At 49.2% G+C, this 464,006-nt stretch overlaps 3 protein-coding genes and 1 pseudogene across 29 annotated transcripts; 2 read left to right on the forward strand and 2 right to left on the reverse strand.

Moving 5' to 3' along the window:
- NEURL1 (neuralized E3 ubiquitin protein ligase 1) lies at nucleotides 7,333-86,159 on the forward strand. Of its 9 annotated transcripts, XM_013983704.2 has the most exons (8): nucleotides 50,194-50,519; nucleotides 62,525-62,651; nucleotides 64,570-64,811; nucleotides 65,241-65,562; nucleotides 65,914-65,997; nucleotides 77,546-78,241; nucleotides 81,871-82,017; nucleotides 82,527-84,908. In XM_013983704.2, exons 3-8 carry the CDS (start codon nucleotides 64,710-64,712, stop codon nucleotides 82,763-82,765), a joined length of 1,590 nt encoding a protein of 529 aa, XP_013839158.1. In that variant the 5' UTR covers nucleotides 50,194-50,519; nucleotides 62,525-62,651; nucleotides 64,570-64,709; the 3' UTR covers nucleotides 82,766-84,908. The 9 variants fall into 9 exon arrangements, with proteins under 9 accessions (XP_001926912.2, XP_020928431.1, XP_020928429.1 ...); XM_021072772.1 differs by lacking the exons at nucleotides 50,194-50,519; nucleotides 62,525-62,651 and adding an exon at nucleotides 36,317-36,708; XM_021072770.1 differs by lacking the exons at nucleotides 50,194-50,519; nucleotides 62,525-62,651 and adding an exon at nucleotides 37,952-38,102.
- On the reverse strand, nucleotides 85,905-347,697 carry SH3PXD2A (SH3 and PX domains 2A). 9 transcript variants are annotated; one of them, XM_021072762.1, is made up of 15 exons: nucleotides 347,135-347,697; nucleotides 291,086-291,166; nucleotides 247,000-247,075; nucleotides 210,816-210,892; nucleotides 199,815-199,906; nucleotides 173,243-173,271; nucleotides 152,324-152,368; nucleotides 145,723-145,854; nucleotides 115,739-115,852; nucleotides 111,897-111,980; nucleotides 106,014-106,131; nucleotides 102,164-102,501; nucleotides 100,832-100,881; nucleotides 97,921-98,040; nucleotides 85,905-95,288 (listed from the first exon to the last, which is right to left on the reverse strand). In XM_021072762.1, exons 1-15 carry the CDS (start codon nucleotides 347,204-347,206, stop codon nucleotides 93,315-93,317), a joined length of 3,402 nt encoding a protein of 1,133 aa, XP_020928421.1. In that variant the 5' UTR covers nucleotides 347,207-347,697; the 3' UTR covers nucleotides 85,905-93,314. The 9 variants fall into 9 exon arrangements, with proteins under 9 accessions (XP_020928421.1, XP_020928423.1, XP_020928422.1 ...); XM_021072764.1 differs by lacking the exon at nucleotides 111,897-111,980 and having other exon boundaries at nucleotides 347,135-347,691; XM_021072763.1 differs by lacking the exon at nucleotides 152,324-152,368 and having other exon boundaries at nucleotides 347,135-347,689.
- Nucleotides 378,663-421,576, reverse strand: STN1 (STN1, CST complex subunit). 11 transcript variants are annotated; one of them, XM_013983705.2, is made up of 10 exons: nucleotides 421,044-421,575; nucleotides 420,727-420,900; nucleotides 413,228-413,323; nucleotides 407,902-407,970; nucleotides 402,714-402,878; nucleotides 401,591-401,714; nucleotides 399,723-399,897; nucleotides 395,227-395,349; nucleotides 391,162-391,234; nucleotides 378,663-379,482 (listed from the first exon to the last, which is right to left on the reverse strand). In XM_013983705.2, the coding sequence occupies exons 1-10, from the start codon at nucleotides 421,201-421,203 to the stop codon at nucleotides 379,364-379,366; spliced, it is 1,278 nt and encodes a 425-aa protein (XP_013839159.1). In that variant the 5' UTR covers nucleotides 421,204-421,575; the 3' UTR covers nucleotides 378,663-379,363.
- On the forward strand, nucleotides 382,816-384,502 carry LOC106506115 (annotated as a pseudogene).

A 464,006-nucleotide genomic window follows, 5' to 3' on the forward strand; every position in this document is an offset into this window, starting at 1 on the left:
CCTGTATGGACACATCGTGATACCCTAGAGTCCAGAACTGTACATTAGGTTCATTCTTGGTGGTGTACACTTCATGAGCTTGGACAAATGTATAACATCATAGAGCCACATTATAGCATCATACAGAGTATTTTCATGACCCTAAGAATCCTTTACGTTCCGCCTAGTCATCCTCCCCCTGACTCTAAACCACTGATCTTTTTCCTGCCATAGTTCTGCTTGTCATACAGTATACAGCCTTTTCAGACTAACTTCTTCCACTTGGTAATAGGCATTTAACACTCCTCGTGTCTTTCCATGGTTTGATAGCTCAATTTCTTTTTAGCCCTGAATGATATTCCACTGTCTGGATGTAGCATATTTTATTTATCCGCTCACCTACAGGAGGTCCTCTTGGCAGTTATGAATAAAGTGGCCATAAACATCCACCTGCAGGTTTTTGTGTGGATCTAAGTTTTCAGCTCCTTTGAGTAAGTACCAAGGAGCACAATTGCTGGATCGTATGGTAAGAGAATGTTTCGTTTTGTGAGAAACCAGCCAACTGTCTTCCAACGTGGCTGTGCTGTTTTGTATTCCCATCAGCAATGAACGAGGGTCCCCGTTGCTCCACATCCTCGCTGCCACTTGGTGTTGTCAGTGTTCCGGATTTTGGCCATTCTAATAGTTGTGCAGTGGCACCATTGCGTTTTTTTTGTTTTGTTTTGTTTTTTTGTCTTTTTGCCATTTCTTGGGCCGCTCCAGCGGCATATGGAGGTTCCCAGGCTAGGGGTCCAATCGGAGCTGTAGCCGCCGGCCTACGCCAGAGCCACAGCAACGCAAGATCTGAGCCGTGTCTGCAACCTACACCACAGCTCACGGCAATGCCAGATCGTTAACCCACTAAGCAAGGGCAGGGATCGAACCTGCAACCTCATGGTTCCTAGTCAGATTCATTAACCACTGCGCCACGACGGGAACTCCCGGCACCATTGTTTTGATTTGCGCTTTTCTGGTAACATGAGGAATGGAACCTCCGATGCTTATTTGCCACCTGTATATTTTTTCCTTTGGTGAGGTGTCTGTTAGTCTTTGGCTCATTTTCAAAATTGGAGTTCCCGTGGCTCAGCAGAAACAAATCTGACTGGCATTCATGAGGATATGAGTTCGATCCCTGGCCTCACTCAGCGGGTTGAGGATCCGGTGTTGCCTTGGGATGTGGTGTAGGTTTCAGACGCAGCTTAGATCTGATACTGATGTGGCTGTGGCATAGGCCCGGGGCTACAGCTCTGATGTGACCCCTAGTCTGGGAACCTCCATATGCCATGGGTGCAGCCCTAAAGAGAAAAAAAATGTTTTTTTTCCCCCTTATTGTTGAGTTTTTAAATGTTCCTTGTATATTTTGGATAACTGTCTTTTTTTTGGGGGGAGGGTGAGTATCTTGTTTCAGGTATGTCTTTTGCAAATGTTTTCTCACAGTCTGTGGTTTGTCTTTTTATTCTTTTAACAGTGTCTTTCACAGAGGAGAAAATGTAATTTATTTATTTATTTTTGTCTTTTTGCCTTTTCTAGGGTCACTCCTGTGGCATATGGAGGTTCCCAGGCTAGGGGTCTAATCCGAGCTGTAGCCACTGGCCTACACCAGAGCCAAAGCAATGCAGGATCCGAGCCCTGTCTGCGACCTACACCACAGCTCACAGCAACACCGGATCCTTAACCCAGGATTGAACCTGAAACCTCATGGTTCCTAGTTGGATTTGTTAACCACCGAGCCACAACGGGAACTCCAGAAAATTTAATTTTAATGAAGTGCGGTTTATCAGTTATTTCTTTCATGGTTCGTGCCTTTGGTGTTGTACCTAAAAACTCATTACCATACCTAAGACCACTGAGATTTTCTCACATGTTGTCTTCTGGGCGTTTGACAGTTTTGCATTTTACATTTTGGTTTGTGATCCATTTTGAGTTAACTCTTGTGAGTGGGGGTGTAAGGTGTGCGTCTAGATTCACTTTTTTTGCATGTGGATGTCCAGTTGTTCATGTATCATTTATTGAAAAGACTACCTTTGCTCATTGTATTACCATTGCTCCTTTGTCATGGGGGAGTTCCTGTCATGGCTCAGTGGTTAATGAATCTGACTAGCATCCATGAGGATGCAGGTTCAATCCCTGGTCTTGCTCAGTGGGTTAAGGATCTGGCATTGCTGTGAGCTCTGGTGTAGGTCACAGACTCAGCTTGGATTCCACGTTGCTGTGGCTGTGGTGTAGGCTGGCAGCTACAGCTCTGATTCAGCCCCTAGGCTGAGAACCTCCATATGCTGCAGGTGTGGCCCTAAAGCGTGAAAAACAGCAACAGCAACAACAACAACAAGATAGTTAACTAGGTTTATGTGAGTCCATTTCTGGCCTGTCTATTCTGTTTCATTGATTTATTTTTGTCTAGTCTTTCACCAATACCATACTGTCTTTTTTTGGGAGGGGTGTGAAAAGAAAGATAAGTTTATTGAGATAATAGATGCTGCTAGCACAGCTGGGCGACTTCTGATGAACAGGGAGAGCCGACCCCGAGTGCCATACTGTCTTGGTTACTATAGCTCTGTAGTACATTTTGAAGTTGGGTAGTGTTAGTCTTTCAACTTTGTTCTTCTCTTTCAATATTCTGTTGGTTTTTCTGGGTCTTTTACCTCTCCATAGACACTTTAGAATCAGTTTGTTGATAGCCACAAAATAGCTTGCTGGGATTTGGATTGGGATGCATTGAATCTAGAGCTTAAGTTGAGAAGAACTGCCATCTTGACACTATTGAGACCCTAAAGTGTGTTTAGCCCTAAACTTAGCCTTGGGAGGTAGGAAACTGGACTGGAGTACTCAATAGCACAGGACAGGCTCCCACATGGTGTTGGCCAGGAAACTGCCCCTCACTCAGTGCTGGGCATACAGTTCGTGCTCAGTGTGGTCGCTGGAGCAATGAATGAAGCTGAATCCCAAAGTGTCTTGGAACAGGGCAGTATGGTGCCCATTCCATGCGAAGATGGTCAGCCTAGACTCCCTCTTTCAGAGAAAGCTTTGTGGGAAAGGAACTGTTGAGAAGGGACCTGACCAGAAAAGCTGGTCTGAGCAAGGCATACTAGGTGACTGTGTTGCTAGGTTAATTCACTGATTTATTTATTCATTGCTTCATTGGATAAATATTCACTGAGAATCTATGTTGCAGGCACTCAGGGATCTCCCCTTCTAACACATCCAGCTGTCCACGGCAGTCCAGGCAGGACGACTTCTGTACATGTATGAGGGCCTGATAACTCCGGGCTGGGCCTTGGAGGATGGTAGAAGGGCCTGTATCCTAGCCAGGGATGGTGGTGGCTGCTATTTTAAGCCTGGTTTCTCAACAAGGAGAGACATGCATGTCATGTTGTTGATGAAGGGGGTCTCAAGTTGAGCAGAGCCTGGCTGCCTGCATGAATCCACTCTTGCCTGCCTGGTGGGGAGACCATCTGTGTGGCTCACTCTGGGTTCACTACCCAGGGGCTCAGGGAAGGAAAGAAGGAGGTTCTCAGTCAAATATTTTATTATTTTATCAACATGGAGACGCTTAAAGACTTGAACTAATCTGCGAGCTGTGGCGAGTGAGAAAGAAGGGGCGGAGACTGGGCAGGAAGCAACGTGGGTGGAGAGAAGCAGAGAAAGGGAGGAAGACAAAAGGAGGGAGGAAGAGAGGGAGGGGGAGAGGAAGAGGGAGAGAAAGGAGCCATCCAGAAGGGAGAGAAACGGGGGAGAAAGAAGAGTGGACTGGGGGGCCAGAGCTGCTGCTGAGGGAGCCTCAGTTCTGCCCTGGGTCCCTGGCTGGGAGCCCCCTCTCCTGTGCTTTAGTGTGAGCGCTCAGAATGCACATGGACACACGTGTGCACACAGGCGAACCCTTGAGCACTGATGCCACCCGCTTGGGCACTGCCTTCAGAAGCTACACTGCTGGGGAGGCGGGGTTGCCACGGTGACAGGTGCTGGAGTGCCACCTTATGGGTATTAATAGCTTCCATTGAAGCCACCAAAACAGTGACTTCATCCTGCCTGTCTCCCTGGCAGATTCCTTCTCCCTTCTCCCTTCCTGATTAGGGCTGGGAAGGGCCCTCGGGCCTGCACAGGCCACTTTCTGCCTCCTGGCAGCCGCCTTGGTGAAGGATGGCTTGAAGACCTCGGAGACTCCACCCAGCATCCAGAGGGAGGCAGGTGCTGTGGCTCTTTGATCCTCTGAGCCGGGTCTAAGCACTGCTCCTGCCAAGAAAGGGTTTCCGAGGCACAGGGCCTCTCAGAGGGGTCACTCTCAGCTTCTCTGGGTCCCATGCAGCCACACCCACCTCCTCTGGGTCCCTGCCTGGCCAGAGACTTACAGCGAGTTGACACTTGATGGTGGTGTCCCCTCTCACAGCACAGAACCCCCCAGAAAAGCTCGGGTCAGGCTAAGGAGGTGACGTAGGGTACCAGATTTCCAAGGCGCTTCCTCCTAGGCTCGAGCAGGTGCTGGTTGGCCTTTCATGAGAGTGAGGGCCTCTTTATCTTTCACACCAGGGAGGCCTCCCTGATCTTGGCTCTGCTGATACTCCCGTGGTCTCCTCAACCCTCAAGGATCAGAGGAAGTTTCTGCCCAACCTCAGTTCCCCCCCTTGGTCCCAGATGCCTCTCCCCTTCCTGTGGGGCTCCCTGGATCCCCACATTTCTCCTCCCCTTGGATCTTCTCCATCTCTCCCTGGCTTTGTCCACAGCCCAGGTTTAGATCACATGGGGCCTGTGACATTCCCACCATCCTCTACCTCTGGGACCTTGCCCCTGACTCCCGTATCCCCTCCTCCTGGAAACTCTAGGACGCTGATCCTCTCCCCAGCCACTGTCCGCAAATCCTACCCTTAAATTTCACACACACTCCAGGGGAATTAGTCTCGTCTATACAGAGTCTTCAGATTTACTCCGGTGCCAGCAGCAGCTCACAGTGACCTCATTCCTTTGGACTTCAGGGGGTCTATGAGTGTATGTGAATATGTGTGTGCTTGTGTAGAAGTGAGTGCAAGAGATGTAAGGTAGGCAGGCAAATGTGTGCGTGTGCTGCTGTTCAGAGCTCATGGATTTCTGATGCATGAGTCATTGGTTGGAGTGAGCCTGGGGGGATACGCCCACAAATAAGACGGCACCCCTGACCTGCCATGGCCATTCTGCAGCTGGCTAGGCACGTGATCCTGGGCATCTAAGAGGCTGGAGGTGGGGGTGGGGGCTGTCTTTCCCTCCAGACCCCAGAGAGCAGCTGTCAAGGATATTTCTAGCTCGCCTGGAGTCCCAGACATTTAAGGATGTGATGCCTGCAAAGGGGTGGAGGGTGGGGAGGGGGAGGGCAAAAGGGCAGCTCAGAGGCTTTTCTCCCAGGGCTCTTGGTAGAGTTCTTCTGCTGGTAGGCAGGGGGATTCATCCATTCCATAAGCATTTTTGGACAGTCTGTCATGTGCCAGGCACCCTCCTGGGGACTGGGGGCATCATGGTAGATGGAGTTGACCTGCTCTCTCCCCTCACAGAGCTTAAGTTCTGGTGGGGGAGGCAGAACATAAGCAAGGGGGAAAGCTACTTTCCAACGAATTCCAGAAGATAACACAGAGTGATCCTATGGAAAGGGACTGAGAGTGGTGGGGGTTCTCTAGTTGGGGCGGTCAGGGACGGTCAGGAGGTGACACATGACCTGTGCCTGAATCATGAGGAGCCATCCCATGGAGACTTGAGGAAAGAACCTGGATGGATGAGCTGCCTGATGCCAGCCCACGTTCTCATTGGATTCTGGATCAGAGCTGCTGAAGCCAGTCAGGAAGCTAGAAGTGATCCTAGAGCAGGATGGATGGCAGATTCTCTCTGTCATGTGCCAGGCACCCTCCTGGGGACTGGGGGCATCATGGTAGATGGAGTTGACGTGCCTGGCTCATTTCTAGCCCTGATAAGACAGGGAGGAGCTGCCCCCATGTCCAGGTGGGAGAATGACTCCCTTTCCCTTCCTGCAGGTCCTAGTAGCAGTGCCGAGTTACAGATAGATGTGCTGTCATGTGAACGGGTGACTTGCTGAAGGCCCCTTCTTCCAGGAAGCCTTCTTTGACTGCTGTAGGGCACAGAGGGCCCAGCCTCTTACAGCTGACAGAACTACCCAGTTCAGAGTTGTTGATGGTTTGTCCTTGAGATGTTTCCCCAGCCTGGCTCGTAGGTCCAATCCGTGTTAATCCACAGCCCCCTGCCCCCCCCCCCCCATGCTATGTGTTCAGTAACTGGAGAGCCTGGGATTCTTTTTTTTTGGGCTTTTTAGGGCCTCGTGCCATATATGGAGGTTCCCAGGCTGGGGATTGAATTGGAGCTACAGCTGCCGGCCCAAGCCACAGGCACAGCAACCGCAGGATCCGAGCAGCCAGCAGCGTCTGCGACGTACACCACAGCTCTCTGCAATGCCGGATCCTTAACCCACTAAGTGAGGCCAGGGATCGAACCCGCAACCTCATGGTTACTAGTGGGATTCGCTTCCCCTGTGCCACCATGGGACCTCCGAGCCTGGAATTCTTGTTCTGAGCCCTTACCCCAGTGCCCCTTGAACTGACTGAGAGCAAAGGCTCAAGTGCTGGTGTTCCTGATCTCATTTATTTCTTCATCCATTCACTATTAAACTTTTTTGTTTGTTTGTTTTTTTCCTCCTGGAGCTTTTACTATGTGCTGAGTGCTGAGTCTGGAGCTACGGAAATTTTAACAGAGCTCCCTCGCCCCGAGCCTGGCACCCAGGGAGGTCGCCGTTCTTGTGGAACCGTTTCTTTTGTTTTCAGGACCAGTTCCTCTGTGCGTGAGAGGAATAAACCCAACTCCTACAGCCCGCGTCTCTGATATTTGACCCCCACCTGGGCCGGGCCCCCTCCATCCCACCCGCGTGCCTCGGAGAACTAGTGGCAGCTGGGAACGCGGCGCGCCCGGGGCCACATCTGGCTGAGCGGGCGCGCACGTGTCACTAAGACGCTCATTCACCGGCGCAGCTGTCACCATAACAACCGGAGCGAGGGAATCCTGGCCAAGGCTGGGGGCGGGAGTGGCGGTCGTGCGAGGGACCCGGAGAGGGCGGGAGCGCAGCGGCCGGGGGAGACCCACCACCGCAGGAGCACCCAGCCCGCCCTGCGCTCCTCGGAGCCCCGCTCCATGCCCAGCCGCGGGAGGGAAGGCGCCACGCACGTCGCCGCCGCGGCCGTCCCCGCAGGCGGGGACGGAGCCGGCCGCCGAGCCGCCGAGCCACCGGGCAGGCCGAGCAGCTGAGCGCCAGCGCCGGGAGCCCTGACTCTATGGCCCCGGGGGAGCGCGCCGGAACCACTGCGCCGACCGTCACCAACCAGGACCCACGCGCCAGCCTGAGGAAGAGGAGAGCCCCGGGCGCCGCCAGCCCCCGCCCAGGGGCGCGTCCGCCGCGGAAAATGGCAGGCAGGTAGCCGGCTCACGCGAGGACCCCCGCGGCGGGCAGGAACCGCCGAGGACGGCGGAGCCCAGAGAGAGGGAGGAGAGGAGCTGCCCGCCCGCCCCGAGCCGCAACCCCACCAGGGCCCTCCCCCGGCGGCGCGCGCCCGCGCGCGCACACACACTTGCACACCGTACCTCTGCTCCTGCCCAGCCTCGCCTGCCCCCAGCGCTTGCCGAACCCCCTGGGGACGGATGCCATGGGTAACAACTTCTCCAGTATCCCCTCTTTGCCCCGAGGAAACGCGAGCCGGGCTCCGCGGGGCCACCCCCCAAACCTCAAAGGTAAGGCTCCATCAGGGCCGGGCGCAGGTGGAAGACTGGGGCGCAAGTGGAGGGGCAGGGAGAGGTGGAGAGGTGTGATTGGGGAGGCCAGGCAGGTGCCACCTGTTGTGCGTATTTGGAGACTAGAGACGCATCTCTGGCCGAGGAGGTGGGCTGGAAGTGGGGGACTGCCGGTGATGGTGATGAAAATCAGGGAGGATGGCGTTCAATGGGGTCTACGCATCTCTGCCAGCCAGCGCTGGTAACGTCACTGGAGTCCCTCAGGCCGTGATGCTAGGTGAGCGTACAGGGGTGAGAAAGGGCGTTTGGCGGGTGGATAGGGGAGTGTGGCAGGATGCTCAGGCCGGCTAGCTGTGCTTCCGGCACCATGGTTTTCTTTTTCATCTGCCCATGGCTGGAGAACTGATGCTGGAAGCACTAGTTGCGTTTCTGATTGGAGAGTCTTACAAACCCAGGACTGATTTATAACAGCCTGGAAGAAGGAGCCAGAGGCAATGGCCTCTGAAGTCCTCTGTAGCTATTGACTTTTTGCGTCCATTGAATTAGCTTGGTTTCTGTTTTCCTGAAGGCCAGATGTTTGGTTGGAACTCTAGAAAGAAGGGGCTGGGAGCCTTGAGACAGAGGGACATTAACCAGCAAGGTCTTTGCCAAGTCCCCCAACTCACCCAGCACCCTAGGCCGGGTTCTCAGCTTTACTTCTTCCAGTGTTGTCTCTGATCTTTGGAAAACACACCTGGACCCTCCCAGGCCCTCAGAGCCCACTGATTCCCTTCAGGAAGCTCCTTTTCAACCACCCTCAAAACCGGCCAGCTCTGGCTGGGCCTTCTGATGGCTAAGGATGGGGAAGGGAAGTCCTCAGGCTTTCACGGAGAACAGTCTACTTCCTGAGCCCTGGGTATGGAAAGGATACAGTAATGCCCTTTGCCGAAGCCCTGAAATTTACAAAGAACGTTCACAAACACCTTTTCAAGTGAGCAAAGAAATTGCTCTGGGCAGTTCTCAGAGCTCATCAGAACCATTTTACAGTTGAGGAGAACTAATGCTTGTTTCAGGTTCCCAAAGCCAGAGAGGAAGAGCTAGTCTGCAGACCTTTTTCTTCTGACCTAGAATTCTGTCCTCTCTTTTGCTGGACAGTTAATCTTCAAGACTGAGGGAGAGGAGGAGAGACGGGACCACCATCCTGCATTCTAACTCCAGCCCTTTCAGAACTTCACATGTCACGCGGCTGGGGAAAAGCAATGGATTTGTTGTGTCTTTCTGGAAACTAACATGGTGGTACATGTCAAGACTTTTAAAAACATATTCATTGGGAAGTTCCCATTGTGGCTCAGCGGTTAACGAACCGGACTAGCATCCATGAGGACATGGGTTCCATCCCTGGCCTTGCTCGGTGGGTTAAGGATCTGGCATGGCCATGAGCTGTGGTGTAGGTTGAAGACTTGGCTCGGATCCCATGTTGCTGTGTCTATGGTGTAGGCCAGCAGCTTCAGGTCCGATTCGACCCCTAGCCTGGGAATTTCCATGCACCATGGGTGCAGCCCTAAAAAAAGACAAAAGAAAAAAATTCATTGGCCTTGTGTTTCCACCTGAAGAATTGATTCTGCAGAAAGGAAGATGCAGGCAAATACTTAGGCACCAGGCTAGGGTGCTCATGACAGTTGTTTATACTAGGAAAACAACCTAAATGCCCTGTAATCATGGTGGAGCCTCCTGGTGGAATATTAGGCACTCTTTAAAATAGTATTTCAGAGGGATATTTGATCACTTGGGTATAATGCTCGCAGCAGCATAATGACTGCTGTAAAAAGCAGAATACAAAGTTTTATGGACTGTAAGATCCAAATTTCTTTTAAAAAATGTTATGAATGCAAAAAAAAAAAAAAAAAGAGAGAGAGAGAGAGAGAGAGAGAGAGAGAGAAAGAAAAATCAACCCTGGAAAGAAAGTTTCCAAAAGGTTAATCACAGTTTCTTCTGGGTAGTGAGATCCCATAAGAGTTTTTTTCTTTTCTTGCTTATATTTTGCTCTTTTCTAAAATTTCTACAGTAAGCAAGTATTATTTTTTATAATCAGAAATAAGCTGAAGTATTAGATGCATGGAGACTGCTTCCGAGTGTTGAAAACAAATTCCTAATGATGAATGGATCCTGGGGTTGTCATCCAATTCTGCTCCCTTACAAGTGGGAAGAATGCTGGACAGGGAGAGTGATTTGCCCAGTTACTCAGTGGGTCAGTCAAAAGAAGTGGCAAATCCAGACTGAGTCCCTCAGGGGCAGGGGTTAGCTGGGGGCCAGTGACTTGGAGCCTGATGTTTACCAACTGCCCCGAGAAGGCCATGCTAGGGAAGCCCAGAGGAGGCCTCCATGATTGCACCCCTTTTGGCCTGAAATTTGGGATTGTGGGGCTATGACATCTCTGTGGCCGGGGTCTCTGGCAGGGGAGGGAGTGGGCAGGAGAGGATCTGAGGCCTTCCCATCTCCCTGCCCCCACCCTAGCTCCCTCCTCTGCCTGTCTCCTGTCTATCTGGCCTGTAAGAGCCCCCTTTTGCTGCCTCGCTCATCAACAGGGATCCATTCTTATTCAGCTGCAGTAAACACTGGAGAAATTTTCCCCTCAGCTGTCTCCCTCCTCCTGCCCATCTCCCTTCAGGCTTGATTTAACAGAATCCACTCTCCACTGTCCCTAACCACCCACCTCCAGGAGGTGACCGTGAGAATTTTGGTTCTGCTCCTTCCAAGCCTGGGATGAAGGATAGAGCATGCCCTGAAGGCCACCTGTCGGCTCCTTTTGTCCTTCATCTGGGGCACACTGATCCTCCTTCTCAGCCTGACTTTTCCCCATCCTAACAAAGCCATCACCTTTATTCTGTGATTGTTTTAGTGATCACTCCAAATTTCCTTCTAATGGTATCAGCATTGACCCAGGAGTCTTTTCAGATACATCATTGGTCACTGAGAATTCTATCCCTTTTGTACTGGAATGACCTTGGTATTGGTTGGGATTCTAAGACTGTCCACCTGAGTTCTGCTGGGATAGCTTTTGTCCTCACCCAGAATTCAGCTCAGATTCTTATCAGTGTCCATCCAGAAATTTGCTGAGGGCAGGGAACTCTGGATTTTTTTTCCCCTTCCATAATTGCAATCTCTATTGATTTCTCACCGTTTTAATTAAAACAACTGGAAGGGACCTGATGTAACAGGGGCTCTGGGACTCACTAGAGAACTAAGATTGGTCTGTCTGTCAGGCTGACGTAAAATGAGGCTCGCCCACCATCTGTCGGGTGGTAGACTTTGCTTTTCTTCCTGAGACATGGTGATCTCATTCCGCTGCTGGTGATGCCCACCAGGGTCTGAACAGTATTGGTGTGGGAGTGCCCAGGGGAGAGATCCAAGCTATGGCTCTGGGATAAGGACCAAAAGACAGTTATGAGGAGCTGCCGTGTGCCTGGCTCAGAGGTGAGGGCTCATGATATCCCTGTACATTTACAGGCTGAGGATCTACTTGAAAAGGTGAAGCCGAAGGGAGGGAATGGAGTCAAATGCTTGGATTGTTGAAATCCCAGATACGTGGGGCAGAGGTCAGAAATGGAGAAGCAAGGAAGACTTTGAGCTGGACATTGAAGGAACTATCAAAATTGCATGGTTGGCTCGGGGTGCAGTGGGGGTCCTAGGGTGTGGACAAGAGGGTAAGGCAAGGGACGGGCAGCAGAGGCTTGGAGGTGGGATGAGTAAGTGTGCGTATATGTTCTCAGTGATGGGCCCAGGCTGACCAGGGCTGGGCGTTCATGCTTTAAGGGGAAGAACATGGAGAATGAAGGTCTTCCTCCTTCCCCATCTCTCTGTAGTGCCTGCTGCTTGGCGCTGAGCACTGAGGGAAAGATAACCTTTGGGGAGGGCAGCTCAGTCTCTGTGGTCACCCATGGATGAGGATGGGATGGGCCACCTCCTCCCATTTTGTAATATGAATTTTATTGGAGTATAGTTGACCCACAAAGTTGCATTCTTTTTTTTTTTTTTTTTTTGTCTTTTTGCCTTTTCTAGGGCTGCTCCCGTGACACATGGAGATTTCCAGGCTAGGGGTCTAATCAGAGCTGTAGCCGCTGGCCTACGCCACGGCCACAGCAGCGCCAGATCCGAGCCACATCTGCAATCTACACCGCAGCTCATGGCAACGCCGGATCGTTAACCCACTGAGCAAGGGCAGGAATCGAACCTGCAACCTCATGGTCCCTAGTCAGATTCGCTAACCACTGCGCCACGACGGGAACTCCCGCCTTCTTTTTTTTAACGTGGTAAAATTCACATAACATAAAGCTCATCGTTTTAACACTTTAAAGTGTAGAATTAAGTGGCATTTAGAACATTCGCAATGTTGTGCAACCACCACGTCTAATTCCAGAACATTTTCATCACCTCCCAAGGAAAGCCAATACCCGTTAGGCAGTCACTCCTCAGGACTGCCCACCCCCCGAATTCCTGGCAGCCACTCACCTGCTCTCTGTCTCTATGCATTTGCCTATGTTGGACATTTCATGTCAATGGAATCATACTATATTTGTCCTTTGTGTTGGCTTCTTTCATTCAGCACAGTGTTTACAAGATTCATCCACGTTGCAACATGTATCTTCTTTCCTTTTTGTGGCTGAATAATATTCCATTGTATAGATATGCCACATTTTATTTATCCATGTGTCATTTTGTTATCCACTTGATGGGTAGTTGGGTTGTTTCTACCTTTTCGGTTATTGTGGATTTTGCCGCTGTAAAGATTTGCGTATAAGTTTTTGTTTGCACACCTGTGTTCAGTTCCTGGGGCTATAGACCTAGGAGTGAGCTTTCCATCTTTTCAAAGCTGGGGCCTTTGAATTAGACATTTCACAAAGCCACTAGTTGTGACAGCTGTAGGGAGATTGTCCCTCTCTCCAGCTTTGGCTGGGTGTGACACCAACCGGACACCTGTTATATTCAAAGTCTCTTTTTCATGGTGGCTAAGGCTCTCAGCTGGCCAAGGGAGGAGCTTCTAAGGTGGGCCGGGGAGCCTTGATTCTTTGAGGTGGCCAGAGTGTGGTGTAGGAACTTGTTTACAGACCTTGAACTTGCTCACTGCTCTTTGGAGGGGGGGTGGGTAGGGGGGGCATCTCCTAGGAAAAGGTCCTAGCCATTTTCTAGCCTTTACATCCTTTCTGCCACTCTGCTGATCTGGGCCCTCATCCCGGATATTGCACTAGCTGGCCTCTCTGCTTCCTATTCCTCCTTTGATGCTGCCAGAGGGGTCCTTCTAAAGTACTCCTTTCATCTTGCCCCGCCCTTGTCAACAGCTTTCAATGTCATGACCCAGACTGCCATCACCAAAAATTCAAGGCCTCCATTCTTTGGCCAACCCACAGATAGTCCCACAGCCTTTATCTGGGCTCCTTCTTGGGTTGTCATGACCCTTGCAGGTTAGGTGAGCTTCACCCTCAGCGGTGCAGCAGACAGACCTGGCAGGGTGAAGAGGTAGGGGCTGGTGGCCTCCTCTGGAAACCCGAGACTGCAGAGAGGCTGGGCTGAGACAGCCCCTGTGTTGGACCTGGAGAATCTGCGCTCTCCACCCTGTTGGTTTTCAGTTCAGTCTGACCTTTGAACTCAGTATTATTAATCATAACATTAATGTTTATAGTAGCTACTGGGTGGTGGGTAGTTGCTGTGTGCCAGTACTTCCATGTAGGTTATTTCCATTAATCTTCTCCAGATATCATACTGAGGGAGTCATTGTAACCATTTTATTTTATTATTATTTTTTGTCCTTTTAGGGCCGCATCCACGGCATATGGAGGTTCCCAGGCTAGGGGTCTAATCCGAGCCATAGCTACCGGCCTACACCATAGCCACAGCAACGCCAGATCCAAGCCATGTCTGTGACCCACACCACAGCTCACAACAACACTGGATCCCTAACCCACTGAGCCAGGCTGGAGATCGAACCCGCAACCTCATGGTTCCCATCGTAACCATTTTATAGACGGAGAAGGAAGGCTCAGCGAGCTGAAGTAACCAATCCCAGACCATACAGTAACTGATGGAGCTGGGATTCAAACCCAGGTCTCTCTGACTTTAGAGTTCACTCTTGTGATCGCTCCACATCTTGCCCCCGTAGAACTCACTCTTGCTGGGCTCTGGCTTCCACTGTAGGAAAGAAACTGGGGAGCAATCTTCTGGTTTCTGGACAGAGCCCCAGAGGAGAGAAAGGGAGTAGCGTGGGGTTCCTGGTGCTCTCTCCCAGCGCCCTGCCCCTTCCACCTCCTCCGGAAGGTTATTAGCCATGTAGACCCATCAGCCAGTCCTCAGACACTTTAAGGGAACTTTCTGTTCGTTTGGGCTGGTATTTCTCAAAGCGAGGTTTTCTACTGCCTGTGTCAACATCAGCCTCAGCCTCAGCTGAAAGCACATCTAAAAGGCAGGTTCCCAGCCCCCAGGCCAGGCCTGCTGTCTCAGAATATCTGGGGGACAGGGCCCCCAAACCCACATGTTTAATAAGATCCCCAGGTCATTCTGATATACCCCAAGATCTGAGATCTGTCAAGGCCTCAGAACATACCCACTCTGGTACTCTTGGAGTTGGTGAGGGAGAGGAACCCGAAGCTGGATGAAGATTTGGAATGGACCTGTTCAAGGGCATCTAGTGAGGGCATGGCAGCAAAGGCGCGGAGGCAGGAAAATGCAAGGCGTGGGCAGAGATGGTGAGCAATTGCTCCCACCTGGGATGTGAGACCTCACTGGGAAAATGAACAGGTCAATCTTGGAAGAAAGACTGGGGCCAGATCTTACAGGGTCTCAAATGCCAGGAGGAATTTAGATCGATCCTGTAGGCAGGGGAAGCTTTGGGAGGCATTCGAGCAGAAGAGTTTAGTGGTTTCCTTTAAACAGTGGCAACAGCTGCTGGGAAGTTAATGGAGCTACAGGGCTTCTGTCCTTGTCCAAGCTGAAAGGACTGGGTGGGACGGCCAAGCTGACGGTCTCTTCTAAGCCTCCTATGGGTGAATCTGGAAGCATTTCTTACGCTGGCTATGATCAGCAGGGCTACTGTTCATCAGTAAAGAAAAAAAAGGGGGATTTTTAAGAAGTGCAAGTCCTGACACTGGGCACTATGCTAATTGCATTCATGTAGGTTAATTCATTTACTCTCTCAATAAGTGTGAAGTAGGTGTTATTATCCCCATTTTATAGGTGAGAAAACTGAGACTCGTAGATTAAGATTGCTGTCCAGAAACACTGAAGCAGGACATGGCAGAGCTGTGATTTCTATCCAGGACCCCAAGGCCCTTGAAGGAGAAAATTGGCCCTGAGGAGAATTTCTGCATATTGGGACTTTCTTTTCCCTGACCCTCTGGGATGGCCTGTGCCCACTTCCAAGATGTGCACATGGAGGCCCAGGCATTGGCTCTAAACCACTGAACCCAGGAGGGTGGCGGGATGGGTAAGGGCAGTAACAGAAGGAGGGAGAGGCGGGAAAGGAAGACAGGAGCGGGCACTGGCCAGGGAATGTTCCCCCCCCTCGGAGTGCCAGCTGCCCGGGCCTATTTCCTGTTGGTCTGTGACTCTCTCACTTCTGGTCCTGCACACCCGGGGGCTAGAGGGCTGAGGGGCTGCTTCTCACTGAGCTGGTTGCTTTGGCAACCCCGGGCAGGATGTGAGTGGTCTCCTTGGTAACGCCTGGGAAAACTGCCCACAGGGATGGAGGGAAGTGGACTGGCCAGCGGTCAGACTGGGTGGCACAGGCAGAGCCAGGTCAGGCCCCTGAGACTGCAGGCTCGTGGGGAGGGTGAGGCTTCTGGAACAGCCTAGGCAGCCTGTTGGCCATTCCCCAGCAATCCAGAGTCCAGAGGCCCTTGGGGTCTGGGGGCCTGCCTGGTAAGACCAGAGGCACCAATGGGCCAGCCCAGGAAGTGGGAGGAGATGAAAGTGAGCATGGGCAGGGAGGAGAATACAGCTTCTGGATGACAGATCCAGCTACAGGGTTTATTAAAAGATGTTTATCAGAGGTCATTACCCGGATCCTGCTGCTTTGGGAAATGAGCAGGTGCTGATGCCTGTGGGGGGTGGGGCGAAGAGAGAAGCAGGGCTAGGAGAGGAGGAGGAGGAGTCACAGCGAGGCAGGTGGGAGGCTTTGGCTTTCTCTGTGCTCTAGCTGCAATTCAGAGGTAGGCTGGGCTCTGTGCTGAGCTCTGGAACTGAAGTTCTCCCAGGGTGAGAGTTGGGGTTCTAGGGATGCTCTGATGGGGAGGGCTCATTCTGTTGTTTGACAAGTGCAAACTAAGCATCAGCAATGAGCCAGCCATTCTCCTAGGTCTGAGGCTACGGTGGTACACAGCAAGATGAGGGCTCGCTGCCATGGTGGGAGAGGCAGCTGGGAACAAAAATGGCAAATGAACAAGTGAATCAGGATATGATAATAATTGCTAACATGTTATGTGCTAGATAGAGACTGTGCTAAGGCTCGTTACACCTATGATCTCATTTAACCTTTAAAACAATCACGTCAAGTAGGTATGATTATTAACTCCATTTATGGATGGGATCAATAAACTGAGGCTTAGAGAGGTTAGGCAACTTACCCAAGGTCACATGGCTGGTACGAGGTGGAGCTGAGATTGTAGCCAAGAGCTCTCTGACTTCAGTGCTACCACTTTAAAAAAAACCCAACAAAACCTTTTCATTTAGAACAGTGTTAGATTTACAGAATTATTGCAAAATAGTAGAGAGTTTCCATATTCCCCTACCCAATTTCCTCCATGATTAGCATCTTACATTAGTATGGAACATTTGTGACAATTAATGTACAGGTTTATTAACTAAGGTCTATACTTGACTCCTGTTTCCTCAGTTTTCCCTCATGTTCTTTGTCTATACTAGGATCCCACTGAGGATAGATACCACATTATATTTTTAGCTACCACATTATATATATATATATAGACAGAGTTATCATATTTTCTTAGGCTCCCTGTTGGTTGTGACAGTTTCTCACGCCTTCCTTGTCTTTGATGACCTTGACAACTTTGAGGCGTGTCGGTTAGGTATTTTGTAGACTGTCCTTTCACTGGGATTTATCTAACATTCTCATCAGACTGTGGTTCTAGGTTGTGGAGAGGTGGCATGCCATTTTCATTGCATCATATCAGCGGTGCATGCTCTCCACGTGACTTCTCACCCTGTGGGTGCTGACCTTGATCTCATGGCTGAGGTAGTGCTTGTCAGCATCCTCCATTGTCAAGTTAAAGGTGCACTTTCTCCCCTTGCCATGCTGTGTGCTTTGAAAGGAAGTCCTATGCGCAGCCCACGTGTTGAGGGCAGGGAGCTATGCTCCACCTCCTTGAGGCTGGGTCACGACTTTAACAGTGTTGTCACTTTTTTTTTTTTTTTTTTTGACCATGTCCATGATATGTGAAAGCTCCTGGGCCAGGGATCAAACCTGTGCCACAGCAGTGACCCAAGCCGCTGCAGTGACAACGCTGGATCCTTAACTCACTGCGCCACCAGAGAATTCCTGTTACATATTTCTTTAGTTCCTTATCTAAGCATTTATGTATTTATGTATGTATGTATGTATGTATTTTAGGGCTACATCCGCAGCATATGGAAGATCCCAGGCTAGGGGTAGAATCAGAGCTATAGCCAATAGCCTACACCACAGCCATAGCAACTCGGGATCCCCCTGAGCGAGGCAAGGGATCAAACCCATGTCCTCATGGATACTAGTCAGATTCATTGCCACTGAGTCACAATGGGAACTCCTAAGCAGTTATATTTTGAGGAGGGCTGTAAAGGAAAACTGGAGAACTTGGGGAACTTGACTTGGTCTGGGGGTCTTGGAAGTGAAATGACCAGAGAACTCATCAGAAAATGAGTAGGGGTTGGCTTTGTGTTCCTGGGGGTGCTCCTGCTATGTTGGATGTGAAACTGTTCAGTTAGCATTCCTGACCCCTGCCTATTAAATGTCACTGGCCACATTAAATGTCATTTGGATGTTAAAAAAATAGCTCTGCCATATTTTTTTGAAAGCACCCCAGAGGGGGCAGTAGCACCCTCAGTTGAGAGCACTGAGCTGGGTGTGGAGGGCGGCAGTGAAGGGTATTCCTGGAAGGGGCCTGGCACAAGCCTCTGCTGAGGATGGACCTTGGTATTGGATTGATGCTGAGCACTGAGGGGCTGAGTCCAGGCTGGTGTCATCCCAGCCGCCCAGGCCAAGGGACTTTCAGCAGAAATTCATTAAGTGGCCGCTCCCTTGTCTCCCTGTCTGTGGAAGCAAGTTGCTGGTCCCAAAGGCCATCTGTGTGGAGGTGGGACAGGAGGAGGAGGGAGGACCCTCTTGGGATGATGGGAGAGAGGAGGGACGTGTGTCTGCTGGCTTTCCTGGATGGCCTTCTTTGCCTCTCTTGCCCCACAATGTCTTGTGGCTGGTCCATAGGTTCGGGTGGGGACAAGAAAGGGAGAACATTGCCATGGGAAGCTACTGTCTTATGATTAGGGTGGTGGCAGTTCTACATGCTCTTGGCTTTTACCTATATCTTTCCCCTTGACTTGCCCCCACCTCTGCCTGCATCTGCTGAAAAGCTGATCTTCTCTGGGGGATGGGACAGCATGTGTCCAGGTGCCCTGAGAGGGAGGGGAGGAGGCACTCTGCCCTGGTCAGGTACAAGTGAGAGTGTGAGGATGTGTCTGCTGACTCATTTGCATCAGTGCCTTCTGTGCCAGTCCTGATGCTGGGCATGGAGATTTGGAGGTGAGTACTGGGCATTGTCTCTGCCCTTGAGGTGCTCCTGGGCCAGCCTCATCCAATTTGGTGCATGTTGGCAGAAGGGTCCTGGAGTCCTTTTCGTCCTCTGTTTCTGCTTTCCTTGTCTCTGCTTTCTCTGATCTTCTCAGCAAATGCTCCTTTGAATACATTCCCGCTGAAGGGAAAGGACTGGCAGATGGTCAGGCCTGCACGTGGAGCTGGTGGGAGACCCATTAGAACCCCAGTACACCCTGGAGATCATTTTGTCCTTCCTTCTTTCTCAGCCTAGGCCTGGAGTTCTCAGCCCCGGGGAGGGGAAGTGGCTTGGCCAAGGTCATACAGCTGGATTGGACCAGGTGCTAATGAGGTGTAAGGCTCTGACCATGCTGGGTGATACTCTCAGGAGCTGGGTGATACTCCAGAGGGACTCAGAGAGGGGGTAACAAATGCTCATGTCAACTGTGATATGTGCTGTCCCCAGGGGAACTACGGAAGGGCTTAAACAGAAGAGTGGCAAGATCTCTCAGATGCCTTAGAAAGCCTTGGGTCAGGAGTTCCCGTCTCTTGTCACTCTTCTGTGGCTCAGTGGTTAACGAATCCGAGTAGGAGCCATGAGGTTGCAGGTTCGATCCCTGGCCTTGCTCAGTGGGTTGAGGATCCAGCGTTGCCGTGAGCTGTGGTGTAGGTCGCAGAAGTGACTTGGATCCCTGTTGCGTGGCTCTGGCATAGGCCGGCAGCTACAGCTCCAATTAGACCCCTAGCCTGGGAACCTCCATATGCTGCAGGTGCGGCCCTAGACAAGACAAAAAAAAAAAAAAAAAAAAGAAAAGAAAGAAAGAAAAAGAAAGCCCTGGGGCAGGAGAGGGGAAGGGGAGGACCAGGCAGAGGCTCCTGCAGTCCTCCAGGGGAGGAGGGGGTTGGCTTCTCCCTGGCAGGGAGACTGATAGGGGAGATCCTTTAGAAGGTCGACTTGAAGGCCTGGAGGTGGGGAGAGATGCAAAGAAACAGCTTGTGCTGATGTGTCTCAGAGGATTCTGACTTCTGAGGCCATGGTCAGTGAGGTATCTGGGTGGCTAGTCTTGGAGGAGCTTGGCCACCCTGGGAGGGTGGGCGTGCTGATGTGTGAGTGTCCCCTTGAGTTCCACCTGAGGCCTTGAGGTCTGAGAGCCAGGAGGAGCCCCAGGTGAGCAGGGCAGGGCTGGCCCTGAGTTCTTGGCTCCATCCCTACCCCCGGGACATCATCAATAATTAATGTCCCCTCCGCCTGTCACAGGTGGTTCCCGGGTGGGCAGAGACAGGGCCCTGGCACCTGTGCTGTGCTGTGCATCTGGCTTCTGCTGGGCTTTCAGTTCCCAACCCAGCTAGGCTTTCTCAGGTGGCTTCTTGCTCCCCGTGGGTGCTAGTTCCCCCAGCATACACACATAAGCCATAAAAGGTGGCCATAAATCAGCCCAGACAGGCCAAGGCTGCTCTGGTTTTCCCAGAGTGACATCAAAGCCCCAGACCCTCACCCTGGGGCTCAGTACTTATTAAATTATTAAACTGTCAAGGGAAGGGAAAGCAGGAAAGACTGGGTGGATGGCCATATAGTGAAAGAGAATGCGGAAACACGGCTGGGAAAGGAGGCAGCAGGTGGGAAAGGGGAAGAGGAGAGAATAAAGCTCTTTGTCTCTGCCCTGAGCTTGGAGACTTCCCAGGGCCGTGTCCCTTGCATTTGAATAGCCTCAGTCAGTTTCCCTCCTGCTTCCTCCTTCAGGATCTCATGGGGTTCCCATGACCAGGATGTACAGCCCCACTTTACAGAGGAGAAACTGAGGCCCAGATTGTCACAGGACTATGAGAGTCTGTATTTCTGAGTCCTGTTCCAGACCCTTTCTGGGCTGCTTCATGGGGCCTCTTTGAATCATCATTAGGTTAATACCCATTCTGGACCCTTGCTTTCAGGCTAGACTGGAGAGCATGATGAACCCCATCTTCATCCCAGTAGGACCAGCCAGGACCCCCTCTTCTCTCTGAGCCCCCTGGACTCTCCTTTAACTTCTAGGCATGAAGGCACAGCTTGGACCCAAGAGAGTGCCTGTGCCTGCATGAAGCAATAGAATTCTCTCCCTGGCCCTCTAGATGTTTGCCGGAAACAGCCTCTTTCCCCTGCCCCCAGTTTTATTGTGGTATGATGACAAAGAAAATTATAAGGCACTTAAAGTGTACAATGTGATGATTTGGTACATATATAGTGAAATGTCTCCTGCATCAGGTTAACACAGCCATCACTTCATCTAGTTAATTTTTTTTTTGGCTGAGCCCACAGCATGCAGAAGTTGCTGGGCTGGGGATTGAACCCGTGCCACAGCAGCAACCAGAGCTACACCAGTGACAATGCTGGATCCTTAACTTCTGGGCTACCAGGGAACTCCCATAGTTACTCTGTGTGTGTGTGTGTGTGAGAGAGAGAGAGAGAGAGAATGTTTAAAATCTACTAGCACATTTCAAGTATACAAGTTTTTATGACCCTTCCTCACCATGCTCAACACTAGATACTCAGAGCTTACTTATCATATGACTGAAAGTTTGTATCCTTTGACTAACATTTCCCCATTTCTCCCACCCCCAGCCTTTGGCAGCCAACATTCTCCTTTCTGTTTCTTTGAATTCAACCCCCATCCTTTTTTTTTTTTTTTTTTTTTTTTTTTTTGGTAAGATTCCACATATAAGTGGCACTCCATGGAATTTATCTTTCTATACCTTTTCTTTGGCTTATTTCATGTTGTATAAGGCCCTCTATGTTCACCCAACAGCAGACACTTAGGTTGCTGCCATATCTTGGCTATGGTGACTAATGCAGCAGTGAACATGCGTGTATAAATATCTCCTCAAGATAATGATTTCATTTCCTTTGGACATATACCCAGAAGTGAGACTGCTCAGTCCGTTGGTAGTTCTATTTTTAATTGTTTGAGGAACCTCCAAACTGTTTTCCAAAATGACTGTACCAATTTACATTCTCTCCTAGAGTGTACAAGCATTCTCTTTTCTCTACATCTTTATCAATACTCATTATCTTTTGCCCGTGGCATGTGAAAGTTCCCAGGCCAGGGATTGAATCCATGCCACAGCAGCAACCCGAGCCACTGCAGTGACAATGCTGGATCCTTAACCTGTTAACCACGTGGGAACTTCTATCTCTCTCTCTCTCTCTTTTTTTTTTTTTTTTTTTTTTTGGTCTTTTTGCCCATTTCTTGGGACGCTCCCACGGCATATGGGGGTTCCTAGGCTAGGGGTGAATCAGAGCTGTAGCTGTCAGCCTACACCACAGCCAGAGCAACACAGGATCCAAGCCACATTTGCAACCTACAGCACAGCTCATGGCAACGCCAGATCCTTAACCCACTGAGCAAAGCCAGGGATCGAACCCACAACCCCATGGTTCCTAGTCGGGTCTGTTAACCACTGAGCCATGACAGAAACTTCTCTCTCCTGTCTTTTTGATAATAGACATACTGACAGATGTGAGGTGATTTGCATTTCCCTGATGGTTAGTGATATTGAGCACCTTTTCACGTACCTGCGGCCATTTGTATGTCTTCTTTGGAAAAAATGACTATTTAATTCCCTTGCCCATTTTTCCGTTGTGTTATTTATTATTATTTTTCGCTATTGAGTTGTAAGAATTCCTTATATTTTTTTGGAAATTAGCCCCTTATCAGATATATGGCTTACAATTTTTTTTTCCCCATTCCACAGGGTGCCTTTTAATTTTGTGATTTTTCACTTTTACTGTGCAAAATCTTTTTAGTTTAATGTCATTTCACTTCTTTATTTCTTCTTTTGATGCTTCTGCTTTGGGTGTCAAACCCCAAAAATCTTTGCCAAGATCAGTGTCAAAGAGTTTTCCTGTTATGTTTTCTTCTAGGAGTTTTATGGTTTCAGGTCTTACATTTAGATCTTTAATTAATTTTGAGTTGATTTTTGTATATGGTGGAGATAAGGGCAGTTTAGTTCTTTTGTGTGTACACATCCAGTTTTCCTGGCACCTTTTATTGAAGATTCTATCCTTTTCCCACTGTATGTTCTTGGCCCCTTTGTTGAAAACTAGTTGACCATATAAATATGGGTTTATTTCTGTGTTGTCTATTATATTCCATTGATCTATATGTCTGTTTTTTATGCTAATATCATATTGTTTCAATTACTATAGCTTTGTAGTGTGATTTGAAATTAGGAATTATGGTGTCTCCAGCTCTATTCTTCTTGCTCAAGATTGCTTTAGCCATTCAGGGTATTTGTGGTTTCATACACATTTTAAGTTTTTAAAAAAAATATGTGAAAAATACCATTATAATTTTGATAGGGATTGCATTGAACCTTTAGATTGCTTTGGGTGGTATGAACATTTTAACAATATTAATTATTATATTGATATTAATTATTTCAATTCATGGACATGAGATGTCTTTGTATGTATGTATGTATGCATTTATTTATTTATTTAAATGAGACTTGCAACGTTTATTTCAGGTTCTCTCTCTCTCTCTCTTTTTTTGCTTTTCAGGGCTGCACCTGTGACATATGGAAGTTCCTAGGCTAGGGGTTGAATTGGATCTGCTGCTGCTGGCCACAGCCACAGCCACAGCAATGCAGGATCTGAGCCATGTCTGAAACCTAAACCACAGCCACAGCTACTCTAGATTCAAGCTGTGTCTGTGATCTACATCACAGCTTACGGCAATGCTGGATCCTTAACCCACTGAGCAAGGCCAGGGATTGAACCTTGATCCTTGTGGATACTAGATGGGTTTGTAACTCGCTGAGCCGCAGTGGGAACTCCCCCCTCCTCTATTTTTTTTTTTTTTCTCTTTTGCCACACCTGTGGCATGTGGAAGTTTCCAGGCCAGGGAACGAGCCTGCAACATAGCAGTGGCCTGAGCCATAGCAGTGAAAATACCAGAACCTTAACCTGCTTAAAAAAAAAAATACAGGGAGCCACCAGAGAACTACCTGTGTTTATTTTTATCTTCTGCAATTTCTTTCTTCAATGGATTATAGTTTTCCATGTACAGATGGAAAGATTTTGTTAATTTTTTCCCTAAGAATTTCATTCTTTTTGATGCTCTTATAAATGGATTTGGTTTCTTAATTTCTTTTTCAGATCATTTGTTACTAGTGTATAGAAACACAACTGACTTTTGTATATTGATTTTTGTATCCTGCAACTTTACTGAATTCATTTATCAATTCTAGCAGTTTTTTGATGGAGTCTTCCTTTCTTATTTGGATGCATTTTATTTCTTTTTCTTACCTAATTGCTTGGCAAGGACTTCCAGTACTATGCTGAATTTGTTGAAGTGGCAATAGAGGGCATCCTTCTCTTGTTTCTGATCACCATTAGTATGATGTTAGCTGTGGGCTTGTTATATACAACCTTTATTATGTTGAGGTACATTCCATCTATACCTAATTTGTTGAGAGTGTTTATCATGAAAGGATATTGCATTTATCAAATGCTCTTTATGCATCTGTGATTGATGATCATATGATATTTATCCTTTATTTTATTTTGTTATGTTATATTACATTTATTAATTTGCATATACTGAATCATCCTTGCATCCGAGGGATACATCTCACTTGATCGTGGTGTATGATCTTTTTAATGTGCTGTTGATTTTGGTTTGCTACTACTTTGTGGAGGATCTATGCTCATCAGGGATATTGGCCTGTAATTTTCTTTTCATGTAGTATCCTTGTATGGCCTTAGTAACAGGGTAATGCTGGCCTTATAAAATAAGTTTGGAACTATTCCGTCTTCCTCATTTTTGGGGAGGAGTTTGGGAAGGATTGGTATTCATTCATTAAATGTTTGATAGAATTCACCAGTGAAGCTATCTTGTCCCAGAGTTTTCTTATGGGGAGATTTAAGAATACTTTACCCAGCAAAGCTGTCCTTCAGAATTGAAGGTGCGATACAGACATTCCCAGATAAACAAAAGCTGAAGGAGTTCATAACCACTAAACCTGCTTCACAAGAAATGCTAAAGAAACTATTTAAGCTGAAAAGATAGGACACTAACTAGGAACATGAAAACATATGAAAGTGTAAAACTCTCTGGTAAAAGTAAATACTTGGCCTATTCCAGGATACACTAATATTGCAGTGATGGTGTGTAAATTACTTACAACTCTAATATAAAGGTTAAAAGATAAAAGAATTAAAAATAGTTATAACTACAATAATTGGTTAGTAGATTATATAACATAAATTGTGACATCAAAAATGTAAAATGTTGAAGGGGAGAGTAAAAGTGTTGAGCTTTCATTGATTAACAAAGTTAAGTTGTTATAAGCTTAAAACAGATGGCTAAACTATATTTTATGTAAACCTCGTTGTAACCACAAAGCAAAAACCAGTAATAGATATACAAAAGAAAAAGGGAAAAGGATCAAAGCATACCACTTTGTCGTCCAATCACAAAGGAAGGTAATAATGGAGGAAGAAAGGAACAAAGGATGTGCAAAATACCCAGAAAACAGGGAGTTCCTGTTATGGCTCAGTGGCTTAAGAACCTGATGTTGTCTTTGTGAAGATGCAGGTTTGATCCATGGCCTCACTCAGTGGGTTGAGGCTTTGGTGTTGCTGCAAGCTGTGGGGTAGGTCTTGGATGTGGCTCGGATCCAGTGCTGTGGCTATGGCATAGGCCTGCAGCTGCAGTTCTGATTTGACCACCCCCGCTCCCACTGCCCCGAGCAAGGAACGTCCATATGCCACAGGTATGGTCATAAAAAAGAAAAACAATGCCCAGAAAACAATTAATAAATTGGTGATAAGTCCTTATCTATCTTTAAATATAAATAGTCTAGGAGTTCCCATCGTGGCGCAGTGGTTAACGAATCCGACTAGGAACCATGAGGTTGCGGGTTCGGTCCCTGCCCTTGCTCAGTGGGTTAACGATCCGGCGTTGCCGTGAGCTGTGGTGTAGGTTGCAGACGCGGCTCGGATCCCACGTTGCTGTGGCTCTGGCGTAGGCTGGTGGCTACAGCTCCGATTCAACCTCTAGCCTGGGAACCTCCATATGCCGCAGGAGCGGCCCAAGAAATAGCAACAACAACAACAACAAAAAGACAAAAGACAAAAGACCAAAAAAAAAATAAATAAATAAATAAATAAATAGTCTAAATTATCAATCAAAAGATAGAGAGTGACTGAATGGATTAAAAAAAAAAAAGAAAGAAAAAACAAACAAAAAAAACCAAAAACCAGGGGCCAACAAATTACCCAACTATAAGAGACTTGCCTCAGCTTTAAGGACACACATAAGCTGAAAGTGAAGAAATGGAAAAAGATATTTCAGGCAATAGAAACCAAAAGAGCAGGGATAGTTATATCAGCAATATGGACTTTAAGTAAAATACAGTAATAAGAGAAAAAGAAGGTCATTATATAATGACAAAGGGATCAATTCATCAAGAGGAAATAACTATAGTAAATATATATGCACCCAACATCAGAGCACATATATATATAAAGCAAATATTAACAGATCTGAAGGAAGAAATAGATAGAAGTACTATAATAATAGGAGACTTCAATTTTCCACTTTCAGCAGTGAGTAGATCATCCAGACAGAAAATCAATATGGAAATATTGAGCCTGAACTACCCTTTAGACAAAGTGGACCTAACAGACATATAGAACATTTCATCGTAGCAAAATGCATTCTTCTTAAGCACACAGGGATAGAGCATATGTTATCCACAAAACAAGTCTTAACATATCAAAGAAGATTGAAATTGTATCAAGTATATTTTCTGACTACAATGGTGCAAAACTAGAAATCAATTACAGAAGGAAAAGGGGAGAATGCACAAATATGTGGAGACTGGACAATGTGCTCCTAAGCAATCAAAAGGGAAATTTAAGAAATTTTGAGACAAAAGAAAGTGAAGACACAACATGGCGATGGAATATTATGGAATGCAGCAAAAGCAGTTCTAAGAGGGAAGTTTATAGTGATAAATGCTTACATTAAGAAAAATAATCTCAAAAAACAACCTAATTTTAGACCTCAAGGAACTAGAAAAAGAAGAACAAACTAAGCCCAAAGTTGGTAGAAGGAAGGAAATAAATGAATAAAGACTAGAATGACAATGGAAAAGATCAACAAAACTGAGTTAAAAAAAAATATATATATATATATAAAGTTGACAAACCATTAGCTAGACTAAGAGAAAAAGAAAGAAGCCTTAAATAAATAAAATCATTAATGAAAGAGGAGACATTGCAGCTAATACCACATAAATACAAAGAATCTTCAGAGATTACCAACAAGTTGGACAACCTAGAAGAAATGGATAAATTCACTGAAACATGCAACCTAACCGTACCGAATCATGAAGAAATAGAAAAATCTGAACAGATTAGCAATGAATGAAACCCCCTCTCTTCAGGACAGAGAGAACCTAGCCAGTGCCCAAGAGATGCAGAGGGGGTTTCCCTTCTCCTGGGCTGAGGCTGGCAGATCCTCTGGGGCTGAGGAGACCAGCCAGACACCCAGACTCTGGTTTGGAGCCAAGAGGATGGAGGAAGTGACGGGACAAGGCTGTGAGTAACCAGGAGGCCACTTGAAACGTGGAAGTTTCTGCATTAAAGTGCAGCCCTTCTGGAAACTAGGGCTCTTGTTGCAGGAGAATCCTCTGGTTCTTCTACTCTAAGATATGAAGAAGACGGTTTTAGGGAGTTTGGGTTTCCTCATCTGTTCCCCAGGTTGATGTTGTGTTAAAGAAATAAAATATAAGAAGAGTCTAGATCAGCTTTGAGAATAGACTTTCCCAAGATTCAGGGCTTGTTCTGAAAGTAGGGGTTTGCTGTCTGGTGCTAAGCGCTGGTTCCCAGGATGCAAGTTTCAATTTGGGGGCGGGGTGGGGTGGTGAAGGTGCTATTTCTGCAGGTGAGATTTTGGCTTGGTATTGAGACATTTGTTTGGGGGGGGGTCCTGAGTTCCAAGCTGGAGTGATGATTTTATTCCTGGGAATTTTCACTTCAGGGTCCAGGGTTCATGATTGCAGTTGATCATTGAGTCTTGGGGCCAAGAGTCCATCTAGGGGCTCCAGTTCTTGGACTGGGCTGAGTTTCCCCTCTTGGGCTTGGGGTTTGATGATCAGAGGGGAGGTCTTGTGCCCTGGGAGGAAGGGAGGAGCTAGAAGCCACTTTTGCTTCCAGGAAAGACTATCTAGGAAGGATACACCAGCAGAGAAACGGGCCCATAGACTTATGAGCTGATGTTTAGGAGGCTGGGTTCCAGCCCTTGCTTGGATGTGAGAGTGAGAATAAAGCACTTGTAAGCTCGAGGTCTCTAGCTGAAAGCTTGGCCGGTCAGTGGTGTTGACTCAGAGAGTGCCATCCAAGTTTGCTTGATCCTCCCAAGATGACACTAATGGTGGGCTCCACAGGCACCGACAGCCATTACTCGGTGAGTCAAATCCGTGTTGACAGCATTCAAGCCGCCCTGGGCACTGCCAGCTTGGTCCAATTAGTGCCAATCGGATCTTAACGTGTGCTGAGAGGACCCTGGGGAGAGGGAGCACACACGGAGTAGGTTATGTTAAATCTGGGTCCCTGGGGCTTGGTGTGTGGCTCTGGCAGGCGGGAGCTAGGCTGGGCTGGGCCAACGGCTTCACTCCCTGGTGAAGTGGGCTGGTGGGCCAGCTCTCGCCTAGCCCAGGCGGTGGGTAGAGACAGGGTGTAACTGCGATCTGAGGGGGCCTGGCTCCCTCCCCTGTGCTCCGTGGGGCAGCTGGGATGCAGAGGGGTGTTGCATTCTCTCTGTCTCGTGACCTCCGAGCTGCCATCCACCCCTGTTGCAGGTGGACTTTGCAGCCTTAGAGGTCCTCCTTTCTGTTCAAGTGGGGGCCAGCAGTGAAGGGTGCAGAGCTGTCATAGTGAGGCCATGCAGGGAGTTTCCAGCTTGGGGGGGTTTCTCTAATGTTCCCAAAGAACTTCTCCTTTGGGAGGGAGCCCCCTCCCGTGTGGCCCAGGAGACTCAGGAAACTTGAGAAGATAGGGCGGTTTTCTCCTCCACCGGCTCTTCCTGTGGGTGTGGGCTGGCTCTGTCCGGGTGAGCAGGGGTCCTCGAGCTCCCCTCTCTGGGCCTGGCCAAAGTATGTGAAAGACCGAGAGGCCTGGGGGTCCCTCTGGGCTGTAGAATCCCACCCTAGACACTGAACTGGTGCCATCCAGCAGGCCTCTGGAGTTTCCTGAGGGCATCTGCGGGGGCCTGGGCTGGTTGATCATACCTCGGATGTGAGCAGGGAGGAGAGGCAGGCAGGGTGGTGGAGGCTAGGGCTCTGGAGTTGGACCTTGTCATTGCTGCCTGAGCCATCTGAGGCCAGATGCTTGCCTTCTTCACATCCTAGTTCTTTATTGACTAGTAATAAATACATAATAAACACTAGTTATCATGGCTGTCATTAGGCTCAATCATCAGGTCCTGGCTTAGACTCACTTCTACCAGGAAGCCTTCCCTGACCGCTCTGGTGAAGTTAGATGGCCTCTGTCCTCTCCCACTGCTGCCCTGTGTTCCCCTCTTAGCACTGTCCACACCTGCTGGCAGGGCCTGTTGACTTGTTAATATCTTTTATTTTATTTTTATTATTTTTTTGTTTGTCTTTTTAGGGCCATGGCATATGGAGGTTCCCAGGCTAGGGGTCCAATCGGAACTGTAGCTGCCAGCCTGCATCACAGCCATGCCAGATTTGAGCCATGTCTGCGGTCCACACTGCAGTTCACGGCAACACCGGATCCTTAACTCACTGAGCGAGGTCAGGGATCGAACCTGCAATTTCATGGTTTCTAGTCAGATTCATGTCCGCTGAGCCACAACAGGAGCTCCCAGGGCTATCTCTTGGGTGGTGGGTGGGGACCGGATAGAGAAGATGGAGCTGCCCCTGTCTGAGCAATAAGGCAAGGCTGGCCAATGACAGTGTGGCCTGTGGGTGCAGGGGCCTTGACTGTCAGACTGAAGATGTGTTCAGAAGCTCTGGGTACCACAGAGCCTACCTCTGCCATCCACAGATTGAGGACCTCAAGCAGGACACGTGGCTCCTGGAGTGTGGTTCTAAGATGGGCACTGTGATGCCTGCCACTGGGGGTTGCCAGCCGGCTGTGGCTAAGCACTTTGCCTAAGGAGCTGACTCTGGCAGTGGATGGAGGGGCAGGCCCTGCAGGGTTAGGCTGAAAGGCCCGTGTGTCTGGAGGGAGCCTGTGTGGGGAAACAGGAGGGCAGTTCCGCTTCAGGCTTGTCTGTTGTGTAAATAATTAAATTCTTATCTCAGGTTTGTGGTGTCCACACGGCAGGACGCAGGTGGGGTGGCTGGGAGCAGGTGCTGTATTATCCAGCAAGTGGGAGGGAGTCCCTTCCCTCCCCCCAGGGGAAGCCAGTGCGGGGAGGGAGACTAGGTTGGGGGGAGGAGGAGTCTTCCAGGGTCTTCGTGTCCCTTGCTGCCTCACTCCTCCCCTGCATTTCTCTTTCTCTCTCCCACTCTCCGCGTTCTCATGGTCTGGTTCCCCTCTACAATCCACCTCTGCAGACACAAAGGGCCACCTGCTCCTGCTACCCCAGGCCCCAGGCCCCTGGGCACCATTCTCCTGCGCCTGCCTCACAATGCTGCCCTTTGAAATGCTGCTCCTCCCCAGTGCCCCTCCTCAGACACCCCCATCTCCATGAGTCCAGCAGCCCCAGGTCTGCAGAGCCTCTTGGGGGGCCTTAGGGGAGCACCGACCTCTCCCTCACCCCAGGATCCAGAGACAAACAGCCATTTTTTTCACTTTTAGTGCTTAATACTAAGACTGTGAAGGTCTGTTTAGTCTTGTCCAGTTAACATAAACCAGCCTGAACTGGGCCGTGGCAGGGAACTTTGCTGCGAGTTCCCTTATTTGGAATGAAATTCATTGTTTTTCATTGGGAGGCATTGGGGTTTGGGGAGGCCTCGCTGCATCCCCCTCCCCAGGGTGTGGCCTGAGGGCCCCTCCAAAGGTCACCAGGTAACCAGCCACACCCATTGTCTCAGGGATGGAGAGGGTTTGGGGTCATATGGTTCAATCCTGCCCTGTTGCAGGGGAGAGACTGAGGCTCAGCTAGGAGAGGGGACCTGCCCAGAGCCACAGAGCAGATCGAAGCAGATGGAGGCCTAGAAGGCAGGGCTCCTGGTTTCTGGCTCTCAGACCTCTCTGCTGTGCCAGGGCGCCTCGGGCCTCGGGGCTGCTGGGAGAGGGGCTGTGGGGTGGGGTCGGGCTGATGAATCTGGCTGGAAGTGGCTTACACAGGCTGGGACTCTCCTAAGGTGTCTGGGGAAGCAGCTAAGCACAGAGGCCTGGGTGGTGAGCTGAGGGGAGGGGGCGTGGAGAAGAGGAGGCAGGAAGAAAGGAAGGGGTGGCGAGAGGAGAGGAAGTGGCTGAGGGGTCGGGGAGCACTGGGTTCTTTTCCTGGCTCTGCCACCGTCACTCTGTGACCTTATGTCCCACCTGCCCTGGAGACTCAGCCTTTTTTTGTGCATCTCCCAGGGTGTGCCCTGGATGAACAGAGGTCAGGGAGCATTCCTTACCTGTGCTGGGCTGTGGGAACCAGCTCACCGGGCAGGTTTCTGTCCCTCCCTATGCACAGGGCCCCTCCCATGTGAGAAGGTGCAGCCTCTTTATGATTTCTCTGCAAGAGCATGCACTTTAGAGGCAGAACTTGGATTCCAGACTTGACTCTGACTCTTATTAGTGGGGTTGCTAATTACGGACAGAGGTTTCAATACCTAGGGCTCTAGAGGGAGCAGCAAGACTCTTTGCAAGGATAATGTGACCTCATGTTTGCACCATGTCTATACCAGCACCCAATAACCAGAGCGGGGAGCAGCCCTGGCCTCTGTGCTGCACAGCGTAACCAGGCCGGCCTCGGGCTCTTGGTGGCCCTGCTTCCTTTGCTTGATCCCAGGTTCTTACTTGAAAATCAGCAAGTGCATGTTTAGATACTCTTTCTAGAGGAAGCCCCTGCATTTACCTCCTTTAAAAAGAACTTCTTGGGATTTCCCATTGTGGCTCAGCGGTAACGATCCCGACTAGTATCCATGAGGACCTAAGTTCAATCCCTGGCCTCGCTCAGTGGGTTAAGGATCTGGCATTGCCGTTAGCTGTGGTGTAGGTCACAGATGCGACTCAGATCTGGGGTTGCTGTGGCTGTGGCGTAGGTCTGCAGCTGTAGCTCTGAGTCAACCCCTAGCCTGGGAACTTCTGTAGGCTGCAGGTGCGGCCCTAAAAAGACCAAAAAAAAAAAAAAAAAAAAAAAAGAAAAAGAAAGAAAGAAAGAGAGAGTGATATAAGAAAGTGCAGCAGAAACCCTGGGGGCCAGGGAATGGAGGGTGGGAGACCTGCGTTGTTTACTATGAACATTCCATTCAGTGCTCTCTTAGCAGTAATGCTGGTACCCAAGGCTGTTTATAAAGGTACAGTGAACATCTGCTCCTGCACAGTGAGTGAGGCACTCGTTTACAAAAGGTCATCTCATTGCCAAGAGCAAACCATCGTCTAGGGAAACATTAAACTCAGCATTAAAAGTAAAAGGAGATGATATATGGACCAACATCCACGCAGGCCTGGGGCATCTCTGGGCAGTGGGAGCCAATGAAGGTTTTAGATTTGCTCTCCGGATAGCTAGTGGCCCCATGGAGGGTGGATTTTGCAGGGACAAGATGGGAGCAGGGAGACGGGTTATGATGGAGGTGTAGCTGTCTGGGAGAAGGATGCCAAAACCTCACAGCAATGCCATATCCTTAACCCACTAAGTGAGGCCAGGAGTCAGACCTGCATCTTCACGGATGCTAGTCAGATTCATTGCCACTGAGCCACGACAGGAACTCCTGATGGTGGCCTTTGTAACAGGTGTGAAGTGATATCTCATGGTTTTGATTTGCATTTCCCTGATGATTAGTGATGTTGAGCACATTTTCATATACCTGCTGACCATTTGTATGTTTTCTTTGGGAAAGTGTGTATTCAGGTCCTTTGCTCATTTTTTCAAAAATCGGACTTTTTTTGTTTCTGAGTTGAGTTCCTTATATATTTTGGATATTAACCTCTTATCAGATGTGTGGCTTGCAAATATTTTCTCCCATGCTGTAGGTTGTCTCTTTACTCTGTTGATGTGCAGAAATTTTTTGGTTTGATACAATCCTACTTGTTCATTTTTGCTTTTGTTGCCTGAGCTTTTGGATCACATCCAAAAAACATTGTCAAGACCAATGTCAAGCTTTTCCCCTGTATTTTCTTCCAGTAGCTTTGTAGTTTCAGATCTTACATTTAAGTCTTTAACCCATTTTTGAGATGATCTTTGTATATGGTGTGAGATAGAGTTCCAATTTCATAATTCTTCATGCGGATATCCAATTTTCCCAATACCATTTTATTGAAGAGACTATCCTTTCTCCATGTGTGTTCTTGGCACTCTTTTCAGAGATCAGTTGGTCATAAATGCTTGGTTTTATCTGTGAGCTTTCTATTCTGTTCCATTGGTTTATGTTTGTGCTTTTATTCCAGTACCATACTGTTTTGATTATTTTAGCATTGTTTGAGTTTAAAATCAGGAACTGTGATGCTTCCAGCTTTGCTCTTCTTCCTCAAGACTACTTTGGCTCTTTGGGATCTTTTGTGGTTTTAGGAAAAATTCCATTAGAATTTTGATAGGGATTGCTTCACGTAGTATGGACATTTTACAATATTAATTCTTCCACTTTATGAACACTAGATATCTTTCCATTTATTTGCATCTCATTAATTTCTTTCATCAATGTTTACAGTTTTCAATATACAGATCTTTTACCTTTTTAACCTCCTTGGTTAAATTTATCCCTGAGTATTTTATTCTTTTTGATGCCATTGTACACAGGATTGCTTTCATTTTTGGAGAGAATTTGCAGTTGTCTCACACTTTTTTTTTTTTGTAAGGGCTGCACCTGCAGCATATGAAAGTTCCCAGGCTAGGGGTCGAAATGGAGCTGCAGCTGCCAGCCTATGCCACAGCCGAAGCAACACAGGATCAGAGCCACTTCCTCAGCAATGCCGGATCCTTAACCCATTGAGCGAGGCCAGGAATCAAACTTACGTCCTCATGGATACTAGTCAGGTTTGTAACCTCTGAACCACAATAGGAACTCCCAGTTGTCTTGCCTATATATAATTTGATGGCATTTTTTCGGGGGGTGAGGTGGGTCCAGCCTTTAGAGAACCCTTTTATTTTTTTATTTTATTTTTTTGACTTTTTGCCTTTTTTTTTCTAGGGCCGCTCCTGCGGCATATGGAAGTTCCCAGGCTAGGGGTCTGATCGGAGCTGTAGCCGCTGGTCTTCGCCAAAACCACAGCAACACGGGATCCAAGCCGTGTCTGCGACCTACACCACAGCTCACGGCAGCGCCAGATCCTTAACCCACTGAGCAAGGCCGGGGACCGAACCCGCCACCTCATGGTTCCTAGTCAGATTCGTTAACCACTGTACCACGACGGGAACTCCTAGAGAACCCTTTTAAAGTATTCAACTTACTTGGATTTTTTAGTATATATTTTAAAAATAATTGTAATAAAATACATGAAACATAAAATACCCAAACTTGTTAATCTTATAACTGGAATTTTGTACCCTTTGAACCACATCTTCCGACTTCCATTACCTCTAGCCTCTGGTAACCACCACTCTATTCTCTATTTTTCTGAGTTTGACCATTTTAGATTACACACTTATGTGAGGTCATATGGTATTTGTCTTTCTCTTTCTGACTTATTTCACTTAGCGCAATGCCTTCAAGTGTCATCCAACTTGTCACAAATGGCAGGATTTCCTTCTTTCTCATTGGCCTATTATTTTTTAACATGTTGTCTGCTTTGGGGTTCTTTATATATTCTAGGTTCTATATTAGATATGTACTTTGTAATAATTGTCCCCCCCCCGTGGCTGTCTTTTCATTCTCTCTCTTTTCTTTCTTTTTTTTTTTTCATCTTTCTGTCTTTTCTAGGGCCGCACTTGTGGCATATGGAGGTTCCCAGGCTAGGGGTCTAATTGGAGCTGTAGCCACTGGCCTATGCTAGAGCCACAGCAACATGGGATCCAAGCCGCGTCTGCAATAGAGCCACAGCAACACGGGATCCAAGCCGCGTCTGCAAGCTACACCATAGCTCGTGGTAACGCCAGATCCTTAACCCACTGAGCAAGGCCAGGGATCGAACCCGCATCCTCATGGTTCCTAGTTGGATTCGTTAGCCACTGAGCCATGACGGGAACTCCAGTCTTTTCATTCTCTTAAAAGAGACTTTGATCATTTTACATAGCATTGAAGTACATTACATAGCTTCCTGGCATCCCAGCCTGTCATAAACAAGCCCAGGGGCCACACAATTTCTTGCATTGAGCATACAGTTCAGCTGGAGGGAGTGGCAGGTGCACAGGGTCACCAGGGAAGACCCCACCAGTTTTGAAGTCCATGTGCATCAGTCATAATGCATTCTAGAGGGAATTGAGCTCATCATTATGGCTAAGGACCCTGTTTTTATTTGGGGCGGCAGTGTGTGCAGTGAAAAGACTACCTGTTCCAGCTTCCCTTGCAGCTTGGTTTAATGATATGACTACATTCTGATCAATGAAATGTAAACTAGGATTGTTGGGAGGATAAGAATAAATTAGAATTGTTGGGAGGGTAAGGCTCATTTCAAGGGGAGCAGATAGCTGGTGTAGGTCTTTTGATTTTGTTCTTTTGTTTTTTGTTTTTGTCTTTTTAGGGCTATACCCACAGCACATGGATGTTCCCAGGCTAGGGGTCAAATTGGAGCTGTAGCTGCTGGCCTACACTGGCCATAGCAATGCAGGATCTGAGCTGCACCTGCAGCCTACATGCATATCTGGCAGTGCCAGATCCTTAACCCACTGAGCGAGGCCAGCAGGGGTCAAACTAGCATCCTCATGAATTCAAGTTTGGGTTCATTAACCACTGAGCCATGATGGGAACTCCAGTCCTTTGATTTTGGTTTCCTGTGTTCCTCTTGCTTTCTGCTGGAAATATGGACAAAGTGGCTGGAGCTTCAGCAGCTGTCTTGGACCATGAAGCAACCTTGAAGTGTCATGTGGAACAGAGGTGTTTTCTGATGATTAATAAAAAAGGCCTGGTCCCTGATGACTACAGAGCTGCCACACTAGCCTTGAACCACATGCTACAAACTCCTGTGTCAGAGGAAACACCTTATGTGTTTAAATATCTGTATTATCTTAAATTTCTAAAGGAATTGGGTTAAAATACGATGGATCAAGGGAAAGTCGGTTCTACTGCATTTATATTATTGAGTGCAAACTGTTAGAATATTTTTTATCCCCGGTGTTCATATTTTATCACTGCTATTGTTTTCTTCATCACAACCATCTTTACCTCTTTCATCCTTCTCATCCTATTGCTATTTTGAATAACAATCATTTCCATTATTGTAACAGTCTTTAAAGGGATTTGCTTCTTGTTGGTGGATTGTTTGTATGAAAAAGGTATTTCTCTGGTGAATTGTTTCCTTGGGGGCTAAAGAAAAGGCAGGGAGTCTGAGGGAGACTTTGCTATTGAGAACATCTGCGGAAATGAATGGAGTTGGTACTCAGCTCTAGGGCAGCTTTGGTGTTCATTGGGAATGGGCTGTGTCAATCATTTCTGCCCTGCAAATAGCCAGCATTGCTCCCACATGGGCAAGCCCTCCAGGCCTATAAGTGACGCAGCAGAATGGGCTGGTGGGGTAGGTCTGAGTCAGCAGTTGCCTGTGGAGAAAGGCAGAGGAATGATTGAAGGTCTTTGAGTGGGGCAGTAGCACGCTTTGTGTAGGAAGGATTGGGAATGGGGTGGAGGGGACTCAGAGGTGAGCAGGCCACTTAGGAGGCTGTCACGGTGGTCTAGGCATGAGGTGGTGAAGGTCCATTGTTAGGAGGGTATTATTAAGCAGACATCAACCGAGGAGCAAATATGCAAAAATAATTTTAAAAATTATCAGAGGAATTGACACACCATTGTAAATCAACCATAATAAATTTAAAACAATTATCAGAGGCACCTCCTGCATCTTCACGTCGGTAGGAAGTGAGGAGAAACTGGATGAGCCATCAGACCTCAAAGCAAGTGGGCCTGCGTGAAGGAGAGAGGTAAGGAGGGAGGTTTGGGGGAGCATATTAGGCTGCAGTGCAATTCTAAGGAAAGTTCGGCAAGGTCCTTGGGGAGCTCTCAAGCCCAAGCCCCATGGTCACTGGTCAGAGGGGTCCCACATCCCCTGGGAGTGGGCCCACCTTACTTTCCCTGTTCCCCTCCATCATCGGCTGGGAGCTGCTGTGGAAGCATGGCCTTGGAGCAAACTCTGGGATGGATATCAGCTGGAGCCCCCAGTCAATTATGCTTCCTGTGGTGGATGATCTAAGAGGATGACGGGGGTGGGGGTATGGGGAAGGTGGTTGCAGCTGTCTTGTGGCTGTGGGTCCAGGTAAGAAATGAGGACCTGGACTGTCTCAGATCCCAGGAAGACCCAGGGGTGGTTGGATTTCAGGGTTGGTGGAGTCAGGGCTCTAAGGTGAGGTCGAGGATGAGGTGCTTTCCATCTCTCTGCTCTGCCATGCATGGGTTGTCTTCTTTCTGGGCTGGTAGCGATGTGGCCATGGCAGTCCCAGAAATCACAGCCAGACCCAGCGGTATCTAGAGTCTCTCCCACAGTATCTAGAGTGAGAACAACCCCTCTTGTGCTTCTTCCTGAGGAGCAAGCAAACCTTTCTCAGAGGAGTTTTGCAGATTTCCCATTATGCCTCATTGGCCAGAAGTGAGTCACCTGCCCACACTTGACTCCATCATTGGCAACAAGAATGGAACCATTGTGATTGGTTTATACCAGCAGATTGCAGCCCTGGCTTCACCTTAGGACCACCTGGAGAGCTTTCAGACCCACCCATGCCTGGGTCTCACCCTCAGAGTTTCAGTATTAATGGGTCAGGAATGGGGAACTGGGCGCCCCTAGTTTATAACCTCCTTAGGTGATGCTAATTGTGTAGTCAGGGTGGAGAACCCCTGTCATCTTGGAGTAGGATAGATGCTGGGGAGTCAGCCAGTGACACATTAGTTTTGTGTTGCTTGGGCACGTCGGCCTCTTTGAACCTTAGTTTCCTCATCTGTAAATTGGGGGCTGGCAAGAATAGCCTCCTGCAGTTACTGAGAAGACTGAAGGAGCTCACGGATACTCGTAGACTTTGCAAACTCTAAGTCGGCAACACCTGAGGGATTTTGCTCATTCCCCCTCCTTCAGTTGAGAGGGAAAATTCAGTTCCTTTGCTGCCAGGAGCAGCCAGGGTAGAGATTTCTCCTGAGCACAGCTTCCTGCCATTAAAGTAGAAAATAAAAGAGCAGGGAAGACAGACGGGAAAGTCACAGGCAATTGCAGTGGGCTTTTTTCTTCTGGACAGCGTGGGTTTGAATGCACTGTAAATGGTTGATGCAAATGAGCTGGAGGGGCTCACTCCCTGCCACCTGCTTCCCAGAGAGGCTGGGAAGGAGCCAGGTATGTGGTTTTCAGCATCTTCTCCTTGTAGTCCTGCAGTGGGTGGTTAGGGGCTGGTGGATACCCCCCTGCTGCCTCCAGGGAAGATGGTGAGATAAGGCTCTGGTTCCTCGGTGTTCTAGGACACACCTGGCTGCTTGACTTCTTGGCTGTTTCTACCTAAGTGAGCACTGGCTCGTGCAGCCAGTAGTACTCAGGAAATGAGGAGGGCCACCGCGGCGATGATAGGTCATGGGTCAGGCAGTGGTTGCCTATACCACCGGGTCCACGGGGGGCATTAAGGCTGGGAGGGTGGCCTCAAGGCTGGGAGGGTGGCCTCAGGGGTGAGGCCTGGAGAAAGATCAGATAGGGCTCAGTAAAGACCACTTGTCATTAGCCCTGGCCTATCTTCCTCCCTTCTTCCAATCCCTCTCCTTTTCTTGCTTCCTTCATAAAATGTACTTTGAGTATAGCCAGTGTCCACCATGTAAGGTGCTGGGGATCCAGAGCTGAAACACCTGTCTGCTCTCAGGTTGTTCCCCGTATGGGAGGGGGACCTGGGGCTGCACAGAGGGACGGCTATGTCCTGGAGGTGGAAGGCCTAGTCTGCCTGGGGCTTTGGGATGACCTCAGAGGAAGGAGTCCTCTATGCTGAAAGATAAAGTTGAGGTAGGCGCTGTTGAGTGCCTGGTGTCGCTTGGGGCATTCCAGGTAGAGGAACTGCATTCAGGGAGCCATGGACATGTGTGATGCACACCTGTAGTTCAAGTGCATAGAGTGTACGCACTCGGGGTTAGGGGACGTCACAGGAGGTGAGGTCAGGCACATGAGCTGGGGCCAGTTGACAGAGGACCCTGAGTGCTCCACAAAGGAGGGTTGAGCTCATCCACTGTGGGCTCTGAGCTGGGTCGTGACCCAGCCAGACTAGTCAGGCAGAAAGGTCAGCCTGGCAGCCCTGAGGTGGGGAAGGGAGGCCAAAGGCTCTTAGAATGATCCAGATCAGGATGATGCTGGTGGCCTGAGCTGAAGGAGTAGCAGGGGATGGATTATAGAAGGACCCAGTGACAGCTCAGATGGGGGATTCCAGGCTGACACTAGACTTGTGGCCTGGAGAGTAGAACGCAAGGGGTAAACCAAGTCGTGGACCCTTGGGGACATGCCTCAGAAGGGGACTGAGAAGCAGTAAGTTAAAGCAGGCTGGCGCATCCTTGATTTTCCACCAGACTTTGGTGAAAAGTGGGGGTGGCGGTGTGGGGGGAGAATTCTTGATTGCTTCTCCTCAGATGATACCCTGCCCACATCCCTGGTTCGGGGAACTACTGGTTCAGAGCTGAAGACACATGAGTCCAGTGCCTCCATTTTACAGATGGGAAAACTGAGGAGAGGCTCAGAGGAGTCCCTGGTCATGCAGTGGACTGTGGAAGTGGCATTAGGATTAGTAAAAACAAACCCCATACAAAGGCCAGTGTAGCCCACTTCCCTTAGCTGGTGCTGAAAAAAAGCCTCTCTTCTGTTCTTTGGGTGGGAGAAGTGGTTTGGCTAAGTAGGGTTGAGGTCGAGGTGTGAGAGGTGGGGCATTGCTTTAGAGAGGGGACGGGGCTGTCCGGGGAGAGATCCGTGCTCCCGATTTGCCTCGTAGTGGGACCCAGCACAGGGGCTGCATTTGCCCATTTCTTGGAGCCCTTACCCCAGCCAGGAGGAAGGAATTTATGCAGACACGAAATGAGGCTGCCCTCCCCAAGTCTCCTCAAACCCGAGCAGCCTTCTGTAGACCTCCTTAAGCCTTGGTCAAGTTTTCCCATGGGCCGAAGGAGTCCAAGTTCCCAGGGGAGGCTTTGTTTTCTGAGCTTTGATGCTGGCGAGTCTGCCCTGTGCGTTGCCGTTGCTGGGGTTGCTGGTGGATTGTCTGACCCCAGGCTCCTGCAGCTGGAGGGAGGGTGTGGCACCTTAGGGGAGGAGCCTGAATATGGTACTGGAGAGAGAGGAAAGGAAGGTGGCACAATGGATGAAGGTGCCAACTGGGAGATGCGGCAGCTGCAGGAAATGCTACAGGGAGGAAAATGGGTTTTCTGTCATTGCATTAGCCCTGTGGTGGCTGCCCTTCTTGGGCTGTCCTTTAGGCAAGAAGACCAGTCCTGACACATGCCTTCCACCAGCCACACCTGAGCTCTGGCTCTGGTGGGAGGAGCGGCCAGCACTGAGCCAGGCACACGCCTGATTGTCCCCAGGCCTTAGGGACAAGAAGCCCTGTTTGTGGGGCTGACCGATGATGCGATGTGAGATTGTCTGGGGTTGGGCTAAGGGCCTCGGGCTAGAGGTGTGGCAGGAAATAGAGGCCCTTTGTGGGCTCCGTGGGCATGAAAGCAGCAGGCCTCTCTTGACAGGCCCTAGATAGACCCTGGCACTCACAGGTGCCTCTGTGCCTGGATGCCCTGCCCTTGGCTCTTCAGCCAGCATGGCTAAAGTCCATGTGTTCTAGGTCATGGCCCTGGACGGTGGGCCCCAGAGCTGGCATAGTTCAACAGTTGGACCTCAGGTCAGCCACTCATGTTTGCTCTGTGATAACAGAAGCCCCTGTTTTCAGAGCCAGTCTGAGTCCCCTGCTCCTGAAAGGACCTGCCTCTTCCTCTCTCTTTTTAGAGCATTTTCAGGTTTGTGTGTCAGCCCTGTGATGGCAAGTGCCCTTCTGCATTAGTCTCCACTTCCCCTTATGTGCGTGGTGGAAAGCGCTAGTCACCAAATGCAGAGCCCCGTTCACCCCCCAGCATGAGAGTGGGCCCAGAACCCGGCAGGGGCAAGGTCTGCGGGTGGTCAGGGATCCAGGTGGGGTAGGACAACGACTGTGGGTACCGAGGTCCAGAGCCAGCTAAGCCTGGATGAGCAAGTTTTACATTTGCATCTGTCCCCACCCTAGGCCCCTCTGACCAAAGCTATGTTTATTTCACTGAAGGTGGCTTTTCTAGGGCAGCATAGTAGACAAAGCCCAGGACCTGGACTCTTGAGTCTGAGATCTGTGTTCTGGACCTGGCTCCAGTACTTTATAGCTTTGTAATTCATTTCTGTCTCCCTGAGCTTCTGTTTCTCTCATTTGTCGAAAAAGATGAGCACCTGCCCTGTGTTACCTACTAGGGGCTTTTGCATCCATTAAGATTTTTGTGAAAGTGGTGTGTAGCTCTGAAGAGCTGGGCTGTTATTCCAAGAGGCCACATGGCAGAGAGGCCGGCACCTGTACCCTGGTATCTGATACATGTGTGTCCAAACCCCAGTGTAGCCATGTATTAGCTATGTGACCTGAACACAGTATGCCAGCATTTACAGTATCCGGAGCCTGTTTCCCCACCTAGGGGCCATGTTCTTGGGCTGCCCTTTCTTTCTGTGGGCCCAGAGCGGGTGTTTCAATGGCCGGCCACAGATATAATTTTCTTAATAGATCTGGATACTTATTTTTTTTTTTTTCAGTTTCTGTGCAAGTTTTGCAGGAGAAGGAGGTGCTGGGCCTCCCACTGATGGGTAATGGGGAGCCAGGGAGACCATGGTGGCTCCCAGGAGCCACCATGGGACTAAGGCAGCCAGAGCCAGGGGGACTAAGGAACTCTTAGGGGCAGAAGCCCCCCTGAGAGCTCTGAGAAGAGGCCTCTCCTTTGGGCTGGGGGTTCTGGGACTTCCGGACCCACCTGCCCTTCAACAGCCCCTGGGACTCTCAGCTCAGCCTCTTTGCAGCAGAGAGTGGTAGCAATGAGTAGTATTTGGTATTGTTGGGTCCTTGGAGCCTGGCCATCAATGGCCCTTTTGGAAGTGCCCCATCCCAAGAGCCTGGCCCCTTAGCGTCCTGTGCCATCACCCTCTTATGCCCACTAATGCTCCGTGGCTGAGCCTGAGTGTTGGAGTGTGATGCCCCAGTAGGGAGCAGAACCTCAGCACAGGAATCAAGGTGGTGGCCACGGCAGCTGGTTCTGGGCTTTGCCTTCCCTTAGTAGGCTGGACCTTTGAGGAGCAGGAAGCAGGAGCAAGGCAGGAGGGTGAAGCCAAGGAGGCTGGGGGTGGGGCAGAGGCACCTCACAGCCTGGGAGTGGCTTGAGGGGTTGGGGCTGAGACCAGAAAAAGGGTGGGTGCCTGGAGTCCTTGGCTGAGCCATGGGGCCTGGAGGAGCATGTGTGGTGGGGGGAGGGGGAGGAGATGGAGTGGGGGAGGGTGGTCTCTGCCTGCCGAGGAGGGATTTAACCTCCTGCTATCAGCTGCCAGCTTCCCTCATAATCCGGCAGGATCAGTCGAGTGTGTTTATGCATCTCCAGTGGACGAGGCTCTTGTCTTGCTGCAGTGCATGTATTCTGTCACCTGTGTCACCTTGGGTCTCCCCACCTCCCCCTTCACCTTCTCACTGTCTGCCCTTCCCCACCTTCCTCAGCAAGGTTATTATTTAGGGGGCAAATCATGTGTATTCAGACCTGGTATTTTATCACTTGTGATCAAAGGAACAGGGTTGGCTTCGAGTTTAAAATTTATTCTACCTGAACAAAAATAGAGCACTAAGCAGATGACAAAGAATGATGTTTATTCTGCTTATTTAGAAGAACTCACTCTTTTTAAAATAAATTTTATTGAAGAATAGTTGACTTACAATGTTGTGTTAATTTCTGATGTATAGCAAAGTGACTCAGTTTTACATGTATGTATTCTCTCTCATATTCTTTTGTGGTTTATCACAGGATATCTGATATAGTTCCCTGTGCTATAGTAGGACCCTGTTGTTTATCCATCCTGTATATATACTAGTTTGCATTTGCTATTCTCAAACTCCCAATTCGTCCCTCCCCTTCCTCTCCTCTCCCTTGGCAACCACAAATCTGTTCTCTATGTCTGTGATTCTGTTTCATAGATAGGATCATTTGCGTCCCATTTATTTATTTATTTATTTATTATTTTTGGTCTTTTTAGGGCCACACCTGAAGCATATGGAGGTTTCCAGGCTAGGGGTCGAATTGGACCTGTAGCTGCCAGCCTACGCCACAGCCACAGCCACACCAGATGTGAGATGCATCTTCGATCTACACAACAGCTCATGGCAATGCTGGATCCTTAACCCACTGAATGGGGCGAGGTAATGAGCCTGCGTCCTCATGGATGCTAGTCAGATTTGTTTCTGCTGAGACATGACAGGAACGCCTGCGTCCTGTTTTAGATTGCATGTCTAAGTGGTATATGATATTCATCTTCCTCTCTCTGACTGACTGTGCTTAGTATGATAATCTCTAGGTCCATCCATGTTGCTGCAAATGGCATTATTTTTTATGGCTGAGTAATATTCCATTATATATATAATATATTCCTATTATATGTTAATAATATATATATATATATATATCTCCACAGCATCTTTATCCATTCATCTGTTGATGGACATTTAGGTTGTTTCCATGTCTTGGCTATTGTGAATAGTGCTGCGTGAACATAGGGGTGCATATATCTTTTCAAATTACAGTTTTGTCTGGATATATGCCCAGGAGTGGAATTGCTGAATCATATGGCAACTCTATTTTTAGTTTTTCAGGGAACCTTCATACTGTTTTTCATAGTGGATGTACTAATTTACATTCCCTCCAACAGTGTGAAAGAGTTCCCTTTTCTTCATGCCCTCTCCAGCATTTATTATTTGTAGACTTTTTGATGATGGCCATTCTGATTGATGTGAGGTGATACTTCATTGCAGTTTTTTTTTTTTTTTTTCTGCACCTGAGCATGTAGTAGTTCCCGAGTCAGGGATGGAATCCTTGCCACTGCAGTGACAACACAGGATCCTTCACCCGCTGCACCACAAGAGAACTCTGATCTCATTTTAGTTTTTTTGGGTTTTTTTTTTTTGCTTTTTTAGGGCCGCACCCATGGCATACAGAGGTTCCCAGGCCAGAGGTCTAATCGGAACTACAGCTGCCAGCCTGCACCATAGCCACAGCAATGCCAGATCCAAGCCACATCTGCAACCTACACCACAGCTCACGGCAACGCTGGATCCTTAACTCCCTGAGCAAGGCCAGGGATCAAACTCGCAACCTCATGGTTCCTAGTCAGATTTATTTCTGCTGCGCCACGATGGGAACTCCTCATTGTGGTTTTGATTTGCATTTCTCTAATACTTAGCGATGATGAGCATCTTTTCATGTGCCTGTTGGCCATCTGTGCATTAGAAGAACCCAGTCTTACCTAACCCTCTGTGCTGGCATTTGCACGCAAGGCATGTGTGACTGGGCAAGCAGAGTGGTGCTAAGTAAATGAGTGAATGGTACACGATGCTGTTGCTGGAGGTTGGTACCTATGGAGGCGGGCCCTCCCTTTTCTCCTTAGTGCAACATATATACTCGGTGCTAAACTCATGTTCTGCATCCTCAGTCACTCCTCTCTGAGGTTGGGTGGAGATCTTAGCCTCTCCAGGTTCTACCTGGATTCCTGAGCTCCCTGGGTCTCTGAACAACTCTATCAACAGCAGTAGTTACTATTGCTTGTTGAGCCGGGCACCAGGCCTTGGAAGAGCTCTGGGGCTTGCCAAATCATGCGGCAGTGGAGCTTCCCTGTCTGACCTCTAGACCAGAGCTCCCAGCCTCCACAAGGCTGGGGTGGCGCATCATCCACCCTTCCTGGCCGGGCATAGATCTTATCACAGGTAAATGTTTGCTTCCAGCTGGGGGCTCTGGGCGCTCCGTCTGGCACACTCTGTCCTGGGAATTGAAACCTTGTTCTTCCTTGTTCTGTTCTTTCTGCCTGACATGGACTGTGAGGGACCCTCTGTCTTGTCCAGGTGGGCCACGATGGCCCTGAGGCCCAGACCTGGGGAGCAGGAGCAGGAGGAGGTGTGTTTGGGTCTCAGGGGGTCTGAGAAAGGGTTGCTTGGTGCTGGGCCCAGGGCCTGGGAGGCGCACCCAACTCGAGGCTGTTTTCTCAGATTCCCTTTTGGTCTCCACCCCCGCCTCTGCACCTGTTGTGTTCCCATCATCCTGGGCGGCTGGCAGCTGTCACTGCTGGGGCACCTGTCCCAGCCCCTGAGGACACCCTGTGAGCTCCCTGGCTTGAGTTGCCCTATAGCTACAGCCTGAACTCAGCTCTCTGTCCCTGAGCCCCTCTGTCCTCATCTCCATGTGTGCTCTGGCTCTGGCTCTCCCGAACTCTAGGGAGCAGCCTCCACTCTCATCTTGGTGTGGGAGGAAGCTTTGGGTGGGAGGGGTTCCCTGCTCCCCATTCTCCAGCAGCAGGCGCAATCTAATCGGGCACGGCGCTGGCCCTGGCAGGTCAGCCTCAAACCCCGAATGCCAGGTGACTCATCGGCTCAATCAAATTATCCATTGATATTGATAAAAAAGACACTGTAGCAACCAGGGTCTGCCTCCCAGCCCCTCCCGGCAGGGCCGCCTCCCCTCCCTGACCTCTGTCTGTACCAGGCCCCTCTGCCCACCTCCTAAAGAGAAGTTATCCCCTGTCATTGTCCAGTCTTGTCCTTAACCGCCACATTTGTCACATTAAACGCCAAAAGACATGAAACCTGAGTTCATATCCTCCTTATCCTCTACCCACTGCGTAACCACAGGAGAGTCTGCAATTCACTAGGTTTCCTTTGCTACATTGAAAGCAGTGGCTGGACCCCATGCACCCTGGAGGCTCCTCCCGCTCGGAGGTCTTGGCGTCTGTGATTTCCCTGGTTGCAGGTTTTATTCTGCAGTTGCTGGGTCTGCTGTAGACTTTACACTCCGAGACGTGCCAGGTCTTGAGGGATGTGGATGAGAAAGGATGTGGTGGGGAGAGGGCCGAGGTGGGGAGCTCACTGGAGACCAAGATGGCACCCAGGAGGGAAGAGGGGCAGGCGGAAAGGGGTCAGGAGACAGGTTGATGGCGGGGTGGGGGTGGTAGGGGGCTGCTGGGGGAGGGTCTCAGGAGCTGAATGAGTTCAGAGAGCCGGGGTTGGGGTGGGAGCAGAGTTTCCCTGGATGGTGACACAAGGTGCTGGCTAGGGGGCTGGCCAGGAGGGGAGGGGTTCTTTCTAGAGCCTGGGCAGGGTTTCTGCTTTGCCAGGGCTTTGAGGGACTACAGCCCCCACCCAGGTCACAGATGGGTCTGCTTTCTGCAAGATTTCCAGGATGGGCTCTCCTGTTGGCAGGTAGAAAGTCCGGTCTAATGCGAGTCCACAATCTCCTGGCCTTCTTTTAGGATCCATCCTGGATGTCATCTTCCATCTACTGGAAAATTCCTAGCCTCTGCTTCTACCCAGAACATGTCTGATTCCTTAAGGAGAAGGTCGCTGTCCCCTTGTCTTGTCTCCTTGTCTTCTCTTCCCCAAGCAAGAGAAGCACTGCTCTCTGACCTGTCCTGGAAAGAGCGTGAATTTTGATGGCTGGCAGATGTGGTTTTGAACTCGGGCTTGAGTGTAACCCAGTTGAAGTCCACGTCAGTGCAGCCTCTCTGAGTCTCTGTTTTATATTCTGCAAGATGCGGATGATTATAATCCTGCAGGGATGTGTGGGGTTAGGTGCGATGATGTGTGTGAAATACTTAGGAGCCCAGGGCCTGGCTTGCAGGAAGTGTTCTCTAATTCGTGGCACTTGTAGTCACTTCTGTAGATTTGCTGGTAGATTCCCCATTCACAGCCCCTTTTCACATCCTTTCTGGCTACAGAACAAAGCACTGCCAACATTCAGCCAGAGCCAAAGGAACCTCACTCCTTGATCTCAGCGTGGCTTCTGCCTGGCTTCAGAAGGGCAGTCGCTGGGTCTTGCTCACTGGTGGGTCCCTCGTTGGCATTCAGTGAATGCTAGAGGAATAAATGTGATGTAGGCCAGTGGTTCTCTCTTTTGGTAACAGAATCCTTTGGCCAAGTGAAATTTTATGTGATACCCCAATGAATAAAACAGAGGAGGGGAGCAGCACTGGCTGCCATGTCAACTGTAAAGGCTGGACAGTGCCCTGTGGAGGTGGGGACCAGGGTGAACCCCAGACACAGGACATTGTCACTTCCTATTGAGATTGAGGAAGTGGATTTGTAGGAAATGGGCCCCAGGGAAGTCTGCTGGAAAACCCCTCAGATAGTGGTGCCTCGAAGGCCTGGGGGGCGGTGTCCCAATTTTCAACTGCATTCTCCCTCCTGTGGCCAGGGTGTGGGCTGTGCCCACTCGAAAGGCTCACCCTGTCCCCATCTGTTCCTGACTCCAAAGCATTGCATGAATTCTGTTTCATGGGTGAGATATTTTCTGAGCCAGCTCTGTGCAGCCACAATGCTAGGCCCAAGGGGTGAGGGTGAATCAGGGACAGGCCCGACCCTGTGGACGCTGCTGCTTCCTTCCCTGGTGCCTTCTGCCTCCTCCCAAGCATCCTACACACCAGATGGCAGAGTGACCTTTTAGCATTGCAGGCCTGGCCTTGTTGCCTGCCTGCTTAAAACCTGTCAGATGTTCCCTGTTGCTCTCAGGAAAAAAAAAGGCCAGATTTTTCACCCTGCTCTTTGAGGCCCTCCTGGTTGTCCCCAGCCCACTGTGGTTTGCCACCAGAAATTTTTTCCCCAAGCTCCTCCTGCTGTCTCTGCTCCAGCCACACCAACCTTACTTCTCAAATGGGCTGGGCTCCCTCTAGCCACAGGGCCTTTGCACATGCTATGCTCATTTCCCGGAGCGTTCTCTCCCTTCACCTACCTCTGTAACACAGGGGCGTGCCTACTTATCCTTCACTGTGGCTGTTCAGGAAAGTCTGTCCTGAGCCCCCTGGAACCTTGCTCCTGTCGTCCAGAACACTTTTCTAGGACTACGATTGTATCTTCCTCACCAGACTACTTGATAAATGTCTGTTTCCCTCTGGACTGTGACGGCCTGTCTACTGTTGATCGCCATGGCCCCCTCCCCGAGCATGCCTTAGTGTGGCATACAGTAGGTGCTCAGTAAATGCGGGTCATGTTGAATTGCTGAGATATATCCAGGAAGCCAGGGCGAGCAGACAAGGCCCCTGCTAGGCCATGGCTGTCTCTGTGTAGGCTAGAGTAAGACCAGGGCTTAGGAAAGGCATTGCATGGGCTCAGAGGAGAGACATGCTCTGAGAAATGGGACTCAGTCTGCACGGGGGCCCTAGCAGGACTTTCCAGAAGAGGTGGTCCCACCTCTGGAGGTGGGAGGGATGACCAGGCTGGCCAAGTGGGAGGGGTTGGTGGGAAAGGGCCTAGTCAATGCATTAAAAGGCAGGCTGGTTGAGGGGGGTTGACTCTGCTGCTGTAGGAACAGCCTCCAGAGCAGCCTCTTTGCCTCAGTTGCCTTATCTGTAAAATGGGCATAAGAATGCGACTGAACTCTTAGGTTGCTGTGCAGATTGAATGAGTTAATATGTGTAATGTACTTAGAACTGTCTGGCACACAGTGAGGCCTTGTGCCTGTGATTTCTGTGATTATTTATCCCACAAAAAGTGGGTTATTTCCTTCTGGCCAGATTTTGACTTAGCCTTCCTCTCCCAGAGGAGCCATGCCACGGAGCGTGTGTGTGCATGCACACGTGGCCGTGCACAGCCACAAGCAAGCACGTGTCTGTAGAGAGAAGCAGCCCTGTGTGGAATTGGGTGTCGCGGCTTCTCCAGAGGGGTCTCAGGCAGCCTCTGGTCTGGAGGAGGGGGGCTTATGGGCTCTCCCAGCCTGGGCCTGCCCAGCCCTCTGGCTGGTGATCCTAGGTCAGGCCTGAATGCCCCTCCCCAAGACCACTCAGAATGACAGCAGCAGGGTCCTGAGCTGAGGGCACAGGGCCCAGAGTTCCATCTGATATGTGGCAGCCCCTGCCTTTCCCACAGCTCCTTCTCCAGCCCCCTACCCCAGCCCTCTGCCCACAGGCCTTCCCTCCCCACCCAGATCTTTCCCCAGATCTGAGCCGGGGAGGAGGGAGCTGTTCTGTTATCCTGGGAGAGCCACTGATGGGCGCTGTCTGGGAGCTTGTCTGCTTGAGTCCTGTCTCTGCCTCTCACCTGCTAGGTCACTGGAGCCTCTCTGAGCCTCCATGTTCTTTTCTGTAAAATGGACGTAAGACAAGCCCCTGGCCCCCGAATAAATATCCAATAGTGCACACGGTACCTGCTGTACCCTAAGCTCTCACACGCAGTGGCCACTGCTTTGATGCTGCTATGGGATGATGGCATGCTTGCCTAGGGCTGGGGGGGCTGCCCTCCCACCACCCTCTGCCCTCTCTGCACCTCTCCCTCTCCCCTGGACAGTGGGGTGCCAGGTTCTGCATCTCAGGATTTTCCCAGAGACTTTGTGAGTCTACGGGAGTGAGGGTGCGCTGTGTGTGTACATTGCAAGGTGTGTGTGGGGAGGTGTATGTACTGGCGGGCAGTAGGTGGCTAAGTGTGCACAGTGGTGAATGCTTTCCAGTGCTCGTGAGCCCATATTTGTGCATACACCTGTGACGTGGTATAGATGGGTAGGGCAGTCCGTATCTATGGGTGTGTGTTTTGTGTGTCTGTGATTGAAGGGATGGTTTGATGTGGGGGTGAAAGGGTGGATTCCAGGACCAGACTGCTGGGTTTGCATGTCAGCCCTGCCACTTCCTAGGTAGGTAACCTCTTTGCCTCAGTTTTCTCATCTGTAAGGTAACAATAATGGTACCTATTAATAATAACCATATACTGACCTCATCATTCAGTCTGGGAGGACCAACGGCATTAACACTTGTAAAGCACTTGCAGTAGAGCCTGAAAGAAGAGAGGTGTGATGTCAGCTCTTTGTAGGATATTGCCCTAGTCAGATTTTAAGCCCCTTGAGGGCAGAGACAATGTCTGTCTTGTTCAGCAAGGTATCCAGGTGCCTTGCCCAATGTCTGCATGGAGCAGGGGCGTAACGGCAGGTGAATGACTCACCTGGGCGAATGGCGAGGTTGTGTGCTTGTGTGTGTGGGTGATGAGGTGTGTGCTGGGGAATATGCGTGTGTGCATGTGTACGCGTGCGTGTGTCTGCCTGCTCAGGCTGGGGCATCTCCAGTGCTTTCTGGAGCTCTGCTATTTCAGGAAGCCTCCAGTCTCCTCCTCCTTATGTAAATAAACATGACAGATCCCATTGCCTGTACCAGCGCAGGGGGGTGGGGGGAGGCTCCGGAGTGGGTGGGAGCTGGAAGGCCGCCGCCCTGAGCTGGGGCCAGAGGGGCGTGTGTGTGTGTGTGTGTGTGTGTGTGTGTGTGTGTGTGTGCGCGCGCGCGCGTGTGTGGCCAGCCTCGTGGGCGGCGGCGCCCTGTGCGGGAGGGAGTGCGTGGGGCGCGGGAGGGGCGGGTTCGGCCCTGCCATGCCGGCTGCTGCTGGCCACGGAGGAGGAGGGGGGGGGGCGGGAGGAGGGGAGCTGGCCGCCAGGGCGGCTCGGTGACGAGGCCAGCCGGCCAAACAGAGGTGGCCGTGCTACCCGCTGCCCGCGATGGGGGGACAGATCACCCGGAGCACCCTCCACGGTAAGGCGCCAGCTGATACCCAAGGCTCTGCCCATCCCCAGCCTGGGGACCACCTGGGGAGGCTGGGGCCGAAGGGCACTGGGACTGAGGGCATGGCCATCCCCCTGCCTCTTCGCTCCTTGGTGGGCTCCGGGCTGTGAGAGGGCTGCCTTTGGGTGACAGGCACTGGGGTGGGGGGAAGGCAGGGGAGGCTGGGAGAAACAGGAAGAGGGGTCTTTGCTTGGCAGCCGGCAGGAGGTCAGACAGCTGAGTCTCCCCATAAAGTCTCCTTGTCCTCTTACCTCCCCAGGGTGCTGACTGGCCCCCAGGTAGGATGGGAGGTCCTGGGCGTCCATACTCCCCTCACTTAGAACCACAGCTAGACAGCTGGGGGGCCCTGTTTGTGGGTCCTGGGATGTGGGCCATGGAGGTCAGCGCTGTGCTCTGTAATGGAGCCATAGAGAGATGTGTGGGCACACGCGTGTGTGCATGAATGTGTGTGTGTCTGTGCTTACAAGTATGCATTGGAGGTATCTGTGGGTGTGTACCTGTGCCAGCTTGTGCCTAAGCACACAGGGGTGCAAGTGACACCCCACATTGCCTGACCTGTCAAAGCGTGTGCTCTGCTGGGGAGGTCAATGAACTTGTGACCCCTGGGGTTCACGTCCATAGTCAGAAATACCCCAGATGGACAGGCAGGCGGGTGAAGGGGTGGAAGGGAGGGAGGAGCCCTGGGTGGCTCCTGGGTGCCCCTCCTGTCCCCTCACCTGCCTGACTCCTGTGCTGTGGTCTTGAGAGCAACATGGCCGATGTGGTACCAGACCCAGAAGAGGAAGCTTTCCCAGGGACTTGTTTTGTCATCCCTGGGCTCGAGGAGTTGGGGTTCCTGTGCCGACTGGCTGGCGCCAGAACAGTGTGGGCTGACCTTGGGGAGTCCCTGCCACACTCCCCTGTGTGCCTCCTCCCCCCTCGGACAGGGCGGTAGGAAGTGGGGCAGCCTCCACCTGCTGGGTTCAGTGGGCACCGAAGACCTGGGAGAGGCCCGCGAGGAAGGAGGGTGGTGGCAGGAGCCAGTGGGAAGCCGTGGCCGGGCCTGGCAAGCAGGTAACTTCCCTTTTCCAGGCTCTGGACTTTGAGAGAGTAATTTCTAATTAAAAGAAAGAAAGAAAAAGGCAGGAAAGGAGATGTGAGAAAAGCAAGTCTTTGGCTCTCTTAAAAGGAAATGAATTTTGTCCTGAGCCCAGAGGGCTAAGTGACAGATGGAAGGCCCTGGAAGACACTTAATCCGGAGGCGGCCAGAGGCAGTGCCAGTGGCCTGGGCCTTGGCCTGGGACTCGGACTGAGCCGACCCGGGCCTGGCCCTGCCAGTCTGAGGGGCGGGGGCTCCTCTCTGGACTCATTAGCTGCAGTGGGGCCTATTGGCAGAGGGGCTGGAACCAACTGGCATTTTCTACTGGAGTCAGACTTGGGCAAGCCTGTGGCCTGGGAAGGACAGAGAGGCTTCAGCACAGGCTCAGGATGCAGCAGACCACCCTCTGGCTGCCCTGGAGCACAGGCTTAAGGGGGCAGTGAGGACCCCAAGACTGCCCAAGATGGCATATGGCCGTCAAGAGCTCATGCTCTAAGTAGATGCGTAGAAAGGGCAGTGTCACCTGGAGCCTTGCTTTTCTCATCTGTCAGTGGGGCTTATCCTAGTAGCTGCCTCATAGGAGCACTGGGAGGATTCCAGGAGACAGTGTGAATAAGGACCTAGCATGCGGGAAGCCAGAAGGGCTTGGAGAGGCATTCTGAGGCCAGGGTCCTCTTCCTCCCCCTCCCACTGGGGCCAGGAGGATAGCCTGTGGTGCACTGGTTACCATGGGAGCTGGGCTGCTGGGTGAGTGCCAGTCAAATGCCCCCCCGCCCCAGCCCCGGCCTTGGCCTCCTCCCTCTTGCCAGGACCACCCTCCTAGGGCTAGGTGCCGGCTAAGCTGGCCCTGACCCCTGCCTCAGCCTGGCATCAACATGAATAGGCCACAGGAGTTGGGGGTTTGCCTGTGTCCTTATCCAGGACCCCTGCATGCATGTGCTCACCTGTTCTCACCTGTAATTGTACCTACACATCCCCACCCCTGTGCACTGGCTGCCCCTGTGGCTCTGGCTTCACCCCCTTCTGGGAGGTGAGTTGGGGAAAATGGGAGATGCAGGGTGGTTGCCCCTTCCCAGGGGTGCTCTCAGCCCCCCAGCCTCACTCCTAAGTTACCTAGTTACCTAGTTCCTGATTGGGGGTTTGGTTTGGTTCAAACTGAAGAGTTTGACTTGCTGGGTTACAGTGAGCGGTGGGGGGTTGTGTGTGCATTTATCTAGTTGCGTGTTTGTGGACATGGCCTGGCTGTTTGTTTCTGGTGTCTGCAGATCATGTATCCGTGTTAGGCCTGTGTGTATGTACCAGGTAGTGTGTACCTGCCTGTGCCACAATAGAGACTGAGTGTTTCATGTCTGCGTTTCCACGCATGAGCAGCTACATTTGTGGACTCTGTTATTCTGTAGATGTTGGTGTTTCTGCAGTAGGTGTGTGTGTGTGTGTGTGTGTGTGTCTACATGTGCTTGCGTTGGGGCTGGTGGTGAGGAGACAGGCTCCTCTGGGACCAGCCTGGCAAGGGACCCTTGGGAGAGATTAATTCTCATTTGGAAGATGGTTTCGGCAGTTACATGCTTGATCTCTTTCATCAGGCAGATTTCCAGAGCTGCTCCCTGTCTTGAGGGCAGGATCGGGGTGGGAGAGAGCACAGAGGGTGCCGTGCAACGCCAGGAGGCTCCCTCCCCTCCCGTTCCCCCCCACTTCCTCTCCCCACCTCCTTCACCACTCTCACCCCCACCCCCCAGGGCAAGGGATGGGCCTGTTGCTGATGGGCTTTGTGCAGATGACACATACATATGTCCCCAGACATGCATGGCAGCCCTAGGTCCGTCTCTGGACCAGCAAACCCTGGATGCTGGGGCGTAGGGACCTGAGAGATTGGCTCCCACTGTCCCTTTCACAGAGCGGGATGCTGTGGCTCAGAAAGGGAGATGGCTGACTGAGGTCATGTAGCTAGTGGCTCAGAGGGAACAGACACTACCCCTCCCGCAGCTAACTCCCTGCTTCTCCTTGGGCTCCTTAATTCTCACTCAGGCAGCAGGATAGAGACCATCACTCGGATTTAGGAGATCTGGGATTAGCACAGAAGGAACTGCCTGTCTTTGGGCAGCCGCTCTGGAGGCTTAGTTCCAAGGTGAGCTCCCCAGAGCCTGGCAGGTGTGTCTGTGAATACATGGGACACACACACTCACATAGCACTCATGCCCATGGGCTCTGGGGCGAGGGGCAGGTTGATTCATTTCTGTATTCCCTTCACCCAGCCCCGGTCTGGCGCACAGGGGCACCCCGCAGATGCCTGGTCACTGAGTAAGAAGGAAGAGCCTGGGGTATGGGCCCTGGGCTGCTGGACCATGTGGCAGCTAGAGCTGCAAGTGGCCTGGCGGGTGGGGGGCACATAGGATGGAAGACGTGAGCCCTGAGCTGGGCAACAGGCCAGCCAAGGGTGGAGAGGGAGTGGGCAGGTGTTCTTGGTGAGAGTTTGAGTCCTGTTCCGATTGGACTGGCTGTGTGACTATGGGTCTCTGCCTTTATTTGTCTGAGTCTTGGTGTCCACTTTTATAAGTTGTGGGTGGTAAGGTTTACCCTGAAGGGTAGCAGAGAGAGGAAGAGAGTGATAGGCATAAAGGGCAGACAGCTGGTGCGCAGTAAGCGCTCTGCAAGTGAAGGCTTTCTGGGCCCCCGAGGGTTCTTCAGTGTACACACGTATATGCACCTGGCTGCCTCCAAGGACCAAGATTGCATCTGCCGCCTCCAGCCCTGGCAGACCCCCGGGACAGGATTCCCTGGGCGCTGTGTCTGCCACTAGGCACCCTCACTGGCTATGCGTGGATGCACACTTGTGCACACGAGAGTGAGTGTATGCTTGTGTTGGGGGGCAACGGGGGCTGATGGTCTGTGTGTGTTGTGTGAATTTCTGTGACTGAGCCGTGCTCCACCTCATTCTCTCAGGTCTGGCTTGGGGGCTTTGGGGAGGTGCCGGGAAGACAGCGACAGGGAGTTGAACTCGGAATAGTTGCCATCTGGAATCCCCTTCTGAAATCTGGGGAGGGGAGGGGGAGAAGGGCTGGTTTTCTCCATGCAGTGAGGAGAGTGGGAGACACATATGTCTGTACGCACATCTGGCTGCTGGAGATGCACACGCAGATGCCTACAGAGACTGGGATGTCAGAGCAAACGAGAGCAGGAGGCTCCGTGTGGAGAGGAACCTGGCTCTGAAGGTGCCATTCCCTGCTACTCTCCTTTACCTACCTTGTCATTGCAGCTTTAGTTGGCCTTCCAGGGAGCAGCAGGACCTGCCGCTGACATAGTCAGGTGCCCTGGGGCAGATGATCAAGTGCTGACACAGCCCCTAACCCTAAACCACATGCATAAGCATGGGGGCCGCAGAGGTCATGGAGCAGCTGATCAGGGCGGAATGGACGGTTCGTGGAGGTCCCCAGCTAGAGGGGACCTGGCCTGCTAGCTGGCTAGCTGGGGCTCACAGAGGATGAACAGATGTGAGTTCAGAGCCCAGCTCCACTTCTTACTAGCTGTGTGCCCCTGAGTAAGTTATTACCACTCAGAGCCTCTGTTTCCTTATCCAGAAAATGGAACTAAGGGGTACTCTATTGCTACATAACTAATTATCCCAAAAGGTAGTAGCTTAAAACAACAAACAACCAACCGTGTAATTATCTCCCATTTACTCTGGGTCAGGAATCTTGACACAGTTTAGCTAGGTGCCTCCAGCTTAATGTCTCTTGTGAGGGTACCGTCCAGTTGTTGGCTGGGGCTGCAGGCTCATCTGAAGGTTTGCCCGGAGGGGGATCCAAGTGTACATGGTGAGTGGTGGTTCCCACTCCCTCCTCCGAGGGCTTCTCCATGGGGCTGGCTTCCCTAGAGGGAGGGGCCCCAGAGAGGCAAGAGAAAGTAAGCAAGACACAGGCGGAAGGCTTTCCATAACCCAGCCTTGGGAGGCCCATCCATTAGTTCATCTGTATTCAGTTTGATAGAAGCTAGTTGCTAGGTCAACTCCATACACAAGGGAAGAGGATTACAGAAGAGCATGACTGCCAGGCTGTGGATGAGGGGGATCCCTGGGGCCATGTCAGAGGCTGCTTCCCACAGACACTAACTTGCAGGGGCTGGGAGAATGAGATGAGGTGGCACATGAGAGGCATCTAGTGCCAGTGCCTGACACAGAAGAAGGCGAGTGGGAAGTGCTTGAAGGTTCTTGAGCAGGTGGGGCCATGGTCAGCTGTGGAGTCTAGGATCTCAGTGCTGGGCATTTAAGGAAGCTGTCCCCTCTTTCTCTAATTTCTCCATAGGGCTCCAAAAAGGACAAGGCACCAAGTGGGTGCTCCTTGGACATTTGGGCTGAAGAAATGAACAGTGGCAGTTCATTCAGTGGCTTTTATTGAGCACCTGCTGAATGCTCTGGGCTAGGTACTGGGAAAACAGCAGTGAAAAAGACAATGATCTCTGCCCTCAGGAGGCTCCTAGTCCATCAGGGAGATGCACAGACAACTCTGCAGCCTTCCCTAGTCAGAAAGTTGCACTGTGGAACACAGGAAGTGATCTAGGTGACTTTTTACTTGCCTCTGCCAAGGATGGCACATGCCCAGAACCATTCTTGGGTGTGAAGACAAGTCAGTGCATTGCATGCAGTGGGTACCTCAAGGCACTGGAGCTTAATTCTGTGGAGGATCCAGAGTTGAGAAAGGCTGCTTGGGCGATGGATGCACTGTTAGGGGCACTTGGGGTCCCTGGGCCTGGTCTGGAGATCAGAGAGACTTGGGAGAAAGTGGGCTCCCAACTCAAGGTCTGGAACTCCAGGTCTGGAGTTCCCATTGTGGCTCAGCAGGTTAAGGACCCAACACAGTGTCCATGAGGATGCAGGTTTGATCCCTGGCCTCACTCAGTGGATTAAGAATCAGCATTGCCTCAAGTTGCAGCATAGGCTTGGATCCGGTGTTGCTGTGGTGTAGCCTGGCAGCTGCAGTTCTGATTTGACCCCTAGCCTGGGAACTTCCATATGCCGCAGGTGCAGCCATAAAAATAAAAAATAAATAAAATAAAATCAAGGTCTGAAGGATGAGAAAAAACAACAATAACACAGGTTTATAGTTGGGAGGCAGGAAGGAATGGTTCCCAGCAGAGAAATGGGCTTGGGCCAGGCCTCGAGGCAAGAGACAGGTAAGGGAGGTGGCCCCTTGAAGGAACCCAGAGAAGTGCACATCTGCCCAGTTTTACCATCATCTCACTCAAGACCCCTCCCCACCTGCTCTCCCATATCGCCCAAGTCTTTTCCCCAGAGGGAGCCCCATTCAGTGAATTTGGGTAAACTAGTCCAAATCAGGACCACCCTGGCCATGTAGGGTTCAGGTGTCTGGGGTAAAATACAAGCCCTCCCCCTGGGCTGAAATGAAGCGATCATTTCCTGTGGTGGTGGTGGCTTGCTTTTAGAAGAAATGATAAGACCTTATGTTGGAAGCAGGTGTTAAAGTTTGAAAAATTCTTTCATATCTCTGAACTCACTGGGTTCTCGCAATGGCCTGGAGAGAGAGAGCAGTTATGATGGCCCCGTTTTATAAAGAAAGAAATTAAGGTCCAGAGAGGTGAAGCGACTTGCCCAAAGTCACACAGCACGTCTGTGGCATGCCCGGGTTTTGAACTTAGGAGTTCCTGCCTCCAGGGCTTGTGCTGTCTGCCCTGGCCTGTCTGGAAAGTGAGACAAGCTTCCCTCATTGGAGATGCAGATGATCATGCCAGCACGGGTATTGAGGTCCACAGGTTCAGATCAAGGTGCTGCTGACTATGGTGGGATCCAACTGGGCCTTGGAAGATGGATAGGATTTGGAGTGGTGTGGGTGGGGCAGGGAGAGAAGATACACAGGGCTGGAAAATAGCTGGAGCCAAGGTGTAGCAGAGAATCAGATTGATGCCGATTGCAACAGTAATATAATTGTTATTAACAACTGTTCATCAGTCATAGAATTATTAATAACCATTATTATTATTATAGCAACTACTTACTGGGTTAGTGTTAAATACAGCATTTCTTTAAGCCTTGCTAGAATATCATGAAGGTCTGTCATGGCCTCCAATTTATAGATGAGAAAAATGAGATCTCAGCTTTGGGTTCGGAGACAGCAGGCCTGAGTTCAGATTTGGGCTCTTTCCTCTGGCTGGGTGACCTTAATGAGTCACTTCATTTCTGAGGACCTGTGTCACTGGGGGCATAATGAAGACACTGCCTGGTGAGCCATGTAGAGGTTGGTTATTGTCAGTAGTGTCGCTTCCACCCTGTCTCTCCGTGGCAGCCCAGGTCAACCCAGCCTGGGCACCAAGGCCTCTGCCAGGATGGTTCTCAGGCAGAGTTGGGTGGGGGCAGTGGATGGTCACTCCAGATGTTACGCTCTTTCTTGGCATCTCTGCCTGGGACCCCACCAAGGGTCAGGAATGTGGTCCAGAGCTGGCCAAGGGTCACTCAGAGGGCTGGCCAGGCTTGTGTCTGGCAGCTCATAAATGCCCAGGAGGAATGGGCCAGGGAGGGTGCGGGGAGTTTCCATTGTGTCAGCAGCAGCCTCGCCTGACGGGGTGCTCCCGCTGTGGCTCCTGAGAAGCTTGTAAAGCTGTCACTAAGGAGGGCCTCCAGGGGAGCTCTGCTGAGAGCAGATGGAGAGATTGGGGCTCCACCCAGGACCATTGGCCTTGGGAGAGCAGTTGGCGCAGCTCACAGGCCCGGCATCTTTCAGCCCTTTGCTTGGCTGCTCCTCTGGCTGGGACTGGCCAACACCTCCTCCATGAAGCCTTCCTCCACCATGCCTGCCATCTTGGACTCCTGGGGGAAATGAGCTCTAGTGTTAGGTGCTGAGTAAAGTAAAGGACCTTCGACACGGTATTGAAAGATCCAGGCTTGGGCCCCAGCTCTGCCACTTTAATTGCTGTGTGACCTTAAGAAAATTGGTTAGGTGTTCCCGTCATGGTGCAACAGAAACGAATCCAACTAGGAACCATGAGATTTGCGGGTTCAATCCCTGGCCTTGCTCAATGGGTTAAGGATCTGGCATTGCCACAAGCTGTAGTGTACGTTGCAGACGTGGCTCGGATCCCGCATTGCTGTGGCTGTGGCGTAGGCCAGCAGCTGTGGCTCCAATTTGACCTCTAGCCTGGGAACCTCCATATGGCTCAGGGTACGGCCCTAAAAAGACAAAAACCAAACAAAAAAACCCAAAAAATCCCACAAACAAAGAAAAACAAATTTTCTTTTCTTTCTCTTTAAGGGACCTGAATTGCAACTCACTCATCCATAGACTGGGGATTTTAAGAGTTCGCTGTGTATGTCAGAGTGTGGGGAGGGGGCCCTTTTGGATGGTAGAGGAAGAGGCCCTGCCCCCAGCTGCCTCTCTGGCTCTTGGCATCAGAGCTGCGCTCAGGGTTAATTCTCATTCTGCTTTCTCTCCTTGCTCCCCCTTGGATCGTAATGCCAGCTGAGATGGAGGAGGGAGACAGCAGAAGCAGGGACAGCAGGAATTGGCAAGGTGGTGGTTGCCCTGGTCAGGGCCGCCCCATTGGATTCCTCGTTATTGTAGTCCATGAGAATGGCGCCCCCTGGAGGCGCTGTATGTGGAGGCCCTGGCTCTTGTTCAAAGAAGTGATGAGGCCTGGGCTAGGGCCGCGGCAGTGGGGCAGGCAGGAGGGCATGGAGCCCAAGGATGCTTACTTCTGAGTGAGACTGGCAAGTTGTGTGTAGGGTGCTCAGAGACTCCACCGGCGCCTGGGCACGGTGGGGCTGGTGGGTTAGTGACAAGGGTTCAACTGGGGCCTGCCAAGCAGCAGGTGACCTTGGTTCATGGGCAGGAGATGCTCAGCAAGTCAGCTCCTGCAGAGGTGGCTCAGTGGGCAAGAAGTGGTTGGCACGGGCCTTCACAGGCCCAGGAATCCGTGAAGGTGCTTGGTGGCTGTCAAAGTGCTCTCCTCAAACTCCCACAGGGCAGGGGATGACGTGCCCATTTCACAGAACCAGGCTTTGGGGTCTTCTATCAGATGGTCCAGATCCTAGGCACTGCCTGTGGTGGGGTGATGGGGGCTGTGATAGTCAAAGATTCCAGCCTCCCTTTCATGAAGATAGCCTTTATTGTCGCTAAATTTCACCCTTTTAGGTACATAGCGTGGTGAGTTTTGACAGATGTAAAAGTTGTGTGACCACTATAATTAAGATATGGAACATTGCTGTTACCATAAAAACCTCCTTTGTGTTGCTATGTAATCGTCTTTCCTCTTCCCCAAACTCTGATCCCTGCTGATCTCTCCAGGTCTACTCTTTTGCCTTTTCTGTAATGCCATACGCATGGAATCAGACCATGTGTGGCCTTTCAAATTTGGCTTCTTTTGCTTAGCCTGCTTTTGAGGTTCCTTCTTGTTGTTTCATAGTTGTGTGTGTTTTGATTGCAGGGTACTCTTGATTGTGTGGATGGATATGCTGTGTTTTATTTATCCACTCACCAGCTGGAGGGCGTTTGAGTCGTTTCCAGTTTGAGGTTATTATGACTAACGCTGCTGTATGTTTGCGTACAGGTCATTGTGCAGGTGTTTTTTTTCTCTTGGGTAGGTGCCCACGAGTGGAATTGCTGGGTTGTACGGTGGGTGTTTAATTTATAAGAAACTGCCAAGCCATTTTCCACATTGGCCGTGCCATTTTGCCTCCCATGGGTAACAGATGAGGGCACGGTTCGCATTTCTGTGTTCCAGGGGCGTGCATGTGTGTTGTGGAAACTGCATAACAGAAAGCTAGGATCCTCCTGTGTGCTACATGAGACAATTTTCAGTGGGACACGGATGAATATTTTTTCATATTTTATCAGTTATGACCATAATTTTTTTCTTGTTAGGGCCGTATCTTCGGCATATAGAAGTTCCTGGGCTAGGGCTTGAGTTGGAGCTGCAGCTGCCGGCCTACGCCACAGCCACAGCCACACCAAATCCAAACCACATCTGCAACCTATGCCACAGCTTGTGGTAACACCAGATCCTTAACCACTGAATGAGGTCAGGGATTGAACCCACATTATTCTGGAGACGGTGTCAGGTCTTTAACCTGCTGAGTCATAAGGGGAACTCCAATTAGGAGTTTGAAAATGCCTTTAAAAAAAATGTATCCAGCCCACCAAACCCATGCTTTCTTGGCTGTTAATGCTGAATGGCTAAGACAGGTCCAGTTAGATGATCTGGATTTGGCTCTGAGAGCCCCATCCTGCTGGCTGGGTGACCACGGGCAAATACTCAGTCTCTCTGAGGCTGATTCATCATCAGTGAAATGGCTTATACTGTCTCTCCTGCCTCATCAGTTTGCTGTGAGGGTGAAACCAGTAAGTATATGTAACCTCTCAGTTCAGAGCCTGGCACGTGTTAGCACCTGATGAACGGCTGCCGTTGTCATTAGATGGATGTGGCCCGTGTGTAGTAGATGTGTGCTCTGTGTGGTCATCTTGTACATCCATGCGTACATGTGTGTGCACAGTGTGTGTGTACATGTGTGATTCCTGGTCTGATGGATAAGGGCAGGGTTAAGTCCCTCTCTCTCCTATGCCTCCTAAGGTCCAGGTTACCCTTGTGATCTCACAGGTACATGTGTGTAAAGGCCCGTGAATGTGCCTTTTTGAGGGCACACATCTGGGTGCCCACTTCGTTCCTAGGGACCGAGTCTCCCTCATCCTCATTCTCCATCTCTTCTGCTATCATCCAGGGAGCATGGGCCTGTGCTGCCTTCACCCACCCAACATCCTGCTTGTAGACGACAGGGCCTGGGGAATGGTCCTCCCAGGGCCTGGGGCTCTGGTCCCTGGGGGTCTCCATCATATTTGCCCCGAGCCAGGGTTTCCTGGATCTTTACCCAGTGCCCCAGGACCGCACCTGGGATAGGTGGGAAGGAGAGGAAGCGTTTTGAAAGATGTTGAAGCCTTATAGTTGGTCCATGGATTCTGAACAGAGGCTGCAGCAGGGGGCCCCATAGGAGAGGCTCTCCTTGGCTGCTGGGCTCAGAAGTTTTAAAAAACTGCTTTATTGGAATATAACTGATACACACTAAACCACAGATGTTTAAGGTGCATGATTGGATAGGTTTTGACGTAGGCACACATCCGTGAAGCCATTACCACAGTCAAAAGTGTGAACACTTCTATTGCTTGTCACTCCAAGTGTTCCCTTGTATCCTTCTCCTAACCACCAGTCTTCTTGTTATCACTCTAGCTTAGTTTGTGTTTCATAGATTTGGTACCAGTGGGGCAGGATGGAAGGAGAGAAAGGGTTTTGAAAGGCGTGGAGGCCCCACAGTTGCTCCATGGATTGTTTACATTTTAAAAACTGGCTTATTTCACTCAGAGCAATTAGTTTGTAATTCCCCCATGCTGCTGCTCCTGTCAGCAGTTCATTCCTTTTTCATAGCCTAGTAGTATTCTGCTGTATAGTCATACCACATTTATTATCCATGCATCTAGCAGGTACTTCTTTTTTTTTTTTTTTTGGCCATACCCACAATACATGGAAATTCCTGGGCCAGGGATTGAATCTAAACTGCAGCTGTGACCTAAACCATAGCTGTGGCAATGATAAATCCTTAACCCACTGTGCTGGGCCAGGGATCCAACCCGTGTCTCCACAGAGACAAAGCCGGATCCTTAACCCGCTGTGTCACAGCAGGAACTCCTGGTACTTCTTTTATGCTTTCATTTCTGTGTTGTATACAGCCCTGAACAGGCCATAGTCTTCCTTTCACTGGTGGTATTTTTTGAAAGCAAGGATCAAGTTGTGTCTGAGATTGGCCTGAGCCTGTGGGTACCTCGTTTAGGCAGGGCACCTATAGCCAATGCCACCCTTTGCTCAGCTGTCCCTTTCCTTGGAATGACCTCTGCTCTATTCTCTTCAGGGGCCACTCAGCTTCTTTGGGTGGACTTCCCAGACTGTCTGGGTCTCCTCTGAGCAATTCCAGCCTTCACTGCTTGGCAGCCTTCAAAGCCCTGGAGCACCATTCTTGATTCCTTAGTGAGAGCAAGGTGAGCCCCACCTTGTGGACCTGGCCTGCAGGAAGCTACTCCAGAGAGGCCAGGAAGCTGTTGCTCAGGGTGTCTCTTTGGCTCTGGATTGTGGATGCTGGTGCCTGGGGCCCTCCGGGAAGGAGGAAGCAAAAATGCAAAATGATGCAAAGTGATGCAGACCAGTACAAACACAGTCTGGAGCAAAGTCTGGGCTTTCCTGGGTCCTGGGATCTCTCCCTCCTTCTCTCCTCCCTCTCTGTCTTCCATCCCCTTCCTAGAAACCCCTCCTCTCCCTTTAGGGAGGGGAAGGCCTCTGGGCAGGCCTCATGCTGACAGAGCTTTCTGTATTATTAAATTCCTGCCTTGGAGGGACCAAAATTTGAAATATCTTGGAAGGCCTCCGTCACATTCTGTGGCTTTCTGCTTCCCCACCCCCAGCTTCCCCATCTACTGTGTCTCTTCTCAAGATGACAGGATGGGCAGAGGCTAGTCTTCCTGACGGATGGGACACAGATCTTGGGGAAGAAATGAGCCCCCAGCTGCCAAGACTATGCATTAATGCTGCCAGTGCTATGGATACATGTCTTGGAGCCTCAGGGCGGGGCCACTTATTGTGCCAGAGAGGGGAAGTGGCTTCCCCAAGGTCACATGGCATGACAGACACAAGCCACCTGGCACTGCATCTCATGTTCTTTCCTCTCTCTGTCCTGTCTGCTGGATGCCAGCCTCACGTGCATGTAAAGTGCTTTCTGCACCAAGTCTTCTTTATGGAAGGAAGCACTGTACCTGCCTGGGCAGGGGTTCTTGAGGCAGATCTAAGTTCCTAGGAAGCCTGGGTGAAGAAACCTGCCTGTGTTCAGGATGTGGGCACAGGCAGTGTAAGGCAGGAAGGCAGCCTGGGGAGGAGGGAGGTGGCCCTGAAGGAGGGAAGAGAGTGATCCTGGAGCTGATGCTGCAGAGACCCCCCACCCCCACCCCTGGCCCCTGCTTCCTGGTCTCCAATCACAGCCCCATGGTCATGTGTTCACTGCAGCTTATCACTATCTGCCATTTGTCTTGCAATTTCTATCTTTGTTTTATCTCCCTTCTTGGACTGTTGGCTTCTTGAGGATGTGATCCATGTATATTTCATGCCTTATCTTCAGTGCCTAAGATAGGGTTTAGTATTCAGATACATAATGAATATTTGTTGAATAAAACAAATGGTGGTGGATGTTGGTTGTAAATGGTGTCTTATCACAGTGGTGGTGGAAAGTAAATGGTGTAAATACTGGTGAGGAGAGTTGATAGTAGTTGGTGGTGGTGGGTGAAGGATGGGGTAGATGGTGGTGGTGATGATGGGTGAGGGGTGGGGTAGGTGGTGGTGGTAGGAGGTGATGGGTGAAGGATGGGGGGTAGATGGTGGTGGTAGGAGGTGATAAGTGAAGGATGGGGTAGATAGTGGTGGTGATGATGGGTGAGGGGTGGGGTAGGTGGTGGTGGGAGGTGATGGGTGAAGGATGGGGGTAGATGGTGGTGGTGATGATGGGTGAGGGGTGGGGTAGGTGGTGGTGGGAGGTGATGGGTGAAGGATGGGGGTAGATGGTGGTGGTGATGATGGGTGAAGGGTGGGGTAGGTGGTGGTGGTAGGAGGTGATGGGTGAAGGATGGGGGTAGATGGTGGTGGTGATGATGGGTGAAGGGTGGGGTAGGTGGTGGTGGTAGGAGGTGATGGGTGAAGGATGGAGGCAGATAGTGGTGGATAGCAAATGGCAGTAGATGGTAGCAGGGGAAGGATGGTGGCAAAAGTGGCAGGGGTGGAAGGGGCAATGATGGTGGAAATCCTGGGCAGTGGATGACTTCTGCTTAAGCCCCAGCCCTCTGCCTTTCCCTAGGGGCACCTGGTCCAGCTATTGGACTGTCAAATTCTCTGACACTGTGACTTGTTTCTTTGCAGACTCCACTGGGGGCCCCTTCCCTGTCACCTCTCACCGATGCCACCACAAGCAAAAGCACTGCCCGCCAGTGCTGCCCGGCGGGGGGCTCCCGGCCACGCCGCTGCTCTTCCACCCACACACCAAGGGCTCCCAGATCCTCATGGACCTCAGCCACAAGGCCGTCAAGAGGCAGGCCAGCTTCTGCAATGCCATCACCTTCAGTAACCGCCCAGTCCTCATCTATGAGCAAGTCAGGCTGAAGGTGGGGCCTCCCTCCCTTCTCCTGTCACTGTGTCCCCTGGGGCACCCCCCATCCCCCCCGCCCCAGTCACTACCTTCTTCTCATGGTCATTACTATGCCCTTTCCTCTTAATAGCTGCTTCCGCTCTTCCTCACCCCTTCTCTTCCTCCTCCCTGCTCCCTCCTCCTTTCCCAGCCTTCCCTGCTTGACAGAGAAGGAACAGGAGAGGAGAGTGGCAATGGGACCCCTGACTCTCACTTGACCTATGGGAGGCTCCTGGGAGAGGGAATGGAGCCCGAATGACCAGTGAGCTGGGCGGTATGACTCCCACGGGAGTCTGGCTGGGGTGGGGAGCCGAGACAGGCACAGTCCCTCCCCCTGGGTGCTGTGATGGTGGGGGAGAAGCTGCACTGGGCTGGGGGCTGTCTGAGGCCAACCCCCTGCTTCCAGATCACCAAGAAGCAGTGCTGCTGGAGCGGGGCGCTGAGGCTGGGCTTCACCAGCAAGGACCCATCCCGCATCCACCCTGACTCGCTGCCCAAGTACGCCTGCCCCGACCTGGTGTCCCAGAGTGGCTTCTGGGCCAAGGCGCTGCCCGAGGAGTTTGCCAACGAGGGCAACATCATCGCCTTCTGGGTGGACAAGAAGGGCCGTGTCTTTTACCGCATCAACGACTCAGCTGCCATGCTCTTCTTCAATGGGGTCCGCACGGCCGACCCGCTCTGGGCCTTGGTGGACGTCTACGGCCTCACGCGGGGTGTCCAGCTGCTTGGTGAGTGCCTCACCCACCCCCCGCCGCCTCCGGTCCTTATGTGCAGGGCTTATCTCTAGGTGCTGTGGTCTGATGTGGCTTGGTTCCATCAGGCAGGGGGATGCTGCCCCCATGGTAGGAGCTCTGGGGCCGAGCAGGCACAGGGACAGTTCTGGGGACCTTCATGTGAACGGCAGAATGTCCCCTTCCTCCTGGCACACCGGTGCGGCATGTGCAGCCTGGCAAGAGTTCTGTCCTCCGTGGCCCTTCAGGTTGCACCTTTGAGCAGTGTATGACCTTCGTTGTCATATATGGAAGACCCTCCCCCCTCAGGAAGAGATTAATATTCATCATCATAACCATATCTTATAGAGCCCTTCCTGCGTGCCAGGCACTTTGTTGTTGCCGTTCTCGTAGCAGCCCCAGGAGACAGACTCCATCACTGGGTCCATGGAGGTGAGGCTCAAGCTCAGAGAGGTTGTCATTGGCCCCGGGAGGCACCACAGGTGAATGGTAGAGCCAGAACTGGTCCCAAGTCAGTCCTGGATCCTGGGCTCTGCAGCCTTCCAGGAAGTCCAACCCCACCCTAGTGCTTTTTGCAAGGACATGGGTGAGAGAGGAGAGCAGGAGGCTCTGGATGGGGTAAGACGCTTCTGGCTGCTTCCAGGACCGCCAGCATGAGTAAGGCCGCTTCAGGGCAGTGAGAGGGCAGATATTCTGTGGGAGGCATTAGAAGGCATTCTGGAGCTATGAAAGTATCAGGCTCCCTGGCAAAGGCACACACAGACCCTAAATGCCATGGCTGGCAGGGGCCTCAGCGTCTCAGACTTCCTTGGGTCCCACAGTGAGTTGATGGCTGAGATGAGACCAGAATCCAGGCCACCTGATTCCTAGTCCAGGAATCCCACCTTGCTATGCTTGAGCGTGTGTAGGCAAGTGTGTGCACGTGTGTCTGTAGGAGCATAGCCTGGGTACACATCAGCCCATGGGCAAATAGGCTGTGTGTACAGGAGGAGCCTGGATGAACCTCAGCTTTCCCTTCTATGAAATGGGTTGGTAGGAAGATGAAATTCAACCAAAGAGGCTGTGAGTAAAGTGCCCAGCTGAGTCCTGGGTACCACGTTGATGCTGAGTCAACACTTGCTCTTCCTAGTTCCCTTCCCTGCCTCCTCGCCAAAAAAAAAAAAAAAAAACTGCCACGGAGGTGGTGGAAAAGTGTTTTTTTCTTTTTGTCCTTTCTGACGTCAGAGCCTAGAAACAGTGAAGCTCTTCTTTTCAAAACACTTTTATTTGAGAAAAAAAGAGAGTTTAAAAAAAAAAAAAGACACTGAATGTAAAAACAAAGACATGAGTAATCGTCAGTAGCCTTTCTGCATGAGGGAGGGATCCATGTCTTATCTGGCCAGGTTCCTCTCTGGAGAGGAATCTTGTGCCTGGCGTGTGAAAGATGCTGAGTATTTATAGGGTGGGTAGGGGAGTGTGATGGGATGGACGGGTAGCTTGTTAGATGAAGGAAAGGGTCGGGGTGCTGAGGTAGACCCAGCCCTGCTCACAGAGCCCCAGGCTCGATAGGAATCAGGGAGACAAAGCAAACATTCCTGAGACAATCGGGGCATAACCCGAGAGGACAGTAAATCGCCGAACGCTGTGGTCATCGGATCCCGTCCATCTGCCGAGATGGGTTCCATCCAGTTATCTCTCAACCTCACAGCAGCCAGCCCTGGAGGGAGTGTTTTTTTTTTTTGTTTTTTTTTTAATCTCCATTTGGCAGGGAGAAAATTGAGGCTTATGTAGGCCCGGCTTGTGTAGGGATGTGGCAGAGCTGGGACTCGAACTGGGTGTTCTGATGCCAAAACCCTTATCTTTCATATTACCCGTGCCTCAGCGGGTTTAAACAGGAAAGTCAGAGGCGGCTGAGGTCAGTGAGGGAAGATGGAATCCAGGAAGGCTTCTTGGCAGAGGAGGCTTAGGCTGGGTCTACAAATTCCAGGAGGCTCAGCAGGAGGATGAAGGGGACACTCCAGCTGAGATGGGACTTCCAAATCTCAGCAGCCGAACGAGGGGCCTGGAGAAAAACCTTGAAGGGCCCCATCCTGGGGCAGAGCCCAGGCGGCCGGCCTCCTTCCCCCTTTGACTATAAATGGGTTTTCACGCAGCATTTTCACTTGCCTTTGGATTGCCCGTCAGGCTGCTCTCTGTACAGCCGGTAAGGCCGAGGCCCCAGCTGATTCTGATCACAGCCATAAATCACCGTAATCCCTGGACACTTTCAAACACAGATTATGGCCCCTAAAGTGAATTTGCAGATTAAAATATCTCCTCATTTTGTTCTTTCTGATTTAAAAAAAAAAAAAGTTTCACTCAAGATATCTTTGGAGGAGTTCCCTTCGTGGCTCAGTGGTTAATGAACCTGACTAGGATCCATGAGGTTGCAGGTTCGATCCCTGAGCTCGCTCAGTGGGTAAAGGATCCGGCATTGTTGTGAGCTGTGGTGTAGGTCACAGATGTGGCTTGGATCCTGTGTTGCTGTGGCTGTGGTGTAGGCTAGCGGCTGTAGCTCCAATTTGACCCCTAGCCTGGAAACTTCCATATGCCGCAGGTGCAGCCCTAAAAAGCAAAAAAAAAAAGACCTCTTTGGAGGTGGGCGGGCTGCTCTATGCCCCCACCCCCGGGACACGCCCACTGCCCCTGTGCAGCCTCAGGGTCCGTCTCCCTCCCCATCCTCATTGCTGTCGTCCCCCCTGCCCATCTCCCCCCTCTCCTGCCCACCATGTCACTGCATGAGCTCGTCTGGGCCTCTCTCCCTCCACCCAGATCCCACCAGCTCCTCTGCTTTCCCGGGTCTCCCCCCTTAGCTGCTGCCTTTGTGTTTCTCCTCTGAAGTAGTTGCTCTCTGTCTTGGTGGCTCTGAGGATGGGCCTGTCTTTCCTGGAGTGATTGTCCCCCAAACCAGTGTCTCATCTTTAGAGACTTCCTACCAGGCCTGCCCCCTTGCCTTCATGCTTCTGTCTGGAACCTGTGGCCACAGCCCTCCAAACCCCACTTGGCCAGTATCAGCTTCTCAGACCAGAGACAGCCTGGCATCCCTGGCACATAGTAGGTCTGCAAGTCAGGCCATGGACAGATTGGCCCTCTTCCTAGACAGAGTGGAGGCAAGGGCTAGTGTCTCTCTCGGATTGACACCTCCAGGTCGGGGCCCCATCCACCCCCACGGCCCTGACCATCACCTAGGCCCGCCAGTGCCCACCCCCCGGCCCCAGCAGACCTGCTTTGGGCCTTCCCCAGTTATGCTGGAGTTGACAGCAGATCATCCTCTTCCCTCCGGGCACCCTGGCCCAAGCCTGGGCTGGCCTCTCTAAGAAAAACAGCTTCCTACCTCCAGGAAGAAGGACCTGCCAGCAACTAAGTAAATAGAAGTCTTATGGAGTAATTAATACTTGGAGAGATAAGTTCCTATCCTAGTTTTCAAGGTCTCCCTGCTCCTCTCAGAAATACTGGCTCAGGGAGAGTAGCTGTGGGTCCTGGCTGAAAGCTAGTGGGCCAGGATTCCACTTACAGGGTGCTCGGAGCACCCCCAGTACCCACCACAGCTAGGTGCTATGCAGGGGTCGTGGGGAGACCCTTAAATTAAAAATCCAGGAGTGCCCATCATGGCTCAGTGGTTAATGAGTCCTACTGGGAACCATGAGGTTGTGGGTTCCATTCCTGGCCTCTCTCAGTGGGTTAAGGATCCAGTGTTGCCGTGAGCCATTGTGTAGGTCACAGATGAGGCTCAGATCTGGCATTGCTATGGCTGTGTCATAAGCCAGCAGCTGTAGCTCTGATTGGACCCGTAGCCTGGGAACCTCCATATGCCAGGGGTTCAGCCCTAAAAAGCAAAAAACAACAACAACAACAACGAAAAAACCCCAGCCCCTTTCATTGAAAAGTGTTTACATCGGGTGCATACCATATGGCTGCTCTGAGGTGACCTAAATCCAATTCTGCAAAAAACTGGCTGTAGAATAAAACTGTGGGCATGCAGCCCAGGAGCAATTCAGGAGGACTTCCTGTAGGAGGGGAGTTTCAAATCAGGAACCAAGGCAGGTGAAGTGAATGGACTGGTTAAGGTAGAGCAGTTTAGGCCAGACAAGAGCGGTGTGCACTGAGAGAGGTGGGGAATGGGCGGTGAGTTGGGGAGCAGATCCTTCAGGGGAGGAGGTGAAGCAGGAAGGTAGGGAATGGCTTGTGCAGAGCAGCTATGCACCAGTGTGTATGTGCACACACCCCAGGGGAGAGAACAGAAAGAGTAGAAGGTTTCTGGCAGCTTCTTGCAGTTGAGTTTTTTAAATAAGAGGAAATGTGGCCCAGAGATGGGGAGGGACCTGCCCAAATTCTCCCAACTAGTCAGAAGCCTGTCTGTGCCTGGAAGTCAGATCTCCCAGTGAGAAGACTTATTACCACATCAGAATGTTTGTGGCTGAGCCCAGGAGGGCGTTAGGAGGGTGTTAGGTGGGGGCTCTCAAGGACTCAGGGTGTCATCCCACCTCACTGCCCACCAAGGGACTATCAGGGTAGCTTTCTCAGGGTCAGGCTGCTGCTGCTGCACCAGTTTCCAGAGTGGCAGGCCAGCCTGGCTGCCCAACACTCTGTAGATAAGGCCCGGGGTCAGGTCCCCATCCAGGATGCGCCTCAGCTCATGGTACAGAGTGTGAGGCATCCCAGCCGGCTGAGGACCACACTGCCATCTGGGGCTCCTTCCGCTTCCCAGGCTAAACCAATATTTACCTTCATCTGTGGCTGCCAGGGGCTGAGAGGCAAATATTAGCTTAAGGAGCCTGAGCCAAGCCCTTGGGATGGAGAAAGAGCTGAGAATGCTGATTCTTCCTCATTGATAGTTTTCATTTCTTCTTAGTTAAAAAAAAAAATAAAAATCTTGCTGTTCCTTCTGCTTCAGAGACTCTTCCAAGCACTCCTTTTCTGCTCACCCCAAATTTTGTCAATTATATCATGGCCCAATACCAAACACTCCCCTCCACCAGGGAGCCTTCCCTGACCGCCTCTGTCCTTCATGGACCCTTCCTGACCACCTGAAGTGCGTGGAGGTCTAAGCGTGTATTGGCCGTTCTGCATCATGTATTGTCCTGCTTTTGAAGAAGGCAGCAGAAGTCCTCTTTGCCTATTTATTTTATTTTATTTATTTATTCATTTTTGTCTTTTTGCTGTTTCTTTGGGCCGCTTCTGCGGCATATGGAGGTTCCCAGGCTAGGGGTCTAATCGGAGCTGTAGCCACTGGCCTACGCCAGAGCCACAGCAATGCGGGATCCGAGCCGCATCTGCAACCTACACCACAGCTCACGGCAACGCCGGATCGTTAACCCACTGAGCAAGGGCAGGGACCGAACCCGCAACCTCATGGTTCCTAGTCGGATTCGTTAACCACTGCGCCACGACGGGAACTTCAGCCTATTTATTTTAAAAGTTACTCTTGTACTCATTTTGCAGGTAAGGAAAGAGAGGCTCAGAGAGGTCTGATAACTTGCCCACAGCCCCACAGCTTGGCGGAGCTGGGGCTTGAGCCTAGGAGCGTGGGCTTCCCAGCTTCTCTAAATACGAGTCTATCTGGTTTCCCCCTTAAGTCTAGATACCCCCCAAGGGTGGAGACTTCGGCCCTCCTGTGTTTTCCAAAATAGAGATGACGAGAGCTCAAGGCATCAGGGGCCGGCCGCATATGTGGGGCACAGGCAGGCCACCAGGACCCTAGGAGGGTCGAAGTGGGGCAGTGGGTGCCCAGCATCCTATATCCGTGGTGAGGGTGGCTCGGCTTGGCTTGTAGTTCCCCAGAGGCTTTTGAGGGCTTTGTTAGGTTCTGCTATTGCCAGCACACTCTAATTTTCTACCAGAATGAATACATATATAAAGTGCAACCATGTGTAATTGCCAATATTGGAATGTCCAAAAATGGCAGTTTTAGGTGTTTCCATCTAGTATCTCTTTGGCCCAAGACAGAGTTTTGGGGACCTTAACGAGATCCCGGGCGGGACCCAGGGTGGGGTGTGTGGAGGGGAAGAGCTGGGGCCTTGTGGTGTTGGGGACAGAGCCTTCACTGCAGAAGCATAAGCCCTGAGCGAGTCAAGCCTCAACTCGGGCACTCACTAGCTCTGGGCAGGTGTTAGCTTTTCTGTGCCTATACCCACCTCATCTGTTTTTTGGACATAATTATGCATGAACCGTTTCCCTCACAGAAAAACTGTGAGGCTCGAGGTTCTACAAAAATGTTTGCACAAATGGGAAGGGCTGTTGTTTTTAGGTTAAAAAGGAATATCTAATTTTAAAACATCACCAAAATAGACAGTCCCCGGCCAGTTCTCTCATCAGGAGAGGGAGCCTTAAAACCAAGTCCTTGTCTCTGAGTGAGAGTCAAGCCATGTGATCTAAAACCACATCTCTGGTTTTCCATCTGGTTCCTTGGAGCACTGGGGTTTCACAGAGGCATCTCTGGGGTGACCAAGTGGCAGGGCCCTGTGGTCACCTCTTAGACATCAACCAGAGCTTTCAGGTTCTATTGGAGCAAGAGGATTCCACTGCTTTTAAAAAAAACGTTTGGGAACCACCAGACCAGATGATTCTGAGTATCTGTACCTCTCAGATCCTGTGGCTTGCAGGATCTAAAAACCGAAGAGTCTGTGACTCTGAGTGATTCTGGGACATTCTGTCCTTCGTCCTGTGAGCCTCAGCAAGTGTCTTAGCTTTCCGGCAGTTGGGTTTATATGGAGAGGGTGGAGGTGGTGTGGGTTTCAGGGCACTGACCAGAAGGGTGGAGAAACCCCTCGCCCGTTCAAGCTGCCCTCCTGGCTCCTTCCCCTTCCCCGTGCCAGCTGGGGACCAGCAGGAGGATGTTTAGGGACATAGTAAAAGAGCTGGCTTGCTTTCCAAATGGGGGCTGGCAGAGGCCGGCTGGGTGGCTGGGCGGCTGCAGGCTGCCCCGTGGTTAAAGATTATCCAGTGCTGCGGATGTGAGAATCTAAACAAACAAGACTCAGGCTGATAGCAGGCCTGCTTCAAAGGGGCCTCTTGCCTGCCTCTCAGGCTCCCTGCTCCAATGCCCAGGCCCTGCCTTGGTTGCCCAGCAGTGGCTGAGAAGGTGGTGGGAGGGGACAGGCGAGGGGGGTCTCTGGGCAGGAGCTGGTCCCCCCACCCTTGGCCTGGCGCCGCCTCCTCCCCATTCCTTCCTCCTCAGGGTCTTCCCTCAGATGGTTCTTCCCAAGCATTTGCTAACGCAGTTTTCCCGCCCGAGTGCCTCTCGCTTCTGTCTGTTGATCCAAACCGTCTTGTCCTTCAGGGCCTGGGTCAAATCTTGTTTCTTCTGAGATGCTGTCTCTGACTCATTCTGAAACAGGAGTTCTCTGCCATATTTGGAGAGCGTTACCCTCAAAAGGATGTTTATCCTAAGGAAGAGAAGGCATGGGACCCCAGGAATGGATGTAGGCCATGTGGATCCAGGCAAAGAGAGTGTTTCTAACAGTCATGGTTATTCCAAGGTCGGGGCTAGGTGGCTTTGGGAAGTGGTGAGCTGCTTGTCCCCAGGGGCATTCTAGCCAAGCTGGGTGAGAACTTGGCAACGATAGATTTCTTCATTCTCCTCTCAGGTCCTGTCTAACCTGAGACACTAAGAACTTTGTCACAAAATTGTATTCAAATATTTTCATGCCTCGAAGTTTTGATTCTCTCAAGGGCTGCTGGTTCCCCAGGGCCCAGGTCCTGGCTCTCCCTTTTCCTTTAACCCCGGCCCAGGGCGGGCACACAGTGGCAATGAGTAGGTGAACTGAGTGCCACCCCAAGGGGAGGAAACTCTGGCCCAGGCCTCCCTGCCCTTTGCAGGGCCTGACTCTTTCTGCCCTGGCCCAGGGGAGCTTCGAGCCAGCACCAGGAGCCAGATTAGTCAGGAGCTGAAAACTGACAAGTTCTTTCCTAAAAGAGGGGACACAGGAGGGGAGCTGGCTTTGCAGCTCCCAATTGGCCATAGGGCGTGACCCTGGGCTGACGCTGGGCCCTTGAGGTTCTCCCTTGGCTTTGGGGGCTGGGACCCTTCCCTGACCTTCAATTTGATGTGGGCTTACTCTGCTGTGACCTTGGCCGTCCCCTCTGCCGAGGGTGCTCTGACCAGTTCCTCATCTTGGGTTTCATCTATTTCAGGACCCCAGCACAGCCGGGCACACGGATGGGATGGTTATTTTGGAGCTTGCTGGCGGCCGGCAGCTGTTGCTGACCCCGAGGCAGGGAGGGGATAGGTTGAGAAGGCATACTTGGGCTGGGCACTGGCCCCAGGGATTCTGTTTTTAGCTGTTTCCCAGCATCTCCTGTACCTACTCTCCCAATTCCTGTGATATTTCAAGCAAGGCCAAAGGGGTCACTTTTCTACTCCTTTTCCTCTCTTTTATTCTCCCACTGTTTCTCCTCCTTTCTCTTCTTTTTTTCCCCCTCTAATCTCTGCTTCTAGCTTCTGGCTGGTCTTTAGTCAGCGATGTCACGCAGTGATTCCGTCCTGGGTGTCCATCATGACTGATGGAAAGTCTTAGGTTCAAAAAGTTAGTTGCTTGGAGTGTGCAGGTGGATCTGACTTGGGTTGGCAAACTCAGCCTGAGCAAATGCTAATAACTGAGGTTATCAGGTATCCAGGGGCCTGGGGCTTCCCACTCTACCTCTGATCCCTGCAACAACATTGCAAAGCAGGTGTTACCCCTGTTCCCCAGGGCAGTGATCTGGGGCTGGCGGAAAGTTGTTTACCCACAGGCCACCAGCCAAGTGCTGGATCAGGCATTTAAACCCAGGCCTGTATCACCTCAAAGCCCATGCATATTCTTCTGAGCCATGTAGCATGGAAACAATAACAATGGCTCATAGTAATCCTAGGTGCCTTATTCCACTTCATCGTCACAGCATCCCTTCTGAAGGGAGTATTAGAAGCCAGATTTTATACCAATAAATAATGCTGATTTCATGGCTGGAGAGGCCCAGAGGGGTTGAACTATTTTTCTGAGGTCACACAACTAGGAAATGGCAGAGCCAGGATTTGAACCCAAGCTGTTCACTTCAATGTCCTTGTACATAACTATGCTCCTATCCTACCAGTATAGGGATTTTGGTGACAAAAAACCTGAAATACTGTTAGGTTACATTATTAGAGGTAGAATGGATGTATCAGGGGAGGTGTGGTGGCCAAACCTGTGCCTTGAGCTGGTCAGGGTGCATCTGGGATCCTGAGTCTGGTTCTGCTCGTTGTCTCAGAGGTGGGCAGGGTATGCGGGGAATCTGAGTGTCCCCCGGGGAGAGCTGTCCTCAGTGTGGGGCTGAGAGGCAGCCCCAGAGGTAGTGGGTCTAAATACAGGGAGGTGGATTTCGATTTAAGAGAAGGAAACGCTTTCTTCAGGATGGAATGGCTCAACAGTGGCTCGGGTTGTAGGGGGTGGCGGTGAGGTAGGAGATAGTGGGCGTATTCAGTATCCGAGGACTCTTGAAAGGGCAGAGGCCAGGAGAGCTCCTATCCAGCCTCCTCCAGGGATCAGTTCTGAGGGTCTGCCCAGCTCCTCAGGCCCTGGCCTGACTATCCTGAGTGTGTGTGGTTGCAGGTATGTGTGGGTCCCTCTGACAGCCTTGTTCCTCGAGGACTTGGCCCCATCCCGGAGCCTCTTGTTTCTGCCTCACCCTGTTTCCCCATCCCTTTGGCTCTCTGTACTCCAAGCCTCTGGAGTCCTCAAGGGCCAGTGCCCGGAATGGTTGAGGGGTGAGGGGGCAGAGAGGCTGCACCCTGGGTGGGGTCCAGGCCAGCCCACAGCCCTCCCCAGCCCCCCAGTGCTGTCTCTCGGGTCTTGCCCTCCTCGCTTCTGCCTCTCTGCAGCCCCCTAGCCTCCCTGCACTACTGCTGTCACAGAGTCAATTCCCTGGAATAATCACATTTTCCAGTCGGCTCCCTCCTTGCCAAACGCGATGCTGGGAAACCCTGACCAGCCAGGCCCCAAGAGGCTTCTCCAGAGAAGCAGGAGTCCTGGGAGGAGGGCCCAGCACCTCTCCTTGCTGGGGCCCAAACAATACTGTTCCTTAAAGGGACAGGCTTGAGGGCCGTCTCTAGATTCGGCAGGGGCTGGATCCTGGCTTTGCTCTCACACCAAGCACTCCACTCCATCCTTCCTTGGGGAGGCTCAGATAAAAGGCTTCTGGGAAGGGATTGGCCCATGATGTGGCCTGCAGTGGCATTAGCCAAATCTGGGGACTCCCATGGAAAGGGTTTAATAAATAAGGAAGGCCTGAAAGTGGAGAATGTGGTGTCAGGAGTTGGGTAGATTTTGCTGCAATCCTGGATCTGCCACTTGGTTACTGTCATGTAACATCTCTGAGCTTTTACCTGGACAATGGGAACATCTCCATGGGATGCTTTAAAGATGAAATGCATGGGGTAATTCATTGCGCCTGATGACTTTTATTATAAATTATATAGGACTCCATAAAGCAGACAAAACCAGTCAAAAAGTATGGTATTAGAAACATGATTATTGGTATAGAAAGGTTCTTAGGACATAGTGAATGGAAAAGCTAGTTATGAAAAGAGAATTTGCTTGTTTGCTTTTTAGGGCCGCACCCCCAGCATATGGAAGTTCCCAGGCTAGGGGTCCAATCAGAGCTACAGCTGCCAGCCTGCACCACAGCTCATGGCAACGCCAGATCCTTAACCCACTGAGCAAGGCCAGAGATGGAACCTGCAACCTCATGGTTCCTAGTTGGATTCTTTTCCACTGTACCACGATGGGAACTCCTGAAAAGGGAATTTGTATAGCAGGGTTCTTAGCCTGGAGTCCATGCCCATGGATGGCTTTATGCAATTCATGGATGCCCTCAAGTTAACTGCAGAACTTAGGGATAATGTGCATTTTTCTGGGGAGATAGATAAAAGTTACATTTTCAAAGGGATTTGTTACCCATAAAAGTTAATTAAAAACTACTGGCATCTATATAGCATGATTCAATTTTTGTAGTAAAAGAAGTAACCAAAAAATACTGAAAAAGGCTGTAAGGTCATATGTCCAAACATTAATAGTATTTTTCTCAGATGGCAGGCTGAGAGATTACTTTTTCTCTTTGCTGAACTGTCTTTTTATATCAAATAAAATCTGTGTTACTTGTATGATTAAAAAGAAGAAAGGGGAGTTCCTGTCGTGGCGCAGTGGTTAACGAATCCGACTAGGAACCATGAGGTTGCGGGTTCGGTCCCTGCCCTTGCTCAGTGGGTTAATGATCCGGCATTGCCGTGAGCTGTAGTGTAGGTCGCAGATACGGCTCAGATCCCGCGTTGCTGTGCCTCTGGCGTAGGCCAGTGGCAACAGCTCCGATTAGACTCCTAGCCTGAGAACCTCCATATGCCGCGAGAGCGGCTCAAGAAATAGCAAAAAAAAAAAAAAAAAAAAAAAGAAAGAAAGAAAAAAAAAGAAAGGGTTTGAGTTCCAGTTGTCACTTTCAAAAGCTTGGATAAATTCACTTTTCTCTCAGCCTCAGAGTCCTTTCTTGGCGACAACCTCAAACAGTAATGGTTAGGATAAGATGAGACAATTTGTGCAGAGAGGCGGTCTAGGGAGCGGGGTTCCCTCTGACTCCCAGAGGGGCAGAATGTCAGCATGCATTCAACAAATACTGCTGTCTTCTAAGGGCCGGGTGCTGTTCTGGCTGCTGGAGATAAAGAGGGAAAGCCCTAGAAGTGAGATTTTTTTCTTTTTAAAATCCGACTTTTATAATTGTACCATTTAGAAGTAAGCATGTGCTCAGTTTTGGTGTCCTTCCCGAGCCAGCCTTGATCCTTTGCTTACATAGTTAGGTAAGTGTCTTGCATGACGTTATGTGCTAGCATTTTCTATACCCTTAGAGACCAGGTGCATCTTACTGGTGCTTGCTTTAAAGACTAGTGGGAGGAGGAGTGCAGGCGAGTGATGGGGACCGGGAGAGTGACGGTCTCCTGTCTCTCCCTCCCTGGACGCAGACAGCGAGCTGGTGCTCCCAGACTGCCTGCGGCCGCGCTCCTTCACCGCCCTGCGGCGGCCCTCGCTGCGGCGCGAGGCCGACGAGGCGCGCCTCTCCGTGAGCCTGTGCGATCTCAACGTGCCGGGCGCCAACAGCGACAGCGAGGACGCTCCGCCAGCCGCCGGCTGCCCCATCCCGCAGAACTCGCTCAACTCACAGCACAGCCGCGCGCTGCCCGCTCAGCTCGACGGCGACCTGCGCTTCCACGCGCTGCGCGCCGGCGCGCACGTCCGCATCCTGGATGAGCAGACGGTGGCACGCCTGGAGCATGGGCGTGATGAGCGCGCGCTCGTCTTTACCAGCCGGCCCGTGCACGTGGCTGAGACCATCTTCGTCAAGGTCACGCGCTCAGGTGGTTCCCGGCCAGGAGCACTCTCCCTCGGTGTCACCACGTGCGACCCCAGCACGCTGCGGCCCGCTGACCTGCCCTTCAGCCCCGAGGCCCTGGTGGACCGCAAGGAGTTCTGGGCCGTGTGCCGTGTGCCCGGGCCCCTGCACAGCGGTGACATCCTGGGCCTAGTGGTCAACGCTGATGGCGAGCTGCACCTCAGTCACAATGGGGCCCCGGCAGGCATGCAGCTGTGCGTGGACGCCTCACAGCCACTCTGGATGCTCTTCGGCCTGCATGGGGCCATCACGCAGATCCGCATCCTCGGTGAGTGCCCCTGGCCACGTGCTCATCTCCTTTGATCCACTCTCCTCCAGACCCAGCATGGTACTTTCTCTGGAGAGATCCGGTTTACACGGGGAAGAGCGCCCATCCCACCCCCTCAGGCAGTCTAGCCAAGGAGTCATAGACACCAAAGATGAGTTCTGGGTAGGACTCAATCTCATAGTTTGTGGTCCTCAGATCTCTCCACATAAACCATGGGGAGGGGAAGAAAAGCGTGGAACATTGAGTTACACACTCAGAATCTGATTAACCCACATTCCCACAGATATACAAACACCCTCATACACATTCCCCAGTGGCCACTTAAAAATGAGGGGGAAAAAATGTTTCCACCAGCAAAGAACTTTTTGAGGCTTAGTTTCCATTTCTCCAAAAATGGGAATAAAGACCTCTGCCTTGAAGGATGGTTGTGTGTCTAAATAAGAAAAAGAGTTAGCATGGCAGTAACCAGGTATCTCTGCAAGGTGGTGCCTGGGTTGGGGCCTGTGGGCAGTCCCTGAACAGAGGGCCTGGAGGAAATGGGTTTACAGATGTCTGGGCCTTCCTGGGCTTGAATAGACCGAGTTTGAAGGGACTGGGTGACATGGAGTTGCATAAGTCATGTTTCCCAGAGTGTTCTGCAGGATAGGTGTCCATTGAAAAGGGGTCCTTGGGTCAAAAAAGCTTGGGAAGTACTGAGTTTTTAAAAAGCAGGGAATTCTTTTCTATGGAACTTCTCAGAGCCTTTAAAATGCAGTGCAAGGAGTTCCGGTTGTGGTGCAGTGGAAGCGAATCTGACTAGGAACCATGAGGTTGCAGGTTCTATCCCTGGCCTCGCTCAGTGGGTTAAGGATCTGGCGTTGCCATGAGCTGTGGTGTAGGTTGCAGACGCAGCTTGGATCTGATGTTGCTGTGGCTCTGGTGTAGGCGGGCGGCTACAGCTTCAATTAGACCCCTAGCCTGAGAACCTCCATATGCCTTGGGTGCAGCCCTAAAAGGACAAAAGACAATATATATAATGCAAATCTGTAAGAAGAGGGTAGTGATTATGCTGTCCCAGCTTTTCCAAACTGACTTGACCAGGATTTTTTTTTTTTTTTCACGTGTACCTTCTGGAACCTCTGTTATCTCAGAGTGTATTCATTCTCTCTAGTGACAGTCTGCTCTCCTGCAGCAGTAGGCTGGGCTACTTTCGTTAGACTCACTTGGAGAAGCTACTGACATGCAGATTCTTGAATCCCACTTCCAGAGATTTTGTAGATCTTGGATTAGATCCTGGGCGTGTGATTTTTTTTTTTTTTTAAAGCAAATTTGTTTAGACAAGTTTGGGCCTCACAGCCCCCACCCTAGACCCAGGAGGCTTCACAGACAAGATGACATGTATATGTGAGTGAGCATGAGTTGACACTGTATGATTGACGTACTATATCTAGGCAGGTGTGAATAACTAATGTATGCATATAAGCATTGTACGTAATTCTCTTGGTGATTGTGAGAGTGTGGGAGAGTTTTGTGAAACCAGATAAAATCAGTGAGGACCTCCTCCTCTTGAAAGAGACCAAATGTAGATGGAGTGTAAAATTTAAAAAGGAATGAAAAAAAAATGAGGCTAGGGGTGCTAAGAAGTTAGGATTGAGGGAAGATAAATCAGAAAAGGACAAAATCAGGCTAGGTGAAAAGACATCAGGAAGGAAAGAAATTGGGGTGAAAATTTAAGATGGAATAAAAAGAAACTGGACTAGGGTGCAGGAAAAAAAAATCAGGCTAAGGTACTAAGATATTTGGCTACACTTACCATGAGACACTGCTCCTCAGATGAAGGAAATTACATAAGGGCAAGGTACTGTCTTGCTTCAGCACCATCTAATAATAGATAAGTAGCTTTCCAGTGAGGCTTCTGTTGCCCAAAGAGGCTTACTAGACTGGAGCAAAGGAGAAGCTTAAAAAACAAATAAACAAAAAACCTAGGACTTAAATGTCCCTAAAAGGAAATAGGCCAAGGTGGGTGTTGAAGAATAATCATTCAGAATTTAATATTTGTTAAACAGAATGTTCCCAAGATATTTGGAGAATTGGACATTTCAACTAGCAAATTGGTATTGAGGGATCCTGACTCCAAAGGAAGAACAAATCAGTAACAGTGTAAGAAGGGTGATTTTTTTTTTTTTAACCTTGTAGAGGAATGCTTTGGTTTGTTGAAGGCTTAAGTAAACTGAGAATGGAAAGAGATTTCTCTCACTTCAAAATTATAGCCAATTTCATACTTAATGGTGAAGCACTAGAAACATTAAAGTCATGAATATGGTAGAGGTGCTTTATAGTATTGTTCTGAAAATGCTAGCCAGTGCAATAAGGCAAGAAAAGCACATAAGAGAGATGACTTTCTGAAAGGAGATGAGAATTGAAACCTGTTACCACTAATATGAGAAATCCTGTGGACATCTAATGAGTATTCTTAGAAACTATTTAATGAATTAGAATGAATAATAATAAAAATACCTCCTTGCGGAGTTCCGTCATGGCTCAGTGATTAACAAACCCTACAAGTGTCCATGAGGGTTTGATCCTTGGCCTTGCTCAGTGGGTTAAGGACCTGGTGTTGCCATGGGCTGGGTGTAGGTTGCAGACACAGCTGGGATCCCATGTTGCTGTGGCTGTGGCATAGGACAGCAACTGAAGCTCTGATTTGACCCGTAGCCTGGAAACCTTCATATACCACGAGCGTGGCCTTAAAAAGACAAAAGACCAAAAAAAAAAAAAAAAAAAAAAGTCCCCTTGAGCACTTATCTTAGGGCCCTGTAAGAAGGTCACAGGTGAATCAGACTTCCTGTTCTCAGAAGGCTCATGGTTTAACTAGGGAAACAAAGCTTCATTCTTGGGGCAAAGAACAAATGATATCCTAGGCTCTGTAGTTGCTTGCTTCATGCATGGTGTGTGTGGCTGGTCAGTGCTAGAGAGAGATGTGGTTGGGAGGGGTCAAGGCTGCCCAGAGGAGGGGATTCAGGGTAGCGCTCTGAGTCTCCCTGGATAGTTAGCTCTTTGAGGGCAAAGGCTCTATCTGTCTCATTCCCAGGTTTATGTATACACAGTGCTTGGTGCCTGGTAGGCTCTCAGCAAGGGGGGAGGAAGGAAGGGAGCAAAGAGGAAAGTGAATGAAGAAAAGGAATGTTGGACAGAGTAAGTGTGGGAGATGGTGTGGGCATCTCAAAGGTGCCAATACTGAGGAGAAGGGGGTGATATCTGGGGACAGGGATGGAGAGCACAGGGCTCTGGATACAGTGGTGAGGCTGGGGCTAGAAGGGCCAGCCTGGGCAGGAGGAAGGCTTTGTTCTCTGGCATGGGAAACCTTGAAGGTGAAGGGAACATGGGGAAGGGTGGGGGTGGGATTCTAGGCAGGGGGCTTGTTTAGAGATGGCTGATGTGGTAACACCAGAGCATGTTGGGGTGGTTCTCCAGTTTGTAGGCGGGAACAGAAAGCTGGGGCAGGGTACCCTGAGCCTAGTGGCTGGGCTGTGGGGTCAGTCTGCACCATCCAGTTCTCTCCTGGGAAACCAATGGAGGGATGGAGACACGAGTTTTCTCCCAGTGAGCCTGAGTAACGAGCTGGTCCTTCCCTCTCTCCCTTTCTGTAGGCTCCACCATCCTGGCAGAGCGGGGTGTCCCATCACTTCCCTGCTCCCCTGCCTCCACACCAACGTCGCCCAGCACGCTGGGCATCCGCCTCTCTGACCCCTTGCTAAGCACGTGCAGCTCTGGACCTCTGGGTAGCTCTGCAGGTGGTAAGTACGTCCTTCCAGTTCCGTGGTGACTGTGCAGACCTCCCACCGTGAGAACCCCACTCCCACCGCGGCTGAGGCAGGCATGCAGCCTCTGCATCAGGACTGGGTCCAGGAGGAGCTGGAGAAGGGCCCAGGGAACCCTAGTTGAGTAGTGACTTCCGGGGTGTGTCCCATCCTGTCCCCTGGCTGGGCAGCTCTCTCCAGAGGACTTCGTTAGCATGGGAACACCAAAGGGTAGCTCAGGAGGGGTCTCTGGCCCCCTTCTTTCCTCCACCCTTCCCTCCTCTTCCGTCTCATGGACGCCCTGGCCCCTGGCCTGGGCACTGAGGCGCCAGAAGTGGGGCTGCCCAGAGTGCATCCTTTTCCCTCCGTGTCCAGGAAGTTGGTTGTAGGGTAAACAGGCCAGTCCTGATAAGGGCAGGGAGAGGGGCCAGGGGGCTCTCTTCATGAACCTGGGACCAGGTTGGGCCATGTCGCCTCCTGACTGGTGGGCATCCCCTTGTCCCCAGGGACAGCCCCCAACTCCCCGGTGAGCCTGCCCGAGTCGCCAGTGACTCCAGGCGCGGGCCCGTGGAGCGACGAATGCACCATCTGCTACGAGCACGCGGTGGACACAGTCATCTACACGTGTGGCCACATGTGCCTCTGCTACGCCTGCGGCCTGCGCCTCAAGAAGGCGCTCCACGCCTGCTGCCCCATCTGCCGCCGCCCCATCAAAGACATCATCAAGACCTACCGCAGCTCCTAGCCCGTCACGGTGCCCGGCCCGCAGGCACAGCTCCAGCTGAGGGGCAAGTCAACAGGGTCCCTTCTCTTCTTCCTCATTTTGGAAACTCTTCTCCCTTCTCATTAAACTTGGGAAACTGAGCCCCTAAAGGTGTGGGGAGGAAGTGGGTATCAGGCAGAGAGGCAGGGCAGAAGCAAATTGCCTGCTTTCCCCTGCACGCTGAGGGGCTAACCTGGTCCTGGTCCTTCCCCATCTGGGGTTGATTCCCAGGAGGTCTCCCTAGCCCATGTGGCACCTTTGTGAGAATTGGAAAGTGCATCCCTTCCTCGGAGCAGATGTGGCCCTGAGCACGGACATGTGGCTTGGCTAGTAGAGTGTGGACTTTGTCGTCAGCCTCCGTTTTCTCCCTTAGCCAACTGCCCTTGAGCAGTGCACAACCTGCTCAACAGCTGCCCTAGGCAGGCAGCTCCCAAGCTGCTGCCTTACTGTCTGACCTCTACCTACCTTCTCTTTCCTTTCTTCCCTGCCCTTTGGGTCTGGCAGCCAGGGGTAAGAAGGCCAGTGGGTACCTCTCATCCTGGGCAGGTTGCAGCATCCATACTGTATGTCTCCCATTTACCTGGGATGGATGTACAAACAGGCACAGAAGCCTCCAGGTTCTGGGTCCCTAGCCCTCGGCCTGGTTGAGATGGGGAGGGCCCTTTCCTGGTCATAGCCTTTCTGCCCAATGGTGTCGCTGGATGCTGCTGCCCTGGGGCCACCCCGGGTATGGGCTGGAAAGCAGGGTCTGCCCTCTGTCAGGCTCTCTAAAGAACAGGTGTGCAGCTACATCTGTGGCCCCTCCTTCCCCATTTCAGTGCTGTTCTGGGCCTGGCTGGTACTCAGAGGCTGCAGCATCCCAGGATGGGGCAGGATCCTGGGGTGGGGGTGGGGGTTCCCTGGAGTACGAGTAGCCTTTTTCCTTTATTTATTTATTTATTGGGTTGGTAGGGGTTATTTGGCAGGAGGGTGAATTCCCATCCCTCAGTCCCCTAGAAATGCTGCCCTGGTGAGCGGGGTGCCTGGTTTGAGGGGCCAGCAGAGGTAGTCATCACTCAAGATCTTCCCCAGATTCCAGCCCAGAAGTCCACAGCCAACTGTTTACCATGAAATAGATCTCCTTAAAAAGGGACTGAATTAGAAGGCCTTCTGGCAAATTGCGTCCATTTTATAGAAAAAGGCAACAGAACCCCTGCAGCACCCCAGACAGGTGGATCCCCCAGAGTCATAAAATGCCCTTCCTTTTCGGGCTGGAGTGAGGTCCTCCTCATTGGCTCATATACATCAGGAGGCCCAGGAGCACCCCCCGCTTCCGTAAGAACATAAGTTCTGGGCAGCCTGAGGGAGGGAAGCCCTGCTGGCCACGGCACTGGAAGGGCAGGGAGCCTGTTCCTAGGAAAAGCTCTCCACTCCCAGGAAGGATGAGAAGGGAAGGGGATAGGTCTCAGCATCTCTGAAGTTCTTATTCCCGAGTCTGGGGTGAGGGAGCCCCCCCCCCCCCAGCTTCTCTTAGGTTGTAGTCATCTCAGCCCTGCAGGCCCTGTCCTGCTAGTCCATGGGCTGGGGCCAGCTCACCCCCAAGCCTCCCAGCCCTCTGCCCCCTAAAATGGCTTTTTTACACCCCTCAGAGACCGCTTTGCCATAGGGCTGGCAGGGCATGGGATTCTAGACCTGGCCGCTGACCCGTTGCATGGCCCTGGCTGGGTCACAGCCTCTCTGAGCCTCAGCTGCCGCCTCTGTAAAATGATTGTTTTGAGGGAGCAGACTTTCTGACTTTCGAGAGTTCTTTGGTGGTGGCTGCCATGGGGTGGTGTGGTCAGGATGCCAGGCCGCCCCTGTCTGTACCTGCCTTGCAGCGGGACTCTGGGGAGTCACAGTTCTCCCCAGTCACTGACCTCATGGACCCCTTCTGCCGGCGTGGAGTGAGGCGGGCGGGCAGTGGCCCCATCCCATCTGGGGTCTCATCTTGGAGGCAAGGCAAGTTCTTACACGCAGGGGCTGTGTGGCCTGAGGGTCAGGGAGAGGAAGCCATCCGTCCCATTGTCTCTGTTAGTACGAGGGTAGTTGCTGCCTCCTTGTGAACCTGGGTCACCGTGATTGTGAATAAAGGTGATTTCGTACCAGCCTGAGAATTGTGCTGTGCAGTGTGGGGGGCAGTCAACCACCAGAAAAGACCCAGGAGAGAACAGGGGAGGCGGCTGGAGGTTACCTGGAGCTTGGGCAGCAGGGCCAGGATGCCAAGTGAGCTGAAAGGGAGAAGCCATTGCCCTGCGGTGGCCTCAGGTTGCTGGGTCTGTGAGGCCTGCTCAGGCTACTATTAGGGCTGAGCTGGGCCCACACCTGATGTGCAACCTTTGTGGAGGAGCAACGCCACCTAGGGGCTAAAGGGAGGATAGCGGGTCTCCCACTCAGACAACAGGGTGGGTCTATCCCTCACCCCAGGCCCAGACGCGTGCCTCAGGCTGGAAGCTCAGTTGCACCACCGGCTCCCCCACTTCGGTGGGTGCAGGCAGCTATATAAAATGGGTGGCAGAGCTGGGCAGAAAAGGGAGGCCTCTGGCTAAGGGCCTTTGGAAAGACCTAGGTGGAGCTGAGTACGTCTGGGTGGCTTCAGAAACTGGGGGTGGCGGAGGTGGTGCAGGTGCAGCGTGGGAATTGAGCTCATTTGGCAGACTGGACCTCCCGAGGCACAGGGATGCCTGTCTTCCTGCCCTCTCTCCTGGGAGGATGCTCAAGCTACCCAGCCTCCGCCTGGCCTTGAACAGCCATAGGCCCCTCCCTACACCCAGACTGTCCATCAAAAGGAGGGGAGGGTCAGGGGGCTCCAAGCTGAGGGGCCCTCTTGGCCCGCTGGGTGGGGTCTTTGGCCCCAAGTTCTGCATCTCTCTCTCAAAGCCTTGGCCATTGCCCAGAAAGCCTCCCGAAGGTGGGGAAGGGGAGGAGCTTCAGCACACTTCTTACCAGCAAGGGTGGGAACTTACCTGCTTCCCCCCACCCCTCCAGGGTCCTGAGAGGGCCTGAAATCCGGCTGTTCAGGCCGCATTTGATATAGGATGGCTTTTGCCATTCAGCTGCCTGGGTGTTCTGGTGGCAGGGAGAAGCAGAAGGTGATTCTGTTCCGTTAAAAAGGCCAAAAACTTTATTTAGTTTTCAAGGAAATACAAGATGCATGTAAACATAAACAAAATACAAAACAACCCAAATTTTACAGTCTAGAAGCATGCCAAGACAGTTATTTTCTGCAGACCAAAGAGTCCCGTCAAAATGATAAAGGACACCTGGAAAGTGGCAGGTCAAGGGGTGGGGTCTCTTCCCTAAGGACGCTGCGTGTTTGTGATGAGAACAATTAAAAAAAAAAACACAATTAAAAATCTTAGAAACATGGAGACAGTATAGCACCACCATTGATTCTGGAAATTTTCTAGCACTCAAATTGACTGCACTGAATTCAAAGTCCTTTTCTTCGGTTTCTCTGTTGAGGGAGGAAGAGGGAACAGCCTCCTTCAGACCCTGCAGAGCCCACCAGGAGCTGGGAGGGGTCGAGGGGACACCGTGAAGAACGCCCCAGAGACATCTAGCAGTTTACGTGCAACCACGCGGCCCACAAACCCAGGCTCACGAACCTGCCCCTCACATTTGCCTTCTCTAAAGTCACTTTCCTGCAGAGCTCCTGTAACCAGAGTGAAACCCTTTTCCCATCCTGTGTCAAGGACTTAAAGGAAACCTGTTGCCAAGAACATGCTGCAGATTCAAGAATGGTGGCTTTGTTTACCCATCTTTCTCTGAAAGACTTAAGAGCAGTATGCCTTGGTCATAGGCCACTAAAAATGATGTGTACCTCGCATCCCATCTTCTGAGTCACACCAGGCAGGCTGGCTCGGCACACTGAATCATTAGAAGAGCAAGTGAGGGTGCCTTCCTCCCAGATACCCATGATGGTGTCTGGGCCCTGGGACTCCAGTTTGGGGTGGTGGGTCCCTAGTGCATGACCCATTACGGTTACTGGTCTCAGATTCAAGCAGTTAGAGAGGCCAGCTCTGGACTGGACAAAGAAAGGAAGGTGGGCACAACAGCCTGGAACCTGGGAAACGGATGAAGGCTCTGGAGCCAGGGCCTCCAGACTCAGAGATGGGTCTGTTGCTGGCAACTTCCCCTCTCCGCTAAGCAAATCAGTGGCCATTAAGAACCTGCTGAGAACCCAGCTTGTAGCCTAGCATGTGGCTATTTCCTCAGGCCATCTTCTTCTACAGCCAAATCTTGGGGCTTTTCCAACCTGTTCTGGCTGGATCCTTGGATGCTGAACCATTAAATTCCCTACCTGCTCTCTTCCTCCTGAAAACATTCAGAAACTTTTTCCTTCTAATAAAGACAAAACTCCAGACTCTCTCAGGCTTCTCACACTCTTCCCTTTCTGCCTAGAAGGCACTTTCTTCTGGAAGCCACCTTCCCAGGGAAGGGACGGTAAGCTGCAGCCTCCCCGAACACGCACACTCATCTCACCAACGTGCCTCTCACTTGCCTCCAACATGCTCCATCCATATTTCTGCTTTAAAATGATAATTCTTCCTCTTTCTCTCCTGCCTCCTGTGGTCCAGCCCATTTGCTAGGATGGAAATGGGAGCAAAGGAGAGATCTTCATTGCAGGGACCTGTTCTCAAAGGCCACTACATTCTGGGATGGGGGGGCTGATTGTCAAGGTCAAGAGCAAACTCAAGATTGAAAAGATGGGACTGGGGAAGGGGGATCGCATCATAAAACCAATGCTACAGGCAGGCTGGGACCAAGGCCTAGGGAGGCAGAGTCCTCTATGCCTTCTATAGGCACCAGTGTGCCCGCTGCTGGCCTGGGGACCAGGTGCATGGGACACAACAGGAGGGAAGCCAACATCAGTGGGGCTGTTCTTTCTGAAACGAAGCTATAGGTCACTCACCCTTTTGTCACTGGCTCTGATCACTGAGCTTGAGAACCAGAGGCTGACTCAAACAGAGACCAAGATTTAGGCCAACAACTCAGTAACGTCCAAAGGGGAGCTCTCCACATGATTCCCATGAAGTGTCTGGGGACCTGCAGTCTAGACCAGAACTGCTGATGGACAGGCAGGTCTGCTGAGCTCATGGTGACCAAGTTGTCTCCCTGAACACAAGAACCGAGGGCCAGCAGCTCTCACAACGCAGGGATTCCTACAGTGGTGACATGCACGGCAAAGGCTGGCAGTCAGCCCATTAGACATGAGTGCAGGTGGTGGCACTTCCGCACCCAGTGGCATCTCCTTCCCACATCCTCACTTTGGAGCCTGGGACAGTGGCCTAGGATGCTTCTGCTAGATCTGTTAATGCCAGTGTGAAGTTTCCAACTAAATACTTAATAAAATAATTACAAAAAAAAAAAAAAGACACATTGCACTCTCCAGCCAGAATTAACGTGTGTGAATAACACATACACTTGCTGCCAGAAGCTGTGAGTCCCGTGGGGCCTGCCCAATGCCAAGGACTTGTTCAATGGAGACAGCTTGCCCAGTAATTTTTTCCTCGAACCCCATGGTATTTAGTTCAAGTGGGAAATGACCAACACTTGCACACATGCACTCACACGTGCACACACACAAACACGCACACCATAGACACACTCCTCATTGACACAGACACACATACACACGCACTCCTGACAACACACAGCCCTCAAAAAAGTGAGGGAATCTTAATTCTTGAGCGATGTGGGTGGTTCTCTTTCCTGGGAGCTCTGCATTTGAGACTCTTGACGATGGGACATACAGATGCATATGCTCCAAGGACAGACACCCACACGCGGGGGCACAGGCCCACTCTGGGCGCCAGATCCGTATTTGTACAGAAATTCACCAGACGGGCTGGAGCAGCAAGCATACAGTACTGGAGGTGGTGGAGGGGACGAGCCAGCAAGGATGTCCCTGTCACCGGGAGGGGCAGAGCTCCAAGGGCTTGGACCCAGAGCCTTCCTGTTCTCTTGCTCTCTCTACCAGCACCCACTTGGGGGCTGGCAGCTCGGTACCTGTTGTGGGAAGTTCTGTCTGCAGAGACCTCAGCAGGCTCCTCCGACGCTTCTCCGAGACCTTGTCGGGGTGTTGAGCAGAAGCAGGGCTCACGCCTCCGGCTGAAGTCATTGAGATGAATGGGTAGCCCCGGCTCAGCACCAGGCCCGGCTGCAGGCTCGTGGGAACTGGTGTGTCACAGCGGGTGTCGGGCTCGAGGCACCCACATCCCCCCAGAAGGATTTGGTTACATCTAGGGTTCCTGCCCATAAACTGAACTTGAGGTTACATAGTGTTAGAAAGATTCAAACATACGTCAAAAGGATCATGGCCCAAACGTAGGCGACTGGGGTGAGAGGGGACCGCGGACGGTGATTTCTAAGACAGGTCTTTCTGAGCAGCTGGCTGAAAAACAACGGAAATGAAAACAAAGAGCAGTTCCTGGAGGTCCCTGCTCTGCGCCGAGGGCTGGCGCCCCGGGAAGCTGGGCGCCCCATACCACTTCCCTGAATCCCTTTCTTCCCGGTGGGTGACCCCCAGCAGAAGGGGCTGCCCTCTGGCGGGGACCCCTGCCCTCCTGTCAGAGAAGTGGGGGGAGGGGGGGGAAGCAAGACCCAGGTCACCTGTTGGCTCCAAAGCATGACTCCCTCCAGGAGCCTCGCCTCCCCCTAGCAACACTCGGGGCCGCTCGGCCTCCCGCCACCGTTCCAACAAGCCCTGGCATCCCTCTCAATAATATTGCACTTTTCCTGTCTCTCAGATTGTTTTCATTTTCGATTGAGAATGCAAAGTATTTGGAGCGGGTAGGGGAAGTGAGTAACCTGAAAGAAATAATATATTAGTTAAATACAAAAACAGGAAAAATAGGGGTTACGTTGTCTTTTTTTCCTTAAAAAAACAAACTACCAAACGAAGGTCTAAACTTAAATAGTTCTACACCTACTCTGCAAATACTAGTAATATGAAAATAATGCTTGACCGAAATTCCCTTGACTTTTTGCCTTAGATGATAAAAGTAGTAACATGCCTCGCCGAGGAAAGCCATGGCTATAAATGCCAGTAAAATATGCTGCTCTAACATCTGAAAGTGATTAAAACGATGCTATATAATGCCTTCGTCAAGATGGAGACGGGAGGAAGAAAGAGGAGCCTGCGGGGCCAGGCTGGGGGTGAATGAGGCCAAGGGCTGGCCAGAGGGCCTGGTCACAGCAGGGGCAGGTGGCACACCTGCTGTTCGGGTTGCCCCTCTGCCTCCCTCTTGCTGCCCTGGTGTCCCTTGGCCTTGTGGGAACAGCACGACGGGGCCGGGGAGTCCAGCCAGGCCCCTGTTACAAAGTGGGAGAGAGATGAAGACATCTTTTTCCCTTGTAATAAAAGAAAAAAAGTCTTTAAACTGAAAGAAAAAGCACCGGATGATGCATCTTCGGGCATTATATAAACCTCAATAATGACCTCAGAAGGGCTCATTTATGATTAAAGTTGCAGTATACAGCAATACAACGTCATTTCACATTTTTCAATCGCAACTAATGGAAAACTAGGTTTGGACACGGCTGAGATTTTTCTTTTTTTCTTTTTTTTGTCTGATCTGGTCTTCCTCCAGATGGGTCAGAGCCACAGGCCCCTCCCTCCTCTACCTGCTGCCGGCAGTACCCTCCAACGTCACAAAGCAGCTCAGTAGCTCTAGGAAAAAGCCCTCCTGTCCTGGGCAGGGCCAGGAGTCCAGGGGTCCAAGGCCTGGCATCCCCTGGCCATGTCTGAGAGGGACTGGCGTGCACCCTTCTTGCTTCAAGTATTAATCATCGTTTTGGGTTTGCAGGGTTTGTGCTGTGCTGTGAGTCAGGGTGATGGTGAGGGGGCGAGGGGTGAAGAGGGGTACGGCAATCCCTGTTCACTATCCACATATCCAGCTGTCACCAGGTGGCAGCATCTCCCACTTTTCTTGGACGCCTGAGCAACCCCCAGCCAACCTTAGGGCTGGCTGGCACGCTGTAAACATGATGACCATACGATAAACTCTAACGGGGGTGGGGAGGAGTACAGGGGCGGAGGCAGTGGGGTCTGCTCCTAATTAGCTGTGTCATTTGGGGGAAGCTAATTTCTGACTTTGGGCTGCACTAACAGGAGGGGATGGGATGGAGTGAGTGACCTTGGAGCTCACGTGTAATGACTTAGTGCTTAGGGCACTGGGAATGAAGGAGAGAGGATCCTTGCAGGGTGGGGAGAATGTGAGCCTCGTGGGTGGTGGAGAGCCCCGGGGGGTAGTACAGTGAGGAAGGGCAGGGAAAGGCAGGCTCTGGGGAGTGCTGTGGTCCAGTCCGACTGAGATGCTCTGTGCTTGGCAGGTGCATCCTGCACTCCTTCTTGGCCTGGCTGGCGCGTTATTGACTGAACTGGCTCAGTGCAGACTTTGAGGAGTGAGGCCGCTGGGGCTCTCCCCCTGGAAGATAGCTACATGGAAGGTCCTTCAACCTGACAGTCACTCTACTTTTAAATTTTATTTTAAATAATCATAAATTACTTTTTTTTCTTTTAATAAATATGTGCTGCTTAAAAATGAGAAGAGTATATACTGCATCTTTAAGTAATGCACTTTGCTCTCTGGGGTTCTTTCCATTCCACCTTTATTAAAGTGCATTAATTAAAAAGTAATGAACCACTTCTTTATCATTATTGTTCAAATAAGTCCAAATAATATTAATATGAAGACACTACACCTCTACCATTAGTACTGCAATCTAGCAGATTAACTCAACATCCTGCTCTATTTAATACTGTCCAGCAGAAGAAAATAACTAATTTCCATTTAAACAAACAAAACCAAAAGGAAGCAAAAATCTCACCACGGCCCTTTCAACCAAGAATGGGAACAGTTTGCTAGAGCTGCCGGGCATCAGTATACGGTGAGGGAAGAGGGTGGGGGTGCGTGGGGGCTGGGGGCACGAGGTGCGGATCCCGTGCTGTTCTCGGGACGACATACACCGCCCGGGTGGGGAGCAGGGTGGAGGGCGGGCCTCTCCTCCTCAGTCCGGGATCGGCAGCTCAGTGGGTGGCTGTGAACCCCGATCTGTCCACAATCAAAGGCACGTGCGGAAATCCACTCCCCGCGAAGAGTGAGTCCTTGGGGAAGCCGGTCTGGCCTCGGAAGCGTCAGCGACCGGAAGACATCACCCGGAATTGACAGGGACTTTATTTTCTCCCTTCTCTCTTCACAGGGGCACTGCCCCTCGGGAAGACCAGCTTGGCTTCTGGCCCAGGGATCTTTGGGCCCGCGGTGGCGGTGGTGAGGTCTGCTTCTCCATGGCCTACCCATAAGGCTTCAGATCCTGCCTGGACAGGAGAACGTACACCGCCTCCCCCACCCCCGAACGCCGCCCTCCTCCCCGGGGAGGGCTCTGCCCGACCGCGACCAGGCAGGAACCAGGAGAGCAGTGGCTCTGCTTTGCCACGACCGGGACCAGAGCTTCTCCAGCCTGCAATCCCTGTGGCCAAGCTCCAGTACTGTCCACACAGCGGAAACCAAATGAAGTGACTTTGGCTTGTGGAGGGGAGGAAGGCGAAGCACATACCAAACCACCTCCCACAAGAGTACGACGGAAAGGCCATCCATTCCCCATCCTGTCCCGTGAGGCTGATCGCCTTTGGGCCCCCAAACAACCCCTAAAATAAGACGAAAACCCAAGGCCCGACATCGAAGCCCCAAAGCAACACACCTCTTCTGAAACATGCAAAAGAACTGCCCACCCAGAAATATTCAACATCGAGTCTGTGCAGACAGAAGAGACCGACGGCCCCACCCACTCCCTCTGTAAACTCTGGGGCTGGCGGTCCTCCAGGGGGAGCCCCGGGCAGGGTGGGCTCTCTCCTCAAGGCCAGCGGCAGTGATGGCTAAGAAAGGTGGTCCTTGCTGGCACCCGGGGAAGTGCGTTTTCTTCGACTAACAGACATGGACAGTGGCCTGGCCCTGGGACAGCCTAAGCTTCCAGAAGATGCCTCCAAGCCCCGGCAGTGTCTCCTACCACCCTCACCGGTGGCAGCAATCCCTGGGAACCAGGCTAATTCACAAACACAGATTAAAATGATACAAGGGCTATATCTCTGGGGGAGGGGGCTGGGGAGGGGCAACTGAAACCAGGCTAGGCAGGGGCAGGGCACGGGAGGCCCCCACAACCACATCTTTTCCAGATTTGCAGCCAAGGCACAAATTGGATTTTCCCACATGGCCTGTCCCAAATGGCACGGAGTCTATCGTCAAAGTCCCCAAGGTGCTCACGTGGGGCTCAGCTTTCTCGCCCCGGCCCCAGGCCCAGGGCGCCCCTGCCCACTACCTTCTGTGCTTAGTGTGGGCCCCTGCCAGACCCTACCTTCCAGCTGGGGGACAGCCTGGAGGGGAGTGTCTTCAAGGTGGCACGCTCTGCAGGTTTAGTTTCCTCCCCCACCCCTCCCACCTCCCACATCCCTTTTGTCTTATCCCACCGCTCACCCACACGAAGGCTGGAAGGACCCACGCCCGCCCACCTCTCGCTAGTTCTTTTTCTCCAGGTAGTTGGAGGGCACCCAGCCTTTGAAGGGTTTCACCCCATCCAGGATCTGGCAGTACCACCAGCCGTTGGGGTTCCTCTCCAGGACCTCCATGGACACGCCCTCCTGGAAGCCCGCCGTCTCCTCGTCCCCCTCGTAGTCTGCGATCGAGACGTACACATCTTTGAGGTTGTTGTGGATGAACTGCGATTTCTCAATGGGCTTGGGGCGCACAGGGGACACAGGGATGCCGTTGCGTTGGGTGGGCAGAAGAGGGGGGTCCGAGCCCTGGCTGGCGGCCCGTTCGGCCAGGCGGCCCTTGGCCTCTGCAGCCGCTGAGCGGGCAGTGCTGAAGGAGGAGTTCCGGCGGACGCCTCGGAGGCCGTCGGTGGCCGTCAGCGACTCGTTCCTCCGCAGGGCGCAGGACAGGTTGCTGTCCTTGGGTGGTGGGGACACGAACACCGACTGGGGCCTCACTGCCACCTGGCGCACGCCGTTCCTCATCTTCACGGCCCCAGCACCTGAGGTCTTGACGAAGGCCCCAGGAGGCTTAGAGGGGATGGGCGGCGTGGCCCTCTTGTTCTGGTTGACGGTGTTCAGCGCTTGGACCCGCTTCTCGATCTTCTCCAGGCTGTCTGACTTGCCTTCGTTCTGCTTGCTCTTGGCCGCCACTGTGTCCGGCTCTTTGCCTGGGTGGTCGGGTGGCTCATCCTCACTGAGCACCAGATAGTGGGAGGGGGCCCAGCCCTCCAGCTCCCCAAACCTCACATACCACCAGCCGCTTTCCAGCTTCTCGAGCACTTGCACCTCCACGCCTGCGGGGAAGCTGATCTCCGAGTCCTGGACCTTCTGGTAGGCACTGCATGTCATGTAGGAGGTGGCCTGCCCTTCCCGCCCCTTCTTGGTGGGACACGGGGGTGTGGAGGCGGGGAGGGTGATGAGGTCAGCTGAGCCCCTCCTGGACCCCTCACTGGGACCCTCGAAGGCTGTCTGGGGGGGCAGCTCGGAATCCTCGCTCCGGGAGCCCTTGAGGCCGCCCCGGAGCTGGCCCGTGGGCCTCAGCTGGCGCCGTAAAGTGCTGATGTCCATCTTCTCTTGACTCTGGGACTCTGCGCGGTTCAGGAACGGCTTGGGCCGAACGGATGGCTTGGCCCGGGCACAGGAGGTCAGCCCAGCCTTCAGGTCGGGGTCCTTCTTCACCCCAACCTTGGGAGTGCCACGGATGCCCGCGTCCGAGGCAGAACGGGGCTTCAGGTCCCCACTGTTCTTGGACAAGGAGGAAGAGGAAGAGGAGGAGGAGGAGGAGCAGGTGGTGTTGATGGTGATGGACGAGGAGAAGGAGGCTGAGGAGTGGTTCTTCCCCAGTTCTGCCTGGGCGTTCTTCTCTGCCTTGAGCTTCAGGAGTGACGACGATGTGGGGGAACCCGATTTGGGGGAGTTTTTCCTGGCAAGGGACAGTGGGGAGCCACCCGGGGAGTCACTGTCCCGGGAAGAGCGTCTGGCCGACAGGCTGTCCTCTGCACACGGCCGGAAACCCTCGTTCTCGTAGATGGTCTCCTCCTCGAGGGCCACATCCTCAGCAGACCCACCCACCTTGAAGCGGGCGCGCTGCAACGAGGAGGCGGGCGAGGGCCGGTGCGGCTGGGCGGGCCTCCTGTCTCCAGAGCCGCTGTCTTCCGCAGGCTCCTCGCTCAGCTCCGGCTCCGAGTCGAAGCCAAAGGCGGGGATGTCATACTCGGGTTCCTCGTACTTGAGCTTCAGCGGGGAGTCCTGGTTCTCGCCAGTGCCTGCTGGACCTTCCTCGGCTTCCTTGGGCTTGCTGGGAGGTGCTGGCGGGGGCACCTTGGGCCGCGTCAGGGTGCTCGTCCGGCGGCTCAGGTTGGGCTTCTTGCGCTTATCAATATACGACGCGGGGGCCCAGCCCTCCTTCTCACCGATCTGCACGTACCACCAGCCACCCGAGTTCTTGTCAATGACCTAGGGGGAAGGGGCAGACAGGCCAGTGAGCTGGGAGGATCACTGGAGCCCTACTATGTGCCGGCCTAGGAGCTTCACAATGGCTCTAGGAGACATTATCCCCATTTCACAGATGAGCCCCTCAGCAGGTTGTCCAGGATCCAGCATAGTAACGATGGGCCAGAATTCACACCCAGCCCTCCATCACCTCCTGGATGGGGGCTCCCACTCGCCATCGAAGGCCCCCTCTCCTGCTCCTCCCGAGTCCCCATAAAGTTTTCCCAGAACTTAGAAGATACACTGTTTCCTGTCCCCACAAAACCCAATTCACTACGGGCCCATTCTATCACTTCCACCCTCCTCACAACCCCACACTGCTAGGCCCTCCCTTGGTGACCCTGGGAAGGGTCTCTCGGCACAAGGGAATAGAAGGGTGCAGGTGAGTGGAACTGGGGGGCAAGGCCCGAGGCCAGAGCCTCCAAGGTTTCGCCACTGCCATGGGCGTTTCACCACCTGGGGAATCCCAGTGAAATCCCGCTAGCTGGGAGATTTCTTTGGCTTGAATACGCTTCCTGTGGGAGGGTGACGGGCTTTCAGTCATCTCCATGTTAGTATAAACTAGTGTGAACTCCTTGAGGAGCTTTCTCTTTAAAAAAATTTTTTTTCTTCTATTTTATTTAAAGTATAACTTAGATACAGCAAAATTCCACCCCTTTTCATGTTAGTTTCTGCCAATTTTGACAAATGTATGCAGTTGTGTAACCACCATCAAAACCAAGACACAGGACAGTGTGGTCAACTGCCCCCAAATTTCCTCCTACTCCTTTACAGCCAACCCCATCCCGACCCTGGCAGCCACTGATCTGTTTTCAGTCTCTACAGTTTTGTCTTAAAGAGCTTCCCCTTTAACTGCTCTTTGAGACTGGTGAAAGGCCAGGAATGTGGTTGCTGCTGTCCTGAGGTCCATTCAGATTGGGGACCATAAATGGAAGATGCAGGTGGCCCTCCACTGCTGCAGGTTCTGCATCCATGGATACAGAGGCCCGACTGCACTAAGCCATTTCACATAAGGGCTTTGAGCATCCCAGGATGTCGGTATCCCCTGGAGGCTGTGGGACCAATCCCGTACGCATACAGGGGGACACCTGTAATTTTGAATTGTGGGACACTGCTGAGGGAAGAGGTCCCAGGGAGGGGAAGGGAAGCTTGAGAACACTGGCACGGGGGAAGAGGGGTGAGAAGGAAGGGAGGACAGAGACCACCAAAGGCAAGCTCTGCCTGAGGCCGCCCTCTGCAGCCCCCGACCTTCCTTAGGTCCTGTATTCCAGCCTTTGTTCGCTCTGCCCACGCCATACGCAAAATTCATGCTCGGCTAGATCCTAAGCACGTCCATTCTCTTCCACTGTGAGTGTGTAGGCTTTTCCAGACACATAAGCACCCCTGAGAGAATGATGTCTCTTGGAGGCTTAGTTCTAAGTTCCGGCCATGTGATTTCCGACCTTTGCAAGGAGGACATCACCTCTTCAGCAGGCAGAGGCAGCCCGATTACTCTTCCGAGGGTTTTACAGGAATCGACTGGAGTTAACTCCATTACTCCCCAGAGCCACTCAAGAGGTCTGAGCCATGGATCGTCTCTGGCCCCTGGAATGCCACAGTGCTGGCCACAAAGTAGCACTTTGTAAGTGCTGAGACAGGTGGGGGTGGGGGGAGCATGACAGGGCCTGTTATCCTGTCTTCAGAGAGAAATCATCAAAGCCTGGGGGAGAAGGGACTGCATCAAACGTCAAAGGTGCCTGTGGTGTGGATGTGGCCAGAGTCGGGGTCCTCCGTACCTTACTTTGGCTCCCTGCACCACATTCTCTCAAGAACAGCTTCCTAATGTGGGTTGTGCAGAATCCCGGCCCCCAGGTGCTCCCAGGAGAGGAAGTCTAGGCAATGCTGCCGATTCTAATCACGTCTTAGAGACACACAGTACCACCCCCATATCAAAGGCTCTAAGAAGTTTTGCAATCAAAACAACAAAGCTGGAGTTCTCGTTGCGGCTCAGTGGTTAACGAGTCCAACTAGGAGCCATAAGGTTGTGGGTTCGATCCCTGGCCTTGCTCAGTGGGTTAACGATCTGGTGTTGCTGTGAGCTGTGGTGTAGGTCACAGACGTGGCTCGGATCTGGTGTTGCTGTGGCTGTGGTATAGGCCAGCAGCTGCAGCTCTGATTGGACCCCTGGCCTGGGAACCTCCATATGCTGCAGGTGCAGCCCTAAAAAGACAAAAGACAAAAGACAAAAACAAAACAAAACAAAAAAACACGACCAACCAACCAAACAAAAACCCCCAAAAACAAAGCTGGCTGGGTTTTGTTTAATGTACTGTCCTCCAAACTCATCTGATCCCAGAAGCCCTTTAATTCCCCCTCACAAGCTCCTGTAATATGCTCTGGGGAATGCTGCTGTGAGGGGAGCTGGGTGGAGGCATGAGGCGGGGGTTCTAGTCCTGGCTGTGACACTTACTGGCTTTAGGCAAATTCTCATCCCTGTGGGTCTTATTTCTGCACCTTTCCTGCCCAACACCCCCCCACACCCTGCCACCTGCTTCAGGAACATTGCCAGCAGGACATAAATGGGGAACTCTTAACCTTGTGGGGGCCCCAGGCTCACCTCTGCCTTTTGTCCACCTCGAAAACTGATCCCATCAGAAATGCACGACTGGAATTCGGCAATGGTGTAGTACTCCACCTCAACAGAAGGGGGCTCTGGCGGCTTCGGCAGCTGGAATCCCTAAGGCAGAGAAAGACTCAGTGAGGGAGACCCACTTGATCAGAACCTCAACAGTGGTGAGTTACACCAGCTGGAAAGCAGCTGACCTGAGGATTATCTATCACCTGAGTCTCAGGGTGTCTCTCCAAGAGATCACTCCCCTGACCATGCTAAGAATCCCTAGGATTCAGTTGAGACTCGTCTAAGCCATGTAAATGATCATCTAGTTACAAAGTAAATTTCCATCCTTACATCTTTGGAATCCAGCTTTCAGAAGCCTCAGCGGCTAGGTCCCAAAATGAAAGTTAAGAAGCAGAGAAACCTGTAAGAAAGCCTGTCTGTGCACATTGCTCCCGGCAGAGGAGTCTCAGGTGAAGGGTGACGCCCGGCTGCACGGGCTGGGATGTGAGGAGAGACCTTGGCTGGCCATCGGGATGATGCCAACTGGTCAGGCAAGCACAGAGCATAGAATCCTTGGCTCTGGGGTGGGGAGGAACACGCTCGGCAGCCTCAATGTTTCCAAGATGTTGGCACTTTGAATTCTAGGCCTGACAGGCAGGGAGATTTAGACTGTGGCCACAGCCCACGGCTTGTGAACCTCATCCATTCATTTTACAAATGTTTGCTGTGTGTCTACTGGGTGCCAGACACTGGTCCAAGGCACCAGACATCCAAGAGTGAATCAAAGGGACACCCCCCTGCCCTCGTGGAGAGGACATTCCAGCTTTGGCTGGTCTCTACTCTGGCCAATTTTGGTGCCTCCCTGTGACTCCCAGTATGTCCTGGTGTCATACAAAGGGGTTAAAATAAAACAATTTTATTAAAAAAGGTACTTGTTTGCTAGGCTAGGGGGAGGAAGTGGCTACAGTGTAGCAGAAAGACTTCAAAGAACCTTTGCCTTGCAGCTGGACACTCAGCAATTCACCAGCTGCAGGGCCCTGGGCAAGGCCCTTGACCTCCCTGAGCCTTAGCTTCCTCATCTGCAAAATGGAACTAGGGTCATGAGATCACAAACACAGGTTTTTTTGTCTTTTTAGGGCTGTACCTGCGGCATATGGAGGTTCCCAGGCTAGGGGTTGAATCAGAGCTGTAGCCACCGGCCTACACCACAGCCATAGCAACACCAGATCCAAGCCGCATCTGTGATCTACACCTCAGCTCACGGCAATGCTGGATGCTTAACCCACTGAGCGAGGCCAGGGATCGAACCCGAGTACTCATGGCTACTAGTGGGGTTCATTAACCACTGAGCCACAAAGGGAACCCAAGATCATGAACACATTTCTGGTCCATCTATGGGGCACAGGAAGCGCTCCATAGACAGCAGCCCAGGCTGGACCCTCTTCATGAAACACCATCCTAGTCCTCTTAACCTGCCTTGTCCTTCAAGGCTCAGCAGGTTCTAATCCTGCCACTTGCAACTGAGCTGCCTTGGGTCAGAGTGAGGGAATGGTGGGGGAAGGCTGGTTTTGAGGGGCCAGATATGATCTGGTCAACCTTCCCTGCCCTGGTGCCTGGCCCTGCAGCCAGGCATGTGTGCAGGGGTGGCCTGGACCCCCCGCCAGGTGGGAGTCAGCCGGGCCTTGGCAGAATGAGCAGCATTGACTCAGCAAACTCTGCTTTTGGTAAGTGTGCAAGGAATCGCCCCATTCTTGCCAAAATCAAGTCTGCCTGAAAGTAATCACCAGAGGGATGGGAGGAGAGGAGACAGAACTTGCTGTTCAACTGCGTAAAATGAGCTAGACTCTCCACTGGGGCTCATGGCCAGGGCAAAGATGGTCTCATCTCTAGGGGCCAAATGACTCTTCAAAAGTCTTGTTTAAGGAAGGTCCAATCTGACTGCTGTTGTCTGCCTCCCTGGGACAGATGTCACTGATCACAGTAAGTCTCCCTGCAAAGCTCAGATGTGACTTCAGAATCCTTGTCTACACACAGTGCACAGAGAGCTGACACAGGACATGGAAAGCTGATGGCCAGCTCTCTGCACACACAACCTCATCTCATCCTTACAGTAGCCCTAGGAGGTGGCTGCCATTGTCCCTGTCTTGTAAGGAAGGAGACTGAGGCCTGTAGAGGGCATGCAACTTGCCCAGGGGCTCGCTGTTTCTAAGCATCAGAAGTGGAATGTGAATCTATGCCTGGTAGGTTCAAAGCCCCATTCTTTCCACTGCATCCCATCACCCAGATAATAGTTCTCTGCTCTAGGGCTCTCGGCCCCAGCATCTTGAGAGTACATCTGCCTCCCTGATGGTCTGGAGGCCAAGAAACCTCGCCCACAGGCGCCAGGGACCCAGGCAGCACCGAGTCTCTTTGAGCTTCGGCCTGAGCCAATCCCTGCCACTTACTACCCTCCTTCCCCGAGGATGCTCACTGGACTGCCCTCTGCCCACCCTCCCAACCCCACATCCATCAGGCACTTCCGAGCAAGGAAGGCAAAGCTGAACAGCTTCCAGGCTCACATGGACAGCAGCCCCATTTCCAGCCCCTGGCAATGCCCTGGCCGGACACTCTCGCCAGCCAGTCTAAATGTTTATGTCTGCCAGTGCAGTGGCTGGGGTGGATTTATTTAGCTTTGGAATGCAGAGCGTTTTTTATTATAAACTGTCCAGTGAGACCCCAGGAAGGCTGGGATCCCCAGGCTTCCCTCCCTGCCCCCGGCATCATGAGGCTGGAAGCCCTGGCCCAGCCCTGGCACAGCCCTGGCGAAGTGCTGGACCAATGGACTCTGCATAGAGACAGCCAAGTGACGGGGGCTGCTAGAGTGCGCCCCAGAAAAGGGACAGGAAAGGGAGAAGAAATTCAGCATACATACCAGGCTGGACTCTCTGCGAGGTGGAGGCCTTGTCCTTAAGTTTGGGGAGCCTAGAAGAAGGAAGCAGAGCTTCAGAAATCCCAGCCAGACAACAGTGCTTTCCCTGGCCGTGACCACCTCCTGGTCCTGGGAAGTTCCTGCCTTTGTCCTGCATTTACAAAGAACGCACGCTCTCAGTCGCTGCAGGCACTAGAGCTGAACTTCAGTGCAAAGTCAAAGAACCTTAAGCATCCTTGACTATGTTCTAAGGGATCCGTGAACATGCTAAAATGTTCAAACATAGGGGCATTTTTCAGGGCCAAGGGTAAATAACTTTATCAGATTTTCAGGGTTAGAAAGAGAGACCAGGTCTCTTTTTTGCTCACTACCAAATCCTTAGGGGCTGACACAGTGCCAGGCAAGAGGGGGCACCCTCAAAATATTTCCCAATGGACTGTGCCAAAGGTTTCAGGCACAGAGCTAACTTAACCAAGCTCACAACCAGACTAGAAAACAGCTTTCCTCCAGATTTGAAGAACGGTTGGACACAAACAGAAGCTGGTCTCTCATAACATAGAATAGTTTAACCCTCAACCACAGGCACCCCTGCACCAGGCTTCTCTGGTAGGAAAGAAGGTGATTCTGGAAGAAAATGCCACTGAAAATGTGTGGAGAGATACAGCCGCCCTTCCAAGTGTCCCAGGTTCCCAGTAAGGTGACAGGGAAGGAGGAGTAGGGCGAGATGTTCTTCTCTTGCTGTCACTCAGAAAGCAGCCCTGCCTAAGGGCTCCCATCTCACGGCCTGGGTGACTGCACTTATCTGAGTGGCCACTCCTGGCTCTCTACCAGTGGCAGAGGGAACACTGCCGGCTCATATACTCATGCAGTTTATCTTCAGTGGAGGACATGGAAGGAATTGCCTTGTCCAGGCTTTTTTTTTTTTTTTTTTGCTTTTTAGGGCCATATCTGAGGCATAGGAAGGTTCCCAGGCTAGGGGTCAAATCGGAGCTGTAGCTGCTGGCCTACACCGCAGCCACAGCAATGCCAGATCCAAGATGCGTCTGCAACTTACACCACAGCTCATGGCCACACCAGATCCTTAGCCCATTGAGCAGGGCCAGGGATTGAACCTGCATCCTCATGGATACTAGTCTGGTTCATAACCCACGGAGCCACAATGGGAATTCCTCACGCTTGAGATTAGCATGAGACAAGCTGGCAAAGCGAGGCTGGGGTCAGGGGTCAGCCTGCATCTCTGGGAGGGAATGACAGGGGGAACCACGCACACCTGTCCAGCTCCCCTTGCACCTCATGCCCCTTCCCTAAAGGCTCCGGGGTCAGTGGGGCTCTTACTGATCTGGGCCCTCTGAGGAGCAATCCTGGCCACAGCCGGGGAGCCCTGGGCCAGCTTCGAGACGGTTCTCTCCGGGACGCCCAGGGCGCTGCCGTTGGAGGCGTTGCAGAGGATGGGCAGGCTGATCTCCTTCTTGGCGATGGGGGCCTCTGGGCCCTCGCCTTCAGCTGGGGGGGTCTCCTTGTCCCCAGACGCCTTCTTGTTCAGCAGGTTGCTGATCTCCATGATGTTCCCGATGATCTCCACGGGGCCTGCCAGGTTCTTCTTCCGTGCTGGCAGGTCATCCTTGATTTTCTTCAGGTAGGAAGCGGGCGCCCAGCCCTCTTTGCCCAGGTATCTGCGGGGAGGAGTGGGACAAGGTGTCACAAGAGCCCCATTGCCGGGCCCCAGGCTCCATCTGGCCTTGCCCAGCTGTGCTCCACAAGACACTGGGCAAAGCCTCTATTCTGGAGAGAATGAGAACTGAGGGCAGGTGGAAAGGCACCTAGAACAGCACGTCTTCCTCTCTCTTGCTCTTTGCCTGATCCCTCTTGGTGTGGACTCTCCTAGTTTGCAAAGTCAGGCAAACATGGGACCTTGAGATGAGAAGATGCCTCAAATTTTGGGTTGCCCAAAAAAGTAGGCTTTGCAATGGCCTCAACACAGCAGAGGGCAGTTCTTGGAGCTAAGACATGAGAAGGTGTATAGAGTTAAATGACCAATTGGAGAGGGAAATAAGGATCAGAGAGGTGAAAGGGCAGGACGGGTGGGAGCTAGGAAACCCGAGGTCTGGTCTATGGTACCTTGGACCAGTGCCTATCCTGAAGCTCCATTATTTCTCTTCTGCAAAATGCTGGGAGAGAGTAGCTGCAGACATTTATCCAGATGGGCAGACACATTGAGACCAACTGGGAAGATGTCTATAAAGAGTGACCGCATGAGGGGACGAACTGGCATCACTGCAGGAGATGCAGACAAACCAACTTCACAGAATAAGCCCACAAACAGAACAACGCGCAAGGTGACATTTCAAAGCAGTGGGGTCAATGAGTGATTTGGGACGACCGACGATCCAGTGAGAAGAAAAAACAAGTGAGACTCTGGCCTCATGACTGTACAACAAAATTAAAAATACAAGTCACGAATATTGGCTTCATCTTGGGGGTTGAGAAATTCTTTCTAAGTGGAACTCCCAAAGCAGAAACCATAAATGAAAAGACTAAATAAAGCACATGACTGGATAAAATTAAAGACTTTGGTATGGCAAAACAAAAACAAAAGGAAACAAAACAAAAACAAAACCAAAAACCCATAAACAAGAGCGAAAAGCAAATGACAGGGCTGACTTAATTTTAGGGGATTTGCTGACTTCTGAAAACAAGCTTTTCCCTTTCCCCCCCATGATGCTGAGCTTCTACCCAAACCCACCGGGAGCTTACTGCCTGGTCTAGCCATAGCTGGCCAATGCCCCGGAGTCTGGGGTGCCATGTCCTCGCCTGCTCCCTGGGACACGGCTGGCTCTCTGGAACGGCTCCTCCATGCCAGATGTCTGACAATCCCTCCACCCCCCTGCCTCCCATCTGACCTTGTTCTGGGGGGTTCATTGTGGGGAGAAAAAGGTAAAAGTTAAAGTTTCTAAGGTGTTGAGCTTTGCAGGAAAACTCAGGCAGGAGGTGGTCTCTCATGTTCACGTCACACAAATGGCAGGCTGACCCTCGCTTGTCCGTCTGGTCCCCCGTTTTGGAGCTCAGAAGGCAGACCTCAGTGAACAAACGGATAGAAGTCAGGGAGCCAGCAGGGCAGACAGAAGCACAGAATTTCAGAGGTGGGCAAGAGCAACTCGTGATGATGCCTCATCTTACATACGAGCCGACAATCAAGGCTCAGAGAAGCAAAGCGAGAAGCAGAGGGTCACACAGCTAGCTGTTGGCAGCATCTGGCCCAGAACTTGGAGCAAAGACGAAGACGACTCTGGCGGCCACGGAGCACAGCGTGCAGAGATGGGGAGCAAAGTCTCAGGGGAGTGACGGCCAGGACTGCTCACTGTCCTGAGTGCTCCTGTTACAGGCCCTGATGTGCCCCTTCAGTGTTACGCGGATAAAATTAGATTCCAGGCGGGGAGGCGCAAGGGAATCAGGAGCGGCTGTGTGTGTTCGGGTCCAACTCTGCTCGCATCTGCTTTCCAGCTCCGGAGCACGGAATGACTCCAGAGGGAAGCCAACTGGAAAGGGAGGAGGATGGGGAGAGAGGGAGGCTGTGTATGTGGGGGGTGGGGGTGGAGGAGAACGACAGGAAATGAGGATCAACACAGAGCCTGGGATGCTGGGAAACGGCATAGTTAAGGGGGTGTCTGGAAGCCTTCTTAAGGTGGAACCTTTTCAGCAGGGTTTTGTCAGCTGAAGCTTCCGCTGGCAGAAGGGCTAAGCCACAGGGACGAGGGCTGACTGGATGAAGCAGCTCAGAGTGGTTTTATTGGTCCTTTCAGAAAACTAAAAAAAACCCCTCACCGCCCTGTAGATAACCTTTGGGCGAGTGGTTTAGGTTAGAAGCCCGCCTTTTCGCTAGCGTCCACATGCAGACTTGTGGTGGCTGCTTTGAGGGGCTTGGCTCCAGTTTCCATTGCTCAGAGACCATCAAAGTCTAGAGGCAGAGAATCTGGGCAAACACGTCCAGGCACACAGTCCTGTCTGACCTAACAAGACAGAAAGGGAGAGCTCAGCCCCCTGACTGGTGTGCAGGGGGCGGGGGCGGCTCTGTCCTGTCAGGCCACATGAAGGTTCAAGTCTATGTGGCCAATGACCTTCATCCTACCCTCAGCAGAGACCAATCTTCACCCTACCATGTGCTGCCTTCTGAGCAACTGTCTTATGAGCGCCTGGCTACCCCAGTCAATCCCCTTGGTGGAGACAGCTCAGAACACACCTCCTGCCCATAGTGGGTCTGGGGCTACGAGGTGTGGGAGGCTGGGGAGGTGGTCCCTACAGCCCACAGCCCAACAGGGGACCATCTCTTGTCTTCAGGGTTACAGGCAGAGAAGAGAAACTGGACCACATTATCACAGCTGAGCTGCTTCTGAAGGACCCAGAAATATTTCCTAGGAGCAAAGCCCCCTGGGGGTGCTGGCTGGCCTGGGAGCCCAGGGCCAGAGGAACCTTAGAGCCTGGGGGCAGGGCCTGGGAAGGGAGAGATGAGTGAGGCCCATCCGGTTTAGTTTGCTTCCAGGAGTGTCAGGAAGCTCCCCCCTCCCCTACCGTACCCTCAAATGGGTTTCTCAGCTGGGAAGTGTGACTAGGTCCAAGGAGAGGGAAGGGCAGAGCGAGAGGCCTCTGAACGAGGTCTGGGCTCAGGCCTCACTTCTGCCCCAGCTCTCACACCCAGGGGAAGCAGCCCTGCAGAGAGGAGCAGCCCAGTCCAGAGCCTGCATCTGAGGCTGGGCCGGGGGCAGCAGGGGCTGCCTGCTGGGACCTCAGCAAAGGCTGGGGACACCAGTGCTCCAGGCGGCCAGAGTTGCAGAGCCCGCCAAGCAGCCAAGGTCGGACGCAGAAAACCAAATTCAGATGTGCCGGACCCTCTTGGCAGATGCTCGCGAAGGGATTGCACCACTGCCTGCAAGCTGAGCCGAGGCCCCTGTGCCTCGCTGGCTGCAGCTCAGGCTCTGCTTTGTGTGTGCTGAGAGGGGGTCTGCAAGACGAGCTTTGTTAGAGCTGCTCTGCTGCGCAGTGCTGGAGCACCCAGGCCAGGCCGTGGGCGCGAAGCTGCTATCAGGATGGACCTGCCGGCTGGGGTCCGCAGCCACTGTGCTGCCCAGGGCTGGCCTGCGGCCGGAGTGGCCGGAAAGCACCTCGCTCCTTCCTCTGCGGGGGCTCCTACCTGATGTACCACCAGCCCTCCAAATTCTTCCGGATCACCTCCACAGTGACGCCCTTCTCAAAGCCAATCTCGTCCTTGCTTTGGCTGGCATAAGGCTGCACGGTGACGTACTTCTCTTCTGTGGGTGTGGGCCAAGCAAGAAAGCACAATTAGTTGAGGTCAGGGTGCGGGTCGTTTTTCCTGCCACCTCCTCCCCCTGGTTGGCCTCACTTAAATGGGGGCCAGGGTACGCTGGGTCAGCCTCTGGGAATAGAAGCGACCAGGCCCCACAGCTACTTCCCACATATGCCAAAGCCAACCTGGGCCTCAGGTGGCCCTGCAAGCCCCAGGCAGCAGAGAGCTGCCTTTCCCTGGCCCTGTAACATCAGACAGGCTGCTGGAATCTGGAGTCCTCAGGGCCCCGGAAACCCCCTCTGGGCAGAGGAAAGGGCTACAGATAACCTGGCACTCATGAGACCTGAGTCAGGAACCCTGAGAACAGGAGTTCCCACTGTGGCACAATGAGATCAGTGATATCTTGGGAGTGCTGCGACGAGGGTTCAATCCCCAGCCTGGCGCGGTTGGGGATCCAGTGTTGCCACAGCTGCGCCTGGGTCATGACTGTAGCTTGGATCTGGTCCTTGGCCCAGGAACTCCATGTGCCTCAGGGCAGCCAAAAAAGGATGTCTGAGAACAGACCTGGTGTCTCCTGGATGTCTGGTGGCACATCCCCTTTTTCCCTGAAGGTGCTATATTTCTGTGCCTCAAACCTGCTCTCCTGGCCCTTCTCCCACTCCAACCCTTAATCCCCTGCTCTGTCTGGCCTTCCAGTGAGCAGGCCACCATGCCCAGGTGCCTTCAGAGGCCGGCATGCTGAGCTGACAACACAGCTCAGTGGAACCTCTGCTCTGGTCTCACGATAGGACCATAAACCCTAGTTCAAGGTCCCAGGCACCTTGTGGGGGCTGAGGAGGAGCTTGGGGAGCTAGTGTGTGGGGGTGGCACTGGGCAATTGGTGGATCCCTCTGCCTCTCTCCTGGCAGGGACCTTGTACCTCCACTGGATTCTTTGCTCAGGCTTCCAGGGAGGTTGAACCTGTGCTGTCCTCTCTGACCTGGATCCTCCCTGGGGGCTGAGGGCCTGGAATGCAGCAGGACCTCCAAAGGGACTAGAAAGCATTGATAGGGGAAAGGGGCTGAGCTGGGGCACTTAGTGGGAGATTCTCTGAGATCAAAAGAGCAGAAATTGACAGAACATTGTAAATCAACTATAACAAAAATTTTTTAGGAGTTCCTGTTGTGGTGCAGTGGAAACGAATCTGACTAGGAACCATGAGGTTGTGGGTTTGATCCCTGGCCCTGCTCAGTAGGTTAAGGATCCGGCATTGCCATGAGCTGTAGTGTAGGTTGCAGACTTGGCTTGGATCCTGAGTTGCTGTGGCTGTGACTGGCAGCTGTAGCTGCACCTCCATATGGTATGGGTGCAGTCCTAAAAAAGCAAAACAAACAACCCCCCCCAAAAAAAACCAAAAAATTTAAATTAAAAAAGGGAAAATAGAAAAACAGGCAATCAAAGTAAATTTTTTTTGGGGGGGGGTCTTTTTAGGGCTGCACCTGCAGCATATGAAGGTTCCCAGGCTAGGGGTTGAATCGAAGCTGCAGCTGCCAGCCTACGGTGCAGCCATAGCAACTCGGGAGCCATAGACTCTGACAACCTACACCACAGCTCATGGCAATGCTGGACCCTTAACTCAATGAGTGAGGCCAGGAATTGAACCTGTATTCTCATGGATACTGCTTGGGTTCGTAACCCACTGAGCCACAATGGGAACTCTAATAAAAGTAATGCTAAAAAAAAAAAAAAAAAAAAAAAAAAAAAAAAAGGGCAGATGCTGATACAGAAAGCCTGAATCTAAGACGTCTGCTCCCTACTTCCTGGCTCCAGCTGCCTGATCACCCCCGACTCAGCTGGACCCTGACTGGCAGCCTGCCTGAGCCTCTGGCAGCAGTGGGGCAGAGGCAGCTGCCACCCCAAGCCCTGCTCAGAGGGCCATGTGTTCGTTCTTCCCCAGATTATCAGGGTCCTGTTTAGAGCCCTGTGCTGGGCGGAGAGAGCAGCTCCCTTTGGGCAGGAGGCAGATGCCCACCAGGCTGCAAGGGCAGAGCCGGCGGGCTGCGGGCCGAATGGCAAAGGCTGCCAACAAGCAAAAGTAGGTGATCCCCCGCGGAAGCCTCTGCAGTTTAGCATGCTCTTCTCAACCACGAGCTTTCTCAGCATCAACTCACTCTGGGAAGCCTTCAGATTCCAACCCAGCCATGCTGGGGAGAGCCGCCAAGACCGCCTGAGAACCTGGTCCAGCCAGATTCTGACTCGTGGGCCTGTGAGAAGTTCTGTGTTCTACAGTCTCCCGCCCCTTGCACTCCTGCCTATTCCTGGTCTCACTCCATTTTCCAGCAGGCTTGGTAAATCCTGGCCCTGGCGGTGGCCAGAGGGGCAAGCGCCAGGTCCCAGGGTTCCAGGGTTCTGAGGCTGGGGTGAGCTGAGGCCTGGGCTCCACATTTTGCCTTTGCTCAGTTGGGCTATTTTTAAAAGCTTGTGGTTCCTGCAGGAAGCCATCGTGAAAGTATCCCTAGGCAGGGCTGCTTTTGCAGAGAAAAATTACAGCCTTTCTCTTGGGAAGATCAGAGGAGCCAAGCAAGCCCTGCCGTGTGGCAGAGGACAGGGTCCGGGCTCTGGAGCTGCCAGACCCAAGCACCAGCCTCTGCAGCCCCCAGGGCTCCTGGACAGAGCCCCAAGGGCCATGGAAGGGTCTTGCCCCCCTCTGGCCCTCTTGGGGTGGGCAGGGCCAACGATGTCAGTTCTACCCAGGAAAGCTGAGCTGCTCCTCCTGCACAAAGCCCTCTTCCTGGTGGCCCTCGGGGCTGACATGAACACAGATGTCTGGGGGTTCATGCTCCCAGGAAGGGGTCTGTCTGGCCCAGGGGCACATCCTGCCCTGTCACTGCAGGTTCCAGCCCTAGTCCCAGGCAACTGGTCTCTATGGGGGCTTGGTTTGCTGCCACGTTTGGCTCAGATGATGGAGGTGTGGGTTACCTCTGTGTGGATACAAGCCACGTGGGTCTCAGCCCCCTACTTAGAGGTCTCCTTGAGGGAAAGGCAGAGCCAGCCTCTCTACTGTAAGGGGCCACAAACCCCACCTTGGAGAGGCAGATACAAGGATGCCTGGCCTGATGGAAGTGGCCCGGGGTGGGGGGCAGGGAGAGGAGGCACTGAGTCATTTGCACTGGTTGGGGTCTCTAGAAGAGATGCCCCTGGAGTTCCCATTGCGGCTCAGTAGTAACGAACCCGACTAGTATCCATGAGGACTCGGGTTCGATCCCTGGCCTCACTCAGTGGGTTAAGGATCTGGTGTTGCCATGAGCTGCGGTGTGGGTCACAGACATGGCTTGGATCCTGCGTGGCTGTGGCGGTGGCGTAGGCTGGCAGCGGCAGCTCCAACTCGACCTCTAGCCTGGGAACTTCCACATGCTGCAAGTGCCGCCCTCAAAAACAGAAAACAAAAAGATGCTCCTCAGGAATCGGAGCTGAGGGAAAGGGCCTGGGAGTTCTGGGGTGGAGGCACCTCTGGGTTTCTGAGAAGCGCTGAGGCCCTGGTCACTCTGAGGTGCCATCAAAGGGTGGTGGCCACATGGCCCCTGGGCAGGCTGGCTGGGTAGGTGGCTCCGGGGAGGTGGACAGGCCTGTTCTGATTTTGGAGGCAGGGGCTGAAGAGCCCTGCAGTTTCCAAACCACAGACGCCTCCTCTTTCCAAACACTTTCCCCTCCGTCAGCAGTCTCCCTGGCTCCCCTCCCGGCCCCCACAACTTACCCAACCCCACTGCAAGAGGCCTTTTGATTCCAAAGGCCTGGCTGGCTGAGGGAGTGGGGGAGCGGAGGCCCTGGGGAAGCAGTGCTTTTCTCTTGTCTAGTTATACATGACCCACTGCCTGATTCCCCATCAGCACGGCTGTTTGCAGTGGGGTTTCTCCCAGCCAACTTTCTGCACATTTTTCTTGGCTGCCTGATTTAACTTAGCCCTAATTTAACTTAGGGCTGAGACTGGGAAATGATGTTGTTTAGGTCTCTTACATAAGAGACAAGTTGTGGGCCTATATTTGCTTACATATTTGCATATGCACAGGTGGCCACAGAATGACGCACTTAACTTGGCTATTTGTGTCTACGTATTGGTGTGTGTTTATAATTGTGAATGCACTGCCTATATGCACATGGCGTAAGAGTTAGTATACTACATGAGACTGCATGTGAAGCCATATGTGTACTTGTGGGGTAGCCGCAGAGGTGTACTTATGTTGTGGTTGTGTAGATAATCCATCTGTGACGATGTAAATAGTGCAAAGGTGAAGGTGGAATTACACGTGTGTATGTGTGAGTGGCTGTGCGCACAGGACTGCGGATGTGCAGCTGTGTGTATGGGGGCTGGATGGGACTGGGCAGTGCAGCCATGCCCCTGGCCTGCAGGGCTGTGTGCTGGTGGGAATGCTTTGCTGACCGAAGCATCCATGGGTCCACGTGGTTGCAGAATCAGTTGTGTTTGGGGTTTGGTGTGTGATGCTGTTTGGAGCCGATGCGGGAGGGGATGGGGGCAGGCCAAACCTTCCTCCCTGCTGTTTTTCCAGGCCAGTGTCCCATTCTCCTTTGCTGCCAAGGCCCAGGGCCGCGTCCCAGCCTGGCCCCCAGCAACGCTGGCCCACCCCTCCTACCTCTAGGGTAGCCTGTTCTGTTTCCATGACTTGGTTCCCTGCCCTGTGCCAACACCCAGGGACCAAGGCATGCTCCACCCTCAGGACAGGCTGGGCACCTCACGGCCAGTGCTCGGAGCCTGAAGCTGAGCCGGCCATAGCTGATGGCCACCCCAGCATCCAGCATCCAGGCCTGCTGCCACCCAGGCCTGGGGGCAGACACTAGAACAGGGTCTCACAGTGTGGGAACAAGCTTTGGAGGTGGAGTAAGCCCTGGGGCATCCCTGCTATTCTAGAAGAGCCAGTGCGGCTTACACGCCCTTTCAGCTGTGCTGTCACTGTCCGGGGCACACGCCCTCCACTCTCCCCAGGCAGGAGAAACGGGCCACCCACTGGCCTTGGGGCTCTGGAACTGTTTAGAGGTTTGTTCGGTGGTCCGCCCCTCATTTCCCTACCTCCCAGGCTCCTGGATGTTGCAAAGGCCCTGGACCGCCAACCAGTCTTGGTTCCCAATCGGCCTGTGTGGCAGGCCAGGGGCCTCCCAGAAATCATCTTGATCAGGCTCCTCCTGCAGTCCCAACTGCTAGTGCTGGGGGTGCTGGATCCCCTGGCTGGACCAACCTCCACCACGAAAGACTGTTGGGACTGTGCCCTGGGGCCAGGCTGGGTCTGGGTTTTGGTCCCTCTCCAGTTTTTCTGGTGCTGGCTGAAGGAGGAGATTGTGAGCTGGTCCTTCTTCCTACTCTGTCCCTAAGGAACTGCTAGAACAGCTTTGGCAGAGGGAGCCCCTTTTTCAGAGGAAGGAGGCAATAAAGGGCGGGGCCGAGTGGGACGGCCCAGCAGAGAATCGAAAAAGCTCGGCGCTCTTAGCCTGCAGCTTCAGGGCAAAGGCGGCCTTTCTGAGAGTCCAGCTGCCCCCGCAATCCTGTCCTATTTTCCATGACCCCTGCCTCCAGGATGCTGGCTGAAGCCAGAGCCACCCCAGTGTCCGCCCCTCCCCAGCCCCCCGGTCCCCTGCAGCTGCAGTAGGTGAGAGCAAAGTCTGGCTGGTGAATCTGGGTAAGGAAGGGGCAGAGGAGCAGAGCCGGAAAGGAAGGGAGGTGTTAGTGAGAGAGCAAGAGGCGGCAGCTGTGGGTGAGGAGAAGCTGGCTCCCACTGTCACCTCGGCTGTGCTGCCTGTTGACCATCCCGCCCAGGGTCCACCGGCGATCCAGGCGCCGCAGATGGGCCTTGCGTCTCTTGGACACTGTCGTGGGAGATGGCGATGGAACACGCGGCCGACAGGAACCGGCGGAGAGAATGGAGATGAGGATGAGATGGGATGGGTGGGGAAGGGATGGAGGGGAGGGGAGGGGAGGTTCGCACGCCCAGGTCTTTACCGCCTGGACCGAGCCCCAGTGGCACGCGCCTGCTGATGGGTGCAGATGTGGCCCGTGACATCACCAGAGGTGAGAAATAACTCAACCAAAGCCAAACCCCTGGATTATGCCCCTGAGCCTGGGAGGGTCTAAGAATTTAGAATCTGAGCTCCTGAGAGGGAAAGAGGGTCCTTGGCTCCAGCGCAGCACAAAATGGCAACCCCAGGGTAGGGGGTGGTGGGGGGGTGGGCATTGCTCCTGCCATCGCTGGGCAGTGAGGGTTCCAAGGAGGTGCACGTCTGTCTGCCCACCCCCACTCACTCAGCAAGTCCTGCTTGTGAATCCACCACCACAAGCCAGATACCACATGCCCACGAGAGACCTGAGGTCCCTTCCGTGTGGGGCTTATAGCTCTCACCATCCAGGATCTGTCTATGTCTTTGCTTTTCCACTTGTCCCCAATGGATCGAGTCTGATGAGGGCTAAGCCTCTGTGTCTGTGTTCCCAGGGCCAGACTCAGGGCCTGGCAAGTGGCTTATCCCTCAGAAATGTGGCCAAGGGAAGCATACACAGGAGGATGTCATGGACTTAGTCTGTTCCTTCCCCGCACACCACCCACTGGATTTCTGACAGCAGAGCACCTGCCTCCTGGCTTCTCACTGCTCCACACCCCTTTCATCTGCACAGGGCCTCTGGCTGCTGTGGACCAGTCCCAAGAACCCACTGCCTTCCTATGGGATGTCCAGGAGGAACTGTGGCCCCCACCTCCTGGCACCACAGAAGGAAGGTGCCAGGCTTCCCAGGTAGGGGATGGGAGGCTGGCGGTTAAGAGACAAATGGTACAGACACCCCTGAACCAAACTCACCAAGGCCTCCTAGAAGGGTCTCGCTTTTTTGGAGGAAGGAATGTAGCCTGTCTGCCCTGCCTCTTGTAAGCAGGAGGCCTGGACAAGAGCTTAGCGGTATGGATTCAGTCCGGGCGGCACTGCCAGGTTACTATGCCACCCTGTGCAGGCTGCCACCCCTTCCTAAGCCTCTGTTTCCTCATCTGTCTTTGGGGTTGACACCACCTGCCCTGGCATGAAATGAGACAGGGACTGATGGGGCTCAGAGATGAGGTCCTGTGGGTGAGGCCAGACTGGGAGGCTCTCAGACAGCTGGCCTCCTCGGGGGTGTGGCCCCCTGGTGTCTCTGTGAGCAGGAGGTGTGGCTGATGCCCAGCCTGGGGCCACCCTGGCAATAAGTGACATTTACCTGGTTTAAACCAGGCACCAAGACCATCTCACTAGAGCCTCACAGGAGCTCTCCCTATTTTAGAAATGGGGAGCCTGAGGCACAGGGCTGTTCAGGACCCATCTGAGCCACACACCCAAGCATGAGGCAGCACACGAATCCAGGCGGTCTACTCCGGAGACTGGATTCTAGACCCTGCGATGTGGTTCTTCCTCATCGACCACCTGCCAGTAGCGGGGAAGGCTTGCACAGGGGCTGGGGGTGCCAATGCCAGCCACCAGGAGGAAGGCAGGTCTTCACTGGTGGCTGCAGGGCATGAAGGCACAGACAGAGACCTCAGGTTCTAGTCTTGGCTCTGCCACTAACTGACCTGGTAACACCACTCCAGGCCTCCATTTCTTTACCTCCGAGCAGCAGTAGATCTGATGGTTCACTAGAGTCACCTGCCAACGTCAGGCCTGGACCCTCTTCCTCATCAGCGGACAACAGGGTCTCAGCCTCCACCTCATCCCCCCTACCCCAGTTTTGAATTCTGCACAGCACACCTGGCTTTGGGAGAAACACAAACGTATGCTAGACTGTCTGATAACAGAAATACAGCAGAACAGCCAACTGGAACATGAGCTGTTAAGGAAGCTTTGATGGGATGAAGGCTTCTAGTTTTTGTCCGCAGGGCTCGAGGGACCTACAATGGGATGGCAAGAGGGCTGTGGTAGAGATGGCCAGAGAAGGGACCAGGTGGGCTGCTCTCTTAGCCACAGGGCCACCAGGGCAGAGATTAGTGGACCCACCACAGTGACTGGGCCTCGGGCTGGGGTGCTGAGCTCTGAGCAGAGATGCCCATGATGTGACGATGGAATTCACAGCTGCCCAAAGGTTGCCAGGGGTACTGGCACAAGGTCCTATCAAAGTGTAAGAGAAACCCGGGCACACCTGCATATGTGTGTGTGCACGCGAGTGTGCGCACACATACACACACACCCCTTCTAGATGCAGAACCTTCATCAGCTTCCTGATTTACTCCATTGAGGTTAAAATTCTCTACAACCTGCTGCTACCTATTCTGTGCCAAGTACCTAATCTCTCTTCAAACCCGGCTGGCATCCGTGCGCACATACTTCTCAGGCTCTTTTCTGCCCACTTGGTGTCCTGGTCCTTCATCACCTGCCCAACTCTCTTGGTGTTGCCTTTTTAGGTGGGGCTCCAATGCCACACACACAGTCGTACCCCTGCCCCCTGAACTGCTTTCAAGAGAAATGCTTCACGGAGAGGTATGCAGCATGGTGGAAGACCACTGGCAGAGAAGACTGACCAGGACTCAAACCTTAAGAGGACGAACGCATTGCTAAGTATCTCAAAGCCTCAGTTCCTGCATCTGGAAAACAGAGCAGAAAGAGGGCCCTTCCCAGGGTAGTGGCGAGGGCATTTAAAGCTCCAGGCTGGACACCTGGGAGTGAGTGAGACCTCAGCACACGCTAGGGACTGTTATTTCTGAAAAGCCCTGGGCTTCTTCCTGCAAATGTGGAACCGGATAGGATGCCTGGTGACTGCAGACAAACAGACCAGAACCCGCCTGGGGGCCATGGCCCTCCACCGCCACAGAGGTGAGATGGCTGTGGGCTCAGCCTCGGGACTCGGGGAGCAGCCAGGAGGGACCAAGCACCCGGCCTGAACGTGCGGGCCCTTCCTGATGGGGCCCCATCCCTGGAAACCCGTCATAAGGCAGACATGCACTGCAGGGGCCACAGTGCTGATCAAGGGACTGAAATACAGCAGTTACACGGGAGGAAGGGTGGGGCTCCAACTGCCTGCCGAGTAACCGACATTTAGGGGAAGGATGAATAAGAAGCTGGCACTTGGAGGGCTGCTTATTTTGGCCTGGGCAGCATGGAATGGGGTGGGTGAGGGGGCAGGCCTGGAGGTGGCCTGAGCCCTGGGGGTGGGCATCAAGTCTCCTGGCTCTCACATGTGCCCAACTGGATAGTCCCCATTGACTGTAAGGGCAAGCATTCCTGCTGCAGGAATAAGGAGCTTTGGAATTAGGGGCAGGCGGCCGGGAACAGGGTGGCTCAAACTCGCCGCACTCCAACGGCCTGCTCTGGGGAATAGCCAAGTCCACGGATAGGCTGACCAGGTCACCTCGGGCTGGAGGGTGGAGGAGGGGTGGACTCTTGGAAACTCAACAGAGAAAAACCGAGAAAACCCTCACTAGCCCGAGCTAATCAGAGAGGCTGATGGAGGAGGGGCCGGAGCCACCCCTGGCTTCCTGCCTCATAGTCCCACCCTCTGCATCTCTGCCCTGGGCCGGGATAACAGTCACTCTGGGGACGCAGAGGCAGCTACCTCCCTGCACCAGTCTCAGCACGCCCCCCAGCTCCCCACCCCCGCCGCCCTTGAACTTGCAGGTCCTTACCTTCCCCAGTCTTGGAGGTATTGATGTCTGAGTCGTCTCGAGTACCATTCTGGGCTTCCAGGTAGGTGGCAGGGACCCAGCCCTGCTCCTCAGAGGTGCTCACGAACCACCAGCCTGCAGCAGGGACAAGAGAGAATGCAGTCAGGAGGGTCTGGCAGCGGATGGCAGCCGTGATGTGGGGGCTAGGATGCGGCGGGAAAGAGAAGTTTGGAGGGGAGGGCACAGAGCCACCCAGCCTGGGCGCCCAGCAGACACCTGGCCCATATCCGGATTCCAGGTTCCTCCCTGAGGAAGGAGAGACCCATGCACTCCCTGAGGAGAGGGCCTGAGGGGCCACAAGCCACTCACACAAGTGACACTAAGGTATATGGAATGACGGGCCAACGGGGACTTGCTGTGTAGCACAGAGAACTCTACCCAACATTCTGTGATAACCTACGTGGGAAAGGGATCTAAAAGAGAAAGGACGTGTGCACATGTATGACTGAATCTCTGCTGTACAGCGAAAATTATCACCACATTGTCAATCAACTATACGTTAACCAAACTTTAAAAAAAAATGAAGAAAAAAACTGCACATGAAACTGACACAATGATATGCTCAGTGTGGGAAAGTCACCTTGTAGGAAAGGCCAAGGGTGCTCCAGCCAAACCCAGGGACCGCACAGGGTGCATCTTTCCAGCCCACTAGGACCGCCAGTGTGATCTGGACCTCGACCACTTTTTCTGCTTCTAAAGGCACCTGGGTGTAAAGGTCGCGCAGAGCCCTTCTAATGGTCACGGCTCCCGCTTCTGACCGCGGGCCAGGGGTGTTTACACACCATGCTACTCGGTGTGTTGACAGTGCAATCACAGTAAGTGGGCACTGCACCCTCGAGTGACCCTAGACAACCACGGCCAAGTGATAATGGCATGTTCATTTTCTTTCTCATTTGTTGGCTCATTCGTTCCTCACTCAAACACTGAGCAAATACTCCAGACTCTGCAGGCCTGACCCTCCACCAACTGCCTTCACTTCCCTCCTAGCAGGTGCTCGTCACAGGGCCCCATCTCTGCCCCCCTCCCATTCTGATCCCTCTCTGCCTCCAGAGCGATTTGGCACCAACTCTTTTCTGCCTCGACAGAGCTCACCATTCCCAAACCTGGACTGTAGCCTGTTCAGAGACCCCAGGGCTCCCCCATGGGTAGCACTGGCCCCAACACAGCCCGAGGAGGGGGCCCGTGGGGGCCTCCAGAAGCTCCCAGGGGACTTCTGTGACAATAATGAAGAGGCACAGAGGACAACGGTCCCACCAACTGCCCAGGCCCTCAGAACCCAGGGTCACCACCTGGGTCCTCGACTTCCAATGCCCTGCGTCACAGGTCTGGGAGAGCAAATAGCCTGTGGTCTAGTCTTGAATGCCCACTGTACCCCGCCCTTTCCAGGGAGTTCCAGAACACTCTGTGCGCAGCTCTGCAAAGCCTGCGGAACGCCATGACATCTGTATGATACCACAATGTCAGATACACGTCCTTTTATGTTTGTCCACACCCCTAGACTGTCCAGCACCAGCACGGAGCCCTAAGGTAAACTAGGGACTGAGCGGTTAGGATGTGTCCACGTAGGCTCATCAGCTGTAACAAATGTATCTCTCGCTCTGCTGGGGGAGGCTGGTTGTTGAGGGGGTTATGTGTGTAGGGGCAGGGGGCATACATGAAACCTCTGTGCTTTCTATTCAATTTTTTTTTTTTTTTTGGCTGCTTGGAGACATCCAGAGATCCAGGGCCAGGGATTAGAACTGAGCTGCAGTTGTGACCTGTGCTGCAGCTGTGGCAACGACGGATCTTTTAACCTACTCTGTTAGGCTGGGGTTTGAACCTGCGTCCTGGCACTGCAGAAATGCAGCCAATCCTGTTGTACCACAGTCAGAACTCCGCTTCTACTCAATTTTGCTGTGAACCTAAAACTACTCTTAAAAAACAAAACACAGTTGGGAGTTCCCTTCCTGGCTTAGTGGTTAACGAACCCAACTAGGATCCATGAGATGCAGGTTCCATCCCTGGCCTCGCTCAGTGGGTTAAGGATCCGGCACTGCTGTGAGCTGTGGTGTAGGTCATGGACTTGGCTCAGATCCTGAGTTGCTGTGGCTGTGGTGTAGGCTGGCGGCTGCAGCTTTGATTCGACCCCCCAGCCTGGGAACTTCCACATGCCGTGGGTTTGGCCCTAAAAAGCAAAAAACAGTCTTGAAAAGATAAGGAAAGGAAAGAAAAGGAAAGGAAAATAGAGTCTCAGATAAGAGTCTGGAACTTCTGAGGCCCAGCCCTTGCTGGGCCACTGCCCCTCTGGAACTTGAGCAAGATGCCTCCTTTCCCTCCCTCTGCCAGAATCAGGTCACTGCCCTTGTCCTTGCCCCAGGTGGGGTAGGTGTGAGCCACCTTCCTGAACCCCAGAGCCACATGCGCATTCTGGGTCTGCCGTGCAGAAGGCCACTGAGCAGGCTGCCTGGGGGTGGCACTGCCATCCTCCCCAAAGCTCAGACCACAGTGGTGTGGCTGCTTGGGACACTGTGGCTGAGACCTCCAAAGAAGCCAGAAGGCATGGACATACAGGGGTCTCTGCCTGCGCTGTCTTCTCTTAGCTCTGAGGAACACTCTCAGGAACCCCAACAGTCCCCGCCAAGAGGCCCTAAGACAGTGTTTGTCCATCGAGCCTGATGGGAGGTCAGGCAACAGGGCTCCCATCTCAAAGAGGTCTCCGCTGTCTGGCTCTGCCTCCTTGACCACTGGAGTGGGCACACGTGGCCAAGCGTGTTCTGACTGGTCTTTCATTTCCCCAGACACCGGATGGTTCAGGGGCTTTTCCAGGAACTGACATGGGTGCTCTGGAGATCTGTCCCCTAAGTCCCACGTGAATACTAGAGGAGAATGTTAGTACTAGGGAAGAGATGTCATGAGATTTAAGTCAATAGAGTCAAGTCAAGAGATGGAGAAAGTCCGGATTAACATCATTTGACTCTGGGAAGTGGTACGCTAAAGCTAGACCGCCCTGCTGGACTTTCTAATCACAGCGAGCCAGTGACCCTCCTGTGCAGTTTTACTGCCAGAGCAGGTTTCATTCACGCACGAATGCCATCCCTACCCAGCAATCCTCAAGGTTCAGAATCCAAAGTCTACCACCATGAGTTAAGTCCGGAGAACAAAACCCAAAGCCCACTGGGCAGCCACTACCACAGACCTTGGCTGGTGAGCACGGAGCTTTCCGAGCCACTCTGGGTAAGTGATTCCCCACCCCTACAAATGCCTATTCACCAGGATAACCTCCAAGAGCCCCAAAGAGCAGTCACCACAAGTCCCAACTTGAAGTCACTTTGGGGAGGGTCTGAAAGGCTGAGGCTCTCACACGATCCCCCAGGTCCAAGTCCCAGCGTCAAAAGCTCACAGGTTTTGGTTCTCACGTCCTCTCCAGACCCTCACCAAACTGATCACCCCAGGCCCACCCCCCGAAGCCACGAAGGTTTCCCCGGGATGGGTCTTGGCCAGGACCAGGGATCTTACTGTGGTCCTGCCACCCTTGCCCAAGACCATTGGCTGGACTTCCACTCCACCCTGACACTGCAGAGCTGGGCTGTGTGGCTTCAACTCTCGGTTTTTCCCTGCACCAGGCCCTGCAAAGAACTTGCCACTGGCTTGGCTGTGGGCACCTCCAGGGAGCAAAGATGGACAGGCTCAACCACTGCCCACCCGGCATGGCTGAACCTGGGCAGAAGTGCCCTTCCCCCCTCCTCCCCCCTCCGCTCTGTTCCCAGCTCCAGCAGACCTCCCTGGATCCCTGGCACGAGTCACAAGGTTGGGCCCCTGGAGGAGATTCCCCGGGCTTGTGCCCATTCACGGCTGCCGACAGGCCTCTCCCAGAGGCCAGCAGCTCAGACGTCAAATGCTGCAACCAGGGCTCCTGATCAAAGTCACAGGTGCTCCACCAAGGAGCAATTACAGCCTGAACCACCCATGGGTGCAGTCCAGCTGGCCAAGAGGGGTCAGGTGTCAGCCAGCCCATGGGGCTCCCAGAGTCCCCTCCCACATACACTGTGCCCTCTTTCTTGCAGAGACACAGAGTGTGGGGCTGTGTGTGGGGATAGGTGTGGGTGCCTGGAACAGAGGTGTGTCTGTACATATCATACGTGATGATAACGGCCTGCTGCTGAGAACACTCCCTGTCAGGCACTGATGTTGCACACTGTACTTGATAAAATCTTTGAGAACCTCGTGAAATGTTGTCATCATCATTCCCACTTTTCAGATGTGGAAACCGGAGGCAAAGACGGATTACAACTAGGAAGAGGCAGAGCTGGATTCCAAAACCAGGCAATCCAGCTTCAGGACCCACATTCTTCACCATCACAGAAGTGGATGCAGGAGGGGAGAGGCGGCTCCAAATACTGGTGCTTGATGTGCGTGCCGGTGAGTGTGTCTGTGTTGCTGAATGTTTGCTCTGTGTATGCACACGGTCAGTAGAGATGCAGGCCGTGTGTACTTGTGTGTTCACAGGTGAGGATTCTTTGCGGGCAGATGGTAATAATTAGGAGACTGGGGTGAGAAAAACTCAAATTCAGGTCCTGGCTTGCTACTTCCTAGCTGTGTGATCTTGGGAAAATGACTACCTTTCTGAGCCTCACTTGGCCCTCTCTGACATGGGAGTAATTAATGGAATCTACCTTCCAAGGTTGCTGAAATGAACACATGACACATAAGTAGCATAGCGTGAGGCCTAGCATAGAGGAGGAGCTGAAAGCCTTGTGCTATTACCAGCTTGGTGGTGTGTGGGTGGTATTTTAGCTTAACAGAATCAGCTCCCATGGGTGGCCAGGTGGAATGTGTGCCCGAGGAGCACGTCAGAAGGTACTCAGTGTGGCTAGGTGAACTGATTTGGGGGTGTGTGTGTGTGTGGGCGCGCGCACGTATGCGTACAGGCAAATACCATGCATTAACTGTGATCCATGGAGTTGAGGGGCTGCCATCTTTTGCAATATGGCCTACTCTTACTGCAGCTGATACAACTCATGATAACAAGCATGGTGAGAAAGGAGGATGGGGGAGATGAGGTTTTCCTCCTTGCCCAACATGTCTCAGGGCCCTCCTCAACCTGGCTCTCATCCTTCAGCCCACCGTTCCCAGGACAGAGGTCCTACAGCCTTCCTCTCTTGTTCTACACCTCCTCCAAGAAGCCCTCCCTGATGGCTCCCCAAGTTCCAATGTGTCCAAAGTATTCACAGGAGCCTGTGCGCTCTGGGAAGAAGTCTTGTGGAGTATTTTGTCTATTTTGTCTCTAGGGCAGAGCTGAGCAAGCTGACTAGTAGAAGAAACAGGCCCAGAGCCTAAATGCTGAAGCCAAAGATCTGAATCCCATCCATGCCCCATGGCCTCAGGAAAGTGCCTTAACCTTTCAAACCTTGGTTTCTTCATTAGTAAAATGGTAAGACTACCATCTACAATGCAGGCTAGTTGAGAACTGGATAGATCAAGAACAATGCATGGGCCTGGCAGACAGCGGGTGCCCACTAGACGGAAGCTACGAGCTTTACTGATGAGGGACTAAAGCCGCAGGACGTGGGAGGTAAGGTGGCCGGCACTTATGGATGCCCAGGGACCAGCCTGAGCCACCTCTCCCATTCCTCATGTCCCCATGAAGGTGGATCCAAACTCCTCCTTTTCCACCCTCCTATCCTCTGCTCTTGGGAAAGGAAATTCAGCAACGTTTTATTAATGGACTGAGCTTTGGACTGATGAAGTGGCCACCCCTGTGCCCAGGTGGGGCGACTGTGCCAGACTGGCTGCCAGACCTGGCCTTTTCCTGAGAAGTCAACCCTGGTAGAAGAGGAACAGGCTCTTGTCTGTGGCGGAGGGCAGAGGACTTAGTGGAATGGGGAGGGTGGGGAACCTCCAGAGGGCCTGGGCTGGCTTGGAGGCCGCCAAGCACACCCCTGTGCCCCAACTGGGCCTTCCTAGCTGGAGTGCCTCAGGCTGAGATGCACCAGCCAGGGCAAGAAGAGATTACCGTGCCCAGTCTTTGAATTGGAAAACTGCACACTGATATCCAGTAACCCCAAAGAGAAGCCCTCAGATGCCGGACGTGCAGGAGAAGCCTTCCTTCTGGGTCTCCAGGCTAAGCCCTAGGCTGACGAAGTCTGCCAGAATGCTGAACTGGCCAAGCCCCTGACTGCCGCCTTACCCTGGCCTCTCCTTTCATCCACAGTGCCAGAGAAGAATGTCATTGAGCAGGGCTGGCTGACAGGCCAGGGCCCAGCCCACTCCAGGGGGCAAAGGCTAGGAAGAGCCATGTTACTTGTCACAGCAGCTGACCGTGCTCAGTGGGGCCTCCGTAAAACCCACTTCACGATGGCTCAGGGCCAAGGGCGGGAGAAGACAGCACCTCCAGTTCAGGGCAGGGCAAGGGCCTACCCACCCAGGTGGGGCAGGGAGAACCTCGGCCCCAGAGGCCAGACCCTCCCTCTTCCCAGGGTGAGCATAAACTTTTGGCCAATTTCAAAGCCCTTTCAAAGTGACTCCATCCAGGGCTTCCCCGTGCTGGCAGTGGGGGTGGATGGACAGGATGGGTGAGAAACTGAGATTTCTCAGAGGCACAGGTGGACACACACAGAGACACAGAGAGAGGGGGACTCAGAGGGAGACAGAGAAATAGACAGAGGGGATGGGCGGACCTGGGGGCCTTGGCCTCCCTCGAAGGGGGCTGAGCCTGGCCAAGGGTGACGGGAAGTGACGGGCCAGTGCTGTCCCCAGAGTGACCAGGTCACAATGGCCTCCTTAATGAGAGTGGATAATGAGCTCATTAGGGCCAGAGGAGGCCAGCTGCACACAATTAGGATGTTAACAATAAAGTCTTCTGAGGTCACCTCTCAGCCTAGGACAAAGCAGCTGGTGGGGGAGGGAGACCTGGTCCCTCCTCTCCCTCTGAAGCGCCCCTGGCCTTTGAGGTGCTGTCCTCCAGGAGGTCTCGCTACTCCCCCTGCCCTGTTCCCCCCAGAATTCAGCCCATGGGCACCTCTTAGCCCCATTTCCAAGAGAGATCTCAGTTTGGATCCTGGCTTCACCACGTGCTCGCTGGTGACCTGGAAGGGGTCTGACCTCCTTGAACCTCATTATACCAGGGTAGTATGACCTGCCCAGAGGGTTGCCTGGCATCCTGTGCTGTACCTGGACTGGTGTACTGAGGACACACGCTGTACTCAAGGACAAAGTCTTTACCGAGCACCTGCTATGTGCCTGCCAGGCCCTGTTCCAGCCATGGGGATGCAGCCTCTCCTTCCCACCCACCCCACTGCCCAGCACCCAGCATGGGTGCAGATACAACCTGGGCCAGCCCTGGGGCCCACCCAGAGAATACTGGGCAGGATGAGACCGATCAGGCAGAGTCTGGAGTCTGGGAGAACACAGCAGCCTTTAGGTGACCTCTGAGCCTTGCTTTCTCTTTCTCTGCCAGTCGTTCACATGGTCTAACACCAGCTACCCCAGGGCTGCAAATGGGCAGTGCTACTGTATGCCCAGGTCTAGGCAAGGGTTTCAGTGACCAAGTGGGGAAGGGGGTGATGGAGCTAGAAGGAAGGGCACAGTGCCAGGCCTCAGACACCTGCCTCCATTCTCCATGGACGCCCTGGCTCAGGTTCTGGCCCCTCTGGGAGGATGTGTCGTCCAGGCATCCCATGTTCTCTCCTGGGTGCGGTGTGGAGAAGCAGCTGGAAAACTGGGGGGGGGGGGGGGGGCACCCGATGGCGGACAGGGGCAGATACTGAGGAGAAAGGGGGCTGAAAGGGGCCTGGCCAGGCACATGTCACCAGCCCTGCCCACATCACACCTGGCACAAGGCTGAGCCCTAAGGGACCACTTCCCCTGACCTTGGAGCATATGTGAGGCTCCTGCCGAGAGGGACCAGAGACATGGGAGATGCAGGCTGCCCATGGCACACTGTGCCTTTAAGAACAACGAAAGGCGGCCCACCCTGGGCCAGGCCCCCCCTGGTCAGAAGGCTCTGTCACTGCGGCCTCTTGCCAAGACACACTCCAGCTCACAGCACGTGTCCGCCACGGGCCAAAGCAAACAGGAGCGGCTGAGAGGCTCCCCCAGGCCCTCCCAACGTACCCCCACACCCCCTGCCTTACCCATTCTTCTGGTCCCACCTCTGGCACCTACCCCCCCTTCTCTGGTGCCCACAGCCTCCTCTTCCCTAGACGGGGCTCTCAGGCCACCGGGGCCTCAGGATCTTCCCTGGGTGCCTGAAGCCGGAATTCCAAGAACATTAGCACAAGCTGCTACGTCATGGTTTGGAAGGCTCTGTGGAGTCTGTGGCAAGAGGACAGCAGGGACTGGGCTGCTGCCATCCCTCCCCCACCCCCTCCAGCCTGCCCACCACACCGAATGAGCCCAGAAGCCCAGCGCTGGGTCTGGGCCGGCGGAGGCCCCAGGTGAGGCACCCAGGAGAAGACAGGGAGGGGGCTCTTGCTAAAACGACAGGCTGAGGAGAATCATGGCTGTAAGCAAGGGCTCCAGAGCCAGGTTGCTGGGCTCACAACTCAGCTCTGCTACCTACTAGCTGCATGATTTTGAACAGGCACCTCAATTTCCTCATCTGTAAAATGGACCAATGATACACGGACATCTCACAGTGTTGGTGAATAAGTTAATCTACGAAAAGCGTTCAGAATGGTGCCTAGTTCCTAGCAAGGTGCCCTAAAGAGCTATCACTAAAGTTTAAGTGCAGACTACGGCGAATTTTCAAGACTGCTGTCAGGGCCCGGCAGGGAGGCAGGTGGTCTTAGGTGTCTAGAGTCTTGTGGCGAGAGAGCCTCTTGGTGTCACTGTCATTTGGCCTTGACCTTGGAAAGTCTCTATGGAAGGCCTGGTTCTGAGCCTGGCAGGAGTTGAGGGCGGAGGTGGTTAGGGGGATACAAGATGGCATGGGACCCCTGCAGTAACTGCAGAGCAGGGAGACCCTGACAGTCCCGTGCCTTGCACACAGTGGTTACTGACGCGACATCTAAACAAACTGCAGACATCAGGGGTGAAACTGAGTAGTCAGGGAAGAAGTCTTAGAGGAGAGGAAACCTGAACTGAACCTCAGATCAAATCTGGAGGGGAGGCGGGAGGCACAGGACAGGCAGCGTGATGGGAGTCCATGCAGGCCAAACTAGCAACGCTCACCAGGCTTCATGGTCATGGTCAGGAGTCTTCCAGGTGACAGTGGGAGGGGCACTCACTGTCCTCCATCCACCCCAGTGTAAGGCAGGGCACGGGTGTGTGAGCTGTGGCCAAAGGTTCCTAAAGAAAAGGCAGCTAGGGGGAAATAGGAGATGCACAGAGGTATCTTCTTTTCCTTTTTTTTTTTTTTTTTTTGTATTTTGTCTTTTTAGGGCTGCATCCACAATATATGGAGGTTCCCAGGCTAGGGATCTAATCGGAGCTGCAGCCACAACAAGGCTGGATCTGAGCCATGTCTGTGACCTCCACCACAGCTCATAGCAATGCTGGATCCTTAATCCGCTGAGCGAGGTCAGGGATCGAACCCACAACCTCATGTTACTAGTTGGATTTGTTAACCAACCAACTGAGCCATGATAGGAACGCCAACAAAGAGGTATCTTCCGACATGCTTGTAAAGGATACAAACGATCCCTGCGAGATCTGCAGGGTGAGTGGGGCGTTCACAGATGCGGAGGGCAGAGCGGGCGGGGGGAGCGCGGCAGAGAGAAAAACTGAAGGGAGGTGGGAACCTCTCAGAATCACAACAGGAAGGTTCAAGTCTCCCAAGGGGATCCCTGAAAAAATGCTCAGGGTACCTACCCCAAGGGCATTTCCCTTGATGTTCTAGGCAAGAGAGAGAGGAGGAAGGAAGCTGAAAAGAGACTGCGCAGTGGTACCTGCAGGCACCTGACCTAAGACTCAGCACTTCCCCTCAGGAGTCAGGGGCTCATACCAGAAGGTGCTGTCGGGGAGGGTGGGGGGTGGGGGGGCAAGTGCGCCCATGACAGAGATGGAGGTGGCTCGGCCAGGATGGGCTCTTGTCAGCTGCGGTGAGAAAAGGCCATAGGGTACTTGACAGAGTCTGCCAAGCCACCGTGAACAAGGAGACAGCCTAGAAGACACAGAGGAGGGAGTGAGGCCAGAGGCTGCAGAATGGCCACAGTCCCAGCTTCCAAAGAAGGTAGATTCCAGAGTAGAAGCGGGCAACCTCACTGCGGGTCCTGATCGGGGTACATGGGTTCCCTGCAGGATGGTTGGAGGAGCTGGAGAGCAGGTCTGAGTGTGACCACGGCAGTGCTGAGCAGAGACAACACAGGAAGAAAGAGGGCCAGACGAAGAGGGACTCTGATAAGATGTGAACAGCTGGCCCTGTGCGTCTGGGACATGTCACAGCTGAGCCATCTGGAACCTGGAGCTCTCGTGAGCCCGCTGAGGACTGCAGGGCTGCGCCGATAGATCGGCAGCTGATGGCCAACACGAGAGGCCACATCCAAAGATGTGTTGATTCACTGGTTACCACCACTGGGAACCTGGGCGGCTGGAGGTGATCATCAGCCCGAGGATGAGGACAGAGACTGTGTTGGCTACACTATCTCAGCAAAAGCTGTGCCAAGATCAGGAGCCAGACAAAAAATCTGAACAGATGGTAATGACAGGTCATATCTGACAAGATGAAAAGTAGTAAATGAAGAGATGAAAGGACATGGCTTAGGACAGGGGATCTTAGAATTCACGGTCCAGACATTCTGGAGTACGGGGGGGGGGGGTGCTCTTCATAATTATGCCAAAATATGAGGTGCCAACTGGGACTGTCTGGGGGCATTCGGGTTGTATGGGCCACCCCACTTGGCAGCGAGGATGAGAAAGGTCCTGGAGTTTGGAGGACTGTAAGCCTGTGAAATCTTAGGCTGTGCCAGGAAGCACCTGACTGGGCGACTTCCCCCAGGTACCTGGCTAAAAAGGAGCAGTGCCAGGACTGGTACCCAGGCCTCACTCCTGGTACAGCATCCACTGGGCTCTCCTTAAAAACAACTCCAGCTGTTACTGTCTTTGCAGAAAGAGATCAACACTGCCTGCTTGCTTTTTTTTTTTTTTTTTTTTTTGGCTGCACCTGAGGCATATGGAAGTTGCTGGAGCAAGGATTGAATCCGAGCACAGCTGCAACCTACACCACAGCTGTGGCAATGCCAGATGCTTAACCCACTGTGCAGGGCCGGGGGTTGAACTCGTGCCGCCCCAGAGACAACACTGGGTACTTAACCCACTGCACCACAGGGAACTCCAACACCACCTGCTCCTTCTGTTGGTTTCCTGAGTTTCCATCTGACAGATGCGCTAGGAAACCCAACCCCCTCAACTGCTTCTCCTCCGCTCCACCTGCGTCCACAGCAGACCCAACATGCAGGAGAGCCAAGGAGTGGCTTTCCCCCCTCACACCAGGCGGGGGAAAACCTGTCATTTCTGCCCCCATCTCCAACCCTCTCCAACCCTCTCTGATCCCACATGGCAGGGCAAGGCAGGGGCACCCTGTCTCACAGAGTTTTCCGGCACAAGAGCTGACCCAAAGGTTTTGCCGGGAGAGAGTGACTTTGGCTCAGCATTTCTCAAACCTCAGATATTTCCACACCACGGATGACTTTTGCCACATCCTTGAACTACGTATACTGTGGTTCACATGGTAAATATATATTTAAAGCAAGCCACCATTTTTTTTTTTTAACTTCAAGAAAATAATTTGTCTAGGAAACTGCAGATTGCCATCATGAATCAACAGTTAGGACCACCGGCCCCAGCCATAAAGTTACAGAGAACAAAGCAAAAGAGTCAATTGGAGCGGTGCTGTGACTGAAGAGGCTGCGCCTGTAGTAGCCTGCTTCCTTTTTGTTACCGAAGGAGATTTATTAGAGAGGGGTCAGAGAGTCAACCATCAAGCAGAGATAAATCGGAAGGCTTGGAAGAGAACTGCAAGAGGACAGGACCAAGTTTTTTCACTGTGTGCTGCAGAAATATTTAACGCTGCCTCTCTGCACCATGTGAAAGCATCCCATGTACCACGGTGTTGCATGGGCAATGTTTTGAGGAAACCAACTTTGGGTTAGAAGGATGCTTGGGCATCCAAGATGGCTGATGAAAGAGGATGACGTGTCCTCATTAGTGAGATGAGAATAACATGTAGTTACCAGGGATGTACCGAGAAATCAAAAAGAAAAGAATGGGAGCCACCTGGCAATGTGTCTGGTGTCTTATATGTATATATCCGATCTGGAGAAGGGAGCTGAGGGATTCCTCTGTAGCTGTCACCAGTCATTTGGAACAAATATAAAGGGCTATCCTTATTCTTTATCTAGTTTACTCCAGTGCCTAAAAAGTATACATGGATGAGTTTGTATATTTTCCCGCTTTTCTCTCTTTGCTAAAAGTGGAGTCTTCTTGGCCCCAGAATTGAGGTGGTTTCAACTAAAAGCCTTAGGCTGACAACTATCCTCTCCCTTCTAGCTGAGTTCAGCCCCTCTTCAATTGGTGCAAAAATAAAATAGGGGCAATTTCAACTTTAAAGACCATGTCCATAAACAAGACAAACCCACTCCGCAATTTGTCTAGGGCATTCCTCCCTCCAAACCCTCCTTCTTTAATTTCTGGGGAATTTTAAATAGAGGTCTTGCAAAAACCTGCACTGTCTGACGTCAACAGATCTCTGACAATGTGGATTCTTCCACCCGGTGTGGGGAGCAGCCACCACGAAGCCTGATGCTTTTCCAGGCTTCTTTCCCAGCTGGAATTTGGGAGCCACTGGTGTCACCCTAGGAGACTGTGGGAGAAGAATGGTACCCACGAGTGTCCTGCTTGGGGTCCTGTGACTGTGTTTCCCAAACCTCAGGCATCATAGAAGACCAAGCATGGAACTAAACAATCTGAGTTGCACCTGTACTAGCATTTTATTTAAAAAAAAAAAATACGCGTTTCAAAAACCCATTTTCCTATGTTACACTAGATGGAAAACTAGTATTCCTTGGCATAAATAGAAGATAACTGGAAAAAATACATACGACACAACAACAATGCTATGGAGTTCTACCAAGATACTAAGGCACATTCTAGCCAAGACATGAAAACTGGGGCTGGATTTTCTCTTGGTCAAACAGCATCAGCAAGTTTCAACAACCTAGGAGCCCAAAATGGAAACTTCCCTCAAAGTGGAGTGAAATGACAATGGAAATAACCATCTCATGATGAGATTCAATGCCATTTAATGCTGAGGCCACCACTCATTTATATAAGCCACTCTCTCGGAGACACTGATCTTTTTTTTTTTTTTTTTTTTTTTTTTTTTTTTAAGGGCCGCACTCTCGGCACATGAAGGCTCCCAGACTAGGGGTCCAGTTGGAGTTATAGCTGCCAGCCCATGCCACAGCCACAGCAAGGTGGGATCCGAGCTGTGTCTGTGACCTACACCACAGCTCACAACAATGCTGGATCCTTAACCCACTAAGCAAGGACAGGGATCGAACCTGAATTCTCATGGATACTTCTCACAGTCTGCTCCCTGGTGAGCCATGATGGGAACTCCTGGAAGACACTAATCTTGCAGAAAGAACCCTGAATTGACAATATGCAGCCACTCCTGCCACCCCCTCACCGCTGATTTAAATCCAAGCTCAGCCACTAGCAAGCTTTGAGGCCTTGTGCAAGCCACTTACCCTTTAGAAACTTGGTTTCCTCTTCTAAAATATGGAAACAAAGCCCCCTGCCCCACTTAACTCCTGTAGAGCTACACCAAGGGAGAGAGAGAAAAAAATGCTTTGAAAAGTCTCCAGATTGTAGGTGGATGGGGTCATTATTCTGAGCAAGTGGAAGAATCCAACAGACTCCTCACTTCCCCCCAGATACAACTTACTGCCCAGACTGGATGGTGGCCCACCCCTGTCTGTTAGAGAAAAAACAAAATGAAAATGCTGTCTGACAATCTTTCACAGTCGACCTTCCCAACAGCCCCATGGGTTTCAAAATATTATCCTCATTTTATAGATGTGAACATTGAAAAGCAAAGTGGCCACATACTAGCTATTTGATGACAGAGTAGGATCTGAACACAAGCCTTTCATGTGGCCCACAGGGCCCTCTGTCTTGCTCTTTTGTGCACAACACACCGGGCTCGGAAGCCCCCAAAGGCGCTGGTCTTTCTGATCCTTCCCTGTGCCCGGGCCTCATCTTTCAAAGCCACCACCTTGCACAGATCCTGTGATTTCTTGTTAGCTGCCCTTCTGCTCTCATGCCCTTATATTCCCCCAGCATCCTGACCTTACGCTGGGGTTGGCTGTCTCCCCAGCTGGACCGAGAGCTCTTTGAGGACAAAGGCCAAGTCTTGTTCATCTTGGCATCCCTGTCGAGCCCCTGCCTGGCTCAGTGATGACAAAGAAGGGCTGAGTGAGCAGTTGTTAGACATGAAGTGCAATGCCAGATGGGCACAAGACTTCTTCCATCTCCCCCGGCCTCTCCATCCACACCACAGTCCCTCCTTCCCTTGGCCTCAGGATCTCTGAGCCCCTCCTGGGGTCAGTGTGGGGCACCTGCTCTAGAGCTCCCGGCTGGCCCTCTTGCCAGCTAGAATCCAGGGCAGCCCTTCAGCCCCTGGCCAGGGTTTCTTCCTCCGGTCCCCTAATGTGGGGAGGAGGTCCCTCTGACTCACAGCACCCTCAGCTCTCCTGGAAGGATCTGCCCACAGGGACCTGAGGCCTGGAGACATCTGTCATAACATGCCCAAGATCACCCAGTAAGCGGACGCTCCCACTGGGAATTCTCACAGTCTCCTCCCACACCTGATGGGGCCATTTTCACTGGGGCCTCTCCCCTCGCAGGAATGGAAAAGCCAAGCTCAGGGAGGTCCCACAGGCCAAGCACCAGGGACAAGGCCACGCCCTGGGTGAGTCTCCTGGAAGAAGGCAAAGGAATTCTCAGCACTCCTGGCTCCTCCCCAAGCCCATTCAAAGCAGCCTTGGGTGCCTACTGGAGCCAAGGGTCCCCCCTGCAGGGAACCCAGCAAACAAAGCCCTCCTCCAGGGTGGATGCGGAGCTGGAAGGAGCAGCCCAGAGCCTCCAACCCCCAGGGCGTTGGCAGGGAAAAACTGCACAGAGGAAATAGCTTCACCAACCACAGTGCCTCTATCCTAGGGAGCCGCAGAGATTAACCAAGAGGCACAGAGTGGGGAAGAAGCAAGTTACAAATTGCCTGAACTCTCTGCGCCTTAGCTTTCTCACCTGTGAAAGCGAAGCCATGCTGCCTGGGCAGGGGTGGTTACAGGACAGAAGGTACTGGCCCACGGTGTGATATACAGGAGGTGCTTCAACAGCCCCTTTCCTCCATAGTTTCTGATGTTAACAGTCTCCACAAAGAAGCAGATGGGTTTAGGTTGGGGTGAAAATACCTTGGGCCTAGGATGACTACCCTGGAGCCTGGAATGTGTTAGTGTGACTTAGAAAGGTTCTCTCCCTGAGCCTCTCCTGCTCCATTTCCCTTCCTGTCTCCTGACCCCTGGGCAACAATGTGGTCTAGTACAGATCCTACCCCAATCCAAGGAGAAGAGGCCACACCCCTAGTTCAGATGCCTCAGAAACTGCCTGGGACCTAGTGTCTCCTTCTAGCCTTACAACAGTTACAGTGATTGGTCAGGCAGTGGTGACTGACAGCCACAGGTACCAGTCGGGAAGCTCTTGAGCTTCCCACCCCTGCCCTGTCAATCTCTGGTGTCTCCTCCTCCCCAAACCCCAAAAGGGAGGGGTCTGCAGAGTCACCACCCTGCCTCCCAGCATACCAGCCATCACAGTCCCCTCAGCTGGGTCAGTGGGTAACTGCCTGGGTCCCAACTGGGAGACTGTAGGCTCCTTGACACAGGGATCAAGTCTTCCTTGATCTGCTTGTGCCTGGCTCACAGCAAGAGATAAAGGCTGAGGAATGAATGAATGTCCCTGACTACATGCTCGCTTCATTGCTTGGTTTGGTTTTCTCCCCTCTGAATGAGCCAGCCTATGATCAACACCTCACCACGGCAGGAAGATCCTGGTACATGATGGCAGAGAGACAGGGCAGGAAGCCGGGAAGTCACTGACCTAGCCTGCCCTCCAGACCCTGTCTCCTGGCCTCTGTGGAGTCATCTCATCACCACAGGGCCCTGGAGGAGAAACTCTGTTCCAGAAGTGGTTCTAAGGTGGGGATGCCTGGATGGAAGAAGATAACAGATGTCTGAGGGTCGAGGTGGGCCATGAATATCCCACCCTCTTAAACATGCCTTTGCAGTGAGCAGCCCAGCACACCCCAGCTGAGTCCCAGCCCTCAGCCACGGCACCTTCTAACTGCACCCCTCGGGGAATTAGGGGTATCTCCCTAACCCTGGCTCGTCCCTTAGCCTGGAAAGTAGAGGTCTCCGTCCCCTCTCCTTGTCCTAGGCCCTGACTCAATCCAGGCCCTAAGGTGGTGGGACGGCCCCATGGGGGCTGAGAGATGCAGGTGTGGAGGGCAGGCCAGAATCTACCTCCTAGCTGCCACATCAGCACTGACAAGATGCCCTGGCCCCACCAAAAGTGGGAGCCTTTTAAGTCCAAGGAGGCAAGTTTGTGTCAGCAGTGCGGTGAGGTCTGGGACACAGTGAGGGCTGGCTGGGAAACCAGAGGATGGGGTGCAGCCTTGGTGTTCCCTCCCCCTGTGCAAAGATCAGCTCCCTCTCTCTCCTCCGAGGAATGGTCAGTTACAAGCTGGCTCTGCTGGCAATGAGGTCCAGGCGTTTGCATTCCTGGTTCTCCTCCCATTACCAACGCCCAGGGGAAGCAGGCCCCTCACAATGTCAATACTCCAGGGAGCACTATTACTTATACCCAAGTGTGAAGGAGGTGACCTGATGCTTGCCTAGGAGATGCTGGTTGAGACCAGGGGAGGGAGATGGGAAGCAGCCCCGACCCCACCCCCACCCACCCAGGTCTGGGTTGGGACTAGGAGGGGTGAGAATGCCCATCATTTTGTTATCTTTACAGGTGGGTCAGGGGCTGTTCCAATGTGCTAAGCCTTTTCCACCCCACCCATGAAACCGTGTACAAGGCAGGTACAAGGCAAACATGCAGCAAATGCCCACATAGTGTGCAAAAGGGTCAGGACACTTGGCTGCCAGGCAGGATGGCGCTAAGGGTGTCCCAGGCAGACAAGACAGACTCAGGGGAAAATGGGCTTCTCCAGTTCACCTCCAGGAGGAACAGGGGCAGCAAATGGGCCCGGAAAACCCCTGCCCCCAAAGCAGTGGAAGTTGGTGTAACCCTCCTAACGCTGGGCCTTCAGGACCCTGTGCTGGCTTGAATACTGGCCTCGCTTTAAGTCCCAGAGCGATTGCTTTCACAGATCTTGTTTAACTTGAGAAGGATGGGGAGGAGGGGCAAGAAAAACTGCATTCTTCTCCATCAAAGCCAAGAGTCCAAAGTAATACTTTGGGTTGTAACTGATCCCGGCCTGTTTGTGATTACGGGCCCCTCGCTTGCTTTCTGGCAGAAGGGCCCTGGAACCCCGCAGCACGGCGGACGGAGAGAGACACCCCTGCTCACTTGGATAATCTTGTCCTCGTCTGACATGACCAAAAACGTCTGTCGGCCTCTCTGCTTTTAGCAGTTCTCCAGGGCAACTCTTCAAAACATTACTTTATTTTTAAAGGGGGGGGGGAGCTACCCCCCAACCCCTACCATGAAATTCCACAACACTAATCATATTCCTTCTGTTACCAGCACCAGCCTGGAAAACACAGCAGCGCCAGCCCTCCCATTGGCTGATGCAAATTAAAGGAGAGAGGGAGGCTCAGGATTGGACAATCTTCCTCTTTTGCCTGCCCGCTCCCTTTCATTAGGGGAGGGGACACACACACACACACACACACACCACCACACACACACCACACACACACACACACACACACACACACACACACACACCCCTTTCACAGCCATAGCACAGAAGTGGCTTAGCAAAGCTCAAGACTATTTCTCAGCTGTTCTTTCTCCAGAAATTTAATCTGCAGAGCATTTGGCCTCACGAAGCCCATTCCAAAGGTGTCCAGGAGCCCACGGGCCCTGTGATCATCATTACAAACCCAGAAGTTTGTAGCCAGTGACCCATTTGGCAGCTCGGGGAGCTGCCTGAAAGCTGCCAACATGGTCAGATTCCCCTTGCCTGCTTCCTCTAAGCTGAAACTGGTTTCTTCCTGGAGCCCAGGGGCTAGAGGGGATCTTAGGCGTTCTGGAACTATGAAGATGAAAGGCCTGCTTCTTGCATGGCTTGGTAAAGCCTGATGGTCAGGGGAAGAAGGGAGCTTGGTATCTAGAAAGCAGTCCTGGCCACTGTCCTCACTCCAAGCCACACCTCCGTTCTACAGGTGAAGAAAGCAGATGCTCGGGAGGTATAGGGACTTGCCTTGAGGTCACCTGGTTAGTGGGTGGCTGAGCCTGGAACCTCTTAGGCAAAGCTTAGCGTTCCTCCCACAAGGGCTGCCCTGCGCACCAAGATGACACCCTGAGTCCAGCACCCAGTGGAAACACCTTGGCCCAATGCCTCAAGCAAGAAGTAGGTGGCTGGAACTGGCAGAAAGCTCCCCAGGGCACGGGGAGGTCACTTGGCCAGGCTGGGGAGAAGCCTGTAGGTAACATGCAGGCATTGGTGCAGGGCCCAGGCCCCCAGGCCTTGCTGTGGGTACAGCCTGAATTCTGACTCAGTCAATAGATGATGAGCACGCTGAGCAGAGAAGGCTGGGGCCTTGTGAGGGCATCGCTTACAAGTACAGAAAACAAACGAGAAGAGACAGAGTGTTCAGAAACACAGGGCTTGGCGGTCCAGCCAACCTCAACAGCAATCCCTCCACTTTCCTGGTGGGGAGGGAAGAACAAAAGGGGCCAAGGAAGCAGCACCTTGGACTTGGGAGAAACCTATAGTCAGCCAGTGGGACAGTCCCACCCTGGACAGGGAAGTGGCGCTGCTGGAAGGGGGAGTCCGCATTCAAGTCGGGGTGTTTGAAGTTGACCTCACAGGGGGAAAGGTACCTCACTTGAAAAAGGAGCCTGTTTGAATGCACGGGGTTGGGGACAATCTGCCGGCCTCTGCTCTGCCTGTGTCCAGGCTCCAGCTATGTTAGCACGAGGCTGAGGGACCCAGGATGGGGAGCTGAAGAGCTGGCTCACCACCCCCACAACCTGGGGGACAAGCTGGGCTTCAGGCAGGGAGAGGCCAGATTGACTGCACCTAGCCCTGGGTGGCCTCGAAGGAGCTAGGAGACGCCAGCACATCTTGCGAATGGCTACGTCTGCACCAACGGTCCCCAGCCACGTGGTAGCCCTGCCACTCACTCGCCATGGGACACTAGGCAAGTGACTTCAGGCCTCTGTTCCTCCTCTGTCAAGGGAGGGATTCAGGCAGATGGTTGGAAATATCCCCCTCAGCTTATCTCCTTCACTGGACCCTCGAGGCCCTCAACGCGCTGCTCCAGCCTGTTTATCGCTAGGGGAATGTCTCCTCTCTTGTTCCTGCCACTGCCCACACCTTTGCAGGTGTCATTCACTCAGCGTGGAGCACCTTCCTCCTTCAGCCCCTGGTTCAAGGCCTTCATTCTCCAGGAGACTTCCTTGACCACTGACCCAGGCACCGCCCCCCCCCCAAGGAGACATGGTGCATGGAAGCCCACGGCCTGCGGAGCAGACTGGGCCTCCTGGTCCCGCCCTCCCGCCCCCTCAAGCCCACTGTGCTTTCTGCTGGATGGGAGCACCACAGACCCACTGCATCTGGACCTTTACCCTGCAGGCAAGAGGCAGCCCTAGAATGTTGTCACCTCCAAGGATCAGACGATAGAGATGACTGCTGTTTGTCTACTGCTGCACCCCAGTGCTGGGCACACAGTAGGTGCTCTGTCACCTGAATGAGCAAAAGGCATCCTGTGCAAGCAGCGCCTGCATGCAGGATGTCACTCAGACAGGGCTGGGACTGCTGAAGGACCTGGGGGAGGGGGAAGGAGAAGCATAGAACTCTTCGCTGGGTCATGTGGGCTTGGGGGAGGGGCCAGGACAGATCTATTTGGACAAAGAGAAGGCGGCATAGTGGGCTGGGGCCCTGCCTAGCAACCCCTAGGCACAGCCCAGGCTCTGCTCAGACCCTCAGTCCTGGTAAGCAGATCTCTGCGGGAGATCCCAAGTGACCTTGACCCATCCACCCATCCAGCCCAGCCTCGCCCCATGGACCTGCCTGAGCCAAATGCTGCAACACTCACACAACTCTTCTGCAGGAAACTGAACTAACGAACGCCCCCTCCCCCTTCACATTCCCTCTGCCCTACCCATCAGCTTCTCTCCTACCCCAGCTGGGGCTTCAGCAGGACTGACCTCTGCTCTCCTGCTCCCTGTGGCCTGGAGAATTCACAGCAGAGCACTTTAGGGTTTGGCTTTCCAAAAAAGTAAAATCCACAGGGAGAAGAAATGCAAACATCCAGATTTCTAAACACTGGATAAACAGCACTGGATAAAGAGTATGGAAATCCACGCCCCACCTCCCAGCTGTGCAACGTCTGGGGCAAGTCCCTTAACCACTCTAGGCTTTAATCTCCACCTGGGATGGAGAGAATGACAGCATCTGCCGTCCTTCTTACCAAGATGTTGCATAAATCACACGGTTTTTATAGCCTGTACAACATAAAATATTCTGATTCAGAAAGAGGTCACCTTGAAAAATGTTCCCACTTCCCTACGAGCTGGCAATAATAAGCAGGCATTTGCTCTCCAGGTGGCCTTGACCTCTCCAATAACCCCTCTAGCATGAGACTTCAGAAAACATGCAGGCTTCCGGCCACTGCACTTAGAACATCCCTTAAAACAAGGTTCTGGGACACAGTGATCTAAGGGCGGCCTGTGGCAATGCCAGTGCAGCAGATGTAACAGGAGAGGGATCTGCTATCACGGCGCACCAACCTCAGGTGCACTCACTCTGGAGCCAGTTCTTGGCGGACCCTTTCTCTGAGTCTGGCTTTCTCCCACCTCCCACGGTGCCCGGGCCACTTCCCCACAATCCAGTCCGACAAAAGAGCTTAGGCAGGCAGATGCATTTTAGCATGAGCCTGAGGGGTGCCTGACGAAGAAGGGACAGTGGTGCCATAATTCCATTCAGAATATTGCAAATACAGATAGAAATGAAGCTGGGGGTTACACGCACCAGAAGCTTCCCTCCATTTCCTGGGAATTGACAGCTCAGCTCCTAGGATGGAGAACCCCAGGGAACACTGGCTCCCACCAGGCTTCACCACTCAGTTAGCCGGGTCGCCCTGGCTGTTGCGCCCCGCCCCCCCTGCACTGAGGCCAGGGAGTCCAGATCAGCACCCGGAACCCAGGGGATGAGGTTATGGATTCTGAAAAGATGCTGATAGAGATGAGAGTGGTTACCGAGGGCAAACCCCACATCCACCAGAGTGATTACTGAAAACCCAACTGTGTGTAATATCACACGGCCATGGGGCGATGTGGGGAAAGAACAAGGGGCAGAAATTATTCAACCCAAATTCCCAAAGGTCCTGACAAATTATATCCCAGAAAGTGCCGCTGTTCCAGGGCGAAATCTGTTACATAAGAGTGCAGGAACCACTGTGTGGAGAGTTCCGCCCCACGTTGCGGCACTGCACAAGGCCTGTCACTTCTCTTGGGGACAAAGGCTATGTATGTGTCTGTGTGTTGGGGCAGGCGGAGGGTCTCCTGTGTTGCCTGCTCCGGGAGCCTGAGGCCAGGGTGTGGCTGGTGAGGGAAGTGGAGTCCCCTGCTGGCTGTGCTGCAAGACTCCCACTGGTGCGGTGGTCAGCCACCCAGAACAGTGTGCCCTGGCCTGGGACCACGCGGTTTCGACTTCTCTGTCCTCACCCACCACCTCTCTCCCACAGCAACTGGTCTCTGGTTTTGCCTCTGTTCTGTCACCTCCTCTCTTTGCTATCATAGTGGCCGCTTATCTCCTGCATTGCATTTTTATTTTGATTTTTTCCATTACAGCTGGTTTACAGTGTTCTGTCAATTTTCCACTGCACAGTAAGGTGATGACCTGGCCCATACCTACATGCGTATATTCTTTTTTCAGAATGGCCATCATTAATAAGTCAACAAATAACAAATGCTGGAGATGGTGTGGAGAAAAGGGAACCCTCCTGCAATGTTGGTGGGAATGTAAATTGGTACAACCACTATGGAAATCAGTATGGAGGTACCTTAGAAAACTATACACAGAACTACCACATGACCCAGCAACCCCACTCTTGTGCATATATCTGGACAAAACTTTCCTTGCATTCCACTATTTAAAATCTAGACTTATTTTCCTTGTTTACCTGTGACTGCTTCCCTACCGCGTGTGAGTTCCATTTGCATAGACTTTTGCCTTGCTGGGTCTGGGGAGTATGGGATTCAACTGGTCCCTTGGTGTTCAAACCCGGAAATGCAGCATTTGAGATGCTTAGGCACAGATGCAGTGTAAACTGCCTGCCCCTCAAAAGGGGAGGTGGCCACGTGCTGCCCTGGTGCTGAGGCTGGGATAAGCTAGTGTCACTCTGGCACTTCAGCTGGATTTCCAAGGTCACCACCAAACCATACTTTTGCTCAGAAATAACTATTCAAGGAAAGGCCTTGGAACACGGTAGGTCCACAGAGCTAATGTGAGGTCAGCGTGACCGGCCACTCCATTTGCCCAAGCTGAGCAGGTGGAGGTGACAGAGGGAGCGCCTGACAGCAGCTCCAGGCAGGTGGTTGGCAGAGCTCAGGGCTAACAGGCCTTTGGATGCCTCCCTGACTGCAGCCTGTGCAGATCTAGCTCCAGGGAAGCGCTCTTCCCAGTCCAGGACACACCTGCCCCAGTCACCTTCCTCAGCCAGGACTGCTTGCTTCAAATACTACTGTTCTCAGGTTCCTCTCCTGCTCACCTACTTTGCAGGGCCCCATCCTTTCTCCCCAACGACTGCTGCCCAACTTCTGCTTTTATTGTCAGGACACACCTGCTGAGGCAACCACACATCTGTCTTGCTGTCTTAGCCCCAACAGGCCCAGCCTCCCCGTGGACACTCCACTCCAGAGGAGCTGGAATTCCTTCTCCTCTCTGCCTGTCCAATCCCCTCTCTCCAAAACCCAGCTCTAAGGCCTCCAGGCAGCCTTTCCAGACTATGCTAGATGTCCCTGCCCTGCCCTCTGGCTTCAGCTCTGTGCTGTGCAACACAGCCACTGAGTGACAGCCAGCATGAGGCTATCCTGGGTGGGCCTCTCCTGACCCCAGCCTTTCATGAAGCCCAATGATCCACGAGGTCTACTCCTAGGTCACCAAGGGGAATTCATCCCCAACCCTTCTTCTTGGCACAGGCTGGACCAAGGACAGCTGCCATTCAAGGGCTCCAGGGGGGCGATTCTGGTTCCCAGCATGTCTCCTGCTGTAGTAAGCTCCCTTCCCACCTCACAAACTGTCGGGGCTGAGAGAAGAATCCTCAGACACCAGCAAGCCATCCACTTTCTAGCCAGGAGGGGACACTCAGGCCACAAGAGAACAACTGACCAGTTGTGTGTTCCAAGGTCAGTTTGTGGCAGAGCTGCCCCAGTTCAGCAGTCTTACCTGCAACTTCTCATGTGCTGAGCGCTTCCGGTGCCAGGCCCTGCACTAAGCACTGAATTCCTCTCAAACCAGCACATGCTAACCCTATAGCTGTAGGTACAATTATTGCCATTTTGCAATAAACGAAGGTAAGGAAACTGATGCTTAGAGTTCAAGTAACTCCCCAGGGTCACCACTAGTAAGTGCCAAATCAAGATTAAACCCAGGTTTATCCAAGTTGAACCCAGATTTTTCATTGCTAGACTACTGGGCAATCTCATTTTCAAAGCCATCTCTCTCCTGGGTGGCTAAAGCTGGCCTGAAGGACCCAAGGCAGGACTAGGATGCTCACTTCTGTTCCTGGATTTATGCTTCTTGGCCCCTTGCCTTCTAGCCAGCTTCATGAACTGGGTAACAACTGCACGCCAGAGACAGTCTTGGACCAGGATGGACTTTGGAACTGCTGATTAGGCGGACAGAACAGAACATAGAGGTGCTGTACTTAGAAGAGCTGAGACCGAGGCTTTCTGTCAGCAGGGACAGGACCTCATGGGCACCAGTCACCACATCCAAATGGGGACTGGCTCATCAGAACCACACCCTAAAAGGCTGTTACAGGGTTAAGAGTGTTAGTTCACTTAATGCAGACTGCAATAAATCTACCTTTCTAGAAAGAGCCTATCCCGTCTTTACCGGGATATTGCTTAACCAATCAGCTGGTTCCTTAGTAAGCACATAACCTAAGTAAAAGACATAGAAGATATACAGAAGTCCATTTAAGATATCAGAAAGACTGCAGAGCTATTCTAGTCTCACAATGCAGGCCACTCATTAAGCACTCACCATGCTCACGTCAATTAGAAATTAAGCTCCATAAAGGGAATATTATGGGTATGTACCGGTCAGCACAGGGCCCAGGACAAGAGATATTCAAGAATTGTTAAATGAATGAATGAGTGAATAAATGAAAAGTATATATAGTGTATTTCTCACTCACAAAAAGCCCAGGGGAAACCAGTTACAACAATGTTCATGAAACAATAGCTAAGTAACAGAATAGCTGTATCTTCAATGCTGAGAAGATTCCAACTCACAAAATATATGGCTGAAGAATGCATCTTTTTTTGTTTGTTTGTTTGTTTGTTTGTTTTTTTGCCTTTTCTAGGGCCGCTCCCGTGGCATATGGAGGTTCCCAGGCCAGGGGTCTAACTGGAGCTGTAGCTGCCAGCCTACGCCAGAGCTACAGCAATGCAGGATCCGAGCTGCGTCTGCAACCTACACCACAGCTCATGGCAATGCCGGATCTTTAATCCACTGAGCAAGGCCAGGGATCGAACTCACAACTTCATGGTTCCTAGTCGGATTCGTTAACCACTGAGCCACAAGGGGAACTCCCAAGAATGCATCCTTTTTGACAACACAAAATATTCATTATGATAAACACAAATTTGAGAGGAAAGCTTACTAGTTTGTCTTATTGATAAAGATATTTGTCAAGTAATAAACAGTTACTTCTAATTGGGGGGAAAAAAAAGCAAACCGATGTAATAGCATCACTGTTCTCTTATACTCATGGGGAAATAGATTCCTGCTTACATCACACTGTTGGGTAGCATTAGATCTCAAACCTAATATTCGGTTTCCTGATTCTTTGCTCTTTCCACTACACACGGCTGCTACATAAGTAAAGCAGATGCAGCCGACATCTTTTCGGATACCTTATGCCCCCTATTTCTCCTTTCTTTAAAATCTGTGCTCCAATAGCCACTGAAGAGGTTGGCCAGGCAGCATCTTTATACCTCATGACTCTTTCCCCGGACATAGCTGATTGGCCCATGGTTGGACACCTGATCTACAGTCTGCTAATCCACTGGCTAGCCAGGAACCAATCAGATTCAAACATCAAATTCTAAACTCAGAAAACCAGGGACCACTGTCAGTTGCTGGTGGTTATCTTGACTGAAAAGTTTGGTCCTGACCAACCAACAGCAGGTGAACCAATGAACAGGAAGAAGAGAAGGGAGGCTGGTCTGCAGTTAGGACAAGATCACAGCTGGGCTTCCAATCCACATGGTACCCAAGAGAGAGAGAAGAGTAGTTGCTTTATTCCATGCCAGCTTTCTGGTTCCCAGTCCTTGTGAGGCTGGGATGCATTTCCCACCCTTGGGTTCTGGTGAGACTTTCCGGAATCCTTTCAATAGTCTCTTGAAAAGTCTGAGTTGGATGTCTGTCCTCAGCTCAACAACTCAAATGGGACGAAAGCACTGACTCTGAAGGGGACCAAAGATTCTCAAATTTCCCAAGGCTTAGTTTTCTCACTTGTACAACTTCTCACCTGGATGGACCAAGAGCTCCAAATTCCTTGCCAATACAATGCTTTTACATTAGTCCTGCAGCTATGTAGCTCCAAGGAAGTATAAGAATTCCCAGGTGTTATCACACTAGTGCCAGGAAAGAAACAAAGACTCAGAGAAGGAAAGCTGGGGGAGGAAAAGAATGAGCATCTTCTGACTCATATTCCCACACCCTCTCCTGGCCCCCCTTGTCCTGAGAGAAGGAAACCATCCTGGAAAGTTGGAGGCAGCTTTGCTCAACACAGAAATCAGAGCATCTGGGACTTTGCCATCACTGCTCTGCCAGAAGTTAGACAGATTTTGCCTGCTGGAAGGTAAAGCCAATGTGGTCTTTGAGGCTTAAGAATGTCCTACAAAGGTGGCATCTCAGGCATTGCTGTTTATATCAAGGGTGGAGGGGTTTTCAAAGGCAACAGTATTTGGCAATGCTAACAAAGCCATTGAGTCTTTCTGCTAGATTTGTCCCTGTTGATCACTGGAGAGAGAGACCTTTTCTGGCTGGGCCCCAGCCATACTGTTTGATCAAGAACACTCTCCCTGGAGCCACTCAAGTCCTATCACCGTGGTGTCTTTGACTCCTGCCCACTTACGTCCCTTGGAATAGTTTGTCCTTGGTGATGGATGTGCATTGCCCTCCTCAGACTCTCTTAGTTGTGGCTTATTTCCAAGTTCAAAGTAACAAGAATTCCCACTATCTACAAGCAGCATGCTGGAGGGAGGGGCACAGCCATCCTGCAACAATGTTCCAGGGAACCCTGAGGTCATCTCAAGTAGCCCATGTCTGTCCCCGAATCCCAGCATCACCAGCTCAGTAACATCCCTCCAAGGATCAGTCCATTCTCATCTACCCATGGCAATACTTCCTCTGTAGAACAGAGAGCTCTTAGCTGTTGGCACTCTAGCTAGGGAACTGGCTTAACCTCTTAGCCTGCTACTTCAGCCACAAAATGGTTAAAGGACCTTCCACTGTGTGGGGTCGATCCATGATTCCAGTAAAATGATGCATATGAAGGGGCATGGCCTGGACCTGGTGTTACTGAGTGGACTGCCTTCCAGACACATCTCTCCCTAGACTAAAGAGATTACAGAGTGCTGGCACAACCACACTTCCAAATCCCTTGCTGGCTGTGATCTCTGCCAGAGGGCTCTGGTGAGCAAGCAGAGCCAGAGGTGGCTGGTCCCTCTATGGACACTCTACTCGAGGGACTTTAAGCTGAGTGAGAAGGGGACACAGGCAGAGTACTGGCTCCCAGTGGGCAAGGCAAGACCCCAGGAAGCAGGGTGGTGCTAACTGGGGCTGCTGCCCCAACAATCTGAGTGGAAATGCCTCAACACGCCCACCATGTCCCAAGGTCAAAGGCATCACAATTAGGTCTTTGTTCCAGAGTTCAAAAGCTTCACTCACCACTCCTTCCAAAGCCAGTTTGTAGGATGCACAACACACCTCCCCTCCCCCACCGTCAGAAGCCTGCTTCCTTGAACTGGGAAACCACCCTCCCAAGGATCTGCAATTGGCCCTCTTCTTTTCTTCCCTCCACCCACTTAGTTTCTCTGGTTAAGCTGGTTGCACACTCCAGAAGGCATCTGGAGGTTTCTGATGGCAGGAGACAGTCTGGGTTTGGGTGGTGGACACAGCACACTGGGGTCCCCTGTGCATACCGCCTGCTGCTGAGCAGCTGTGTCCACCAAGGGCAAAGATACAAACCCCCAGAAAAGTGGAAAGGCTCTGTCTACCCAACCCCCAGGGCCCATGGAGTCTCACAGCCAGAGAGTTCAGATCAGGGAGAGGGCTTGGGGGTGGGGGGTGGGATCACCTGCTCCAGGTCCTGTTCCCAAGCAGCCACTACACTGTCTCCACTTTACAGGAGAGATAGCTGAGGTCCAGAGGGATCAAGTGACTTGAAGCCACCCAGTGGGTAGGCAGCAGGCAGAATCCTGCTTTCAGAAACAGCCACTCCCTCAGAGGGTCGGTGTGCCAGGCTGGGCTGCTCTGGGGCATCAGGGTACCTGAGCCCCCTCCCCCAGTAGCCACAGGGGACTCCTCAGGGGAGGGATTGCCTTACACCTTTCCAGGCCAGCCACAGAACCCCCGCTTTGTCAAGGCTCTCCTTCCTCCACTCCTAGGCAGGACTCCAAGTGTCCTCAGGGTGCGGAGTGTGGGATGGGACGGAGTCTGAGAACAGGTGACTTCCTGTCGGGTCTCCTGTGTGTTGTCATCCAGGCCAGTGGCTGGTACATCCAGGATATGTAGCTGCGCTGGTGACACAAGGCAGGAGGGTCCCTAAGCCAGAACTCGACTTCTGAGCAGCCCTAATCCTCTATGGAAAGCAGGCACACCTTCCTCGGGCGCCGAGTCCCAAAACAAACATCTCTCTCTTCAATGGGTGTCTCCAACCCCACCATTAGTGAGCACCTCCTTTGGCTCTTGAGGTGCCCAGGGTTTCTAGAGCCAGGCCCCTCTGATGGTGCAGCTTCTCTAGAGGTGGGGAGGTGGGGCTGGAACCATGACAGAGGCTGAAGGCCAAGCCGTGCAGGAAGGAGACCTGTGCGGGCACCTGGGGTGAGGGGTCCAGGCATTGTGCTAGGGATATGGCTCTGCTGGGTAGGGACAGCAGATGCCAGCCATGTGGTGATGATTCTAGGCACAAGGGCAGCATCTGAACCCTGTGAGGGGAACAAGCTGTGAGGACTCCGGACCCAGGAGGGCCATGAGTCAGGCCTCTGTTGGCATCCCAGCCCTGTCCTCAGAAAGCACAGTTCCTGAGTCTCCTCCAGCAGGAGCCTGAGCTCAGCCACCACCCCAACACCCCAGGCCTGCTGGGATTTCCTTGGCATCTCCAAGCTACCTGCTGCCCACAGGCACAGGAATCAGGGGCCCGGGAACATTCCCGTCCTGTTCTGTTTTTCAGGTGACTCACGTTCCCTCCATCTTTCCGTGCCTCAATGATTCTGTCTATAGAACACACACAGACATCCTCTGGCCTGCCTTCCTTTCAGAGCTGAGTATGTTGGAAGGGAGCAGAATGGGGGCAGGAAAAGGAGAAGAGGCCCCTCCTCCTTGGGAGTGTCCTCCAAACACAGCCCAGAAAGGCTCCTATGCACAGGGGGCCTGCCCCACAGCAAACCGAAACCAAAGCAGGACACTCCAGGAATCAACTCAAGCCCCCACGGGCCATGAGCAAACTGATGGATGGACGTCCAAGTTAGCCCTGGCCCTGCAGGGGTCGCACAGACCTGTTCCTCAGACTGATGGACTCAGGCCCTCATCTCTCCACCTGGGAGAGTGCTGCCGCCAAGGGCCCAGAAGCAACGGGGCCCATTCAGTGAGAACCCAGGAACCCACGGCCCCCTGGACAGCCATCCGCCCGGTTCCAGACAAGACAAAGCTTCGGTTACCAATGACAGAGTGGCTGCTGCAGGACCCTCCTGGCCCCAGAACCTGACTTCATCCCCCCGTCTGGGCCCTGTTCCCAGGTTCTGGCGGCCTTCAGCTCAGCAGGAGGCAGTCAGCTCACCGCCCAGACACCAGCCAAGCTCCACAGGCCTGGCCTTTCCTCAAACAACCCGCCCGAGGACCCTGGACCCCACAGTGACGTCATGGCCTGCCTTCCACACCAGCCAGCTGGGTCCTCCCACCCCTGCCTCGTCCCCGACTCGGAATATGGCCCCAAGGGGGAAGCTGCTGTAGGTGCCCCTGAACTGGGAGCTACTTTCCTCTGGGGCTCAGAGGGCACAGGGACCCCGAACGTGGGCTGGACAGTTGTGCCCACGCTGCCACCCTGGTCTTGCATTAACACAAGCTGGTTAATTACCCTGAGCGGTGGAGACATTCTTCCACCACCAGGCAAACTTCTGGCCTGCAGCCCAAACCAACAGGGGAAACTTCAGCCTCCTCGGCCCTCTCCCCGCCAGATGGAAATAACGTATAGCTGCAGAGGTGGGGGAGGAGGAAGGAACAAAAACCAGTCCGGCTGAAACCCCGAGTGGCCGGCCGCCCGCCGAGCACTCACCGCTCTCGTTCTTCTCGATGACATCCACCACCTCCCCGGCCTGGAGGCTCAGCTCCGAATTCTCCTGCTTCTTATAGTTGGACACCACCACGTACTGTTCCAGGATCATGGGCTCGGCGTTGGTGTCGGCACCTGGCGAGGGCAGAAAGCACGCGGTGAGCCAGCGGCCGGCCATGGCCCCACGGCCAGGGCGCCCCCTGTCCATCGGCCTCGGGGGAGGCTGCTCGGTCGCCAGCGCCACTCGGAGGGGCCGCCCGCAGCCAGGGCTCGCAGCTCGCCGGGCCCCAAGGACAGGCCATATAGCAGGGCCCCACACCGGCCCGCTGTGCCGCGGGGACCGGGGGACATGGAGAGCCAGGGGACAGTGGAGGGGGTGGGGAGGGAGGGAGAGAGGCAGAGATGAGACAGAAGCCTAAGGAGCTCAGAGGAAAGAGCCTGCGGCCGTGGTGAGTTAGTCACAGCCCGGCACTAGGGAGAGGGAGTCGGAGGAGAGGCCTGGGCCAGACGTGGGCTCTCTGGACCCCTCGGCCGCAGGGGTGCGAGGGGAGGGCCGAGGGCAGGCGGGCAGGCGGGCCCATGGGGGCTGAGGCCAGAGCAGAGGAGAGAGGACAGGCCAGGCGGGGAGGAGGGGGACCCGGGCCTCTCCCCCAACCCCTGTAAACCCGGAGAAAGAGTCAGCAGTCCTCCCCTCGGGAGGGAGAGGGAGAGAGCGGGAGAGGACGGCTCAGGCCGGGCCCAGGCGAGAAGTCAAGAGGGTTTGAGGCCGCCAATCACTGGGGTTTACTCGCAGCCCTTAAATAGAAACACATGAGACCCATCGAATGAGGAGCCGGGGGTGGAGGCAGGGGAGGGGAGGAGGGCCGAGACTGTTTACTTGAAACCCAAGAAGAAAGTCCCAGCGCCAGCGCCGGAGAGCCCAGCCCACCCCCCGCCAACTCTTCCTCAAGTTCGGCTCTGCTCCTACCCCTTGGGCTGACCAAGGCGCTGCCACCAAGCACAAGGGCCTGGTGCCTGGGGACCAGCCTCAGGTCAGCAGCCCAGCCCTACTTCCCGATGGGGCATCATCCAGCCTGGCTGCCAGCTCCGGCCACATGGAGACCGACTCAGCCTCCCTCTGCCTCTAAGCTCTGCTAGGGCTTGTGGTCAGGCTCCAGAAAGTCTCCAGCCGCTCTCTCCTGGCAGTTTGAGGGGTCAAAAGGTGGGGCTGAGCAGGAGGAAGCCAGAGGTTCCCAGGAGCAAGCAACTTCTCTGTCCTCTTCAGCCACTGGACCAGGGCAACATTCCATTAGCAAACACCGGGCTGGAAGATGGACAGACTGGGTGCCCACCTTGGTTTGCTGACTGTGTGGCACTAGAGATGGGCACCCAGTCTTAAACTTCTCTGAGCCTATTACCACCACTAGGGTGCAGTGGAGACAAAGCACCTAAGACAACACATGACCTGTTAGGAGCTGAAAGGATCCATGAACCAGGGACCCACCAGTCACCTCCTACAGGAAGCCTTCCCAGACACCACCCCCACCCCCGCCCCAGGCTCCCTTGCAAAGGGCATTCCTAGTACACATCTAAACCTATGTGGCACCACCGTACACATCTACCTACCTCCTGAAAGGCTAGGGGCTTCACACTGCCTGCCTGGCTACAGAAACGGCTGGGAGGGTCCCAGGCGCCACACGGCCCCCTGAGTGCTCCAGCCTGCAGCTACATTCCCTACATGCCTGAGTCTAACTTGGCAAACGTTCTACGCCAGGCATGTACACCATCCCATTTTATCCTCACAACAATCTTCTTACTTTTCCACTTCCCAAAAGACACCAGAGGCCCAGAGAGGACAAGAGGCTTGCCCCAGCTCACACAGCTGCTTTGGCGAGAAGCAAATTCACAGTGTTTGAGGTTCAAGCTCATCTCTCTTTCCATTACAGAACTGCCTCTGATCTCTGTTTCCAGACATCCCATTCTCCCAGCACAATGATCCTCAACTTGGTCCCACAAGACGGCCTGGGTGGCTTTTAAAGACCACTGGTGCCTGAGCTGTACCCCCAGAGAGGCAGCTTTCACTGGCATTTTTTAGACACCCCTCTTCTCCTGTGATTCGCATTAGCCAGGCTGAGAAGCAGTGCCTAGATCTTTGGAACTTTCTGTGGTTGAGGCTTCATCCAACCTAGGGTAGGGGCAACAGAGGGGGAAAAAACCCATGGAAGCTCCTGGCAGTTTTCTCCCAGGACGTGTGGACCCTGCAGCCCCAGCTCTGCCCTCTGGAGACCCAGGAGGGATTCTGCCACATGGATACACATACGCACGGCCCCAGGCAGCCCCTCCAAAGCTAGGATTGTATTTCAGGCTGAAATGCAACCAACAGCTGGGCAGCAGGGCCGGCCTGGCTCTGCACTCAGATGTGGCCAGCATCCGGGCCTGCCCCTGCCAGCTGAAGAGAGGCAGCGCTGGGTACGGAGCTGTCAGGGACCACCTCCCACTGCGTCCTGAGGCCTGGGGGGTGGTGGTCAAGCGGGGGTATGGCAGTGCTTCTGCGGCCAAGGCTACTTCTCAGGTGCACCCAGTATAAAAAGGGCCAGCCCCTGCCCTGTGGGACACAGGGGCTCCCTTTCCAGTGTGTAGGAAAGGAAAACTCAGGCTACCAACAAAAGACAGGAGTTGTCCAGCTTTAGAGAGCTTTCAAATCCTAAGCAAGGCCAGATGATGCTCCCCCAGGGCGGCAGCGCCAACCACATCTCAGCTTAGGCTCAGAACAACCCTACACCTGGGCCCTGGGTAGAGCCCCATTTCACGCACAGGCAGACTAAGTCCCTGCCTTGTCCCACCCCACACACAGCTAGCAAAGAGTCGGTGCTTAATAAAGACTGGAGGGCAAGATTCTCATGGACTCCCGTGGCATCTACCGACTGACCAGACTACGGTGCCCACTGGGGCAGGCATTGTGTAAACTGTTTGCGAAACGAATGAATGAATGGGCAGATTACAGAATGAAGTGATTTAATGGCTTGCTTTGAGCCAATACAGGCGGGACCCCACCTCTGAAATTCAGGAAAACTAGACAACTCAACTCTGGAAGGCAGAAACGGGGGATGGGGAGACAGAGGCAGGGAGGAGGGGGTGCCAAAAGCTGCTAGAGAGGACAAACTGGGTGCTGAGGAATGGAGAGACAGCGGCTCATTTTAATGCAAGCCAAGGAAATATGAGGCAAGATTTCAAAGGGGAAAAATCCACACACTGTGGGCCCCCCTGCCCCACCCTTTGGAAAACTGGCCCAAGCTTTCTTAAGACTGATGCTTGAGGACACAGGTAGAAGTTAAGAAAATGTTCTCATTCCAGAGCACCAAAGATAGGCAGTGGCACACAGGCTGCTCTCCCCTCCCCCAGCATGCACAGGCTCCCTGCTCACTCACTCTGGCATCGGCCTCTTAGGGTGTTGCCTGCCCAGGGCTGCCCAGGCGGGCGTGAGCTGGGAGCAGGTATCCAGATGAGAAACCGCTCGGCAGCAGGGCTGGGGGGTGATGTCATCCCACAGAGGCTGCTCTGGATCCCCTCCCAGCCAAGGCCTGGAAAATTGGGGGCTGAGGGAGCCGGCGCAAGGGAGGGGGAGATGCAGTGGAGGGAGCGTCCTGTCTTCAGATAGGAAGGGCTTGGCAGCGGCCTGGAGAAGGGGAAGACCCCTTTGGGAGGATAGCCCCTCCCAGGTTGGAAAGGGATTTGCTAAGGGTCACATCCAGGGGTGGGCCTTTGTGCCTTTTTCAGACAGCCCCTGGCTGGATCTGCTGGGGCACTGGCAGGTCCCCAGAGCCCTGCCACACCCTTGCCTCACACCTGCAGCCCTCTGACCACCATCTGGATGGACCCCTGGCTCCTGCCTGATGCCTGATCTAGCTGCCAACTTCAACTTCTATTTTTTTTTTTTTTTTTTTTTTTGGTCTTTTTAGAGCCGCACCCACAGCATATGGAAATTCCCAGGCTAGGGGTCGAATGGGAGTTGCAGCTGCTGGCCTACACCATAGCCACAGCAACGCCAGATCCGAGCCAAGTCTGCAAGCTTCACCACAGCACATGGCAATACCAGATCCTTAACCACACTGAGCAGGGCCAGGGATCAACCCTACATCCTATGGATACTGGTTGGATTTGTTGCTGCTGAGCCACAGTAGGAACTCCCAACTTCAACTTCTAAATGAGCCTTTAGCCAAGACTGTCCACTGCTCCAACACCTTCAGTGGGTCCCTGCTGCCTATCGAAGAAAGGCCAAATGCAAGCTCAGTCTTTCCTGACACACCCCCAGATCCAGGCGACATTCATTTATTTGGCACACATGTATCGAGCACCTAGTATGTGCCAGGCACACTGTTCTTTTGTCCAAGCCTGTGCTTTCGCTCTTCCCCCTGCTTGGCATGGCTTCCCTTCTGTCAGCCCCACCTCTAGCCAACCATCTCTGCCCCCCCAGTAGCCACCCGATGCTCGGCCATAGTGCTTGCTCCTGTCCTGCACTGTGTTTTCTTGTGGGGTACTGCTCCCCAAGCAGACCAGGTGCTTTAGACAAGTTGCCCCTGAGGAGGGTAAGACGGGCACTGGTGTCTTAGGTCATGGCACTGGATGCAATAATTGCCTGAGAGTCATGATGCAAAAGCATAAGCATCGCAGTAGAGTCTAACATCCAGTCCTGCTTTGCCCTCACGAGCTCTGTGACCCTGCAGAGGACACTTAACCTCTCTGAACTTTAGCTTCCTCAGCCGTAAACAGTAACAATAACAGTACCGACTTGGTGAGGTTGTTCCGAGCATAGGATGAGGTGACAGGGTTAATGCCCTGTGTAAACTGTAGACAGTGTTTATAAAGCAAACAGGAAACGGGAGATTTGGGGAGGGAAGGAAGGGTTTAGGTGCCTCTGAAGCCTCAAAACCAGCAGGCAGGTCAGGACAAGGACCACAGGCGCCTGGAGAGCCATGTCAGAACCCCTGGGCCCACTTCTGGGTGGATGCCAGCTGAAGCAGCCCCAGGCCCCTTATCTACAAGGATCCCCCACGCCAGGCCCCTTACCTTGGAGCTTCCTGTCTCACTCAACTCGCCAACATTCCACCCGGACAGGGAAACCAAGGCCCAGAGAGACCTGGCAACCCGCCCAAGACTGCAGCCCTGGACCCCCAGTCTGGCTGGTTTCCCCCAGCCCACACTGCCTCCCCTCAGCCTCTGTCTCCAAATAGCTGGGCTCATTCTGAGAAGCAGAGCTCTACGTGGCCCCCACCCCAGGCTCCCCACGCTCTCCATGACCTCCCAGATCTTGGGCGTCCCACCAAGGTCCCTTCAGTCCCTCACAACGGATTCTTCCCAGGCCGGCCTCAGCCTGCCGGCCTCTCCATAGGCCCTCGGGCAGCCAGGCTATACGTGTGGTGAATAAAATGTATTGTTGTGGGCCAAGCGGGCTTTGGCTCACTGGCTTGTGCAGAGGGGAAAAAGGGACAGGAGCCCAGTGATTAGCTCAGGCCGAGGCCCTCGTCACAGGCAACACCAGAAGGATGACTGCAAGGGGCTTGGGAAAGGCAAGGGGTCCTCTGCCGGCTCCCTTCTCTGCACATGCACCCCTGCGCCCGCATCCTCAGGATGTTCACCTCCCCTACTCTGTCTACAGCCGTGTGTGGAGGGGCTGGCCCAGTGCTCCCTCCCTGACCTCTGACCCCTCTGCTTTGTCCCCCAACCCTGAGCCTCACCTCTGCGGTCAGGTTTGGGCTGGGAGAGAAGGGTCAGTCTTAGAAGTGAGGGGGCTTCTAGAACAGCCTTCTGGAAATCCCACCCCTTTCTCTGACACCATCTCCACCTAACAGCTGAGAACACTGCTCGCCAGGCTTTTCTGCCATTGTCCAGTAAGACGAAGGCTAGAGGCAAGCCTCTGACTCCTGGCCCAACTCTGCCCAGACACATGGCACAAGCCCAGTCCAAGTCCCTGAGGGCCAGGCGGCCCAAGGTCCAGAAGGGCCCCTGAGAACAGGGGCAGCTCCAAGCTCTGGATCCCTGGGGCTCCGGGGGCCATGACTTCATCACAGCAACAACACTCCTCCGCACCCCTCAACGCCACTGCTTGAACTCGGGGTGTCGGAGACCAGCTCTCTGCCTCAGGTTTAAGGCCTGAGGGGAGATTAACAATCCCTGGCTGGCTCATCTCACAGGGGTTGAAGCTGACGGTAGCCACAGCGCAAGCTGAGCCCTGTGAGCCAGGCTCCCGGTGAGGCGCTACTGCATCCACTTAGGGAGGCTACAGAGGCTGCGTAATCCGGCCAAGGCAGTGCGGCCAGGACGTGGCAGGGCCAGGATTTAAACCCCCACTTTCTGGATCCAGAGGACATTTGCTTACGCGCTGTGCTATGTGGTCATCACCCATCCAAGGGCTCTGAGGCTGGATCCTGGACCTAAAAAGGGTAGAAAGGAAGGCAGAGGGGACCGCCAGCAGAAGGGCAAGAGAGGGCTGAGATGACGCCCGACATGCCAACAAAGAGACATCATAGGGAAGCAGGCGGCCGTGGCCGGCGGGCACCGGCTCCCACACATGCATGCTGGGGACACAGCTTCACACACATGCACGCACGTGCACACCAGGCTGTACCTGTCACGTCCTTCTTGGGAGACTCAGCCCAGCTGGAGAGCCACACTTCCGAGTCCCCCCGAGAGCACGCAGCAGCGGGAGAGAGGAAAATCAGAGGAGGAGAGAAAACCGTTAGGCAGGCAGGAGGTCCACCGGCGAGTGGCTGCAGGCGCCGCGTTGGGCCGGCAGCGGCGGAAGGCGGGGGAGGGGAGGGAGTGATTTCCTGGCCCTGGGAAGGCTGCTGGGCGTGGGCCTGAGTGATTACAGAGGCCCTGGGACACTGCCGGCCAGGACGGGGATAATGAGGTGTCTGCAAAACGCAGGAATCCTCTGGAGCACAGAGAATCCTACACAGTCCCCGCCTGGAACAGGGCCCGTGGGTTATCGCTGCCCTGGAGAAGGCAGCCTGGACCTCTCTCTCCAGCCATGTGGGTGGCTGGCTCCAATGATTCTCACCAGGCCAGCAGGCTCAGCAGCTGGGCCTGGAACTTAAACCTCAGGGTCAGAGAGCCCAAGGCCAGGCCCAGTCTCCAGGCGCGGGGCCTCAAGATCTTGTCCAGCCCTTCCCCCGCCCCTCACCATTGCAGAAGACAGACAGGCCCTGGCAGAATGGAGGGAAGCCTCATTTTAGAGAGTCTCAGAGCCCAACTCCAGCCTGGAAGGATGGGGACCTTTAGTGACCAGAAGAGAGGGGGACTCTCTTCCAGGCTCCGTCTGTCACGTGTGATCTGGGCCTCAGGGTCCTCATCTGTGGAAGGAGGGTTAGAAGCTGTCCTCTGGCGAGGGGGAGGAACAAAGTCAAAACACCTAAAACAACTTAGGATTGTGACATGTGACACGGTAACACTGTAATGAGGCAAAAACACTCTTAGCCCCGTTAATGGTGTGAACATTGCTAGACTATCAGGGGGTGAACACCTAACACTGGCTGTCTACCTATAGTGTATAGTGGCTCATTTATATCCGATGACCCCTTGAGATGGGTCATTTTTCACCCCATTTTACAGCAGTGGCCTCAGGGCCAGAGTAGCAGATGCAGAAATGGAAGCGGGTCTGGGACAGCCCAGCTGGTGCTTCTGCTGAACTGCTCTTTGCCTCCAAAAGAGAACAGTGTTGGTTACCATGGCTACAATGAGAAGGAAATGTGGAGATGCACGTCTGAGAGATAAACCCTTGGACTGCCCACCCAGTGCTGGCCAGGAGAGATAGTAACGATAATCCTAACAGCAGCAATGTTTCTACAGCATTTACTGTACCCTGAGCATTGCATTTAGTAACGCATCTGTTTTGCACAATTAAACCTATAATGATAAGGTATTCCCTGTATTTTGCAGATGAAGAAAATGAACCAGAGAGGTTAAGTAACTTGGCCCAAGGTCACACAGCCAGTATGCCATCCATCTCTTGTGGGGATATGGGCTGCAGGCTTCAGGTATTGATTTGATGCCGCTCACCATTTAAAGCACCTAACTCTCCCTCGCTCAGCAAGGCACCTTCTGACTGCAGGCTGAAGTCCCATGTCAAACTGGGAAGACTGGCTCTGCCAGCGCTCACTGTAAACCAACAAAGCGGAGCTCTGGTGGAGAGGTTTGGCAAAGCTTCTGGAGTCTGGATTCAAACCCAGGGTCTCCTCCTTTGATAAAGTTATTTAACGTCTCTAAACCTGTTCCCTGGACATATATCATGCGTTTGGTTCAATCAGCTCTGGTGCAGCAGGAAAATCAGACTCCTGAAGCTGCAAGGACAAGAACCAGATGGCAATTTGATAATACAAGCACCAAGAAAATGCTGGCACCCAGGGATGCTTGCCACAGACAATGGGTCAGCTGGAACTGGGGGTAGAGGGACTCTGGGCAACTACACCCACAGGCAAGCAACCTATAGCCAGAGCCTCTCCCAGGCCTAGCAGTCAGAAGCCCCTGGGGACAGCAGGAGCAATGCTGGCCCAGATTTCTCACCCTGGGAGGGAGGGCCAAGACAAGCCAGACATACTCTGAGGCTTTCAATTGCTGTGGCCAAGTGGGTCTGAGTTCAAAATGTGGGGCTTGGAGTTCTCGCTGTGGCACAATGGGATAGACGGTGTCTCTGTATCAGCAGGGATGAGGAATTCCGTCCCCAACCTGGTACAGTGGGTTAAAGATCCAGTGTTGCTGCAGCTGTAGGCCACAACTCCAGTCCAGATTCAATCCCTGGCCTTGGAACTCCATGTGCTATGGGGTGCCCCCCTCCGCTGTATGTCTGTGTGTACATACGCACACACACACACATATATATGTACACACATACATACAGAGAGAGAATTTTTTTAAATGTGGGGCTTCGTTGTCTGGTGCCAGATCTTGCTGGGGCTGCAACTTTGCAACTTCTTCCTGCTGTGCCGCGGACATGGCCAAGTGGGCTGCCACCCAGCAAGGCCATCTTAACGCTCCTGGGCAGGCCTAGTGCCAGGCCCATTCCAGCACTATCTGGCCCCACCCAGCCCTGGGCTGAGCCAGCTAAGAGGCTACCCACACCTCTCTCCATCTCTGCTGGCTTCCTTCCTTTGTACGCTTTCCTTCGGGTTCTTGGGAAGGACATGTTTTGGGAGGTGTTCTTGTCTGTCAGAAACCCAAGGGCAACTATTTCGCCTGGACCCAGAGAACCCAGGAAGGCACGTTCTGCTAGAACGGGGGTCAGCAGACTTTCTGTAAAGGGCCAGAGAGTCAGTATTTAGCCTTTGTGGGCCGCATGGTCTCTGCTGAGACTATTCACCTCTGCTGTTACAACCCATAGAGGAATGAGCAAGCTGTGTGCCAATAAAACTTTATTTACAAAACCACATGGCGGGCTGGGACTTGGCCTCTAGGCAATGGCTGCCAACCCCTAGGCCAGGAGATGAGGTTGTCAGAGAAGGGGAGCTACTCCAAACCCCCAGGAGAGAGAAGAGGGGGCCGCTGGCCCACTTGGACTAAATGCTCACAAGGTCTTTGCTGATTGGTTGATTTTTTTTTTTTTTTTTTTTTTTTTTAACAATCAGCTTGAAGTGTCTGATGTCCTTCCAGGCCTTTAAGGTATGGGCATCTGGGCAGGCTAGGGATGGTGGACAGGAAAAGATCCCCCAGCCTTTGGAAACTGAGCCCCACTCCTAAGCATGGAACCACCCAAGCTTGTGCCCACCTCTTCCCCCCAATAAGCAGGCCTTCCCTCTTTCCAAAGGAAAATGGGAAGTGGACCAGAAATAAGCCTGTCTTTTAAAAAGAAAAGTCTTTTAAAAACGTGATTTATTTCCCAGTCCCCCGGATCCACAGAATTAAACCAGTTCCACGGCTCCCACCCCAAATTCCCCCCTCCCCCCCCTTGGAGTACCTTCTCTCCAGCCTACCTGAGCAAGCCCTCGCCCAGGGCGGGAAGGACCCTCCTCTGCCCCATTACAATGAACAGAGGAGAAGCCCCTGGCCCACAACCCTCCCTCCCGCCCCAGCCAGGAGGCAGACAAGGCTGCTGGCTCAGGGCTGGGAAAACAGCGAGATAGAGAGACAGGGTGAAGGAGTGAGAGGCAGGCGCAGCCACACAAGCAGCTGTGAGTGACACAAACCAACTGCTTCCTGCCTTCCCTGCTGTCTCCCGCCACTCTAGTGACAGAACCAAGGACCCTACAGAACAGAGTCCTGGGTCTTGGTGGAAAGCAAGGTGCATGAGACTGGGAATCTGCACAACTGGTTTTGCTGAGAACTGGCTGTGTGACCTTGGGCAAGTGGCTTGACTTCTCTGGGCCTCAACGTTCACATCGTGTAAAATCGAGCATTCTGGGCCCATTGGTCTCCAAGACACTAGTTTCATGTCCTAGGCTCTTCTAGCAGAAACCTGCTAGTCTTGAAAAAAAGAAAAGAGAAACCCACTAGTCTCCACTCAAGTGCACCACAGCTGAAACAAATCTTTCCAGAGAAACAGACTGCCTTTCCAAGGAAAACCATTCGAATAGATGCTCAATATCTGAAACTCAAGTGAAGAAGGTCAACAGTTTGGGAGGCATATAGGACCAAGAGGAACTGGAGCAAGAATTTTTTTAAAAAATCTTGGTTCTTGTGCTTAGCCTGCTACTTAGCTCACTGATTCTGGGGCATTTAGCAAATCTCTGAGCCTCTTCTCCTGCGAAATGGGGAAAAAAATGTCTTCCTTGTCTTCTTTGCAGGGTTGCTTTAAGAGCAAAATGGGAATTCCCCTCATGGCGCAGTGGTTAACAAACCCGACTAGCATCCATGAGGATGCGGGTTCAATCCCTGGCCTTGATCTGGTGTGGTCATGAATTGTGGTATAGGTTACAAATGCGGCTTGGATCTGGCATTGCTGTGGTGTAGGCTGGCAGCTGTAGCTCCAATTTGACTCCTAGCCTGAGAACTTGCATATGCCGTAGGTGTGATCCTAAAAAGCAAAAAAAAAAAAAAAAAAAAAAAAAAAAGAGTGAAATGGCCTAATGCCTGTGAAAGGTTTTAGAGGGGTAAGAATTAAGCCTTTGGAACACTGAAGGGGAGTGACTGACAAAGTTGGTGACTAAAGCCATGGGTGTCTAGGAGACAGGGTCCCTCCCTTGGCCATCCTGCAGGACCCAAGCCCCTGCTGCAGCCAGATCAGCATGAACCAAGGCCCAGTGAAAACTGGGTGCCTGCAAGTCTCAGCCAAATACAGTGACCTGAGGACGATAAGGTGCCGAACCTGACTCTTGTCAAGTCCAGGAAGCCAGAGAAATCAAAGAACAGGACTACAGGGGCCCCTGCCTTTAAGGATGCGCCCTCCCCAGACACATATACACCCAAGAACCATATAATAAACACCTGGGGGACCTAAGTTAGGAGAGGGACTCCCATTACTTTGTAATAAGGTTTCCTTTAACATTGAGTAACTCCAGAGCAGTGAGAATTGGGTTCAGTTTACCCAAAGCCAGTCTCAAACTATGCTTCCAGGAATTCTTCCCTGGTGTAAAGCAAGTTCCACCCATCCAAACTAATAAATCCAGAGTGGGCTTGGAGCCCAGGTGGGAGAGACAGAGTGCAGCCAACAGCACAAACTCCTTGGAGAATGAAAGCAAACCCAGGTCTCAGGGGGACCAGGGCAGGGTCACGGGTCTTATTGGCTTACACAGCCCCCGCCCTGGGCTCCTGGCTGGAATGAATACTCCCCACCCCCAACCCCATTCCTGGGTCATCTTTCTCTATGTCCTTCCATTTTTCATTATCTTAGTGAATTTGGACACTCGAGACCCCTCCCTCTTTGGGAATTCTATTGTCCTTACCTCACTGCAGCCTTGAACTGATTTTTCTTTTCTTTTTTTTTTTTTCGGCTTTTTAGGGCCGCACCCTCAGCATATGGAAGTTCCCAGGCTAGGGGTCAAACTGGAGCTACAACTGCCAGCCTATGCCACAGCCACAGCCACTCGGGATCCGAGCCCCATCTGCGACCTACACCACAGCTCATGGCAACGCCGGATCCTTAACCCACTGAGTGAGGCCAGGGATTGAACCTGCATCCTCATGGATCCTAGTCAGGTTAGTTAACTGCTGAGTCACGAAGAGAACTCCTGAACTGATTTCTAAATAACTGTTGTATTTCAGTCTTTTCTCTCCTTTTGTACAACTGAACTTTGCATAGGGCTAGATTTCTTAGCTCTCCAACAGACGCCACATGTGTCTTTTCTCTTTTTGACTAGGCCGCCAGGGAACTCGGCCAATAGCCAAATCTTTACCAGAGCCCTCCAGAGCTAACAGTACTTCACAAAGAAGCAGTTCCTTTACAAAAAAAGTAGTCACTTGACCTACATGATATACAGGGCCTGAAACAGAGCAGCAGAAACAGAGGCACAACCATGAAAGTGATATGAATGACATCTGGAAAAAGCACAGCACGATGGTTAAGATGGTTAAGACAGAACAAGCAATAGCTCAAACATGACTTCTAGTCCAAAGTCACAAAGGTGGAAGGTGGGGTGTGTTCAGCTGTAAGGTGGTGGTGGGGCTGCTGCCTGCATGGGTACCTCTGCAGCTTGCCCCAGGGAGAGCGGCAGCCTCTAGCTTGTCATCTGTACCCACAACATGAAAAAAATCATGCCCTTGGACTAGAAGGGTGAGGAGTCAATGCTGCTACAGCAGCAGCCCAGACCCCTAGCCCTGCCTCCTATGCTCACAGCCTGCAATGCAAGGCAAGGCTGGTATTAGGTAGCGTGATCTGTGCAGATGCACAGGCAACCTCACTTAGGAGGGCCCTGTGGTTGATTTAATACCCTTCTGTCCCCAATTTGAAATCTTTAATACTTTATGAACAAGAGCCCCATAAATTATGTAGCTGGTTCTACCCAAGGTCTGAGGGTTCTGAGCCACAGATTTTGAGCTAAATGAATTACTCTAAAGGCTGGAAGAAGCACATGGGGACTCAGGATCAGAAAGGATAAGAAATTTGCCTAAGATCATACACCAAGTCAGTGAGTGGCAGGGCTGGGGCTAGAACGATCATACAGTTCTCACTTTTTTTTGGCTATGCCCACAGTATGAAGTTCCTGGGCCAGGGATCAAACCCACGCCAGAGCAGTGACCAGAGCTACAGCACTGACAATGCTGGGTCCATAACCCACTGAGCCACCAGGGAACTCCAGTTCCCACTTTCTTAACACACATGCTAGGTACTGGGCTAAACCTTTGATGAGCATCATCTAATTTACTCCTAACAATCTGTAGCTTACAGATGCAGGAAAGCTGAGGGTTTTCACAAGGCCCCACAGCAAAGAAGTCAGGGGTCAGACTTGAGCCAAGGCAATCTGGCCAAGCACTGGGAACAGAGGGGCCTGAAAAGGGGGGACTTCATTCTCTGGATCCTCCCTGGCCACTGGCTCATTTATTTTCATTGGGCTTCTTTTTGTAAGCACAGCCCTATTTCTATTCATTTTGCTCTCAGTAGGAAGGGGCCTGCCTCCTTCCCCAGAATCCATGTGGGGGCCGCCCAACCCAGGGCAGGAATGCACCACTGACCTTCTGGCCCCGAGCCAGGCAGTCAGAGAACAGTCAGTCTCCCAACTCAGGTGGGGAATGGGGTGGGAGCTGGGCCCAGAGCCACTCCACAGCCCCTTAGGGACCAAGTCCAAGGACACCCACTGAGGGCATGGCTGGGGCCAGCAGAGATAGCCCAGCCCACATGGAGGTGGGCAGAGGGGCAAAGGATGCTCCCAGGGGCTGTCCTGGCAGGAGGGAGGTGGGCAGGTCTGCGTGCTCCCTTCACCCTGCTCCAGAGACCCTCAGCTTCCTGGCTGAAGACAGGTGCTGTGGTTAGTCAGCCACCCTGTGGGTGGACAGAGGGGCGCCCTGTGGGGAGGCCAGTGGGGCTCTGAGCCTCTGCTCCTGCAGGTGCTGCCTGACCCGCAGCAGCCCCTGTGGTGGCAGCCTCTCCCTAACCTCTCCCCACGCTGGGGCGCATACAAGAGACAAACTAACACTGCTGTGAGTTCCCGGATCCCAGACACCCCCCCACACACACACCAGCCCCGGGTGGTCTGCCTTGGTGGTCCTCCCCCACTTACTGGGACATCTCCCCTCCAATTCTCCCACCCACCAGCCGGTGAGGGTGAGGCAGCGGCAGCAGCAGGAACAGGCTAGGGATGCAGGATGAGCAGCCGCTGGGGCTCCAGCCCCCCACCTTCCCGGTTCAGTCTCCACCAGAGCCCTGAGTGAGACATGGAGTCAACAGCAGCGGACCCAGGCCTGACCGTGCCACCCCAGAGCCACAAGAGAGGACTGTCTCGTTTTCTCCAGACAGGATTCCTGCTATCAGATTATCAGTCAATCAACCATGAGATATTTAATGGGCATTTACTACGTGCATAGCTGGAGGCCCCTGGCCATGACCAACAGACCCTCCAGCCTCGGGACAGAGTCACAGACATCACAGACACTCTTCCGGGAGTTCCTGACTGCTTCAGGAGTCACGTAGGTTTGGGGGAGGCGGTGTGGCTCTCTCAACCACCTGCCTGGCAGTGTCAGGCACTCAAATGCCACTCAAGTGCATCCTCACTGCCCCAGGCTGCCCAGACTTGACCAGAGGGCAGGCTAGGGGCAGATTCAGCAGGCAGGGGCCCTGGGTGAGGGCTCATGAGGCAGAGGGATGCAGCAGGGCTGAGACCTGGAGGCCTCGGATCTGCAACTGGACCCCACCTTTGGAGCAGGGTTCATAATGTCTCAGCAGACATCTGGCTGGACACTGCCAGAGGGGGATGGGGGTGGGGATGAGGGGGCAGGGGCCAAGGGCAGAGTTCACCTGCAAACTGAGGTTGAGCATGACCCCCCTTTCCGAGGTTTGCTGGAGCCCCTCATCTGGTCCTGGGCAGGATCTCTATATTGTTCACTGATCAGGTCAGGTGGCTCCAGACTGTCTGGATAGTGCTGAAGTCGCAGCAAGTGCTTGGCACATAGTAGGTGCCTAACCCACATTTGTTTTGAGTCTCTCCAATCAGATCTGAAGTTCCTCCAGGGTCTTAACCCCCAGTATCCTCGCCGCACATGGAACAGGAGGCAGTGCCCAGAAAGTCCTGGCTGCTGGGAAAAAACCCTTGGACCCAAGGGTTTCATGGGGAAACTGAGGCCGCGCTCACCCTCCTGCTCCGGGGCCTTCTTGGCACAAAGGGCCCTGCACTATCTCTAGTCTAGCTTTTGCCTGGGATGGCCTGAGGCACACACAGGCACCCTCAGGCCAGGAAAGACCCTGAGCCTCCCTAGCTGGTGCTGCACAGAATAACTCACAGCAGGCCTCCGACGCCACAGAACATCCCTGGAAGGCTGCAGGCTTCCAGCATCTGCTCTAAAGCCCTTCAAAGAGATTTTTTTAAAAAATGTATCCATAACCAATATGGTCTATGGCAAGATGGATGTTGCAGGAAATGGGAGTCTGAGCGAAAACAACTGGCTTATCTATGATGTCTGGTGGGAGCGGGGCTCAGCGTAGCCTTCCAGGGTGGGTGCCCAGAGCCTGGGGCCCCTCCTCGGCCCCATCCCTCTCCTGTTTTGCATGGTCTGGACCAATCCCCTGAGCTCTCAGATGCCACGTAAACAGAGTGAGTGAGTGAGAGAGAGAGAGAGAGAGAGAGAGGGAGGGAGAGAGAGAGAGAGTGTGTGTGTGTATGCAGCTAGCTGCACGCGAGCACACACGCACACACACACAAAATCACTGCTTGGGAAATCCCCACATCTGGCTCTCATGTGATCAAGCTATGCCCAGGAGGGCGCAGCTGGGAGGGCCTGGAGGACCAGTGGGTCAGGAGTGTGCGAGCCCTCTGGGGAGCAGGAAGTTAACCCTTTAGCACTGCCTAAAGCTGAGCTTCCACTCAGGGAAGAAGGCTGGAAGGAAACTCCTGCACTGCCTGGCTTGCTGTGCACATGAGGCAAGGAGGGACTCCTGCCCCCTTCCCTGGTCTTCACCTGAGACTTGAAAGGGCTGCTCTTTCTCTGTCCTGTCAATCCTGGGCAATCATCAACCACTAGGGAGACCCACTGGATGAAGAGCCCTTCCTGACCCATCTCTTTGATATTTAATGAGCACTGCCTAGTGCCGGGAACCCAGCTGGATGGGCCACAGCCGTGGATTTGTAAGGAATCAGGATTCACGCCCTCCTTTTGCAGGCAGGACATGCATCCCTAGGAGACCACTGAAGCCAGAGTCCTCCTAACATTAAGGAACCGGTCAGAGGTGACCTTTGGGGCAAGATCTCGCCAACCCAAGCACCTGATTTAATTTTATAACTAGACCCGTTAAGCTTCAATGGCTTGCGTGGCTGAGTAGTAACTCTGGCAGCACCCCCAGCAGGCACTCTGGGGATGCGGCAGACCTGCCCTGGCCCAGCTTAGAGGACGTGGCATGTTCGCACCCCCAATGCTGAGACTGACCAGATGCCTCTGCAGGCTGTTCTCCCTCTTCTCCGGGCTGACTCATTTAAAAACCTCAGGGAACCAGGGCTGGAAAGGCTTGCTTGGCACCGCACCCACAGGCAGGCTGTGCCTCGCCGCCCCCCCTCCCCCCCGCCCCGGGGAGGCTCCCTCAGACCCCCTCTCCCATCGCAGCACTTGGACATGGGCCTCATGGTATCCACCTCGGTATCCCTGGGCTGGGACCGCAAGGCCTGGCACAGAGGAGGTACCCAGATGTTCACTGGACAAATCTACACTCCAGCCACGGCCAGAGCCAGTGAGGTCAACTACAGGTCTGGCAGGAACCACCCAATCCTAGAAGGAGAGTATGGTACCAGCATCCATTTGGAAACTTGCTTCTTATCAACTTGGCCCTCGAGCATTCCCCCAGCCCTGCCCATGGGAGAGCTGCTGCTAGTGGACACAGAGTCCTGGGCTTAGAGTAGAGAGAGCAACCGAGGTCACTGAAGAAGTTGGGGAAAGGGCCCTCTTACTCACAACCCTGTGACCAAATGCAAATGAGGAACTGACAGAGGGCTCTCGGAGCCCCTGGGACTGTGTATGGCAGAGGTGACAGACCAGGAGAACCTGTCCCTACAGGGAATAAGGGATGTTAACATCTGTGTTTGCAAGGTTTCCCCCAGGGGGCAGTTGCCAACATACAAAGACAGTCTTAATTTGGCCTCTTGTCACTAGTCTGTCATCACAGCTTGACCCTCCTGCCGGGAACAGTTATGTACCTGACCCTGACCCTGACCCAGCACTCAAGGAGCCTAAAAGGTCTGGGGCTGAGGGCGAGTCCCTGGCTAACAGGAAAGGCAGCCCCCAGACCCTGGCAGGGGCCTTCTCCAACACGGCATCCATTAGCCAAACGCAACGTCAGGGGGGAGCATCTTTCTTGGGGGGAACATCTCGAAGAGGTGGTGGCTCTTCCTTTCGAGCACAGGGAAGTGAAGGGACTTTCTGATGTGGCCCAGTTTTCTCGGTAGAAGAAACATTAACAAGATGTTTGCTAACGTTCTTAACCTTAAACCAAATACATCTTCATACCAGCTGCGTGGGTCACACGTGGCAGTGACAAGATCCAGAGGGCAAAGCAGAAAAGAGTCGGGGGAAAAACCTTTTTTCCTTGCAAACGTCTAAGTTTTACCGAAACTTTGGAAACAGTTTCCTTTGCCGTCACATTTCAAAGTCAACCGATTATAAAAATGTCACGAGCAGCTGACTTACACACGCCACATTTCGGTTTCTGAACAAAGTAACTTTAGATCAGAAAAAGGTGCTAAAACAGTAAGTAATGCACATTTCCCCCCAAATCTTTGTTTTTCCGTTGGCTTTGTCATTCCTGGAAATGTTGCCTCTCTTGTCACATGTCTGTAAACCAAAGAGCCCAAGTGAGGAACAAGTTGTTTTCTGGCTGAGGGCCACGGCGGGAAGCATTTCTTTGCTGGACCACAAAGTGGGTGTTTCCTGCCCAGAAGGAGAAAAAAACCTTGTCGGCTGGGCAGATGAGGTCTCGTCACTGCCCCTGACGAAGCCAGAAGGGATGTCAGAGGCTGGGCAGGCTCTTGGGATGGCCACTCCCCAAGGCCGGGGCGGGGCTGGTGATCTCCGGCTGCCCCTCCCCCACCCCCACTGGCCTATCTCCCTGACCTAGGACACAGCTAAATGGCACCTTCAAGGAACAGCGCCGTCTCGTCTCCGTCCATCCTGGGGGTTCCGATTCTTCTGCGTCCTCACTGTCTGCCTCCCCTGAAGGCAGCGCCATCAACCCATGTGCACGACCCAGACCAAATCCAACCCTGTCTTGATCTCAGGATCCCTGTGGAGCCCCATCAAGACTGCCTGGTGTTTCTGGGCACCACCCCTAGAGATGGTCTGGGCAAGGCCTGGGACTCTGTGCTTCAACAAGCAGGCTCAGGATTCTCAGCACACCTCTGGGCCTTTGCACATGCTGTCCCTTTCCCGACCATCTTCCCATTTTCCCAGCAGAAGCCAGGTGATAGGAATGAGGAGGGCAGAAAGAAGCTAAGTGGGGCTGAAGAAATCAAGGCCACTTACCAGCTAGCTGCCTCCTTCCTGGGGGTGAGATCTGGGATTCCAGGATTTGGGGAGCCCTCCCCTCCCCCACCCCTGCTTCGTATGTCCATGGGTCTAAGCCAGTAGGCAGCGGGACCAACACTGCCTGTTGCTGGGGGTTGGGGGGGGAGTCACGGCACAGACATGCACTTTCTCCATCACATCACTGCCACATGGGCTGGCTGTGGAGCTGCCAACTCAATCAGCCTCCTTTCATTTCCAATTAGTTGGTTTCGAACTCCAAGAGTGACATCAGGCTGAGGACCCAGAGCCACGAAAATAAAAATTATTTAAAAACACCAGCCCGGGTAAGATGCCAGAACGCAATGCCTTCACGAGACATGATCGCTTTTGGAACAGGCGGTTGGAGGAATGTCTTGGCCATGTTCTCTAAGGAGCCTGGGCCTTTTTCCCTGTTGGGTGGCTGGGGCAGAAAAGAAAGCCTCGGAAATGGCTTTGACAAGTCTTGCTGATACACAATCGCATGTTTCCTTTCAAGATGCATCCCTTCCTAGCCTTTCACTCCTGCCAGGCAGGACACCTCTCCTGCCCTTAACTTTCTCAAACTCATCCCAGCCTCTGAGCCCTTGTCTTCTACCAGGGGCACCCGCTCCCCCCCCTCTGCTCACCCCATCCCTTCATCGTCCAGGACACAACCTTGGCCCCTCCCATCTATGCTAGTGCCCCACCCTCAGCCCCTTCTATTTGAAGCCCGCTGCTTTGGGATGACGACCCATCCCTGGATTTGTTGAGGAATCCCTGGGAACAGACGGCTTTCTCAGCTAAGCCGTGAACTCTCCAGGGCTGGGACCAGCAATCGCTTAAAAGAAATGGAAGCCTTCAGGAGGGGAGTGAAGGCTGCTGCCATCTGCTTTGTTCCTGGCCTGTTTCCTCTGTGCCCGGTAAGCAGGGCAGGCCAGGGTCAAGAGAGAGCCCTGTTCTGCTCTATGTCCTACTGGGGCTTTTGTCCTGGGGAAGATGACACTACCGGGGCTTTACAGACCTGCTTTCTCTGCTTCACCATGACCCTCACACCTCTGCCTCACTGCACAGTTTGGCGGGAGTGTGCTGAGCAGGAGGCCAGGTCCGGCCCATCGCTCACCTGGGGCAGGCAAGAGCCCCTCTCCTAGTTGCCTCCTCTATAAAAGAAGGCAGGAAGACTAACTTTTTACGGTAGCCGGAACCTACCTACAGGCAGGTTTTGCTTTAAGCCAGTCCACTCTGGAGTTCCCACTGCAGAGCAATGGGATCGGCAGTGCCTTTGGATCCCCGGGACACAGGTTCGGTTCCTGGCCAGGATCTGGCACTGCCGCACCTGTGGCCTAGCTCATAACTGTGGCTCAGATCTGATCCCTGGCCCAGGAATTTCATATGCTTCAGAGAGGCCAAAAAAGAAAAAAAGCCAGTATACTTTATTAAAAACCAAATTCATGCAAAGAGAAATTAAGGGGAGATCAGTTACACCCTGCAAAGGGACCTGTTACTCAATTAAGAATCCCTCATGACCAGTGGGTTCCTTCGAGAAACCGCAGGGCCCCCTCCCAGTCTGTGAAACCTCCTGCTAAATAGAGGTCTCCAGAGCCCAGTCCTGCTCACCTGTGGCTCCCTCAGGTTTTGGCTCTGGGAAACAGACCTTAGCAGAAAGAGGTCTGGATCAGAAGGACCAGATTTGAATCCTGTGTCTACCTGGCTAGGTGACCTACCTCTCCTGGTCTATGAAAGGGAGCAACCAGAGCACCTGCCCGGGTTGTTGGGAGGCTGACTGGCAATTATTAGACACTGCACACCCTGCCCTCACCCTCTGATGAGCCGAGTCTCTCCTGGAGGAGGGCAAACACCAAAGCCAGGGTCTCTCCTGTTCAAGAGCTGGACACCCACAGTGCTGTCTTCTACTCACGACAAACAACTTAACTCTGAGTGTTTCCTGCACCAGATACTTCATATATAACAACTCATATTCAAGCCTCAAACAACCTGGTGAAGTACCATCATTATACCCATTTCACACACGAGGAAACTAAGGCACAAGGAAATGAAGGACTTGTCTAAGGCTGGCGGAGCTGGGACACGAAACTAGGCACTCTGGCTAATGAGTCTGTGTTCTTAACTCTACAGAATATTCTGCAATGGGATTCTGAGCTTTTTTTGTTTGTTTGTTTCTTTTTTCCTTTTAGGGCTGCACCTGCTGCATATGGAAGTTCCCAGGCTAGGGATGGAATAGGAGCTACAGCTGCCAGCTTACACTACAGCTACAGCAATGCAGGATCCAAGCCTCATCTGTGACCTGCACCGCAGCTCACGGCAACACCAGACCCTTAACCCACTGAATGAGGCCAGGGATCGAACGAGCATCCTCGGGGATACTGGTCGGGTCCATAACTGGCTGAGCCACAATGGGAACTCCCTGCAATGGGATTCTTAATTGCGTAAAAGGTCTAGGTTCTCTGCTGGGGCCAGGCCCTGGACTCACAGAATGAAAACAAATGATTCAAGTGGGTCTATTACTCTCAAATGCAAGCTAAGACCAATTTCTCCCCTCCTTCCTGAACCTATCAATGATGAAAATAGCAACAATGGCAGCCTCTATCACCAAGGGCTTGCTATGTGCCGGGCCCTCTGCTGATTCATTCCATTTATTAGAGGCAGGCACTATTTTACCCCCACTCCCATTTTTCATATGGGGGCATGAAGGTCGGAGGTTAAGCAGCTTGCCAGTCACAGAGCAAACACGCAGCAGAGCCGGAGTTCAAACCCTGTCTGACGCCAAAGCCTAAACTCTGAACTCCAAGCGACATGCTTCTCCACAGTGAAACTACAGTAAGGCTGATCTCATTAACTCTGTCCAGGGATGCAGATTGTATGATAACTAAAATGGAAGCCGGGCTGAGCTCACCAAGTTTCCAAGGAAAAGTATAAACAGGATTTCATGAGGAACATCATCACTGGCCAAAATGAAACAACTTGCAACACTCTTGAGCAACCTCATTTGCATTTCAACGAGCTGCAGCTCATCACAGACTCCTGGGTGGGATGATGTCTCTGATGCTATCCCAGGACCAGCCCATGAGATCCGCGGCCGCCTGTGCCCCCTAGTGGTGCAAGTTAGAACTGCCCAGCTAACAGTGCTGGAGCCTTGCAGCTTCCCAAACTGAGAGCACTAGTCCATCTTTCCTCGTCTGAAGAGAAGCCCCTGCTCGGGGGAACCTGCTCTAGCCCTCTGAGCGCCCAGAGCCGTGCTCACCTTGAGGAGGCCAATCCGCTAACAGCAACAGGCTCTTCCTTCTTCCAGGCCCAGCCCAAAGCCCTCTAATTGCATCATGCCTGAACCCTCTGCACCTTCCTGCAGGTGGCTGCTCCTCCATTTTTATGGGCGTAACCATCTGTTTTATGTGTCACCTTGGCTAGGCTACAATCCCTAGTTATACAATCACACACTAATCCAGGAATTGCTGGGAAGGTATTTTACAGATGAAATCAAGTTCCTTGTTGACTTTCAGTGAGATTATCCTCAGCAGTCTGAGGGGCCCTGAGTCCATCAGCTGAAAGGCATTAAGGGCAGAGCTGAGGCCTAACTACAGAAGGAATTTCACCTGTGGACCACAACCCCCCCATCTGCCCTTCGACTTCAGACTTGTCTAGCCAGCCCCCACCACTTCATAAACCAGTCACCTGCAAGAAATTTCTTAATATATAGCACCTACTGGTTGTTTCTCTAGTTGAGCCTGCATGGTACAACAGTACAGGTGAGGTCACGGAGCTCAGGTGAAGGGATTTTCCCAAGGTCGTGGGGCTGAGAATGGGGGCCCAGGAGATCTGACATAAACTAACCCCCACCTAGCCTACCCCAGATCATCAAAATCCATCTCGTCCCTCCATTGCTGCCAGAGGCCTCATCTCCTCACCTGTCCCCTCCCCTTAACAAGCTCCACTCACTGGTCAGAAAAATCCTTCTGAGATCTAGGTCAGATCATGCCCCAATGCCTCAATCGTTCTTCATCTCATAGTGAAAGTCAAGATCCTTAAAATGGCCTGGTCTGTGCTGCTGGCCACTGCTCTCCCCTCCTAACACCTTGGCCTCCACCATGTTCCACTCCAGCCACGAACCTCCCTGCCTTGAGGGCGCCAGCATGCTCCCAGCCCTGGGCCCTTGCACTCGCTGTGCCTTGGTCTGGACGGCTCTCTCCCAGGTAACCTCCTTGCTTCCCTCTGTCCCAGAGTACATTCTTACCTGCACAGTTCATCACCCAGAGCTGACTGCAAACTCCTTGAGGGCAGAAAGGCACATTCCCTTGACCTCAACACTTCACACAGTCCCAACTTAAAAAGCCGAGCTTGGTCCTGCTTCCCCACCCTTTGGGCATGCGCATGCTCTGTCTCTAGATTAGCAAAGCCTCCTGCTCTCTGCCCCAATCAGAAAAACTCCTCCTCTTCCCAGATAACATCCCACCTGGAGGCTGCAGCAGCCTCTCTTTGCTGACCTGCAGTGTCATTTCTGCACTCATGCCTTCTCCCATCTACCCACCCATCCACAAGCACCAGGGGACCTGCTACTGGTTCAAGCCCTGCAGCAAAGTCTGCTTTCGAGGAGGTGGGACACAGATAACAAACAAGCACAGTCACAAGAGTGTGGTCAGTGATGTGCAGGAAGTAGTAGGGTGACCTGAGAGGGCAGCTAGATAGCAGAGGAGGGGCAGCTTCTCTGAAGTGGGACAAGCAGAAATCTTTAGGAGCCAGTCACGTAAAAGAACACGAACAGCATTCAGGCAGAAGGAACAGCAAGTGCAAAGGCCATGTGGAGAGCCTGATGTGCTTAAGGAACAGAAGGTGACTGAGCAGAGTGCTGGGGTGGGAATGGAGGGTGGGGAAGAGGGTTCGAGCCTAGGGCAGGCAGGGGCCAAAGCATACATGGCTCTGCCAGCTGGGATGAGGACTTTTTCTGGGTAGGATGGGGGAATTTAAGCAGAAAAGCACATTATTTAATCCATGTTTGGGAGCGCTCACTCTAGCTATGGTGTGGAGAATGGCGTGCAAGAGCAGACGGGCTGGGGAGGAAGCGGAGGTCTTCCTGAGAGACAAAGGGGGCTTTCAACAGGTGTGATGGCAGAAGTGGGAGAAGGGGACGGATCTGGAGGGCACGTGGGCAGGTAAGAGGAAGGGAAAGAAAGTCAAGAATGACTTCTTGAGGAGTTCCTGTTGTGGTGCAGTGGAAACATGGACTAGGAGCCATGAGGTTGCGGGTTTGATCACTGGCTTCGCTCAGTGGGTTAAGGATCCGGTGTTGCTGTGAGCTGTGGTGTAGGTCACAGAGGCAGCTCGGATCCCGCGTGGCTGTGGCTGGCAGCTACAGTTCTGATTTGACCCCTAGCCTGGGAACCTCCATATGCTGCAGGTACAGCCCTAAAAAGCAAAAAAAAAAAAAAAAGAATGACTTCTTGAAGCTGGGCTTGAGCAATGGGGATGATGGGGGAGGGGAAGATGTGGGAAGGGTCAGGATCCATGCAGGGGAGGAGCAGAGACAAATTTGAGTCTACACTCTCTTCCAAGTTTCAAGGTCTTGAGTCCTGCCTCCTCCGAGAGGCTGTCAGCTGCCTTAGAACTTTCTTCCTGTTGACTCTACCCTCCTCAAGCCTTGCTTGCAGTCTATGCACTCAACAGGAGATTCCACAAGAGACCCTCCAAGGACAAGCTAAGGCTTTGGGGACCAGTGTGACAAGTGATGACCAGGGAACAAGCACCATTTTCTCCATGCAAACATTCCTGACTGGAGGGACCCAGGAAGCTTTGTGAGCTTCATTACAGAGCCGTGAAGCCCTAACCATGAACTCACACCCTCACTTTGCCACAGACTCTGGGCAGCCACCCTTGGAGCCTCAGCTTTTCATTTGTGAAATGGGAATCCCACCAGCCACCATGCAACATGGCTCTGAGCAGCAAATGAAAAACATACGTAAAGTTGCCGCATAGAGTAGATGCTCACTAAATAACAGCAGTAGCTAGCACTTTGGGAGGGCTGTCCAGGTTACAGGCAGTCTTCTAAGCAGACTTACACAGGTTTATCTACTCTTCATTATAATCGTATGAGGTATGTATTAGTCAAGGTTCTCAGAGAGAGAATAGGATGTGCATACATATGCACACATACACACACACACACACATATATATACATAGGGAAGAATTAGCTCACTTATTGTGGGAGCTTGGTGAGCCCCAAATCTGATGGGGTTGGCTGACAGGCTAGAGACTCAAGGAAGAGTTGCAGTTCAAGTCCAAATGTGCTGGCAGAAGACTTTTTTTTTTTAGGGCCGAACCTGCAGCATATGGAGGTTCCCAGGCTAAAGGTCGAATTGGAGCTGCAGCCGCCGGCCTACACCACAGCCACAACAACTTGGGATCTGAGCTGTGTCTGTGACCTACACAACAGCTCACGCCAATGCCCGATCCTTAACTCACTGAGCGAGGCCAGGGATTGAACCCGCATCCTCATGGATACCAGTCGGGTTCATTGCCGCAAGGGGAACTCCAACTTTTTTTTTTTTTCTTGGGGAAGGTCAGTCTTTGCTCTGTTAAGGCCCCTCAACTGACTGAATGAGGCCAACCCACATTATGGAGGTTAATCTGCTCTGCTCAAAGCCCATTGATTTAAAAGTTAATCTCATTCAAAAAAACACCTTCACAGAAACATCCAGAATAACACTTGATCAAGTATCTGGGCACTGTGGCCCAGGCAAGTTGATGCATAAAATGAATGCTTATAAGGTGGGTATGAATATTATCTCCGATTTATAGAAGACAGGACAGGCACAGAGAGGGGGGCGAGGCTGCTCAGGGTCAGGAAAGCCAGACTCTAAACTCCCACAGTCTGGCTCCAGAGCTGGCACTTTTAACCAGGACACTAAGTGGCCATTATCATAAGCACACCAGCATAAATTAAATTTCGTCATCCATCCTCTTCCTGGCCTGAGAGTGGAAGGCAGAGAAACAGGGGAAGCCTTCCCTGGGTGGGGCCCTGCCTTGCTTAGGAGGCAGCACTGAACCTGACTGAGCCTCAGAGGTTGAGTGGGGGGCACCTGAGGTTAATCTGGTCCAGCCCTAAACTCTACAGGGGGAAACAGGCCCTTCTAGGGACTCGCCAAGGTCCCAGGGCTTCTGACACTAATGATGATGATGATCAGCCGGCACTTCTACCGCAGGTATTGTGACCTAGGGACCACATTCACTTACTGAATCTCCTACAGGTGAGGGAGAGACCATCCCCAGCCAAAGTTTTTTTTCTTTTTTCTTTTTCTTTTTTTTTTTTTTAAGGAAATGAAGAAACCAAGGCAGAGGTTATGAAACTTGTCTGAGGTCACACAGAGCCAGAATCTGAGCCCAGGCTCAAGCAGTCACTACACCTCTGAGGCCCTGGGCAAGTTTCTTGGGGGGTGGGATGTAACAACGCAAGCCCAAGTTTGCCTCTCTAGTTTCGCCACTGAGGGTCTGCCTACCAGGGACAGCTGAGGAGATGCTGCAATTCCTCAAGTTCATGGGGCAGCCTCACCATCCTGTTCACGGAGGACATGCCCTTCGGCACCAGGGGGCATACCTGAAACACCCCTGCCCAGGTGACAGGCATGTGTGCACATAGGTCTCATCCCACAGCCAGACACGCCCCCCAACAGGGACACAAACACACTCCAACCCACAACTGGACATATCCCAACATACTAGCACACATACTTGAAGAAGTAAACACTCCCTCCGAGCACACAACTATGAAGCCCTGCATGTACACCCACAGCCCCATATACACACATGCCCCCCATATATAAGCTTCCCCATCCCGATTAACAAATAAGCCAGCACTTGTACACACAAAACATGAACCCACACCCAGAAAACCTACACCCCATAACTACAGCTACCCCAATTCACAACCCATCCATCACACACAGGCACACACACCTCTATTGATTCACAGTTCAAAGCACCTGGACACAAATCTCTTCCTACAAGGGGAGCCATGTGTTCAAAGGCACATCCTACATCCCCAAGGCCCAGACCTCCAGAGGGTTGCCCACCTTTGTAAGTTGCCACCCTCATAGATATGGACAACACACAAGCTGACAGACAGCTCCAGTCCCCCCCGCCCCCCAATACACTCAGCCCTCATTAAAAGTGACCACCCTTCGCCAAATAACTGCAAACGACCAAGTGCAGGCACTGGCCAAGCCCCCCCTCCCCCGCCCCTGCCACCCCCCCTCGTCCCCCCCCCCCCGCAGAGAAATGCTCCTCTGACCCCAACACACAGCGTCCCTGTCTCCACCCCATTAGCAAACACAGAGTGGGCCCTGGCACCTGCCAGGCCAACGCCAGGGCGGGTCGGTGCCCTCCCATCCGGTCTCTGAGGGCCACCACGCAGAGCCCCCACCCCCCGCAGCGTGTAGAACTCGCTCAGAATTTGGGGAGAAGAGGTATGCTCTGCCGGGGTTAAAAACTCAGCCCCTTGAGCATGACCCCCCCCTTTTTTTGGTCCTGGATCGCACCTTCCCACGGGAATGCCTGCATCTCTATTAACCCTTCCAGCGCTGCCGCACCGCAGGAAAGACCCAGGAAGATATTACAGAGGTGTCCAGCAGTGGGCTCCGCAGCCCTGGTCAGAGGATCCGGCTGCACATGACGTGGGGCTTTAAGCCTTTCACAAGACATTTCCACAGTCCCCGTGCACCCATTCCCACGGGGAAGAGCCCAGGTAGAGCCCGAGGGACGCGGAGACAGAAGGAGTAGGTGTGAGTACCAAAGGTCTTAGCGGGCATGAGCTGGGGAAGGGGGCAACTGAAGGGAATACCCTGGCCCCGCCGGACCAGAGGACAGGCGGGCGAGGAAAAGCCGCCGGAAAGTCCTCCGCAGGGTCGGAGCGGGGCGTGCACGAAGTGGGAGGGGAGAATGCCCGGAGGCTCCCTTACCTGATTTTCTCTTGGAACTGCCGTAGTCCCTGAAAAAGAAGCAACAACATACAGACATGGTTAGAGCAGGGCAGAGGCGCGCGGCGGCGGAGCTGCCGGGCTGCGGGACTGCGGCTTCAGAGCGCCCACGGGCCGGATGCTCATGTGATCCCCGCAGCCGACCAGCCACGCGCTCCGCAGCTGCACGCACTGCGCGCCGCGCCTGCCCGAGGGTGCCCCGCCAGCCCGGCCTCCCCGCGCGATTCGCGATTCGCCCCGCCGGCCCCGCCTGCGCCTTCGGCCCCGCCTGCGCCTCCCGCCCCTCCTCGCCCTGCCGCCCGCCGCGAGCACCCCCGCCCGCCCCGCCCAGGCCCGCCCGGAGGGGCTCGGTAGGCTTCTCTGGCCCTTTCCCCTGCACCTTCCCCTATCCTCCACCGAGAGCGAGGCAGGTTCCCACGCACCTCGTGAATGGGGAAACTGAAACCCCGGAGAGGGGTCGCTAGAACCCAGGCCCTGACCCGCGCTGGGAGCCCTCTCTGACCCCTGCATCACTTCCTCTCCCAATTCTTTGCATTGCCTACTCTTGTCACGACTCAGCCTTTAAAGTCACGACAGTGACATCTCATCCTGTCTTCCCCCACATCCTCCCCTTCTCCGGGTTGGCCTCTGCATAATTACAGATCTCTGTGACACTTTGATTAAAGTCTGCCCCCACTCGCGACCCAAGGCTTTCGGAGGCCACACTCTAGATTGTTTCCTCCCACTGCATTTCTTTTCTCCCCCCGCCCCCTTGCCTAGCATAGGTGATGGATAAATAGAGGCCATAGTTTGAATGATGACCAGAAAGGTTCAGGCTGGGAACCTCAGTAGAAATGAGGCAGAGCTTATTGCAAGGCCAGGAAGGGTGTTGAACTTCTGAGCACTGGGTTCAAATTCTGTCACTGACAGGGAATTCCCTTGTGGCAGAGCAGGTTAAGGGTCCAGCTTTGCTGCGGGTTCAATTCCTGGCCCGGGAAGCCAGGAACTTCCACAAGCCTCAGGTATGGCCAAAAAAACCCAAACCAAAACCTTTAATAGTTTCACCTGCCCTGGGCTGCCCCAGCTTGGAGCCTGCCCTGCCCTCCAGCAAGGAATTAACCCAGACTCAGCATCAGGCTACTTCCCAAATGCTGCCCCCACTGCCTCCAGCTCTTGCTCCTACCTTTGGCCCTTCTCAGTACCCCTGCATCTACCAGTCCTCAGGGGAGCCTCTAAGACACTGGAGGTCTATTAAGTGCTCAGGAGGGGATGGCTGGTGAGCTATGTGGAGACTAAAGAAAATGCCTTTCTTTGCCCCTGGAATCAAAGAAAAGGTCGATCGCCTAGCTTTGCTTGAAGCCAACTGGCCAGCTAGGTCTCCTGGCTGCAAAGTGGGGTGGGTCACTTGAAGGAAAGGACAGTTACCCCCATGGTCACTCCCTGAGACTCTGATCCTGGGAGTCTGAGGGGTGGCCTGGACTTAGGGAGCATTTGTTAAGCTCCAAGGTGACTTGCCTCTGCAGCCAAGGATGAGAGGATCCTCCCCTTTGAGGCTCCTATGTTTCCCAAAATTTGCACCGAGGACCCTGTGAGTTGGAAGGCTGGGCTTGGCCCAGGAATTTGCATTTCTGATACCCCACCCCAGCAGCCCTCATGTTTGAGAACCTCTTTCAATCTTCACATTCAGGAGTTCCCGTCGTGGCGCAGTGGTTAAGGAATCCGACTAGGAACCATGAGGTTGCAGGCTCGGTCCCTGCCCTTGCACAGTGGGTTAATGATCCGGCGTTGCCGTGAGCTGTGGTGTAGGTTGCAGACGCGGCTCGGATCCCGCGTTGCTGTGGCTTTGGTGTAGGCCGGTGGCTACAGCTCCGATTCGACCCCTAGCCTGGGAATCTCCATATGCCGCGGGAGCGGCCCAAGAAATAGCAACAACAACAACAACAACAACAACAAAAAAGACAAAAGTCAATCTTCACATTCACACTAAGGAGATCCGATCATCCCCATTTTACAGATGAAGAAACAGAGGTTCAGCCACTGCCCAAGGTCATCTAAGCTGGAGAAGGGCTGTGGTTCATAAGCCCACCTGCCCGAATGAAAGTGTCTCACGGATGGAGTAAGGGAGAATCTGTTGAATCTGTTGCCTCCAAAAGGGAGGGTCCTCCTATGTCCCCTTCCCCTACCAGGCAGTGAGGGAAGGCTTGAGCCAGGGTCACCTCCCTAGAGCAGAAGGGAGTAAGGGGTAAGGCCGCGTCTGAAGAGCCTGGCTGTGCCCTGTGAGCTCTGCTGTGGGGAGAGTTCCCAGCAAGGAGGAGGAGAGCATTATACGGAGACTGCGTCCTGCCCAGCAGGCTTGAGTCTCCCAAGGAGAGAATGTTTCTCAAGGCTTTTTTTTTTTTTTTTTTTTTTTGGCAGAGTGGGGCCTGGGGAAGGGCAGGGAATGGAGACAAGGAGGAACCGCCCCACCTGCCCCACAATTTCCCCACTGGTCCTGCAGGAGAAGCCTCGGGGCCAGGGGCCACAATGGCCCACTGCCCATCCCCTGGCTCCCCGGAATCCAGACAGGGGGTGGCCTCCTTGCAGTGATGGCCATTCTCTTTCCCTCTGTTTGTGCAGCTGTGGCTACCCAGGATCCTCTTTGAGCTTGTCAACAGCCCCAGAGGGGAGACAGCAGGTCATTACCATGTGTGACAGAAGCACACTAACGCTGGGGGTGGGGGGAAGGGGCGCATAATTCCCCAGGGGGCTGAGGGTCTGCTCTGTGCCAGGCCAGGCCAGTGATTCTTGACCTGGTCATTCAACAGGATCATGTAGGGAGATTGGCACAAATTCAGACGTGGGGCCCCAACCCCACCTCACCTAACCCAGTGTTTGCATCTCCGATGAGCACCTTGGGGTTCTGAGGTTGGGCCAGTGTTGGCTGAGAACCTCAGGCCCAGCACAGTGTCCACCTCCATCACTATGACCCTGACACGTGAGCAGGAGGGGGGCCAAGAGACCCTCCAGTCCCTGTACCATAATCTCCATCAGGACACCAGCCACCCCTAAGAAACATTAATGCTTCCAGAGAAATCCCCTGGCCAGCCGGTCCTTCAACCAGAGTACAAGCCCGTCCTGCCAAGGACTTCTGGACCCCGTGGTCTCCCTGTTTTGCAGGTGAGGACAGCAAAGGTAGAGAAGCTGGACAACTTGTTCCAGGTCACACAGTGAGTAGGTGAGGCTGGGCCTGGGTGGCCAAGAACCCAGGCCTTGCTCTGGGGCTCAAGACCCATCCCCAAATGCTGCCACCAGTGGGTGCAGGGGAAGGAGGGCAAACCCATGGGTTAATGGATGGAGGCTGAGACCCTGGCAGTGGGATTGCCAAGCTGGGACTGGATGGTGGGATGGCAGGCGTAGGAATCCTTCACACGGCATCTGGACTCCAGCCCGAGCAGGCGCAGCCCTAGTAGGAGGCCTCTAGGTCGGGCACCTTTTAGCAAAGCCGTTTTGTATTTTTAGCCGCTGAATATGGTGAGAAGCAGTTTAGGTATCCAGTGGCTGGGACTCCCCCATCCCTCACATACCAGGGCATGGAGCGGGGGGGGGGGGGGGCATCCACCTCCCACTGCCCTGCAGTAAGTCCTGACCTGGGCAGGACAGCAGGCCTTCTGCTGGAGTCTGGTTCCCCATCAACCCAAGACCCCCTACCCACCTCCCCTCCTTGCTCCAATTCTTGCCCTGAGCTGGGGCTGACAGCCACCCCCACCACTGGTGATTCCACTCCTGGTAGGTCACAGTCTAGCCTGCTTCCCACTTGCTGCTGAATCACTATCACCCAGGGAGTCAGAGGAAGGAGAAAGGGAGGGGAGGCGGGGACTAGCATTTCCCTCTGGCGCTGCCAGAAGCTAATGTAATTGAAAAGGCCTCCCAGGTTGTCCTGACGTGGCTCCATCAGGCCACTTGGCCTTTTCTGCAACTGGTCCAGGGGCGACCAAGACCACAGGTACAGTGACGAACCATCCTGGGCAAACTGGGACATGGGACTTTAAGGACTCATGGGAAGGTCGCAGACAAACCAGGAGAGTTGGTCACCAGATGGTCCATAGGTCAGGCCTGGCTGGGAGAAAAAGGAGCAGGGTTCCTCCACCCAGGACCATATCCATCCCCCACTTAAACAGGGACTCCTGAGTCTTCCCCCCACCCCACCCCCACCACGGGATATAAACAGTTCATGTCTTGGCCGTTCCTCATAGGATGATGCTGTCTGCAGAGGGAGGGTAGGTGCAGGAAGCGGAGACCCCACTTCAACTCTCGACTGCTTGCTTGCCGGGTGGTCAGTTGAGCTACCTCCTTCACCTCTTGAGCCTCTATCTCTCTGTCTGTGGAGTGAGGATAATAACTGTACCAACCCCTGAGCATTTGGGGAAGATGAAACATAGAGTCCTCATAAAGGGGTTCACAGAGTGCCCAGCACAGAAAATGCTGTAGAAATTATTCTTCTTTCATGCCTGGATCTGACCCCACCTCTGTCGCTACGCAAATGACAGGATCTGACCCCACCTCTGTCGCTACGCAAATGGCAAAGACCTGTTTGAACTTGGACCCTGGCAGAACCCCCTAAAACCAAAGGAAGGGCCTTCTTCTTAAGGACCCCACCATGAAGCTGACAGCACAGTGCCACGCAGGGGTGAGCCCAGCCCCCTAGGCAGAGTTTTGGACTTTGACAGACTTGGAAACCAGCGCTGGTCTCTGTCTGGTGCTGTCCACGGGGGGAAAGCTGGTTTGTACACACAGCATCTGAACAGGGCTCATCTGGAAATAATCATATCTTCAGGGTGACATTGACCCACAGGAATTGGCAAGCCCTGGATTTCTTTATTGGGATGCGTTTGACCTCCCAGGAGCAGCAAATGCTCAGAGCCCTGAACCAAGAGATGTGAAGGGCTCTGAGTTTTTGTGCTAACAGCACCCAGAAGGATCAGCTTTCCTTCCCCCCCACCGCCTTTCATTTCTCTTGGTGAGACATGCTGTGCTCCTTCCCCGGACATTCCAGCGAAGGGGCCGGAGTTGGAGACAGAAAAGAGGGAGAGGCTGGAGGGAGGGGGCGGCTAAGGCATTTCACAGTCCCTGCGTCTCGGCCACCTGCTTTTGCTTCCCCGCCCTCTGCCCTTTCTTCAACATTCCCGACAGGCATCTGCCCTTCAGTGCTCTGAAGGAGGCAGAGGTGGTGTTAATCCACTTTATGGATGAGGAGACTGAGGGGTCCTGAGGGCTTCAGTGGCTTGCCCGGCCTGGGGAAGCTCCACTGGCATTCCTGACCCAGAGGGTGCCCCGTGCCGAGGTCCACCAGGGAGAGGAGGCACAAACAGCAGAGCAGGCTCTCTCGCTGGGGAAAAGAGGTGGCCATGCTGCTGGTCAAGGTTCCCGGAGTGAGAGGCAAAGCCAGGAAGAGCCCCTGAGGCCAGGGAGAGGCTGGGAAAGGAAGCACAGGCTGGAGCCAGCTCTGTGGAAGGGCGCCGAGTCCTTGGCAGGTGGAATTCTAGTGCTCCAGAGCCATGCCCTCCGCTGCCTGCCACCCCCGTCCCTCACTCCCATCAGCAAGTGCCCTGGCAGAGAAGGACACGCACACAGTGCCAGCCTGATGTTCTCACCCTCCTGTCTGCTGGCTGACATTGGCCGCTCGGCCCAGGATGCCTGTCTGCAGAGCCTGCGGCTGCTGGGAACTACTCAAGAAGCCGGCTGGGTTGCCAGAGGGCTGTGGGTGACCTTGAGAGTTAAGTGGTCTTGAGGACGTGGGTGGTACCTAGAATATGGGGGCTGGGGGCACCGGTATGCGACCTTGGCTGGGGGAGTGATGTGGAGCCCTGGAGGTATATCTCCTGCTGCTGATGGTTTTGACTGCTGTTGTTAACCAAGCAGCACTTTTTCAGCTCCTGCGGGAGGCTGCCTCATGAAGGCCTGTGCTGACATGGAAGAAATACGTGACATGCATCTGGCCTGCAAGTTTGGGGTGAAATTAGGGGAACAAAACGACACAGCACAGTGAGAAGGCTAACATTCTGAGCCAATCCATGCCGAGAGTCACAGCAGAGGTTATCCTCCAGGTGCAGAGAAAAGAGAGCTCTCAGGGCTGCAGGACATCCAAGCCGGCTTCCTGGAGGAGGAGGCCCTGAGCTGAACCTGGAGGGATCAGGGGAGTTTGGATCCATGGAGAGGGTAGAGAGGGGAAAGTTCGAGGAGTAAGAGGAAGAGTTGAACCACTTGGGGGGGGGGTGGTGAGTAGTAGGGGGACAGGCAGGGAAACACCAGGCTGGGGGTGGGGGCTTTGATGTCCATCTATGAAATCTAAGAGGTTTCAGAATTGGGGACTGATGGGGTCAGATGGCTGGAGAAAGGTTTTTTGTTAAGAGGTGAGCTGGACAGCTGGGGGAGAGGTGGCGCTGGAGAGAGGCTGTGACAATTCTGGGACTGAAGGTCAACAGACAGTTTCTGCGCCCGGCTCTGCCCCTCAGCCCTTCAGCGGCCAGGGGACATGGGCAAGTACTTTTCTTTTTTTTTTTTTGTCTTTTTTTTGCTATTTCTTCGGCCGCTCCCGCGGCATATGGAGGTTCCCAGGCTAGGGGTCGAATCGGAGCTGTAGCCACCGGCCTAGGCCAGAGCCACAGCAACGCTGGATCCGAGCTACATCTGCAACCTACACCACAGCTCATGGCAACGCCGGATTGTTAACCCACTGAGCAAGGGCAGGGAGCGAACCTGCATCCTTATGGATCCTAGTCAGATTCGTTTCCGCTGCGCTGCGATGGGAACTCCCTAACAAGCATTTTGGAAAGGTAGAAGAAACAAAGCCACCAGGTCACCGTGGTAAAGTTAAATACTGTTTTGTGAAACATGGGTTTCAGATGTCTGTCTCCTTATCGACTTGCCTGTCTATCTGTATTGGGTTGTGATGGGAAATTTCTTACTATGGCAGAAAAAGGTTTAGAAACACCAGCAAATTCTTGAGACCTCAGTTTCCCCCGAGCGTTCCCTCTGAGGGTCCTCACAGGCTGTTAACACTCGGTGAGACCGAGCCTGCTGGCCCAGGATCCAAGCAAGGAGGCTCTGAGGGAAGGGGTGCAGGTCAGCTGAGGGCTGGAGAACGGTGGGCGGTTTCCATCCCGCCGAACCCCTCTCTGGGTTTTTGTTCTGGCTTTAGAGAGTCTTTGCACGGCATGGTCGTGAGGGGCAGCGACCTCCAGGGAAGTCGGACGGAGGGGGCGCGGATCTGTTCTTTGCCCCCATCTGTGCTCTGATCTAAATTGTGGCACTGAGGGCCCTTGTGTCCAACAAGAATCCGTCATTCTCCACAGGGGCATGTTTTCCAGGGGTCTGAGAATGGGCCCCATTGTGACCGTTCGGACAGTCCAGAGGCCGGAATTCCTGCCCCGGGGCAACAAAGCTGAATTCCTGGGGAGGGAAGAGGTCCTGGCACCCCACCCCCCACGCCTCACCCCAGCTGTGGCCCAGAGAGGCCCATGCCAGGGCGATCGCAGACCCAGAAATCTCCCAGGCCTCGAGCAGGCTTCCCGAACATCCCAGAGCATCTCTACCGTTGCTCCCCCCCTCCCCCACAGCAAAAGGACCAAGCACTGTCTGTCTGTCTGTCTGTCTTCTCACCATGACTGGACTCACCTCCCTGGGCAAAGGCCCTGAGTGTGTCTCTAGCCTGTGTCCAAGAATGTGAGTGGGACAGAGCCTGGCTTGGGACAGAGGCAGTTTCCTAACCTCTCTGTACCTTCATGTGTCAAAGGGAGAATATTATGAGTTGCTACCTGTGTTGCGGGGATTACCTGGGATAATGTGTAAAGCTCTTACAATGGCATCTGGCATGTGGAGAGGCCCCCTGGCCAATAGCCTGGGTTCAGAAGCAGAGCTAGATTTATAGCGTGGTGGAGGCCAGCGTATACGAAGTGTTGTGGGACCCGCCCTCACCAGTAGGTGCTGCATCAAAGCCTGGCTCTGTTGCCCAGGCTGCCAGCTCAGGAGGGAAAACAAACAGGTGTGGGTCCCAGCTGTGTGCTCCAAGGCATCCTGCCCAGATGGTGACTGACACGCTGCCACCGGCGGAGAGGGAGGACAGGGCAGAGACATAAAGCTGGTTTCCTACAGGGGACATGAAGCCGCTTGGCCCTCTGCTGTGAGCTCTCTGCTCTGCCAGATTACTCCTGCCTGTGGGGGTGCCCTGGACTTCTGGGGACTGTAGGCCAGACCTGGGAAAACACTGGAAGGGGCAGTGACAAAATGCTGTGATGAGGTTCAATTGTGGAATCCCCAGAGAGAAAGGCAAGTAGGTTTTCCATGTTTGGAGGGCTTCCCTGTCTCTCTTTAAGTGCAACTGTCCATCCATCCATCATCCATCCATCATTCATCCATCAATCCATGCATCCTTCCTTCCATCCATCCATCCTCCATTCATCATCCATCCATCCACCCATCACCATTAATCTATGTTTTGACTGAGGGGCTGCTGTAGACTCAGCCTTGTGTCTGAGCAGAAGTGGTGGGAAACACAGTGCTGCCCTCACAGGGCATACCGTCTAGCTAGAGACACAAGACAAACACCCAGGAAAAGGAAACATACAAGTCACCGTGTAAGCCTGGTCAAAAGGACGTGTTGTGGGGGCTTTCCCCAGAAGGGGCAGTCAGAGTGGTCCAGGGTGGTTGTGGGGGCTGCCTGGAAGAGGAGGGCAGTAGGGCCATCCTTGAAAAATTAATATTTAGAAAGAGCAGAGGCAGGAAGGCGAGTGTGTGTGTGTGTGTGTGTGGGGGGGAGGGCTGATGTGAGCAAAGGTGCAGGGGCAGAAACGGATGTGGGATGGTGTGTATGATGCCTCTGGGAGGCTGTAGGCCTGGGGAGACAGGACACACAGCTGGGGCTGGACTGCAAGCAAAGGGAAATGGCCCAGATTTTTGGAGCAACCCAGTGGCGATGTTTGTTACAAAAGGTTTTCCCCTGGAAGGTGGTGACACCAGCTCTGTGGCTGAGAATCAGGTTCCCATCTGGTTCTGGTTTTCCCTGCTCAGGATGCAGGCTGGGGACTTGTTTCAGGAGACAGAAGACTGCTTTGCACCCTGAGGTACAGTGGCCCCCCTTTGCAGAGGTATGCCTCAGCTGTGTGTATGTGTGTGCGCGTGTGTCAGACAGACTGCTGAGTAGACCTCCGGTTGCTCCTTGGCCATGGGCCCCCTCACCCCCAGCCCTGGCCTAATGTGGAGCTGGGGTTGGAAAGCTAGGAGCTTGGGCTGATGGCTTCCTGCTTCCCACAGAGGCCCAGGAGCCCGTCCAAGGCCCAGCTGTGCTTGTTCCGACCTCGGCCTCTGTGGGAAAGGGTGCTTGGAACAGGGCCCCAAGCTTCTCCCAGGCACCTAATCCACCTCCACTTGCGCTGCCTAGGAGGGCCTGGTCACCGATGACAGAGAGAGAACCCAGATTTTCCCAGACTCCACATCCCAATCGCATCAACACTGAGCACCCAGATGTGCCAGGCCCCTTGACACCGGCTTTATGTTGTCTCTGAGGCAGGTCCCTCAGGCCCGTTTTACAGATGAGGCTCAGACAGGTCAGGTAACTTACCAGGTGCCACACAGCAGTGAGGAAGCAAGGCTGCAAGCTCGGGGTTATCTGTGCTTATGGCCACGACAGGTGCCCTCCCACCGTCTCAAATGTCTCCCAAACTTCCAAGGCCCAGGGAGGGGCACCTTCTCCAGAAAGCCCAATGACTTTAACCCCTCATGGCACAGAGTGTCCCAATTCTGCCCCAACACCTAGTAAAGCCCTACCTGAAGGTGCCCGATAACATTCTCTGTGATCATCCATGGAAATGGCCTCTGTCCGCACAGACCAGTGTGGCGGCCATCGGCCACTGTATCTGTAGAGCACTTGAGTGGCTAGTGTGACCCAAGAACTACATTTTTAATCTGAATTAGAATTGTAATGTAAATCGCCACAGTGTGCTGGGCAGTGTGGCTTAGACCAAAAGCCTGAATTGGGAACCAGTAGGTTTATGTGGTTCACATGGGGATGTGTGTGCGCAGCTGCCTGGGTTCAAAGCCCAGCTCTGCCAGAGAGATTTAGGGTCTCTCCGTCTTCATTCCCACTCTGTAAAATGAAGAGACTGACAGGACCCGCCTCACTGGATGGCTGGGGATAAAACAAGTTAACACCTAGTCAGTGCCTGGCACATAGTGAGGCTTGATAAATGAGAGCCTCCAGCCCACGCCGCCATCCTCCAACCCTACCCCTAACCCTAACAGGGCTCTGTGCATGCGCTGAGGTTAACTTGGGGGGTGGGGGGCTGCTGGAGGAGGAGCTTGGGAAGGATGTGGGGATACTGGACTGGCTGGCCCCAGTGGGGTGGACCAAGGCTTGGGGTGTCTGTTTAGAGATGAAGAAACCCAGGCTAGGGAGTTTCTGTTGTGGCTCAGTGGTAAAGAACCCAACTAGTATCCTTGAGGACTCAGGTTCAATCCCTGGATCTGCTCAGTGGGTTAGGGATCCAGCATTGCCGTGAGCTGCGGTGTAGGTTGCAGGCGTAGCTCAGATCTGACATTGCTGTGGCTGTAGCTGTGACTGGCAGCTGCAGCTCTGATTCAGCCCCTAGCCTGGGAATTTCCATATGCCGTGGGTGTGGCCCAAAGCCACTTTGCCAGTGTAGAGGGTGGCGGAGGTAGGAGGTGGCAGAGTTGGGCAGTTCAAGCCCCATCTAAATGACCCTGTTCCTTTCACATTCTGCAGGAGTCCCCGTGGCTGCCAGACTACCCAGGGGCCTTGGCCCCATTGACCCCAAGTGTTAGGAGTGACAGCCAAGCCTGGATCCCTCTCACTGCTGGACCAAGTGGCTGACATAATGAAGCTAAGGGGGAGTCCCAGGAGACACGACACTGGGCCACCCAGGGTGGGGTTCATGAGATCTGGGGGATGGCAGCCCTTGCTGTGCCTATTTCCTTGACTGGGCTCCACGTGCCTTTTGCAAAGAGTCTTCCAGCTCCAGGCCTCGGATCGGAGGGCAATCTGGGAGTCCTGGGCAACCGCTTCCTGCCCCAGCCAGCCTCCTGCCACCACCAGACCTGCTCTCCCTCCTCTAGGTCAGCCTGGCTCCAAGTGCAGTGAAGTCACTGTTCACTCAGACACCCATTACAGATCCCAGCAGGCTGGCCCTGGGTTCCTGCCTCCACCCTGTAAGGACGTCACTGTGAAGTCCCCAGAGGCCCTGGAGCAGGCATGAGCCCTTGGACCCCAGAGCATGGTGGGGAACACGGGGTGGGGGGGATGAAGGGAGCAGGTCAGGCCACCCCACCCAAGGGAGCCCTTCTTTCCCACAGATGGAAGGGGCAGGCATACTACTATTATTGCTGTCATTATTATCACTAATACCATAACTGACAAGAATGGTGTCTTTTTTTCAAGCATTGACATTTTCCCAGGTACCAAACTAAGATCTTGACACAGATCAGCCCATTGTATCCTCACAACACTCCTATGTGGTAGGTTCTCTCCTTTTTCCCATTTTACAAAAGAGAAATGGAGGATCAGAGAGGTTACGTCACTTGCCCAAAGTAACACAGCTTGGGAGCCCAAGCTACCATGTCCAGGGCTCAAATCATTTACCACCTTGTGGCTGATAAAGCCAACTGTAAAGTTCAGACGGATAAGCTCAGTTAGGAGGAGGTAAAACCAAGGCAGAGACTCAGGGCCAGAAACACTGAGTTCTAGATACTCTCTTCTCACAGCTTCAGCTCTAGTGTGAGCACAGCTGCGAGGAAGAGGAAGCCTGGCCGTGACATGTGGCAAACGTCCATGACCACCTGCTCAGAGAGGCACAGTGGCTTCTGATTCTAATGGCCTCTCATCCGAAGTACCAAGGCCAACAGCCTCCCCTGCCCCGGCTGCTTCTCGGAGGCTCTGCGGCTGAAGGGTCCCTTCCTGGGCTTGGGCTGCAGCCCAAGCACGGCCTCATCTGGGGCAGGTTTTACAGTTTCCAGAGAGGCTGCTTCTCTCAGGGGAGTTTTCGTAAATTCGGGGGACAGTGATGCTGGCGGATGCTGGTCCTGAGCTCTGCCTCCCTCTGACTTCCTCTCCTTCCCCCACTTCAGCTCTTTGCCCAACACTGCTTCCTGACACCCCACAAACCCAACACAGTACAGTGCCTGTCTCTTCCTTTGTACGTCTTACTACCATCAGTATATCTCTGCTGCTTCCTCCCCTCCACTGTGGGCTCTAGGAGGCAGGAGCTGTGATGTCTCCCTGGGCCTTGCCCAGGACCACTGGTGTTTGCTGAGTGAAGGCGCAAAAGCCCTGCCTACTGGCAACCAGGCTCAGGGCTGCTGGGTGGTCCCGACGGGCTGGCCACGGCTGCAGTGTTATCCTGAGCTCTCCTCCAGGCCCACCGTGGGTCTCCACTCTCCCCTTTTCCTCCCAGGAAAGCCCAGTGGAAGTGCCACTTCCTCCAGGAGACCTTCCCTGATAGTGACAGATGCGTCAGCAAGCACGGGTGTGTGTTTGCATAAAATACAAAAGGACCTGAGCAGACTCACAGTCACCCTCCTTTCCACTCTGCTTACAGAAACTCAGTGCTTAGGGACTCAGGGCCAGGTGCCCCAGGCCAGGTCCGAGTGATGCTTGCCCACCTTCCCTGCAGCTGCTGCCTCTTTCCTCTGATTCCCTGGAGCATCACCAGCAGCTCCTTCCTCAGTAAGCATTTGCTGAGCACATATTAGGTGCCAGGCCCTGGGGTCCCAGCAGTGAGTAAAACAGGACTCATCCCTTGCCTGGAGGAGGACAATAAACAATAGATAAAGCCCATTGATAAACTGGGCTAAGAGCCAAAGACAGGGATAAAGATGCTGAAATGCAGGAAGAAAGAGAGGGCTCTTGAGGAAGAGAAGATCAAAAGAGTCTGAGGGGCAGATGGAAAGGCCGAGGCAAGGGCTGGGGGCTGGGGAAGGCATAGGGGCTGAGCTGGGACAGGGACCAGGCCTTCCCAGGCAGAGGCCCCAGGAAAGCTCCCAGAAGTCATCCTAAGCCCAGTGAAAGCCACGTGGGTATTGCCTCACACAGGCTTTTTGGAAAGCGCCCTCCCCTGCTATCTGGAGGTGGGTTGGAGGCAGACAAGGCAGTGGGTCCCAGCACCCCCGCCCTTGGGTGGGGCAGCCCTGCAGCTGAGATGAGGCCGGGTCGCCCACGGGGTAGCTGGTTGATAACACACCGCTTTTGGCTGTTTTGCCTCCCTCGTCCTCCCTCACCCCTTCACTGGTCTCTTCTTCCCACCCCCCCAACCCGCCACCCACCCCAAAAAAAACTGTCTGAGCTCAAATCCTCATCCCCAGATCTGCTTCTGCAGGATTCGGAACCGAGACACCCACCTCTTCCCGTCCCTGGCTTGAAGTGGCCCCACCAAGATTCTCAGCCCAGCACAGTGCCCAACACAGAGCAGGTGCTTCACTCAGACACCCCGGGTGTGGCCAATGCGAGCGAGCCACGGCCTCTGGCTCCCGAGGCAGCAGCCTGTGGCTTTGCTGGTCTCCGTGGGCCTCACAGGTGCCCTCCTCTGCTTTTGGTGGGGGCTGGGCACTCCCAGCTAAGAACCTTGAATTCTTTAGCTTGGCAGGCACAACCTTCTCTAATCAGGAGCCTGCCTCTGCCTAATTAAATCAGACCTGACTACAGCCCAGCTCCCACTTCCCCATTCCCACAGCCCAGCTCCCACTTCCACTTCCATCCAGAGAAGCTGGGAGCAGGCTCTGTCCCCTGTCTCTCAGCCAGGCTCCCTGTCAAGGCTCCCTAAGGGCCTCCAGGTGCTCTTCTATGCATCAGCATGCAGAATGCTCTGGAAATCGGCTGGGAGAGTTTGAGAGCTGAAAGGAATATCGGACTCTGAGTCAAAAAGCTGGTCGGAGTCCAGTTTCTCTGGGTGACCTCAGGCAAACCACTGCCCACTCCGGGCTGCGGAACCCACTCGCGCAACGTGGGGGCTGGGCTGGAGGATGTCTGTGGAATGCTGGGCTCTGAAGGCCGGGACTGCAGGCAACCTTCCCCTCCTGCTTCTCTGGATGCAGCCGGATGGGTGAGCCTGCTGTGCTGGCTCCAGAAACTGCAAACTCACGTAGCTGCAAGCTGAGCTGTGAGTGTTCCGTGGGCCTCAGATAGCCAGAGAGGCCTCTGGCTTCTCCTCCAGAATGTCAGCCCTTCAACAACAGCACTAATAATAATAAGCCCATTGATTCTGAGCATGCATCATGCAGCATCTAAAGACTTGTGAGCTTTATTAAGGAGGCACACAGGTAAGAACCAGGCTCTCCCACCAGACTGCCTGGGTTCTAGCCATCTCTGCCACTGAGCACCTTTGCCAGTCATGCGACCTCTCTCTATTTCTTACTGGCACAATCTGTAAACTGGGGAGGAATAACTGTATCTATCTCATGGATGAAGGCAAAAATTAAATGAGCTAAATAAAACATGTTAATTTCTTTTTGCTAACACCCTGGGCTGCCTGTTACTTGCCCTGGTAGAGAGTTGGGCCCTGGGGAGTTCCTGCTGTGAGACAACAGGATAGGCAGCATCTCTGGAGCACTGGGACACAGGTTTGATCCCTAGCCCAGTGCAGTAGGTTAAGGATCAGGCGTGACTGCAGCTGGGGCTTAGGTGGCAACTGTGGCTTGGATCTAATCCCTGGTCCGGGTACTCCATGCCATGTGGTGGCCAGAAAGGGGGTCAGGGACAGAGTTCAGTGGTTAACGAACCCGACTAGTATTCATGAGGACATGGGTTTGATCCCTGGCCTTGCTCAGTGGGTTAAGGGTCTGGCGTTGCTGTGAGCTGTGGTGTAGGTTACAGACACAGCTTGGATCCAGTGTTGCTGGGGCTGTGGCGTTGGCCAGCAGCTACAGCCCTGATCTGACCACTAGCTTGGGAACCTCCATATGCTGTGGGTGTGGCCCTAAAAAAAAAAAAGACAAAAAGGAGGTGGGGAGAGAAAGTTGGGCATTTGAGTTCCCTGGTAGCTTGGTGGGTTAAGGGTCTGGTGTTGTCACACCTGTGGTGCAAGTCTGATCCCTGGCCTAGGAAACCCCACATGTCACAGCCAAAAAAAGAAAAAAGAAAAGAAAAGAAAAAAAAAAAGACAGACAGAAAGAAAGAAGAAGAAGAAAAAAAGGGCATCTTAGGGCTCAACCCCTAGACCTGTACCCACTGGCCTTCAGAAATGGCCTGGGGGAAAGAAAGCATCAAAGCATCGCGTGCAGGGTAGCCGATCCTCAGAGCCAAACTGCAGGTACTTCCTGGGGGTGGGATGGGGTTCAAGAAAGGCACACAGTGGGTCACTGGAATCAATAAGCAGGGAGGATGCCCCCTGAAATGGGTACCCTCACCTCTCTACCCCTACATACCAGGCGGGCCACCTCGAGCTGCACTGAGAATGCCAGGCGGGCCTCACCCCTGGGCTATAGAGCAATTTGCACAAGGGCCAGAGCAGCTGGAACTACGGGAAGGTCTAGAAATCAGAGCAGCACACAGGTAGCAGCAGACCTCCGTCCCTAGGAACATGCATTTCCTCTTCCCAGAAGAGAGCAGAGGGAAAGGTTGCTAATGCGCCCCTCAACTCTGGAGGCTGGGAAGGATTAAAAAATCACCCTCTGGGATCTTTTTAGGGTGATGGAAATTTTCTAAAATTGGATTGTGGATGGTTTCATAACTCTGTCAATTTCCTGATTGTCATTGGATTAATTGTACACTTAAAATGAGTGAGCTTTGTATTATGTAAGTTATACCTCCATCAGGCTATTTGAAAAGCAAAATCTCCCTCCTGCCCTGAGCACTGGGGGAGGCCTCACCCAAACAGCCTCTGGTAGCAAGAGTCTCGGGCTGTGTGTCCTGGGTTGAGGGGTGGGGTTCAGCTTAATTTAGGACCACATGTTAGAGAGGGGGTGGGAGGCTTAAGGGCTTGGTCTGAGGCTGGAGTCACAGCTGCTCCCAAGGCCATGTCAAGTCTCAGTTTGGTTCAGGGATGGGAGACTTGGTTTTTTTGGATGATCCAAGAACCAGCCTCCCTGTGTTTATCAGAACACTGTGTCTGTCAGCTGGGCAGTGCCACACCCCAGAGGTCTGACCCCACAGCGGGAGGCCCTCAGTGAACACGGGCTCTGGACTGGCAGGCACTACAATTCCTGAGCCTTACACCTTGTCACCTGGTGAGAAGCCATGATTCCCCTTAAAGAATCCCCAAATATGGCAATGCCCTCAACTGCACCTTCAGCTGCTCCCCATCCTGTGATCACAGCAACAATGGGGGTACTGATTCAATTATTCTGCCCCGTGGTCTGATGAAATGTCCCTTCTTGCAATTTGGAGCTAGTTGCCCTGGGCCTGGCCTCTGTGCTTTTTTTCATTACACATCTCTGTGTGGTCAGGGCGGGGCACAGAGAATCTAGCCACTGAAACTTACTAGCTGAGAGGTAACTCAAGCAAGGTGAGCCTAAATTTCTCATCTGCAAAAAGGAGACATGAACTTCAGAGGTAACTGGTGGTTAAACAAAATAGACGGTGCTCAGGCGTCCACCACAGCTTCAGCCAAGTCTGCAAGCGCCTCCCAGGATGCTGGCTGGTGTAATATCCACTGTTGTCACAAGGTGGAGCCAGACACACACAGATTCCATGAACCAGGGCGCCTGAAGTGGCCCAGTTACAGTGGTGCCTGACCACCAACCTACCTTAAGACCTAATTTACAGGGCCTGCCTGTGAAGGGGGGAAGAGCCGCATGATTTCCAGAATGCTTGTTTCTCTCACATCTAACTTGCAGTGAATGTCTCTTTCTTACAGCCCTCAGCCCCAAGTCCAGACCCTGGTGGTTACACACGGGCTTGGACTATGATGATAACCAACTGGTCCTGAAAAGATCACAGAATGTCAGAGCCAGGAGGGACCCCAGAGACCCCCAAACTCTGCCCCTGCCCTGATGCTGAAGTGTAGAAGGGGTTAAAAACTGTCCCCAAATCACCAGCTGCTCACTGGATGCCCCATGCCCACCTCCTCTGGCCCAACACTCTGCCTCTCCAGAAAGACAGACTTTCTTTCAATTCCTTGAAACAGCCCCTCCTGCCTCCCACAGCAGCGAGCCAGGCCCTGTCTGTGCTGTCTGTCCCTCCTCTCAGACCACGAGCTCCCCGAAGGCAGGCTGAGCCTCGCCCAATTCCACGGCCCTGAGCCTCACACCAAGAAACGATGAATAATGCTTGAACGAACAAATGCTTCCTGCCTGGATGCCACCCGAGGAAGCCCTGGTCTACGGGCTGAAGACCTGGGTCGAGGTTCAGGTCTGCCACAGACTCCCTGTGTGTGTGTGTGTTTGGGGGGGTCGAGCTAGCCAGGGGACTGGTGACAATGCAGGGGCAGTAATTACAAGACTCCCCTCGAACAGGACATGGCAGCAAAGCAAGCCTCAGGGGCTCTGTGGGGGGACCCCCTCCTCCCACCAGCCCACCAGTTGAGCCTCCAAAGGGTGCCATCGCCCTGGGAGCAAGGGAGTGGGAACATGGGGTCTTGGGCAGGACCATCCTCCCGGGGCTGAAGTTTCAGGGCAACTCAAGCACAAGGCTGGGAAAATAGGAGTTCCTGTCGTGGCGCAGTGGTTAACCAATCCAACTGGGAACCATGAGGTTGCGGGTTTGATCCCTGGCCTTGCTCAGTGGGTTAAGGATCCAGCGTTGCTGTGAGCTGTGGTGTACCTTGCAGACGTGGCTCGGATCCCGAGTTGCTGTGTCTCTGGTGTAGGCCGGCAGCTACAGCTCCGATTAGACCCCTAGCCTGGGAAACTCCATATGCCGTGGGAGCGGCCCTAGAAAAGACCAAAAAAAAAAAAAAAAAAAAAAAAAAAGGCTGAGAAAATAACAGGGACCCCGCCCTGCTCCTGCCCTCGGTACCAGGTTACCCTTCCCAACCCTGCCACCTCCTTTCCATCCCAGCCTGTGGGAGCTGGAAGTCCTATGCCAGACCCGAACACAGAGTAACCCTCTCTGCCATCACAGGCCCATCTGAACTGACCAGTGTAGAGTCGGCCTCCTGCCAACGTGCTCACCTAGCACAACAGCCAGGCCCTCAGAAGCCCTTGCTCCCTGGAGCCCCTTTCAAGTGGGTTAGACACAGCTTCCTGTGGGCCCTCCTCCCACCAGCCCACCCAGGTTAAAGGGGACCATTGCAGGAGGTGGGCAGGGGCTTTTCCCACAAAGTTCTGTGCTTTTCTAGCCCCCAGTCTCCTGTGGACCCACGGTCCTGAGGTCCAGCTGGTTTTCTCACGCATCAGCATAGAGGCTGAGCAGCTGCCAGGGGCAGAGGTGCTGGAAGGACAGTGTGGCCCATGCCCTGGCCAGATGGGTGGTGGTAGGGCCTGCTGGATGCACAGAGCTGTCAACTGATGAGGGTCTGACAAGACTCAGTGAAGCCTGGGAACGGGGAATGGGCTGCAATTCCCAAGTCACCCGTCCCTTGGGGAGGGCCAGGGACCCAGAGGGCTCACAGATCCTGATGGCCAGTGGGTGCCTGGTGGTGGAGGGGGCAGCTTCACTCCACAGTTGGCAGCAACCCTGGCAAGAACTCCCAGAGCAGAGGGGGCTCTGGAAAGGCCAGCCTCGCTCCTGTCTTCACCTGCAGATTCCGTTCCCCGGACTTTTCTTTTTGTCTTTTTAGGGTTGCACGTGTGGCGTATGGAGGATCCCAGGCTAGGGGTCGAATCGGAGCTGCAGCTGCCGGCCTACACCACAGCCACAGCAACACAGGATCTGAGCCATGTCTGCAAACTACACCACAGCTCATGGCAGCTCCGGATCCTTAATCCACTGAGCGAGACCAGAGACTGAACTTGCATCCTCATGGATCCTAGTTGGGTTTGTTACTGCTGAGCCATGACAGGAACTCCCTCTACCCCCAGTCTTTTCGGAGTGGCCATGTACACCCAGGCCTGGGCTGATGGAAGCAGGGGAAGAAGGATAGAAAGTTCCCGTCCTCTGAGCATCTCTGGTGCCAGGTACCCTCCAGGCATTTACAGGCGTCAGTGACCTTAAACCTCATAACTATCCTCCCAGGGGGTCCTGCTGGCCTCTTTTGCAGAGGGGGACGCTGAGGTCTGAGAGAAGTGACTCATTCAAGGACACGAGCAGAGCTGGGTGTTCTGTTTTCTCCAGAGTTAGTTTAACTCAATTCAAAATTTCTTCCTGGTGGTAGCCTTGAGCCCTGAGTTCCTCAGCCTACGCGGTCCCTGGCACATGGCAGGGGCTCAGCGAACACCTGCTGGGTGAAGACGGCAGCAGAGACGCTCTCTAGGCTCTTCCCAGGACCTTCCATTGGCCTCCCAGGAAGAGGGAGGGGAGAGACGATGGGCTGACTCAGCATCTACTGTGCGCTCCACACACATCGTCTGTTTCACTCTCCTCGGCGCCAGGCAGGTAGATGTGACGTATGAAGCACGTCATCTGCAGAAGCCTGGGTCCCGAGATCCAGAGTCAGGCTCCCAAGTGAGCCTGACCTGGAATTTGACCCAAACTGGAATCTGACTGGGAGGAGGCTCCCCCAGTTCTCAGGGCCGTCCTGGCTGCAGGGCCACACACACTCCCTGCCTTCCTGCTGGGTCGTGAGGCAGGGCTGGTCAAGTCTCCCCTCTGTCCCCCTGGACTCTGCTCTCCTCCCTGGCAGGGGCAGCCTCAGCCCCCATCCCCTACTAAAATATTAACGGGGAGGGAGGTTGGGAGACCTTGTGAGGAGCGCCTTTTCCGGGGTCTGACCTTATGTCACCCCAGCCCTGGAGCAGCTGCCTGTCCCCTGCCTGGGGCCTCTGTCCCTGGACCTTGCCCAGTGCCTTCCACACCAGATGCTGGGCTGTCTCACAAGGCCCCGGCCCAGACCCAAACCTGGCGCTCCACCTGGACCGGGTAGGACAGCCTCCCTCTCTCGCTGGCCTGCCTGGGCATGGACTCGGTGGGTGGTGGGGGTGTGGACCCCAGGCTGGATGGAAGCTGGCCCTTTGGGCAGGCTGAGGCAGGGACAACTGTCTCTCCTCTACCAAACTGGCCCATTGTTTTAGGCCACAGCAGAGGGTGGCTCTGTGGCCCTGGGGCTGAGAAACAAAAACCTGTTTAGTGAGGCCCTGTCCCTCCCCTGCAGTTTTAAGAATTTACCCAGGATCTGGCTGGCTTTAAGGGAACAAACGAGCCAAGGGGACAGGCTGGGGCCTAGAACTCAGAGTGGTGGCAGGGAGCAGAAGACCCTAAGTGAACTACAGGAGCCCACTGTGTGCTGCTGGGGCAGGGGACTGGTGGCAGGTCCATGAGGGGGATGTGACGAGAGCAGGCACCCACCCAGCCCTGGCCTATCTTTCCCTCTATGGCATGGGGCCAAATGCGTGTATGGCCACCTGCCCACAGGCTCAGGCCCAGAGCAGAGCGCTGACGACGTCAGGTGACAAAGGGAGGCTGCAACCTAACTCCACTGAGGTGGAGAGTGCTGGTCACTCTGCAGTCTGACAGCGGGCAGTGCAAGTTTTAATCCTGGAAATAGCCCTGATGTGGTTTGGCTAACACCTGCCAGGTGCCAGGCCCAGGGGTCCAGAGAGGTGGGTTCCCGCAATGGGGGGAGACCATAAACAGACAGAGCGCCATGCCTGAGGCTGTGGGCTCTGGGGAGCCTCCCTGGAAAGACTGAGGGCTGAGCAGGACTCCGTCTGGGGTGGGAGGGGAGAGGGAACAGGAGTGCTCCAGGCAGAGGGAACGGCCAGGCCTGGGCTTGGAGGCTGGTGACACTGGCTGCATTCGGGTGCGGTCATCTAAGAATGAGGGTGGGGCTGGCGGGCCAGGAGCTGGAGAGGTAGGAAGACCAGTCTCAGGCCCTCAGGCCTCACGGGGCTGCACCTCAGCCAGACCTTCCTCCCAGGAAGGTGTGTCCTGCTGGGGGTCTAAGGACAGGGCTTGTAGAAGGCCTTTTATTTATTTACTTTATTATTATTATTTTGGCTTTTTAGGGCCACACCCGTGGCCTATGGCAGTTCCCAGGCTAGGCATTGAATCGGAGCTACAGCTACCGACCTATGCCACAGCAACATGGGATCTGAGCCGTGTCTGGGACCTGCACCACAGCTCACGGCAACGATGGATCCCTAACCCACTGAGCAAGGCCAGGGATTGAACCCCCGTACTCATGGATGCTAGTTGGATTTGTTACCACAGAGCCATGATGGGAACTCCTTAAAATTTGTGTTTTTTTTTTGTTGTTGTTGTTGTTGTTTTTACTTTTTAGGGCTGCATGTGCAGCATATGGAAGTTACCAGGCTAGAGGTTGAATCAGAGCTGCAGCTGGCAGCCTATACTATAGCCATGTCAATGCCAGATCTGAGCCACATCTGCAACCTATACCATAGCTCAGAGCAACACTGGATCCTTAACCCACTGAGCAAGGCCAGGGATTGAACCCTTATCCTCACGGATACTAGTCAAATTCTTAACCCACTGAGCCAGAATGAGAACTCCTAGAGGGCTCTTTAGAAACTTCAGATTCACTGTTTCAACTGGCTGTGAATTTAAACTTGATTAAAAAGAGGCATTTGCTGGTTCACATGGTTGACTGGGGTGGGCGTCCTGCCAACCTTAGCTCCTGTTTGTTATCACTGACGCCACAGGAGTGGCAGAGCTGAGGGACCCCTGCTTGGGGGCTCCTGTGCCTCTGGAAACCCTGCCAGGTGATGCCTGCCTCCCTGGCCTGCAGCCCAGCAGGGGCTATCTAGTGCTCAGACATAACTCAGCCAGGGAGAGCTGGGCTGGCAGGTGTGGCCCCAGGACGCTGGGTGGGTAGGCCATGTACACAGCCCAGGGGGTCGCCTTGGGTGCTGGCAGGGTGCTGGGGTGGGGCCTCCACAAGGCTAGGCTCATCTGGGTGTCAGAGTTAAGGCTCAGGACCACATGAGACTTGCCCTATGCTGCACCTCCTCGGATTCCAGGGGTGTGTCCTTATCCCCCTCCTTCAGAATCTGGTGACCAGCGCCGTCCCCACCCCGAGCCAGCCACAAGGCTGCCCCAGAGTCCACATGGGAGAGGCGAGGAGGCATCATCGCCAGCTTCTCTTGCCTGTCACCTGCTGGCTGGGTGACCTCAGGGAGCCACTTCAGCCCTCCTTACAGTCACGGCCTAGCCTACTGCCTGTGGGGGACTAACATGAGGCCTGAGTGACATCGGTCACCCAGCTGGCAGATCTAAGTGCCTGATCTGGGCACCAGGGATGCGGCATGACCAGATCAGGTCCAAGCTCCTGCTCTCCTGGACCAACAACAACGCAGGGTGGAAACAGGTCACCCGGGAGGTGGTGATAAGTTCTGTGAAAAGAGATGAAGCCAGAATGGGGAGAGTCAGTGATGGGGGATTTTAAACTGGAAGGCCAGGGATGGCCTTGCCGGTCAGCTCTTTGAGTCGAGAATGCAAGGAGGGGAGGGACCGGGCTGGGGGCTCTCCTGGGGAGGGGCCAAGTGTTCTAGGCAGAGGGAAGAGCCAGCGCGAAGCCCTGAGGCGGGAACATGGCTGGAAGGTGTAGAAGCGGCAAGCAGGCCAGTGGGGCTGGAGCAGAGCCAGGCAGGAGAGGAGGGAGGTGCCACCTGGGGTGGGGAGGGGGGCAGGGCCTTGGCTCTGAGTGACACGGGAGGCGTGGAGGAGATTGAGCGGAGGGATGACCTGATCTGACGTACATTTAAGAAGGATCGTCCCTTCCCCTGGGTTGAAAAGGGACCACAGAGGGCAAGGGCAGAAGCAGGGAGACCAGTCAGGCCAGAATCCAGGGAGAGATGATGGCGTGGCCCCTCCTGGGGTGGCAGCAGCAGGGGCGGTGAGATGTGGTCAGGGTCTGGGTATATTCCAAAGACAGTGCCACAGGATGTGTGGACAAGTGGGATGGAGGGGTGTGAAGGAGAGATGAATCCAGAATAATGCCTGAGTTTGGGGCCTGAGCTGGGGGCGGGGGGCAGTGCACGAGGGGAGAAGCAACCTTCCTGGGCAACCACATGAGCAGGCGAAACCACCAAGGCCGCCCATGCCAGGCTCACCAACCGTCTATAAAGCACATCTTTCTGTGTGGGGCCGGTGGTCTAGAACAACAGCTAGCAGCTCAGAGGTGGGCCCCGCTCTCTACCCACAGAAGCCAGTGAGCAGCCTGGGATCAAAGCCGAGGGGCCGGGGCCTGCTGCCCACTGCTCCCCAGGCTGGGCTCTTGCAGCCTTGTCTTCCCCTCAAGATGGAAAAGGCTGTGGTCCCCCCGCCCAGCCCCCCGAGAATGCTCAGAGGCCCCGCAGCAGCACACTTGAAAGGGGCCAGGGTTATCTGCAAAATTCCAATTAAATCCACAGGCTTTGATAATTTGATAAGCCCCTCCACAGTCGCCCCAGAGTCAAAATACGCTGCTACTCGATCCTGTGTTTATGTTTCGGGATGGAAGGGGGAGGTGCACGGTGGTCGGGGGACCTGCAAGCAGCCCTGAGAGGGATGGGCTGCAGGAACTTGGCTGACAGAATGTCAGCCTGTCAGCCCAAGTCACCCCTGGGTCTGGGCTCCATGGTGAGCACGGACCTGTCAGGACCTGGAGGCTGAGAGGGGCCAAGGCAGGAAAGCCCTTTGGAACCGTGAGGCTGCGGCTGACCCTGTCTCCTGAGCCCCAGCCAGGCCTGTCTCATGCTGGAGGGGTCCTGCCAAACGAGTTGTGAGTTGGCCCAGGTGGCCGGTGCCACCTCAAGAAAGAGGCAGATGAGCCCCCTTCCCATGGTGACTCAGAGGCCCAATGCTTCCGATTCCTCCCTGCAAAAGCCGGGCTGTGCTCTGCAGAGGCAGGGCACAGGCTGAGCCCCATTCCATTCTGTTCCACAACCTTCCATGAACGAAACTGCTAGGCACTTCTTATGGTGCTGGACCAACAGCACCGGCTGGGTTATCTCAGAACATGTGGTGTCTCCATAAGCCCCCTGGACCGCTCCAGAGATCCTGCATTCTCTCTTTTCAAGGATGGGAGCACAAAAGACAGAGAGCCTGGGCAAATGGTCAGAGAGCATGGAACCTTGAGCTGTGGGCCTGGACCCCAGAGCCTGCCCCACAAAGCCACACCTGCTCCCTCGCCAACACTCAGCGGTCTCGCTGAGCCAGGTTTGCACACTTCCTCGAGCGCCTTCCAGGGAGGGGCAAAAGGCTAACCTAGAGCCATTAATGTGCAGGTCAACAGGTGACATAGGGCCAGCTTACTAAGGTGAGCGGCAGAGAATGGTTTAGAGGCATGAATCAAAGCAGGGTGAGGGGATTTTGTAGCCGGACACCTGCCACTTCACGCACCAGCAACAACCCCTCTCCCCTCCTCTGGGCACATGATCACATATGACTCCAGAGACAGCCCACCTGGGGAGGGGTGTATCTCCTCTCCCCATGAAAGGAGGAAGAACAAGGGGCTCTGAGAGGCCATCACTGCTGGGGACTGGCAGGGCCGGGGGAAGGGGGATGTTGCTGCCGGTCTTAGGAGCCTTCCTCTGCCCTGGGAGAGTGAGGAAGGCTGGGGCAGGGGGCACAGAGAAGGGCAGACAGAGAGGGCACACTGAGAGGTGTCAGGACCATGGTCCTGGTCCCCCTGATTCCTCCCCAAACCAGGGAGGTAGGTGGGAGGAGTGGAAAGAGTATGGGCCTCTGGAGCCAGAAAAATCTGGGTTCAAGTCCTGACTCCATCTGTGCACCTGCTTCCTTATCATAACGTGTGTGGATAAGAATATGTAACTCCCGGTGCAAACCTCTCTCACAGGCCTGACACATAGGAGGTGCAGTGAGATCGATGCTTTTCCCACTGGTGAAAACACATTTGCATCACATTTTGTTGTTTACAAAGCTCTTGCCCAGCCCACAAGGCATCTGAGTTTCCAAGATAATTTTAGAGGTAGCAAGATCAGGGATTAAGCACCATTTCCTTTTCACAGAGGAGAAAGAGAGGAGGCAGGTAGACGAGTGCGGCCAGTAAGTAGCAGAGGTGGGGTGTGAGCTCAACACCATGCATCCCACTCTCTGTGGCTTTCAACAGCTCCACACTGTGAACCACATTGAGATGCGTTTCTGATGGTTCATAGCATTTGCTTATTTCTTAAGCCTGTGGCAGCCAGGAAAAAGATAATGTCTTTTGTTGGACCAGGTCAGCCTCTGAGCTGGATAATGCTTTCCTCATCCAAAGGGCCTAGGCCATGGTAGGCTCTTAGTCTTAAAGGATGGGAAAAAGAGGATTCCTTTGAGCAGGACTGCCATGTACGGGTGTGCAGGTTGCGCACTCTACAACCTCTATGGGCACTGTTCACAGAGAAGCACTGTTCACGACAGCATCCCTGGAGCTGTGCAACACACACCCTTCTCTGCATGTTTTCTCCTCCCCATCACCAGATGGCCCCTTGCCTCCCACCTGTCCCAGACAAGTCCTCTGTACTATTCTTTCCCTTCCCTCTGTACCATCTGCCTCTCTCTCTTGCCCAACCTGGTATTTTAAAAACAGGGAACAGGTGTTTAAGATCTGGGGAACAGATGTATGGAGTGAGAGGATCAGTCAGCATCCCCTTCAGTCCTTTCCCCCAACCTCTCTTCTACCCAGTTCTCTTCCTCGGCTTCCTTCTTCCGCTCATCAGCTCCTGGGTGAAAACTGGATTTTTCTCTCTATTGGGAAGCTACTCTGGGGAGCATAGGTGAGGGTAGTGTTCTGAACAAGAGACGGCAGCCCTTAGGATGGAGTTTGGGCACGTGCGTGAGAAACCAGTATGACCAGGGGGGTCGTCTTGACTAACAGGCTCAGAGTGTCCTGCTTCCAGAAAAGAAAAAAAGGTCTGCTTGGGTCCCCACTTCTCCCTAAGATAGAACATCAGCCAGTTCTGGGCCACTAGGAATCAAAGCTTTGGGTTCAGGTCTCACGCCTATCCCATACCTAACCAGCTGCATGACTTTGGGAACATTCCCCTAATCTCACAGGCCTCAGTTTCCTCCTCTGTAAACAGGGCTACATGAGTTTATTGCAAACGCTACGGGTAAAAGCCATTTGGTAAGCGCTCCGTGTACACCGACTGTTGATTTCCATGATGATCATAGGATCTGTTTCAGCAGCCCAGGACTTCGGGGTCAGTCAGCGGGAGAGGGTCACCTGGGCAGAGTGCCCTCCTGGCCCTATATTTCAGCTGGATGCTTGGCAGCATCAGCAATTTAGAGCACTGACTGCCAACCTTGGGCATCTGAATGGCATGACCATTATATTTTCTGTTATCTGCTCCTGGCAACAGCCTGTGAGCTAAAAAGAGTTTGCAGGAAAACCTGTTCCCCAGATGCAAAGACACTCACACTTGCCAGCCCTGAGGTCAAGAGAAATGAGGAACAAGCCTTGGCAACAGAAGTCTAGGGAACTGCCTTTGGTCCACCTGTGCTTAACCTCGGCGTTGCCGGCTCTGCCTCTACTTGTGTCCCCACATCCCAAGCCCCTCCAGGCTGGCTTCAGCTTTAGCCACACCCCAAGCACGCGGAGAGGCCTGAGCTTCCACTTACTCTTTTGGAGGGTTGACATCCTCTGGCCGGGCCTCAAAGAACCGAAAGACTTCATCACACTGTGAAATATGGGGAGGCAGCCGGACAAGGGCCTGTGGAAAGACAGGAAGAGAGGGCATGAGGCTTGATGAAAGTGGGAACAACAAAGTCAAAAGCAGGGTCACCTTCGACCAACAGTGAAGAGGAAGGCTCAAGGACTGTGCCGAGGAAGACCGTCAACCAGCTACCCACCGAACCACACAACTAATCAATGAATTAAAGAATCAGCTAACTAATGAAAGAACTGTTCATGCATGCATGCATGCATGCATGCATCCATCCATCCCATCAACTAACCAATCAGCCAATTAATGAAGTAACTAACCTGACAACTAATAAAAATAACCCATCAACTATCTAGCTGACAATACAAACAACCATCTAACTTGCCAGTTAACCAATTAAACAATCAGCCAACCAAACAAAAAGAAGTGGGGCATATTAAGCCTTCTGTCTTAGGGCCTTCAGGAACTAATTATTCTGCATGAACCCTGAAAAAATTCTCTCTTGCCCACAGAATAAGTTCAAGATCCTTACCCTGACAATCCAAGGTCTCTTCTTTTTTTTTTTGGTCATTTTAGGGGCACACTTGTAGCATATGGAAGTTCCCAGGCTTGGGGTTGAATCAGAACTGTAGCTGCCAGCCTATGCCACAGCCAGAGCCATGTGGGATCCAAGCCGCATCAGTGACCTATACCACAGTTCATGGCAACTCCAGGTCCTTAATCCACCGAGCGGGGCCAGGTATTGAACCCGCGTCTTCACGGATTCTAGTCAGGTTTGATACTGCTGAGCCACAATGGGAACTCCCAAGGTCTTTTCCTACCAGCCTCATCTTCCACTAGCCACACTCCAGCTGCACCAGATAGTCACACCGCCTAAATATTCGCTGCACAATTATTTAATGATAATATTTAATTATTTAATGATAAGCTGATAATTCTATCAGGGACAACAGGATGCTACGACAGAGCATGGGGAGATTGGGACAGAAGGGGGTTTTAGGAAAGCCTCTTTGAAGCTTAGTTCTGAGGATTGGTAAGAATTAACTGGTCAAGGTGGGGGTGGGGAGCCAAGCATGGTTATTCCAGGAGCTGCATGAAGCTGGTGTGGCCTGAGCTAGCAGCTGAGCTGAGCCTGGAGGGGCAGAATAAGCTGAAGGGTATGCAAAGGCTTCCTAGAAGAGTGGGCATCAGCGAGGCTAGAGGGTGTGCAGGCTTTGGGCAGGCGGAAGGAGGTGGGCCATCCTGTGAGGGAGGGGTGTGGCCAGCTGTGAGCGTGTCTCGGAGGGGGTCAGTGAGCGTGCTGCTGGAGAGTGAAGGTCAGAAGCGGTTAGCTTCCCGCTGGGCACCAGCACATCCTCTACACCTCCCAGCCTGGGGCTGGCCTGGCCCAGAGTGGAGGGGTGGGGGGTACAGGGTGAGGCCGGGTGAAGCCCTGCTTCCTGGCCCCTCCTTGTATGGAGGGAGAGAAGACAATGGAATGATCCTTTAGTACAAATAGACAGGAGAGGTCCCCACCAAGGCAGGGCTGGGGGACAGGGCCAAGGGAACTCTGGGCTAGAGCCAGGAGCAGGAAGAGGAAAACCCTGGGCCACAGGAGTGCGAGGAACTGCTGATAAGGAGGCTCCAGGGCATCAGTCAGCCAGAGGGGAGCCTGTATTGAGCTCGAGCCTCCCCAGGACCCTTTTGCAGGGGCAGCCTCAGGTGCAAAGACCCGACCTGGCAGCAACCCTGTGCCAACCACGCTGCGTCTCCACGAGTGTAGCCACTGGGAACCTCACAATGGTCCTTGTGAGGGCAGATCCCGTTCTCATTACTGAGGAGATAGAGGGTCCAGGAGGTCACGTGGCCTGCCCACAGGTGCAAAAGACCTTGCAGAGGTTAGGCTCCATGAGGACAGAGACTTTAATCTGCTCTGTTGACCACTGTGTCCCCAGGTGCTAGAAGAGTGCCTGGCACTCAGTATGTATTTGTTCAAATGAATGAAAGATTAAGGGTTTGTATGCAGAAGCCCATTGTCCAGTAGTAGTGGGACGTGGTAATGGGGCAAAAAAAGTGTATGTGGTCTTAGGTTGCATCAGCATAAGAATAGTGCCGAGGAAGAGGGACGTGATTGTTTATTTTTTCTCTGAGCTGCTCGGTGACAATTCAAGTGCGGCATTGAGCACGACGGTTTGGCCTTCCTGATGCCAAACCCATACCCAGGCAAGACGGGGCAAGACCTGATCTTTGCAGGTAAGACACACTGTGCAACTCCCAGCTGTCCTCCCAGAGCCTGTGCCTCTCCACAGGGCTCGAACAGACCACAATAACCCCAGGACCAGGCAGGAAACAGAAAAAGAAAGGACATGAACATTCAATGAGCAACCACCTTGTGTCAGGCAGTGTGTCCTAGACCCCTGGTCCTTCCCATCGTTGACAAACATGGAGCTTTTCACACGTGTCCTGGTGGGACAGAGATGAGCCAGACACAGCCCCTGTCCTCATAAGCCCACAGCTGATGAAGTGTCGCCCCACTGTGTCCTGGATGTAAACATCACTGCTTCCATCTACCTAGGGATGCCGAGGCTCTTGGGCGTGAAGCCACAACTGAAGTAAGTGGCAGAATGAGGCCCTGTGGTCAGAATGTAGGATGGGTGGAAATTGCCCCCAGAGTGTTGAAGTTTCCATCTAATACACAGGGTATGTGTGGTTTTCTCTCCCAGAAAGGGTAGAGGAAAGAAAAACTGAAGAAGAGAGAAAGAGAGAGATGGAGTGAGAGACAGAAAGACAGAGATGGGGACAAACAGAGACAGAGACAGAAATGGAGGGAGAGACAGAGACACAGAGAGAGAGACAGAGATGGAGAGAACTCAGAGACAGATGCAGGAAGACTGAGAGAGAGAGGAGGAGAGAGAGAGACAAAGAGAGGCAGAGACAGAGACAGATGGAGGAAAAGAGAGACCGAGACAAAGACAGACAGCTATACAGAGAGATGGAGAGGGACAGAGACAGAGTGAGAAGCAGAAACCAGGCACATTCAGAGAACAAGGGCTCCTGGTGGGAGGCAGCACTTATGGGCCGGGATGGAGGGAAGCTGTACCAGGGACCCAGGCCGTGTGCAGTTGCTGCCAGGGTGACCTCCCAGACAGGCAGAGGGAGGGGAGGCAAGGCAGGCGCCCTCCCAGCTCAGCGTGCTGCCACCCTCCCAGGCCCAGACCTGCGGCCGGGCTGCCCCAGCAGCCGCAGTGAACACAGGGGCTCTTCATGCCGACAGAGCTGGCATCCGGGGGCAGAGGACGCGTGGGCTGGAAGGGCCTCAGACAAAGAGGCCTTTTGGTGGAACCACTGCAGCATCTTTATTTAACAGGGAGCCCTGAGGGGAGCCGCACTGAGGGCTCATCCTGATTTCAGGCTGACAAGAGGCTCTTGGCTCAGAGTAGCTTCCATCAGAGCTGCCGCCAAAGCCCCGCTCTGGCCAAAATCATTTGGCAGGAGAGCTGGGTGCTCAGCAGTCAGTCCCCATGGCCTGGCTGGCGACAACAGCCAGCGTGGGGAACTCCCAAGCCAAGCTGTTCTGGGAGGAGCAGGTAGGGGCCAATACATGGGCGTCTTCAGGGGTATCTCAGGCCTAAAATTCTGCCACTGGACATTCAGGATGGCGTGGTTAAGCCAGGGCCTCGGGGCTAGGGAGATGTGAGTTTGACTTCTAGCTCTACCACTGTCAGGCTGTGTGACCCTGAATGCCTTGCTTGCCCTCTCTGAACTCAGTACAATGGCCCTCATATAGCGCCTACCTATTAGGAAGTTAAGGAGATCATAAATACGAGAACCTAGCACAGTGCCTGGCACTGAGCAAAGAATAAAGTTTAGCTATAGTATTGTCTGAGTTATCATTTTCCTTTAGGTGAAAGCAGTGAGTCATACTAGAAAGAGACTTCAATTCTAGTTCCAATTCCGCCATTCTATACTTGCTACGTGACCTTGGGCAGCTCACCTCACCTCTCCAGTTGCTGTTTCTTCTAGGATAAAAGAGACTACTAGCTTTAGGAGTTCCTTTAATGGCTCAATGGTTAACGAACTGGATTAGGAACCATGAGGATGCGGGTTCTATTCCTGGCCTCGTTGAGTGGGTTAAGGATCCGGCGTTGCCATGAGCTGTTGTGGCATATGTCACAGATGAGGCTTGGATCCTGCGTTGCTGTGGTTGTGGTGTAGGCTGGGAGCTGGAGCTCTGATTCGATTCAGCCCCTAGCCTGGGAGCTTCCATATGCTACAGGTGTGGACCCCCCAAAAAGAGATTAGCTTTATTTAGAATGTCAAACTGTCTCATGGGACACCTGTTTGATAAGATAAAATGACTTCTGTGGTGCATGTGAAATGGTGCCTTGTAGACTCCCATCTTGGTCTTGGTGGGCACCATGTTCATTAGCACAGCAAAGGCTCTGAGAAGTCCTGCAGGAGAACAACCGGTAGAGCCGTGTTCAGGCCAGTATTTGTTAATAAAAACGACATCCTGGGAGATGGACCCATTTAATCATCACATTAACTCAGAGATGGGTATGACTATTATTTCAATTTTATAGAAGAAACTAAAGCAGGGAGAGGTTAAATCATCTCTCAAGGCCACACAACTAGTAAGTAGCAAGATTTTGAGTTAGGTTGTCTGAGTCCAGAGCCTACGCTCTGTGTGATCTGGTATTCTGTACTGCCTCCAGCTTTCCCCACAGGTCTCTGACTGTGGAGCTGGTTTTCCAAACAACTCCTGTTGCCAGCCCATGGAACACAGCTGGGCAAATCCAGGCTAGAAAGCTCCTGAAGTTTCTTTCAGCTCTGACAGTGGAGGGCTCCAGGACTGTCAATAGCACAATCATCAGTGAATTCAGTGTCTAATCTATCACAAGCCTGGTCTTTGCCAGAGCAGCGGTGGCAATGGGAGGGGGGCCCAGGCGGACTGTGCTCAGACTGTCTGCATAGAAATGACCCCCCTCCACGAAGCCCACCATTCTGGGTAATGTCTATCCCAGGACAGAGTGAAGTTCTGCATTGTCAAAGCGACCTGTGGGTGTCCTGCTCTTTCCATAGTATCAAACATTTTCCAGAGTTCCCTTCGTGGCTCAGCGGTTAACGAACCTGACTAGGATCCATGAGGTTGTGGGTTTGATCCCTGGCCTCGCTCAGTAGTTAAGGATTTGTCATTGCCATGAGCTGTGGTGTAGGTTGCAGACGTGGCTCAGATCCCACATTGCTGTGGCTGTGTAGTCTGGCAGCTGTAGCTCCGATTCAACCCCTAGCCTGGGAACTTCCATATGCCTCAGGTGCAGCCCTAAAAAGCAAAAAAAAAACAAAAACAAAAACAAAAAAAAAAACCAAATAATTTTCCTATTTCCAGCTGCATAAGTTTAATTTCTAATCCATGGAAATCTTATAAGTAAAGCCCAGGGAAGTTCCCGTCATGGCGCAGTGGTTACCGAATCCAACTAGGAACCATGGGGTTGTGGGTTCGATCCCTGGCCTTGCTCAGTGGGTTAAGGATCCGGCGTTGCTGTGAGCTGTGGTGTGGGTCGCAGACGCTGCTCAGATCCTGCGTTGCTGTGACTCTGGCGTAGGCTGGTGGCTGCAGCTCTGATTAGACCCCTAGCCTGGGAACCTCCATATGCCATGGGAGCGGCCCTAGAAAAAGGCAAAAAAAGACAAAAAAAAAAAAAAAAAAAAAGCCCAGGGACTCTCGGTAGGGTTGGGGGTATGGTGCAGATGGGGGCAGCTGGAGTCCTGTCCCTTTGGCCCCCACTCCCACCCCTAGGGCTGCTTCTAACCTGCCCTGGACTATTCCTCCTTGGTCAGCATCTAGGAAGCTGGGAGTTCACTGAACTATTACAAATCAGAATATTTCAAACACACGATCCTCTTTTTGAAGGATCTAAGCAGGAAATTCTTTTGAAATGGAAATAGTGCCTATTCGCAATTGCAGTTTAAGCCATGTCACAAGGGGTCCTAGTAATTGGGGCCTCAGGGACATGTCACCCTCCTCGGAGGTTTCTTCTGCTTGTGTTGACCTTGCATCTTGTTATCAGATACAGGCTGGGCTCCCACATGGGGCCTGGCTTCCTGCTTGTTAGAGAAGAAACAGGAGAACAGATGGGCTTCAAGGAGTTCTTGGTCTGAAGAAGGTGGATGCACAGAAATGACTCTGCCACAGAGGGTATGTGCGCAGCACAGAGGCATGCATGGGCTTTCTGGGGAGCAGGCCAGCAGGGCGGTCAGCCTTCCCCGAGGACTGGAGAGGCTTCTGGGAGGGGCATGGTCGGGGCTGAATGCACCCCTAGGAAAGGACGAGCCAGCCAAGGGGCGGAAGGAAGCCTAAGGGAGCCTGGCTCGCTGGGGATGGCTGCACCTCTGCAGACCAGACTGCATGGCTAGGCGGAGAGAGGCGGGAGCTGAGGCCAAAGCAGCACAAGAACAACCCCACAGGGGGTCCAGATGAGCCGCTCCGAGGTTCTTATGGGCAGAGAGGCTCCCCTGAAAGCCTTTATATAGAAAATGAACACAATCAGCTTTATCCCAGGCTACAAATGCTCTTCCCTGAGTCTGTCTGGACCAGAGGAGATGGAGAGATTCTGGATTCCCTCTGAGCACCAGAGCACTCAGGAGGCGTGAGTGCACCAGTCCTGGCTCTCTGCCTTAGAATAAGGGGCATGAGAACAAAGTTACTTTCCCTGTATCTAGAACTGAGCCTGCCAGGGAGCCTTGGTGCTTCTTGAAGGGGTCTGTTTCTATTGAGATATGAACCTTTTTCCTTATTAAGATGAGAGATAGGAGTTCCCACTGTGGTGCAATGAGATGGGCGGCACCTCTGCAGCACTAGGATGCAGGTTCAATCCCCAGTCTAGCACAGTGGGTTAAAGGATCTGGTGCTGCTGCAGCTGTGGGGTAGGTTGAAACTGTGGCTTGGATATGATCCCTGGTCCAGGAATTCTGTATGCCAAGGGCGGTCAAAAAAGGGAAAAAAAGGATGAGAGGTAATGATGGGCTGTGGTGGAAAACTGCCATGATGTGAGGAAGAATACCTGGAATGAAGAACCGTCACCAAGAAATAGCCTCGGTTTTCGAATCTGGGAAGTGGGGCTAAAAATAAATGATACTGGGAGGTGCAGAGGGACGGGAGGGGAGATCCTTGTCCCTTCAAGGCTGACACCCTTGTTGGCCATAGCATCCCTCCCCCAGTCTAACTACAGCAAAGCCCTCATCCCTCCTACAAAGAAAGCCTTCGATCCTGAAAGCATGGACAGCAGAATAAGAGAAGCGAGCTCAGCTTTTTGGGGGAGCAAAAAAATCTAGTTGTACCCACCAGGAAACGGAGACTTGTAAAAATGTCATTACATGACAGAGGGCAGCTGATCACCCTCAAACACTCTCTCGCAACCCCTAGATATTTATTTCATTCCATAGACAAACACTGCAAACATGTATTTCACATGCAGGAATGGGGAGATGGAGTCACCTAGGGGGTAGGTTGTTTGTCTGAGCCCCTAAAGTATAACTCACACTTGTTAGTGAGATGAAAGTCTTTGAATTGTTGAGGCCACAGAAGCATTAAATATTAACCACATAACCATACTGCCCATTAAATTAATTTATGGAGTTAGAGAAATGCCTTCGGAACCCTTCTTCATAGACACTGGCCTTTAAGAGCCACATAAAACAATCACTCGGCTGGCGCTCGGTAAATTTTCCGTGACGCTCACCCAATCTGCACCATATATGTTTAAAATTAACAGAGATTTGGGCTGTGAAATTGCCGTCAGGCAGAGGGATGGGCTGGCCATCAAGGGCAGAGAGCCTGAAGTCTGGGAGGGATAGGGGGGTCAGCCGCACGGTCAGACTTTCCATCTGAGCCCTGGCAGAAGAGCTGGCTACTCTGTGCACATAGCCAGCTTCATAATCTGGGGGGCATCCGAGTCCCCAGCAAATCCCAGACTTGGAGTCTACGCTGTCCAGCAGGTCCACGGAAGATTCTGGCCAGCCAAGCAGAGCTGCATAGGCAGGGCACTGGAAATAAAACTCCACAGGTTCGAAGCACTGTGTCCAAGGACAGGGAAAGATCACGGGGGGCTGGCCACAGAGTGGACTGCACACGGCTCTGACCGTGAAGTTGGCTATGGGGGGCAGTGACGTTGAGTGAAAAACTGGATCTCAGTGGGACAGACTAGACTGCGGGGTGGCAGAGCTGTGAAGTGCAATGCTGAGGGGTAGGGGAGAGGTGGGTGGTGAGCAGGGACCATGACCCAGAGCTGGACTTATCCCTAATGACCATTCCAAGGTCATCCCAAGGTCTCAGACAATCAGACCACAGATCCCAGCTTTCCAGTTCAGCAGAATTAAAGGTCACTTCTGCACTGCCTCGCCCCCTCTGCCATTCTGAGTAAATTACAGCCTGCGAGCTGCCTGGGTGCGTGGTGAACCCATGACATCGCTCCTTATTGCCTGGCTCTGAGGAACGCTCATCTGTGCTAATCAGGTTAGGAGGCCCCTCCTCTTGCAGACCCCACTTAAAGGGCTCCCCAGCCACCAGCGGCACCAGTGGGGCCCCAGAGCCCTCCTCCCAATTCAGGAGTCCTGCTCAAAGCCTGATCCCAGGAGATAAGATGCTATCGGTTTTCTGCTCCAGACGACCCAGGAGACGGCATCTCCACAGAGCCCAACTGCAGATGCCGCGGGCTCCACCGGCTCGGGGGTCATAAATGCCAGCTGCAAGGGGCTTCCTCTGCCCTCTGCCCCTCCTCCACTAGCTTTGCACATTTGTTTAACAGCTTGGGAGAGGAATAAAGAGAGAGAAAAGCTCAGGCTGCAGCCATCAATTTAACTGGAAACAGCAAATGCCCTTTAAAGAGAAAAGTGAATATTGCTCTGAAGAAGAGAAACGTCTAGCTCGAGGAGATGCATCATCCGCATATCCTTTCAAGTTAAGGCAGGAAATGCGACCGAGTACACGCTGCACAGCCCAGAAATTCAAACTGGGTTAATGGAGAGTGTCCCTCTCCCCATAGTCTTGAGAACGATGCTCCTTACTGCCTGGCTCTGAGCATGTTGCCTGTTACTAAATTTAGTAACTTGGTTCTTTTTGGTTTGTTTGTCTCGTTTGACTTTTTTTTAGGGCTACACCCACGGCATATGGATGTTCCCAGGCTAGGGGTCCAATAGGAGCTGTAGCCACCGGCCTACACCACAGCCACAGCATCTCGGGATCCAAGCCGCATCTGCGACCTACACCACAGCTCATAGCAAGGCCAGATCCTCAGCCCACTGAGTGAGGTCAGGGATTGAACCTGCATCCTCATGGATACCAGTTGGGTTCGTTAACCACTGAGCCACGATGGGAACTCTGCCACTTGGTTCTTATTTAAACGTTTTATTTATGATCATGATGATTCCAAATTATAAAATATTTGTGTGGAAAGGGACTTTATGTAACAACTCTATGTAAGGACAAAATATTTTAGAAGTTACAAACACTCTGCTATACAGCCTCCTGCTCAACCCATTTCATGGACCCTATGAGACTGTTATTTTCCCCATTTCACAGGTCAGGAAACTGAGGCTCAGAGAGGCATAGCAATGTGTCAAGGTCATACAGCTAGTAAGTAGGCACTGGGATTTGACCCTAGCTCTTCTTACTACCAGCACTCACAGCAAAACATTATCCTTCGCTTGCTTCTCCTTGAGACTTCTTTTTTTTTTTTTTTGTCTTTTTGCCATTTCTTGGGCCGCTCCTGCGGTATATGGAGGTTCCCAGGCTAGGGGTTGAATTGGAGCTGTAGCTGCGGGCCTACGCCAGAGCCACAGCAACGCGGGATCCGAGCGGCATCTGCGACCTACACCACAGCTCAGGCAACGCCGGATCGTTAACCCACTGAGCAAGGCCAGGGATCAAACCCACAACCTCATGGTTCCTAGTTGGATTCGTTAACCACTGCGCCACAATAGAAACTCCTCCTCGAGACTCTTGAGTCAGACTCCACAATAGTTTTCACTTAACTAGGAAATCCATCTCCATTAAAACCAGTGGTGCCCAGTGGTAACATTTAATTGTTGATGCCTTGTAATAATAATGACAAAAAGCTAGTGTCCACTGAATGCTGTCAGACACTATGTGCTGCTGCCTTTCGCCTGTCAGTTCTTTGCATCCTCAAGACCACCCTCTGTGGAGGTACTGTTCTCCTAGCCCTTGTAAGATGTGGAAGCTGACGCTCCATCAAGTTCAGTAACTGGCCCAAGTTCATGAAGCCAGTCAGGGGTTCAAACCCAGGTCATCTGGAGGCCACGTGCCAAGGCCACTGAAGTGGGAGCCTCTTGTCCTCACCGCAGAGGTCCCAGGTTCTAGACAGAGCAGAGAGACAAACAGGCTTTGCTTCACGACCTTGATGTCACTGTGGTCTGCTCTTTGGCATCGGCTGTTTTATGCACGTATGTGTGTATGTGTGTCTGTGTGGGGGGGCATTTGCATCTATAAAGATGTGTACATGAACATTTGTATCTATTAAGACCTCTGTGAATCAACAAATATGCATTTTGGATACTACTGAACTCGGGACTGACTCCAAAAATGTCCCAAAGGGAATTCAAAGAAAGAGTTCTGTATCCATCAAAACGCCACACACAGAATCCGTTCAGCAGAGGCCCCTTCACCGAGCTCCCCAAAGCCGGTGGAAGTGATTTAAGAGTGTTTTGTAAACATAGACACATCTTAAAAGGAATAGAGGCTTCAGCTGTGAGCCCACAGCCCTCGTGTCCCAGAGGCGGCCTATCACGAGGTGACCCCTCCCCGAGAGACACCCGAACCCACCCCTCTGGCCAGGAAACATCAGGCCTCAGGATGCATACACTACACCACAGCAGAGGACTTTGTACAGACAACCTTCCTTCCCAGACGGACAGACTCTCTGGCAGATGGGCCCCCCTCCCCACCCAGATACACTCTTACCCGGCAGTACTCATCGATGGGCTTCAGCCTCTTCACAGCTACATCCCGGATGTGGCTTCTCCGGAAGAGGATTTTGCCTGGAAGAGAGATGTTTGTGAGCTGAGTGATTCTGGGTAAAGCTGCCATAGGACCTGGCACCCTGGCCTCTCATTCCCCTCTCCCTCAGCTTCTTGGCATCTTAGCTGGTCACCAAGTACCTCCACCTCTGCCCGTTGCCAAGGAAACAAGAGAGGAGTGGTCACCTCTCCCAGGGGGCAGGAGGCGCCCAAGGCTGAGGGCCCAGGACCTCTCGGGCAGAAGAGGATTTCTGGAGGCTGCCATCTTGGCCGAATCACCTCGTCTGGGTGTAATGGCAGGATCCATGCCCGGCGTGGGTGCGGCTCTCAAGTGACCTCACAAATAAATACAAAGGATGGCCCAACCCACACGCTGTGTTTTGTTTTCAGGCCCATCCCTCTTTGAGAAATCGGCTGGCAGGAATTCCCATTCTTAGTTTAGGCGGGTGGCTATTTCCAGGGTAGGCACAGGCCAATACCAGGAGCATGGCTGCCCCAGCCTGACCGTTCTCCAGCCTCTCTGCACACATAGTCTCCAGCCATACAGGCCTTTGCAGCTGGGCTGGCCTTACCCCTCGACAGGTATGGCTCATGGGAAATGCCAGTCCCCACACCTTCCCAGAAGGCTCTTCTGAACTCACCAAATCCAATAACAAGTAGATCAAAGATAGTCCTTTTAGAGTCAGTTACATTTAGAATCTGAACTCCTAGGTCTGATGGTCAAGGCCTAACACAGCTGATGTTTCTGCACCCAGTGTCCATCATTGTCTAGACTTTTTAGAAGGGCCTCCTTGACTGCTGAGCTGGGAGTAGTCGCCTTCTTTTCAAAACACCTGCACAGTTTGACCATTCCTAAGACCCTCACCACATTCTGCTGTGTGTTAGAGATATTTTTGAGCCTCCTTCTGCCAGGGGCCTGACTCATCGCAGGGCCCACGGAGCCCATCATGTGGTGAAGTGTGCATTCACCTTATAGCCGTAACAGGCATCTATTGTTCAAGTCCCCTCTGGAGAGCCTCCCTCCTCCATTCTCATCTGTGAGATTCAAATGGGGCTGACCACACCCCCCGGCAACAATGGTAGGCATGTGACGCAGTCCAGCCACCCAGAGTCACAATGATTGGCTCAGAGATGGGCAGGGGACCTGATCTGGGCCAATGAGACTTCTGCTGATGCCCTCTTCCTCCCCACAGTTTTCTCCCACAGTTGCTGAGCTGGCAGGATGAAAGCCTGGAGCTTCTATTGGCCATCTTTATTACTGCCTGAGAAGGAAACTGACCAAGAGAGGGGATCTGAGCCTGGTACAGGGTAGGTGCTCAATAAATGTTTTCTGGATGATTGAAAAGCAGAACAATGAAACGGTGAAGGACAGATTCCTTTGACCTCATTTGAGCAGCTGGATACAGCCATTCCTGAACCCAAGATCTACCTGGTACTTTTCACTTGTATAAAATAATATAATTAAAAAAAATTAAATCCATTGGAGATGGATTTTTATCACTTGCATTAATGGAGTCCTAAATGAGATGATTCCCATTGCAAGTGAACAAATGTGCCTACTACACATTAATCCATGGCAGCTTCTTCTCTCAAGGTCCAAGTGAAGTTCTAAGCATTGCCTGGGTTTAGGCTGTTCCCCCAGAAGCAGAGCCAGCGATAAAGAAATGAGTACAAGTTGTTTATTTGGGAAGTGATCCTGAGAATTATCAATAGGGGAGTGGGGAAGGAGGGCAGGACAAGGAAGGAAGTATTACCCAGCCAGGGAATCATTGTGGGTGGTGGCAGCTCAGTTCTGTTGGGGAGCTCAGGGGATCATGTAGAACACAGTGTAGAGGTACCCAACTGAGGGCAAGGAGGCTGGGTATTTACCACCAACTCTCTGCTTGTTGGTGAGTGAGTCTGATGTGCTTTCCTGGTGCTTCTGGCCGAACCTGCTCCTAAAGCTAGAACAAAGCCCCCAGTTACGGTGAACAGTCTCTGACAGAGAGAAGGGCAGGGAGAAGGAACTTGTGGGACCCTGGAAGCAGCTACTCTAACCATCCTTGACTTGCTTGTCAACAGCCCTGCTCCAGCCAGATTGTGAAGTATCTAACTCATCAAGTCGCATGTGATGTGTTGCCCACCCTCATCCCGCCACATTCAGCAGGAACCAGGGAGCCTTTCTGCAGCTGCTCCCTCCCCTTGGCATCACAGGCTGCACCCATCACAAGGCTTTGTAAACAGCAGGTACCCAACAGGCACTTGCAGGTCCATGCCCCTCCCTCTCCCAGATGCTCCCTCAAGCTCTCCTTCCTCCCCTTCCCGCAGAAGCCCAGCAAAGGGGCCAAGTGCCCAGCAGAGGGATGACGCTGTACAGCCTGGACAGTGTCATCAAGACAAACGGGCTCCTCCACGTGTTCCTTTTGAAAGGAGATAAAGCATGATTTATCAAGACACGGGAGACGGCCGCCTTTCCTTGGGGGAAGATGTCACAGATTTGGTATTCCTGGCCTCTTCGTATCCTACCCTTTTTTGGTTGCCTGTCGCTCTATTGCCTGTGGGCTCCAGGAGCACGTGTGTGCAGCCAAGGAAATGGTGTGTGAAATAAATGCATGGCAGGAGGAGACCTGCACACTGCACTGACACAATGACAGGAGGCGCGGGCTGGGCTGCTGGGCCTTCTTCCTCAGCCAGTCAGCTGTCAGGAGCTGGAGGCCACCCAGGCCCAGTGACACCAGTAGCCAAGCTGTATCTTGCAGGAATGTGGAGGGCCGGCTAAGAGGTAGAGGCCATAGAAGGTATGGGGGAGGGGCAGGTGGCCGAGACCTGGCTCTGTCCTGTGCTTCTTTCAGAGGAAGACGTGACTTACCCATTCTCCAAAAATAGCGCTCCTGCCCTTTCTCATCCTGTCAGATGAGACAGATGAGTCAATGAGGACAAAGAAGAAAGGAGAGAGATAGGAGACAAACAGGTCCCCCTCCCAGGTCCCCATTTCAAGGCTGAACAAACCTCTGTGTTCAGTATCCTCTGAGCTATACAGATACGGACACAGATAGAAGGTATGGATATATAGATCAGACAGGACCTGATCCAGTTGCAGAGACAGATCTAGCAAAAAATAATTAAGGAACTATTAAGGCCTCCAGAAGTGGAGAAGGTTCTGAGAAGAGAGGGCTGGGGTGGGGGAGATGGAGAGAGGTTTGAGGGTTCCTCCAGCTCCGCACACCATGCCCCTCCAGCCCACCCTCTGCAAGGGAGGCCGCCACATCTCTGGGCTGGACACCTTCCATCCCCTCCACAGGGCTCATGGGTCTCTTGCTCAGGTACAAATTTATAGGAGAATTTCCTTCTTTCTTTCTTTTTTTTTTTTTTTTTTTTTTTTTTTATCCTTTTAGGGCTGCACCCATGGCACAGGGAAGTTCCCAGGCTAGGGATCGAATCGGAGCTACAGCTGCTGGCCTATGCCACAGCCACAGCCACAGCCACATGGGATCCGAGCTGCGTCTGCGACCTACACCATAGCTGACAGCAATGCCAGATCCTTAATTCACTGAGCAAGGCCGGGGATCGAACCCGCATCTTCATGGATAATAGTTGGGATCGTTACCGCTGAGCCCCAACAGGAACTCCAGAGGAGAATTTCTGTACAAGCCATTTCCCAGTTGATTTTTTGGAATCTCAACAGGGCTTCTCTCCTTCCTGCTGAAATCCTGCTGGGAGCAACGTTTCCTTTCCCCTGGCAGCAGGAGTAGGGGAGCGGGGAGAAGAGGGAGGAGGGAAGGTCTGGAAGGGCTCCTACGGTCTGGACTTCTCTGTTAGGAATCCAAACCACACTGTGAAAGCCAAACCGGTGACCATGTTAAAAGGGGAGAGAGAGAAAAAGGAGAAGGAGGAACATCCCCATTAAGGAAACCGGGACCACAGGGCATTAAAGGCCTCTCGTAAATGTAATTCAGCCCGTTTACAGCGAGGCCAGGCGAGGCTCCTGCCAGAGCCTTCAAAGCCATGCACATGCTGCCCCAGAAACATGATAAGCATCACAAGGAAGATTACACAGGGGACACGAGACAGACCTCAGAATTTAACTCATTCCTGAAAGCGAAGAACAGGGCTGTTGAGTTCGACAGGGTCCGAGCATGTCAGCCTGAGCGCTCTGGGCTGGGCTGAGACGGTGGGACCACGAGGAGCAGAGGCCTCAGCTGGAGTCCCAGGTTCAAGTCCTGCCAGGGCCACTGGCTAACTGTATGACCTTCCACAGGGCCTCTGCATTCTTCTCTGGAGACTGAAGGGCTGGACCTCTGGGCTGCTCCCTCTAGAATCCTAAGATGGATTTGGGGGGGGTGGTAGAGTTATTGAGGGGGCAGAGGAAGAGTGGGACAGTGTTAAGTGCCTATTCCATGCCGGGCTAAGAGATTTCCCTTGGGTTCGTTTACTTAATCCTCAACACAACCTTAAAGCAAATTCTCTTTTTATTTTTTTGTCTTTTTAGGGCCGCACCCACGGCACATGGAGGTTCCCAGGCTAGGGATCAAATCGGACCTGTAGCCGCTGACCTATACCACAGCCACAGCAACACCAGATCCGAGCTGCCCCTGCAACCTATACCACAGCTCATGGCAATGCTGGATCCTTAATCCACTGAGCGAGGCTAGGGATCAAACCTGAGTCCTCATGGATACTAATCAGATTTGTTTCCACTGAGCCACAACAAGAACTCCAGCAAATTCTTTTATTATCCTTGCTTTGCCCAGGAGGAGCTGGTGGCTTAGAGAGGTTGAAGGACTTATCCAAAGTCACACAGCTATTAAATGACTGAGTTGGGATTTCAACCAGACAACGAGGGGCACAGAGAAAGCAACACATCTCCAGAGAAGTCTGGGCTCGGATCATGGAAAGCCTTGAGAGCCAGGGTGAGGATTTGCTTCTCTGAGTGATGGGAGCGTGATGAAGGTCTCCCCCACATGACGGAGGTCTGGGAGCAGCTGCCTTGGGGGCTGACAGAGAGTGCAGCAGGCAATCGGGAGATGGGACATGCCACAGTGGGGGAGATACAAGCAGCCCCACCAAGGTCTCCGCTGATCAGGTCAAAGTGAATGAGTGAGTGAATGGATGAGAGAGAAAGGATGAATGGACCAACAAAGCAGGGAAGGAGACCTGACCCATGTCTAGTGGACCTGGGGGGAAAGAGCTCCCGAAACAGCAACGCCCTGCCCTTCAAAGGGGCTTTCCTGCCTCATCCACTCCCACCCTGGCTGAGAGGGGCACCCTCATCCTCACACGCAGGTGGGCCTCACCGGGGGAGGCTGATCTCTGCCCCACCCCCTCAATCTGGACTGACCTTCTCACCACGAGGGTCCAAGCTGGGCTAGGACACACAGGTGGGGAAGGACGTGGAAAGGTCCCCACGCTTGGGTGGCAGAGGTGTTTCTCCCTCCCACGCAGGATACAAAGCACTTATTGAAGCACCTTAGTGGCACCTGATGGACTTAATACTTGGCATTTGCTTCCAGAGAACGAATTATTTCAAGAAGGTGAGAGATGAGGACATGGCTCCTCACTGGTAGGGAGAAGTAGTTAAAGAATCGACGGAAATTTCTGAGAGCAGTTAACCCCCTAGGCTGGCCATGGCCCCCAGGTTCCGCCTTGTGAAATGTGGTGTCCACAGGGATTCCTTAAGCGGGGGGTGGGGACAGGGGCCCAGGAAGAGCAGAAATACCAAACACAGCACCCTAGGTCAACTCTGTCATCCATCCCTGTTTTTTTTTTTTTTTTTTTTTTTTTTGTTTTTTTTTTTTTTGCTTTTAAGGCCTGCACCCTTGGCATATGGAGGTTCCCAGGCTAAAGGTCAAATCGGAGCTACAGCTTCCAGCCTACACCTCAGCCACAGCAACTGAGGATCTGAGCTGCATCTGCAACTTACACCACAGCTCACGGCAACACCGGATCCTTAACCCACTGAGCAAGGCCAGGGATCGAACCCGCGTCCTCATGGATACTAGTCAGATTCATTTCTGCTGCGCCATGACGGGAACTCCATCCATCCCTGTCTTGATGGAGGGCCTGTTCCAGGTGCTGAGAACACCACAGTGAACAAGCCAGATGGGGGACCCTGCTCTCAAGGTGCTTACTTTCTAACTGGGGAGGAGCTGTGCATAGAAGGGCAACAGTATACAATGTGGTATCTAGTAAGGAGTTTCATTACACACACATGTCTCCCCCCACCTTTATACAGAGAATAAAACAGGGTAATGGGAAGTGGTGTGCCTGGGGGATGGGGGAATTCAGCTAGTGGTTGGGGAAGTCTCTGATTTCAGTGGAGACTCTGGGGAGAAGAGCCAGCCACGCAAAGATCTGGGGCAAGAGGGCTCAAACAGAGGCAACCACAGAGCAACGCTGGAAGACGGAAAAGAGGCCATGGAGGAGTCTTAAAGGCTACAGAAAGGAGTCTGGTTTCTGTCAATGCTCCCTTGGGCCTGCCTCCCCCAATCCTCCTCATCCTAAGGCCTTCTCCACGAAGTCTTCCTTGATGCCCACAGTGCCCTCCTTTGCCAGCCTCCTGATCCACTGGCAGCCACCCCACTCTCGCCCTCCCTCCCCTGCTGTTGTGGAGAATATGTCAGGGAGCTGCCACCCTCCGGGGCTTCTCACTTCCCAAAGGGGCCCCCGATGCTCAGGTAGGATCCCCCTCAGCCACCCCAGCCTCCAAGGACACAGATGCTCCCAACCCCCTCCCTTTGGTGCAGCCCAGAGCCTAAAGCATCGCAGAGGCTCGCCCAAGAAACCAGAGACAAAGGATGGCCCGAGGCCCACAGAGCACACGGCACAGAGGCCTTGTTCTGGTTCTTCATGAATGACAGTCCTGCCCGTCTAACTGGATGTGAGGACCAAAAGGAAAGGGGGTGAATGGGGCTCCCAGGGCTGCCACAGCCAAGTATCATGGCCATGGTGGCTCAAAACAGTTCATTCTCTCCCAGTTCTGAGGCCGGAAGTCTGAAATCAAGTGTCATCGGGGCCTGGCTCCCTCTGAAGGCTCCAGGGAACAATTCTTCCTTGACTCTTCCAGCTTCAGGTGGCTTTAGGCACCCCTTGGCTTGTGGCAGCATCGCTGCAATCTGCCTCCGTCTTCTTGTGGCCTTCCCTCCCTATCTGTGCTGCAAATCTCCCTCTGCCTTTCTCTTGTAGGGACCCCTGGCTTTGGGTTTAGTGCCCCCCTAAATTCAGGAGGACCTCATGTCACGATCCTGACTTAGTGACAATGGCAAAGACCCTTTTTCCAAATAAGGTCATATCCACAGGTTCTGGGGCTTAGGGTATGGACATATCTTTTGGGGGCCAGTCTTCACCCACTACAGGGGCTATGGGAGAGCCCAAAGGGCTGACCAAACACCTAGAGGGTCTTGGATTCCTAACTGGATCGCTGTCACCCTGAGGGCCGGACGATTTTCTACACCCCCTCCATCCCCAGCAGTACCTGCCGCAGGGCTGGCCCAGCGTAAGGGAGGGCGGGGGAGTGTCTGGAGAGAGCGGGTCAAGGGTCTCTGTAGCCCGAGGCAGGAGAGACAGGCTGTGAGGACTGGAGAGGTGAGTGAAGGGGGAGAGGGGTTCTCTCTGGCTTTGCAGCTGAGGGGACACCCAGGGGAGAAGAGACACAGTTCCTGAACCATTTAGAGAAAAGGAGATGCGAGGGTTACTAGGTTGCCCCTCCTGCACATCCACTGAAAATGACCTGCGTGTTCATGGAGTGTGCTGTGGTCTGAATGGTTGGCCCCTCAAAATTCACACGTGGAGGGAGTTCCCGTCATGGCTCAGTGGTTAAAGAATCTGACCAGTATCCACGAGGACGCAGGTTCCTTGCTCAGTGGGTTAGGATGTAGGTCAAAGATGCGGCTCGGATCCCATGTGGCTGTGGCTGTGGCTGTGGTGTAGGCTGGCAGATGCAGATCTGATTCGACCCCTAGCCTGGGAACCTCCATATGCCGGGGGTGCAGCCCTAAAAAGACAAAAAAAAAAAAAAATTCATGTGTTGAAATCCCAATGCCCAGTGTGATAGTGAGTAGGAGGTGGGGCCTTGGGGCGGGGATTAGGTCATGAGGGTAGAGCTCTCACGAATGGGATCAGTGCCCCACTGAGCTCCCTAGCCCCTCTGAGACATCTGCCACCTGGAGGTGGGCCCTCCCCTGACAGTGCTGGCACCCTGATCTCCGACGGCCAGCCTCCAGAACTGCGAGACGTACATTTCTGTTGTTCATAAGCCACCCAGGCTGCAGTATGTTGTGACAGCAGCCTGGACAGACTAAGACAGGGTGACAGGACACAGGCAATGCCCTCAGGGAGGAAAAAGGAGTAATGACTCCTCTACTCCCCCAGCTCTGCAGGCTCACGACCTGGAGTGGGTCCTCCTGGGATATGGGGCCAAGGCAGCACACAAACCCTGTGTCCAGCTGCCCAGATCGGGTGCCCAGAACTGTTGTGTTGCTGACAGATTGATGAAGACAGATGCTCTTAAATAAAGAGCCTTGGGCACAGGAGGACCCAGAAAACTTAATGCATGAACCTGCGCACGGCTCTTCCCTCACCATGAGAAACCAAAACAGCCCTCCTGCATTTTCATCCCCCAGCTCCAGGAGGAGCTCCGGTGGGCAGGGACTCAAGCTGCTCCAGTGAGAATCAGCCCAGGACTTTTGTTGGTTTAGAGCAAGGAGCTACCTGGAGGGAACCCTCAGGACCCTCAGAAGACCCTCTCAAAAAAGCAACCATCTGCCAAAAACAAAAAACAAAAAAAACAAAAAAACCCACACAACAACAAATCAACCTCACAGCCTGTTACTTTGATGCCTCAGCATTACAGAATCAGAACTTAGCTTCTTTAAGATTTTGGTTAAGATGCAGAAACCTCTCCCTGGACATGGGCAGTGAGCCTTGTTAATGGCTCATCCTGATTATGAACAAGCATCAGCTTTTCCTCGGACAACAGGGGCTGCGGAGGGGAGACAGCAGAGGCCTCAGGGAGGGAACACGATGGGTGGAGGTGAGAATGGAGAAACAGCTGAAGTCAGCTTTTGCTGGCTTCCCAGCTTCTGCAAGCTGGTCCTGCCCTCCATGCTCAGCTGTTTCCTGACTCTGGCCTCCCAGCCTTCACCCGGTTAGCTCTGCCCCTGCCAGCACCTGAACAGCTGGAGGGCAGGGCCCTGCTTATCTCCCCAGAACTGCCCCTGATGCCACTCTGCCACCTCGGACCTGCTGCAGCTGTGTGGGGACAGCAGGCCACCAGCTTACTGGCTCTCAGCCTCTGATGTGGCTGATAGCGTGCCCCCCACCGTCTGTGGCCCTGAGCCTGGCTCAGATGGCACTCGACACTCAATCCTGCTTCTCACCTGCTACACTTGGCCTTGCCTGCCCTTGACCTGGATCAATAGAGACAAGGGGCCATTTGGGCTGGGGGGAGGGTGGGGGGAAGCCCAGATGCTGAGGGTGGAAGCAATAGGCATGTTCAAGTTCTGGAAGGGCATGGTTCTGATGGGGAAGGTCCACAGGCCAGGGGCATCCTGACTCCATGTCCTGAGTCCTGGCTCCCACAAATCTCTCTCTTCCACGTTCATGCCAAAGCTCTGCCTTCGCTTAGAGTCTAACATGGTAAACGTGCGTGGGTTTTGCCCGTCAGCATCAGTATTTCAGTGCCCAAATTTTCTTTTGAGGAACAATCCCTCCTTCATTCTCGGTCTGTGTGATGTGAGGAGGACTTGTCTTACGCCGGATTCCTGGAGTTACCATTCAGCGTAGCCCAGCCATGGGCATGTGACCCACGTTGATCCAGTGAAGATCAGTCTGGCACTTTTGGTGGAACCACCAGAAAGAGAAGTGCTCTTTCTGTGAGGGCAGCTAACTCATAAACTGTAAGCTCCAAACTGCTAGGCATCGTGTTTACACACCCCCATCACCATTTGGGGAAAGGCTATCTGAGGATGAAGTCACCAGAGGAGGAAGCAGAGCTGAGAGCTAGAGAGAGGCATGATTTGGTCACCTGGATCCAGCCATGCCTGAAATCACTACCCCTGAAGTTTTCTGTCATGTGAGCCAATACGTTTCCTCTTTTTTCTTCAACTAAATCCTGATGGGTCTAGTCCTTGTCACCAAGAGGCTGCTGACTAACATCTGGCTCTGCCATTTACTAGTGGGGCACATGAGACAAGTCACAACCTAGCTGAATCTCAGTGTCCTCAAACTACAAAATGGGCATAGTAATGTCTAACTCAGGATTATCATGAAGAATCAATAAGCAAGCACATAAAAGCATTTAAGACAGAGCCCAGCTCATAATAATTGTTGAACAAATGGGATTTCTTATGAACTGACAACTCCAGGTCAAGTGGGGGATGGGGGTGGGGATGGGGGCACCCCCTGGCCCACCTACCTCCTCACTGGGCACATGGGTCCAGCACTGTAGTGTTCCCTGTGTGCCCCTCCACCTGGCTTCCCCACTCAAAGCCAAATACTAACTCCCTTCAGCCTGCAGCATCCTTCCCTGATCCAAACTCTGTCCCTAAACACACCACATCTCCCTCCCAGCTCCCATTTCTCCTCTTCCTCTTCTTCCACCCGCCCAATTCAGAGAGCAGAGAGGTGACACAGGAGACAGGATTACTCACTCCATCCGCCCACCTCAGGGCACTCCAGAATGAGTCACACAGGTGACTCTCCCCCTCGGCACTCTCTGCCCCCGCGTCCCACACACTCATGGAAACAGATTTACAAAAATCCACTGTGGTTCCGCCAGCCATCAAAACCTTGCGTCTCTAGCAGCACAGCATGCTTACCGTCAGAACTGGCCCACCCAGCAGGGGAAAACGATATCCTATATTCTAGTCTGGAGGTCCCCATATCCAGTGCAGAGCCAGGCTTAAGGAAATAAACCTTTCATTCCTCCATCCTCAGTGGGGCCGGGGGGCTTTATGGATGTTTTTGGCTTTTTAGGGCTGTAACTGCGGCATATGGAGGTTCCCAGGCTAGGCGTCAAATTGGAGCTGTAGCCACTGGCCTACACCACAGCCACAGTAACGTCAGATCTGAGCCAAGACTATGACCTACACCACAGCTCACGGCAACACCAGATCCTTAACCCACAGAGCAAGGCCAGGGATTGAACTCATGTCCTCATGGTTACTAGTCAGATTTGGTTCCACAGAGCCACGATGGGAACTCCTATCAGAGGTTTTTAACACATCTTTCTGAACCAAATGGAATCAGAGGCTATTTGAATGGCTTTATTAGAGCGATGGGACCAGAACAATTTTTTTCCATTATTTCCAAAAAACCACTTTTGGGGGGGAAATACTCCATACATAAGGAAAAGTATACCTGCATGCATAAAACTCAATGAATTTCACAAATTGAACCCATCTACGTAACTAGTATCCAGGCCAAGAAAGGAGTATTGCCGACACCCCAGAAGACCTTCACTGTGCTGGAGGAGATATTTTAGGTGGGGTTTGCTGGCCCATCTGTGTTGGTATGAATATTAGACCTTTAGATTGACTGGGCGATAGACAGGACATTAATGCATTTATTGACTTTAGTGTTATTTACTTTTATTTTTTATTTTTTCGGTTGTGCTTTGGCATGCAGAAGTTCCCGGGCCAGGGATCAAACTTGCACCACAGCAGTGACAATGTTGGGTCCTTAACCACCAGACCACCAGGGAAATTCTAGTGATATTTACTTTTATTTTTAATTAAAAACACATGCTTTATAGAGTTCCAGTCGTGGCTCAACGGAAACGAACCCAACTAGTATCCACGAGGATCCGGGTTGGATCCCAGGCCTTGCTCAGTGGGTTAAGAATCTGGTGTTGCTGTGAGCTGTGGTGTAGGTTGCAGACATGGCTTGGATCTGGCATTGCTGTGGCTACAGCTCCAGTTTGACCCTTAGCCTGGGAACCTGCATATGCTATGGGTGGGGCCCTTAAAAGACAAAAAAACAAACAACAACAACAAAAAACAAACCAAAAAAACCATGCTTTAGGAGTTCCCACCATGGCACGGTGGATTAAGAATCCAGCTACAGTGGCTTGGATCACTGTGGAGGTATGGGTTTGACCCCTGGCCTGGAACAGTGGGTTAAAGGATCCAGCGTTGCCACAGCTGTGGTGTAGGTTAGCAGCTGCAGCTCAGATTCAACCCCTGGCCCAGGAACTTCCATGTGCTGTGGGTGCGGCCATAAAAATTTTTCTAAAAAGTACATGCTTTAACATTTGATTCAAGTTGCAGCAAATTTAAACACAGAGTGAGTGTAGTTCCCTGGAATAAGGTCTATTTTCTGTGTGTGAGATGTGCACATGTTTGACTTGTTAATTGTTATTAATTAGCCAAGGGATACGTGCTTACCTACAAGGTTAGCTGCGAGAAAAACAGTGTAAAACAGAAATGACTACCTTGAATTTGCTGACTTGTTCTCCCTTGTGTTGGAGGATGCCCAGGGTAGGTCTTAAGCCCTAACACAGACAGGAGATATTTCAGTAGCTCTAAGACCTTATTTTAGAGCCGTCTAGGTATAATGAATGTATTGCCTATAAGGTAGCCCAGCCGGTATCTAGCGATTCCCAAGAGACATCAAATCGGAGGAAGATGTTGGTCACGACGGGCTGGTAGGGAATGTGGGCTGCCCCAGCCTGACTCCTGGAGGCAGAATGAACATGGTAGGTGACCTCCACGGTGGCCCTTCACCCCAGGGAAGGGAGAGGCTTTGCGATTAAATGTAACAGTACTTAAAGTGGCCACACTGAGGACAGATGTCACTTGGGTACCACTGGGGTTCCTTAGGACATAGGCTGAGGTTTCATTCAGAACCAGGCTTGGACAGGGCTGAACAACCCTGGAAGGTCCTTGGTAAATCCGTGTAATACCTACACTAATGGTGGGACAGGTGGCCAAGGCCAAGGGTACTGGCCTTCCCAGCCACGGTCACACTAGTCCGGTTTCACCTTTCAGTTGTTTTTCTACTTTTGGTCCAGTAGGAAGATTTTTTTTTTTTTTTTTTTTTTTTTTTTTTTTTTGGTCTTTTTGTCTTTTCTAGGGCTGCACTCGCAGCATATGGAGGTTCCCAGGCTAGGGGTCTAATTGGAGCTATAGCTGCCGGCCAGCGCGAGAGCCACAGCAACGCAGGATCCGAGCCGCGTCTTGTGACCTACACCACAGCTCACAGCAACGCCAGATCCTTAACCCACTGAGCAAGGCCAGAGATCGAACCCGCCACCTCATGGTTCCCAGTTGGATTCGTTAACCACTGAGCCATGACAGGAACTCCAGTCTAGTGGGACGATTGAAAAAAAAAAAAAAAGTCAAAATCTAGGACTGTTCTGCTTGCAGCAACAGGATCAAAGTATGCGTTGTAGTGTCTTTAAAACCTCCATGTCCTGGGTACCTGAGGCTGCCTGAACAGCAGGCTTCTCACACGCCAAGTGGGAGTATAAGGCTATGGATTAGGAACAGCACCTGGAACAAACACAGCACAGTGCTGGGCACACAGGAAGGGCGTGACACCAGACGCCTGTTGGTACAGAGATGGGCGAGGCCAAATTCACTTGATGTTTGGCCAACTGCCCATAAAAACTGTACGGTGGGAGTTTCCATTATGGCGCAACTGAAACAAATCCAACCAGGAACCATGAGGTTGCGGGTTTGATTCCTGGCCTCGCCCAGTGGGCTAAGGATCCCAGGTTGCCGTGAGCTGTGGTATAGGTCAGATCTGGCATTGCTGTGGCTGTGGCTGTTGCTGGCAGCTATAGCTCCAATTCTACCTCTAGCCTGGGAACCTCCATATGCTGCAGGTGAGGCCCTAAAAAGCAAAAAAAAATAAGTAAATAAATATATAAAGCTGTATGGTGACCTTAAATCTGTCTGATTTCTAACCCTTCCCCCACTCCCACTCCTAATCCATTTTCCACCCAGCAGCCCACATATTTTTAAAACAAAACCTTTGCTTAAACCTTTCAGTGACTTGCAGGACACTGAGAATAAAACCTAAACTCCTTTCCATGAGCTGGCAGGGTCTGACTCATGCCTCCCTCTCCGATCTCATTTCATCAGGCCAGTTCCAGTCATGCTGGGCTTCAATTAGCACCGCAAACGCAGCCAGCATCTTCCCACCTTGGGCCTGCCTGCACGCCTTCTCTCCCGGCCACAGTTCCCACTGCCCTTTGCACAGCTAATGCCTAATGCCTTCCATCCCTCGGATCACCTCCTTGGCAGTCACTGTGCCTTCCTCTCCCAGGCCCTGATTGTTCCCTCCTAGATTTCACTGCCATCTGTAGTCATCTTGCCTCTTTACGTGTAATTTCCTTCACTACTTTATCCTTAGGGTGCAGCACAAGGACTGGCACGCAGGGCCCTGGTTGACATTTGCTGAATGGGTACATGTGAGTGTGTGTCGACACACCCTCGCTCCAGACTGTCTCTCTGACACACACACACACACCCCTGAGGGGGCTCACAAAGGAAGCTCCCCACACACATACTGGAGCCTGCTGAACCAGACTAGACTCCTTCTCCAGGACCCAGACAGAGCGGGGCCAGAGAGTGTGGTTAACTCAGAGCCCAGCATCAGGGCCAGTCCCCACTCCGAGGGTGTGGGTGTGGCGGGTGTGGTGGGCAGCGGCTCAGCACCCTCCCTGTGGGAGCCGGGGCATAAAGGGCCCTATTCAGCCCATGCAGCCTCAGCTCCTCCCTGCCAGGGGAGGCTGCCCTCAGGAAAGGGGACCATGGGATGCTGGGCAGTGCTTCCCGGCAGCCTCTCCCTGTAGCGTGGACCACAGCAGGGATGGGAGAATTTGGGGGGGAGGGGGCAGCTAGGAGTACAGGGCCTCCAGACACAACAGAAAGGCCCAAACAGATGGGGAGGTTGTGGGGCGGCCAGGGGCTGTCCTCATTCTGAGGGGTGATGCTGAAAGGCACAGTTCACTGCCAATGCTCCAGAGCAGAGGAAAATCCCCAGGACGCAGAGGTCCATAACCACAGGCGTGGCAGCGCCAGCCAGAGGGGAGCTTGCCTAGCTCTCTTGGGATGGACACTGTCCCCCAAAGTCTGCTTTCCTTGAGCGTTGGCACTGTTGGTAGAACTGGGCCCAGACAATCAGCTCTCTTCAGCAACCTCCTACCAGTATTTTCCATGGTTCCACCCCATCCTGCAAGGGAGGTGAGGATGGTATAACTAATAGATCACATTCATTGAGCACGTGGTGTATACTAAGGACAGTGCGATGTGCTTCACATTTATTCTGTTATTTGATCTTCATAACAACCTATAATCTAGGTACCCAGGTACTGTTAACTCCCATTTTACAGATTATTAAACCAAAGGTCAAAAAAGGTGAGTGGCCTGCCCAAGGTCACACAGCTAATAAGTCACAGATCTGGGTTGGATGCGCCGTGATCTCTGTCTTTGGCAATCTGAAAGTGCATAGGCTCTTCATTCTTCCGCTACGTCCCTTCTTTTCTCTGTACCCTTCCCCAGGCAGTACATCTAACCCCACCCCTACCCCATAAGCATGTCCGCATGCATCATTCACTCACTTGCTAATCATTCAGCTCTCCACAGTGCCTGTGCTGAACTGGGGACGGAGATGTGTTGGTGAACAATACAGACACAGCCCCTGCCCTCACAAAGGACACAGCCTGGGTGGGCACTGCGTTGTGGTGTGATCGCTTACGATGGGGACACACAGGAGGGAGATAGGCCTGTAAAGTGGTAGGAATAAGCCAGGCTAAGGGAAAGGAAGAGTGTTCCAAGAGGAAGGAAGAGCCTGAGCAAAGGTCCAGAGATAAAAGACATCAGCTAGAGTTAAGTCCAGTGTGATGGAGAGATGTGTGTGTGTGCGTGTGCGCGTGTACGCGGTGTGTTAGGATGTTATAAAAATGTGCTACCCCAACAGACAATGGGTTACAGGGGTTCACTCACATGACACATAGCAGAGCAGAGCTGTCAACATTATACATTTCAGAAATATATGTTTCTGAACCTTCCAGGCCAAAGACCACAGTTTTTATGTGAAGAAACATAGGCACCTTCGGACCCTTCCGAAGCCCTTCTCCGCCATGTTTAAACCCCAAGGGAGGCACACTTGGGCCTGGTCATGGTCAGACAGGCACAGCACAGGCTCAAACCTGTGTTCTCACCTACCATAATCCAAATGCATCCCCGGGAGGTAAAACCAGGAGACGCTGGAGGTCACTGTGTCCAGCCCCCTCACTTTCTGAGGTCGAGGCTGAGCTCAGAGAGAATGATCTCTTGCCCAACATTGCAAAAGACTCAGTGGAACTTGAGCTGGCACCTTGGTTCTAGGATGGCCTTTGCAGCTTCCACATCATCATCATCATCATCATTATTATTATTATCTTTTGTCTTTTCAGGGCCACACCCACAGCATATGGAAGTTCCCAGGCTAGGGGTTGAATTGGAGCTGCAGCTGCCAGCCTACACTACTACAGCAATAGCAGTGCTGGATCTGAGTTGCGTCTGTGGCCTATACCACAGCTCGTGGCAACACAGGATCCTTAACCCACTGAGTGAGGCCAGGGATTGAACCTGAGTCCTCATGAATGCTAGTTGGGTTCATTACCACGGATCCACAACAGAACTCCAGCTTTTGCACTTATAAGTTATATTCCCCAGGGTCCCTAACTCAGTTGTCTTTCTTACTTCCAATTTCTACCCCAATCCTCACCCAACAACAAGAGCTGCCATTACTGATACCACGTCACAGAACTGAGGACTCACTGCGGTGGTCCGCCTCCAAGGTGGTCCCTGGTAGCTCTGGCCATCTGGCCCATACACCTTACACAGTCCCTTCCCATACTGGACAGGGCTGACTTGTGGCACCAGTAGGATATTTGGAAATGGTGGTTTCCAAGACTAGGTTGTAAAAGATATCATGGTTTCCTTCTTGATCTTGCTCTGGGAAAGCCAGCTGCTGTGTTGTGAGGACACTCAAGCAGCCTAGGGAGAAGCCCACGTGGGAAGGAACTGAAGCCTCTGCAAGCCACGTAAGTAAGCCATCTTGCCAAAAGATCCTCCAGCCCCAGTCAAGCCTTCAGATGACACTTTGCCTACAATATCGCAAGAGATCCTGAGTCAAAACCATGCACCTAAGGTTTTCCTGAATTCCCGGCCCACAGAAACTTTGTGAGATAATACACACTTATTGTTTTAAGCGGCTAAAGTTGGGGGAGGGATGTGTTACATTGCAACAGATGACTGATACAGGACCCATCACTGCTCTTGATAGAATGAAGGTCTGTGGGTTACCTGAATCAGAGATATTTGGCATATTGATTACAAATGCAGATTCCTGGGATTCATCCAGACCCCTTGAATTAGATAGAAAGGTGAGAGCCTGAACTTTCAATAAAGCCCCACCCTGCGGTCGCCAAGTGAATCTCATGTGCCTTTTAGGTTTAGAATTCCTGGGCTAATCTAATTCACTTTACACATCTAAAGAGGCTCGGAGAGCTGATGGCTTGATCCTTCTTGCACATCTAGGCTGAGGCAGGCTGAGGCCAAGAATTAGTACGGATTTCCAGTTCAGTGCTCTTTCTACTTACTTCCTCCTTTGTCTAAGTCAGTTTGCTTCTTTGAGAAGTGTAGGCATTATTTTTCTTTTCCTTCTATTTCTATTAAAAATACACACATAGCAAAATGCTATACAGTCAGTTGTTTGTCTGCTTAAGAGCTTGCTTTGCCTGGGAAGAACTTTTCATCAGGACTGAAAATGTGGGCCATGCAGAAGGGCTGGTGCTGCCACAGAACAGTGCATCAGAAAAGACATCTTTTCTACCCACCTAAATGCCCCAGCTCCAGGAAAGCAAAATACAGCATGTACAAGACAGAGGACAAGGACAAGGTGGAGTCTACCTTAACCCCTGCAAACTCTCACCCTAGTGGGTACGATAATAATCCTGCTTTCATTTGCACAGCATCTGGGGGCTTGGAAAGAACTCAGGTACAATCTTAGTGAATCACTTTTGTGAACAGCAAGATGGGCAGCTCTGTGACCCATTCGGTCATTCGGTTGGCACATTTGTTGCACAACTACTATGTGCCAGCAGGCACAAGGGGCATGTTCTAGGAATATATGGATCTTTCTTTCTTTCTTTCTTTCTTTCTTTCTTTCTTTCTTTCTTTCTTTCTTTCTTTCTTTCTTTCTTTCTTCCTTTCTTTCTTTCTTTCTTTCTCTTTCTCTTTCTCTCTTTCTCTTTCTTTCTTTCTTTGCCTTTTAGGGCCACACCCACGGCATATGAAGGTTCCCAGGCTAGGGGTCCAATCAGGGCTATAGCTGCCGGCCTACACCACAGTCACAACAACGCAGGATCCGAGCCGAGTCTGCCACCCACACTACAGCTCATGGCAATGCCAGATCTTTAACCTACTAAGCAAGGCCAGGGATCGAACCCAAGTCCTCATGGATACTAGTTGTGTTCGTTTCTGATACGACACCACAGGAACTCCTGGATTTCTTTATTTAATAAACATTCATACATATTTACTATGTGCTAGGTGCTGGTTTAAGCACTTCACAGATCTTTTTTTCTTTTTAGGACTGTACCTGTGGCATATGGAAATTCCCAGGCTAGGTGTTGAATTGGAGCTGCAGCTGCCAGCCTATGTCATACCCACAGCAATGCCAGATTCAAGCCACATCTGTGACCTACACAGCAGCTTGTGGCAACGCTGGATCCTAAATCCACTGAGCGAGGCCAGGGATCAAACCTGCATCCTCATGGAGACTATGTTGGGTTCTCAACTTGCTGAGCCCCAGAGGGAACTCCCACACTTTACAAATCTTAATTTACTTAATCCTCACAACAGCGCAGCAAAGCAGATACCATTTCTCTTCCCATTTAACAAAGACGTTGAAATACAGAGAGGTTAAGTAACTTTCTCAAGAACGAATAGCTAGTAAGAGGCAATAGAGGGATTGGTACTGAGGCAGCCTGGCCCTAGACACAACTCTCTTAACCAAGATAAAATAAGACACGGTTCTTGCTCTTCAAAAACTCCAGTTTTCAGTGGGAAGGGCTGGGAATTTGGGGTTAGTAGATGAAAACTATTATATTTAGAATGGATGAACAATAGGCTCCTACTGAATAGCACAGGGAACGACATCCAATCCCCTGGGATAGACCATGATGGAAAATAATATAAGAAAAAAGAGTGTGTGTGTGTGTGTGTGTGTGTGTGTGTGTGTGTGTGACTGAGTCACTTTGCTGCACAGTGGAAATTGGCACAACATAGCAAATCAACTTCAACTATACTTTAAATAAAAAAAAGAAAACTCTAGTTTTCAAAATCCTCATGACCACAGAGAAAGAAACTGAAGCTCAGAGGTATCCTCTGACTTTCCCTAAGTCCCGCACTGCTGGGATGAAAGCCAGGTCCAATTACAGGCAGTGATGCTTTGCTCTATCGCATGAGTCTCTTTACTAAAAAGGTTTAGCAGAAAATGGGTGCCAGAGCAGCAAACAACAGGGGCATTTCTGGAGCCCCGAAAGAGAGAGGAGGCCCCAGCAGCAAGTCTGAAGTATCCTAAGAGACCCTAAAGATGAACAAAGCTCACTCACTGTCTGGGCCATTGTGATTTGTGCCCGTCTACTGCTGCGCAATATTCATGCCTCCTGATATTCGGGGGCAGTATTATTTATAGACCATGTTTCTATTTATATTCTCATTGAATTCCTGCTCAACCTAGCGAGATCCCCACCCCACCCCCAACCTAGAGAGGGGATGATAAGAACTCTTTTTTACCAAGTGCGTCAGGGCAAAGGTGAAGGTCAAAGCCTTGGCTCTGTGTGCAGCCTTTCAGCGGGAGCCCTTCGTGGGGAAGTATTCAAGACAAGGGGGCTTTCTACGCTTTCCAAAGGAAATGGGGGCTGGGGGGAAGACACAAAGCTGGCCTTATCCAGAGGCAGCAGCATTCTGCCAACACGGTGGGATTTGAGGTGGGATTAGAAGACCTCTGCTCCCCTAAAATGTTTTCCCTTTTGCATGACATTTCATCATTAGGCATTTATTCCTTTGGTCTTAATAGCTATTAGATGACAAAATGTTAGGACTATGTGTGAGAAAACCTAGACAGTATCAAATCCAATCCTTGTATTTCACAGATGGGAAACTCAGGCGCAGGGAGGGGCTAGGACCTGTCCTCATGGGGGCGTCTGAATGAATAAGATATAGTTCCTACTCTTCAAAAACTCCAGTTTTCCAAATTCCCATGGCCAGGGAGGAAGAAACTGAAACTCAGAGGTATTTTCTGACTTTTCCCAAGTCCCACAGTGCTGGGACTAAAGCCAGGTCTGATTCCTTTCTGAATAAATGGAAATCTATTACCATACATAGGAGACCTCCCAACGCTGGAAGAGAGCTATCGGGCACAGCATAAAAAACTGGGAACAGAGAGTTCCCGTCGTGGCTCAGCAGAAACAAATCTGACTAGTATCCATGAAGATGCAGGCTCGATCCATGGCCTCAGTGGGTTAAGGATTTGGCGTTGCCATGAGCTGTGGTGTAGGTCACAGATGTGGCTCAGATCTGATGTTGCTGTGGCTATGGCCTAGCCTGGCGGCTATAGCTCCGATTTGACCCCTAGCCTGGGAACTTCCACATACCACGTGGACGGCCCTAAAAAGACAACAAACAAACAAACAAACAAAAAACTGGGGACGGTTAAAACAGGCTCAGACTTCCTCTCACCCAGTTTTAGGAACAAACAAGTAAAACCATGTGACATTTCCTAAGGTTCTATTTGGTGCCCCAAATTAAAACTTCCTAGTTTTAGGGTCACATAGAAAAATAAAGGCAATTCGGGACTTCTTTCTCCCTTTATTTAGTCTCTTGTTGAACTGTAGTTTAGGAAACAGTATCTATAATGATTTTTACTACATGATTCGTTTATAACTGTGTTTACAAAGCCAGCTACCAGAAAGTCATTCCTTCTAGGTATTATACCTGCAATTCCAGCATCTAATACTAGGTGGATGATTGAAGTTGGGTAGGTTAAGAAAATAACGTCATCTAGATAAGACCTTTATTGTCAGGACATGACTCTTTAGTAAGAGGACAACATTGATCAACCTCTAATTGACATAGGAAAAAAAGTTATAAGAAATGCAAACACTGGTGCAGGTGGCATACCCACCATTTTATCCTAAACCTGTTAATCTCCAAGTAGTATATTTCTGGTCCATCCCACTCTGCAGCAAGCAGTACCAGGACATAGAAAAGAGAGATCAAGAGCTTGAGTTTAAAAGTGTTAAACTGTAGACTTCCAATGCCATAGAAATAAAAGCAAAAATAAACAAATGGGACCTGGTCAAACTTACAAGCGTTTGCACAGGAAGGAAAACCATTAAAACAACAACAACAAAAAAAAAGACAGGGAGTTCCCACGGTGATACAGCAGGTTAAGTATCCAGCTTTGTCCCTGGCAATGCGGGTTCAATTCCCAGCCCAGTATGGTGGGGTAAGGATTTGGCATTGACACAGCCGTGGCATAGATTTTAACTGCAGCTCAGACTGGATTCTTGGCCTGGGAATGTACATATTCTGTGGGTGTGGCCCAAAAAACTAACCAACCAAACAACCAACCAGCAAACAAAGCAAAAAGACAACCTATGGACTGAAGAAAACATTTGCATATGATGCAACTGACAAGAGCTTTACTTCCAAAACACACAAATAGCTTATACAACTCAGAGTTCCTGTTGTGGCTCAGTGGTAAGGAACTCAACTAGTATCCATGAGGATGCACGTTCGATCCCTTGCCCTGCTCAGTGCGTTAAGGATCCAGCATTGCCGTGAGCTGTGATGTATGTAGGTCGCAGACTCGGCTCGGATCCAGCGTTGTTGTGGTTGTGGCATAGGCCGGCAGCTGCAGCTCCAATTCAACCCCTAACCTGGGAACTTCCATACGCCACAGTGCGGCCCTAAAAAACAAATCAAAACAAAATAAAAAAAAAAAAAAACCTAAAAATAGAGTTGCCGTATGATCTAGCAATCCCACGCCTGATAAAACTATAATTCAAAAAGATACATGCACCCCTATGTGCATAGCAGCACTATTTACAACAGCCAAGACATGGAAACGAGCTATCCAGGTGCCTGGATAAAGATGTGGTATATATACACCGTGAACACTACTCAGCCATGAAAAGAATGAAATATTGCCATTTTCAGCAACACGGACAGACCTAGAGATTATCAGACTAAGGGAAGTAAGTCAGAAAGACAAAGACAAATACCATATGATATCACTTACATGTGGAATCTAAAATAGGACACAAATGAACAACTTATTTATGAAACAGAAGCAGACTCACAGACATAGAAAACAAACTTGGGGATCCCAAAGGAGAAAGAGGGTGGGGAGGGATAAATAAGGCAATTGGGATTAGCAGATAAAAACTACACTGTATAGAATTGATAAACAAGGTCCTACTGTATAGCTATACTCAATATCCTATAATAAACCATAATGGAAAAGAGTATGAAAAAGAATACGTATAACCGAATCACTTTGCCGTACACAGAAAGCAACACAACATTGTAAACTGACTATACTTCAATTAAAAAAAAAGAGTGTCAGGACCTGGACTTGAATCTCATTCTGGCTCTTTCTAGCCGAGTAGCCTTGGGCAAGTCACACAGCTTTTCTAGCTTGTAAGTCTTCATCTGTAAAGTGTGGTTGTCATTAAAAGAGATTAATATAAACACATGAAATCCTTTGCACAGTATCTGGCCAAAGTATGTACTTAATAAATAATAGCTATAACTGGAATTACCGTCGTGGTGCAGAGGAAATGAATCCGACTAGGAACCATGAGGTTTCGGGTTCGATCCCTGGCCTCGTTCAGTGGGTTAAGGATCTGGCGTTGCCGTGAGCTGTGGTGCAGGTCGCAGAGGCGGCTCCGATCTGGCATTGCTGTGGCTCTGGTGTTGGCTGGAAGCTACAGCTCTGATTAGACCCCTACCCTGGGAACCTCCACATGCCGCAGGTACAGCCCTAAAAGGAGAAAAAGACCAAAAAAAAAAAAAAAAAAAAGCTATAACCCTTAAGTAGAAATCTTCTCTCATTTACAATTGATCAATCTGTTAAAGGTTCCAAGCCTCACAAATAGCTCCTCAGAAAGCTGTCTGCAAACTCTCCCCTATAACCAGTTCAACAAAAAGGTATCTCTGGGCCATTTGGCTCACATGTGAACCCTCTTTTTAGAGCAAGTCTTTCTGTTGAAAGAGAAGGGTTCTGCCAGCTGCACAGAGCTTACTTAAGCCATCTTCACCAATTACCAGCTATTCAAGTTGTAAATTCATCTTTCAGATCAGAAACAAGAAGCTGAGATGAAAAAAATCTGTCAGAGAAGGCACCAAATTACTGATCACTTGCTTGTGTCAAACTTCTTCTTTTGGCTCGTTTTGAAATGTAGGTCTGCAATAATTGTTTTATACAGAAGAGCAAAAGATGCTCCTTTAAAATCTCTGGGGTTTTTTTTTTTGGGGTGGGGGGTCTTTACCATTTTGCTGGTGACTCCTTAAAAGAGATCCAAATCTTTTCCCCTCCTAACAGTACAAAACAAGCAGACACGTAGACTTTAGACACACTCGTGCCATGCCACTGTCCAAATCACCAGAGGTCCCTTGGCCAGCCTCTCCTATCTCCAGAGATTTCTGAAATAAAAATCTTAGCAATCGCCTTGGACCCAAACGTCATCTCTTTTTGGAAGGGAGGAGAGAGTGTTCTGATTTACATCTAAGGATGGAGTATGGCTGGGGCCCCGGCATCCTCCTAGTTAGGCTGGTGATGGTGGATGGAGGCTGTGCTGTGACTTACACCCCCATTTCACAGGGAGCTGTAAACAGGCAGGCAAATATGCGTGGGGAGGTGAGACCAATAAACCAGCTCTCACAGGTTACCTACGTGAAGCCTCGTCTCCCATGCACCTCCACCTTAGGTCAGAAATTGACTTGTCAACACAGGTTCAGTGGTTTATAGTCTGAATGACCTGAATGCAACCAAACTCCCAGGAAGTGCTGAAGGCAATCAGCCAGGCTACTGGAGGGCCTCATGGACCCTGAAACAGTGCTTCTTAAGTTTCCCTGTGCATACAAATTGCCTGTGAGTGTCATTAAAACACAGACTGTGACTCAGTGGGTCTAGGGTCTGGCCAAGACTGCATTTCTAACAAGTCCTCAGGTGATGCTTGGGCTGCTGATCTGCGAACTATATTTTGAGCAGCAAACTCTGAAAGGCCCAAGACTACCTATAAGACCTGACTCAAGGTCCCAGAGAGACAGCTCAGCCTTTTCTGCCTGGCACTGGACTGAGAATCCCCAAATCATCATCATATATTGGGTGCTTGATGTGCGCTTCACAGATAACATTTCATTTGATGCTCTCAACAGCCCTGGGGGTATCTCGCCGATGAGGGTGGCAATGCAGGTGCAGAGTTGCTGAGTAAGGCTGGCCCCCGGCTCACACCACTATCGAGAGGCTAATGGGGGTCTGACTCAGCTGTGTCTGATGCTAAGGCCTCCAGTGCTGAAATGCAATGCTTACCTGCCACTGCCATGGAAAAAGCACAGACTTTCAAGCTGCACAACTAACACCATGTAGAAAGCCCAGTGTGAACCCAGAGGTGTTTGAGCCCAAAGCTGGCATTTGTAACCAACATGCCCTGGGGCTGGCAGAGCTGAGAAGTCACTCAGCTTCCTTCAGCCACATTGCTTTGGAAATTTGTCCCCAGATCTGCCCCATTCGTTCTCAGTAAGGGGAAAGCCAGCTTTTGGGCTCTGGCCTGGGGAGAACCAGAGTCTAGCCTTTGCCCTCACTCCCTGCCCTTGGAGGGTAGAGAGGGGCTAGTGCTGCCAGCTATCCCCCACCAGTCCCCTGGTTTCCTCCTCTGCCCTCTGAAGGTGCATTCAGGTGAACAGACTACATCTTCAGTCTGTGCCAGCCCCTCAGGCCCACGGTGGTCTGGAGGCTGGGCGGCCTGGCATCTTCCTCAGTGGGCATCAGTCCTTGGAGCACTGGAGGTGAAAGGGGGGAGGTTTTTCAGAGCCTAGAGCAACTGTACTGCCGAAAGCCAGGCTGCCTCTGGATGAATGATGGATCAGTTCACATAGGCCTGGGGCATCTCCAAGAATCAGCTCAGTTCCTGCCAGGCAGGAGGCTTGGGGCTCTGTCCTTGGGCTGGGTCCAGTTGGGGTGACCTTGGAGAGCAGTGGCAGGGTCAGGCCAGGGACACTGTGGAGATCTGCCATCAGCACTCCTTACCTCCTAAGAAGGGGGCCCTGAGCTCCCTCTCAATGGAGCTCAGTGTTCTTCCTGCACCACCACTACTCCCTGCCACCCCCCTACCCCCTGGACCCAGAAGCCAGAGCGCCTGGTGCCTGGAGGCTCCTGGGGAGCCAGGCCGGTGGCGGGACACCCCAATCACAAAGCATCTTTCATATGAGCTAAAGGCTTCGGCTGTGTTAGGGAGGAGGGAAGAAGTTTCCTTTCACCCCCAGGGTGAAGTCCAAGGCCAGACTTAAGGGAGAGGTCCTGGGAAAATTGGGTCTGCATCTCGGGCAGGGCTGCCCTCGACACAACCTGGGCATCATCATTCTCAACCCCTCCCTCTGACCCCTCCCTCAGCCCCAGCCCCAATCCATCAGTGAGGCTCCTGACTGTTCCTGTGAAATACACCTCAGGCCTACTTCCTTCCCTGCATTGCCCAGCCCAGGCCATGCTGCCCTCAGTTCTTGCCATGCCCCATCCAGCCTCCACTGATCTTCCCTCTCCTCACTCGTTCCCTGTCCCTTCCAGTCTAAATCCGACCACAGGGCCTCAGCCTAAAACCTTTCAGAGACCTCTCACCTCAGCTCGGACAAATCCTCACCCCTGGGCAGCACGATGATGGCACAGCCTGGTCCCGTGTGGCAGCCACACTAAAAGCTCACATGGCCTCATCACTGTTCAGCTCTATCACACCTGAGCTCAGGTAACAACCCTGACAGTCATCCACACCTGCGTGTGAATTTACTGTGAATTCACCTGTCTGCCCTCTAAGCAGGAGTGAAAGGACTTGACCCTTATAAAGGGACGTTGTTTGGACATCAGGTAAGGAAACAATTTCTTCTCAGGAGGATCGAGGTAGCGCCATCAGGAATGTCACAGAGGTTTGAAATCACTAGCCTCAGGTGACTTTGCCAACATGCAAGTTGATCCCTGGTTGCTCTACTGAACTTCTAGTTCAACGTATTCAATGTCAGACCATGGTGAGCAGCAAGACTTACGCTTGGAATCCAGGACTCTGCATTCTCTGGACAGGGCATATTTTCCTGCATGTTAAATTAGGTGGGTTGACTGCAGTCATGAAAAGACAATGCATTTCTGTCTGGATCAGAGGCTTCTTGTGGAAGATACCCTAGGACACACTCCATTTGGGGCTGAGGGTTCAGGACGGGCATTTGGAGATCGGTTCCCTCCTAGAATTATCTCTGGACGAGGAAGACACGCAGCCTGGTGTAGCGAAGTGACCTGACTCTTTCCCTGGCCTTGAGCTGTAGGGATGACATGGGGGAAGACAGGGGATCTGATCCACACTGGCATTTTTCAGCCATGCTTGCAGCATGCGGAAGTTTCCAGGTCAGGACCAAACACATGCCACAGCAGTGACAACGATGGATCTTTAATCCACTGAGCCACCAGGGAACTCCCACACTGGCTTTCAAAATAAAAAGGGCCCTTGGCGTGGCCGCCTCCCACAAAACTCATTATTCCCAGTGAGACCAGGCAGTTCTAGAGCTGAGAGTGTGAAGCTCGTGACCCTGCTCTGTTATCACATCAGCTGGTCCAGGAACATTCAGCTCTCCCCACTTTCCAGCCCAGATCAACCATCTGGATATCAGCTCTTCAGAAGGGAGCTCCTTGCAGCTTCGCAAGTTACCACGGGAGAGGAGGGATCAGCAGGAAGTATACTCAGGGCTGGGGTGTAAGCTGACTCAGCACAGAGAAGGGGGGTGCAGGCAGAGAGCAGAGCAAAGGAGACTCACATGTCCTGCAGCAGAGCCACCTGAGGACAGGCAGGGTGGCAGCACAGACGCCTCGCCCTTTGCAGCTTACAGTGTGTCCTAGGCATTACACACTTGGACTGCCCTCATAAACCACGATGAACCCATTTGGCAGATGATGAAACAGACCCTGGAGGCCTGTGGCTGGGCCTCGTGGCACAGCTTCCACACAGGTGTGGCGCCCTCTTGTTTCTGGACAGCTTTGTGACAAGAGACATGCTCCAGAGTTCCCTGGTTCCCCAACTTCTGTCTGCCCGGCCTGCTGGGGCAACTCAGCCCCCACATACCCCACCTGCTTCACACACTCCTTGTTGCTGTTAAACATCCACGCTCAGCCATGCTTAGGTCATGGCCCCTGCTGTCCACTTGCTGCATCCCAAGCCCTGATCTGCCCCCGCCTGGCCTCTGCAAAGCAGCCTTCTTGGGCCACCTAATCTCAGATGCCCCAGGTACACGGCCTAGCCATTTTTCTTTCTGGCCCTTAGTACTACTGGAAATTGTTCATTCGTTTGCTTCCTGACCCCCCACTGGAAGGTGAACGTCCTAGGAACCGTGGCCCAGTCTACCCCGTTCACATCCCCAGCATACAGCTTGGCCTGGCGCACACACAGTAGGTGCTCAGTTAATACCTGCGGCAGGAACAAACACATGCAGCTCTTCCACGTAGCGTTCAGAATCTGCTACCAACAGCAGACCTTGGGAACCACCCGCCCCAGATTACAGAGTGAGAAGATGATTTTGGGGGTGAGGGGCAGTAATTTACAGCAAGAGAAGACCCAGTACTTCCAGAGAAGGTTAGAGGAAAGTTGCTTTTAAAACAGCACACAGTGCCTCTCAGGCCTATAATCTTGTTTATCTTTTGAAAACCCTGGCATTACCGGTAGACACTATTTTTCCTTCTTCATCACGTACAAAGTTTGCCTTTTCTTGCCATTCCAGGTCATCTGTGGGGCTCAGAAGCCTCTCAGGTCCTCTCCCCTAAGGGCTGCAGTACCTGCCAGCATCTCTGAGCTGCTGCCTCCCTTACAGCCTTCCTGGCTCTTTGGGGAGGGCTTTCTCAGGCCAGCGCCTGGTAGAGACACACAGAAACACCTACAGCCCATGGTGAGAGCCAGCTCCCCATCAGGCCATAGCCCAGCTCTAGTTAAAGACATCCCTTCCCCCTGCTTCCTTCTGTGCTGGAACAAACACCGGATCTGCTGCATAGGGCTCTGGGGGGGGCGGGGGCAGGGAGAGGAAGGACCCAGACACTGTGCTTATAATTCACCCAGCACCCTTCCACACTGGGGCTCTAGGCTGCCTCTTCACTTAGGGGGTGGTATGTAAACTGGTGAGTCGGTACCAAAGAACCAAGCATGTGTGCTGTCTAAAAATACATTCCTCTAAGCTTGTAAGGTCATGAGGCTGTCCACAGGCTGGCAGCACCTCCTTTGATTATGGTGATAGGTTCACGTTCTTTCTAAGCTAGCAGCTTCTCCATGCCTCACCAATCCAGGAGCACGTATACCTGTGGGTAGGGCTGACTCTGCTATTAAGATAAAAGGGCCTTCTGGAAGCTCGGAGGTCCAGTACCAGCCAGCACAGAGACACAGATGGCTTGCAAGTGGGAGGAGACTTCGTACAGCCTTTGCTGAGTGAGTTCACTGCTTTCTGCTCCACTGCCTGGCTTCTGAGGTCCCTCAGTCCCTGGTCACAGTGGTTTGCTTTTTATATCAGCAACTACACACTCTACTTCACTTTGCAATGACCATTTCCTCCTAGGGAGCCTCCTCGGGCTGGCAAACTCAAGATATACAGGAAATCTATTCCAATCCCAGGATGGGCAACAGGAGATGGATTTTCTACAATAGTCTTTTAAAACAAGGCAGAAAGTTTCATGTAAACAGTAGGCTGCCCTATGAGGCTGCTGACCCCATCATGCTTGGGCCAGTATCCTAAAGAACTTCACTTCTGCCCAACTTTCCCTAAAGCAAGAGAGCCAAGAAAGCGTAAGATACACTTGTGAGACAATTCTCTCTGGCTCTCTTGCATTTCGGCATGTCTTGTCCATAATGCCCTAACTGCCTTTTGTCCTGGATTATCTTTCCAAAGGTGTTTGCATAGCAAACAGCTTTAGAAGACAGAGGCAGTGTCTTGCTCTGGAGCAAACAGCAGGTTTGCACAGAGCCTTGGGAGACTGGGATGGTTTCTCTCCAGGGCAAAAGGGGTAAGTTTGTTTACTGCCCATTATAAAAGATGTGGGCTCCCTGAGACTTGATTCCTCTCCTATAATGTAACCCACTGCATGTTCAGGCATTGCTCTGGGCCCACCACGTCATGCCATGAGGGATTTAGAGGCAACGGAAGCTCACACAAATGTTCCGATATTCATCCTGCTTGCTCCGCCATCGTGAAGTCTTTTGTCTCTGACCCAGGAATCTCATGTTTTCTGCTGGCATCCATGAACGTGGGGTAAGCTAACTTAATTGGCTTGCCAACAGGGTAAAATCTCAGATCTTTCACAGTGTGTGGAGTAGTTGTGCTCCTAGTGGGGTCAATACTGCTGCCCAGTCTCCAAACCCAGGTCTGCCCTATTTCCAGCAAACTCAGAAGTTCCAAATTATAAAATATATGGAGGTGACCAATAATCACAGAAAAAGAACAATGGATATTAGATGTATGGAAACTGGTGAGTGAGCACAAAAGATAATTATGTAAAATATTCATCACAAGGCTACATATCTGTGCAAGATTATATGTATGTGTGTGATGACATGAATATGAGGTAAATACGAAAGATATGTAAAAATAAAAAAATAAAACTATACATAAACCAAAGAAAGAATTATTTTTTTAAAATGCTCTGCTTTGTAAAAGGATTTATTGGGTGCCTCTTCTAAAAGGAATAGCATTTAGGACACCTCAAGTTGATGTGATTTGTCCCCAGTAGCAAAATTTATACAGTTTTCAGGAATAAGCCTTAATGTAAAACAAGGTTCAGGTTGTGATGATGCTTGTACAACTATAAATATAATAAAATTCATTGAATTAAAAACAGAATAAATAAATAAAACAAGGTTCACCCCTACTATTCTGTTGGAGGTGAGAATGCCAAGAGGTCAGGGCTGGGCGTGGAACTTCTCAGGTACTATTGTCAAACCACTGCCTCCTTCCTAAGTCCAGCTGGCATGCTTGCTTACAAGCCCTCTCCCCCTCCTTACCATAAAAATCAATTACTTGGATCTGTAGTTGTAGTTAAGGGAACTGCACCAATATATATTTTGTGAGTTTGATAATGTATTGTAGTTACACAAGATATTAGCACTGGGGGAAGCTGGACAAGGGGTATACATACAGCTCAGTGGTTACAGGATGATGGAAACTGATCCGACCTCTCCTTTAATTGTGAATAATGCCAGCCACCCTATAGTTAGGTAGTAAAATTGGAGGGGAGGAGTACAGAATGCCTAGGAATTTTCCAACATCTTATGAATATAATTATTTCAAAATACTGTTTACAAAAATGCTGTGACTTAAGAAATCGAATAACCAATCTTGTTAGCATCATAATTAAATGAAGTCAGTACTCTGAAAAGCCCTGGGGCTATCCTATTTTTAATCATATTAAAATAGTATGCACTAAATGGTTTAAGTGCCACACACATACAAAAATCAATGACTCCGACTGCAGTGACCTCAACCACTCAACGATAGGAGAGGTCCTTTAGAGGTCCCCAGAATCCCATGAGGTTCTGGTCACCTCACCGCCCACACGGTGCCCTCCTGAAGCATGAGGCAGCAATGGCAGCCAGAGGGACCACCAGGACACTGACTCCTCAGGCAGCAGGGAGGAGACATGGAGGCAAGAAAGGAGAGGCAGAGACAGTCTAGCCGAGGCTGGCTGTAGCAGCTCCTCCCTGCCGAAGGAAAGACCGGCATGGGAGGAAGGATCCCAGCTCTGCCACTTAATGGCTAAGTGATGGTGGAAAGTGAACTGATTTCTCTCTAAAATGCGGATAATGCCACCCACCCTGCAGTGAGAACTGGAGAGAAAGTTTGTAGAGCACCTAGCAGAAGGCAGGGCACACAGGAGGAGCTCATAAAAGGCATCTGTATAGAAGGGAGAATGGGCCCAATTCAGGATCCATCAACGAGGATGTGTCCACTCCCGCAACAGAAATCTGAGAGAAGCAGGGGAGGGCCTGTCTCAAAGGGTCAGCCAAAAAGAGCCAGGGGCGCCTCCCTCGCTTTCCCTTAACATGGGGTTGGGAGGCATCAGCAGGCCTGGAAGGGGTCCCTCCCCTTCCACTGAACCCCACCTACCTCCACCCCTCAGGGCATCTGGGCCTGGGGGTAACTCTCCTCCTTCCAGCCCCCAAATCTCTCCAGGGATGCCTTGCTGGAGAACTGCCTGCCCCGCATGGGGTCCCTAACTTCTCTGTGCCCCTCCCATGAGCTCGGCAGACCCCATCAACCTGGATCTTCACCCCCTGGTCCTTGTGGTCAGGACCCAGAAAGCGGGTTCCAGCCCTGGTGGAAACAACTAGGGGGGCATTTTTCATTAAGAGCCTTTCCCCTACAAACATTTTATATAGGATTTGATTGATATGCAAATGTCAGGCCAAGGAGCTGGGAAAAGGACTGTTAACCAGCCCCCCATCTCAGTGGCCCTGCTCACAGCCTCTCATGCAGCTGTGGCCCTGACTCTGGCCACACTCTGGGACATTCCACCTGTTCCCCTAGAGCCATGGGCACATCTGTGGTGAGCTTCTCCTGGGGTGGCCACAGAAGTCTGGGGCCCTCACCGCTCTTCAAACCCACAGGCTGACCCTGAACTCAGGCCATATGCTTCCCAGACATGCCACAAGCCTGTATCCTAGATCCTAAGATCCACAGCTCAAGTACAGAATTTTCTGCCAGGATCTGACTGGCAGATGAGCAAGCCTATAATCACATGGGCCACGGATTCCCTCTCCTCTCAATTCCTCTGCTTTCTCTGCCACTTCCAACAGCTAAATGTCTATGAGCTCCCACCCAGGAGCCTGCAGCCAGGTGAGCCAAAGCATACCAGCCAGCCTCACGTTCCACAGATGGTCCCAGCCCCTACACCCAGGTAGCAGAAATGTACATCACATCCTATCACCTCCAAAGCTAAAACTGAGCCCCGCCCCCCCCCCCCCCCCCCCCCCGGAGACAGCAGGTGCTGCGTGCTTCCTTCCCTTAGGTCTTCCTTGCTCTGAAATTCCAGGCATAGCAAAGGGCTGGCAGGGCTGTTCCCGAGGGTGGCTGCTACCTCCCAGGGGTTTAGGAGAAAAGGCTGCTGGATTACCTCAGAGTCTTTGAATTTTCTGAGGTTCTGCGGAGTCACTGTTGCCCAGGGCTTAGCCTGAGGGCCTCAGCAGATGACTGCAGATGCTCTCTCCAAAGGCACAGAGGTCAAAACAGAGACTCAAGCTGGTATTAGGTAAAAGAGTGTACCTGTAGGTGCCCTGTCTAGCCCCTTACCAGCTGATGCTCCAGCCCACACACTGTGGTTGTTGGCTGCTTAAGGGCTCACGGCTGCCCCTTCTCCAGAGGCACAACCTCAGCCCTCAAAAGTGCCTGCCCACAGTTCACACTTCTGGAGGAGGAGCTGCTCATAGATCCTAATGACTGATATGCTGCTATGGGGGGTATAAAAGTTGTCCGCTAAGATGGGACAACTCTGTGGTGCCATCCACCCTCCAGAGCTGCTCGTGGGATCAGGCTGAGGCCAGACTTAGCTGTACCGCCTTCTCTGCCCAGTGTCTCCCCTGCCCTGTGCTACTTTCCTCACTCTCCTTGGATGTTCACCGGAGAGCAGCCCTCAAAAGCCAACTTGCCTAAGAATCCCCGTCTCAGGCTCTGCTTTTAAAGAACCTGACCCAAGACAGGCAACACTCATCACTGCCCTTCTCTGTCTCCCCCGCTGCCCCCTGCCACCTCCAGGGGGACCCTGTTTGATTCAGAGTTGTGGGGAGGGTTGGGACCCCTCATGCCCCCTCAGCCCTCTCTTGCTTGGTTCTGATTATGTCGGACTATTTTTCTTCCATCTTTTTCCTTCCAAGCTGAGGAGTGAGCAAAGGATGAAAGGGTTAAGCTCGTTCCCAGTGGGCAGGGGGAAAACCAGGGACAGGGCTTAGGAGTCTCAGGGTGGGATTCCAAATGGCTGCAGTGTCCATTCTGAAGTCCTGGAGAGCAGTGAGCAAAAGGGAAGCTTGGAGAGAGAGCTCCGCTGAAGGAAATGGAGATGCAGAAAAGCAGGAGAAAAAGGAAATTTACTGTAGGATGCAAGGAGAGGAGAGGGCCAGTCACCTCATTCCCCTAGACAGTATCACCCACTGCACACAGATTACAACTCTAAGGGGCTGGCTGGGTCCCGTGCTTGCATTTTCCTAGGAGTTGGGGACAGCAAGGGGGCAGCTGTCTTTATTGAGAGCTGTCATTTATTGAGCACTTACTATAGGGCAGGCACTGTGCAAAGCACTTTACTTGAATCCTTTCAATCCTCACCCACAATCCTAGAAGCAAAAACTTCTCTGAAATTCAGAGAAGTCTCAGTCCTGCAGCAGCAGCTCATGGGTTATCCTCATCCTGGGGTGGGTGATGTGAACGGGAGCCCTGGCTCAGAAGTCAGAGAGTGTTGGTGTTGGCTACACTTTCCAGCTCTGTGGCTTATGCAAGTCTAAGATGTGCCCTTGGCCTCAATTTCCCAGTCAGTAAAATGGGGACAATAACCTCACTACGAGGATCGACTGAGATGACATACATGAGGGTGCTGTGTAACACGCTGAGCGCAGGTCAGGAACTGGTGGTCACAAGGGCTAATCACTGATTTGGCCTCTGCTGGGGACCAGCCATCGTTCTAAGCACCTGAGATGTATTAATTCATTCGATCCTTCCAACAGCCCCATGAAGCAGATATGTTATCATCCTTATTTTCCAGATGACGAAACGGAGGCACAGAAAAAGCAATACAATTGGTAACCACCAGAGTCAGTATTTCCAGGGGTAAACCATGCCGTCTAATTCCTGAGACTTTGGACGATGGCAGCAGCAGGACAGGAGCCATGCACATCACTCCCCTCAACCCCGCCCATCCTTCGAGGTCAGCTCCACGCCCCCCAGTTCAGGAGATTTTCGCTGCCTTGGGCTTTCAGTGAGCTCCTTCTCCACTCAAATTGGCATTTCACAGTGGAAGGGAGGTAGAAATTCACATCCTGCCACAAGTGGTCCTCTGATTAGGGAGGAGGGCTTGTGTCTCTCACTAGCCCAAGGCTTCCTTAGAAGAAGGAAACAAACACAGGTCTCCCTGGACTCACCAGGCTACCCCAGTCCTGAGCCCTGGCACAGGCTGAGCCCCTTGTAAACACCTGCTGAGCAAATGGTAGTGAGGAGCTCTTTCCGTGGAGTACTGGGCACGAGCTGGGGGAGGGGTGGTGGTTTTTCTTGAGCAACAGGCATCCTACACACCCTGAGGCAGGGTCCACTGGCACCAGGGCCACATACCGGCTTCCTTAGCTCTTGGACACTTGTGTCCACAGCATCCTGGCTGGGCTCCCAGGTCCTTGGTGGGCAGAGCATCGGGACTGCACTGGAGCAGCATCTAAGGTCCTTATAAACCTGGGTGCTGGATGTTCCAAATTCCCTCAAGACTCGGTGGAAAGCCAGGCAGGGTATGAAAGGCCCCCAAGTTAAGTCCCAGGCTGGGAATGGAGAAGCAGTCCTCTGTGTCCATGGAAGGGGCCCAGGGCTGAGGTCCCTTATGCCCTCACCGACTCATTCTGGTCTTGTCTAGACTGTGGGATTTAGAAATTCTTCCCTGTAACTAAGTTAGTTCCCTCCAACTTGAGCATAAGACTCGGAGGGCAGGTGGCAATGCCTGTTCTTGTCTTCACTGTGTTTGGGGGGAGGGGTGCCATGAAGAGTAGCACCTTTCAGAGAAGAACCACTCTCCAAGGGAGGTGCCCCTGGGTGGGCTGTCAGGTCAACAAGCAGGTACCATCCACGGGCTGGCAGGGTGCCAGGAATTAATGAGACACAGACCTGCTTCCTGAAATGGTCCCACTGATGGCTGTCATCCTGGAGGCAGGTGGCAGGTGAGGTTGGGGGGAGGTCCTGGCCTGGCAGGAATGGAGGCTGAGGACCACTGTGAGGGAAGGACCCCTGGAAATCAGCCCAGCCCACTGGCTTGGGGAAAGGAGAGGCTCAGAGAGCCAGAGGCAGCACCGTCCACATGGTTCAGGGCAAAGAGCCCATTTGGAGGAGGAGCCCAAATTCACACCTCAGCTCTGCCCCTTTTCTGGGTGGTTACTTAAGTCTGTGAACCCTAACATCTTCATCCCTCGAGCAGAAATTGTAACACACACCTCTGTATGGAGATTTGTATACGATCACAAATTCGAAAGCACTCCATAAGCTATGACTGCCTACTCCAATTTAAGGCATCATAGCAAGAGCAGGTTATGATACACACCTGCGGAGATTCTCTCTAAATGTCACAACATAGTCAACTGCCTTAAACATGTTCCAAAATGTGGTGTGGTGATTAATGACCTTGTGACCAGAGTGCAAATCCTAGCTCTGCAGCTCACAGGCTGTGTTACATAAGCTGTCAGAGCCTCAACTGATAACCGTGCCAGGAGGGCCTGCCCAGGTTGGATGGGGAGAGTTTGCTCAGTTTCAGGTTATCTGTGATCACTACAGAGGCCAGCGGAAAGAGTTCAGCCTGCAGATTTTCATCCCTTCCTAGGCTAAGAACTTGATCTCTTGTGCTTTTTGTAAAAAGGAAACCAAAGTCCCAGAGCCTGAGTAAGTCCTCATAAGTTACACAGCCTGGAGTTAGCAGAGATGGCCGGGGGGGGGGGGGGGGGGGGGGGAGAGGCCACTGTGAAGACAATGGCTCTCGAAATCATGGGCTTCCGATTCCCTGGGGAGTTGACATGCAGAGCTAGGCCCACCCAGCCCAGAATTCCTGGAGTAGTAGCCAGCCTTCTCTTGGCCCAGAGAATGGCTGCATCCAGGGCACGCACCCCATCAGCGAGGCCATTCGAAGCTTACCTGGGAGGAAGGGGATGATTCTCTGTCTGGGGTCCTTCTGGCCACCTTCAATGGGAAACTTATCCAAAAGTTGCATCTGAAAAGCCAGACAGAGAGACAGGATTCAGAAGACTGGAATGGCTCTCGGCAGCCCTTCCCCCTCGGCTCCACTGCTCCAGAGTCCCACCATCAACACATGGGTGAGTGATGCCTCAAATCCCTCATTTCACAGACGATTAACAAACCACATGGGGCATGAGAGGGAGGGGACCAGAGCTCTCTATGCATCTGAACAAGCTCAGGAGGGCCAAGGGCACAGGCGGAGGTGTCTGGAGATGCCCCAGAGCGATGCTGGTGTAGTGACTAGCAAGCTTTCAAGCCAGGCTGCAGGTGGGGTTTCCAGAGGCTTCCTTGAACCCAGTTTCTTTCATATGTCACATGCTGGGTGAACCCTTCAGCCACCCGCCATCCCCAAGCCCCCTGGGCCAGGCTGGGGAAGGATACTGCAGACAGACCACCCACCTTCCAGAACCGCTCTGTGGAAACAGACCCAGATGTTGTTTTAATCGCAAAGCCAAATCCAGCCCATTTCCCCCACTGCTGGAAGACCCCCTCTGCCACTTCCTACCTTCCCACCCTGAGATCGCAGCGGTTTTTCCAGGGACAGACCCATTGGAAGAGTTTCCAGGGTTCTGGAAAGACAAGTGTTTTTTCTTCTGCTATTCTGGGCTGAAATGCTATGTAAACTGGAAAAACACACAGGAGGCAGGATGGACGAAGCCACGGTCCCTGTGCGTGTATGTGGTTAGTCTCCCTTCTAAGGCGAGGGTGGGAGGTGGAGCGGAGCGGAAGGCGCGGGATCCAGCCCACTGTCCCAGCTGCGTGACCCTGGGCCAGGCTGGGCGCTTTCTCAGTTGGGCTTCAGGCACCTCGTCAGTAAAATGAGGAAGATTCATCACATGATATCTGATGTCCATTCCTTCCTTTGAATATTCAATTTTTTTTAAAAGTATAAGTGGTTTACAATGTTGTGTCAATCGCTGCTGTACTGCAAACTGACCTGCTGCTATACAGTGGTGAGGAAGCCCTCACGAGTCAGATGGAGATGCAGCAGAGTCATACATATATAAACATTCCTAAAAATACAGAATGCTTCACGAATTTGCATGTCATCCTTGCACAGGGGCTGTGCTCATCTTCTCTGTATTGTTCCAATTTTAGTACATGTGCTGCCGAAGCAAGAACCTTTGGAATATTAATATTATTGATTGCTTATTCGAAGTAATTATTATTATTATTATTATTATTGCTTTTTAGGGCCGCACCTGCGGCATATGGACGTTCCCAGGCTAGGGGTCAAATCGGAGCTGTAGTTGCAGGCCTATGCTAGAGCCACAGCCACAGCCATGAGGAATCCGAGCTGCATCTGCAACCTACACCACAGCTCACGGCAACACGAGATCCTTAACCCACTGAGCAAGTCCAGGGATTGAACCCACATCCTCATGGTTTGTTACCACTGAGCCATAACGGGAACTTCTATTACTGTTATTGAGTGTCTACTTGAACCACCAGGCACTAAGAAAACAGCAATAAAGAGATGAGTCCCTGCCCTCGGGGACTTTCCATTCTAGTTGGGGAAGACAAACAATACACAAAGAAACATGTTGTGTTGGGGGGATTCGTGCTATGAAGAAAAATGAAGTAGGGGAAGGTGATGGAGCAGAGTCGGAATGAACAGTTCTACAGAGGGGTGAGGAAGCCCTCACACGTCAGATGGAGATGCAGCAGAGACCCGAAGGAGGCGAGGAAGCAAGCCACAGGGGAGGAGGAGAATGCTCTGGGCAGGGGCTGGTAAGGAGGGAGCGAGGGGCCGAGGTACAGGCAATGAGACCCAGCTGCAGACCAGATCACAGAGAGGAGGGCTGGAGCGACAGGGAAGTGAAGGGGCCTCGGCGAGGAAGCAGGGAGACCCTCAGGAGCCTACTGATTGGCTTGGACCAAAGTATTCCCTTGGAGCCGGGGAAACGTGGTCCACCACTAGATTTGACCTGTGTGGTGTGTGTGCGTGTGCTTGTGTGCACACGTGTGCATAGTCCCATCTACCCTCCCACCCACCTCTAACATGGGATTTTAGGATTCTCTCTTGCACAATCATGATCCAACATACACAAGTTATTTAGAGCCCGCACGTGCAGGGTGGGTCATTGATGGATTCTGTTCAAAACAAGACAGAGATTGCACCATTGTTAACTTTCACTTCCTCGAATAAAACTGAACAAGAGCTGGCTCATGAGTTTTCAACCCCAATGTTCTACGTCCATCTTTCCAACATTCAGTAATTGTCTGCGACATGTAAATGTGGACAATGGGTCATAATACGAAAAACCTGTACGTAGGATTTTAATTAGTAGATTTTCAAGTAAATTCCACATGGAGTAGAACTCTTATTTTTCCTTTCCCCATTTTCCTCACCCATATTCTGTTGTGAATTACATAAGTCATTCATGTTCATTGAGGGGAGAAAACTAGAAATTACATGAAGCAGTAGACAGTCAAAAGAGAGCAACAGTCACTTATAATCCTTCCCTTTGAAAAAGCAACACTAATATTTGGGATATATAGGAGTTCCCATTGTGGTGCAGCAAAAACTAATCCAACTAGTAACCATGAGGTTGCGGGTTCAATCCCTGGCCTTGCTCAGTGGGTTAAGGATCCACTGTTGCCGTGAGCTGTGGTGTAGGTTGCAGACGCAGCTCAGATCCGGAGTTGCTGTGGCTGTGGTGAAGGCTGGAAGCTTCAGCTCTGATTGGACCTCTAGCCTGGGAACCTCCTTATGCTGCAGGTGCAGCCCTAAAAAAGACAAAAGACAAAAATATATATATTTGGGATATAAATCCTTTCCAGACGTTCTCACATGTAGGTAGATGAAATAAGTTCATCAATACTCTTACTACACATGGAATGGCATGGTCCCATGTCAGTAAGTACTTCTGCATCAGTATGCTTAACTGTGATCTAGAATTTCAATGTTTGAATGGGCCATAGTTGATGCGCCTACACCTTTCCTGTTATTCACTACTACATGTGATACCAGAGTGACACCATGTGATACCCTTGTCTGTGTGCCTGTGCACACTTTCTTAAGACGTTTTCTGGTTTTTTGTTTCACCTCGTTAAAAATCTGTGCAAACGAAGAGATGCCTGAAATCTTTTCCGGAAGAAGACTGAGGATAAATAGATGGACATAACTCAGATGGTGGAGGCCAGGCCTGGGGCTTCTGGCAGCAGCTTCCGAAGATTTCTGAGGAGGAGCACAGAGGTGAGGAGGTGAAAGGCAGGCCCAGCACCAGGCCCAGGCATGGCATGGTTTGCCTCCAACAGACTACTTCTCTTCTGAAAGAAGGATACTTGCTGTGCCCAGCAAAGCTGAGGGACTTACCCCAATGGCCAAATACCCCAAGCTTCTTTTTGGGACTCATAGGAGTTAGTCTAACAGAAACTTCAAGTTTCCTTAAAGCTCTGACATACATCCTGACTCCTCACTTCTTCTCCAGACCTAAGATTCTGAGATTCTCACTAACGGCACATAGGGAAGGTGGTGCCAGGAGGAGTGGGGCAGGTAAGATTCACGCATTCCTTCCTTTTCTCCAAAAACATCTGCTGTGTGCCTTCCAGATGCCAGCCCTCTGTTAGGTGCTAGAAGTAAGTTAAATTGCAGTCTTTACACCAAAGAGCTCATGACCTATGTCCAGAGCTGGGCTTCACAGCCTTCAACACACATATAAAGCACCTCTGCTAACATGTTAAAATGCAGGTTCTTTTTTTGTTTTTTTTAGGGTTGCACCTGTGGCATATGGAGGTTCCCAGGCTAGGGGCTGAATCACAGCTGCAGCTGCTAGCCTACACCACAGCCATAGCAACATGGAATCTGAGCCACATCTGCGACCTACACCACAGCTCATGGCAACGTCGGATCCTTAACCCACTGAGTGGGGCGGGGGTTTGAACCTGTATCCTCATAGATACTAGTTGGGTTCATCACCACTGAGCCACAATGGGAACTCCTAACATGCAGGTTCTAATTCAGTGGGTCCAGGCAGGGGCCCGAGACCCTGCATTTCTACCAAGCCCACAGGTGATGCTAAAACTGCTGGTCCATGGACCTCACTCAATAGCAATGCTCTAGAGTGGTGCTGTCTCACTGGTAGTTACGACCCACATAAGGCACTGAGCACATGAGATGTGGCCTGTCCAAACTGAGATGTGCTGTAGGTTTAAAAGAGGCACCAGGTTTTAAAGACTTAGTACCCCCCCAAAGTGAAATATCTCAGTAATAATATCTGTTTCGACTGCATGTTGAAATTATAATATTTTGGATATATCAAGTTAAGTAAAAATACTTTTTTCTAAAATAATTTCACCTGCTTTATGTTCTTAAGTAGCTCCTAAAGAATTAATTTATATTTTTTCTCAGGGCTGCACCTGTGACATATGGAAGTTCCCAACCTAGGGATCGAATCAGAGCTGCAGCTGCTGGCCTACGCCACAGCCACAGCAACGCTCAACACTTAACCCACTGAGTGAGGCCAGAGATTGAACCCACATCCTCATGGATCCTAGTTGGATTCACTACTGCTGAGCCTCAATGAGAACTCCTACTAGAAGAATTCAAATTATGTATATGGTTCATACTATGTTTCTATTGGTCAGGCAGCTCTAGGGCAAGATAGTTCTCAGAGTGTGGTCTGAAGCCTGCCCATACCTAACAATTTGGGAGATGGGAGGTGTTTATTATCCATGCTGCTTCCTGGGCCCTACCCAGAAGCCTGTGAAGTTTTGTCCTGGTGCCGGAGACAAATAAGTTCAGGAGTTGGGCAAATGATGAGGATGTATGAATAAGATCCTATGGGACTGAAAGTAGGTCAGGGAAGACTTCCTGTAGGAGGTGAGACCTGCTCTGTCTGGGCAGAGTGACAGTCACGGTCCCTGTGCCTTCCACGCCAGGAGAAGTCTGAGTTCTCTCCCTGGGTTCACATGCCTCCGGGAAGGCAGGGGTCATCTGATAGCCTCGAAGATTTGAGTTTTCCCTCAAAAGGCCTCTTAAGGACACTTTGCAGCCGGCCTCTCTCCCACCCCCTTCTTCTGTAACAGATTTTCCTCTTCCACCACGTCTACCTTAGGCTGGACCTCCACTCGAAAACCCAGACAAGCCCATCCACGTAAAAGGCCTGGGTTGAGAGGTCCTCTCCAGAGCCATGAACACTCAGCTGGCCTGCCACCCTCCACCCCGAGCCCTCAGGTGCTGATCACAGGCACACCTGTCACCTCATCCCACTGCCACAGCCGAGCTTCAGCATCTGCCCTCCCTGTCAACCCCAAGGCCCACCGGCCGTGGGAAGAAGCCACACTGCTGACCAGTTGCTGGTGACATGTTCTCTGCCCACACACAGGTCACTGTTCCAACAAAGCAAATCCTTTAGCTCAGACTCCACAGCAAACCCAATACAGGCAGCTGGCTGTGTTTGCTCAGAGCGAGGGGCTCGCAAAGCTATACTGTTCAGCAAAGTGGCCGTGTATGGTACGGCAGAGTAGTGGGTGGCAGGATAAACACCTGCGGCCACGTTTGATACATAATCCAAATATCCCCCCACCTGGGGGGCCAGGCAGACTGCAAAGTAGGTTCTGTAAGCTGGTGGGTGCCCAGTTTACAGGGCTGGACCCAAGAGAGACAGTCAAAGGAAAGGCTGAGGGTGGTTATCTGATGAAGAGACTGCCCAGACCCTCTGTGGAGGAAGCCTGGGTGTGTGGGCAGTGGGAAGGAAACCCGGCCCCACAGAGCGTCCTGCTGTGGCCACCTTTTCAGGCAGGAAGTGGATTCCCTGTCACTCTGGCAAAGGCCTGACTCAGGCTGGAAGAAAAGCAGGGCCCATTGCCAGGGTCCTTTTTAGAGTGAGAGGCGTTTGGCTAGCGGAGCCCATCAGAATTCTGCAGCATGTGGAGGATGCCAGGTTGTTTATCTAAGGGGCGGAAAGCACGAGAGATACCGGACAGCTCGGCTCCAAGCTCTGGCCTCAGCCGGAGACAGCTGATTCGGCGGCTCTTCTTGGGCAGGGCTGAGCAGCAATAAACACTGGGGAGAGAGAAGGGTGGGCCCGGGGCCCAGCTGGGGCACATCTGTAACCTAAGAGGCCGACTCGTCGCCCTTCCCAGAGGGTGGAGTTCCCAGCAACTCCCTGCTTTGGGGCCCCAGTGCTTGTGACCATTTCCAGCTTGGGAACAAAGGGACTGTTAGTGACTACAACAGGCTGGTGGGTTCCCTGACCTAAAGATTTCCCTTGCAAAGAGGCACGGTCACCCCATCTCCCTGGGGACGCTGAGAGATCACGGGAAATCTCAGCACTGGCTTGTCCATTCTACTGACTCAGGACTTACCAGGCCCTGTGTCAATCATGGGGACACAGCAGAGAGAATCAGAGACAGAGCAGGACAATAATGATACAGGTGGCTTTTCTTGAAGTTCTCATCCTCTGTGGTCTGAAAGGTACGTCCCCATTTCCTTCCTTCTTTGATGGCCTTATCAGGCGACATCTGCGCTGAAGGCCTTTGACCATCCCAGCCGAAGGTCACACCGCCTCTGAATTCCAACAGCACTTGGTTGCATCCCCATTTCAGGACTTCACACAGCTTATTGTGATTTTTTTTTTTTTTTTTTTTTTGGTTCATGTGCATCTCATTGCCTTCAAGAGGAGGTATTCTTCCCCTTAAATGGTATTGGTACCCTTGCAGAAAACTAGTTCAAGATAAATGTATGGGTTTATTCCTGGACTCCATTCCTTTGATCTATATGTCTATCTTATTGTCTATAACACACTATCTTGATCGCTGCAACTTTGTATTAAGTCGTTTTCTCTTTCAATAGACTATTTTTAGAGCAGTTTTAGAGTCACAGTAAAACTGAGCAGGGTACAGAGAGTCCTCATATACTCCCTGACCCCAAACATTCTGTCTCCCCACCATCCAAATCCAAGACCAGGAGTTCCTGTTGTGGCTCAGCGGAAACGAATCTGACTAGCATCCATGAGGACGCAGGTTTGATCCCTAACCTTGCTTAGTCAGTTAAGGATCCGGCGTTGCCGGGAGCTGTGGTGTTTTTTGCAGATGTGGCTTGGATCTGGGGTTGCTGTAGCTTGTGGCAAAGGCCAGCAGCTACAGCTCCGATTAGACCCCTGGCCTGGGAACTCCATATGCTGTGGCTACGGCCCTAAAAAGACAAAAACAAAACAAAACAAAACAAACCCCAGACTAGAGTAGCTTATTTACTGCAGTCAATGCACCTACACCGACAAATCAACATCACCCGAAGTCCAAAGTTTACATTAAGGGTTCATTTTTAGTATTGTACATTCTATGGGTTTGGACAAGTATATCACACGTATCATCATGTATATGATGTAACATTACGGTATCATGTAGAATAGTTCCACTGCCCTAAAAAAAAAACCCTCTGTGCTCCACCTCTTTGTCCCCTACCCCCAACCCAGCAACCGCTGATACTTCTTCATCTCCATAGTTTTGCCTTGACTAGAATATCATACAGCTGGAATCCTACAGTATGTAGCCTTTTCAGAATAAAGTCTTGAATTTTTTAAATTAAATGCACTTAAGGTTTCTCCATGCCTTTTCATGGCTTGATAGGTCATTTCCTTTTAACACCAAATAATGTCCATTATGTGGATGTACCCATTCTCACCTACTAAAGGGTATCTTGGTTGCTTTCAAGCTTTGGCAGTTATGAATAATGCTGCTGTAAACATCCATGTGCAGGTTTTTGTGTGTACATAGTTTTTATTTATTTATTTATTTATTTATTGTCTTTTTGTCTTTGTTGTTGTTGTTGTTGTTGCTATTTCTTGGGCCGCTCCTGCGGCATATGGAGGTTCCCAGGCTAGGGGTCTAATCGGCGCTGTAGCCACCAGCCTATGCCAGAGCCACAGCAACGTAGGATCCGAGCCGCGTCTGCAACCTACACCACAGCTCACGGCAACGCCGGATCGTTAACCCACTGAGCAAGGGCAGGGACTGAACCTGCAACCTCATGGTTCCTAGTCGGATTCGTTAACCACTGCGCCACAACGGGAACTCCTGTACATAGTTTTTAACTCATGTGATTAAACACCAAGGAGGATGATTGCCGAATCGTATGGTAACAGTATATTTGGTTTTGTAAAAAAAACTGTCTTCCAAAATGGCCGTACCATTTTGCCTTCTGACCACCAGCAAATAAGAGTTCTTGTTGCTCCACATCCTTGCCAGCATTTGGTACTGTCAGTGTTCTTGGGTTTTCACCATTCTAATACGGTTATGACACGGTATCTTGTAGTTTTAATTTGCAATTTTCTAATGACATATAATGCTAATAAGCACCTTCTTCTTCTTCTTCTTCTTTTTTTTTTTTTTTAAGGGATGCTCCCACAGCATGTGGAAGTTCCCAGGCTAGGGGTCGAATCAGAGCTACAGGTGCTGTCCTACACCACAGCCACAGCACCCCCGGATCCGAGACACATCTGGAACCTACACCTCAGCAATGCCGGATCCTTAACCCACTGAGCAAGGCTAGGGATGGAACCTACGTCCTCATGGATACCAGTCAGATTCGTTTCCACTGAACTATGACGGGAACTCCTGAGCACCTTTTCATATGCTTGTTTACCATCCATCTATATCTCTTTGGTGAGGTGCCTGTTAATATCTTTGCTTTTTTATTAATCAGGTTACTCATTTTCTTTTTAAGAATTTCATAAAAAGAATTTTAAGAATTCTTTATATATTTGGGATAACAATCATTTATCAGATACGTCTTCTGCAAATATGGACTCCTAGTCTGTGGCTTGTCTTATCACTTGATGTATTAAGTTTTGAAATCAGAAAGTGTGATTCTTCCAACTTTGTTTTTCTTTTTCAGGACTGTTTTGGCTATTTGGAGTCCTCTGAATTTTCACATGCATTTTGGGATCAGCTTGTCAATTTTTGGAAAGAAGACAGCTGAGATTTGACAGGAATGCCTAGAATCCATAGATAAACTTTTGGAATACTGCCAACACCAAGTCTCCCAATCCATGAACATAGGATGTTCTTCCATTTATTTGGTAACACTTTTGCTTTAAAGTCTATTTCGTCTGATATTAGTACAGCCACTACACCTCTCTTGCTTTTTTAGTATAACATTTTCAATCCTTAAATGCTTTATTTCACTATATTTTTGAGTTATTTCTTAATGGTTGCTCTGGGATTTATAGTATACATCTTACCTTATCAGAATCTACTTTTTTTTTTTTTTTTCTGGCTACCCAGTAGCATATGAAGCTCCTAGGCCAGGGATCAGATCTGAGCCACAGTTGTGACCTACGTCACAGCTACAGCAATGCTGCATCCTTTAACCCACTGCACCAGACCAGGGGCTGCTGATCCTGGTGTGTCACAGTGGGAACTCCTATTTTTCTTTCTTTTTTCTAGAATCTACTTTAACCTTTTTAAAAAAAAAAAAGATTTTTATTTTTTTCATTTTATAGGTGGTTTACAGTGTTCTGTCAATTTTCAACTGTACGGCAAAGTGACCCAGTCACACATACACACATACATTCTTCTCCTCACATCATGCTCCATCATGTTCCATCATAAGTGACTAGATATAGTTCCCAGTGCTCTACAGCAGGCAATAGTTTGCATCTATTAACCCCAGATTCCCAGTCCATCCCACTCCCACCCCCTTCCCCTTGGCAACCACAAGTCTGTTCTCCAAGTCCATGATTTTCTTTTCCGTGGACAGGTTCATTTGTGCCGTATATTAGATTCCAGATATGTGCTATCATATGCTTTTTGCCTTTCTCTTTCTGACTTAATTCACCTAGTATGAGAGTCTCTAGTTCCATCCATGTTTTAGAATCTACTTTAGATTTATACTAAATTCTAGTGAGATACAGAAATATGACTCCTATGTTGCTATATTCTTTTTTATACTATTACTGTTACACATATTATATTTATACATGTTACAAACCCAGTAACTGTTATAATTACTAGTGGCCCTAGACTGGGAGCTGGAGGGACAGGGACCTCTGTGTTCAGGGCTGCACAGGCCAGGAGTAGAGCTTCTGTCAAGCTGAGATGGGGGTGGGAGTAGCAGTTTCTGGTTAACATGCCATGGACTCTTGCTATTCTTATTGAAATTTAGTAGGTTTTCTTAAATGTTTCTCCATTTGCTATACGTATGTTTGTCCTTAGGACAATTTCCAGAGGTTTTAATTTTTTTAAATCATTTTTAGCACTACGGTTGTTCCACCAGGGAGGGGATCCTCAGAGCTCATCATACAGCATTCCAGAAGTGCTCTCTTTCCAAGTTCTCTTTCTGTTCCCCCATTAAATCAAGTAAGAATTTAAAGTACAGCTAAGAACACAGTCATGATCTATGTCAAAGGATTCACCATCCTGTACCCTAGTCCATTAGGCAGTTAGTTATTTTTTTTCTGTTTCATGGGCCTCTCAGCCTTGCCCATGTGCCCACCCAGTGTGGGTTTCCCACCTCGGTCAGGGGTCATCACAGCTTTGGGTTTTAGAGATTCTCAGAATGATGGCACAACTCTGAACATTTCACATGAAGATATAAAAACAAGATTTGAGAGTGACTGAATAGCACCTCTAAAACAATTATTAGCAGATCCTTTTGGGAGAGGGGTTCAGTAAAATTCTCTTTTCAAATCAAACCCAATATAAAATCCTCATATATAATTTTGGGGCAGATGGCCAACAAGCACATGAAAAAATTCTCAACATTATTAGAGAAATATCAACTGATTATTAGAGAAATGCAAATCAAAACTACTATGAGGTACCACTTAACACCAGTCAGAATGGTCATCATTACTAAGTCCACAAATAACAAATGCTGGAGAGGGTGTGGAGAAAAGAGAACCCTCCTACACTGTTGGTGGGAATGTAAACTGGCACAACCACTATGCAAAACAATATGTAGGTACCTTAGAAACTACCATATGACCCAGGAATTCCACTCTTGGGCATGTATCTGGACAAAACTTTCCTTGAAAAAGACACATGCACCTGCATGTTCATTGCAGCACTATTCACAATAGCCAAGAAACAACCTAAATGTCCATCAACAGATGATTTTGTATTAAGAAGATGTGATATATACACACAATGGAATACTACTTGGCCATAAAAAAGAACAAAATAATGCCATTTGCAGCCACATGGATAGAACTAGAGACTCATGCTAAGCGAAGTAAGTCAGAAAGAGAAAGACAAATACCATATGATATCACTTATATCTGGAATCTAATATGTGGCACAAATGAACCTTTCCACAGATAAGAAAATCATGGACATGGAGAACAGACTTGTAGTTGCCAAGGGGGAGGGGGAGGGAGTGGGAATTTGGGGTTAATACATGCAAACTGTTGCCTTTGCAATGGATAAGCTATGAGATCCTGCTGTATAGCACTGGGAACTATATCTAGTCACTTATGATGGAGCATGATAATGTGAGAAAAAAGAATGTGTACATGTTTGTGTGACTGGGTCACTTTGCTGTACAGTAGAAAATTGACAGAACACTGTAAACCAGCTATAATGGAAAGAATAAAAACCATTATAAAATACAAATAAATAAATAATTTTGGGGTGTGTGTGTGTGTGTGGCTATCCTATCATTCCAGAACAACTTGTTGAAAAGACTAAATCACAGCCTGTTGAAAAGACAAAAATCAATTCACTATGTATGTGTGGGTCTATTATTTCTGGAGCCTCTGTGCTATTCTTTTCACAATGAATTACATTAACTTCTTTGTCAAAAATCAGTTTGCTCTGTATGTGTGGATCTATTATTTCTGGAGCCTCTGTGCTATTCTACTGATAGACATATCCTGACACCATCTTCTCTTGATTACTGTAGATTTCTAGTTAGGTCTTAAAATCAAGTCTTAAAATCAAAACTGTTTTGGTTATTCTAGATCCCTTGCATTTTCAGACCCATTTTAGAATGAAATGGTTAATTTCTACATTAAAAGCCTCCTGGGATTTTTTTTTTTTTAATTGGTATTGCACTAACTCTATAGATCAGTTTAGGGAAAAAAGCCACTTTAACAATATTGAGACTTTCAATCCATGAACATGGTAATTCTTTCCATTTATTTTGACCTCCCTTCAATTCACTCAGCAATGTACTATAGTTTTCAATATAGAGGTCTTACACTTTTTTCTTTAAATCATTCTTAAGTGCTTTATGTGTTTTGAAACTAGTATTAATGGTGTTTTATATGTTCATTTTCCAATTGTTTGCTGCTAAAATGTACAGAAATACAATTGGTTTTTGTCTATTGAACTTGTATCTAACAACTTTGTTAAAATTACTTATTAATTCTAGCAGGCATTTCTTTTTCTCTTTTACAGATTTCTTACTATTTTCTACATAGACAAGCATATCAGAAAAAAAAAAGTTTTACATTTTCCTTTTTCCAATATATTCTCCTTTTCTTTCTTTCTTTTTTTTTTTTTTTTTTTGTCTTTTGTCTTTTTGTCTTTTGTTGTTGTTGTTGTTGCTATTTCTTGGGCCGCTCCCACGGCATATGGAGGTTCCCAGGCTAGGGGTCGAATCGGAGCTGTAGCCACCGGCCTACGCCAGAGCCACAGCAACGCGGGATCCGAGCCGCGTCTGCGACCTACACCACAGCTCACGGCAACGCCGGATCGTTAACCCACTGAGCAAGGGCAGGGACCGAACCCGCAACCTCATGGTTCCTAGTCGGATTCGTCAACCACTGCGCCACGACGGGAACTCCTCCTTTTCTTTCTTGTCCTTAATTCACTGGCTAGACTGTCCAGTACAATGTTGAATAAAAGAGGCAAGATAGAACATTCTTGCCTCATTCCAATCTTTAAAGCATTCAGTTTTATACTATGAACTATGATGACAGTGGTAGGTTTTTTGTAGATGCTCAGGATGAGAAAGTCTCCTTGGATTTCTAGTTTACTGAAGTGTTCTTTGTTTTTTTGCCACATCTGCAGCATGTAGAAGTTCCTGGGCCAGGGACTGAACCTGCACCACAACTGCTTCAGTGACAATGCCAGATCTTTAACCCACTGTGCTCCAAGGGAACTCCCACTAAGGTGTTTTCTCTTTAAAAGTATTATTATAAAGTAGTGCTGGATTTCATCTCTTTCTTTCTTTCTTTCTTTCTTTTTTATTTAGGCCCGCATATGGAAGTTCCCAGGCTAGGGGTCGAATTGGAGCTGTAGCTGCTGGCCTATTCCAAAGCCACAGCAACGTGGCATCTGAGCCATGTCTGCAACCCACATACACCATGCTAGATCCTTAACCCACTGAGTGAGGCCAGGATCGAACCTGCATCCTCATGGACACTAGTCAAGATTTGTTACTGAGCCATGACGGGAACTCCCTAGTGCTGAATTTTGATGTATTTTTTTTTTCCTCCTATATTCTGTTAATGCAGTGAACTACACTGATTGGTTTTGGAATGTTGAACTAAGTTGCATTTTTGAAAAGATTAACCCTACTTGGTTATGGTATCTTATCCTTTTTATACACTGCTGGACTTGATTTGCTAATATTCTAATGAGAAATTTTGCATCCATGTTCATGGTATTCTGATATTTTCCTTTCTTATAATGTCCTTCTCAGGTTTCAACATTAGGATTATGCCGATTTCATACAGTGAGTTGGAAACTGTTCCTCCCTCCTGGTGGAAGAATGGTATTATTTCATCCTTGAATGCTGGATAGAACTCACCAGTGAAACTACATGGGTTTGGAGCTTTCCTTGCAGGAAGGTATTTGACTATGAATTCAATTTCTGCAATAGGTATAAAGGCACTTAATATTTTTCTTTTTCTTCTCAAGTCAGCTTTGGGAAGGTGAATTTTTCAAGGAATCTGTCCATGTTGTCTTATTGAATTTACTGACAAAAAATTGTTACTAACCTTCCCTTATTATTATTTTACCTGAAGTAATATCTTATTTTCTTCCTGATATAGGTAATTGTGTTTTCTCTCTTTCTCTTAGTAGGAGTTTACCAATTTTACTAATCTTCTCAAACAGCCAGCTTTTGGTTCTGTTAGTTTTGTTACCATTTTCTGCATTTTATCTTATCATTTCTGTTCTCATTAGATTATTTATTTTAAATCCTCTTTTAAAATTTGAGCATATAAAGACAGACCTTTCTCTTTTTTTTTTTTTTTTGGTCTTTTTGCCTTTTCTAGGGCTGCTCCCACGGCATATGGAGGTTCCCAAGCTAGGGGTCTAATCGGAGCTGTAGCCACCAGCCTACACCAGAGACACAGCAACTTGGGATCTGAGCTGCGTCTGTGACCTACAGCATAGCTCATGGCAACACCGGATCCTTAACCCACTGAGCAAGGCCAGGGATCGAACCCGCAACCTCATGGTTCCTAGTCAGGTTCATTAACCACTGCGCCGTGATGGGAACTCCCAGACCTTTCTCTTTAAAGTGGCTTTAGCAGTAACCCACAAATTTTCATATGCTGTTTTCACTATGTTCAATGTGAAAAACACTTTTTAAACTTTGTGATTTCTCCTTTGGATTCACAGATCCCTCAAATTCAACCAACTCCAAACCAAAAAACGTAAAAAAGTCTATACTAAGGCACGTCATAAGCAGATTGCTCAAAATCAGTACTAAATAGAAAAAAATCTGAAAAGTAGTTATAGAAAAAAAAAGATATTTACAATCAAGGAACAAAGATAACTTTGGCAACAGATTTCTTTTCTTTTCTTTTGTCTTTTTGGGGCCACACCCGCAGCATATAGAGGTTCCCAGGCTAGGGGTCTAATTGGAGCTGTAGCCGCTGGCTTACACTACAGCCACAGCAATGCCAGATCCGAGCCGCATCTGCAACCTACACCACAGCTCACGGCAACACCAGATCCTTAACCCACTGAGCAATGGCAGGGATCGAAACAGCACCTCATGGTTCCTAGTTGGATTCGTTTCCTCTGTGCCATGACGGGAACTCTGATAACAGATTTCTTATTGGAAAAAATGCAAACAAGAAGACAGAGGAAAGGCTTGTGATGGCTGTGGGGCCCTGAAGAACCTCTACCTTGACCACAACCACAATTCTGCTTCACATCAGGGAACCTCAGCTATGAACAAAGTCCAGCCAGTCCTCCTCTTCTACATTATACAGATGGCTTCATCTATCAGCTGCTGATCAAATAATTTATCATCTAAATTGGGAAACTACTGAAAGTGAAAGGGAGTGCTGATAAAAATTATGTCAGGATAAGAGGTACAAAACAGGACTGTATTGGTTAATGGAGTCATGTGGTTACCCTAGCTATGAGTTCCTGGCACTGAGCATGAGTACTGGCATAAAACAAGTGCTCGATAATATTTAATGGCAAAAATAACATTTATTGAGAATTACTCTGTATTAGACGCTGGCTTATCTCAATTAATTCTCATATCAACTCTTTGAAGTAAGTACTATTAATACCCTATTTTCCAAAGACAGAAACCGATGTTTGGAGAGTTCAAATAGCTTGCCTTGGGAGTCCCCATCATGGCTCAGTGGAAATGAATACAACTAGTATCCATGAGGATGCAAGTTCGATCCCTGGCCTTGCTCAGTGTGTCAGGGATCTGGCGTTGCTGTGAGCTGTGGTATAGGTCACAGAGACAGCTCAGATTCCACGTTGCTATGGCTGTGATGTAGACCAGCAGCTGTAGCTCTGATTTGACCCCTACATTGGCAATTTCCATATGCCCCAAGTGTGGCCCCACTGCAAAAAATTAGCTTGCCCAAACAAGCAAGGTGTGGAACTGGGATTCAAACCCAGGCAATCTGGCTCCAGACCCTGGTCTCTTAACTATCACAGTCTGAATGAATAAACTGAATGGAAGAAAGAATTCAGAAATTCAACCCTCTGAGTAACATTTCTATTAAATTTCATTCAAGATATAAGAATGGTTCACCATTAGGCGATCTATTTTTTTTTTTTTTTTTGTCCACACCTTCAGCATGTGGAAGTTCTCAGGCTAGGAATCGAACCTACAACATTGAAGTTACCCTAGTTGCAGCAGTGACAATGCCAGATCCTTAACCCAATGAGCCACCAGGGAACTCCCTACACTATCTATGAACATAATTTAGCACAGTATCAAATAAAGGATAAAGACTATATGATCATTCTCACATAGGGTTGTATTATTTGATAAAACTCAACCCTTATTTATGATTTTTTTTAAATTTAGGAAACAAGAAATAGGAGTAAACTTTCTTAATGCGAAAAAAAACATTTACCCACAACAATCCTCAGTGAAGAAACACAGGACAAAATAAGGAATTTGCCCACTATTACTACTCTCATCTCTCATTGTATTAATGATTCTTCCCAAGGTATTATTAACACAAGAGAAAAAGAGGGGCATACAGACTAAAGAGGGGGAAAAGGCAGTATTTCTAACCAATAGGAAGCTATGTACCAAATCCAAGAGAACCTCAATTGTGGAGAAAAGGGAACCCTCACTCTTGGTGGGAATGTAAACTGGTATAGCCACTATGGAGAACAGTATAGAGGTTCATTAAAAAACTAAAGCAATGGAGTTCCCATCATGGCGCAGTGGTTAACGAATCCGACTAGGAACCATGAGGTTGTGGGTTCGGTCCCTGCCCTTGCTCAGTGGGTTAACGATCCGGCGTTGCCATGAGCTGTGGTGTAGGTTGCAGACGCGGCTCGGATCCCGAGTTGCTGTGGCTCTGGCGGAGGCCAGTGGCTATAGCTCCAAATAGACCCCTAGCCTGGGAACCTCCATATGCCGCAGGAGCAGCCCAAAGAAAACAGCAAAAAGACAAACAAACAAACAACAACAACAAAAAAAACTAAAGCAAGAACCATCATATGATCCAGCAACTCCACTCCTGAGTATACATCCAGAAAAGATGAAAACTCTAATTCAGAAAGATATATGTACCCCAATGTTTATAGCAGCACTATTTTTAATAATCAGGATATGGAAGCAACCTAAATGCCCACTGATAGATGCATCGATAAAGAAGATGTGGTACATATATACAATGGAATACCACTCAGCCATAAAAGAGGGAAGTAATGCTATTTTCAGTAACATGGATGGACTAGAGGTTATCATACTAAGTAAAATACATCAGAAAGAGAAAGACAAATACCATATGATACCATTTATATATGGAATCTAAAAATACAATACAAATGACTTTATTTACAAAACACAAACAGACTCACAGATATAGAAAACAAACTTATGGTTATCAAAGGGGAAAGGTGGGGAGAGGGATAAACTAGGAGTTTGGAATTAATAGATACACATGATTATACATAAAATTGCTAAACAATAAGAACCTACTGTATGGCACAGGGACCTATATTCACTATCTTGTAATAACCTGTAACGGAAAAGAATCTGAAAAAATATATACATATGTATAACTGAATCATTTTCCTGTACACCTGAAACTAACACAACATTGTAAATCAACTATACTTCAATTATAATTCAACTATAATTCAATTTTTTAAATGAGGGAACCTTAAGAGTTCCCATTGTGGTGCAACGGGTTAAGGATCTAGTGCTGCTGCAGCTATGGCATAGGTCACAGCTACAGTTCAGATTCAATCCCTGGCCCGAGAACTACCATATGCCATGGGTATGGCTGAAAAAGCAAAAAAGAGAGAGAGAAAGAGTGAGAAAGAGAACCCTCAAAAGATGCATATCTTTGGCCCTTGAGGGATTCTGACACCCTTATTAAAAAGGAATTAATCCCTAGGAGATACAAGACACTAGGCCTCAAAGGAGAAAACATTGTGGAGAAGGGAAGTGGTCACAGTTGGACATCAGTGTGAGACTCAATACCAACGAACCATAGACTTTTAAAAGCAGGTAGAATGGTAAATTTTACTTTATGTGTATTTTACCACAATATAAAATGGTAAGTTTTATGTTATACATATTTTAGCACAGTTAAAAAAGAAAGAGAGAGAGAAGCAGAAGCTCCAGCTCTGCAGTATGGAGAACCCACAGAGCAGGGATGTAGACTAGTGGAGTCATTATAATTCTCTCCTTGTCACCTTGTCGCCCTAAAGGCAGCCACACAAAGAGTCCCAAGCCCAGCACTGAAGCCTGGGCTGCCTCCTAAGTGCACTGGCTGATGAGGGACCCTTTGCAAGGTGCTTATCCTTGTCTGCACAATGGGGGAACATGATGCGACTCACAGGGAAGATGTGAGGACCCAGAGAGGATGCTGCGGAGGACAGAAAGGGCAGGTGTGGCCAGGAGGAACCCAGCCGCTGCTGGGAGGGCTTCCAGGATGAGGCGGAGCTGAAGGCGGGTGGACAGGAAGGATTCAGGCTCTCTTACGCAAACCACCAGAGCCTTTGGGGAACAGACTGGGCACCCCAAGTATCCCTGAAGCAGCAGCAGGGGAGAGAGATGGAGGGCAAGGAGGATATGACCCTGGCAAGGAGCTGCCTACCTTGGAGGCACTTGGTTGCTGGGGCCTGGGCCACCCATGCTCAGCTAAGACTCAGGTGCTAGAATATACTCTGCCTACACAAGGGAGCCCACCCCAGTTTCCAAAGTGCTCCACAAGCCAAAGAAATCTTCCTGACCACTTTCTGGAAAACATGCAAGCCTTCCCTTCCTTCAGATTCCTTCCCAATCTGGCCTGTACCACAGCATGCCACTCACCGAAGGAGTGGGACTCAGGAAGAGTGTAAGTCATAGTCCATGATCTGACTGGGAGCCGAGCACAAGGGGTTTACCTAGTCTAGTGTCCGATGAGTGACAACCTGCCGAGAGGCATAAAGAGCATCCGATGAGGGTTCAGGGAAGGACAAGATCAGTGCTGCTGGTGAGGGCAAAGCAGACTCTCAGGAGGACACGTGAGACGTTAGATACAGGCCCTGCATGGAGGACAGCTGGAGGAGGGGGAGGAGGGCGTTCCAGAGGGAGGAAAGGGGAAACGCAAAGGCTTGGCAGCCGGAGTGTCAGGACTGCTGGATGAAGCAGTCAGATTGGAGTGAACTGACTTGTTCATGAATTCCATGAAACGCTGTCATGTGTTGGAGAAAGTGGTAGGATCCAGGGAGGAGGCCCCTGATAATTTATTCCAGTGATTTGGGAATGACCACACAGCTGGCCCCAGAGCAGGATAGGGGCAGAGGACTGAGTGCTGCTCCATGGGGTGGGGGAAGGAGGTGTCAGGGCGTCCTAAAGCACCGCTAGGAACTCGATGACAGGGAAGAAGAGGCCATTCCACAGTGCATGCTGAGGATGGTCCCGCGTGGGCATGGAGTCTCTGGCGTGGGGATGGCAGGTGAGGGCCCCAAACACCTGCTTGTAATAACACCTACTCACTAAACTGCTATCTAAGTGCTGGGGCTGGTGATGGCTGTGTTCTCTGCTTTGCTGAGAGTCTGAGAAGAACAACTCAGGGCCACAGAGGAGGCTTTAGGAAACACCAGAGTCCTTCTCCACTCTCCCCCAACACCTTCCCAAAGAGGCTGAGGGCATTCTAAACACATATTTCAAGACCACTGGTTTGAAAGGGATCATCAAACTGTTATCCTCTCCAGGGAGCCCATGAGCCTCAACTTGGCCTTGCCTATCCCAAGGTCACCTCTCTAGGAGATGCTGGCTTGGCATCCTATGCACAAATGCAATCAGGGCACATACTCTCGAGTAACAGTTCTTTGACTCTGAGTCTGACTCTGTAACCCCTGAGCTAGGAGCTCTCCTGCCCTCCCAGAGCCAAGATCTCATGACTAAGGAGACCCAGGTCAGGGGCAGGGGTGTCGCACTCTCACAAGTGCCCTGGCCTCTGCACCCACCATGATTAGCCCATGCAGTGACAAATGACTAGCAGAAGCTAGGCACTCAACAAAAATCAGTGAAACAGAGGAGACAGGGGTACAGAGAAGTTAAGGTAACTTGCTCAACTACAGAGAGCAAAGCAGTGACAGGTGAGAACGAAGCTCAAGTCATGGGGCTTCTCAAAATGATGCAGTTCCCCCTGGGAGGTGGGGCAGCACAAACAGGGTCCCCCCAATATATGCACAAACCCCCCCGCACCTGTATGGGATCCATATCACTATTATATTTTATCTATTACTTTTCTTTGAGTGTCTTTCCGGAAAAACTTAACTACTTATTTTTGTGTATATAAAGTGACCTATTACTGCTATAACAAATTACAACTTAGTGTCTTCAAGTAACACAAGTTAATTTTCTTAGAGGGCTAGAGGTCAGAAATCCAAAATGAGTCCTAAGGGGCTAAAATCATGGTGTCAGCAGAGTCATTTCCTTCCCGAAGCTCTAGGGGAGTCTTGGTTTCCTTGCCATTTTCAGCTTCCAGGGGCCACCCATAACCCTTGGCTCATGGCCACTTCCTCCATCTCAAAGCACATTAACCGCTGCCACCACTGTCACATCTCCTCCTCTGAGTCTCCTGCACTTCTTTTTTTTTTTTTTTAAGATTTTTTATTTTTTCTATTATAGTTGATTTACATTGTTCTATTAATTTCTACTGTAGAGCAAAGTGACCCAGTCATGTGTGTTTGTGTGTATATACATTCTTTTCCTCACATTATCCTCATCATGTCCCATCACAAGTGACTAGATCCTGCCTTTCTTATAAGGATGCTAGTGATGATATTAGGACCACCTGGATAACACAGGCTACTCTCCCCTTTTGAAGATCCTTAATCAAATCTAAAAAGCCCGTTTCACTGCATAAGGTAACATGCCCAGGTTCTGGGAATTAGAATATGGATACCTCTTGGTGGAGGCAGGGGGGTGGGGGGGCATTATTCAGCCTAACAAAAGCCACATCCAGGAGTTCCCTTGTGATGCAGTGGGTTAAGGATTCAGTTGTCACTGCAGTGGCTTAGAGTCACTGCTGTGGTGCAGGTTTAGTCCCTGGCCTGGAAACTTCCGCATGCTGTGGGTGCAGCAAAAAAAAAAAAAAAAAAAAAAAAAAAAAAGCCACATCCAAAGCAATAATAATATCTGTGAAATCATAAGGTACTGGCATGTGTGTGTGTTTATACACATTCTCTCTCTCTCTCTCTATATATATATATATATATACACACACATATATATTTATATTTATATACATATTCTTTTTGTTTTGTTTTTTTTTTGCTTTTTAGGGCCGCACCCTTGGCATATGGAGGTTTTCAGGCTAGGGGTCTAATTGGAGCTACAGCTGCCAGCTTACTCCACAGCCACACCAACACCAGATCCGAGCTGCATCTGCGACCTACACCACAGCTCATGGCAATGCCGGATCCTTAACCCACTGAGCGAGGCCAGGGATTGAACCCATAACCTCATGGTTCCCAGTCAGATTCGTTTCCCACTGCACCACAACGGGAACTCCTATATATGTATTAACTTACTAGGGCGGCCATAACAAAATATCACTAACTGGATGGCTTAAAGAACAGAAATACACTGTCTCACAGTTCTGGAGGCCAGAAGTCTGAGAACAAGGTGTTGGCAGGGTTGGTTCCTGCTGAGGTCTGTGTGGGAGGCTCTGTTCCATGCCTCCCTCCCTGTTTCTGTGACTTGCTGGCAGTCTTTGGTGTTCCTTGGCTTTGAGAAGCATCACCCCATCTCTGGCTTCGTCTTCACATGGATGTGTGCATTTCTGTGTCCAAACGTCTTTTTATAAGGAGATCAGTCATCAGCTTAGGGGCCCGCTAGTATGACCTCATCTTAACTAATGACATCTGCAACAAGCCTATTCCCAAATAAGGTCACATTCTGAGGTTCTGGGGATCAGGGCTTTAACATATGAATTTGGGGGAACACATAAGGTTTCAATCCCTAACACCAACACACATTGAAACCATACGCAACTATTAAAAGATATGGTATTTGCCCATATACTACCAAAAGTCTCTTCTTGAACTCACAGCACTGCCTGTACAACGTTTTGGAAAATGTGAATAATAATAAATGGTCCATAGCTAGTCAGATCTAGATTCAAATCAGGTTTCTCCTCTACAAAATGAGGACAGCAATAGAACCTGCCTGACAGGGTGGGTAAGAGGATTCAAGGAGGCAATGTGTGTAAAATGCTTGGCACGGAGCCGGGCACAGACTAAGTGCCCCCCACACGTGAGCTATGATTATCCTTGCCATCATCATCACTCTTGCTATGACACTGGCCTGTGAGGCCTGAGGTCAGAGAGGCCTGTGGGGAGGTGGTGAGGGACAGACGGGTCTGGGAGGTGCCTTGGCCAGGCCCGGCCTTGCTGTGAGCATCTAGGGGCCCCAGGGGAGCTGCCCAGCTGGTGTGCGTGGGCCAGGCTTGGGAAAAGGCCTCTGGCTCTCCCAGCAGCCCATCAGGTGCGTGGGGGCTGCCTGGGATGTGCTTGACATTAACGCAGTGGGGCCTGGGCTGACAGCCCAACACCCACAGCGAGATGCACAGAGCGAAGCAGGGATGTGCAGGATGGCCTTGTCCCAGGGGACCTCCTCAAGCCTCGAAAGTATCCAAACCAGTGGCTACCTTGCCTTCCCCTGAAACTACCTGGGGGCTCATGCCACGCACCCCCACCACGCAGACCACAGCCCTTGGAGAAAGCATTGGGTGGGAGTCAAGAGCAGAGGGTCTCAGTTCCAGCCTGCCAAAGCTTGCTGGGCAAATGTGACAGGCAGCTTGGCCTCTTTGAGTAGCAGTGGCCTCATCTGTGAAATAGCGGTCCTGCCTCTGTGGGTGTTGAAGAGCCAAGGAGAAGACACTTAGCGTGAGAAAGTGCTACCAACCACCAGACACGATTATTCCAGTGCAGCATCTCTGAGCCTTAGGCTACCCATCTGAGAGATGGTGTCAAGCCTATTTTTCTCCTCTCTGGGGGCTGATGAAAGTTGAAAAGAGAGAGTTCCCATCATGGCCAGAAGTTCCCATTTTGGCTCAGCGGTTAATGAACCCGAGTAGCATCCATGAGGGTGTGGGTTCGATCCCTGTCCTCACTCAGTGTAAGGATCCCACATTTGCTGTGGCTGTGGCGGGCGTAGGCCAGCAGCTACAGTACCGATTGGACCCCCCAGCCTGGGAACCTCCATACACCGTGGGTACAGCCCTAAAAAGACAAAAAAAAAAAAATGTTGAAAAGAGAACAGGTATATGAAAGCGTTTTAAAGCATGCCAAGCATGGAGGGAACCATCAGAAGCAGTCCCCTCTCTTGGCACTGTTTAACCATTATTTTAGTGCTCCTGTTGGTGATGGACTGCTTGAGTTCTGAAGCCAGAATTCCAGCTTATTCCTTTCTGGCTATGTGACCTTGGCCAAGCGCTTAACCTCTCTGGGATCCAGTTTTTTCACCTATAAGGCGGAAGCGAGTGAGACAGCCTCCCCATGGTGGTGTGTGGATGGAATGGGATCACACAGCTTCTTGATAAAGAGGGTCACCATTTTCAAGGTGAAGAGGCTCCAGATCTATGTAACCTCCTGTCTCCGTGCTCTCCTCCACCCTTTCTGCTTTGAGGGAGCTGCTAGAGGCGTCGGCAGGGCCACCCTGCCTTCACTGTCAATGACTGAAAGGACTTCAGGGTCCTTCACCTATAACTTCACAGCCTTCACCACTGAAGGTTCCCGCGCTGGGTCCAGACACCGTGGCTAAAGTTCCCCTTGGCCAGGAGGTAAGAGCATGATGCTAGAGCAGCCAACCACCATCATAGATTCTGGATTCAGTCATTTCTGAGCTTGGCTTCAAGTTGAATGGCTAAAGCTTCCCCGGGACTCACAGACCCTATGATGTGGTTTCCTGCTGTAGAATTGCTGCTACACCCCAACCCCTTCCCAGCACCCCAATGTTGCCCCCCCCTCTACTGCTTGCTGGGTCCTCTTTCCTCTCATGCCCAGGAAAGTGAGGGCTGGAGGAGCTGGGACTGGGGCAGAGATAGTAGGGGCCAGTGGTGTGAGGAGTGGGCTGGAGAGGTCATCTGAGACTAGTAGGACGAACCTGGACTTCCTCCTCTGGGCAAGAGGGAACCTGCGGAGGATGCTGAGCAGAAAGTGGAGCTCTGGAAAGATAAATCTGCCTGGAACATGGGATGGAGCAGTGGGGAAAGACATCTGCCTGCAGGATGCACCATCAGAGAGACCCTGGCGCCAGTCCAGGTGTTGGCACTGACACTCCCCGTGGAGAACGAAGTCACCTAAGAAAAGCCTGCCCATACTGGGGTGGTGGTTCCAGCAGGGTCCTGGCTGAGGTTTCTCTGGTCCCTCCTGGTGGGGGGTTTCTCACTATCCCTTAGCTTCCCCAGAGACCCCTGACATGGTCTCAGAGCTGCCTGCCACTTCTGTCTCCCATACAAACCTCTAAGCACCATCAACAAAGGGTGAGAGGCCCTGACGTCGGTGAAGAGGGGAGGAAGGTGGACGGACCCCTACCTTCTCTGTCCGGCTTAACCACACCCCAGTCTGAGTGTTTCTCCATTCCACTCATCCTGATTATCCCTGCAAATGGCCCAGAACTGTGGTCCCCAAAGTGCCCCAGCTGCTGTGTGATCAAAGTCAAGCCAAAGTTTGGGACAAAGACAGCATGTTCCTGGCAGAGACAAGACCAAGACAGATGCTTGGTAGTCCTAGGTCCAGGATGCTGAGGCAGAGAAATTCCAGAGCTGGTCCCCAGGCGCTGCCTTAACCCTCCTCTTGGAAAGAAAGGGATGCTTCCAGTGGACAATCCAACATTGCATTTCCTCCTCCCCTTTCTCCATTGCATCTCGTTTCCCTATTTTTTCTCTATTCCAAGCCCCATCCTTATTCCTTCCCTCCAAGTCTTGTGCAAAAGAAAAAAGCAAAGAATGGGCTAAAGAAGGCTGGGGTCAGAGGGCAGAGTTCAGCTCTTCCCTGTGGCCTGGCCCTGGCAAGAGCTCACTTCTCCCTTGTTTAGGAGTGACCCTGAAGCTTCTGGAAGTGAAACCTATGCTGTTAGGTGAACCTGGGAAAATCCCAGCAGACCCAGGGAACTCCTGCCAGGGGTGCTGCTGGGTAGGTCACCTGCCACTCTCTCACATCCTTCCCTGTGAGATATTCCACAGCACAAGAGACCAAAACAGACCTTTGAAGGTTCTGTTGAGGCGAGTGCTAAGTCCACACCATCCTGATGCTACTGCAATCTGCTCCCTTCTGATGGTTCATTTCATCACAGCTTTGAGGCTTTTGTTGGCTCTCTGCCTCCCATAGGACACAAGCCCATTCATGAACTCTGCCCTGACTGACCTTGTCAATTGCATGTCCCCAAATACTGAATGACCTGCGTGCATCCTCTGTGGATGGAACATGCTGTTCCACAGCTCTGTGCCTTTGCACATTCTGTTCCTTTTATCTAGAATGCCCCACCCCACATGATCTCTTTCTGTCACCACTTCTGAGGGCTATGCACAGGTTTAGCCCTCATTTCCTCTCCTCTCCAGATTGCTTCTGTTGGGTCACACATCTGGAACTGCACTTAATACTATATTGTACTTATTTGTTTTTACACCTGCATCCTTGTAAACCTCTTGTAAGCAATGTCTATGCCTTGATATCAAGTGCCTGCTATCCATCACAGTGTCTTGGCATGTAGCTGGGCATGCAAAAAGACTACATTTCCCAGTTTCCCTTGCTGAGGGGTACAGTCATGTGACTGAATTCTGACCAATGGAATATGAGCAGGCAACCCATATAATCTCCCTACAATCTTTCATACTCTCTCTTCCCTTTCATGCTGGGTGGATACAGAGATTCATGGGGGATGGAGTCCCTAAATGGGACAATCTAGGTTCCTTGACTGACTACCTGGAATAGAGCCTTCCAGTAACTTGTTTTGGTCTTGACTCAGAAAAACAATAAACCTCTATTGTATCAAGTCACTGAGAGTTTGTCACACAGAATCAACCTGCCCTAACACAAAGGAGCTCTCAGTCAAGGTCTGTTGAACCAAACTTAAAGAGGAAAGACTTAATATAAAATGCAGTACCCCACTCCCTGCCGTTAGATCCAGTCAAGTCAGGCATCACATCCTACATGATTGAACTATTCCTGAAACCAAGCCATCCCCTCTCCTCCCCCTGCCCTATCCACCAAATCACACACACACAGTATTCAGAATGCCAAGCGTTCCCCTGGAAGGACAGAGAAGGGTGGGGACTGAGGACGTGCCAGACGACCTGTAAGAATTGCCTTAGGTGAATAAGCCCCACCTTGAGATCCTGGTTTCACAAGTCTGAGAAGGTACAGGGAGGCTCCTCCCCCTCCCCCTACAGGCATCACACCCCTGACATGTGACCATTCAAGCTCACAGAAACACTTCTAGGAACACACTGTCCCTCTGAGGCAGCCCACACCACCCTTGACCGCTTCTGGGAAGTGCTGGACAGCCTTCCTCTCCAGATGCACCAGGCCAAATTCCTACCTGGTCACAAAGGAGAGAAAGATCACATTTGACAAAGAAAGAAATGGAGGAGGGCTTCAAATGTATTTTTCCAATACTCCCTGTCCTTACTACTCAAGATGTGACCCTGAGACTAACCCTATCAGGGCCTGAGAGCTTGCTGGAAACACAAAATCTCAAGCCCCAGGCAGATCTGCTGAATCAGGGTCTGCATTTTAACGAGATGCTAATTGGGCACCTTAAAATTTGAAAGCCCTCACTCTGCTGCCAGGATTCTAGCTAATCTTTCTTTTCCTTCATAAACCAAAGATATTATTTCCATGCATAGACTTTTCTTTTATTAAAAAATGTATATTTTTCCCAAGGCAAAAATTTTCTTCTATAGCAATTCTTATAAATATTTTAGAGCAAATACGAAAATAGTTTGTGTAAGTAACAGGCACATGGTAACAAAATTTCAAACAATACAAGAGCATTCAAAATGGAAAATAAGATTTTCCTTTGGAAAATATGACTTGTAGTCTCCTGTCACTAAACCTGTGCTATCCCAAAGAAAATATAACTAAAAACAAGAAGAGAAAGAGGTACTTCAAACCTCATTCTCATTCTCTCTTATTAGAGCATCATTTTATCTTTTTTATAAAGATAATTGGGAATTTAATCACATATTTCTTACAAATAAGAATATCTTCCCCTTGAAGATATTCCTGTTGGAGCCTGTGATTCAGGATAAGCACAGGATTAAGAATAGAAGAAAGTGACTCTATTTTTTTTTTTTTTTTTTTTTTTTTTTGGTCTTTTAGGGCTACACTGGTGGCATATGGAGGTTCCCAGGTTAGGGGTCTAATCGGAACTGGTGTAGCCACCAGCCTACACCACAGCCATAGCAACGCGGGATCTAAGCTGCATCTGCGACCGATACCATATCTCGTAGCAACGCCGGATCCTTAACCCACTGAGCGAGGCCAGGAATCGAACCTGCGTCCTCATGGATACTAGTCGGGTTCATTAACCACTGAGCCACAACGGGAAATCCTGTACTCTAATATTTTTAAAGTTGAAAGTTACTTTCTGTCCCAGCTAATCCTTAACAAGTGTTCCCAATACTAAGTCTAGCCTATAAGCAAAGATGAGCATTCAGGAGAAGGAACAGGAGCTATTAGCAGACCTTTTCTCTGGTGTGGAGAAGGAGATGCAGGCCTCTGAACCCATTCCCTGCACTGAGTGCCCACCTGCCCTGCATCCATCCATTCACTGGACTGCAATTTCCTGAGCACCTGCTAGGTGTCGGCCACTGTTCTAGGCACTGGGACAACAGAAACAATGAACGAGCAAGATTTTGCTCTCCTAACACTCACATCCCAGCAGGGATGAGATGTAAACAACAGACAGAGCTCAATAAGATAATAATATTGTGATACATGTCTTGAAGACAACTAGAATGTGACAGCGTGGCAGGGCTGGGGGCGGGGGGAGCTCTCTGAAGAAGTGATCAAAGAAAGGCCTCTCTGAGAAGTGTCACCTGAGTGCCTAGAAGGAGTCAGCTGCTTGAAGACCTGGGGGAAGGGAGTTTCAGGCAGAGGGAACAGCAATGGCAAGGGCCTCGAGGCTGCACTGCACCTAGTGTCCCAAGATCAAGCGGGAGAGTGGCGAGCTGAGAGCCAGGGAAGGAGGGTGACAGGAGGAGTCTGGAAGGGCGGGTGAGGGCCCACCACACAGGGTCCTGGCGCAGGGTAAGGGGTTGGGAGTTCATTCCCCAAAGAAAGGGAGGTATTCAGAAAGGTTACAAATGGGGCCATAATCCAATCTGATTTATTTTTAGAAGGATCACTGGTTGGGGGGATGACAAGAGTGTGAGTGGGGAGATCCCTGAGGAGGTGGCTCAGCTGCCCAGGTAGGACAAGAGGTGGCTGGACCAGGGTGGGGGTGGAGTATTTGGAGAAGAGGGCAGAGCTGGGCTGCATCTTTAGGGCAAGCAGACTTGCCTTTAAGTTGGATATGGTACATGACTGGCCAGGCTTTTTGGGGAGTTGGGGGGGTCTCAATTGTATTTGAATCCCCCTGGTACCTCTGATGCTCCTAACAGCTGACCTGGGCAGCCCAAGTGCTCCAATCTGGCCTGATGGCATTAACAGCGGGCATGCACTGCTGCCTTGACAGCTCCCTTCCTGGTCACTGAGGTTGACCATTTTGCCCACAGGAAGCTTTTCTTGCAATCTCTCCTTTCTGGAGGCCCCTTAGGCCAAGGGCTTCGGAGCAAGCTTGTGCTTCACAATTCTCAGAAGCGGAGGACAAGGGAGGAGCGCAGGGGAAAAGGGAAAAATCCCCGAAGCAAAAATGTTTAAAATTCAGGCAAAGTCACCAGGGGAGCCGAGTAAAGCAGCCCCCACCCCGCTCCCCACTCCCTGTAGCCTTGCCCTCCCCAGGCTCTGCAGCCAGCTCAGCTCCTTTAACGAGGCTTTCCTGGTCAGGGGAGCTTGACTGCTGCCAGGGACCCGGAAATGCAAGAGGAGAGCTCCCTGCAGAGCCCACCCTGGCGCCCAGCTGCAGGCTGCTTGTCCAGGTGGCAGCACTGCTGCTGCCCCAGGTGGTGGCTTCTTCTCAGAAACCTCATAAATGTGGCAGATGCCCACCTAGGGTGACGACATGCGGGAGGAGGAGGAAGGGCAAGGAGAGAAAGGGCTTGGCTGCTTGATGGCTGGCACCTGTGTGCCTTCCTGCCAGGCTCCCTGCTCCACAGAAGGGAGTCCTGACCTTGACCATGCCAGGCAGTCCTACCTCCACACCCTTATACACACCAGTCTCCCTGCCCAGAAACCTTCTCGGTCCATCCAAACCCAGCCCTCCTCCTAGATGCACCTGCAGTTCATCTTCTTGGGAAAACTCAAGGTAGGAGTAAGGGAATCTAGCATTTATCAGACACCTCCTCCTATCAGCACCATTTTATTTCTTTTTTTAAAAATATCTGTGTCAATTACACTTCAATTTTTTTTGGTGTTTTTGCCTTTTCTAGAGCCGCTTCCCGCGGCATATGGAGGTTCCCAGGCTAGGGGTCCAATTGGAGCTGTAGCTGCAGGCCTATGCCAGAGCCACAGCAATGCCAGATCTGAGCCGTGTCTGCAACCTACACCACAGCTCACGGCAACGCCAGATCCTTAACCCACTAAGCAAGGCCACGGATTGAACCTACAACCTCATGGTTCCTAGTCGGATTCGTTAACCACTGTGCCACGACAGGAACTCCAGACCTCAACTTAAATTTTTTTAAAAAAGTATGTGACATATTTGACAAAATGCGAACATTTCTTAAATCAGTAGATCCACGGATGCGTTATTTTCTGTAGGACAAAACATGTTCGTAATTAAAAATAAACAATAGAAAAGAAAAAAACTGGCTGCAACGCAGAGAAGCAGCTTGGAAGGGGCCAGACAGGAGCACTGTGGGTGCAAGGGAGGAGTCAGGAGGGCTTGCCCAAGGGGCCAGGGGCAGAGAGGAAGGATCCGCAGGGGTGAGGGAAGGTGTGGTGACTGAGGAGGGAGGGGTCCAGATAGGAGCTGGGTTTGGAGCACGCTGAGACCAGGCACACATGTGACTTGTAAGTGGACTGGCCTTGACGGGTCAGTCAGTGGTCAGTTCATAGTCCCTCTGTCTCCACCGCCTTGGTCCCGCCCTGGACCCAGTGACTTGCCCAAGGCAAGTCCTCAAAAACATGGTCAGGTGTTCGCCCTCACCCAACTTATACTTGACAGGGGCTGGGACCAGAGCACTGGCCCTTGTCCGAGAGAAGACGCTCACGGGAGGGCAGAGGCCTGCCCCAAGCCTATTCCTGGTGCCCTACCTGACCCAGATCCCCGACAGCTGGCAGGGTATTTTGGGGGCCAGCCTGACCCTGAGAGGGCCACTTTCTTGTCTGGGCAAATGCCCACTGCTCAGCTATTTCTAGTGGGGACAGCAGTGCAGCAGGTGTGGCCCTGGAAGGACAGCTAGCATGGGGCAGGAAGGGATTAGGTGATGGAGCAGACAGATGAGACCCTCTGCCCAGCCAGAGAAGGGGAGGAGGCAGCCTGTGGTTCCTGCCCTCCACGTCCCCAGCCTACCCACAGCAACCCCGAGCCCAACTCTCTGGGGCAGCCTGGGTGAGGGCTGAGGGAACTGCCAGCTCCCTGCACTCATGGCCCTGGAACACTGTGGCTCTGCAGTCATATCTCTTCTAGGAGGAAGAGGAGCCGACGGCTATCACAGGTGCCCTCTGGAAGCAGGGCAGTCTCCCACCAGGGTGCCAAGGTACCACCAGATTCCAAAAGGAATGTCTATACATGAGCCACCATCAGGAAAACGGTTAATTTTGAGGCTGCACAGTCCTCTGAGAAGGGGAAGCAGCCCCACTCCCCACCACGGGCTTTTGCCTTCAAGTTACAGACTTGCCAAGCCCCCTTCTCATCGCAGTCAGCAGCCCCCCATACAGATCCGGTCAGGGCCTCACCTGCCCTTCTCCCAGACTCCTGTTGGGCTGCGGCAGAAGGAGGAGATAGAGACTGGTGAGACCCGGAGACTGACAAAGACAAACCAGAGGCAGAGAACATGCCTCCAGAAAGACGGCTAGGGAAAGGCCACAGGGATGAGCAGAGCCAGGCCTGGAGACAGGCCCAGACTCAGAGACCCCTGGGGAGAGAGAGATAACAGAGAAACTGGGGAAAGAGAGAGACAGAGGGAGAACACATAGGGAGAATCTGAGACTCAAGGGCAGAGAAGGAAATGAACACACACACAGAAACAGTCAACTTCTTTATCTCTGCCCAGCCCAGACACTCCCCCGAGTCTGGGCGGGGTGGCGGGGGGCGGGGTGTCAGGGCAGCACCCACCTCCAGCGGCCAGCCCAGCCCTACCTGCTCTGTAGCCCAAGCCTTCCTGGCAAGGGGGGATGATCCCCCTCCTCTCCAAGGCACTGGTTCTCCCAGGCCCGCTGTGTGGTGCCCTGGCCCATGTAGGGGCCACATCAAAGTGACAAGTGACAGTGGGCAGAAGGGTTTAGTGTGTGGATCCCAGAACACTACCGGTCTGGATCCTGGCCCTCCTCCCACAGAGAGGAGGGTGGTTCTGCAGCTCTACCCTCCCCCACCTTGGTTCTCAACTATAGCCAAGAAATCTAGGTATTCTGACCAGCCCGCAGCATCCCCAAACACATAAGACGATGGATAAAACCTCACAGCTTTGGGTCCTCCTACATGTGGAAGATTTCTTATCCTGTCCCTCCCCGTCCTGGTCCCCACTCCACTGCCCCGTGGGATGGAGGGAGGAGCAGGGGGTCCCATCACTCTTGGGGACGGGTACACAGGGGGTCCTCTCCATCCTCCCACTGGGGGTTCCTCCTCACCAGGTTCCAAGATGAGGGGTGCAGCCCTGGGACTCTTAGGATAAAAACAACCCCATTTCCCTGAGGAACCAGACAGACTGGCCTTCACCAGAGATGCCCTTGGGAGACCAGCCCAGGACTGTCTCAGTGCGAAGAATGGCCACTTGTCCTGCACCAGAACCACCCTCTCTGCAAGCATCTCAACTCCAGCCTGTACACCAGCCTCATACTTCCTGTTTGGGTGGTTTTTTTCTTTTTTCTTTTTTTTTTTAAAGGTATATCTGAATGTGGTCCATTTAGCCCCAGGATGCCCTGCACCCGCCCCATTCCTAGTCTCCCCGCCAGCCCCCTACCAGCACTGAGCTCAGCTGTCCAGTGTGGCTGAACCGGCCACTTTGTTCTGCTGGGCACCAGATAAACACTCCCTAATTAGCAGATGGAGCTAAACTCTGGCTGGCATCTGGGGTTGTCCCTGGCCAGCCCTGGAACCTTCATTTACTGCAGCCCGGGGGTGCCTAGATCCTTGTGTAGCTGGGAAGAAGTTCGCCTGGTCCAGGCTGGACAGACACAGCGTCCACAGGGAAGTGATTGTCACCCTATACTGCTCCCGAACTGCTGCAGGCTCGGGGGAAAGGCTTCCTGGGCTCTGTCTTCTGGAAAGCTCCCGAGGACTCTATGAGGCAGCTTCTGCAATTAGAGCCTTTTGCAGATAGAATGGCTGAGTCTCTTGGAGGTCAGGTATGGTCCAGGGTCATTCAGCTGATAACAGGTGGGGTGAGGTGCACACTTGTGTAAATTGGTTTGATCACAAAGCCCAAGCTGCCCATCACAGAGACAGATTGCTCCACTCAGAACGTTGGGATGCCGGCACCAGGAATCCCACGAGATCTCGTGGCAAGCCTGACGTCACCCAACTACAGAGTTTCTCTGATGAATCCAAAATCTCTTTTCCAGACTATGAAAGAGAATGTATATATGTGTATGCCTGAATCACTTTGCTGTGTAGCAGAAATTGGCACAATATTGTAAATCAACTATAAATCAACTATACTTTAAATTGAAAAAAATTTTAATAAAATAAAATCTTTTTTTTCCCCTTGGCTCCAGCTAAATTTTGGATATAAGGGAAAGAACTCCAATTCTCTGACAACTCCTACAACATCCCTGAGATGAGGAACTGCAGCCCCCAAAATCATGTAGGGGCTGAGGTCCAGTCAGGGTGGCAGGGAGCTGGGAGAGAAGTCATCGCAGCTGGTCACCCAGCTGGTGGCAGTTTGCCTGCCGGAGGGACGAATAAACTGTCTTCCTCAAAGGAGCCCACGGTTCTCCCTGGCTGTCCCAGGTCCACAGGAGTCAAAAAGCAAAACCAACTGTTGCTGCTGTGTTGTGGGGGAGGGGGACAAGCAGGCCTGATGGCAGCGGTCTACACCCTGGGTTGCTTACCCATTCTATGCCTTCTGCCCCACCCTGAGTCTCCCACCAGCTGGCGGCTCTGGCTCAGGCCAAGGCAGTTGGCCTGGCTTTTCCACCCCGGATGACCCTGACTTTTCCCCTCCAGTCCCCATTTCCAAGGCCAGTGCCAGGCATGCAGCTGGCACTCCTCCAAGGTGCCCGGATTGGCTTGACATTCCTTCCTGTGGGAAGGGAGTAATGTGGTCACTGCCGAAGGCTTCAAAGAGCGAACACACACACACACACACCACTCCTCACCTGGCCACCACACACACACACACACACTCACACACTCACACACACACACACACACACACACACACACATGCACATCCCACTCACCTGGCCACCACCATAGATCTTCCTTCCCTTCATTCTTCAGTTTGGAGGGGACACTTTGCCCCCACCTACTTTCCAGCCAACTTTCTGCAGGTAATCCAACAAGGGGTAGATGGGGGCCCTGTGGGGGCAGAGCTGAGTTTTCTAGGTCTGACCTTGGGGCCTGGGACTAGAGAGGAGGGAGGTGACCACTACAGGGCCTTCTGACATAACAACCAAACACACCCTGACATGACACCCTAATGCTGGGAAAACAAGGTGTGCAGCTCTGAGCAGTCCTGCAGGTGGCCTGACTCAGATGCTGCCTCTGGCAAAGCTGGGGTTGATTATCCAACAAGAGAGGTGAGTGGTGGTAGGCAGGACACAGGCTGAGTTCCAGGCAGCAGCCAGTCAGACCTTTCTGGGAGCTGAAAGAAGTCTTCTTTTTTGTTCTTTTGTCTTTTTAGGGCCACGCCCAGCATATGGAGGTTTCCAGGCTAGGGGTTGAATCAGAGCTGCAGCTGCCGCTCTGTGCCTATACCACAGCCACAGCAACATCAGATCCGAACCTTATCTGTGACCTACACCACAGCTCACAGCAATGCTGGATCTTAACCCACTGAGTGAGGCCAGGGATCGAACCTGCATTCTCATGGATACTAGTCAGATTCATTTCCACTGAGCCACGACGGCAATTCTGTGAGAGAGAAGTCTTCTGCTCGTGGCACAGGCATCTTCTTCCAGGGAAGGGGAATGATTGCCTCTCCCCCAGGAGCTGTCTTGGGGATGCAGGAGGGGCTTCCTACTCTCCTCAGCCAAAAACAGAGAACTTCTGGAGGAGCCTAAAACTCCAAGCTGGAATGAACTAAAGCTGGAGTGCCCGACTGCTCCTAGTCCTGCTGTCTGTCACCTGATGGCCCTGGAATGTGGATGAGTCACTTCCTCTCTTAAGGCCCCATTTCCTCTTGTGTCACATAAAGGAAATGGACCACATCAGAGGGTGGCCAATAAGGCTCATATCAAGGTGCCATTGCCAATTGATAGGTAGTGTCTTCCTGAAGGTATTTGGGTTTGTTTTTTTAAGAAAGATCCTGAGACCATGTCTAGGCTCATGATCAATGAACAGTATCAGCCCTGGGTCCAGGATGGGTACGTGCTGTGATCGATTAGTGAGCCTGCTGTGGGCTCGAAACCGCAAAGTGGCAGCACAAGTGCCAGATATGCATCTTCTTGGTAGATGATTTCTAGGGGCCTTCAGGTTGTAAAACTCCCAATTCCACCCCAGTTCTCCAGCAGATCTAGTTAGCGACGGCTGGCAAGCATGTACCTCCCATATTGTGATATGTGCACAAAGCTGATCGCTCTTTCATCAGCCCTGCAGGGCAGTCACTGGAGGAGCAGGCAGCCCCCTATGTCTCTAGTGCCCAGACCCACCAGACTTCACCCAGAGGCTTAGAGCCAATGCACAGTGCCAAGGTGTACTACCCAGAAGACATTCCAACTTTGCTTACAATCTTCCCCAATATTTACAGAAAGAGACACTGCCACAGGGACAATCCCATCTTGCCCTTGGGGGAGGATGCAAGCAGAAAAAGGCAGAGGTAGCTCTTGACTACCCTTGCTTGGTCACAAGCAAGGGTCTCATCAGACATGGCCTGTATCTGTTAGAAGCCCCCTGGGAGACAGGTGCCAGGATCACCTATAAATCATTCACCAGAAGACCAATTCACCAAATGCACATGGGTACCAAAACAGGTGCTCACAGACCACGTACTCGTCTGAACAAGAAAAGGTTCATTTCCCAAGTATACTTGTAGCATGGCGAGGATCCACGGCTCTAGGCTGCTTCAGACCCCTGGACAAGCTCCCCTTCTCTCTTTGCATCCTTAGGCCTTGCCCAGGGCAGGGGGTGGGGGTGGCTGACAGTATGCAGAGGGCCTCCCCCACATACGCTGCCTCCAGTCGCCGCTCTCCATCTATTCTGGACCTGTGAGGCCCCTCGTGCACAAAGTCTAAAGTCACAGGGGTTTGAGGAAACTCACAAAAAGGAATCACCTTGCAAACCGTACAAATTCCATCTGCTTGGAGTGGAAAAAAAATAAACCTACCTTTGCATTCTAGCTGGGTACCAAGCTAACTCAGTGGTAAACAGCTTTCCATCCTGAGCCAGCCTGGAGGTGCCCTTTCCCCAGGCCTTCCCTGCTCAACATGCCCTGGAGCACAGTCACCACACGGCATTCCCCAGGACTAGGCAGGGCCTGCCAGAGGGGAAATCAGTAGAGACAGAGAGGAAGCTGGAGTCCACCCTCAGGTCATGGGGCCCAGATGAAAGGGAGCAGTGGGGCAGAGCCAGCTCCCTGGGGAAAGGGAAGCCAGCCACAGAATCCCAAGGAGCTACCGGAATCCCTACAGGGCTCCCCTGGAATCTCCATGTTCCATCAGGAATCTGAAAGATGCCTCTTTCCAAGAGCAAGGAAAAACTGTCAACCAATAATGACTTCGAAAAAACAGTGTTTTCCTAATGGTGTTACTGGGACGAAGGTGAGTCGGTCATTACACTTTGGGGTGAGAGAGTTTCTCTGGGCTCCCTGAGATGCTGTCTCCAGGGCTTCAGCCCTAATTTTATCCCAAATAAAACTTAACTCTCACCTTTCAGGTTGTGCAGTTTTTTGAAAGTTGACATGGGAAACCCTTACCACCACCACCTGCCTCTCCCGCTTGGAAGCAGACTGAGCTATGTGGTCAAAGTGAAGTCATATAAATGCGACCCAGAAAGAAACCTCTGCCTCCAGCTGGAATGGGGATGTCCAGCTATTTTATCTTGGCGTTAAGTTTCTGAGGACCAAACTGGTGAGGTCTCAGCTTCCTTGTCTGGGGACTCCTCAGCAGGCCTCACCCGTCACTATTCTCCGGGTTCCCTTTCTGTGGATTGTCCAATTTCCCTCTTACAATCACCCCAGGAGGCAGGTGTTTTTATGATCCCCATCTCACAGATGAGAGAACCGAGGTACGGAGAGATTAAAGAACCCACCAAGGGTAGGTTATGCTAGGAAATGCTGGAGCTGCTCTTGGAATCCAACCAGCCTGGCCCTGAAGCACCTGTCCTTAACCACTGCACTCCGCTACCACAAAACTCTCAGCATGGTTCATCATGACAGAAGAACTGCCTCCCAAGTGTTTCTTGACTTAATACACAGTTCATGCATTGTAAGCAATTTCTGAATACAAGATTCCAATCTGACAAGATAATTTAGACAGTCCCTGGGGTTTGCTGTAATGGATTCTAACCAGTTCCATTCCATAGCAATGATCTAGAATGATGGCTCAAGGAATATGAGTAATGTGATTTTAATAATTGTTTTCATTTTCTTTCTCTTGTTATTTATGTTCTTAATGTCTACATTTTTTAAGCCACACCCGCGGCATGTGGGAATTCCCAGGCTGGGGATGGAACCTGGGCCACAGTAGTGACAACGCCAGATCCTTAACTCCTGGGCCAGTGGGGAACTCCAATATTTACTTTTTTTTTAACCTGTGCTTTTTCTAATTATATAGTAATGACCAGGGAGATAGAGTTTATTTTATACCTCCCACTTTTCCCATCTCCCCACATAAGCATTTTTTTAAATTATTACATATTAATGTTGTAATACACGAACACATTTTCCTTCTTAAAAAAAATTTTTTTTTGTCTTTTCAGGGCTGCACCTGCAGCATATGGAGGTTCCCAGGCTAGGGGTTGAATCGGAGCTATAGCAGCCAGCCTACACCACAGCCATAGCAATACCAGATCCAAGCCATGTCTGTGACCTATACCACAGCTCACTGCAATGCCAGATCCTTAACCCACTGAAAGAGACCAGGGATCAAACCTGCGTCCTCATGGATACTAGTCAGATTTGTTTCTGCTGAGCCATGACAGAAACTCCTAAAATTTTTTAATTAGTCTTTTTTCTTTTTCTTTTTTGTCTTTTTAGATCCGCACCTGCAGCATATGGAAATTCCCAGGCTGGGGGTTGAATCCAAGATGCAGCTGCCAGTCTATACCACAGCCACCGCAATGCCGGATCCCAGCTACATCTGCGACCTAAACCATAGCTCATGGCATTGCAAGATCCTTAACCCACTGAGCAGGGCCAGGGATCGAACCCGCATCCTCACAGACACTATGTCGGGTTCTTAACCCACTGAGCCACCATGGGAGCTCCACAGTCTCCTTTTTCAAAAAAGTAAAACATTACAAATAAGGCTCAGGTTCTCCTTTGACCAAGCCCCTCCTCCTATCAGTGTCCCCAACTGTCTTCCAGAGAAAACTCTATTACCAATTTGGAGTGCGTCTTTCCAGACCTTTAAAAAATATTTATGTATTTATGCTGCATATATACTTACAAAAGATGTATCTTTGATAACTGCTATCATACAACGGTTTGAAACTTTTCCTGGCCATTCATTAACACCTCCTAGGGCTCCCTCCATGGAACTGAGCTCAATCACACTTGTTTTGACTACTGTCCAAAGCGGTGTGAGAAGACAGTGTACTCAGCCTGCTGCCATGTTTCCCATCTTCGCCGTGGCCAACAATAGGAGGCTTCCTGGGACTGGGGACTGACCCTTGTTCAGGCCATTGTTCTTGTCAGTCCAGGGCACGTGAGCAATCACAATGACCCTCAGCTCACGGCACTGCTGGAGCTAGAACGGCACATCCGGTGCCCAAACTCCCTAGAATCCCTGGTGCAAAACTGTTCTTAGAACTTGGCAAGTTACCTCCCCCAGGTTTTAGTCTAGGGTCAATGATCTCAAACAACACAGAGCTTACCTCGGGGATTAACAGACAGAGCCTGCAGGACAGACTCCTCCCCCAGACCCCTCTTCTATTCTCAGGTTGATCCCTGTACACACCAGGATCATTCCCAGTTTGATGTAAGCTGAAGGCAGCTCTGGACATTAAACCAAAACAAAGCTCATGTAAATTTAATGAATGGGAAAATGAACACAGATGTTCACCTGCAAAGTAAGGGACTGGGAACAGAACTCCTCTAATTATGAAAATGCTGTGATCCTATGACTCTCAGAACTCGCGCACATATACATCCCTCCAGAGGCTGGTTACTAACGATTCAGGGATTATAGTTTTGCTCACCCATCACGAACCTGACTATTTGAGAGCTGAAAAGTGAGTGGGACCCTGGGTAGGTAAGTGGGTAGAGAGGCTGGAGAGATGAATAAGGAAGAGAGATAAAAGCTCTTCAGGAGTTTCCATCGTGGCGCAGTGGTTAACGAATCGACTAGGAACCATGAGGTTGCGGGTTCGATCCCTGCCCTTGCTCAGTGGGTTAACGATCTGGCGTTGCCGTGAGCTGTGGTGTAGGTTGCAGACGCGGCTTGGATCCCGAGTTGCTGTGGCTCTGGTGTAGGCCGGTGGCTACAGCTCCGATTCAACCCCTAGGCTGGGAACCTCCATATGCTGCGGGAGCGGCCCGAGAAATAGCAACAACAACAACAAAAAAGACAAAAGACCAAAAAAAAAAAAAAAAAAAAAAAAGCTCTTCAAAACAGGTTAAGTCCCTCAGAGCTAATGAGCAAACCCGAACAGCCTTCTTAACTCTGTCTCCCAAGCAGCGTGGGGGAGGCTACAGGGCCTCTCCCAGCTCTGATCAAATATTGACCCTGTACATTCACTGGCCGGAGTTCAGACTAAAGGGCCAGCAGCACTATGGAGCCAATGTTTGCAAAGCAATTACTGGATCCCAGGGCCTTGTAGGTCAGATTGTGAAACAACCTTCGATGGAGCCGGAGCTTCAGAGAGCCTTCCGGTCCTTCCTCGGTGGGGCCGGGCCTTGCGAGAGATACTTAACAGTGAAGGAGCTGTGCAAGGAAATTTACAGAGGCTGGAAGTGTGGTCCAGCGCCAAAAACAGAGGGCAAGTTAAGAGCATCAGTGGCCCTTTTCCCTCCTCCTTCTCCCCTGCACTGTACCTCCAAGTAGTCCAAGCTCTTTCTAACCAAACAGGCCTCAACATCAAGCCTTGTCCCCACCAACTCCCTCTGGGACAGGCCCCTTTCCTGGTCAGATAGGGCTGAGTGGTGGATTATTTTTAGAAGAAACCAGTTTCCATTTGGAGACCAAGAGCCTCTCCTCTCCCTGTTCCCAACTTGACATCTGAAACGTCCTTAAAAGCCCTCTCTGGTAACTGACCTGGTTTCCAGAAGAGGTGTTTGGAATAGCTGTTGAATTTGAACTGCTCTACGGATGGGCCAAGTCGTGGTGGAACACAGGGATCCTAGAAGATGTTAGAAGACAAGTAGGGAGGGACCGGGAGGCGGCAGAGCACGCTGGGGTGGGCTCAAAGCCAGATTGACTCTATGATGTGTCTCAGAAGGTCCAAGGAAGCAGAGTCCAATAGATGATGATAGAAATGTCCCACATCTAGAGAACAAGCCAGGGATTACCAATGGGGGCACTATAAGGGCAGGAAAGTGGGAGACACAAACTCCTGTAAGACAGGCTCAAGGATGCATTATAGAACAATGGGGAATATAGCCAATGTTTTGTAATAACTGTAAATGGAAAGTGACCTTTAAAAATCATATGAAAATTTTCATAAAAATTAAAAACAAAAGAAATCTTCCATTATCTGCTTGATACATAGCAATTAGCCACTGTGGCTACTGGGCACTTACAATGTAGCATGACCAAGAAAGTAAATTTCACTTCGTTTCTTTTTTTTTTTTTTATAGCCACACCTAAGGCACATGGAAGCTTCCAGGCTAGGGGTTGAATCAGAACTGCAGCTCTGGCAGCTATACCAGGCCTATACCAGCTATATCAGGCCTATACCACAGCCACAGCAACACCAGATCTGAGCCACATCTGTAACCTAAACCACAGCTCATGGCAAGGCTGGATCCTTAACCCACTGAGCAAGGCCAGGGATTGAACCTGTATCCTCATGGATACTATGTCAGGTTCTTAACTTGCTGAGTCATAAGAGGAATGTATATATAATGTTAAGCCAAAACCTGTCTTCCCTCACTAAGCTGTTACTCCCATAAAAGTGGAAACCAGATCTGCTTTTGCCCCCTATTAAATCTCCACCCAGAGCCTGGCATCCTGCCAGGGACACAGAAGGCAGGTGCTTAAGACTGGATGACTGAGGAAGGATGGATGGATGGATGGATGGACGGATAGATGAACAAATGGATAGATGGATGGACAGATGGAGAGAAGGAGGTAGACAAGCAGGCATAAATGAACTAAGAAATAAGTTAGGGACATACTTTACCCCAGTAACTATAAATAGCAAAAAACAACCAAATCCCCCCCAAACTGGAGTCAGGGTGGGTGGCTATATCACTCTAGGCCACCATCACCAATCAAAACCATATGGCATCTTCTGAGTTCCCCCCCTCCCAAGAAGAATGCTCTTTCCTTCCCCCTCATTCCATAGCATGTTGCTTGTACTTCCATCTAGTATTTATTTCACTTACAGTGGACTTAACTGCTGAAAGGCCTATTTTCCCCACCAGATGCAGAGTCCTAGAAGGAAAGGGCCTTGTCCTTCTCAACCGAATGTTCTTCAGCCTGTGCCACTTCTGCCCTATGAAAGTGCCAACACGGTGGGGGCCTCAGCAAAGGCCAATTCTCTCTCACCAGGAGCCAGCCTGTCTTCCTCGTCTTTATACTTCCACCCACACCATGCACACCCAGGTTAAGGCTGCCGGACTTAGCAAACACAAATACAGGACAAAAGATACAATATGAATTTCAGGTAAACAATGAACAATTTTTTAGTATATCTCCTGCAATATTTGGAATATACACCTTTTTTTTCTTTTTCTTTTTTTTTTTTTTTTGAGTATACGCTCTCCTGAAGGCATAAAATCACAAGTTGGTAAGCAGCTTCCCCCAGGCTGGCTTCGTCAGCCTAGGACTTCCAGGGTTCCAAGGTGGGCTCCTCCAAAAAGGGGAGGAGCAGGAGGATTCTGAGAGCAGCCCTCTGCAGGCTATACAGCCCCCCTCACCCCCCGCCACTCACTGCAGCCTGCTCCAGGGGCAGACTCCAGAGAGAGCCTGTGGGACTCTAAAGACTTTGGCACAGGCCTGGGCCCAGGGTAGCTCCTCAGCAGAGTGAAGCCAAGAGAGGGAACCGAGAAAGCAACACCATGATGGGAGACCCTCCAGCCAGGCAGCCCAGCGTCCTTGTCACCCTTAACACTGAATAACTCACTAGACAACCACGTGTTCAGAAAAACATGGATTCACTCACTCAATCCTCACAACAACCCTACTGGGTGGTTACCATTGAAATCTTCATTCTTGAAAAAATGGAGAAGTTATGGAGGTGTCTGGTGTTACAGAGGGACAGAGCCAGTAACCAGTCCTGGGCAATGGGTCCCCAGTGCCTAAGCTCCAAGCTGCATTCTGAGGGCCACCAGTTACCAGAGAGGGAATCAGCAATGCCATTTGTTCTTCCTCTATAGGAACCACCATATTAAAATCAGAGATCCTGATAAATACGAAAGGCTTTCTAAAATGAACCTCACTAAAAGTCATCATGTCAAAGTTTTGAAAAACAGGTTCCCAAAGATGCTTGCTTGGTTGAAAGGTTAAATTCCAAAGAACCATCCCAACTCCTTTCCAAACAGCATCAAGAGGGTCAAGAGGGTGGCAATGAACCACATGGACAGGCCTGGCCATGCTCATGACCACGGCCAGCACATCCTACAAGTTGCTTCATGCCATGTGTCCCCTCTGACACAAAGAACCCTCCAGGCAAGGGAGAAGTGGGGGGAGCAGCATTCCTTTCTTGTGAGATTCTGTAACTAGGGAAGGGGAGCAGGAACAGAATAGAAAGGTGGTGGGGGCGGGGGGGGAGGTTCTGATTTGAGAGCTCTCAGACCTCCTCTGGCTCATCAATGAGTCCTTTCAGGGTTCCCTCTCCCCAACTAAGTTATCATTTCCTGTCCAGCACACTACACCCATTGATGGGGTACCAGCAAATTCCAACAGTTTATGACAAAAGGACACAAGGAGACTGGACAGGAATTGATGGGGGAAGAAGAAGGCAGGAGGGTAAGGAGTGGCTTTTAATCCCATATTCAATGAGATATCCAAGCCCATAGTGTTAGATTAAGAGAGGATTCGTAATGCAGGAAGCTGGCTCACCTTTGGCTCATCTCACAGGTACAGTAATAAGGACAATGGGATAAGGTCAGGTACATGGGTGTGAACATTGCAAGCCTAGCCTCTCTAAGATGACTCACCACCAGAGAGGCCAGCAGACGAAGGAGTGGACCTTGGTTGTTAGGGCCAGCAGTGGATGTTCTTTGTGTTTTTATTGACCAGGCTGATAGCCCTAAGGAAGAATCTAGACACTCTCAGTTTTCCCTTCCTGGTAGAGCAAGGGTTGCCGCCCGACTCACAGTAATTCTGCCTTGTCTGGTGCCTGCCTCTGATAAACAAGGGTGGACCCCCTAGTGGCTTTGTCTGTGCCTATGCCCCTCTATAACAGGCCATAGTGATTGGTGCAGAGAGGGTACCTGATCCAGCTCAGGCCAATCAGAATCTTCCCTGGGATGCTCCAATTTGGAACTGGGAGAGAAGCACAGTTTCTGTGCTGTTGGAAACCACAAAATATGAAATTTGGGAGCTATTAGGAGCTGAGCTACTCAGGAAGCTGAGGATAGTGCCCAGAGACAAGACAGATGGAGAGCAGCACCCAGTTTCAGCCGTCCCTGAGCCCACTGCCTCACTCCCTTTTCCACCACAGGTTGACCTGCATAAGCTTCCCTGGTATATCCTTCCAACCAAGTCTCTTTTTTGTCTAAGCCAGTATGAGTATAAAACTATCATTTATAACCCGAAGAGGCCTAGCCAAATTAGTTGGCATCAAGGAAGGTGTCCACAATGGAGCTGTAGGAGCCATGCTACCATCCCCCTGTGTGACACGCTTGTGTACGTTAGAGAGGCACACACATCATACATGTGTGTACAAATAGGGCGACAAGGGCCTGATTCCATTAGATAGACACAGTGGTATCCCCAGTTTGTGTCTGTAGTTCAAGAAATGGCTCATTTTCTGTTACAGTCTTTTCTGTGTGTTTGCTTTTCTTTGCCTACAATGATGTGGTGGCTTGTGTCTCACCCTGGATGTTTATAGACACATGGCTGCTCAGGCACACAGCACCTACAGCCATCCTCCTGCCTCTCCGCCCTGGTTTTCCACCCCCAGACGAAGGAGGGTGACAAACCATGACTGTTAAGACCGTTTGAGGAAGCCGGCAAAGCCCCAAGTGTCTGCCTGCAACACCCAAGACTGAGTCTAGTCCAGCTCGACCACCAAGGTCCCCTCCTCCATCCTTCTGCTCTGGTTAGAATCTGATCCTGAGAGGTCTGGAGGGGGTTCTCTGGATGAGTGGGGGCATGAAGAGACCAGCCCACTAGAGACTCAGGCCACTTCAGGTGGAACCAGGCACCATACAAGCTCAGACCCACTCACCTGCAGGTCAAAGAACTTGCTGTACCTCCGGTAGATGGTCTGGGACGTGGAGTCAGACCAGGTCACGTTGATGATATACACCTGCGGGGAAAAGGTAAGAGCAGATGAGTGGGTGACTGAGGCTGGGCACTGAGCTGTGCCAGGTATCATTTAACATGGCTGTAGGTGTTTCACAGCCAGGCCCATTCTTTTTCTCATCTCTGTCCCTAGGGCTTAGTGCACCGCCAGGTATACATGGATGCGACACATAGGTCTAAACACACACACACAGACACATATCTAGAAGGGTATTCAATAACATGCCAAGAATGATTATCTTAGGAGAGTAGAGTTACAAGTGGTTTTAATTTCCTTCTTTTTGTTTATATGTACTTTATACAATGAACATAAATTTGGGGGTGTTTTAAGAATTTAAGTAGCTAGCTTCCCTGCTTCTAACTTTATGGTGAATGAGATTCTACACAGGGACTTCCAAAGCTGCAGAGACACCACTCTGAAATTCTGCATAAGGAGACCTGGGTTTGGGGAGCTCCCACATCTGCACTTTATTTAACTACTTTTATAGAGTATTTTCAGGTTCACAGAAAAAAGCGAACAGAAGGTACAGAGAGTTCCCATTTGTATTCCCTGCCCCCACGCTTGCTTAGCCTCTCCCATTATCAAACCCCCTCACCAGAGTGAGGCATTTGCTGACACTGGGCAGCTATGTTTTAAACAAACCGCTCCAGGTTATCCTGCCACAACCGATCCTCGGAACCCACTCTGAACCCACTTCCAGAGACTGAAAGCATTTCAGAGATGCGTGATTCAGCTCAGTAGCTGAGTCTTAGCTCTGTACCTGGCACAGAGTGGGCACTCAGAAAACATTCTGCTCCATTGAACAACCAATCTGACCTCCTGGATGAGAGGAAGATTTGCAGGAGAGAAGTTATTAGCCCATGGAAGAGGTCTAAACTTTTCTGAAATGAAGGAATTTCAGGACCCCAGTTCCCAGTGTCACCCCAGTTCCCAGTACTCAATCGACCTCTCTGAGATGACTGCCTCAGGCCACTCTGGAAGGCTCACCTGGCCAGGAGGTGGGCAGGACTGCTGACTGGAGAAAAAGTCCTGGGCCCACACAATCTGGCCTGCTGTTCCCACCATTTCTGTCCCTCTCACCTGAACTCACACCAAAGACATGCCTTCAGTTAGAGGAAGGGTCCCGTCACACAGCCTCAGGGCTATTCCGCTGATCATCCCCCCCTGGGCCCCGCTGTGAGGTCTCCAGGAACCGCATTTAGGGAGGGTGTGTGGGTGAGACCCCCACCTGCTTCCTCCCTCAGAGGAGACTGAGTGGCCATAGGTCACAGCACTGGTTCCCTTGCCAGGATGCCCTACCCATCAGAATCATCTGGGGAGCTCCATAAAATCCAGATTCCCAGGTCTCTGCCCAGCGCTTCTGATTCACCTGATCTCCATCAGAGAGGAGAAAAAAGTAGCCAGAGAAGCCAGGGCTGCAGCAACTCTGAGAAGGAAGGGACATTAGCAAAGAGGAGGACCCCTTGGACACCTTGGCATCAGAGTGGCTGACCACCAGATGTGTGGAGCAAGGCTCTCTTGGTCTGTTCAGGTTACTATAGCATAATTCCATAGACTGGGTGCCTTAGACAACAACCTTTATTTCCCCCAGTCATGGGAACAGAAAGTCCAAGACCAAGGTTCCTGGTGGAACCCTCTTCCTGGCTTGCCTTTAGCCACCTTCTTGCTGTATCTTCACGTGGTAAAGACGGAGTGAGCTCTAGGCTCCTCCTCTTCTTATAAGGAACTAATCCCATCGTTGGGGTCCACCCTCGTGACCTCATCCTAACCTAATTACTTCCCAAAGGCTCTGCCTCAGACACCATCACACTGGGCATCCCGGCTTCAACATGTGGATTTAGAGGAAGCGGGAGGGAGAGGCGTAAATATTTAGTAACATTGTGAGGGTTTTGCACACAAGAGTATGAGGCTTTAAGTTTGGCTGCTCAGTTAACAGCAAGGAAACAAGCTCTGAATCCAGTGCCTTCTCCCCCTCCGATCTCTACGTCAGATTTAGCCTCGTGCAACGTGGAGTGTTTGTTCTGAAATGCACCTGAAGAGAGGGCCATAAAGCAAAAGCAAATACAGCTGAGTGTTGCCACCCTGAAATGAAGCATTTATGACATGTTTTATGTATTTCCAATAAGAAAGAACATAAAGTAGGCCATCCCTATCCTCACAAGCCCAAAATAAACTACTGACATAAATAAATATACAGGGATATGCTTTGTTTTATAGCATATATAAACATATATCTCATATTATAAACTGCAGAAACCATTTAAGTAATGATTACAACATACCAGCACAGTGTAAAGCATTCATACACATTAGCTCATTTAATCTTCAACCCATTGTTACCCTCATTTCGTACAAGAGGAAGCCAGGATTCAGAGAAGCCAAACAACTTGCCCAGGGTCACACAGCTAGGAAAACACAGAGCAAAGGATTGAACTCAATCCCATGCTCTTACCCACAGTGGACTGTCTCCCTATATGTAAATTTAGGACTGAGGATAAAAATCAAACTATTGGAGTTCCCCTTGTGGCTCAGTGGTAACAAATCCAACTAGTATCCGTGAGGATGCAGGTTCAATCCCTGGCCTCACTCAGTGGGTAGAGGATCCAGCAATTGCCATGACCTGTGGTGTAGGTCACAGACAAGGCTTGGAACAAGCATTGCTGTAGCTGTGGCATAGTCCAGCGGCTACAGCTCGTGTTCAACTCAGAGCCTGGGAACTTCCATATGCCACACATGAGGCCCTAAATAGCAAAGACGACAACAACAAATCAAACTACTTGATCAAGACTGATGACACCTTTTTTTTTTTTTTTCCAGCCACAACCATGGCATGCAGAAGTTCCCAGGCCAGGGATCAAGCCTGCGCCAAAACAGTGACAATGCCAGATCCTTAATCTGCTGAGCCACCAGCAAACTCCTGAACGATATCTTTTTAATTAGTTTTGGGTGGTCTGAAAAGTCTGTACAGCCCTTGCGCAGGGGATGAACCTAGAGGAACATGGGGGGAGGCATGTTAATTCTGAAAGCCCGAGACCAAGAAGAGATAGAACTTGGGGCCCAGACTGAAGTCAAAAGTCAAGAATGTCACAAAACCAGATGGAGCAGAGGAAACTCTCATACACAACTGGCTTTGCAGACTGTACTTTTCACAGGGGTTCTAGCCCACCCCATCCCCCCACTGATTCCCAGCTCCTTGACTCCCAAATCCTGCCAAGCTACAGCTCCCCTGCCCACAGACAGTGCATGGCCAGGTGCTGCCATCCTGACCTCTGCCCGGGCAGATGCACCATAAGGAGGCCCCAAACAACCAGGCCCTCTCAGGAGAGAGCCTGCACTCACTCGCAGGCCATTAGACAGCAGCCTTTCTCCCTGGCCAACCAAGCGGGACCCAGAGGAAGGGCTTAACTGGGGCTTAACATGACCCATGCTCCATCCTCACTAGTAATTAGGGGCTTCCCTTCACCTCCCAGGGAGAATTAATCACAGGCTCACTGCCTCTGACAGCTGGGAGGCCTCTCCTTTTGCAGAGGAGGTGCCCAGGACCCGGGATGGCAATGTGCCAGGGGAAAGGCACAGACTCCAGAGTCTGCCACTCCAGGGTTTCCTTCTCAGGACCTTCCTTATCATCCACTGTGAGAGGCTCAGCCCAGCCTCTCAGACCCTCAGGCTCTTCCTTTATTCTATGGGCACAGCCTTCAGCGCTACCGGCCTGGCCTGATACACTGTGCTGGTTTCACTGCAGGTGTGCTCACCCGTTAGTGGCAAAGCTGGGACAGGAACCCAGACCTCCTAATTTCTAGTCTAGGACTAACCAGCACATGACCAGGGCGTACACACCTTAGAAAAGCCCTTTTGCCTTTTCTCTTCAAAACAGGTAAAAAGCCACCGTGCACTGTCTCTAAGCCTTGACCTGAACACACAAGAAAGACAGGCACTCTGGTGACTTAGACGTGGGGGTGGGGACATGAACTCCTACTCCCAGCTTCTCCCAAACCTCTGGGATTTTCCAGAGCCTCGCATCCCCACCCTCAGCCTACCCTCCAGGACAAACTGTAAATCTTGAGTTGAGAACACGTCAGAGACCTCCCTGGAGGTAAGTGCAGAGGCTCTGAGGCCAAGGGGCCAAGCTCCAGGCCCCATTCCCTCATCTGGGCTGTACACTTGTCTGCTTTCTTCCAAATCTTGACCATCCTAGATTATCACTCCAGATGACAACAGACACACACAATTCCAGCCAGGATCCCACACCCAACCCTCCATCGCCCCCTCCCCTCCAAATGGAGTTTCTCAAGTCTCCCTGAGCCAGCTGTGCTGGAAAGCACAGTGAGAAACCGCAGCAAAAGAGCAGGTGGAGGGGAAGGGGCACAGGGCAGAGGTCATCTGAGAAAGTCAGCTCTGTTTACCGGGCCTATGTCAGGGGCCCAGATAAACGTCTCCTCTGGCCACAGGAGTGACCAAGATAACATTACCCAGCAGCTGGGTCTCAAGAAAGATTTGCAATTCAACATCCTGCTTCCACACACTTTACTTGGAGTTATATTTCCCGGGTGGAGTTTCCCTTCCTTCTGGATTTCAAAAACCCATGGATTCTATTTCCCCATCTCTGGCCATTTCAGACAGATGGCAAGCAGCCTCCCCCGGAGAGGAAGGCCTGGAGTCTCAAGTTCACCTGCCACGCTCACCCTCTCCCGAGGAGGCTCTCCACCACAGACGCAACTATGGAAACTCCACGACGCCTCAGTCCCACCAGCCCACCCACTCCGAGGCCATCTTGGGCCGCCTTCCATCTGCTCAGCTCATTAGGCCCAGAAACGTCTGAGGCTTCTGAGACTTCCAAGTCCTGCTCCTTTCAACACGGAAACAGCCTTGATGCAAATCAGACTCACAGCTCAACACCAGAGCACTGAGGAGCAGCCCAGCCCAGTTCCCATGGAGGGAGGTCCATGATCAGACCTGCGCTGTGACCAATGAGGGACCCAACGTTACAGCCCAATCATTCCTAGAAGGCCTGGCACCTGCCCAATTTAATGAGAAAATGCAGTAGGCACCTGTTGCTCCCTCAGCTGGTGAAAAGCACAGCTGGAGGCAAGGGGTTAGGAACTGAGGGGGACATCCTCTATCTTCGTGGCACTGGAGCTCAGTCTACTGAGAAGGCCTTCTTTTCCCTAGACCGCTGCCACCTGCACCTGGCCCCAGGCCAAATGGAAACTCAATGAAAATCTTCCCTTACCTGCTCACACCAACACAGGTGGGATCAGTTGGCTAGGACAAGGGCTGTCACGTACAGTTGTATATGTTGTTTACTGCCCAAAGACTACCTGGGACAAGTAGGGCCCTAAATTTAACCCATACTCTGCACCCCAAACTGTGCATCCTGTTGCAGGTGCACAGAGAAAGCAGTACCCCATTCTAATGCATTCTAAGGGTCTAGCCAGTAAATGGCAACCTGTCCCCTGGGTGGTTGTCACTGCTTTCCTGGGCCCTTAAGGTTATGGTAGCTGCCTAGTACCCAGCTTGTCCCCAGAGAACTTCCCTAAGAACTGCCCCAAATCTTCTAGAGGGAGGGATGCTTAATGTTTGGGACATACTGATAAAAGCTATGGTCCCTGAAGTCTGAATGAACATGTTCCAACAGCCAGTAAAGGGGAATTAACATTTAGGGACATTATCGCTGCTCTGCCTTCCTGCTGGAGAAGTTCATTGTGCCACGTTCTTGCCATCTAAGGTACCAATCAGCTACTAACCTTCTATTCAAAGGGCCTCATGTACTAAGTCCTATCACAGGCAGGGGACTCCCAAATTCAGCTGGGCTGATCCTCAAGATCCAGGCTACCCAGCTGGGCAGAGGACCCCAGAGCTGCAGCTCCCAGGACAAGTGGCTCCACCAAATACTGGGCTGATGCCCCTTCTCCTCCCTGCTGGGGCTCCCTGATCCCCAGTGATAAACAGTGACAGTCCTGGTGTCCAAGACCTATCTTGACAACACTTGGTTGCATCCAAATTGAAAGTTCCCAGATTTCATCTTCTGACCCAGGCCCACTAGCCTAGCAAGTCTGTGCCCACTTCTTGTGGTGTTCATAGTCTGTTTTTCACAATTACCAGCTATTACATCTGCCTCGGTTTGCTAATTGCCGGCTCAGAACAACTCAGCACTGGACACATGTTGCGTACCCATCTATTTAACATAGGGGCCTATGTCCTTCCAAGTCTCGCCATGGGCAGCAACTGTCCTCCCTCACTCCCCTCGGGGGGTTCTCCAGGCCTGCCAGTCTGCTGGGCACACTGAAATATGACTGGTTGGCTGACGAGTGCAAATCCTTTGATTTTGAAGCACCAAAGAGGACAGCCCTCCCCCACCGCAAGCAAATCCCTAGTGGTCAAGGGGCTGAAAACAAATATGTCTGGTTCAGTGCAAATATCTTTGCCAACTCAAAACCCTGACAGCAAAATCAAGTTCAGTGGCCTGTGGCTACTTGGCTAAAGTTTCTGAGCACCCTCTGGATGTGGCCCTTTAAAATTCTGACCCCTCCTCTGGGATGAGTGAAGTGATTGTTCTTGGGGTGGGGAGGGTAGTGACGCAGCAGATTTGCGGAACACGCAGTGCTTAGAAGCCTGGACTTGGGGGGCGACCTCCACCCTAGCACACGCATGCGTGCAGGTGCACTACAGGGTTACTGACCAGGGGGTGGAATCTTTCAGGCTTCAGACCACCCTATCCAGGCTCCCTCTGGACCTCATGTTTACAGAGTGGGTACAGAGAATGCAGCAGAAGTGAACCCCGAAAAGACTCTGTGAGAGACAGTGTTTGTGCCAGCAGGACGTCTTCCCAGAACCACAGTCCACCAGTTACTTCCACACCACTGATGCTGCCCGTGCAGGTCGGTGCCAAAAGAGCATCATCTGGGAAAAGAGATGTTTTTTTCTCTCTTCCAATTTTATTGAGATACAACTGACATACAGCACCATATAAGTTGAAGGCATATGGCATAATGATTTGACCTACATACATCATGAAATGATGACCACAGTAAATTTAGTGAATGTCCACCATTTCATAGAGATATAACATTAAAAAAATAGAAATTAAAAAAAATTTTTTTTAAGTTTTTTGCATGTGGAAGTTCCCAGGCTAGGGGTCTCACTGGAGCTGTAGCTGCCGGCCTACACCACAGCCACGGCAACGCCAGATGCTTAACCCACTGAGTAAGGCCAGGGATTGAACCTGCATCCTCATGGAGACTAGGCAGGTTCGTTTCGAGTGAGCTACAATGGGAACTCCAAAAAGGTTTTCCTTGTGATGAGACCTCTTAGAATTTACTCTCTTACAACTTTCACATATAATGTACAACAGTGTTCATTACATTTGTCATGTTGTGCCTTATATCCCTAGTACTTATTCATTTTATAACTGGGAATTTGTACCTTTTATCCATTTCCTCCTCTGCTCACCCTGCTCTGGGCTACAAATCAGATCTCTTCTTCTATGAGTTTGTTTTTGAAGTACAACTGACTTAAATGCAACCTTATGTTAATTCCTGGTAAACAACAATGTGATTCGATATTTCTATACATTTGAAAACTATCACCATGATAAGTCTAGTTACCATCCGTCAACAAAGATAGTACATAATTACTGACTATATTAACCTCAGTGTAATTTCATACCTGTGACTCATTTATTTTTGTAGCTGGAAGTTTGTACCTCTTAATCTCTCTCACCTATTTTCTCCTCCCCTACCACCCCTCTGGCAACCACCTGTTTGTTCTTTGTATCTATGACTGTTTCTTTTTTGTTTTTTCTTTGTAGGGCCACACCCACAGCATATGGAGGTTCCCCAGGCTAGAGTCCAATTGGAGCTATAGCTGCCGGTCTACACCACAGCCACAGCAACACGGGATCCGAGCCGAATCTGCGACCTACATCACAGCTCACGGCAACGCCGGAGCCTTAACCCACTGAGGGAAGCCAGGGATCGAACCCAAAAACCTCACGGTTCCTAGTCAGATTCGTTTCCATTGCGCCACAATGGAAACTCCTCTAGGACTGTTTCTACTGTTTCTTTATTTTTTTGTTTTTCAGATTCACATATGAGGGAAATTGTACAGTATTTGTCTTTCTCTGTCTGACTTATTTCACTTAGCCTAATATCCTCTAAGTCCATCCATGTTCTTGTAAATGGTGAAATTTCATTCTCTTTATGGCTGAGTAATATTCCATTATGTGTGTGTATATATAAAAATACACACACACACACACACACACACGCATGCATATCCCATCTTTATTCACTTAGGTTGCTTAGTCACTTAGGTTGCTTCCCTACCTTGGCTGCTATAAATAATGCAGCAATGAACATAAGGTTGCGTATATATTTTCTAATTAGTGTTTCCATTTTCTTATGATAAATATGAATAAATAAAAATTCCTGTATGTGGAATCGCTGGATGATATCGTAATTCTGTTTTTACTTTTTTTTTATAGCCACACCCCCAGCATATGGAAGTTCTTGGGCCAGGGGTTGAATCCAAGCCACAGCTCTGACCTACACCACAGTTGCCACAACACCGGATCCTTTAACCCACTACAACAGGCCAGGGATTGAACCCGTACCTCTGCAGTGACCTAAGCTACTGCAGTCTGATTCTTAACCTACAGCACCATAGCAGGAACTCCTGCTTTTAATTTTTCGAGGATAATCCACGCTGTTTTCCAAAGTGGCTGCATCAATTTACATTCCCACTAACAGTGCATGAGGGTTCCTGTTTCTCCACATCCTTGCCAACACTCGTTATTTGTTGTCTTTTTGATAACAGCCATTCTGACAGGTGTGAAGTGATATCTCATGGTGGTTTCGATTTGCATTTGGGAAAAAGGGCTTTTCAAGGGATTTGGAGGAGGGGATAATCAGCAGATCCTAAATCGCATCAAATACTCCAAGACTTTTTAGTGGGTGCCCATCACACTCAGTGCCTGCCATTGTTTGCACGAGTCATGGGCTTCAATTGCCTGTTTAATGTGGAGGGCAGTGTCTAGGCAAGAGGGTTTGGAGGAAGCATCCATGTCACTGGTAGATGCTTATTTATTCCTCTGAAAGATGGTGATAACTGGTATGGAAGTTCCCTGGGGGCAGATCATGGCATCCTAACGCTCAGCAAGACACTGTACACTTATTGTTCCCTAAGTGAGTAAAGGAACAAAGCAACCAGCAAATGTCGAGTGAGTGCTTGCCTGGTGCAGGATGAGGCCAAGTTCTCCACCTCCAGGCCTTTACAGCTCAGCTGGGGCAGCCAGACTCACACTGACAAATCAAGTCAGGAAACAGTACAAGATGGAGGGATGTGGTGTCAGAAAGTCAGGCTCAGAAAGGACCAAAGGCAGCATTGGCCTTGGGAAGGAGAAAGACAGCTTTGAAAGCATTTGATGGATTTAAATCTCTGCTGTTTGGGCTTGGACCTATGTCTTCGCCTCTCCGAGTCAGGGTCTCCTTAACTGCCAAGTGTGGTTTATAATGGGAGCTTCTCATCAAAGGTGAAGGTGCACACTGAGGGGGGGGGTGCTCAGCACAGGGCCTGGCACGTGGAAAGTGCCCGGTGAACCTCAGCTAGTTAGATACTCGGGAAGAAGGAGGGGGTGAAAGGACGTCTTTCCATGTGCCATGAGACTTGGATCATGACAGCAGGAACAGGAGTAGGAAGGGAACAGGAAGTGAGAAACAGGGGCACAGACAGACAGGGGCAGGGGAACACACACACACACACACACACACACACACACACACACAACTAATAACAAGCCTGGCCTGGGAAAGTAGAAGAGTAAAAAATAACTCTGCTGCGCAGGGCCAGGAAAACAATGGCCATCCTCAGGAGCACCCTGCTGAAAGGATGGAGAGGCTGTGGCAGGCCCCTCGGGGTCACAGGCTTTTTTTTCTTCTTCTTCTTTTTTTCACGTTTCCTGGAGGGGAAATGAGTGTGCAAAGTAGCAGCTCCCAGGATTCACAAACCCTACATGGACCTTAAAAAAGGTTCAGCTTTCAAAGCTGTGTCCTTATACACACCACAACTAGGACAGAAACAGCAGGAAGAGCCAACTTTTCTTAAATGCCTGAACTAGTGAACTCATTAGGAATAATAATGATATTTATTTTTATTATCATTTATTTTTATTTTTTAATGTCTCTTGAGGGCGGTACCTGTGGCATATGGAAGTTCCAGGCTAGAGGTCGAATAGAAGTGTCAGCTACTGGCCTGTGCCACAGCCATATAGCTTCACCAAATCCAAGCCATGTCTGTGACCTGCACTGCAGATCATGGCAATGCCTGATCCTTAACCCACTGAGCAAGGCCAGGGATTGAATCTGCATCCTCATGGATACTAGTCGGGTTCATTTCTGCTGAGCCACAGAGGGAATTCCTACTTAAATTTTTATTATTTTTTTGGCCATGCCTGTGGCATGTGGAAGTTCCAGGGCCAGGGATCAAACCTGAACCACAGCAGTGACAATGCTGGGTCCTTAACCACTAGGCCATGTGGGAACTCCTAGGAATAACAATAGCCATCCCATTTATTGAGCACTTACTGCATCTAGACCTTGCTAAATACTTTATTTAGATGATCTCATTTAATTTTTACACTGATTCCCTGAGGAAAGTATTCATCTCCAGTTGACACATGAAGAGACCTAGAGAAACAATTGATGCACCTGAGGGTCTATGGGCATGTGATGGAGCTCAGGTTCAAATGCAGCGTTGACTCTGTAGCCTGCCCACTTTGTCCTCTTTCAGAGCCAGGCAGAGCTCCTGCTGCAAGGATATGCTCTGTCCATTGGCTGTTCCACATGCAGGTGACCCTTCAATCAGTGCTGAGGCCACTTATAAGACATGGGAGTAAGGAGACCTCTGTGGGACCAGCACTCTGTTTCACACGGTTTGGAATCAATCCAACTAGCTACATGAAGTTCGTACTCCCTCTGAGCCTCTACTCCCCATTGGTAAAATGGGGGTGGTAGTACCTGCCTCACTGCGAAGGTTAATGAGAACACAAAGAAAGCACAACCACAGTGCCTGGGACAAAGTAGCTGCTAATAAATGTGGCCCCTCTTCCCCACCTTCCCCTTCAAAGTGCCCAGCACAGTCTTCGGCACTCTTGGAGTTTAAGCCTCTACCTTAGAAGTTTCTGGAGGCACCAGTTAACCTTGGGGCAAGAAAGGAAGGCACTGCAGTTTCTAAGGGCCTGTGTGTGGTCCTGCACACTCTTCAGAGTACCTGCAGTCATGTGGTAGAACCTCTGTACCTCCTTCCCTCCAGCCCTGCCACCTCCCTCTGGTCCAAGCCAGCCGATCAGAGCAAACCCATCTGCCAGGAACCAGCGGATACTCCAACGGAGAGGCCCAGCAATGGGCATGGGTGTCTTGGGTAATGCCCAGGAGCCCAGAGAGAGGGCAGGGTAACCAGGCTAGGAAATGGAGGCTCACCCTTCTGTGGAAATCGAGAAAAACTCCGGATGCACATGGACCTTCAGGAGCTAGAGTCCTGGAAACCTTAAACAAACACCTCCTCTCCCGAATCACGACAAGGATCACACTCCTGGGCTTCCAAGTGGCTTGGACACAGCCCAGTGGATCGAGGAAAGGGCTGGAAAGGAAGATTCTAGACTCACATTCTGCCAAATCAATGGCTGACCCAGGCCTGCTGACCTGGACACTCACATCCTGTGAACGTGCCCCACTCCCCCGTCACACCCGGAGAGCAAGGCAAAGGTTAACACGCCCAGCCTGGTTTCCTCTTCCTGGGAAACACAGCAGCCCGGCAAGGCCAGAGGCCAGCGGCCTCCTCCACATGCAACCTGAAGGGGAAGTGACCCCTCCATTCCCTCCCCACCATCTGACACACTTGCACCTTCCTCTCTGCTGTGCTCAGCAAAGCTCGACTTTTGACAGGAGGTGACCTGCTGTCAGGAAGAATTTTGTTGCCTGGGGTAGACTGGAACAATCTTTCTGGAGAGCATTCTGGCAAGTCGCTACCCCAAACCTATATTCCCTTTGACTCAGCAATCTCACCTCTAAGAATCTACCCTTACGAGTGTACAGGGGTGTGTGTGTGGGTGTGTGTGTGTGTGTAAAGAGGTTCCTTGCAGCACTGTTTGGAACAGCAGAAAATAAGGAATATTTTCAAAATGGTCAAATAAGTTATGATTCATATATGCCTGTTAAGGTGGATCTTTCTGTGCCTTTAAGGGAATACGTTCACAGAACATTGAGAAAAAAAAAAGAGAGAGATTACAGCAGTCTGTATGAAATCTGATAGATTTGTTTGGGAGGGGGGTGTACGGGGTTTTGTACATGTGCACATACATGTACGTTTAAAAAATCTGGAAAAATGCAACAAACTGGTAACTGATAACGGTTATTTGGCTTAAGGAGAAATAGGATAGTTTCACTTTATGCATTTCTATATTAATTTATTTCTTTTGACTATGTTTGGCTTTCATAATCTAAAACCAAGGTTTCCATCCTACAAAACAACTGTGCTCTCTTAGCCTGGCTATTGCCAGCTCCTTGATATTCTGCTAACATCCAATATGTGCTCATTCCTGGGGAGCTGGAGGGGATTTCAAGTTCAACATCGAGCTCTTGAAGCCAAGGTCTGCAACCCTGTCTACACATACAATCGCCTGAAGTGCTTTAAAAATACTGCCTGCCAGCACCACCCCCCATACCACTTCAATAAAAATCTTGGAAAGGCAGGGTGGATACTGGCAGTTTTCAGAGGTCCCCAGGTTAAGTCTACAGGTTGCTACAAGTTGAGAACCAGCAAGGTCAACCAATACCAAAAAGACCACTAGACTGGCCAAAAACAATACCCTTTAAGTAGAAAGCAATATTGTAGTGTAATCTGTACTATTAAGAGTCAGCTCCGCCTTTAAGAGGTCTAGTTAGGGAGTTTGTCTTCAGTGCTTTTTCTCAAAGTTCTGCCTCCAGTTTTGGAAATCACCAGCTCAAGTGGGGAAAAGAAAACAAGGAGACAAGGATTCAGTTGTTCTGAGCTACGGCTGTGCCTTGCCTTTCACAGCCTGTGGCTGTGGCTGTCCCCCCCTCCATGGGACCTATATCAGTGACTCAGGGGTCAGAGTCCAGCCCTTTTCAGCTCCAGGAGGAACCGCTGAAAGAATGAGAGGTGCTGAGCCCAGAGAAAGCATTTAGGAGACACACAACAGTTGGTTTCAAATATTTAAAGACTACTAGTGCTGGAGGGTCAGCTCCAGTTGTAGCAAAGGAAGGTGTGGATGATGAGTGCAAATGATAGGAAAGCCCGACTTGCCCAACGGCAGGAAAAACTTGCCAACCGGGGTTGCCCAAGGAAGGAAGGGACTCTCTTGTGGAGTGATGGGCCCATCAGGGCAGGAGACAGGTGACCCCCTGTTTGTAATGTTGCTGGAAAACCCCTTCCCACTCTGCCCTCCAACTTCCAACTCCAGGAGGCCAAAACCACTTAGAAAGTTTTAGCAAAACCCACTGGGAATATAGCTCCTTTAACAATAACGTTTCCACTCACAACAATCACAGCCCGAGCACCAGCTGAGGGGCAGGCTCTGCACGTGGTGCTGGACATGCCAGCAGTGAGCCTGGCAGGGAGCCAGACAGCCTGTCCTCATGAAGCGTCTGACACCTGTATGGTCATTTCTGATGGCCCAGTGACTGAAACGGACTGCAGCGGAGGTGGCTACCTCAGACAAATGGTCGGGGAGAAAATGTTTGAGCTGAGACCTAAGTGCAAAGAGCAAAGCTCTCCTCACCAACTGGGGAGGTGAGTGGGATCTCAGTTTGATTCAACCTCAAATTGGAAGGGAACCCTATCTCATGTCATAGACACAAATGAACTCAAAATGGGTCAAATACCTCAATGTGAGTGATAAAAGTCTTAGAAGAAAACATAGGTGTAAATCTTCATAACCTCGGACTAGTCAGTGGTTTCTAAAATGACACCCAAATACAACAATCGAAAAAAAAAAAAAGGAAATAGGAGTTCTCGTCATGGCACAGCAGAAATGAATCTGACTAGGAACCATGAGGTTTGGGGTTCAATCCCTGGCCTCGCTCAGTGAGCTGTGGTGTAGGTTGCAGATGCGGCTCAGATCTGGCATTGCTGTGGCTGTGGTGTAGGCCAGCAGTTGTAGTTCCAATTCGACCCCTAGCCTGGAAACCTCCATATGCCATGGGTGTGGCCCTAAAAAAATAAGAAAAAAAAAAAAAAGGAAACAGATAAATTTGACTTCATCAAGATTAAAAACTTGTGCTTCAAAGGATACCAGCACGAAAGTGAAAAGACAATCTACCGTAGAAAAGATTTGCAAATCGTGTATCTGATAAGGGACGTGTATCTAAAATATAAAAAGAACACTTTCAACTCAACAACAAAAATATAAATGATCCAACTTAAAAATGGGCAAAGGATCTGAACAGACATTTCTCCAAAGAAGAGATACAAATGGCCCATAAGCATAAGAAGAGATGTTCAACATCATTAGCTCTCAGGGAAATGCAAATCAAAACTCTAATGAAGTACCATTGCACATACACTAGGATGGCTATAATCAAACAGACAGATAATAATAAGTATTGGCAAGGATGTAGAGAAACTGAAACTTCCAGACATTGCTGGTGGGAATGTAAATTATTAGTGTAGCTGCTTTGGAAAACAGTCTCGCAGTTCCTCCAATGTTCAAACAGAGAATTAACCATGAGACCCAGCAACAGTACTCCAAGGTATCTACCCAAGAGAGATGAAAGTTCATGTCCATGCAAAAACTCGCCTATGAATGTTCATAGCAGCACTATATTACAAGACATGACACATATTACATAATAACCCAACTCAAACGTGAAAACAACTCAAATGGCCAGCAACTAACGAATGGATAAATAAAATGAGGTATTACAGACATACAGCGGAATATTATTTGGTGATAAAAGGAGTGAAGTACTGATATGCTCCACAACGTGGATGAAACATGAAACATTATGCGAAGAAGCCAGACACCAAAGGCCATATATTGTATGATTCCATTTTTGCGAAATTGCCAGAATAGGCAAATTTATAGAGACAGAAATAGATTAGTGGTTGCCTAGGGCTAGGGGTGGTGACAGAGGGGGAAATGGGGAGTGACTGCTAACAGGGTTACTCTGGGGGATGATAAAAATGTTCTAAGATTGGCTGTAGTGAGTTCCTGTTGTGGCTCGGCAGAACCAAATCTGACTAGCATCTATGAGGTTGCAGGTCCGATCCCTGGCCTCACTCAGTGGGTTAAGGATCCAGCATTGCCAGCAGCTGAGGTTCAGGTCACAGACACAGCTCAGATCCTGCGTTGTTATGGCTGTGGTATAGGCCTGCAGCTGCAGCTCTGATTCGATCCCTAGCCTGGGAACCTCCATGTGCCATGGATGTGGCCCTAAAAAGACCAAATAAATAAATAAATAAAAATAAAATTGGCTGTCGTAAGGATTGCCCAGTGCATTGTATGGTATGTGAATATATCTCAATACAGCAGTTCTTAAAATATTAGAAGGAAACTTTCAGCTAAGGAGTTCTTGCCAGAAAAGGTGCCATCTCTCCATCCCCTCAGCCTGTCTAATTTCTCCAAGATCCAATCAAGACCCACCACCTCCTAGAAGCCTCCTCAGATTGCCTCAGCCCTGGTGCTCCCTCTGCCCCCTCATCCGGTACATGGCAAGCTTGTGTAGATAGGGGTCATGTCATGCCCATTAGTCTTGGAGGAAACTAACCCTGGGCCTCTGTGACCCCTATGTGCAGATCACCAACACTGACACATAGTGTGTATACCTGGCTGATTAAGGTGTACCTGGTTTCATAAGCACCTGGTTTCCCAGGCTCAGCAAGAAGAGACGGGTCCTCTTCCAGTGATGACTAGAAAGAACCAAAGCAGGAAACATCCTGCTCTCTTTGCCTGAAGGGTTCACTGGCCCCAGCAGAGCCTGGCGTGCAGTAAAACTTTCCCAATCAACAAGCAAAATTGGGAACACCATCAGCTCCCGTTTGGCTTCCAGGATAAGGAAACTGCACTTAAAATCCACTAAACCTGCTCCTACACTGGATGCACCCACAGAGAGTAATTGCAGAATGAGGTGAATCTGCTCCCTCTCTAGAAACAGGTGTCTCCATCTGTTCACGGTCCTCACCTCGGAGCTTGGTCCAGCCTCCTTTCATCTCGTCCCACCCAGCCCTTGCCCTCCTCCGGGTCTCAGAGCCTCTCTGCCCACCGTCTTTCCCCTCTTTTCCAAAGCTCTTAAGGGCACCCACAGCTACAGCACCAGCTTCAGCTCCAGAGACCCAGACTGTCGATTTCATATGTGGCCTCAAGGGCCACAAACTCCACAAAAGCAAGTGTTTTATCCTGGCTTCCCTTGTTTCCCCTATAATATCTAAGGATATTGGGCACATGGTCCATCCTCAATAGAAACGTGATGTTTTTGTCTGATAAAATTCAGTTCAGGTCTGTCAAGAAGTATTGAGGGCTTACTATATGCTGAGTTCCATGCTAGACACTGGCAACTCAAAGTCAAATAAAATATCATCCTGACCCTGGAGAACTCCCAGACTGGTGGGAAAGAGTGGCATGAATGGCTGTGGAGGCTAGATCCTGGGGGAACGTAGAGGAGAGGCACCACGCAGAGACGGCTTCCTGGAAGAGGTGATGCTGGAGGTGGGGTGAAGGGTGGAAGCTGAGGAAGGTCAGCTGGGCAAAGAGGTGAGGGCAAGGGTGGTCGAGGTGGGAGGGTGTCTTAAGCAGAAGAAAGGGCAAAGTCAAAGGCTGGGAGGGGTGGTATACCCAGCCCAAGCTGGGTAGAGACCGGGGAGCTGTCGAGGTGCCTGTGGCCTGAAGCCCAAGGCAGTGAGTGGCAGGAGGTGAGCGAAGAGTCCCTGGCTCTGAGGCTAGAGGGAAAGATGGGGGTGGGAGAGAGTGGGAGGGGAAGAAGGCAGAGGAGCAGAAGTCACTCTGAAGTGCTTTTCTGGTGGGAAACCTGCAATGGTGAGCCTGGAGCAGGCAGAAGGTGAGGCCAGGTCCGGTGATGAGAACCAGAGCAGAGAAATGGGGTCTGGGAAGGGACACGTGGAGACTGAGAAGTTGTGCCTCCAAAGCTTCGGGATCCCAGAGGGACCACAGTCAGGATGCCATGGAACAACCAGGACAGAGCTCAAAGTTGGGGCTGGGGGGAACCCCAGATCCTGGCCGTGCATGGTGGGTGGTGCAGAGCTGCTCATTGGAGGGTGGTGCAAAGCATGACTGACACCTAGATATGATCCATGCAGAGAAGCATAAGCAGCTCTACACTAGGAGAGGAACGGAGCACTCGAAGTCAGAGGCTTGTTTTATGCTCACTTAGCTCCCAGGCTCCAGATCTGAAAGCAAAGCTTATAAACCTCCCTCCCTCCCCCAAACTTGGCTCAGAAGACAGAGCCATTTGGGATGAGGGAAGGGGGTACCAGGTCACATCTCCTTAGCCCCCGACCCACTTCTTCCTGCCTCTCTCTGCCTGCTGCGTGGCCAGAGGAGACCCTGCTCGGCCACAGCCAACTCCAGGACGTCATTTGCTCTCGGGTCCCCTCAGGGAGGAGGCCAAGGGACCTGCCAAGCCAGCTGGAGAAGAGCCACGCACAGCGGCCAGGGAAGCGTGCCAGAGGCTGCATCTGGCTTGGATTCCCACACCGATTCCCCATCTGGCCGAGGTGTGGAGGTGAGACAAGAAACACACAGTGGGCCTCCTCCCCCGGCGCCCCCCAAAGTCACGTCATCCAGGCACCCCCTCCAGGAGGGCGGCCCCCTCCCTCTGACCTCAGGCTGTTTCACTTGGCCGGAGCCCACCCGCAGGGAGCAGGCCCCCTCCCCACACCCTCGCTCACGCCCAAGCCCATGCAGGGAAAGGCGTGAACTATAGATTCCAGCCCTCCCAGGCCGCACAGTAAAGCCCCAAATAAGGGCCCGCCCCTCCCAGCCCTGTCTTCTGAGATGCCAGCCTGGCTGCAGAGGGGGCTGGGGAACCGAGAAGCTTGGCCAGACGCTTGGGCCCATCATCTTTCACCCTCTACACTGAATCTCCTGCCAGCTTTAACCAAGGAGGCAGGGCAGGGGAGAAAAGACAGGCAAGACCAATGGGTGGTGTCCAACAGCTTCTGGTACTAAATCCTAGCTTTGCCTCTTATGTGGTGTAAGAAATTTTGGTGGACAAATTATCTCAATTCTCTGAGCTTCCATTTCCTCGCCTATAAACTGAGGGTAATAAGAAGACATGCCTTAGACAGTCTGGGGGATTATTAAAATGCATACAAAGTGCTGAGCACATGCTTGGCCAGCAGCAAACACCCACCAAATGGTAGCTGGTTTATTCCCTGGCTTCCTCCCATGGCATTGCCCGTGGAAGCTCAGTCCCACTTGCACAATCTCTGTCAGCTGGCTTCAAATGTAAGTAGCAAATCTGTTATTTTATTATTGACTTCATCTTATTTATTTTGATACCTAAGTACCCTGGGACATATACCACTGAACTTTTCTGAGTGTTTGTTTTGCTTTTTTAGGGTCACACCTGAGGCATATGGAGGTTCCCAGGTTAGGGGTCTGATCAGAGCTACAGCTGCTGGCCTACACCACAGCCACAGCAGTGCAGGATCCGAGCCACGTCTGTGACCTACACCACAGCTCTCGACAATGCCGGATCCTTAACCCACTGAGCGAGGCCAGGGATCGAACCTGCAACCTCATGGTTCCTAGTCAGATTCACTTCTGCTGCACCAACTCCTCTGAGTGTTTTACATACTGTCCATAAAAGCAACTTTTGTAAACTTGTTATTTGGGATGCACTCTCTAATGGGAAGCTTCCTAAGCAGATATAACCCCTGGCAGACCAAGGGCCCATCCCCACACAGCTGTATACACACAAAGGTTCTTCCTTGGCATTCCGCCATGACCCTCCAACCCGCTAATCCTAGAAGGAGTGCATCCAACACCAAGCCCCCCATCCAGTTGTCCAATCACAAGCTCAGTGCTGAGGCACTGCCTGGCATTAGGATGGAGATAGGGGCAGCACTTTCATGCCTGTTAACAACAAGAACCTCAGGAAGCTCAGAGCAAGCCCAGGGCAGCCCCTTGGATGGGGACAGCAAAGAGGCTCACTTCCACCTCATGGCCCCAGAGGAAACTGATCTAAACTCCAAGTCCCCCTGGAGATCCACACCCCCCCCCAACTTGGAAACAACCCTCTAGATCCAAATTAATGAGTTGTACCACCCAACAGAAGAGAGTTTAATGGGACAAGAATGTAAATAGGCAGTCACTAAAAAAGAAATACAAATGACCAACCCATCCTTGGAAAGATACTCAATCTCATGGGTAATTGAAAAAGAAATCAGAACTCTTTTCTTTTTAAGCTGACTGGCAAAACATTCACATTTGCTAGGTCCCAGGGCTGATGAAGGTATGAGGAAACAGACACGTCTCATATGCTGTAGGAGAGATGTGAATTCTTTTAACAGAGCCATTTGCCAGTATATATCAAAATGAGAAATGCAAACTCTTTGACCCACCAATTCCCCTGTTAGAAATTTATCCTGGGGATAAACTCACAAAAGTGTGTCAAGTTTTATGTTCAAGGATGTTTTAGGCAATATCCATCAAGTTGTTCTGAGACAGGCTCAGAATTAAATACTTTGCAACTTTCCAAAGCAAGGTCTTCTAGTTTTGCCCATAGGGAAGTTATGCCAAGGAAGAAGTAAGAGAAATGCATGGGAAAATCAATTCTTCTGCATAAACACTCCTTAAGGCAGTACTGGGCTTTGTCTAAGAAGGTGTCATTCTTACCCTGCCCTTATTGATTTAGCTTTTTTTTTTTTTTTTTGTCTTTTTAGGGCCACACCCGTGGCACATGGAGGTTCCCAGGCTAGGGGTCAAATCAGAACTGTAGCCACTGGTCTACATCCCAGCCACAGCCACGTGGGATCTGAGCCGAGTCTGACCTACACCACAGCTCACGACAACACCAGATCCTTAACCCACTGAGTGAGGCCAGGGATCGAATCTGCATCCTCATGGATACTAGTCAGATTCGTTTCCACTGAGCCATGACAGGAACTCCTATCGGTTTAGCTTTAACCACGTGCCTTCCAGGACTGGAAGCCTGGACCTGGTCAGCCAAGTCACAGAGCACTGCAACTTTCATGGCACCTGAGGAAGGGACGGGAGCCACCCTAGCAAGTTCCAAGCAGACTCTATGCTGGAGGCAGCCACACATACCATATACAATCCTGGGATGGCCACAAGTAGTATCCCAATCTTACAGAAGAAGATGCTAGGGTTCCAAGAGGGTAAGTGACTTGCTCAAGGTCACAGAGTCAAGATGTGCCAGGCTTGGATTCCAACCCGTGTTCCTTACCACCTTGTAACAGCCTCAGGTCTCACCCTACATCTCACAGACTCCGGAAAAGTCAAGTGAGCTTGGGAATGGGAGGCGGGGAAGAGCCTGAGGAAGTGGCTGAGCAGAGGGAAGACAGATGAGCGGGCAGGGGTCAAGTCTCGGCTGGGACAGTCAAGTCAGGCCAGTCAGGCCAGTCGGCTTGTCAAGGCCTTCCTCCCTACTGATGAAAAAAGACCTCAGTGCCCCCTGCCCCCTTCCACCTGGGACTACTCCCCCATGCCGTCCCCTGCCAGCTGGTGGCCACTCCCTGGCCCCAAGGTGGCCCGCCGGGCTATCTGGAAAACCTGAAGCCTTGTGGAATGTGTCCAGTATGGCACTCTCCCACTGACCCTCAAGGACCAGACACCCTTCCCCTTCTTGGAACCCTGCAGAAATCGAGGAGTGTCCAGTGGGTCCTGAGGGCAGAGAGGGTGGGCACAGGTGGATCTGGTTCTGTCAATGGCTTTGGCCCTATCACCTTTGGGGGCCTCAGTTTCCTTGTCTTTAGAATGGGAAGATGAGAAAAAGTGCCAAGTTGGGATACAACAGCTAGGGTCTCCCCTCCAGCTTCTAACATTCTCTACCCCCTGGGCTTTTCTGTGGCTGGGGAGGCTTCCAGCACACAGGCTGGGTCAAGTGCCCACTGGGTCCAGTGCCAGGGGAAGGGGACTTGGAGTTGGAGGCTGGGGTTAGTGTCTAGCTTGATCACCCTGGGCTCTGGGACCTCGGGTCCAGTGATGCTCAGGTTCTAGAGCAGATTCTGGTATCAGGCAAACCATTCAGCAAGGCTGAGAACAGGCTGCTAGTGTGGGGAACAACCACTCACCCTGTCCCCACCCCCAGGCCCTGAGGCTCTTGACAACATCGCCTTCACGGACACAAATGGGAGTCTCAGCAAATGAACCCAGGGAACAAAATTCATGTCCCCTGAGATTCAACCACACCTGAAAGGGCCTGTGTTGGCCAGTTAGTGAAAGGTCCCTGCTCTCTGCCCTTTTTTGTTCTGTTTTGTTTTATGGTTTTATCTTGTTTTTATTTTTTAAGTTGTTATTGTTTCTATTATAATTGATTTACACTGTTCTGTCAATTTCCCCTGCCCTATTCTTACACATGTCCAGTGGCAATGGGGAGGTCACAGGTAAGGCAGTCCGTGCAATCTCAGGTCATGTGACCCTCAGAACTGTCTTCCTTATACTGATTTGCATCTCCTCCTTGCTACCTGCCCAGGAGTTCTGCCAGTGGGGCCCCAAGAAACAGATCCAACTCCTCTCCTGAAGAAGGGCATGTCACACAACCTCTCCCAGGGGCTCCTCTGCTCCAGGCCAACCCCACTTCCTCCATGACCAGGTCTTTTTTTTTTTTTTTGCCGCACCCCTGGCATGTGGAAGTTCCCGAGCCAGATATCAAACCTGCACCACAGCAGAGACTCCAGCCGATGCCATGACAACGCCAGATCCTTAACCTGCTCCCCCACACAGAAGTCTCACCAGTCTTCTCTCTCCCACCACCAGGCTGTCTACCTCACACCTGGTCCTCACACAGCACACGCCAGAGCCAGAGCCACCCTCCCAGGTGCAGGCAGACTGAGACGGCAGGATGGAAGCAGATTCTCGCCACCTTCTTCTCTCTAAACTTTCTCTTTTTTTGCTTTTTAGGGCCACGCCTGTGGCACATGGAGGTTCCCAGGCTAGGGGTTGAATTGGAGCTGGACCTGCAGGCCTATGGCACAGCCACAGCCACACCAGCTCTGCAACCTATGTCACAGCTCACAGCAATGCCAGAACCTGAACCTACTGAGCGAGGCCAGGGATAGGACCTGCATCCTCATGGACACTAGCTGGGTTTGTTACCACTGAGCCACAAAGGGAACTCCGTACTTTCCTCTAAACTTTCTGAATAATGATCTTCTGAGTACAGCCTGAGAACCTTGCATTCTGTGAACGCACAGCCAGGATTCAGAGTCACTCATACTGCTTGCGACTTCAGCTGACCTCCCAGGCAGCCCAAACCTTGACACATCACACTCCTGCCTCCAAGGAAATCAGACTTCCTCCTGCTGCCAGCACCTGGGCCACCAGTTTCTGTTTTGTTTTGTTCTGTTTTTGCTTTTTAGGGCTGTACCCATGGCATATGGAGGTTCTCAGGCTAGGGGTCAAATCGGAACTTCAGCTGCTATCCTATGTCACAGCCACAGCAACGCAGCACCTGAGCCGCATCTGCGACCTACACCTCAGCTCATGGCAACACCGGATCCTTAACCCGCTGAGCGAGGCCAGGGATTGAACCTGTATCCTCATGGTTACTAGTCGGATTCGTTTCCACTGTGCCATGACAAGAACTCTGGGCCACCAGTTTCTCGAATAAAAACACTTTACTTTTTGATTCCAATCTTCTTCAAGGCCTTTTTGGAAGCTGGCCTGTGGTCTGACACACTCTTTCTCCTTCTTCTCTGAATCTTCCTGTCTTGCCTGAGGGTGACATCAAAATCCCATCCAAGTCACTGACAAACATTTTTGGTCAGAGACAGAACAGAGCCCTGTGGCACACCTCTAGAGACTCTCCTTATTAACACCAACACAGTTAGCTCAGTTCTGTATGAAGCTTACAGGGGCTGGGGTGGGGGGGGGTGCCCAGATAAATCACAGTTGTATATAACAAATTCTTTTATTTTTCAAACCATATGAGAAAGTCCCTGCACAAAAGACTTGACAGCAAGTTTGTTTATAAAACAAGAAATCCTCTTGTAAATTAAATGTCGCCAATTGACCTGTTTTTCACCCCCAGCCTTTCATGAACTGGAGCTAATAAAAACTCTTGCATGGGAGTTCCCGTTGTGGCACAGCTGAAACTAATCCAACTAGTATCTGTGCAGATGCGGTTTTGATCCCTGGCCTCGCTCAGTGGGTTAAGGATCTGGCATTGCTGTGAGCTGTGGTGTAAGTCGCAGATGTGGCTCAGATCTGGCGTTGCTGTGCCTATGGTGCAGGCCAGCAGCTGCAGCTCTGATTCGACCCCTAGCCTGGGAACTTCCATATGCCAGCCCTAAAAAGACAACAACAACAACAACAACAACAACAAAGACACCCACACACACTCAGGGCTCACCACGTGCTGGACTCCTGGCTGATCATTTCAGGCATGAACACCTGTCAGTGGCATCATCACTCCCATTTTGCAAGCAAGGTCACCTGGGCTCTGAGGTCACCTGACTCGTCTGAGGTCACATAGATAGAAACCTGGGTGCATGGCCAGGTCTGTTGGACTCTAAATAATTTCTCCTCTTCCCTTCCTTAAAGAAGGCTCCACTTGATTATGTCCCTTCTCTGGACTGAGCCCAAAACCCCTCATCCCCGGCCCTCAGTGTACTCCCCAGCTCCTTCCTGTGATCAGAGAGCTTCAGACCCACTGGGCACATAGCCAGCCTTGCGCAAGAGAGAGGAGCCCAGCATTTTAGTGGAACTGGCTCCCGATGCGAGGATTTTCCTCTCAGTGAGCCCAATTCCTCCCGCGGCCCCAGGCACACTTTATAACCTGGCAGCAACCCAGGCCCAGCCCTAAATTCAGGAGAAAATGGCATTCCTGGGCCTCACCAAACTACCTATAAAATGAGCATCACAATGATAATAGGGAACTGCCTTCACAGGGCTGTCGTGAGGATCCTGAAACACCTCCCTCCTCCCACCACTGAGCCTTTGCCAAATGTTCCCTCCGCTCAGAACAACCCTCCCCTTCCTTCCAAATTTGCAGAGCTGCCTCACGCTCATGCTTCAGGGCATCCTGGTCCTTTCCTGATCTCAGTCCATGGCCGCACTCGTGAAACTCTGGGTGACGTCAGCCATCCCAGCCAGTCTGCCAGCTCCCTCCTCTCCTGACATGCAACTGTTTTGATTCACCCAGGAATCTGCAGCACCTGACATGGTACCTGGCACACAGCAGGCATTTAATAAATGCTTGTTGGATGAATGAAAGATCCAATGAGAAAACAGACAAAGGCATGCTTTTCTTAAGGCCAGCCTGGCTGAACCAGTGCAAGGGTTCTGCGTGGCCAGCACTGGGTAACGAGGAGATGCTGCCTGGAGGGGGCTGGGGCCAAGGAAAGGTGTGTTTCAGGTTGGGCGGGAGGTAGAGAGGTGCAGAGAGCATGGAAGCGATCAAGGGATGAATCCAGTTCCTTCCGAGCAAGGAGGTGCCACGGCTCATCTGTCATCCTGACAGGTCTACTCCCATTGAGGATGACCACGTCTAATGGATTACCCTGGGAGCTCGGGGTGGAGGAGGGAGGGGAGGGGGACATGGCCTCCCCAGAACCAAGGAAACTTGGCCCTCAGCAGCCCTACATGCCATTAGCTGTAACACGAAGGCCACGGACTTGGGGTGGTGAAGAAGAGGGGCCACCAGCTCACTCTTGGAAGGGGCTGGTGGCACTCCTGCTGTTCCCGGGGGCTGCCTTCTCTGCTCCCCCAGCCTGGCATGCGTACTCCCTCCTTCCTCTCTGCTCACCTCTCCTCTCCCCTCCCAGGCCCTGACAACTCTGCTAAAATGGAGTTTCTCCACAGCATCAGGCAAAGAGAATGTGCTTTGTCGTTAGACTTGTGAAGGTTTTTTTTTTTTTTAATTAAAGTAGTTGCTGTATAATATTACCTAAGTTGCAAGAGTACAATGAGGCACAATTTTTAAATATGCTCCTTTGTAGTTATTATAGGAGTTCTCTTGTGGAGAAGCGGGTTAAGGGTCCAGTATTGTCACTGAAGCAGCTGGGGCCAGCTGTGGTGTGAGTTTGATCCCTGGACCGGGAACTTCCACATGCTGTGGGCATGGTCAAAAAAACCCAACCAACACACCCCTCCCCTGCAAAACAAAACCACATGCTATAGTTATTATGAAATATTAGATATGTGAGTTTGAGTTCCGATCCACCACCCATGAGCTGTGCGGTGCTGGCTAAGTGACAATACTTCTCTGAGCCTTGGTCCTGTGTTTGTCAAGTGAACCCCAGAGTGGTGCTGTGAAAATTAAAAGAGGTCATGGATGCAAGGCACACTGTGTCTCCTTCCAGCCCCTCCCTAGAACTCCTCTGGGGTTTTTAGTCCCTAATTATCTTTCCACACGAGGATGTATTCTCTCTATACCTAAACTGTGAGGGTTGCGAAGGCAAGGCTGTGCCCTGGCCATCTCTACACAGTCCTCAGAGAGAGGGGGCAATGATGAAGAGCATGGGTGGGCCTAGGCGTCAGCCTTATCTGTGTGACTATGGGCAAACAGTCCTAGGCCTTCTGGAGCCTCTGTTTCCTCATCTGTAAAATGGGGGTAACAAGAGTGGATGGGATAGTCCCGCCTTTTGACCAGGGCTGGTGTGAGGCTCACAGAAAGGCCTGTGCATCCTGAGTTTTACACAGTCCCTGGCAGAGACTTCAACAAGTGCTGGAGACAGTGCTCATCAGCCGGGCAGGACCCAGCACGGTGGCACAGGGCACCGCCATATCTCTGCGGAGGGAGGGAGGGATGTCTCTGGAACAAGATGCTGGGGTTCTCCGTTTTCCATTTTGAGCAAGGGAGGGCTGGGCGGATGCATCACCATCAAGGTAGCCATACCTGGCCGGGAGGGGAGGCTGGTGCTTGGGAGAGAAAGCCAGGAAGCTAGTGAGAGTGCCAGGTCCCCAACCAGCCGGAGGAACAAGAGTCCATTCTCCACACCTGGGAGTTCTTCCCGATGACTCACGGACGACGTTCTCAGGTTTAAGAACAACATTCTCACGTTGCAGGTCCCGGTGAGCGGTTTTTACTGTCGCTCCTCAAACGAGCTTCCCCCCGCTCATTAAAGCAGGCAGGCCAGCAGCTTGGAACCCGGTCAGCTTTGAAGCATCGCCCTCCCTGGGGGCGGCCCTGAGATAACCCGGCCTAACTTTTTAATGAAAACAAGATGCTTCCTGGTCTCTTTCCAAGGAAAGTCAAGCTTCCTGGCCTGATGATAGTGCTCCCCCAGCTTCACAAGCTCAACCTGGTGGAGGGACATGGGCTGGAGGAGCCAGAGGGAACCTCATCACGCTGATATTCCACTGCAGGGTTGAGGGTGGTGAGGGGGGCCCTCCCTGGCTCCGAGCCCAAGGGCGGGGCCTCTGCGAGAGCCATCAGCCCTACCTCCAAGTGTCCATCTTCATTTCAGACCCAGGATGAGGACTCTCTTCCTGTGAATCTGCCTTTCTGGTCTGGTGAGAACAAAGCCTGTTTCTGTTCTGCACTTCCTCCCCTCCTCCTCCGCTCACCCCCAGGCCGAGTCGCAGCTGGACCACTGCTTGGGTGAGCCAGCATTCAGACACTGGTCCATGTCTTAATTTATTTCCCAGGTGAAAGGCACTGTCGCAACTTCTGCCACCACATATGGGACATACACACAGACACACACTTTCTTTCCTCAACAGGGCAGTCACTTGTTGCCGCTCATGCTGTCCTGACAGTTCTTCCCCCTTTTGAAGTCTCCACCACATCTTTGCCCACTGAGTGGGACGGTCTATGCTGCCGGGTTCTTATTTTCTTAACACAGTGGAAATATTTGGCCTTTTCCATAATATTTAGCTCTCCTGATGCAATACACAGACAGCACTTTTTTTTTTTTTACGTTGTGTTTTCAAGGAACTGTTTATTTAATGGCGATCTGTAGGATACCACACACGGACTGCTATGGGAGGCAAGCCCTGCAGGCTGGGGAGGGGGTGGGGGGGTGAGCAGAGAAACCATCTAGAATGCTGTGCTCCCAACTCACTTCTGGGACACATGCAGGTATCCAATCTTCTCTCAAGAGTATAATCTATTAGATCTCTTTTAAGATTAAGAGGCTCTCAGAGTCACTCCCCCAAGACCTCCCTACCCCCAAAGAGCAACAAATGAGACTAAAATGAATATGTGTGAGGGTAAGAAGGTAATGCCACTTTTTAAAGGAAGGAGTGTTTATTTTTTTTAAACAGGTCTGGTTCTCGACTTTGAAAACGATGGATTAACACGTAATCCTGTGTCAACCACCCAACAAGTATTTACTGAGCACCTGCTAAGTGCAAAGCTCTGGGAGCAGGGCAGGGGGAGGGGCAGCAGGGGGTGGGCTCCGTGGAGGAGGATAAAGAAGACCCTAGTCACCACCCTCCCGGAGCTGACAGTGTACTTGGAGAAATCAGGCAACGAACATGTATCTGACATAGGACCTAAGGCCACGTTTGTGCTTTGCTGGAACCCGGTAAGGTTTAAGACTTCAGCAATAGTCCACCCCAGCAACATAACATGTTGTAGAACAGTTACGATTATCAATTGAAAGGGTCAGGCCAAAAGTTGGCTAGTATTAGGTAGGAGTCTTTTCCCTGCAATTATCCCCAGCAAATAAGCCCAACTCATTTCCGTTTGCAAACAAGGCTGCAGGCCACATTTAAACAGACCTAAACCCCAAACCTGGCTTCTGTTGCGAGAGTAGCATCTGGGGAGGGTCTGAAGCCCCCCCCCCACCTTGGGCACACACAGGCAAAGCGGTACCTTTCAGGGGCTATTTCTGGGACTTCCACAAGAATGGCCAGTGAGGCTTGGAGGCACTGAGCAAAGCACCTCCAAGATACAAGATAAGAGGGGCTTATTTCAGATTAAGTCGAAAAACAAAGGGGGTTTAGTTTTGAAAAGCTGGCTGAGTTCTTAAGATAATGGAGAAAGGTTTTAGATTTCTGGTCCCATTAGTGAGAACTGGGTAGGGAATTATAAAAAGAACTTTCATTACAGGCAAGGGGGACAAGCCAGGAAGGAATGATATGCAGACATTAAAATTCATTACGTCTTCCAATCTTGGTTGAATTGGTCCACAGGGAGAGGTGCAACAGCCTGGAAGGCTCTCTGGAGAGGAGTGAGGAGAATGACCTACTCTTGCGGATAGTACCAAGTGCTGGTGAGGATGTAGGGAGATGAGAACACTAGTTCACTGCTGGTAGGCACGTAAACTGGACAGCTGTTCAGAAAAGCAATATGGCAGCATTTACTAAAACTCTGTTTATGCCTTGTGCCCTAGCAACCCACTCCTATGTGTACATGCTGGGGACATCTCTGCAGTTTCTAAGGGCTGCCTTGTACTGGGATGTTTTCTGCAACAATGTTTGCAGTAGAAAGTGTTGGAGGCAAGCTCAGTATCCATTAAGGGGGGGGGGAGAAAATTAGCAAAATGTGGTGGTTGTGCGGAACACCATGGAGCAGTCAGAAGCAATAAAGTGGATGCATGTGACAATGTACATAGATCTTATAAATATAGTACTGAGCAAAAAGAGAAATCACCAGACAAAATCTATAGCACAATACCATTTATATAGATTACAAACCACACGCACTAACAGCTTACCTATTTTCTGAGGTCACATGGGTTTGTGTCAAACAGGTTAGAGTGGGTGCATAAGACGGGAAGGGATAGGTGTGAAGATTAAGGACGAAGTAAAAATTAAAATGAAGCTGGAGGAGGGCTTTGCAATGTGATAACGTGCAATGAACTGACAAATATGATTAACTTAACTTGCTACACCCGAGGGCAGAAAAACCAGCATGTGACATACTCTGGGGCAGGAAAGGCACGATACAGGGTAGGATCAGCAAATATTGATGGAGTGCACGCTCAAGGTCCACCAGAGCCCTTGTCCTAAGGAGCTTGGCATCTGGTAAGTAGCCTGAAGCTTAAGAACAGGGCCCTGGCTGTCTCTCCTCATCCTAAGTGTCAGGGTCAAGGCTTCACATATGCTTGTTCAATTAATCCCACAGAGGAAAGATATATGTAAACCATTAATCATTACAAGCTAGGAGTGGAGGAAGCTTCTCTGGCTCAGGTGAGGGATCTGGAAGACCCTTTAAAGACGCATCTGAGATGAACTTTAAAGGATTCTAGCAGGTGAGGGCAAGTGCCAGGCAATGAAAATGGCTTGGGGGTAAAGATGCAAAGAGATGCTGGGTGACTGCAAAGTGACCTTATCAGTCTAGGCTGGCTGCAGTGACCTACAGAAGCCTATCTTAGCTGCCACATGGCCCATAATTAGAGTGATGGAGAGAGAAGTCCAAAAAGGGAAAGGCAAGGCTAACAGCCCTATGAGACAAGGCAGAAGCAGAGCCTGGGCAGTGGTTCCAGCACTTGGTTTTTCATCAGAAGCTCCTGAGGAGTCTTTAAAATGACATGAACGTTGGGGCCCACTCTTGTGCCAGGCTACCTGAACACTTAATCAGCCTCCGGGCTTGGAGCGGGTGATCTGGAAGGAAGAAATTCTTCACCAGCTACCTAGGCGGACCTGGGAACCACTCATCAGCAGAACACAGAATCCAAATCAGTGTCAGGGGAGGAGAAGTCAAAAGTCACTCCCAGATTTTGACTCTGGGGCCTAGAAAAATGGTGGTGCCATCAATTTCAAGGCTGGGCAGTCAGGGAGTAGGGCAAGCTAGGTGGCGGAGGACAAACTGCTCTCAGTGAGAAGGCCCTGCTGGGGACACAGATCTGCTCAGCAGGCATAGATTAAATGGGGAGGTTCAGAACCAAAGCACACTGAGAGAAGATGGAAGCACAAGGATTACTTGCTGGACAGATTTTAGGGAAACACCTTTGTTTAGGAAGTGGAAAGGGGTTAGTCCAGGAGATAAGAGGAATAATAAGTGGGGAAAACCAGGACAGAGAAAAGCCATGAAGCCAAATTCCACTTGCAGTTGGAATCAATTCCCTCAGGTGCCACCTTCACTCTCTGGGTCCGTCGTCTTGGCTCCAAATCCCCTAATGAGGCTGCAGGTTATAGAGGCTTAATCTTTAAGCACAATGGAGTCAGCCTTGCAAGTGGGCTGCAGATGCGCACACACGCGCATGTGCGCGCACACACACACACACACACACCTTATGTTACCAGTGGACTGGTCCAGATGCCCAATGGGGGCTACTGATTTGCCTGTTTCTTTTACTCTAGTTCAGTGGTTCTGCCACTGCACAGAATTGCATACAAAGTGCTCTCAGTGCTGAATTGGATTGATGGGCAATTTAAGAGATGTTCAAAGGTAATTCTGACCCTCCTCGTTGGCTTGAAAGCCTGACCCACACATCAGACGAGGCTGTATACACTGCCATCCCCTTCCAACTGGTCTTCCAGGTTCTTCTGGTCTCTGGAGTCCAACCAGTCCTTTACACCACATGTATGGTTACATCTTGAAACCCATACTGGATCATATCAAGCAAGACCTCCAGGGGTTCCTCACGCTTGCAAAGACATCTGAACTCCAAGCATAATGTTCCAGCCCCAGACCCCAGCCTCTCTTCACACCCCAAGTTCCCACCTCGGTCTCCTCCTGGTTCCCTATCATCTGCCTGCTGCTCTACCATTGCCTCCCCAGGATGACCTGTCCTTCCCTCCTTCCTCCTTTAGTAACCTAAGGACTAATAGCACAAGCTGCTGGCTCTGATTCCCTGTCCACCAATCACTGGCTCTGCCACCCAGGGGAAGTCTCTTTCCCCTTAGGTTAAAATGGGGGTGAGTTAACACACCTACCTCACAGGGTTGTCATGAGGAGAAAGTGAGATAACACTCAGAAAGCACTCAACAGTGCCGGGCACAGAGTAAACAGTCCATCAGACATACACACACGTGTACACACACATGCACACGTGTACACACACATGCACACATGTACATGAATTCACATGCCCATCTTCTTCTGTATCTCCCTGGAGCATTCATTCCATCCTCCATCACTATCCATGTGGGGGTCTCTCTCTTTTTTTTTTTCTTTTTGGCCACCCTGCAGCATATGGAGTTCCTGGGCCAGGGATCAGATCCAAGCTGCAAGTTGCTTTGAACTTGCGACCTAAAGATGTGGCAATACCAGATCCTTAACCCACTGTGCTGGGCCGGGGACTGAACCCGAATTCCAGTGCTCCAGAGACACTGCCGATCCCATTGCACACCACTGCGGGAACTCCTGGGGGCCTCTCTCTTAGGCTGAAGTTCTACCTGAGCAAAGGCTGAGTCTTGATGTCACTCCCCACCCCCACTCCCACCCAGTCCTCCCACCCTATTGAAGCTCTAAATTCCCTGCAGAGGCTAATTTAATTTGCCAACCAAAAGGGAGCCTTTGAGGGGTTTTGAGCAAGAAAGTAACCCAATCAAAGCAGTGCCATGAGAAGGTTACTCTGGTACGGGTCTTCCAGGACAATGAGGAGTCGGACTACACAGGTTAAGCAAGACCTGTTCAGGAACTTCTAGGCTCCAGGGCTGAAGGCCTGAGCTAGGGTGGAGGCTAAATGAGAGAAAAGGGAGGAAAAGGGTTTCCCCGTTGACCACAGCAGCAGTGAGGCTCCACTCCAAAGGAAACAACCACACCCCATCAATGCTCTCTGCTCTTCCTAATATAAACTCCATTCAAGGCACTGAACCGATAAGCGATGGGCTCTGAGCTAATTTGCATCTAATTGTCATTTCTGCTATTTGAGGAGTCACTCAATCAAATTCCGTGCTGGAATCACACCTATGCTAAGAGTCGCTGTCTTTCTTGCCTTTTTCAATTCAGATTGAGACTCAATTTCTGTACCAATGAACCAAGGCACCTGACCCTGAGCTTTCTTTTTATATTTTTAATTTTTATTCATTTACTTTTTAATTTGGGAATTATACCATCACTTTTTACTTTGAACTTTGTTTTTATGTTTCACTGGAAAAAGAACTCCCTGCAACAGGGATTTTTGTCTGTTTAGGGTCCTAATACAGCCTCAAACCTAGAACTACATGCCTTACCATGCCATACGCATTCAACAAATCTATGCTGATGAAAAGAATATGCGTAACACAGCAAATCCTCCTACGCTCCACTCAAAATAAATAAATGCTAAAATTCTGTCATTATTATTTTTATTTATTTTATTTTTTTGCTTTTTAGAGCCATAGCTGCAGCATATGGAAGTTCCCAAGGCCAGGGGTCGAATCAGAGCTACAGTTGCTGGCCTACACCACAGCCACAGCAATGCCAGATCTGAGCCACATTGGGACCTATACCACAGCTCGCGGCAACGCAAGATCCCCAACTCACTAGCAAGGCCAGGGAGTGAAGCCTCATGGATACTAGTTGGACTCGCTTCTACTGCGCCACAACAGGAACTCCAAATTTTGTCATTTTTAAATAAGAGAAACAGAGACATTATGGATAAAGTTCAAATCCCTTTGTTCCCCTCAGCCCCATTTCTCTCTCCCCATCCAGAGGTGGCCAGAGTCATAAATTTGTGTATATCCTTCTGGTCTGTGCTTTTATACTTTTTCCACAAACGTATGTAGACATATATAATATACTACTATTTTGCAAATAATTTTGAATTTATAGAAGTGGTATGGGATTGCGATAAATAATATTTACATAAATGGTGTGGTAGATAATATTCGATTGCTTGATTTTTTGCACTCAGTATTGTTTTGGGGATCCTTCCAGGTTGACATGTGTAAACATTATTCATGTTAACTGTAGAGAATTCCACCATAAGAATATACCATATTTATTTATCCATCCTCCTTTCCTGGGCATTTTTATTATTCCAAGTGGCAGCCACAGGTGACAGGACATTCCATTTCTCTTCCTTCCCAGGCTCATGGTAGGACTATGCCTCCACCAGCAGCATATGAGGTTTCCTACTTCCTCACAGCCTAACATTTCACTCTGCTTTCCAACAGGGAGTCACATAATCTCTAGAACAAAACTGCTGAGACGGGTACTCAAGGGTATAGAATATACCAAACACTCTAGTCAGTGGAACAAAAAAGCCCTTTCCATTGTACCTTTTGCTTTTAAACATCACTTTAGCTTGATGCCCAGCCATAGATTGGGAGGGGAGATAGGGGATGCAAGATAATACAATGTTCTTGAATTAATTCCATAAACATCTGGGATTCACAAAGATCGCCGCTGGAAATATCAGTTCTCACTGTATGGATTTAGACACAAATGAAATAGGAAATGGATTAAGTGAGGACTCACCCACCTGACATAAACCCCAGATACTCTTACCTGTCAAGGCCTCTTTGATAATTTACCCTACAAAATAGTCACTCAAGTTCCCAAAGATATATATGGATGCTTAGGGCAGCACTATTTATTTTGGGGGAAAAAAAAGTTGAAAATAATCTACAGTTCATAAATAGAAGGATAGTTTTTTTAAAAATTATAATTGTTTTGCTATTTACTTCTGAACTGCCTTACAAGTGAGATGGTAAATCTCCATATGGTTTAAGACGGGTTTTTTTTTTTTTCTTTTTAGTTCTGCACCAGTGGCATATGGACCTTCCCAGGCTAGGGGTTGAATCGGAGCTACAACTGCCAGCCTACACCACAGCCACAGTGACACGGGATCTGAGCCAAATCTTCGACCTGCTCTCGGCAATGCTGGATCCTTAAGCCACTGAGTGAGGCCAGGGATCGAACCTGCATCCTCATGGATACTAGTCAGGTTCATTACTGCTGAGCCAGACGGGAACTCTTGGTTTAAGACAGTTTTAGATGGGACTTTGTTACTTGCAGCTGAATGCCTCCTCATGGATTCTCAGTTTTGCACTGGACCAGCTCGAGCAAGAGAAGAAACAAATGCAGTCAGACTTTACACGCAGAGAACTCCAAAGCACTGGGTGACTTCCCCACCAGCTGCCTGCAAAAGAGAAGTCCCATGACCCTGTGTCTCAAGGGAACAGAGCCTGACCAGGAACACAGCAACTTTCACCAGAACCTGAGAAGCAGGCTGGGAAGTTAGTCAGCATTAAAAACAAATAAAGATGTTGTGTTGTCTCTCTCCCCACCCCCTCCAGGAAAGAGAGTCCCCGGGGAGAAAGAGGAGTAAAGACTTTGCCCAGTTTCCACCCTGCCCCCAAGCTGCTGACCAGGCCAGAGGAAGTGGTGGGAATAAACCGCAGGCACATTCAATATTTCCCTACAAGATCCAGACTCGATCAGCTTCAAGACAGTGGAGTAGGAGAGAAAACCCACATGCTCCAAAGAGTAGGGAGAGGAAATGTGCCAGAGGAACCTACACTCAGGACCAGAGGCCAGCCCTGCCAAGGCCTGGTGAAGGTTTCAGCACAGGGAATGAATCAAGCTCACCCTATAAACCATCCAAAGACGGTGGATGAACTTTGAAAATGTTACATCCCCAGTCGAAGAAAGCCAGTCAAAAAGACCACAAAATTGACAATTCCATGTTTATAATGTGTCCAGAAGAGGCAAATCTGTACAGATAGAGAGAAAATTAGTGGTTTCCAAGTTTCCAAGAGCTGAGGACCAATGGAGGGGAAGAAGGGTAACCGTGATGGGTAAAGCATACATGCTTCTTGGGATAATAAAATGTCCTAAAATGGAGGCTGTGGTTGCACAATTTGGTGAATATAAACCACTGAGCTGTATACTTTAAATAGGTCAATTGTATGATAAGAGAATTATATCTCAATAAAGCTGTTCCCAAAAGCGGGGGTGGTGCTGAGAGCATCAGTGTGGCGGCTCTCCGATGCTGTTACACAGGGAGCTACACGAGAATGCCCAGTTCCCGCTGCTTCCTATGTTTTTAGCATCAATAATGTGTCTGTGCCAGCCACCAGCTCTATGAGTTTGCGCTACTTTTATCATCCCTGTTTAGGAAACTTAGTCTCAAGGAGACTAAAGAATTTGCCCCAAACCACATGATTTGCGAGGGACTCTGACTCGAGAATTTGCCCCAAACCACGTGATTTGCGAGGGACTCTGACTCGCCTAACTGCTGCACCACATCCCAATGTGTGTCGGCAGAGAGTCAAGCAAATCCACAGGGTTAAGAGCGTATTAGGTGAACACCTAATAGTAACAGCAATGGGGCTGGGAACTTATTAGAGGATGGCTTTTGACAGTCTCGGGGCTCAGACTGCCTTGCATGAATCCATCTGCTTCCTGGGGTTCATCCTGGATGATGTTCAGGACATGAGGGTGGAGGAGAGGTGACCCTTTAAGGGACACTGGCAGAAACTGTCTGCTCTTGAGGAGCTGTCTGGAGTCCCTGAGCTGGCTGGGTGCCAGAGGGGTCCTCTCCCAGCAGCTCTGGGAACCAAAGGGTATCTGAGCCCCATGAATAAGTCCCAAATGCCCCACCCCGACTCATGTCTGGGACTGCAGCTTCTGTGGGATTTCCTGCTGTCTGACGTGAGCGCTCATGGGCGGGAGCAGCCAGGCAAGCCCAGGGGCCCTGCTGCCTCTGTCTGCCAAGAATACGCACTGATGAAATGTCCACCCTCTATTCCTTCCAGGAATTCAGACTGGGAAGGCCTGTTTCTCCATGCATCCCCTTATTAGAGGTTAGATCACACCACAGATAACACGGACAGATCTGTGGTGCCCCAGCCTCACATAGCTGGACACGTAACCAGCGCACAGTAAAACAGGTGAGAGACTGATGTTGCTCTTGGGGGATAAAACTAGGCCTAAGGCTCCCTATCCAGCTAAAATGTGTACAGTACCCTCTCCCTGAGGCCCGGGGGATGAACTCAAGGCCTTTCTAGCTTCCTCCATACCCCTTCTCAATTCCCCGCTTGCTCTGCAGTCTCTCCTTCATCTCCACCTCACCCTGGGTTACAAGGACTTTTTTCAGGATCAGGTTTTTCTGGCACGCCTACACCCACCTAGTGCATGCCTTATTCACACAGCCCTGCCTCACAGCCTTCCTGCTCCTGCAACTCTTCCTCCTCTGAAGCTACAAGTCATGTTTCTAGAGCAAGTGCCCTGGATGGGGAGCAGGGCCCTTGCTGCAGGTACAAAGTCACGGCAGAACGCCACCCAGCAGCTCACCCCATGTGGGTGGAGGGGGCAGGGGAGGGTGGAAGTTAAGAGGTGGTCAGACCCCAGTTCTTCCACTTAATAGTTGTGTCGCTTTGAGTAAGTGACTTAACCTCTCTGATTCCCAGTTTCCTCACCTATAAAATGCAAGTAACAGCATCTTTCTTTTGTGAGAGTGAATGAGGTCTGTGTACACCTGCCTGGCTCAGAAGAGGCACTAAAGACAAGGAGAAAAGGGAGTTATGAGGAGTATATAGGAGGATCTATCTGTGAGACCATTTTATACTGAAATCAAAGTATTTGGGGACCCTCCAGCCAGAACATAAGGAGTTCTCAAGGATAAAAGATGGCTCCAGGAATATGCCTGCTGGACAGGGACCCACAACTTGTATTAACCACACCCCAAATGAACACATATATAAACATACTCCCAAACACACATACACAAATACACTGCACAAACATCCCTAAATGCCCTGCAACACACACACACACACACACACACACACACACACACACACACACACACACACGGTATCCCCAAATACATCCCCCACATCCAAACACACAGACATTACAAATCCCCAAATACACATGCATCACACACACACACACCCCTCTCCTCTTCTCTCAAAAGATGCTTTCAACCACTTATAAGGAGAGCCAGTCTCACCACAATTTCAAACACTGTCACAAAAAGCTTTAATGTTCATAGGACCCAACTCCCTGCCAACCAGCCAGATACAAACCACAGAGTGTCTTGCTCATATATGTCACCCTGCACTTGGGCACAGGGGCCAGCAGCCCCCGACCTTGTTTCCTTAGACACCTACACTGCTCCTCCCAGCTCATCTATGATGGATAAATGTACTAGATTTCTATTTATCCATAAGGCCCTTGTTTGTTTCTTTTTTCCTGAGGCAAGTTTATACAAGGTCAGACTCTTGCATTTCCAAGGCCCAGCCTCTCTGGCTCATGTTTGCCTAGACTGGGCGCTTCCTCTGATGCAGCCGTCAGAAGCTGCTGTAATGATCAAGTATTCTTCAGCCCTGTCCATGTGACTCACTGCCTCTTATGAACTGAAAAAAAACAAAAAAAAAAAAAACAAAAAAAACAAAACCCTGCATCAAACAAATTATCTTGTCTGACTCTTCTATAACAAGAAGGCCAGAAACCTCTAGGAAGACAGTGCGGGCTGAGAAACTGAGGCACAGACACAGGTTCTCTGTCCTGGCTCCACCACCTGCTGGCGGGAGGAGGTGGCTGTCATAGTTGGGGTTCATCCCAAAGCAGATGCTGAGCCAAGGCCTTGGGTGCAGGTTATTTATTAGGGAGCTGGTTCTAGGAACTCCAAGTCAGGAAGCGTCAGGAGTGAGGCCACAAAAGATAGAAGCCAAGAAAGTTGACATGAGTGGGCAAGTTACTGCTGTGGGTATCTGGGCCTCAGTCCTGCTGGGGATCCTGTGAGTTCTGGCTGGGAATCACCTCTGAGTCCTCCCAGTGGAGAACAGGCAGCTGAGATAACCACTCCCTGGGCTGAGGACTCACCTCCACAAGTGCACCCTCGTGGGTAGAACCAGCTCCTGCGGTGCCAGAGGTGAGGCGGGGAGAGGGGACCTCGGGCAAAGATCAAGGCAGGTGGGGATGGATGCTGGAAACCGCTGCAGGTGAACCCAGCTCAGCCCAGGGGATGGGGTCGGGGCAGGCAATCCATCAATGGCGTCTTCCCCGCTTCCAGAAGTCACGGGCCTCCCTGAGCCTTTCCAGTCTGTGAAGCAGGCTGGAGACCCAGAGCCCTTCCTAGCAGATCCCTCAGAGGCAGGGAGGGTGTCTGTGATAACCCTGCACTGTGGACAATCCTGCTGCAATCAACACCCAGAGGCTGCTGTGGGGGGAGAGGTGTGGAAAGAGGGTAACTCAAGGCTCCAGGCAGTGAAGTCAGGCTGGAGGCCACTGACCATCCTCTGGTCCCCTTGCCAAACCACAAGGCTGTTTAAATGGCCACCATGACCTACTAGATGTTTTATTCTGTCTTGGGGTCTCACGGTGACCCTCCGAGGAAGGCACGGGCACAGTTAGCTGAGGAAACAGCTGAGAGGGGTGAGCAACTCACTGTCAGATGCTCAGCTGGGAGATGGTGGAGTCAGCCTTTGCTCACTGGTCTGATTTTTACACCCGCTTCCTCTAGAACACGCCACCAGCTCCACCCCAGATGCCTCTGTCACAAACCCAGGCGGCCTCCCAACTTCTATATATATATCCGTCAGGCCCCAGAGGCTCTGGGCTGATGGGAAGCAGATCCCACCTGCCCTAGCGGCTCAGACAACAGTAACCCTTTGGTGGCACTAACTCTATCCCAGGCATGTTACAAGTGCTGTTATCATCATCTCAGTTAATCCTCCTGGCAATCCTCTGAGGAAGGCACTATCATCTCCACTTTACAAAGAAGAAACTGAAGCACAGAGAGGTTAAGTGACTTGCCCAAGGTTACATAGAAATAAATGGGAGAGGAGAAACTTGGCTTTAGGCAATTTGATTCCAGAACCCCTGCTCTAGACTATTTTGCTAATTTCTCTCAAAGGTGCAGACCCATTCTCTCCACCAGTCTATCAGGAGGTGCCAGCTCCAAGTGTTGGGAATGGACCTGCCATTGACCTCTCTCCTTGGACAAGAACTGACAAGAACAGCCTGCAGGACACAATACAGCAGGCCCAGTCACCCCTTAAAAGACCTGGCTTCTGGGGAGACAGTGCGAATGTTCCATGCTGAGTGAGGGTCTCTTTACTGGGGAGGAGGAGGCACAGTGGCACCTAGCCCTGTGGCTCAACACAGCAGGGGTCAAGGGCTTTTTTTTCTCTTTGAAAATGATGACTTTGGGGCCTGGATGCTCTAATGGAGGTTCCCAGTACATCTTCCCACAAGGGAGAGTAATTGCAAGGAAAAGGCAATGATAACAAGAGTTTCCCAGAGTACAGAGCCAGGGCGAGCTGGCCCACGGGGGGTTGGGGAACTCATATGGAAGAATATCTTAGGGCTCACACATCAACAGAGATAACTGGTCGACCCCAGGGAGGGGGAATCTAAGCATCAACTAAGGGCAGTTCATGGCCTTGGACATGGTTCTCCTTTTCCTTTCTTCTATTACATCAGCAGAACCACTGCCAAGTAGGACAGAAATCCCAGCTCTCCTTTCTCTTGCCTCCATCCTGCTTTATAACCAGTATTCCCACCCCTTGACCTCCAGCCCCTCCAGTGGAAGTTCTGAACACAGGCTAGAAACAAAGCCAAGCAAATTAGCTCAGTCCCAACACAGAGTCAACAGTCAGGACGGGAGTAATTCTGTCAGCTCTTAGATGTGCACCTTTGAATGATTCTTTTAGGGGATGTTCTCCCTTACCTGTCAAAGGAAACAAGCATTATTCCATTCACTGAGTTCTTTATGTGTGTATGTGTGTGTGTGTGTGTGTGTTTAGGGCCACACCTGTGGCATATGGAGCTTCCCAGGCCAGGGGTCCAATCAGAGCTGTAGCCTCTGGCGTATGCCACAGCCACAGCAACGTCGGATCCTTAACCTACCGAGCAAGGCCAGAGATCGAACCCGCATCTTCAAGGATGCTAGCCAGATTCGTTAACCACTGAGCCACGATGGGAACTCCCATTCACTGAGTTCTAACTCTGTGCCTGGCACTGCTCCTTTAATCTCAACACCAGCCTGGGAGATGCTTTTATTATCCAGGATGTTCAGAGAACACTGAGGTGTGGAGCGCTTCAGCACCTCCCCGAGGGCACAAAGCTCTCGAGCACCGAAGCCAGGACTCCATCAGCCAGTCTGGTTTCACTGATGCCACTCCACCTGACTTTACAGAGAAGGACACTGAGGCTCAGAGTTGAGCTACCTGCCCAAGGTCACCAGCTAAGTGGCAGTCAGGAGTAGAACTGACATCAGACTCTGGAGCCTGAAATTTGTGCCATCCTGCAGGGCAGGAGGGGACAATGCCAGTGGGTACCCAACAGGCCAGCACTGTCTGGGAGAGGACATGCCCTGGCACACCAGCTGACCAGCTGGGCAGGCTCCATAGGGCCCCCCATGCCCCATGTCTTTAAACCCCAAGGGGCAGGGCCAAGCCAGAGCCAGGGGCTGTTGACAGACTGGCAGCCTGACGGAGAAGATACAGCCAACAGCTGCTGTTTATTTTGGGACCTCGGGAAGAGGGAAAGCAATGGTTAGGACCCACCTCATTCTAACAATAAACTGAACAGAGCAGAATGGGGAGGGTGCCCCCCTCCCCCTAGCTAAAGCAATGGCCCTGGCCACCTGCTGGGCTCTGCTGAGAGCTGAAAGGCCTAGGTGTCAGAAACATCCTGCCAGACACGCTAATCTGGCCTCTACCAACAGACACAGAGCTCCCCACCCTGCCCTGCCCCCTCAACAGCCCCGAGTGCTGGACTTGTAAATGGCCCAGGAAGACAATCTCGCACACAGCAAACCCACCTCCTACAGTGTCAGGTTCCAGGAACAAATGGTTTTTCCTGTCTTGGGAACAAAGAGGGGCTGCTCCTGCCCACCACCAGTGGCTTGATTCCCTGCCTGACACTTATTAACTCCACTCTTGCCAGCGTGAAGGACACCTAGTGACAAGGGTCCGGCAGGGAAGGTAGGATGGCCTACCTGGGCTGTGGCAAGGCGGGCCAGCAGGATTCCCCAGAAGGCCAGGACTGAAGAGGTTTCCCAAAGGACTGTGGAGCCCCGCTGCCTGGCTCTGAACCCCAGCCCTGCCTTCTCCTTAGCTGATGACCGTTAGTAAATGAACCTGTGTCTCCATTTTATCATCAATAAAAGTAAGGACCATAAGAGTGCTTTTCTCAGGTTGTTCTACGGATTCAATGTACAAAGTGCTTAGAAGATTGGGGGCGCATAATTAGTGCTAATATCGTCATCAGTTAGCCTGGAAGTTTCCTTCCCACTAGGAACACCGGAAGAAAGCTTTCCTGGATATTACACATAGAGCTTAAGTTCCCAGGCTAGCCTGTAACATAGGTGAACTAAAGACATCTAGTTTGGCGCTATAATTCCAGCTACTGGATGAGAAAGGTTTTGGTGGACTGGCCTGAGAATCTTTCCACCATTTACAGTATTATATCAATAGGAATATATACATTTCAAATAAGCAATTTCCACAATTAAGTTAAAAGCTGTGGTTCTTTTGAAAAATAAGAGTGGGGGAGTTCCCGTTGTGGCGCAGTGGTTAACGAATCCGACTAGGAACCATGAGGTTGCCGGTTCGGTCCCTGCCCTTGCTCAGTGGGTTAACGATCCGGCGTTGCCGTGAGCTGTGGTGTAGGTTGCAGACGCGGCTCGGATCCCGAGTTGCTGTGGCTCTGGTGTAGGCCGGTGGCTACAGCTCCGATTCAACCCCTAGGCTGGGAACCTCCATATGCCGCGGGAGCGGCCCAAGAAATAGCAAAAAGACAAAAAAAAAAAAAAAAAAAAAGAGTGGGGTAAGAGGAGGGGGCTTTAATAGAATAGAGGCCTCATTCACAGATTTATCCCAATGCTCAAGGACCTACTGGGATCCAGACCTTCTGCTAGCATGAGGGTGAGGGCTGCTGCCTTTGGAGGAGTTCACCACCCTCTGGATCGCAGCTGGAGGAACTGCTTTCAGCATGGTGCCTTGCACATAGTAGGTACAAAACTAACGTTCCGTTAGTGAAACTCCCTAACACATGCACTGCCTTTGGGGTTCTGAGTGCCTATCTAAGACACTGCTGACAGAGGCTGCATTCCCCCATAGAATCCCTCTTAGGGAGTCAGGGTCAAACAGCGGCCAGAGCAACCTCTCCAGCAGTGTTTTGGCCAGTTTCCATCTTCAGTAAGTCAAGAGGTGACCCTGCTGCTAAGTGGAGGACCCTGCTCAGTGCTGGGAGGGATATAGGCCCAACTTGCCCCCTTTACCTGTCTGACCTCACTGCCCACTGCTCTCCCCCTTGCTCCTGCCACTAGGCCACACCAATCTCCCACTGCCCCCTGAAAGCAGGTCCAGGCAGAGTTCTACCTCAGGGCCTTAGCCCTTGCTGTTCCCTCTCCCTCAACTGCTTTTTGTTTGTTTTGTGTTTTTGGTTGTTTGTTTTATTTTCATTGTTGTCGATGTGTTGTTTTGCTGTGCCCACAGCATACAGAAGTTCCCAGGCCAGGGACAGAACACGTGCCAGAGCAGCAACCCAAGCCACAGCAGTGACAATGCCAGACCCTTAACTCACTGCACCACATGGGAACTCCTCCCTCAATGGCTCTGCTCCAAATTTCCCTCACTCCCTCTCCTCCCTCAGCTCTTCCTCAAAAGTCACTACACAGTGGGGCTGTCACTGGCCATACACTATAAAACAGCCTGCCACTCCCCCCTCTACCACCAGTCCTGTCTCCCTCACCTCGCTTAGTTTTGTCTCCAGCATTCATCCCCCATCTAGCACGCTACATGTTTTACCAATTTGTTTGTTTATTGTTTCCCTTCCCCTGCTAGAATGTGAGCACCAAAAGGGCAGGGATTTTTATCCCCCCTGCTGTGTTCCCAGGGCCTGGCCCATAGGAAACATTGAAATGACTGATTGATTAAGCAAATGAATGCATAAGTACATACATGAAAATGAATAAGCATCAGATCAAAGTTCACCCCTCAGTGGGTTTTTCCATCACTCAAGCACAGTAGACACAGGCTCGCCCAAACTGACCATTCTTGGTAAGAGTTACTTGAGAGGTAAAAACAATAAACATTACAACATTTCACAGTCTAGAAACGTTGTAAGATGAGAAGTTCATGGAAGCTTCTGGAAAGTGGCAGAAACTAAGCAAGACCATGAAGGATGACCAAGATAATAACAACAAGAGCTGCTATTTATTGAACAGCTAGCATGTGCCCAGCACTATATAAGGTAGCAGCTATATGGGTTAGCTGTTATTTTTCTTACTGTGCTTTTACAGATTAGAAAGCTGAGGCCCATGGAGGTAAAGAAACCTGGACAATTGAAACAAGCTCTTACTAGATAGCTTCAGATTCAGAGCCTGAGCCCTTGTAGCAGAGGCATCAGTGCCCTGTCCCATCCTCTTGCCCTTAACCTCCTGAGGCACCTGAGGCCCTCTCTGGGGCTAACTCATCACCAGAGCTGAGTTTAGCCTGAGCAAGCAGCAGGCTGAAAGTGCCTGGGAAGTACACTGCCATGCTGGCCACCATCCTCCAGGCCAGAGAGAGTGCCTTCAGCAGCTGGAGCTTGTGAAGGACCAGGCCTTCAAAAGTGGCTCTAGGAGTTCCCGTTGTGGCTCAGCGGTAACAAGCCTGACTAGTATCCATGAAGATGCAGGTTTGATCTGTGTCAGTGGGTTAAGGATCCCCGCTGAGTGGGTTAAGGATCTGGCATTGCTGTGAGCTGTGGTGTAGGTTGCAGCTGTGGCTCAGATCCCAAGGTGCCGTGGTGTAGACTCTCGGCTACAGCTCTGATTTGACTCCTGGCCTGAGAACTTCCACATGCTGTGGGTGCAGCCCTGGGAAAAAAAAAAAAAAAAAAAAAATGGCCCTGGATAAGAGTTCAAAGGGAATAAAAATCTTAATCCCAAAATAGAGGCCAGACCTTGCTGGGGGTCCATTCTCGGTAGCAAGAGGTTTGTTATCTTATCCCAAATACCAGCTCCAGCACCACCGTGTGTAATGGAGGGGCTGGGGTGGAGGGGGAGTGAGGCGGTCAGAATGGGCAGACCCTTGAAGCTTTATCAGAGACCCACGTGATGCACTCCCTGCCCCCCCCCACCAGCCTCTCAGGAAGCTCTCAGGAGTCAGAGCCACCATAAAGGCGCAGGTCCCCAGCCTTTTGAGGAAAAGCGCACAGCACACACTCCCTTTGGCTCACTTCCCTTTTTTTTTTTTCTTTTTAGGGCCAGACCAGAGGCATATGGAGGTTCCCAGGCTAGGGGTCCAATCGGAGCTGTAGCCGCCAGCCACAGCCACAGCCACAGTAATGCAGGATCCAAGTCTCATCTGCAACCTGCACCACAGCCCACGGCAGGCTGGATCCCGAACCCACTAAGCAAGGCCAGGGATCAAACCTGTGTCAAATTTGTTAACAATTGAGCCATGATGGAAACTCCTCACTCACTTCCTTTCTTAAGCCCAGGATAGTGCTCTCAGCCTTCCATACCCCAGCAGAACCACAGGTCAGGGCGAAGGCTCCCACAGGCGCGTGCAACAGAAGGAGAATATGGCCACAGAGACCAGACGTCCAACGGAGGGTGGTGAGGGTGGAGAAAGACCCAGTGCAGCTAGTTTTGACATGTGTGGATGCCTCCAGCTGGGGGAAGGGAAAACAGAGAAATACTCCCAACTGCCTAAGCTTTGCAGGGGGTTGGGGGGTGCTCCCTGCAGGGAGCCCAGCAGAACCACCACAAGGCTTTGTTGCTGCTGAGATCTGGATTCACACCCTGTTTCTCACCTTTCAGGGCTTGTGATGGAGGGGGAGATGCTGAACTTCCTGAGCCCCTGCTTCCTCGCCCATCCAACAAGGACGATGTTCGAGGCGGCAAGAAGACAGTGGATGTGAACCCCTAGCCCTGTGCCTGCACCTGGAAGGGCTCCAATCATACATTCTCTGACTCAACTTTCCCACTTCCCCTGCCTGGGCACCACCGCATCCAGCAATCGTGGGCAAAATGAGGCTGCTTTTCTCCAGTTGCCAATGAGTGATGAACTAGTGTAAATAATTAATCCCAGCTTGAAACCAAAGTCCAGACACGGTTCTATGACAGGCCTCAGCTCTTCGGGAGAAGGATCAGTTTGCCAAGCCACCTTTGGAAGCCCCGCCCTCACTGACAAGTGACTGTGTCCCTTCCAGGTGCCAGGCACGGTGCTGAGAGCCCGGTGAATCAGGAGGCAGAATCCGGAAACGCGTTTCACTCTCTCAGAACCCCACTGCCAACACCATGCCAGGCCAGCCAGGCCTCCCTCTCTGCTGTTACAGAGAAATTCTCCCACACAAGCAAGGCCCTTAAAATAGCCCTTTGGGTCTGGGCCATCAGGAAACGGAATAAAGCTGGGTCGGAATGGAGCCTTCCATGAGTTTACAAAGCAGCCACTTCAAACGGCTGGGACAATCCCTTCACACTCAGAACCCTCAGGTGGGCAAAGCAGCAAGGCAGGCCCTCTCCACAAAGAACATGACCAGCAGGACAGTGTGCTGAGCCAGCAGAAGCCCCTGCCACCCTGGGGCAGCCCAGGATGGGGACCAAGCATATAAGGCACAGTGACAGCGTGAAACAGCACCGCCTGGAGGGAGGGGGTCAAACACACCTGACTTTGTGCTTGACTGACAATGCAACCCCAAATTTCTAAACCTAGTCTCCGTATGAGAAAAATGAGGTGAAAAATGCATATCTTCAGGCCTGTGTCAGGACCGGACATTTTAAGTGAAAGGCTTGGCAGTGTCTGGCACAAAATAGCAATTCAATACGTGGTAGTTGTATGACGATGGTGCCCACGTAATACAGGTCAAGGTCTCCTTTGTCACTGGGTGAGAATATTCCTGGAGAAGGGAAAACAGCCGGGGCTCTCTGCGGGGACCACACGGTGACGGGCGGAAGTACAGACTGGCCCACGCCCACGCCATCCCTTACAGAGCCCACTCTGCAAGTTCACGGTCAGCACTGGGCAGCACCCCCACCCCTCACTCCCTGGAGCTGCCATCAGATAAGAGTGATCCATTTCCGCCAGGTCTGAAGTTCACACTCCAGGGATCCCAAAGACGGACCAGAGGGCCCCCCACGCCCCACTGCATAATTCATGCTGCACTGACACACCCAGAGGAAGGAATCCTGCCCCCACCCCACCGTGCACCTCCGCCCAGGCTTTGGGAGGGTGGCTTCCTCACCAGGCAAAGGGAAATGACAGCAAAAGGCCAGAGAAAGCAGCCAGGGAGTGAGGGGCAGAAAGCACAGCTGTTTCCCCTTTGCTAACTAAGCCCCCTGGAGGTCACTTCCTCCCCTCAGGTAACAGTGGGGATATTTGGGACTGGACATTGCTCTGTCTCTACCGGCTGGTAAAAATGACGGGCTTGGAAAGACACAAAGCGTAGTTCCCAGAGGTGGTTTTCTAGAAAACATCTTCACTGGAGGCCTAAAAGGATCCTGAGCCAACCCTGGCTGCAGGCTTCTCGGTGGACGTAGCACGGCAAGGAAACCTTGTCCTAAAACACCCCAGCATCAGGAGAAGCTCCTTGCGGTAAAGCATCCTCTTCCCAAACGACTAAGAAATCAGGCTGGGGGATCTAGGACCCCTTCACACAGCTATTTTCTCTGGGCTCATTGTTTTCCAAAGCAGCTTGCATAACCACCCTCCCCTCCGCAAGGGAGGACAGAAAGCAAACAACCAGCCCATTTTTTAGATGGGCAAATGGAGATCTGGTGGAGAAGGTGACATATGGGAGGTCTCACATTTCGAGAAGCCAACCAGCCAGGCCTCAGGGGGAATCTCTGGGGGCCCAGTCTCCCCAGGTGCTTCATGATTAAGGGCTGGGAGACTTCCATGGGGACAGGGCCAGCTCTGGAGCCAGCAGGCCTGGGTCAGGGCAGGCACTTCTCCACGCACAGCTGAGAAGTACTGGCAACTCACGTAAGCTTTCTGGGCATCCTCGTTTCTCGGCGTCCTCGTCGGCACAACATGGATGCAGGCAGTAACGAACGCTTTGGTGGGCTATTTGGAGAGTTTTTGTGAAAAACTCAACATACAGGAAGCATTCGGAGATGTTAGCTGTTGTTTTTATTATTACGTTTTCCCTGAAGAATAAAGCCCACCAGAATATCTGGCAGAGGGGTGGGGGGTAAATAAATGAAGAGGTAGTCTGAAGCACTGTATTTAAAACTATACTAAGTTCAGGAGTTCCTGCTGCGACTCGGCGGTAACAAACCCGACTAATAACCGTGAGGATGTGGGTTCAATCCCTGGCCCCGGACAGTGGGTTAAGAATCCAATGTTGCTGTGGCTGTGGTATAGGCCAGCAGCTTCAGCTCTGAGTCCACTTCTAGCCTGAGAACTTCCATATGCCATGGGTGTGACCCTAAAAAGAATTTTTTTTTAAGTAAAACAACAACAACAACAACAACAAAACTTTAAAACAAGTTCAGAGATGTTGAAGTTGAGGACAACGTTGGCCTGAATGTTTCAGGGAGCACAGAGACCTCAGAGATGCCCTGGGCTCCCCCCAGACACCCCAAGGACAGGGGTCTCCTCTCTCTTGCTGCTGAGGAGCTTCAGGGCAGTGCTCAGGAGTGGGGATAGAAATGACTGTACAGATGGCCAGCAAACACATGAAAAAATGCTCAACATCACTAATTATAAGAGAAATGCAAATCAAAACTACCATGAGATACCACCTCACACCAGTTAGAATGGCCATCACTAGTAAGTCCACAAATAACAAGTGCTAGAGGGGTTGTGGAGAAAAGGGAACCCTCCTGCACTGCTGATGGGAATGTAAACTGGTACAGCCACTATGGAGAACAGTTTGGAGATACCTTAGAAATCTATACATACAACCTCCACATGACCCCGCAATCCCACTCTTGGGCATATATCTGGACAAAACTCTACTTAAAACAGACACAGGAATCCGCATGTTCATTGCAGCACTATTCACCATAGCCAGGACATGGAAACAACCCACATGTCTATCCACAGATGATTGGATTCAGAAGATGATGTATATATACACAATGGAATACTACTCAGCCATAAAAAAGAATGACATAATGCCATTTGCAGCAACATGGATGGAACTAGAGAATCTCATACTGAGTGAAATGAGTCAGAAAGACAAAGACAAATACCATATAATATCACTTATAACTGGAATCTAATATCCAGCACAAATGAACATCTCCACAGAAAAGAAAATCATGGACTTGGAAAATAGATTTGTGGTTGCCTGATGGGAGAGGGAGGGAGTGGGAGGGATCGGGAGCTTGGGGTTATCAGATACAACTTAGAATAGATTTACAAGGAGATCCTGCTGAATAGCATTGAGAACTATGTCTAGATACTCATATTGCAGCAGAACAAAGGGTGGGGGGAAAATGTATACATGTAAGGATAACTTGATCCCCTTGCTGTACAGTGGGGGAAAAAAATAAATAAATAAAAATAAATAAATAAATAAATAAATAAATAAATAAAATAGCCTGTTGATTCAAAGAAAAAAAAAAAAGAAAAGAAATGACTGTACTGCAACCCCCTGCTGCATACCAGGCCCTGCCAGCCAGCAGGGGCCACAGGCCTTACTGCTCCCCTCCCTACTCTCCCCCCTCCCCTCCCTCCCCAGACCTCTGGGGTGCAATCAACTTTTATGAGGCAGCCTGACCCCTTGGAGTAAGAGCTATAAACAGAGAGGGGCTGGGCTCCAGGCTGCCAGCTAAAGAGACCTCAAGGCAGAGCTGCAGACACAGTTCCTGTCCTTACTGAGCTCTGTTCCTGCCATGGCTGCAAGAACAACTCTAGAGCCAGGTCAGGGGCCCCAGAAGGACCCTACAGCGACAAGCAGCTCCCTTTCCGCTGCAATCCTTGGGAGGAGCAGAAGGTGCAGAGGTGTCTATACACAAAATTCTGAGTTCCCTAGCCTGGTATGGGAGGCTCTCAGAAGCTGGCCCACCCCTCCTCCTCCTTCTCCTCCTCCACCCCCTCCTCTTCTCCCTCAACACGGGTTTTGCCCACATTCTCCTAATGTGCTCCACCTCCAGCACTGCTGCTTTTCCCCTTCTTGAAATGCCCTTCCACTTTTCCTCCCACCTCAATCCTATCCCTTCCCGTCCAAATCCTACCTACTCCCCAAGGCGCATCACAAAGCTCGCCTTCTTCAGGCTGCCAGTCCTGGCTGAACACTCCAGTTCACAGAGAGCTTTCCCCTCCGAAAAGCTTTAGGACTTAATCATTATTAGAACAAATACCTATGCTGCACTTAACATGTGCCGGGTACCGTTCTAAGCTCTTTACATTTGTTAACTCGACCTTCACCCCAACCCTTTGAGCTAGGTCCCATTTTCCCCTCTGTTTGTTGTGGTTGTTGTTTAAACAGATGAGGAAACAGAGGCACGTTCTCTAGAAGCAGCGTGCACTGGGTCCCACAGTAGTAGGTGGGAGAGACAGGATTCCAGCCCAGGGACACAAGGACCCAGGGGCTCTCTGACATCGCAGCCTTCCAGATACAGGTCATCCTCTCAGGGGGTGTGGCCTGGACTCCCGGGTTATTTTCATGGCCCCTCTCTCACTGACTCAGCTCTAATGGGGAAGAAAGTGACAAGCTCACAGAGCCGGTGTCAGAGGCCAGGTTAAGAACTCCAGCTTCACCAGTGAATTACTCTGAGTGAGAGGCACATAAACTCTCTTTGACTCTATTTTCACATCTGTAAAACACCTACGTACTTCAAGGGGTTGTCATGACACTTAAATTAAATCCCCCTGAAAAGCCTCTTCTGCACTGCCTGGCACATTGTAGGTACTCGCATGCTGGTTCTTCCCCTTTTCACGCATCTTGACATCTTTGTTGGGCTCTGCTCAGCACCTGCTGCTGCTGTGACCTGCCAGGAGGTTACCTGGGGGTTCCTGTGGCTCATCCTCCCACCCTCCACTACAAGTAGCAGCAGCCCAGGCGCCCAGGCGAGAAACACATAGCTCTGGGAATCGCCTCTTGAAACGCTGATCACCCTCCTGGACTCTTCCATTATTTTTGGCAACGGCCATGGCAGAGAACACCTCTGGCGCTGGCTCAGAACCTATTTCCAAAGCCAGAATCTCCACCTCATTTCCCACACACACCCCTTGTCCTTCCTGTTCCCTGGATCCCTGTCCTAATCCATGATCCCTTTCCTGGATTCTCAGAACTCAAGAGGAGTAAGTGTGACTACCGTATGTATAACTCTCTTATTTTTTCATTTTACTTAATAAAGAGGAAAAATAGAACAGAGGTGCCTGGTGGACTTTTCTGGCCAAGGAGGAGTCTGGTCAGTGACTCAGGCTAAGGAAATTAGAAGGCAATTTCCAGGGACCGCTGTGCAAACCCCAAAGTCAGAAGTCCTAACAACACTCCTCTAGTTCACAGCCTTTGCTGGCCATTAACTCATGCTGGCCCCAGAATAGCTCTCTGGAAAATGCAGCAGCTGGTGCTTATATTTCTGGAGCTGGAACCGTCTCCTATGACATCAAATGGGTTTATTTTTCCCTTCTCTTTGCCTCCCCTCTGCCTGCTACCACACACAGCGATTCCAATCCTGATTTGTCCCCCAAACCCTCACTCAGCTCTAAAGAGGGCCATGATGCATGGTGGGCTGCACTCCCTCTCCCAACAGCCTTGAAGGATGTGGTCGGTCGTTCCATGAGCAGGAACCCTTGTCAGACCTGTGAATCATGCCTAGCTCACTTCCCTCTTTGGAGAAGAAGAAACTGTTCTCGTGTGAGAGAGCGACAGAGAGAAAGAAAACAGGCAAGACTGCTAAGCCCTGTGTGGCACTGACCTTGGGGCTAGGATCCTATTTGACCTTGCCCTTACCCGTAGCACCTCTACTCCTCTCCCCCAACACATGCGCCTTCCCTTCTCCTTCCCAACATCCCAGGAAGCCATCACTAGGTCAGCTCCAGGAAGCCCTCCAGGTCTGAACAGCTGCTCCTTGTTTATCTGTTTCTCGTGTATGCTGGGCGTTTTCCACAGGGCATGCAGCCTACTTTCCCATCAGACTGTGAACAGCTGAGCCTTCCTTTTTTGCCTCAGTCTTTCCTCCTCTGGCAGCTGCACCTATCGAGTCCTAAAAGTACTCAAAGTGTTTTTGGTGATGAGGAACATCGGATGGAAACGACTTTATGTTGAGTACCCATGACGGGGGCCGGGTCCTAAGTAGGAGCTTTGCCCCCAAATTATCTCAGATCCATTTCCCCAAAGCCCTGAGAGGCTACGGGTGAGGAAACAGACTCAGAGTGGCTGGCCTAAGGTCATACATGTAGGAAGAGCCAGAGGTGGGATTCGAAGCCTGATCTGCCCAACACCACTCATTCCAAAGGGGAACTGGCCTGAGAGGACCCTTCCCACACTGCAGCTGCAGCCTTCCTCCCGTGGGGCTGGATCCACAGTCTAAGGGCTTAACTAAAAATGAAGGGCAGAGGCGTTCCCATTGTGGCTCAGAGGAAACAAATCTGACTAGCATCCATGAGGACACAGGTTCAATCCCTGGCCTCATTCAGCGGGTTAAGGATCCGGCGTTGCCGTGAGCTGTGGTATAGGTCACAGACGTGGCTCGGATCCCACCTTGCTGTGGCTGCGGCGTAGGCTGGTGGCTACAGCTCCGATTCGACCCCCTGCCTGGGAAACTCCATGTGCTCTAAGTGCAGCCCTAAAATAAATAAATAAAAACAAAAATGAAGAGCAGAGAAATGAGGGGGTCTGAGGCCAACCGCTAAAAATGTTGCTCCCAGACTCAAGACTAAAATCCGTTCTGCTCTACACACACAGGAGAATGTATTATTTCTACAGGATGGGTCCTTAATTTATCACCTCAAGCATCACTGGGAAGCAGATATCATCTTGGATTTGTCCCACCCCTCCTGCTTCATAGTGACCTCCCTCCATCACCCGTCACACACGCACTTCCAGGGCACAAGGTGAAAGTCCCACTCAGTGAGCCAATCCTCAAATGCCACCCTGTGTTGGTCTCTCATGGTCATGTAATCCCCAGTATGGTCTTCCCAGCCAGACTCCAGTGGAGGAGAAGGGCCCCATTTTAGGTTCATATCTTCCTTTGGAGGTAATCTGACCTGAGTTGACCCAGATCTGGCTTGTACTCACTGGGAGACCCTGAGCAACCTCTACTCTCCCCAAGTCTCAGCTCACCCATCCAAATAAAGGAAGCAAAGAACCTACCCCACATTGGGGGACATGAGGGGACACCCAGTGAACTATAGGAATCACATGAAATCCTGCATATTAAGCATTTGGCACCACCCATGGTAACTGCTGCTAACACCAGCTATTATTTGCATTCCCTGAAGAGCCCTGTAGAGGATCAGAAGATTCATGGACTGGTATTTGTCTGAAACAAACAATCAGGGAAGGAAATGACTGTGAAAGCACAACGCCCCCCAAATCCAAACAAACAAACTCTTGTTTGTTTTAGATGCACGAGCTCCTTTCCACCATCATCTGACCTGACATACACATGCACGTGGGTGCAAAGAATTCTGTGAACCGGACCTTATATCTTTATGGAAAGTTCTCTAGCAAAGCTACCTGCAGTTTGCATCCAGCACCATCAGGACCATTGGGAAGACAAGTGTGGTCTGAAGCCAAAACCAGTTTACCTAAATCTCTCCAGGGGCAGCACGTAAAAGCTAAGAGAGGAGCCCAACTCCACGCAGGAAGTCTGGCCTAAGCAGCAGCTGCCCACTACCTCCAAAGCCACCCCAAGAAGGGACTTGGCAGAGAAGAAGGAAGGGCTGACAGCACCACCCAAACCATGGAGGTCACTTGCCTGCCTTTCATAAACAGACCAAAAGCACAAGACCCTCAGTGTCCAGGCAGCTCCCCCTCGTCACTGGGACAAGCACTCCTTTCGCTGGATGTCCTGAGAAGACCTCTGCAATGTGTTCCCAGCGTCCTGGAGCCAGCAGAGCCCTCCTGCTTGGGCCCCAGGCCTCTCATCAGCTAGCTCTGGCTCACGTGCACATCCCAGAAAGCCTCTCTGCTCTGCAATTTGCCAAACCACAGACTCAGAATTCACCACCAGTGGAGGAGAGGCGGGAAGAAGGCATGCTTCTTCAACGTACAGGGCTTCTAGAACATACGTGACTTGGGCGCAGTATATTCTGCAGAGTGCCCAGAACACTTGACCTTCTGGTATGTGGTGTCCACCATGCAAAGGCCAAGAGAGGAGGCGATGCTGAGCTTCTGAAGCCCAGCCCCGACCTGCTCCTCCTGCCTTGTTGGCCCCACCAACACTGTCTACCATCGGCCCCCTCTCCTTATGGATGCCCCAAATGTGCAGGAACCTCTTGCCAGCACCAGACATTTGTCTCCCTTGTCAACTCCAACCTTGAACAACGCCATGGGCAGAAGGCCAGTTAGACCCAGGTGCTGTGACTAGCTGTGTCACAAATGACTTTACCCCATCTGGTTTTCAGTTTCCTCATCTGTAAAATGAGCTCCCTGCCAGCTCCACAATTCCACAACACTTTCTCCTTTAACTCCTTCCCACCACCTGAATTCGGAACTCTGTATGGCCCCATCTGCTCGGTGACATCACTCCCGGCCCCAAACATAATGTCATTGATTCTTGCATGGGAAGCGGAGACATCCCGGAAAACACTATCCATAAAAAGGCAGGAAATGATTGCTTCAAGGAAACTGGACAGGACTTCTTTTGTATTTTTCACATAGAAGAAATTATTATCAATCTTAAAACCCCAAATCTTTCTTCCTTCTTGCCAGACCATTAATAGCTGCTTTTCAAAAGTGCTTTCTTAGTCAGAATCATGCCCATCATAAGCTACCATTTAATGAGTGCTTGTTATGTGCCAGGAACTTCCTAAGTGCTTCGCATGGATGATCTCATTTAATTCTCCAGACAACCCTATGAAGTAGATACTATTATTATCCTCACTTTAAAATGAGGAAACTGAGGCCCCACTAAGGTTAAATAATTCGCCCGAAGTCAGTGGCTGAGCCAGGCTTAAAACAAGAGCCTCTAAGTCAGAGCCTCAGCAGTAACCATCTCTCAACACTGACTGCAGCGGGTCTCCGGTCGCTTCAGCAACACTCCTGGCTTGTTGCCAGTAGGTTCTACATCTGTAATCTTGGACATCATTGGTCAAAGCCAAGATTTGATGTTTTGCCTAAAAGCCAGAGCCGGGAAAAGCACCTGCCTGGGTCTCAGAGCAGAGAGTGCCATCTGTTGAAAGCAGTGCCAACCCAGAGGACTAGAAAAGAACTCCTAAAACTTAGCCTGCAACATTTGAGAAGTTAGGAAGGCTGATATCATAAGGAGTGCTGGGATATGCAAATGGACATCTGTCCCCAGTGCAGGGTGACCACTCAGTGACCTAAGTCCTCCAAAAAGAGCTTTCTTGAAACAGCAGGTTTAGACGCTTGCGGAGCCAGCAACACAGAAGGAACAACTCTTCCACCAGCACCCACCTCTCTGTCCGGTTGGTTTACCTTCTCCCCAAACTGAGCCCATACCCATTTATTTTGCTATAAAGAAACCCAAAGGTCAGAGCTACTGGGGATAAAGACAGAAAGAGTAGCCTGAGGCTGACATTAGCACAAATCCCAGTCCCCTTCCAAAAAGGAAATAAAAGGCATTTCAGGGATCAAGGTACTGTCTAGGGCTGCAACCAACAGCCTGTTTTAATTGTTATAAATTAATGCTTTGAGCATTCACTTTATTTTTATTTTTTTGTCTTTTTGCTATTTCTTTGGGCCACTCCCGCGGCATACGAAAGTTCTCAGGCTAGGGGTTGAATCGGAGCTGTAGCCCTCGGCCTACGCCAGAGCCACAGCAACGCGGGATCCAGCCGCGTCTGCAACCTACACCACAGCTCACGGCAACGCCGGATCGTTAACCCACTGAGCAAGGGCAGGGACCGAACCCGCAAATCTCATGGTTCCTAGTCGGATTCGTTAACTACTGCGCCAAGACCGGAACTCCTGAGCATTCATTTTAAATGTTCCTTTAAGTGCCTAATTTGCAAATAAGATGCAGTCCTTAGGCTTTGGGTGCCCTGCTGTCCGTCTCTCCTATCTCAAGTACAGCGGCAAAGCTGCTCAGACTGGAGTCCTCAGGCGTCAAGGACAATGTTTACTTCCTAAGGTGGGAAAGATGGGAAGAGAGGACGGGCTGAAAGGAAAGGGAGACCCGTCCCACAGGCCCGGAGCTCGGCTCAATCAACTCTAGCCCCTTCTCATTAAGTTTGAAGAAGGAAGGGGGAGGGGCGGCCGGCTGTTCCTCGGAGACCACAGCAAACATTTGCCGCCTCCTGTCTGGAAATGGAGCATCACTTAAGAGGAAATGAACCCGGTTAAGGGTCACGTCCAGAGGAGGGATAAAAGGAAAAGCCACATTTCTCCTCACACCGACCGACACAATGACTTTAAGGAAACCAAAGCTCGGGGCTGAGAGTGGAGGTGGGGCATGGGGCGCGGCGGCTTCCCTCTGACCCCAGACCCAGGCCTAGGGAGGCAGAGACCAGAGCAAAAGTGGGGGGCTTGCGCGAGGCTTCCTTTCCCAGGGCAAGCCTCTGAAAGCATCTCGGTCTGTGAGCGTGAGCGACCCGAACCCCTTGGGATGACCGGGAGGATGTTCCTTCCCAACGGAGCTGCCCAGCGAGGGTTTGACGAACGCTCCCCCCCACCCCCATCCATCAAAGCTCAGGCGGACAGATGACTTCACCGTTGTAACAGACAAGGGCAGCCACTTGCCAATTCCAATGCCAAAAAAAGAAAACGGGCCTGGGGGGAGTGGAGGAAGGTCAGAAAAGGCTTCCCTGGAAATCAGAGCCCAGCGAAGAAACTCCATCACTGACGGCTGCCCTATGGGCACTTGGCTCTAGACTCAACAGCGGTTAGGGGCACAGGGCTACCGGGGGCCCTCTGGGGGTTCCTGGCCAGCCCCTCCGCAGGGGTCGGTAGGGGCCGTACTCACATAATGCTTGGAAGGGTTCCTCCGCTTCTCCACGTCCACCACGGTGGCATCTTGCACGCAGTAGGCGAGCATCTTCCCCTACAAAGCGAGTGGCGCCCCCCGGCGGCGTCACCTTCTCATCCCGGTCGGGCTCCGGCTCCTTCCCCCGCTTTCCGGGTCTGTGGGGCCACCCGCCACCCCGGTCCGGCGCGCCGCTGCCCGGGCTTCTGGCGCCCACAGGTACGGCTGCTGGGCGGAGACGGTATGGAGGGCACGCGGGCTCCGTGTGCCCGGGTGGCTCCCGGTGGGCCTGCCGCGAGCCCCTTCCCTCCCGCGCCGCCGCCGCCGCGGCTCTTCTGCTCGCCCGCCCGCTCTCTCCGCCGCCCGGTGGGTCCGGCGGGAACTGGCGAAGCAGAGGAGGGGCGGGGGTGTGTCCCGTGGGCAAGGGGACGGGGCGGGGGCCCCAGAGCCTGCTGACAGCGCGCTGGGGAGGGGCCAGCGGCGCCCCTTGGCCGCGCTGCGGCTCCGGGGGGCTCGGCGCTCGCGGAGGCTGTGGGCGCAGGAGGCGGAGGCAGGGCCGGGCAGGCAGGGAAGGGAAGGGAGGGGAGAGAGGGGAAGCGCGCGGGGAGGGGCTCCGGGCCCGGGGGAGGGGCTCGGGGCGACGGGGAGGGGGCTGCTGCCTGGCCGGAGAGGCCAGGGCAGGCTCGCGCGCCCCCACTGCGCCGAGAGCGCGGCCAGCGGCCTGGCGCGACGCTGTGCTAGTTCCCCCGGCACCGAAACTCAGGGTGGCTTCGGAGGGAGGAGGGGCGGGGGGAAGTGAACCCAGCGCGCCTCTACCCTGGCTTTCCTTCTGGGAGCGGATTTTTGCCATTCTGTCCTCACCTTTACGGCCCCCTCCCACTCCTATCTCCCACATCTTTTTAATGAAAAAGTAGGTTATTACTCGGCTGTTACTGTCCAGGCCCTCCGAGCTGAACAAGGAATGGGGAAGGAACCGGCATTAAATCCTTCAAGCCAGAGCCTGTTTTGAGGAACCACCTGCCCCCCTGCGGGTCACAAAGGGTAAATTCTCCCCGGAAATGTGATCGATCTGCTGCCCGAGTTGTCCATCGATCTGGGCCTGGTAACCAATCTGTGATATCATTTACCAGTGAGGTTACAAAGCTGCATAACACCACTGCCTTAAACCCAGAGCTTCCTGGGGACCCACCCTCCTCAGGCCTGTGAGGAGGGAAGGGAGCACACAGTGGTGGGAAAATCCACCGGGTTGGGGGCCAGTGATGAGCTGACCCCAGACTCTGGCTTTCTCACCACCATTCCCTCTGGTCTGAAAAACAGACTTTCCAAATCATTTGTCTGTCCCTGGACTTGGGACACAATTGCTATTTAATGCAATTTTACATCACCCCCCCATCTATTTCAACATTTTTTTTTGCATTCTAGTTTCAAATATTTAAAGAAGTAGTATTTTCACAACTAATCCTATTGTTTCACAGTCACAATAAGCTTTGTGGCCGTGGACCAATGTGAAGCATCTGAAATGGACGCCAAGAGTTTGACAACATAATCGTACCAATACTTTGTTCTCTGCACTGTCGGAACCCATGTAGCAATCTAGGACTTCATTCACACATTTGCTTGGTACAGAGTACCCCCACTATCCCTCCAACTTTCTTGGGGAAGGATGCTGGAACACCAAATGATGCTGCTATCCAAATATGTGACCTGGAGCAAATCACTTCATACCACAGGCATTAGAGTCACTTTAAGGTTCTCACTTCTGAAATGTGGGTGCTGAACTGGATGGTCTTTTAAGATTCTTCCCTATGTACACTCCAAACTCTTCGTAGTTTTAGTAGTTACACCTGTGGAGATAGTTTTGAGTTAAATAATTTTTTCATAATTAGCATGTACAGCTTTTGACATTTAAAAAATAAATATTTTAGGAGTTCCTGTCATGGCTCAGTAGTTAACAAATCTGAATAGGAACCATGAGGTTGCGGGTTTGATCCCTGGTCTTGTTCAGTGGGTTAAGGATCCGGCATTGCAGGGAGCTGTGGTGTAGGTCAAAGATGCGGCTTGGATCCCGTGTTGCTGTGGCTCTGGCGTAGGCTGATGGCTACAGCTCCCATTAGACCCATAACCTGGGAATCCCCATATGCCACAGGAGTGGCCCTAGAAAAGGCACAAAGACAAAATAAATAAATAAATAAATAATATTTTAAAAAATGCCTTCTCTAGGAGTTCCCGTCGTGGCTCAGTGGAAGGGACTCTGACTAGTATCCACGAGGACGTAGGTTCGATCCCTGGCCTCCCTCAGTGGGTTAAGGATCCAGCGTTGCCGTGAGCTGTGTTGTACGTGGCTCAGATCTGGCATTGCTGTGGCTGTGGCATAGGCCAGCAGCTGTAGCTCCAATTTAGCCCCTAGCCTGGGAACTTCTATATGCTGTGGGTATGGCCCTGAAAAGACTAAGTAAACAAACAAATAAATAAATAAAATAAAATTTCTTCTCTAGAATTCTAGAATTTTAGGATTTATTGAGTACTTATTGACATTAAGAAACAGATGAAAGAGTTCCTGCTGTAGTACAGTAGGTTAAGGATCCTGCATTGCTGCAGCTGTGGCATAGGTTGCAGCTGTGACTTGGATTTGATCCCTGGCCTGGGAACTTCCATATGCTGTGGATGTAGCCACAAAAATAGAAAAAGAAAAAAGAAAAAGGAACAGAAGAGTGGGAGAATTCAGTTGATGTTTGTGGACCCAAAAACTGAATGCAATTAACAAATTTTTGTCCCTTCCCTCAAAGAGGAGAGAGTCCAGTTGAGAAATGGGGTTATCATTAAGACTGCATCAAAAAAAAAAAAAAAAAAAACAATAAAACTAGTGTATCAAATAAAATGTGCATTGGGATGCCAGAATCGGAAGCCTGGAGTAATTCAGGAGAACTTCATGGAGGAGGCAGTCCCTGGGCTGGGGACTGGAGGATGGGCAGAATTTGGCGTACCTTGGAATACTCTGCCTCCTCTGAACTCCTCCAAGCCAACTGTATTTGCCCTGACTTGTTTGATTTGTGTGTATTTGTCCATAACATGCTTCGTCTCCTCTGGAAGCACCTGGTGCACAAGGACTGGCTGTAAGTTATCTTCTTTGCCCTCCTCAAGTAGCCACGTACCATACGTCATACACAGTAGTGGTCACTGTACAAGGCTGCAAGGCTTTCTGGAAATGCTAATTAAGCCTGAGATGCCCCTGGTGAGGGGAGCTGGTTTTCAATTGTTGGAAGGAAAGAGGAGGGGGTGGGCTTGCCCTAGTCCCCTTGTGAGTCAGAGCACTCCCCCAAAAGGCATCGTGGTTTCCCAGTCACCCTCCTTCTGGATCAGGATCTGAACATGGCTCTAAGCATAAGTGATGTGGGGGAGACAGGGAGGGGTTCAGGCTCCCCTGTTGTCCTTGTGTCCTGGTGCTCGCCTACAAGGTAATGGCTTTCTTCTGGCCTAAAAAGCCCAGACGACCTGACATTTCCTAAATTCAGGGTCCCGAGGCACAACTTGAGTACTCCCAGCTCCCCTGCGCAGCCCAGTGCTCCAGAATTACCTCAATTGCAGGAAGCAACTGAGCATCAGCCCCCACCCCAACCCCACAGTCCCAAGATCTCTGGAGATTTGTTGGGTGGAAGTTATAAACACCTGGGGGGAGAAAAATCTTGTTTCCCTCTTGGGACTGTAGAGCCAAGAGACTTTAAGTATAAAATGATACAGGTGCTCCCTTCTTCCCTGGGTACTTTTCAACCTCATGCAGATTTCTTCTCCAGAAGTGCCTTAGACATGCTTTTCTGTTCAACACACATTTACTGAGTGGCTCACACATGCCTGGCACTTCCCCACCAATGACTGAGACCAGCTAAAGGCTCCTTGGAGATAAGACTGAATCTCATTCATTCAATATTCAGCATGCTTGGCACATAGTAGGCACACTGGGTGGCCTGTGTTGGACACATCTGTTCAAGGAGATGGTGGTGCTGGAGAAGATTAGGTAAACCCCTATTTTTCCACTTTCATCCTTGAACTGGGGATGACTCCAATCCAAGGACACTGTGTGAGTTCAAATGACAAAATCTAATTGCAAAAAAAAAAAAAAATTGTTTTTAAGTTTAAGATAAATAAGGGAAAGAGGACTCAAAGATGCAAACTGTCACCTGAAAATCTGATTTTGAAAAATCAGATAATTGCAGGACACTTAGAACGAAAGAATTTTCTAACTGGAAGGGACCAGAGAGGTTATGTATTCCTTAATTTTACAGAGGAGTGAAATGAGGTCAAGAGAAACTAAGCAAACTGCCCGGTGCCACACATCTAGGGAGTCCTAGACCTGCCATCTTTATCCACCACGTTTGTGAGCCTATTCACACCCAGGAAGAGTTAGTTGAAAGTTCACACTTAGTGCATTTACAGATACCTGCAGATCCAGAATGTTGCTCTCCCTTGACCCCGGAGTCCCTTGTTCCAATTCTCCATTCACACAAGTATCACATGCTGCCTGGACCACTCCCTCCCCCATTTTCCAGGCAGGATGCTCCTCAAGGGCAGAGACTGTGTGTCTCTACAGTCCCTCGATGCACATGCAAATCTTTCAGCTCCTATAGGCAGAGCTCACCCGCCTCCTCTCCTACGTAGTCTTCCCAATGACAAAATACAGGAAAACAGTGAAAACAGTTAAAATGACTAAACATTCACTACGTACATTGCTCTATGACAGCTCAGCTGTTACTGTACTGAACCTTTATTTACATCTTTTATTGTCTTTTTTTTTTTCTTTTTTTTTGGTCTTGTGTCTTTTTAGGGCTGTACCCGAGACACATGGAGGTTCCCAGGCTAGGGGTTGAATCAGAGCTGCAGCTGCCAGCCTATGCCACAGCCATAGCAACACAGGATCCAAGCCGTGTCTTTGACTTATGCCACAGCTCACAGCAACGCCAGATCCTTAACCCACTGAGTGAGGCCAGGGATCGAACCTGTGTCCTCATGGATACTAGTCGGGTTTGTGAACCACCGAGCCATGACAGGAACTCCTATTGTCTTTTTTTTTACTTTTCTATGCTTATGTTATGCCTTCTAAGCCAGGAAGAAGCTGGTGAAGGTCTTGAGAACCATGAACTTAGACTGGCATCACTCTTTCCCTCCTCACCCCAACCATAACGCCTTGGCTACCTGCCATACACACCTCACTCAGCACAGAGCTTTATATATGCCATGCACTTGATAAATGATTGTTTTTTTAAATTAAATACTTATTTGTAAATGTTGCTGATGAAAGTGATGCCTAAGAGTTAAAGAGAGTTCCAGAGCAGGACTTACCCAACATGGGTTTTAGCCCCGTTCAACCACAACCCAGCCTTGTGACCTCGAAATCATTTCCCATCTCTGGGTCTCTGGTGATCTCTCTGGTCCTGTGCAAACCCTAGGATGGTGGATAACAATTATTTAAAGTGAGGTCTATTGGGTCTAAGACCTAGAGGTGTGCCAATTTGCAAATTTGAGTGAGATTTGGGGCCCCCTTCTGGCCAAAGTGGTTTTAGCACCTTTAACTCAAAGCAGCTGCTTTGTGTCCCATTCCGTCCCTGGGTGACCTCTGGCAGGAACAAGCAGGAGGGGCTGCTACCAATAACCTGCTAGTTTCCAGACTAAGCAGTCCAGGTGCTCATGCATCTCTCTTCTCCTTCTTTCTTTCTCCCTCTCTCTTTCATATCAACCCTAATAGACTTCTGTTCAGGGAGTGTCCTGTGAACAGTCTCGCCTGAATTCAGGGTAGACAGTGAGGTCAACCTCTATTTTCTCCAGAGGGAAGTAAATTACTGGCCAGACTTCTCCTCTCCTTGGTTGCTGGGGAATGGGATTAGGATGAGACACCAGAATTGCCCTGTCTGCTCAGCCCCATTGTTCACTAATTGCAACCATAATAACAGGCCCCTCCTGCTTGCCAAACCACCAGGTGGTAGAGAGGCCTGCCTCTCTCTGATTCCCAACATAGTGAGCTCATCAGCAAAATCTCAACGGGCTTCTTGATGAGGTGCCATCAAAAGTTTCACCTTCCTATTTTAGCTTTGACTCTGGTGAGGGTCTGTCTGTAGCAGAATTTTTTGGTAGAACCACATTAAGTTCCAACCTTAGCAAAGGACCATGGCTCTGGAACACCAGAGGGACATCTGCTAACGTGCATGGCCAAAGATGCCAAAGATACAATTAGATTCACAAAGGAAAAAAATATTTTTCACAACTCCAAGCTGCATCCCTAGCACTGACGGCCCATCTGGTCCCCAAACTAGTGCATAGTGCTTTTAGACCTTCAGGGATGATGGTTTCATACATCTTATCTCAACTACTGATTGTGCCTTCAAGTGTATTTCTGCCTGGAAGGGGCTTACCAGCATCATCTTGGTATAAAAGATCATTGTGCATAGTTCCACTTTAACCATAAGCCACCACAGACATTCTTTTTCAAAATCCCCTGGATTTTCCAGAAGCCAGCAAAACCTGAGTTGTTCACTGGATGACAAAAAGAACAGGGGGGAAAAAAATCACTTGGGGAATTGAAAGGCTGTTTCTTAAAATAGCCTGAAGCCACAAATAACCAAAATTATTGAGTCTGGTTTTGGTTGGACCGCTCTTCCGCCCCACCCCGTTCTTATTCAGAAATCTTAGAAATGACTGTTCTTCATCCTGTTAGACTCCACATGTCTATTGCAGATGAAAGAGTAAGACTCTGAAAAGTCAAGTCTGGCTCCAGCTCACATTCTGACCTCTCCATTTCAAGCAGAAGTTACCCCACAATTGGCTCATTTCTTACCCAAAATGCTAGGGCAAGCAGAGGAAGCCTTAGGAGGCTGGGCTTTCCCACTTAGGTGAATCTGGCTGGGATTCTGACTGTCGTTCACAGTGCGTGTTACCCCAGGAAGGTTCCTATGATCACTGTGAATAATCTTACTGCCTAATATATAAATAGCACATGTTTTGGGTGAGACTCTGGTTTACAAGTACTAGAAACTGAGCTGAGCCAGCTAAAAAAAGGAAAGAGGGTTCTATTTCCAATTTAAGATGGTATCTCATTATCCATGGGCATCTGGGCTTCTCAGAGCAGACCCAGGAAGCCGCAGATCTTTGAGAACATGATACTTTTCTTATCTCTAATCTCTGCTTAGTGTGTCTGTTTTATTCTCAATCTACAGACTGTTTTTTTGTTTCTTCTTCACCCACATAGCAGGAGTCCTCTACCACCCAAATGTCTAACCAGTCCTTTAATTCCAGACATACCTGAGACCAGTTGCCTCTGGAGTCTAGATCTCAGTTCCTAGGAAGAGCAATCTGATTGGCCAGCTTGGGTCATGTGTCTACCCTGAGCCAGTCAATTATCATGAGGTGGAGTCATGTAGCACAGATGTGACCATCATGAGCCAACCCACTGGGCTAGGGAATTTATTCTAAGAAAGCAGGCTGGTATGAGTGGCCCACACACCGCACACCCCAAAACACACCTATTGAAGTATTGTTTACTTTTTCAAAGATGTTATCCATTTATGTATTCACTCAATGAATTTATTTATTTATTTGGTCTTTTTGTTTTTTTTTTTAGGGCCACACCCGTGGCATATGGAGGTTCCCAGACTAGGGGTTTGAATCAGAGCTGTAGCCACTGGCCTACACCAGAGCCTCAGCAACTTGAGATCCGGGCCAAGTCTTCAACCTACATCGCAGCTCACGGCAATGCCAGATCCTTTAACCCACTGAGAGAGGCCAGGGATTGAACCCGAGTCCTCATGGATCCTAATCAGGTTTTTTTTTTTTTTTTTTGGCTTTTTGTCTTTTGAGGGCCGCACCCGCGGCATATGGAGGTTCCCAGGCTAGCAGTCTAAACGCAGCTGTAGCTGACAGCTTACCCCAGAGCCACAGCAACACCAGATCTGAGCTGCATCTGCGGCTCACAGCAATGCCGGATCCTTAACCCACTGAGTGAGGCCAGGGACCAAACTGAGACCTCATGGTTCCTAGTTGGATTCGTTAACCACTGCGCCATAACAGTAACTCCCTAATTAGGTTCTTAGTTAACCGATAAGCCATGATGGTAACTCCTCAATGAATATTTATAAGTTACCAACTTGTGTTGCCCACTTTATTAGGAACTGGGGCACACCAGACAAGGTCCTCGTCCTTAGGGGATTTTGTCACCTTTGGGTAAGATACACATTGATTTATAAATCATACAAATAAATATAATTGTGACCAATGGTATCAAGGTGGAGCAAACCTACACTAAAATATGGGCATTGGTAATCTCTGGGAGTTGGAGGTATAAAGTTTTAAATTTTAAAAATTAATTTATTTAAAGATGAAAAATTCTATAGTATTCATGTCTTTCTATAGTCATAAAAGGGTTGTGTGTGTGGGAGGGTTGGCCACACCTGCAGCATGTGGAAGTTCCTGGGCCAGAGTCTGAACCCAAGCCACAGAAGCGACCTGAGCCACTTCAGTGACAATGCCAGATTCTTAATCTGATGATCCTCACAGGAACTCCTGTTTTTTTAATTTGTATTTGGGTTTTTTAAAATTATCGTTAAAGTATACTTGATTTACAATGTTGTGCCAACTTCTTCTGTACAGCAGAGTGACCCAGTCATAGATACATGTACATGCTTTTTCTTATATTATTTTCCATCATGATCTAAACCAAGAGACTGGATATAGTTTCCTGTGCTATCCAGTAGGACCTCATTGCTTATCTGTTCTAAGTGTCACAAATTTGCATTTTTGAAAGGATCAGGATGGTCCCCTGGAAAAGGGGCCTGATCGGCGAGGCGGGCAGTGGTAGATCTGCCGTGGAATATAAGAGGTGATGACAGTTTAGACTAGGCTGATGGTCCTGGGTGGAACAACCGGTGGAGAAGGTAGAGTGGCCTCTGTTTGGTGACATAGGGGATGAGGGAAATGGAGCTGCTAAGGACAATCATGGGTTTTGGCCTGCACACCTGGGGGATGATGGTGCTACTTTATTTTCTAACTTTTTAAAAAAACTCTGTAATATATGCGAGATGTTCTAGTTGATATATATAAAAAAAACTCCTAAGTTCCCGTTGTGGGTCAGCGGAAATGAATCTAACTAGTAACCATGAGGACGCAGGTTCCATCCCTGGCCTCACTCAGTAGGTTAAGGATCTGGCGTTGTCATGAACCGTGGTGTAAGTTGCAGATGTGGCTCAGATCTGGCATTGCTCAGCTTGGATCTGATGTTGCTGTGGCTGTGGCATAAGCCTGCAGCTACATCTCTGATTCTGTCCCTAGCCTGGAAACCTCCATGTGCTTCGGGTGTGGCCCTAAAAAGACAAAAAAAAAAAAAAAATTTCCCTTTAGCTATAATAATGATTATGATAATAATAGTAGTATCAATAATAATAGTAATACCAGCTACTGTTTATTAAGCTGAGTAAGCACTATGCCCCTGCGTTTAATCCGCAAATGGGAATTTAGTCACAAATGGGAATGCCCTCCACAGTCTAGGTGGAAGAAACAATGAATTACACAAGAAAAAAACAAAACAAAGCAAGACATTGGGAACCTTCAACTCTCTAGTGTGTTTAAAATATTTGTTCATCATTTATTTAATGAGGGCTGGAAGACGTAAATTTTCTATTAAGTATGTACTTCTTTCTCTACATTCAAAGTAAGTCATTTATTACACAGACTGAAAGCAATATTTTCTAAGTCATCTTTTATTTTGTTGGTTTCCATACCTGGATAGTTTGTTTTTACTTTAATGGAGGTCAGATGTTTCCTATTTTGCTGGAGTTCTTGTTTTTCCCTTAATTTGGGGGTGGGGGGAGGGGAGGAAGTTTCTGAATAGTTAACTTCTTGGGAAATGTATTGAAAGGTTTGAAGTGACTTAAAACAAATCATTATTCCAAGGAAACAGTGTTAGGCCATGCCTTACTGCACACTGACTTTGACCTTGCAGCTGGGGGTGACTACGGCTGACTCACAGGGCTGTCTGCTGGCAGGGGTCAGAGCTGGCCCAGCCCAGCCCACAAGTACCAAGCATCCTGCACGGGCACAGGCAGGAATAATCCACCAAGATGAGAGGGGCTAGTGAGGAGGGATTTTGAATTTCCACTTGAGGATGCTGTTTACTTGGTAGGATCTGGACCATTTGTGCTAGGAGACCCTTGGAAAACCCCACTCTTTCAGGCCGATTTGTCAATCCTGCTTAACACATGAGGGGTTGCCACTGCTCAGACTTTTAGAAAGAAAATAGAAAATTTTCACCAATAGACAGTCAAGAAACCATGTAGATAATGTCTGATCATTAATTCATGATACTAAAACTTAAGAATGCCAGCTCTATAAGCACAGGGTTGTCGGCCTGTTTTCCTACCATGACACACACCCCACGTTGAGAACAATGGCTGACACATGACAAGTTTTCTCCAGGTGTCTGTTAAATGAATGGTAACAAATATTTTTTCAACTTTTGGGGCCATATGATCCCTGCTACAGCTATTCAGCTCTGCCTAGTATACATATACTATGACCTTGCAATTTCATTCCTAGATATAGATCCAAGAGAAATTAGTATATTTGTCCACCCAAAAACTGTACAAGAGTATGTATAGTAGGACTATTCATAATAACAGAAAACCGAGAGCCACCCTAACATCCACGATGCTAAGTTGGTCAATGAGTGGTGTTACATTCATGTAATAGGGTACTATATACCAATGATAAAAGATAACAGCTAAAAGCAGCAAACTGGATGAAGTTCGCAGACACAATGTTGAGCCAAAAAAGACAGGCTCAAAGGGTACATACTGTTTCATTTCATGTATAGAAAGTTCAAAACAGCCCAAACTGATTAATAGTGTTTGAGGCTGTGTTAGTGGTTGCCCTTGAGAAGTATGAACTGGCAGGAGACACAAAGAACTGTGGGGTGCTGGAAATGGTCTCTATCTTGACCCAGATGGAAGTTTTAGCTGTGCACTAGAGCTGTGCGCTTCAGTGTGTGTGTGTGTGTGTGTGTGTGTGTGTGTGTGTGTGTGTGTGTGTGTGTGTGTGTCGCTTACTATGGACTGAAAGTTTGTGTCCCCCTCAAAGTTCATATGCTGAAACCCTAATCCCCATTGTGATGGTATTTGGAGATGGGGACTTTGGGAGGTAATTAGGTCTTGAGGGTGGAGCCCCCATAATGGGGTTAGTGCCCTTATCAAAAAGGACACAAGAGAGCTTGTTTTCTCTCCCTCTCCCCCTCCCCCACCTCATTCCCCACTATACACACCCTGCCTCATGTAAGGAAACAAAGAAGATGGCCTTCACCAGAATCCATCCATGCTGGCACCCAGATCTTAGACTTACCAGCCTCCAGAACTGTAAGAAATAAATGTCTGTTGTTTAAACCACTCAGTCTATGATTCTCTTTTTTTTTTTCTTTTTGCTTTTTAGGCTGCACCTGCAGCATATGGAGGTTCCCAGGCTAGGGGTCCAATGGGAGCTGTAGCTGTTGGCCTACGCCACAGCCACAGGGGATCCAAGCTGCATCTGCGACCTACACCACAGCTCACGGCAAGGCTGGATCTTTCACCCAGTGAGTGAGGCGAGGGATCGAATCCATGTCCTCATGGATGCTAGTCAGGTTTGCTAACCACTGAGCCACGACTCCATGGCTGCTATTCACACGGCTCATGGCAATGCTGGATCCTTAACCCACTGAGCGAGGCCAGGGATCAAACCTGCAACCTCATAGTTACTAGTTGGATTTGTTAACCACTGAGCCACGAGGGGAACTCCTATGATATTCTTATTATAATGGCTAGAACTAAGATGAAACTCAACAAGAAATAAAAAAAATCAATGAAATAAAACTAAATAAATCAGCCACGATAAATCTCCATAAAATTCAGGTGAGTAAAAACAATGCCAGTTGCAAGAAGGGTATGTATAGAATATAATTTACAAATGGTAAAAATAAAAACAATTATATACATATAATATATACCTATATTTGTGTATTAAAATGGACAGGAAGGATACACACCAACTTCAGGGTAGCTGTCACCTCTGATGAGAGAGAGAGGAACCAGAAAATTGTGTAATTGTAACAATACGTGTCTTTTAAAAAGGAACTGAGGATTTCCTTTCATGGCTCATGGTTAATGAATCTGACTAGGAATCATGAGGTTACGGGTTTGATCCATGGCCTCGCTCAGTGGATTAAGGACCTGGTGTGGCCATGAGCTGTGGTGTACGTTGCAGATGTGACTCGGATACCACATTGCTGTGGCTCTGGCACAGGCTGGCAGCTAGAGCTCCAATTAGGCCCCTAGCCTGGGAACCTCCATGTGCTGTGGGAGCAGCCCCAGAAAAGGCAAAAAGACAATAAATAAATAAATAAAAAAGGAACTGAATGTGGTAAAATGCTAATTTTGGTTTTGTTTTTTTTGCTTTTTAGGGCCGCACCCGCTGCATATGGAGGTTCCCGGGTTAGGGGTCCAGTCAGAGCTACAGCTGCCGGCCTACACCACAGCCACAGCAACATCAGATCTGAAGCTCATCTGCAACCTACCTACACCACAGCTCATGGCAATGCAGGATCCTTAACCCACTGAGCGAGGCCAGGGATTGAACCCTCAACCTCATGGGTCCTAGGTGGATTCGTTTCCGCTGCGCCACGACAAGAACTCCAAATGCTATTATTTGTTAAAATTGGGTGTTGATGGAGTTCCCGTCGTGGCGCAGTGGTTAACGAATCCGACTAGGAACCATGAGATTTGCGGGTTCGGTCCCTGCCCTTGCTCAGTGGGTTAACGATCCGGCATTTCCATGAGCTGTGGTGTAGGTTGCAGACGCGGCTCGGATCCTGCGTTGCTGTGGCTCTGGCGTAGGCCGGTGGCTACAGCTCCGATTCAACCCCTGGCCTGGGAACCTCCATATGCTGGGGGAGCGGCCCAAGAAATAGCAACAACAACAACAACAACAAAAGACAAAAAAAAAAAAAAATTGGGTGCTGAGAACTTCTTTTTCATATTGTTCTCTGTACTGTGAAGACATGTTTGAAATAGTCATGATTTTTAAATAATTTATTTAAAAGAAAAATGTAAAATCTATGAGTGGACCATGAATGTGCTCTGAGAAGCATAGAAATGAGAAGTTGGCTTGGGATGTCAGCTCCAGTTTTCTACCAGTGTCAGCAGTCTATTTCTATATTTTGTTATTGTTGCGCAGCAGCAAGTAATTCTTCATTCATACAAAGACAGTCCTTGCAAATATTCACGGTCTTTAAGCCACATGCTTTGCAGTCTTCTGGTACTTTTCAATGAAACTGATCCAGAAGCTTGAAAGAAGAAGAAGATGAATTTTCTGTTTCAAAGTTATATTTACTAATAATATCTAACAACTGCTCACATTCCTAAATTGATTCCATTTCAAGAGGTCAGTGAAGGATTCCTCTGCTGGTTTTTAACCTTCATTGTTCTGCAAAAAAATACTTTTCAGATATGCTTTGTAACCTTATAAGATGTTCAATGGTGTCATTTAAAAAGTCTGATATCTTAGAGTCTTCATGTATCAGATATCTTGCGAAATTTCAGGTCAGAGTTATCATTTTTAAAATACAGAGCTATGACTGAGTTTTGATTTCGTTGCTAACACTAAGTTGTTACTACAATAAAATCGCAATACTGCAATGGAACTTTAGCCTGCTCAACTCTGTAAAAGGACCAGCTGGAACATTCAATTTAAATTTAATTAATTTAAATAAAAGAAAGATTTAGCTAATAAGAGGTTTTCTTTAACCAGATAGAGAGTAATTTCTTGCAGTGATTTCTTTTCTCACTTGAAATGGTTGTAACAGCATCTTGCTCTGGCCTGAAAAGTAAAAAGTAACTTTTGGATCTCACTATCCCTGTTATTTACAGTAACCCAGACATGTCTGAAGTCTTCAATGTGAAGGTAGCATCTCAGCATCACTGAGATGCCATATATAATGCATTTTAAGATGTTATTTTCTTGATGATGGCTAATGACTGATGTGTGTATAGTATAATGATGGCTTAATCCTGTCACAGGCACAACTTATTTATTTTTTAATTTTATGGCCGCAACTGCGGCATATGGAAGTTCCCAGATCAGGGATTGACTCTGAGCCACAACTGTGACCTATGCCACAGCTGCAGCAACGCCTGATCCTTTAACCCACTGCACTGGGCCAGGGATTGAATCCTCGCCTCCACAGCAACCTGAGCCGCTGCAGTTGGATTCTTAAGCCAGTGCACCACAGCGGGAGCTCCTACAGGCACGACCTAATAGAAGAAACTACTTTCTCACCTTTTCCCCCATTATTGTTTTTTTCCCCATCTGAATATCACTACTACATTTTTTTTTTTTTGCAAACATTTCATGGCAGGTTAAAAAAAAGATCTTCCTCTTGACAGCTTTTCTGAATACATACATGGCAGAGGAGTACAGTGGGGAGAGCCTATGGGTTTAGGTTTGGATTCCTGCTCTATCATTATTCTTTGTGCAGCTCTGAAAATCGTTTCACCTTTCTTAAGCTTCAGTTTCTTGTCTATAAAGTGGAGATAATAATGCTTACTTTATGGCATCATTGTCAGTCATGTAAAATGGTCAGCACAGTGTGGGTACATAGGAAATCCTCAGTAAAAGTTAGCTATAATCATCATCATCACCACCATCATCACTACCACCACCATCATCATCACTACCACCACCACCACCATCATCATCACCACCACCATCATCACTACCACCACCACCATCATCACCACCACCATCATCACTACCACCACCATCATCACCACCACCATCATCATCACCACCACCACCATCATCATCACCACCACCATCATCATCATTACCACCACCACCATCATCATCATCATCACCACCACCATCATCATCATCACCACCACCATCATCATCACTACCACCACCATCACATCATCATCACCACCATCATCATCATCATCACCACCATCATCATCATCACCACCACCACCATCATCATCACTACCACCATCATCATCATTACCACCACCACCATCATCATCATCACCACCACCATCATCATCACTACCACCACCATCACATCATCATCACCACCATCATCATCATCATCACCACCATCATCATCATCACCACCACCACCATCATCATCACTACCACCATCATCATCATTACCACCACCACCATCATCATCATCATCACCACCACCATCATCATCATCACCACCACCATCATCATCACTACCACCACCATCACATCATCACCACCACCATCATCATCATCACCACCACCATCACATCATCACCACCACCATCATCATCATCACCACCACCATCATCACCACCACCACCATCATCACCACCACCACCATCATCACCATCACCACCACCATCGTCATCATCATCATCATCATCTACTAAAAGAAGCATCATTTGTTCTCTGGCCCTGCTGGTCTGTACAAGATCATACATAATTATTATTTTTTTAGGGCCACACCCATAGCTTATGAAGGTTCTCAGGTTAGGGGTCAAATCAGAGCTACAGCTGTCAGCCTATGCCACAGCCATAGCAACTTGGGATCCAAGCTATGTCTGCAACCTACACCACAGCTCAAGGCAACCCCAGATTCCCAACCCACTGAGGGAGGCCAGGGATTAAGCTTGCGTCCTCATGAATACTAGTCAGGTTCATTAACCACTGAACCATGATGGGAACTCCCATACATAACTTTAATTTTCAAACATCAAGCAACTTGGATTCACTCATTCACTCAATGAGTATTGAATAGTCAGGCTACTGCATCCATGGAGACAGAGGGCCGACTACTGCCCCGCTTTACATAAAAAACTTGAGTATCTTCAGATTTTGGTGTCATCTGGGTGTCCCGGAACTTATCCCCCACGGATACCGAGTGATTGCTCTGTGAATAAGAGATGAGAGCCCTGCCCACATGGAACTTTTGTTTCCAGAGTGGACTGCAAATTTCTCTCTGGGCAGAATGATCCAGCAGCAGTTATCACCCTTTCCCAGAAGTTTGCCTGGTCCATGTTCTTGCAGCCTGATTAGTAATAGGTTTCCTAAGCTTTTTATTTTTAATTTTATTTTTGCCATACCTATGGCATGTGGAAGTTCCCAGGCCAGGGATAAAACCTCCTCCACAACAGTGACCTGAGCTACAGCAGTGACAACACTGGATCCTTAACCCACTGAACCATGCAGAAATTCCCTTAATAGTATGTTCTTCTCCTTCATGTGAAACGTGTTGTTTATGTGTGACACCGTACATGTATTTTCACCTCCCAGACTTCTTTGCACATATTTTTACAAAAATATTAAGCTGTTCATTTTCCATACAATGAAATGGAAATTCTTGATTTCATGCTCCACTGTGTTTAGTCTCAAAATGGCCTTGCTGCTTGGAAGGGTCTATAACACTAATTTGCAAAATTTGCTACACAAAACATATTTGGGACTTGGGTAATTTTTATTGCCATAAAATGTGAGTTCCCCAAACAACTAAGTATCATCCTCTCTTGTCTTGGAACAGGTTTGTGTGAGCATTTTTGGCATATTTTCTTCACTGGCTATTGTCTGCTGTCACTGAGGCCGATGCTTTGAAGAATCAGACTAAGGTGGAATGTTTGATATCTAGGTCCTGGTCATATTTTCTTCTTCTTCTTTTCTTTTTTTTTCCTGTGCCAGGCTGGGAATCAAACATGTGTCCTGGCACTGTAGAGACACTGCCGATCCCATTGCACCACAGCAGGAACTCCTCAGATTTTCTTCTTAAATGTCCTGTTCTTCACCAGTTAAACCCATTTTCAATTTCAAAGGTAGTTAAATCCAGTTGAAGAAAATCTTACACTAATATGCATTAGCTATTTAGGCACTAACATCTAATAGGTAGAGTAGGATGGTACCTGGATGAGGGATGTTATAAACTAGTTACTGCAGGACTAACTATTGAACTATAAGGAGGCCACTGGCCCTCTGGTCACCTGGGTTCCCATTTGGAATTGCAGCTCATTTGGATGTGGATATTTTTTTTCTTTTTAAATGATTTTTATTTTTTCCATTATAATTGGTTTACAGAGTTCTGTCAATTTCTACTGTACAGCAAAATGATTCAGTCACACACACACACACACACACACACACACACACACACAATCTTTTCTCACATTATCCTCCATCATGCTCCATCACAAATGACTAGATATAGTTCCCTGTAATACACAGCAGGATCTCATTGCTTATCTGCTCCAAATGCAATACTTTGCATCTATTAACCCCAGACTCCCAATCCATCCCATTCCTTCCTCCTCCCCCTTTGCAAACACAGGTTTGTTCTCCAAGTCCATGAGAGTCTTTTCTGTAGAAAGGTTCATTTGTGCCATATATTAGATTCCAGGTATAAGTGATATCATATGGTATTTGTCTTTCTCCTTCTGACTTACTTCACATGTTATGAGAGTCTCTAATTTCATCCATGTTGCTGCAAATAGCATTATATTCTTTTTTATGGCTGAGTAGTACTCCATTATGTATATATATATATATATATACACCACATCTTCTTAATCCATTTATCTGTTGATGGACATTTAGGTTGTTTCCATGTCGTGGATACTGTTTGAGTTTTAAACATTGTTAAAATGTAGTTTTGAAATTTTCATTTTTATAGAAAAATGTGTAATAGAACCCAATTTATTAAAGGGATTTATGGGTATGTTTCAGGCACTGTTAGTACCCTTCCCATTTCCCCTCAGCCCACCGCAGAGAGGACAGCTTCTGCAGACTCTCCCTACATAACGACAGCCTCCTCCTTCAAGTCCCCACACCTCTCTGTTTGAGAGCTGTCTCCAGCTGTGTGCTCCGAAGGGATGGGGCAGGAGCACATGAGGGGCAGGAGCGGTGGATAAAGTCCCTCACTTCCTTGCCCCGTGGACAATTCTGTGGTGTTCTGCACTGTCTCTCAAGGGGCACACCTTCTCTGCTTTCCCCCTTTTCCTGTCTCACCTCCTAGCTCCTTCACCATGCTTCTTTGGATCATGTCCCTCCAAATTACTTGCCTCCAGCTCACCAACACGGGCTGCTCTGAGGGGAACTCACAGTGTGACACGATGTAATACATAGTAAATGATGTGGAGTTAACACCTAACTGATAACGGGTATAGGTGGCTGTCCAGCTCACAATAGTTGTCCCACTTACCACATATATGCTACTTCTTTCCTTTTAAAGAGCTGCTCTCCTCCCAAAGGGAACTGCCTCTTTGGCCACAGTGACAGGTTGGGTCCAAGCCATTAATAATATCTGACCTCCTGGCAATTCTTTTTGGCCTGAACCACAGCAGTGACAACACTGGATCCTTAATAGCTAGGCCACCAGAGAACTCCCCCCATCCCGGCAATTTTGATTGGTACGTGGAGAGAATGTAACATACACTGGACTAATCAGAGACTAAGTAGAGAGACCTGGGATTTTTCTAACAGATGCTATGGGAAGAGAACCTCTGTCCTTTCAGAGCTAGAAGCTACGAGCCTAGAGCTCAGCTTGGCCATCTCTCTCACCACACAGAGAAGTCTGCTCATTGTGAGAGAGTACAGAGCAAATTCTCAGACAGAGGCAAGAGATGAATGACACGAGCATCTTCATGGCCTTTGAATCCCTAGGGCAAATGATCCTAAACCAGTTCCACTTTACCCCACACCACAGTTTGGCTATGAAGACTTTACTATACCTTTAGCATAAGCTAGCTGAAGTCTTTATCACTTACAACCAAAGAACCCTACTGCAGATGTTTACTTCTGAGGCAGAAATTTGCATTGGGAATGAGGATGTGGAACAAGAGGATCACTTTTCAGATACTGTGCTTTTCAGTTCTACAATTTCCACTTGATTCTCTCTCTCTCTCTCTCTCTCTCTCTCTCTCTCTCTCTCTCTCTCTCTTTGGTCTTTTTCTAGGGCTGCTCCTGCGGCATATGGAGGTTCCCAGGCTAGGGGTTGAGTCAGAGCTGTAGCCACCGGCCTACACCAGAGCCACAGCAATGCGGGATCCAAGCTGAGTCTGTAACCTACACCACAGCTCACGGCAATGCCGGATCCTTAACTCACTGAGTAAGGCCAGGGATCGAACCCGCAACCTCATGGTTCCTAGTCGGATTCATTAACCACTGTGCCACAATGGGAACTCCCTGATTCCTTTTTACAGTTTCCAGATCTCTCCTGAATTGCTCATCTCTTTACCCAGTATATGCATCTTTTACTGCAGACTCTTTAACATATTAATCAAGATTACTATAAAGTCCTTATCTGCTAATTCTGACCTACAGGTTGTTTGTGAGTCTGTTTCTATTGACTGATTCTTCTCTTGATTATGAATCACATTTTTCTTTTCTTTTCTTTCTTTCTTTCTTTCTTTTTTTTTTTTTTTGGCCCTAGCCCTCCCCCCAAAAAACAAAACAAAAACAGGGGATCTTAGCTCCCATATCAGGGATTGAACCCAGGTGGGGTTGCAGTGGTTAAATCACTGAATCCTAACCACCTGACCATCAGGGAACTTGCACATTTTTCTTTTTCTTCACATAGCTAATACTTTTTGTGGAGTGAACACTGTAAATGTGTTTTAGAGACTGGATCCTGTTATCCTCTGATGGGCATTCTCTTGCAATAGGTAGAGAAATTACTGGTGAATCACATCACTTAAAACTTGCTTGTAGGTTTTGTTAGAATGGGTCCAGTTAGCTTTAACTTTAGTGCTACAGTGAATGCCTTAGTTATGAAAGGAAAATAAAAATGGAGGGGTATTGCTAAGAAAGCTCTCTAAAATGGAGCTGTGAGGCCCCTGAGTGTGACTTATGCAGCTCTAGCCCAGATGGAATCCAAAGTTTGACTATTTATTGCCTTTTTTTGTTTGTTTGTTTTTTTAAGACTGCACCCATGGCATATGGAAGTCCCCAGGCTAGTGGTAAAATTGGAGCTACGGCTGCCAGCCTACACCACAGCCACAGCAATGTGGGATCTGAGCCGCATCTGCGACCTACACCACAGCTCACAGCAATGCCAATCCCCAACCCACTGAGCAAGGCCAGGGGTCGAACCTGCATCCTCAAGGATACTAGTTGGTTTTGTTTCCATTGCTCTATGACAGGAACTCCCTGAACATTTTATTGTCTTAATTAAGGCATTGGAGAATATCACACTAATGTTCCAGCAACTCAATATACTTCTTGGACACTTACCCTAAAATAAGCCATGGCAGACTATCTATTTATTGGATCCTAAATAACATGTGTACAGCCTACCCTTAAAGACAAATATTTCCTTTCTTGTGTCAGGGTCAATCATAATTCTTGCCAGGCAACTTTAACAACCTTGTGGCTGTTGCCTTCATAAGCCTCTGACTCTCTCTCTTCTCTGGGACACTTTTTTGGTTTTGAGTCGGTGTCTCCTGAATTGCTATTACTAAGACCCCAAATAAACTCTTCTTCTTTGCAGCCTGATGTATTTCTTGGTCAACATAGTCAGAGTTGCAGCCTTTACTCTTGGAGTATGGCCCTTCTATGGTTTGAATTGAAAGCCTGAGTTGACTAAACCCCTATAACTTGGTGAGATTTTCGGCTCCAAATTCTTGTCACCCATATGATGGGCATTGGCTAAAATCTGCTCAGTCTCTTTCAGCCACCAGCTGTTGTTTTCTGCTTGGATTCCTTGGAGTCTCACTTGGACACGTACAGTTCAAGGGTCAGCCAAGGATTTGAGGAGGATTTATACACATATTTGGGGGATTCCACTCTATGACTCTCTCATTTCCAGAATTTTCACCTCAACTTCCAGCCGCTCTGATTGTATTCTCCTTCTCAGAATCATAACGTCAATAAACCTGTGGCTTTAGTTCCTCAGTGACCTCTACCCTGTGTCAGCTGACTGTGGTTCTCAAAGTGTGATCCTTAGACCAGTATTTAGTGTTACATGGTGGGGGGGGGATGGTTAGAAATGCAAGTTTGGGGGCCCCATCTCAGACCTAGTGAATCAGAAACTTGAGATGGAGCCTAGCAGTCTGTATTTTAACAAGCTCTAGTTTGAGGATGACTGCCTTAGTGAAAAGCTATACAAATGTGGGTCTCACCCAGAGAGTGGTTCCTTTCCTTTACCGTCTAGATGCTCTCCAGTGGCATCAAATAGGGTTTTTTTTCTTTTTAGGGCCACACTTGTGGCGTATAGAAGTTCCTAGGCCAGGGGTTGAAAAGGAGCTGCACCTGCTGGCCTATGCCACATCCTCAGCCATAGCAACGTGGAATCCAAGCCGCATCTGTGACCTACGGTGCAGCTTGCAGAACATCAGATCCTTAACCCAGTGAGCAAGGCCAGGGATCGAGCCAGCATCCTCATGGATACTAAGTCAGGTTCTCAACTCACTGAGGCCATAACGAGAACTCCTAAATAGGGGGTTTTTGAGGGAGGGGTCTAGAATTTATGTGTATTATTTGTAAGAGGAATTAGCCTTAAACAAACTTCCCTGTCAGATTGGAATTTGGACATTCCTCTTTTAGTATATAGTCCATACTGTATGCTGTTTGATTTTTCTTCCTCATACATATACATTCTTTATAATTTAAAAATAAATTTAATGAGATTCTGCTGCATAGCACAGGGAACTATATCTGATCACTTGTGATGGAACATAAGGAGGATAATGTGAAAAAAAAGAATGTATATGGATGTATGACTGGGTCACTTTGTTGTGCAGGAGAAATTGATGGAACATTGTAAATCAACTACAATAAAAAATTTTTAAAAATAAATGTAAAATATTTTAAATTGAGATTTGAATAAAATGTTTCTGAAACACTAGAAGCACTTTATAGTTTTATAGAACACAGCTTGAAAATCTCTAGTTTAAACCCTGTGATTGACAGTCTGGGTCAGGATTAGCTTCAACCTTGCATAGAAGTATCTCCATGGTAACTGTCACCATAGCATCAGGCTTATGCCAGAGGTGGTAAATGAGCTTGTACAGATGGGGGAGGAATGCAGGGTAGTATCTTCCTGGTCCACTTTCTAGGAAATCCCACAGACATGCCTTGTACTTTGACAGAGGAAGCTTGCAGGTAATGACCAGATGAAAAGGACCTCTGCTAAGAGCAGTCACATGGCCAGCATTCCAACCTGTTTCAGAAGGAGGCTCTTCTAAACTCCCATGGATCAGATTCACACCAGCTTTGATTCATCAGGCCTCACGTGTCATCCTTACCTTCTCTCATACCCCAAAGTGCAGGCAGTCTCTGCCCCTTAGTGATAAAGCAAGGAGTCTCCCTCAAGAAGGAATTGACCTCTTTCAGCTTCGAAAAGAGGGAAGTATTCTCACCATACCAGACATGCAGAATGGAAATTTCATCTAAAAAAGTCACCCCCCCAAAAAAAAAGTAATATAATTAAAAACTAAGAACTCACTCCAGCTTCTTCTACTTTCCCTGGCTCCACACCCAGACAGAGGCACTGGTGTTTTATCCACTAGGGAGCAGGCACTGGACAGTGTTTTTCCAACTTTAATGTGCACAGAAGTGCCCTGGGGATCTCATTAAAATGTAAATCATGATTTAGGAAGTGTTATGGGCTGAACCACGTCCCCTCAAAATTCATACGTCAAAGTCTTAACAGCCAGGACCTCAGAAGGTGACTATATTTGGAATATGGTTTTTAAAAAGGGAATTAAGGTAAAATGAGGTCACTGAAGTGGGCTCTGATTGAATATGACTTGTAAGAAGAGAACACAGACACAGAGGAAAGACCATGTGAAGACACAGGGAGAAGATAGCCACCTGCAAACCAAAGAGAGAGACTTCAGAAGAAACCAACCCTGCTGATGCCCTGGTCTTGGACTTTAAGCCTCCAGAACTGTGAAAAATAAATTTCCATTCTTTAAGCCATTTAGTCTGTGGTACTTAGTTACTTGCAGCCCTAGTAGACTAGTATAGTATAGTAGGTGTGGGGAGGGAACTGAGATTTTGCAATTCTAACATGCTCCTGCATGATGCTGGTGCTGCTGTTCCAAGGACCTCACTTTAAGCAGCAAAGACCTGGAGAATCAGGTTCCTTTTTGTTTAATGGCATGGTCAGCAGCTTCCCAAATCACCTAGCAGATGAGGAGAGGAGGATATTTTTCTTTAACTCCGCCTTTCTTAGAATGGCTAAGGCAATTTTTCTCAGCCTTGTTATCTTTGCAGCACTTTTGAAATATTATAAATATGGTGGCACCCTTCAGGGGATGAGTCACAGGTTAGCAGATGTAAATGAATGAAGTGGGCTGGATACACCAAGAGGACATGGTGGATGCAGTAGCTCAACTGAGCAGCTCACACCTCCTCTAAAGCGGGCAGACCTACTCTGTCTCCAAGCCAGAAGGTGAGCTGAGTGTGGTCAGGCTTTCCAAAATTTCAAGAGAAGCTAGAAATTTTGATTTTTTACTTTAAATCTTTAGATTTTTAAACTTTTAAATATTGACAATTCTGTCACCTTCTTTTTGAAATGTGACGCAGAGGAGCCCCCTGAGGTCCTGGATATGTCATTGATCTATATCTTTTTTTGGGAGTATACACATGTAAAAATTCATCCAGCTGTATGATTAAGACTTGTACAGTTTGCTACTTTTAAGTTAGGCCACAATAAAATACCTGCACGGAAATGATGCACATCAACCTCAAGGTAGTTGTTATCTGTGAGAATGGAGGCAAAGACAGAATGCGGTTGCCTTTCTCTGTATTTCTCTCTCTCTCTCTCTCTCTCTTATTTTTGGCCACACCGTGGCATGTGGAAGTTCCCAGGCCAGGGATCAAACCCACGCCACAGCAGTGACAGTGCCATATCCTTAACCCACTGCAGCACAAGAGAACTACCCCCGCTTCTTCTTTCTTTTTCAAAAAATGTATCTGTATCTTTAACATTATGTTTCTTTAAAGAGAGAGAACTAAAGTATATATGAGAAAATGTTAACAGCTATTTCATCTTAGTGATATCTAGGCTTTCTGCTTTATTATTTTCTGTATGTATAAAATATTTCATCATTAGACATTTTTAATATTTTAAAAACCCTGAGAATACCAGTACTGCATGGGCTAAACCAAACCCCATGGAGGTTACTGAACCACATTCTCTTGGTCCCTCTGGGGCCCTACTGCAGTTCAGGTAGGAAGGTTTGCTGCCTTGTCCCAGGTCTCCTACATGCTTCAGTAAACACCTGCTCCCTCTCTGCCACCACTGTGACCTGATGTCACCCCACCTACTCAGCCCAGCATCCCATAAATCCTTTATCATCAGAAGTGGTGTGCTCAGGGTAGGCTTAGCTATAGCAAAAATAAAATTTATATGTCAACCTAAATTTGAAGACACTGTGTTGAATTCACAGCTCAGGGCCACCACAGAACAGGCTTCTCTGGTCCTGAAAGCAAAACAGCCTAGTAGTTGAGCTCCCTGGGTAGAAACCTGGCTCTTCCACTTATTAGTTGCATACCCCTGGGAAATGTAGTGTTGGCCTCAATTTCCTCATCTGTAAAATGGGAATGATAATAGTCTCTATCTATTTAGGTTTACGTGAAGACTTAAGCTGGGCTGGGTGATTGGTGCATAACCGTTGGATAGTTAGTTAGCTATCATTAACATCAATGTATTATTTAACACTAGTGTGATTTTACTTTAAACATTAGATACATCATGGATTAAGTCTGAGGTGAAGCCACAGTGTCAATAAATTGGTATCCAGCCACCAAGTCTCAAAGGGAAAATATTTTCAACTCTGATTCAAGTAGCAAACACGATCAAACTTTGTCACAGATAGGAAAAGAGAATCACAGAAGCTCCAGGCTGGTTCGCCCAGTGGCTGTCCAAAACCTCAGGGCCCCTCCCCTTGGATGGTGGTGTTGCCAGGGCAGCCCAGCTTGTTGATGTGCACGGTTGCTGTTTGGGGCTCGTTGCTCAAGGTAATCCTCCCAGGGACAGCACCCTGCCAGGCGGCTCCGAGACCCAAAAGGGCTTTAGCAGTGACTAATAAAACTGTAAAGGATGCATACAGATCCAAGAAAATCTGTTCCCTAAAGGAACATGGTTTCAACTACTTCTCAGTTGGTGCCTCTTTTAACCACAAGCATTGAGCTTCTCTGTCTGGAGTTCTGGTGCTCCCATGCTGCATTCTCCAGAGAGACCATGTTCTCTGGTAAATCACTACTGATGCCTGGAATGGGGAGAGGAGCTAATTGCCCCCAGGCAGCATTTCCTACGTGGGCCTTTCCCTGCAGTTCAGGAGATGCCCTCTTTCAGCACTTCTGCTGATTCCAGCTGAGAAGGCCCACAGGTCTCCTGAGCCTTCTTTCCCTTCCATTCATCTAAGACGTGCGGCAATCACTGGTCTGCCTTGCAGAACCTGGGCGTCACCCTGGCCTTTTCCACGTTCCTTCACTCCTAAGTGGGTTATCCACCTCAGTGGTTTCACTCAGGTCTCTGACATCTGCCTCTGGGCCGCTGTCCCAATTCAAGCCCTTGCTCCCCTTCCCCGGGTGACTGCAGTCACGTCTCTCTGGTCTACCTGCGCCTACACTTGCCCCATGCAATGCTCCTCCACTCTGCTGCCAAAACAGTCTTTCCAAATTGTGAATCTGATGCCAGCTCTCAGCTCAACATCTTTTAATGCTACCCTTCTCCCCACTCACACTCTGTGTCCAGACTAAACGGTCCTGGTACTGTCAAAAATCTGAGTTGTAGGGGGAGGGAGTGGGAGGGATCGGGAGCTTGGGCTTATCAGACACAACCTAGAATAGATTTACAAGGAGATCCTGCTGAATAGCATTGAGAACTATGTCTAGATACTCATGTCGCAACAGAAGAAAGGGTGGGGGAAAAAACTGTAACTGCAATGTATACATCTAAGGATAACCTGACCCCCTTGCTGTACAGTGGGAAAAAAAAAAAAATCTGAGTTGTCAAGAAAAATCCAGAAATCTAGATTTTTATGTGAATTTCCCCTTCCCTTGTTTGTTTATTTATAGTTCTAACATTTTACACATTAAAAAAATTACAAAATATTGCAATAAGTCTCCCACACACTTCTAGTTTCAATTCCCTTTCTGAAGAAGCCACACGTGATACTAGTTTCTTTTGTGGCCTGTGGGATAGACAGACAGACAGACAGACAGACACACAAACTTTTTAAAAATACAGACAGTAGCCAATTTCTTAAAATGTTGGCATAAAATGCTTAAACTCTGAGGGTCAACTAGGACACATATGCATCCATAGGTTGTAAATCATGTAGGCATGTGCTCATGATCCACTTGACTGAAAGGGGTTCAGGTCCAACCCTGAACACAAGGTTGGAGCTTGGTCTTGGCATCCCCCCTCTACACCTCGCAAGATGCCCTGCACACAGTTGGCACTCAATAAGTGACATGTTTATTGAGCACCACGTTGTGCCTATTGTTGGATCTGTCACAGAATTCCAGATGAACTGTCATGTGGGCAATCTCTGAGGGAATACATGGGAACAACTAGTTAAGTCGAGTTAAGTCCCAGAACTCAGCTGAATATAGGTTCAGAACCTGCCCACCTCCCATTTTTCCTGGTTACCTACAGGAAACAGAAACAACAAACAGAAATGGCAAATCACTCAGGCTCTTGCTCTTGGGCGAGCCCCCAAGGGTGTGTGCTGGTGTTGATGGCCCAGCCCCCCCAAGAGTGCTGACACCAGCATTCCCAAGCCAGCTGTCATTCCCAGGAGCGGCTTTTCTATTTCTTGCCCTCCACCAGGTCAAGGCAAGCTGGGACTGGATGGAAACCACAGGCATATGCCACTTGCTGACTCTTCCTGAGGCGCTGGGCTGGGCTGGGCTGGGCTGGATGAGTAAGGCCCTTTCAAGCTTCTTCATGTTGAGAGAAGATGCATTGCTCAGGTGATATGGGGCCTTCTAAGTTAGATCCTCTTTGCTCACTTGCCTGTGGTCCAGGCCACCTCCCACTGGTCAGCATGCACGATGGTTGTAGGACAGGGAGATGTATTCAGTTCGTGATAAGGTGGAACCCACTGAGGAAACGTAACAAACTCTTTCCACGTTATCCTCCCCCATTCTGTGAGGCAGTGATTTCCAATTGTTTCCGCAGAGACATGGGACAGGTAGTTTTTGTAGGTAGCATGCTCCCATGGGAGGGTCATGAGCAATCTCCCTGGAATTGCGCTGTGATATTATACCCACTCGAGAAACCATTCTGGAATGCACGTGGGTGGGAACATGACCTTGCTCTAATCAGTCAGAAATTGATTCTAAAAATCAGTTAGACCTGATTCTAACTGAAGTGCAATATGAATCTTACTCCCAAAACTCAGGTGGGTGAGGCATCATATTCCTTTGTTTCAAGTGAGCTGGGGCTTGAAGCCCTCATTTTTTGGGCTGGAAAGAAAATAATACAGCTGGTGGGCGGGTGAGGCAGGCTCTCATCTTTATAGAGGTGCATGAAAATCCAATCACATAAGAGGGTACGTGATGTCTGGAAAATGGGTGATGGGTCCATTCTTCTGAGACCAAGTCTTCTGCTGATATCCTCCCTGTGTTCCTTTAGAGAAGGAGGGTTCCAGAAGCTTCCATTTCAAGCTTGGGAATCTTGGCTGAAGCTGGGGTTCACAGGTCAAGGCTTTAGGTCTGCAAGGAACTCTGCAAAACCTCTCCACAGAAGTCCCACCAACCTGCCACCTGCTGCAGGCACCATGGGCAGCACATTCTGGTCTGCATTGCCTGGAGCCCACTAATCTCCAATCCCTCCCAGGCTCCAGGCTTCCAGAAAACATAAGCCAGCTTGTCTGCACAAACAACTTCTGGATTCAGCCTCTAAACCAAACCTCCCGGAGGCAAGGCTGGCTTCTTGCTTGGAAGAAGAAATAAGAGACAGGAAAAACAAACCCCATGCTAATAGCTCAATACATTATTCTGCCACCAGATTTATATTAGAATAGACTAACCATTCACAAATTGCAGTACATCAGAAAACTGAGTACTTGTCACAAGTGAATTGTGCAACACATCACAGCTTATGTGACACTGCTGTTATTTTGCTCTAAAGGAGAGCTTAAAAAATGGAAGGAAGCTCTTTCCTCCATCCACTGATTATCCTCAGAAAAAAAATTAAAAACCTTTTCCTTGAGGATGCAATTTTTAGCCAAGAAGATTATCAAAATGGGTGTTGCCCAAAGCCCCAATTAACTGTACCAAACCCAGTCGATGAAAATGCAAGCATCGCCTTATTATGGTAATTTGGCTATGTTGATTAAAGTGGAAGCAGCATTAAGACCATCTCTATTACAAAAACGATCTTCTCCACTTAATTAGCACTTTAAAAAAAAACATCCTTCGTTTTTCACATTAATCTGACTGGGGGCAGAGTCACTGAACCAGAGCTGAATGGCGTCTGGTTTATGAGAGGTCTGAGTCGATGATATGGTGATTGGTTTTCAAAAGATTGCTGCCTTCATGTATTATATAACCTTTGGGCAGGCATGCATCCAAGCACTTGAAGTAGCAAATTGGGAACGTTGAGGTTTGAGTTCTTCAGGATGTTTATTCTAGCTGTGTATTAACTAGGACCTCAGCATCTGGCCTTGGACTGTTTCTGCAGCTGATACGGCTGCTAGAACATATGACCCAGGCCTCCCTTGGCCTTTGCTAGAAGCAACGGCTAACGTCCAGCGCAGAACTGTAACAGTCCAAAGGTTGCCTGTAATGAACTGATGCTTGATGCCACTCATACCTAAAGAAATATAAATGCAAACAAAACCCAGAAAATGTTTTTACTTACCAGATGGACAGTGATTAAAAGTACTGATAAAACAGGAGTTCCCAGGTGACTCAGCTGGGTAAGGATCCGGCATTGTCATTGCTTTGGCTCTGGTTACTGCTGTGGCATGGCTTCCATCCCCGGTCCAGGAACTTCCGCATGCTGCGGGTCCAGCTACAAAAAACTACTAATACAAAGTGTGGGTGAGCTTATAGGCAAACAGTAGACTCAAAAAACATTGATAGGATGGAGTTCCCACAGTGGCACAGTGGATTAAGAATCCAACTGCTGCGACTCAGGTCACTGGACAGGTGAGGGTTTGATCCCCAGCCCAGCACAGCAGGTCAAAAGATCCGGTGTCGCTGAGCTATGGTGCAGGTCACAGCTGTGGCTCAGATTTGATCCCTGGCCCAGGAACTTCCATATGCCTTGAGTGTGGGCATTAAAAAAAAAATCATTGACAGGAATAGAAAATGGATCATTCTTTTCAGTGGGTACTTTGTCAATGTCTATTCAAATTGTTAAATGCTCAGGACCTTTCTCCTGGCATTTGTGTTGCTAAAAACTTACCACACAAATATACTTATAAATGTACGCCAAGAAAAGAAAAATGTACAGGGACATTTCCTACAGAATTGGCTGCAATAGGAACAATCTGGAGATCAATTTAATATTTCTCAATGGGGGTCTTTTTAAAAACATTGAGAGACTGCCATACAATGGAATTAATTGACCGTTTAAAAGAATGGGTCATGCAGTTCCCATCGTGGCGCAGTGGTTAACAAATCTGACTAGGAATCATGAGGTTGCAGGTTCGATCCCTGGCCTAGCTCAGTGGGTTAAGGATCCGGCATTGCCGTGTGCTGTGGTGTAGGTCACAGACGCGGCTTGGATCCCGTGTTGCTGTGGCTCTGGTGTAGGCCAGTGGCTACAGTTCCAATTAGACCCCTAGCCGGGGAACCTCCATATGCTGCGGGAGCGGCCCTAGAAAAGGCAAAAAGACAAATAAATAAATAAATAAATAAAAGAATGTGGTCAGTCTTGCATGCTAAAGTGAAAAAAAGAAAAAAAAACCCACCTCCAAGATATAATATTAAATAAAAAAGCATGGTGCATTTAAAATGGTGACATATTATTTCTGGAAAGACAGACAGAATATTGTTAGTTTTCTTTTCTTTTCTTCTTCTTCTTTTTTTTTTTTTTTGTCTTTTTTAGGGCCGCACCTGTGGCATATGGAGGTTTCCAGGCTGGGGGTCGAATCAGAGCTACAGGTGCTGGCCTTCGCCACAGCCACAGCAACGCCAGATCCAAGCTGAGTCTGTGAACTACACCACAGCTCACGGCAATGCCGCATCCTTAACCCACTGAGAGAGGCCAGGGATTGAACCCTCAACCTCATGGTTCCTAGTTGGATTCGTTTCTGCTGCACCACGCTGGGAACTCCAGTTTTCTAATAATATACATATGATAAAAAAATGGTAGGCCAATTTTTTCCCCTTCTTTGTATCTTTTGATATTAAAAAATCTTTTTTAGTAGAAATTTACAGAACACTGTAAACCAATTAAGATGGAAAAAATAAAAATTATTAATAAAAAATAAAATAAAAAATCTTTAAAACGAGGCTGCATATAAAAAATTTAAAGATATCTGAGAGGTTATATTTCCCCCAAATGGCCAGACTGATATTTACACTTCTACATGCCCTTCTAGAACCCAAACCATCAGGCAGTGGTTTCCTCCCTTCTTCTGAAATCTGAGTGAGACTCTGTGACAATGCTAATTCCATGGAAGTGACAGTGTGTGGCTGCTCAGCTCTGCGCAAAATGGCCCTGAAGCTTCCCTCTAGGGGGCGCTCTTCCTGGGTAAGTCTGCCCTGGGAACCACCACCATGATTCTTAGTATGTTCAGAGTTGGGCAAACATCATCACTCTCTAGTTCCAGAAATTTTGTCACCCTAGAAAGAAACCTTGTACCACCCACTCTCCTCCTGCCCCCACTAATCTATTTTTGTTTGTTTGTTTGTTTTCATGGACTTGCCTATTCTGGACATTTCATATAAATGGAGTCATACAGCATGTGGCCTCTTGTATCCAACTTCTTTCACTTAGCATACAGTTTTCAAGATTCGTCCATGCTGTAACACGTATCAGTACTTTATTCCTTCTTAGGACCGAATAATTCCCTTGAATGAATATACCACATTTGTTTATCCATTCATCTGCGGTTGGACATTTGGGCAGTTTCCACCTTTTGGTTATTAGGAATAATACTGCTGTGAACACTTGTGTATAAGGTTTTACGTTTTCAAATCTCTTAAATTCAAGTACTTTAAAACCACTTATTAATATTAAATAACAAATGTAAAAATTAAATAATACTGAAAAATAACAGATGACACATGATTTAAATAATTCTTATTCTTTTTTTTTTTTTTGTCTTTTGTCTTTTTTGTTGTTGTTGTTGTTATTGTTGCTATTTCTTGGGCCGCTCCCGCGGCATATGGAGGTTCCCAGGCTAGGGGTTGAATCGGAGCTGTAGCCACCGGCCTACGCCAGAGCCACAGCAATGTGGGATCCGAGCCGCGTCTGCAACCTACACCACAGCTCACGGCAACGCCGGATCGTTAACCCACTGAGCAAGGGCAGGGATCGAACCCGCAACCTCATGGTTCCTAGTCGGATTCGTTAACCACTGCGCCACGACGGGAACTCCTAAATAATTCTTATTCTTTAAAGCAGGTTTCCCAAGAGCAGCAAACTTGTTCCCTCATGGTAATTCAGATGTGCATGGAACACTGGGTAGACCTAAAGTCATAAAATATCACTATTTCAAACCCAGGCTTTTCACTAATTTATACAAACCTTTCACCACATCAGTCTGAATTAATGAGACACCACTTTATTGTCTCTATCTAAAAAAAAAACCTAGGGTTGTTATGTGGTCTTCAAAATCCCTCTTTTTATGTTCTACAGCAAAACCTATCGTTTTAATTTGACATACAGGGAGAGACTGGAGTCTCTTCAGGAATTTGCGTTTGTTTGTCTGTTTTTGCTGTGCCTGTATGCAGAAGTACCTGGGCCAGGGATCAAACCCCCATTACAGCTGCAGCCTGAGCCACAGAAGTGACAACACTGGATCCCTAAATCACTGCACCACAGGCAACTCCTGGGATTTGGTTTAGAATTTGAGATTTGATTTAGAATGTGTGTGAACACAGACCTGGGATTTATTAGTTTGGTTTTACTAATAAAAGATCAATAAAAATAGGCTTTTAAAAAAAAATTCTAGATTAAGTAAAAACTCACTTATATAGGAGTTTAGGATCACGTTTAGAGCCTCCACCAGTAGACTATTATGCAAATAAAAGCTACTGCAAAGTTCTTTATCCACAGACACTATTTCCCGTCAGGATGGTCCTGGTTCTTTGCTGGCGCCTGTGGCTGGCTTCTCGGCAAGGCTCATCCGCGTCTTCCTGAGTTTGCCTGTATGCTTCACGAAAATCTAGTAAGGAAACAATGAGATGCTTCTTTGGGGCAGTCACTGTAGAGGCCACTTGTAGAGAAGAGACCACACTAACAAGGAAGCGTGGATGTTTTCTCCAATGGACAATGACTGGGTTGCCTGGTTTTAATCCTTGGCACTAAGTCTTGGGTTCCTCATCACTGAATAGACTTCTATCCACTTAGCTTTCTCCCGGCAGAGTCCTGGCACACTATCAGAGGGAGGAATAATTAGAAAGAAGTGTCTTATAGGGATGAGAAGCACTGGGAGCTTACCAGATAGGGATCATCATGGATCATCAAACAAGTCTTTGACCAGACAGAGCGCTATTTGTCTACTTGCCTGCATGAACTATATGCAGGGGTCCCAGCTCCTGAAACATGTACACACGGTGAGCAGAAGAATGCGTGCTAGTTTCCTCCTTTTCAGGGGACCCTCGGGTTGTTCTTCAGAACATGAGCGACCCAGTGTAGCCCCAGAGAGTTTTCCAAGAGCTTCCCTCATCTTCTCAGAGTTCTTATGTTGCTGTGGAGGGAAGGGTCTCATGGCATCCTTGGTTCGTTCATGATTTAGATGGGGAGGGAGAAAGTGTGTGTCACTTTGGTGAGGATTCCTACTAATCTGATTGATGGGCATAATTATTCACGAGAATTTCTCAAATATACTTGAGAGCATGGGTGTTAATTGTGCTCATCCAAAACCTGGTAGGAACCCTGAGATGAGGATCAGAAAGGAAGCAGTTAATTTGGGAGGTGCAGTCAACAGAAATGAGGAGTAAGGGGAGTAAGACAGGGAGGGTAGTTATCCAGTTAGCTGCTGCCCTGGGTGGATGGAGCTTAATCCCACAGAGAAACTCTGGGAAGTGCTACAGAACATGAGCTTCAGAGATATCTCACTGGAAGGAACAGGAAGCAAAAGTATTTATATCCCAGGTCCCACTGGCTGAGGCTGCCTCTGGTGGGTGTTCATTCTGGGTACTTCCAGCCTTTCAAGACATTGGAAAAAGTCCCCCAGGACAGAGAGGAAGCTGGTAGAGGGCAGCCAGACACATACACAGAAGTGGTATTGCTTGGAAGATGTGCCAGGCACTGTTCTAGATGCTGGGACACAGCAGGAAATGAAACAAGAGAAGTCCATGGAGACAGTCTCTGCTCCAGTAACTTAATGGCCACATAGTATTTATTGTGTACCTCTACCATAATTAATTTTTCCCTGTAGATAAACATTTTTTTCCTAATTATAGAATTCTAAATTACACAGCAATGGGCCTCTTGTGCATTTGTCTTTTCCCACCTGTGTGATTGCCTGCTTGGGATAAACCCTAGAAGTGGGGTGGCTGTGTGCAGGGATGTGCCCTTCCTGGCAGCTCCCATAATCTGAGATGCAGTCAATATGGAATAGCTGCTGGCCTCAAGGAAGAGCTACGGGGATGTCATTCCAGGCACACTCTATTCTACAGGGACCCTTCTGAAACCAGGGCAGCTACTTGTGTAACCACTGATAGAAACCGGACAGAGGTTTGGAACAAGCCAGAAAGGCCAAGACAGGAAGCAATCTGTCCATACTCGCTCTTGGCCTGACATAGGGAGTTACAGCCGACTTCTGAGTATACAGCTACCCCACTTCCACACAGAGCAGAGCAACTAGCCAGGTCTGCAGGCTCTCTAGCAGAGCCACTAAAAGCTTATTATGTCAAGTGCAAATGCAGCAGCCAAAGGCAGATTTGCCTTTTGTGAAATGACTGTAATTAACTCCAAATCTTTCTCCATACTTCTTCACTGGCTGGATTTGTCATCTTGCTGTTAGAACAAGCCTATTACATAACTCAGATTTTTTCCCCCCAAACCATGTCATTCTGAGCAAAAGCATGACCCCATCGCCTGTCTGGGCACATACTGAGTGTTTGGATGGTTCAGAACATCCTGCATGTGCAACGGTAACCTGGAAAATCTACATCTACCACTGCCAAGCAATTGGCTGGCAGCCTTCGACAACTTCAGGGTATTAAGGGACAATGTATTTAGTCATATATGTCCTCAAGCACAGGGAAATGTACTGAGACACCTTTTGATTCAGAAGGCAGATACGGAAAATGACAAACACAGAGCCATGCCTTGGATCCTGTTTATTCCCATCTATGGGTCAGTCTGTAAACAGAATTCAACCCAGGACTCTGGACCCATTGCTGGTGTGTGACTTGCAGAAACTGTAGGTCAACACTTATCCAGGGAGAATTATTCCCCTACACCAGGTTCTTAACCATCAAGAGAAGTCCACGAAAAAGTCCCTGATGGTCTGAAGTTTAAGAAAGGGTCCGATCTGTTGATCTGCATGCTCTTCAGCTTGCACAGCACATGGCCCTTTGCCACGGATGCCCCTTTACAAAAGAGCCTCCAATCAGTTCAGCTGCCAACACTGGTTCTTGCTCTGCTGCTCTTTGGTCCAGCCAGGAGGCCAATGAGGAACGTTTTCTTGTACATCATGGCCAAGTCATTTTATCCCCAGAGATAGTAGGTTGAAGACACCCTCCAGAGTTTATGCCAAATTCCATTCCTCAAATTACCATATTTCATAGTTTATTATGATAATTGCCCCCAGACCTATAAGGCTGGGCATGATGTTAAAACTGGAGTCTGGGGTGAAAGCCACCTGGTCCTCCTCCTCGTCCGCCAGGTTCATGCCACCTGCTGGCCTCTCCTCAGAATGTTGTGTAGTAGTTCTCTGAGGTGCTGACAATGTCACTCTGGTCCTCCAGGAGCTCCAGCACGTGCCGTAGCACAGGTTCGCTCAGGCCTGGGCTGAGGCTCAGGCGAGCACAGGCCAAGATGTGCAGGAAGTGGCAGCCCTTCTCCACGTCTGCAGGAAAAAGGGAGTTGGCTAAGCTTGGACACACCTGTCAGGTCCTCCTCTCTCTCCTGTCCTGTCCTCTCCTCTCAATGGAAGCCCTTCTCCATATTTCCTAAATCAGAACCTGCATCCTAGTAAGATTCCCAGATGATTCTTCTCGTGCACATTAAAGTAGGAGATGTATTGGCCTAGCTCATTGGTGAAAAAACCCAAAACACCTCTTTTCAGGTCTGTGCCATGGACCATGGCTCAGGGATGCAAGGCTTCAACCTTTCAGGATTCCTATCCAATAATTTTATATTCATAACCCAGTGGGTTTTGAGTGCTTGATAATCCTTTTTTTCTAATGACATTGCATGTACCAGTGTATGTATTCAGTGCTAAACTCCTAGTATCCCAGGTGGGACTCTCTTGAAGTTGACAGTGGAGCCGGCTTGCAGCAGCCTCATTCCTTCCATAATCCTGAACGATGGGACAGCAGTGGCGATGAAGGGCTTACTATCTTTGGCCTGTTCTCACTCCTCTTTGCCTAGTCTTCCAAAAAGTCTGTCTGTGATAGCGCTCACTGTCTACCCTACGCTGAGACCATTTGTAACAGTTCAGAGTGAGTGACTGCTTTCCTAGCTGAAATCAATGATTTAGAGTAGCGGTATTCACACTTGAAGTTACAGCCATCGGAGGATCATGAAATCAATTTAGTGGGTTGTAAATAGCATTCTTTTCTTACCAAACAGACTAAGGCAGACTAGAATATGAAATTACAGAAGGTATTGCATTTTTAGGCAGGATAAATATTGAGAAATTTTATAGTCAATTATATATGTGTATGTGAGTACATATATTTGAAATAAACTTTATAACAGATTTAATAACTTATGGATCATGATGAAAACTTTACTTATAACATTAAGTCAAAGTCAAACTTCATTCCTGGAAACAAATCCTCCCCAGTTTCCACTAAAGACCCATTCACGGGGCTAGGCTCTCACTGTCATACCCCTAGCACCTGGCACACTAGGGCTCTGCACAGTCACTTGAACGTTTTCAGATGATAAAATGCTTTAGCTCCAGGAAAGTGCTCGAAAGGGTTCATGGTGTTGGGAAAAGCATGGTAGGGATTCAGCGCACCTTCATGGCTTTGGGCAAATCATGGCATCTTCAAGCTTGAGTTTTCTGACCCATGGGGAGTGGGGCTGGGGCAACTCTGAAGTCCTTTCCAGCTCTAAGGGACAGAGGGTCACAGGCAGTGGTTCTGGGCTAACAAGGACTTGAAAATTCTGACCTCTAGTGGCCAGTGAATTCATTATTCCTCCCAACTGGAGTTACTGCTGGGAAACTTGCCACCTCCACTGGTCTCCACATTTCCAGGCTGTTGCTTCAACATTCATTTGATCAAGGTTTCCTGAACAGCGGTGGGCCTCACTGCCCAGTGGGGAAGACATAAAAGGAATCTGCATAAGCCGGCTGTGCAGAATGGAGCTGGAGGAGCCTCATTTTGCACACAGGGATACTCCTATGCACAAATCCTGGAGGATCACCCAGCTACTCCATCTGATTTCACACCAGAAAACTATAAGAGGGTGGAGGCAGTTGTAAAAAACAAAAAACAAAAAAAACTACCCAAGAGGGCAGAAAGCAGCAGCTGTGCTTCCAGTCCTGGATTTAGCCCAAAGACAAAACGGATGGCTGACCATCTCTGCTATGAACAAGGTAGCAGACATTTTACAAGTACCTCCAAGGAGAGTATATGAGGTAGCAACTTTTTATACAATGTATCATCAAAAGACAGTTGGAAAGTATCATAGTCAAGTCTGCACCCCTAGGCCTTGCATGCCTGGAAACTCTGAGAGCATATTGGAAGGCCATTCAGAAAAAGCTTGGAATAAAGGTTGGAGAGGCTACTATACCTGACAAACTTTCCACTCTTTACAGAAGTGGAATCTTTAGGGGCCTGCGTAAATGCACAGATGGTTCAAATAAATGACAATACTATGAAGATCTGACACCTAAGGATACTGAAGGATACTGATGAACTCAAAGCTGGCAAAATCCCTAAACCTGGGCCAAGGAGTGGATGCTTCTCTTGTGAGCCGGGTGGGGGCATGGGGGATATCTTACCTCTTTGACTGAACCATCTAAAGGACCTGGCTTTGGTGTTCAAGTAGGCCTTTAATTTATATTCCTCTCTAAATACATCACTGGAGAAATAAAGTATGAATCTCCCATCTACATTAAAAAAAAAGAAAAAAACTTTCCTGACCACCTACCATATATGCAGCCCTGAGCACAGAGGTGCAAGTACCGAGTAGCAGACAGAGAGGTGACTTTGGAGTCCAAGGGACCCAAATTCAAGTGCTGGCTCTATGACTGGGGCAAAGTGGTTTATGTCTCCCAGTTTGTGTCCTCATCTGTAAAATGGGGAGAAAAGCACCTACTTCACCCAAGGTTATGTGGGTGAAAGGAGACCCGTGGTGAGTGCTTCCTCCATGGGAAATTACTAAGATTGTATCGTCATATCCATAACCTAGAAGATAACCCAGTTCCTACTCGAAAGAAGCTTCGACTCTTCCCAAGACAAAGGGTTGATGACAGAGAGTGGAGACAGACTCCAATATGTGGTCAGAGATGTTGACTGCCCCAAAGACCTTAAACAGCTTCTTCAGAAAGGCCATTCTGTTGTCTGAAGGCTGTCTGGTAAGGCTGCTCACAAAGTGACCTTCTAGTGGGGAGAAGGGTTGGTGTTAGCTATTTAAATGTTTAGTAGAATTCACTGGTGAAGCCATGAGGCCCAAGGCTTTTCTTTGTTGGGACATCTTTGAGTTCTGATTCAATCTTACTCATTATAGAGCTATTCAGATTCCTTATTTCTTCACGATTTAGTCTTGGTTGGTTTTGTGTGTCTAGGAATTTGTCCATCTCATTTGGTTATCCAATTTGCTGGTGTACGACTGTTTTCAGTACTTTGTCATAATTTTTATTTCTGTAGAAACATTGCTAATGTCCCCATTTTTATCCTTCCTTCCTTCAGAAAATTTCTTCCTTCCTTCATTTTTCTTTCATACCTTCCTTCCTGTTCTTTCTTCCTTCCTCCCTCCCTCCTTTCCTTCCTTTCTTCTGCCATGCCTGTGACATGCAGAAGCTCCCAGGCCAAGAATCAAACCCATGCCAGCGATCAAACCTGTGCCACAGCAGTGACCTGAATCATAGCAGTGACAATATTGTATCCTTAACCCCTAGGCCACCAGAGAACTCCTTTCATTTAGGATTTTAGTAATCTGAGTTTTCTTTTTTCTTAGTCCACCTAACTAAAGGTTTGACAGTTTGGCTGATCTTTTCAAAGAACCAACTTTTTGTTTCATTGATTTTTCTCTTATGTTTTTCTATTCTCTATTTCATTTATCTGTGCTCTAACCTTTATTATTTCCTTCCTTCTGCTAGCTTTGAGTTACTTTCTTTTTTCTAGTTCCTTAAATTGTACAGTTATGCAAGTGTTCTTAGCTATAAAGTTCCCCTTTATACACAGCTTTTTCTGTCTCGTAAGTTTTGTTATGTTTGTTTTTTTTTTTTTTCATTCACCTCCAAGTATTTTCTAATTTCTGATGTGACTTCTTCTTTGATCTATTGGTTAAGACTGTTTTGTTCCATAAATTTGCTAATTTTTCAGTTTTACTTCTGTTATTGACTTTTAAATTCATCCCACTGTGGTCAGAGAAGATACTTTGCATGACAACTATCTTTTAAAATCTACTGAGATCTAATAGTGGTCTAACATGGTCTCTTCTGGAAAAGACCCCATGTACCCTGGAGAAGAATATGCATGCTGTTGTCGGGTATGGTGTTTGGTGTACGTCTGTTAGGTCTAACTGAGTTGTTGTATTATTTAAGTCCTCTATTTCCTAACTTATCTTCTGTCTAGTTGTTCTGTCCATTATTGAGAGTGGAGTACCAAAGTATCCAACATTACTATAGAATTGTTCACTTCTCCTTTTAATTCTGTCAGTTTTTGCTTCATATATTTTGATGGTCTGTCAAAGGTACATAATGTTTCAAACTTCTGTCTTGCTGTGTTGAACCTTTTATCAACATATATTGTCCTTCTTTGTCTCTTGTAAATATTTTGCTTTAAAGTCTATTTTGTCTGATATTAGCAGAGCTGTCCCTGTTCTCTTTTGGTTACTGTTTGCATGGAACATCTTTTTCTGTCCTTTTACTCTCAATGTATTTGTGTCTTTGGATCTAAAATGAGTCTCTTGCGGATAGTATATAGTTAAATTTTTCTTTTTCAAATCCATTCTGTCAATTCCTGTCTTTTTGGCTGGTGAATTAAATCCATTTACATTTAACCTGATTACAGATAAGAGGGACTTATTCTGTCATTTTGCTATTTGTTTTCTATATGCCTTCTAGCTTTTGGTCCCTCAATTCCTGCATGACTGTCTTCTTTTATGGTTAGTTGTGGGGTTTTTTTGCAATGAAATGTTTACAATTTCCTTTTGTGAATATTCTAGAGCTATTTTCTTTGTGGTTACCATGGGGACTACATCTAGCATCCTGAAGTTATAACACTCTAATTTGAATTTATTCCACTTTTACTTCAATAATATATAAAATCTCTGCTCTTCTCTTTTGCAGGTCTGTCTCCAGTCCTTTCAGTTGTTGATGTCACATGAATTCTTTTAAATGCATTAGTCTCAAATTATACAGTGAGAAACCCAAGTTACAGTAATACTAGCTTTACAAGAATTTTTTTCTTTAAATGTGTTAGTCTCTTAAATCATGAAGAAAAAGTGTAGTTACAAAGCACTGTTGCAATAATACTAGCCTCTGTCATTGCCAATGTACTTACCTTCAACTGGGATCTGTATTTCTCCATAGGCTTCATGTTAGTGTCTAGTGTCCCTTTACTTTACTCTGCAGGACTCCATTGAGCATCTCTTGCAGGAAAGTCTAGCAGTCACAAACCCCCTCAGGTTTTGTTTAATTAGAAAAGCCTTGTTTTCACCCTCACTCTTGAAGGATAGTTTTGCAGGATGTTAAGATTCTTGGTTTACAGTTTTTTTCTTTTAGCACTTTGAATATAGCAACTCACTGCCTCTGGCCTCCAAAGGTTCTGATAAGAAATCAGATAATCTTATCAATGATCCCTTGTATGTGAGAAGTTGCTTTTCTCTTTCTGACAACAAGATTCTCTTTGCTTTTGCTTTTCAAATGTTTTATTATACTGTGTTTTGGTGTGGATCTCCTTGAGTTCTTTTTAATTGGGGTTCACTGAGCTTCTTAGATGTTCATATGCATGTCTTTCATTGTACTAGGGATATTTCTTCAAATATTCTCTCTGGCCCTTTCTTGTGGAACTCCCCCCATGTGTATGTTGGTCCATTTGATGATGTCCTACAAGTCCCCTAGGTTCTGTTCACTTTTCTTCAGAATCTTGCTGATTCTTTCTTTTACCTGCTTTTAAAACTGCCTCTAAATCACTTTAGTAAAATTTTCAATTCAGTTATTATACTTTCTAGCTCCAGATTTCTTGTTGGTTTCTTTCTAGTTTTTTTTTTTTTTTAATCTCTTTAGTGCTATTTTCCACTTTGTTCATCCATCATTCCCTTGAACATCTTTAAGAGAGTTGTTTTAAGACTGTGTAATAGATCTGCCATCGGGTCTTTTTCAGGGACATTTTCTGTTACTTTAATATTTTTTCCTTAGAATGGGCAATAGTTTCCTATCTCTTTGTATGTCTTTCTTTTGGGCGATAGTTTCCTATCTCTTTGTATGTCTTTCTTTTTCAATTGCAAATTGGACATTTGAATCTTATAATGAACTCTGGAGATTAGATTCTTTCCCTTCCTTGATGTTTGCTCTTTTTTGTTACTGTTTTTATGTTTGGGGTCATTGTAGGCTGTCTTTGTGCCAAGGATCAGCCTGAAATGGAAACCTAAGGTCTTCTCAGGTCTGTTTTTGAGCCTGTCCCTTATCCTGGGCATGTGCGATCACTTTTTAATTTTCCCCATATATGAAGCTGCTTTTGAGTGCCCTACTTTTTCTTCTCTGGCTACAAAAGGGGTAAAAAAGAAAAAGGAAGTTAAAAAGTCTTTTAACTTCAGCTGTTGGTGAGGGGCTTGCAACAATGGTCCCCCCACCTCTCTGTCTGCATCTCTGTGATTAGAAGCAGCAGTTAGTGAGCAGAACACAGACTCCTGATATACAGAGAACTGGGTCCTTTCTGCTCATCCTACCTCCTGCAAGCTCTCCACAAGCTGCTCCAGAAACACATGCGCAGCTGCCTGCCACAGAGCTGGGAGTAGAGGATGGGGAGCTGCTACTAAAATCTGAAAACTGACTAAAATTACCCCCAATTTACTGTCCAAATCTTCCTCTGGAAGTTGCTAGCTTTGACAGACTCCAGAGTTCCCAAATAGCTACAGCAGTTATTGTCTTAAGTGGAGGGGAGGAATCCTGGTGCTTCCTACTCTGCCATATAACCAAGAGTTTTATAAAACACCAAATTGTTGCCTTATAACAACCTGCCATGTAGGTACTATTATTATCCCTATTTTTTATGTAAAGAAACTGAGGCACGGAATTACCCAAGGCCACATAGCTACAAAGTGGCAGAGCTGGGCTTCAAACCCAGGCAAGGGGCTCCAGACTATGCCATGTGGCCTATCTTTAGATAAGGCCAGGATCCGTGCTTTAAGGATCTAAAACCAGCCCCTATTTAGAGTTTTTTCATTTTTGTACATTGACCCTTTGCTGAAATACCCATAAGTGACTATAAAGATTTTAAGTTCTCCTACCAATCATCCTGCTAAGGAAAACTCAATGCTATGTTCTGTATGAAAGACTGGAAACCTACTAAAGGTTCAGTAGGAATGGTTAAATAAATGGCTGACTATCTATCAATATATATAGTGAAATACTGTGCAGCTATTAAAAAGACAGGCACTTTTCTATGTACTGTTGTGAGCGATCTCTACATGCCAATGTTAGATTTAAAATAAAAAGCATGAAACATGGAGTATTTTATGCTAAGCTTTACTTGTGCTTTTTAGAAAAGACAAACTATTCAAATATGTTTATAAGTGCATATAACATCTGTAGAAGGATATGCCAGGAACTAGTAACAACCCTAGGCTCCATGTAGAAAGGGGAACTCTGTGCTGGCAGGGAGTCTGACTTTTCTGTGTGTATTTTTGTACTTTTGGACTTTCTACCCTATACATATATTATTCAGAATAATTTTTAATGTCATAGATATTTCCTACGAAAAGGAGTGGCTGCAGGACAGTCCCTACAAGGCATTTTTGTTGGCAGACTCAGTTGCTCATGCTCCAGAATTTAGCTCCTGGGAATTTACTAGTTCCAGGGAATAGGCATATGATTTTTAGAGGCTCCTGTTTACAGACTGAGTGGCAGAGCCTGTCTCCCTTGACACATACACTCAATGAAGCAGGAGCTGGCCCGTAGATTAGAAGCGGGTATAAATCCTGCCACTTTATAGGCCCTAAGGTCACTGAGGCTGTTTGAGTCTCCTAAGAAATGAAGTGTGAATTGCCTTCATTTGCTTCACAGGCCCTAGGATTATTTTAATCCACCCTGTTCTTAAAATACATCGAAATAAGAATCTGGCCAGATGGCCTGGGACTAGCTGGAATGTCATCTGGGGACCAGCCTCTCCTCTTATCCCTTCTTAGTTAAGGACTCCACAATTCACTGTTCCAAAAAGCTCCTTAAATTGTGGATAGGTAGCTTTTCCTCTAATTAAAGGATACTTGTCCTTCTTGTTCTGAATGAAATGAATAATAGTTAGAAACCTTGCATTAAAGTAATAGATTGCTTTCAGTTTATTTTAAGAGCTGTTGTCACACCACTCTGGGAGGTGACCTCATGGGTCCTTAAAGGCTAAATAGGGCTGCATACCGTGAACACCAAGGCCGGAGCCCTGGTCCAGCTCCACCCACTGACTCAGCCTGGAATAGGTCCAAGCCCAGGGATATATGGGCTTTAGGGACTGGAGGTGGATGTTTTTGGAGAGAAAGGAAGCAGAAAGAAGCCTTCCCACTTTTCTTCTCGCATCATTTGTTGACATATGTCAACATCTGTTATTAGCATATGTTTGCAAATGGTAGACTTTGTTGAGTTACCTTTAAGAGCGATTAGTTTACACAGGATTTAAAGATAGGACTAATGCTTCCTTCTCTTTCTAACTAGTGTGCAAATGGTAACATCTACAGTTTGAGTTTCTAACCACTAGGGGCTGACCTAACTCCACCAACTATTTTTGAAACCACATCTTTTGCAAATTATCAGCTTTCAAGGTGACTGGATTACACTGTTCACCAACATAATGTCTAGAACCATTTCTCCCAACACTGAAGGTCTTGCTATCAGAAGAGAGGGGAATGTTAGGCTTGGGTTCAGAGATAAGAGGAAAAAGTGGAAGAAATAACACAAATTGGAGAGAACATGAACCAGAAGGACATCAGAAAGTCCTAGTCTAGCGGCTTACCTCATTGAAGAAGCACTGCTGGAGGAGCTCACCTGTCCAGCCTCCCATGAACGAGAATCCCTAGGGCTGGGACCTGAGTGTTGTATGTTCAAAAAAGCCCCAAGGTTGACTCTTACGTGTAGCCCAGGTCAGAACAGCTGTGTGGGGCTAACACTCACTTTGGAGAAGAGGAAATTGAGGCTCAGAGAGGGGGCAGCAGCCTTGACCGGCATGCTTCCAGGCTGTTTTGGGGAAAGCACCAGGTCTCCTGCCTCTCTGTCCAGGGCTCTCCAGGAGGGAACATCCCCTTCTAGGGCACTGGGTCACATGTACAGTACACCACTTACGATTTGGTTTCTGGCAGTCCTCTTGAATGATCTGCAGGATCTTTCTGTGCAATTCTTTGTCTTCTCTAGTTACCTAAACAGGAAAAACAGTTTGGAGAGAAAATATTCTTAGGTTACACAGAAGTTGTGTCATCCAGACTCCCAGATTAGTATTTGGGATAGTTTCTAAAGATTTCTTAACAATCATCATCCCTACACCAATAATGAGCGTAGTTTCTGATACCTGGCCTGTTGTCAAACCAGTTCTGTCCCTAGGCAACTCAGTGCTTTCTAGTTGACTGACAGGCCTTTCTCTTAGAAGGTGGTTCACTGGGGCCATGACAGCAAGAAAAGCTGGAATTCCTTGCTTTTCAGGACAAAATTTCTTTCTTTCTTTCTTTTTTTTTTTTTTTTTTTTTTTTTTTTTGTCTTTTGTCTTTTTAGGGCCGTATTCACAGCATATGGAGGTTCCCAGGTTAGGGGTCGAATAGGAGCTGCAGCTGCCAGGCTATGCCACAGTCACAGGAATGCCAGATCCGTGTCTCATCTGCGACTTACACACAGCTCATGGCAATGCCGGATCCTTAACTCACTGAGCGAGGCCCGGGATCGAACCCGTGTCCTCATGGATACTAGTTGGGTTTGTTAACCACTGAGCCATGACGGGAACTCTGGAACTTCCTTCTTAAATGTTGGTAACACATTCATAAAATTTCTCTTATTCGTTATATTTTTGAGGAAGGCACAAATGGTCAAACCCTAGGATTCTTTCTTTTCTCTTGTTTCTTCTTTTCTGTCTTGGGTTTCACATTCCTTTACTCAAACACAGGGAAAAAGAAAAGAAATAAAACTGTAAGGAAAAGCTAGCAACAGAGTAAATCTGGCCTATAAGTGGAAACACTGCCTGTTTTCAAAGGCAAATCTAACCCAGGTTCCTTTCTCAACTAGCTCAGGTAAGAGGGAAGCAGCATCCAAGTGAGTTTCACCTTCATGTTCAAAAGTAAATCTAGTATCAAAACAAGAGAAAGGAAAAAAGAGAAAGGAAGGAAGGAATGAAGGGAGGAAGGAAAAGAGGAAGAAAGAGAGGAAAAAAGGAAGAAAGGAAGAGGGCCAAAAAAAAGTATGCAAACAAACGCAAACATCAAGAATGAGCCTCGGACCGCTGGACGCAGAATGACCAGACTTAAGAGTGGGGATACTGATAAGGACTCTCAAGGTTGTTGGCAAGATGAAGCGAGGTAAGGGGCAGAGCTGCTGAAAGCTGGAGTGCACTGTACAAAGAGAAGGTAACTATTTTCCTGAGGCAACGCCCTTAGGAAAACAGAAACCGAGGAGGCCAGGGCTGAGGGAGAAGGGGAGAAGTCAGCGAAGGGGGCTGGCTCTGCCCAGGAGGAAAATAGAGCTATTATTGCTCGATCACCCCATTCCAGCTCATACTGATTCACAGGAGGAAGTGCCCCAGCCCTGCCACACCTCAGCCCTGGACCGCTGCCCACAGTCTGCTGTTCCTCAGGAAGAGCTGCTTCCTACTGACCCAGGAGGCTGAGCCAGAGCCTCCCAGGGGGAACGTGACAGGATGGTGCAGCTTCCCCAAGAGGCAATCAACTCCCACCACACCTGCCCATCCTGGAGGGGCTGGGCTGCCCTCACCCGTGTACAGAATGGAATACTCTTCTCAAAAGTTATTCAAATAGTATTGAAAATGTATCTGGGAGTTCCCGTCGTGGCGCAGTGGTTAACGAATCCGACTAGGAACCACGAGGTTGAGGGTTCAGTCCCTGCCCTTGCTCAGTGGGTTAACGATCCGGCGTTGCCGTGAGCTGTGGTGTAGGTTGCAGACGTGGCTTGGATCCCGCGTTGCTGTGGCTCTGGCGTAGGCCGGTGGCTACAGCTCCGATTCAACCCCTAGCCTGGGAACCTCCATATGCCGCGGGAGCGGCCCAAGAAATAGCAACAACAACAACAACAAAAAAAAGACAAAAGACAAAAAAAAAAAAAAAAAAAAAAGAAAATGTATCTGAATTCTTTAAAACTTTCTAAAATGGGGAATCACTAGAGTAAATCAACATTAAGAAAATGTCCTATTAAGAAAGCTTCCCCTTAGGAATCATGCCTGTAAAGGAGGAGGCTTCTGGAGTTCCTCAGAGTTCTGATCTGTCTTCATGAGCATCACTGAAAGCTGAAGCCACATCTATGCTATTGATATGGATATCAATATCAATATCATCTTGGTTCCTCCAATATTAAAGGTAGGCAGTGAAAGGTGAACTTTTTTTTTCTTTCCTTTTTACGGCTGCACCCGAGGCATCTGGAAGTTTCCAAGCTGGGGTTGAATCAGAGCTGCAGCTGCCAGCCTACGCCACAACCACAGCAACACTGGATCCAAGTGGCACCTGAGACCTATGCGGCAGCTCGTGGCAATGCCAGTCCTTAACCCACTGAGCAAGGCCAGGGACCAAACCTGCATCCTCATGGATACTATGTCAGGTCCTTAGCTCACTGAGTCACAATAAGAACTCCAAACTTTTAACTCAAACTATGACGCAAAAAACCACTTGTACCCCTGGTGCTAAGGTTAAATGGTATCATGCTGGGGAAGCCAATCAGATTGTGTTGACCAAAAGCTTAAAGGTACATGCCCTTTGCTCGAGCAATTCCTCTTTTAAGAGTCAATCTTGAAGTTCCTGTCGTAGGTCAGTGGTTAACGAACCCAATTAGCATCCATGCGTTCTGGACTCGATCCCTGGCCCCGCTCAGTGGGTTAAGGATCCGGTGTTGCCGTGAGCTGTGGTGTAGGTCACAGATGTGGCTTGGATCTGGTGTTGCTGTGGCCGTGGCATAGGCCAGCAGCTACAGCCACGATTAGACCCCTAGCCTGGGAAGCTCCATATGCCTCAAGTGCAGCCCTATAAATAAAACACAAAAAGACAAAAAAAAAAAAAAAAAAAAAAAAAAAAGAGTCAATATTACGGAAATATCTACATAAGTCCACAAAAACAGTTGTGCAAAAAACAAACAAAAAATAGCCATAGCAACATTATATGTGAAAACAAAAGTTGGAAACAAGGTATTTGTCCATCAGAGATAAGTAGTTATTAAAAAACGTAAGGCATGGAGGTCCCCCTGTGATGCAGTGGGTTAGGGATCTGGCATTGCTGCAGCTGTGGTATAGGTCACAGCTGCAGCTTGGATTCAATCCCTAGCCCAAGAACTTCCATGTGCTGTGGGTATAGCCAAAAAAAAAGTATGGCAAGTCCCCATAATATGGTATACTATGAAGATGAGAAAAAGAATGAGGTACATTTATAAGGACTAATAAAGAAAGATGCCTGTGAGTGTCATTTTGGTGCCCAAAAAAATTGCTGAGCATTATCTAGAGCAGTGGTGCTCAACTGTCCCAGGAGATCCATGGCAATGTCTGGAGACATTTAGGTTTCCATAAATGGTGCTGCTACCAGTATCTAGTGGGTGAAGGCTAAAGATGCTGCCAAACATTCTACAATGCAAAGGACAGCCCCCACAATAAAGAATCATCTGGCGTAAATAGTGTTGAAGTTGAGAAATCCTGATTTAAGAGGATGATCACTTTTTTTCTGGTAACAAGAGCATATCTTTAAATGTGTGCAGAAGGATGTATTGTTAAAAGTGGTATCTTGGAGTTCTCGTCGTGACTCAGTGGTTAACAAAACTGACTAGTATCCATGAGGACACAGGTTGGATCCCTGGCCCCTCTCAGTGGGTTAAGGATCCAGTGTTGCTATGAGCTGTGGTGTAGGTCGCAAACTCAGCTTGGAACCCAGGTTGCTGTGGCTGTGGGATAGGGCAGCAGTTACATCTCCAATTCAACCCCTAGCCTGGGAACCTCCATACGCCATGGGTGCAGTCCTAAAAAGACGAAAGACCAAAAAAAAAAAAAAAAAAAAAAAAAGTGGTACTCTGGGGAAAGATAAGGGCCGACCCTAACACCTCATTTTATGTACCTCCTTAGTGATTTATTTTTAAGAATAGTAAATAAGTATTCCTAAGTAAAGAATATATTTGCAATTGAAACTAAGAAGGAAAGAAATTAAGTTGAAGTTCTCTTACATAGAATAAGTTATCAAAACCACGATCTTTCTGGAAAACGAATCCTTTTTCCTGTAGCAGCTTTATAGCATTCTTAAATATACTATGAATTGCCTTGGAGGTGGTGTCATTTTTAAAATCCACCTGTAGGAAAAAAAAAAAAAAAAAGAAGAAGAAAAGAAATAAGTCCCATCTTACAGCACTTAAGGGCAACTCCCTAGACCAACTGGTTATGAATTCACCCAACAGGCTTTTTATCTGCTGAGTCAAAACAATTCACGGGCCCTAGCAGCATGGTATTTAATGAGGATTGGGAAGTTTGCTGTAGCAGAATCACACTTGATAACTGTTCCACACCTTAGTTATGATTTTTTGTTTGTTGAATTCATTTAATTCAGTGATATGAAATGGAAAAATCAAAATGGCAATATTCATTTTTTTTAATATAGAACCCCAAATTCTATACATATTGTCTCATTAATTCTATATATATTTTTATTAAAATTGTGGCCATGTATACACCTTCTTCCTAAGGACTTTAAAGATTCTTACACACCTTGAAATAAGTTGTACTTCATCTCAACTGCCTGCTCCCTGCTCACACAGTGGGTGACTGAGAAAAATATGTGTGCAACCAGTGGAAAGAATTTCCCCGTATAGAGGCAGCATCCTTACTATTCCATTAAGGGTTTTCAATTTATTCCTAAAACAAAGAAAGTGGTGAGTAACAACTGTCCTTCAAGGTGCAAAATCTTTTTCTTTTTTTCCAGCTACATATGCAGAATATGGAAGTTCCTGGGCCAGGGATCAAACCCATACCATAGTAGTGATGATGCCAGATCCTTAACCCGCTGAACCCCAAGGGAACTTCAAGATCCATTTTTAATGAGACAGAAATCTGTCAAGATATTAAAAAGATCAGAGTGCTAAAGAGATGTGGCAAGGCTTCCAAAAGAGTGTTTGAAGGTAAAGTCCTACCCCTCTAATGAAAAAGGTCCTTAGGAGGCTCCCTGGGACGCTGAAACATAAAGCGGGCCTGGGATTTGCTGATGACGTTCCCTTGAAGTGACAGGGAGAGGAAAGGAACCCCCAGATGGCCCCCAGAGTTGAGGATCCACCCTTGAAGAAATCCTTGCTTTCTACAAGTGGCCTCCCAGACGGGCATTGTTTGCACCTAGTAGATCTTGGTGAAGCTTCACAAATGTGCTCTCCTGGCTGAAGAGGAAAGTGTAACATTCTTTCTTTAATTAATAGTCCAGGTTTCTCCTTAACAGAACAAGCTGGAGAACCTGGCCACGAGGACATGAGGGACTGAGAGCTGACAAACATTCCAGGTTAGGACAGCACCCACTCTCTGAAGGGAGAACAAGGCTGAGAAATAGCTGACGACTCCCACGGGAAGAAAAGCTAGCAGGGCGTGTTCAGGATAAACACCTCACCCAGCAATCCTCAGTCACACATCTTTTCACTGGGGGGGGGGGGGCGCTCAAGTCAAAGCTGCTTTTAATTTTATACACAACTGCTCTTACTTAGGGAAAGCATGGTCAACCCAATACAGCCCCCTGCCCGACACCACACTTCGTAACTACTTCATGTTTCTAACTCTAAAGAGATCTGTCTTCTTTAGTCAATTCATCTAAGGAACCCAAGGGTCAGGTTTATTACGTCTGGTACCAATATAGAAATAAATCGGAAACTGACTAGAAATGTTGTGACGCAATCACTCCTGTTGTTAAAAATGACTCTTGGTTATCCCCAGACCATGCAGAAAACCCAGTTCCTGCTCCGGTTCAGTAAAACCAAGCAGCAGGAAGAGGGGGTGTGAGGCCCGGGAGAGGAAAAGCACAGTTCAGCTGTGAACAAGGAGGCCCCAGTGGAAAAGCCTCTCGGTAAATATAAACAATATGGAAAGCTTCCTTTCCAAAACCACTTGCCTCAGCTGACCTCGGGACAAAATTCCCTGCTGGTTCTAAAGATACAGTCTCAAGGAGAAAGCCTCCCGTCATCCCTCTAGCCAGCAGCCTTTTCTGGCCTGAGATGTGTGTCTTTCTTGTCTTTTTCTAAAAAGCAATGACAGACTCATCCCATTCAGGAAATTGAAACTGTTCAGAAACAAAAACAGTGACTAGCTGAATGGGCTGAGCCCTAGCAGGCCTCTCCTCACGGCAGGTCAGGAACTGGGTGGATCTCTGAAATATATATATAGTCTTCATTCCCAAACAAACTCAACATTTGTCCAGCTGTCAAAGAAACAATGGCCTTGTAAGGCTTGCTTATCATGTTTCTGGATTTGCTAAAAAGAGCCACCATGGAAAAAAAGACAGGGGGGAAAACATTCAAACCCACCCTCTCCAGCCTCTAAGCTCTAACACTATCACAATGATTTTTTTGTTAAGCTTTCATCTGTATGACAACAGAAAGTGCCAAAGGATCTAGGGTTTCACCATCATTGTAACACATCCCTGGTCTCCCAGGCTCTATTAAACAGAATTCAATTTAACGATGCTGACCTCCCCAACCGGGGCCACATGAAGGAATAATTCATAATTGATGGAAAAAGTTTCCAAAGACAAAATGGATAGAGTGCCATGTTCATTTCTTTTTAAACACATGGCACAAGGCAGACACAAATTTCTGCTCTAAGCATTTTCAAAATGTTATCATCATGCCAAAAGACCCCTGGCCCAGAACATCTCGAATGGAGGTGGCTTTTAGTCCTCAAAGAGTCCTTAATTGTCACAGAAGAGCTGGTTCACAGGAAGAATGTGCTCTTTGCTAAGCTTCAAAGTTTCCTTCTAAATATGCCAAGAGAGTGGTCAGAAGTCCTGGGAGGCCAAGTTGGCACTGAGCCTCTTCTAAATGATTAAATGGGAAGAAGGTCACTCTGGCTGTCAGGGGACAGCTGGGGAGCTACAACTGTGCAGAAGCAATGGTGGCACAGAACAAATCGGCCGGTCCTGACCCTCTCCACCTGGGCGTTTCCTGAAATGATATCCCTTAACTCCAGGTATGAAACTGTGGGTCACTGGGCACACAGCCTGGTGCCAGCAAGAGATAATTAGGTTCAAGAACGAAACTGAGAAGCAGTGGTCACGCTTAGGAGCTTGGCATGGGGACCTGGTATCCGTTCTACCAGAATCACGAAGAATAATTATGTTACTTCACAAGAGTATTCACGGTAGCCCTCTTGGTAATGGCGAGACTGGAAAAACACCTAAACAATCCAGGAATGGAGAGACCCTTAAATTTATTGTGGTACATATAATAAAAGATTATTATATAGTGCAAATCTGTATGTATGGCTAGGAAAGGACCTTGTAAAACAGGCCAATAAAAAGCGAAGTAGATACAGTATTTAGTATGATTCCACTTGTGTAAAAAAAAAAAAAAGGTTACAACCACTTCTAGTTCATATATGCAGATTATCTCCAAAGGGATACGCAGGAAACTAGTAATGGTGCCTGTCTCTGTGGAAAGGGGAGGTAGAAGGGAGGATGGGAAGGAAACTTAAAAACTAGATACTCTCAGGGACTGTTTGAATTTTTAAAACCATTCATTCCTTCGATCAACAAATAACTGTGGAACACATACATACTTTAGGCCAGCTCGGTCTCAGGCAAAGAACAAGACAAAGACTCTGTTCCTAGAGAATTTAAATTTTGGCGGAGGACTAGGCCAGCAAATACATAAATACCAGCGATATCACGAGATACGGTACCAGGGTGATAACAGTGAGGCCGGTGGGTGTCAGAGCCAAAGGTCAGGGAGGGCAAGAAGGTGACCTTCAGGCAGAGATCATTCTCCAGTGGAATAAATGACATAAATAAATATGAGTCATGTTACAGCAACAAAAAACTGAGTAGTTGCAACGAAAGGGAAAGCCTAAAACCAAAGTCTTAGATAATTCTTAATTCCAGGTAAATAAGTAAATACCAAACACTATGGGTAGGAAAAAAAAAAAAAAAAAAAAAAAAAAAGATGAGGACAGCCCTTTTAGGATGAATAAAAAATTACCTGAGTGATCCTTGAAATTTTTACTTATAAACCAGACTGAACACAACTTGGTCTTTATTCAAACTCCTAAAACACAATAGGTTAACCTTTTTCTGAAGAAGAGAGAGCAAGTCATTAAACTCCTTGGTTCAAGTACAAGAATCATCCTGCTGATCAATAAATAATCTTGGATGGATAATTAGCTCTTCTCATCTATTTCTCCCTCATTCGGCTCCTATGGAGATTAAACGCCCATCTCAGGGGGTACTGAGAACCACAAACCTTAGACTACGTTTTTTTTCTACCCAAAGATTAAGCTTGATGAGATTAAGGACAGGAAAAGGGCAAGTTCATTCTCCTTTCAAATTTTCAGTGTTCAGGGACCTTTCCAGAAGAGACTCAACATAACCTCTATACTCTGGTGACACCCTGTGTGTTTTCATGCCTCAGTCATGTCCACCCACATCCTTGGGCTGAAGAGCAGGGGCCATGGATTCATTCCCATGTGGGCTGGCTGCACTTACCTGCCCAGGGCGGGTGCTGTGAACCACGGGCTGTTTGGCCAGCGACAGCAAGGACTCCACCGTTTCTAACTCCTGCTGGTAAAAGCTTTGCACTCGGTTCTCCACAAGGAATTCTTTAGCTTTTTCGCTCAGCAGACATGTGAGACTGTTGAGGTCCAAGGCGCCTGGATTGCTGCTGGGAGAAGGTTTTAACAAGCCCTGCAGAAAACTATTACCTTTGTTCCATTTGGATGTGTATACAACTGAGACTTAGCTAGCAAATGCAATGCTATACTGATGTGTTTTTGACATAAGGGGCAATTTGCCCAGTGAACATCGTGTGATTGTTTAAAAGGATGAGGCAGAACTATGGGAACAGATATTCATGATAGATGCAGAAAAAAGTCAAGCTGCAGGGTAGCATGTAAGGCATGGTACCCCACTTTTGTGAAGAAGCCAATGACAGCCTACCAAATACATGGGTGAATATTCACAGCTGTGTGTGTGTAGAAGAAAAATGTCTAACAGGAAACACATGCATCTCTGCACAAGGGTAACCTCTGGGGAATGGTACTGAGGAAGACACAGGAAATTAGACAGTTTCACTTTTTACTTTATATAGGTCTATAACGGTTATTTTTATTTTTATTATTTTTTTTTATTTTTTATTTTTTATTTTTTTTTTATTTTCCCACTGTACAGCAAGGGGGTCAGGTTATCCTTACATGTATACATTGCAATTACTGTTTTTCCCCCACCCTTTCTATAACGGTTATTTTTAAATGTAATTTTTTTGGAATGTAATCTATAAATATGTTTTAGAAAATCAAAGGGTAACAGTGAAGAGTCTCCTTTCTATCCCCGCACCCCCAGTCTCCTGCCTCAACCCGGCAGCCGCTATGACTGTTCATGTCTCTTCCGAGTTCTTCAAGACATATAGTAACAAATACACATATATTCTCACTCCCCCTGTTCATTTTCCCTCCCTCATAATATAAATCATCTCTGTTTAGAGCAACTAGTATTGGTTTTCTGTGGTATTTTGTGTGCTTTTTGCTTCCTCCCCTACCCCCTGCCCCACTGTGCCTGTGGCATGTGGAAATTCCCAGGCCAGGGACTGAACCCATGACATAGCAGTGATCCAAGCCACAGCAGTGACAATGCCTGATCTATAACCTGCTGAGCCACCAGGGAACTTCTGCAGTATTTTGATTATGATATGCCTTAGTGCAGTTTTCTTCAGGTTTCTTGCCTTGGGGTTCATTGAGCTTCTTGGATCTGTGAGTTTATGGTTTCACCAAACTTGGAAATTTTTCTTTTCTTTCCTTTTTTTTTTTTTTTTTCTTTTTTCCTTTTTAGGGCTGCATCTGCAGCATATGGAAGTTCCCAGGCTAGTGGTTGCGTCAGAGCTACAGCTGCTGGCCAGAGCCACAGCCACATGGAATTTGAGCCATGTCTGCAACCCACACCACAGCTTATGACAATGCAGAAGCCTTAACCCACTGAGCAGGGCCAGGGATCAAACCTGCATCCTCATGGATACTAATCAGGTTCGTTGCCGCTGAGCCACAACAGGAACTCCAAACTTGGAAAACTTTCATCCCTGGTTTCTTCAAATATTTTTTCTCTGCTTCTCCCCCTCCACTCCTTCAGAGACTCCAATCACACATATATTCTCCTTCCCACAACCTTAGAACATCTGTACTATTAGCACCTTCACTTTACGGATGAAGACACTGAGGTACCCAGAGAGTGACAGACTTGCCCGGAGCCCCACAGTGAATGAACTGGTTCAGGATTGAGACCCAGGCTCACTTTAGCATCTGGGATCCCACTGGTTGTCCTCGCTGCTGTGGTCACACCCTCAGCAGTCAGAGTCCATAACTTACCTCAGGGCCTCTTCTTTCTCCAGGGCTGGGTGGTGGAAAGGCTGGTCATAAACTTTCCTGTAGATGGTGGGCAGCTCGAGCATTCTTGCGATTTGAATGTTGCACACTGGATCATCCACTTTATCTAACAAGGCATGGGGGGAAGAGATGCCACAGCAATTACAGTGAGGTGCATTCTTTCCTGCATCCAAACTGCTGCTGGGACGACAGGAAATGGGGCACTTGGTGCGTCTCCTTCCTCACAGATGCTCAGGATCACACAGTCTAAATGGTTCCCAGTCCTCTCACGCGAGGGGAAGTGATGCCCAGAGTGTCACAGGCCCGGCCACATTAGATCAGGACTAGGGAAAGCACATGAGCGTATGCATTCATCTGCCACAGTGGTGGACATCTGGGGCCGTCCTCGAGATTTCCAAGTGCAAACCAGCCAGAGCAGTGCAAAGGGCATCGTTCAGATGACAGGGGACTGTCACGCTTCTGACTAGCTCTTTCCTTTCAAAGTTAGTGGACTCAGTGGTGTTTAAGAAATTGCCATAAAGAGTTCCTGTTGTAGTTCAATGGTCACGAACCTGACTAATATCCATGAGGACATGGGTTCAAGCCCCTGGCCTCACTCAGTGGGTTAAGGAACCAGCAATGCCATGAGCTGTGATACAGGTTTCAGATGTGGTTTGGATCCCACGCTGCTGTGGCTGTGGCTGGCAATTTGACCCCAAGCCTAGGAACTTCCATATGCTGCCAGTGCAACCCTAAAAAAAAGAAAATACTACCTGCCCCCCGAAAAAAACAAAAGAAATGTCCATCACTTTGAAGACTCTGAACACTCTTCCCTAAATGGATTCACACTTAGAATTTCAAAGTGTTTTTGAGGCTCTATTCTGCTGTTCAAATAAGACTTGTCTGCTATATACAACAAATCATTTGTTTTCCAATTTATTGATAGGTACCTCTTTTCAAAATAAAATTAAGAAACACTGCTTTTCTGAAGAAAGCAGGTTGTAAAATACAATTTCCTTCATTAGACTTAAATCTTATTTGAGCTTTTGCAGTTTGACTTTTAGCTAAACTTACTGGACCCACACCCAGCATAAAAACCAACATGGAAGAGATATCTTGTGCTTACGATAAACGGTGGCATGAATTTCTCGTTCTTCTCTGTACGTGCGGATGTGACCTCTGATCTGGACAAGGTCCCCAATTTCTATCTTTAATCGCTGCGCAATGGTTTCCTGCAGCTTCTTAAGCTGTGAGGTTAAGCTCAGCTCTCTTGCATTTGTAGCAGCTGTAGCTGTTGGGACCAGAAGGAAAGACAGAAACGCATAAACACAATCACCCCACCACATCTGGGAGAGAGTTTGGGGTAAGACCAACACGACATTTATTTATTCTACTTCTGACTGGTTGCTCCACTGTAGGAAACATGCATAACCTTTTGAAATCCTCTGCTGAATGAAAGGCCTTAGCCATAACGATTCAAACATCTGGGTGAAGGGAGCAGAGCCTGGAGGGTGGCTTAACAACCCAGGTGGGCCAGTTGCGTTGTCTTCCTTCCAGAGCCCTGCATTGGCTGTGCAAGGGACTTTACCCCCACCAGGGCTGAATTCTGTGTGAGTTCAGCTGGGTTTGGTGGCAATAGCTCTAAAGAACACTTTAAAGTGTCTGTGCAGGGAGACAGAGGCCTGGCATGAGGGGAAAGGGGCCCACGAGTCTCCATTTGTGGTTTTTTTTTTTTAAATGGGGAAGAGAAATTTGCCTAAGGCTGACTTTCTACCAGGGTGCTTAGGACCCTAATCTCTCTCACGTCTCATCTTTGTTGGGTAAGTAGGCCAATTCCCTCTCTCTCTCTTTCTCTCGCTCTCTCACACATACCACTCTCACACCACTCAGAACTATAAACTTAAGCAACTTCATGGTGAAAAGAACCCAATGCGCACTCAATTCTAAACGATTCCTATCACTTACATTTACTTCCAGAATGTATCAGTTCAATAATAAGAATAAGAATAGTCACCATGGGTTAAGGATCTAGTGTTGTCACTGCAGTGGCTCAGGTGGCTGCCAGGTCATAGGTTCCATCCCTGGGCGGGGAACTTCCACATTGCAGGTGTGGTCAAAAAAAAAAAAAAAAAAAAATGCCATGAAGGCTTGGGTACGACAGGTGCTGTTCTAAGGGAAAAAAAAAAAAAAAAAGCCTTTGAGCTAAAAACCCTAAATAATCTATCAGCACATCTAATCCTCACAACCACTCTAATTTATTATTAGCTCCTTTTTACACACGAGGAAACTGAGTCACAGAGAAGTCAAGCAACTTGCCCAAAGTAAAATAACTAGTTGGCAACAAAGCTGGAGTTCGAACTCAGGCAACCTCTGACTCCAGAGCCTTCCTGTTTATTCTTTATTCTCTGCTGCCTGCTCCATGATTATACTCGTATTTTCCATAGTGATCACTAGTGTGTGTAAACAATGTTGTGTTGTTTTTCTGTCTAGCACAACTTCAAATACACAAATGTATCCACAAAATCTATACAACTCAGCATTTTAAATAAGAGCAGAGCATTCTGTCATGTTCATGTGCCACAGTTTGTTTAGCTGGTCTCATTAAATATTCCATCCTTTCCCTTTCGCAGTTTTTTATTTTGGTTTTTATCACTAACACTGTATGGGGCTTAGATAACAGAGTCAGACAGACCAGACTTAAAGCTCAGGTCACTTCTTATTAGCTGTGTGACCTTGAGCAGGCTGCTTAACCTCATTGTGCCTATTTCCTTCGTTATGGAGTGGGGACTGTAACAGTCCACCTCGCACAGAGAGCTGCTGTGCATGATCTGAGTTAACCCTTACATCGTGAGGTTAGCACAATGCCAGATCCATAGGAGACATGCAGTAAATGTTAGCTACGTGTGAAAATGAATAATTAAGCCCCTAAGACAAAAATTTTGTTTTCTTTGTGGTCTTTCACTGGGGATTACTGGATAGAAAAGTACAAACAGGTTTAGATGAAATTACGTATCATCAGAATGTTTGCTAGAAGAAAACAATCAAACCATTCTTATTCTACAAGGTGTCACCAGCAATGAAGCAGGCTTGCAGCCCCTACAATGGCTTCAGTCATTTGGATTTTTAACACATTAAAAATACATAATGATTCTGTAACACTTTATTTTGCTTTTAAACTGCCAGAGAGACCTGTGGGGGTACTGAGTTGTTGTTTGTTTGTTTGCCATACCCACGGCATGTGGAAGTTCCCAGGCCAGGGAATGAGTCTGTGCCACAGCAGTAAGCACAGCCACAGCAGTAACAACACCAGATCCTTAACCACTAGGCCACCAGGGTATTCCAAGACCAGGTGTTTTTATATAAAATGATCTACTCTGAATTTCTTTACATATAAGCCTTCCTCTCTTTTGAACAATTTACGTTGATTTCTGAAAAAAATGTAGGGAAACTTTCTCAGTTAAACTAATGAACCCACTCTACCCATTCCATTGCTTTCTTTTTTATGTTTTATTTTGCTTTAGCATATAAAAATTTGAAAAAAAAAACTTTTAGTCTCTCCTTTCTGTCATTAATCATAGCTTTCAGTGCTTTAACAACTTAACATATGAGTTTAATGTAGATACCCCCGTATTTACTGTGATAACACACAATTCTATCTCCTTTGGTTTATTTTTATATAAGTTGCAAGACAGTAATCAGTTACCTCTTTTTTAATATTGTTAATAACCTGAACCAACAGCATTTGTTAAATACTAACTTATCTCCTTCTGTGGCATTATTTCTGATGTGTCATAGACTAGGGTTTCTATAATGGAATGAATAATGGTTTATTGATCAAGTTTTCTGCTTTTTAATCTAATACAACTTAGATTAACTGTGGCTCTGTAATGTGCAGAAGCATTACTTTTCTTTAAACACACTGACTCTACTAAGGGAAACAGCAAACTAAGGAGCACAGAGAACTCTGTGTAGACCAGTAATCAATAGTTAGGATCTAGACACAATCAGCGTTAATGTTACTCAGCTTACTGGGTTTCTTCAGAAAAATACCCAAGTATTGATTTTTTTAAAAGGTTATTCTGTCTGGGTTCCTGTCCCCAAGTCCTCTTTTATTTAGGCTGAAATTTTAAATGTATTTATAAATTCCCCCTGCCGGTTATTCAGACATAATAAGTGATAATAAATGCTTCACGTAGCACTGCTGAAATGATCAGACTGAGGGCTGGTCTGAGAAAAAGAGGCTCAGCTTTCATTTAAAGGGTGAACCAAATTACCGAAAGATGGGCTCAAGCTGTGTAATTTAATGGATATAATGAGGTGGTTGGAGCCTGGCAGAATTTTATTTTAAGTAGGCTATTCCACTCTGAAAGATAAATCCTCTTTAAAATTCTAATACTAGGCACCAAGCTTTCTTAACTTTTCTCATAAGCTAAGTCCAAATGGAACATTCGATGTGACATTTATAGGAGTTAATATTATATTTTTATACCTTAACTGACTGGAACATGATTTTGGCTCAGACTAAATTTTGCTTAAAAAAATTAGTCTTCGTTGGCCACTTTCCAGTGGAAAGATTTAAAACTGAGGGTGATTAAATTAAAAGGAGAGAATGGGCTAGTTGGGAATAATTGTAAAATATCACCTCTATGTAACATGATGAGAATCACTTTCAAACTTTCTTCTTGTACCCTTACCCTCTTTTTTCTTTTTTCTTTTTTTTTTTTTTTTGCTTTGCTTTGCTTTTTAGGGCCACACTTGCGGCATTTGGAAGTTCCCAGGCTAGGGGTCAAATCAGAGCTCAGCTGCCTGCCTATGCCACAGTCACAGCAGTGAGGGATCTGAGCTGCAACCTACTCCACAGATCACAGCAATGCCAGATCCCCAACCACACCGAACAAGATCAGGGATCAGACATGAGTCTTCATGGACACTAGTCAGATTCCTTTCTGCTGCACCACAAGGGGAACTCTTTTTTGTCTTATTTTGTGTTTTTTTTTTTTTTTTTTTTTGTCTTTTTGTCTTTTTAGGACCACACCTGTTGCATATAGAGATTCCCAGGCTAGGGGTCTAATCAGAGCTACAGCTGCCGGCCTACACCACAGCCACAGCAACGCCAGATCCTTAACCCACTGAGCGAGGCCAGGGACAGAACCCGCAACCTCATGGTTCCTAGTCGGATTCGTTTCCACTGCACCACAACGGAAACTCCTGTTTTGTTTTGTTTCTTTTTGTACCCTCACTTTTTATTCTCAAGGCAATTTCCAATTAAGGCTGTTGACTTTGACTGTTTATATTTGCATCTACTTAGAGATATTTCCAAAATCTCATTTTCAGTATTGATAGCCATGTTACCTAAAAACTGCTTTTAAAAGTTACATAATATTCCTGATGATATCACTTCTCTTTTAAAAAAAGAGTTAATTTTGAAAATTAACACAATGGGGTTTTTTTGTTTGTTTTTGCTTTTTAGGGCCCCACCTGTGGCATATGGAGGTTCCCAGGCTAGGGGTCCAATTGGAGTTACAGCTGCCAGTCTATACCACAGCCACAGCAATGCAGGATCCGAGCTGGGTCTTCCACCTATACCACAGCCACAGCAACTGGGGATCCTTTAACCCACTGAGCAAGGCCAGGGATCGAACCTACAACCTCATGGTTCCTAGTCAGATTTGTTTCCGCTGAGCCACGACAGGAACTCCCAAGACAATGTTTAAAACAGGAGTGTGTAAACTACACAGCCCATGGACCAAATCCATCCCTAATCTGTTTTTGTAAATAAAGTTTTATTGGAACACAACCATGCCTGTTTGTTTATGTGCAGTCTATGGCTGCTTCTGTGTTACAATGGCAGTATCCAATAGTTGAGATGCAGACCATACGGTCCACAAAGCAGAAGACAATTATTGTCTAGCCTGTACAGAAAAAGTCTGTTGACCCTTGGTCCAAAACAAATATGCATAGGAGCTCCCCCGAGTTGCAGTGAATTAAGGATCTGGCATTGTCACTGCATCGGCTTGGGTCACTGCTGTGGCATGGTAAAACTGAATTGCCAAAACTTCTAATAACCTATTCACATTCCTGTACACTTAGAAGGAATTGAGCACCAAAGAAATGGTAGTAAGAAAAGCAGCTGGCTTCCCTATGATATCAGCTGCAGAGCAGTCAAAGTTCTGGGTAGAGTGCTTCAAGTTGATCAGTGTAACTCATCAGTGGATAAATGCGAATATTTGGAACGACAGCTGTTCTGCTGAGCTACCTTGAGTAAAATCTATTGGTTAACTGGAAAGGTAAAGAAGCATGGCAAATAAAATTACCTGATGAGGAGTCGGTATTATTCAACTTTTTCCAGCAGATGCAGTTGATAACTCCAGTGCTATCATCCACTGTAAGAGAAGTGTAAGAGAGTGGGACACAGATGTGGGCATTACTGGTGAATTAGCATGTTGCCACTACATTCAGCCAAAGTGAAAGATGACATTTTTCAACAGCATGGTTGGGCAAATCCCTCATCAAACTTCCCTTCCACCCTTAGAAATAATTTCTCACTATACATCAGTGGGAACTGTTTGGCTGCCGTGTCAATGTAATACAGGAGCCCAGCAGAATGTAGTTTTTTCTCTTACGCTATCTCAGGGGTACTAACCTCTCCTAAAATTGGTGTCCTCAGGAGGTGAAGTGCAGAGATCTCAATGATTGCTAACATATAAGATCAGCCTTGCTCTCCTACCCTGGTACCAGAGACCATCACCTGGTTTGTGGCCAGAGGCACTCAGAGCACAGCTACATGTCACCATGTGCTCTTTTGCTGGCTTGCTGACTTAGAAAGACAAAGTATCCCAAGTCTTTGAGCCTGGGCTTCTCTTTGAAAGTGCTTCTGCCCAGTCCTTGCCACTTCAGGGGATGTAAGGAAAGCCAAGCACTTTAGAGAAGGGTGAACTTTTTATTTTCATACTAAAAATAATTACACCTTGGCCATACAAACAATACTGGTCTGGAGTTCCTATTGTGGCTCAGTGGAAACCTGACTAATATCCATGAGGATGTGAGTTTGATCCCTGGCCTCGCTCAGTGCATTAAGGATCCAGTGTTGTCATAAGCTGTGGTATAGGTCTCAGACACAGCTCAGATCTGGTGTTGCTGTGGCTGTGGTGTAGGCTGGCAGCTGTACTCCAATTTAACCCTAGCCTGGGCAACTTCCATATGCCTTGGGTGCAGCCCTAAAAAGTGGAAAAAAAGAACAAACAATACTGGTCTGGCTTATTTTATTTCTAGAGGAAAAAAAAAATCAAAGAATTCCATTGCACTTGGATTTATAACTGCAGAGAAATGTGGAGATGTATGTCTGATCAGGGATGTGAGGCATTTTCTTTTCTCCTAATTTCTGACAATCTCAGGACAGAGGTTGTTAAACATAGGGTCAGTGGGCTTAATGATTTTTTTTTTTTAAAAATCACTAGCTAGACTATTATAAAAACACATGTAATATAGAAGTACCATATGGCAAAAATTTTTTATTGCTGGTTTAAATTTGTGTTGAAAGCAGAAGCTGAGAAGAAGACTTATACTAAAATGAATTCTAGATGGATTTTACTTTATTAAATATATGTAAACTTAAGAAGATGAGAAGACAATTCAGGTGAATAGTTTTAATCCTGGGCTTTCATCTGATGGTGGGAGACTTTTTTAAGTAGACCTGAAAATCAGAACTCATTTTAAAAAGTCTGATATATTTGACTAACTAAAAACTAATAGTCTATAGCAATATATCTTAATATATATAGAATTCATACAAATTAATAAGGAAAAGACCAAGACTACAAGAGAAAAAGTGGCAAAGAAAAAGAATAGCATGGAAGGTAAAAAATGCCAACAGACATACGTCAGTAAACTAAATCACTAGTTACCAGGGGAAAAAAAAGCAAATTTAAAGAATTTCTTAATCCCTAGAATGACAAATATTAAAAATACTGATATCCTCAAATGCTGATAGCTGGACCGTAAATTCACACCAAATTTCTAAAGATCAAGTTTGGAAATGTGGATCAAATTTTGAAGTATATACACCCCTTTATTTAGTATTTATTTCCAATAATTTATCCTAAGGAGAAAAATAGAACAAATGTACAGATATATACATGCTGTATAAGGATTTTTATTGTAATATTACTTATAGTGCTATAAGTTGGAAATAACCTAAATGTGTTTATAAATATGGAATTGGTTAAATACATTACAGTTGCATGGCATATGAGAATAAAAAGATATAATGAAGATTTATGTTCAGTGCCACTAAACAATATCTCACTGTAAAACAGAAATCTACATATAATTCTATACATCTAATATAATCTAATTGATGTAAAATATTAAACAGTATGTTTTGACAGAAATCATTTTAAGACATTAAAATGCTAATAGCAATTTCTTTTGGAGTGTGAACAAAGAACCCCATATTCAATGCATACATTGACTGTAAGCCTAATTTTAGAAAGATTAAAAAGAGAAAGAAATATATAGACTAGTAACGAGGAAATAAGGCATATTGATATTTCTTCACATGAGGAACATGTTGGAAATATTAGCAAGGATGTTCACCTAAACATGGACATTGTTTTTGTCTGACTTTTAGGGTTTCACGTATTTCATTAAAACTTTCTCTAGCTTTAAACTTTATTTTATAACGAGTATCATTTTAAGAAGCAAAAGAAATCAATAAGGATATTTTGAGTTAAAAAATAATGAATGACACATCTAAGCCCACTACTCCTTTCGCCTGTTTGAAATCTTGATTTATAATGGAAAGTCAAAAAACATTAGCTCATGAACCTTTGTTTGAGAAAACATGAGGTCCTTCTAGTCTTGACTGTAGCCTCCCAGGATTCTAGGTCAGAGCTTGAGTTGCTGCCAGGTGCTCTGTGTGCTCAGGGCACCACCACCCAACTCTCCGACTTCCTGGTTTGTGACCTCTCTTGGCCAATCCTCCCCTGGCACCCTGAGGTCTGACCAGTGGAAAGCCCTGGCAGTGGCGAGAGTCCTTACAGTGTTGGGCAGCATGGTGGGGGCCACTGGCCTTTTGTTTCAGCCGTGGGACAAATCAGGGTGAGCTGGAGCAACCCCAGCATATTGGGGCCTATGGTGAGTCAGGCGGGCAGAACAGGACCCGGGACAGCAGAAGTGGCCACCTGGCAGGTGGCCCAAGAGTCAAGCCAGGGCTGGAAAGTGCAGCTCTTCCTTGAACATGCCCCACAAGTATTAAAGTTGCAGAAGTGTTTCTACTCTCAATTACTTCAGCCTTCAGATGCTTTTCATTTCCCCACAAACCACAGATGTGTCATGCTCTCACAACACCCACACTAAGAGAGATGTTTACTGGAGAATCAGCCATTATCACCTCATCTTTTTATAATTAGAAAAGGGGTTAAGGGAAGCCTCTTTAGGTCAGAGGCATTATATCCAGCCTGGTTCTACAGCTAGGACTGATGTCCTTAAGTAGCTTCATTTTGATCTAAAAGTAAGAAAATTAAAAACCAGATGCAGCTGATTTGGGTTGGGAAGGGGCATGGGAGAGAGGAAAAATTAAGTTAGATGGAACTCATACAGTACACTGGAGTCATTTAATAGATTGGACTCATCAGTGAACCTTGAGCAAGTAACCAAGTCTTGGTTTTCTCATATATAAAATGAAAATACCATGTCTTTTCTCTTCCAAAAGATTAGGAAAAGAATAACCTGAAATTATGCACACGGACGTGCACTATTATTTCTTCACTGGTATATGAAGAGGAAGTAACTACAATGCACTACAGATAATGTACTTGCTACAGATGGGTACTCTGCAGGAACTTAGTGAATGCTTGTTGAATTGTCTGGAGAAAAAGAGAGCCAGCGTCTTTGGTAAAATAAAGCAGAGAAGAGATCCACTATGGGGATGTATGACAAGATGATCTATCTCAGAGTGTAAAAAAAATACAGGCTGAGAAAAACCAGAAGGCCTGGGAAATCTCATCTCCCACATGTTATTTTATAAGCACAAGACAACTATGCCCAGGAAAATGAATACATGTCAAAGAAATGCCATGTCATTGTATCTGTCAAGTATCAATCATGCACAGACTGTCAGTGAACTGTTCTTGGTCATCTAGTTCAACTGACTTCTGTTTCTCCCCCAATTGGAACAAGAACACAAATCCAAGTCAATATCACAAAAAATGACAATGTCAAGTACAGCAACAGTTTGGAATTCAAGATAAGCATCCCACAAAATATCTAGCTTGGCCTTTTAACTAAAGAGAATCTTGGCAATATCTTAAAATAATTATTTTATAAATTAGTACAGCAACTATGGAAAACTATGGAGGCTCCTTAAAAAACTAAAAATAGAGTTCCACATGATCCAGCAATCCTACTCCTGGGCATATATTTGGACAAAACCATAATTCAAACAGATACATGCAGCCCTATGTTCAGAGGTGCTCAACTCACAACAGTCAACATACAGAAACAACCTAAATGCCCACCGGCAGATGAATGGATAAAGAAGATGTGGCACATATATCCAATGGAATACTACTCAACCATAAAAAGAATGAAATCATGCCATGTTTAGCAACATGGACGGACTTAGAGATTGTCATACTAAGGGAAGTCAGAAAGAGAAAGACAAGTATCATATGATTATCACTTATAAACATGACACAAGTGAACTTGTCTACAAAACAAAATAGACTCACAGACATAGAGAACAGTGGTTACCAAGGTGGACAGGGGTTAGGAAAGGGATGGATTGGGAGTTTGGGATTAGCAGACATGAACTATTATATAGAATGGATAAGCATCAAGGTCCTACTGTACAACACAAGGAACTATATAAAATATCCTGTGATAAACTATAATGGAAAAGAATATGAAAAAGATTTATAACATGAATACACAGACACACACACATATATGTATAACAGAATCACTGTGCTATATATAGCAGTGATAAAATAAAATTTCCACAAAATAAAATTTTAAAAATGATTAAACTCTATGAAAAAAAAATCAAGACCCATGACACTAAAATCATTTTCTAACAATTTGCTGGTGTCCAAACTATAGAAACCCTTCATTCAATTTCATCATCACAAGGGAAGGGAAACTTTCTGATAATGGATATTTACCCCTTTGGGATCCCAAAGGCTTTTTTAAACCATTCTGGATATAAATCTTATAATTTATTATATATATATTATATAACTTATTCATACTTCCCTGTCTTCTCGAGTCTATTTTAATGTTAACCTGGCTTTTTTATTTTTAGAGGTATCGAGGTAAACATACATTACCATCCTTTGCTATTTATAGATATGCCCTAGGTATCACGTGTCCATTCCTGATCAACCTGAGACTGTACTTTAATTCTTCTGCCTCCTAGCTCCCCACAGCTGTCACTGGACTGTATTCATCAGTATCCTTCCTATCTGTGTCCTCATTTTACACTTAGTCCATGTCAGTGGCTGCAAACGGTTCCAGAGAACAAGTGCATGGGGTTTCTGGGAGTCCCCAGCTATTCTGAAAGGCTGGGCTTGCTTCAGGTTCAATGTCCAGCTGAGTGACGTTCTTCTACATAAAATCAATGTCAGGCACAATTGTTCTTACCTCCATAACTGTAGAAAGCATCTCTTTCTCTCACTCCAATTACAGTTCCCAAGATATCTACCTGTTTTATTGGATGCCCGTTGTAAAAAAATACACCTGAAATTAAAAGAAAAAAAGGGGAAAGACCATATAATATATGATGATGTATTCTGCTTCAGTAAATGTTAACCTTGTCAAAAAAATTAGTGCCATGCTGCTTGCTAAGATTCCAGACTTAAGGATCAGCCCATGACAAATGGCAAGCCCCAAGAAATTCATATCTCTTCCTCAAGGGTCAAAAGTAGGAAGTTTTGCTTTAAAGAAGCTTGCATTGGGGTTCCCTTCATGGCTCAGCATAAATGAATCCAACTAGGAACCATGAGGTTGTGGGTTCGATCCCTGGCCTTGCTCAGTGGGTTAAGGATCCGTCATTGCCATGAATTGTGGTGTAGGTTGCAGATTCGGCTCAGATCTGGCGTTGCTGTAGCTCTGGCATAGGCCAGCAGCTACAGTTCCAATTCCACCCCTAGCCTGGGAACCTCCATATGCCAAGGGTACAGCACTAAAAAGCAAAAAAAAAAAAAAAAAAAAGAGGAAGCTTGTATTAGTGCAAAAAAGAGAAAACCAATATTGTCCAACTGGATCTGGAAAGTCTTCTTTCCACTTGTGACAGTGAAATGTACCTCCCTACAGAACTCTTATTAGGAGCCTGAAAACAACTGTGGTCTTATGAAATCTGACAGCACTGAATTTTGAGGGACTGGAAGAGAAAAGAGAGAAGAAACCACGAGAAAGGCTTCTTTGGCTTTTCTAGGAAACCAGTCATCATTTCTACGAATTAGTGGCAGCATTTAAAAAAAAAAGAGAGAGAGAGGGAAGATAATTAGGTTACCAAACACTACCCTTCAGGGTCAGCAGATTACAACTCAAAAACTTTTCTTTTTAAAATTCTATTTTTAGGAGTTCTTGCTGTGGCGCAGCGGAAACAAATCCAACTAGGAACCATGAGGTTGCAGGTTCGATCCCTGGCCTCACTCAGTGGGTTAAGGATCCTGGCGTTGCCATGAGCTGTGGTGTAGGTTGCAGACGTGGCTCGGATCTGGCATTGCTATGGCTGTGGCGTAGGTCAGTGGCTACAGCTCTGATTAGACCCTTAGCCTGGGAACCGCTATATACCATGGGTGTGGCCCTGAAAAGACAAAAAAGACCAAAAAAAAAAAAATTCTATGTTCAAAGCCTAGGCAAAAGATGCCAGCAGTCAGGTTCCCACCAGAGGAGAAAGCTGACAGGAAGAACCATACCCACAAACACCCGGAGGCATTTTTTAGACTTGGGGACAAAACAGAGAGGGACTCCTGGCAGCGGTGAGTCCTGGATTCCCACCTGAGGCCCTAGCTCTGTCCCAGTTTCTGCAGAGCTTCCCTCTGTGGCAACCCACATCCTTACCTGAACTTCCTATTTGGGGCTTAAGCTACTTGCATTATGTTACTGCTACTTGCACCTAAAGAGTCTGGACTAAAATCCTCTAGCCTATTTTTTTTTTTTCCCCGTCTCCATGATGGCTGAATTATTTACTTTCAGAAAGGGCTATAGAGCATTCCCGTCGTGGCTCAGAAGAAATGAATCTGACTAGGAACCATGAGGTTGTAGGTTCGATCCCTGGCCTCACTCAGTGGGTTAAGGATCCGGCGTTGCCATGAGCTGTGGTGTAGGTCGCAGATGTGGCTCAGATCTGGTGTTGCTGTGGCTGTGGTATAGACTGCACCTGCAGCTCCAATTTTACGCCTAGCCTGAGAACTTCCATATGCCACAGGTGTAGCCCTAAAAAAAGGTTGGGGGGAGAGAGGGTGCCTTCAGAGGAGGGCAACCCTGTAGGACCTTTGCAAGGTGGCTCAGGCTTCCTGTAGCAGAAGGAAAATTTCAATCTGGCCAATGAGCCTCCCCCAGGGTAGTGTCCTCTGCTGAAGTGTACCCTGCCACACATCCTGCTTTGGTCCTCCAGTGCTGCTATAGGGCCCAGTGGGGCTGATGGTGGCCCCAGATTGGTCTCTGGCTGCACTCAGCCCTTTCTGGACATTCCATTTGCATGCTGAGCAGAACCAAGTTAGAGAGATTTCTTTCCTAGAACCTGACTGGCTTTTCTCTCCCCGAGCCTAACCCTGGGTCTGTTTTGGTTGCTAGGCATTAGAGCAACCCAGGGCTCTGTGTGGTTGGCTGTGGCTCCCAGGACCCCGGCCACTAGAGGCAGAGCCCAGGAGCCCTGTAGACCCAGGGAGGGCCTGCTGCCTGTTCCGAAATGTCTTCCCAGCTGCTCCTGAAGCCACTGTGAGGTGCTCTGCTGGTGATGTTGAAAGCTTGAGACAAGCCCCGGGGCTCTTTGAGTCTTCCTGGGACACCCTGGCATGTGCCGCTACAGTGGTTTTAATAATGAAGAGCTGACACACTTTACAAAAGGTGAAAGAGCCAGCCAAAAGGTATTCTTCCTCAGCTGAAGTACACAGAAGAGGCAGCAAGAAGAGTGGACTCATGACAGAAGCCAAGGAAGTCCTCAAGTCACCTGTGGTGGATGCCAGTCCTCTGACGTTACCAACTGTACAGAGCAACACTTAATAAAAATCAGAACAGGAGTTCCCGTCGTGGCGCAGTGGTTAATGAATCGACTAGGAACCATGAGGTTGCGGGTTCGGTCCCTGCCCTTGCTCAGTGGGTTAAGGATCCAGCGTTGCCGTGAGCTGTGGTGTAGGTCACAGACGCGGCTCAGATCCTGCGTTGCTGTGGCTCTGGCGTAGGCTGGCAGCTACAGTTCCGATTAGACCCCTAGCCTGGAAACCTCCATGTGCTGCAGGAGCGGCCCAAGAAATGGCAAAAAGACAAAAAAAAAAAAATTAAAAAAAAAAAAATAAGAACAGATCTCCACTTGAGGACACAGTAGACTTTCTTGAAAAAGGACCAGAAAACGAAGCCCCCTAAACTTTCCTCTCATAGACTGACCATACTTGTCTTCAAGGACAGACACAGTGGCTCAAAGACGCAAAAAAAAAAAAAAAAAAACCAAAAACCAAAAACCAAAAAAACCAAAACAAGGAAGTAGCTCCTGCTGTGGTGCAATGGGATTCACAGCATCTTGAGAGTGGTGGGACATGGGTTCAATCCCTGGCCTAGCACAGTGGGTTAAGGATCCAGAGATGCCCGTACCTTTGGCTTAGTTTGAGGCTGCAGCTTAAATCTGATCCCTGGCCCGGGAGCTCCATGTGCTGAAGGGCAGCTGAAAAAACAACAACAACAAAAACCCACCAAAGAAAAACATCTTAAAAGGAACACAGAAAGAACAATAGAGAACAACTTTAGCAGAAAACAGCAGATGGTTTGAATAAAATTTTTCAGGGAAAACTGAGGAGGAAATACATGGCTTGGAAATAGAGAAGGAACACCCCCAAGGATATAGAAACGAGAGCTCCACACATCAGAAGCACAACCTCCACAAGGAAGAGGCTATGGAAAAAGAAATGGCAAAAACCCCTTCCTTCCATCAACACTAGAGTCTCTTCTACGAGAAAAGAGCAGGTCAGAGGCAGAGTCTCCCACAAGGCTACTCTTACTTTAGGCACCAGCCCCAGGTTTGAGGGTTCTTGGGCCATGTACACTTCTGATCAACTGGCTACAAACACCATCCACAACAACCTGAGGCTTGATACTTTGATAGACCAAGACATAGGATTCAGAAGGTGCTGTACTTAAGGCAACAGTTTTATAATGAAGAGTACAAACCAGGACTAGCCAAATGAAGAGATGCACAGGACAAGGCTGGGACATAAGGTTTGGGATAACGATAATGTCTAGGAGAATCTGGCCATAAGGCTTCCACGTCCTCAGGACGTGTTAGCTTCCGACATCCACCTATGATTACCCATCAGCAAAGCTCACTCAAGCCTCAATGTCCAGAGTTTTAACTAGGGTTTCATTACATAGGCAAGCATGCCTGAATTGCTGCCCACCTGACAACTCAATCTCCAGCCCTTCTCTTCTCCCATGGGGTTGGGCTGATGTCACCTGGCTCAAATCCAACCCTCTCTTCCCGTGGTTGCTTTTACAGCCCCCCTACCCTACCCTGAAACTATCTAGGGGTCCAGCATGAAGCACCTCATTAGCATAAATTCAGTGGAGCTCAAGGGGCCCACCATGAACCAAAGGCACTCCTATCATTCCAGAAATCCACATCTTCCAGGAACCTCGAACAAAGGCCAGCCAAATTCTTCATTATACATTTGTTTCTTTTTGAAAATCACTTTTTTGGTTAACTTTGTTAAGATGTTCCCTGTTATTTAAACATTTCTAAATTTCATGCGGTCAAAATAAAAGTTCTTCCTTTATGGCAACAAAATCAAACACAACAACAACAAACAACATAAAAATAAAAACCTAAACCAGCAGCATTTCCCACCCCTCAGAGCCCTACAGTACAGTCCAAAGAAGACCACCCAGTGAAATTATGGTTATTGTCTTCTTCAACCATGACAGTTTGAAACCAAGCAGGGCCCTGTGGGGCCCTCCTGTGTCATCCCCCCCACCCCCTGTCTTGTTTGTAGGAAAAAGGCTTCAGTCTCCTGGACCTTCTCTGAGTTCCAAAGGGCAGATTCAAGTAGTTACTAATTAGGGGAGTGAGGAATGCAGAAACAAAGAAAAAGCAGTCAAGAAACAATAGTGCAGCAATAAAACAGAGTCCTGACTCCCCCTCAAAGGATACACAGGAAAATCTGATATACATCTTAGAATCGTCCTGCAAGAACTAAGATCCCCCACCACCCCCTACCCAGGTGGAGGATGGTAATTAGATGCTGAGAACCCCAGATTGGTCTCTGTTGATGATCTCAAGGCTGATCACTGAGCTTTCTGGAACACCACCCTGTTACTTCACCACAAACCAATCAGAAGAAAGTCACCTACCCTGCAGCCCTAGCCCTAAATGTTCCCTTTAAAAACTCTTTCAGGAACTCCCTGGGAGTATACTGGTTAGGATTTGGTGCTTGCACCACCGCAGCCTGGGTTCAATCCCTGGTCTGGGAACTGAGAGCCCACATCAAGCCACTAAGCTGCCACATACGTTGTGGCCAAAAACCAAAAGAAAAACAAAACCTCTTCCCTGAAAACCATAAGGGAGTTTGGGTTTTTGAGCCCAAGCTGCATATTCTCCTTGCAGCAAATCTTTCGCAACATTTTGGTTTGTTTGGTCTCACTGTGTATTGGGCACACAAACCTGGGATTGATAGCGGTTTCCTTCCTTTTTTTTTTTTTTTTTTTTTTGTCTTTTTGCTATTTCTTTGGGCCGCTCCCTTGGCATATGGAGGTTCCCAGGCTAGGGGTCTAATTGGAGCTGTAGCCACCGGCCTACACCACAGCCACAGCAACACCAGATCCGAGCTGCGTCTGCAACCTACACCACAGCTCACGGCAACGCTGGATCCTTAACCCACTGAGCAAGGCCAGGGATCAAACCCGCAACCTCATGGTTCCTAGTCGGATTCATTAACCACTGTGCCACGACAGGAACTCTGGTTTCCTTCCATTTTATTTTCAGCTGCTTTAACATAGCTTTTGCTTCTTTTTGGTTGTGGTTTTTTTGTTTTTTTTTTGTTGTGTCTTTTTGCCATTTCTTGGGCCGCTCCCTTGGCATATGGAGGTTCCCAGGCTAGGGGTCGAATCGGAGCTGTAGCCACCAGCCTACGCCAGAGCCACAGCAACGTGGGATCCGAGCCGCGTCTGCAACCTACACCACAGCTCACGGCAACACCGGATCTTTAACCCACTGAGCAAGGGCAGGGATCGAACCCGCAACCTCATGGTTCCTAGTTGGATTCGTTAACTGCTGCGCCACGACGGGAACCCCTTTTTGGTTGTGATTTGAGGGCTTTTTTGGCCACACCCACAGCATGTAGAAATTCCAGGGCCAGGAAGTGAACCCATGCCATAGTAGTGGCCGGAGCCACAGCAGTGACAATGCCAGATCTTTAATCAACTGCACTACCAGGGAACTATAACAGTTTCATTTTAAAAACTGCAACTGAAACATTACTGCCAGTGACATAACCAAGATCACTGCGAGCAGTTTTCCTTGATTAGTTGTTAATACATTATAAAGGCCATCACCCCAGGAGGAGTTAAGCCCTTATTACGCCCCTGATATTTCCTTGAGCACCTACAGAAGAGCTTTAAGCAAGGCTGGCATTTGGTGAGAATTAATTTCTTCCCAAGGAGATGAGCTATAAGGAATACCAGATTGTTCTGGAAAACAGACAACTACGGGGGAAGATGGCTGCCTTCCAAGGAAAAAAAACCAGATCATTTCCAACAATAATTAGAAAATAAAGGTGTGGTGAAAAATCTGTACAAAAGGCTTTAGTATAAGGTCATGCAAATACATTTGTACATACAACGGGAAAATACACAAAATGGGGTCTCATTAAAATGGTGCATATTTGAGATTCTTAACTACTTCTGACTCAGAGCCTGCTAGTCATTCAAAATAGCAAAGAGAGTTTCACCAAACTTCTCATGTAGCACAGTAAACATATGAAGATGTTTACTGCAATTCACAGCAATGTGAATTATTTAAACCTACCCCAAACTGTATTCGTTATATTTGGGGGTATGACCATAACTCTAATAAAAAAAATGATTTGAGTTTATATGTATACTGTGTTGCTCCAGTTACTATTTCTTGAGAACTCACCATATGCCAGGCACTGTTAAGCCACAGATTACAGAGGTGAACAAGGCTCCTCTTCTCAGGGAGTTTATATTGATTCTCTTCTATTCAAAACAAAACCAAACCCCACAAGAAAATCAGGTATGGTTAATCCTCATTTTACAAAGAAGATGCCTAACTTTACCAGTGAGTCACATCCCCAGACCAGGAAAGTGGCCACAGTTAGGAAAGGGAGCAAGGCCTGATATTTCTACCATGAGCAGACCCTCAGAAAAACAACCAAGCTTTTTAAAATATGACAGACCTCAAACCCAGGTAAAAACATGCCTCATATAAAGGTTACTCCTCCAAGCATCTATTTAAAAAATAAAAATAAAAAAGATTTAGGAGTTCCCTTCTTGGCTCAGCAGTTAACGAACCTAAGATCCATGGGGATGCAGGTTCGATCTCTGGCCTCCCTCAGTGGGTTAAGGATCCGGCATTGTCCTGAGCTGTGGTGTAGGTTGCAGACTTGGCTCAGATCCCGTGTTACTGTGGCTGTGGTGTAGGCCAACAGCTGTATCTCTGATTCAACCCTTAGCCTGGAAACTTCCATATGCCACAGGTGCGGCCTCAAAAAAAAAAAAAAAAAAAATTTAGACTGTTTTGAACTTGCTTAGAAATGAACTCCTTTGAGGATCCAGGTTAGATCAGCTTCAAAGCCTGCAGCTGTATGGGCTCTCTCTCCTAAGCCTCTAAGCCCCAGATTTCTGCAGCTTTGGGAAACGGTGGAATGCAGATGCAGCACAGAGAGTCACCAGGCCGACCAGCCACATACCTGGCACCTGGCGGGACTCTTTCAAGTCCAGGATATCCCTAATGTAGAGTTTGGCAAAGGCTAGAAACACTGGATCCAAACCCCACAAAAGGGAAGGCGGTTCCTCTTCACACCGGCTGGATTCAGACTGCATCACTGCATCAGGAGGCCTCCAGCCAACCCAGAGTCGAAGATCTAGATGGGAGACACAAAAATCAGGACGCAAAGCAGTTAAAGTGGATGAATCTGGCACAGCCTCTAATCTGATCTCTGCGCAGGAATCCAGAAGTCTGGGAGGAGTAAACCCAGGGGCCCAAGGCCCGTCAAACTGTACGCACCAAGGGCCTGAGGAAAGAGGCGTTCTTTGCCTGAGGACCTGTGAGTTCCTGAAGCTCTTCCCCAGGAATTTCTGCCCCACGGGAGTGTTTCTCCTTCTCCAAAAAGTACCAATTTTGAAACGGTTAAACACCAACTTTCACTTTGGGGAGAGAGAGCCATACAGGCGTACCCTGAAACCGATTTAATGGGTGGGTCCAAAGAGGAATGGGCGCCCTCGCGGCCAGACACAAGAGGGGCAGAGAGGGTGGGTCTGTCCGAGGCTCTGCCCCTGCACCTTCCGGTGCCCGGGATGAGACTGCGAGAAGGAGGAAAAGGAAACGAAAAGCAGACCCGCTAGTTGCCCCGCCCGTCACGCCCGCGCCGCTAGCCCGCAGGTCTCCCGAGCGCGCAGGCCCGGCTTTCCGGCGCTAGGAGGCCGCCGGCGCTCACGGTCTGGAGGCCGTGCCGCCGGCCCCGCCCAGAGCTGGAGCGCACGGCCCGGGCCCCCGCTGGCCCTCCCGGCGTGCGGTCCGGCGTGGGGGGTGGGGCCCAACTTCGCCCCGCGCGCGGGACTAACCCCTGTGTTCCCGCCCCTGCCTTCCCTTCGGACCGCCTGCGGCTCCGCCCACCCCAACGACGCCCCGCCCCTCTTCGTCATGACCGCACCCTTTGTGCATCCCTCCTTGGCCTCTGCCGATACCCTTTTCCAGGTGGCAGCCGAGCGGGGCTGTAGGCCGGGCTGTGCGGGCTCCGTTTGTCTCTAGTTGCGCCCGCCACGAGCCTCCACGGGAGCGCAGAGCCAAAGTCTCCGGGCCCTGGGAGCTGGCCCTGAAATTCCTGCTGCCCAAACCCCACTTTCCAACTCCTCCCTTCACCCCATTCCCCTAGTGGTGAGACCCTGAGCCTTGACTTTGGAGAGGTGGGAATGGTTCCCGATCTATTAATTGAAGAAAAAAGCAACACCAAAAGCAGGGTTACATTGTGGCATATTTTAGGTGTTTATTTACACTTAATAAATGATCTACCAATACACGCACTTTCTGGGACTCTACAGTCTCACTTTAGATAATGTCACTGCCTAAATTTGAGTCCTTGAGTGAATGTGAGGTCTTGACTCTACTCGAGAGTAGTCTTCTTTGCAAGATCATGGCAAAGTTTGTCTCCTTCCCTTTTATTCTGTGTGTACTCCAGAATGTTGAACATCTAAGAATTTTGAAAACTGGCATTTTGGTAAGCTATGGCCACCTTGATGGTGCTTGTCCCCAGTAGTCCTAACTTAAAGTGAGAAGAAATAGCCATGGTACACTCTCATAAATAAATGAATAAGCCACATCATGACATTACTTGAGATGGCAGGAGTTCTTCCTAATTTACAGGAACTTTGTAAAATGGCAGAAGTACAGGTCTCGCTTGGCAGGAGATTCCCAGGGGAGTTAAGTGGTGGCCAAAGAAAAAATTGCTAAACTATTTAGCAGAGAAGGAACTTGAAGCAGCCGGATGGAAAATGTGTGTCATTTAGAACGATGGCATTTAATTACATCCCTGGTTACTGAAGAAGCTGAAAAACAAAGTCCTTGGTAAAGTATAGCATTGCCCAGACACTACCACAGTGAATGGTTGGGTCCATGGAGTTTAAGATTTAATTAAAAGAACACACCTTTCTGAAAGGGGGAGGTTCTTTTCAAGGAAGCACCCGTAGGACAGGTGCTTCCAGCTGACTTGTGAGATGGGGAGAGACAGGTTGGATGACATTTTTCTTACTGCACACATCTGCTTTAGGCTACAACTCAAGAAGAAAATCACTATTGCATGTATGAAAAGCCTGAGAAGATTTCAGGAATGACTCTTATGACTCTCAAATGTAGAGTACTAGAAACAAGGGCTCTTGGGGACTCCAAGCTTACGGCTGGCCTTGGGGAGGGCCACACCCCATTTGCGGTGAACAGGGCAGACTGCCTTCCACCCTGCCAAGGAAGTCATCATTCACGTTGAAGGGAGGACTCCTTCGAATCTAGGGATGTTCGTTTGGATCTGAGCTCAAAATGCAGAGTAGGTTACAACTGAATCCTAAGGTGAGATGTGGAACAATTTCCTAGACTGCTGAAGCATCTGGAGGAGTTTGGGAAGGTCCTTTTCCCTGTCATCTCCATCAGGCTAGATTTCAGGTTCCCCAAGCACTTGCCTAGAGATGTGCACAAGGACTCCTAAAATCATGAACACAAAAGGGCTTGGGATTCCACAATGCTGCAAAGCGGATATTTCAAAATCCAACAGTCGACATAGTGCTAGGAACTTTTCTTATGGCTTCTCAATGTGAAATAACTTGGTCTGGCAAGCATTTTTAACAGATGAGACAACCCTTTCTAGAAAGTGAAGGCTTTATAAAATTTATCTGGAAAATTAGGGGATTGAACTGCATGTCTTCTACCACAAAGTTCAAACTATCTCACCTTAACTGTTTTTTTAAATTGAAACATATTTGACTTACAATGTTTTGTTAGTTTCTGGTATACAGTAAAGTGATTCAGTTATACCTATGTATGCACATTCTTTTTCATATTCTTTTTAATTATGGCATATTACAGAATATTAAGTATAGTTCCCTGTGCTATACAGTAAGACCTTGTTGTTTATCTATTTTATATATAGTGGTTTGTATCTGCTAACCCCAACTCCTAATTTATCCTTCCATCATCCCTTTCCCCTTTGGCAAACGTAAATTTGTTTTCTGTGTCTGTGAGTCTGTTTCTGTTTTGTAAATAAGTTCATTTGTGGAGTTCCTGTTGTGACTAGTTATGAACCCAACTAGTATCCATAAGGATGCAGGGTTGATCCCTTGCCTCACTCAGTGCGTTAAGGATCTGGCACTGCCATGAGCTCTGGTGAAGTTTGCCGATGTGGCTTGGATCTGACATTGCTGTGGCTGTGGTATAGGATGGCAGCTGCAGCTCCAATTTGACCCCTAGCCTGGGAACTTCCATATGCCTTGGGTTTGCACCTAAAAAAAAGAAAAAAAATAGTTCATTTGTGTCATATTTTAGATTCCATATGTAAGTTATATAATATGGTACTTGTCTTTCTTTTCCTGACTTCCTTCATTAATATGATAATCTCTAGGGCCATCCGTGCTGCTATAAATGGCAATATTTCATTCTTCCTTATGGCTGAGTATACTATATATATATATATATATATATATATATATATATATATATATAACATCTTCTTTATCCATTCATCTGTTGATGGACATTTAGGTTGCTTTTAGGTCTTCACTATTGTAAATAGTGCTGCTATGAACATTGGGGTGTATCTTTTCAAATTAGTCTTTTCTCTGGATTTATGCCCAGGCGTGGGGTTGCTGGATCATATGGCAACTCTATTTTGAGTTTTTTAAGGAACCTTTATCTTTTTTTATAGCGACTGCACCAATTTACATGCCCACCAATAGTGTTGGATGGTACCCTTTTCTCTGTACCCTTTCCAGCCATTTGTTATTTGTATACCTGTTAATGATGGCCTTCTGACAGGTGTGAGGTAGTACCTCTCTGTAGTTTTGATTTGCATTTCTCTAGTAATCAGTGATGTTGAGCATCTTTTCATATACCTTTGGCTATCTGTATATCTTCTTTGGGGAAATGTCTGTTTAGATCTTCTGCCCCCCCCCTTCTGTTTTCTGGCCCTGCCAGATGGAAGTTCTGGGGACAGGGACCGAAATTGTGCCACAATGCAGTGACAATGTCAGAGACTTAACCCACTGAGCCACCAGGGAACTCCAATCTGCCATTTTTTTTTTAATTGGGTTGTTTGGGGTTTTTTGGTTATTGTGTTGTATGAGCTGTATATTTGGTAAATTAGGCCTTTATTGGTTGCATCCTTTGTAAACATTTCCTCCCAGTCTGTAGGTTTTCTTTTCGTTTTGTTTATGGCTTCCTTTGCTGTGCAAAAGCTTTTAAGTTTGGGAGTTCCCATTGTGGCTCAGCTAGTTAAGGACCCAGCATAGCCTCCGTAAGGATGTGGGTTGATCCCTTGCCTCACTCAGTGGGTTAAGGATCCCACACTGCCACCAGCTGCAGCACAGGTTGTAGACGTGGCTTAGATCCAGTGTTGCCTCAGCTGCAGCTCCCATTAGACCCCTAGGCTGGGAACTTCCATATGCTGCATATGCAACAGTTAAAAAAAAAAAAAGCTTAGGAGTTTGATTAGGTCCCATTTGTTTACTTTTGCTTTTATTTCTATTGTCTTGGGAGACTGACCTAAGAAAGCATTGGTACAATTTATGTTAAGGAATGTTTTGCCTATGTCCTATTCTATGAATGTTATGGTGTCATGTCTTATTTTTAAGTCTTTAAGCCATTTTTGGTTTATTTTTGTGTATGGTGTGAGGGTGTGTTATATTGCCTTATTAATCATTTTGAACATTTTACATGTACAATAGTTTGTCGACTTGCAAGTTGAGTTAGGTTTGAAATTTAAGTTGGTAGATTCCCTCTTCACATCTAGCCCAGAGTGCTCTCCTGAGCTCCACATCTGAAGTTCCAACTGGACTCTCCATGGTCCCTCAGACTAAATCTCTTCCCCCACAGTTCTGTCTCTCTATTCCCTGATAAATGAACATCACCACCACCCACCCACTGTCCAAGTCAGAAAACAATGTTTCACGGATATCTCCCCCTTTCTCACCCTTAGGTGCAATTAATCACAAAGACCTATCAACTCTGCTTCCTAAATATGTTTTCTTAATTTAGTCCCCCCTCCCTGCTCCTGTTGCTGTAACCTTAGTCCAGGCTTTCAGTTTATTGCCTGGATCACTGCCACCACCTTTCAACTAGTCCTTCTGCCTTTAGCTGGGCCTCCTTCCAATTTATCATCTATGCTACTGCCAGGATGATCCTTATAAAATGCAGTCTAAACTGGGAGTTCCCATTGTGGCACAGTGAAAATGAATCCATGAGGATGAGGGTTCAAATTCTTGGCCTCGCTCAGTGGGTCAGAGATCCAGTGTTGCCGTGAGCTGTGGTGTAGGTCACAGACGAGGCTCGGATCCCATGTTGCTGTGGCTGTGGCTGTGGCCAGCAGCTGTAGCTCCAATTTGACCCCTAGCCTGGGAACTTCCATATGCCACAAGTGCAGAAAAATAAAAAGTAAAAATAAAAATGCAATCTAAACAATGTTACTCCCTTGTCTAAAATCTTTCATTAACTAGATGTAGTCTGCAAAATAAAGTTCAAATTTCCTTGTATCTCATACCAAGTTCCTCATGGTCTGGCCACGGCCCACCTCTGTGGCCTCATGCTCGATCAACCCCTCCTATCTGTCCTTCTCTCTATGTCAGCATCCCAAATGCTGTTCTGAGGAGCACTTCCTCAAGATATTAATAAAAGTCTGGGGAGTTCCTGTCATGGCACAGCAAAAACAAATCCAACTAGGAACCACGAGGTTTCAGGTTCAATCCCTGGCCTTGCTCGGTGGGTTAAGGATCTGGCATTCCCATGAGATATGGTGTAGGTTGCAGACGTAACTCAGATCTTGCGTTGCTGTGGCTGTGGTATAGGGTGACTCCACTTTACCTCCTAGCCTGGGAACTTCCATATGCCCCTGGTGCAGCTCTAAAAAGACAAAAGACAAAAAAAAAAAAAAAAAATCTGATCAAATAAGTTTGCAAAGAGATGAAAGCAGATTCAACACATGAATGGGCATTAAGAATGTCCAAGAAAGGAACACAGTGGGTCAAGTTTGAGCACCAAAACTTTATTAACATCTCAAGGAATTGAACTTGAGAAATGCTACCGAAGGCATTTGGAAAAACTTAGAATTCCTGGAATAGGCCATTCTCCCTTTTGTTTCTCTCCCGCTACCTGGGATGCCATCCACTAATTAATAATGCTAAAATGAACTGAATGTGCTAAAGAGTGCTATGTACTTGGCATACAAATGGCAAAGAGGGAGTTCCCACTGTGGCACAGTGGGTTAAGAATCTGACTGCAGAAACTTGGGTTACTTTAAGAGGCTCAGGTTCAATCCCCAGCCTCTTGTTCTAAAGGACCTGGCATAACCACAGCTGTGATGTAGGTCATAGCTGCAGCTTGGATTCAGTCCTTGGCCTGGGAATTTCCATATGCTGCAAGTGCGGCCATTTAAAAAAAAAATGGCGAAGAGTCTCTGTGGGAGCTAAACAAGTAAAACCATGAATGCAACAAGTCATGATAGATACTATGTAACTTGGCAGAATGAGGTGGTGGACCAGAGTGGGTGGGATTAGGAAGCAGAACCCCGCCTCTGTTCCTTTTTTAACCAGAGTTATCTCTGAGATAGGTGTCAGTTTTCACTTCATGTATTTTGAGTCCCAGTTATTAAGTGCACATATATTTTAATTGTTAAATTTTCCTCACGTATTGACTCTTTTATCATTATGAAATATCCCTCTTCATTTCTAGTAATATTTATCTTAAAGGCTATTTTGTCTAATATTAATATAACCAGTTCTCTAATGGTTACTGTTTGAATAGAGTATCTTTTCCATCCTTTCACTTTCAACCTATTTGTGTCTTTGAATCTAATGTGTGTCTCTTATAGACAGCATATAATTGGATCTCACCTTTTTATCCAGTCTAACAATCTCTGCATTTGATTAGAATGTTTAGACCCTTCACATTTAATGTAATTACTGATATGGTCAAACGTATTTGCCATTTACTTATTTGTTTTCAATGTATCAACTTTCTTTTTCATTCTTCTGCTCTGCCTTGAGGCTTCTTTTGCGTTAAATATTTTCAGTGTAACATTTAAATATTTTGTTAATTTTGAAAAATAGGTTTTTTTAGGGATTACAATCTAAGGATTACAACATACATCCTAATTTATTATGATCTACTTCAGATTAATACTAATTTAATTCTAGAAAAATATAGAAACTTTGTTTCAATACACCTCTATTTCCTCCTCTACTTTTGGGCTATTATTGTCGTATATATTACATCCATATATGCTATAAATCCAATGACGCAATGTTATAATTATTGCTTTATTTTTTATTTTTTAAATTATTGCCGTAAATAACTGTATAGCCTTTAAAGAAATTAAGACATGAGAAATAATGCAATCTTTTATATTAGCCCATATAATTATCATCTCTGGCACTCTTCATTTCTTCCTGTAGGTATGGGCACTCCAAATTGAATAAGCCCTTTTGGCGATGGCAGAGGTACTGTTGGTAGAGATGGCCTGCCATGCCCTGACAGAGCACCTGCATTGGCCAGCCTTGGGCTGGGGGTAGCGGGGAGAATGGGAGAGAAGCCAGAATGCCACAGACGCTGGCTGGTGGTACCTGAAGTTCAAGCATAAGCACTTTTTAGACTGTTATGAGCCTTTGATCTGTTTTCAGTGATGAAATTGTTGTTTTGGTCAATTTTATACAGTTTGAGTTTCTTTCTTTCTCTCTTTCTTTCTTTCTTTCTTTCTTTCTTTCTTTCTTTCTTTCTTTCTTTCTTTCTTTCTTTCTTTCTTTCTTTCTTTCTTTCTTTCTTTCTTTCTTTCTGGCCATGCTGTGGCATGTGGAAATTCCCAGGCCAGGGATTAAACCCAAGCCACAGCAGTAACCTGAGCCACAACAGTGACAATGGTGACTCCTTAATCACTAGGTCACCAGGAAACTCCATTCTCCAGTTTTATGGCTGCATTTTGGGGACATCACTGCTAATCCTTTCAACCAGCTATGGCTGGGAGTCCTCAGTGTTAGGGCTTTTAATTAACAGCAGATCCATTGGATCAGGCAGGGTAAGGTAGCCAAGGGATAAGGGGTGAAGGACTGAATCGTAGGACCAGGTTAGAAATTACTAGTTGGAGAAAGCAGTTACTTACAGCCCATCCCTCCTCATGGAGTTTGAGAAGATCCCTAAATCAGCAGGAGTCATTATGTGAACCAGGGTGCAGTTCACTGGAGCAGTTTCTGAATAGGAGGAACCAGAAATGATAGCAAGAGATGGCTGAGAGTGAGATACCCTCTATATCCTTATATTAAATCAAGTAACTCCTCCTTCCACACAGTCTGATTCCACTAAAGGGGATCCTGAGATTAGGATGGTGACCTTTGCAAAGATGAAGAGAGCAGAAGATGATGGCCTGGGATTCATCCTGGAGGGCAGAGAATGACTTCTCATAAGGAAAACTTGTGTCCCAAGAGGCTCATGTGAGTGCATGATTTATTTATCTATTTAGGCCACGCCCACAGATGGTGGAAGCTCCCAGGCCAGAGATCGCTGTAGCAGTGACCAGAACTGCTGCAAGACAATGCCAGATCCTTAACTGGCTGTACCACAAGAGAACTCTGCATTTTGCATTTTAAAAATTTATTATCATGGAGTTCCCACTGTGGCTCAGCGGATTACAAATCTGACTAGCATCCATGAGGAAATGGGTTCGATCCCTGGCCTCGCTCAGTGGGTTAAGGATACCACATTGCCGTGGCTGTGGCATAAGCCAGCAGCAGCAGCTCTGATTTGACCCCTAGCCTGGGAACTTCCATGTGCCTCAGGTGTGGCCCTAAAAAAAGCAAAAAAACAAAAACAAAAACAAAAAAACCCCAAAACAACCGAAAGAAGTCTATAATCTCAAAGAAAGTGGAATGGTGGTTTCCAGGGACTAGGGAGAAGAATGAATGGGGAGTTAGTCAATGGGCACAGAGTTTCAGTGTTGCAAGATGAAAGATTTCTGGAGATGAATTTTGGGGATGGTTGCATAATGTGGATGTATTTAGTAAGACTGAAAAATGATTAAGATGAGAAGTTCCTTTGTGACACAGCAGGTTAAGGATTGCTATAGTTTTGGTGCAGGGCCAAACTGTGGTGCTGGTTTGATCTCTGGGAACTTCCACGTGCTGTGGGTACAGCCAAAAAGAAAAATGGTTAAGGTTTTACATGTGTTATGGTAAATTTACACGTGTTTTTTTTTTACCATAATTTTAAAAATTGGAAAAAAGGAAGCTTGTATCTCAGAGCAATGATGTGCAGATTTTTATTTATGGTATGGTAAATGTATGGGACAGTCACCTGTGTACTACCTTATGCCTGGTCTTTTTTTTTTTTTTTTTGCTTTTTAGAGCCACACCCAGGGCACATGGAAGTTCCCAGGCTAGGAGTTGAATCGGAGCTACAGCTGCCAGCCTATACCACAGCAACAGCAACGCTAGATCTGAGCCGAGTCTACAACCCACACAACAACTCATAGGCCATGCCAGTTCCTTAACCCACTGAGCAAGGCCAGGAATCGAATGCACATCCTCATGGATACTAGTTGGGTTCATTACTTGCTGAGCCACGAAGGGAATGCCATGCCTGGTCATTTAAGCCACAGATCTCTTTGAAGTCTTGCCAAGGGTGGAGGCACCTATGCATACTGGGTAGTTTAAGAGATAGGTGGATTATTTTGAATTGGACTCATTCTCTCAATGAGGTGAGTGGAAGCAATCAAACTTTGATTCTTTTTTCTTTTTTAGGGGGGGAGTGGGGGTGGGGGTGGGCTGCACCTGCAGCATGCAGAAGTTCACAGGCCAGGGATCTACCATGAGCCACAGCAGCGGCCTGAGCCACACAGCGACAATGCCAGGTCCTTAACTTCTTGGCTACCAGGGAACTCCAAACCTTGATTCTTTACCCAAGAGTGGGTCTTGGATGCAAACCTACTCTTCTTGGATGCAAAGCCCCAGAGTGTTGCTCTGACAGATAGCAGATGTCCTTATAGGGGCAGAGCTGGCAATACAACCTCTTCCCTAGTGGCCATCAACTACCAGAGAGCCTATCAGCTGAAAAAAAAAGGTGTCTTATTCTTATATTTCTCTTCTAATTATAAACATACTGCAAGGACTGTAAAGCACTTGAAGCTGACTAAGGATTCAGTTTTGAAGAAATGGGATTAATATTCACCATAATAGGCCAGGATAAAGGGATTAACAAAAATGTCAAAAAGAAATGAGAACTTTTCTTTTTATGCAGGACCTTTGTAAAAGCTTATAATCTTGATCAAATAAATTGTGTATAGACTTTAACTAATTAAAAATGATGGTGTATTTTCTGACTTTTAAATGTTGAGTAGATATTATTTATTTAATAACAAAATCATTTTAAAATTAGCACCCCTTGCTTTTCACAAATGTAATGTTGAGTGAAAGAAGCCAGACCCAAAAGAGAGTATATATTGTGTGATTCTATTTACATACAATGCAAAATCAGGCAAAAGTTTTCTATGGTGTTAGAAGTCAAGATAGTGGCTACTTTTTTGTTGGGTGGTGACTTTCCAGAAGGGAGTATGAAGGGGGCTTCTGATGATCCTGGTCATTTAATGTTTCCTCGTCTGTGTCTATATTTTTTTTCGATAAAATATTTTTTCAGGTTTTCATTCTTAGTATTTGAATTACTGTATTTAAAATTGAGAGGAATTAAAAAACGAAAACTTATTAAGATCCCACATCCTGTGTTATTGTCACTTGCATAGAAAAATAGACCATTTGAAATGTTAATACCATTCAAGAGATGAGATATAGTATTATCCTGTATTTTCTTAATTATTTGACATAGGCCTATAGGTTCAAGTAGCCGGAGCATTTCATAAACATTACCATAAAGCTGGCCAATGGAATAGAATTTTGTTTCTCTTATCAACTTATAATTCTCCCCAGGGCTACTTTCAATCAAGGAAAAATTGAACTCCCCAATGATGTCAAAGACAGCATATTGCAGAGGTTAATTAACGAGTCACCCAGAGAAGATTGAACAGCCATTGTGCTGACATGTTCAAGAGCTAATCGGTTCTGATGATGTAATTTGCAGTAGTGCTTGATGTCTATTAGCCTGATGGGTGACAGCTGCTGTGGGCCCTGAAGATTAAAGTGTGAAGCATGGGGGTGGTGAGTGCTTTCAAATGGAAAGAGACTTTTATAGAGGCAAGTGAATACAACCTGTTTGTGCTGGTTACCCTCCTTGGAAAGCCTCCTCACTTCCTTATTTATACAGATATTACCAGGTTGAGCACAATTTCAGCTCCAGGCTCACATTGTCTAAGACCACACCAGTCAACAGTGATGCTGCCTTCCCTGAACTGCTGTAGAGCTTACAGTCAGTATTTTATGCTTTAGCACTTCTTGAATATTTATGGTGTGCCCTCAACTTGACAAGAAGGTGCTTAAGGACATAATTTTTTTTTTCCTGTATCTCTCACTGCGTAGAACACAATGGTAGGCACAAAATTTAAATAAAAATAATTGGGGCCAAATGTTGATAATTGTGCTAGCAGACGGATGGTTACATGTAGGTTTCTGCCTCTATTCTTTCTACTTTTGTGTGTTTGGAAATTCCCTTGAGAGTAGGGTTGGCAGATTTAGCGAATAATAATGCAGGATGTTCTGTTAAATTTGAATTTCAGATGAACAATGAATATCTTATTATTAATAATTTATATTATATTTTATCACCCTTGATTTTTAACCATTTAATTTACTCATATTATCCATATATACTATTTTATTATAACATTATATGAATATTTTTTATATTATTATTTTATGTCCCTATGGGGCTTTTTACTAAAAAGTTATTTATTATTTATCTGAATGCAAGTTTAACTGGGTGTCCTGTATTTCATCTAGCAATCTGACTTGCTAGAAACTTAAACATGGTGATTAATCAATGGGCTCAGACTGGTAGAGACAGTTTCTTATCTCTTAGAGCGTGATCTGCTGACACTTGCCTATTAAAAAGGCAATTCCCTAGTGTCCCCTAACCCACCCTAGAGGTGCCAAACAGTATTTCTGGGACTCTGCATTTGCAATAAGATCCCAGATAATCCTCACGCTGCTGCTAGCTGACCTGATGCCTATGACTTTGGAGTTTTTCTGATGTGATCTTTTATTGCCTTGTAGAGGCCTTATTTGAGCAACTTCTACTCTGTTTTTATCTCAGGAACTTGACTGAAAAGATGTTAATATTCTTATTCCATGACTCATCCACTAAAAGTTCACAAGTCAAATAATGACACAAATATTCTAGCAGCCTTTTGTAGTTAAGCTATCCCTTGAATATTCATCCAATAGCCCAGCATCTTAACTACTGATTTGTATTCTACTAAAACATATTCATTGTTATCGAGAAATATGTAGTTAGCAGATTTGCAACCCCCCGTAGCACTCTAAGGGCTTCTAGAATAACAAAACATCCTGTTTTCTTTGGGACTGTTCCAGGTTCAGCACTGATATTCCTAGGTCCTGTGTCTTTCCCTCAGTTCTGGTTGCCCCTGGTTGTTCTACCTGAGTAGACATCCTGGTATACCACCCAGATCCCTACTTCAGGACTGAGGCACATTTTTTTCTTTTCTTTCTTTCTTTTTTCTTCTAGGGCCACACCTGCAGTATATGGAAGCTCCCAGGCTAAGGCTGAATCAAAGCTGCAGCTGCTGGCCTATGCCAGAGCCACAGCAATCCTGGATTCTTAACCCACTGAGCAAGGCCAGGGATCGAACCCACATCCTCATGGATACTAGTTGGGTTTCTTTCCCCTGAGCCACAACAGGAACTCCCCTAGGCCCTCTTTTCACCAGTTGCTGGTGGTGTTGGCTTATAGTTGAGATCCTATTCAGGCAACCGCCTTACTCCAAATTATGCTCTGTCCCTAGGAGATGCGGCCCCACTTCTCAATTCAGGACCTCGCTGATTGGCCATCCCAGCTCTAGAGCTCCTTTGGGGACAGATGAGGCCTCTGTTACAACTGCCTTCCCAGTCAACTTCTCCTCTACCCAATCCTGCTTCCCTCATTCCTTCACAGGGCAACTCCTGAATCACTCCCTACAATACCCCTGTAAGTAAATCTCACAGTCTGGGAGTCTGGAGAAATGTGCCCTTCAATAGTTGGCACAGCAGTGGGGTGGTCCTAGGAGGCAGATTCTGGGATAGGATTTTGGAGCTGGGTCACCTGCTGACTGGCTGGTAATGAAAACGCCTCACTAGTGGTAGGTGGAATCCCTGACCAAGTAGCAGTGAAATTGTAAACCAAGTAGCAGTTCACTTTACAAGCAGTGAACTGGGTGCAATGCCAGTGGACAGGAATGCACTAGAGGGCACAGCATCTTGGGCACACAGAGGTTCAGGGAAAGTAGTGATTTAGGGACAATGGAATGGGTGTTACTGGCCACTATCAATTTACTGGGGAGAGACAAGAAAGGCTGAGAGTGATTAATCACCACTTTATGAGGCTGGGCCTTCTGAGCTTGAGGCCCAGAACCTAAATTATCAGGTAGCAGAGCTTCTGGGAAGACAGATTTCTCAGTCCTAACCGGTTGGCTCTGCCAAAGTCATGGCCTTAATGGAGAAGGAGTGAGATCTTGAGATATGGGATGAGAACATATAGTTTGATGTCCTTTAAGTCTTGGCTGTCCTGATGTCCTCTGAATCCTTTGGTTGCAGAAGGGGTCCACTCTCTAGATTAAAAGTTAGCACTCCTCGCTTTTGAAGTTGATACAGAGATTTTTGCTGTATAAGACACTTCCTTTCCTTAGAGGACGTTAACCCACTCTGTCACCTCCACTCTCCAACCCCCAAACCAATAACTAGGGTTAAGTCACAACATAAGGGATGGGAAAAAAGAGACCATGTTTCAAAAGAGCTGTATTAGTGGAAGACGGAAGAGTATATATTGATCCTGCGTATGTGAGGTCAAGGGGAGGAGAGTGTAAGGTTGGATGAGGAGGAATTCATGCCTAAGACAGTATTCACTATGATATAGGAGTTCATCCTGACAAGTACCCCAGGAGATGGTGTCATCACACGGCTAGGATGACTCTTGGAAGCTTGGTGAACACATTGCATCAAATTGGTCTGCTGTTATGATGATACTATATTAATCATGATAGGTGAGCAGGAAGTGCTAGTAAATTGAAGGCCTTGGTAAGATGCTTGTGCATCAGAGGATGGGCGTTAAACCCTACAAAGATTTAGGGCTCTCTAGGAGTTCCCTGGTGGTGCAGCAGGATAAGGATCTGCCAGTTTGGGTTGCTGCTGTGGCACATGTTTGATCCCTGGGAACTTCTACATGCCTTAGGCACAGCAAAAAAAAAAAGGGGGGGGTTTCAGGGCTCTCAGTGAAGTTTTTAGGGGCATAGAGGCTGGGCTATATTGGGACATCCCTTCCAAAGTAAAGGACAAGTTTGCATTTCATGCCTTCCACTGCTAATAAGGAAACCCAATGCCTGGTAGGCTTTCAGAGCTCTGCAAGTAGCATTTTCCACACTCATGAATACTGCTTCGACCCTTCTGCTGGTAACTAAGACTTCTAGCTTTGACCGGGGCTTTGAAGCAAGTCCAGGATGTGGTGCCAGCAGCCGTGCCACTTGGGCCTTTCTAGCCGGCAGGCCAGTGCACTTGAAGTCATTTGCATTGCCGTGTAAACTCCCTCTTCATCACCCTTTAGAGTCGTCAGTGAAGAGGTACCTCCCACCAGAGGTGTGAGAGGCAGTGGAGTTTCACCTTCAGATTCCTGTTCTAATATGAAGGTCAAAGCCCAGGTGACGGAGAACCTAAGTACCCTGGAAATTTTCAGAGAACAGGGGAAATTGTGCCAAAAATGAAAGCGGGGCAGAGAGGCCCCAGCTGACAATGGGATTGCACACTGAATTCATCATTATACAAATTAGGAAGGTGGGGAGGGGATCTTAAAAAGGAGCCAAATGAATTATATAAAAAGCAACAAAATATGAATGCTTTTCACGATTGTCCTCAATTTGCATAGAAAATATAAGGGTGCTGCTGAAGCTTTAACCCAGGTTTCCTGACTGGGGGATACAATTGGGATCCTGATATAAAATCGTGTTTCTCTGGCTCTTCCCCCAGATACCAGGTGGCATCACCATTTCCCTCCTCTGGCTCTGTTCCAACTCCCCGGGATTCTGTCTGTGGCCAAGGCAGCCAGTGCTTGGGCCAAAAGTGCCTGATTTCTCCTGCAGATGCCCTTGCCATCCTGGGGACAGAGCAGCCCCCACCAGTCCACATGCTGCCACTGCAGCTGCTGCCCTTAGGACTCTCAGTGCCCCACAGACAACCCAGCAAACTGCCATCATGGCCTTGAAGTCCCTCCATTACTGCCTTTCCTCAAGACAGGAGCTGGGCTAGGGGACACCCTCGGTGACCCACACTTACTTATACTCAGCAGTGTTGTATTTAGTGATCTGATACCCAGAGAACAATTTTTAAACACCCTTCCATCTGATAAAATTATTTTCACTAATAAACATGAAACAAAACGAATGGTGATAATGGCTGGAAGAGAAACACAGCAGTGAAAATTTTCTTTTTTTGAACTGTGTACATATAATCAGGCCTGTAAATAAATACAAAAGAAAAACAGAAGGAAAGATTAGAGTAGAAAAAGGAAAAAGTTTATAAGATTGCTTTTCTTTTTTTTTTCTTTTTTTTTTTTTGTCTTTTTAGGGCTGCACCCTCAGCATATGGAAGTTCCCAGGCTAGGGGTTAAATTGGAGCTGCAGCTGCCAGCCTAGGCCACAGCCACAGCCATGCCAGATCTGCACTGTGTCTTCGACCTACACCACAGCTCATGGCAACGCTGGATCTTTTGCCCACTAAGCAAGGCCAGGGATTGAACCTGCGTCCTCACGGATAATAGTCAGATTCGTTTCCACTGAGCCATGAGGGGAACTCCAAGATTGCTTTTAATTCCATGAACATAGTCTTTGCCATTTTACTACGAATTTTTTCAAACATTCAGCAATGTTGAAGAAGTTTTAATGAACATATACACACCCAGCAGGTAGATTTTACCAGTAATGACTTTACTATTTTTGCCTTATCAGATATTTACCCAGTTATCCATTCCTCTATCAATCTTATCTTTTAGATTTAAATAAACTATTTCTCTTTTTTTTTTGGTCTTTAAAACAAAATTTTTACGGCCGCTCCCACGGCATACGGAGGTTCCCAGGCTAGGGGTCAAATCGGAGCTGTAGCCGTTGGCCTACACCAGAGCCACAGCAATGCAGGATCCGAGCCGTGTCTGTGACCTACACCACAACTCACAGCAACGACGGATCCTTAACCCACAGAGCGAGGCCAGGGACAGAACCCACGTCCTCATGGATACTAGTCAGGTTCATTACTGCTGAGCCACAATGGGAACTCCCAGTTGATACATATTTTTAAACTAAACTCATAACTTCCTCAGATTTTCCATAGTATCCTTTTTCTGTCCCAGGGTCCCATCCAGGATATCATGTTATATTTAGTTTCCATGTCTCCCTAGGCTCCTCTGGGCTGTAGCAGTTTCTCAGACTTGCCTTATTTTTGATGACCTTGACAGATTGAGGAGTACTGGGCATGCATTTTGTAGCACGTTTCTCAATTTGGATCTGTCTGATGTTTTTCTAGGGTAATCTTAATATTATAGGTTTGGGGAGAAGAAGCCCATAGAAATCAAACCATTCTCAATACAGGATTATCAAAGGTCCGTGCTGTCTGCATGTTTGGTTACTGATGACATTCAACTTGATCACCTGGCTGAAGTGTTTGCCAGGTTTCTTCATTATAAAGCTACTTTTCTCTCTTTTTTGTACTGTGCTCTGTGGAAGCAAATTACTAAGTTTAACCCACCCTTAAAGAGTAGAGGGGGGATTATTTGCGATTCTTATGTATGGGGAGAATCGTCTCTTCTCACCCACCCATTATTTTATTTATTTATGTTAGTATAGACTCTTAGGTATTTAGGCCTAAAATCCAAATTTTTTGCCTCAATTTTTCTGGCTTTGGATTTTTTTTTTTTTTTTTTTGGCCACACTTGCAGCATGGGGAATTTCCTGGGCTAGGGATAGAACCCACGCCACTGCAGTAGCAGAGCCACAGCAATGACAACACCTGATCTTTAACCCACTGAGCCACAAGGGAACTCCTGGGGGCTCTTTCAATTAGCTCTGGCGTCCCTTTGACATACCCCTATAGTTTTTTTTTTTTAAGCACTTCTTTACTTTCTGGCACTGCGAGATGATCCAGACTCATATATTCCCTGACCCAATCCTAGAATCAGCCATTTCTCCCAGGATTCTCTTTTTATTGGAGAATGGTGTCAGAAACCAAGATCTGGGCACTGGGGGTGCTTGTTGCTTCTAGAGTGTTGTTGTTTCCAAGCCCTCTCATCAAGTAGGGCTAAGAAATACATGTATGTATATAAGAACATATCTAGATATGTAGATATAATTATTACAGGTTATATAATCTATACCCATTTATGGATGTAGATGACTTCTCTGTCTATCCATCAATATCTACATTAAGATAATGAGTTCATACGAATGTCCCCCTTCTAATCCAGAGCCACAGGGCTGGGGTTCCTGTTGTGGCTCAGTGGGTTAAGAATCTGACAAATATCCATGAGGATGCGGGTTCGATCCCTGGCCTCTCTCAGCGGGTTAAAGATCCGGCATTGCTGCAAGCTGCGGTGTAGGTTGTGGATGTGGCTTGGATATGGCGTTGCTCTGGCTGTGGCGTATGCCTGTGGCTCTGGCTCCAATTCAACCCCTAGAGAGGGAACTTCCATATGCCGCAGGTGTGGCCCTAAAATGACAAAAACAAAACGAAACAAAAACCAAAAAACAAAACCAGAACCACAGGGCTCATTCTAGCCTCCTCGCTTTGCTGATCTGTACCCTCTCACACTGATAGTGGGAAACATGGCCATTTACTTATTTGCTCACTCAGCATACACATGCAGCAGTTTAGAATTGTTGCACCTATAGAGAAACACCAATCAGAGTATAATCTGATGTACTCTTTCTTTTGTCTTTTGTCTTACAGTTTCCAGTCATCTACAGAGCTAGTTAGGTCGGCATCTCTTTTCCCTATTCCCCTCAGTAAGGTCACATTGCATATTAATAATATAGTTAGATGATTTTGTCATAGGCTGTATTCCATCCCAGGCTCCTCCCACCCACCTAGTTGATTTTTTTAAAATTTTACATACATTAAAGTTTCCACTTGTTCTGGAAAGTTCTTTGTGTTTCTGTAAATAGACAGTGTCATGTAGCTACCACTACATGTAGCAACACACAGAATAGTTTCACAGCCCTGTAAGTCCCCTGTGCTTAACCTAGTCAGCCTTTCTCTGCCTTCAAATCCCTAGCAATGACTAACTGATTTATTTTCTGTCTCTATGAGTTTTGCCTTTTCCAGAAGGTAGACTACCCTTCTGGATTCTTTCACTTTGAAATAGGCATTTAAGATTCACCCATATTGTTGCATGGATGAATGCTTGTTCCTTTTGAAAAAAGGAAAGAACATATGCCAATTTTAGTTCGATCTCGATAATGAGTAATAACATTTCAAGACTTAACATCTGCACATTGGTTAATGACTTCATCACAATTGATCTATGCTTCTTTATATTCAGAGGACAGAACAACCAGATTTGACAATCTATCTACTCATGGTTGTTCAAAGAACACTTTTTGTTCATTTTAAATTTGAAAAGTTTCTTTCACATAAAGTAACAGATGTCCAAATTTCAAAGAGAAGATAAAAACTTACCTTTATGGCTATAGGAAAAGAGGTTCAATTTCACTCTGAGAGAATTATGCAATAATATTTACATTTGCCACAGAGTTTGATGACGTGTGGGTGAGAATGTGAGAAAGAAGGAACTCCCATATATTGCAGATAGGAATATAAACTGGAGTATCTTTTAAAATTATGACAATAGCTGGAGTTCCCACTGTGGCTCAGCAGAAATGAATCCGACTAGTAACCATGAGGTTGTGGGTTCAATCCCTGGCATCGCTCAGTGGGTTAAGGATCTGGCATTGCCATGCTCTGTAGTGGAGGTCGCAGACAAGGCTGGGATCTGACATTGCTGTGGCTGTGGTGTAGGCCAGCAGCTACAGCTCCAATTTGATCCCTATCCTGGGAACCTCCATATGCCATGGGTGAGGCCCTAAAAAAATAAAATAAAATAAAATTATGACAATATCTATCAAAACTACAAATGCACATGACTTGTTGTTGTTGCTTTTTTTTTTTTTTTTTTTTTGTCTTTTTGCTATTTCTTGGGCCCCTCCTGCAGCATATGGAGGTTCCCAGGCTAGGGGTCCAATCGGAGCTGTAGCCGCTGGCCTACGCCAGAGCCACAGCAACACGGGATCCAAGCCGCGTCTGCAACCTACACCACAGCTCACGGCAACGCCGGATCGTTAACCCACTGAGCAAGGGCAGGGACCGAACCCGCAACCTCATGGTTCCTAGTCGGATTCGTTAACCACTGTGCCATAACGGGAACTCCGTTGTTGCTTTTTAAGGCTGCACCCAAGGCATATGGAAGTTCCCAGGCTAGGGTTAGAACCAGAGCTGTAGCCACTGGCCTACACCACAGCCACAGCAAATCAGGATCTGAGCCGTGTCTGCAACCTACACCACAGCTCATGGATTGAACCAGCATCCTCATAGATGCTAGTCAGAGTTTCTGCTGATCCACGACAGGAACTCCTGATGCAGGTGTCTTTTGATTCTGCATTCTTTTTTTTTTTTAAGGCTGTGCCTGTGGCATACAAGTTCCAGGGCCAAGGATCAAACTCACACCAGAGCAGTAACCAGAACCCAAGCAGTGACAATGCCAGGTCCTTAACTGGCTGAGCCACCAGGGAACTCCTGATTCTACATTCTCATTGGAATTTTTTCTATAGAGGAGCTTATCTAGGTGTGAAATGAGGTTCATAAATATTATTCAATGCAGTGTTATTTGTAATAGTCTGTAATTAAATAGAAACAACATAAATGTATATCAATTAAAGGCAGATAAATTCAATTCAATCAATTTAAATTGTGTGCTGTCATTAAAAAGACTACATGAAAAGGCCGTCCAGATATATTAAATGAAGAATGTGAGGTGCAGAGCGATGAGTATAGTATATGCATTAGGGCTTTTTAGAGGAATAGAACAAGTAGGATGGATGGATGGATACATACATACATACATACATACACACATAATAGATAGATAGATAGATAGATAGATAGATAGATAGATAGGCAGATAGGTAGGTAGATAGGATTAGAAAAGCAAGTGGTGTGATCCAACCTGAGCACAAAGGCCTCAGAACCATGGGAGATGATGTAAACCTAAGTACGAAGGTCCTTGAGTCTAGGACTGGTGGTGTAAATCCCAGCCCAAGTCTGAAGACCCGAATACCAGGTACACTGATGTCTGAGAGCAGGAGGAGATGGAGGTTCCAGCTTCACCTTTTCTGAGGATTTATCCTTTTCCAGCATTTCTCTTTCTCTCTCTCTCTCTCTCTTTTTTTTTTTTTTTTTTTTTTTTTTTTTTTTTTTTTTTTGCTTTTTAGGGCTACACCCACTGCATATGAAATTTCCCAGGCTAGGGGTCAAATTGGAGCTACAGTTGCTGGCCTATGCCACAGCCACAGCAATGCCAGATCTAAGCTGCATCTATAACCTACATCACAGCTCACAGCAATGCCAGATCCCTGACCCACTGAGTGAGGCCAAGGATCAAACCAGCATCCTCATGGATACAAGTCGGATTCGTTTCTGCTGCGCCACAGGGGGAGCTCCCTCCAGCCTTTTTATTCTGCTCAGGCCCTCAGAGGATTGGATGATGCCCACCTGCATTAAGAGGTTGGATCTTTTTTTTACCAATTCAAATGCTAATCTCTTCCAGAAATACCCTGACAGATCTGCCCAGAAATAGTGTTTATCGGCTCTTTGGGTCATCCTTAGCCCAGTCAAGTTGGCATATACCATTAACCATCGTGGTACTCTTCCATTTATTTACAAAATTTTTGCTTGCGTATGCAAAGATTATCTCTTGAAGGATACTCAAGCAATTTATAATGGTGGCTGGTTTGGGGGGAGCACAAGTAGAAAATTGGGCTGCAGGGAGGAAGGAGACCTACTTTTTATTGTCACCCATTTGTCCTTGTGAAATATGTACCGTTTTAATGTACACGTAAATGTGATATAATAAAATAAATGTAAATTTAATATCCTTGAAGAGTATAAAATAACTGTGGAGAGTAGTAGGGGTGAGAGCCTTGTAGTTCTGGATTTAGCATCGTCCTGACTACAGAAAAAAGAAGATGAGTGCAGCAGGGTTAAAGGTGGCTAATTTCCCACTGATTCTCCTGCCCGGTGAGGAAACATCTGTACCTAAAGATCAAATGCTCAGGCAAGGAATGCAATAATACATAGATAAACATGGGTGTTTTTGTAAAACTAGATGAGAAAAAGCATTCAAAGACTAGGAGGAGAATTTTATATTGAGAAGTGGGTCTGAGAGTCATCCTGGACCTTCCCTCTCCCTTCATCCACATTATCTATGAATCATCAAATCCTATCCATTGAACCACCAAAAGATCTCACAAATATCTCAACTTCTCTTTACCACTTCCCTAGTCCAAGCCACCACTAGTCACTACCCAAGACTGGCAGTCTCGAAATCTCTTCATTCCAAATGAGGATCCTTAGAAGTCTCTATTCTCTGTCACAGGACCCTTTTTTTCATCTTCATAACTCTTATCCACGTATGAGAATGCTTTTTTTTTTTTACAATTTTTAAAATTATAGTTGATTTACAATGTTGTGTCAATTTCTGCTGTACAACAAAGTGATCTAGTCAAACATATATATGCATTCTTTTTCTCATGTTATCTTCCATCATGTTCTATTGCAAGAGATTGGGTATAGTCCCCTGTGCTGTACAGTAGGACCTCATTGCTTATCCATTCTAAATGTAATAGTTTGCATCTAGAGACTACTTATTGGCATGCTTGTTTGATTGACATCTCTTTCCCCAAATGGACTCTAAGTTCCCAGATGTCAGAGACCATGTCTCTTTTGCTAATCACTATATCCTCAACTCAAACGTTGTGTTGAATATAGAGATGAACTAGATTATGGAACTCATTGGGTAAACATAGTTATGTAAGGGGAATGTTTTAGAACTACATTGAGGAGAATATAAGGAGATACATTGTCAGAAGTAACTGTGCACCTGGTTGTGGAAGATGGTCTAGAAACTACGCTAGGTGTGTTTTAGTCTCTAACTTCTGTGGGTGTGCCATGCTTTGAGAGTTGTCAGCCTAGATGCTCCAATGAGGCACAGGACTTCAATACCAGGAAATTGAACAAATGTCCTTTTCATCATTTCACTCTATTCTGTTTTTGTGTAGAAGAGCAATGGGCTTCTTATTTGAAGACATGAGGTCAAAGAAGACTATATATATATTGTTTTAGCAGCACCTCCCTAGCAAGTCTGTACAGGCTGAGTATGAACTGGGTGGAGTCCATGGCGAAGTTTTGCTTCAGGAATTTCCTGAAATAACTCTCCACAAGAGTTTGGCTCTCATAATTGAAGATTACATGGACCTCATGCACTGCCAGTGCATATTTACAAGTTTTCTGGGAATTAAGACTATCATGAAGAAGTTTCCAGTGATTATGTTACCAGGTTTTAATGGTCGAGAGTGCTGTGTATATATTTTTCTTCATGTTCCATTGTAATAATTGTATTGCAATAATTTGTTTATGTGTCAGTCTCTTCTCCTTTTGTTCTATGTCCTCCTCAAGGGCAGGAATATAAGAAGAACTCAATAAATATATCTTAAATGAATAATCTGAATTTGGTACCTTGATTATGATTCTTGAAGGAAAATTTTATTAGAGAGAACAGCTCTTGTCCAATTCACTACTTATTAGCTCTGTAACTCTGGACAGATCATTTAATCTCTCTTCATTTTCCTCCTTTTTAAATATGAAAAAGATAAACATACATAAAAAAATTCATCAAATCCTCTTTCATTTTCCTCTTCCCCCCCAATACAAAAAGACTACACCTCTCAGCCTTCCTTGTAGGTAGATTGGTAGATGAGACTAGTTCTACCTACGGGCTGAAAGCAGATGTGTTGTGTGTATAACTTCCAAGGTAAGGAGTTCCCGTCATGGCTCAGTGATTAACAAACCTGACTGGTATCCATGAGGATGCAGGTTTGATCCTTAGCCTCACTCAGTGGGTCAAGGATCTGGTGCCGTGAGCTGTGGTGTAGGTCGCAGACGCTGCTCAGATCCCACGTTGCTGTGGCTGTGGCATAGGCTGGCAGCTACAGCTCTGATTTGACCCCTAGCCTGGGAACTTCCATATGCCACAGGAGTGCCCTTAAAAAGCAAAAAAAAAAAAAAAAAAAAAAAAAAAAAAAAAAAAAAAAAAGGAAAGAAAAGAAAAAGAAACTTCCAAGTTAAATGTAGAAGAATGAATTCTCTGTGCTCTTTTCTCTGCTGTAAAGACCATGGAAGCCATGTTTTAAAATGGCGGTAGCAGAAGATCTGAGCCTCCATCAGCCTGAATGAATGATGGATCCCTGAATGACTATATATATATATCAGTGTCTGAGAATCTCCCTTGCTCTACATCTTCATCGACACTGAGTTTTGTAAGCTTTTAAAACTTTTCTGCCACTTGGAAAGTGCAAAATCATTGTTTTATTTTGTGTTTTGCTGATTATGAATGAGGCTGAACATCTTTTCGAATTCTTGTTTGTCATTGAGTTCTTCCATGACTGTCTGTTGCTCTGCCCATGGCGATGGTGGGGTTCCTTATCCTAGTGTTTTGTGGGACTACTTTGTGTATTTTGGAAACTAATCTTTTCTTTTTGGCCATGCCTGCAGCATGCAGAAGTTCCCTGGCTAGGAACTGATCCTTCACCACAGCTCCTGCACCACAGCTCCTGCAGTGACAATGCTGGATCCTTATCCCATTGTGCCACAAGGGAACTCTGGAAGTGAATCTTTTATCTGTTATGTTCACTGTAAATACTTTCTCCAAATCTTTAGCTTATCTTCTTGCTTTGTTTAAAGTATCTTTGTTAGATAGAAATTTAAATTTATCAATCTTGTTCTATTTTGCGTAAGAATTCTTTCCTATCTTATGGGTGTAAAGATATTTTTCTATATTTCCTTTCGAATGTTTGAAAAACTTTTCATTTTTAAGCTTTTACTCCAACTGCAAAATTTCTGAGCATGTACGCGTGCCTGTGTGTGTGTGTGTTTGTGTGTATGTATGCGGTATAAGGCATGGACATTATTTTTTTCCATAAAGATAGTCAGTTTCCCAAGACCATTTGGTGATGGATCTATCTTTTCAATTGATGGTAATACAACTTTGCCATATAACAAATTTATATCCATGCATGGTCTATTTATAGATCCTTTAATCTGTTTCATTGGTCTATTTTTCTGTTCCCAGGTCAAGTCTATGCTGTCTAAATTATTAGAATTTTATAGGTCTTGATATCTGGTAGTTTGAATATTCCTCTATCTTGACCTTTATTATTGCCTCATCTATTGCTGACCTATTGTATTTCAATGTTAACTTTGGGTTGAGTTTATCAAGTTCTACAAATAACTAAGCTGGGAAGTTGGTTGAAATTGCATTTGTATTCTGTTGTTATTGTGGTTGAGAACAAGACTTTTTTACTATTACGTTTACTAATGATGCAACAAATGCTATTGATTTATTGATTTCCATATGCTGATTTTGTATCCAGAAATCCTGTGCCCTATTTTTTTTTTTCTTTGCTTTTTAGGGCTGCACCCATGGCATATGGAAGTTCCCAGGCTAGGGGTCAAATCAGAGCTACAGCTGGTGGCCTATGCCACAGCCACAGCAACACAGGATCCAAGCCACATCTGCGTCCCACAACACAGCTCACTGCAACGCCAGATTCCCAATCCACTGAGCAAGGGCAGGGATCGAACCCAAGTTCTCATGGATACTAGTTGGATTCGTTTCCACTGTGCTACCACAGGCACTCCCTGTCCCCTGATATTGTGTATAGAATCTTTGAAATTTATAGATTATCTATAGTCTGTAAATAAGAACAGCTTTGGTTCTTCCTTTCCAAAGCTGTATATGTGCTGAATAACTGTAAATAAAAGAGTATTAGTATTAAACAGAGGTTTCATGTAAAGTAATCTGTCCCTACATCTTAGCAGAGATGGTGATAAGGGCATGATGCTGCCATTCCCTGTATATCACCCACCAGTGGCAGAAGCCACCAAACTATCTAAACACTCAAACTCAGAACCCATTTCAACTCAGTGTTCTAGTCAAGCATTTCTGACCTATTGTAGTTGGCCTATGAAAAAGAACTTCCTTACCAATAGTGCCTTAAAATATAACCTAATCAATAGCATTTAATCTCTACTTGATTGGGCAGATGGTACTGTTTGAAAGAGAAATTTAGGAATAGAGGATTTTTATTCCTAAGGTAAATATCCACAAGAGGTGCTACATAACAACCAGCACATAGAAATTCCACTCTGTTTAGTTAATTTTTCTTCAAAGGCTGAAAACACAATGGTATCTGTTAAGTAAAAAAGCAACATCAGGCTTAGACAAAATTTTCCTCTTTATTAGTAAATTTTTTTTTGTTCATAAATTTATCTTTACTATTATATTGCTAGCTGAAATTGAACTGTGAGCAATTATTTTAACAACTGGTTAAAGGGCTTAATCTTAAAAAATCTTTCCAGCAAAGCTTACTGAATCTTCTGATATGTAGAAATTGAGGTGAATCCTAATAAACCATTCTCTCACACACAAGAACAGATAAGCACTAATTGCAAAGTCATTGCACAGCACACAATTTTATTTTATAGATTTATATTGCTTCTCATATTACATTTGCTATTTTCACATCTTCTCATGTTATTAATCTATAATTTAATGTAACAAGGGACCTTGTTGTGTTTCTCTTCCCAAACACTTTTCCACCTGTCGCTTCTCTCCCACTTGTCACAAACCCCTGCCAAATTTTGCCCTAGAATATGCTCAATTTAGAGATTAAAGATAGAAATGGAAGGCATGTGTCATAAGGACATGTTCGTTTACTGAGAGATGGATGATTAACGAAACATATTATCTTATCTCAAACCACAAATGTCTTACCCCTGGAAAGATTTTTGGTTTCTCTATGGTCCCTGATGCCTGTCATTTCTCTTTGGCTCCTTGAAGAGATGGACACGTTCCAACTTTGCACTCCTGCTGCTGGGTTTTTAGGAAATGTGTCATAATATTCAAAAAACTCAGATCCTATTTTCTCCTCCAACCAACTTTGCCAAAATCAAGCCTTGAGGCTCTTATGAAAGATTAAATTTCAAAGCTAGTCGTTTGCAGTGAATGTACATCATTATTTTGTTCTTATCTGCAACCACCTGACAGGCTCAAGAAGCAATCATGGCCAGGAACAAGAATCTCCAATATTGTAAAGTCATTGTTGCTTTTCAATTTTGATTTAGCCCATTCAAAAGCTGCCAAGTAGGGAAACTTGTATGATATAATATATGAAAAAAGAGAGCTCACAATAGTATGGTTGATATATATATAGCTCACAAACATATTAACTTATTGTGCATATGTATATGTACTTACATACTTATATATGAGATTAGGTAAGTTAGCTAAAAGGCCTCAATTTCCTCTTCTGAAAAATGGAGATACTAACAGTACCTGTTTCATAGGATTATGGTGAGAGTTAAATGAGATAATCTATGCAAAGAACAGTGCAACAGCTGGTAAGAAAGTGTACAATAATACATAGTTTATGTAGACTATGTATTATCATCCAAATTTTAGAAAAAAAGTTGATGGATATAAACCAAAATCTTAGCAATGGTTATTTTGATATTGGTGGCGATATTATAGGTGATTGCTATTTTCTTTCCTTTGCTTTGACAGTATTTCTAATATTTTCCCCATGAGTCTATATTACTTTTCTTCAATCAGAAGTCAGTATCCCTCAACCAAAAGTAGTCAGGTTGTTCTCACTCACTGGAATTATGGGGCACATAAGTGTATGTCTAGCATTGCCTGCGGTAAGTCATGATAATGGCCCCCAGGGAAACCCAGCTACCAGTGTCCATGTCCATTTGAAATGTGTGACTTTGCTGCTCCTCCTATCAATAAACAGTCTAATTTTCCATCACTTGAAACCGGGCTGGCTTTGTGACTTGCTTTGATTCACAGAATGTGACAGAAGTGACACTGTGTAAGTTTCAGAACCTAGAACTTACAAGACCTTACAGCTTCTGCCTTTGCCATCTTGCAATCCTGAGACACTTCATGCTGTGCAGAAGTCCAGTTTAGCATACCTGAAGGATAGATGTTGGGCCCCAACAGCCAACCCCAATTGCCAGACACGAAAGTGAGACCATCCTGGACCTTCCAGCTCCAGGCAAGTGGTCAGATGACTGCAGCCACAAAAGTGACCCCAGCTGAGCCTGAAAAGGAGCAGCCTAGAGAGTTAACAAACGAGATTGTAAGACATCACATTGATATTTTAAATAATCATGTGTTAGGTTGGTTTGGATATCTGAAACACTGCTCTTCATAGAAGCCAAAGCTGCCCGGACAGCTGCTACTTCATAGGGGATGCTGCAAAAAGAAGAGCTTTCTCTCCAAACATATTAACTTATTGTGCAATTGTAGAGAGTAAAAAAAAGTCCTCCTGGAATTCCTGTTCTTGCTCAGAGGTAACGAACTGGACTAGTATCCATGAGGACACAGGTTTGATCCCTAGCCTTCCTCAGTGGGTTAAGGATCTGGCATTGTGGTGAGCTGCAGTGTAAGTCGCAGATGCGGCTTAGATCTGGTGTTGCTGTGGCTGTGAGGTAGGCTGGCAGCTGCAGCTCTGATCTGACCCCCAGACTGGGAACTTCTATATGCTGCAGGTGTGGCCCTAAAGAAAAAAAAAAAAAAAAAAGCCTTTAATCTCTGCTTTGTTACCTGAAGTTAGGCTTACACTGTGGTAAATCTATATGATTGTCACTTTGTGGGTTCAGAATTGAGAATTTCCTTAATCACCAAATCCAGGGGCAAGAGTCTCATTTCCTGGAGTCCAGTGTTTGCAACTTTTGAGGAGCATTGTCTCACTCTTACTTGCCTGTTGTGTGTCCCCCATTTTCTGTGGCTACTCTGGCTGGGATACCAAGGGACAAAATTGCCATTCATTTGTTCATCCACTCCTAAATGTTTATTGAGCACATTGAGACTGGGCTAGGCAACAAAGGAAAAACGGCAACTGTAAGACATGGTTGTTGCTCTCCACAGCAGGAAGATAAGACATGCAGGTAACTTCAATAGAACCTTATCTGTGCTAAGCCAGGGAGTGACTCATGGACAACTCATAAACCATGTGAGTTTAGGGGGAAGGAAGGCTGTCCAATGAGGAGGGTCAAGAATGGGTTTATAGGAAACATGCAGATTGAATTAAGAATTTGGTGGAGGTGAGATGGGGAAGAGCCATCCAGATAAGGGAACAGTCACAAACAAAGGGCAGGAAGGTGATACAAGACACATTTGGGAGGTGTCTAGGAGACACATTTAACTGAAGTGGAGGATTCATTTACTGATGCATTTACTGAAAATGGCAAGCATTTATTGAATGCCTGCTAGGTGTCAGACACTCTGCTAGTCTCTGAAAATACTGAGATAAAGGACAGAGAGCCCTTCTTTAAGGAATGAGTAATCTAGTGTGCTGGCAGCAAATAAGCCATTGTGGTGGATAGGAGGATAATTTCGTGGGGGAGGATCAAGGAAGATAAGTCTGGAAAAGTAGGTTGAGGCCAAACTGTGAAAGACCTTGAGAGCCAGGACTTTCCCCCTATACTTCCAAGAAAGTTCCACTTAAAAAATTTTTAAAAAGGAAGTTTTTTTTCACATGAAGCTTGTTTTGAAACAGTATAACAGGAAGATAAAAAAGAACTATTCTCTCTCAGTCCTTTTCTCTATGGCAGCCCCAGGATTCCTCTGCAGTTCCAGGGAACACAGTTTCCAAAACAGTATTATTCTGATAATAACAATAGTGTCTTATTGAAGTGTTTTGGTTAAGATCAAGAGAGTCACATAGTGTGTATAAGATATCCAGTCAAAGCAGATGGCAGTTATTGACCAATTATGAGGTAGCTGGTATCATATTAAGTGTTTTTTAATGTATTGGATCATTTCATCTTTATTACAACACCACTGGGATGATGCTATTATTGTTGTTATTATTGTCCCCATTTTTAGAGTGGAGGAGAGGTTTTCAGAGAGGGTAAGTAAATTCTCCAAGTTGCACCAAGGCCAGAACAAAGTCAATGGGACCTCAGAGTCTGTGTCAAAAGTTAGGCACAGCTTGGAGGGTGTGAGGCCTCTAAACTCTACTGCCTCCTAATCTGCTCCCCACATCCTAGACCCTTGATTGATGGTATCTATTATTATTATCATTATTTCTAGTGCTCCCAGAAAAGGACAGGTGTCTAGAGATTACTTCATATGTTTGATATATAGTTTTAGTTGAGGCAAATGAGCAAATGGCCTAGAATCACTAAATTTAGACAGCTTGTTTCAATATGGCAAATAAGGGACCAATGATACCATCATTTACTGTTCATCAGCTTTATTGTTTTATTCAGGCATTACACAGGTTCCTCAAAAAATCACCTGGATGGGTTTTGAGTTACTTAGAAGAGTTTTCTCTGTAAAGAAAAAGGAATAACAAATGGCCAAGAAAAATACTAAAAGTTGTAGGGACATAACACATAAAGTAATGCCATTTTAAACAATGAGGTTCCAGGGTTGCTGTGTAGAGTTGTTCACCTTGAGCAATGTGCAAAGCAGACTGGCCAAGGGAATACTGGTGTGGAAATGGAATTCTGAGTGAAAAATTCCACATTCTGACAGGGTCTGTGTCCATCTAGAAAGTTGGGGGTGGGGAGGGAACTTTTAAAATGTATTCACCCAGAGGGGACACGATTTTAAAATTCAAACAAAGGTCTTCTATAGGTTTGCTGGGATGTAAAATAATATTTCCCACCTATTATTATTGATGAAGATGAAAATCTTTTTGTTCTGCCCACAACTGGTTGAGAGTGCAAGGAAAAGAGGCATTCTCTTGCACTGATTTTGGGAATTGATGGAATTTTAATGGAAACTGGCTTTAATTTTTAATTTTTTTTCCCCTTTTCAGCTGCACCCTCAGCATATAGAAGTTTCCTGAGCCAGGCATCAGATCCAAGCCTCATCTGCAACCTCTGCCACAGCTGCAGCAACGCTGGATCCTTAACCCACTATGCCAGGCTGGGGATCAAACCAGCAATGCCACAAAGTCAGGCCAGATCATTAAACCACTGTGCCACAGTGGGAACTCCTAAAACTGCTTTTTAGGGAAACAATTTGGCAATATCTTATATCAAAACATTTCTTGTAGGGTATGATCTAAGAATTCTACTTCTATGAATCTGTGCAATAGCTAGACTACGTGAATGGGCAAAGATAAATTTACAGGGTGTTCCTTGGTTTATTTGTGAAAAGAAAAACCAGAAAACTACCTACGTATTTGTGTTGGAAAGTCTGGTTAAAAAATTATGGTATATCTATATAATGGTATGATATGGAATCACTAGGAAGAAATCTGTAGGTTCTGATATGAAGTGATACACAGAATATATTTAAATGAAACCAATCAGGTTGCACAACATTTTACATATTATACTCTCATTTATGCACAAAAGGGACATGTGTATATGGTTGTAGATTTATATGACATTTCTTTTTTTCTTTTTTCCTTTTTTGTCTTTTTAGGGCTGCACTCATGGCAAATGAAGGTTCCCAAGCTAGGGGTCAAATTGGAGCTGCAGCTGCCAGCCTACACCACAGCCACAGCAGCACTGCATCCTTAACCCACTGAGTGAGGCCAGGGATCAAACCCGCACCCTCATGGACACTAGTCAGGTTCATTAACCACTGAGCCAAAACAGGAACTCTCTATAGGACATTTCTGGAAGGATATATGAGCAATAGTTAACAGTGTTTCCTTCTGGAAAACTAGGACAGTAGGGGTGTTTGACTTCAGCTTCCATTTTATATCCTGTATTGTTTAACTATTTTTTAATTTACACTTTACTTTTATTATAAACTTTTAGTTAAAGGTCATACATTTACTATTTTTTAAAAAATAAGATGAAAACAAATAGGCATTTTGGGTTCCATGTTCATTGCAACATGATTTACAGTAAAGATATGGAAACAACCTAAATGTCCATAATTGGACAAATGGATAAAGAAGATGTGGTACACACACACACACACACACACACACACACAAACATACACACAATGGAATATTATTTAGCCATGAGAAAGGACACTCTGCCATTTGTGCATAGACCTTGAGAGTATTATGCTAAGTGAAATAAGTCAGAGAAAGAGAGTTACTGTATGCTACCACTTACCTATGAAATCTAGAAAAGTTGAACTCATTGAAAAAGAGACTAGAATAATGGTTACCAGGGGTTAGGGTATGGGGGAAACGGGAGATATTGGTCAAAGAGTACAAGCTTCCAGTTATAAGATGAATCTGTTCTGGGGATCTAAGATCGTAGTTAACAATACTATATTATACACTTGAAACTTGCTAAGAGAATAGATCTTAAATGTTCTCACCACAAACAAAGAAATGGTAATTAGGTTACATGATGGAGGTGTTGGCTCAAGCAATGGTAGGAATCATTAGTCTATAAATGCATCACATCAACACGTCGTACCCCTCAAATGTACACAATTTGTCAATTATATCTCACTAAAACTGGGATTAAAAGAAGGTAGGGAAAACCATCTCTGAGTCAGAGATATGTGTGCTGCACGTTTATTACTTGGCATGCATGCCTGGGTTCAATGACTCTGGAAGGAAAGGGATTGGGCAGGAAGAACGTGGGCTGTGGAACAGTCTCATCAATGGCCTCAACTAAGCCCACTGGGGTCTGTGCCGCTGGGATGGCTCCTCGGAGTTATCTTGCATCTGGGTGGGAGGGCCAGGCTTCGATGTTCCCTGACATCAACCAGTCAATGGGTGGGACCTTCTCAGGAAGAGGATGTGACCTTGAGGGAGGGGACTAGCTGAGTCAGTCCTGGCCTCCCATCACCCAGGGGAATAAATCCTTCAGTCCTGTAGGTGGAAATGGGTGGCCTATTTAACACCACCTCTGATTGCAAAACCCATTTTCTGTAGGCTAATGCTTTAGATTTGTCAGGAAACCCCATCACAGCCCTTTCAAAGATAGCTGATACAGCCACAATAGCACTGGCTTTTGGCTCTGACTCCTCAAACCCTGCCTTCTCCTATTAAAATATTGAGCAATACTATTTAATTGCTGGTCCTCTTGAACTCTTAACTTCTCACATGAAGCAAATTGTAAAAGATGACATGTCTTACATCAGAACCATCACTGTTTTGTTTTGTTTGCTTCCACCCACTCATTGGTTGAGACTCTTATTGAAGTGGTTTTAAATCCTCTGGTTAATTTGCTACCTGCCCTTGGGAATTAAAGGAATACTGAATTTTTCCTTCTGTGGAGTGCACATTAAGTAATACTTTGACTACACAGAAACCGTCATTCTTTAATAAAAATGATGTTTATCAAAGCCGAAGAAGCACACCACTTTGCAGTGCTTTTCTATTAATAATCGAGCTAGCTTGCTTTGCCAGTTCAATAAAGGGGTGAGTAATTTGAAAATAATTCAGTTGGCCTGGTTTACAGGAGGGTACCACCTTGGAAATGAGTTTATCTGGAGAATCTGGATGCTATCAAGACATAATGGAACACCACCTCCCTTTGGGAAAGTAAATCATGTGGCTTGAGAGAAAGACAAAGGAAAGCTCTCCGGAAAAAAGCTTGTGCTTCTGGGTTTGTGGGTTTAGTAAGATCGGTTCTGGGGCTGGATGGCAATAATACTGGCTTCAAAGCAGTCTTTAGCCTTTAATAATTCCCTAATCCTTGTTGTTATGTGAACCAGCAAACATTTGAAAGGCAGAGCTGTAGAATGGAATTAAGATGGTTTCCTGAGTGAGGCAGAAAGGATCAGTGGGAGAAAAGCACTTGCGGGGTTCCACTTGAAGCCCACGTTTTGAGACGTTTAGAGACTATCAGAAAGAAACAAAATGTGCTATGAATCTCAGTGTGATTACTGGTGCTAATCACTAGTATAAAACCCACCACAATAGCCTCCACATGATAGGAAGAGTCACGAAAAGGGGGAGACCTTTCCCACGGGTGGCCCAGAATTTTATGTTGGGAAGCTTATCAGTTTGGAACCAAGAGGCTGGAGGACTTAACTCCAGCCACTTTACATAGCATTGAGGAAAACTCTTAACATCTGTCTTAACTCAAAAATTGGAAAGTGTGGTTGCCAATGGAGATGATGGGGTTGCTAAAGCCCCCTTAGTTCCCCTCTTCATAGTATCGTTTTTCTTTCCTGTGAAAATAAATTTTCAATGAACCAAGTTATCAAAGGACCATTTCTTAATGTTTTTCTTAGGGCCCCTGATGGTAAACTTAAGTTAGCTGCACAGCAGTAATATAAACCTGGGTTTGTTATTACTAAGGAAAAACCTATGAGTTGCCTTTAAATAAGATACAAAGTCACAATAAGTGATTATGATTATTAATCGATTAGGTAAATCATTCAAATGTATTTTCAGTTTCACTGAAGTGTAATTAACACAATAAATTGCACATGTTTGAAGTGTACAATTTGGTAAGTTTTGGCATATATATTCACCTACGAATCATCACCATAATCAAAATAATGAACACATTTCTCACCAACCCCCAAGTTTCCATATGCCCCTAAATAATTTCTCTTCCTCCTCATCCCCAGCCATTGGCATGATTTTTATCACTACAGTTTAGTTTGTGTTTTAATTTCCGCGTGCTCTTTTTGTCAGGCTTCTTTCACCCAGCAGTTTTTGAGATTTGTCCATGTCATTGTGTGCACCTAATAGTTTATTTGTTTGTTGCTAAGTAGTTGTGTGGTGTGATGGTTAATTCAACATGACTGGGCTAAGGGATGCCTAGAGGGTTGGTTAAACATCATTTCTGGGTATGCCTATGGGGATGTTTTGGAGGAGATTAGAGTTTGAATTGGTAGAGTAAAGAATAGCCATTCTCATCAATGCAGGTGGGTATCATCCATCTACAGAGGGCCTGAATAGAACCAAAAGGCAGAGGAAGAGTGAATTTGCTCTCTGAGCTGGGACATCCATATTCTCCTGCCCTTTGTAAAGTACATACAACATGTTACAATTATTTTGGATTTTCTCTCTCTCTTTCTTTGCTTTTCTGCACCCATGGCATGAAGTTCCTCGGCCGTGGATCGAACCCATGTCAAAGCTGTAACCAGATCCACAGCAATGGCAATGCCAAGTCCTTAACCCACCGAGCCACCAGGGAACTCCCTGGTTTTCTCTGGGGGAAAAAAACCCTCATTAAAAAGTAGCCATATGGCTGGAGGGGCTGTGGAGAAAAGGGAACCCTCCTGCACTGCTGGTGGGAATGTAAACTGGTACAGCCACTATGGAGGACAGTTTGGAGATACCGTAGAAATCTATACATAGAACTTCCATATGACCCTGCAATCCCACTCTTGGGCATCTATCCAGACAAAACTCTACTTAAAAGAGACTCATGCACCTGCATGTTCATTGCAGCACTATTCACAATAGCCAGGTCATGGAAACAACCCAAATGTCCATCGACAGATGATTGGATTTGGAAGATGTGGTATATATACACAATGGAATACTACTTAGCCATAAAAAAGAATGACATAATGCCATTTGCAGCAACATGGATGGAACTAGAGAATCTCATCCTGAGTGAAATGAGCCAGAAAGACAAAGACAAATACCATATGATATCACTTATAACTGGAATCTAATATCCAGCACAAATGAACATCTCCTCAGAAAAGAAAATCATGGACTTGGAGAAAAGACTTGTGGCTGCCTGATGGGAGGGGGAGGGAGTGGGAGAGATCGGGAGCTTGGGGTTATCAGACACAACGTAGAATAGATTTACAAGGAGATCCTGCTGAGTAGCATTGAGAACTATGTCTAGATACTCATGTTGCAACAGAACAAAGGGTGGGGAAAAAAATGTAATTGTAATGTATACATGTAAGGATAACTTGATCCCCTTGCTGTACAGTGGGGAAAAAAAAAAAGTAACCATATGGAGTTCCCATTGTGACTCAGCAGGTTAAGAACCCAACTAGTATCCATGAGGATGTGGGTTCCATCCCTGGCCCTGCTCAGTGGATTGATAATCAGGCATTGCTGCAAGTCATGGTGTAGGTCACAAATGCGGCTCGGATCTGGTGTTGCTCTGGCTGTGGTGTAGCCTGGCAGGTGAAGCTCCAATTTAACCCCTTGCCTGGGAACTTCCATATGCTGCAGGTGTGGCCCTAAAAAGAAAGAAAAAAAAAAAACCATACGTGTTCCACTGCAGTGCCATGGGATCCAGCATTGTCTTTGGGGTGGCTTGGGCCACGGCTGAGGCATGGGTTCAATTCTGGCCTGGGAATTTCCATATGCTATATGTGCAGCCCCCCCCCCAAAAAAAAAAGAGTAATAAAGTTTTCAACTATTTTAAATGTTGTAACAGAAGTCAATAGATTTACCTTTAAAAATTAATTGTGTTTGGCCATCTATAGGTGAGGCTGTTGGAAAAAGGGGATATTTTTGGGGTGAGTTGGGAAGAATTGAAACTTCTGCTGCAGCAGCGGGTACATGACAGCCTCTCAGATGGAGGGACAGGGCACTGAGTTCATAAGAATAGGGGAGACAGAAAGAACGGAATATAGAGTCATAGGACTCAAGGGCATAGAATTCTCTAGAAGTCACTCAGTCAAAGGTCTCATATTTAAAGGACCTGTCTGAAATGCCATGGAATAGCACAGAGCCTATGACAACAGAAAAGATGGAAAGAGAACATCCTAGATGTTTAAATGACGATGCTGAGGTCTATGGTAGAGGCCAGGGCTATCACCACTTTATAAATAGCCTTCGTTAAAACCTGAAACCACGTCCCTTTGGGCCGACAGACTCATAGGTGCTCAGCCTGGTTAATGAAATGTGCACTGGATTTCAGCCTTCCCCCTTTGGCAGTGTGCTTTTGTGAGGTGCACAAAAGCCAAGCAAGTGTCTTTCCACAAGCCAAAGAGAAATCTGGAAACCAGAATTCCTAACTCACTTGGTTTGAGAGGGAGTTGATTGGAGTCAGCACAGTTTGAACACGAAGGTTCAATCAGAAAACGTTTCTGGCAGTCTGGCATAGGTCACGGTGGTTAAGACTTGGTTAATAAGGCCAGGTCATGGCTATCAAGGTGCTATGGATCCAGGGTAAGAGTGGACTAAAGACTGATTGGAGAATTCTAGCGGCAGACACCAGGTTCTAGTGGAGGATCTGAAAGGCTAAAGAGGATGATGACAGAGGGAGCTGGTCAGTATTCTACTCTGCATGATGCTACACTTCGATGCTGTAGCTTTTATTCTACATTCCCCTCATGCTGAAGTGATATGTCTGAGCCAAGACATGGGGAAGGTGAATGTGTGTTGTGGGGATTAGAAACTGATCTTTGATAACCAAAACCAAACCAAACCAAACCTCTGTTTGGTTTTGGGTGATGACAATAAAGAATAAACTTGAGTTTCACTAGACATGAGACAGGATATAATTTCTAAATTTATCCATTTTGGTCCAACATGGATTTTAAGGCCTGGACAAATAAACGGACAACTTTGTACTGGTACATCATATTATATTAATTTATTGCTTTTTAGGGCCACATCCACGGCATATGGAGGTTCCCAGGCTAGGGGTCAAATCAGAGCTACAGTTGCCAGCCTACGCCACAGCCATAGCAACGCTGGATCCGAGCCCCGTCTGCAAACTACACCACAGCTCATGGCAATGCCAGATCCTTAACCCACTGAGTGAGGCCAGGGATCGAACCTACATCCTCATGGTTCCTAGTCAGATTTGTTTCTACTGCACCATGATGGGAACTCCCCTGTACTGGTATGTTAGAAGTATGTTGTGTAGTTCAGTTTAAGATCAGGTGAGAATTTAAGGAAATACGGAGTGCATTCTATGGCATTCAACATCTAAACTGAAGTATACGTTGCTACTATTACTTTCCAAGTAAAAATGGAATGTAGGGTTATTATTCTTATTCTTATTTTTGTATTTTTGACTGTGCCTGCTGTATGGGGATGTTCCCAGGCCAAGGGTTGAACCGGTAGAACCAGGACAGGGATGGAACTCCTACCCAGCAGTGACAATGCTGGATTCCCCAAGGAACTATGGGTTATTATTATTGTTATTTGGTCTTTTTTTGGGGAGGGGCTGCACCTGTGGCACATGGAGGTTCCCAGGCTAGGGGTTGAATTGGATCTGTAGCTGCTGGCCTAGGCCACAGCCACGGCAATGCCAGATCTGAGCCATGTCTTCGACCTATACCACAGCTCATGGCAATGCCGGATCCTTAATCCACCCAGGGAGAGAACCTGCATCCTCATGGGTGTTAGATTTGTTCCCACTGAGCCATGATGGGAACTCCTATTATTATCATCATCATCATCATCTTTTTAGGGCTGCACTGCGGCATATGGAGGTTCCCAGGCCAGGGGTCTAATTGGAGCTTTTGCTGCCGGCCTACAGGCCACAGCCACAGCAATGCTGGATTCAAGCCCCATCTGCGACCTACACCACAGCTCATGGCAACGCCGGATCCTTAACCCACTGAGTGAGGCCAGGAATCGAACCTGCAACCTCATGGTTCCTAGTTGGATTTGTTTCCACTGCGCCAAGACAGGAACTCCCTATGATTATTATTTTTAACTTATGTAGCCATTGCTTATGACCCCAGAGACTTTGAATAATTATGGCGATGCCATCTAAGCTTTTTGACTGCCATTACAATAATTTTAAAATTTTGTTAGGTAAATTTAAGGTATTTTACTTTATTATCAGAATTAATCGATTTACATATGAATTTTCTAGTTAAAACTGTTCTTATATTGGAGTTCCCTGGTGGCTCAGTAGCATTGTCACTGCTGTGGTAGGAGTTCCATCCCTGTCCTGAGAAATTCCAAACACTAAGGCTCTGTCAAAACAAAAACAATCCCCCCCAACTCTTCAATTTTAAGGGTTAGAATTTCAGTTACTGAATTGCTGAAAGGTTAGTGTGGTTTCTTCCCTCTTCCTTCCCTCCCTCTTTCCCTCCTTCCTTCCTTTTCTTTCTTTGGCCGCACCCAAGGCATATAGGAGTCCCTGGCCAGGGATTGAATCTGAGCCTCAGGTGATACCTCGCCACAGCTGCAGCAATGCCAGGTCCTTAATCCACTGCACCACAGCAGCAACTCCAATCTGGTTTTATTAAAGGCTGGTCTAGTGAATATTATTCTTGCAAGACCGCACTTTAAAATTCAGATTCTGGTGTTTAAAATGTTTGAGAAATACTGGATACTCTTGTGCAGAAACACAAAACACATTAAAAGTTTTGTAGTAAGAGAAACTTTAAAACTTTTTTTTGACCAAGAATTTCCCGAAGCTATATGGTTATAGTACTCCTTCTTAAAGTAAAATTTTGATTTACTTAACATTTTTCCAGTTATAGATTGCTGCTTAACAAACTTTCCAGAACTTAGTGACTTAAATTAACAGCAGGTGTTTATTTAGCTCATGACTTCAATTTGGGCAGGGCTTGGTGGGGAAGGTTTGGCTTTTCTCCACGTGGTGTCAGCTGGGGTAATTTGAATAGAGGCAGGAGGACCTGCTTCAAGATGGTTCACTCGCATGACTGGCAGGTTGATGCTGGCTCTCAGGTGGGAGCTCAAGCAGGACCCGAGGGCCTGGGGCTTCGTTTCCTTCCACACGGTTCCTTCCACATGGGCGTCTCTGTGGGTTGTTTTGGGCTTCCTCAGAGCATGGTGGCTGGTTTCCAAGAATGAGTGTTCCAAATGACAGAAAGTGGAAATTGCCCATCTCTTAAATTCTGGGCCTGGAAACAGGCATGGCATCACTTTTGCTATATGATATTGGTTAAGCAATCACAGATCCAAGATTCAAGGGGAGGGAGCATAGATCCTTCACCTCTTGGTGTTGAGAGGAGTTTCAAAAAAATGTAGTGGATATATGCTAAAATTATACACACAGAAAAATGTACCAACTGTAAAGGGAACATCTAGTAAAGTTTTGCATAAGAAACACCATGTAATCAGCATCCAAAAGCCTCCCTCCACCTCCCCTCACCCCCATTGTCCTCTTTAGGTCACTACTCTCAAGGGTAACCAGCATCCAGGGCTCAACCTCAGCTGGATAATTCCTTCTTGGTGGCAAGGTGGGGACTGTCCTGTGCATTACAGGATGGTTAGCAGTAGTTCAGGCCTCTACTCACCAGAAGCCAGAAGCACCCTCTCTGCTGGTTGCAACAACCAAAAATATCTGCAAAAATTGCCAAATATCTGGAGGGGGGCAAGCAAGATCACCCCCAGCTGAGAATTACTGGGTTAGAAGATAAATATCTCTTCTTCATTATTTGTCTAAATTCCACTTAACCATCTAGAACATAAATTCCAAGAGGCTGCGGATTTTTGTTTATTTATTTTTTGTCTGTTTTGATTCCAGCTGATTCCCCAGTCCCTCTAATACTGCCTGGCATTTAGTAGAAAATTGAGGCTATCTGTTGCACGAAGGATTGAATGAAAGTTAGCAATTCTAAAGAGTTATTTAAAGACTTAACTCTGGAATATGTGAATATACATAAATATATATTTAAAGCAGCTGAACTATCAATCACAGATAATTCATTTTTGTTAGAAATACCATTTTATGAAGCTCACATGGATAAAAACTCGAGAATATATATGCTTATAATAGGAATCTATATTGGTTAATTTCCTCCAGCAGCAACATAAAATATGAGCCACAGAAATAGAAAAAAAACTGTGATCGCCCAGACACATAGGCAGTGTCTCAGCATTGTGTTAATGATTTACTGTAACAAGCCACAAATTGTGGTTTGTGATTGCCATGACAGCTTTGTGAAACAGGAATTTGCAGTAACAACGTTTTCATTAAAAATGTGGGTGAAGGAGTTCCCTTCGTGGCTCAGCAGTTAACGAACCTGACTAGGATCCATGAGGATGTGGGTTTGATCCCTGGCCTTGCTCAGTGGGTTAAGGATCCGGTGTTGCCATGAGCTGTGGTGTAGGTTGCCGATGTGGCTTGGATTAGACCCGGAGTCTGGGAATTTCCATATGCCACAAGTGTGGCCCTAAAAAGCAAAACCAAACAAACAAAAAAAATCCTGGGTGAGGTGCTAGGTTCTAAAATATTAGAAGAGGAGGAGGAATGAGTGCAAGATGGTAACAAGGGCTTGGGAAGTTATTTCTTTATAGGGAAAACCTGAACATTTCTTTTGGGAGAAAGCCACTGACATTACTGTGAAACCATCCCTCGCTCCCTCCCTCCCTCGCAGCCTTTCCCATCTCATTAGGTAGATTTCTAAAGGGTTATCCCAAGAAAAGTTTTCAATGCAAACAGGATTCTCAATGAATTTTGACCTATATATCCTTCTTTTTGAAATTCCTAGCTGCATTTATTTATTGCTCAGTCAAAATTGTAACAGAAAAATGGATACAATTACTAGTACATAACTCAAGTTAGGGGTACAATGAAAACAGAATTTTTTTTTTTGGTTTTGCCTGCAGAAGTGCCAGGACCAGAGATGGAACCCACACCACAACAGTGACCTGAGCCACAACAGTGACATTGCTGGATCCTTAGCCTGCTGAGCCACCGGGGAACTCCTAGAAACAGAATTTTATTTATTTATTTATTTATTTACTATTATTACTATTTTGTCTTTTCTTTCTTTTTTAGGGCTGCACCTGCCGCATATGGAGGTTCCCAGGCTAGGGGTCTAATCAGAGCTGTAGACACCGGCCTACGCCAGCCACAGACACAGCAACGCCAGATCTGAGCTGAGTCTGTGACCTACACCACAGGTCATGGCAACGCGGGACCCTTAACCCACTGAGTGAGGCCAGGGGTCGAAATTGCAACCCTAGTCGGATTCATTTCCGCTGCACCACGATGGGAACTCCGAAAACAGAATTTTATAGTTGTAAGGACATTTAAAGATCATATGAGCATTCTGAAGAGGCAAACTCATACAGAAATGTTACCTTAGCAATTACCCTGTTTTCTGGGGCATTTTGAATTGTTTCATCTTCTGGAAGCCACCTCTGTTGAAAGTGAAACTCATGTGTAATCCACAGGGTATAGAGTAGTGACTTGCCCACAGAGCTGGTTAATCACAGGACAAATAATTTTGAGCCACTGCTCACAACTGTCACATCCAACATATGTCTTATTAAACAAAGAAGAAATGTAATACATAAATGTATGGAGCAATAGAATAGCACAAAGTTGTCTATCATCTGCAAAGCCTTGGTTGCCTGAATGCTGTGGCTAGTTAACATCCGAATGAAATAAATTTGACATTGACCATTCAAATCTTTAAAGTTTAGGAGTTTCCGTCGTGGCGCAGTGGTTAACGAATCCGACAAGGAACCATGAGGTCGCGGGTTCTATCCCTGCCCTTGCTCAGTGGGTTAACGATCCGGCGTTGCTGTTAGCTGCTGTGTAGGTTGCAGACGCGGCTCGGATCCCGAGTTGCTGTGGCTCTGGCGTAGGCCGGGGGCTGCAGCTCCAATTCGACCCCTAGCCTGGGAACCTCCATATGCCGTGGGAGCGGCCCAAAGAAATAGCAAAAAAAAAAAAAAAAAAGACAAAAAAAAATAAAATAAAGTTTAAAAGCTGTTATGGGAGTTCCTGTTGTGGTGCAGTGGTTAACGAATCCGACTAGGAACCATACAGTTGTGGGTTCGATCCCTGGCCTTGCTCAGTGGGTTAGGGATCTGGTGTTGCCGTGCACTGTGGTGTAGGTCGCAGACACGGCTCGGATACTGCATTGCTGTGGCTCTGTCGTAGGCCAGTGGCTACAGCTCCGATTCGACCCCTAGCCTGGGAATCTCCATATGCCGGGAGAGGGGCCCTAGAAAAGGCAAAAAGACAAAAAGACAAAAGACAAAAAAAAAAAAAAAAAAAAAAAAAAAAAATTAAAAAAGAGAAAAATAAAATAAAAGATGTTATGGTGTCTAGACTTTTAAGCTGGAATTCGAATACCACATTTAAAAGAAGTAAGTCTGTACAGTTTTGTTTTTTTAATTTCCTAAGATCGGAATATGTTAAGACTTGTCATTACACTGTGAAATGCTTATGATTCATTTTGCAAAGGCAGCTAGGGATGAGGAGAGGGTGGGCGTGTGAGTGTAGCAGTTCTGTATGACGCAAAAAGGGAGATGAGGTAGAAGGGAGGATATTTTTGGACTCCCTTTTGAATCAAAAATAGCTCACATCAGGTAATTTGTTTACTTTTAAAATAGGAAAAAATGGCCAAAAATTTGGTGTGAAATTTCCTGAATGACACGCAAATCCTATTTTAGGAGAATAATTGTCATAATTGCAGGTTACTTTCTTAAAATACCTGAAAAAAAATTCCTTCTGCAAACGTAACTCCACAAAGATAGAAAAAATGTATTTATACCACAGGGTGCTCATACACTAAAGGAATTTGCTGCTTCCATATAACCTCCATGGTAGCATTTAAAAAACTCACCAGGAGTTCCTGTTGTGGCTTAGCGGGTTAAGGACCTGACTAGTATCCATGAGGATTAAAGGATCCGGTGGGTTAAAGGATCATGTGTTGCTGGGAGATACAGTGCAGGTCGAAGGCGCGGATGGGATCTGGCATTGCTGTGGCTGAGGCTGGCATAGGCTGGCAGCTGCAGCTCTGATTTGACCCCTAGCCTGGGAACTTCCATATGCCACAGGTGCAGCCCTAAAAACAAAAACAAAAACTTATTAGCAAATTTACTGCCTAAATTAGAAATTAGAAAGACAAAAGGAATTGACATGTAATTTGCTTTCATTAGGCGTAAAGTCTTTTTTCTTTTATTTTCATTCATTAGCCAAGAAGAACTTATGGAATAGG

The sequence above is a fragment of the Sus scrofa genome, chromosome 14, assembly GCF_000003025.6.
Source record: "Sus scrofa isolate TJ Tabasco breed Duroc chromosome 14, Sscrofa11.1, whole genome shotgun sequence".
In the NCBI taxonomy this organism is placed as follows: Eukaryota; Metazoa; Chordata; class Mammalia; order Artiodactyla; family Suidae; genus Sus; species Sus scrofa.

Bases quoted from the DNA above. Each gene is read 5' to 3' on its own strand.
- NEURL1 (XM_013983701.2), top strand. From the start codon at position 51,308: ATGTGGTACCAGACCCAGAAGAGGAAGCTTTCCCAGGGACTTGTTTTG. The intron at 51,603-64,569 runs GTAACTTCCCTT...GTTTCTTTGCAG, and splicing joins TGGCCGGGCCTGGCAAGCAG to ACTCCACTGGGGGCCCCTTC. The intron at 82,018-82,526 runs GTAAGTACGTCC...CCTTGTCCCCAG, and splicing joins TCTGGGTAGCTCTGCAGGTG to GGACAGCCCCCAACTCCCCG.
- STN1 (XM_021072021.1), bottom strand. From the start codon at position 421,203: ATGGCTCTCTCTCCCCAAAGTGAAAGTTGGTGTTTAACCGTTTCAAAA. The intron at 413,324-420,726 runs GTATGTGGCTGG...TTTTAATTTCAG, and splicing joins AGAGTCCCGCCAGGTGCCAG to GTGTATTTTTTTACAACGGG. The intron at 401,715-402,713 runs GTAAGCACAAGA...ATGCCTTGTTAG, and splicing joins AATTCATGCCACCGTTTATC to ATAAAGTGGATGATCCAGTG.
- SH3PXD2A (XM_021072762.1), bottom strand. From the start codon at position 347,206: ATGCTCGCCTACTGCGTGCAAGATGCCACCGTGGTGGACGTGGAGAAG. The intron at 291,167-347,134 runs GTGAGTACGGCC...TTTTCCCCGCAG, and splicing joins GGAACCCTTCCAAGCATTAT to GTGTATATCATCAACGTGAC. The intron at 145,855-152,323 runs GTACAGCCTGGT...TGCCCTCGCCAG, and splicing joins TCCCAAGAAGGACGTGACAG to GTGCCGACACCAACGCCGAG.